Here is a 576,716-nt window from a genome sequence, read left to right as displayed (position 1 = left end):
TCAAAAAAAGAATGGAATTAAAAAAAGAATAGTTCTTATCAGCCCTAAGCACCTGGCACCTGTGTGTGTGCAGCTTTTTAACGGTAACATAAGGCACTGCTACAGGGGGGATACATTGAAGCTCCTTTAAAGAGTGGCACAGACACTCCAGTAGTTTCATGCAGACACGTAACATCATCTGCTTGCTTTTAAAATGTTTGGGCACATTTATCTCAAATGGAATTCCTGTGGCAATAATGTTCACATTTCAGTATACCATAAAATAACAAGACAAAAATATGCAGATATAACACATCAATTTAGCCAAGACAGATACAAGTTTGTAGTCACTGGTCAAATTAGACATACTTACACATGACAAGAATATGAAAGTGGTCCCCCAACTGTTTTCCATTATCCTAGATATGTTACTGTCATGCAGCATAGACTTTATTTTTGCAATACACTTGAAAAATCTTTGTAACTAGCCTCTGACTATTAACAAAAAGTTCAATTGTGGTTCACTTTAAAGAAGAACCCTTTGTTTTTTTTTTTGTTTTGTTTTTTACAATGCAGAGAACCCAACTATGTTAATGGCCTCCCCCTGTTAACATCAAGCACAATTGTGGTTCGATTTAAAGCGGAACCTGTTTATTTTTGTATACAGAGACCAAAAGTTTAATATTGACCTTTGATTTTTATTTGGGGAACTCTGGGTAGGGAAAATTATTTTCTATTAAAAGTACATTAAAAGTTCTACAAATGTCTCTAAATAATATATTACCACATCTGGGGTTTTGCCACACCGGTAGTTGATTGACCTCCAGGAAGTGAAGAAAACTGGTCTCTGTGCCAGTCCACTTTGTCTCCTGCTCCCTTTGGTCTCTCCCCTCGGGACATAGAGATTACATGCTTCTGTCTCACATTGAGTTTGCTTGCTGAGCACAGGCTGATGATTTACTAGATCTTGTCTCCCATCCCCCTGAGTGATTCACCATCTCTGACCAGCCCCTCCAGCTGAAACTCAAGTGTAAACATAGTCTAGAAGTTCTGCAACAGCTTTGGGTGGGGAATGGGCAGGGTGGAGGACTGTGATGAACAGCTGTGGGAAAGCATTGCATTCTGGAACCTGTAGTACTGTGTATAACTGCTCAACCAGGAGGTACAGCCACAAAATACAAAAAGAAATCAAATGGATTTTTTGTAGTTTCAAAACTGGGCTAGACAGGTAAGCAATGCTATATGCTTCTGCAGCAGGTTGTTTTTTACCTCTACCTGGAGTTCCCTTTTAACATTACGCACAATTGTGCATCATTTTAAAGTAGAACCCTTTGTTTTTTGAATACAGAGAATCCAAATATGTTACTGGCCTCCAACTTTTAACAATAAGCACAATTGTGGTTCAGTTTAAAAAAAGAACCTTTTTGTTTTTTTTAAATACAGAGAACCCAACTATGTTAATAGACCCCAACTTTTAACAAAAGGCACAATCGTGAATCAATTTTTAACCCCTTATTGTCAGTAATCTGTATATATACATTCCTACTGCACATACCCCATGCAGTAGGAATGTACATATAGGTTCCTGACTTCAGGGGCTTACTGATGTGTGTCAGTGTGTCCGGGACCGGAGGTAATGAGAGGCAGCTGCGTCTCATTAACACCTTAAACACTGCGATCGTGGCTTTTAAGGTACTCAGTGACAGAACAAGCCATGCTGTGGGGGTCCTGATCGCATGTACTAGTGGGCGGGGGTAAGCTTCTTACCTCAGTCCTGTCGGTTCGGCAGTCTGTGCATAGAGTCTGCTTTCAGGCAGGCTCTATGCATAGATCGCCGATAACACTGATCTATGCTATGCTATGCTATGCTATGGCATAGCATAGATCAGTAAATGCAATCTAATGATTGCATGTTTTACAGTGAATAAAAGTGTAAAAAAAGTGTAATAAAAAAAGTTTTTTAAAGTATTAAAAAAAAACTTATAAATTCCCCTCCCAATAAAAGTTTAAAATCCCCCCTTGCCCATTCTAAAAATAAAAATATTAAAAATAAATAAACAACATTACATATCATAGCGTGTGGAATTGTCTGATCTATTAAAATATAGCATTATTGTTCCTGCACGGTGAATGGCATAAACGAAAAAAAAAAAAAAAAACTACCAGGATTGCTGATTTTATTAAATTATATATCAGGAAAAAATAAATAAAAAGCGATCAAAATTTTTCTGTTACACCAATATGATATTAATAAAAACTAGAGATCACGGCGCAAATAATGACACCCCAATCAGCTTTGTAGTTGGAAACATAAAAGCGCTAGGGCCCTTAGAAGGCGGGGAGGAACATTACATTAATTTGACATCCGAGCATCAATGGGCTCAGTCTTGATGAGGTTAAAAAAAGAACCCTTTAATTTTTTGTATACAGAGAACGAAACTGTTATTGGCCTTTACCATAAGCGCATTTAATTTAAAGGAAAACCCTTTCATTTTTTTGTATACAGAGAACAAAACTATGTTACTGGCCTCCAACTTTTAACAATAAGGCGCAATTGTGGTTTAATTAAACCCCCTATGGTCTGAGCCAATTTTCATTTTTCAAATAAAATTTTTTCCTCCTCCTGTTTAAAAGGCCACAGCACTTGTATTTTTTCACCTACAGAGCCATGCAGGCCCTTTTTTCATGCCAATCAGTGGCGTAGCTACCACGGTCGCAGCGGTCGCTGCCGCGACTTGGCCGCTACCGAGGGGGGGACCGCGAGGCCCCCCCTTGCCACTGTACTGCTCCCCTCCCACTCCCTCTTGTGACCGCAAGCAATGTTTTGCCTGCGATCACAAGAGGCAGGCTGGGACGGGCCCCGGCTGACTTGCGGGGCTTGTAGCATCAGGTAGGCAAAAAACCAGGTCCCGCGAAGCTCCGCCCCCTCCACAGGATGCCCCGCCCCCCGCCGAGGGAAGCCCGCCAGTGCGCGTGACTAGAAGACTGGAGAAACCATTCAGGTGAGTATAGATTTTTTTGTTTTAAAGGGCGTGATGGGGGGTGTAGTGGTATGATGATGGAACAAGAGGATGATGGGGGGTGTAGTGGTATGATGATGGAACAAGAGGATGATGGGGGTGTAGTGGTATGATGAAGGAACAAGAGGATGATGGGGGTGTAGTGGTATGATGATGAAGGAACAAGAGGATGATGGGGGTGTAGTGGTATGATGATGATGAAGGAACAAGAGGATGATGGGGATGTACTGGTATGATGATGATGGAACAAGAGGATGATGAGGGGTGGAGTGGTATGATGAAGGGACAAGAAGATGATGAGGGGTGTAGTGGTATGATGATGGAACAAGAGGATGATGGGGAGTGTAGTGGTATGATGAAGGAACAAGAGGATGATGGGTGGTGTAGTGGTATGATGATGAAGGAACAAGAGGATGATGGGGATGTAGTGGTATGATGATGGAACAAGAGGATGATGGGGATGTAGTGGTATGATGATGGAACAAGAGGATGATGGGGATGTAGTGGTATGATGATGGAACAAGAGGATGATGGGGATGTAGTGGTATGATGATGGAACAAGAGGATGATAGGAGGTGTAGTGGTATGATGATGGAACAAGAGGATGATGGGGGGTGTAGGGGTATGATGAATGAACAAGAGGATGATGGGTGGTGTAGTGGTATGATGATGAAGGAACAAGAGGATGATGGGGATGTAGTGGTATGATGATGGAACAAGAGGATGATGGGGATGTAGTGGTATGATGATGGAACAAGAGGATGATGGGGATGTAGTGGTATGATGATGGAACAAGAGGATGCTGGGAGGTGTAGTGGTATGATGATGGAACAAGAGGATGATGGGGGGTGTAGTGGTATGATGATGATGAAGGAACAAGAGGATGATGGGGATGTAGTGGTATGATGATGGAACAAGAGGATGATGGGGATGTAGTGGTATGATGATGGAACAAGAGAATTATGGGGGGTGTAGTGCTATGATGATGATGATGAAGGAACAAGAGGATGATGGGGGGTGTAGTGGTATGATGAAGGAACAAGAGGATGATGGGGGTGTAGTGGTATGATGATGAACCAACAAGAGGATGATGGGGGTGTAGTGGTATGATGATGAAGGAACAAGAGGATGATGAGGGGTGTAGTGGTATGATGATGGAACAAGAGGATGATGAGGGGTGTAGTGGTATGATGAAGGAACAAGAGGATGATGAGGATGTAGTGGTATGATGAAGGAACAAAAAGATGATGAGGATGTAGTGGTATGATGATGGAACAAGAAGATGATGAGGATGTAGTGGTATGATGATGGAACAAGAGGATAATGGGGGGTGTAGTAGTATGATGATGAAGGAACAAGAGGATGATGGGGGGTGTAGTAGTATGATGATGAAGGAACAAGAGGATGATGGGGTGTAGTGGTATGATGATGGAACAAGATGATGATGAGGGGTGTAGTGGTATGATGATGAGGGAACAAGATGATGATGAGGGGTGTAGTGGTATGATGATGAAGGAACAAGAGGATGATGGGGGGTGTAGTGGTATGATGATGATGGAACAAGAGGATGATGGTGGTGCAGTGGTATGACGATGAAGGAACAAGAGGATGATGAGGATGTAGTGGTATGATTATGAAAGGGCAGGAGGATGAAAGGGGTAGTAGTATGGTGATGAAGGGGCAGGAGGAGGGGACAACATGGGGGGCATCTATATGGGGGATAACATGGGGGGCATCTATAAGAGGGACAACACAGGGGGGCCATCTATAAGGGAGAAACATTGAGGGGCCATCTATGAGGTGGACTACATGGGGGGTGTATACAATAGGGCATGCACAGAGGGGGGCATGTACTATAAGGGGAGTTACATAGTGTCAGGGCTAGCTACTAAATGAGGGTGTAAAGGGGACAGTACAGATGTGCAGTTTGTAGAGAGATGAAGATGGTGACAGAGTGAGGAGCCTAATATGTTTGTCTATATGTTTGGTCTATGTACAGAGGATTTTATTCAGAAGCAGCAGTGGTGTTAGTCAGTATGTGGTGGTATTATTTGTTACTTGTTATCTGGTACTGTGTTTTATTGGATTTAGTATACTGGATTTGGTCAGTAACAATATGGTGGTGATGGTTGTGGTGTGGCGGTAATATTTCCTTGTGTACTGGTATTATTGGCAATATTGGTTTCAGTAAACAGGATTTGTTTAGTAACAGTATGGCGGTAATATGTATGGTGATAATATTTCCTATATACTGGTATTATTGGTAATATCAGTCTTGAGACATATATATATATATATATATATATATATATATATATATATATATATATATATACCAATAGCATCGAGAAAGGGGGGGCCCAAGTTGACCTCTTGCACCAGGGCCCAAGAGACATTAGCTACGCCCCTGATGCCAATATATGTACTTTGCAATGTCAGACTTAAATTTTACATAAAATATGCTGCCAAACCAGAAAAAAAATGAAAATAAAACACATATTTTTTTCTTAGTTTTTTTTTTTGTTGTTGTTGTTGTTTATGCTGTTCAACCTATGGTAAAAATTACATGTTATCCATGTTCCTCAAGTTGGTATGATTACAATGACATGCAACCTGCATAACTTTTGTTTTATTTGACTGCTTTTAAAAAATTTAATATTTAAAAAAAATATATGTTCCTTAACCCCTTAAGGTCAAAGCCTATTTTCGTTTTTGCGCTTTTGCTTATTCCATTTTAAGTTTAAAAGTCCATAGCGCTTGCATTTTTTCACCTAGAGACGTATATGAGCACTTATTTTTCGCAAAACCAATTGTACTTTGCAATGACAGGCATTATTTTTCCATAACATATGCTGCGAAACCGGAAAAAAATCATTTGCGCTGTCAAATTGAAAAAAAAACGAATTTGTTTTGATTTCGGGGAGTTTTGCATTTACGCCGCCCGTCCTATGGTAAAACTGATTTGTTATGCATGTTCCTCAAGTCGTTACGATTACTATGATATATAACATGTATAACTTATATTGTATCGGATGGCCTGTAAAAAATTCAAACCATTGTTAACAAATATACGTTCCTTAAAATCGCTCCATTCCCAGGCTTATAGCGCTTTTATCCTTTGGTCTATGGGGCTGTGTGAGGTGTCAGTTTTTGAGCCATGATGTGTTCTTTCTGTCGGTACCTTGATTGCGCATATACGACTTTTTGATCGTTTTTTATTACATTTTTTCTGGATTTGATGCGACCAAAAATGCGCAATTTTGCACTTTGGAATTTTTTTGCGCTGACGCCGTTTACCATGCGAGATCAGGAATGTGATTAATTAATAGTTCGGGCGATTACACGCGCGGCGATACTAAATATGTTTATTTATTTATTTATTTATTAATTTATATTTATAAAATGGGAAAAGGGGGGTGATTCGGACTTTTATTAGGGGAGGGGATTTTTTATTAATAAAAACACTTTTTTACTTTTTTTTTACTGTAACTAGAAGCCCCCCTGGGGGACTTGTATATAGACAGCACTGATCTCTCATAGAGATCAATGCTGTGTATATACACAGCAAAGATCGATTAGATCGGTCATAGATTACTATGGCCTGCTGAGTCACTTGCCTCAGGTAAACACATCCCTGGTGTCTAGTGGGTCGGATCTCCCCCCCGGGGGGAGATCCATTCTTCTGCCCGTGCCGGGCCTCAGCGTCGGAATGACGCTGATCCCAGCTCGGCAATAGATTGCTATGGCCTGCAGCAGGCCATAGTAATCTATGACCGATCTAATCGATCTTTGCTGTGTATATACACAGCATTGATCTCTATGAGAGATCAGTGCTGTCTATATACAAATCCCCCAGGGGGGCTTCTAGTTACAGTAAAAAAGTGTTTTTATTAATAAAAAATCCCCTCCCCTAATAAAAGTCCGAATCACCCCCCTTTTCCCATTTTATAAATATAAATTAATAAATAAATAAATAAATAAACATATTTAGTATCGCCGCGCGTAATCGCCCGAACTATTAATTAATCACATTCCTGATCTCGCACGGTAAATGGCGTCAGCGCAAAAGGACACTTGCTCCCCAAAGTAATCCATAAATGTATTAAATCGCAAAGTACAGTGCATAACATTACATTACATACACACATCCATTGTAATTCCAATGGAGTGTCTAGCAGGGGCGCACTATATATAGAAGTCAAGGAGTACCATTGACTTCTATATATAGAGCGCCCCCTGCTGGACACTCCATAGGAATTACATTATTCGTTGTGACGTCACTGGTTCTGAGAGAATTCTAACACTTCCTGATACACTAAATTAAGGGAAATAACGGTATATGAGCATTTCCCATAATCAATGTACATTAGAAAATTGTATAACTTTCCATAAGTAATAACATATAAAAAATTAATTTTGGCCGGACTTCTCCTTTAATTGATGGGTGGAATAAGATATTCAGAATTCTGAATGAAAGTCATTTCATCATTCACCATCATTCGAATGTTAAGCTGAGCATATCATCATAAGATATATAACTTTGATTATGGCTCTTATTATGCTCTGATTATGGCCTTTGTATCCCTTTGGATTTGTATGTATTTTGTGCCACTCCCTGATTTTAACTATTTTATTGTTATATACTTTTTTTCTAAATAAAAATTACTGAAAAATAAATAAATAAATACTGTATATTACAAAATATTTGCAGTGAATTTGAGTGATTTGCAATATGGAGAATTCAGTAGGTGGAGAATATTTAACCCCTTGCCGCAAAATGTTATTCCTGAAACGTCATGTAAAGCAGGTAGTTCCTGCAACATGACAGTCCAGGGACGTCATGCTTTCCCTGCCTCCCCCCGCTGTCCCTAGGGCGATTGGGCAGCAGGAGGAGGCTGTCTCACACAGCCTCCTCCCGCTACCCCTGCCCGGAGGGAGTGGCATTCCCCCCATTGCAGATAACCCCATAGGCCCAGCGTCTATGGGGAATCCGGAGGGAGATCCACTCCCTTCGACCCCCCCCCATCTCCCCCCCCCCCCGCACGACTCAGGGGGGGGGGGCTTACCATAGAAACCCAGATGCTGCTTCATGAAAGATTATAAATCACTAATATGCCACTGAACAATCGCTTTATACAACAAATTCTGAATGTACATATCTATTCCCACTAAATTTCAGCAGTTTATTAAATAAGTATTTTGTTATATGACAAACCTCAGTGAGTAATCTTTGTCACTGTTTTATTTCCATAGTAACAGGAATAATTCCCAGCAATATATTTATATAGTACTAATTGAAGGGTTGATTGATTTTTTTTTTCAAAATGAAGTCTACACAGAGAATATTTTATTGCAAATGTGACATTTAGACTAAACTTAAAGGCTTAAGCAGAGATCATCTGTGATACCAGATGACACATTTGGCTTGTTAAAAAAAAAAGCACAGACACAACTGTCTAACTCTGTACCCCTAGTTACCTGACAAGTTACAATTTCATTTTCAGTAATATAAATTACAAATATGCTTTATTTCACATCCCTTGTTAAGTTAGATCTTTAGTCTTTTCTGTCTTTCCACCATTTTTGTAGCCCGTCTTTGGACCCGTTTTATTTTATCAATAGCTTTCTGTAGGTGAGGTCTCCAGGGTACCAAACTAAGCAGGGTACAAGCACAGGGTACCAAACTAAGCAGAGGGATGAGAAGGGGGATAAACTGTAGGACAAATGTATTGGAAATATTATTTCACTCTTTAGACCCACAGATAACTTTTTTGTCAGTATTCACAAAAAAAAAAAAAAAAAATCTTGCCTGCACATTCAAAAATACTGTTATCTGAAAATGAGGCAGATATTGTCCCATGTGCCAGTGATCAACCATCAAATGAGCAAACCCTAGAGATTTGGCAGATAATTGTCTTGTGTAATAGAAGACAATGATCAGCATGACGATATACATGATGAAAGATCAAAGATGTCGATAGCAGCGATATGCTGGCATCACTCCGCGTAATAGGAGTGGCGGTAGCAGACCACCACTAACTTCTATGGGCTGCCCTGACAATGTAGCGATCACCCAGGCAGCCCCCCCCCAGTTCTTTCCCACTCGCTGCTGGTGTTAGTAATAGCGGCAGCAGCGAGCAGGGAATGAGGAGAAAGTGAGCTCTCTGAATGGCCCCATGTAATAGGGGTTTTAAAGTAAATTTTTCTTTTATACTGTAATAAAGTCCAGAACTGTTGATAAACCAGAAAGAACCAAAAGGATCTATGCAACACATGTCTGGGTCTTACTATATAGAGGGAAAGAGGTAAAAGTGGAAACCTGATATTTGGCCATAATGGATACACCACTGTTTATCATACTGGGTGTGGAGTCTGTAAGGGGGAGTTTATCAAGACTGACTTATCTTAAGTAAATCCTTGCCCCCTTGTCCTATGCTGGATTTTTAGAGAACAGAATTTGGAGCAAGAGGAGGCTACACCTGCTTACCAAGGAATTGGCAAAACATTGGGGCAATAAATCCCCTCTGTGTGTACAAGTACAGCATAAGGTTATTTGGAATGCATAGTGTAGCACAGTATGTACTATAACAAGAGCAGGGATAGGACAAAATTTTGATAGGAAAAATGTGGCATACATCAAATAATGTACAATATATATATATGTGAATCCTGCTCCATAGAGGAAAAAAAATGCATGTGTCCGAACGTTTGTACATTCTTTTATTTTTTACTTCCTTTTACAATCCTAAAGTGATTCTAGCTTAGCATGAATTATAATATAAATACAATGTAATTTCACTGTGGAAACACTGGCTGATAAAACAGGCAAACAAGGTCTGACATCTTGTCATATTTGCTTTGTAGATAAGCACACATAGATGTCATAGGGTAATACACTGGCACAATGTGCAAAATGCCACCACAGCTTACCTGCAGAATGATTTTTCAACCCCTTCACGTCCACAATATGGCTAATAACATTCCTGCTGCAGATGCCCTGGAGCAGGAACATTTATATACACTTAAAGGGGATTTCATGTGTGCAGGGCTGTTTCAATGCAATTGGCCCCGCCGGGGGTAATGACAAGCAGATGTGGTCACACATAGCATAGCAATCGGGGTGTTAAAGGAAGTTAATTACAGGATAAGTTGCTAGATTCACACGTAACATATCTGAAACAAACTTCTTGCTGCAAATTTACAGCTGAATTTGCAGTGGATACTTGCCTATTCACTTCAATAGGCTGACATACTCGCAGCGGGATTGTCATCCTGCTGCGAGTATTTCAAACTCTGCGCCATTAACCCCCGTGGCCCAGGAACATACTGTACCGAGTCCCCACTCCAGCCTTGCTTAGGGGGCTCCCAGAGGTAAGCCAATCAGTCAGCCAAGTGAAAAGAGTATGCTCGGTAATGTTCTATGGTAATCACAAAGGGACAGGTCCTATCTATTGCTGTCTATGTCCATGGGTCATGCATGTCTTCTTTGGCTTGAATAAAAGGCATACGGGCCTTGAAATGTGTTGCTGATTGTGAATAAAGCTTTTTATTACATCATACCTACTGTCCCTCTCCACATCAACTCTCTACTTCAGAAATACTTGGATTGCATGACAGTTTAGTGTAATGAAGGAGGGAAGAAGGGGGTCACCAGAAAGTACCACACAAGACATCATATAACGTGCTGTTTGGTCTCTTGTCAAATAAATGTTTTGAATAACTAAAAAACAACATATCTTATTATTCAAGCCTATACTGTATACATCTTTTGTCTGCCATATTTATATCAACATTTTATTCTCTAAACAACCCCATTGTTGTTTCTTCCTGTGTTGATCGTTAGTAACCGCTATTTTTTCTTCTGCTAATGCACTGCATAATAAGTGGCACATTCACAGCATAAGTATTACAGAAACTTAATACTTGTTTGTAGTTAGAAACTACTTAATGAAAAATATGAAATGTAAGTGCATGCGAAGACTTCAGCCAAGTAATTACTGTGTAGCCGAACAGCTGTTGTACTCATGACAACACTTTACTAATAATTATTTTATGCTGATGTGCTTAGAAGACGGGATAGGAGAAATCAGACTCATTTGGAATGCTACACATGAGGTTATCCAAATCTAAGTCTTAAGCATGTATGTTTGACCTAATTTAACCATCTGCTATATGCCCTGACCTCTGAATACTATTTATGATCAGAATCCACCTGCCTTAAACCCAGCCCTGGCTAACTTTAGTACAATTTCTTCCTGCCACTTTTGAACTATGCCCTTGGTCTACTTGGCATCTGTATACAAACCATTTCTAACAGAGTAACCAGAGGATTTATGAAGGACACACAATCCTTTATTCTCTGCTACAGCCCTTGATCAAACCCATTAGTGACCCAGTACGTTCACTACAGCATCTGACATTATTACATTCTTAGGCCATGTTCACACAATGTAAATTTTGAATTAATCATGGCCGTTGGTGATTCGCAACAACGTCCGTGATTAATTTAAAACTTACGTGCAGTGTATTATGGGGGAATCTTGGCTCGAGTGTATACACATAGTATACACTCCGGTCGGGATCCCTAGCGGCCGCACAAAAAACTGACATGTTAGTTTCGTGCAGCCGATATTTCTTACATAGTGGCTGCACAAGCCTGACAATCACATAATGGAGCATGCAGCTCCAGCTGCACGCTCCATTGTCAGTTATGGTGAATTGGGATGCGGGCGCATACACATCCAATTTCAGCACAAAGGAAGATTATTCTCTAAGACCATCAGAAAAGGATGATCTTCTCTAACACTAGCCGTTCTATGACCTGGCAGGGTCACAGAACGACCGGCGTTATATGCCGTGTGAACATGGCCTTATTCTGTAAATCTCCAATAATTATAAAGTAATAAATGTTTGCCTTAAGCCCCTATTACAGAGGGCGACTGTGAGGAGCAAACGAGTGCTGACAGCGCTTGTCTGCTCCTTGTTCCTCGCTCGCTGCCGCTGCTATCACTCACAGTAGCAACGGGCGGTTGAGCGCCGGGGTGTGTGTGTGTGGAGAGGTGCGGGGGGGGGGGAAGAGGTGCCCAGGTGATCGCCAGATCGTCCGGGCAGCTCATAGTATATAGCAGTAGTCTGCTGTCACAGCTCCAATTCCACGGAGCAACAGCAGTGATCATGGTGAAAGACAAACGACTACAGCGATCAGCCGACATCGTTCATGTCGGCTGATTGTTGTTTTCTATTACACAGGACGATTATTGTCCGTGACGGCCTATATCTGTCAAATACGGATGATAATCATTACGAGTAATAGGGCCTTTAGTGTAATTCTTTTTCTTCACTCTTTTTCTATAGCCCAAAATTACCTTAAGGACCGCTACAATTTTCAATTTTGTGCTTCCGTTTTTTCCTCCTTGCATTCTAAGAGCAATAACACTTTTGTTTTTCCATCTACAGGGGCAGGTCTCTAGTTTTTATTAGATTTGTGTATTTGAGACGTATTGATCAATTTTTTTTACATTTTTTTTTTTTTTTAAAGTAAAATGTAATTAAAAAATCATCAATTCTGGCGGGGGGGGGGAGGGGTTTTAAAGCTTCTTTTTTTTTTCGCCGTTCACCGTGCCGGAACAATATCGTTTAATTTTAATAGAGCTGACAATTACGCACACTACTGTATACAAAATGTTTATTTATTTTATATGTTTTATTTATAAAAGAGGTAGGATTTCAATTTTATTGGAGGAAGGGCTATGGGACTTGGGATCCTGGTAGTGTGAAGTTGAATGGATCACATACCCGCAGCAGAATTTTCATTCCGCTGCTAGTTTGTGACCCGGTCCCTTTAACCCCCCGCCGCCTGCAGCCCCCAGCCGGAGCATACATTACCTGCTCGGCACCGCGGCTGTGTAAGACTTCCGGCTCCCCTTGCTCTCCATCAGCCAATCAGTGCACGGCAGCACTGATTGGATGATGGGGACCGATGGGAGCCAAGAGCCTTACACACAGCCGCGGTGCCAAGCAGGTAATATATGCTCCGGCTGGGGGCTGCAGGCGGCGGGGGGTTAAAGAGGCCGGGTTACATATCCGCAGTGAAATAAATATTTTGCTGCGGATATGTAACCCCATAGACCTTTACACTGCCAGGATCTGCAGAGGATTGCGCTGCAAACTCGCAGCGTGAAGTCAGCTGCGGATCGGATATGTGTGAAGCTACCCTTACATTGGATTACCATCATTGATCACTGCTATGCCATAGCATAGCATTGATTAGTGTTATCTGCGATCAATGCATAGAACCTGCTGGTGGCAGACTCTATACATTGATCGCCGTTCTGACTGCCAGGAGGAAGGTAAGAGACCTCCGGTAGTCAGTTAAAATGATCAGAACCCCTGCAAACACACTGTGGGGGTCCTTATTGGTCAGTAACAGGAGTGCAGCCCCTGTTACTGTTGTAAATGTTGTGATCATGGCACTGCAGGGGTTAATGGCAGGCCCCGATCGCGGCAGACCATTATTAACAGTAAGTACCTAAATATGAAGTGAGTTCAGCTCCTGAGCTCACTTCATACTGCCGCCAGACCACTGGTGTACCAGTACCTCATGGGTCCTTAAAGCGACACTCCGACAAGTGTACCAACAATCTGACCCACCTAAACCGATTGTACCTTCAGGTAGCTGCTTTTAATCCAAGATCTGTCCTGGGGTCTGTTTGGAAGGTGATGCAGTTATTGTCCTAAAAAACTACTTTTAAACTTGCTGCCCTGTGTCAAATTGGCATAGCCTAGAGTACCATTGCCCTAGGATTGCAACACCCCTCCGTACCTCCTCCCCTCCCTCTTTATCATTAGAAATGTCCCTAGAACAATTTCTACAATTCATCACCTGTGTGAACACTGCACATGAGCTGAATCATTAAGGCACCTTTGCAGTGTTCAGACAAGTGATGAGTAGGAAACATCTGCTCTGGGGTGTTCCTAGTCATGAGGAGGGGGGAGGAGGGATGGAGGGGCACAATCCTAGGGCACAGACACTCTAGGCCACACCAATTTGACACAGGGCTGCAAGTTTGAAAGTCATTTTTTAGAACAATAACTGCATTACCTGCCGAACGGACCCTTGGGCAGATCTTGGACTAAAAGCAGCTATCTGATAGAACAAGCAGTTTTTTGTTTTTTTTTTGGGGGGGGGGGGCAGATTGTGGGTACAGAATCGCTTTAAGTGACAGGCTCCCATGACATACCGGTACATCATGTACATATACTAATGGGATGAGTATTAATTCACGCTGCCTGGAAAACATGTACTGTATATAGCCTAGAAAAGATTTATACAGCCCTACAAAACCTAGGACTGTCATTCTGGACTTTTTTAGGCTGCAGACTAAAGTAATCAATGGACCAAGGTTCATATTCAGGTGAATTTACTGTAAATATTCTCATCTCTACTAATGACATTTCATTATTTTCTGAAATGTGGAAAGCTATTGAAAAACACTGGCTGCATATATGCTGAGAAATACATACTTTCGTTGAATTGGGACATAGTAGACCTCCAGTATGGCACCCAGATACAAAAACCATTGTAGAACTTAAAACATGTGTTAGATATATGTGACAGTATGTAACAGTATTTGTCAGCAAAACCATTTTAACAAGAAGCAATAAGGTATTTTACATATAAGAGAGTCCAGATTAATGCAAGATTAAATGAAGGACATCTACTTTAAAGTATTCTTGAGGATAAGTACCATAGATTGATAAATGTGTCAGAAATGATGGCAATAATGAGAGGTGAAAGGATGTTAATAAAGTAGCTGTACAGCAGTAGGAACAACAGCTCAGAATAATGCTGCGTTTATACGAAGCGATAATTCGCCCAATCGATCGCTTAATGATTTTAAGCAACAATTTGGTTTTTATAACGATCAGCGTTTAGACGAATAAAACGTTAGAAAAATTGTTAAAAGTTTCGTAGGAAAAATCGTTATTCCGATCGTTTTTAGGATCGCTTAAGCCCATCTTTCACATAGGGTGAATCTTTGAAAGACTGTTTACACAAAGCGATCTGCGAATTTTTAATGAACAACAATTTGAGAACATGTTGAAAGATCAAAATGAACGATTTCTCGCTCGTCGCTTGATCGTTTGCTGTGTTTACACGGAACGATTATCGCTCAAATGCGATTGTCATTGCGAAAAATCAAACAATAATCGTTCCGTGTAAACGCAGCATAAGAAGGGTATTTTTAGAATCTGCATTCCGAACACCTGTGTCCCCTTAAAGCTATCTAACAGTGTCAGCAGTCAGGGGCGTAAATAGAAATGGCTGGGCCCCATAGCAAACTTTTAATTGGGGCCCCCCCCTCAACCGACCACTACGCCATCAACACACCCAGCTCTACACAGGGTCTGTACTACATATAAATTACAGTGCAAATATATTTAGTGACTCACAGGGGACTTCTCCTCTGATCAGAGTTCTTCCCTTTTCATCTTCTTCTCCATCTGTCCTGTGCCATTATGAGAACTTCTCCGAACCACGAATCCACAGAATCTGCCAGACAGACATATTAGGCTCCTCACTCTGGCACCATCCTCATCTCTATACACACTGCACATCTGTATTGGCCCCTTTAAGCCCTCTTTCAGTGGGTAGCCCTGGCTCCTTATAGATAGTCCCTTGTTCAGTCTTCCACATAGATGGCCCTGTGTGCATCTACTATAGTAGAGAGCCCCTCTGTGTTTATATTACATGACAACCTCTGTGCATCCCCTATACCAGGGGTAGGGAACCTCGGCAGTATACCCCTATAGTATATGGCCCCCTCTGTGTAGTCCCCTTATAGATGACCCCTCTGTTTAGTCTACTAAAATAGATACCCCCCCCCTCTGCGCATGCCCTATTATATACATCCCGCAGTGTAGTTACCCTTATAGATGCCTCCTCTGTGACGTCCTCCTTATAGATTGCCCCCTGTGTTGTTCCTCTTACAAATGGCCCCCAGTGTTGTCCCTCCTCCATAGGCAGCGCCCAGTGTTGTTCCCCTTACAAATGGCCCCCAGTATTGTCCCTCCCCCATAGGCAACCCCCAGTGTTGTGCCTCCCCCATAGGCAGCACCCAGTGTTGTGCCTCCCCCATAGGCAGCACCCAGTGTTGTCCCTCCCCCATAGGCAGCACCCAGAGTTGTCCCTCCCCCATAGGCAGCGCCCAGTGTTTTCCCTCCACCATATGCAGTCTCCAGTGTTGTCCCTCCCCATAGGCAGTCTCCAGTGTTGTCCCTCCCCCATGGGCAGCCCCCAGTGTTTTCCCTGCCCCATAGGCAGCCGCCAGTTTTGTACCTCACCCATAGGGAGCCCCCAGTGTTGTCCCTCCCCCATATATATATAGCTCCCAGTGTTGTCCCTCCCCATATATATAGCCCCCAGTGTTTTCCCTCCCCCATTTATATAGCCCCAAGTGTTGTCCCTCCCCCATATATATATAGCCCCAAGTGTTGTGCCTCCCCATATATATATAGCCCCCAGTGTTGTGCCTCCCCTATATATAGCCCCCAGTGTTGTGCCTCCCCCATATATGTAGCCCCCAGTGTTGAGCCTCCCCCATATAGCCCCCAGTGTTGTCACTCCCCATATATATATATAACCCCCAGTGCTGTGCCTCCCCCATATATATTGCCCCCAGTGCTGTGCCTGCCCCATATATATAGCCCCCAGTGCTGTGCCTCCCCCATATATATAGCCCCCAGTGCTGTGCCTCCCCATATATATACAGCCCCTAGTATTGTGCATCCCCCATATATATATAGCCCGCAGTGCTGTGCCTACCCCATATATATAGCCCCCAGTGTTTTCCCTGCCCCATAGGCAGCCCCCAGTTTTGTACCTCCCCCATAGGGAGCCCCCAGTGTTGTCCCTCCCCCATATATATAGCTCCCAGTGTTGTCCCTCCCCATATATATAGCCCCAAGTGTTTTCCCTCCCCCATATATATAGCCCCAAGTGTTATCCCTCCCCTCCCCCATATATATAGCCCCAAGTGTTGTGCCTCCCCATATATATATAGCCTCCAGTGTTGTGCCTCGCCCATATATATACAGCCCCCAGTGCTGTGCCTCCCCCATATATATACAGCCCACAGTGCTGTCCCTCCCCCATATATACAGCCCCCAGTGCTGTGCCTCCCCCATATATATAGCCCCCAGCGCTGTCCCTCCTCCATATATACAGCCCCCAGTGCTGTGCCTCCCCCTTATATATAGCCCCCAGTGCTGTGCCTCCCCATATATATACAACCCCCAGTATTGTGCCTACCCCATATATAGCCCCCAGTGCTGTCCCTCCCCCATATATACAGCCCCCAGTGCTGTGCCTCCCCCATATATATATATATACAGCCCCCAGTATTGTGCATCCCCCATATATATATATATATATATATATACATATATACAGCCCTTAGTGCTGTGCATCCCCCATATATATATATATATATATATATATATATATATATATATACAGCCCCTAGTGCTGTGCATCCCCCACATATATACAGCCCCTAGTGCTGTGCATCCCCCATATAGAGATATGTGTGTGTGTGTGTATATATATATATATATATATATATATATATATATACATATATACACACACACATATATATATATACACATATATATATGTGTGTATATATATATATATATATATATATATATATATATACAGCCCCTAGTGCTGTGCATCCCCCATTATATATATATATATATATATATATATATATATATATATATATATATAGGGGATGCACAGCACTAGGGGTTGTATGTATATATATATATATATATATATATATATATCTTTATATATATATATATATATACACGCATATCTATATATGGGGGATGCACAGCACTAGGTGCTGTATATATGTGGGGGATGCACAGCACTAGGGGCTGTATATATATATATATATATATATATATATATATACATAGGGGATGCACAGCACTAGGGGCTGTATATATATATATATACTGTGTATATATATATATGGGGGAGGCACAGCACTAGGGGCTGTATATATATATATATATATATATATATATATGGGGGATGCACAGCACTAGGGGCTGTATATATATATATATATATATATATATATATATATATATACAGCCCCTAGTGCTGTGCATCCCCCATATATATACAGCCCCCAGTGTTCCCCTTTGATAAAAATAAAAAAAACTCACAACTCACCTAACCACACGATCCCCCGTCGGTCGCAGGTCTCTTCTTCTCTCTTCATCTGCACCCGACAGATCAGCAGCTTCCAGGCGAAGTCCCGGGCAGCGACATCACTGAGCTCAGTGTTCGCCGCAGCGGCTGGGACTTCCGGTACAGGGTGCACGTCACTTCCTGTACCGGAAGTCCCAGCCGCCGCGACGCACACTGACCTTAGTGATGTCGCTGCCCGGGACTTCGCCTAGAAGCTGCTGATCTGTCGGGGGCTGGGGCAACACTCTTGTGATCGCAAGCAAAATGCTGCTTGCGGTCACAAGAGTGATTGACAGGGCGGGAAGCCTATGGCTTCTCGCGCTGTCAATCAGCACACTGAACACCCGGGAGGCCCGCTCGGCCACCGGGTGTTGTGGGCAGTAAGCTTCGGGGGCCCAGGCCACGGGCCCCCCCGATGCTAGGGGCCCCGTAGCAGCCGCTACGGCTGCTACGGCGGTAGTTCCGCCCCTGTCAGCAGTTTTGAATGTGAATTGCAGCTGACAGAATCATGTTAAGCACAGTAAATCTTGAGTTACTATATTCGATGTCCTTGATTCTTAAACAGTAATATAAATTCTCAAGCATCCTGATGTAATTTCTTTTTTTTTTTTAAATAAAGCTCTTTGGCTACTGTGCCTTACTTGCTGGCAGCAGTGATGACAAATCTGTAAATGTTATTGAGGCAGAAAATCTAAAGTGTAGGTGAAGACAATCCTTCTTATGAGGATGTAAGCACATGTTAAAACAATAATGCATGGTCACTTTTTAGATGTTAAGAACTGACAGGTACTAGCATCATTTTCAAGGATCATTAGAGAGGGTTATTTCTGGCTGGACCTTCAGTCAATAACACTTAAGAGGCAGTCAAATTTACACAAAAACAGACATTTTATTTATTTAGGTTATGACAAAAATTGGTTCCCAGGATTATCCATTTGATAATAAATAGTTCTAGAAATAGAAGTCTCTGAAAACTACCAAACTGAACTTTATTAATAAATTAATGAAATTGTTTTCAATCATTTTCTTCATTTGTTATTCATATAGTAAATCTTCTGCTATAGTAGAACTCACATAACCAATAGAGATCAGAAAGACAGCACTGTATTTTTACCCTTTAAGTATCACTGTCAGGGCCGTTTCTGCCATGAGGTGAGAGGAATTTATTGCTCAGGTGGCTGATTTGTGGGGCAGTAGATTTTACCCACACATCCCTTACTTATAATATTTGGGGTGGTGTGGGCACAATGGGGGGTTAGCACCATTTCAGGTTTTGTCTAGAATCAGCCCTGGTATCTGTCAGTATAAGGCTATTTTCACACACAGGATCTCAGCGGATTTCACGCTGCGAGTTCTGCGTCGAAATCCCCCACAATCCTGTGTCATTTTCTATATGTTTACATGCTTGCAGCAGATTTTTCATTTTGCTGTGAATACTTGTCCCCTTCTGTGCTTCGGTCTGCTTCTGTGGCTCCCAGCTCCCTGAGGTCTCGCTCAGCCAATCAGTGGCTAAAGTGGGGAAGCACACTGATTGGCTGAGCGGGGTTCCAGGGAGCCAGAGAAGCAGACCGAGGCACAGATGGGTACAGTACACAGGTTTAATAAATGTACCCCCATGTGTTTAGTTTCTTTTTACCCCAACAACATAAGACTAAAAATATGTCTTTAGGAGACTGGACCTGTATTTATTTAACTACTATGTTTCCCTGAAAATAGGAGATCCTCCTAAAATAAGACACCCCCACCCTGAAAGTAAGGTGCCCCCAAAAGTAAAGCCATCCACCACCACCACCCGCCACTCACCCCTCCCTCCCTATGCTTGTCCCGTGCTGCTCACCTCTCTCCCTTCCTCCTCGTGGCACTCCCATCCCTCCCCATGCCTCTCATTTCTCCTTCACCCTCCCCGTGCTGCTCACATCTCTATCCGTGCGGCTCACCTCCCTCCCCGTGAAGCTCACATCTCTCCCTGTGTCGCTCATCTCTCTCTCTCCACATGCCGCTAACATCTCTCACTGTGCCACTCACATCTCTCCCCATGTCACTCACCTCTCTCCCTCCCCATACCACTCACATCTCTACCTGTGCAGCTCACTTCTCTCCCTCCCTCCTCATGCCTCTCCCGAGAAATAGGACATCCCTCGAAAATAAGACATTGTGTCTCTTTGGGAACAAACATTTATATTTTCAGGAAAACATGGTAAGAATTGCTTTTTTTAAAGCATAAAACAAAATAATACGGACATGGAGAGAAAGGAGCTGCTGCACCTCACACCTATGACTGACACTAATGCCTCTCGGCTACATTTAAAAGCCAACACCAGGATGTTAGTATATAATCTGGTCAAGCCATATTGCCTCATGTACCACGTGCAGGTCCCCTGGTCCACATGAGTCCCTACTGCTGGGTTTGGGGGAGCCCTGGGGTTTGGTCCTGTGACAATGGGGTTGCAGGGCCATTCCGTGGCCTCTCTTCCCTGCTTGCTCTGGCCTTGCGGGGTTGGCAGTCGCTGACCGAAATGGTGTTGGTTTAGTGTAGTGTAGTGTTTAGCCAGGGGACCTGCACGTGATACATGAGGCAATATGGTTTGACCAAATTATACACCAACATCCTGGCGTTGGTTTTTAAATTAAGCCAAGAGGCATTAGTGTCAGCAATAGGTGTGAGGTGCAGCAGCTCCTTTCTCTTAATGTCCGTAAAAAATAATGTCAATTGCAAACTTGTTTTATTTTTACATCCCCTGTGGATTTAGATTTTGAAAGTTATAATGATAGTGACACTTTCAAAAGGAAAGAGTAAGAATGTGGTATAAGAAAAAGTGAACACATGCACAATGCTGGAATCCATGGTGAAATTCATGGTGCGAATGCTGTAGTTATACAGAGCCACATAAGTGCTCATTTTTATGGGACCAATAGGGTTTTTTAAAAGCATTCTTTGTATTATATATTGACTGAAATTGGAAAAAACTCTGAGTTCAGCAACTTTTGAGGGATTTCACCTATCAGTTTTTATCGGTAATAGCTTGGGGTAAATTATACTTTTTGTTTTTATTTCATTTTGTCTGATATATAATACAAGCACTAAAGTGTTTAGAGATGAGATTTACAATTTACAAAAATTTGCTTTGGGTTGTTAAGCTTTTTCAGTATGGTTTGTTAAGGTTCGAATCACGAATATTCACGCATTTGTGCTAAGATTTGCAAGCTTCTTCAGTGATTCGCTCATCTCTAATGATATTATTTTTCATTTACAATTCCACACACTGAGATAACAAATATATTTGTTGTTTATTTATTTATTTATTTATTCATTTGATATTTACATTTTTTTTACTTGATAATTGGAAAAGAGGAGTGATTTGAACTTTAGATTTGGGAACTTTTTATTTTTTTACACTTTTTTAAAGTCCCTATAGGGGACCTTTATATGCAATCATTAGAACGTTATTGCATTGCCTTGATCTACAGTATGTAATTAGCACTCTGGGGCAGACTGTACAATCCAACTTACTATGGTAGCTATGGAGGCCTTCAGAGGATTGTATTTCCATTTATGATTACTACTAAATTGTCAGGGACAGGTTGTACAAGGTAGGCAACAGGACACAACAGTGAGCCCTTAAGCTGAAACCACCCCCTGTCCCTACCTACTTGCCAGAAGACAGTCCTAAGAAACTGAAGGCAACCACGGTGACAGTCACTATACTACACCAAGTGAGAACACAAAACGGAGACAGACGAAGAACACAATAAGCCAAGGTCTTCAGTCCGGGTCGGTAACAGCGGGCAGTGAAAGTACAAAACGTGAGGCAGAGGAATTGTTAGGAACAGGCAAGGTGGGCGGCAAACAAGACAGGCTAAGAGCACAGGCAAGGGTCAAAAACTGGAGATACAGGGCACAGTAAGATATGCTTGGCTTAGGAAACACTAATAGCCACAGACTTGCTGCTGGCCATGCTGAGTATTTATGAGGAGCAGGAGCCCGGTCCAGATCCCCATTGGACCAGCGCTCACATCCACAAAGACCTTTACTGGCAAAGGCAGTCTGTCAGTCAAGGAAACACCATAATACTCAGCTGCAGGAATCAGACTAGGAGAGAGCAGAGTAACCCTTTCATTTCTCAGAGGCTGAGAGGCAAAGTGTGTGGGGCTGAACAGACAAAAACAGAGCCCTGTTCACACCAGGTTCAGTGCCTTCTGTGCTAAGGAGTGCAAAAACACATTCCTGACATAAATATCTCTAGGGTAGCTTCACACGTACTGAATCCGTCAAGGATTTCACGCTGCAAGTTTTCAGCGAAATCGGCTGCAGATCCTGGTAGTGTGAAGCTGAATTGGTCACTGATGGGGAGCAAGGGGAGCCGGGAGCTTCACTGCAGCCCTGGCGCTGAGCAGGTTATGTATGCTTCGGGCCAGGGCTGCGGGGGGGAGGGGGGGGTTAGAGGGGCCGGCTTACATATCCGCAGCGGATCCAATACATGTGAAGCTGCCCTTAAACAAACATTATAAGTGTAGCTGATGGCTGGCTGTGTGAGTCTAAATTTTTTAACCAGACTTTTTATTCAGGTAAATTTCCTGAGACATTTTGAGTTGATAAAATGTATGGTCTGTTTGGATTTAGAAGTCTTTAGAGGTGCTTTATATGGATTTTTAAGATTAAAAATATATTCCAAAGTAATACAGCTGGATTTAAGCCATGATATGTCTTTTAAGATTTGTGCATTAAAATGAATTATCATTTCAATGGTTGTTAGGAATCATAATTCTGTTTTATCTCACTAGCCGCTTTATCTGAAACAATAGAAGACAATGAATAAATTACATTAAAATGCATTATGAATAGAAACACTGTTCTTTATTCGTCCTTTATTTTCTTTGTCTCTGACAAAGAGCAAAGCTATTTCTCAGATTTAAATGTCAATTCCTTAATATCAAAGACCCATGTCATGATATTTTATATATGTTACATAAAATATAAAATCTATATGACATGAAAGCTGGGTTTGCACACTGTAAAAAAAAAAGTCTGTTTAATAGGTATAAAAAGTGTCTGTCAGTGCACATTGTATAAAAACAGACCTATTTCCAACTCTTAAATTATGACTATTTTTATATACAATGTGCACTTGCTGTTTTTTTTTTTTTTTCTTACAGTGTGAACCCAGACTTAACACCACTTGTTCTTCGCCTAAGGCTAGATATGTGATGTGCTGGTGGCCTTGAATTAAAGGAGGTGATTCAACAGTCCAAATGAACAAAGTGTTGGTATTTTATAATTCAGGTTGGTCTTCCAGAGCAACATTGTACAGTGCATACCAAATGATCTGAGGCCACTTTCTTATAACTGGGGGTCATCTTTATATCTTTTTTTTAGATTTTGAGTCTTTAGATTTGGGTCTTTAAAGAAGTTATCCAGACTTAGAAAAAGCAACTGCTTTCTTCCACAGACAGCAATACTCTTGTCCTCACTTTGGGTGTGGTATTGAAGAGCAGTCCCTTTAAAGTAGCTATGTTTTTGTAAGCCTCAATAACCTCTTTAAATATGAATAACTTTTTGCTTTAATGGTGCTTAAATATTTCACTTAGTTTGAAGTTATGACAATAAACATGATCATTCAAGAAGACTGCATTCCATCAGACTTTCTAATATTTCAGAAAAGTCCTATATTCCAGAAACACCATCGGCCAACTGTTCCAAATGTAAGGTGAAACTGGCAGTCTTTGCTGCTTTTCTATTAGTAAACCTTTTTTTGCCATGTTTACACACTAATTTTTTAGTAAAATAATGAAAGTTGTTTTCAATCTTCAATGATTTTCCTCGAAGTCTATGGAAACAGGTCATACAATTCATGGAATAACAGCCGTTGTTCACAGCAGTCATCAAACATTTGTTCAGGACATTTATTGACAGCCTTAAGTTGACACCATAATTTGTTTTTAGGCCCCATAAGTAGCTATTATAAGGCAATTGGAATTAGGAATCATGTTAAGGCATGAATTTGAAGTGATTGCTTATGGTACAAGCAATTGTAGCATAAGGAATTTAAATTCACATCATAGACAATAAGTCCCTTACATTTACCGCCATCACAATCCCAACTTTAAAGAGGACCAATCACCTAAAAATCACTGTCCCTATTATCAAAGGAAATCTCTCCCTAAGTCTATCTATGAAGATACAGACTGCCTGTGCAGTCTGTATCTTATCCCTTTACCCAATTCTCTTGATTGCTGAACGAAGGCCGGGCGCCGCCATCTTGATGACGTCACTTTGCGTTTCACCGCTGGAACACAAGTGACGTATTCAAGATGGCGTCGCCTGGCCTTCCAGCACCGAACAAGAGGATCAGGTAAAGTATAAGTTACAGACTGTAAAGGCAGTCTATTTATGAAGATACAGACTGCCTTTGCAGTCTGTATCTTATACTTCACCTGTTCCTCTTGTTTGCTGCAGCAAGGCCGGCACCGCCATCTTGATTACGTCGCTTGCGTTCCACCGCTGGAGCGCAAGCGACGTAATCAAGATGGCGATGCTCGGCATCGGACTGCAACGGACAAGAGGATCAGGTAAAGTATAAGATACAGACTGCAAAGGCAGTCTGTATCTTCATAAATAGACAAAATGAAGATACAGACTGCTGTTGCAGTCTGTATCTTATACTATACCTGTTCCTCTTCTTCGGCCTGGCCGCCGCCATCTTGATTACGTTACTTGCGTTCCACCACTGGAACGCTAATGACGTAATCAAGATGGCGGCGGACGGCCTTGCTGCCGCTGTGGATGACGGGAGCTTCCTGTCTCGAGCCAGCTCTTTTGAAAAGAGCCGGCGCGAGACAGTGAATTGGAAAGTGAAAAAAAAAAAAAGGCGGCCAAAAAAATAAATAAAAGTATTTACAAATGTTAATTAAATAAATAATTACATTGAATTAGGAAATAAAAATTTTTTACATTTCTTCCGTGATTGGTTCTCTTTAAGTATCTGTTGTCTTCTGTGTTATCATTATGTTATGGTTACATTTGATTGATACTATTTTTAGAAGCCAATCAAATTTAAATTCTCACTCACTGTAAACGTTATTGATTGAAAAATGTGCTGTACAAAGATCATACCAGACATGATCGCTTCTGAACGGAAACAAAGTAGGTTGGTTATTGGTCATACATCACAGTCATCTGTCTTAGTTATCAGAACCATGTGTTGTGCAATTTTTTAACCTCAAACCAAATGGGTGTACAGTCTACTGCTATCATTATTCATTATGGCAATAGCAATTTACTTTCAAAATCATTTTTTTTCTAAGACAATCTGTTAATAAATAAGGTATAAAAAGAATTATAGCCTCCCATGGGGTATAGACCAGAAAAAAATCAAATATTGTTTTACTTCTGGTAAACAAAACCCTATGGAAATATCTTGCTTAGCTTAACCAATGAAATTTTGGATGTCCGCTGTGATTCCCGTCAAATGTATGTGACCGCGCGTTGTCTAGGTGTGTGTGATGCTATGATGTTGGCGCCTTACTGTCTCTTGTAGAGTAGACAGTCGGGACTGGGCTGGACTTGGACACTCGTGCAGTTATTTTATCAAGTGTGTTTTCATTGGTTCTGTGTTATTGTTTTCATGTATATAAATGAGCTATTTAGTATGTACTCATCAGATTGAAAAAAAACTCGGAAGAGTCAAAATTTTACTGCATTGTTTTATGGAGGAATAAACCCGCAGCTGTGTGTGGTTGTGATCTCTATGTAATGTATTGTATCTGTATATAATGTATAGTGTCTTGTCATCTTTATGTTATTAGTAAAGTAGTTTTATACATATCCGCGAGGGTTGTATGTTACTCCAGTAGTGGGAGAAGGACCGGTGGGTGTATATACAGAGTAAGCGGCCTATACAGGAAACAAAGGTACCACACTAGGAGCGGACCAAAGGGACTAAGATCCACAAACCAGAACTATCCCTTTATCACTAGCAGCCTCAATGTTCCCACTCATCCTTGTATCTATCCTTACATCACATATAGATCTGACTGAATGAGGCCAGCTAAGGAGACACAGTGGCATTAATTAGGGCACAGTATCAATATTAATTATATAAGGGGGTACAGAAGAGGGGCACAATGGAACAAACAAAAAAAAACAACAGGGGTATGATTGATTGATTGATTGATTGATTGATTACTTAACATTCACCATTATTACTTAAGGGGGCACAGTAGTACAATAAATAACAAAAAAGGGGCATGGTGACACAATTTTATTCAGGGGCACATTGGCATACAGTAAGTATTTACTGCAGGAGGCACAGTGGTATCATTATTACAATGGCACAATAATTACTTAGAGTGATAATCACCCTCCTTTTCTAAGTGTAGTTCTTTACATCTGCTCAGGAGAAGGTTTAGATTTATGTGCTTGCAGTATGCAGGCGCAGGTTAGGCTGGATTTACTTAGGTGTGTGCCTTTTAGTGAATCAAGCAGTGCAATTGGAGGTGGGGACTAACTTAAGAGTGGCGTACAAGTACGCCGATCTTCATAAATGTCCCCTATAGTGTATAATATACAGTATATATAAATATGTATACTATATCCATCTACCATCCAGACCACTGCTTTTAGAGCAGAGTGATGATCTGTAACCTAGAGAACGAGCTGTCAACAACTGGAGGGAAAGAACGGCATACCAGGAAAAGGAAGCAAGTTTGATAAATGTTTTTGCAAAAATATTTAAGTTGACGAGCCCAAGTATAAATATATTAGTTAAAATGGGAATACCCCTTTAACTTTAAATCAGCAGCCTTTAAAGCAAATGTACCATCAGATACATCACTTTAAGGCCTGCCTCCGATGCTCCATCAAGGACGGTGTCCAGGAACACACTGGCACCACGTGCAGGAACCAGGCACTGGCACCACGTTCAGTTCTAAAAAAGGTCTGTGGCAGCAGTATCCCCGCGCCGGTGCCAGTCTATTCATATAAAAAACTTAGAGCGATGTACCTGATGGTACATTCACTTTAAATATGCTTGAGCTGAACCTTTACAACTAGGGTAATGACCAATCTAACCATATTATGATTTAGAAAGCCAATTTCTTAATAAACTGACAAAATAGTTATTAAAATGGTCAGCAATCACCTTTTCCACATCACTATAAGTATTTTCCCTATTAATAACCTTTGTAATTCAACAGTTTTTCTTTTTACGGTCACTAATATATCTGAGGAGTTTCTGTCCCCCTCCTGATCTGATTTGGCCATCTATTCCTATTTTGCTGTCTTTACAGCATTACCAGTTTAATTTACCAGCAATTTTTGCTTAGCCTCTTTTTGATTTATGAACAATGAGAATTAGAAGTCACCGATGTTTTATGATTTACTGACTTTCCTGTTATTGATTTACCACTGTTCCAAGTCATACAGCAACAATGGCACAATGCTTTGCTGCCATCCTGCAGGCCTAGAAATGGTTTTTCTATCCCTTTTAAGTTTGATGTGTTTCAACAACCTTTTTCTCTTATTTGATAGCATATGACAATTGAAAACAAACTTTATTGATCTTCAAAGGCTACATGAACCAGTTATAATGAGCGTCTCCTGGGGACAGCTACTTTGGTACCTCAACTATTCATTTCTAGGATTTGCATTTCCCGATCCCATGTTAGCGGAAAATATTCTGCTGACTCTGCTTTCCAATGAAACTTAATTACTTCTGCTTCAGTTTAGAAAGGGTTTCTGTGCATTATTATCATGTGGATTTCTCTACTATATCTAGCATTGCTTTATATCAAAGTTTGACTATTACTGGTACAATTTAAATAAAATAGATAGCATTAATCCCAGGTGAAAAGAAAATATTAATAAAACATTAATTATTACATAAATTAAACAGTTTTTTACTTAGAAAATCAAATTTGAAACATGAAAGTTCTTTTATGTGCACGACTGTAGAATAGGGAAAGAAAACAAGCTATGAAATCAGTTGATACTATAAATCAGTGATTTGTTTTGCTGTACACACTGCTTGTCTGATGGGTGGATAGGGGAGATGTGTGAAGACGCCGAGAGGGCTCCTGAACCTGGTTTACCATGATATTTTCCTGCATGATCACCTAGACCCCTTGGACTTAAAGAATTCTGGGCAGGAGGATTTTTGTCAGAGTGTCGAGAAGGGGGGGATGAAAGTAATAACATGGACTTACCTCCCCCGCTCCAGCACTGGTGCCTTTATCCAGCAGCTCTGGTCCCCCGACCACCAACACCATCCTGGTTAGAGAGGGGACTTGGGACATGGCGTGTCAACGATTAGCCAATAATCATTTCATTAGCTGATCGTTGTCTTTATTACACGGATCAATGATCTGCCAAATCGGATGAATAAGGTCATTGTTACATTTAAGAAAGTTTGACAGGAACCAAATTGTAATGGCTAGCCTGGTGGGTCATAATATTTTCAAAAGTGTAGATCTTGTGAGGTTTTTTGAATTTTAAGATGTCTGTGTCTACCTAAGGAGTAGGAAGCAGTGTACTTGGTATTTAACAAGGTTTAGGTATAGTTTCCAAACAAAGAAAACAACAGCCAGCTCATCTGCATTCTCTAGGGCACATAACTCTAATCTTACATACACAAATTATTAAAGTATCTGGACTCTTGCACTTTGGTTGAGTAAAAGAAACTTCTATCCAATATATGTGTGTGTTTTATGAATGTTATGGATGTTGCATATATTGTAGAATTAAATTATTATACACGCAGTCAACTTTAAAGTATTTATTATATACAAAACATGTTATTTTGTAATTATGTTAGATTTTTTCTTTATAACCACAGAGACAGATGCATTTTTATATAACCCCAAGGATGCTGACTGTTCAGCCAAGAATGTCAGGCAAATTGTATATTTTACTGAATACTTTTACAGCTAATTCCATATATGTATGCAGTCATCCAACATCCATTTTTTATTTAAAAAATAAAAAAAATTAAACCATATAAATATTACTTGAGAATAAAGAAGAAACGACATGTGAATTGCTGTTTCAGTCCTAATGAATTCAGAGTTTTATTAAAATATTTATGACATGCAAAGCAAATAGTACTGCTATGTATTTATAAGAATGAGAATCTGTATTTTTATTCAATTAGTCTCTAGAAATAATATTGTCTACATACTCTAACATATATATATATATATATATCATAAAAATGAAAGTCTGTCTGTCTGTCTGTCCCATATAGACTTCCAAACGCCTGAACCGTTTGACCCCAAATTTGGCAGGCAGATACATTGGGTGCCCAGGAAGATTATAGCGAAGGTCCCGTCCCCGCCAGATGTACAGGAGAGGAGGTGGATGCCGAAGAGCGCCCCATAGAGATGAATGGGAAAATCTCCACACTGCACACAAAGGTGAGATAATTAGCTGCAGCTTTGCCCAGAGGAAACGGCAGTTGGGAGCCTTAGCAACCAATAGGATTACTGCTTTCACTTTCACAAGGAGCTGTGTAGGGCAGCTGCCTCACCACATCCACAGTAATAACTGGTAGACCCCCTACTCCATCTATACAGTACATGTATAAAGGACCCCCTACTCCATCTATAGAGTATATGTATACAGGACCCCATACTCTATCTATACAGTACAGGTTTACAGGACCCCCTACTCCATCTATACAGTACATGTATACAGGGCCCCCTACTCCATCTATACAGTACATGTATACAGGGCCCCCTACTCCATCTATTCAGTACATGTATACAGGGCCCCCTACTCCATCTATACAGTATATGTATACAGCACCCCCCTACTCCATCTATACAGTACATGTATACAGGACCCCCTACTCCATCTATACAGTACATGTATACAGGGACCCCTACTCCATCTATACAGTACATGTATATACAGGGCACTACAGGTATACAGGACCCCCTACTCCATTTATACAGTACATGTATACAGGGCAGTATTACCAGCTGCTGCTGCCCTAAGCTTTAAACCTGAGGACGCCCCATCTTCACTCACTAATTAGCATCAGGATTGGTAGGTAATAGCTCCAGACGTCACATTTAATACCGCCACACCAGACCTGACCAATACTGCCACACTGTGACTGGATAACACTGCTATACCAGACCTGATACCGCCATACTGTGACTGGATAACACTGCCATACCAGACCTGACCGATACCGCCACACTGTGACTTGATAACACTGCCATACCAGACCTCACAAATACCACCATACTGTGACTGGTTAACACTACCATACCAGACCTAACCAATACGGCCACACTGTGACTGGATAACACCGCCAGACCTGACCAATACCACCACACTGTGGATAACACTGCTATACTAGACCTGATAAATACCGCCATACTGTGACTGGATAACACCGCCATACCAGACCTGACCAATACCGCTATACTGTGACTGGATAACACTGCCATACCAGACCTGACCAAAACCACCATACTGTGACTGGATAACACTGGCATACCAGACCTGACCAACACCACCACACTGTGACTGGATAACACCGCCATACCAGACCTTAACAATACCGCCATACTGTGACTGGATAACACCGCCATACCACACCTGACCAATACCACCATACCGTGACTGGATAACACTTCCACACCAGACCTGACCAATACCGCCATACTGTGACTTGATAACACCGCCATACCAGACCTGACCAATACCGCCATACTGTGAATGGATAACACTGCCATACCAGACCTGACCAATACCGCCATACTGTGACATGATAACACCGCCATACCACACCTGACCAATACCGCCATACTGTGACTGCATAACACCGCCATACCACACCTGACCAATACCACCATACTGTAACTGGATAACACTGCCACACCAGACCTGACCAATACTACCATACCCCCCTTCGAAAAGACTAGAGGAGGTAGAAAACTAGAAAAATAAAAAAATAAATAAAAGTAGTTTCCTTCCCCCTGCTCCCTGGTGCTGCGCCCATGCAAGGTGCTGCCCTAGGCAGGTATACAGGCAGGTATACAGGACCCTAAACTATACACTACAGGTATACAGAACCTCCACCAACTATATACTACAGGTATACAGCACCCCACGAACTCTATACTACAGGTATACAGGGCCCAAAACTATACACTACAGGTATAGAGGAACTTCACCAACTTTATACGACAGGTATACAGGACCCCAAACTATACACTACAGGTATACAGCACCTCCACCAACTCTATACTACAGGTATACAAGACCCCCAAACTATACACTACAGAACACTATAGGTATACAGGACCCCAAAGCTATACACTACAGGTATACAGGACCTCCACCAACTATACACTACAGGTATACAGGACCCCAAAAGTATACACTACAGGTATACAGGACCTCCATCAACTATATACTACAGGTATACAGGACCTCCATCAACTATATACTACAGGTATACAGGACCCCAAACTATACACTACAGGTATACAGGAACTCCACCAACCCTATACTACAGGTATACAGGACCCCAAACTATACACTACAGGTATACAGGACCCCAAAACTATACACTACAGGTATACAGGAACTCCACCAACTATATACTACAGGTATACAGGACCCTCAAACTATAGAGTACAGGTATACAAGACCCCCAAACTATATACTACAGAACACTATAGGTATACAGGACCCCAAAGCTATACACTACAGGTATACAGGACCTCCACCAACTATACACTACAGGTATACAGGACCCCAAAACTATACACTACAGGTATACAGGAACTCCACCAACTATATACTACAGGTATACAGGACCCTCAAACAATACACAACAAGTATACAGGACCCCAAGTATACTTCAGGTATATAAGATCTCCACCAACTCTATACTACAGGTATACAGCACCTCCACCAACTCTATACTACAGGTATACAGGACCCCCACCAACTCTATACTACAGGTATAAAGGATCCCAAACTATACACTACAGGTATACAGGACCTCCATCAACTATATACTACAGGTATACAGGACCTCAAAACTATACACCACAGGTATACAGGACCCCCAAACTTTACACTACAGGTATACAAGATCTCTACCAACCATAAACTACAGGTACACAGGACCCCCAAACTATACATTACAGGTATGCAGGACCCCCCGAACTATATACTACAGGTAAACAAGACCTCCACCAACTATACACTACAGGTATCCAGGACCCTCAAACTATAAACTACAGGTATAGAAGACCTCCACCAACTATACATTACAGGTATACAGCACCTTCACTAACTATATATTACAAGTATGCAGGACCCCCAACTATACAGTAGAGGTATACAGGACCTCTACCAGCTATACACTGCAGGTATACAGTACTTCCCAAACTATACAGTACAGGTACACAGACCCCCCCCCCAATTATACACTACTGGTAAACAGAACCTCCCTCAACTATACACTACAGGTATACACCCCCCCAATTACACACTACAGGTATACAGGACACCCTCAACTATACACTACAGATATACAGCCCCCCCACCCCCCAACTATACACTGCAGGTATACAGGATGGATGTTTAAAGTTTTTAGTTTATTTCTAATGTGCATCAGCTACAATTTACATAAACAGTGCAGAATTGTCGGTATATAGGGGCATATAGGGCTACTGGTGATTTCCCCTTAAACAAAAAAATCAAGGACATAGATTGGCCTCCTGGGCACCTTAGAATAAATCTAATTGACACACTGAAACTTTATACCCGGGCAGCGCCGGGTACATTTTATAATATATATATATCTATATAATAAAAATGAAAGTCTGTCTGTCTGTCTGTCCCAAATAGACTTCCAAACGCCTGAACCGTTTGACCCCAAATTTGGCACACAGATACATTGGTTGCCCGGGAAGGTTTTAGCGAAGGTCCCGTCCCCGCCAGATGTACAGGAGAGGAGGGGGAGGGGGAAGAGCAGTGCCCCATAGAGATGAATTGGAAAATCTCCTCACTGCAAACACAGGTGATATAATTAGCTGCAGCAGACATGGCAGTTGGAGCCTTAGCAACCAATAGGATTACTGCTTTCATTTTCACAGGAATAAATGGTTGCTAGGGCAGCTGCCTCACAACATCCACAGTAATAACTGGTAGACCCCCTACTCCATCTATACAGTACATGTATATACAGGACCCCCTACTCCAACTATACAGTACATGTATATACAGGGCACTACAGGTATACCAAACTGTGACTGGGTAACACTGCCACACTAGACCTGACCAATACCGCCATACTGTGCTGGATAACACTTTCATACCAGACCTGACCAATACCACCATACTGTGACTGGATAACACTGCCATACCAGACCTGATCAATACTGCCATATACTGTGACTGGATAACACTGCCATACCACACCTGACCAATACCGCTATACTGTGACTGGATAACACTGCCACACCAGACCTGACCAATACCGCTATACTGTGACTGGATAACACTGCCATACCACACCTGACCACTACCACCAAATTGTGACTGGGTAACACCGCCACACCAGACCTGACCAATACCACTATACTGTGACTGGATAACACCATCATATCAGACCTGACCAATACCGCCATACTGTGACTGGATAACAGTGCCATACCACACCTGACCAATACCGCCATGCTGTGACTGGATAACACTGCCATACCAGACCTGACCAATACCGCCATACAGTGACTGGATAACACTGCCATACCAGACCTGACCAATACCGCCATACTATGACTGGATAACACCACTATACCAGACCTGACCAATACCGCCACACTGTGACTGAATAACACTGCCATACCAGACCTGACCAATACCGCCATACTGTGACTGGATAACACCGCCATACCAGACCTGACCAATACCGACACACTGTGACTGAATAACACTGCCATACCAGACCTGACCAATACCGCCATACTGTGACTGGATAACACTGCTATACCAGACCTGACCATTACTGCCATACCCCCCTTGAAAAGACACCAGATTTTCTGGCAAGTCTGAACGGGAGGGTACTGCCCCTCTGCAAGGTGCTACCCTACGCACCAGACCATGGGTGGCTAATGGTAAATACGACCCTGCAGGTATACAGGACACTACAGGTATACAGGACCCCAAAACTGTACACTACAGGTGCATGGGACCTCCACCAACTATATACTACAGGTATACAGGACCCCAAACTTTACACTACAGGTATACAGGATGCCAAAACTATGCACTACAGGTATACAGGACCTCCACCAACTATATACTTCAGGTATACAGGACCTCCACCAACTATATACTACGGGTATACAGCACCTTCACCAACTATATACTACAGGTATACAGGACCCCAAACTATACACTACATGTTTACAGGAACCCAAAACTATACACTACAGGTATACAGGACCTCCACCAACTATATAATACAGGTATACAGCACCCCCACCAACTCTATACTACAGGTATACAGGACCCCAAAGCTATACACTACTGGTATACAGGAACTCCACCAACTATACACTACAGGTATATAGGATCCCAAACTATACACTACAGGTATACAGGACCCCAAAATTATACACTACAGGTATACAGGACCTCCACCAACTCTATACTACAGTTATACAGGACCCTCAAACTATGCACTACAGGTATACAGGACCCCCGAACTATATACTACAGGTATACAAGACCTCCACCAATTATACACTACAGGTATCCAGGACCCTCAAACTATAAACTACAGGTATACAAGACCTCCACCAACTATACATTACAGGTATACAGCACCAACTATATACTACAGGTATACAGGACACCCAAACTATACAGTACAGGTATACAGGACCTTCACCAACTGTACACTACAGGTATACAGGACCCCCCCAACTATACACTATAGGTATATAGCAATCCCCCTATGCACTACAGATATGCGAGACCCCAAAAAACTATACATTGTGGGTATACAGAACCCCTTCAACTATGCACTACAGGTATACACTAATTCCACTGATTAACTCAGATGAAACAATACCTTTAGCTTGGCCTCCTGGGCACCTCAGAACAAATCTAATTAACACACTGACACCTTATACCCGGGCAGCGCCGGGTACATTTTCTAGTAGATATATTGTAATACTTATTGTAATGGCTTACTTATATAGTAGCTTATTTATATAGTATTTTAATGGCTTATTTATATAGTAGCAGTTTGCAAAGACACATGTACTCCATTGTTTACATAACACGCTGGCTCCACCAATGAACTTGCCGAGCCGCTCTGTGACGTCGACAGAGAGACCGGATTTGCCAGCAGTATGGACATGCGCACTGGCATTATTGAGACACCGTCAGAGCTACCGCATGACTCGATTGCCATGATTTTTTCCACTATTGTTGTGATTATGTTTACTGCCACACCTGTTAATGTCTCCTGGTGAGTTATCCCCCGCTGTGTACCCAATTATCGTATTGTTATTATGTATCTTTAATGTATGGTTTTTATTCTAATGGATTTCACTATCCTTCACATACACATTGAGAATGATTTAAATATGTTTTGCTTGCTATTCACTGTCACTATATATTATATGAATTTTGGATTTTTTTTCACAATTTCTATTGATTGTTTGTCAATCATCTTATTATTGTGTGAACACATTTATACCCTGATTTGAGCACATGTTGTTACACTGCTTGATAAAGCTCTCTGTGAGAGCAAAACGTCGCAAGTTTTTGGGTAAAAATATACACCATCTTTTTTTGATTGCATTTGGAGTGCTGCAGTTTCTCTAGTTTTCTACATATTTGGCACCACTGGTCCCCCGTGCTGACCGCTTGGCACCACCCGTTCGATATTTGAGGAGTGCTGCAGGACTTTCTTTATTGCATATATATATATATATATATATATATATATATATATATATATATATGTATATGCTTTTAACAATTTGATTAATTCTGAAGTTTATAAAAAAAGAAAGAGAAAATACATAATTTGTTTGCAAATAAGGAAATAAGGATCACATTAAAAAGAAATGCTGTTCGTAAATTAGCCATAACATTGTGTTTATCAAATTTTATTTGGCACCTATAAGTGCTTTGTGTCGTAAGTGTCTATTGTAAGAATATATTTCCAAGCACTGAAACACGAAGTGGCTGTTAAAGGGGTACAGCACAACATCTGTCCATACAGTGTTAGGATATGTTTAGACCTCGTAAGAGACCGGCTGTTCCATGACCCGGCCGGCCTCAGAAAAGATCACCCCGGCTGGTACTGCAGTAACGGTCGGTTGATCTTTAGGGCCACAGAGTTCTGAGGCGGGCGCATCTGTGCCCGCCCGCATCACACTATGAAGCAATCGGCCAGAGCTTAATAGCGGCCGCAGAAAACTGACATGTCCGGCAGGAGCGTATACTACTGTATGTGTATACGCTCTGGCCGGGACTCCATAGAGGCCAGGTAGCGTATATTTTTGTATTAATCACCGCCGTTGTTGCAATCGGCAACAACAGCCGTGCTTTTACAAAAATATACAAGGATTACGGAGTCGCCATGACCCAGCGGAAAAGACCTGCACAGCTAGTCATTGACTGCAGTGGTGTCCCTCCCTAGTCACTGACTGGCTGAGCGGACATTCCTTAGCCTGGGTCGTGACAATCCAGGAGCAGGAGATCCAGGGGCCCATCAGGGGTTTGGGAGCTAAAGGCAGCACTGCAGGGGCACGGAGGCAGGTAAGTAAAGCTTATATATTGTGTTCCAGCACCCCCTGCTTGCTGATTTGTCATATTGTCTGGACTTCTCCTTTAGGCTGCAAACACACAGGGTGGAGCCGCATCAAATTTCTGGCTGCAAATTTTCAGCAAAATCCACTGCGGATAACAGCCCTGTAATGTCTATGGGAAGCCATACTCGCAGTGGGGAGTATGTCAGGAGACTGCCTGTGAACAAAGCCCCCCCCCACCGGCCGGAGCATACATATTACCTGTTCTGCGATCCAGCTTGCTTTGGGGGTTCCCGGATAGATGTCCAGCTCAGCCAATCAGTGTACTACGGCAGGGGACGTCCCGCCGGATCGCAGCTTGCCGGATCGCGGAGCAGGTAATGTATATGCTCCGGCCGGCAGGGGGTAACGGGATGCCATAGACAGCAAGGTAATGTATATTTTTGTAATAATCACGGCCGTTGTACAACGGTTTTATGAAAATATACGTTGTGTGAAAATAGCCTTAAGGTGAAAAACAGCTAGATGTTTCACAACTCTTTAAAATATATATATATTTCATGCTTTATTTTGCTAAACGGGTGTCACTGGCAGGGGTGCAAAGTTAAAGAGGTTTGCCAGGATAGACACTCATCCCCTATCTGCAGGATAGTAAATAGGTGTATGAATGGTGGGGATCTACCACAACTTCATTCAACCAGGAAATACACCGGACCAGTTGCATATTAATTGTTGTTGCATTGGTTTCCACCACAACCATTCATGCAGGGGAAGGGATCTGTAGGTCCTCAGAATGCACACGCTATTTGAAAGTATAATGCAACAGAACAGGGAGGCAGTGTCTCCTTGTTCTATTGCTTCAATAAACCACAGTTTTTGCTCCAGACAGTATTACTGTACTGCAATGTCTGTACCAAGAGCACAGAGCGGAAATGACTTGCAGTGGAGCAGAGAGGGGGGGAGGGCTGAACTACTATTCAGGGTGTACAGAAAGTGCATAAATACTATATGCAGGCACAGTATGAGGGCCCAAATACTATATGGGGGCACAGAGGCAACCTTACTATTTTGTGAGGGAACTGCTATGTGGGGCCAAAAAATGGAACCCAAATAAACTTTGGGCAGTTGCGTAGCTACCATAGAGGCAGGGAATGCAGCTTCTATGGGGCTCCTGCAGGAGGGGGGCCTGGGGAAGAAGGTCCTGTGTCCTTTTGCTTAACTACTCATATACTGAAGTGTAAGTGACCAATATTTACTTACACGCTGCAACACAAAAAAGGGTTAACAAGCAGAATACAAAAAGATCTCTGCTTCACTGCTCTGATAACCTTTACCTCTGTTCTTCGGCTGCCACAATCAAGTAGGAAAATGTGCAGATTTGCAGATGTCAGGGGTTCTCAGTGCACCAGCAGCAAAGCTGATATCTCCTTGTCTTCTGAACATTGGGTCACTTACACACTGCAGTACCTGAGGGGTTAAGCTAAAGGTAGTCCGCTCCTGCAACTATGTATTTAACCATGAGGGCTCCTGATGGGCCCTTATAGTTAAAAACAGTGAACTGGAGCCACATGCTTTATCGTGTGAACTGACATGTTCTGTGCATGTCTGACATGTCAGTTTTTCATGCAGCCTGTTAGAATCTCGGCCGAAGCATATACTATAGGGGGACATTTATTAAGTTCAGCGTTTTCTGCGCCGGACTTAAAAATGTCCTCACAGCTCTGACACTACAGAGATTTATGTAGAGGTGCACTGCCTCTACATAAATCCCGTGCGCACCAGTGCGCGCGCTAGGAAACCTACGCCAGCTCAGAGCTGAAGTACATTTCCTGACTATTTAACAGCAAAAAAAATGATGAATTGAGCAGACTCTGAGTCCGCATGCCCCGTTTTGCCCCCTCCACACTCCCTCCCCGCCCCCCCTGGCCAAATGCGAATATTTAAACTAGCATTGCATCTTGATTGTTGACCCTGCAACTATTGTGTTTGTCTTGTCCTCGTCTCTGTGTTTCACTTTTATTAGAACAGCGACCAGTCTTTAGGTTGGGGACGGTCTGCTAAGAAACCAATCACTCCAAAAGGAAGGGACAGCGGGGTCAGTGCCAGCATTAGGGCTTCACTTGTCTTCTGTTCCTAGGTGCCAGCCTGACATACTCTTAGGTTAATTTGAGATTTAGATTGTGATCACCATTGGGGACAATGATCCATGTGAGCACTGTCAATGTTTGCACAGCGCAACATCAATGTATGTAGTATACCCCTCATATATCCTGAAGGTGATTGGAAGGCAGCTGCCATCACCCATTAACTGTTGCCCCCAAAGAGTAAAATCCCTTTAAACACCACCCACAGCCAAGTTCGATTTTTATTAGAGATGAACGAGAATGCTTGTCCAAGCTTGGTACTCGTTCGAGTATTAGAGTACTTGATGGTGCTGGTTACTCGGATGAGCATCTCGCCATACTTGGCAGCTTTTTCTCAGCCAATCATCATGCAGTAGAGTCTTTGGGAGCTCGTAGCATCACATGGTAACCCTACATATCGATAGCAGCGATTGGCTGGCCAGATGACCTAAGCATATAAGAATCAGGTCCCGCGATGCTCGCTTCACACGCAGGCTGGATGAGCTTAGGTAGAGAGCTGCTGTCTCTCCGGAAGAGTGTTAGGGGGGTGAAAATAGTGTCTCTTAAGCAGGATTCATCTACAAAGAACCCAACAGTCCTAAGATCTACAACTACATTTTTTTACCTCCTCTTGGCTGCTGACTGGGACTTGTAGTGCAGCTACCTCCATCTTGGCTGCACACTGTGCAGAGCGACTGGTGCAAGAAAGGGGCCAGCACGTGGTTCACATAGACCCCAAAGAAATTGCCCAAAGTCCTCTCAGTACTCATTTTTGCTGCTGCTGTACCTTGGCTGCTGGGATATGTAGTGGAGCTACCCCTATCCTGGCTGTGCAGTGTACAGGTGCTCTAAAACAAACAGCACATGGTACCTGGTACACACAGACTCCATAGACTACACCAAAAGTCCTCCCAGTTGCACCTACAGTAGTTGGGTGCTTTCCTATCATGTGCCAGCACATGTGCCTTGCCCATCTAGGTCTGGCTCAGCAAAATTGTATTGAGGGCCATAATTTGGCATAATTTTGCGATTAGCCAGCCCTAGAGGCATCTATGCATGCTGCCCTTGCTGTTTTCTGTCCATTTCCGTGCTGTTTCCATGATTTTCTGAGGCTTCCAGGTTTTCAGGCAACCTTCCCTGTGCAGAGCTTTGGTCCCCTGCAGAAATGCTTGAGTTTCCCATTGACTTCAAAGGGGTTCGTTACTCGAAACGAGCATCCGAGCCTTGGGAAATATTTGTCTCGAGTATCGAGCACCCGAGCATTTTAGTACTCGCTCATCTCTAATTTTTATCTGTTAATATATGGTTACAAAAATGTTATTTTTTATGCATTTTTTAACTATTGTATAACATGGAAGATAATATAAAACATGTTATTGTGTGGAAGATAAAAAAAAATGTGATAAAACATATCCTTGACAAATATCAATGTAAACATTATTAACATGTATTTATTGTTATTGTAGAGGAGTTACAACATGTTTTTGACAGGACACATTTCTATACATGACCTCCCATATGAGCAAGCATGAATGGTTGGCACGTCATATGGTGCGTAATCTTGTTATTGTGTTCCAACAATGCTTCATGGATATATATGTTGAACGTTTAAAATTTAAATTGCTATTATAATAGGCATATTGAATGCAGGGACTTGTTATTCTCACATAGGAGAATTATCATGCCAAGGTCTTATGATGTGCAGATACCAAGTAGGTAACTCTTCACAAAGACATGTACCTTTAGACTATACAAAACGTGCAAGTAGAGGACATGTTTAGTTCCCTATAACCTTGTTATGTGAAAGAAGCAATAAATCTGCAGTAAACCCTATATATAAAGAAAAGAATACAGATAGTATCAAACAGTCTATCAGGTGATGCATAATAGAAAAACAAGTAATTTGTCATAGGAATGGCATTTATGTTTGACACTGGTACCATCTTTTGTAAATGCATTAAATTTCTCTCAAACCTATTGGTCTTGAAATGCATGTGTTGATGCATTTTTAACAAAATTAGAAGAACTTGTGAATGAAGATTATAAAGGTATATGAGAAAGCTGAAAATGCTGCAACTTGCCAACTGATATATATATATATATATATATATATATATATATATATATATATACATACATATATATATATATATATAAAATGTGACGCGCGTTTCGGCTACACGCCCCTTGAGAAAGGCGTGTTGCCGAAACGGTCGTCGGGGCGCTTTGCGCGGGCATTGTGTGAACCAGCACCTTAGGTAATTTGTCAGTAATGGGATCGTCTATGACATTACTCCATGGTTTTTTGATATATGCCGTCTATTATAATGAGCTCCCACTGAACATGTAGACTATTTATCTTATCGTGCCAGGCACTTTATTTGTTAGTTACAATTCTTGTATTTTCTTATATACACTTTGCTATATGCCGGCACTTTAGCACGTGCACCTTGCCCATGCAATTTTTGTAATCTTCCGTTCTGATTCATGTTGCGATTTTATTGTATTTTATATTTATCTTTGTTCATGGTTAATAAAATTCTTTTTGAGACTACATGATACCTGGGCACAGTATTTCTTTGTAGGTATATACATGTAAATAAAGGGTAAAACAGATAACTGAGAGCATGTTACAATCTTGTGCTCCAGCTTGGAGATATAATCATGAGAAATAATACGCAAATTAGGAGATAAAGCCCATGGGGGTGATTCTCCAGCTGCAAAGGTGGGTGGTTTTTCAGAATACAGAATACTCTATGTACAGGTGTTACAGGTGTCTTTTTTTCTAAAGGCTTCTATTTTTCCAGAAAAGAAACAAAGATGACACACACAGGGGTGATAGGAAACATAGGGTGGTTATTCATGGAACAGTTACAAGTGGGGTACCCCAGGAATCTGTGTAGGGTCCACTTTCCATATTTGCAGATGACACTAAACTGGGTAAAGTAATAACCACAAATGAGGACAATATAATATTACATAGGGATTTGGAGGCTTGGCTTGGCAAATGGCGTTTAATGTGGATAAATGTAAGGTTATGTACTTGGGCCGGAGAAATATTAAGTACAGTTCTGTTCTAATAAAAATGTGTAATAAAACACTGGGTAAAACTGCTTCTGGGTAATACTGTAGACAGTAAACTCCACTTCATTGGTGCCAGGTAGCGGCTGCCAAGGCTAATAAAATCATGGAACGCATCAAACAAGATATAGATACTAAAGATAAGAATGTAGTTTTGTCTTTTTATAAATCACAGGTCAGACCACACATGGAATAGTGTGTACATTTTTAACACCTCTGTATCAGAAGGACATGGCTGAACTGAAACTGGTGCAATGGGCACTAGATTTCTTGTAATAGAACCTTCATCCAGAGATTGTTCTGATTGCCATTGGAGTCGGAAAGGAATTTCTCTCCCTGTAATGGAGCAAACTGGCATCTGCCTCATAAGGGTTTTTGTCTTTCTTTGAATCAACACAGTAAAGTTATAGTTAGAACTTGATGGACTCTTGTCTTTTTTAAACCTTTTTAACTATGTACTATTTTTATGATAATGTTTGTTTTGAATGCTATTTTTTATTTATTTTTTTATTTTAATGGTCACTGTCATTTCAGACAATATCGCTCTATTTGATGCCTGTGCAACTCTTAACATATTTCTAAATGCCAACATTTAACAAAAATGTCTTACCACATAACAAAGCTTTAACCCCTTGCCTCTGATGCCTGTTTTAGGCTATGTTCACATTACGTATGAGACCAGCCGTTCTGTGACCCCGTCCGGGTCACGGAATGGCCGGTCTCTGGACGGATCATCTCGGCCGGTAATTAAGTACCGGCCAGATGATTTTTCCGGCCGAAGAGCTCTGATGTGGGCGCATCAGCGTGCGCTTGCATCAGAGCTTCCCATAGCGCACAGTGAAGCAAGCGGCCGGAGCCGCTCGCTTCACTGTGTGAACTGACAGGGCTTTCTGCGGCCAGAATTCACTGAATCCGGCCTCAGAAAACTGACCTGCTAGTTTTGTTCCGGCGCCGCACGGGCTCCCGTTCGGAGCGTGTACGATGTGTGTACGCACCGGCCGGGATCCCATTCAAAATGAAGCTATGTCCCACCCCGCAAAACTATGGCCGTAGTTCTGCGGGGAGAACTACGTCCGTAGTTTTACGTTGTGTGAACATAGCCTTAAGCCTTAAAGTCCAGGGCCTATTTTTTAAATCTGACCTGTCTCTTTTTTTGAAGTAACAACTCTGCAATGCTTTTAACTATCGCAGATATTGGCTATGCTCACACAACATCAAAAATAGAGAAAAGGCGGAAGATTTTCATATTTAAAATAACAACCGTTTTTGCCGCGATTTAACTGACTGCAATGGCAATGCATTGAAGTAAATGAAAAGACGGACGTCCAATGCGCACAGTGTATTGAATAATGGACATTTTTGCAGCGGATGTCAAAATAATGAACATCATCATTATTTTCAGACGTCTTTTGCAAACAGCGGACATTTATTAGTTGTTCACACACAGTTTTCCTTTTTCCACCGTTCTTTCTCTGTCTTTACTATAAAATTTAATAGTATTTGGACTTTTCAATTAAGACACACCCTAAGGCCAATTAGTAATCCCAAACTAAAAAAATAATGTGCAAATACCAGTTATTGCACTAAGGGGAGGCCAGGCTGCTTAATAACGTCTGTTATTTTAGACTCAAAATAACCGACATAAATTTTAAACTGAGCTGAAAAAACGTTGTGTGAACATAGCCGTTCTGAGATTTTTCGTGACATATTCCTCTTTATGTTTCTGGTATACTTTGGTTGATACACTCAGTAGTTTTTTGTAAAAAAAAAAAATTGTGCAACAATTTGAAAAATTTACATTTCTTTATATTCAAAATTCTCTTTTCCTAAGAAAGATAGTCATGGCACATGAACTAATTATTAATGCAACATCTACAACATGTCTACTTTATGGTGAAAATTTCATATTCTGATTTTATCAGGGACCAGATCAGTTCTGAAGTGGATTTGTGGGGCTGGTATGTTAGTTATCCCCGTAAAACTGTACCCCTCAAAGTATTAAAAGTAGCATTTCATAAGTTTATTAACCCTTTAAGTGTTTTGCAGAAATTTAAGCAAGTTGGAGGGGAAATTTAAAAAGTTTAAAAAAAATTTTGGCAGATATTCTATTTTAATCCATTTTTCCTCTAATACAGTAAATACTAACTGAGAAGTACCACTTTCTGTTGATTCTCCTTATTCCAATGTTTCTAGAAATCCCCCATATGTGGTCGCAGTGCATCAACTGACTCAACCACAGACCTTAGACATGACAGAGGCCTGGGGAATTTTGGGGCCTCTTTTATTTCTTTTTTTTTTTTAGCCATTATACCATGTCATAGAGGCCTTGCAGTGCCAAAATATTTGTGTAAGACATTTCCATCGGTACCATTCAGGGGGACACCCTGATCATTTTTTATATAATTGTTTATGAGGTGGTACGAATTAAAAACACAATTTAGCTGCTGTTTTCATCAATTTTTGTACGCCATTTACTATACGCTAAATATGACATGTTATCATTATTCGTCAGATTGGTACGATTACAGTGATATCCATTTTATACAGTTTTTGTTATAGTTTATGACGTTTATACTAGGGATGAGTGAACCAAACCGTAACGAACCAGATTCGTTACGAACTTTGCAAAAAGTTCGGTTTGTCACCGAACCGAACTTTGAGAAAGTTCGTAACGAATCTGGTTAAAATAACAATAACAAATAAAATCAAAGACATCTTTAAAAAGTGATGCAAACACCTCTGGAATGCATCTGGGAAAGCAGGGAAACAGTATTAGAGGAATCGGCATTACGGGGTTAGCGATCCTCTGCAATAATGCTGATGCCTCTAATGGTTAATATATTTAATTAATAGAAAACATTTTCGTTGTAATAAAGTCACTTTCATTGTTCAATAATTTAATTAAAACGATTCCATCATTGTGCAATTAAATATACTGTTAAAATAAATATATATATAAATAAATGTATATATATATATATATATATATATATTTATTTTTTTACAGTATAATTAATTGCACAAGTATGGATTCGTTTAAATTAAATTATTAAACAACGAAATTAATTTTATTACAACGAAAATGTGTTTTATTAATTAAATATTAATTATTACAGGAAGCTCTATTAAGCTGTTAATTCATATTCCCGGTAAAAAGAGCTCACTGTAATAATTAATACTTTACTTTAATTAAAACATCAAATGTTTCTTCTAATTATGCTATCACAATAGCATTATTAGAAGAAACATTTTGAATCATATGTGCGCTCAGCTGATCAACTGATCGGCTGAGCGCACATATAATTAGCTGGTCGGCAGCACAGTGACTTCATTGTGCTGGGGACCAGCGAAGAGGACACATGGGGGTTAGTATACAGCTCTCCCCACCCCCTCCCCTGCACTGCACCCCTCCCAGCAAGGAAGGGGGGGTCACTTAACCCCTTCCTTGCTGGGATGGGTGCAGTCTAACATCAGTCTGGTCCCCAAGGGGTTAAGGGGGATGCAATGCAACCCCTTAACCCCTTGCTGCTCATTCCAGAAAGGGGTTAAAGTCTGGGCAGCTAAGTGTCTCACTATTCTGCTACTGTCTGAGACAGACTCAGTCTGAGAGAGAATAAGATCACAGGAACACAGGAAGTGAGGACAGAGCTTAGTTAGTTCTATGTTGAGGAGAGAGAAATCCTGGGCTGAGTGCTGGCAATCCGTGAGGCTGATTGCATTCTCTAGTCACACTAGTCACATGCATCAAGGTATGTCAATGTTTTCCTCTAATCTTTCTCATAAAGTTCTATGGGTGCTGTACTGTAGTTGACCGAACAGATATAGGAGAGGAAACGCCTGTCTAGTTACTACTGGCAAACAGTTCTGCCCCATGAAATTGATGTAAACCATGGGGGGGAATCTCAGGGTCTCAATAACAAAACTGAGAGTACTAAAATTACATTTTTACCACTGTGAACAAATTTTTTTTATTTCTGTTTTCATGACATAAAGTTATTCTGCTGTGTAATTTACATGTTTTACATTATTGGTCTTCAAATTAAGGAAACTGTGGACTTCTAGATTAGTAGTGTCTGGTCTGTTTCCTGGCCTGCTGTACAGCCAATTTATCATACGTCACATGAGCTCAGGGAGTTTAGCTGTTTTCTGTGTTGACATGCCAGCCCCCATAATAACGCATATGTGCCACTATGACAGTATTGAGTGCTGCCTGCAATATGCTCTAGAATAACTGGTTTGGCAGTGGGCCAGTAATGGTGTGGTCTTTTAGTACTCGCTTTATTTTTTTGTGCAGTGTGTATATACAGCATATATATTTTATTGTGGGGAGGGACAGGGATAGTATGAGCAGATTATGGGGGAGTAGTACCAGAGCCGATCCTGGTACTACTCCCCCATCATCTGCTCATACTATGAGGGCTCCTCAGTACGAGTCAGGAGCACTCATAGTATGAGCACATGATGGGAGTAGTAGTACAGTGTGTATCTGTCCCACGGCACTGAGCAGGGAGGGAGGGGGTAGGTAGTTAGATGCATGAACACCTCTCTCCCTCCCTACTCAGTGCCGTCCATTTAGGGAGCAAATGTCCTTGCTCCCCAAAGTATTCCATAAACGTATTCCATCAATAAAAGATAGCGTACTGTAACCACTCACTAACACTACATTACATACAGTTCCATGGACAATACAGTTCCATAGACTTCTACATAAAGTGCGCCCCTGCTGGACACTCCATATGAATTACACCTGATTTGTGACGTCACGGTTTTTTAGAAAACATGAAGCGTGTCTGATCTACTAAATTAAGGGAAATAGCACTATATGAGCATTTCCCATAATTAATATACATTAGAAATGTGTCTAACTTTCCTTAAGTAATAACATAAAAATACATTTTGGCCAGAGTTGTCCTTTGATAAGGACGCTGTAACATGGACTGAGTGACTCTTAAAAGTTAATGGATGCTGATTCCAATTGGTGTTTCCTTATCATCCTATTTACCAACGGATGGGGTGTCTCCGGCCCTATGAGCTAAATTGGGGGGGGGGGCTTGTGATGCTAATAGGACTCAGGGAGAACACATTAGCATCAAAAATGTTAGGTTCCTTATCGCCCTATTAGCCTTCAATGGATGGGAAAAGATTTCACAAGCGCTATTGATAGACTAAAGCCCCCATTGACAAATCGGTGTCAGCCTGGGATCTAGGTCCCATCCTAAAATAGTTATGTGCTCACCCTTTTTAGCCCCTACAGGAAGAGGATTTCAAATAGCACTCGCTTAAAATGGCTTTTTTTGCTAGTAATTTCAACTGCTAATAGAATCCGGGAACTTCAAGTCCTAGGGTCAGTGGAACCACGTTTCCTTTTTTTCCAGATAAAGCTATACTAAGGCCACTGCCTTCCTCTACACCGAAGATCGCGTCTTTTTCAAATTAAAATGAATTTATAGTTTTGCCAGTGTATACCCCGTCTTCATTAGATGGAGACACAGGCTTCTCATCATTGGACATGAATGTGTGTATTACCCATTGGGCAGAAGAACATTCCACTTTATAGCTATGTTCACATGCTGACTAAACAGTGGCCGCTGTTTGACATGGCTGTTGTTTGCAGTGTCAAACAATGGTCGCTATTTTACATGCACCTGCGGCTGATACTGCCATATCAGCCACATTAACATTGTTTAAATGCATAGAATTGTGCAGGCAGTATGGATGTGACTGAGAATCAATTAGGCATTGATTCTCAGTCACACTATGACCGCAAGGCAGCCACACACTGTGTGAACTGTCAATTATTTTGGGTCATTGCAGCCACACATTGTTTTAGAAAAGGTGTAACCTGACAGGTTAGTACAATGGGTACAGTGACAGGACAGGAGCCATTTTACAGCTACACAACTTACACTTCTACCCTTAAATTATCCTCTATCTGACCATAATACCTAATCAACCTTCTATAATCCTCTCTAACTTTACCTCTCCCTGCCTCTAGCTACGTCTCTCTAGCTAGTGTAAATGTATGTGTTTAGTTCACTGTACAGGAGCTGACTTGCTCCAATATATATATACATAGTGAAGAAGAAAGTGTAAAGCCACATGGGGGAGGGAGCTTGCCTGCTACACCCCTGTTCTCACTTCTTTTGGCATCCAGTTTCTTGATAGACATCCAGTAGGCTTTACCTTAACCCCTCGACGACCCTGGACGTAGGGTTACGTCATGGAAGTCTGTCCCCAGACGACCCATGACGTAACCTTACGTCATGGGTGTTATTCCCGCTATGAAGCGCGCTCCGGAGCGGAGCGCGCTTCATAGGAGGTGGGGGCCGGCTGCAGTGAGCAGCCGGGACCTCACCGGTAATGACACGCTGCAGCGATCGCGCTGCCGCGTGTCATTAACCCCTTAAACGCCGCGATCGCGGCGCGACCGCAGCGTTTAAGTGTAAGTGACAGGGGGAGTCCCCTGTCACTTACCGATCGGGACCCCCGCAGTGTGACTGCGGGGGTCCCGATCGTTGAAACGGACTGCTGGAGGTCTCTTACCTGCCTCCATGCGGTCCGATCGGCGATCTGCTACACTGAGCCTGCACAGGCAGGCTCAATGAGCAGATCGCCGATAACACTGATCAATGCTATGCCTATGGCATAGCATTCATCAGTGTATAAATCAAAGTAATGTATGTACAAGTCCCCCAAAGGGACTTCAAAAGTGTAAAAAAAAAAAAGTTCAAAACACTATTACACTACCCCAAAGCCCCTCCCCCAATAAAAGTCTAAATCACCCCCCTTTCCCATTATATAAATAAAACATATAAAAATGAATAAATAGATAAACATATAATATACCATAGCGTGCGTAATTGTCCGATCTATTAAAACATAACAAGCGTCATTGCGACCGGTAAACGGCGTACACGAAAAGAGGGGAAAAAGTGCGCAGATTACCGATTTTATGTTACATTATATATTAAAAAAAAATCAATAAAAAGTGATCAAAACCTCCGATCTTCACAAATATGGTATTAATAAAAACTAGAGATCATGGCGGAAAACATGACACCCCATACAGCCCCATAGGTGAAAAAATAAAACCGTTATAAGTGTCACAATAGGCCCATTTTATTAATATTTAATTGCCAAAAAAAAGGATTTCATAAAAAAAAATATATAACATTAGAGAATCTGTGTAACCTGCATATGGTTGTGTTCAGACTGACCTATAGAATAATATTGTCATGTCGCTGTTACCATATAGTGCATTACGTAGACACAGGAACCCCCCAAACGTTACCATATTGCATTCTTTCTTATGATTTCACCTATTTATTTCTTTATAAATAATATATTTGGAATTCCATCATACATGTTATGGTAAAATGAATGACGCCATTACAAAGTACAACTATTCCTGTAAAAAACAAGCACTTACATGGCTTGTAGATAGAAAACTGAGAGTGCTAGAGCTCTTAGAAGGGGAGGAGGGAAAAACGAAAGCACTAAGATCAAAATTTGCGCGGTCCACTGGGTCATTTTGGGCCTGGTCCTCAAAGGGTTAAAGCGTAACTGTCATGTTTTTTTTTATTGCAGAAATCAGTAGTATAAGCGATTTTAAGAAACTCTGTAATAGGTTTCATTAGCCAAAAAAGCCTCCTTCTGTACTCAAGAAGCAATCTCCCAGCCTCCCCCCCTGACTTCTTATCTGTGCATTATCAGGCAAACACATCTTCATTACAGAGAAGCCAGTGAAGACGGGCTCTGCTCTCTCCATTGTAAGCCTATGAAGGGGAGAGGGGCTAAGGGAGATGAGGGAGCAGGAAGAGGTGACATGAAGGTCAGCTGTTTGTAGACTCTCTGGGCACCTAAAACGCTAAATTCAGGTGTCAGAAAGGTCAGTGCTTATCTATGAACTTACTGAGAGAAGATTGCAGGGTGTTGTGCTGTGCAGAAATCCTCCGTGCTCAGTCACTCCTAACAGCCCCTCCCCTCTCCATAGCCACATAATGGACACAGAAATCCTGCTTATTTGATGTGAGGGGGGAGGCTGGGAGATTGCTTTTTCAGTATAGAAGGAAACTCTTTTAGTACATAAAACCTATTACAGAGTTTCTTAAAATCGCTTGTACTGTTGATATTTAATGTTTTCAGAAAAATGGCCCTGAAATGACAGTTATGCTTTAACCTTCACCTACTGAGAGCTTAGCTTCTCTCAGCAGCCTCAAGGATTGGTCTGCCTTTGGGCTTTTTACAGCTCCAAAAAATTCCAGAGGAAGCCAATAGAAGCCGCAAGAACCATGCATGCACTGAGCATGATATAAATAGCATGGGATTTCATCTCAGGAGCCGTATTTTAATGTAAAAGCTTGTGGGTGTCAATAAATAGAGGTGGATTGAAGTGAGCACAGGGGCGTTGCTGGATAGTACTGGTATTTACGTAGCTGGACTTTTGCATCCAAAGGGATACCTCCCAGGCTTTTGGAGTTCATTTTTATAATAATAAAAATACAGCTAGCTCTGCTATTTAGAGTTATAGTTTTCTATTCAATATAATCAACACTTAGTGAACACCAAATTGACCTTGAAAATGAAAGGGAAACCTAACTAAAGGTTTTCCAGCTAGACTACTGCTTTATGTAAATGTAGGAAACCATGCCACTGCATCACTGTTTTGTGACTTTATTACATCTTCTGGTGTAGTCAAGTGGCCAGAATGTTCCTTATCCCATTAGTCATGTAAAGAAGCAAGGACAGAGACTTTCATGTTTGTGACTGAGTGTATTTATTTGTAACCCTTATTTTCATGTGTACAGGAATATCTAGACAATACACCAAATATACTTTATCTGAAGAAGAGGTCTGTCCAACCCTGAAAAACATAAGACAATAAAAAGCAATGAATCCTTGGTGGGAAGTGCTGAAACAAGTCTCTGTTCGTGGAGAGGTGTTGCACCAGCCCCTCTAAAAGGTCAAGAGTGACCAAAAAGGCATCTGTAAGTGTTTTGTTTGATCACATCACCACAAGATGAGCACTTTACCACACACTGTGCATGATCTCACAATCATACTAAAATGTCTTACCCTATGAGGCATTTTGAGTATACTCTTGTATTCTATTAGAGTCATTCCAGCCATAAAGATGAATCTATCACAGCTTTGCTATACTGCAGTTCTTCTACTGAGAATTTACTTTTTGTTTGGTGAGAACCTAATGGGGAAAGAAATTGGTCCCATGCCCCATACTTTACACAGCTTTACTTACATTTTCCATTTGTGCTAAATTTTAATACCTCACTTGTTCATATTTTGCCTAACTTACTAATCAAGGGAAAATGTTATTCTGACTAACAGCTCTAAAATCCTGTTATTAGAATTGGGTCCTAGGAAGCTAGTCAGGGCATACCCTTAGTTTCATAAAACTATCTGTTGTAATAATAATAATAATAATAATAATAATAATAATAATAATAATATAATATTCTGTATTTTGCTTAATTTCTATTTAATATATTTAGTCTTCTGAGACTATATTTTTGTGTTTGTAGTGGTGTTTGAGAAAAGTCCATAAACTGTAGACTGCAAAGCTAAATGGAACAACTACATTTCATGATGGATGTTAAAAGCCCCTTGCAGAAACAATATAACATCTTACTTAAGGGTTATTCCTGAAAACCCTCTTATAGCTCATACCTTTTAGCACTGGAATTACTATTGCTTTTTATAGTTTAACTATACTTCTAAACCATGTCAAATAGGAAAGCTATATACAACACTTTTAACCAATAATTTTCTCCTTACTCATATTTTATATTCCACTTCTCCCTTAATTTCCATCCACTTTCAGAAAAATAAAAACCCCATCAAATTCAGAGTCTTTGGGATCATAATAATAATAATAATTTTTATTTATATAGCGCCAACAGATTCTGCAGCACTTTACAATTCTGGGTTTACATGCATAGACAAAAAAGACATTACAGAGATCTACATATAATTATCCATACATGAGGAGTGAGATCCCTGCTCGCATGCATCAGCTTACATACTATCAGGAGGGGGTTGAGACAAAATGGCAGAGGGGCAAAGTGCATCATTGTTCTTATGGTCCAGCCATCTTTATAAATAAGGCAGTGCAGGTAAGGGTGGGTGAACCTGTCACCAGCCAGTGCCTGCATGCAGTGGCGTAGCTACCGTGGTCGCGGGGGTCGCCGCCGCGACCGGGCCCGCCACAAAGGGGGGCCCTCAGGGCCCCGCAAGGCCCTCCCGATCAATCACTCTTGTGACCGCAAGCATTGTTTTGCTTGCAGTCACAAGAGTCCGACTCCGTCTTCCCCCGGCTGCTGCGCGGCTGCCGGGGGTGTCGCGTCTTATCCCCGGCAGCGCACGCATCCCAGAGCTCCCTGCGCGCCTTGGGCCCTGACTTCCGGTTCCGGCGCGCAGGGAGCTCTGGGATGCGCGCGCTGCCGGGGATAAGACGCGACAGACCGAAGGAGTGAGGATCAACGTGGGAGCGCGTTGTCAGGTGAGTTAAGTTTTGTTTTGTTTTTTATCAGCCTGCAGGGTGGGGGGAAAGAGGGGGGCATCTATGAGGGTGGGGGGAAAGGGGACCATCTATAAGGGAGGAGGGGGGGGTGAAGGGGACCATCTATAAGGGAGGAGGGGGGGGGTGAAGGGGACCATCTATAAGGGAGGAGAGGGGGGTTAAGGGGACCATCTATAAGGGAGGAGGGGGGGGTGAAGGGGACCATCTATAAGGGAGGAGGGGGGGGTGAAGGGGACCATCTATAAGGGAGGGGGGGAAGGGGACCATCTATAAGGGAGGGGGGGGAAGGGGACCATCTATAAGGGAGGGGGGGAAGGGGACCATCTATAAGGGAGGGGGGGGGAAGGGGACCATCTATAAGTTAGGGGGGAGAGGGGGCTATCTATAAGGGAGGGAGAGGGGAGAGGGGGGAATTTATCAAGGAGGGGGGAGAGGGGGCCATCCATAAGGGAGGGTGAGGAGAGAGGGGGCCATCCATAAGGGAGGGTGAGGAGAGAGGGGGCCATCTATAAGGGAGGGGGTAGAGGGGGGCCATCTATATGGAGGGGGGAGAGGGGGCCATCTATAAGGAGGGCAACATGGGGGGAGAGGGGCCATCTATTTTGGGGGGCAACATAGGGGGAGAGGGAATACACAGAGGGGGGCATATATTATTAGGGGGTCACACTAAATGAGGGTGTAAAGGGGCCAATACAAATGTGCAGTATGTATATAGATAGGATGGTGCCAGAGTGAGGAGACTAATATATCTGTCTGGCAGATTCTGTGGATTCGTGGCTCGGAGAAGTTCTCATAACGGCCCAGGGCAGATGGAGAAGAAGATGGAGAAGAAGATGAAAAGGGAAGAACTCTGATCAGAAAAGACGTCTCCTGTGAGTCACCTGATATAACTGCACTGTAATGTATATGGTGTATAGAGCCTGTGTAGAGCTGGGGCCACCTCTATATGACTGGATGAGGTGATTTAGTATACTGGATTTGGTCAGTAACAATATGGTGGTGATGGTAGTGGTTGTGGTGTGGCAGTAATGTTTCCTTCCTATATACTGGTATTACTGGTAATATTGGTCTCAGTATACAGGATTTGGTCAGTAACAGTATGGCGGTAATATGTACGGTGATAATACTCTTCTTCCAATATGCTGGTGTTATTGGTAATATCTGTCTTGGTGTGTGTATGTATATATATATATATATATATATATATATATATATATATACACACCAATAGCATCACTTGGTCGTGAAAGGAGGGGGGGGGCCCAAGTTGGCCTCTCGCACCAGGGCCCAGGAGACATTAGCTACGCCCCTGCCTGCATGCACAGGTCTAAGTGCTTAAATGCTTGGCGTGTGTGTATGTATGTATATATGTGTGTGTGTGTGTGTGTGTGTGTGTGTGTTTCTGTCTGTCTGTCTGTCTGGAGCCAGAAAGTGATACACTAAAGGAGCGGGTTTTTTTAGTAACGGAGTGATGACGGAGTGTTTGAAAGTCAAGGGGAAGATGCCAGAGGAGAGGGAGAGGTTGAAGATTTAGTAAGTTTTAGTAAGGTAATTAGTGACAACAGGAGAGAAAGGCTGGACAAGGTGTGAGGGAATAGGGTCACTAGGGCAGGTGGTGGGGGAGGGGAGAATAGGAGTCTGGAAACTTCATCCTCTGTCACTGGCTCAAAGGCTGAGAGGGATGAGAAGGAACAGTAAGAGGGAATAGGATTAATATTTCCTGGGGACTTGGAGATGATGTCCTGATGGATGGTATCTATTTTGTCCTTGAAGTAGTTGGCTAGGTCTTCAGCGCAGAGGTTAGTTATGGGTGTCTGAAGTTTGGGTTTAATGACAGAGTTGAGGGTATCAAAGAGGCGTTTTGGGTTATGGGAAAGAGAAGAGATCAGAGTGGTAAAGTAGGATTGCTTAGCAGAGTGAATAGCAGAGTAGTAGCTTCTAAGCACAAACTTATAATGTAGGAGATCCGACATGGAGAGAGAGGAGCGGACGCACATCACACCCACGGCTGATAACAATGCTGCTATGCCTATTTTAAAAAACCAACTTTAGGATGTTGGAATATGAATTGATCAAGCCATATCGCCCCGTGTACCAACGTGCAGGTCTCCTGGTTCACACGGGTGCCCATGCTAACTCCACACCGTGTCAGTCAGTGACCGCCACCCCCGAAAAGCATGCACATGCAGGAAAGGGAGGCCATAGAATGGCCCTGCAACCCCCATGTCACAGGACCAAACCCAAAGTGCCCCCCCAAAAAGTCCCAGCCAGCACCACCGGCGAGGAAGGCTGCCCCAAAACAACACAAGTATGGATGTGGTATTACACTCACCAAAACTGCTGCAGACAGAATGGGAAAAACATGGAGGTACTGTCGTGTGAGCACAGGTATATTTTCTGCTGACCTAGGTCACAGGCGTCTTTCAAAGGGGAGTGCCAGATGCACAGAAAGGGGAGAAAAATACTAAATCTGACATGGAGAGAGAGGAGCGGCCGCACATCACACCCACGGCTGATACCAATGCTGCTAAGCCTATTTTAAAAAACCAACTTCAGGATGTTGGAATATGAATTGATCAAGCCATATCGCCCTGTGTACCAACGTGCAGGTCTCCTGGTTCACACGAGTCCCCACACCGACCCAGTGCTGCAAGGTTACAGTGCTAACTAATGAGCCACTGTGCTACCCAAGCACATATTGCACTAGGTTGGATTAGAACTCACGACCAACAACACCGCAGGGCAACAACTAGCCAGTGAGTCAATATGCTTTGTCCTAACAAACCCTCACATACTTTAACCATTTTGTTATCTTAATTCATAATGACTTCAGAATTATGGAATGCGTGAATGTAGCCTTACATTTTTTTAAAGCGTAACTGTCATTTAAATGCCCTTTTTTAGAAATTAATAAATATTAATATTACAAATGATTTTAAGAAACTTTGTAATCGGTTTTATTAAGCAAAAGAGCCTCTTTCTGTAGTCAAAAAGCTGTTTTAAGTGCCCAGTCTCCAAACAGCAGAACTGCTTGTCTCCTCTTCTGCTCACTCTAAGGCCATGTTCACATGGCGTAAGAGACCGGCCGTTCCATGACCAGGCCGGGTCACGGAGCAGCCAGTCTCTGAAAAGATCATCCCAGCCGGGACTGCAGTACCGGCCGGATGATCTTTCACGCCGCAGAGTGAATGAGCAATTGTGCAATTCTCTGTGTTTGATGTGTCACATGACCGCTTTCCCATTGAAAAAAGTAAAGTTGAATCCCAAATGGGGGCTTAGTAGATGGTCGCCATGGGCATCACCCCAGCCTCAAATGTTTCCCCCTCCCATGTACTAATATGCCACAAATGGTAAGGTGATATCAGCAACCACTTCCATTTTATTAGGGTGTATATATACTTATAACTCATCCTCTATATTGGTCCTCTGTGAGCAAAAAAAAAACGTATACTTACAAGGGATAGATGGGAAATATATACTAAATATATCCTTTTTAGTTCTAAAAACGCACTAAGATTATTTTTCTGTTATATAACCTAATGTATAGTGAAAGGACATTTTCTAAAAATACACTAATTTAATGACTTTGTTATTGGTATATGACAGTGTTTTTTTTATTATGGAAGGAAAGATTTATTATAAGGCTTTAGAATTAATTAAGCTAAATTCTTATGGTAAATAATTACAGTAATAACCTCATAGTGAGATTCTTTGGATGTTTATAGATTATTCATGATTTGTGACATTTGAAATTATGTGTAACGTGGATGAATCACCTACCAAGTGTAAGAGAATATATGATACATTACATACATAGTAACATAGTTAATAAGGTTGAAAAAAAGACAAGAGTCCTTCAAGTTCAACCTACAGAAACCCTACTGTGTTGATTCATAAGGTAAAAACTCTTATGGGGCAGATGCCAATTGCCCAATCAAGGGGAGAAAATTCCTTTCCAACTCAAAAATGGCAATCAAAATAAATCCCTGGAATATACATGCCTCAATTAATAAAATGTATACATACACATATTGCATAGTATAAAATAATAGTGCAATATTTAAAGATGAGCGAACCCAACTTGTCGAGCATTTTAAACTCTACAAAAAATTTGCTTCGCCAACAAACCAAATTTTTGGCCAAGTTCAATCAAACCTTAAAAAAAACTGCATTTTAAAATGTTTTAGGCCACGCTAAGACCCTGTAAAAACAGTGGTTGTTCTGTGACACATCCGCTGTATGTGATGAACATAACTTCATGTTAATTGGAATGTGGTCACTTTCGGGTGTGCCCGCACTCCAGTTAGCCATAGAACACAATGAAAAGTACAGCCAGGAGCTGTTCACCTGATAGCGGCCGCACAAAATAGACATGTGAGTCTTCTGTACGGCCACTCAGAACAACGGCCCCAGTGTAACTACAAGTACTACAATTAACCACCGAGGAGCAGCCCGCTCGCAACCTCTACAGTAGACACCCAGAAGTAAAAGGATAGAAAGATAATTCAGAGGATGGCCCGTGAAAAGACCTCTCAGTCACGTCACTTCTTTCCCTCTTAATCTAGTCTGCCGCAGCTTCCACCTCCAGGTCTCTGTGCTAGGCCCCTTTGGGTCTAAAAAAGCGTCAATGCTGGTGCTGCCCCTTCCAAGTGTCTGTTCTAGGCTCCTCTGGGTAACATAGATTGCCTCTAATGGTGCCTCCTTTTTGAAGTGTCCACTGCCCTAGGAGAAAACATAAGTGTAAACTGCTGATCCACCAACGTTCACTGCTGTCCAGGGAGAAAACTTTGTCTTATGCCACTGATTAAACAACATCCCCTCTTGCTGTCCTGAAAGAAAGCGTCATTTCTCATCATTCATCATTGAAACAGTCACTAGCATCTGCTACTGACAGCTTCAATGCTGTAACATATCAGATATTGTAAGGGGCAGCTGTTTTTCACCAGCACCTGCTGGTGGGCTGGATTTGCGGCAGACAACCCCCAGGTCACTACCCCGGCTTGGCTTGTTAGTAGCAGCAGGCGAAGCACAGTAAAATACACATAGGCAGGCTGGATTGCAGCAGAATTCACGGATGGAACTTGAACAACAGTCACAGAGGGCAGGAACCACGGGCAGGAATCACAGGTAGGAAAGGCTGAATAATAAAAGGCTACAGGCTACAGCCAATCACGGGCGCACTGGCCCTTTAAATCTAAGTTAGCCAGCGCACGCATGCTGACAGCGGAGGAGAGGAGCAGGAGCAGGGTAGAAGAGATAAACGTGGCCTTGATAGATATGGTGAAAGTGAAATGCCTGCTTGAGGAATAATATTTTTTGCACTATGATATTTTGCCTTTTCTTATCACTGTTATAGTAACTCCTGTCTCTTGAACCTATATTATATAGTACTACCACTAATATAGCTGCAGTCCTTCTCTTATTATAACGAACGAACCCAAACTTTGCATTGAAATTTGACAAACTGTTTGAACCAATTTTTTCAAAAGTTAGCTCATCTCTAGCAATAATAAGACAATTAAAAATTTATTAAAATTTAAAACAGAATGTGATCTGGTCCTAGAGCCTGCTACATGTGGAATTGGTTTGCACTTTAAATAAGGAAACTGTCATAGATAATCATATACATGTCACAAGGAATTCACTTAAAAGGGGTTTTCACTTCTATGTAAAAGATGGCTAAGTTTCATATTTTTAGTTTTATGGAGACAGTAGAAGAAATGCACGGTAATAAGAAAGGGGAACTGAAGAGACTATATATGATTTTCACAGAAAATTTATACGCAGATTGGTTTATTAGTAGTAAGAAAAGAACAGAGTGGGAAGAAGAAGTAGGAGAGGTGACAGAAGTAGAGTGGGACAACATCCTAGGTAATGTTAGGAAGTGTAGTTTGAATAAAAACCATCAGATGGTCCAGTTTAAAATCTTACATCGTTTACATTATCATCTGACCTTTTTACGTAAGGTTGGGGTTAGATTGGATGACACATGTCCTAAATGTGGCCAGGTTGGGGCAAATTATATCCACATGTTATGGAGGTGCAATGTAATACAGGTCTTCTGGAGGAAGGTTGTGGACTGTATGGTTGAGAAAATGGAGATACTTGGCTGCTCGGTGGGCTTGGAAAGCCATCAGACCTTTGTACTTAAAGCTTTGCTCTTAGCCAGGATAGTAATTCTGAGGGCTTGGCTGGACCCCAATCCCCCTGTGTTTGAACGGTGGTTTAACCTCATGGGGAAAATACAAAAGTATGAAAAAATATAAGCTGGGGCAAGGGATAAACCCAGGAAAAAATATTTGAAAACCTGGGGGAAATGGTCTGAGGACTAAAGGAGTTGTATGGTTTTTTTTGTTTGTTTTTTTTCCCCCTCTCTCGCCAGTCTCAGGGGTGAGGGGGATTATAGTACTTTGGATTAGTAGGTATTTGTACTCCCTGCGAGGAGAACTATTTGTATTGTCTTTTTATGGAAAATAAAATAAAAATAATATATATAAAAAAAAAAAGATGGCTTCTGGGCCCTTACCAATCTGTTTGCCGTTGAAAGCAGCCAAGCCAGCTGTTTTATGCAATTTGCATAACTCCTAGTGACATTAATGGAGTTGCATAGAAAGCACAACCCATAATGCCGAACATTTCATAAACATCATGCCTCCTAATGTTATGTCATTTATGCATCTCCCATTAATTTAAGCAGTAGTTACATAAAATTTATGTAAGACAACCAGAGAGATGAGAGAACAGAACCCATCAAACCTGGGTTCGTTTCGAACTTCACCAAAAGTTTGGTTCTAAAATGATCTGAACTTTTGCCCAAGTTTAAACTAACCTTTTACGAAAGGCTGGTAAAATGTTTTTCAGGTGCTTTAGGACAGTGTCTTCAGCAAGGGATTATTCCTAATCGCTTTTGTGGGTGTAATTTCTGCTCAATGTCTCCCCCTATTGATGGCCACTCCCCTTCAGCATAGTGTAGTGTAGCAGTCAGGAATACCCAGCCAGGCAACAGGTACCCCCAGGCAGTGGCAGTAGTCAACAGCCAGTATGCACTTCAGGCAAAAGTTTGGCTTTTTTTTTTTTGATAGTGACAAGAATGAAAATCAACTGCCGTGCTCACTGTAAACAGACAGTGAACCGTGGATCAAGTGGAAACCTTGGTACCACTTCGATGAGAAGGCACCAGGAATGCCACAACCTCCCTGCCTGACAGAATCGGGAGCCGAATGCCACTGCTTGTCAGCAACCACCAATGGCAGCATCTACCAGCACACAACACTCTATCAGGGCCAGCCAGGGTTCCGCTACCTCTGTTGGAGGCAGCAGCTCTCACTCGGTGCCTTCAACCTCTGTCTCCTCAACTGGCCCATGTGGTCAAACACCACCACTGTTTATGGGCCGAAGACAGTAGTATACCAACACCCACCCCACGGCACTGAAGGTGAATGCTCACCTAGCTAAACTGCTAGCCTTGCAGTTGCTCCCATTCCAGTTAGTGGATTCCAAACTGTTCAGGGAGCTGATGGCTTGTGCCCATCTGAAGTGGAAAGTACCAAGTAGGCATTATTTTATATAATTAGGCAGTTCCATTGCTTCACAAAAACAATATATGTGCATCACTGCCCGCTGGATCAACATCCTTATATCCATCCATCTCTAGTAATAATACACTCTGTATGTATTTGTGCTATATACACAAGCAAATGATCCCTATATGCTTTTGTCTCTGAGACTGTGTTAAAGTTTATTTTGGCAATTGTTATTGGGCTGGTTTCACATTGGCTACAATTGTTAGCTGTGAGTCAAAGGAATTTTATTAAATGCAATACTTAATTGGCATTTTTTTTCAGTGGTGTTTTTCTCCCCTCTGGTGTTTTTTTTGTCGCAGTTTTTCCAAAATGCAGCATGGTAATGGTTTGGTGTTTTTTTTTTCTGCAAACCACGGCATTTCTCTCCCATATAGTTTAATGGAATTTCTTCTGTCTCGAAAACACGAAAGGCAAAAAAAAGCCATTCCCAACTAAGGTAAAAAAAAAACGGCACAGAAAAGCTGTGTCTGGGGGCACCCCCATGGCTTTAAAAGACAGAGTATGCTTTTAGTAAGTCACAATACGTCAAGAGCATACGAGCTGACATTACCACACTCCACCACATTTGATGTCTTGAATACAAGCTAGCTTTCATATTTAGTGATGGTAAATCAGTGGTGAGATATGTATATCAGTGGTGAGATATGTATAGTCAATTTTACAATAGTGAAGAATGAGAAGGTGTTTCGAAAAGTTGCAAGAAGATGTGACACTCACCATCCAAATCCTTTTATTTCAGGTGAATTAGCACTGACATACAGTTGAGCCAGTAGCGAAAATAGGTGGGGGCAAAGGGGGTGGGCGCTCCCGGGCCCACTCAGGCAGGGGCCCACTGAGGTCTCAGACAGTTAATGCTGTCTGCAAAAGCTATTTCTTTTGCAGACAGCGTTAACACATGTCTGTAGTGGCCCCCAATAGGGAAACTGCACCTGAGAATAGCGGGCCCCTGCTCCTGAGGGGCCCGCTCAGCTGTCGGATGCCGAGCCCGGCCAGGGCTGGATCTTCTTCCTGCTGCTTTCTCCTACACGCTGCTACAGGCTTTTGCTGCTGGCCCCTCCCCCTCCTCTCCCTCACTGGCTGAAAAACGTTGTGTGAGGAGGGAGGACAGCAGCTGGAGGGATCCTCACCGTCTATGGCTGCCAGGGGGGACTGTGAAGACGTCCAGCAGCAGCTCTGGACGTTACAGAATGAGGACTGTGTGAGGGAAGTGAGGACTGTGTGAGGGGGGTGAGGACTGTGTGAGGGGAGTGAGGACTGTGAGAGGAGTGAGGACTGTGTGAGGGGAGTGAGGACTGTGTGAGGGGAGTGAGGACTGTGTGAGAGGAGTGAGGACTGTGTGAGGGGAGTGAGGACTGTGTGAGGGGAGTGAGGACTGTGTGAGGGGAGTGAGGACTGTGAGAGGAGTGAGGACTGTGTGAGGAGAGTGAGGATTGTGAGAGGAGTGAGGACTGTGTGAGGGGTGAGGAATGTGTGAGAGGAGTGAGGACTGTGAGAGGAGTGACAACACACACACACACACACACAACCACCCACACCACTGACCAGACACAGCAGCCAGTTATATATATATATATATATATATATATATATATATATATATACAGCAGTGACCAAATGACAAGGAGGAACTATATATGTATATCTGTGTGTCTCCTGCTGTTCACTTGGTCACTGCTGTATATACATATGTGTCTCCTGCTGTTCACTTGATCACTGCTGTACATATATATATATCCAGCAGGATATATATATATATATATATATATATATATATATATACACACAGCTCTGACTTGCAACAGCTGGAGGGCCTGAGTGTGACATTCTTGCTGTAGTCAGTATGTAATGGAGGTCACCCAGCTTTCCCAGTATCCTGTAGTCAGCATAATGGAGGTCACCCAGCTTTCCCAGTATACTGTAGTCAGCATAATGGAGGTCACCCAGCTTTCCCAGTATCCTGTAGTCAGCATAATGGAGGTCACCCAGCTTTCCCAGTATCCTGTCGTCAGTGTCATGGAGGTCACCCAGCTTTCTAGTATCTTGTAGTCAGTATGATGGAGATCACCCAGCTTTCCCAGTATCCTGTAGTCAGCATAATGGAGGTCACCCAGCTTTCCCAGTATCCTGTCGTCAGTGTCATGGAGGTCACCCAGCTTTCTAGTATCTTGTAGTCAGTATGATGGAGATCACCCAGCTTTCCCAGTATCCTGTAGTCAGCATAATGGAGGTCACCCAGCTTTCCCAGTATCCTGTCGTCAGTGTCATGGAGGTCACCCAGCTATCCCAGTATCCTGTAGTCAGTATGATGGAGATCACCCAGCTTTCCCAGTATCCTGTAGTCAGTATGATGGAGATCACCCAGCTTTCCCAGTATCCTGTAGTCAGTATGATGGAGATCACCCAGCTTTCCCAGCATCTTGTAGTCAGTATGATGGAGGTCACCCAGCTTTCCCAGCATTTGTACTCAGTATGATGGAGACTGCACATGGGTCTGTACTAAACACAGGAGGGAGGAGTGTACTACACACAGAGGGGCAATACAATAGAGAAGCCTGCACTCCAGAGAGGGGAGCAATACCACAGAGAGGCCTATACTACACAGAGGCTGCATAGAGGGGGGCTACACTACAGGGGGGTTATACTACTGCTCAGCCGTTGTCACATTTTCACAAGTGCCCCCAACACATCTGACCCCCTTGTTGTACCTGCACCATACACCTTATGCTAAAGTAAGTTAAAGGGGTACTCCAGCAATTTTTTATTTTTTAAATTACCGGTTTCAGAAACCTATATAGATTTGTAAAAATCATGTTTAAAAATGTCAATTTTCCCATACTTATCAGATAGATAGATATATAGATAGATAGATAGGAGATAGATAGATAGATAGATAGATAGATAGATAGATAGATAGATAGATAGGAGATAGATTGATAGGAGATAGATAGATAGGAGATAGATAGATAGATAGATAGATAGATAGATAGATAGATAGGAGATAGATTGATAGGAGATAGATAGATAGATAGATAGATAGATAGATAGATAGATAGATAGATAGATAGATAGATAGATAGATAGGAGATAGATTGATAGGAGATAGATAGATAGATAGATAGATAGATAGATAGATAGATAGATAGGAGATAGATTGATAGGAGATAGATTGATAGGAGATAGATAGATAGATAGATAGATAGATAGATAGATAGATAGATAGATAGATAGATAGGAGATAGATAGAGAGAGAGAGAGAGAGAGAGATTAGATAGATAGATAGATAGATAGATTAGATAGATAGATTGATAGGAGATAGATAGATAGATAATATATAGATAGATAGATAGATAGATAATATATAGATAGATAGATAGATAGATAGATAGATAGATAGATAGATAGATAGATAATATATAGATAGATAGGAGATGGATATCTAGCAGCTCATCACATATCTTGGATTGTACATGTATGATCACAACCAACTCATCCCTTTTAATGTCTAAAAGTGTATTACCTATACCACTATTATTTTTAGGCAAAGATAATCTAGTTAAAAGGGTTCTCCAGAATAAAAAAAAAACAAAAAAACCATAATTGTTTTCTTCCAAAACAGCACCACCCCTGCTCTTAGGTTGTGTGTGGTATCACAACTTGGCTCTATTAACTTTAGTCGAATACCACACACAAACTGAGGACAAGAGTGGTGCTGTCTGTGGAAAAAGGCAGCTATATTTTTCTAATCTTAAGCCCTTTTACTTTTTTTGTGGTTCTATATTTCAGATGTAGAAGCCTCTTACACTGCTCTTTATCCTTATTCACTATAAGTAATGTAGAAGAATATACCCTTTATTATTCAGAAATCCTTGTCACCTGCTGGGGTTCCCTATGGGTAACATAACCGGTTGGGGGCCCACTCAGACTCACTCGCCCCCCCAGGCTGAACCCCTAGCTACGCCCCTGAGTTGAGCACAAGTTCAGCCAGAGGAAGTGGGAGAACCCGCAAAACGGCTGTTGCCTGTCCACACAGCCTAATGGCTGAACGTTTGATCACCTGTATGCTGGTGCTTATTTACCTAAAATAAAGGGGATTTAGATGTAAGTGTTGCATCTTTTTGTAATGGCTTCTCATTCTTCACTTTTAGTATTGTCACACATTGGCCCAGATTTACTAATGTGTCTCTGCCAGAATTTTGGCTAAAAAAGTGGTGCATGGGCTTTTATCCACATTTTTTATGCATTTTGGATACTTTTCCACCTGGTATGAAAAAGGGACAAAGTTTATGCTAAAATTGGGACATGGCATTTTTTGCACCAAAAAATGCCTCTGAATATGGCCAAAAATTCTGGCAGACTTCAAATAAAGTAATAAAAAACTAGACAGTCTTTAAGTGTGACAGATTTATCAAACAGCCTGATATGTCTGGCACATTTAAAGATTGTGTAATCTAATGCTGCGTTTACACGGAGCAATAATTCGCCCGATCGTACGATTAACGATATTGAAGTAACTATTTTTTTTTTTTTTTAACGATCAGCGTTTAGACCTGAACGATATATCGTACGGAAAAATTGTTTTGCAATCGTTTTGCGATTGCTTAAGCCTTTCTCGCACATAGGTTAAATCGGTGAACGACGAACGACGGAACGACGTTCCGATCTGCGAATTTTTTGCGAACGACAATTTAAGAACATGTTGTAAGATCAAAATTAAATTAAACGCAGCATAAGTTTGCACTAAGACAGTTTTAGTATATGTCGGCCATTGTCCTTATTTACCACTTTTACCAGTTACCTTAATTTGGGTTGCATTTTTTTAAGGCAAGTTTTGGTATGTAGGTTATGCAGATATCTGTATGTGTCCAGTCTTTCAAATGTAGACTGCCAGTTCTAGAGCTCATGTATGTGAGTGTATTATGGTAACTTCTAAATTTACAGAGCTGTAATACGGCACCGATAAAATTATTTTGGGTCCCACTGAAGGAAAAGTAAGGTAAAATTCTTTTTAAATTGAACATGACCTACGGATCACGGTTTGTCATTCTTTTGCACCATGACACATTCACAACAGAACATTTTTCTAAATCCATTTTTTACAATAAAGGTAACAGTGCATGAAATGGTAACAATGAGAATGCTCCACATGTCTCTATGACATGTAAGGAACTCTTTACAACTGGAGATTTTATTGTGCTGGCACGTAGCTATATAAAGATACATAAGGGTACATTGCAATGGTATATATATGTATGAACTGGAAACCTCACTAATCTAAAATAGACCGGTTACTGAAGACATGAAGCCTGACAACCCTACAGAAATGACTGTGGTTGCTAAGCAGTATGTCCCATTAACCAGAATGCCAGACAAAACTCACATATTCAGCTCAATGCTGAAATGGCACTGTGTTCACAGCACAGAATGGGAAAGCCACCAAGTAAGTAGTCACATCTTGCAATAACCTTCCTTCAGATCTTTTTAAAAATAAATGTATACAGCCTTGGCTATAACAATAAAAACCATCAATGAATTAATAAATGTTCTGGCTTCATCTATTCTTTCCTATTTTGACTAAACTCTATTTGACCTGTTTCTTAACAATCTTTCTGTTTTCTGACATTTTCCAGAAAGCTGATGACAGCCTCTAAAGGGCAGATATAGTATGCCTACCATAGTGATAGCATGATCTGCTTATTTTACTGATTATAATAGAGTATTAATAAAAAAAAAAAAAAAAAAAGCTGAATAGAATTTTTAACATTTTGACAGAAGGGTTATTCGTTGGTCGTCAATCTGAGCTTTAGCATTTTTCATAAACATTAAAATAAACAGAAAGTATAGAAAATATGTGACAAGAAACCTTATTTAATTTGAAAAAAAAAAGTAACTTCTTCTGTTTCCTTAATATGCAGACCACAGTTAAGGGTCAGGTTATATTTTGCTACAATTTCTTTTTTTTGTTTTATTTATTCTCTGCTAGTTATTATATCCTCTTGTACTGTTTCTTCTCCGTCCACTGCTGCCAGACAGCACACTGAATATAAATAATACCAATTCAGCTCACAGTGTATTATGGGTAAGCATTATTGAGAATGAGGTGAGGCTTCCTTCTCCTTTATCACTTTTTAGTCTTGTTTGGTTATAATATGAAATTTATAAACTAATAATGTGGTATAACATATCTGTTAAAAAAGAATCTTATCTGTCTGTCTATCTATCTATCTATCTATCTATCTATCTATCTATCTATCTATCTATCTATCTATCATATCAAATTCACCTGTATCATTGAAATTTAGTACACAAATCTTTAATTTTATTCAGTATTCTAGCAATGAATTATTTCAACCCCTTCCTGCCTTAGGGTACTATTCCACGGGCCGAGGAGGGCCCGATCAACGATGTAAACGAGCTGCAATCTGCTAGATCGCCCCTGTTTACTGGGCCTATTCCACGGCCCGATGATCGTTGAGCGAGGGCTGCAAGGACATCATTACCGATGTCCTTGCAGCCCTTGCAGCATACATTACCTGTCCAGGCTTCTCCTCCGCTCTGTCCTCCTCCCCGGGTCCCGCGCGCTCTATCTTCAGAATGGCCGGTCAGCTGACAGGCCACACTCGGCGGTCCCGGCCTGTGATTGGCTGAGTGCTCCGTCAGCTGACCGGCCATTCTGAAGATAGAGCGCGGGACCCGGGGATGAAGACAGAGCGGAGGAGAAGCCTGGACAGGTAATGTATGCTGCTCCTGCTGCTTGTCAATTCGTCGGTCGCCCGCCGCGCACCACTATTCAACCGTAGTGATGTGCGGTGGGGGAATGATGATTTTTGGCCCTAAATGAACGATCAGCCAATGACACGATCATTGGCTGATCGTTCTCTCTATTTCACTGAACGATAATTGGCCGAATCGGGCCAAATGGGGCCGATTATTGTTACTGTGGAATAGGGCCCTTACTTAGTAGTAGTACTCCATAAAAAACAGTGAGCAGTAAAAAAGCAGTAAAAAGCAGTAGCTCAGTCTTGAACTTGTCTCACAGTGTACAAATTGACATACTCCAAACAGTCAGCACACCCAGAAACATCAGTGCTCCCATTGCTTATGGGTGAGAAGTCACAACACCACACAAAATTGAGGGAATTATCAAGGCTTGCATGCTTGTTCTCTGGTTTTAAAAAATGTCATGCATTTTTATACAAGCCGCAATCGGCCCTAGGCTGCCGTGGACAACCATGAAGACGTTCTCTACGCTAAGTACGTGACACACTAAACAAGACAGACAGACAAAACACAATAGAGAGTAGAGAACAGGCCAAGTCAAACCACACGGGCAACAGAGAACAGAATCAGAAAAACAATAGGATAGTCACAGGTCAGGTGGGAGGCCAGATCACGAGTCAAGCAGTCAGAGGGAGGTAGGACAGGGTACACAGGAATAGACACGGGGAAGCTGGGACCAGGAGTTCACCTAATAGCCAGCAATTAGATGCTGGTTCTGACTACTATTTATACTGGATCAGGAGCCCGGACCAAAAGCTGATTGGTCCGGCCTCCTGACTCCAGCTACACAACAGCTGTGGCACTGCAGGCTGAGTGGCAGAGCAAACCGTCACTCAGCCTGAGCAGAGAAGCCGCTCAGCTGTGTCATGAAGCCTGGCCGCCTGTCATGTGAGCCCACGGCGTCCCTGGTTGTCAGGGACACCGTCGAGTCTCCATGACGTCACTCAGTGAGTCGGAGGAGGACGTCGCAGGACCCTGGTAAGGTACGTTTCTGACACCTTATTTTGCTTAAACATTTGTAACATATAGTTATAGGCTATGTCCCCACACCGTAGAAACAATGGCCGTTGTTTAACGTTATCTACTGCGGTAATGAATGATCATGATAAGTCAATAGTATTGATAATCTAGGAACAATTGTGCCTATGGTGTAAAAAATTAGGGTATATTATATTGAACAACTGATGTACAAATAATTCTTAATATTTAAGGGGTATTCCACTCTAACATAACTTTTGATATGTTGCTGCCCATGGTGAGACTAAAAATTCATTATATACTTGTTATTATCTATTCAGTCTCCTTCCCCTAGTTCACAGCTGCTGTTTACTGCTGAAAACACAAAAAATCTGTGTGTAAGCCTTTGTCTCTGTCTCCCCCTCCTCCCCCTCCCTTCTGAGACAGCTGATGTAAACAAGTCCCTGACTGGCGTTCTCTGCAAAGTTGTAGCTTCTTTTTAATGCTGGGAGGATTAATCACAGAGAGTTTATCAGCAACCTGACCTCAGAATAACCCTGGTGCAAGGGGTCATTCATAATCCCTTGACGACGGGCAATAGGATGCAAGGCACCCCCTGAGAGACTTCACACTTTCTTCTTTACTATATATATTAAAGCAAGTCAGCTTCTGCACAGTGAACTGAACATGTACTTTTACACTAGCTAGAGAGACATAGGTTGAGGCAAAGAGAGGCAGGGAGAGGCAGAGTTAGAGAGGGTTATAGAAGGTTCATTAGGATTTAGGGACAGATAAAGTGTAGTGTAAGGGTAGTAGTGTAAGCTGTGTACCTGTGTCCGGTTGCATCGCATTGCATGTGTCTGGTCCCTTTGTGTGACATTTATTCTGCTGCCTTACAGTTAAGTTAAAGATTTAAAAGTGAACTCCAGCTTTCCCATTAAAAATATGCACAAATCTCAATCTGCTTCTGCTTTGCACAGTAAACACAGTGGGGGAGATTTATACAAGGGTGTAAAATTTAGACTGGTGCAAGCTGGCCACAGCAACCAATCACAGCTCCTCTTTCCTTTCACTAGAGCTGTAATTGGTTGCTGTGGCCAGTTTGCACCAGTCTAAATTTTACATTCTTTGATAAATCTCCCCCAGTATCTTTTTATCTCTCTGTCTATCTATGTTGAGACAGAGTGGACCAGAAAGGAGGATTTTCAGCAACATTATGGTTTAAGCCAGGATGTACTTTAGACAAATGGCCCAATTCAAGTAACAAAAACCTAATACAAACAAGCATAGATTAAAGGTGGGGATCAAACAGGGTTTCATTTTTCTTTATTAGAGTTCTCTTTGAACTTCACCCAGGAGAGCTGTGGGCATTAGTGGATTAGTCATCCGCACAATCTCTACAGCTCTTCTGGGTGAAGTTAACCCAGTGAGTCACCTTTCAGGTTACGTCAGTCGGTCTGTTCTAAAACCGAGTCTGGCAGTATAATAAGTGAGAATGACATTTATGCTGCTGCTAGACAGTTTTAGAACAGGCCACCTGATGTAAGCTAACAGGTGACTCACTATGTTAACTTCAGTGTAGATCACTGACGTACAACAGCTCATTGTACCTCAGTGATCCACCAGCTCTCCTGGGTAGAGTTAACCTTATTAATAAAGAGAGAGTCTGTTGAAGAAATAATAAATCATTGTCACAGGCCAGTTCCTAAACCTCTCTCCTGAATGTCCTTGGTGTTGGTGAGGTGCAGTACAAATCTGCCAACAGGGAGAAGAAAGGTATAATGGTTCAACAGTGCCTTTACTCGAACATTAGGTAAAACAGATTACAGTCTTTTATCTGTGGAGTATTTTCAAATGGCCAGCAGCCAAAGATGAGTCACTTAACCCCTTAACGACATCGGGCGTAAACTTACGCCCTCGCGCCCTGGTACTTGGCGCATCAGGGCGTAAATTTACGCCCGATGTTTCCCCGATCGCTGCGTGTTCGCACACAGCGATCGGGGAAGATGGCCTGCTCTAAATCATAGCAGGCCATCATAGCTTCTCGGCACGGGGGGTGGTTAACACCCCCCATGCTTACAATCGCCGCTATAGGCTGATCAATTCAGATCAGCCAATAGCGGCGATCGGAACCTTTCCGGGTCATCGGTGACTCAATGACCCGGAAAAAAATGGCGGTCGGTGCTGTCCGAGGACGGCACCGACCGCCATTACTGTAAAAAGTAATGGTGGTCACCGTGCCACCGGCCCGATCGCCGTGAACGGCCGGCCGTTCACGGCGATCGGGCCGGTGGCACGGCGATCAAAGTCCCACAAAATAATAAATACCTGCCCTGGACCCCTCAGCTAGGTAGCGGAGGGGTCCAGAGCAGGTATTTGTACATTACTCACCTGTCCCAGGATCCTGATCGGCGTCTTCCGGGTTCGCGGCGTCCTCCGTCATTCCGTTCGGTCTTCGGGTCTTTCCGGCGGTCCCCGTCGTCTTTTTTCGGCTATTTCCGGCTCCAGCCTCGTCATTTTCCGGATTTTGCGCTCTGCTGCCCTCTAGCGGCTGATATGTGTAATACACTTATCAGCAGCTACAGGGATGTTCAGAATGTAGAAAAAGTTTTTTTTTTTCCAAATTTTTTTTTTTTCTATTTTCCGCACCCTATCGTCGCTGAGTGTTGATCAGCATCGCACGAAAGTGCGCTGCTAATCAGCAACTCCTCCTTTTTGGCGTAGGGTGTTTTTTTTCTATATTCTACTGCCACGGTCTGCTGATAAGTGCCGCACATAAGTGCGGCATTTATCAGCAACTCCTTTGTTGGCGTAGGTTTTTTTTTTATACTTACTGTAAGAAAAACACGTAAAAAACACTACATTACACCACACTACATTGAATAAAGTTTTACACTACACCACTACATACCCCATATACCAATCCCCATATAAAGATGGCCCCCAGGGTGTTTTCGGCGTCAGAGGGATACGTTATTATTGCCTCCGACACCGAAACAGCCAGTGAGGGTGAATGGGGGGGATCCTTCTTTCCTCCATTCATCCTCATCATCCTCATCATCCAGTGACGTGTCTGGGGGTAGTGTAGCGTACGCTGCCCCCCAGACACGTCTTTTCCGCCAGTACCGTCCCAATAAGAGATGACGGTATGGCGTAAAATTCTACAAACTCTGTGAGCGTACCTCAGGGTACTCTTACAGATTTAGGGTACGTGCACACTGCGGAATGGCGAAGGATAACCCTTTGTGCATTCCGCAGCTGGCACCCGCCGGCGGACTGATGCGGGCGCATGTCTCTACCCGTGTCATAGACTCCATTCTATGCACAGGCGGATTCCATCGTCCATCCAAAGAATGAATACGTTGGACGGAGAGCGGAATCCGCCCGTGCATAGAATGGAGTCTATGACACGGACAGAGACGTGCGCCTGCATCAGTCAGCCGGCGGGTGCCAACTGCGGAATGCACGAAGGGTTATCTGTCGCGATTCCGCAGTGTGCACGTACCCTTAGGCTGGGTTCACACGCTGTAACTGTGCGGCTGTATTTTTTATGCGGCTGTAAATGTGCGGGTGAAACTCCGGCCGTGGGAAAAAATAGACATGCGGCTCAAAACATACGGTCATTTACTTTGAAATCTGGTTCAACTAAAAATAACAAATAAAATGTTAAGAAAGTGATGCAAACACCTCTGGATGCATCTGGGAAAGCAGGGAAACAGTTTACATGAATCGCTATTACCGGGGTTTGCGATCCTCTGCACTATAGCCGATGTCTCTCATGGTTAATATATTGAATTAATAAAACACATTTTCTGTCTAATAAAGTCCCTTTTATTGTTCAATAATTAAATGTAAACGATTCCATCATTTTGCAATTGAATATACTGTTAAAATAAATATATATATAAATAAATGTATATTTATATATATATTTATTTTTTGACAGTATATTGAATTGCACAATGATGGATTCGTTAGAATTAAATTATTGAACAAACAAACTGTATTTATTTAAACGAAAATGTGTTTTCTTAATTAAATATTAATTAGTACAGGAAGCTCTATAAGCCGGTAATTCATATTCCCGGCAATAGAGCATTCTGTACTAATCATCACTTTACTTTAATGAAAACATCAAATGTTTCTTCTAATTATGTTATGACAATAACATTATTAGAAGAAACATTTAGAATTATATGTGCGCTCAGCTGATTGGCTGTTCGGCTGAGCGCACATATAATAAGCCGGTCCGCAGTACAGTCACTTCATTGTGCTGCGGACCAGCGAAGAGGACACATCGGGGTGAGTATAGAGCTCTCCCCACCCCCTCCCCGACACTGCACCCATCCCAGCAAGGAAGGGGGGGTCAGTTAACCCCTTCCTTGCTGGGATGGGTGCAGTCTGACATCAGTCTGGCCCCCCGGGGGTTAAGGGGGATGCAATACATCCTCCCTTAACCCCTTGGGGGCCAGACTGTAAGCAGCGATCTGTAAAGATGCTGCATACTGTAAGGAGCACAACACCGCTCACAATGATGGGTGTTGTGCTCCTGTTTGTGTTTTTTTTGTGTGTTTCTCCCTTTTTGTTTTTCAGATATCGGTATCCTGGGGATTACGTCGGATTCCATGGACTACGTCGATGACCAGCGGTTGTTCTTTGAATTTTTTTAAGTAAAATGGTCAATGAGGGGTGTGGGGGTGTTTTTCTTTGAATAAAAAAAATTTTAAACTTGTGTCTTGTCTTTATTTCTTTACTTTTTAGACTTAGTAGTGGAAGCCGTCTAATAGACGGAATCCATTACTAAGTTGGGGCCTAGTGTTAGCCGGTATAAAATGGCTAACACTAACCCCCCTATTATTACCCCAGTACCCAATGCCACCAGGGGTACTGGGAAGAGCCGGGTGCCAGTGGTCCCGGAGCGTCAAAATTGGCGCTCCTGGACCGGGCGGCAGCAGGCTGGTAAGATTTAGGCTGGGGAGGGCCTAAAACAATGGCTCTTCCCACCCTGGTGTTACCAGGCTGCTGTCGTTTGGTTTTTAACCCGGCTGGTTATAAAAATAGGGGGGACCCTATGCGTTTTTTTTAATTATTTATTTATTTAAAAAAAAAACGCATAGGGTCCCCCCTATTTTTATAACCAGCCGGGTTAAAAACCAAACGACAGCAGCCTGGTAACACCAGGGTGGGAAGAGCCATTGTTTTAGGCCCTCCCCAGCCTAAATCTTACCAGCCTGCTGCCGCCCGGTCCAGGAGCGCCAATTTTGACGCTCCGGGACCACTGGCACCCGGCTCTTCCCAGTACCCCTGGTGGCATTGGGTACTGGGGTAATAATAGGGGGGGTTAGTGTTAGCCATTTTATACCGGCTAACACTAGGCCCCAACTTAGTAATGGATTCCGTCTATTAGACGGCTTCCACTACTAAGTCTAAAAAGTAAAGAAATAAAGACAAGACACAAGTTTAAAAAAATTTTTATTCAAAGAAAAACACCCCCACACCCCTCATTGACCATTTTATTTAAAAAATTCAAAGAACAACCGCTGGTCATCGATGTAGTCCATGGAATCCGACGTAATCCCCAGGATACCGATATCTGAAAAACAAAAAGGGAGAAACACACAAAAAAAACACAAACAGGAGCACAACACCCATCATTGTGAGCGGTGTTGTGCTCCTTACAGTATGCAGCATCTTTACAGATCGCTGCTTACAGTCTGGCCCCCAAGGGGTTAAGGGAGGATGTATTGCATCCCCCTTAACCCCCGGGGGGCCAGACTGATGTCAGACTGCACCCATCCCAGCAAGGAAGGGGTTAACTGACCCCCCCTTCCTTGCTGGGATGGGTGCAGTGCCGGGGAGGGGGTGGGGAGAGCTCTATACTCACCCCGATGTGTCCTCTTCGCTGGTCCGCAGCACAATGAAGTGACTGTACTGCGGACCGGCTTATTATATGTGCGCTCAGCCGAACAGCCAATCAGCTGAGCGCACATATAATTCTAAATGTTTCTTCTAATAATGTTATTGTCATAACATAATTAGAAGAAACATTTGATGTTTTCATTAAAGTAAAGTGATGATTAGTACAGAATGCTCTATTGCCGGCATATGAATTCACGGCTTATAGAGCTTCCTGTACTAATTAATATTTAATGAATAAAACACATTTTCTTGGAAATAAATTCAGTTTCGTTGGTCAATAATTTAATTCTAACGAATCCATCATTGTGCAATTCAATATACTGTCAAAAAATAAATATATAGATAAATATACATTTATTTATATATCTATTTTTTTTAACAGTATATTTAATTGCAAAATGATGGATTCGTTAGAAATAAATTATTGATCAACGAAAGTGTCTTGATTACAAATAAAATGTCTTTGATTAATTTAATATATTAACTATTAGAGGCATCGGCATTCGGCATCATTGCCGGCTATTTTTGAAGTACTCCGTACGGACCGCCTGTCAATCCACGGCCGCATGTCCAGCCGCAAACAATGGTCTTGTTCATTTTTTACGGGTCCGTTTACGATAGGGCCGTAGATTCAGAGATAGTGTGCACTGTGCAGCCGCATATCCTATACTTCCCAGCATACACACGAACCATCAAAAATACTGCCGCACAATTACAGCCGCACATACAGCCGCACTCTTACAACGTGTGAACCGAGCCTTAGAGTGTATGTAGGAAGGGACACCTGAATCCAGCCCCCAGATGCCCCCTCCCCCCCCCCCCATCCTCGGAACAAGTGGAAAGATCGTCCGGGAACTGATCTTCCCACTGCTGGATAAAGGTCACCACCTGTACGGGGATAACTTTTATACCAGCACCCCCTCTTCCGGTCCCTCGCTGCCCTGTAGCTTGCCGCACGATACGAAAATATCAGAAGCAGTAATAAAGCCATAATATTTAGCAGCCATGGAGCGGACCCAGCTCTTCTGGATATGAAGGACCCCGTATCGCACCAGGACAACATTTTCCAGGTGACGTCCCCCACACTGGAAAACAGGAGACCCCAGAAGAAGTGCAGAGTGTGGCGTAACAGGGGGATCAGGAAGGACACCATTTTCCAGTGTGACACCTGTCCTGATCCCCCCGGCCTCTGTATACTGGATCGCTCCAAGGCGCACCACACGTCATTGGGGTTCTACATTATCTAAATTCTGTCCCTTATTCCTATTTCAGGGGTCACGTTGATCCGGGGATTATTCTGATCGCCATTATGGAGTCGGGAAGGAATTTTTCCCCTGTGATGAGGCTACTATCGTCTGCCTTATGAGGGTTTTTTGCCTTCCTCTGGATCAACACAGGTTGAGTTTGATGGACACCTGTCATTTTCAACCTTATAAACCAATAATTGGCCTAATACCCCCAAATAAATTAGAATGGTCCCTTTTCCCCAGCTAAGTAGGTATGGCCGCCATTCCCATTAGAGGATGCCATGATGCAATTACAAAGCCTCTGTGCGGCCAGGACAGTAGAAACCCCCACAAGTGACCCCATTCTGGAAACTACACCCCATAAGGAATCTAACAAGGGGGGCAGTGGGGATATGGCCCCCTGGTGACGGCCACATTTGGGACGTGAAAATGAAAAAAATGGTATTTTTTATTTTCTCTGCACATGTTCTACGTAAGTGACTGTCACCAGTGGGGTCCATATCCTCACTGCACCCCTTGTTAGATTCCTTATGGGGTGTAGTTTCCAGAATGGGGTCACTTGTCGGGGGTTTCTACTGACCTGGCAGCACAGGAGCTTTGTAATTGCGACATGGCCTCCATCCTCCATTCCAGCCTCTAAATGGCGCTCTGTCCCTTTGGTGGCTTGCCCTGTGCCCATATGGCAAATTATGTCTACATGTGGGGTATTTTCGTACTCAGGGGAAACTACCCTACACGTTTTGTGTTCATTTTCTTTTTTAACCCCTTGTGGAAATGGAAAAAATCAAGGCTAGACCAACATTTAGTGTAATTTTTGTAAAATTTTTACTCTAAATCATTAATCTTGTCATGATTTTTTCATTTTCACAAGGGGCTAAAAGATAAAAAAAAAAACAATAAATGTGTAGAGCAATTTCCCCTGAGTACGGAAATACCCCACATGTGGACATAAAGCGCCATGCGGGTGCAGGGTAAGCCTCCGAAGGGAAGGAGCGCCATTTCGTTTTTGAAGGCTGGATTTGGATGGAATGGATTTCGAGGGGCCATGTTGCATTCAAAAGGCCTCTGTGTTGCCAAGACAGTTGAAACCCCCCACAATTGACCCCATTATGGAAACTACACCCCTCAAGGAATGTAACAAGGGGTGTAGTGAGCATATGGACCCCACTGGTGACGGGCACAAATGTGGAACAATGTGGCGTGAAAATGAAATATTACATTTTTTACACTATAATGTTGGTTTAGCCTTGAATTTATCATTTTCACAAGGGGTTAAAAGAGAAAACACACAATATATGTAGAGCAATTTCCCCCGAGTCCGTAAATACCCCACATGTGGACATAAAGCACCATGTGGGCGCAGGGCAAGCCTCCAAAGGGAAGGAGCGCCATTTGGATTTTGGAGGTTGGATTTGGCTAGAATGGATGATGAACGCCATGTCGCATTTACAGAGCCCTCATGCTGCCAAAACACTGGAAACCCCCCACAAGTGACCCCATTCTGGAAACTGCACCCCTCAAGGAATCTAACAAGGGGTGCAGTGAGGATATGGACCCCTTGATGACGGGCACATTTGTGCCATGAATGTGAAAAAATGAAATTTTTTACTTTTACGTCACATTGTTCCACATTTGTGCCCGTCACCAGTGGGGTCCATATGCTCACTGTGCCCCTTGTTAGATTCCTTGAGGGGTGTAGTTTCCAGAATGGGGTCACTTGTGGGGGGTTTCCAGTGTCTTGGCAGCACAAGGGCTCTGTAAATGCGACATGGCCCTTGAAATCCTTTCCAGTGAAATTCAGCTTCCAAAAGCCAATTGGCGCTCCTTCCCTTTGGAGGCTCGTCCTGCGCCCCCTTGGCACTTTATCGCCACATGTGGGGTATTTCCGTACTCGGGAGAAACTGCGCTACACATTTTGTGTCTTTTTTTTCCTCTTATCCCTTTAAGAAAATGAAGAATTGAAGGCTAGAACAACATTTTAGTGTAAAAAATAAATTTTTCTTTTTTCACGCCATATTGTTCGGAAAATCTGTGAAGCACCTGTGGGGTCCAAATGCTCACCGCACCCCTTGTTACATTCCTTGAGGGGTGTAGTTTTCTAAATGGTGTCCCTTTAGGGGTGTATTTTAGGTTTTGGCACCCCAGAGCCTCTGCCAACCTGAAGTGGTACAGTCAGAAATGACCAAATATAACGGAGGCGTTGAAATTCACTAGGCGCTCCTTTGTATCTGAGGCTTGTGGTTGCGTCAAATAGCGCAATAGGGCCACATATGGGGTATTTCTATAAACTGCAGAAACGGGGCAATAATTATTGGGGTGCATTTCTCTGGTAATAGGTTTATAATTATGAAAAATATTGGATTACAATAAAATCTCTGCACAGAAAATTTAAATTTTCAAATTTCTTACACACATTTAGATTTTATTTCTGTGACTCCCCTAAAGGGTTAAAACACTTTCTGGATTTGCTTTTGCAGAGTGTGGGGGGTGCAGTTTCTGAAATGGGGTGCTTTGTGGGGCTTTCTAACATACAGGCCCCTCAAATACACTTTAAACCTGAACAGGTCCCTAAAAATATCTGATTTTGAAATTTTACAGAAAATTTGGAAATTTGCTGCTAATGTTTTAAGCTTCCTATTGTCTAAAAAAAATGAAAGATTGTTTAATAAATGCCGCCAACATAAAGTAGACATGTTGCTAATGCTATTTAATATATAATTTATGTGGTATAACCACTTTCTGTATACGCAAAAAAGTTTCAAAGTTGGAAAAATGCATTTTTTCAAATTTTTTCACATTATTTGGGGTTTTTTCATAAAGATTCGTTATGAGTATCGACTCCAATTTACCAGAAATGTAAAGTACAATATGTCATGAGAAAACAATCTCAGAATCAGCCGGATAGGTAAAAGCATCCCGAAGTTATTAATGAATAAAGTGACACTGGTCATATTCATAAAATTTGTCTCTGTCATTAAGGCCATTTCAGGCTCTGTCCTTAAGGGGTTAAGATGGGGTGATAAGTGCAAATTACTCTCTTAAAAACTCATATACCTCCTATGCAATGTAAAAGGGGAATATTCACAAATACAGTGCAATAGGCATGAATATCACAATAAAAAGAAACATCACTTTTAACCCCTTAATGACGCATGATGGGCATACCCGTCATGCGGCTGTTAAGGGTGATCAGAGAGGGCTCCAAGCGTGAGCCCTCTCTGCAGCCCGCGGTCCCCGGCTGCTATGTGTAGCCAGTATACACAAGATGTCGGCACCCTGGAGTGTGGTGCTGCGTGGATGAATATGTAGTAACAGCAAAGGAAGTTCCTGGCACTCACTCAGCATAACTTGCAATTAAACTTTTATTCCATCCGGAGGTGCACGTAACAAACAAACAGGACGTGTTTCGGCGTGGTCTGCCTTTCTCAACTGTCTATTACAATATGAACACTACCAGGGGCGTAGCTAATGTCTCCTGGGCCCTGGTGCGAGAGGCCAACTTGGGCCCCCCCCCCTCCTTTCACGACCAAGTGATGCTATTGTTGTGTGTGTGTATATATATATATATATATATATATATACATACACACACACACACACACAGTGGTGCCTTGGATTATGAGCATAATTCGTTCCAGGACCGTGCTTGTAATCCAAATCCACTCTTAAACCAAAGCAAATTTTCCTATAAGAAATCATGTAAATGCAGACAATTGGTTCCACACCCCAAATATATTTATTATTCTGTACTGTACAGTAATGGAGAGGATGGGAAACACAAGGGCTGACAGAGACTGCAGGGAGCATGAAGGAATGAGCAGGGCAGATGTGGGCACATACATGCAGCACTCTCTGTCCGGGGAGAGAGGGGTTACAGCTATGGAGAGATTACCCCCCCACACACAGTCCTGTCCCCTGATGTAAGCCCCAGCCTGAAGGGGATCTGCTATGATTTGGAAGGTGTTTAGAGTACAGTGCTGTAGACCCCCGCTATGCAGGCCATGCCCCTTCTCCACTCGCGCTCCCACCCAATACAGGAAGTTCTTAAACCAAAGCAATGCTCTTAAACCAAGTCACAATTTTGAAAAACTGTGAGCTCTTAAACCAAAACGCTCTTAAACGAAGTTACTCTTAAACCAAGGTACCACTGTATGTATATATATATATATATATATATATATATATATATACACACACACACACACACACACACCAAGACAGATATTACCTATTACCGCCATACTGTTACCGACCAAATCCTGTATACTGAGACCAATATTACCAGTAATACCAGTATATAGGGAGGAAACATTACCGCCACACCACAACCACTACCATCACCACCATATTGTTACTGACCAAATCCAGTATACTAAATCACCTCATCCAGTCATATAGAGGTGGCCCCAGCTCTACACAGGCTCTATACACCATATACATTACAGTGCAGTTATATCAGGTGACTCACAGGAGACGTCTTTTCTGATCGGAGTTCTTTCCTTTTCATCTTCTTCTCCATCTGCCCTGGGCCGTTATGAGAACTTCTCCAAGCCACGAATCCACAGAATCTGCCAGACAGACATATTAGGCTCCACACTCTGACACCATCTCCATCTCTCTACACACTGCACATCTGTACTGTCCCCTTTACACCCTCATTTAGTGGGTAGCCCTGACTCTATGTGACCTCCTAATAATATATGCCCCCCTCTGTGTATTCCCTCTCCCCCTATGTTGCCCCCCCAAATAGATGGCCCCCTCTACCCCCTCCCTTATAGATGGCCCCCTCTACCCCCTCCCTTATAGATGGCCCCCTCTACCCCCTCCCTTATAGATGGCCCCCTCTCTCCTCACCCTCCCTTATGGATGGTCCCCTCTCCCCCCACCCTCCCTTATAGATGGCCCCCTCTCCCCCCACCCTCCCTTATAGATGGCCCCCTCTCTCCTCACCCTCCCTTATGGATGGTCCCCTCTCCCCCCACCCTCCCTTATAGATGGCCCCCTCTCCCCCCACCCTCCCTTATAGATGGCCCCCTCTCCCCCCACCCTCCCTTATAGATGGCCCCCTCTCCCCCCACCCTCCCTTATAGATGGCCCCCTCTCCCCCCACCCTCCCTTATAGATGGTCCCCTTCCCCCCCCCTCCCTTATAGATGGTCCCCTTCCCCCCCCCCCTCCCTTATAGATGATGCCCTTCCCCCCCCTCCCTTATAGATGGTGCCCTTCCCCCCCCTCCCTTATAGATGGTCCCCTTCCCCCCCTCCCTTATAGATGGTCCCCTTCCCCCCCTCCCTTATAGATGGTCCCCTTCCCCCCTCCCTTATAGATGGTCCCCTTTCCCCCCCTCCCTTATAGATGTCCCCTTTCCCCCCTTTATAGATGGTCCCCTTCCTCCCTCCCTTATAGATGGTCCCCTTCCCCCCCCCCCCCCACCCTCATAGATGGCCCCCCTCTTTCCCCCCACCCTCATAGATGGCTCCGCTTTCCCCCCACCCTCATAGATGGCCCCCTCCCTTCCCCCCACCCTCATAGATGCCCCCCTCCTTTCCCCCCACCCTCATAAATGCCCCCCTCTTCCCCCCACCCTCATAGATGCCCCCCTCCTTCCCCCCCACCCTCATAGATGCCGCCCTCCTTCCCCCCCACCCTCATAGATGCCCCCCTCCTTCCCCCCCCACCCTCATAGATGGGTAATATTCAAAGTATCCAGCCGTAACTACACGCAAATACCAAACAAACATAATATTAGTATTTACAATACAATAAATATTTACAGTGTTAGTTGTACATGTACAATAAAAAAGATGTAAACCTACCACCCTTCATGTCTAGTCTATTATGGTGATCTAAAGAAAAAAAACGAAGAATTATTATAAATATCCAATAGGTATCATAATCATTATAATAATGAAAACATTTTTTTTTATAAATAAGTAAATAGACCACATATTCTTAAGATATCAAAAGTATCAAAAAGTATCAACGACGACATAGTACCGTATAAATATCACAACATTGCTGTCAGCAATGTATTTTATTGCTTTTACCTATCCGGCTGATTCTGAGATTGTTTTCTCGTGACATATGGCACTTTACATTTCTGGTAAATTGGAGTCGATACTTTTAACAAATCTTTATGAAAAAAAACAAAATAACATGAAAAATTGGGAAAAAATGCATTTTTCCAACTTTGAAACTTTTCTGCTTATACAGAAAATGGTTATGCCACATAAATTATATATTATATAGCATTAGCAACACGTCTACTTTATGTTGGCAGCATTTATTAAACTATCTTTTATTTTTTTTAGATAATAGAAAGCTTAAAATATTAGCAGCAAATTTTCAGTAAAATTTCAAAATCAGATATTTTTTAGGGACCTGTTCAGGTTAAGGCTAGGTTCACACTACGTATATTTGAGGCTGTATAGCAACCAAAACAAGAAGTGGATTGAAAACACAGAAAGGCTCTGTTCACATAATGTTGAAATTGAGTGGATGGCCGTCATTTAATGGCAAATATTTGCTGTTATTTTAAGACAACGGCTGTTGTATTGAAATAATGGAAGTTATTTACCGTTATATGGCGGCCATCCACTCAATTTCAACATTGTGTGGACAGAGCCTTTCTGTGTTTTCAATCCACTCCTGGTTTTGGTTGCTATGAGGACCTGACATGAGGACCAAATACAGCCTCAAATATACATAGTGTGAACCCAGCCTACGGTAAAGTGTATTTTAGAGGACTGTATGTTAAAAAGCCCCACAAAGCACCCCATTTCAGAAACTGCACCCCCCAAACTCTGCAAAAGCACATCCAGAAAGTTTTTTAACCTTTTAGGGTAGTCACAGAAATAAAAGCTATGGGCGACATGTATTATCCGGCGTACGGATGATTTTCAGCGGAAAGTGCCGATTTGCGTATTTTTTTATTCGCAAATGGCCGATTTGCGAATAAAATATACTTTCCGCCGAGTACGCCGGGGGGCGGGGAGGGGGTGTGGAGGAGGCGTTACGGGGGGCGCAGACTCAGAGTCCACGCGATTTATCATTTTTGCGGCACACCTTTCAGGTGGCGTAGGTTTTCGGCTCTGCGCACAGACGCGCACGAGATTTATGTAGAGGCCGCCTCGACATAAATCTCCGTAGCGCCGGAGATGCGGGGACATTTATAAGTCCGGCGTAAAAAACGCCGGACTTAATAAATGTCCCCCTATGTGTGTAAGAAATTAGAAAATTTTAATTTTCTGTGCAGAGATTTTAATGTAATCCAATATCTTTCATAATTATAAACCTATTACCAGAGAAATGCACCTCAATATTGATTGCCCCAGTTCTGCAGTTTATAGAAATACCCCACATGTGGCCTTATTGCGCTATTTGACGCAACCACAAGCCTCAGATACAAAGGAGCGCCTAGTGAATTTCAACGCCTCCGTTATATTTGGTCATTTTTGACTGTACCACTTCAGGTTGGCAGAGGCTCTGGGGTGCCAAAACCTAAAAAACACCCCTAAAGGGACACCATTTAGAAAACTACACCCCTTAAGGAATGTAACAAGGGGTGCGGTGAGCATCTGGACCCCACAGGTGCTTCACAGATTTTCAGAACAATGTGGCGTGAAAAAGAAAAAATTATTTTTTACACTAAAACGTTGTTCTAGCCTTCAATTTTTCATTTTCACAAAGGGATAAAAGGAATAAAAACCCAAAAACCGTGTATCCCAGTTTCTCCCGAGTACGGAAATACCCCACATGTGGACATAAAGTGCCAAGCGGGCGCAGGACGAGTCTCCAAAGGGAATGAGCGTTAATTGGCTTTTGGAAGCTGAATTTCACTGGAAAGGATTTCAAGGGTCATGTCGCATTTACAAAGCGATCGTGCTGCCAAAACACTGGAAACCCCCTATAAGTGACCCCATTCTGGAAACTACACCCCTCAAGGAATCTAATAAGGGGTGCACTGAGCATATGGACCCCACTGGTGACGGACACAAATGTGGAACAATGTGACGTGAAAGGGAAAATTTTCATTTTTTCACTTTCACGGCACAAATGTGCCCGTCATCAAGGGGTCCATATCCTCATTGCATGCCTTGTTAGATTCTTTGAGGGGTGTAGTTTCCAGAATGGGGTCACTTTTGGGGGGTTTTAGTGTTTTGGCAGCACGAGGGCTCTGTAAATGCGACATGGCATTCATCATTCATTCTGGCCAAATCCAAATGGCACTCCTTCCCTTCGGAGGCTTGCCCTGCGCCCACATGGCACTTTATGTCCACATGTGGGGTACTTACGGACTCGGGGGAAATTGCTCTACACATTTTGCTCATCAGTGGGGTCCATATACTCAAAATACCCCTTGTTACATTCCTTGAGGAGTGTAAATTCCATAATGGGGTCACTTGTGGGGGGTTTCAACTGTCTTGGCAATACAGGGTCTTTTTAAATGAAACATGGCCCTCGAAATCCATTCCAGCCAAATCCAGCCTCCAAAAGCCAAATGGCGCTCCTTCCCTTTGGAGGCTTACCCTGCACCCGCATGGCGCTTTATGTCCACATGTGGGGTATTTCCGTACTCAGGGGAAATTGCTCTACACATTTTGTGTTTTTTTTTAATCTTTTAACGCCTTTTTAAAATGAAAAAAATCAAGACAAGATCAATGATTTAGTATAAAAATTAAAACGTTTTTACTCTAAATGTTGGTCTAGCCTTGATTTTTTCCATTTCCACAAGAGGTTAAAAAAGGAAATGAACATAAAACGTGTAGGGTAATTTCCCCTGAGTACGAAAATACCCCACATGTGGACATAATGTTCCATATGGGCACAGGGCAAGCCACCAAAGGGACAGAGCGCCATTTAGAGGCTGGAATGGAGGATGGAGGCCATGTCGCAATTACAAAGCTCCTGTGCTGCCAGGACAGTGGGAACCCCCCACAAGTGACCCCATTCTGGAAACTACATCCAATAAGGAATCTAACAAGGGGTGCAGTGAGCATATGGACCCCATTGGTAACAGGCACGTATGTAAAACATGTGGTGTGAAAATAAAAAATTCCATTTTTTTTTTTCATTTTCACGGCACAAATGTGCCCGTCACCAGGGGGCCATATCCCCACTGCGCCCCCTCGTTAGATTCTTTATGGGGTGTAGTTTCCAGAATGGGGTCACTTGTGGGGGGTTTCTACTGTCCTGGCAGCACAGAGGCTTTGTAATTGCATCATGGCATCTTCTAATGGGAATGGCGGCCATACCTATTTAGCTGGGGAAAAGGGACAATTTTAATTTATTTGGGGGTATTAGGCCAATTATTAGTTTATATGGTTGAAAATGACAGGTGTCCATCAAATTAAACCTGTGTTGATCCAGAAGAAGGCAAAAAAACCCTCGTGAGGCAGACGACAGTAGCCTCATCACTGGGAATAAATTCCTTCCTGACTCCATAATGGCAATCAGAATAATCCCTGGATCAACGTGACCCCTGAAATAGGAATAAGGGACAGAATTTAGATAATGTAGAACCCCAATAACGTGTTGTGCGCCTTGAAGCGATCCAGTATGTAGAGGCCGGGGTGATCAGGACAGGTGTCACACTGGAAAATGGTGTCCTTCCTGAGCCCCCTGTTACGCCACACTCTGCACTTCTTCTGTTGTCTCCTGTTTTCCAGTGTGGGAGACGTCACCTGGAAAATGTTGCCCTGGTGCGATATGGGGTCCTTCATATCCTGAAGCGATGGGTCCGCTCCATGGCTGCTAAATATTAGGGCTCTATTACTGCTTCTGATATTTTCGGATCGTGCCGCAAGCTACAGTAGCTCAGGCAGCGAGGGACCGGAAGAGGGGGGTGCTGGTATAAAAGTTATCCCCGTACAGGTGGTAACCTTTATGCAGCAGTGGGAAGATCAGTTCCCGAACGATCTTCCCACTAACTCCGAGGATGGGGGGGGGCATCTGGGGCTGGATTCGGGTGTCCCTTCCTTCATACACTCTAAGGGTACGTGCACACTGCAGAATGGCGAAGGATAACCCTTTGTGCATTCTGCAGCTGGCACCCACCGGCGGACTGATGCAGGCGCGCGTCTCCGCTTGTGTCACACTCCATTCTATGCACGAGTGGATTCTGCCCTCTGTCCAAAGAATAAATGTGTTCATTCTTTGGACGGACGACGGAATTCGACTGTGCATAGAATGGAGTCTATGATACGGGTGGAGACACGCGTCCGCATCAGTCCGCCGGCGGGTGCCAGCTGCGCAATGCACAAAGGGTTATCCCTCGCCATTCCGCAGTGTGCATGTACCCTAAATCTGTAAGAGTACCCTGAGGTACTCTCACAGAGTTTGTAGAATTTAACGCCATACCGTCATCTCTTATTGGGAAGGTACTGGCTGAAAAGACGGATTACTGGATGATGAGGATGAATGGGGGAAAGAAGGATCCCCCCATTCATCCTCACTGGCTGTTTCAGTGTCGGAGGCAATAATAACGTATGCATCCGACGCAGAAAACACCCTGGGGGCCATCTTTATACGGGGACTAGTATATGGGGTATGTAAATGTGCAGTGGTGTAGTGTAAAACTTTATTCCGTGTAGTGTAATGGTGTTTTTTACATGTTTTTTTAACATTAAGTATAAAAAAAAAAACCTACGCCAAGAAAGGAGTTGCCGATAAATGCAGCTCTTATAAGCAGACCATGGTAGTAGGATATAGGAAAAAAACACCCTAAGCCAAAAAGGAGGAGATGCTGATCAGCGGCGCACTTACGTGAGATGCTGATCAGCACTCAGCGGCAATAGGGTGCGAAAAAAAAAAAATTGGAAAAAAAAAAATAACTTTCTTCAACCCTATAGCTACTGATATGTGTATTATATACACTTATCAGCCGCTAGGGGGCAGTAGAACGCAAATTCCGGAAAAAGCCGAAGTTTGACGACGCTGGAGCCGATGATTGCCGATGGGGACCGCCGGAAAAAGACGAAGACGCCGACGAAGACGAGGACACAATCTGGACCCGGAAGACGTGATCGGGACGCTGGATCCGGTGAGTATGGGTCAATACCTGCTCTGGACACCTCAGCTACCTAGCTGAGGTGTCCACAGCAGGTATTTAACACTTTTTGGGGACTTATATCGCCGTGATTGGCCAGCCGGTCCCGGACGGATGATCACGGCGATCGGGACGTGGCACCGTGGCCACCATTACTTTTAACCGATGACCCGGAAAGCTGCAGATCACCGCCATTGGCTGATCTGATTTGATCAGCCAATAACGGCGATCGTCAGCACGGGAGGGGTTAATCACCCCCCGTGCCGACAAACAGGGATGGCCTGCTATACATTATAGCTATAGGGGAAACCGCGGGCGTAATTGTACGCCCGTTTGCGTTAACGCACAGGTTTTGGGGGCGTACACTTGTGCCCGCGGTCATTAAGGGGTTAAATACACAGCATTGATCTCAATTAGAGATCAGTGCTGTGTATATAGAAGTTCCCCAGGGGGCTTCTAATTACTGTATGTGAAAATAAAACAAAGTGTTTTTAATAATAAACTAGATTTGCTTTACCAGGGCAATACATAGTGCTAGAAAAGAGCGCCCCTTTACCAGTGACTTCCCTTTAGGAGAAACTTAAACCCTGGGAACCGTCCCTTTAAGAGCAACTTGGGTCCCTTTAAGAGCAACATGAGTCCCATCCCTTTAAGAGCGACATGGGTCCCGTCCATTTAAGAGCAACATGGGTCCCTTTAAGAGCAACATGGGTCCCTTTAAGAGCGACTTGGGTCCCTTCCCTTTAAGAGCAACTTGTGTCCCGTCCCTTTAAGAGCGTCATGGGTCCCGTCCCTTTAAGAGCGTCATTGGGTCCCGTCCCTTAAAGAGAGACTTGGGTCCTGTCACTTTAAGAGTGACTTGGGTCCCGTCAATTTAAAAGTGACTTGGGTCCCTTTAAGAGCGACTTGGATCCCGTCAATTTAAAAGTGACATGGGTCCCTTTAAGAGTGACCTTGGGTCCCAGGTCACTCTTAAAGGCACCCAGGTCGCTCTTAAAGGGACCCGTGTCGCTCTTAAAGGGACCAATGTCGCTCTTAAAGGGACCCATGTCGCTCTTAAAGAGACCCGTGTCGCTCTTAAAGGGACCCATTTCGCTCTTAAAGGGACCCATTTCGCTCTTAAAGAGACCCGTGTCGCTCTTAAAGAGACCCGTGTCGGTCTTAAAGGGAACCATTTTGATCTTAAAGGGACCCAGGTCGCTCTTAAAGGGACCCGTGTCGCTCTTAAAGGGACCCGTGTCGCTCTTAAAGAGACCTGAGTCGGTCTTAAAGGGACCCGTTTTGATCCTAAAGGGACCCAGGTCGCTCTTAAAGGGACCCAGGTCGCTCTTAAAGGGACCCAGGTCTCTCTTAACCTTTTGGAGCGACTTGGGTCCCTTTAAGAGTGACCTGGGTCCCTTTAAGAGCAAAATATGTCCCGTCCCTTTAAGAGCGACTTGGGTACTTATAATGTAAAGATCATTGCTCGGTTACCATGACAATCTTACTCATGTCAGTGAGCCAAAATCGTTATGGACCTTCCATCTTCTACATCTTCTATTGGCCAATAGTGGACATGTGACTGTGTGGATGGTGTGATACATTGCCTGACAAGACCTTAGAGTTCCTATTGGCTGCTATATTTCAGCTATTTGCATATGTGCTGTGATTGGCTGTCAGCGTTTAGAGTGTGGCCATTATTTCCAATGGGCCATTATTTTCTATGGGAAATTAGGGGTTTAAACGTAAATTTCTTAAAAATGACAAATCCGATCAAAAACAAAAATAGATAGCACACCTCCCACCACGAGGGCTTTGAAACACAGTTTGAACGGAGTCTGTGCACAAAGCAGTTCGGGTAGAAGTAGAAGAAACGGAAGAAGAAGAATACGGATTACAATATAGTGCTTTTCAAGCACTATAATAACCCCCTCCCCTAATAAAAGTTTGAATCACCCCCCCTTTTCCTATTTTATAGATAAAAATAAATAAATAAATAAACATATTTGGTATCGCCCCATGCGTAATCGCCCGATCTATTAAATTATTACATTGCTGATCTCGCATGGTAAACGGCGTAAGCACAAAAGCCCACCTAAGTGCAAAATTGCGCATTTTTGTTTACAATAAATCCAGAAATAATGTAATAAAAAGTGATCAAAAAGTCACATATATGCAAACAAGGTACAAGAAGAAAGAACAGATTGTGTCGCAAAAAAATGACACCTCACACAGCCCCATAGACCAAAGAATAAAAGCGTTATAAGTATGGGAATGGAGAGATTTTAAACACATTTAGTTTTTTAAAAAAGGTTTAAATTTTTTAAAAGCCATCAAATAATATAAAAGTTATACAAGTTACATATCGTTGTAATCGTACTGACTTGAGGAACATACATTACATGTCAGTTTTACCATAGGGTGAACGGCGTAAATACGAAACCCCTCAAAATAAAAGGAATTGCACCTTTTTTTTCAAATTTCACTGCACATATAATTTCTTTCTGTTTTTTCAGCATATTTTATAGAAAAATTAAGTCTGTATTTGCAAAGTATAATCGGTGTCACAAAAAATTAGGGCTTATGTGGGTCTGTAGGGGGAAATATGCAAGCGCAGTGGCCTTTTAAACATGAGGAGGAAAAAACGAAAGTGCAAAAATGAAAACTGGTTCCTTCCTTAAAGGGTTAAAGGATGGGCTTCTGCCCAATGGGAAACACTCTTAAAGTCCTTCATAAGGCACTTGTAAAGAGCACTTGCATTCAGTATCCATTAGGGTACAGAGAACCCCTTTAGCTTTTTATAATCACTTGACGGTATCTTTATTAAAGTTTTTCTATAAACACCTGTAAACAAAAGAGTCTGGTGACTGCTATAGTGGTGATGAGATAAAATAAGACTTCTGTCACTGTAAATCTCTGTAGTGTCCTTTGAATTGTGCAGTAAAAGCACATGAAGAAATGCTCGTAAGAGTTGCTTCTCCCATTGAAATCTATGGGACATTAAAATTTGCAGCAAAAAATGCATGTTTTGTACGCAGTTTCCGATGCAGCAATCTGTATATATACATTCCTATTACTCACATGCCCCGTGCAGTAGGAATGTATATATACGTTCCTGACTTCAGGGGGCTTTGTGATGAGAACGAGATCGCTGCAGGGATAGCGATCCCGCTCTCATCTGACTGCAGCATCGGAGATAATAAGAATCAGCTGCGATCCCGCAGCTGACCCCCATTAACCCCTAACAGACCGGTGCCGATGCTGTATTTCATCTCCCCCCACCGTGAATCCATGGTGGGGGGAGATGAAATAAGTAAAATCAGACCCCAGATCAGCCCCCCTAGTGCCCCAGTAACTAACCCCCCTCCCCGCAGCGGCAATCAGATTCAAGATGGCCGCCGCCATCACTGTGAACAGACTAATGTGTGTTCACAGTGATCTTAAGTAAAAATGAATGAAAGCCCCATGCTCTCCGCCACCGGAGGTAGCAGAGAGCATGGGGCAGTGATCGGGGACCCCCCTGTGGGGTCCCGGTACAAGCGAAAAGCGGTATATACTATATACCGCTGATCGCTTGTGCCATGTGGGGCCCGGCACTTTTTATCCCCTGTCACCATGAATGATTGGTGACAGGGGATAAAAAATTATAGTGTCACCCTCCCACCCCCCCTGTCACCCCCCCCTTCCCCATATACTCACCTGATCCTGGAGCTCCTTCCTCCTCAATGTCCAGGCTGCTTCTGAAGTGCTCATGCGCTCCAGAACCAGCCAACTCAGAAAATTTTAAGTGACAGACACCAATTTGGTCTCTGTCACTGAACTATGATTACTGTGATAGAAAATATCACAGTAATCATAGTAATACAGTGAAAATGAATGTATAAAGTACAAAAAGTGACAAACATAAAAAAAAATAAAACACACACTTTTTACTATAGTAGAAATTGCAGTTTACTCCCAAATTACCCCTAACCCCCCCAGATTACCCGTTACCACCACAGGTTGCCCGTAACCATCCCAGGTTGTCCATAATCATGTCAGATTGCACGTAACCCCCCAGTTTACACGTAACCACCGCACGTTGCCCGTAACCAACGAACGTTGCCCGTAACCACCGCACATTGCCCGTAACCCCCGCACATTGCCCGTAATCACCGCACATTGCCAGTGACCCCCTCCAGATTGTCCGTAATCACCCCAGATTGCCTGTAACCACCCCAAATTACATGTACCCACCCCAGATTACCTATAAGCACTTCAGTCTATCCGCCTCTGACCACCGCACGTCGCCTCTGACCACTGCACGTCGCCTCTGACCACCGCACGTTGCCTCTGACAACTGCATGTTGCCACTGACCACCGCACGTTGCCACTGACCACCGCACCTTGCCTCTGACCACCGCACCTTGCCTCTGACCACCGCACCTTGCCTCTGACCACCGCACCTTGCCTCTGACCACTGCACCTTCCCTCTAACCACCCCAAATTGCCAGTGACCCCCTCCAAATTGCCCGTAACCACGCCAGATTACAGGTACCCACCGCAGATTACCTATAAGCACTTCAGTTTATCCGTAACCACCCCAGATTGTCTGTAACCACCCCACATTGCCTGTAACCACAGCAGGTTGCAAATTAGCGCTCCTTCCCTTCTGAGCCCTGCTCTGTGCCCATACAGTGGTTTATGCCCACATTTGGGGTACCGTTGTACTCAGGAGAACCTGCGTTACAGATTTTGGGGTACATTTTTTCTCCTGTTCCTTGTGAAATTTAGAAATTTCAAACTAAACCAACATATTATTGGAAAAATTCAAGTTTTTAATTTTTACTGGCCAATTTTGAATACTTTCCTCTAATACCTGTGGGGCCAAAATGCTCATCCTACCCCAAGATGAATTCTTTGAGGGGTGTACTTTCCAAAATGGGGTGACTTTGGGGGGGGGGGGGTTCTATTCTGTAGACATTACAGGGGCACTGAAAACGCACCTGGCACTCAGAAACTTCTTCAGCAAAATTTGCATTGAAAAAGCTAATTGGCGCTTCTTTCCTTCTGAGCCCCACTGTGTGCCCATGCAGTGGTTTATGCCCATATATGAGGTACCTTTTTACTCAGGAGAACCTGCGTTACAAATTTTGGGGTACTTTTTTCCTCTTGTTCCTCGTGAAATTGAGAAATTTCAAACTAAAGGAACATATTATTGAAAAAATTCGAGTTTTTCATTTTTACTGTCTACTTATGAATACTTTTCTCTAATACCTGTGGGGTCAAAATGCTCACCACACCCCAAAATGAATTCTTTGAGGGTTGCACTTTCCAAAATGGGGTGACTTATGGCGAGATTTTACTCTGCTAGCACTACAGGGGCACTGCAAACTCACCTGGTGCTCAGAAACTTCTTCAGCAAAATCTGCATTGAAAAAGCTAATTGGCGCTCGTTTCCTTCTGAGCCCGGCTGTGTGCCCATGCAGTGGTTTATGCCTACATATGAGGTACCTTTTTGCTCAGGAGAACCTGCGTTACAAATTTTGGAGTTTTTCATTTTTACTGTCTAATTTTGATTACTTTCCTCTAACATCTGTGGGGTCAAAATGCTCATCCAACCCCAAGATGAATTCTTTGAGGGGTGCACTTTCCAAAATGGGGTGACATATGGGGGTTTATATCTCTGCTGACACTACAGGGGCTCTGCAAATGCACCTGGCGCTTGGAAACTTCTTCAGCAAAATCTGCAATGGAAAAGCTAATTGCTGTGTGTCCATACAGTGGTTTACACCCACATATGAGAACCTGCATTACAAATTTTGTGGTGCTTTTTCTCTCATGTTCCTTTTGAAAATGAAAAACTTTAATCTAAACGTATATATTATTGGAAAATTTTTATTTTTCATTTTTTTACGGCCTAATGGTGAATACTTTCCTCCAGCCCCTGTAGGGTTAAAATGCTCATTATACCCCTAGATTAATTCTTTAAGGTGTGTAGTTTCCAAAATGGGGTCACTTATGGGGGTTTCCAGTATACAAACCTTCTAAATCAACTTAAAAAAAAGAACTGGTCACTAAAAATATCAGTTTTGGAAACTTTCACGAAAATGTGGTAATTTGCTGATAAATTTCTAAGCCCCGTAACACCCAAAAAAGTAAAATATGTTTATAAAATGAAGCCAGAATAAAGAGGACATATCGGTATTGTGACTTAGTAACTAATTTATGTGATACAACTTTCTTTTTTTATTAGCAGAGAATTTCAAAGTTCATAAAATGCAAATTTTTTTAATTTTTCATGATATTTTGATGTTTTTCACAAAAAACACACAAAGGAGTGACCAAATTTTGCCACTAATATGAAGTGCCATATGTGACGAAAAAACTATCTCAGAATCGCTAGCATACGTTAAAGCATCACTGAGCTATAAGCGCATAAAGTGAGACAGGTCAGATTTTGAAAAATGAGCCTGGTCTTTTAGGTGCAAATAGGCTTGGTCTTGAAGGGGTTAAGGTTCGGTTAGTACAAGCCCAAATTTTATGCAAAAAACTTTTGAAAAGATTGCTTATCTCTATTAGCTGCCATAGTTTTGCTGTTTAAGTGCAGTTCGTTTAAGGTTCGGTTTAGGTGAAGCCAAAGTTTACACCAAAATTCAGCGAAAAGTTTGCTCATCTCTGCTGCATTGCTTTTGACAATATTTTTTAGGCTCTGTATAATGATGCAATTTAAAAATTGCATAACAGTTATTTATAACTTTTCCTTCTATCTTCCACTGAAGATTTTAGCAAGCTGAAAATTTAGAACATGGGAACTATATTAATTTGTGCATGTAATGAAATTTAAATCAAAACAATGATTAACTGAGCCACAAAAAATGTTTAGATAAAAAGATGCAAATTTACTTCAAGGGAGTGGCCCCTAAATCAAAGAACTTCTTTGTTGCCCTCTAAAGTCAGGTATAGTTGTATGTGACAAACAGGGATGTAACTATAGAGCATGGGTCTCCAAACTGCGGCCCTTAAGCTTTTGCAAAACCACAATTCCCATCATGCCAGGACAGCTAAAGCTTTGGATTTGGCTGTCCAGGCATGAAGGGAAATGTAGTATTGCAACAGCTGGAGGGCCGCAGTTTGGAGACCCATGCTAAAGAGGTTTCAGAGGGTATGGTTAAACTGGCCCCAGGAGCCTTACGGGGGACCAAAAAGTCTCTACTCCATAGTAGCTGATATAACAACATCACTTGCAACAGATTCCTGCTCTTTATATGACTGTACTAGTACTATACTTCACATAGCTGATGCCAATAAAAGCAAAGATAAAGGTTGCAGAGGGGACAGGGTTTCATAGGAGCCATTTACTGTGTAATCTTGCGGAAGAGTATGAGTGACTAGCAGAAGAAAATGTTAAATATGCTCAATGACTGAAACAATACTTTTGTTGCCACAGGCAAAATGTAGGAAAAAGGTTATAGCATGGGAAATGTAAACATCTGTTAATACAATTGGAGCATTTACAATATTTGACATATTTAGCTTTGTGCAAAGAAACCTGAATAGATGTTATATACTATACAACAAATAACTAATATACATGAATGGTAGCTAAACCCTTTATAAAACTATGCAATTCCTAAGCATATATGCAGAAATGACTGTATCTGTAATGGAAAGTACCATGTCATAGCCATGTCTGCACCTCAACAGAAAAAATGCATGACATGAGTATATGTGTACTAGGCAACAGAACCATGAGGTGCTAAGAGCCAGGGGTGGACATGGGTAACAAATGGTATGCAAGAACCTTATGTAGGCTATTAGCTCTCCATTGAGAACCTGCTAGCTCATCATAGAGCTCCTATCTATCGATATTTGAAGAATTCAATAGTTGCTGAGGGCCATAAAAAGTATATGCTTTGTCCCTTACATCCAATCTAATTGATATTTGAAAGCTTCTATTTGTTTTAAGTGGGGCAGTGGCCCCTCTCACCTACAGCTGCACAGGTTACATATACAGTATGACTGCCCCTGCAAACTGCAATGTTGGTAACAAGAAAAATATAACATTCAGGTCATCTAGAGAGATAAAAAGTGCTTTGGTGGTAACCTAAATGTAAATCAATAAAGGCCCTATTGCACAAAACGATTAACGCCTATATTCGTTACGGCCGATAATCGTCTGGTGTAATAGAAGACAACGTTCAGCCCACATGAATGATGTTAGCTGATTGTTGTCTGTCATTGTCTTTTAACATGTTAAGGCTATGTTCACACTACGTAAGTCTCCGGACGTAGCGCGTTCCGTGAATAAGCTGCCGGAGACTTACGTAGTTTACGTACAATGGAAAGTATATGATGTACGGCTGCACAGTTCACACTACGTACGAACTTACGCCCGGATCGTACGCGGCGCCGTAAAAAATGAACCAGACCATTGTTTGAGGACGAAAATGCCATAACTTACGCCCGTAGCGTAACATGCGGTCCCGTACGTAGTGGTGATTTCTTTATTTTGCAAGCTTTTTGTGCCGATCCAAAAGGTTCTGTGGGGTGTCCGGGGCTAGGCGAAGATTTCCAAGTAAAAGACCGCTGTCAGATCGCTACGTAGGGCGCTCGGGAAGCTAAGTAGACTACGGGCGTAAGTTCGCGGTCCGTACGTAGCCGTCCGCAACTTGCGTAAATTCCTGGCCGGAGTTTAACATGTATATGTCCAGCCGCAAAAATATACGTAGTGTGAACATAGCCTAAAAGACAAACAACGATAGATAGCAACGATCTGCTGCCATCGCTCCGAGGAATAGGAGCAGCGGCAGCAGACCACCACTATCTTCTATGGGCTGTGCAGATGATCAAGATGATCACCTGGGCAGCCGACCCCCCCCCCCCAAAAAAAACTCCCTGCGCTTGCTGCCCACGCGTAAAAAAGCGACAGCAGTGAGCGGGGAACGAGGAGCAAGCGAGCGCTGGCAGCACTCATTGGCTCCTCTCCATCGCCCCGTGTAATAGGGGCTTAAAACTAATAGATCTTAGTTCTGAACACAATACTGTCCTCCTGATACCACACCCTGTCATATAATCCTATCACTTCCACTTTTCGGTTCACGTTGGGTTCAGTGGAGCCTATAGGTCTCCACACACCTTTATGTTCACTGCTCAAGAAGAAACATTACCCCTAGAATCATGCTCTGTACTGACAAAGGAAAAGAAATTCAGCTGCCTACAGATGGGTCACTTTTCATTCTGGGGAAGTTTTCTAACTTGCGTACTAAATTCTCAGTCATGTCCTAAGGCTCCTTAAAGTCCAGGGATTATTAAAATCCTGCAGCTGGCAGGGGTAGGGGGGAAATTGATTAACAAGTAGGTACTTGCCTCTCAGCAAGCAGCTGGAGCGGCGGCAGGACATCCGACAAAAGTCATCTTCCCCCGAGTGGTGATGACGCCAAAACTCTGGGGAAAATGCCTGTCCCGAACTGGCCGCTCAGCCAATCAATGACTGAAGCAGCGACCCGCCTCAGTCCCTGACTGTCTGGGCGGCCAGTCCATCAGCCAGGTTATGGCAAGGACACAATAATGGCTATTTTACGTTACAAATGAATACTTTACTTCTGTAAAATAGGTCTTATCCATTATTATAGGTGCCCTAGATGGGTAAGAGATGAGTTCTTGCACAGATGTAAGCTGTGTATATAGTAGTATAGGGGGGTCAATAACATGTCAAGAGTTATTGCAAATGGCTTTAATGGTTTAAGGATGCACATTGCTCATTACAGACTTATTTATTGCTATGGTGGTAACAGGTTTCTGAGACAACGGCAAATCAGTGGTGTGCAAGGCTAAAAGATGTTTAATACAGCAGACTGCCCTACATCATAGTTAATATGGTATGGTGCATTTTACTATTACATTGCAATACTCATTTTTAGACTACTTTGTGATCTGGGTAACTTTAAAAGGGAAAACAAGAAACCAGGGAGTCAGCCATGTTAATTTGTCTACTTTGATGAAGCTGGGAGTGCATGCCTTTAGGTCTGATTAAATAATCTACTCATTAAGATGATAAATGATTACCATTTTTTTTAATAGTCACTGTAATATACTTTTCTTAGCCAAATGAGCCATTTAAAACTCTAATACAATGCAATTTTATATACTGTGCTTCTGTTAATAAAACATGTGTCAATATGTAAATGGATACATTATAAAAAGATTATAATACTTCTCAGTTCTGAACACCAGGTTTGAGTCTTTGATGAGGGGTTGCTATAGTAACTTTAACTACTTTACCAGGTTAGATTACATGTTTTGCTCCCTGACTGATAGGTAGCCACAGCAACCATTTATTTGTGTATCTTTCATTTCTCAAGTATTTTATCTTCTGAATACATAACCACTAGAGGCAAGCAAACTTTGACTATCTTAGAGATTGTCCAAACTCTTAGCATTTGATTATCAGGTGCTGAAGAAGGTGGATACAGCCATGGGGAGCCCTGGAAAACGTATGCCCCCTGCGGTGTTATGGCGAAGGTACGGCAGGTCACTTGTCAGGTGGTATAGTGTGACACCACTCCTGTGGTGGTTGGCCGAGATATAGCCGAACCCAGAGATGTTAAGTTGTGACGCCAGTGCCGGTTGGGTACACAGGTATGGTGGCACATCTGCTTTTGGTTTAAATGGCCGGTTATACCTTGTTCCCCTGTGGTCAGTGACCTGCCGGGCTGTTGCGGGGTCCCTTGGGTTGTAGTCATGGAGGTCCAGAGTGGAGTAATGACCCACCCGGACTATTGGCTCTGCCATCCACAAAAAGGGGAGATGACCCAAGGAATGTTCATGGACTGTGTTTGTGCGGGCGAGAAATCACAGAGTCTCTTTATTATAAAAAAGATCTGCTTTACTTGGAGAAAATGTATGTGCAGCAGGTCATACAGCTTTGCATTGACATAGAACTTCACACTTAATAAAACACGTGATAACTTAGTATCCAGATCTGTAGTGAGCGGAGGAGAAGTAGTACAGTCATGTGGACTGAGTTGCGTGCTGAAGGTATAGAGTCAGAGGAGTAGAGAGGAGGATATCGTGAGAGTCCCAACCCAATTAGTACTGTGCTCTGCCGGGATGTTGGAGAATTAGGTAGAAGAATACTTGAGAAGAAAGAGAGAATACTTGGGCCTGTGTTTTGACCTTTGGGTCTTCGCACCACCTATTGCCCTACCAGTGTTGGAGGACCTGTCCTAGTGGGTGACACAAGCCCCAGACCCTGTTACCTGGGATTAGCGGAATGCTGAGGGGTCCCTGCAGACACCCGCCCTGCGAGATAGAGTTTATAGGCTTCTAGCAACTTTGCTCTATCCGGATCAGTTCCTAGCCTTCTGCTGTGTGGATACTGTCCTGCACTGTGACTCTCCTTGTTCTTCAGCCACTGGTAATCAAACGCCGAGAGTTTGGGTTCAGACGAACCCTAACATACTCAAAATTTGCTTATCTCTACTCACCACTCACAAGGTAATGACAGGATGATATAGTACCATATCTTTGATAGAGTTTGAAGCTAAACACATATGTATGGATTCACAATAGAGAAGTACTCAGGAATTTATTTATTTAATTTTTCAAATCAACTGGTGTCAGAAAGTTTGACAGTTTTGTAAAAAAAAAAAAAAAAAGCGTTCCAGTACATATAAGCTTGTAACGATGGAAGTCGTGGATCCTCTGTACCGTCACCAGCGATGGCATAAACCGCACCAGGTAGCGGTGTCTGGGTTTCCCCAGAGCCCCCCGCAAGGCGGGATGGGCTTGCTGCGGCAGGCGACCCCCAGGTCGCTACCCCTGGCTTGGTTTGCTAGTGACGGCGGGCAAGGTGTAGCAGGATCAGTAGGCAGGTGACTGTGCAGATGGTGGTATTAGGTGTAACCGCAGGTGGCAGAGGCAATGGACTGGAACAATGGACAAGGGCAGCACACAGGAACAACGGACACAGGCAGCGGACAGGAACAACGGACACGGGCAGCAGACAGGAACAACGGACACGGGCAGTGGACAGGAACAACGGGGAGCTGGGCCAAAAACACTAAGGGAAGCATGTAGAGGCTCCAACAGGGACAGGGCATGCGTTTTATAGGGAGTGGTTGTGTGCATACACCAATTATTAGCGTACTGGCCCTTTAAATCTGCGACAGCCGGCGCGCGCGCACCCTAGGAGGCGGGGACGCGCGCGTCGGCTAAGACAGACGGAGACAGGAGCGTGGTGAGGTGAGATGCCCCTGGGGGCCGAACTAGCAGCAGCGCCGGGTCCCTGCAGCTGGACACCGACGGCTGCATAGGACAGAGAGGGGGTGTGGCGGCGGTCCGGAGCACGGGACGCCGCTGCAGCCCTGACAGTACCCCCCCCCCCCTTTGGCCTTCCCCTCTTTCTTGTCTGAAAGAATCTCTTGATAAGATCCTGGTCTAGGATGTTAGACTCGGGTTCCCAGGTTCTCTCCTCAGGACCAAAACCTCTCCAGTCCACCAGAAAGAATCGTCTTCCTCTGACAGTCTTCATTGCCAGTATATCTTTAACAATATAGACATCGTCTGGCTTGTGGAGAGGTGAACGGAGACTTACTGGAGAATCGGTTTTAAGAGGGAGACGTGGAAGGAGTTCGGGATCCGCATAGTAGGGGGTAGACAAAGTTTGTAGGTGACCGGGTTGATGCGTCTTAGCACTGAAAAAGGCCGAGGAATCGGGGTCCCAACTTGTAGCTGGGAATCTTGAGTGGGACATATTTGGCTCAGAGACAATTTTTGTCACCAGGAGAAAAGTTTGTGGCAGGTCTTCTCTTCTTATCCGCCTGGACCTTCAAGCGGTCGGAAGCATTGAGCAAGGACTGTCGAGTCTGTTCCCAGATGGACTGAAGATCTGATACCAGTACTTGGACGGCTGGCACCTTGGAAGATGAAGAGAGAGGCAGAGGAGGGTGACAACCATAGACAATATAGAAGGGTGACTTGCCTGTGGAACTTGAGTCCAGATGGTTGTATGAGAACTCCGCCCACGGAAGAAGACTGGACCAGTTGTCCTGGCGTGCAGAGACAAAGTGCCATAGATAATTTCCCAGGGTCTGATTGACCCTTTCCACTTGTCCGTTGGTCTGGGGATGGTAGGCCGAAGAGAAATCCAGCTTTACTTGGAGTTGAGAACATAGAGCACGCCAGAACTTGGAAACGAATTGCGATCCTCTATCAGAGACGATATGTAGAGGAAGTCCATGTAAACGGAAGATGTGTTGAAAAATAACTGGGCCAGGCGTGGAGCACACGGCAGTCCAGGAAGCGCTACAAAATGAGACATCTTTTAAAATCGGTCTGTGACCACCCAAATGACTGTGTTACCCGCAGAAGGGGGCAGGTCCGTGACAAAGTCCATGCCAATGTGGGACCAGGCACGGTCTGGAACTGGCAAGGGTTGTAACAAGCCAGCTGGTCTAAGACGAGAAGACTTATTCTTGGCGCAGATGGTATAGGAAGCCACAAAGTCCTTGACGTCTTGGGGTAGGCTTGGCCACCAGTAGTGGCGGGAGATCAGTTGCCCGGTCTTGTGGATGCCAGGGTGCCCGGCAATCAAGGAAGAATGTCCCCATTTCAAAATTCTTCTCCGGAGTGCAGGGCATACATACGTTTTCCCAGGAGGAACCTTTTGAAGGACCGAAGTGGCGACTGGCATTAAGCAATTAGGAGGGATGATGTGGCAACGAGATTCTTTTTGTCCCAGGACATCAGACGCTCGAGAGAGCGCATCGGCTTTCACGTTCTTCTCAGTCGGACAAAAATGGATGACAAAGTTGAAGCGAGAGAAGAAGAGCGACCACCTGGCCTGCCTGGGATTGAGGCGCTGGGCCGACTGGAGGTAGAGGAGATTTTTGTGGTCCGTATAGATATAAACCGGATGCCTAGCTCCCTCTAGATGATGCCACTCCTCCAGGGCCAACTTAATAGCCAGAAGTTCTCTGTCTCCTATGGTATAGTTTCTCTCCGCAGGGGAGAAGGTCTTTGAGTAAAACCCACAGGTTCGGGTCTTACCAGAAGCATCTTTCTGTGAGAGCACAGCCCCAACGCCCACCGAAGATGCATCAACCTCTACTGAAAATGGCCTTGTGGGGTCTGGACGGGTTAGGACGGGTGCTAAAGCGAAGGCTGACTTCAATCTGGTGAAGGCTTGCTCAGCCTCGGATGGCCACTGCTTGGGATCCGCCTTTTTCTTGGTGAATGCCACGATCGGGGCATTCAGGGTGGAGAAGTGTGGGATGAACTGCAGATAGTAGTTGGCAAATCCCAGAAAGCGTTGGATAGTCCAACGGGACGAGGCCACTGAAGGACAGCAGAGAGCTTCGCTGGATCCATCTGTAGACCCCGATTGGAGACTATATACCCAATGAAGGGAAGGCTAGGTTGATGGAAGACACATTTCTCTAGCTTGGCGTACAGACGGTTGGCCCGCAGTCGTCGTAGAACCTCGAGCACTTGGGTCATGTGAGTCTGCAAATCGGAGAAGAAGACCAGAATGTCATCCAGATAGACGATGATGCAGGTGTAGAGAAGGTCACAAAATATATCGTTGACCGCTGGGGCATTGCATAGGCCGAATGGCATGACCAGATATTCATAGTGCCCATCTCTGGTGTTGAAGGCGGTCTTCCATTCGTCATCTTCACAGATTCTGATCAAATTGTATGCTCCTCTGAGATCCAACTCCGCGGAGACGATCAAACAATTCGGAGATGAGCGGGAGAGGATATCGGTTCTTTATCGTCACCTTATTTAGGCCCCGATAATCGATGCATGGTCAGAGAGAACAGTCCTTCTTCTGCACAAAGAAGAATCCCGCGCCAGCAGGAGACGTGGACTTGCGGATGAAGCCCTTCAGCAAATTCTCCTTGATGTAGGAGGGCATAGCCTCAGTCTCGGGAACGGAGAGAGGGTACACTCGACCACGAGGGGGAGAAGTCCCGGGAAGGAGGTCAATGGGACAATCATATGGCCGGTGAGGAGGTAACGAGTCAGCTTCTTTGGCAGAAAACACGTCAGCCAGGTCTTGGTATTCTTCCGGTAAGCCGGGTAGAGACTTGACGGGGTCAGGTGATGTCATAGAACACCTGAGTAAGGGGGGACTTCAGACACCGGTTACAACAGTCCGGACCCCAACTTAGAGCCTCCCCGGTTCTCCAGTCTAGCTTAGGGGAATGTAATTGCAGCCAAGGGAGTCCCAGCAGGATGGAGGAAGAGGAATGGGGCAAGAAGTAGAAGGAGATCTTCTCCTGATGCAAAGCGCCCACCTGGAGGATTAGTGGTGCAGTCTGGTAGTGCACAACATCAGTAAGAGTCTCGCCAGTGACCGAGGAGATAGCCAAGGATCTAGCAAGCCGTGTCACAGGTAGCTGCCATCTTTGGACCAGCGTTGCTGCAATAAAGCTGCATGCAGACCAAGAGTCGAGAAAGGCAGTGGTCTGGTGACTCTGTCCTGAGGGTGCAAGGATGGAGACTGGCATAGACAACCTTGGAGAGGAGGCATTCACACCTAGGGAGGCCTCTCCTACCGGACCTAGGTGCGAGCGTTTCCCCGATGCTGCGGACGTTGGGGACAGCTCAGCCGGAAGTGATCAGAGCAGATCAGCAGATCAGAGATTCAGCTCCCGACGGCGAGTTCTCTCATCGGGGGTCAGGCGAGCTCGTTCCACCTGCATGGGTACCTCAGCAGTCGGCTGGGACGCAGGGATAACTGGATTCTGGAAGACCGGTGCCAGCTGGTGATGGCAACGGGGAAGGCTTAGTCACCGTTCTTTCCGAACCTCCTCCTCTCTCTCGGAGAACCGGATATCGACCCTAGTAGCCAGTAGGATGAGCTCGTTCAAGCAGGTCGGAAGAACTCGGGCGGAGAGCATGTCTTTCACCCGACTGGACAGGCCCTTCTTGAAGGTGGCTACCAGAGCGGCCTCATTCCAGTCTAGTTTCGCTGCCAGCGTGCGGAACTGGATGGCGTACTCGCCAACGGAGGAGCTCCCCTGTAAGAGGTTGGGTAGAGCAGTCTCTGACGATGAAGCATGAGCTGGCTCCTCAAAGACAGAGCGAAATTTGGCTAGAAAGGTCCGGAGATTGGAAGCAACCGGGTCATCTCGATCCCACAGCGGTGGAGCCCAGGCCAGGGCCCTACCCTCCAAGAGGCTGATGATGAATGCCACTTTAGAGCGCTCGATGGAGAACTGGTTGCTTAGGAGTTCAATATGCATAGTGCACTGGGTAAGGAATCCTCTGCACATCTTGGGGTCTCCACCGTATTTACTTGGGAGAGCCAGTCGTAGATTCGGAGAGGGTGCAGGAGGTGGTGCAGTTGGAGCGTTGAGCTGTAGCACGCTGCTGTAAGGCAGCAGTCAGTTGTTGGATCTGCTGCGACTGTTGCTGGATCTGTTGGGCCTGCTGGGCGACCACTCTGGCAAGGTCTCAGATATCTGGCACCTCGCCGGGATCCATGGTTGGAGCCTGCTGTAACGATGGGAGTCGTGGATCCTCTGTACCATCACAAGCGATGGCATAAACCGCACCAGGGAGTGGAGTGGGGCCGCTGGGTTTCACCAGAGCCGCACGGCGGGATGGGCTTGCTGCGGCAGGCGACCCCCAGGTCGCTACCCCTGGCTTGGTTTGCTAGTGACGGTGGGCAAGGTGTAGCAGGAGCAGTAGGCAGGTAACTGTGCAGATGGTGGTCTTAGGCGTAACCACAGGTGGCAGATGCAATGGACAGGAACAACGGACAAGGGCCGCGGACAGGAACAATGGACACGGGCAGCGGACAGGAACAACGGACACGGGCAGCGGACAGGAACAACGGACATGGGCAGCGGACAGGAACAACGGGGAGCTGGGCCAAAAACATTAAGGGAAGCATGTAGAGGCTCCAACACGAGGGACAGGGCATGCTGGGATTTATAGGGAGTGATTGTGTGCATACAACAATTAGGAGCATACTGGCCCTTTAAATCTGTGACAGCCGGCACGAGCGCGCCCTAGGGGGCGGGGACGTGTGCGCCGGCCGAGACAGACGGAGTCAGGAGCGGGGCGAGGTGAGACGCCCCCGGGGGGAGAACTAGCAGCAGCGCCGGGTCCCTGCAGCGGGACACCAGCGGCTGCATAGGACAGAGGGGGGTGCAGCGGCGGTCCAGAGCACGGGCGCCGCTGCAGCCCTGACACAGCTGCTGTATGCCCTGCAGGCAGTGCAGTATTCTTTCCAGTATGACAGGTGCTCTCTGCTGCCACCTCTGTCTGTGATAGGAAGTGTTAAAAGCATTAGAAAATATAATTTGAAAACTTGAACTGCTTTGGACAATTCCTGTCACAGACAGAGGAGGCAGCAGAGAGCACTGTGTTAGAGTGGTGAGAATGCAGCACTTCCTGTGGGGCATACAGCAGCTGATAAGTACTAATTGACTTGTGATTATTAATAGTAAATTAGAAAATAAAAAAAGTTAAATTTACAAATCCATATAATTTTCTGCCACCAGTTAATTTAAACCTTATTTTTTTCCTCTGGAGTATCCCTTTTAAGAGGTAAATGTTTAATCTTTATGGAATTAAAAGAGGCTAGCTATCCAGAGAACCCCATTCAGAAGGCTGCAGACTGCCTTCTTCTAATGTGTTTTCCAGCACCCACAATATGTACTACAGAGATCAAGCTAAGCAAAATTACCCCCATACAGTAACTATGTAGTGGTAGATACCAGTACTACATAGGCTTTACAACCCATAAAAGTGATCACAGTGCAGTTAAATCCAGTGACTTACAGGTGATGTCTTCTCTGTCATAGCTCATTTAGTAATGAGGGGCTAATAATGTCCTCAATAATAGTGTGCCAATTCCCCCCCCCCCTCACTCACTAACAAGGCACCCACTGCAATACTGTTCACAAGTAGGGATGAGCGAACCGAACCGTTACGAACCAGATTCGTAACGAACTTTGCAAAAAAAGTTTGCTACAAATCTGTTAAAAGTTTGTTACAAATCTGGTAAAAATAACAACGGCAAAGATAAATTGTACTTTTTTCACAGAATAGACCAGGATACAAGAGATTATTACTCCTATAATGCCTTGTATCCTGTTTTTTTGTGAATATCAAGATGTGTGACGTCACCCCTGCTAGGGTGAGACCTTAAATTAGTCTCCTCAGATATATACCTGGGTGCTGCCTAATCAAAAATGTAATGTTACAGCTGTCTGTGAGTATCAACCAAGACACATGAAAGCAACTTCAGTGTTCAAGCTAAATTTATTAAGGGAAAATCTCAGTTCATATCTTTACAATAAAGGTTCATAAAATAGAAGAACCCCGCCACAAAAAAGTTAAAAAAAAAAAAAAAAAAAAAAAAACAGTCCAAAAAAAAGTCCCATGACTGTCCGAGAAAAAAAAGTCTCATCAGCTGTTCCATCATTGCACAGTTTTGAAGAAAAATCTTGGCGACTCATTGGGATTCCTGGTGTCCAAGACCGTGCACCCCAGTGCTGATGTCGGGGCCTTTAATTATGGGCAAAGGCAGTACATGTCTGTTACTGCCCATTGGGTCAACATTCCCCCAGAATACCACCAGAAAGTTAGCTCATTTTTGCCACTGTCACCTCCCCGATGCTTTAGGGGGCCAGTTCTGCAAAAGTTCTGCCTCCACCAGCTTGCAACCATCCACCGCTTTGACTGCAGTCCAACCTGCCCCTGTGTCTTACCAACGATGTCAGGCCCGGCGCTCTCAGGCTGTCCTCCATTTTGTGAGCCTGGGTGAATGGAGCCACAGTGGGCAGGAGCTTCTCCGGACCATCAGGGAGAAGATATATGAATGGCTGACCCCAGGTCAAATAACGTTGGGAAGTGTTGTACCCCACAAAGGGAGGAACATTGTCTCTGCAGTGCAGCAGGGAGGGCTGAGTCATACACCTTGTATGGCACATGTGATAAACCTCATAGTGCACAGGTTTTTTCAAACATGTCCTGCCAATTCTTGATCCCTTTTGAGGACGCAACTCTGTTTGTGAGCAGGCATGACTATGGGATCAATGACATCATCCCACTCGTCTGTGTTCTTGAAAGTGCGCTGAACAACATCATCAGCGAGGATTCCCAGGCCACCACTCCAAGGCTGAACATCCTTCTCCTCCTCCTCCTCCTCCTCCGTAAATTGTCTGTTCTCAACCATACTGGCCTGGGTGCAATCAGGTAGTGCCTCCTCCTCCTCCTTTTCAAATAGTCTGTTCTCAATCATACTGGGCTGGGTGCAATCAAATGCTACTGCCTCCTCCTCCGTGAATTGTCTGTTCTCAACCACACTGGGTCCAAAACAGTACTATTGTTGCTGCTGGTTCCATTGTCAAATGTCTGTTTTCCACCCTACTGTGTCCTATGACCCGTTTCATCACTTACACCTTGGCTAATTTTCACTATTTTTGCACTTTGATTTTTTTTCCACTTTTTTCATTGTTATTGCAACTGCAACTAAACGAAACTATACCCTATCAGACTCCCACTATTGTAGCTGCAATTATTCAGCCGTTATAGCAAGGTTTGTTTTAGGTACGGTTTGTCCGAATCTGAACTTCACGAAAGTTCGCCGGATCGAACCGAACCGAACGTTTCAAAAGTTTGCACATCCCTATTCACAAGTAATGCCCCAACAGAAAATTTCCCATACAGTAAGTGCCCACTGTACCTCTATGGGGTAATTATTAGAGATGAGAGAAACGGGTTCGGGTTCGAGTTAATCCGAACCCGAACCATCGGCATTTGATTAGCGGGGGCTGCTGAAGTTGGATAAATCTCTAAGGTTGCCCCCAGGGGGCTTCTAATTACTGTTAGTGTAAAAATAAAAGTGTTTTTAATAATAAAAAATCCCCTCCCCTAATAAAAGTTTAAATAACCTCCCTTTTCCCATTTTATAAACAAAAATAAATAAATAAACAAACATATTTGACATCGCCGCGTGCATAATCACCCAAAATATTAAATTTTTACATTCATGATCTCGCACGGTAAACAGCGTAAGCGGAAAAAAATCCCAAAGTGCAAAATTGCGCATTTTTGGTCGCATCAAATTCAGAAAAATTGTGATAAAAAGCGATCAAAAAGTTGCATATACGCAAGTAAGGTGCCAATAGAAAGTACACATCATGATGCAAAAAATGACACCTCACGCAGCCCCATAGACCAAAGGATAAAAGTGTTATAAGCATGGTAATAGAGTGATTTTAAAGAACATTTAGTTTTTTTGAAAGGTTTTAATTTTTTACAAGCCATCAAATAATATAAAAGTCATACATGTTACATATTGTTGTAATCGTGCTTCCATAGGATAATAATCCCCCCTTGTTCTCTATGCCATAATGATACCTACTGTGCTATCATAAAGTATTAGTGTCTCCTTTGCCCCCATACTGTAATAGTACCCCCTGTGCCACATACTGTAAATGCATTATACTTTCTTTTTTTGTTACTTTCATAGAAGTATTTTACTTTCAAACAAAAAAATGCCAAAAAAAATCGAAGGGCTCTAAGCAACACTGTTTGTTATGCCTAGTGCACACCATAACTCATGTTCTCTCTGGTGCTCTTTGAATTTTTGTGACATCCCTAATCCCTAGGCATTCCAGAGTACATCAGTTTTAACTAGATTCTCCCTTTAAGGCTGGGTTCACATTACGTATATTTCAGTCAGTATTGTGGTCCTCATATTGCAACCAAAACCAGGAGTGGATTAAAAACACAGAAAGGATCTGTTCACACAATGTTGAAATTGAGTGGATGGCCGCCATATAACAGTAAATAACTGCCATTATTTCAATATAACAGCCTTTGTTTCAAAATAACAGCAAATATTTGCCATTAAATGGCGGCCATCCACTCAATTTGTAGCCCAGTATACCCCCTTGATAAACAGATGGATGTGTGTCCCCAGGTGGTAGATAGGTGCCACCCCAGTAGGTAGTTGCTCCCCTGTAAGTAGCCAGGTGTCACTTCATAGGTACATATGGGCACCTAGTAAGTATATGCTTCACAGTAGGTAGTTGCCCCATTTCGGTAACCAGGTGATTTCCAGTGAAAAATGTGTAGAGAACACCCCCTACACTACATTTCTACCCCTACTCCCTCACTGGAAGGGTCTGCTTGTCCCTCGCTGCTGACAGTAGACACATGCCTGGATTATAAGTGATGCCCTTGTGCATGTGTCTGAGGGTGGGGGCAGAGGCCCTGTTTTATGGAGCCTGTGACCTACAGGGAAAGAAAACGAGAGAGGAACCAGCAGTGATGCGCTTGCAGATAAAAGCACCTGGGATGCACCCAAGGGCCCTGGACTTCTGAAGCTGGCAATTGCCTGTAATTGAGCTCCTCCTATCTGGGCTGAGCTGAGCTGCTTGTCCTGCCTACCCATTGCCCTGCTCCTGACCTATAGTCTAATGTTCCTATTAGATAACCTTATGCTCATCGTATACAATCACTGATCCTGTTAGCACTTATTTACAGAGGCTATCGCAAGATTCGAGCATAGTGCAGGAAAAGACGCACAAACGATTATTAGATAATTAGTGCAGCCCTTTGCTGCCATCATTGTATGCCTCACATTCCATATTTCATGAGTAGATCTACAGCCAACATAATGAGCAAACATTTGCTCGCTCGTTGCCCGATAATTGCTCTGTGTAATAGGGCCCTAAGTCTACTAAAGTAGAAAGTCATTTCTGTTATGGACTACAATGAGAAGCGACAGCATTTCCCTGCTTCTTCCTCCCTCCATGCCTAGTTGACATTCCTGGTATAGTCTATAGATAACAAATAACATTATAATCTCCTTAGTTTTTCACTGTGGATTTTAATCCTCCACAGTCTGAACCCAGCCTAAAAACCCAGGCTTTGTATTCCTAGCTCCCAAGGTGCATGTGGCTTGCATATTGGTTTCCTACCTGTGTAATAGAGCCTTGGTTTTGTAAAGTGTATTTTTTTTAGTTTTCGACATGTGTCTTGATTAATTGTAACAGTCTTGATTTAAAAATACAATGAGTACCACATTTGTATGTGTTTGTAGTGAACACACATGACTGGAATACATCCCAGAATAGGTCATAAATAATACTTAACCCGTTCAGTGCAATGCAGTATTTCACTGGTATGGGAATAAGATGATAATAATATGCAGGTTATCCAGTATTTGTAAACATATTCTACAGTGTTTTTAAAGAAATTGTCGTCTTTGAAGAGATCAGAAACACAATGCTTAAAACCTATTATACTTAATTACAAAGAATCACAAGGCCAAAATAATAGACTATTGATTGATGGATGACTCCCATGGGGATGAAGCTTTTTCTCCATGATGAATTTCAATTCTCTGTTCGTGAACTGAATTAAAAGAAAAACATTTTACATTACAGGGAGCAACAGCAGTAAAGCCTTTAGGGAGAAAACACTTGATTCAATGATTCTATATCTCCTTATAATGAAGTTACAAGTGTTTACAGGATCTCTCCCTGGAAGGATGGAAGCTCAAAGCTTTTTCTGCTAACATCTCTAGTTTGCAGTAGTAGACAAAAAGGCAGCCCTTCCCACAAACTATTAGAATGTTATTATATTAATTGCACCTTTCTGGGTAGATTGACTGATAGATTTCCAGAGCCAATGTTAAGTGGCACGCCCAGTGCCATGACTACTCCCTGCCCATCCCCCCATCCTACCCATCCATGTAAAAGCAAGATAGGAGGAGGAAGAGGGAGGAGGCTTGCTGTTGCAGATCAGCACCACTTTTTAAAGGTGCCAGGGCAGAGCCTTAGATTTAGATTTCTTTTCTTTTTTCTTTTAATTTAAAGCGTTACTGTCATTTCAGGGTCATTTTTCTGAAAACATTAAATATCAACAGTACAAGCGATTTTAAGAAACTCTGTAATAGGTTTTATGTAATAAAAGAGTTTCCTTCTCAACTGAAAAAGCAATCTCCCAGCCTCCCCCCTCACATCAGATGAGGCAGGATTTCTGTCTCCATTATGTGGCTATGGAGATGGGAGGGGCTGTTAGGAGGGACTGAGCACGGAGGATTTCTGCAAAGCACAACACCCTGCAATCTTCTCTCAGTAAGTTCATAGATAAGCATTGACCTTTCTGACACCTGAATTTAGCGTTTTAGGTGCCCAGAGAGTCTACAAACAGCTGACCTTTATGTCACCTCTTCCTGCTCCCTCATCTCCCTCGGCCCCTCCCCCCTCCATAAGGATAGAATGGAGAGAGCAGAGCCCGTCTTCACTGGCTTCTCTGTAATGAAGATGTGTTTGCCTGATAATGCACAGATAAGAAGTCAGGGGGGGAGGCTGGGAGATTGCTTCTTGAGTACAGAAGGAGGCTTTTTTGGCTGATGAAACCTATTACAGAGTTTCTTAAAATCACTTATACTACTGATTTCTGCAATAAAAAAAAACATGACAGTTACGCTTTAAGAGGATTGAATTTATAAGATTGGTAATTGTTTATATATTTTTTTAAAACTTAAAAAAAGTTATATTGCTTAGTCTCCATAGGAGAATTAAAGAGGTTATCCAGCGCTACAAAAACATGGCCACTTTTGCCCCACTCTTGTATCCAGGTCAGGTGTGGTTTGAAATTAAGCTCCATTTACGTCAATGGAACTGAGTTTCAATCCCCACCCAATCTGGAGACAAGAGCAGGGCAAAAGTGGCCATTTTATGTAGCGCTGGATAACCCCTAGACGACCCTGGGCGTACCTGACCGTCCTGGGCCGCCTACGGGTGATCAGAGCGGGGCCGCGCGGCGGGCGCGCTCTGAACCGCTGCGGTCCCGGGTGCCGCATGTAGCTTGGGACCGCGGCTATTAGCGGGCATGGTCCGATCGCCATGCCCGCTAATTAAGTAATCAGATGCAGCAGTCAAAGGTGACAGCTGCATCTGATTACTTGTATGCAGCCATCCCTGGTGTCTAGTGGGGTGGATCGACCCCCCGGGAGATCCACACATACTTTACCAGTCGTGGTCAGCGCCGTAATGGTGCTAATCCCGACTCGGCACTCGATTGCGTCCGGCTAAAGCAGCCGGAAGCAATCAATGTGCCTATCTCATTGATCTAAGCTGTATAACTATACTGCATAGATCTCAATGAGAGTTCAGTATACTTATACTAGAAGTTCTCCAGGGGGGCTCCTAGTATAAGTCTAAAAAAAAAAAGTGTTGTTGTTAATAAAAAAAAAAACTACCCTAATAAAAGTTTGAATCACCCCCCATTTCCCATGTTATAAATAAAAATAAAAATAAATAAACATGTTTGTTATCGCTGCGTGCGTAATCGCTCACACGTAATCGTCGTAAGCGCAAAAAAATCCCAAAGTGCAAAATTGCGTATTTTTGGTTGCATCAAATCCAATAAAAATGGTAATAAAAAGCGATCAAAAAGTCGGGTACGCACAATCAAGGTACCAATAGAAAGTAAATATCATGGCGCAAAAATTGACACCTCACACAGCCCCATAGACCAAAAGATAAAAGTGCTATAAGCCTGGGAATAAAGCGATTTTAAGGAACATATATTTGTTAACAGTGGTTTGAATTTTTTACAAGCCATCAAATAAAATAAAAGTTATACATGTTACATATCGTTGTAATCGTAACAACTTGAGGAACATATATAACAAGTCAGTTTTACCCCAGGGCGAACGGCGTAAAACAAATACCCCCCAAATAAAAGAAATGCGTTTGTTTTGGGTTTTTTTTTTTCAATTTCACCACACATTGAATTGTATTCTGGTTTCGCAGTGTACTTTATGAAAAAGTCATCCTGTCATTGCAAAGTACAATAAGTGGCGCAAAAAATAAGGGCTCATTTGGGTTTCTAGGTGAAAAAAAGCAAGTGCTAAGGCCTTTTAAGCACAAGTAGGAAAAAAAGAAAACGCAAAAATTGAAATTGGCCTGGTCCTCTAAGGGTTAAATGCACAATCCACGGACTATGGGAAAGCATAATAACAGCACAAATATGGCCAACTAGAATGCCTTCACAAGGCATGACTGCAGACAACTGGGCAGCACTCCACAGTTGCACCAGCTGCTAGAGGGTATATGATGTTTGCAGGCTGGAAACAGCCAGCACAACTGCTGAGCAGCCCAGGTCACTAATGGCAGAAAGCACCATGTATGAAATGGGCTTAGCTTCTGAGTACATGTATTTTCAATGTCATACAGGGGTAATTAGATCAAAATTTGTACAAAGTCATGAAATAATCATAGTGACATTTTTAACCTCAAAACATACGGGGGTAGTGTAAACTGGTGTAAAGTAAACAACCTAGCAACCAATCAGATTCAACTTTACATTCCTCACAGATTCTTTGGAAAATGAAAAGTGAAATCTGATTGGTTGCCGGGGGCGACTAAGACAATTCTACTTTAAACCATGTTTGATAAATCTCCCCCATAGTGTATAGTAAATAGATCTTTGTATGGTTCATTGATATATTAGTACTAGAGATGAGCGAACCGATTCAGGTTTCAGTCCATCCGAACCCGATGGTTCGGCATTTGATTAGCGGTGGCTGCTGAACTTGGATAAAGCTCTAAGGATGTCTGGAAAACATGGATACAGCTAATGACTATATCCATGTTTTCCACATAGCCTTAGGGCTTTATCCAACTTCAGCAGCAACCGCTTAATCAAATGCCGAAAGTTCGGGTTCGGATGGACACGAGCATGCTCGAGGTTTGCTCATCTCTAATCAGTACATAGTGATTAGATCAGCCTTAAGCATTCTTTTTTTCAGAATTTTTTGTAAAATATTGGAAAAGTAGGAAATTGCCCAGGGTCTCAATCCAATAAGAGGCATCCCTGAGGAAATTATTTCCAGAATTTTATTTGATCTCTTTTCTGTCCAGAACAGGGCATTTACAATTTATACCTTTACTACCATGGAATCCCTAAATTAACAATAGCACAGGGGTAGTGAGCCTTTGCTCTCAAGCTGTTGCAAAACTACGACTCCCATCATGCCTGAACAGCCAAAGTTAAAGCTTCCCTACCCCTGCTATAGCAAGTGAATGACTCGAGTAACGAGCCCTATTAAAATCAATGGGGGACATGAGCATTTAAAGGGGAACTCCGGATAAGAAAAACGTGTTTTCTATTATAAGTACATTAAAAGTTAAATATATGTGTCTATACAATGTATTACTGTATCTGCGCGGTTCTGCCACACTGGTAGCTGATAGAAATCCAGGAACTGAAAAAAATGGCCCCTCTCCAAATCCACGTTGTCTTCTGCTCCTTCTGCTATTCCCCCTTAGTAGACAAATCTTCCATGCCTCTGTCTCACATTGTGTGTGTTTGCTGAGATTAGGCTGATGATGAAGACAAGGGACAGGGCATGATCTCCAAGGAGGCTTGGCTGGATCACCCAATCCCCTAAGTGATTCACCATCTCTGACCGGCCAGAAGCAGGTGTTGCACTGATTTCTCTAATTGTGCAGAAGTGTGCAGTAAAATTAGGGCTGTGTTCACACATGTTGGAGTGTCATTGCAGTACTGCAGCGTATTCACCAAAATGATGCAGTAACACAAGTAAATGATACTAAACGGCAGAGAGGATCAGAGCCTTATTGTGGGACTCAATAGATACTTCAGACTTCAAAGATAACAGATGCTTCATCATAATATGTGCGTGGAAATGAAAAGAAAAAATATCAAAAAGTTCTTTACTTTATTCCAATATCAGGGTTACAGGTAGAGAATACAGCGTGCTGTGTGGTGTTAGAGGTAGAAAATACAGCCTGCTGTGTGGTGTTACAGGTAGAGAATACAGTGTGCTGTGTGGTGTTACAGGTAGAGAATACAGTGTGCTGAGTGGTGTTATAGGTAAAGAATACAGCCTGCTGTGACGTGTTACAGGTAGAGAATACAGCCTGCTGTATGGTGTTACAGGTAGAGAATACAGTGTGCTGTGTGGTGTTACAGGTAGAGAATACAGCCTGCTGTGTGGTGTTACAGGTAGAGAATACAGCGTGCTGTGTGGTGTTAGAGGTAGAAAATACAGCCTGCTGTGTGGTGTTACAGGTAGAGAATACAGTGTGCTGTGTGGTGTTACAGGTAGAGAATACAGCCTGCTGTGTCGTGTTACAGGTAGAGAATACAGCCTGCTGTGTGGTGTTACAGGTAGAGAATACAGTGTGCTGTGTGGTGTTACAGGTAGAGAATACAGCGTGTTGTGTGGCGTTACAGGTAGAGAATACAGTGTGCTGTGTGGTGTTACAGGTAGAGAATACAGCGTGCTGTGTGGTGTTACAGGTAGAGAATACAGCGTGCTGTGTGGTGTTATGGGTAGAGAATACAGTGTGCTGTGTGGTGTTACAGGTAGAGAATACAGTGTGCTGTGTGGTATTACCGGTAGAGAATACAGCCTGCTGTGTGGTGTTATAGGTAGAGAATACAGTGTGCTGTGCGGTGTTACAGGTAGAGAATACAGCCTGCTGTGTGGTGTTACGGGTAGAGAATACAGCGTGCTGTGTGGTGTTATGGGTAGAGAATACAGCGTGCTGTGTGGTGTTAAGGGTAGAGAATACAGCATGCTGTGTGGTGTTACGGGTAGAGAATACAGCGTGCTGTGTGGTGTTACAGGTAGAGAATACAGTGTGCTGTGTGGTGTTACAGGTAGAGAATACAGCGTGCTGTGTGGTGTTACAGGTAGAGAATACAGCGTGCTGTGTGATGTTACAGGCAGAGAATACAGCGTGCTGTGTGGTGTTATGGGTAGAGAATACAGTGTGCTGTGTGGTGTTACAGGTAGAGAATACAGTGTGCTGTGTGGTATTACAGGTAGAGAATACAGCCTGCTGTGTGGTGTTATAGGTAGAGAATACAGTGTGGTGTGCGGTGTTACAGGTAGAGAATACAGCGTGCTGTGTGGTGTTATAGGTAGAGAATACAGCGTGCTGTGTGGTATTACAGGTAGAGAATACAGCCTGCTGTGTGGTGTTATAGGTAGAGAATACAGTGTGGTGTGCGGTGTTACAGGTAGAGAATACAATGTGCTGTGTGGTGTTACAGGTAGAGAATACAGTGTGGTGTTACAGGTAGAGAATACAGCATGCTGTGCGGTGTTACAGGTAGAGAATACAGCGTGCTGTGTGATGTTACAGGTAGGGAATACAGCGTGCTGTGTGGTGTTACAGGTTGAGAATACAGCGTGCTGTGTGGGTGGGACCACAATGAAATCATAAAATACTGCAAATAATTCAGTAACACAATGAAACTGCAATGTCTGAACACAGCCTAGATGTTCTGCAACAGCTTTGGATGGGGAATGTGCAGGGTGGGGGACTGTGATGAACAGCTGAGGGAAAGCATTGCATTCTGGAACCTGTAGTACTGTGTACAATTGATAAACCAGGAAACACAAAACAGAACAAAACCCCCCAAAACAAATGGATTTTTGGTAGTTTCAAAAATGGAATAGATAGGTAAGTAATGTCTACCTGGAGTTCCCCTTTAACCAGAGGCCTCACTGCTTGATAGAGTGGAGGGTGCCTGGTTCACACTCAATATGTCATGCTGTTAGTTATTGTGGGGCAACGTATTGCGGGGCTTAGACAGTGATGATGTCACGGAGGGGCACGGAGGAGCCCCGCCCCCTATGGAACTGTCCACCAACAATAACATGCATTTTTGAGGGAGCAGACCACCAAGAAATCCACACAAATCCTAAGATAGGAATTGTCCAGAATATAAGCTTAAGAATGATGCTGATATGGCTTATATGGAAAGGGGGTGATAATGTTTTATTTTATTTTATTGATGTAAAATACTAAGGAAATCCTCAAAACATGGTCTGCTGCAGGGACTTGAAGATCATCAGTTTTTTCCATCTGCATGTACATGGGTAAAATAATAATGTCACAGTAATCCTTGACCTTTGTGTTACTAATCACGTGGTTCACTACAAATCAGGTTATTGAGATGCCTTTACTATTGTAAATCTTGCTGTTTAATGACAGGTAGTAGTTTGGGTTCAAGGAAGCCATTTATCAAGCGTGTATAAAGGAGTATTGCACCGATGTATACAATACGCAGAAAGTAATAGTTATGCTAGTGCATGATATTTATTGTGCTTGAATAGTGTCAGATTGCATAATACATTGTGGCAGTGTCACTATAGTTTTACAAGACAGTTTAACACGTAGAACATTATATGACAACAAAACCTCACTGATGATTATTAGTAGGTCAAAGCAAAGAGCAACCAGCGCAGAGGGTGTTTTTTTAGTGCTCTCCGCTAATTATTTTACACTGAAACTTGTTTTATAGCATTACTTAGCTTCCTAGTGAAATGAATAAAAAGAACTTTAATCATTAAAGTGTCACTGTCGTTAAAATAGTTTTTGCAGGAATCAATAGTACAGGCGATTTTAAGAAACTGCAATTAGGTTTATTAGCCGAAAAATGCATTTTTATAATGAAAAAGCAGTTTGAAGCTCTACCCCCTGTGTTCATGATTGTCTATGGAGAGGGGAGGGGTTTAGGGAGATGAGATACCAAAAAAGGACAACAAAGAGTTAATTTACAGCTATGTCACAGGACTATCTCCTCTGATGTCTGCACGGACCTCTCTCACCTCTGAATACTGCTTTCACATAGCTCCCCCTGAGCAATCCTTTGTTCTCTGCTTTCTGCTGGCGACTAATCTCCCTCCACCCCCCCCCCCCCTCTTCATAGAACAGACAGGATCCGACTGATGTAAAATAGTCGAGATTTCCTGATAATGAGCAGTGAATGAGGGAGATATATTCCCCACATACTTGCGACCACTGGGACCCCTACCAATCAGTTTGATATCCCCTATCCTGTGAATTTGGGGGGAAGCTACCTAGGCCACACTTGGATGTATGTGTGTGGGGGCGCAATACTTCGCCTCGTCCCTGATGCTGCCCACACACACAAGAGCCACTGGATTGTGTATATTTATGGTGGTATCCATGTTGCTATGATAAGCTATGATTTGTGTGACCCTGTCACTTGAAAAAACTTTTGGACAAACCTTGCAGATGTAGGTATAAACCGTGCGATGCATGTTTTTTCTTCAAGATTTGAGTGTCTATCCAGGGATATGCACATATATGCAGGAGTTTTACTAACCACTGCTCCATCCTACTTGTGTTCATTGTGCAGGTGATAGATCTCTGTAGCAGCAGATGTCCAGCTTTATGACTCTGCAATATGTAATGGACCCCAAACTCCCAAGCATAATAAATTTAACCAAAGAACACAAAATAAAGACACAACACATTGTAATGAGATGTCTAAGGAGCCCAATTATATTTATAATTACATGACACTGAAAATAGCAGACCCCCGACTCACAAAAAATCACCCTCCAGCACTTAGGAGAGGGAGCCATGGCTGGAGAGTTTCCCCTCCCCTGGGCTTAGAGGGTAATACCATACTATAATGTCCCCCTTTATTTAAGCTTGATTAGCTTGATATCCCCTATCCTATGCATTTTAGAGGGAGCATCGGCCCGGCCAATGTCGGACTGGGGTACCTTGGGCCCACCTGGAAACATAATTCTTGGGGACCACCCTTCATATACCAGATATAACAAGAACCAGACCTTTCACATTACTATAGCATCTTTGCACAGAGTTGTGTATGTGACCAGCGATGCTAGCTCATTGATAGTAACTTGTCAGTCACTCTATGCAAAATTCTTGAACAGAGAAGTCCCATGAATCTTAGGTAGGCAGGAGGTGCAGGAACATTGTAGGAGTTGTCATTTCTTTATTTTGGCCACAAGATGCCACTGTTGAGCATTAACATTAAGTACAAGTGACTGGTCACATGTCTGTGACATCATAGTAACATAGTAACATAGTAACATAGTAAATAAGGTTGAAAGAAGACAAGAGTCCATCAGGTTCAACCTAGGAAAATCCTACTGTGTTGATCCGGGAAGGCGACAAACCCCTATGGGGCAGAAGACAAACGCCCCACCACAGGGAGAACCCCCCCCCCCTCCCCCGACTGCAATGGCAACCAGAACAATCCCCGGACCAACGTATCACCAGAAATCTAATGCCCATAACTTGTAATATTATATTGTTCAAGAAAAGCATCCAGGCCTCCCTTGAACTTATTTAATGAATCAGCCATGACAACCTCATGTGGCAGAGAGTTCCACAGTCTTACCGCTCGTACAGTAAAGAACCCGCGTCGATGCTGATGATTAAATCTTCTTTCCTCTAGACGTAGAGGATGCCCCCTTGTCATTGTTACAGACCTAGGAGTAAAAAGACCACTACAAAAATCCATTCATATATTTGTACATTGTGATCAGATCGCCCCTAAGACGTCTTTTTTCTAGCGTAAATAACCCCAAGTGTGATAACCTGTCCTGGTACTGTAACCCACCCATTCCCTTAATGACCTTTGTTGCCCTCCTCTGCACCCGCTCTAGTTCAGCTGTGTCCTTCTTATATACCGGTGCCCAAAACTGTACACAGTATTCCATGTGTGGTCTGACCAGTGATTTATAAAGAGGCAAAACTATGTTCTCATCTTTAGCATCTATACCTCTTTTGATGCACCCCATTATTTTATTAGCCTTGGCAGCTGCTGCCTGGCACTGATCACTAAAGTTGAGTTTACTGTCCACCAATACCCCCAGGTCCTTTTCGGAAGTAGTTTTACCCAGTGTTTTATTATTTAGCACATAACTGTACTTATTATTTCTATGGCCCAAATGCATAACCTTACATTTATCCACATTAAACTTCATTTGCCATTTCTCAGCCCAAGCCTCTAGCTTCTCCAAATCCCTCTGTAATATGATATTATCCTCCTCTGTACTGATTACTTTACCCAGTTTAGTATCATCTGCAAAAATGGAGATTCTACTCTGTAGCCCCTCTACAAGATCATTAATAAAAATATTAAAAAGAAGTGGACCCAACACTGACCCCTGTGGTACCCCACTAGTGACTAAAACCCAATCTGAATATGTTCCATCAATGACCACCCTCTGTTTTCTATCACACAACCAGTTACTTACCCATTTGCATACGTTTTCCCCGAGTCCCAGCATCCTCATTTTGTAGACCAACCTTTCATGCGGCACAGTATCAAATGCCTTTGAAAAGTCCAGATACACAACATCCACAGCCTTCCCCAGGTCCAGTCTATAACTTACCTCTTCATAGAAGCCGATCAGATTAGTCTGACAGGACCGATCCCTCATAAATCCATGCTGGTGCTGCGTCATAAGATTATTTTCATTAAGATACTCCAGTATAGCATCTCTTACAATCCCCTCAAATACTTTACCTACTATAGATGTTAGACTTACGGGCCTGTAGTTTCCAGGATCACTCCTTGACCCCTTCTTGAATATTGGTACCACATTAGCTATGCGCCAGTCCTGTGGAAGAATCCCTGTCGTAATAGAATCTTTAAATAATAGGAATAACGGTCTGTCCAACACAGTATTTAATTCTTGCAAAACTCTAGGATGGATACCTTCTGGGCCCGGTGACTTATGGATTTTAATGTTTTTAAGGCGTTTCCCCACTTCTTGTTGTGTTAGGCAGGTGAGATTTATGGGAGGATTAACATTATCCCTAGTCATGTCGTCTGTTATGGGATTCTCCTCTGTGAATACAGTAGAGAACAATGTATTTAGTAGATTGGCCTTTTCCTCTTCCCCCTCCACCATTACACCCAGATTATTTTTGAGGGGACCAACATTTTCGGTTTTAAGTCTTTTGTTATTTATATAGGTGAAGAACATTTTGGGATTTGTTTTACTTTCTGTGGCTATCCTTCTTTCTGTTGCTATTTTTGCTTCTTTTATTTGCGTTTTACACATTCTATTCTTCTGTCTATAGTTGCTCAATGCTTCCCCACTACCTTCTTGTTTTAGTAGTCTGAATGCTTGTTTCTTATCATTTATTGCACCCCTTACAGCTGTAGTTAACCACATTGGATTTCTCTTATTCCCATATGGTATGTGTCGTTCACACGATTTACCCAGGATGCTCTTAAATATGTCCCATTTCACTTGTGTACTTTTATTTCTGAAGGCATTGTCCCAGTCTATGTTCCCAAGGTCCTCTCTTAGTTTTTGGAAATTAGCCTTCCTGAAATTTAATGTTTTTGTAGCCCCTCTGCTAATCATTTTATTGAAGGATAATTGAAAACTTACTATGCTATGGTCACTATTACCTAGGTGACCCCCCACCTCTATTTTTGATATTCTGTCGGGCCTATTGGTTAAGATCAGGTCCAGAAGGGCCCCCCCTCTTGTTGGTTCCTCTACTAGTTGGGAAAGGTAATTATCTTTTACTATTTCCAAAAACACGCTTCCCTTCCTGGAGCTGCAGGTTTCTGCTTTCCAGTTGATATTTGGGTAGTTAAAGTCCCCAATAATAATGACTTCCCCCTGCTTCGCTGCCGCATCTATTTGTCTTATAAGAAGATTTTCTGATTCTTCCACTATACTTGGAGGTTTATAACTCACTCCTATAAGAATTTTATTATTCTTCGTCCCTCCCCTTATTTCTACCCAAAGAGACTCCACATTATCATCACATATATATATCACTAACGGTCTTTTGGTTGTCAAGGAGAGAGCTGCCATTTTCCCTGTGAGCTGTTGGTGAAGATCCTGATTGATCCAAGCTGGGAATCGGTTTGCTGGGACTTCTAGTTGTGGTGCAGATCAGCTGTTGTTGCTGGCAAATGGATCCTCTGAGAGTTAGAGAGAGATTCAACTCTTCGACTGTGACTGTGGGAGCACATTACTGGTCGAACTGGATCGTGCTGCTGTGAATAGTGGTCGCCATCGTGGGACTGGATGTTGGCAGAGGAGCTTCTCATCTGGACACAGTGAGACAGTAGCGTGCACGCCAACGTATGAGAGTCACGGCCTACAAGTAGTTAGTTAGTTAGGTTTCTTGTTTGTATTAGGCCACAAGCCTTTCTCCACAGACTCATATACCACAGCATTGCCTGTTTGGCAATATTCTCGGCCAATTGCTGTCTTACTGTCAAATAGTGGTTTGTTATTTATATATTAACTGTTAAGATTGTAAACTGCTGTGCTACACTGCGAGTGCGCCTGGGGATTGCATCCATACACAATCGTTCCTGTCTTGTGAGGGTATTAAGAGGTAAATAGTGTCCAGTCTATCTGAGACTGCTAGTAGGTAAAAGCTGTTGTGAACATCTGGATTAGATACAGTGTGGCGACAAGCTGTGTAGCAAAGGGGTCTCCACTAGTTGTTGTATTATTGTGATGGTTTGAAGGTTATTGGTACCTGTGGTACTAGTATTGGTGGATTTCAGTAAAATTATATTTGGGTTAACTTGGTGTTGGAGTCGTCTCTCTCGCTCTTGACTTCGCTGAATTCTGGGGAGCCCACCCCGGGACACGGCTTACAACTTGGCGTAGTCGGCAGGATACAGCGACCATCATGGACAGAAATGCGGCACTTTCCCTGGCGTCAAGGGCGCAAGTTCAGGGTGCCCCAGTAGGATACGTTCCTTTGGGGACACTATTGCAACATCTGCCTAAGTTTGATGGGAACAACATCTCTCAGTCCAATCTTGACGTTGCAAGATTGGACTGAGAGAGTGCGTAGTGTAGTCAAAATGTGCAACTTGGTCCCAGAGCTGCAGGCAGAGGTGGCGGTGGGGGCCTTAGAGGGTGACGTCAGGCGGGCAGTGATGTTACGGGCCGAATCTGAGAGGGACACATTGGAAAAAATATTTTTCCTCCTGGAGGGGACCCAAGGGGGCAGGGCTAAAGTAGTACAGTTGCGAAGCCGCTTCTTCAACCAACCGCAGCGAGAGGTCGAGACCTTGATGCAGTATTCTAATGCCCTGCAAGAGATGTTGAATGAGATCCAGAGACAAGACCCAGGAGCTATGGGGGCCTTTAGAGAGGTGGACAGGCTATTACGAGACCAGTTCATAGCGGGACTGTCCAACAGGACAAGTTACAGGAAATGACTTAGACCACAGCTGATGTGACATTCTACTGTGTTTACTTAGCTGCTGTGGAGAGGGAAGAAGAATACACAGCAGTGACTGTGAAAGCCGTAAATGCTACCCAAGCAACTGGGAGACGCTTAGGGCCTGAAGACTTTGAGTCTTTAAAGGAGGTGGTCCAGGCTATGCTGGCAGAGTTGAGAGAACCTTGGTTGGAGGTGGCTCAGATGAAGGCAGACCTGCGCCAGCCTCCGGACACAAACCCAGGTGTCCCGTGTCACTCCACCCCAGATAACTCAAGTGCAGGGTCCCTCAAAGAGGGGCCCATCTGGCGTGCGGGGACCTAGAGGGCCCATTTGCTGGACTTGTTGACAATATGGTCATGTCACCAGAGAGTGCCCTGTACAGGAGGAGGCAGAGCCAGCGAAAACTCCCAACCTTGGTCAACTACCCATGTACCGGGACGTGGTACACTCAAGTGGGGTGGCAGCCAGGATGTCGACGGTGATGGGGAAGACATTGGCCGATTGGGAGAGAGTCCAAGATGGCTTCCCGGATTTACTAAAAGTGAAACAATGGGTCCGGACCAAGGTCTGGCCCCGGGCAGAAGAGCGGGCTCTGCTGACTCCATAGGGCCAGAAGTTGCTGAGGTAGTGGAAAAAATTGAGTATTACTCAGGGCCTCCTCTGTCGGACTATATATACTTAAAGTCAGAATCGCAGTACCAGCAGCAGATTGTTATTCCCATGTCACTGGGACCGGAGGCTGCTCAAGAAGCCCACGAGAGGGGTGCCCACTTTGGGAGCGACAGAATTTACAAATGGCACCGAAGGTTAGTGTATTGCCCCAACTTGGGAGAGATGGTGAACAAGGCATGTCTCAAGTGTCGGCCCTGTGAACTAAGTATACCGAACAACGGGCTTCTGTGGATGTGCTGGACCCACCACCAAGAAGTGCCACTGCATGGGCACAAGAACACCGCCGGCAGCTGAGAGCGCTGCACAAGGTTATGGGGGAACGCCTGAGAAAAGTAATGCACCCCAATCCGAGACCCGTGCAAAAGGATGTGTATGCTGCTGGCGACCGAGTGATGGTCAGGGACAAAAGGCCATCTGGGAAAATGGATGGGCGGTGGAAGGCAGCCCCGTATACAGTGAAGAGAAGGGTAGACCCTGCCATACCAGTCTATGAGGTTGAGCCAATAGGGACTGGGGGACCTTCACAGAACTTGCACCATAAAATGTTGAGATACTGTAATTATAAGGAGCCTGTGTCTGTGGGAGAGGTGCCTACTCCTGCCCAGTATAAGGAGAAACCCCCCTCAGATGAGGAATGGTGGATAGCTCCTGTCCCAACCCCCACAGAGGTTCCAACTGTAGCAAGTCTGCCACCCGGGGATAGGGATACACAGTCAGCGGCCCCTCCCTCAGAGAGATTGCCTGACACTCCTGATACCCCTATAACCCCACGTAGAACTCCCAGGTGTAATGCTGGTGTGCCCCCACAGCGCTATGTGCAAGACGAGTTTGTATGGGGAGGGTTTGCGAGGACACCAACCAATCTAGTGGGGGGGGGCATGTAGGAGATGCCAACTGTACCTGCAATTCTTTATTTTTGGCCACAAGATGCCACTGTTGAGCATTAAAATTAAGTACAAGTGACTGGTCACATGTCTGTGACATCACTAACGGTCTTTTGTTTGTCAAGGAGAGAGCGGCCATTTTCCCTGTGAGCTGTTGGTGAAGATCCTGATTGATCCAAGCTGGGAATCGGTTTGCTGGGACTTCTAGTTGTGGTGCAGATCAGCTGTTGTTACTGGCAAATGGATCCTCTGAGAGTTAGAGAGAGATTCAACTCTTCGACTCTGACTGTGGGAGCACATTACTGGTCGAACTGGATCGTGCTGCTGTGAATAGTGGTCGCCATCGTGGGACTGGATGTTGGCAGAGGAGCTTCTCATCTGGACACAGTGAGACAGCAGCGTGCACGCCAACGTATGAGAGTCAAAGCCTACAAGTAGTTAGTTAGTTAGATTTCTTGTTTGTATTAGGCCACAAGCCTTTCTCCACAGACTCATATACCACAGCATTGCCTGTTTGGCAATATTCTCGGCCAATTGCTGTCTTACTGTCAAATAGTGGTTTGTTATTTATATATTTACTGTTAAGATTGTAAACTGCTGTGCTACACTGCGAGTGCGCCTGGGGATTGCATCCATACACAATCGTTCCTGTCTTGTGAGGGTATTAAGAGGTAAATAGCGTCCAGTCTATCTGAGACTGCTAGTAAGTAAAAGCTGTTGTGAACATCTGGATTAGATACAGTGTGGGTCTCCACTAGTTGTTGTATTATTGTGATGGTTTGGGGGTTATTGGTACCTGTGGTACTACTATTGGTGGATTTCAGTAAAATTATATTTGGGTTAACTTGGTGTTGGAGTCGTCTCTCTCGCTCTTGACTTCGCTGAATCCTGGGGAGCCCACCCCGGTACACGGCTTACAAAATAATAACAAAAGTATACTTATCAGTGCCCATGCCCCCATAGCTCTTCTTTTATGATATCCAATAGCCACTCCTCCAGCTGCAACGTTACATACTCAGCTGATTAATCACCCGCTCAGCCAATCACTGACTAGGAATGGACACCATTGCAGTCATTGACAGGCTGAGCACGCTGTACTGTGATGTCCTGGAGCTGCTAGACAGGGTGGCCCACCTCCTGCTTAGGGACCTACCAAGGGGTAGGGCCCACCAGGGGATTCCTCTGCTCCCCTGTGGGCCAGTCTGAGCCTGTATAGAGACCACGATAAATTTAAAATCACTGGTCCCAATAAGACCAGCAATCCCTGTTCATTTCCATAATGTGGGTAAAGAAAGCAGTATATACCAACAATACCCATAAGTCCTTTATATGTACTGTACATATAAATTGGACTGAGCAATAGTGCTGCCGATATTATTCTTATTTTATTCAATTACTGTATTTTCGGCTTATAAGACGACTTTTTAACCGCCAAAAATCTTTTCAGAAGTTTTCTTGTACGGCAGGTATGGTTGCTGCATACGGTGGGGGAGCTCAAAAACGGGCACATCCCCGCCGCCTGCGGCAACCGCTATAAAGGGAACAAATGATTCTGCTTGCCTGTAAAGAAAAAAAACATCGATACCCATAAAGATATGTATAGTGTAATACCTATGCCAAAGAGAGATATAATTGAAAAAAAGAGAAAAACAGGAAAATGCAATGCAAGAAAATACAGGAAAAAGTGCAGTAGAAAGAAATGTGTACAAACAAGTAACTAAATAGCTACTGCTCTCCAAAATTAACGTGATATAGAACAGCTCCCCTTCAGGTAGTCCGCCTTCTGTCTCAAGTTACAACCCAACTAAAGTCACCCTCTAAAGAGACCTTTAGAGATGATCGAACCGGGTTCGAGTTGATCCGAACCCGAACTTTCGGTATTTGATTAGCGGGGGCTGCTGAACTTGGATAAAGCTCTAAGGTTGTCTGGAAAACATGGATACAGCCAATGACTATATCCATGATTTCCACATAGCCTTAGGGCTTTATCTAAGTTCAGCAGCCACCGCTAATCAAATGCCAAAAGTTCGAGTTCAGATCGACTCGAGCATGCTCGAGGTTCGCTCATCTCTAGAGACTTTGCAAAACCCTGACCTTATCAAACTGCTAAAGCAGTGAACTTAAAAGGGACTAACTAAAAAAACTGCTACTCAAGCTAAAACTCCACCTTCTAAACAACAATATTGTATTATTCGCACTGTACCTTTAAGCAGGCTCTTCAGTAAAGATAACCCTTCTGAAGTTATCCCTCAATCCTTGTGTTTGTGTATTGCACCATCATACCATAAGAGGGGATAACAGAAACACAGTAATGGGTGTGTGTTGGTACCCGGAAAAAACTAAACACATCTCAGAGCCCCATGACAAGTGCTGCAGCGGTACTGCTATCTATAGTTGCTGCAACAACACCTGCACCAACTAGGTCACCACATATACAGAAAAGATCTGACACTGCTGAGGTCCGTACAGGTGACGGGATCTAGGCCACTCATACTGACATGGCAATAAGGCTCATAAGGACCTTTTCCCTGTCTTTTATACGGAGATGATCTGACACTACTGAGGTCCTTATGGGTGACATGAAATAGTCCAATCACATGGACATGGCTATTTATCATTGTTCATAAAGAACTTTTCCCTGTCTTATACACAGAGAAGATCTGACACTGCTGAGGTCCTTATGGGTGACGGGATCTAGCCCGATCACATTGACAAGGCCATTAACAGTTGTCCGTAAGGACTTTTTTTTCTGTTTTAAATACAAAAAATATCTGACACTGCTGAGGTCCGTATGTGTGACAGGATCTAGCCTAATCACTTTGACATGGCTATTTACAGTTGTCCGTAAGGACCTTTTCCCTGTCTTATATACAGAAACAGTGCAATCATTGTTCGCCCGCCAAGGAATTCACTGTATGTGGCCGCACAGGTGGGATACATGTACTGTATGTGGCTGCTTAGGGGAGATGCAGAGGCGGATTAACTTTTCCATAGGCCCAGGGCTGTTCACCAAGTCTGGACCCCCCACCCAACAGTAACCAGGGCCGGCCTTTGGGTAAATGGCGCCCTGTGCGAAACCTCTTTTTGGCGCCCCCCCCCCCCCCTTAAGGTGACATAAAGCTCCTTCAGCCTCCCATGCCTCCAGACAACACCCACCACCCGACACCCCCCCATACACACAACTACCATCCCCAGCCCCCCCAAACAACTAACACCCCAGCCCCCACCCAAATACAGCTCCCCAAACTACCACCCCCAGCCCTCCCCCACACATCTATCACTCCCACACAACCATCACCCCTGCCAGGGGTGTAACTAGAAATGTCTGGGCCCCATAGCAAACTTTTTAACGGGGCCCTCCTCTCGGCTACTAGGGAAGAAATGGATGCATGGTTTCGGCCACATGCATTGTCTGAATCTTTTTTTCAACATACTGTGACTGGATAACTGCACCATACCGGACCTGATACCGCCATACTGTGACTGGATAACACCATCCTACCGGACCTGAACAATACCACCATACCAAGACTGAATAACACCGCCATACCAGACCTGCTTGCCTACCTACCAGTCTGCTACTGCATGTACTAATATATATATATATATATATATATATATATACACACACACACACACACATACAGCCTGCTACTGCATGTACTATCTATCTATCCAGTCTGGCACTACATATATCTGTATCTATCTATCTATAGAATATATATCCAGTCTAGCACTGCAAGGTAAAATGGGACAATTCTAATTATTCTAACACTGTATGAGGGGTGACTATTATGCGTAAGGAGGAGTTTGTTTAGTCCTACAGGAGCTGCAGGGGACAGCATTCTATATAGACTGTGCGGGACTACAACTCCCAGTGAGATCTGTCTGTGTGTTTGAGGGGGGGGGCACAGACAGCAGACAGACCACATTGGGAGTTGTAGTCCTATAATGTCAAAGCTCCTGTAGAAATAAAAAAAAACACACATATATGCTTCTTTGTAAAATAGCAGCCAGCATATCCCCCTCCCCCACACTATCAGTGCTAGTGTGTACTTACAGGAGGAAGGAGCTGTCCCTGTCTCTCTGCAGGTCCCGGGAGGAGAGGGCTAGGGGGTCAGAGGTCATCCAAACTGGCAGGATGCTCCTCGGTACAAGCAGCTGACAGGCCAGACAGCAGAGCGGCCTCTAGCTGCAGCAGGAGGAGAGGAGGCTCCAGGCAGTGACAGAGGGAAAGGGGGCAGCCATGCTTTACCTCCCCCTTTCTCTCTCTCTCTGCACACTCTTATGCCGCCCTCTGCTGGTGGGTGTTCCCCGGCATTTCCACAAATATCTGTTCTCCCCTGGCTAGCTAGTGTCAGGACAGGTCCTGCAGAGCTAACCAGGGGACATCACACAGTCCCTACTTGATGAGCCAGACCCCCGCCGAGAGTTCTCTTACCTGAGCGCCGGGGCATGACTGCACACAGACCGCACGTCCCCTTACTGATTGGCTGGACGTGCGGTCATGCTCCAGCGCCGCGCAGGGGAGGAGAGAAGCTGAGTGCTGCAGGAGGAGGGCGGCCAGGGGAGCTGCGGCAGAGAGATGCACTGCACATCTAACTACAAATAGAAGTTAGATGTGCTGTGTGTCTGCCAGAGGGCGGGGAGGGGGCGCTCTGGCAGAAACACAGCACATCTAACTTCTATTTGTAGTTAGATATGCAGAGCAGCCCTCTGCCTGCCAGAGCGCCCCCCTGCTGACTGGGAGTGAGGCGCCCTGTGCAAGTGCACAGGTCGCACACCCCAAAGGCCGGCCCTGACAGTAACTATGGCAGCACTAACATGGTGTTTATAGTACTGGATAGATGATGTCATGATGCCCTGATTTGTGCAAAGTGGTGGTAAAAAAAAAAAAAAGCATCCATTTTTTGCAAATCATGGCAGAACAGTAGCCAGGAGACAATACACCACTGAAAGTATAAGTCTGTTTGGGTGGCCATGGGCCCCGCAGGAGCTCAGGGCCTCAGGCTACCGCAGGAAACGGACCTATTATAATCCACTACTGGGGAGATGAAAGAGAAAAACAACCATGCTGCAGGGAGGAGGGGACACAGATATTGGCTAAAAGGCATAAACTTAAAATAACACTTACAGCACCAAAGAGGGGGGTGGGCCTGTGCCTTCTTTTACACAGTCCACCCTTTATACTATAACTTCAAGCAGCCTGACAAACACACTGAAAATAATCACTCACTGTCAGAGCTGCTGCTGCTGTTGCTCCTCTTCACAGTCCTGTCCCTGGCAGCCAGAACCCTGCAGGATCCCTCCAGCCCCTGTTACCACATCCCGTCCCTGGCAACCATAACCCTGCAGGATCCCTCCAGTCCCTGTCACCACATTCTCTCTCTCCTCTCCTCTCCTCTCCTCTCCTCCTCACACAAGATATGTCGGACAGTGGAATACAAGAGGGGGGGGGGGGGGGGTCCTTCATCACATGCTCTCTCTCCTCCTCATACAAGGTATGCCAGAAAGTGAAGTACATGAGGGGGTGTCAGAAGCAGCGTGCAGGAGAAGTGGAGAACCAGCTCCGACCGGGCACAGCATCCAGTCACTAAAGGGACCCCACAGGAGAATGGGGCCCGCACCTCCCTGGTGCTAATACCACCTGGGGGGCCCACTACAGACATGTGCTATGCTGAGATAACACTTTAAAGTCTGAGCCTGGGCCCCTGTGCAACTGAAAAGGCTGCACAAGTGATAGGTCCGCCTCTGGCTTACAGTGTATATATGTTAGGGCCACGGCGGCGTCCCGTTCTCCGGACCGCCGCCGCACCCTCTCTCCTACAGCTGCAGCAGCCGGTGTCCATAGGCAGGGACCCGGCGCTGCTGTTGCTTCGGCCCCGGGGGGCGCCTCACCTCACCGCGCTCCTGTCCGTCGCTGTGCCGGCCGGCGCGCGCATCCCCGCCTCCTAGGGCGCACGCGCGCCGGCTGTCTCAGATTTAAAGGGGCAGTGCGCTCCTAATTGGTCCATATGTCAATCACTCCCCTATAAGTTCCAGCTCTGCCCCCTTCCAGGTGTTGGAGCCTCTACATGCTTCCCATAGCGTTTGGCCCAGCTCCCTGTTGTTCCTGACCTTAGTCCTTGTCCCTTGTTCCTGTCTTCAGTCCTTGTCCCTAGTCCTTGCCCGCTGCCTTCCCATTGTTCCTGAGTCCTGTCCGCCACCGGCGAGCACGTCTACAGTCCTCTGCCTGCACTATCTCCTGCCTACTGCTCCTGCCACGCCTCGCCTGCCGTCACTAGCAACCAAGCCAGGGGTAGCGACCTGGGGGTTGCCTGCCGCAGCAAGTCCATCCCGCCTTGCGGCAGGCTCTGGTGAAAACCAGCGGCCCCTTAGACTCCGCTCCCTGGTGAGGTTAGTGCTATCGCTAGTGACGGTCCAGTGGATCCACTACTCCAGGCGTTACAGTAGGCTCCAACCATGGATCCCGGCGAGGTGCCTGATATTCGTGAAGTAGCCCGAGTGGTCGCCCTACAGGCTCAACAGATCCAGCAACAGTCACAGCTGATCCAACAACTGACTGCAGCCGTACAGCAGCATACCACAGCTCAGCAGTCATCACCTCCTGCAGCCCCTTCAAAACTCCGAGTAAATATGGAGGTGACCCCAAGTTGTGCAGAGGATTCCTGACCCAATGCACTATGCATATTGAACTTCTAAGCAGTCAGTTTGCCACCAAGCGCTCTAAAGTGGCTTTCATCATCAGCCTATTGGAGGGTAGAGCTCTGGCCTGGGCCACACCTCTGTGGGACCGTGATGACCCTGTTGCTGCTAATCTCCGAACCTTCCTGGCCGAGTTCCGCTCTGTCTTTGAGGAACCTGCCCGTGCGTCTTCGGCTGAGACTGCTCTCCTCAATCTATCTCAAGGAACTTCCTCCGTGGGTGATTACGCCATCCAGTTCCGCACCCTGGCCGCGGAACTAGACTGGAATGAGGCCACCCTAATTGCCACCTTTAAAAAGGGTCTGTCCAGCCGAGTGAAAGATGTGCTCGCTGCCCGAGACCTTCCTACCTCCTTGAACAAACTCATTCTACTGGCTACCAGAGTCTACACCAGGTTTTCCGAGAGAGAGGAGGAGGTCCGGCAAGAACGGCGTCTGAGTCTGCCCCGTCGCCATCCCCGGCTGGCACCGGTGTTCCAGAATCCCGTTGCTCCTATGCCCCAGTCGTCTCCAGAAGTTCCTATGCAGGTGGAACCAGCTTGCCTGACGACTGATGAGGGGACCCGTCGACTGGAGCTGAATCTCTGCCTCTATTGCGGTGGCGCTGGTCACTATCGGCAGAGATGTCCCCAACGTCCTCAGCGTCCGGGAAACGCTCGCACCTAGTTCCGGTGGGAGAGGACTCCCTAGGTGTGAATGCCACCTCTCCAAGGTTGACTATGCCAGTCTCCATCCAGACACCCTCAGGGCAAGTTCTCCAGACTACTGCCCTCATCGACTCTGGCGCTGCTGGCAGTTTCGTTTCTGCTTCGTTGGTCCAAATATGGCGGCTACTCGTGATACAGCTAGCACAACCCCGGTCTATCTCTTCGGTCACGGGCGAGATTCTTGCCGAAGCTGTGCACTGCCAGACTGCACCCCTAGTCCTCCAGGTGGGCGCCTTACATCAGGAGAAGATCTCCTTCTACGTCTTGCGCCATTCCTCTTCCAACATCCTGCTGGGTCTTCCTTGGCTGCAATCACATACCCCTAAGCTGGACTGGAGAACTGGGGAGGTTCTCAGCTGGGGCCAGGACTGTCATAATCGGTGTCTGAGGTCTCCTCAACCCAAGTGCTCTACGAGGTCACCTGCTTACGCCAAACCTCTATCCGGACTACCGGAGGACTACCAAGACTTTGTTGATGTCTTCTCGGCCAAGGAGGCGGACACTCTACCACCTCATCGGGCCTATGATTGCCCTATAGACCTTCTTCCAGGGACTTCTCCTCCACGTGGTCGAGTATACCCTCTCTCTGTGCCCGAGACTGAAGCCATGTCCTCTTACATCCGGGAGAACTTACAGAAGGGCTTCATCCGTAAATCCACGTCTCCCGCTGGCGCTGGATTTTTCTTTGACTACCGGGGCTTAAATAAGGTTACTGTCAAGAACCGTTATCCTCTTCCGCTAATCCCCGAACTGTTCGACCGTCTCGTGGAGCTAGGATCTTCTCCAAGCTGGATCTCAGGGGAGCCTATAACTTGATTGTATTCGTGAAGGAGACGAATGGAAGACCGCTTTCAACACCAGAGATGGGCACTACGAATATCTGGTCATGCCATTCGGCCTATGCAATGCCCCAGCGGTCTTCCAGGAATTCGTGAACGATATATTCCGCGATCTCCTCTATGTCTGCATCATTGTCTATCTTGACGACATCCTGGTCTTCTCCCACGACCAGCAGACCCACGTGTCCCATGTACGGCAGGTTCTACAAAGACTACGGGCCAACCATTTGTATGCCAAGCTGGAGAAGTGCGTTTTCCATCAGCGCAGCCTGCCGTTTCTTGGATACATTGTCTCCGACCAGGGCCTACAGATGGATCCAGCCAAGCTCTCAGCTGTTCTCCAGTGGCCACGTCCTGTGGGACTTAGAGCTATCCAACGTTTCCTTGGATTTGCCAACTACTATCGGCAGTTCATCCCTCACTTCTCTACCCTGCTCGCACCCATAGTGGCTCTCACCAAGAAGAAGGCGGATCCCAGACGTTGGCCTCCAAAGGCCGAACAAGCCTTCAATAGCCTAAAGTCTGCCTTTGCCTCTGCTCCTGCTCTAGTTCGTCCGGATGTATCCAAGCCGTTTTCTCTTGAAGTCGATGCATCTTCTGTGGGCGCAGGAGCCATTCTCTCGCAAAGGGACACATCAGGCAAGACCAGAACCTGCGGGTTCTTTTCTAAGACTTTCTCCCCTGCCAAGAAGAACTATACGATTGGAGACCGTGAACTCCTGGCTATTAAGTTGGCACTGGAGGAGTGGCGTCATCTCCTAGAGGGGGCTAGACATCCCGTTAACATCTACACACATCTTCATTTCCGTCCAGCCGAGAAGAATATAAAGGCTGATGCATTATCCCGAGCATCCGATGTCATGGGGCAAGAGGAATTTCCTCGTCACATAATACCTCCCGATCGCCTAGTACCAGTTGCCACTTCTACTCTGCAGAGACTGCCTCCCGGCAAGACTTATGTGTGCCCTGCACTTCGTAAACGCATCTTGATGTGGGGTCATTCCTCTTTGGTGGCCGGGCATCCAGGAGCTCAAAAGACCGGGCAATTGATCTCCCGTCACTACTGGTGGCCCAATCTCCTTCAGGATGTCAAGGACTTTGTGGCTTCCTGCGCAGTCTGTGCCAGGAATAAGTCACCCCGTCAAAGACCTGACGGCCTACTTTTGCCCTTGCCAGTCCCGGACCATCCCTGGCACCACATTGGGATGGATTTCATCACGGATCTACCTCCATCCGCGGGCAATACAGTCATTTGGGTGGTGACTGACCGCTTCTCTAAAATGGCTCACTTCGTGGCCCTCCCTGGACTACCCTCTGCTCCTCGTCTGGCTCAGCTGTTCTTCCGACACATCTTCCGCCTGCATGGACTTCCTCTTCACATTGTGTCCGTCCGAGGCTCTCAATTTGTCTCCAAGTTTTGGCGTGCCCTCTGCTCGCAGCTACAAGTGAAGCTGGACTTCTCATCGGCCTATCATCCCCAGACCAACGGGCAAGTGGAGAGAGTCAATCAGATCCTGGGTAACTACCTACGTCATTTTGTGTCCAGCCGCCAAGACAACTGGTCCGATCTACTTCCATGGGCAGAGTTTTCTCATAACCATCTGGACTCGAGTTCCACAGGCAAGTCTCCTTTCTATGTGGTCTACGGCATCACCCTCATCCTCCTCTGCCTCTCTCTCCATCATCTGAGGTTCCTGCCATGGAGGAATTAATCTCTGACCTTCAATCGATCTGGGAACAGACTCGACAGTCCTTACTCAAAGCCTCTGAACGCATGAAGAACCAGGCTGATAAGAAGAGAAGACCTGCCACAAATTTTCTCCCAGGTGGCAAAGTCTGGCTCTTGGCCAAGTATGTCCGTCTCAAGATTCCCAGCTACAAGTTGGGTCCTCGATTTCTTGGTCCTTTCTCAGTGCTAAAACGCATTAACCCAGTCACCTACAAACTCCGTCTACCCCCTACTATGCGAATCCCGAACTCCTTCCATGTCTCCCTCTTGAAGCCAGTGGTCCTCAACCGATTCTCCAGTAAAGCTTCGTCCTCCACTCCACAAGCCGTCTCTGACGACGTATACATTGTTGAAGACATCCTAGCGATGAAAACTGTCAGAGGGAGACGTTTCTTCCTAGTGGACTGGAGAGGTTTTGGTCCTGAGGAGAGATCCTGGGAACCCGAATCTAATATCCTGGATCGGGATCTCATCAAGGAATTCCTGCAGACCAGAACGAGGGGGAGGCCAAAGGGGGGGGGTACTGTTAGGGCCACGGCGGCGTCCCGTTCTCCGGACCTCCGCCGCACCCTCTCTCCTACAGCTGCAGCAGCCGGTGTCCATAGGCAGGGACCCGGCGCTGCTGTTGCTTCGGCCCCGGGGGGCGCCTCACCGCGCTCCTGTCCGTCGCTGTGCCGGCCGGCGCGCGTCCCCGCCTCCTAGGGCGCGCGCGCGCCGGCTATCTCAGATTTAAAGGGGCAGTGCGCTCCTAATTGGTCCATATGTCAATCACTCCCCTATAAGTTCCAGCTCTGCCCCCTTCCAGGTGTTGGAGCCTCTACATGCTTCCCATAGCGTTTGGCCCAGCTCCCTGTTGTTCCTGACCTTAGTCCTTGTCCCTTGTTCCTGTCTTCAGTCCTTGTCCCTAGTCCTTGCCCGCTGCCTTCCCATTGTTCCTGAGTCCTGTCCGCCACCGGCGAGCACGTCTACAGTCCTCTGCCTGCACTATCTCCTGCCTACTGCTCCTGCCACGCCTCGCCTGCCGTCACTAGCAACCAAGCCAGGGGTAGCGACCTGGGGGTTGCCTGCCACAGCAAGTCCATCCCGCCTTGCGGCGGGCTCTGGTGAAAACCAGCGGCCCCTGGTTAGGTTAGTGCTATTGCTAGTGACGGACCAGTGGATCCACTACTCCAGGTGTTACAATATACCAAGGCCTCTTGCATATCATGAGAGTCCTGGTGATGTTGCCAGAATTACCCCTTCTCTTTATGTAATGTACCAGTACGGGTGGTCCACTAAGTTTTATACCTCCAGGGTAAAGTGCCTCTGTCAGGTATCGCACTAAAGGGGATGAAAGAGATGTAATATATTTTCCCCACTAGGTGTCACTGTCTTATTTGTTAATTGTATTGTCTAAAACACAGATGAAGGAAAGTAATGGGTTAAATGTTCTATGTCTTATGTTGCCTTTTCTCCTATCACAGGGGCATGTGCTTTCCCTCACTTTTCAGCAGGGGCGGATTAACTTTACTATGGGCCCTGGGCTGTTCACCAAGCTTGAGCCCCCCCAAACCACTGTAATTATGGTGGCACTAGCTTAAGTCTTTTTCCTTCATAATGCAGCCTTCAATATATTATCTAATGTTACTGCATTGTCTCCTGGCTGCAGTTTTGCCCTAATTTATTCAAAATTGTGGTAAAAAGCAGCGATTTTTATGCAAATCATGACTGAACATAAGTCTGCTTGGGTGGCCATGGGCCCCGGGCTACCGCCCGAAACAGACCTATTATAATCCGCTACTACTTTTCAGCCTCTTAAACTTCTTCTCTCTCCTTTCTCCTACAACCCCACCAATCACAGGGAAGGTTAGTTATGCTGCTATATAAGGGAGGTGTGTTCCTGGTGGGAGGTCTTTTGTCAGTTGGTGTGAAGGGACTAAGACAAAGCCAAGAGAGATTACTTTAGCAAGTAACCTGCTCCAGCATGCAATGCTAAACCTGAGAAAACCTTATCAACAACTGGGATCCATCTCCACTATTCCTAGGGCAGTAACCACAACTAGGTACTGACCCCCAGTAGGACAATTACTGAAGCTGACACATTCTACTTACCAACATAGGCTCCTCTGGAAAGCCTCAAAGTCTGCTACATCCAGTTGTAAAGGCCTGAGTCTCAAACTCCCCAACTTAGAAACTCGCTGAACTAGTTGGGCAGAAGACAGTAAGATAGCACATTATCTAAACTTGAGCATGGGTATTCCTCTCTTCACTCTACTTCTACAAGCTCATCCCGGCAGAGTACAGTGCTACTTGGATAAGGCATACTCACTTCTCAAGCTACCCCAACTTCTGCTCTCTACTTTCTCTGTCACCTGCACCTGCTCCTCAAGTTGTTGTCAATATTACCTTGTATTACACTAAAGATCTACAGTAAACTTTTATTCTGGTTAAGCCTTGGACTCTGCTCTATTTTTGAGGCTTCGCATCCACACTTGGGTTAATCGTTCTACCTCTAGCACAGTGCCGTTTGCCCAGGGGTTGGGTTCGAACACCACTCCTGGCCACCATGACAAGTGCCCATGTGACCCTACACCCACCTAGCTACAAAAACACTGCATAGCTACCCTGGCATATGGCATTTAGACCAGATATGTCAGCAATGCATTTTATAGTGTACAGGGAACTATGCACACTGCTCTGACACAGCGCTGAAAAAGCTTGCTTTTCCCTGCCGCTGATAAGCATTGCCTCTCTTAAACTTTCCTTGACCCTTACTCACCCTTCCTATCAGTAGCGTAATTTGGTGGGGGCAGAGGGGACGGACGCTCCCGGGCCCACACAGGCAGGGGCCTAATGAAGATTTCGCCAGTTAATGCTTTCCACAAATGCTATTGCTTTTGCAGACAGATTTAACAAATGTCTATTGGCTGTAGGTGGCCCCTGGCCAGCAACCTGTGCTCCTAAAGGGGCCCACATGGCTACCGAATGTTGTGTCTGACCATGTAGCTGTATGTGCTTGTATGTGAAGAGAACATACAGTTGAATGCAGCAGGGTGACTGACAAAGCAAGGAAAGCATTTACTCCCCACCCTGCCAATCACTGTTGTGGCCACAAGAGGCTGTTCCCTCCCATAGAGCTGTGGGACGTGAGTGATGTTGACATGAGAAGACTACAGAACTGCAACCGCACAGCAGGTAAGTATGGCTTTTTTTCCTTAGGTATAGAGGAGGAGACATATGTGGGGGTGGGGGCTAACTCCTGGGCAGGATGTTATCTATGGGGGTTGGGGTATATGTGCTGGTTAACTGAAAAGGGGGTACCTAACTTGGAGGTACAGTCTACTCACAGTGGTGGTGGGGGTGTCTAACCACCAGGAGGATTACAAGGGAGATTACTGCAGGGGAAGGGGGTAGCTGCATGGGAAATACCAGGGGGATTACCTACATGACATGGTGCTGGAGAGAATACCTACATGAAGGATACTACCTTTGTGGGTATTGCCTACAAAGAGAGGTCTAAATACTAGATAGATGCAGAGGGAAATCAATATCATAAAAATGAAAGTCTGTCTGTCTGTCTGTCCTTCTGTCTGTCTGTCTGTCCCAAATAGACTTCCAAACGCCTGAACCATTTGACCCCAAATTTGGCACACAGATACATTGGGTGCCCAGGAAGTTTTTAGCGAAGGTCCCGTCCAGCCAGATGTACAGGAGGGTAGGGGGAGGGGGAAGAGCGGCGCCCCATAGAGATGAATTGGAAAATCTCCACACTGCACACACATAATTAGCTGCAGCTGCCCAGAGAAAACGGCAGATGAGAGCCTTAGCAACCAATAGGATTACTACTTTCATTTTCACAGGGAGTTGTGGTTGCTAGGGAAGCTGCCTCACAACATCCACAGAAATAAATGGTACACCCCCTACTCCATCTATACAGTACATGAATACAGGACCCCCTACTCCATCTATACAGTACATGTATACAGGACCCCCTACTCCATCTATACAGTACATGTATACAGGACCCCCTACTCCATCTATACAGTACATGTATACAGGACCCCCTACTCCATCTATACAGTACATGTATACAGGACCCCCTACTCCATCTATACAGTATATGTGTACAGGACCCCCTACTCCATCTATACAGTACATGTATACAGGACCCCTACTCCATCTATACAGGTATACAGGACCCCCTACTCCATCTATACAGTACATGTACACAGGACCCCCTACTCCATCTATACAGTACATGTATACAGGACCCCCCTACTCCATCTATACAGTACATAAATACAGGGCCCCCTACTCCACCTATACAGTACATGTATACAGGACCCCCTACTCCATCTATACAGTACATGTATACGGGACATTACAGGTATACAGGACCCCCTACTCCTACTATACAGTACATGTATAGAGGCAGTATTACCAGCTGCTGCTGCCCTAAGCGCTAAACCTGAGGACACCCCATCCTCACTCACCAATTAGCATCAGGATTGGTAGGTAATAGCTCCAGACATCACATTTAACACCGCCACACCAAGCCTGACCAATACCGCCATACTGTGACTGGATAATACCGCCATACCAGACCTGACTAATACCGCCATACTGTGACTGGATAACACTGCCACACCAGACCTGACCAATACCGCCATACTGTGACTGGATAACACCGCCATTCCAGACCTGACCAATACCGCCATACTGTGACTGGATAACACTGCCACACCAGACCTGACCAATACCACCATACTGTGACTGGATAACAATGCCATACCAGACCTGTCCAATTCCACTATACTGTGACTGGGTAACACCTCCATACCAGACCTGACCAATACCGCCACACTGTGACTGGATAACACTGCCACACCAGACTGACCAATACCGGCACACTGTGACTGGATAACACTGCCATACCAGACCTGACCAATACCACCATACTGTGACTGGATAACACCGCCATACCACACCTGACCAATACCGCCACACTGTGACTGGATAACACTGCCATACCAGACCTGACCAACACCGCCATACTGTGACTGGATAACACTGTCATACCAGACCTGACCAATACCACCATACTGTGACTGGATAACACTGCCACAGCACCTCCACCAACTCTATACTACAGGTATACAGAACCCCAAACTATACACTACAGGTATTCAGGACCCCAAAACTATACACTACAGGTATACAGGAATTCCACCAACTATATACTACAGGTATACAGGACCCTCAAACTATACACTACAGGTATACAGGACCCCCAAACTATATACTTCAGGTATACAAGACCTCCACCAAGTCTATACTACAGGTATACAGCACCTCCACCAACTCTATACTACAGGTATACAGGACCCCCTATACACACTGACACTTTATACCCGGGCAGCGCCGGGTACATTTTCTAGTAATTACTATATTGGGGCACAGAAGCCTAACTACCATATATGGATGCACAGAGAAGCTGAAATTCAATATGAAGGTACAGAGAGACCTCACTACTAGTCGAGAACCAGGAGGAGGCAGCAGTAGATTGCTCGCCTCTCAGTCCAGTATTGTTGAGAAGAGACAAGTTGAGCAGCAGGAGGAGGCAGCAGTTAATTGATTCCAGTCCAGTATTATTGAGGAGAGGCTACTTGAGGAGGAGGCAGCAGTTGATTGATTCCAGGCCAGTATTATGGAGGAGAGGCTAATTGAGGAGGAGGAGGAGGCAGCAGTTGATTGAGTCCAGGCCAGTCTTATCGAGGAGAGGCTACTTGAGGAGGATGAGGCAGCAGTTGATCGATTCCAGGCCAGTATTATTGAGGAGAGGCTACTTGAGGAGGATGAGGCAGCAGTTGATCGATTCCAGGCCAGTATTATTGAGGAGAGGCTACTTGAGGAAGATGAGGCAGCAGTTGATTGATTCCAGGCCAGTATTATGGAGGAGAGGCTAATTGAGGAGGAGGAGGCAGCAGTTGATTGAGTTCAGGCCAGTCTTATCGAGGAGAGGCTACTTGAGGAGGATGAGGCAGCAGTTGATCGATTCCAGGCCAGTATTATTGAGGAGAGGCTACTTGAGGAGGATGAGGCAGCAGTTGATCGATTCCAGGCCAGTATTATTGAGGAGAGGCTACTTGAGGAAGATGAGGCAGCAGTTGATTGATTCCAGGCCAGTATTATGGAGGAGAGGCTAATTGAGGAGGAGGAGGAGGAGGCAGCAGTTGATTGAGTCCAGGCCAGTCTTATCGAGGAGAGGCTACTTGAGGAGGATGAGGCAGCATTTGATCGATTCCAGGCCAGTATTATTGAGGAGAGGCTACTTGAGGAGGATGAGGCAGCAGTTGATCGATTCCAGGCCAGTATTATGGAGGAGAGGCTACTTGAGGAAGATGAGGCAGCAGTTGATTGATTCCAGGCCAGTATTATGGAGGAGAGGCTAATTGAGGAGGAGGAGGCAGCAGTTGATTGAGTCCAGGCCAGTCTTATCGAGGAGAGGCTACTTGAGGAGGATGAGGCAGCAGTTGATCGATTCCAGGCCAGTATTATTGAGGAGAGGCTACTTAAGGAGGATGAGGCAGCAGTTGATCGATTCCAGGCCAGTATTATGGAGGAGAGGCTACTTGAGGAAGATGAGGCAGCAGTTGATTGATTCCAGGCCAGTATCATGGAGGAGAGGCTAATTGAGGAGGAGGAGGCAGCAGTTGATTGATTCCAGGCCAGTATTATCGAGGAGAGGCTATATGAGGAGGAGGCAGCAGTTGATCGATTCCAGGCCAGTATTATTAAAAACAGACTACTTCAGGAGCAGTAGGCAGCAGTTGATCGATTCCAGGCCAGTATTATTGAGGAGAGGCTACTTGAGGAGGAGGCAGCAGTTGATTGATTCCAGGCCAGTATAATTAAAAACTTAGTGATAAGCGGCGGATTAACTTTACCATAGGCCCCGGGCTGTTCACCAAGCCTGGGCCCCCCCAACCCCCTGTAACTATGGAAGCACTAGCCTGGCGTTCATAGTACAGGATAGATAATGTCATGATGTCCTGATTTGTGCAAAATTGCCATAAAAAAACAGTGATTTTTTGCAAATCATGGCAGAAGTGTAGCCAGGAGACAGTACACCATTGAAAGTATAAGTCTTTTTGGGTGGTCATGGGCCCCCCAGGAGCTCAGGGCCACGGGCTGCCGCCCAAAACGCCCCTATTATAATCCACTACTGCTAGTGATGATTATATTTCTATTTTTGTTCCTCAGCTTACAAAGTTCTGACAAACTAAATCTACTTACTCCTACGAAGCAGGTTCACTGGCCATGATACAATTGCATCTAGGGGGTCACATGATTGTTTTGAGAAACAAAATAACAAATGTATCATTCTTTTGTTCCTGTGTGTATATGCCAAGGTTATTTCTGCATTTTGTATATGTTCACATCTGAAGAGTGAAAGGAATTCACTCAATTAGCTTATTTAGAACTGTGAAGGTAAATCGATGGAGGCAGATATGGTTATCGATAAATCACTCCGACATTTATGGAATAATCTTAGAAGTGAGTATTTGATAACGCCTTGCCATTAATGAGTTAATAAATGTTGACATAGGTGGAGTTCTAACAGCTTACCGCTTTTTGGCTTATCATTGTGAGTCTGAGAAGCGATGTGTGTGACAGTCACTTGATGTATTTTTTAGAGTTAGTGTCAAAACTAAATGTACAGGTCTGGTCTTCAAATATATCAGATATCTGTTCTCAATAATGCTTACATTCTGTCCCGGTACTTTACATTGCTTCATTTTATATATGTGTTGTTAAAGGCTCTTTCCTTCCTAATTTCTCAATTACAAGTTAGGCATGAATGATCTTTATTTATGACAAAGCTAAATGTTTATTATGGATTTTTGCCCCCACCCATTGCCCTGTGTGACTACATTGGTCACCATACATTGCTGATAGTAGTTCACATCCCTACGAATGTGTGTAATTCCTATGGCTTGCCCATAAGGGTTAGCTCTAAATCGCACTATACATTTATATTTGTTAGGGTACAAACACACACACCGTATACGCAGCAGATACGCAGCAAATACGCAGCAGATCTGCAGCAGATTTGGTGGTGCAGATTTGATGCTGTGTTCAGTTATTTAGATCTAATCTGCTGCGTATTTGTTGCGTATTTGCTGCGTATCGCAGCAGTAAATAGGCTGCGTATACGGTGTGTGTGTTTGTACCCTTAGGCTATGTGTCTGTGTGAAACATAATGCAATGTATTTCCAATTGTAGCCAATGTGCCGCAAATTATGTTTGATTCGCTATGTTTGTGTAATATCTCTTCCAGGAATTTTCTTTGTTTGATCACATGTTGCTGAGAAACGAGGGTGTGACTCACTCCCCCCTCCCCCATCCCCCCTCCGGATTGTGGTGTCGAATTCACTATTACGTTATGTTTGAAATATTTGAGGCTTACACTATGACCACATGATGGGAGTAGTTGTGTACTGTGTATATGATATGGGCCGGCAGCAGACATCATGGAGGGAGAGGGAGGAGGGAGGGAGTTAGCAGCACGGGAAGCTCCATAACCCACCCACATAAGTGACGTCATATTTAGTCAGCAACATTGCCTCTAAGGGTACAAACACACACCGTATACGCAGCCTATTTACTGCTGCGATACGCAGCAAATACGCAGCAAATACGCAGCAGATTAGATCTAAATAACTGAACACAGCATCAAATCTGCACCACCAAATCTGCTGCGTATCTTCTGCGTATACGGTGTGTGTGTTTGTACCCTAACAAGGAAAAAGCCTTGACTAGCTATTACTTAACCAAGCGAGCATTGTTTGCAAGAGGTTTATATTATTTATTTATCTTTTTATTAAGGTCCATGCTCGGCCACTGCTATGGGACGGCCCTGCGCCTGGGCACACAAGCCGGCTAAGGCGGAGTGCCGCATGGAGGGAGGTTGCCCGGATTGTGTACCCAGGTTGGGACAAGCATAGTAGATTACAGAAGTTGATCATTGGTAAGTTATTTACCCACTATGTCAAACAAGAAACTCTACTGTTATGGTCACCTGACGCTCATATATTACTAATGTCTGTACGTTTTTTGCTTTCAGCCAAACATGTGGAGACCAGGTGGTCCAGTGTGAGGGACAGATTCATCAGGGAGCGACGGCAGCTGATGAGGCGTGGGGCCTCACAAGAAGAACTCGGCTCTTTGCGTTTTGCCCCAATGCTGCGTTTTTATTTTGAATGCCAGCAGACGGCGCCAGTAAGTGTGTGTCTTAATTGCACCTGTCCATGCTAGGATCAGATGATATCAGTATTAGTTCAGTCTGTTATGTGTGCAGACATATAGACATGTGTTACATAGACAGAGATTATATACATCGAGCTTCCTGCAGGGGGACCTATATATTTCTGGAACTGGATAATAATAAAGTTACTAACAATAATGCTCCCCCTGCTGTACACTCAATATTCTTTATAAATGCAGCGTGCCCTAACTGGATACTAAAAATTGTTTAATGAGTCGATGATGTAAGACCTAACTGGAGTTCGATTTAGCTACAAAGCACGGACAGGATAAATGGTGACAAATGTGCCTCAATGAATACATATGACCTAACAATGTCATTTCTCAAGTGAGATTTTTAGGAAGCCAAGGGCTAATTAGCGCAAGATGTAAGAATAAATTACTATTTCTTTGCAGACATATTATTTTCACTGAGCATCATTTTTGGGGAGCAGTGTGAGAATGTTGATCAATAGTCTAGATTATGCGCAAAGGTAAGGCTAACACCAGGGGCGTAACTAGAAATGGCTGGGCCCCTATAGCAAACTTTTGATTGCGCCCCCCCCCCCCGACTGACCACTAAACGGTCAAGTGAAGTCATAACCACATAACTGCTAGCTCTGGTCAGGAGTGCTTGCAGTTAAAGGGACATTTGCAAAACCCAGGAGACCAGCAGGGCCACCCGATGCTGCAAATTATGACGGCTCAGGGGGCCCAGTGTATTGCAGGTGCAGGCCATGGGGCCCCCTGATGCGGCGGGCCCCATAGCAGCCGCTATGGCTGCTATAGTGGTAGTTACACCCCTGGCTAACACATTGGATATACTGGATAAAAAAGGACACAAAAAGCCTAAGTAAAATCCTGCATTGGATGCATATTGGTTCTTGAGAATTGTTACAATGTTGCTAACATGTTTGTAATAACAGATTTTGTCCACTGTTCATTTGTCAGCAGAGATGAAGAAGCTCAACAAACAGCAGAGGCCTCATCGGATGAAGAGAATAAAGAACCTCATCTGACGGAGGCACGCACCATGACTCTACCACCAAGAGGCCAAGAGGGCCCTGTTAAGCCTGGGCAGGGAGACGAACATCTGGCTTGACGTTAAAGAATAAATTGTGGGCGTCCTGCCTGCACTCCCTCTTATACTAAGGTTGTTGTTGGCATAAATGATTGTGATTAGTGGTCACACAGCCTCTGCCCCCCCCCCAACCACTATCCGGTGCTTTATACTATTTCGAGCATGTAATAAAGATATTTTGTGATATATCAGTGTTTGACTATTTTCTGGATATCACAAGTTTTTTACTTCCTATCTCTGCCTATCTCTCTCCCTCTCTCTACCTCCCTGTAAATATCTACTTGTTTGCCTATCTATCTATGTGCTTTCCCTCCCTAACTAGCACGGAGCTCCTCTATCTCTGCAGTCTAGACACACAATGAGAAAGAGCATGGACGCTCAGGCACTTCCTGTTCCTGTAGTGACGTCACACACCTTGATATTCACATAATAAAAGGATAAAAGGGATTATAGGAGTAATAATTCCTTATATCCTCTTTCATTCTGTGAAAACAATACAGTTTTGCGACGCCGTTGTGGTTTTAACGAACTTCGTCACAAACCTTTTGAAAGTTCGGTTCGGTTTTGCAAAGTTCGTAACGAATCTGGTTCTTAACGGTTCGGTTCACTCATCCCTACTTACATCCCATTTGTTGCTTCTGGAAGAATGTTGCCATGTTTTGTATACCTGGATATTCCCTTTAACCCCAAGATGACCCATGCTGTACTGGTAAGGCATGGCCATTTGTGCCCAAGCGACCCATGCCATATCGATAGACCGATGACTGATGCAAAAGAAATATACAATTTAGACACTGATTCATGGTCAAAAGCATAGTCTTGGTTGTACATTACAGAGGACTGCACTGAGGTCTTAACAGATACAGACATGACATCAGCCTTGTATTTAGGATAGTTGTCTGGTACTTGTTGTTCATCTCCTATCTCTGACTCTTTTTCTTCTGTGTCTGGAGATCTTGCAAATCCGATGTCCTTGTAAAAGTTAAAGGGGTTATCCAGCTCTACAAAAACATGGCCACTTTCTTCCAGAGACAGCAGCACTCTTTTCTCCAGTTTGGGTTCAGGTTTTGTAACTCAGTTCCATTGAAGTGAATGGAAACCACGCCTGAACTGGAGACAAGAGTGGTGCTGTCCTCAGAAGAAGGTGGCTGTGTTTTTGTAGCGCTGGATAACCCCCTTTAAGGTGAAGAACATCTCCTTTGAGCATCCTGGCCCCTAAAATCATTGAATGAATTAACCATCCTAAAATATTGTGGCAGAAAGTTCAGTAATGTAACAGTGAAGAATCCTTTGTAGTTTAGCTTTATGCTGGAGAAAATCAGCTATGACTGGCCACCTGGGTATTGGAGTTCAAAGTATTACATGAATTGTTGAGGACTAAAACAGATCTGACATTGAAGTTAGGAACAGTGAGACAATTTACTGGCAGTGTAGAATTCATCTTTTCTGTCCATTACAATAGGAAGCTCTCTTGAGAGCTAAAAGATATCTTGAGGGATAATATGGCTTTAGTTCATCCTTGAGCAAAAAACATAACTTATCAGTATGAGACTTTTATTTAAACCCTTTTTAGCCAATCTATTGCCTTACCTAGCAGGTAAAAAATCTTAAAGGGATATTCCACTCAAACATAACATTCTCCCCTTCCCTTCTCATATGGCTGATTTAAACAAATCCATATCTGGAACTTTGCAGCAACTTTAATGTAATACATGGAACATTCATCACAGTGCGTTCATCAGCAAGCTGACCTTAGATCAATCCTTCAAGCATTACAAAGAAGCTACAAAGTTGCAGATAGGGACTTGTTTACAACCATATCAGAAGGGGGGAGGGGGAGACAGAGAAAAGTTCACACACAGATTTTTGTGTCTTTAGCAGAAAACGGCAGCCAAGGAATGGGGGAGACTGAATAGATAATAACACGTATGGAATGAATTTGGAGTCTCACCATGGGCAGAAACATATCAAAAGTTATGTTTAAGTGGAATAACTCATTGAATAGTGTTTATTGGCATACGTGGTAAGGATATGCTGTATTGTGTACTTTTTTACCAATGGCCAGGGAGGGGGTGGTTATAAATGGCGCAGTTGACTTACCTCCCTGGTTCCAGTGCGAGTCCCGGATTGCAGCACCGCATACCCCCATCCTGCTGACGCTTCCTGGTGTGAGCTGCCGCATAAGATGTGATGTCTCAAGGCAGCTCGCACCAGGAAGCGGCCGCGGGACGGGGGTACGGGGCGCTGTGATCCGGGACCCGACGCTGGAACCGGGGAGGTTAGTCACCTGCGCCGTTTTTTAACCACCCCCTTCACGGCAATTGGTAAAAAATACCCCCGGATCGGAGTACCCATTTAAAATTATTCTCAAAGTATCTGGACTGTGATAGGTATAACTGAATTATTCACATAAACAAAGGGGCACATTTATCATTATGCACCCCTGGCATATGCCACGCCAGGGGGTAATCCGTTTGCCTGATTAATGGGCGGGTGGAGGGGGTGCTTGTGGTAAGGTGGGGAGGAGGCATGGCCTCCTCAGATACCTATGTTATCATGGTTTACAACAGGCATAAACCATGCAGGAAACAACCTGTTCCAGATCAGAATTTCTTTGAAAGTCCAGGACCTGCAGGTCTTTACTAAGAGGTGTGCACCTCTTGAGTATGAGTACACCAGTCTTAATAAATGTCTCCTAAAGTGCTTTGTTATAACATGGGAGGAACAGGAGGAACTTATTTGTCTATTCGTCTTAGGGCTAGAAGAATGACAGGTATTTTATACTTTATTAAAGGGGTATTCCCCCAAGAGCTAAAAAAATAAAATGCTCCTAAACCTACTGTATCTGGTCTTACTCACCAAGTACCCCTGAGTATTTTGAGCCATCTCCCGTCTTTCTATCTGCTTCCGTTCTTGAGTTACAAGTTTTTCTAAAATATGTTGTATAATCAAGATAGGAAACTACATTTCCCATCATGCAATGCTTATGCCTGATGATGGTAATGTAGCAGACCTGAGATGATGGTGATGTAGCAGAGCTGAGATAATGGTGATGTAGCAGAGCTGAGATGGTGCAGAGCTGTGATGGTGATGGAGCAGAGCTGTGATGGTGCATAGCTGTGATGGTGATGGAGCAGAGCTGTGATGGTGATGGAGCAGAGCTGTGATGGAGCAGAGCTGTGATGGTGCATAGCTGTGATGTTGCAGAGTTGTGATGGTGCAGAGCTGTGACAGTGATGGAGAAGAGCTGTGATGATAAAGAGCTGTGATAGTGATGGAGCAGAGCTGTGATAGTGATGGAGCAGAGCTGTGACGGTGCAGAAGCAGACTTGCAGAGATGAGGCAGGGGGTTATTCAGGGGAGTACTGCGGGCAGCTAGAGGTGTCAGTGGCTGTAAGGAGGCTGCAGGCAGCCAGGGGTGTCAGTGGCTGTAAGGAGGCTGCGGGCAGCCAGGGGTGTCAGTGGATGTAAGAAGGCTACGGGCAGCCAGGGGGTCAGTGGCTGTAAGGAGGCTACGGGCAGCCAGGGGTGTCAGTGGCTGTAAGGAGGCTACGGGTAGCCAGGGGTGTCAGTGGCTGTAAGGAGGCTACGGGCAGCCAGGGGTGTCAGTGGCTGTAAGGAGGCGTTTGCAGTGACAGGAGAGATGAGAGGAGCGCTAAGAGGTGAGGGGGGTGTGGATGACCGGAGCACAGCGCGGCCACCGGGTTATATTGGGGGCAGGTGATGCGGCGACTGCAGTGAAAGGAGAGGAGGTGGTGTTGTGAATAACCAGAGTGCTGGGCGGCCACTGGGTGAACTGCGGGGCAGGGGGTTATGGGGGGAGCTACAAGCACAGGGGCTGTGTGGGTAAGCTCTGGGTCGGGGGTCCACGGGCGACCTCCGGTGGGGGCAGGAATACGACCGGGGGCTTTTAGAGAGTGGGGAGCCACGGCTGCAGTTACAGGTGCGCAGCGGAGGGGATAAGTGTGGATGACTAGAGCGCCAAGGGGGTTGGCTGCACTGACAGGAGCGCCACGGGGTGAGTGGGGGGGGCTGCACTGACCGGAGTGCAGGGTGGCCACCTGAACTGACAGTGCAGCGTGCGGCCACTGGGTAAACTGGGGGGGGCTACAAGCACAGGAGCTGTGTGGGTAAGCTCTGGGGCGGGGGGCCGTCAGTGACCTCCAGGGGGGACAAACAGGGGGGCATACAGTCCGGGTGCTTTCAGAGAGGGAGACAGTGATCAGCAGCTGTCACTGTCCTCTCTCACTTCAGTGGACTGGGTTAGAAGCGCTAACCCAGCCCATTAAAGAGATGGAGGACACGTGATGCCGACACGGAGGGTGGGGACCAGGAGCAGGGAGCTGATGATTCTATGCGTTCCGTGGGGGTGAATTAGAGATGAGCAAACCGGTTCGCCCGATATGGGATCTGGTTCGGATTTTCCCAAAAATCTGAGTTCGATCGGATTCGGATTTTTGGAAATCCGCTCCGATTTTATTTATTTTTCTTGCTTTCTACTGCTACTTCTGCCTGGCCTCCATGTTGGCTACTGCTGCTCCTGCCTGGCCTCCATGTTGGCTACTGCTGCTCCTGCCTGGCCTCCATGTTGACTACTGCTGCTCCTTTACTGGCCTCAAATGACTATTGCTGGACCTCCACTGGCCTCCAATGACTACTGCTGCTCCTTCACTGCATTTGTGACCTTTTTCCTGCATAGACCCTGTAATGGTGAGTTTCCTGCATAGACCCTGTAATGGTGAATTTCCTGCATAGACCCTGTAATGGTGAATTTCCTGCATAGACCCTGTAATGGTGAGTTTCCTGCATAGACCCTGTAATGGTGAATTTCCTGCATAGACCCTGTAATGGTGAATTTCCTGCATAGACCCTGTAATGGTGAATATTGAAGTCTAAAAAAAAAAAAAAATTTACTTTGAGATATCGAAAAGATAATGATGTTACTGACATGTAGAGCCCTAAATTCAACCAAATACACTACCCCCATATCCTATAGATGCTTTAAACTATGAAATCCGAAGAAATCCGAAAGTTCGGACCAAACTTTCCAAAAAAATCAGAAAGACTTTTGAAAAGTTCACTCATCTCTAGGGTGAATGCACCTAGATAACAGCAAAATCCATAATGAATTGATATTGGAAAGGTGGAAAGCTACGGGTGGGCAACGTATTACTGTAATGCAAAAAAAAAATTGGGGGAGGAATAACCTTTTAAATTTAGCTAGGAAACTTCAAACACAAATTGTGTGACAAAATGTTGGCACATATTTGGTACATATAAACCATGCCCCTTCTGCCAAAACCTTTTTTTTATAGTTGCCATTCCCCATTTGCCTGAGTAAAGTGTTTTAAACTCATAATAAATGTGGTGCAAGCTTGTTGTGCGAATTGAGCAATTGCAATAGTAGATCTGTGTTTAGTAGGGCTTAGAATCCACAAGTTCACAGCAAACTCTGCATGTAACCGTTAGCATGCCCCTTTTTATAATAATTCTAAATCCTATTGTATTATGGTTTGTTGCAGAACATTGGTGCAAATTCTGCCATAAAAATGACAACAAATTCATCATATCTGCATCTACACTTCTTATGTCCCGTAAGGAAACATGATCTTGGGCTTTTGTATGGCTGTTTGGTTAGGAGGATCCCATTTATGAAGCTCCTTGCGAATAGTTATTGTGCTTCTACAAATACTATGAGGTTCAATGGGACAGATTTATCATCCGCACAACTTAGTAAATCCAACAGGGTTAATGGGGGCGGGGCTTTATTTAGGACCACCGTACGAGTATGGCAGCATCGTTAAATGTCCCCCAATGAGTTACAACTAAAAGCTATGTATTTTATTGGTGCCTGTTGTTGTTGCTGCTCTGAAGAGTTTCCATCTCACACCTGCAACACATATAGTTTCTTTAAAGCGGCACTATTAGCAGGTTATTCCCAGAGAACCTGCTGATATGCCGCAGTAGCAGAGGACCTGAGTAGTATATTGCAGTTAGCTGCACCCCTCTCGGTCCCGCATTGTTTGTAAAATCGCTAAATGCTTTTACACAAATTACTTGCTTAAGAGCATTTAGGGCGTTGCTCGGGGCCGGAGAGCATCGCCACGCCCCGACCAGCCCGCCCCTTCCCGTCCACTATGCATGTTCATAACTGCATAGTGGGCTCTATACACGGCGGCTGCGCAAGGAAGCAGTCCCGTCGGACTGAATCCCCCGGGCCGCCGCCAAACCTCAGGACATACATATAAGATACACTTATACTTAGATCTTGAGGAACCTCCGGGAGGATAGGTGGCGGCCGGTGGGATTCAGGCATGCGCGGGAAGCAGCCCGTCTGAGACGGGACTGCTTCCCTGTGCAGCCCCTGTGTATAGAGCCCACTATGCAGTTATGAATACTCATTGTGGGCGGGACGGGCGGGGGTGGTCGGGACGGGAGGGGGCGGGCTGGGCGGGGCGATGCTATCCGGCCCCGAGCAACGCCCTAAATGCTCTTAAGCAAGTAATTTGCATCTGAGCATTTAGCGATTTTTACAAACAATGCGGGGGAGGAGAGGGGTGAAACTAACTGCAATATACTACTGAGGTCCTCTGCTACTGCGGCATATCAGCAGCTTCTCTGGGAAGAACCTGCTGATAGTGCCGCTTTAAATATTTTCTTTTATTAAGAGAAATTTCACATCAACAAGTGGTTAGATAACAGACATTAAATAAGTAACAACTCAAGGTCTCTGCAGACAGAAAGTACAGTTCTTGTCAAAGTCTGTTATAGTGTTGGAAAAAGTACATACTGTATAAAAACAATGGCTTTAGATATATTCTAAGTGGAACCTCTAAAAAAGAAATATGTATCGTTTACAAATAAACTTTACTCCAGCTACTGTCAAAAAATACAGCCGCACAGAGTGTGCAATGAACAGTGGGTGCTCGTCTCACCAAACTGGCCCAGAGTTGGTAACAAATCCAATAAGAACAAGATGGAGACAGCACTTCCAAAAGGAATTCAATATCACATCAGTGCTTGACGTTTGGCTATAAGCAGCCCTTTTAATATCACTGACTGAAAATGGCTGTGTCAGGGTGGGGCAGGTAGGGACAAGACACCACAGTGAGCCCTGAAACTGAACCCACCAACTCGCTCTACCTACTTGCCACGCACGGCCGTAAATGGCCGGGGACAACCACGGAGTCGGTCCGTACGCTGAGTAGGTGAACACAAAGAACGGAGATGGACAAACAAAACACAATGGAGCATAATCAGCTAGCCGAATCAAAACCAAACGGACAACGCACTACAAAATCGGAAAGAGAGCGGATAGTCAGATGTCAAGCAATAGCAAGGGTATAAGGACAGGGACCACTGGGAAAGGAGCAGGGGAGCTGGGACTAGTGTAAACTAATAGCCAGCAGGGAAATGAGGAGCTGGCTGCTTTTTATCCAGGATAAGAGACTAGGTCCAGCAGCTGATTGGAGCAGCCCTGATCCCAGCACTCAGTTCAGCTGGACAGACCTAGCAGTGCAGTAACCCTTGCACTGCCAGAAGTCTGACAGGCAAGGCAGGTGTGGCTGAAAAGTAAAACACAATTCAGACACAATTCAGTGCAAACAACAGACAAACTCAGCGCCTCCTCGGCTGCCCGGCACGGACCAAGGAGCGCAAAGTCACATTCCTAACAGGTTGCTTATAGCCGAAACGTCGCACACTGTGGTAATGTCAAATTTGCATTCCTTTTGGAAGTGATGTCTCCATCTTGTTCTTCTTACTGCAGCTACTGCTTTCAGCTATAGTATATTGCATTTTGTATCAGCCTATAGTACTGTACATGAATTGATAAATGTTCAGGCCAGTCTCATACATACAGGATTTGCAGCAGATTTCATGTTGTGAGTTCTGCAGCAAAATCCACTGCGATCCTCTGCCCTGTCATTTTCTATGGGTTCACATACTCACAGCAAATTATTCATAAAAACAGCAGCTGCAAATCCTGTATGTGTCAAACTGGCCTAAAAATTCAAAAGCAATGTGAAACCTATTTTTACATGTGGTAGACATGGTCTGAACGCTGTAAAGGGGTTATCCAAAAACATGGACACTTTTCCCCCTACTGTTGTCTCCAGTTCAGGTGCGGTTTGCAATTAAGCTCCTTTACTTCAATGGAACTGAGTTTCAAAACCCCACCCAAACTGGAGACAACAGTAGGGGGAAAGTGGACATGTTTTTGAAGCGCTGGATAACCCCTTTAATTAGCACTAGCAGATACAGAGGTTATTCAAAATGGCCCCAGTTTACAATATTTTCAACATACAGAAAGTTTTCTTGGACCATTGTAACTTTAAACTATTCTGAACATACAATATCACAGACAGTCTGGACCTGTGCCACATGTTAAAGTGGTATTCCACTGAAACATAGCTTTTGATATGTTGCTGCCCATGATGAGACTGACAATTCATTCCATAATTGTTATCTATTAAGGCTCTGTCCCCCAGTTCTCAGCTGTTGCTTTCTGCTGAAGACTCAAAAATCTGTGTGTAAGCCTTTCTCCCTGTCTCCCCCTCTTCCCTCATCCCTCCTCCCTTCTGAAACTGATGATAAAATCACTACCCTGACTGGTTAGTTCTTCAACATTGTAGCTTCTTTGCCAATGAACTCACTGTGACTAATCCTCCAGGCATTAGAAAGAAGCTACAATGTTGCAGATAAAGTCAGCAAGGGCCTTGTTTACATCAGCTGTCTCAGAAGGGAGGGGGGAGGAGAGGGAGACAGAGAGAAAGGCTGACACACAGATTTTTGTGTCTTCAGCAGAAAGCAGCAGAATAGGAAATAGAATAGGAAATCATACAATGTTCCAAAATGCATGCATTTAAAACTGTGAACACATACCTTCTTATACTACTGTAGTTAACCCTGTGTGCACAAAAGTACAAACAAATTATCCCTGTGTAATGCAAAACCATATGCAAACCACAGATTAGCCCTGTGTATTATATCCGCAGGCAAACTGAATAGAACTAAACATGATGTTCTATTGTGGCACATGCACAAGTTCCTACTGCACATTAATAATAAAGGTATGTTAGAAGTACTAGATGACTAGATGACTAGAAGAAGAAGAATAGATGACCATTAGCAAATTGTATGATTTAATTTTCTGTACATAATACATAAAACAAGAAAACAAATCTAAAAATGTTAGTACCATTGCCTTCCAACAGATGCTGGAGGTGAGTCTTCTAGATCCCACACGGTAATGGAAAGAATCATAGTTACCCACTATTGTAAAGAAGCACAATTAGTAGCACCACCATTGCTGAAGAATAGGCTTAGGCTAGCTTCACGCTGCATTTTAACAATTTGTTTTTTTCTTCCAGTTTTTCTTTTAAAAATGGAAGAAAACAACAGATTTGTGTGCATCCCTTTTGATCCGTTTTTTCCATTGACTTCCATATTTTAAAAACTGGTCAAAATGGATCCGCTTTTTTTTAACGTACACAAAAATGTAGACAACCTCATTTTTGTGTCAGTTAAAAAAACCGGATCCATTTTGATCTTTTTTGTTTTTATAATGGAAGTCAATGGAAAGACAGATCAATAATGTTGGACACAAATGCATTCGTTTTTTTGCAAAAAAATAACGGATGAAAAAAAAAACGTTTGCAATAAATGCATTGTGAACATAGGAAAACAAAATCTCACATTACAGATTCATTCCCTTGCCTAAATATGTTTTTGCATGCAGTATATGCTTTAAATGTATACTGTTCCAAGGGTTTCACTCAAAGAGTAAATTTGTTTTTCCTTGCTAATATAAGTCAGATAAGAAGTTTCCAATTAACAATAAAGAATAATGTCTAATGTGTGTAATATAGTGGTTTTCTATCAGGTGATGTAATATCCACAGCTTAGTATCTCTAGCTTTGTCACAAAAGTATGTGTTCCCTGGAGCAGCAAGGAACAAAGGATTAAGCTGCCAAAACCACATGCCTTCTGTAGAAATAGAATCCCTCATTCACCTTTACACATTTACAGGGTAGCACATTCTCATTTTAATGAACTCTAGCGGCATCTAGACATTGCTACAGTTTGGCTGCAAATGACCATTGACATCGTTGCTGAACAGCAGGGAGACGAGAGCTGCAAGATAAACTTAGGAAAGACAGATTAGTGAGAATTGGAAATAGAATGTCACCGGCAAATTGAAATGTTCAAGCTTCCTGCTAGGAATTTCATGATTTTAAAATATTTTCTTCTTTCACAAAACTATGAAAGAAAACGTAAGAGATTTTAAAAATACCCCGTAGAGCATCTATAATTTATTTAAAAAAAAGATTGTATATGATCTGTTTGGATGAATGGGTTCTTGTTGGACGCTTACAGTACATGGACTTAATTGTTTCTATAAAAGTAGAATGTCATGACTACTTACGAAAGTTCTGCATGCTTGGGTTCATACAAACCTAAGCGTGCAGCATTTAATCACCATTGGCTGAAGAAGTTGGATGCAGCCCTAGGGAGTCCTGGAAAACATGGTTGCAACCTATGGCGTTATCCATGATTTCCAGGGCTGAATCACACTTCTTCAGTCACTGGTAATCAAATGCTGGACGCTCGGGTTTGGACTAACCCGAGCGTGCTTGAAGTTCACTCATCTCTAACAGCCACAACAGTACTTATGGTGCTGGGTCAGGGTTAGGAGGACACAGTGGATGCTAGAGTGCCACAACTCCTTCAATCGAGTGGTCAGCAGGAGTGAAAAAAGTTAAACACTAAGAATAGGCCATTAATATTACAGTCCTTTTCCAACTGTACTATGTAACAGTCCTGGAGAGCCCCCTTTAACTTGGATCTACAGTCTGACTGAAAAGTCTTAGGACACTCTTTTATTTCAGAAACCAAAGGGAAAATGAAGATGGAAATGGTTGAGGGGGCATATTTTTTAGGCTATGTGTGGAGCATGACCGCATGTTAAAAGCTGCCATATTGGATCTGCCCAGAGCAGTAACAAATTTCCATTGAAAACCTTTCCTGTCTGGAACAGAGATGTCAGTAGAGAGCACTGTGTCAGACAGGAAAGAAAACAACATTTCATGCAGGACATACAGCAAGTACTGGAAGACTGGAGAGAAGTAAATTACAAATCTATATAACTATCTGAAACCAGCTGATTTGAAAGATAAAGATTTTAGCTGGATTACTACTTTAACCCCTTGCCTCCAGGGGCATCATGATGCAGTGTGGCACTACTTTTCATGATGTCCCTGGACGTCATATTGGGGGAAGGGGTTAAGAGCACATTGTAATCTTTTTACAATTCTCTGTATTTTAGTCATGTCATTTCTCCTTTACTTGCTGCTTGTGGGCACTTTTTTATGACTCCTATACTGACTTTTCACAATTTTTATTTTTTTTTAATTGTTATTTCTTATAAATGTGACGTGATTTCTTGCAAGTTAGTTACCGATTTTTAATGATGCTAGCTTCAAAAAATGTCCTGAATGTTGTGAAGTGTGAAAAAAACCTTTAGATATACAGCCTCTCACAGCTCAACCTGGGCTCAAACTGAATATTTGACACTGTCTTGTTTTTGGAAAAACACGGTAGCTGTGTGAGTGGAGTATGGTGCACAGCAGTACATATATTCAGCAATCTGGGGTTGCTAGGTGGTAACAGCAGTGGGCTAGGTGGTGGTGTTTTCATTGGGCAATTGTTATGGTGGCCAGGAGTGGTGATGCCCACCCCTGGGTATACTAGCACAGCTGTGTGTGGGTGCAGGTGCAGACAAAAATCAGCTCATAGTCCAGCATTTAACCAGGTTATCACTTTACTTAAAGGGGTTGTCCAGTGTGGGGGCACTTTTTTGGGGGGACCGGGGAGGAGGTGGCTGAAATAAAAGACGTCCACTCACCTCCCCGGTTCCAGCGGCGGCTCACTCATCGCGGCGCTTCGGTCCCCGGTTCCAGGACGCTTCCGGGTGTCTGACGCCACCCAAGACGCTACGTCTCAGGGCCGCTCAGCCACTCAGTGAAGGAGGCGGGATCCATGTGAAGTCCGCTCGGATCCCCCACACTGGACAACCCCTTTAAGGAATCTTCAGTGCAGTACAGTTTAAGGTGAAAAGTAGGCAAAAAACAATGTCCTTTCTCTTGATGGACAGCACAGAATGCTTGGCTTAGGTGCTTGTAGTGTAGGTAGAAGGAATTAGATGTTACTTAGTGTAGTAAGGTTTAGGGGCTGTCTTGGGGTCTTGCCTAGTAGTGCAGAACTCTGCTGGGACAACTAAAAAAAAAAAAAAGGGACGCCAAGATACACAAGTGTGAACAAGCTCTTATCTCTCACAATTCATGGCCCCCCTTCTCTGCTTGCGCACATTTAGCGGGGATTGTGTTTTCTGACCGCCAAAGTGATTTTTTTTTGTTAGGGTATAAGAGGCCTGCACGTTGGCACATGAGGCAATATGATTTTATCAAATTATATACTAACTTCTGATGTTGGTTTTTAAATGTAGCTGAACAAGCTTTCATGTCAACCATGGGTGCGATGTGCAGCCATTTCTGTCTTTTTGGCTTGTGCATATCCCTGCTGAATTAGCCACGTTCCTTGTGCAGGACAGACCAGCTTAAGTGTACAGACGCTTATGGAAAACACAGAGGCTTTCTTCTTCAAAGCAACACTTTTACCTAAAGATGCAGTGCTAAACACTAAAGAGAGGACAAGTCAGAGACCACCCTAACCCACGCCGTGAACATCTCTATAAGTGCAGGACAGTATCCCAAAGCAGAGGAACTGATCTGGATAAAGCAAAGCAGCTAAGAGCCTACATACTCTATCTCGCAACGCAGATGATACCCTCAGACCCTTTGTTTAAATCAGGTAACTAGGACTGAGGCTTGTGTCATCCTGATAGGACAGGGAACTTGACACTGCAGGGCAAAAGGTGGTATAGTGACAAAGGTCGAAACACGGGCACAAGTATTCTTCTTTTTCTAAAGTTCTGGCAGAACATAGTACTGCATTGGGTTGGGACTCTCACAACCTACTCCACTCCACTTCTCTGAACTCTCCTTTCGACCTCAAACAATTCTCAGTACAGATCTAGTAAAGTCAAGATTGTCTTGTACCATTCACTTGTATTACGTAAGATTTACCAGTTAAGAACAAGTTTATTTATTCTACTGGGACTCGGTGGTTATTGTTATAGCACCTACACACAGGCTACGCCATCCTTGGGTCATCTCCCCTTCTGTGGGTGGTGGTACCGACAGTCCGGGTGGGTCCCATCTCCACTCCGGACTACCGTTATAAGCATCCAAGGGACCCATCACAACCTGGCAGGTCACCAACCATTGGGGAAAAGTGTAGCCAATCACAAAAAAATAAATAAAAGCAGGTGTGCCTTCATACCTTTGTGCGGAGTTAGCACTGGCGTCACAACAACCTACCACCTTGCTGAGCTATACTCCACCGACCAACAACCACAGTAGTGGAGTCACACAGTACCATCTAGAAGGTGACCGGGCGCATCTGCAACACCACATGGCAGCCCACCACACATATAGATGGAGGGGTGAGGGGTATGGGCCACAGCAGTATATTACTGTAAGTGTGTGGTGAGGAGTATGGTGCATAGCAGTATATAGCTGTGTGAGTGTGGGGTTGAGGAGTATGGTGGAATAAAGGCATAGTGGCACACCTGTGCTGGGACACTACATATAGCTGCGGAGGTAAGGGGTATTATGCACAGCAGTATATAGCTGTGTGTGTGGGGGGGGGGGGGGGGGGAGGAGTATGTGTATGGCACTATATAGCTGTGGAGGTGAGGAGTATGGTGTAAAGCAGTATATAGCTGTGTGGGGTGAGGAGTATAGTGTATAGCAGTATATAGCTGTGTGGGGGTGAGGAGTAAGGTGCACAGCAGTATATAGCTGTGTGGGGTGAGGAGTATAGTGTGTAGCAGTATATAGCTGTGTGGGGGTGAGGAGTAAGGTGCACAGCAGTATATAGCTGTGTGGGGTAAAGAGTATGGTGTATAGCAGTTTATAGCTGTGTGTGTGGGGGGGGGTATTATGGTGTACAGCAGTATATAGCTGTGTGGGGGTGAGGAGTATGGTGTATAGCAGTATATAGCTGTGTGGGGTAAGGAGTATGGTGTATAGCACTATATCTGTGTGGGGGTGAGGAGTATGATGTATAGCAGTATATAGTTGTGTGGGGTAAGCAGTATGGTGTATAGCTCTATATAGCTGTGTGGGGTGAGGAGTATGGTGTATAGTAGTATATACTGTAGCTGTGTGGGGTGAAGAGTATGGTGTGTAGCAGTATATAGCTGTGTGGGGGTGAGGATTATGGTGTATAGCAGTATATAGCTGTGTGGGGGTGAGGATTATGGTGTATAGCAGTATATAGCTGTGTGGGGTGAGGAGTATGGTGTATAGTAGTATATACTGTAGCTGTGTGGGGTGAAGAGTATGGTGTGTAGCAGTATATAGCTGTGTGGGGGTGAGGATTATGGTGTATAGCAGTATGTAGCTGTGCGGGGGTGAGGAGTATGGTGTATAGCAGTATATAGCTGTGTGGGGGTGAGGAGTATGGTGTATAGCAGTGTACTGTATAGCTGTGGGAGTGAGGAGTATGGTGTATAGCAGTATATAGCTGTGTGGGGGTGAGGAGTAATGTGTATAGCAGTATATAGCTGTGTGGGGGTGAGGAGTAAGGTAGGTATGCAGTTGTGTATATAGATATAGCTGTATAGGGCTGTGTGTATATGTACTGTGTGCAGTTGTGTATATAGATATAGCTGTATAGGGCTGTGTGTATATGTACTGTGTGCAGTTGTGTATATAGATATAGCTGTATAGGGCTGTGTGTATAAGTGCAGTTGTGTATATAGATATAGCTGTATAGGGCTGTGTGTATATGTGCAGTTGTGTATATAGATATAGCTGTATAGGGCTGTGTGTATATGTGCTGTTGTGTATATAGATATAGCTGTATAGGGCTGTGTGTATATGTGCAGTTGTGTATATAGATATAGCTGTATAGGGCTGTGTGTATATGTGCTGTTGTGTATATAGATATAGCTGTATAGGGCTGTGTGTATGTGCTGTGTGCAGTTGTGTATATAGATATAGCTGTATAGGGCTGTGTGTATAAGTGCAGTTGTGTATATAGATATAGCTGTATAGGGCTGTGTGTATATGTGCTGTTGTGTATATAGATATAGCTGTATAGGGCTGTGTGTATATGTGCTGTTGTGTATATAGATATAGCTGTATAGGGCTGTGTGTATATGTACTGTGTGCAGTTGTGTATATAGATATAGCTGTATAGGGCTGTGTGTATAAGTGCAGTTGTGTATATAGATATAGCTGTATAGGGCTGTGTGTATATGTGCTGTTGTGTATATAGATATAGCTGTATAGGGCTGTGTGTATATGTGCTGTTGTGTATATAGATATAGCTGTATAGGGCTGTGTGTATATGTGCTGTGTGCAGCTGTGTATATAGATATAGCTGTATAGGGCTGTGTGTATAAGTGCAGTTGTGTATATAGATATAGCTGTATAGGGCTGTGTGTATATGTGCTGTTGTGTATATAGATATAGCTGTATAGGGCTGTGTGTATATGTGCTGTTGTGTATATAGATATAGCTGTATAGGGCTGTGTGTATATGTGCTGTTGTGTATATATAGCTGTATAGGGCTGTGTGTATATGTGCTGTTGTGTATATAAATATAGCTGTATAGGGCTGTGTGTATATGTGCTGTGTGCAGTTGTGTATATAGATATAGCTGTATAGGGCTGTGTGTATATGTGCTGTTGTGTATATAAATATAGCTGTATAGGGCTGTGTGTATATGTGCTGTGTGCTATTGTGTATATACTGTAGATATAGCTGTACAGGGCTGTGTATATATGTGCTGTGTGCTATTGTGTATATAGATATAGCTGTATAGGGCTGTGTGTATATGTGCTGTGTGCAGTTGTGCATATAGATATAGCTGTATAGGGCTGTGTGTATATATAGTGTAGGGATCTTCCCGGGGGATGGTGTGTTAGGACACAGTTCAGGCAGCAAACTTGGACTTAAAACAGCTTTGGTGTTTATTTGTAGCATAAACGGTCCAGCAACATAAATACAGCAACACCGTGCATTGATAATAAAACAAAACAAAAAGGTCTTGCCCGTCTGGGCACTTACTAACACAGGTCACCTATCTGTCACTTCCATAGGCGGTATCGTGGAGTGTGAATAGGCCCCAGCAGTGATAGAACTCCTTGCTCCCAGGAAACACAGCATGCAGGCTGTTCACCCTGGCTGAGAGCAATCTCCTCTAGCTCTGTGGAGCTTTTACCCTGCTGCAGGCTTAACAAGGCACACCTGCCTGCAACACCCGAACTGGACCGGGGGAGGGGAATGGCAGGTCCCACTACCAACCTACCCACCATTCCAGTAAATCCAGGCCCGGAACATGGAAAAAAAAACCCTCAGCAGCATAACACTGCTGAGTGACAGATCTCACCTGGATTCACCATCTCACCATATGCCTTAGCCTGGGTGAGATGTACCTCCCCTCAAATACTTCTCCAGTGACATGTCTACAATAGATATAGCTATATAGGGCTGTGTGTATATGTGCTATTGTGTATATAGATATAGCTGTATAGGCCTGTGTGTATATGTGTAGTTGTGTATATAGATATAGCTGTATAGGGCTGTGTGTATATGTGCAGTTGTGTATATAGATATAGCTGTATAGGGCTGTGTGTATATGTGCTGTGTGCAGTTGTGTATATATATATTTAGCTGTATAGGCCTGTGTGTATATGTGCTGTGTGCAGTTGTGTATATAGATATAGCTCTATAGGCCTGTGTGTATATGTGCTGTTGTGTAGATATAGCTGTATAGGGCTGTGTGTATATGTGCAGTTGTGTATATAGATATAGCTGTATAGGGCTGTGTATATATGTGCAGCTGTGTATATAGATATAGCTGTATAGGGCTGTGTGTATATGTGCAGTTGTGTATATAAATATAGCTGTATAGGGCTGTGTGTATATGTGCTGTTGTGTATATATAGCTGTATAGGGCTGTGTGTATATGTGCTGTTGTGTATATATAGCTGTATAGGGCTGTGTGTATATGTGCAGTTGTGTATATATAGCTGTATAGGGCTGTGTGTATATGTGCAGTTGTGTATATATAGCTGTATAGGGCTGTGTGTATATGTGCAGTTGTGTATATATAGCTGTATAGGGCTGTGTGTATATGTGCAGTTGTGTATATATAGCTGTATAGGGCTGTGTGTATAACAAGCAATGGTTACAGCCAGGAGTGGAGAGCTGTGAGTATAACTAGTGATGTCTGTGTAACAAGCACAATGCAGTGATAGGTGTAATCAGTGTCCAGCTGTGTGCAGAGGTGTATATGTGTGTAATAGCCACCACATAGAGCTGCCTATGTATATACCAACAAGGACAGTGTACAGCTGGGTTACATGACTCCTGTAATGTACGGCTGGCAGGACAAGGCTCTCTATCACACTGTACTCCTCCAACAGCAAAGCCATGACTCCTCCCACCCATGTGACCGAGCACATGGCTGTGACGTCATCAAAGGTCCTTCTGCTACTTGCCATTTGTATCGAACATCAACTCTGGAGATTCTACAGATAAGAGTTGTGTAATTGTGACGTCACAATGGTAGGTGCTCCGTATCTTCTCCGTATCATAGTGTGTGAAAACATCATAGCCTGTTTTACAGAAACATAGACAGCACGTGTCCCTGTGATAGCGGCATAGGCTACACGTGACTGAAGTGAGAGGCATACACCGTTCACGTGTCTGGTGGGTGACAACTTAGTGGTATAAACTGTACACTTGTATGGTGGGTGACTATGGTCAGAGTTATATACTGTACATGTGTATGGTGGGTGACTGTAGTTAGTGGTATAGACTGTACATGTGTGTGGTGGGTGACTATAGTTAGTGGTATAGACTGTACATGTGTGTGGTGGGTGACTATAGTTAGTGGTATAGACTGTACATGTGTATGGTGGGTGACTGTAGTGGTATAGACTGTACATGTGTATGGTGGGTGACTATAGTGGTATAGACTGTACATGTGTATGGTGGGTGACTGTAGTGGTATAGACTGTACATGTGTATGGTGGGTGACTGTAGTGGTATACACTGTACATGTGTATGGTGGGTGACTGTAGTGGTATAGACTGTACATGTGTATGGTGGGTGACTATAGTGGTATAGACTGTACATGTGTATGGTGGGTGACTATAGTGGTATAGACTGTACATGTGTATGGTGGGTGACTGTAGTGGTATAGACTGTACATGAGTATGGTGGGTGACTATAGTGGTATAGACTACATGTGTATGGTGGGTGACTGTAGTGGTATAGACTGTACATGTGTATGGTGGGTGACTATAGTGGTATAGACTGTACATGTGTATGGTGGGTGACTATAGTGGTATAGACTGTACATGTGTATGGTGGGTGACTATAGTGGTATAGACTGTACATGTGTATGGTGGGTGACTGTAGTGGTATAGACTGTACATGTGTATGGTGGGTGACTGTAGTGGTATAGACTGTACATGTGTATGGTGGGTGACTGTAGTGGTATAGACTGTACATGTGTATGGTGGGTGACTAGTGGTATAGACTGTACATGTGTATGGTGGGTGACTGTAGTGGTATAGACTGTACATGTGTATGGTGGGTGACTATAGTTAGTGGTATAGACTGTACATGTGTATGGTGGGTGACTGTAGTTAGTGGTATAGACTGTACATGTGTATGGTGGGTGACTGTAGTTAGTGGTATAGACTGTACATGTGTATGGTGGGTGACTAGTTAGTGGTATAGACTGCATGGGAGTTGCTTGTGGACGACTGTAGTTACTGGTTTAGACCTTATGTGTCTGTGATAGTTGACTGAAGTTAGGACATAGCCCAGATTTGTCAAATTGTATAAAATAAAAACCTGTGCAAACTGCTTACAGCAACCAATTATAGCTTAGGCTTCATTTTCCCAGTGATTGGAACTTACACTGGTTACACTTTTTCCCCCCTTCGGGGGGGGGGGGGGGGGGGGGGGTGTTGCTCTGTTTTATTTTCCTGTTCTTCCTGGTTTAGCATTTCCCAGAATGCAATGCTTTCCCTCAGCTGATCATCACAGTCCCCCACCCAACAGAATCTGTAAAATTAGTGCAGCACCTGCTTCTGGCTGGTCTGAGATGGTGAATAACTCAAAGGATTGGGGGATCCAGCCAAGCCTCCTGTCTGCATCATCAGCCTGATCTCAGCAAACACACACAATGTGAGACAGAGGCATGAAAGATTTGTCTCCTAAGGTGGGAGAGCAGAAGGAGCAGGAAACAATGTGAATTGGCACAGGGGCCATTTTTTTCTCTTCCTGGATTTCTATCAGCTACCAGTGTGGCAGAACCGTACAGATACAGTAATACATTGTATAGACACATCTATATAACTTTTAATGTACTTTTAATAAAAAACAAGTTTTTCTTATCCGGAGTTCCCCTTAAAGGGAGTGTACCATCAGGCCTGGGCTGAAGCACTGAAGGCGGGCTGACCCACCCCCAGTGGGAGGAAACCTCTGCCCTCTATGACACTGCTGCATTATAATGGAGCTGTATCATAGAGGAACGGGGGTTTCCTCCCATTGGGGGTGGGTCAGCCCGCATCCAGTGCTTCAGCCCAGGCCTGATGGTACACTCCCTTTAAATAATGAGAGTAAATATCAGATGATGGGTGTAATTACTGATAAATGTGAGCCACTGTGTTTGCTTCTCTGCACATGAGTAAATGTGGTGACACATACAGTCCCAGCAGCACAGGTAGTGGTGGACAAAAATATATAGGTGGTTGCACGTCTCCTCAAGCTGGACCCTCGCTGGCCACAAAACCAAGCACTTCCAAGTGGAATGTTTTGAGATTTAATACACACCAATGCAACATATTAGGCTGAAACGTTGCACTGTTGTGTACATTCCTCTTAGATTTGCTGTTTCCTTTGTATTTCTCTTTGATGCAAGAGGTAACTATTGGGCGTCACTTGGTATATCAGCAACGACAACAGCATGCAAGTAGGACACTGTGCATCTTGACTTGGGTTCAGTAGCTGAAGACTGGCAGGGTTCTTCCTAATAATCTTGCAGGGGCAAAGGAAAGACATCGGTGTACCCTGGATGTATGACATGAGGTCACCTGGAGTGAGGAGCCCCACTTCCTGCTAAACCATGTGAATGTCCAGGTCCACATATAGTGTAGACAGCATACAGCTGTATCCTGTGTCATGGTCTGGGGAGCGTTTTCTTGTCCTTCTTTAGGACAGTTGATATTTATAACACAGTCTTCAAAAGGGGGACACTGTACGGACCTGATATCTGACAGTTTGCATCTGTATCTTCAGGAGGTCTTCCCTGACGACAATGCCATTCTTTAAAGGGGTTATCCAGTGCTAAAAAAAACATGGCCACTTTCTTCCAGAGACAGCACCACTATTGTCTCCAGCTTGTGCAGGGTTTTGCTGCTCAGTTCCATTGAAGTGAACGGAGCTTAATTGCAAACTGCAGCTGAACTGGAGACAAGAGTCGTGTTGTCTCTAAAAGAAAGTGGCCATGTTTTTGTTTGGATAACCCTTTTAACAGGACAGTGCTCTCTGTCAGTGGGCTTGGATTACTAGGGACTGGTTGAACGAACATACCAATGAATTTTCCTCACTGCCTCGATTTTAAACATTGAACAGGTTTGGTATATGTTGGAATTGGAAACATGTGCATCAAATGCATGGTTTAAAGTGTCACTGTTTCGTTTTTTTGCAGAAATCAATAAAACAGGCGATTTTAAGAAAATTTGTAATTGGGTTTATTAGGCAAATATGCCATTATCTGCATTCAAAAAGCCTTTCCCCAGGTCCCCCCTCCCTCCTTTCTCGCCTTCACTTCTCATTATCAGGAAATCTCAACTCTTATACATCAGTCGGGTCCTGTCTGTTCTATGAAGAGGGGAGGAGGAAGATAGTCTGCAGCAGAGAACAAAGGACCTGTGTGAAAAGCCAGTATTCAAAGGTCAGAGAGGTCAGTGCTAACGTCAGAGGAGATAGCGGTCCTGTTTTGGTGCCTCATCTCCCTCAACCCTTCCCCATAGACCAGTGCTTCTCAAACTGTGAGGTGGGCCTCACCAGTTAGGTGACCCCTAGTTCTTGGGGAGGCCCAGCTGGGGAGCCAGTTTTCACAAAAGTAACTATTATCTGCATAGTTCTCCAAAATATCCATTTTACCAATATTATTATTTTATGTTGTACTTGTTTTATTAGTATATAAAGCTTGGGAGATGGGTGAAAGGTAGTCCTAGCATTATTTTCAGCCTTTAAATGGACTTTTACCACAGATAGTGAGGCCCCGACACCCTCTTGGTCAGTCTGGTGAGGCCCAGGCATAGCCTTGGTCTGTTGGGTGAGGCTCCAGTAGAAAAAGTTTGAAAAGCACTGGCATAGACAATCATGAAAACAGTGTGGAGAACTTCAAACTGCTTTTTTATGATAAAAAAGCGTTTTTCAGCTAATAAACCCAATTACAAAGTTTTTAAAATCACCTGTACTATTGATTTCTGCAAAAAAAAAAATATATATATATATTAAACAACAGTGACCTTTTAACCCCAGAGTACCGGGCCAATTTCATTTTTTTGCATTTTCGTTTTTTCCTCCTTGTGCCTTAAAGTCCATAGCAGTTATAGAAACGCACATGAGCCCTTATTTTTTTGTGCCACTAATTGTACTTTGCAATGACAGGCTGAATTTTTTCATAAAGTACACTGCAAAAGCAGAAAAAAATTAAATGTGTGGTGAAAATGGAAATTCGCCCTGGGGTAAAACTGACTTATTATATATGTTCCTCAAGTCGTTACGATTACAACGATATGTAACGTGTATAACTTTTATTTTATTTGATGGCTTTTAAAAAATTCAAACTATTGTTAACAAATATATGTACCTTAAAATCGCTCTATTCCCATGCTTATAGCACTTTTATCCTTTGGTCTATGGGGCTGTGTCAGGTGACGTTTTTTGCGCCATGATCTGTACTTTCTATCGGTACCTTGATTGCGCATATGCAACTTTTTGATCGCCTTTTTATTACAATTTTTCTGGATTTAATGTGACCAAAAATGTGCAATTTTGCACTTTAAGATTTTTTTGCGCTTACGCCGTTTACAGTGCGAGATCAGGAATTAAATAAATTAACACTTTGGGTGATTACGCACGCGGCGATACTAAACATGTTTGTTTATTTCTTCATTTTTATTTATAACCTGGGAAAAGAGGGGGTGGTTAAAAATTTTATTAGGGGAAGGGTTTTTTACTAATTAACATTTTTTTTTTTACACACTTATACTAGAAGCCCCCCGGGGGACTTCTAGTGTAAGTACACTGATCTATCATTGAGATCTATGCAGTATAGTAATACTGCATAGATCAATGAGATAGGCACTTGATTGCTTTCTGCTGCTGCAGCCAAAAACAATAGAGTGACGAGCCGGGATCAGCGCCATTACGGCGCAAGGCGCAGAGCCCAGCCCAGGTGAAAATCAAGGATCGCCCCTCAGGGATCGTGTCGCGAGGGGGGGGGGGGCGACAGCTGCATTTGACAGCTGCATCTGAAAACTTAATTAGCGGGCACGGCGATCGGACCGTGCCTGCTAATTGCCGCGGCTACAAGCGGCACGCAGGACCGCGGCGCTTCAGAGCAGGGCTGCCGTGCTCACTGCTGACATCTCTGGCCGAGACAGGAACTGTCCAGAGCAGGTGAGGTTTTCTATGGGGATTCCTTACAAATAGTGTTGAGTGAACCTGTAAAGATGTTGAGGTTTAGCCATGTTATCTGAACTTGAACGCTCAGCATTTGATTCCTGTGGCTGCAGAAGTTGGATGTCGCCCTAGGGAGTCCTGAAAAACATGGATAAAGCTCATGGCTGTATCCGTGTTTCCCTGGCAGCTTAGGATAGTATCCAGGAGAGATAACTGTTGGCTGTTCTTCCAACAGTTAGGCCGCATTCACCCGTTCCATGTTCTACACGGTACATAGACGTGGAATGCATGTAACGGACTTCTCCCCCCGCCCGGGCAGAATCTGTGATAAGATGCTGGGAGTGGGGGAACTGTACTCATATGTGCCGTTCTGCTGATTCATTACAGCGCTGTGCATATCTGTACAGTTCCCCTGCTCCCAGCATCTTATCACAGATGCTGCCCGGGTGGGGGGAGAAGTCCGTTACATACATTTCGTGTCCGTGCTCCGTGCAGAACACGGAATGTGTGAATGTGGCCTTATTAAGGTTTTGTGTGTGTATATGGAATTAGGATTAATAGTTGCAGTACAAAGACATCAGCTATTTTGAATACAGTGGTCCCTCAACTTACAATGGCCTCAAGATACAATATTTTCAATATAAAATGGTCCTTTCTGGACTATCGTAACTTGAGACCAGACTCAACATACAATGCTACAGACAGTCAGGATCTGTGGCACATGGAAATATCTAGGTGATCAACCAATGAAAGTGGCTATTTCACTGGTAAAACCCCAGTATTACTGAAATGCATGCACTGGTTGGCTGTCTAGTAGTGATTCTCTGAGTATAGTGTTATACTACATGTCCTGTATTGCTTTTTACCTGGGCCAGCTTGAGCTGCTCCTTTGGGCGGCTTAATTTTATATTTCTGGGACCCTATGTGATCTGTGCAGGACCCTGAAGACGCTCCCATCTTCTACATAGAAAGTCATTTACAGTCTTATGTCGCTCTTTCTGACTGTTGTATGGAAGGATTTGCTTTATCCATATAAATATGCTGCTCATTTTCCTTTAAATCTTATTTTTTTTCTCATTGTGGGATGACATTTTAGTGGATTCAGAACCAATTATCAGTTTTCCATAAAATTTTGGTCTCAACATACAATGGTCGTCCTGGAACCAATTAATATCATATGTTGAGGGACCACTGTATATAAAATATTGAAGTCAAACAATGTGGAGGTCCCTTTGTGTTTTGCCCTACTAGCCTACTTTTGCAGACACAAGCGGCAGGTTGCCAAGCAGGGAAATCCCTCTAGTCTGACTGCTCCCCTCTTTTATCACTGTCTTCATGACCCGAGCCATTGCAAGGTACAGAAGAATGGTGAGTATCCAGCACAACTTCCCAGGTGCTTCATCCGTCAGGGCATGCCAATCAGACTTGCATATAAGGACTGACAATTTTATTTCTTTTGCAACACCGCGGCTACCTTTATCAGGCAATCCGAGTGTCATATTACCTTATTCCAAAGAAGATTTGGGCGCTTGTACTTTACAGTTGTAGTGCTGATCTATAATGTAAAAACAAAAAAGTTGTCAACCTTGTCTTTATGTTGCAATGTATTCATAACGGGAGACTGTTTTTACAGGTGCTTATTATTATTATTATTATTCTTTTTATGTATTTACTTTATTTTGTGTTGTTTCCTTGAGATTCCCTAATGTTACAACTAGGTGTCATATAATCTTTAAAGGAGAAGTCTGGCGAAAATTTTTATTAAAGTATTGTATTGCCCCTCAAAAGATACAAATCACCAATAAACACTTATTACTGGAAAATTCTTATTAAGTGCTTTTTTCCCTGCACTTACTACTACATCAAGGCTTTACTTCCGGGCTGTGGCTGCTGGAGAGGATGATGGCAGGGGGACACTGAGGGACACAGGGCACTGAAGGGACACTGAGCATCCCTCTGCCATCATCCTCTCCAGAAGCCACATTCCGCATAGCTCTGGGAGTCGGGTCGTGACATCACCATTTTATCCAGGAAGTGAAGCCTTGATGTAGTAGTAAGCGCAGGGGAAAAAAGCTATTTATGTGCATTTCCTGTAATAAGTGTATAATGGTGGTTTGTATAACTTTTGAGGGGCAATAAAATACTTTAATAAAAATTTTCGCCGGACTTCTCCTTTAAGACTATCCTATAACCGTGATTGTTTAGTGATCCAACGTCACTCCAGTTAATTTCAGATAAAAGGCATGCCACTGTAGTTTGCTTTGCAGATGATCTGTAACTGTGGATGCATATGCATTTTCTGAACCGTAATAAAAACGACATTCTCTGTCCTTGCCAAAGGTGAAACTGCTCTGGTTTGCTGAACTGAATCTAAATCGTAGGTATACATTTGATCTGCAGTTTGTGCTTGACTTTTTGTCCCTAAATCGTGTTGGTGCAGTATACAGACATGAGTTATTAGTTGCATCCTTGTATGTGACAGTTCATAAGCAAATTAATGCATAAAAGACACATATACAGTCCTGAAAGTTATATATTCTATAGAATTCCTGCATGGTAGTTTCCTTCTTGAGGGTTCAGTTGTCAGAAATAATATGAATCTGTTTAGTCTATTGCAGCTTTCTTTAGGAAGAAATAGAGCAAATGATTGAGGCATTCACAATTTCATCACCCTTTAGGCATTTATATGTTTCCGACACTTTTTTCTCCCTAAAAGACCACCTAAACTGTGTTTGATACTTTGCATTCATGGTGCCTCACTTTTTATTCCTAAACTTAACCTTGAAAAAACAGCAAGTAAGCTGGCTTTCTTCATTGCAGGCTACATACACATACTTTAAGTTGCCCTTGGTGTCTAGCATGCAGCACTGTTTTTTAATGTTCTTCTCTAATGATAAAGCAGAACAAAAAATAAAAAGACATTAAAGCCACAGTTACTGTCTATCCATATAATAGTTGGACCCCTCTGTGCCCCATAGAGTAATTAGGCCCCTCCTATGTCCTTTATATCTGTTAGATCCCATATAGCACAAACATACAGGTTTCCTTCAGAAACAGTGCCACTCTTTCCCACAGTTTGGGTATGGTATTGCAACAGCGTTTTCATTCAAGTTCCATTCACGTCAATGAATTGAATGGACTGCAGTGAAATTGGCCCAGGGCTATAGCAAGCACCAGTGTCCTTTATCTGCTGATCTGTGGGGTCCTGGAGGTCAGAAATCTGATTTATAACCTGATTTATCTTAGGGGTAGGTCATCTATGTATAATCACAGTAAATGTTCCCTTGGAGAAAATTTATTCTCGGCTGCATATGTAATATCATCATATGCTACGCAACAGTGCCTCTTGTAGATGCTGATTTGGCCTATAAATATATAATAAGCCATACTTTTGTCATTTATCATCAACTTCTGCTTTAACAGAGTATTCCCATCTCATATACCCAGCTAATATACTTGTAGGACTCATGAAGCTGAATAGTTTTGCAAATAGATCCACTTAGCAACCTTGCCTTCTTTTGATATGCTGCTCTTTACCCCCTATTGTTCTAGGCTATAGACCACCACCCTGCTCAGTACAGTGATCTGGCTTGTGTATATGTAAAAAGTGTGTGTGTGTGTATATATATATATATATATATATATATATATATATACATACACACACACACACACACACACACACTACTGTTCAAACGTTTGGGGTCACATTGAAATGTCCTTATTTTTGTAGGAAAAGCACTGTACTTTTCAATGAAGATAACTTTAAACTAGTCCTAACTTTAAACAAATACACTCTATACATTGCTAATGTGGTAAATGACTATTCTAGCAGCAAATGTCTGTTTTTTTGGTGCAATATCTACATAGGTGTATAGAGGCCCATTTTTAGCAACTATCACTCCAGTGTTCTAATGGTACAATGTGTTTGCTCATTGGCTCAGAAGGCTAATTGATGATTAGAAAACCCTTGTGCAATCATGTTCACACATCTGAAAACAGTCTAGCTTGTTACAGAAGCTACAAAATTGACCTTCCTTTGAGCAGATTGTGTATCTGGAGCATCACATTTGTGTGGTCAATTAAACGCTCAAAATGGCCAGAAAAAGAGAACTTTCATCTGAAACTCGACAGTCTATTCTTGTTCTTAGAAATGAACGCTATTCCATGAGAGAAATTGCTAAGAAATTGAAGATTTCCTACAACGGTGTGTACTACTCCCTTCAGAGAACAGCACAAACAGGCTCTAACCAGAGTAGAAAAAGAAGTGGGAGGCCGCGTTGCACAACTAAGCAAGAAGATAAGCACATTAGAATATGTAGTTTGAGAAACAGACGCCTCACAGGTCCCCAACTGGCATCTTCATTAAATAGTACCCGCAAAACACCAGTGTCAACATCTACAGTGAAGAGGCGGCTGCGGGATTTTGGGCTTCAGGGCAGAGTGGCAATGAAAAAGCCATATCTGAGACTGGCCAATAAAAGAAAAATATTAAGATGGGCAAAAGAACATAGACATTGGACAGAGGAAGACTGGAAAAAAGTGTTGTGGACGGATGAATCCAAGTTTGAGGTGTTTGGATCACAAAGAAGAACGTTTGTGAGACGCAAGAACAAATGAAAAGATGCTGGAAGAATGCCTGACGCCATCTGTTAAGCATGGTGGAGGTAATGTGATGGTCTGGGGTTGCTTTGGTGCTGGTAAGGTGGGAGATTTGTACAGGGTAAAAGGGATTCTGAATAAGGAAGGGTATCACTCAATTCTGCAACGCCATGCCATACCCAGTGGACAGCGCTTGATTGGAGCCAATTTCATCCTACAACAGGACAATGACCCTAAACACACCTCCAAATTGTGCAAGAACTATTTACAGCAGAAGCAGGCAGCTGGTATTTTATCGGTAATGGAGAGGCCAGCGCAGTCACCAGATCTGAACCCCATTGAGCTGTTGTGGGAGCAGCTTGACCGTATGGTACGCCAAAGTGCCCATCCAACCAATCCAACTTGTGGGAGCTGCTTCTAGAAGCGTGGGGTGCAATTTGTCCAGCTTACCTCAACAGATTAATAGCTAGAATGCCAAAGGTGTGCAATGCTGTAATTGCTGCAAAAGGTGGATTCTTTGACGAAAGCAAAGTGTGATGTAAAAACTATGTTATTTCAAATACAAATCATTATTTCTAACCTTGTCAATATCTTGACTCTATTTTCTATTCATTTCACAACGTATGGTGGTGAAGAAGTGTGACTTTTCATGGAAAACACAAAATTGTTTGGGTGACCCCAAACTTTTGAACGGTAGTGTAAGTAGGAGTCTTAGAACATTGACTAGAGATATATGCCAAGGCAAAAATCTCTCCAAAAGGAAAGAGGACCCATCTTCAGACAGCTGATTCTGGGTTATTGCCCCTCTTCAGTAGAGAGCAGGCTGTTGGCTGGTCATTGACAGGATCGCCACTTTCTTAAAGTGATATGAGAAAGCTATTATACGTATCCTTTATTCCCAGAAACCCCAGTGGAGTAGGAATGGCCTTTAAGTCTTCACACGTCTTTATGACGCTTTCCTCAAGGAGAATTAGTATCCCAAGGTCCCAAGTCAATTTTCATTAATTCTATGCGATTGCAGACTCCTATCAGCTGGTTCAGTTGTCTGATGTGTTCTGTATTGAATCTTGTTTGAAGTAGAATGGAGACCTTCAAGGATAAACAGCCGCTTTTAGTGATACTTGTGTAATTATTAACTACTGAGATTTAGAATATGTTTACACAAAGTAAAATTGGCTATTTTCCTTTTTTTATGCTTAAAGCGTACCTGTCATCAAGTATGTAAAAAAAAAAAAAATACATACAGGCTTGCTTGTGCATTGTCTGTAATCCTTACTAGACCTTTTTTTTACGTTTTATTCCGAAATTAGCTTGTTTCAATAAATGCACGCTCTGTTGTTGTACCTTACTTAAATATGGCATAATATTGTCTAACCCCTAGACGACCGAGGGCGTACAGGTACACCCTGGCCACCTGTCACCAGATGACCCAGGACATACCCGTACGCCCTGGGTGTCTAATGTGCGATGAAGTGCGCTCAGGGGTTATCCAGAGAAAATCTTTTTCTTTCAAATCATCTGGTTTCAGAAAGTTATATAGATTTGTAATTTACTTCTATTTAATAATCTCAAGTCTTCCCATACTTATCAGCTGCTGTATGTCTTGCAGGAAATGTGGTTTTCTTTTCAGTCTGACACTGCTCTCTGCTGCCTCCTCTGTCCAGGAGCAAAATCTCTTCTACTCTGGACAGTTCCTGTCTTGGACAGAGATGTCAGCAAAGAGCACTGTCAGACTAAAAAGAAAACAACATTTTCTGCAGGACATACAGCAGCTGATAAGTATGGGAAGACTTAACATTTATATATATATATATATATATATATATATATATATATATATATATATATATATATATATATATATAACTTTCTGAAACCAGTTGATTTGAAAGAAAACATTTTTCGCTGGATAACCCTTTTAGCTACAACTAAGAACACCATTGGTTGTTAACTTTCAGATATATATATTAGATCGATAGATAGACATAGTTTTTTGTGGAATTAGAAAAAAAATCTCTATTTCAATGTCTTCAATTTATGAACAAAATGTCTAGAAATTGAAATTCTGGACTGATGCAACAGCTTTTTGTGAGGGTAATTCTTCCTACTTGTTTGCAAAGGTATTTGGCATTACATGACAGCTTTAATCTTTTTCAGACTCTCTATCACTATAATATGACTCCTATATTGCATGCACTGTGCTTAACAGTAATAGCTGGGGTACCAACATCTGTTCTTTGAGGAAGAAACCATTTGCAGTTTGTTGACAACAGGTTGGCCTTGTAATAAATTCCCTTGTAGTTAATGAGTTTGTTCTCGCTTGATGATAAATCAAAATGACAATGGATATATTTACATGTTTAGTTAGGAACTGAAAAAGAACAGAGAATAAGGGCCCTATTCCACTGGACGATTATCGTTCAGATTATCGTTAAATCGTTCGAATCTAAACGATAATCGTTCGGTTGAAATGCAGTTAACGATTAACGACCGAACGAGAAATCGTTGATCGCTTTATAAGACCTGGACCTATTTTTATCGTTGCTCGTTCGCAAATCGTTCGCGTTGAATAAGACATCGTTCGGTCGTTCGCAATAGATACGAATGCAATAGCGAATAAATAGCGAAGAAAAAACGATCGCAATTACGATCATAAGTAACGATTATCGTTCAATGGAAATGAGTGAACGTTTTCAGGTCTTTCGCAATAGTGGTCGTTTGCGATCGTTAATCGTTAATGATATGCAAACGATAATCGTCCAGTGGAATAGGGCCCAAAGCCTGTCAACAAAAGAATGTGTTTAACCCTATCCGCTATTTCTCTTTAAAATGATGTCAGTTATTACAGCATTTTAATTGACCTCAATGGAATGCATTGAAGTCAATGGAATGACGGACATCTAATGGTCTGTTCACACAGAGGGAATTATTTTACAGATTTTTGAAGCCAAAGCCAGGAATGGATTTGAAAAGATGAGAAATCTCTGGTTTAAGAAATCTGGCTTTGGGTTAAGAAATCTGTCAGATAAATCACGCTATTATGCACACAGTGCAATGATGGACGTTGTCTGCACTAAGAGCCGTATTAACAGCTGCTGCTGCCCTAGGCACTAAACCTGAAGGTGCCTCATCTTACCTCACCAATTAGCATCATGATCGGTAGGTAATAGCTCCAGGCGTAACATTTAACACCGCCATACCAGACCTGACTAATACCACCATACTGTGACTGGATAACACCGCCATACCAGACCTGACCATTACCACCATAGTGTGACTGGATAACACCGCCATACCAGACCTGACCAATACCACCATAGTGTGACTGGATAACACCGCCATACCAGACCTGACTAATACCACCAAACTGTGACTGGATAACACTGCCATAACAGACCTGACCAATACCACCATAGTGTGACTGGATAACAACACTATACCAGACCTGACCAATACCACCATACTGTGACTGAATAACACCGCCATATCAGACCTGACCAATGCCACCATAGTGTGACTGGATAACACCACTATACCAGACCTGACCAATACCACCATACTGTGACTGGATAACACTACTATACCAGACCTGACCAATACCACCATAGTGTGACTGGATAACACTACTATACCAGACCTGACCAATACCACCATACTGTGACTGGATAACACCGCCAGACCTGACCTATGCCACCATACCCCCTCACCCCCACCCCCCTTGAAAAGACACCAGATTTACTGGCATGTCCGAACAGGAGGTGGGAGACTAGAAAAATAAAAACAAAAAAGTTGTTTTCTTCCCCCTGCTCCCTGGTGCTGCCCCCCTGCAAGGTGCTGCCCTAGGCACTGGACCACGGGTGCCTAGTGGTAAATACGACCTTGTCTGCACTGACGTCAAAACGGCATATGTCCAGTGTCACTGCTGTAATACAACTTCATTTTTTGCTCCCATGTTAAGGCCTTTCCATCTGAACTTGTAGCATCATAGGGATGAGGCACTCTGCCATAATGCAGGCACATTAGATCGCTATTACCAACGATTGTAACTGGAAACATAGGAGATTGTCGGCAGAATAGACCACCTGGTTTATCTAGTCTGCCATTTTAGTAATTCCTTTCTTATTTAGGATAGATATATGTTTATCTCAGGCAGGTTTAAATTCTGTTACTGTAGACTTAGCAACCGAACCTGCTGGAAGTTTGTTCCACGCATCTACTACTCTTAGTAAAGTAATATTTCCATGTGTTGTTTCTGGTCTTTCCCCACCCAACCTCAGATTGTGGCTCCTTGTTTTTGAGTTTAGGACCCAGAACAGACCCTTGTGGCACACCATTTGTAACCAGTAAAAACAAAAGACAAAAAACGAAGGCAGAGCGCCTCATAGAGTAGTACCTCTGGATCAGAAATAGTGATCAAATATATGTTTGAAATCACCGCTCACCTTTTGGGCTTGTGGAAACAAAGCCACAACACTCACCAGCACATGTAATGATGTGTTCATCCGTTCCATCCATTCCCCTGGTGGAGCGCATACTAGAAGTTTGATGTACTTCTGCCTCCACGGAGTGCCTCATCTGCATGTCACTGACATCCGCCGTGGAACGCACGCTAGTGCTGCCTTCTCCCCCCCACCTCCCCCTTCCTCTTCTTTTGTTTCCGACGTGGTAAGTGAATTAACATGGATAATATTTTAGCCCACGTCTGTGGAATATTACATACCATACCTCATATACAGAACTGTAATTGGGGTGTTCGTTAGGAATTGATATATATACACTGATATACTCTTACATTGATATATATACACTGATATACTCTTACATGACTTTGATTATATATGAATTATATGGGATATGTACATATGGATTGATTTTATGGATTTTTTTTATGAAGGTTTTATGGAAAAAATTGTTTTATGTGAATCATGCTTTCAATACCACCTGAGTTATGTGAGGGTTAACTATCCTAGAGTAGGAAGTGGACCGCCTCTCTTTTAGCCCAATCATTGTTACTTTTTGTTGTATTTAAAGCGTAACTATAATTTCAGTAGCCAAAAAATGAGATTCCTCAAATAAAAAGCCCACGTGTTACCCTTTAAAAAGAGCCCTAAACTGTGTTGATAGTGTGTACGCTCGCTGAGATATCCCCAGTTGTTTGGCTCAGAAGAATAAATGAATTTTTCTTCTGGCTGAGAGAAAGTGGGCGTGGCCTATCCCTCATCTCCCCGGCTGGGTCCCTCTATCCACTGAGCAGCACCTTAGCAGATGTATCACACATAGCAGGATTAGATACAGCCCCAGCATACAGTATGACAATGTAAGATTAGATACAGAGCCCCAGCAGATGGTATCACACACAGTGGGATTAGATACAGTCATCTGCTCTCATTACACTGTAGGATAATATCAGCCATGGAGGTGGGGTTACCTGCTGCAGAAATCTGATAGTGAATGTTATATGTACTATGGAAGGACTACAGCTGTGTTGTGCTGGGACTTGTAGTCCTCCCCTCAGTGACTCACCAACTCTGCCTCATGCAGTACATTGGAGTCATGGTGGCACTGGATACACTTGTCCCTCCATCCAGGAGGAGGTTTTGTTTATGTGTGTGTTAGGGCTGTTATCTGATGCTGCTGTCAGAGTCGTACTCTAGGTACAGATCTCCTGGGAGGGGGCGTGTCCAGCAGGAATGCAGAAATAAGTCAGAGGCAAAGAGAGCTCTGAGGGGACTTTTGGCTTTATGTATTTAAACTAGATTTGCATTTCCAGGAAAATACATAGTGCTTGAAAAGAGCGCCGCTTTACCAGTGACTTCCCTTTAAGAGAAACTTGGATCCCATTCCTTTAAGAGCGACATGGCTCCCGTCCCTATAAGAGTGACTTGGGTCCCATACCTTTAAGAGCGACTTGGGTCCCTTTAAGAGTGACTTGGGTCCCGTCCCTTTAAGAGCTACATGGATCCCTTTAAGAGCGACTTGGATCCCTTTAAGAGCGACCTGGGTCCCTTAAAGGGACCCAGGTCGCTCTTAAAGGGACCCAGGTCGCTCTTTAAAGGGAATAATTTCGCTCATAAAGGGACCCAGGTCGCTCTTAAAGGGACACATTTCGCTTTTAAAGGGACACATTTCGCTCTTAAAGGGACATATTTCGCTCTTAAAGGGACATTTCGCTCTTAAAGGGACCCAGGTTGCTCTTAAAGGGACATATTTCGCTCTTAAAGGGACCAAGGTCTCTCTTAAAGGCACTGATTCTGCTCTTAAAGGGACCCAGGTCGCTCTTAAAGGGACCCATTTTGCTCTTAAAGGGACCCAGGTTGCTCTTAAAGGGACATATTTTGCTCTTAAAGGGACCAAGGTCGCTCTTAAAGGAGAAGTCCGGCGAAAATTATTTTTTTATATGTTATTACTGATGGAAAGTTATACAATTTTCTAATGTACATTAATTATGGGAGATGCTCCTATACTGCTATTTCCCTTAATTTAGTGTACCAGGAAGTGTTAGAATTCTCTCAGAAGCAGTGACGTCACGATGAAAGGTGTAATTCCTATGGAGTGTCCAGCAGGGGGCGCACTATATATAGAAGTCAATGAGTACCATTGACTTCTATATATAGTGCGCCCCTGCTGGACACTCCATTGGAATTACAATGGATGTGTATGTAATGTAATATACAGTGTTTTTGATTGAATACATTTATGAAATACTTTGGGGTCCTTGCTCCCCAAAGTATTCCATAAATGTAAGCAATCAGTACATCACAGTAAGCCCGCCGCTACCGAACGCCCGCCGCTGCCGCCTGCTCTCAACTACTACTCTCCCCACCTGCTCATAGCATGTGCAGGTGATGGGAGAGTAGTAGCCGGGTTATATGGCTGAGATCGCCGCCGCGATGCCGCGCAGGGGGAGCCACTCATCACTGCAGCTATCATCCCCCTCCGCTCCCCCCTCCTGCTGCTTCCTTACTCTATGTGATAGCTGACTTCCTGCCGGGCCGCCGGCACGTGTGAACGGAGAGCGGCGGCCCGGCAGGAAGTCAGCTATCACATAGAGTAAGGAAGCAGCAGGAGGGGGGAGCGGAGGGGGATGATAGCTGCAGTGATGAGCGGCTCCCCCTGCGCGGCATCGCGGCGGCGATCTCAGCCATATAACCCGGCTACTACTCTCCCATCACCTGCACATGCTATGAGCAGGTAGTAGTCCACAGCGGCGGCAGCGGCGGGCGTTCGGTAGCGGCGGGCTTACTGTGATGTACTGATTGCTTACATTTATGGAATACTTTGTGGAGCAAGGACCATTGCTCCCCAAAGTATTTCATAAATGTATTCAATCAAAAACACTGTATATTACATTATATACACATCCATTGTAATTCCAATGGAGTGTCCAGCAGGGGCGCACTATATATAGAAGTCAATGGTACTCATTGACTTCTATATATAGTGCGCCCCCTGCTGGACACTCCATAGGAATTACACCTTTCGTCGTGACTTTACTGCTTCTGAGTGAATTCTAACACTTCCTGGTACACTAAATTAAGGGAAATAGCAGTATATGAGCATTTCCCATAATTAATGTACATTAGAAAATTGTATAACTTTCCATCAGTAATAACATATAAAAAAATAATTTTCGCCGGACTTCTCCTTTAAAGGGACCGATTTTGCCCTTAAAGGGACATATTTCGCTCTTAAAGGGACCGATTTTGCTCTTAAAGGGACCCAGGTCGCTCTTAAAGAGACATATTTTGCTCTTAAAGGGACCAAGGTTGCTCTTAAAGGGACCCATTTTGCTCTTAAAGGGACATATTTTGCTCTTAAAGGGACCCAGGTTGCTCTTAAAGGGACCCATTTTGCCCTTAAAGGGACATATTTTGCTCTTAAAGGGACCAAAGTCGCTCTTAAAGGGACCGATTTTGCTCTTAAAGGGACATATTTTGCTCTAAAAGGGACATATTTCGCTCTTAAAGGGACCCAGGGCGCTCTTAAAGGGACATATTTTGCTCTTAAAGGGACCCAGGTTGCTTTTAAAGGGACCAAGGTCGCTCTTAAAGGGACCGATTCTGCTCTTAAAGGGACCCAGGTTGCTCTTAAAGGGACCCATTTTGCTCTTAAAGGGACCCATTTTGCTCTTAAAGGGACATATTTCGCTCTTAAAGGGACCCAGGTCACTCTTAAAGGGACCCAGGTCGCTCTTAAAGGGACATATTTCGCTCTTAAAGGGACCCAGGTCGCTCTTAAAGGGACCCAGGTTGCTCTTAAAGGGACCCATTTTGCCCTTAAAGGGACATATTTCGCTCTTAAAGGGACCAAGGTCGCTCTTAAAGGGACCGATTTTGCTCTTAAAGGGACCGATTTTGCTCTTAAAGGGACCGATTTTGCTCTTAAAGGGACATATTTCGCTCTAAAAGGGACATATTTCGCTCTTAAAGGGACCCATTTTGCTCTTAAAGGGGCCCAGGTAACTCTTATAGGGGCCCAGGTCGCTCCTAAACGGACCCATTTTGCTCTTAAAGGGACATATTTCACTCTTAAAGGGATATATTTCGCTCTTAAAGGGACATATTTTGCTCTTAAAGGGACATATTTTGCTCTTAAAGGGACCCATTTTGCTCTTAAAGGGACCCATTTTGCTCTTAAAGGGACCCAGGTTGCTTTTAAAGGGACCAAGGTCGCTCTTAAAGGGACCGATTCTGCTCTTAAAGGGACCCAGGTTGCTCTTAAAGGGACCCATTTTGCTCTTAAAGGGACATATTTCGCTCTTAAAGGGACCCAGGTCGCTCTTAAAGGGACCCAGGTCGCTCTTAAAGGGACATATTTTGCTCTTAAAGGGACCAAGGTTGCTCTTAAAGGGACATATTTCGCTCTTAAAGGGACCTAGGTCGCTCTTAAAGGGACCCAGGTCGCTCTTAAAGGGACCCATTTTGCCCTTAAAGGGACATATTTCGCTCTTAAAGGGACCAAGGTCGCTCTTAAAGGGACCGATTTTGCTCTTAAAGGGACCGATTTTGCTCTTAAAGGGACATATTTCGCTCTAAAAGGGACATATTTCGCTCTTAAAGGGACCCATTTTGCTCTTAAAGGGGCCCAGGTAACTCTTATAGGGGCCCAGGTCGCTCCTAAACGGACCTATTTTGCTCTTAAAGGGATATATTTCACTCTTAAAGGGATATATTTCGCTCTTAAAGGGACATATTTTGCTTTTAAAGGGACCCATTTTGCTCTTAAAGGGACACATTTTGCTCTTAAGGGTATAAACCCACACACCGTATATGCAGCAGATATGCAACAAAAACGCAGAGGATTTGTTGGTACAGATTTGATGCTGTGTTCAGTTATTTAGATCTAATCTGCTGCGAGTTTTCTGCGAGTTTGCTGCGAGTTTGCTGCGTATCGCAGCAGCAAATACGCTGCATATACGGTGTGTGGGTTTATACCCTAAAGGGACATATTTCGCTCTAAAAGGGACATATTTCGCTCTTAAAGGGACTCATTTTGCTCTTAAAGGGGCTCAGGTAACTCTTATAGGGGCCCAGGTCGCTCCTAAACGGACCCATTTCGCTCTTAAAGGGGCCCAGGTCGCTCTTAAAGGGACCCATTTTGCTCTTAAAGGGACACATTTAGCTCTTAAAGGGACATATTTCGCTCTTAAAGGGACCAAGGTCGCTCTTAAAGGGACATATTTCGCTGTTAAAGGGACCCAGGTCGTTCTTAAAGGGACATATTTTGCTCTTAAAGGGACCCATTTTGCTCTTAAAGGGACCCATTTTGCTCTTAAAGGGACCCAGGTTGCTCTTAAAGGGACATATTTCGCTCTTAAAGGGACCCATTTCGCTCTTAAAGGGACCCAGGTCGCTCTTAAAGGGACCGATTTTGCTCTTAAAGGGACATATTTCGCTCTTATAGGGACCCAGGTCGCTCTTGAAGGGACCCAGGTCGCTCTTAAAGGGACATATTTCTCTCTTAAAGGAACCCAGTTCGAGCGAAACGGGTCTCTTTAAGAGCGAAATATTTCCTTTAAAGGGACCCAGATCACTCTTAAAGGGACCCAGGTCGCTCTTAAAGGGACATATTTCGCTCTTAAAGGAACCCATTTACCCCCTCAAGGGACCCAGGTCGCTCTTAAAGTGACCCGGGTCGCTCTTACAGGTACTTAGTTCGCTCTTAAAGGGACCCATTTAGAGTGGCTTGGGTCCCTTTAAGAGCGACTTGGGTACCGTCCCTTTTAAGAGCAGCTTGGATCCCGTACCTGCTACATGGCTGCCTCAGCTCTGCTATTTTACTGACTGACCTCTGCTACTTATAATGGTAAAGATCATTGCTCGGTTACCATGACAATCTTACTCATGTCAGGGAGACAAAATGGTTAAGGACCTTCCATATATTACATCTTCTATTGGCCAATAGTGGACATGTGACTGTGGATGGTGTGATACAATGTATGACGAGACCTTAGAGTTCCTATTGGCTGCTATATTTCAGCTATTTGCATATGTGCTGTGATTGGCTGTCAGCAGTTAGAGTGTGGCCATTATTTGCAATGGGCCATTATTTTCTATGGGAAATTTGGGGTCTTTAAACATAAATTTCTTAAAAACGACAAATCCGATCGAAACGAAAAATAGATAGCACACCACACACCGCCGAGGGCTTCGAAACACAGTTTGAACGGAGTCTGTGCGCAAAGCGGTTCGGGCTGTATTACGCGCAGAAAAATGGCTGGAAGAAGAAACGGAAGAAGAAGAATACGGATTACAATATAGTGCTTTTCAAGCACTATAAAAACTGTTCATTTTAGGTTATTAATGTATATTGCAAAAAGTCTTATCATGACCTAAGCTAACTAAAACGTAATGGTCAAAATATTTTATAGTTACACTTTAAGTGTGGCTTGTGTAATGAGCATACTATGTCTGTCCTGAATCTGACGAAGGGGCGCCATAGCCCGTTATTATTGGACTGAATAAATCGTGTCTTGTGTGAACATCGGTTTCCATAATATTCTCTGGTGGTGAGCGCAATCTCCAGGTCATCCTTTGTCGTCTTTTGGCACAATTTCTCTACCACTTGTAACCATTCTCTGCCTAGAATATACACCATTAACCCCTTAGGGACCAAGCCTGTTTGGGCCTTAATGACCAGGCTCATTTTTCAAAATCTGACCTGTCTCACTTTATGCGCTTATAGCTCAGTGAAGCTTTAACGTATGCTAGCGATTCTGAGATTGTTTTTTCGTAACATATGGTACTTTATGTTAGTGGCAAAATTTGGTCACTGTCTTGTGTGTTTTTTGTGAAAAACATCAAAATATAATGAAAAATTTGAAAATTTTGCACTTTACGAACTTTGAAATTCTTTGCTTCTAAAAAAAAAAGGCACATGACAAAAATTAGTTAGTAAGTCACATTATCAATATGTCCTCTTTATTCTGGCTTCATTTCGTAAACATATTTCACTTTTTTAGGGTGTTACGGGGCTTAGAAATGTATCAGCAAATTATCAAATTTTCATGAAATTTCCAAAACTGATTTCTTTAGGGACCAGTTCTTTTTTTAAGTTGATTTAGGAGGCTTGTATACTGGAAACCCCCATAAGTGACCCCATTTTGGAAACTAGACACCTTAAAGAATTAATCTAGGGGTATAATGAGCATTTTAACCCTACAGGGGCTGGAGGAAAGTATTCACAATTAGGCCGGAAAAAAATGGAAAATAGAAATTTTCCAATAATATATTTGTTAAGATTAAAGTATCTCATTTTCATAATAAACATGAGAGAAAATGCACCCCAAATTTTGTAATGCAGGTTCTCCTGAGTAGAACGGTACCCCATATGTGGGCGTAAACCACTGTATGGGCACACAGCAGGCCTCAGAAGGAAGGGAGCACCTATTAGCATTTCCAGTTCAGATTTTGCTGAAGAAATTTCTGAGCGCCAGGTGCGTTTGCAGAGCCCCTGTAGTGTCAGCAGAATAGAACCCCCCCAAAAGTCACCCCATTTTGGAAAGTACACCCATCAAAGAATACATCTTGGGGTGTGGTGACCATTTTGACCCCACAGGTATTAGAGGAAAGTATTCAAAAGAAGACAGTAAAAATGAAAAAATAGAATTTTTCCAATAATATGTTTGTTTAGTTTGAAATTTCTCAATTTAACGAGGAACAGGGGAGAAAACTCACCCCAATATATGTAAGGCAGGTACTCCTGAGTAGAACGATACCCCATATGTGGGCATAAACCACTGTGTGGGCACACAGCGGGGCTCAGAAGGGAAGGAGCGCCAATTAGCATTTCCAGTTCAGATTTTGCTGAAGAAATTTCTGAGCGCCAGGTGCGTTTGCAGAGCCCCTGTAGTGTCAGCAGAATAGAACCCCCCCAAAAGTCACCCCACTTTGGAAAGTACACCCATCAAAGAATACATCTTGGGGTTTGGTGACCATTTTGACCCCACAGGTATTAGAGGAAAGTATTCAAAAGAAGACAGTAAAAATGAAAAAATAGAATTTTTCCAATAACATGTTTGTTTAGTTTGAAATTTCTCAATTTCACTAGGAACAAGGGAGAAAAAGCACCCCAAAACTTGTAACGGAGGTTCTCCTGAGTACAATGGTACCCCATATGTGGGCATAAACCACTGTATGGGCACACAGCAGGGCTCAGAAGAGAAGGAGTGTCATTTTAGTTACAGGCAATATGTGGGTGTTTACTGGTTATCTGGGGTGGTAATAGACAATCTCAGGGTGTTTACTGGCTATCTGAGGTGGCAGCAGGCAATCTGGTGGGGTTATGGGCAATCTGGGGTGGTTACGAGCAGTCTGTGCCAATCTGGGGTGGTTACGGTCAATCTGGGGTGGTTACGGTCAATCTGGGGTGGTTACGGTCAATCTGGGGTGGTCACAGGCAATCTGGGGTGGTCACAGGCAATCTGGGGTGGTTACTGGCTGTATGGGGTGGTTATGGGCAATCTTGGGGTGTTTACTGGCTATCTAGGGGTGGTTACTGGCTATCTGGGGAGGTGACGGGCAATCTGGTGGTGTTCACTGACTATCTGGGGATGCAACTGGCAATCTGGGGTGGTGACAGAAAATCTGGGGTGGTGACGGGAAATCTGGGGTGGTTGCGAGCAATCTGTGGTGGTTACAGGCAATTTGGGGTAGTTACAGGCAGTCTGTGGCAATCTGGGGTGGTTACGGGCTGTCTGGAATGGTTATGGGCTATGGGGGGGGATACGGGCAATCTGGGGAGATTACGGGCAATCTGTGGAGATTACGGGCATTCTGGGGTGGTGACAGGCAATCTGGGGTGGTTATGGGCTGTCTGGGATGGTTATGGGCTGTCTGGGATGGTTATGGGCTGTCTGGGATGGTTATGGGCTGTCTGGGATGGTTATGGGCTGTCTGGGGTGGATACGGGCAATCTGGGGTGGATACGGACAATCTGGGGAGGTTACAGGCAATCTAGGGTGGTTACGGGCAATCTGGGGTGGTTACGGGCAATCTGGGGTGGTTACGGGCAATCTGGGGTGGTTACGGGCAATCTGGGGTGGTTACGGGCAATCTGGGGTGGTTACGGGCAATCTGGGGTGGTTACAGGTAATCTGGGGTGGTTACAAGTAATCCAGGGCACTTGACTTTGGTGACAGGCGTAAAAAAGTGTCGGCACCATTTGGAACAAGCGATCAGTGGTATATAGTATATACCGCTGATCACTTGTACTAGGACCACACCGGGTGGTCACCGATCATTGCCCCATGCTCTCCGCCACCTCCTGTGGTGGAAAGAATGAAGCTTTGATCATTTCTAGGAATCCATCACTGTGAACAGAGTCTGTTCACAGTGATGACGGCGGCCATCTTGTATCAGATGGCCGCCCAGGGAGGGGAGGGTCAGTGGCCAGGTCACTAGGGTTAATTCTGGGGATGGGGGGACATGTTTTCATCTCCTCTCACTGTGGATTCACGGTGAGAAGAGATGAAAGCGTTCAGCTGCGCTGGCAATGCCCGTTACCGGTAGCCGCCTTTATACTGATAATAACGGCGATCACCGGTGAGGGGACTGGCCGGGACTGACCCCACACTCTCCCCCAACCCCTCAGCGACCTCCGATAGCTGAGAGGAGGAGGCTGCGGGCATTACCGGCGCCGCTGCACTATTCTGCACCATCGCCATAAAGAGCTGATGGCAGAAGAATAGAGCCCATTAGTGATCGCCGTAAAAATCCGTATCGGCGGTCACTAATAACATAACACATGTATTCTCTGGGTCGCTACGGTTACGGCGATACCACATTTGTATAGTTTTTTTTTAACTATTACCGCTTTGGCGCAATAGAAACTATCTTCCTAGCCAAAACCCACAAAAACTGTCCCTGCATTGCAAGATCCATAGCGTTCTCATCTTTTGCGCGACAGAGCTGGTTTTGGGCTTATTTTTTGCGGGAAGATCTGTAGTTTCTATTGATACCAAGTTTTATATGTATATGACTTTTTGATCTCTTTTATGACGTATTTTCTAAAGTGGATTGATAAAATACAGCTATTCTAGTACTGTTTTTTTTATTTTTTTTTTACAGCGTGTGTCGTGCAATATAATTATTGATATAGTTTTATAGATTGGGTTGTTACGGACGTAACGATACCAAATATGTATAGGATTTGTGTTTTTGATCACTTTTATGTAATGTTTTATAGTGTATGGGGAATGTAATGCATCTTTATTATTGGGGGGGCTGGGGGGGGGCTGTGTTGTGTTTGGTGCACACTTTTTTTCACTTTTTTTTTTACTTTTACACTAGTGTACATTACTGTACACTAGTGTAAAATACTTTGATCACTGATACAATACATTGCAGTACCTGATGTACTGCAATGTATTGTATCATGCCTCATGCTGACAGGCAATAGCCGCGGCCACCCCTGTCAGCATCAGGCATCTCCATGGTGACCCCGGGGACCTTCATTAGGACCCCGGAATCACCATGGAGACATCGGGACCCCACACGGCGCCGCGGGACATCGCGATCATGTAAGTGAACCACGGCGCCGTCCGGGATCCACCGGGACCCGTTAGATGCCGCTGTCATGGTTTGACAGCGGCATTTAACGGGTTAAACTGCCCGGAGCGGAGAATCCTCCGCTCCGGGCAGTTACAGGAGGGTGTCAGCGGTCACACTGACCGCTGATCCCCCGTCCTGCAGCCGCCGCCGGGCGGTAATTTATTCCGATGCGCCCGCCGTTAAAAGGCGTATGCATCGGAATAAAGCCCATTAGTGGCCGCCGTGAAAAGGCAGCATGGCGGTCACTAAGGGGTTAACAACAACCCTCTGATATCTATCCTTCAACCAGCCACAAAGCCACTGAACTATCCTGGGATTAAGTCCAATTTTCTCTAACTTCTCTATCAGCTCTTTATGGGGAACTGTATGAAAGGCTTTGCTGAAGGCAACACCACCTTCATCAATTGACATGCAGAGCTGACACAGAGTTTGTCTTTCTCCATGCTTGCTAGCCTTCATTGCCAAAGGCATTCAAATGTATGCCTTATGTTCATCATAAATAATAAAAAACTGATTCCGTTCCTCTTCCCAGTACATTGTAGAAAGAGGCTACCACTGTGACTATGCGATCCTGCTCTTAGCCTGGGAACCAATCATTTACACAGGGGAATTGGAAAGGAGTCTAAAATAATTAAAACACAGAATTATCCAAGCCCATTCAATACATCACCATCTTTACAGTGGACATCCTGTATTTTTGTAGCAAGTATACTGCTACTAAGAAATCACTAGAATTCTATCAGTACTGCTTTGAACAAATATACTTTGATCATAAGAATACCAATTATTACTGTTCCAGAGAAAGTAGGACTCTGAGAACAAGCCCCGAGTTATTGCTGGAAAGCACAAAATCTGAAAACTTTCTTAAAGCTCTGAAACTTTATGCACTGAAAAGACTTCTTATATAACATGTAGTTGTCAAGCAGTTCCCATTTTCTACATCAATTTCATTCCTCGTGAAGTGCTGTAATTCTAAATACCCGAACAGTCCTACACTAAAAGACTGAAGCCTTCCACGTCTCTTATGTGTGGTGCCAGATCTAAAGAAGAGCCTATTTATATGCTGTAATAAAATAAAATAATGTTGCTTTATACTAAACAGGACTTGACTGTGTGCACAACTCATTTAGCCTATTTTTTTAATGTAAGTTGCTTTGATGGTATTTTCTGTACTTTTGTATGCCATTGATTTAGTTGACTTTCAGCAGGCTATGTTTAATAAACCTGCCAATTGTAGGCAAATTATGGCCATTTGCAAGTGATTGTGACTCACTAAAGTGCTGTTGTGTCTATACATTAATCTGCTTTCTTGAATGTTAAACAAGGTTATCCTTTTGTGGTGATAGGCATTTGTATGAAAGTGAAGTGTTTTCTTACTGCTTTAGAATAAAGGCAATTGCTCCCAATGGCAACATTTTTAGAGGAGCATTTAAGAAGAATCATTTGAGAACTTTTTCCACCTTAGGGTGCCTTCACACATACTGTATTTATCGCACGAAACTCGCATGAAACTTGCACAAAAGTAGCTGCATTTTTTTGTGGTGTTAAACTCTCCTGTGAAAATCAAAACTCAAAGAAGTGACATGTCCCTCCTTTAAGTGGGGAGCTGCGGCAGCAGAGGAGTGCCTGATTTACTGATGCCTGATACCTAAGGGAATGTTCACACCGAGTAAATGTGGCGGAATCCCGTCTGCCTCAGTGTGCCATAACCTGTCTATGAGAGAAATGACGTGTGAACTTACCATAAAGTGCCTCCTTTAGGTCTTAAATTACATTCAGAACAGGCTCTGGCTGGGCATTCCGAAACTTTGGTTTTCTGGCAAAGCCATTGTTTGGTCCGTGTGGAAGTATGCTTTGGGTTATTGTCATGCTGAAAGGTTTCAAGATTGACTGATATTTGCAACTGTTTATTGTTCCCTCCATCTTGACTAAAGCCCCAATTCCAGATGCAGAAAAACAGCCCTGATATATATTGCTACCTCCACCAAGCTTTATTGTGGGCATTGTGTTCTTTTGGTGATGTGCAGTGTTGGTTTTGCACTAAAACATTCCTTTTAGATTTAAAGCCACAGAGTTTAAAGCATAACTGTCATTTCAATAAATATCAATAGTACAAGCAATTTTAAGAAACTCTGTAATAGGTTTTATTGACCAGAAGAGTTTCCTTCTGTACTGAAAAAACAGTTTTCCTAGCTCCCCCCTGACTTCAGCAGGATTTCTCTGTCCATGATGTGGCTATGGAGAGGGGAGGGACTGAGAGAAGTGAGTGAGCACAGAGCAGTCCTGCACAGCACAACTCCCTGCAATCTTCTCTCAGCAAGTTCCTAGATAAGCACTGACCTTTCTGACTGCTGAATCCAGCATTTTAGGTGCCCAGACAGTCTACCAACAGCTGACCTTTATGTCTCTTCTCCCTGCTCCCTCATCTCCCTCGGCCCCTCCCCCCTTCATAGGGATATAATGGAGACAGCAAAACCCGTCTTCACTGGCTTCTCTGTAATGAAGAAGGGTTTGCCTGATAATCCAAAGATAGGAAAGTGAGGGTGGAGGAGGCTGGGAGATTGCTTTTTGAGTACAGAAATAGGTTTTTTGCCTAATAAAACCTATTACAGAGTTTCTTAAAATCGGTTTATACTACTGCTGATTTCTGCAAAAAAAAAAAAAAGACAGTTACGCTTTTGCCTTGGTCTACTCAAACCATAACACATTTCTCCACATTCTTATGGCAGACTTGGGGTACATTCACACGTACCGGTTCTGCAGCAGATTTCTCGCTGCGGATCCCTGCCCAGTAAACTCTATGGGCAGACAAACTCGCAGCAGGTTGCACATCCTGCTGCGAGTTTGTCCGTAGCCCGCCCCATTAACCCCTCCGGCCACTGGAGCCTGGTCCTGGTCCCTGCTCTGGCTTGCTTCAGGGGTTCTCGGCACTTCCCGCTTGGCCAATAAGTGCGCTGCCCCGCCGCAGCCCACTAATTGGCTGATTGGGACATGAAGACATCGGGAGTCCCGAAGCAAGCCGGAGTGGTGAGCAGGTGAAGTATATGCTCCAGCGCCCGGGGGGTTAACGGAGCAGCTGCTGACAAACTTGCAGCGGGATGTTCATCCTGCTGGGGGTTTGTCGGCCCATAGAGTTTACTGGGCAGTGATCCGCAGCGAGAAATCCGCTGCGTATCCGGTACATGTGAACTTACCCTTTAATGTAGGTTTTGGCAAAACATAGCCAGACTTAGATGTTTTTATTTGTAAAAAAAAGAAGTGTGTTGTCTTGCCACCCTACCTTCATTCTAGCAATTGGCAGGAGTTTCATCACCTGGATGCCCCCTGGATAGAGATGAGCACAACTTGGGCATGCTCATGACCGATCATTCAGCATTTGATCACCGGTGGCTGAAAAGTTACTTCAGCCCCTGGTATTCAAATGCCGATCAATGAAACTTGAGAATGCTCGAGTAGCGCAGCTGCACATGTCTGCACACTGTGTGCTCCTTCATCTCTGCTCTAAACAATAGTGAATGGTCTGCAGATTATAATGAAAGTCAATGGAACTTTGGGCATTTCCATATACAGATAGAGCCATAGACTTCCATTATAACTGTATGCTGCTGCTATTTAGAGTGAAGAGGGAAGTATGTGCAGCCACACTCTTTTTACCCTCTGAGGCTGGGTTCACACTACGTATATTTCAGTCAGTATTGTGGTCCTCATATTGCAACCAAAACCAGTAGTGGATTGAAAACACAGAAAGGCTCTGTTCACACAATGGTGAAATTGAGTGGATGGCCGTCATTTAATGGCAAATATTTGCTGTTATTGTAAAACAACGGCTGTTATATTGAAATAATGGCAGTTATTTACTGTTATATGGCGGCCATCCACTCAATTTCAACATTGTGTGGACAGATCCTTTCTGTGTTTTTAACCCCTAGACGACCCAGGGCATATAGTTACGCCATGGAAGTCTGTCCCCAGACGACCTAGGGCGTAACTGTACGCCCTGGGTGTTTCTCCCGCTATGAAGCGTGCTCCGGAGCGGAGCGCGCTTCATAGCAGGTGGGGGCCGGCTGCAATCAGCAGCCGGGACCTCACCGGTAATGACACGCTGCAGCGATCGCGCTGCCGTGTGTCATTAACTCCTTAAACGCCGCGGTCGCGCCGCGTTTAAGTGTAAGTGACAGGGGGAGTCCCCTGTCACTTACCGATCGGGACCCCCGCAGTGTGACTGCGGGGGTCCCGATCGGTAAAGCGGGCCGCCGGAGGTCTCTCACCTGCCTCCGTGCGGTCCGATCGGCGATCTGCTACACTGAGCCTGCACAGGCAGGCTCAATGAGCAGATCGCCGATAACACTGATCAATGCTATGCCTATGGCATAGCATTCATCAGTGTAGAAATCAAACTAAACTATGTAAAAGTCCCCCAAAGGGACTTCAAATGTGTAAAAAAAAAAAGTTAAAAACACTAACACTCTACCCCAAAACCCCTCCCCCAATAAAAGTTGAAATCACCCCCCTTTCCCATTATATAAATAAAACATATAAAAATAAATAAATAGATAAACATATAATATACCGTAGCGTGCGTAATTGTCCGATCTATTAAAATATAACAAGCGTCATTGCGAACGGTAAACGGCGTACACGAAAAGAAGGAAAAAAGTGCGCGGATTACCGATTTTATGTTACATTATATATATAAAAAAATTAATAAAAAGTGATCAAAACGTCCGATCTTCACAAATATGGTATTAATAAAAACTAGAGATCATGGCGGAAAAAATGACACCCCATACAGCCCCGTAGGTGAAAAAATAAAACCGTTATAAGCGTCACAATAGTCCCATTTTATTTATAATTAATTGCCAAAAAAAAGGATTTCATTTAAAAAATATATATAACATTAGAGAATTTGCGTAAACCTGCATATGGTTGTGTTCGGACTGACCTATAGAGTAATGGTATCATGTCGCTGTTACCATATAGTGCATTACGTAGACACAGGAACCCCCCAAACGTTACCGTATTGCATTCTTTTTTGCGATTTCACCAATTTATATCTTCATAAATAATATATTTGGAATTCCATCATACATGTTATGGTAAAATGAATGACGCCATTACAAAGTACAACTATTCCTGTAACAAATAAGCCATTACATGGCTTGTAGATAGAAAACTGAGAGTGCTAGAGCTCTTAGAAGGGGAGGAGGGAAAAACGGAAACACTAAGATCAAAATTTGCGCGGTCCACTGGGTCATTTTGGGCCTGGTCCTCAAAGGGTTAATCCACTCCTGGTTTTGGGTGCAATATGAGGACCACAATACTGACTGAAATATACGTAGTGTGAACCCAGCCTTATGCTGCGTTTACACGGAGCGACAATTCGCCCAATCGATCGTTTAACGATTTTGAAGCAACTGTTTGGTTTTTATAACAATCAGCGTTTAGACAAATAAATCGTTAGAAAAATTGCTAAAAAATTTGTAAGAAAAATCGTTATTGCGATCATTTTTAAGATCATCTTTCACATGGGGTGAATCTTTGAAAGACTGTTCACACAAAACGATCTGCAAATTTTTAGCGGACGAACAACAATGATTTGAGACATGTTGAAAGATCAAAATGAACGGTTTCTCGTTCGTCGCTTGATAGTTCGCTGTGTTTACACGGAACGATTATCGCCCAAATGCAACTGTTATTGCGAAAATTTGAATGATAAATGCAGCATTAATTCTATCAATCAGCAGGAGTCTGCACCAAGACCCCTGCCCTGACAAATTATTTGAATTATCATAACTTTATTTTCTTTTGCAACTGTCCTAAGGTGCCCTAATGCCACAATGTTAATGAAAGTAATAGTATCTATTGAAGAATCTTGAAAACTGACCGGCAGCTGGCACTGGTTGCCAAACTGCTGCTGCCAAGATAGCGTACCCAGCACTGATTGCCAAACTGTGCCTCTGACAAGATAGCGTAGGTGATCTTAGTATTATCCCAGCAACAAGAAGTCTCACAATTCCCACAAATCTTTAGAATGAAGGGCCACAAGCCTTCTGCTTAACACTGTTCCTTTTTATTTCCTGTTGGTTTTTCCCAACAGCGTACAGAGAATGTTGTTTTTTATTATTATCGGGGTGCGTTCACACTGAGGAATAGGCGAATAATTGAAGAGGGAAGTTTTCTGCCTAAAATTCCTCACCTATTCATCTCTGACAGAATAGGAGCAGAATTCAACCCCAATTGACCTCTATAGGATTTCTCTAGCGCAATCCGCCCAAAGAAATGACATGTCAATTCTTTGGGTGGAACAGGAATCACCAATTATTGCTTACCATTGCTGGGATTATCAGCAACATCATCTAGATATCGGTACATTCATGGGGGTATGGTTTTGGGTGCATGTGATCACTGAAAATATGGGAATGTGGCCCTAATGTTTTTGCTGATAAGACAATAGAGCTTTTTTATTTTATTTATTTAAAAAAAAAAATTATATTTTCCTAGAAAAAAATGTGAAAATCTTTGCTCTGGCTGAAAGCGATATTTTATTTCTAAATTCCTCTTTAATGGTGCGTTCACACCTACAGGATCTGCAGCTTATTTTCTGCAGCAGATTTCATTTAAATAACTTGGTTGAACTTGATGGACATGTGTCTTTTTTCAACCGTATTAACTATGTAACTATGTAATTAACTATGTAACTGAACACAGCATTAAAGCTACTGCAGATCTGCTGCAGATCCTGTAGGTGTGAACGCACCCTAATAAAATATATTTTTTGGTTATCTGAACAATATTGTACAGGACTGGTTAGTCAATGTGCCTGAAATCTGCAGGATACCCAGCTCCTCAGTACTACATCTTACATCATGCTATAGCATACTTGCTCTGCTCCTGTTAATGGACTGCTAAATGTCGCTTTTCATTAGTATGCCTGTGGGAGCCCACTGCTTGCCGAGTGTCACATTGCATGTATTTTGTCTTAATCTTGTTATATAAGGCTTAGCAGTGTAACGTCAGGGATGTGATATAAAGTCATGCATTCTAGAAATGGATCAAGAAGTGCATTTAAATGCTCGGCGTGTTTGCCCTTGCCATGATATAAATGGATACTGGGAAAATGTTAGACTTCAGAAAAGCAATGCTGCACATGCTTGACTGGCAGTCATCGCTTATCATGTCTAGAGTAATCTTATTTTACTAACTAAGAATCATTAGAGCGGCAAGTTAGGCTGCCCCTACTTGATGTGTCCGAGCGGTGGTAACGGCACACAAATTACTTCACTTACCGCAAACCATGGCAATTAGTCGTAAACCGTGTCTGTTTACCACGTCCTGTATTAGCACCCTTAAATGTCTTTTTTTTTCCCATTCTTCTCTTCTTGTGGTCATAGAAACCTGAACGCTTTCCAACAGCTGGCCTGAAGTTTTCATATAGTATAGATAAAGGGTATCCATTAGAATCTGTCGGGAGGTGTTGCCATGGAGATCTAATTTTAGCAGCCAACAAGTAAGATAAATCAAAGAAACGCACATTTTCACATATACATTGCACACATAAGCAAGTTTACTGCCTGAGGGGCTCACTTCCAATTTAAAACCCCAGGATTGCGGGACCCTTTTCTGCAGGTCAGAAGAATTGAAATAATAGACTTCATTTGGAATAGGAAATCAGGTTGTTTAGCCGAGTATCAAATAAGAACCTTAACCCTACGAGATGATGTTAGTAATTGCTACAGGTGCACAATCGCCATCAAAAGTTAAGGAAGCAGAAGAGCTGAAGAATTTACAGAAGATTCACTAGCGGGGAAAAACTAAGAGAATCCGGTACTTATAAAAATGGGTTTCAAACAGTCGCGCTCCTGATATAACACTAAAAGTTAGTGTGCGTACTGCTGCGTGCTATAGCCAGTGGTATCTGCCCCCACTTAAATAGTAAATGATATAAGTAAAAAATGCTATGCCGCGCTTAGTACTAATATAAAAACCAAAAGGCACCAAGGTCAGTGCATGATACGAACAGTGCAGGGTATGGAACCAAGGCACTCACCATTAGTACGTGTACAGGTAGGCTTGGATCTGTAGTCCTCCCCGTTCTTGAGAAAGAAGGACGTATCCTTTGAAACGCGTCGAGGAAGAATCTTGCCTCCGGTAGCGATCCGTACAATCTGTGACGTCACAGAAGGATTCCCATCCGGGATTCCTGTAACTTGGGCTTAACGCGCCACCGGCCGGGGCGCGCGCCCTATCTGGAGATCATCCGGTGTAAAGAACGTCTATAGGAATAGGAACTGACTCAGTGACTAACAATTCACCGAGGGAAGCCACACAAAGGAAGTCACACAAGGGAAGCCACACAGGTCCACGAACGGGGAGGACTACAGATCCAAGCCTACCTGTACACGTACTAATGGTGAGTGCCTTGGTTCCATACCCTGCACTGTTCGTATCATGCACTGACCTTGGTGCCTTTTGGTTTTTATATTAGTACTAAGCGCGGCATAGCATTTTTTACTTATATCAGAATCCGGTACTGTTTGAAATATTGTAGAACATGATAAAAGCCTCTTTAACCCCTTAAGGACACAGTAGATTTTGGCCACAAAGACATAGACAATTTTCTTTTTTACGTCCTTTGACACTACATAATGTGGGCCAAAATTCCATGCGGAACCCCCACCGTGGAATTGGTGCGGAGTCCTGCCTGCTATGTGTTTTAAGGTGAGGCCTTGCATGCCTCTGCTGAAAGAATTAACCTGTCAATTCTTTCAGCAGAGGCACGCAAGGCCTCCCATTAAAACATAGCAGGCAGGATTCCGCGGGCAGGGGTTTCACATGGAATTTTGGCACCGATTACATAATGTGGACGGACCCTAAGAGCGATAGGGCTCTGATTTTATTATCTACAGGGCGTTGGGGCGCCATTTCTGTGCCACAATCTCTAGTTTTTATTAGTATCATATTTTTGAAAAATATTTACAGTATGGCGGTATTGCTCAGGTCAGGAGTGGCAGTGGAAAATATGACGCCTTGAGCTATTACCTACCAATCTACCAATTCTGTGGTGGGAATTCCCTTAGACAATATGCAGATACTCTAATAATTGATTCAATGAGGAAATTTGTTAATGGTTTAAGCAGTTAAAAACCATGAAAAAAGCAATTCAGACAATGTTTCTACATGTAGAGAAATGCATGTGGCTCTCCCCCACGCTCCCCAAGATGGGGCGTCTTCAGGTTTAGTGCCTTGGGCAGCAGAAGAAGCTCTTAATACCGTCCTGCATACAGCGGCTGATAAGTATTGGAAAGCTTAAGATTTTTAGATAGAAGTAAATTACAAATCTGTATAACTTTATGACACCAGTTAATTCAAAACCATTTTTTTCTACTGGAGGACACCAGGTGGATATGTTCTATAACAATGCTCATTTTGACTCGCCTACAGATTAACTATATTTTCCATGGCCAGTCTGTTTTGCACCAAGTTAAACCCTGCACTATTGTAATCTTTTATTGCATATATTCAGTGGTGAATTTTACCTTGCAGCCTAAAGTACCTCAGAATAAAGGGAAACAGGATAAGAAGGTCATCCATCCGTATAGTAGAAAAGCTGCCCAGTTGACTCGGGAAGGCCACAAGCAGGACAGAAAGGAGAAGTAAGTGATAGAAATTACTTAGACACTTTCCTTTGTTCTCTGATTGTACTCCTATCCTTGGGCTGCGGCTACAATTCAGGCATTATCATGGTCACTGGCTACTATGCCCCATGGTAGTTTCTTTCTGCTTTTGTAACTTAATGTTGAACATGTGTATGTGTTCTCTTTTTTAAGGTTGAAAAATGAAAAAGCACTAAAGTTAAGCATTCTTCGTAAGTAAAATACAGTTTATTTTTGTTGTGTGTAGTGGTGTAATATATGCAGGTAGAAGTTCAGATTCCCATATGTGTGAATTGTTATGATCAAAAAAAAATTCTTTATAGTAGCTCAATAAATGTAATATTGGTGAGGCTCACATAGCTGAACTATACCTGAGGTCAATAGTCAATCCCTGTATCATAGGCAAAATAATAATGTATATAAGAGAAAGTAACAGTGACCAATCCTCAAGAGTAAAGTATGCGATATGAAACAATTGATTAAAGGAACATTAGTACCAAAAACCACAGGGTCGTTGTAGTGAAGGTGTTTAGATCTCGATTAAAACTTGCTTCAATTGTGAACAGTTCATAAAAGGGTTAAAATCAAATACTATTATTAGAGTCCTGTGACTTTTTTGTTGTACAGTGTTACAATCTGTATCCAAGTGGTTAGTCCGTGCTGATATATCAAGACACAGTGTAACTGTAACAAGGTTCATTCTACATGTATTATAGTCTTTGCCAGCACCTTGCTCACCAACATAATACAGAGTAGAAACCTTGTTACTGTTAGGCTAGGTTCACACTGCGTTTTCAGCATCCGTTTAACGGATCCGTTTTTTTTAACGTCCAGAAAAATAGGGTCAGCAACGTGTTTTGGTCCGCCAAAAAAAACGGATCCGTTTTTTTTAATAATGGAAGTCAATGGAAAAATGGATGCACACAAATGAATCCGTTTTTTGCAATCCGTTTTTCATGCGTTTTTTGCAAAAAACGGATGCGTTAAACGGATGCTGAAAACGCAGTGTGAACCTAGCCTTACCAAACAGTGTCTTAATATCTCAACACAGACTAACCACTTTGATACAGATAGTAACTCTGTGCAACACTGTACAACATACAAATCACAGGACTCTAATAGTAGTAGCTAATTTTAAAGCTTAACGGTCATTTCAGGATTATTTTTCTGAAAACAAATATCTATAGTACAAGCGATTTTAAGAAATTCTGTAATAGGTTTTATTTATCAAAAGTGTTTCCTTCTGTACTGAAAAAAAGTGTTTTCCTAGCTCCCCCCTTACTTCAGAAAAAGCAGGATTTCTCTGTCCATTATGTGGCTATGGAGAGGGGAGGGGCTGAGAGGAGTGAGTGAGCACGGAGCAGTCCTGCACAGCACAACACCCTGCAATCTCAGCAAGTTCCTAGATAACCACTGACCTTTCTTACTCCTAAATCCAGCGTTTTAGATGCCCAGACAGTCTCCAAACAGCTGACCTTCATGTCTCCTCTTCCTGCTCACTCTCTCTCTCTCGGCCCCTCCCCCCTTCATGGGGATATAATGGACATAGCAGAACCCTTCTTCACTGGCTTCTCTGTAATGAAGACTGCTTTGCCTGATAATACACAGATAAGAAGTGAGGGGAATAGGCTTGGAATTGCTTTTTGAGTACAGAAAGAGGCTTTTTTCCCTAATAAAACCTATTATAGAGTTTCTTAAAATCACTTATACTACTGATTTCTGCAAAAAAAAAAACATATATGACAGTTACGCTTTAACAATAAGGAGTTTTAACCCTATTTTCAACCATTCACTGAAGTGAGATTTAAAGCGTAACTGTCATGTTTTTTTATTGCAGAAATCAGTAGTATAAGCGATTTTAAGAAACTCTGTGTTTCATCAGCAAAAAAAGCCTCCTTCTGTACTCAAGAAGCAATCTCCCAGCCTCCCCCCATTGACTTCTTATCTGTGCATTATCAGGCAAACACATCTTTATTACAGAGAAGCCAGTGAAGACGGGCTCTGCTCTCTCCATTGTAAGCCTATGAAGGGGGGAGGGGCCGAGGGAGATGAGGGAGCAGGAAGAGGTGACATGAAGGTCAGCTGTTTGTAGACTCTCTGGGCACCTAAAACGCTAAATTCAGGTGTCAGAAAGGTCAGTTCTTATCTATAAACTTACTGAGAGAAGATTGCAGGGTGTTGTGCTGTGCAAGACTGCTCCGTGCTCAGTCACTCCTAACAGCCCCTCCCCTCTCCATAGCCACATAATGGAGATAGAAATCCTGCTTCACCTGATGTGAGGGGGGAGGCTGGGAGATTGCTTTTTCAGTACAGAAGGAAACTCTTTTAGTACATAAAACCTATTACAGAGTTTCTTAAAATCGCTTGTACTGTTGATATTTAATGTTTTCAGAAAAATGACCCTGAAATGACAGTTACGCTTTAAGAACGGGGCCAATTTTCGTTTTTGCGTTTTTGTTTTTTCCTCCTTGTGTTTAAAAGGCCATAGCACTTGCATTTTTCCACCTAAAACCCACATGAGCCCTTATTTTTTGCGTCACTAATTGTACTTTGCAATGACAGGCTGAATTTTTTCATAAAGTACACTGCGAAACCAGAAAAAAATTCAAAAACACATTTCTTTTATTTTGGGGGTATTTGTTTGTACGCCATTTGCCCTGGGGTAAAACTGAATTGGTTTGCATGTTCCTCAAGTCGTTACGATTAAAACGATATATAACATGTATAACTTTTCTTTTATCTGATGGCCTGTAAAAAATTCAAACCATTCTTAACAAATATACGTTCCTTAAAATCGCTCCATTCCAAGGCTTATAACGCTTTTATCCTTTGGTCTATGGGGCTGTGTCAGGTGTCATTTTTTGCGCCATGATATTTACTTTCTATCGATACCTTGATTGCGCATATACTGTACGACTTTTTGATCGCTTTTTATTAAATTTTTTTCTGGATTTGATGCAACCAAAAATGCACAATTTTGCACTTTGGGATTTTTTTGCGCTTACACCGTTTACCGTGCGAGATCAGAAATGTGATTAATAGTTCGGGTGATTACGCGCGCGGCGATAGCAAACATGTTTGTTTATTTATTTATTTATTTACTTTTATTTAAAACATGGGAAAAGGGGGGTGATTCAAACTTTTATTAGGGGAGGGGGCTTTTTACTAATAACAATACCCCTGGGGGACTTCTAGTATATACACTTTGATCTCTCATTGAGATCTTTGCTGTATGCTTATACAGCAAAGATCAATGAGATCGGCACTCGTTTTCTTTCGGCTGCTGCAGCCGAAAACGAACACGAACACGAAAACGAGCCGGCACCACACAAGGAGATCGCTCCTCCGGGACAACGTCCCGGAGGAGCGATCTCGCCTACTAGACACTGAGGAGTGGCTGCCTCCGATTACCTGATTAGCGGGCACGGCAATCGGACCATGCCCGCTAATACCCGTGGTCCCGGGCTACAGGCGGCATCCGGGACCGCGGCGGTTCAGAGCGGGGTCCCTAAGAGGAAGTCCAGCAAATTTTTTTTTATTTAAGTATTGTATTGCTCCTCAAAAGTTTTACAAATCACCAACATACACTTATTATGGGAAATGCTTATAAAGTGCTTTTTTCCTTGCACTTACTACTACATCAAGGCTTCACTTCCTGGATGCAATGGTGACGTCACGACCCGACTCCCAGAGCTGTGCAGGCTGTGGCTGCTGGAGAGGATGATGGCGGGGGACACTAAGGGCCCTATTCCATGGGACGATTATCGTTCGCATAATTGTTAATGATAAACGATCCAAACTACAGCTTTTGCTAAAGACATGAAATCGTTCACCCATTTACATGGAATGATAATCGTTACTTATGATCGTTCTAGCGGTCGTCTTGTCGTTGCTATTGCGTTTGTCACTACTGCAAACGACCAAACGACATCTTATTCAATGTGAACGATTTGTGAATGACCAACAATAGAAATAGGTCCAGGTCTTATTAAACGATCAGCGATTTCTCGTTTGGTCGTTAATCGTTAACTGCTATTCAGACTAACAATTATCATTTAGATTCAAACGATTTAACGATAATCTGACCGATAATCATCCCGTGTAATAGGGCTCCAAGGGACACAGGGCACTGGAGGGACACTGATCATCCCTCTGCCATCATCCTCTCCAGCAGCCACAGCCCGCACAGCTCTGGGAGTCGGGTCGTGACATCACCATGTTATCCAGGAAGTGAAGCCTTGATGCAGTAGTAAGTGCAGGGAAAAAATACTTTATAAGCTTTTCCCGTAATAAGTGTATATTGGAGATTTGTATATGTATGTACATATATATATAAAAAAAATAATAATTTTTTTTTTTTTGGGGGGGGGGTAAAACAATACTTTAATAAAATTTTTCGCTGGACTTCTCCTTTAATCCAGATCTCAACACCTTCACCACAAGGGCCCTGTGGTTTCTGTTACTAATGTTCCTTAACTCACGTTTACTTTAATGAATTAATAAATTATTTGCTTTATATTGCATAACTTTACTCTTGAGGATTGGTTACTGTTGCTTTCTTTTATCTCAATAAATAGCAAAGTTATTGCTGATCCCTTACAGCCACATATATATATATATATATATATATATATATATATATATATATATATATATATAATGTTTTATTTTTTTAAATTAAAGTTTTTATGTAAAAAAGATAGAGAGGTGTACATCAGTGAATGAATTCCCCTTAAACCACATGTGACTTCTAAAAGTATTGTCATATTCCAGGACTCCTCAAAAACTGGAGTCCTGGACTACATCATGTGGTCTTTTTCAGCAATGCTAATTGGCTGAGAGGAAGTATTTGATAGACACATGACTTCACAGTACAAAAAAGGGGTTTTTGTTACAGCCTTCCTTTTTAGACTATAGTTGGGTGCAGTCCTCAAGCGCACGGCTGTATTATGGCCTTGTTTTATAAATGAGAGTGGCTCCATTAGGAATTATCCTCATGATGTTGCAGCAGGAATTGAACAAAAACTTGGTAGATTTCTATGATTGGTAAAAAGCATCATCATGGCCTGTACACAGTTACTGAATGGCCGGAAAACACATGACATTTTAAGACCCTAAGGCTGCTTACATGTAGTAATTCAGCTGTGATGAAAAGCAGTTGCTTACAAACTTTGCTTCATGTTGGTAACACTGGAGCAGCAATTACAGAATAGATGGAAAGAGAACCATTAAAGCCTATTATTGTCAGCTGTGGATTATCTTTAGTTGTCCCTTTGGCAGTACCTTTTATGCTTCTATTTATGTACCCAGTCGTTGCTTAAAGCGTAACTGTCATTTCAGGGTAATTTTTTTTGAAAACATTAAATATCAACAGTTCAAGCGATTTTAAGAAACTCTGTAATAGGTTTTATTAACCAAAAGAGTTTCCTTCTGGACTGAAAAAGCAATCTCCCAGCCTCCCCCCTCACTTCAGAAGAAGCTGGATTTCTGTCTCCATTATGTGGCTATGGAGAGGGGAGGGGCTGTTAGGAGTGACTGAGCACGGAGCAGTCTTGCAAAGCACAACACCCTGCAATCTTCTCTCAGTAAGTTCATAGATAAGCACTGACCTTTCTGACCCCAGAATCCTGCGTTTTAGGTGCCCAGACAGTCTACAAACAGCTGACCTTCATGTCACCTCTTCCTGCTCCCTCATCTCCCTCGGCCCCTCCCCCCTCCATAAGGATAGAATGGAGAGAGCAGAACTCGTCTTCACTGGCTTCTCTGTAATGAAGACGTGTTTGCCTGATAATGCACAGATAAGAAGTCAGGAGGCTTGGAGATTGCTTCTTGAGTACAGAAGGAGGCTTTTTTGGCTGATAAAACCTATTACAGAGTTTCTTAAAATCGCTTATACTACTGATTTCTGCAATAAAAAAAAAATTATAGTTACGCTTTAACCCCTTAGTGACCGCCGATACGGCTTTTTACGGCGGTCACTAAGGGTCCTTATTCTGCTGCCATCAGCTTTTTACGGCGATGGCAGAGAATAAGGCTGCTTGGCCCGGACGGCCCCCATCCCCCCAGCTACCGGAGGTAGCTGAGCGGTTGGGGCAGTGTGTGGGGTCCGTCCTGGCCCCCCCCCTTACCGACGATCGCCGCTATTAACGTTATAGCGGCGGCCGTCGGTAAAGGGGATGCCGCCGCCGCCTTTCATCTCCCCCCGCCGTGAATTGCCCGCAACCACCGCACGTTGCCCGCAACCACCGCACGTTGCCCGTAACCACCGCACGTTGCCCGTAACCACCCCAAATTGCCAGTGACCCCCTCCAGATTGCCCGTAACCACCCCAAATTACATGTACCCACCCCAGATTACCTATAAGCACTTCAGTTAATCAGTAACAATCCCAGATTGTCTGTAACCCTTCCAGGTTGCACATAACCCCCCCAGGTTTCCCGTAATCACGCCAGATTACATGTAACCCCCCAGATTGCACGTAACCACCGCGCGTTGCCTCTGACCACCGCGCGTTGCCTCTGACCACCGCGCGTTGCCTCTGACCACCCCAAATTGCCAATGACCCCCTCCAGATTACAGGTATCCACCCCAGATTGCCTATAAGAACTTCAGTTTATCCGTAACCACCCCACGTTGCCCGTAACCACCCCAGATTGTCTGTAAGCACTGCAGGTTGCCCGTAACCACCCCACGTTTCCCGTAACCACCCCAGATTGTCTGTAAGCACTGCAAGTTGCCCGTAACCACCCCACGTTGCCCGTATCCACCCCAGATTGTAAGCACTGCAGGTGGCCTCTGACCACGCCAGTGTCGCCTCTGACCACGCCACGTCGCCTCTGACCACCACAGGTTGCCTCTGACCACGCCACGTCGCCTCTGACCACCACAGGTTGCCTCTGACCACCGCAGGTTTCCTCCGACCACTGCAGGTTGCCTCTGACCACTGCCTGTTGCCTCTGACCACCCCAAATTGCCAATGACCCCCTCCAGATTGCGGTAACCATGCCAGATTACAGGTACCCACCCGAGATTACCTATAAGCACTTCAGTTTATCCGTAACCACCCAACATTGCCCGTAACCACCTCAGGTTGCCCATAATTACCCCTGGTTGCCCGTAACCACCCCACATTACCTGTAATCTCATTTTTTTTATTTTATTTTAGTAACTGCGCTATTCTAATAACCATTACTAGCTGCGGTTTTGCTCCAGTAAATTGGCACTCCTTCCCTTCTGAGCCCTGCTATGTGCCCATACAGTGGTTTATGCCCACATATGGGGTACCGTTGTACTCAGGAAAACCTGCGTTACAGATTTTGGGGTACGTTTTCTCTCCTGTTCCTCGTCAAATTGAGAAATTTCAAACTAAACAAACATATTATTGTTAGTTTTTCATTTTTACTGGCCAATTTTAAATACTTTCCTCTAATACCTGTGGGGTAAAAATGGTCACCACACCCCAAGATGAATTCTTTGAGGGGTGCACTTTCCAAAATGGGGTGACTTTTGGGGGGAATCTATTCTGCTGACACTACAGGGGCGCTGCAAACGCACCTGGCGCTCAGAAACTTCTTCAGAAAAATCTGCACTGAAAATGCTAATTGGCGCTCCTTCCCTTCTGAGCCTGGCTGTGTGCCCATACAGTGGTTTATGCCCACATATGGGGTACCGTTCTACTCAGGAGAACCTGCGTTACATATATTGGGGTGACATTTCTCTCCTGTTCCTCGTGAAATTGAGAAATTTTAAACTAAACCAACATATTATTGGAAAAATTCGAGTTTTTCATTTTTACTATCTTCTTTTGAATACTTTCCTGTAACACCTGTGGGGTCAAAATGCTCACCACACCCCAAAATGAATTCTCTGAGGGGTGTACTTTCCAAAATGGAGTGACTTATTGGGAGATTTTATTCCGCTGGCACTACAGGGGCGCTGCAAACGGACCTGGCGCTCAGAAACTTCTTCAGTAAAATCTGCATTGAAAAAGCTAATTGGCGCTCCCTTCCCTTCTGAGCCCTCCTGTGTGCCCATACAGTGGTTTACGCCCAAATATGGGGTACCATTGTACTCAGGAGAACCTGCGTTACAAATTTTGGGGTACTTTTTTTCTCTTGTTCCTCGTGAAATTGAGAAATTTCAAACTAAACGAACATATTATTGGAAGATTTCGAGTTTTTCATTTTTACTGTCTTCTTTTGAATACTTTCCTGTAATACCTGTGGGGTCAAAATGGTCACCTCACACCAAGATGAATTCTTTGAGGGATGCACTTTCCAAAATGGGGTGCCTTATGGGGGTTTTTCTCTCAGCTGACACTACAGGGGCACTGCAAACGCACCTGACGCTCAGAAACTTCTTCAGCAAAATCTGCATTGGAAAAGCTAATTGGCGCTCCCTTCCTTCTGAGCCCTGCTGTGTGCCCATACAGTGGTTTACGCCCACATATGGGGTACCGTTATACTCAAGAGAGCCTGCGTTACAAATTTTGGGGTGCTTTTTCTCTCATGTTCCTTTTGAAAATGAGAAACTTTAATCTAAACGTATATATTATTGGAAAATTTTAATTTTCCATTTTTTTACTGCCTAATTGTGAATATTTTCCTCCAGCCCCTGTAGGGTTAAAAATGCTCATTATACCCCTAGATTAATTCTTTAAGGTGTGTAGTTTCCAAAATGGGGTCACTTATGGGGGTTTTCAGGATACCAGACTTCTAAATCCATTTAAAAAAAGAACTGGTCCCTAAAAAAATCAATTTTGGAAACTTTCACGAAAATGTGATAATTTGCTGATAAATTTCTAAGCCCCATAACACCCTAAAAAAGTAAAATGTTTACCAAATTATGCCAGAATAAAGAGGACATATCGGTAATGTGACTTAGTAACTAATTTATGTGCTACGACTTTCTTTTTTTAGAAGCAGAGAATTTCAAAGTTCATAAAATGCTAATTTTTTAAATTTTTCATGATATTTTGATGTTTTTCACAAAAAACACACAAAGTAGTGACCAAATTTTACCACTAACACAAAGTGCCATATGTGACGAAAAAACAATCTCAGAATCGCTAGCATACGTTAAAGCATCACTGAGTTATAAGAGCATAAAGTGAGACAGGTCAGATTTTGAAAAATTAGCCTGGTCATTAAGGCCCAAACTAGCTGCAGCACGAAGAGGTTAAGGAACCTTTCCATAGATATAATAATGCGCTTATACAAGTAAATCATAAGTTAGAGAAGGGGGATAAAAAATGGTAATTATGAGTCTTAAAGGCTATGGACACCTTTTTGACTGGGAACAAATGATTTTTACATACAGTGTGCTCCATAGGGGTTAAATTGACTTAAAGGGAAACTAACAGCAGGGGTTTAATTGACTTAAAGGGAAACTAACAGCAGGTTGGCTGTATCTAAGTTGCTGTTATGCTCCCATAGGACTAGGGATGCTATTTTGCTGCAATGCTGCATTTTATTAATATGGAAATTAGGCAATTTTTCTGGGGGGGGGGGGGGGGGGTTGTCTTTACTACAGCTTGAAGTGTCCTGATCTGCCCGTCCCTGTTCATTAATACTCATTCGGTGCGGTGCAGTGATAAGCAGCTGGGAGTGACTTCACCGCAGAACACCGACTTAAAATTTAAAATTCATGAAAAGGTGCACACAGATGGGTGCACCTAGGGCTGTAGTACCATCCCCAGTACACCAAATCGCCTAAATAGCATTTTTTATAGGATGCTGGATTTACTCTTAAAGGGAATCTTTCACCTGTTGCAGGCAGCAGAGTTCCAGAATGCTATGATTAACGCTGAAATGCTCAGCCATAGTTTAAAAAAAGATGCCAGAACATGGGTACTAAGCCACTGAGGCGGTTCTACTGTAGGAAGAGCTCCTCTCTTCCCACTGGCATTGAGTGATGTGACTCTCCCTAGGCATGTATAGGGAAAGACTGGTCACTTGGAGCAAGCGGGACAGGGAACCAGTAGCTCATTACCTGGGTCCTGGGCAGCTTTTTTAAAATATGTTATTTGTGGCCTCCTAAAACCCCACTACCTGCATTTGTTTCATGCTGTGCTTGGTTTGGGCAGCATGAAACAGGTGAGAGGTTCCCTTTAGTTGTATTAAAATGTCACTGTCATTAAAACTTTCAAAATGTAAATCGGGAGGCGATGTTATATAAAGCATATTTGCAATTTAAATTAATTATTTTTTAGTTATCATGCTGTAACACAAAGCTAAACGTACTTGTATCCATGTCCAGTCTCCTGAAAGCAGATTTTTATTCTTGTGGTTGAATAAAAGAGACTAAACACATGAACTGTTACACTGAACTAGTATCAGCCTTACTTGGTCTGCAGTACGTCACTCCGCTGACTTCAATGAACCACCCTAATGATCTAAGGATCATTCAGGTGGCCGCTCCTACTTCTCACTGCTCACTCTCTGTGTAATAGCACAGTGCAACGAGCAGGGAGCGAGAGCTGGCGCTCGCGCCTGTAGAATTTCTGGAGGTGTAGTAGGGCCTTTGCAATGAGAAAATGGAGGAGAGAGCAGAGATAGATGACATAGCCAGAAGAAGTTCTATGAGTAGCAAAACAGCCAGCTATGAAGAATATAAAAACTTTTAGTGCAAAGCTGCCTTTACCAACCAATAGCTGTTTTTGAGAAATTTATTTTTTGGGTGAACATCTGTGCCATTGTTTCATGTCAATGTTTGTTTCTTTTCCTTACGCAGGTGAAAAACTAGAGTGGTTTCAAAGTAATTTAGATCCTAACAAAACAGAGTACACTAAGAAGGAAGTATGTGAGCTAATTGAAAGGTAAAGAATATGCATAATTATATATGCATTGTTTAACCCCTTAATGACAAGACAATTTTCATTTTTTCACTTGTGCTTTTTTCTCCTTATGTTCAAAAGGCCATACCGCTTTCATTTTTCAACTACAGACCCTTACAAGATCTTACTATTTGCAAAACCGATTGTACAACATCACACGTGGCTAATTGACTGCCAACTCAGCCAGTCAGTGACTAGGGCGGGACACCACTCCAATCATTCTCCTTCGAGTTGTGACGTTTGGAGCGGTGATAGGAGCAGGGGAGAGACAGGAGTGGTGACAGGAGCTGGGGAGACGGGAGCGGTGACAGGAGTGGGGGAGAGACTGGAGAAGTGACAGGACCTGGCGAGAGGGGAGGGTTGACTGGAGCAGTGACAGGAGCTTGGGAGACAGGAGCAGTGATGGGAAGAGGCATCCTATTACTTGTCCTATTTTTTCGCAGCAAGGATCATGGCATGGATGATGGCACGGATGGTATGAATGCACACATAGGATTTAATGGGCCCTTTAATTTTAAGGGACCTGGGAACTTGTCACCCCCTATGCTGGGGTGACGCCCGCCCGTCCCCCCGATGGAGCACCATATTCTTACCCCTTCCCCGAAGTCCCGGTCCTGGACCCAGACCCGGTCCCGCCGCCGCAATATCGCCGTTGGAAGCCGTGCACATGCTCGCTCATCAGAGATGAGTCTGATGCTCATAGAGAATGACAGTCATTCTCAGTGCACGCACGAGAAGGCTTTCGAGCGCACGCACGGCTTTCGACATCGATATAGCTGCGGCGGGACCGGGACTTCGGGGAAAGGGTAAGTAAAGTACAGACCAAAAGTTTGGACACACCTTCTCATTCAGAGTTTTTTTTTGTATGTTTATCTCTCTGAAAATTGTAGATTCACACTGAAGGCATCAAAACTATGAATTAACATGTGGACACATGTGGAATTATATACTTAACAAAAAAGCGTGAAACTGAAAATATGTCTTATCTTCTAGGTTCTTCAAAGTAGCCGCCTTTTGATTTGATTACTGCTTTGCACTCTTGGCATTCTCTTGATGAGCTGAAATGGTCTTCCAACAGTCTTGAAGGAGTTCCAAGAGATGCTTGGCACTTGTTGGCCTTTTTGCCTTCACTCTGCAGTCCAGCTCACCCCAAACCATCTCGTAGCACCCAATCACTCTCCTTCTTGGCCAAATAGCCCTTATACAGTGAGTCCAAGAAGTATTTGATCCCTTGCTGATTTTCTTTGTTTGCCCACTAATAAAGACACTATCCTTCAGCACTTTTAATGGTAGATATATTCTAACATGGAGAGACAGAATATCAAGAAAAAAATCCATAGTATAATTTTAAAGAATATATTTTAATTAATTTGTATTTCAATGAGGAAAATAAGTATATGATCCCTCTTGCCAAACACACTCAATACTTAGTGGCAAAGCCTTTGTTTGCAAGCACAGCGGTGAGACGTTTGTTGTAGTTAACCACGAGTTTAGCACACACACCAGGGGGAATTTTGGCCTGTTTTCTGACTGTTCTCAGCATCATTGCCACCCCACGAGGCGAAATCTTCTTTGGAGCACCGGGCCGAGGTCTGTTGATTGTCATGTTATACTCTTTAAACTTTCTGATAATTGCACCAATAGTTGTTACTTTCACATCCAACACCTTACTAATCTTTTTCTAGCCCATTCCAGCTTTGTGAAGGTCAACAATTCTGACTCTGAGGTCCTGTGACAGCTCTTTGGTTTTACCCATGTTGGAGACTTGAAATCTGTGTGATCTGTCTGATTCTGTGGACAGTTGTTTTTCACACAAGTGATTAGTGAGAACAGGTGGCTTCAGGTCAGGTAACAAGTTGATTGGGAGTGTCTAACTGGTCTGTAAAAGCCAGAACTGCTAATGGTGCGTTTACACAGGCAGATTTGTCTGACAGATTTTGGAAGCCAAAGCCAGGAATGGATTTGAAAAGAAAAGAAATCTCAGTCTTTCCTATATGACCCATTCCCTGTTTATGGTCTGTTACTGGCTTTGGCTTCCAAAATCTGTCAGATAAATCTGCCTGTGTAAACGCACCATTATGAATACTAAGGGATCAAATACTTATTTCACTCTATGAAATACAAATCAATTAATATATATTCCTTAGATTTATTTTCTGGATTTTCTTTTTAATATTCTGTCTCTCCATGTAAGAATACATCTACCAAGTAAAAGTATAGAATGATCATGTCTTTATTAGTGGGCAAACAAAGAAAATCAGCAAGTGATCAAATACTTCTTGGACTCACTGTACAGCCAGGAGGTGTGTTTGGGGTAACTGTCCTGTTAAAAAATAAGTGATGGTCCAACTAAACGCAAACCGGATGGAATAGCATGCTGCTGCAAGATGCTGTGCTAGCCATGCTGCTTCAGTATGCCTTCAATTTTGAATAAATCCCCAACAGTGTCACCAGTAAAGCACCCCCACATCATCAGATCTCCTCCTCCATGCTTCATGGTGGGAACCAGGCATGTAGAGTCCATCCTTTCAACCTTTTCTGCGTTGCACAAAGACACTGTGGTTGGAACCATCTCACATTTGGACTCATCTGACTAAAGCACAGATTTCCAATGGTCTAATGTCCATTCCTTGTGTTTTTTAGCCCAAACAAGTCTCTTCTGCTTGTTGCCTGTCCTTAGCAGTGGTTTCCTAGCAGCTATTTTACCATGAAGGCTGCTGCACAAAGTCTCCTTTTACCAGTTGTTGTAGAGAACAGTCTGCTGCTAGAACTCTGTGTGCCATTGACCTAGTCTCTAATCTGAGCTGCTGGTAACCTGCGATTTCTGAGGCTGGTGACTCGGATGAACTTATCCTCCGCAACATAGGTGACTCTTGGCCTTCTTTTCCTGGGGTGCTCCTCATGTAGGCCAGTTTCTTTATTGCGCTTGATGGTTTTTGCAACTGCACGTGGGGACACTTTCAAAGTTTTCCCAATTTTTCGCACTGACTGGCCTTCATTTCTTAAAGTAATGAAAGCCACTTGTTTTTCTTTACTTAGCTGCATTTTTCTTGCCATAATACAAATTCTAACAGTCTATTCTGTAGAGCTATCAGCTGTGTATCCACGTGACTTCTGCACAACACAACTTATGGTCCCAACCCCATTTATAAGGCAAGAAATCCCACTTATTAAACCTGACAAGGCATACCTGTGAAGTGAAGACCATTTCCGGTGACTACCTCTTAAAGCTCATCAAGGGAATGCCAAGAGTGTGCAAAGCAGTAATCAAAGCAAAAGGTGGCTACTTTGAAGAACCTAAAATATGAGACATAGTTTCAGTTGTTTCACACTTTTTTGTTGTGTATCTAATTCCACATGTGTTAATTCATAATTTTGATGCCTTCAGTGTGAATCTACAATTTTCATAGTCATGAAAATACAGAAAACTCTTTGAATGAGAAGGTGTGTCCAAACTTTTGGTCTGTACTGTATATGGTTCTTCACTAGGGGGTAGGGCGGGCGTCACCCCGGCATGGTAGTGACAGGTTTCCTTTAAATCCTTGTGCGGTTTACAGTCAAATCCTTATGTTAATAAGATGGTTTGGTGCACTGGGGACCGGACTACCACCCCCAGTGCACTGATTTTCATTAAAAGGTGCAGGCCTGGGGTGGTAGTCCTGCCCACAGTGCACCAAACCACCTTATTAGCATAGGGATTTAACTACAAACTGCACAAAAAAATGTAACAAAGGATGAAGAAACTTATCTTTATCTTCAGTGCCATGTGTGCTATAGGGAGATATTAGCTGGTTAGATGTGCCTAACCTGCTGATTTAAAGACAATCTATATAGAAGTAAAGCAGGGTCCTTACTCCTCATGTTGGACTTACATGGGGTTACATGTGTATGTCTGTAATGTCTAATTTTGTCAATGTACTATAGTCTATACTGTGCTAAAAAGAGGGCACATTTGGGTTATTGTTTCTGTTTATAAATAACCATATTTCACATATGTCCTTCATAAAAGCAGCACAAGTTATATGTGTCTTGTAAAGCTATGCTGATTCTGCTGTGCAAAACATAAAAATCCACTAAAACCCTTTTTTTCTGCTAAAATTATTAGTGCTGTTTATATAACAGATATTATGGTCATCATCCTGGTAAATTTCCTGCATTTTTAGCTATTTGCATCGGTTTGATACTGAGCTGGAACAAATTGAATTGCATAACAGCATCAAAGGAAGACAAGCGAGACAGCATGGCTCCCGAGAGACCGCCATTAAACAGACCATAGAGCGCGAAAGAAGACTGTACGATGGATATGGAATGGGTAATTTTATTTGCTTCATTTTTATGAATAATATCTGTTTTCTATCCTTGGAAGAGCCAATATGTGTTACTACATCGTTGTATTTTTCATGGCATAACTGCTTGAACACATGCAGTTTCTAAATGTGCTCTGCTCTCATGCTACCAAACCATTGACCACTAAATAAGATTTGGAGACTACAACAATTTCCCAGAACATATGTCAAATCATTTTAGCTCTTCTGATTTCAAGTAAAAAGCTAGATATTAGTTATTGAGTTGTTTCTATAGTATGTTAACTGTTTATCTGTGAATAAGGGGTCATTCACACGTCCATAGATTTCCATCTGTACACAGTGTTCTGCAGACTTGTCCTGGGAGCTCCCAATATCATTAATTATGATGTTTGGAGCTCTTAAACAGTGTAAAAATTTGCACTAGTGTACTGACACTAACCTTCTGGTATGGGCTGACCTAGAGGAGGCAGGGCCAAGGCATCTAGGTTGGCCTATTCCAATGGCTGTGGAGGAGGCAGGGCCTAGTCGCAGATAATGCCACTGCTGAATAATTGCAGCTACAATAGTGGGATAGTTGAGAACAGACAATTGACGGAGGAGTAGGATGTTCAGCCTTGGAGTGGTGGCCTGGGAATCCTCGCTGATGATGTTGTTCAGCGCACTTCCCAGAACACGGACGAGTGGGATGATGTCGTTGAATCCATAGTCATGCCTGCTCACAAACAGAGTCGCGTCCTCAAAAGGGATTAATAATTGGCAGGACATGTTCGAAGAAACCTGTGCACTATGAGGTTTATGACGCAGCCCTCCCTGCTGCACTGCAGAGACAATGTTCCTCCCATTGTGGGGTAAAACACTTCCCACCATTAGTTGACGTGGGGTCAGCCATTCATATATCTCCTCCCTGATGGTCTGGAGGAGCTCCTGCCCACTGTGGCTCTGTTCACCCAGGCTCACAAAATGGAGGACAGCCTGAGAGCGCTGGGCCTGACATCGTTGGTCAGACACCGGGGAAAGGTTGGACTGCAGTCAAAGCGGTGGATGGTTGCAAGCTGGTGGAGGTAGAACTTTTGCAGAACTGCTCCCCTAAAGCAGCGGGGAGGTGACAGTGGCAAGTAAGGGCTAACTTTCTGATGGTCTTCTGGGAGGATGTTGACCCAATGGGCAGTAACAGACATGTACTGCCCTTGCCAATAACTAAAGGCCCCGACATCAGCACTGGGGTGCACGGTCTTGGACACCAAGAATCCCAATGAGTCACCAACATTTTTCTTCACAACTGTGCAGTGATGGGACAGCCGATGGGACTATTTTTTTCTGGGACAGTGATGGGACTTTTTTTGGACTGGTTTGTTGCGGTTTGGTTCGGTTCGCTCATCCCTAATATGCACCTGTTCATTGTTAGTGAAAGTCAAAGTGCTGCTCATGTGTCTCTAAAACCTAGGTTTCTGTAATATGAAAAATTATTGTTGTATTTAGTAATTATAGTTGCTTTCTGTCAGTGAATGCAGGCATATGTACCTGTCTTTGTGTCACATATCTGAATATTATAAGTGTTATGGATGTTCTTAGAGTCTGAATGGAACTAGATTGTTTTCATTCATAGTCGGCAAGCAGAGATCTAAACCTACACTACACCCCTCCCCTCCATAAACAGATACCTGTTATGCAGCACATAGCTACAATTTTGACAGCAGTGCGCAGGAAAGAAAGCTAAGGTGGAGAATGCACAAATGGACTATTAAGGGACATGCATGACTTTTTTGTTCTGATCAGAGCCATCTTTGATATAAATCGGCCTATAGAAAAACTTGTAACTCAGGAATGACAGCAGCCAGAAAGACAGGATATGGCTCAAAATACTCAGGGGGACTTAGCTAATTTTGGGAGCATTTCATTTTTTAGGTGGTGGACAAGCCCTTTAAGTTAAAGAATACTCAATACTCTACACAGTTTCGGGACGGGGGGGGGGGGGGGGTGCTGTTGTGCAAGACATAGCAAGTAGCTATGTTTATTCTAATCCCGGATAACTCCATTTAAGGCCTTTTCAGGCTTTGTCATTAAGGGGTTAAGGTGATTAAGGACGCTTATATGCAGCGTGAATGCACACATTAATTGTCACCATTTGAATCCTGCTACACCTCCTATTCAGTGTTTTTGTGTTATCGCCCGTTTTTAGCTAAATTTGCATATTATAGTATTCACTTTTTGATTGGTAACCATTCAGATTCCATCTGGTTTTATTTTTATTTATTCTTTGGCATTCTGGTAATACAATTGTTACACAGCATATGTGCACTCATTTATATACTGTAACTTCTCAGTTCAAGCTGTCATTTTAACTGGTTGTATAAGTCTGGTTTTCCATTATGGGCTAATACTCTGCACATAATTGGAAATTTTTGCTGAGGGTATGTTTACACACGTTGGAGTTTCATTCTGTTAAAGGGAACCAATTGTCACAATTGTGCTGATTAAAGAGAACCTGTCGCCAAGACAATTCTATCTAATCTATCACCAACATTATCTAGAGCAGGAAAAACTCTGTGTGTGTGATATATATATATATATATATATATATATATATATATATATATATGCAAAAAAGGGGTCCGTGGAGCCTCAGTTACGAGTCTCAAACCACGGGAATAGCCAGAAATCCCTCCCTCCAGAGAAGGAAGCCCATTGCCAAGGGGTGCCTCCTAGTGGGGAGAGCACCAAACCAGCCTGATACGTAGTCCCTCAGGTCCTCACTCTGTTGCGAGCTTTGGGACCTAAATAGGGAATCACCAGGGTTTCCCCTGTAAGTCAAAGTCTAACTCTGTGGCGAGTATAACAACATAAAACAAGGGTTACCAAGGCTAGGCATCCATCCACAGACTGCAGTTTCGGGGTATTTGCCCCTCGTCAGTGTGGAGCAGGATTCTGGCTACTGGGGCACTGATAAATAGACCAACAAAACACAACAATCACTGAACTCGGGGAGAACAGTGAAAAATTCCAATGGAGTACTCATTTACGAGTCTCCATTGATTGTCCCATTAAAAAATTGAATATGCAAAAAAGGGGTCCGTGGAGCCTCAGTTACGAGTCTCAAAACACGGGAATGGCCAGATATGCCTCTCTCCAGAGAAGGAAGCCTATTGCCAAGGGGTGCCTCCTAGTGGGGAGAGCACCAAACAACTATTTATCGATCTCTCTATATGTGTAAATATATATATATATTTATATATACAGGTGTGAGCCGACCTGTGCTCATTTCTAGTTCTCAACCAAAACGTTTTCAATCTGACCACAACTCTTAAAGCGTAACTGTCATTTCAGGGTCATTTTTCTGAAAACATTAAATATCAACAGTACAAGCGATTTTAAGAAACTCTGTAATAGGTTTTATGTACTAAAAGAGTTTCCTTCTGTACTGAAAAAGTAATCTCCCAGCCTCCCCCCTCACATCAAATGAAGCAGGATTTCTGTCTCCATTATGTGGCTATGGAGAGGGGAGGGGCTGTTAGGAGTGACTGAGCACGGATGATTTCTGCACAGCACAACACCCTGCAATCTTCTCTCAGTAAGTTCATAGATAAGCACTGACCTTTCTGACCCCTGAATTTAGCGTTTTAGGTGCCCAGAGAGTCTACAAACAGCTGACCTTCATGTCACCTCTTCCTGCTCCCTCATCTCCCTCGGCCCCTCCTCCCTTCATAGGCTTACAATGGAGAGAGCAGAACCCGTCTTCACAGGCTTCTCTGTAATGAAGACGTGTTTGCCTGACAATGCACAGATCAGAAGTCAGGGGGGGAGGCTGGGAGATTGCTTCTTGAGTACAGAAGGAGGCTTTTTTGGCTGATGAAACCTATTACAGAGTTTCTTAAAATCGCTTATACTACTGATTTCTGCAATAAAGAAAAAAACATGACAGTTACGCTTTAAGTGTACCTGTCATCATAAAAAAAAACTTTTGACATGCTAAAAGTTTTAATTGGTTTGGGCCTAAGTGTCTCAGTGTGCTGCAGCGTGTTCGCTCCCCGCTCTGTGCAAAAAATAAAATAAAATAGGCTCTATAGACTTCCATTAGGAGCCTGACATGTCTGACACGGTCTTCTCCCGGCTCGTTCTCATGATTGGTATGCGTCTGAACACTCAGGCCAAGACTGTTCAAAACTTTGACATGTGAAAAGTTTTTTTCATATTGACAGGTACACTTTAATAATACAGATATGCTCACACTAGTAAATAAAGAAAACTATTGTAAATTAGAGAATCGGTTCACTATTGATAAATCTCTATTTTTATATCACTGTTATACAGTATATGTAATTACCCACTTTACATAATTAAACCTGTACGTTTAAAAAAAAGAAAAGCGCTTTATATAACATTATGGCATACAGTTACTGTTGAGCTAGCTTGGAAGTTGTTTATTACAATCCAAGAGTTGCTGCACTAAATATCTCTGAACTAGAGACCTTATTATTTTATAGATAAATCCATACCTTTTCACTCTGTATAGCACAAAGCACATTCTGCTTTCCTTTAATGGAATGTCACCCAGTGTGTGAGGAAAAAAAATGACTCACAAAATATGTTATCCAATCCTGACCTTTCATGAAGTCTTGTTAATTTAGTCATCCATCTGCTTTCAGCTAAAAAAGCCAATATTACACAGAAGAGAATCTTTAATGTAAGTGCGCATCTACAAATCTCACTTCAGGGATCTCTGCCTAGATGGCAGATTGGCTTTGTTATACAGCATTACAACAGTGATTTAAAGGGATAGTCCCAACTTCAAAGTGTGCCCCTATGCACAGGGTAGGGGATAATGAAAACCTGCATGTAGGGCACTGCCTGTGTGCAGCCAGCAGTCCTATTATTCTCTATGAGCTTGCAGTGTTTGGAGAATGCTGAACCCTGCAGTTTTGAGCTTTTTCCCAGAAATTGAAACACATTACAAAGTTACAATATATAACTTCGTAAATCGCTTTAATCACCTATCTACCCTCCTCAATCCCCCACCAGAAAGTGAAGTAAACTCATTCTTACCTAATGACTGTTGACCCCAGGTTGCTCTGTGGCAGCCATTTTGTGACAATGACCTCATCAAGAGGGAGGCGGGTCTAAGCCCTGTTAAGCCAGCCTCCCTTTGTCTAATGACTCAGGTTGCTCAGCTCTCATTGGCTAAGCAAGATGTAAGCCATCTAACAGTTCTACAGAGTCAGTTAGACATCATAGGAGAAAAGGTGCATCATGGGAAACCCCAAACCAGGAAGCTAAGAAAAAATGGCACCAACTGGAGCTTCAGGGACCTGCAAACAGTGGGAAATTTAAATGGAGACAGACTCCAGAGGGATGGTAAGTGGGAAAACTATGTTTATGATTGATTGTTCTTTTTTGTTGTTTTTTTAAATCAGCGCCGGAGTACCCCTTTAAGTAGGAATTGGTCGCTGGCTGTGCACACACAATCAGCTTGTTATCCTGTTAATAGGGAATAACTTTTTAAGTTGAGACTACTAGAAACTAAGTTAATAACCAAATATCAGTGGTAGAATACTTTTTTTAAATTTAAAAAAAATAAAGTTATTCCATAAAGCAGTGCACATATAGAAATACATTATTTGTTCTTTGTGTCTCATTACTTGGCAGTTAGTTATGACTTATTATTAAGTCACTTTTATGTACAGTTATTGATTTAGAAGTGCATGACAATAGCTCATCAAAATGAAATCCTGCTACATTTGTCTATTTTCTTTGTACAGTAAATCATAAAATCTTTTATCTGTGAGATATCCTTGTTCTAACCTTTAGATGCCTGATGCCTGCAGGTGTAAAGCCAATATCTTCATGCTTCACCCCTAAGGCACTCTCTTTCTATACTTGACTAACATGCAGCTTGCAGTCTTTTAAGTGAAGTGCAGGTACTCTTCCCCCTTGCACTGTGTAATATTGCAAAGAAGTGGATTTAATAGACCGGAATTGTTTTGGCCACTTAAAGTAAAAATTAAAGTTTGAATCAAGTTTTACTTATAAATAGAGATGAGCGAACGTTCGGTATTTGATTTAGCGGGGGCTGCAGAACTTGGATAAAGCTCTAAGGTTGTCTGGAAAACATGGATACAGCCAATGACTATATCCATGTTTTCCACATAGCCTTAGGGCTTAATCCAAGTTCAGCAGCCACCGCTAATCAAATGCTGAAAGTTCGGGTTAGGATGGACTCAAGCATGCTCCAGGTTCGCTCATCTCTATTTATAAACACTAAAACCTGTTTTCTTCAGCTTTGCGGTATAGACAGAATCTGGTTTGGAAGATGGGCGAGGTTTAATAAGTGGCAGCTTAGGTAAGGTCAATTTATCAGCATTGTACACATCGGTTTGGATGCTCCTTCTGGGAAAGGGGGGCACTATACCCTTCATAGAACAGATTGGCCTCAAATTTGGTACAGAAGTACATTTGGTGACCAGGAAGATTGTCATAAAAGTCCCAACCTTGCCTGACATACTGTATATTGCACTCACTGTTGTTCTCTGTTATTAGCCATTACCACAGGATTGTATTCAGAGGATATATACACTGTTCTTATCAGGCATTATGAGAAATTTGTAGGCTACTTTTTAAAGGCTGCATTACAGGGAACAAGCAGTTTTGTAAAAAAGCATCAATCTGCTAAATTTGTGCTTGCTTACAGAGCCTATTACGTGGCTCAGTGATTATGTAGCCAGGGCTGTTGAAACATGGCTAGATTGTTTGTGCAGCCCTTTGCTTTAATCAGTTGTCGATGACACATCTCTTATTACATGAAGAAATGTGTGGCTGATGGTGGATTATTTTTTAAAGGTTTTAAGTGAACGATCAGTAGACAAGCCATTGCTAGTTTGTCAGCTGATCGCTCACTCTATTACATGGGGCAAAATCTGTCTGATTTAGTAGTACATCATTTTGTGCAATAAAGCCTTTAGTTTAACGGGAATGTGGAAGTTTTGGAAAATACAATGGAAGGAGTAGAAAGCCTTGCAATAGTAATCCAGTTCTACAGGAGCATAATATGGCCTGACTGCAGGTTTAATGAGCTAAAGTATTGGCGAACCACCCTGTCTCTGGAATAAAAAAAAACGCATGCAATTTTTAGCAAGATATTTTCTTGCTAAAAAGTGAGCCTTTATAGACTGAAAAATGCGATACAACCAACTTGGAATGTTTTTGATCATTATCACTTGGCTGTGTAACAAGAAGATGTGTCACCGCAGGGATCACTGGTCATTAGGACTATGTGATATTCATGAATGTTTCCACTGCATGCATACTGACTTAAAAACTGATTTAAGTAGGGTAATGCTGTGATTATAAAGGAAAATTTAGTCCTGTTAAAACAGAGTGATTACATTTTCAATAAAGATGCAGATAGTATCCTCAAAAATGGGCACAGAGAATTAATAATCATCTTTGCTGCACAGTCAATACATAAACCAACAAAATATTAATCTCGTCTTGGTACAGCTCAAAAGCATAAGTATGATGGGAGGATTAAAATACATTTATTTCCTTAAACAATCACTGCCAACTAAAAACATTTTTTGTTTTTCTATATTTCAGAGATACCAGATATTGTGAATACAAAACACTTGAAAACCTTTAGGTAAGTTTCCTCTTGATCCCTTGGAACAATTGCTACCTTTTACCTTTATGCGCTCCCCTGGTGTCCTCCTCCATCGTCTTTGGGTCCTGGCTGAACGATTCCGTTTCCACTTCCAAGATGGAATCGCTGGCAGTCATAGCCCACTCAGCCAATCACTTGCCGCAGAGCAACAACATATTAAAAGTTTCCAGCAGAATACCCCTTTAGGCTGGGTTCACACTATGTATATTTGAGGCTGTATTTGTGAGGCTGTATAGCAACCAAAACCAGGAGTGGATTGAAAACACAGAAAGGCTCTGTTCACATAATGTTGTAATTGAGTGGATGGCCATCATTTAATGGCAAATATTTGCTGTTATTTTAAAACAACGGCTGTGGTATTGAAATAATGGCCGTTATTTACTGTTATATGGCGGCCATCCACTCAATTTCAACATTGTGTGAACAGATCCTTTCTGTGTTTTCAATCCACTACTGGTTTTGGTTGCTATGAGGACCTGACATGAGGACCAAATACAGCCTCAAATATACTGTGTGTGAACCCAGCCTTAAAATGCAAAATAAAAATGACATTTTAACAGACACTTTCACAGCTGTCAGTGGTGATTGAGGGATCAAACCAGCACCTTACAATCCAATAGACCAGAAAGTAGATTCAACCCGGCACTACTGATCCTGCAAACACCGTCACTTATTACAAGACTACACTACACACGTCCGTGTGGTGCTCTGTTATGCAACAGCAATGTCCACAATAGATTCACTTAGGTAAAGAACAGTCACTCACCCATCAACGTGTGAACTTCTTTATTTACAATGATAAATCATAAAAACGCAGGGAGAGGGAGCATGGCAAACGGGTCTGAGCAACGCACGTTTAGTGTTACTCAAACACTTCCTCTAGTTGATAATTGACCAATCATCAGCTAGAGGTGAAACAAAAAAACAAAAAAAAAAAACGGATGCATTTGTGTGCATCCGTTTTGATCCGTTTTTCCTTTGACTTCCATTGTAAAAAAAAAAAAAAAACGGATCAAAACGGAGTCAATGGAAAAACGGATGCACACAAATGCATCCGTTTGTTTTTTTTCATTAATTTTTTTGCAAAAAACATAAAAAAAAACGAATTGCAAAAAGGCAGTGTGAACCTAGCCGAAAACGAAACGTGTGTCGCTGAGACCTGTTTGCCATGCTCCCTCTCCCTGCGTTTTTATAATTTATCATTGGAAATAAAGAAGTTCTCACGTTGATGGGTGAGTGCCTGTTCTTTACCTGAGTGAATCTCCCTTAGGGACGGTTTCCACTGAGCAAACACGGCGCAATTCCATGGCGGAATCCCGCCGTGCTCAGTGTGCTGCTTTGAGCGAATGGGAGAGTGCACGCCTGTCCGCTCCCTCTCCTCTCCGCTCAAAGAATGAACATGTTCATTTCTTGAGCAGAGAGTGGCGCCAGCGGACGAGCGCGTGCCCTCTCCATTCACTTAACAACAGGACACTGAGCACGGCGGAATTGCACCGTGTTTGCTCAGTGTGAACCGGCCCTTACAATCCAAGCCAGACAGCTTTTATGGCAGTCCAAGGCCTCTGCTAGACCTCAGGTCCTGCACTGACTTCTCTGCTGATAGCAGAGCACTGATCTAATATGTAAACATTGCATTTATCCATTTGAGCAATCAAATGACTGCTTATAACTGTCCCCTAAAGGGGCTAAAAAAGTGATTAAAAGATGAAGAAAACGTTAGCCAAAACTCAAAATTCACGAGATCAGGAAAGAGTTAATAAAGGCAAGTTCCCGCCACAAGTGTTTGTTTTTTTTGTTTTTGTTTTTTTTTAAATCTGCAATAGATATAAGGAAGTTGCTGTATAACTTCTCTCCCTAGCATGACACTGATTACTTGGATGGTTCTGCATCAGTCTTCTGGCCAGGTATTTTTGTCTGGGAGACTTTCTGATGATGTAGGAATCTGCATGGGAGCTCTCTCTCTCAGTGGACTGGCACAGCACTAAATTATCAGCACTTTATTAGTCACTAGGGAAGCAGTCAGGTGTCTGTTTGGCCAACCTGACTGCAGACTATAAGATGCAGGTAATATTTAGCAAGATGTCTTTTTGCTAAAAAGGACATCTTAGAATACAAAGACTTTTAAGAATACAAGACTTTTTAACCCCGAAAAATCTTGTCAGAAGTCGGGGGTCGTCTTATACGCCGGGTATGGTCGCCCCATACGGTGGGGGTGCTCAAGAATGGCCCGCATCCCCACCGTATGGGGCGACCATTTAAAAAAAAAAAAGTTAACTCCCCCGGGCCTGTTCCCGACCTCCGCGCGTCTTCTCTCGGAAGAATGACGGAGGCTTTGGGTACTTCCGGAGCCTCCTGAAGCCTCTGTCATTCTTCCGAAGCTCTTCCGAGCAGCCGAGCGTCTCCGATTAGACGCGCAGCTGCTGGGGAGAGTTTCGGGCATCCTTGGCACAGTCAGTGTACGTCACACTGGCTGCGCTGGCAACGGGAGCGGAGGAGAAGACGCGCAAAGGGCGGGAATGGGCCCGGGTGAGTTAACTGATTTTTTTTTTTCATTAGTTTAGCTGCAGTTAACCCCCTAACAATCTGATTAAAGATCAGTGGTTGTCTTATACGCCCAGTCGCCTTATACGCCGGAAAATATGGTATATACTGTAAAATGGTGTAGCCCAATTTTTTATATGTACTTTTTGTATGCGACAGACCATAAAATCATTGAAAATGAGCATTGCTTTGACTTTCTGTAAATAAGCATTTTAAACACATTAAACCTTTGACATGAAATACATTTTTCACTGATTTTAAGGTCATATACAAGTTCATTGCTTTAGAACTGACATTTAAAGAGCAGAAAAAAAGCATAATTTTCTTTTATATTGTTCAGTGCCTCTTCTTTTTATTAAAGGGATTGTTCAACAAAACATTTTTTTTCTTTCAGATCAACTGGTACCAAAAATTGCCAGAGATTTGTAATTTACTTCTATCAAAAAAATCTTAAGTCTTCCAGTACTTATTAGTTGCTGTAGCCATGCAGAAAGTGGTGTTTTCTTTTCAGTCTGACACAGTGCTCTCTGCTGCCACTTCTATCTATTTTAGGAACTGTCCAGAGCAGTAGGAAATCCCCTTAGAAAACCTCTCCTGTTATCCAGACTAAAAAGAATCTCCAGATAAGGCTTATTTTTGCCATCTATCCCACAGATGCTCAATTAGAGCGCGATCTGGAGGCCAATTTATCACCTTGAACCTTTTGCCATGTCCCTAAAACCATTCCCTGAACAGTTTTTGCAGTGTGGCATTATCCTGCTGAAAGAGGTGTATTGGTGGCGTAACAGGGGGCACAGACTCTGGGTCCACTAAAATTCATAATTTTTCCATTGGAAGAATGATAAGGAAACCTATGCCAGCTCTGAGCTGATGTAGGTTTTTGCAGTCAAGCAACCTAGGCTACATCTTTTTTTGGTCTCTAAAGTGTCTTAAACCTATAATAAATGTGCACACTGCAGAAAACACGCGGAGGACATTCTATGCCTGTGCACAGAATGGAGTCTATGGCACAGGGGGAGAGTGAATCGGGAACTCACGAGGAGGAGTGTCGGATGTTTTCTTGCGGTGTGCACATAGCCTTAGATAGAATTTCGGCACTGAAATGTTAGTACATCTGGGCCACTGTGTCCCATCATAAGCCTTTCCTCATTTAACAATCCTTTTTGCCAAAGCTGTGCCTGTTTGTTGGACATGGCAGGAAAAGTACCTGGAATTCTGGCACATTTTCAATAATAAATCTGCCCAGTCAACTTCAAAAGATTACTGTTCACTCACACCCCTTGACAGGTGGCATTGTAATGGGGCAATTGTGTTATTTTAATTATTTAATGTTTATGGCGGATTGTTGTATATTTGCAAGTCAATGTTCTTTAAGACAAAATATAGCTTAGGCTTGACAGCCCTTTCATTTAATGCCAATGCAGAAAATAAAGTCTAGTAGTGAAGATTGAAGCTTTGCCCTTCTGCTTCATATGATGTATAAAGCATTGTTCTAGTTCAGCCTACTGTACTGTTTTAAGCATTGAAGGTATGTTTGATTGATGAAGCATTTTTCAGCATTCCTCAGGGTAAATCTGTGCAGTTCTGATAATTTAACAAATGTCTCTCTTTCTTTCTGTTTTCTCCCTCTCACTGCTCATTTTCAGAGAATGGGATTTGGATCTGAAGAAGCTGCCAAACATTAAAATGCGCAAATTTTCAGTCAGTGACTCACTGCTTAAAACTAAGAAAGACCTTTCTGCAAAAGATGCTGAAGATGAAGAGAAAATGGAACATAAAGACGAGTCTTCTCCTGAGTCCGAGGACAATGGAGACGATTGAATTGCTGCTTGAAGAGACTGCTAAATTTACCTCTGAACACCAAAAGGAGCCCAATAAACCAGACATAGTCTGCAATGAAAAAAAAAAACTTGCTTTTAATTTGGAACTTCTTACGTAGCTGTGATTTCTAACGGAATGAAATTCTTAAGTGTAATCTTTGCAAGTTTGTTTCATTTTAATAATTTACATTGGTGAGAGACACGCAAAGGCTATGAAGAAAACATATTTGATATTTTTGTGCTTGAATATTCTGAGGAATACAGCTCTGTGTCCCAAGTGAGATGATTAACTGAAGTGAGAATATTTCAATAAGAATTAGCTGCACTTGATGTGCTGAAATTAATTTGTATCTTGAGATGCGGACTTCGCCTGAATTTTAAAAGGGTTCCGTGTGTGTTGGCGGTTTTCTCATGCAGACACATGTTTAAATCTGAGCAAATGTTAGATTTTTAGGTGAACATCTATCTCCCAAGCTTGCAGTTATTGTTGCCTGAGTGAATGGTAATCACTGTGCTTTAAATAAACCAGAAATTCGGGAGCTGTGGTAAAAAGAAAAACAGTATATGTAATGTCTATTTTAATGATCACCCATCTATTGTCTGTGAATTTAGTTCTTATTATGGTTTTTTACCCTTAGTCTCTGTTCATACATGCACGCACCATTGCTTTCAATGGGAGTACAAGCCATAGTTCACACTGAATTGCGTACACATTATTAATACGTCAGAATCCGTTACGTGTCATTTATTTGGAATTCCTCAGGAATAAGTGCCAGAGCCGCAGAACGTAGATTAGCCACATTAAAATAGAGCTATTCTAAGGCTTGCCTTGGGGAAAAAAATATGTCTTTTGATTATTATTTGACCTTTTACCTTGTTGCTTTTTCTTTGTTTCTATTGAAAAACCATCGGCATGTTAATGAATACATACTTTGTAGTTATTATAGTGCTTGAAAAGCACTATATTGTAATCCGTATTCTTCTTCTTCTTCCAGCCATTTTTCTGCGCGTAATACAGCCCAAACCGCTTTGTGCACACACTCCGTTCAAACTGCGTTTCGAAGCCCTCGGCGGTGTGTGGTGTGCTATCTATTTTTTGTTTCGATCGGATTTGTCGTTTTTAAGAAATTTACGTTAAACGACCCCAAATTTCCCATAAAAAATAATGGCCCATTGCAAATAATGGCCACACTCTAACCGCTAACAGCCAATCACAGCACATATGCAAATAGCTGAAATATAGCAGCCAATAGGAACTCTAAGGTCTCGTCATGCATTGTATCACACCATCCACAGTCACATGTCCACTATTGGCCAATAGAAGATGTAATATATGGAAGGTCCTTAACGATTTTGTCTCCCCGACATGAGTAAGATTGTCATGGTAACCGAGCAATGATCTTTACCATTATAAGTACTCAGATCGCTCTTAAAGGGACCCAGGTCACCCTTAAAGGAACGCAAGTCGCTCTTAAAGGGACCCAAGTCTCTCTTAAAGGGACGGGAGCCATGTCGCTCTTAAAGGGACCCAAGTTGCTCTTAAAGGGACGGGAGCCATGTCGCTCTTAAAGGGACCCAAGTCGTTCTTAAAGGTACCCAAGTCGCTCTTAAAGTGGCGGGACCCAAGTCGCTCTTAAAGGGACGGGACCCAAGTCGCTCTTAAAGGGTCCCATGTAGCTCTTAAAGGGATCCAAGTCGCTCTTAAAGGGACGGGACCCAAGTTGCTCTTAACCTCTTAAGGACCCATGTCGTACCGGTACGTCATGGATCACTGTCACTTAAGGACCCATGACGTACCAGTACGCGGGTCCTTTAAGAGGGCGCCGTGGACCGGCCGCATGCGATCGGGAGAGATGGCCTGCAGAAATACACTGCAGGCCATCTCTCCCTGTCGGCATGGGGGGTTGTTAACCCCCCCCATGCCGACGATCGCCGCTATTGGCTTATCAGTTCAGATCAGCCAATAGCGGCGATCGGAACCTTTCCGGGTCATCGGTGACCGATGACCCGGAAAAAATGGCGGTCGGTGCTGTCCGAGGACGGCACCGACCGCCATTACTGTAAAAAGTAATGGTGGCCAGGTGCCACCGTCCCGATCGCTGTGAACGGCCGGCCGCTACCGGCCGGCCGTTCACGGCGATCATAGTCCCCAAAAGTTATAAATACCTGCTCTGGACCCCTCAGCTAGGTAGCTGAGGGGTCCAGAGCAGGTATTCGTACATTACTCACCTGTCCCGGGCTCCTGATTGGCGTCTTCCGGGTTCGCGCCGTCCTCGTGGTCTCGTTCGGGTCTTCGGCTTCTTCCGTGACGTCACGTTCGGCTATTTTCGGCTCGAGCGTCGGGTTTTCGGGATTTTCCGCTCTGTTGCCCTCTAGCGGCTGATATGTGTAATACACTTATCAGCAGCTACAGGGATGTTCAGTATGTAATAAAGTTTTTATTTTATTTTATTTTTTTTTCAATTTTTTTTTTTTTTTTTCCGCACCCTATCGCCGCTGAGTGTTGATCAGCATCGCACGAAAGTGCGCTGCTAATCAGCAACTCCTCCTTTTTGGCATAGGGTGCTTTTTTTTCTATATCCTACTGCCACGGTCTGCTGATAAGTGCCGCACATAAGTGCAGCATTTATCAGCAACACCATTTTTGGCGTAGTTTTTTTTTTATATACTTACTGTAAAAAAATACGTCAAAAACAATACATTACACCACACTACACTACATTGAATAAAGTTTGACACTACACCACTACATACCCCATATACTAGTCCCCGTATAAAGATGGCCCCCAGGGTGTTTTCGGCGTCAGAGGGATACGTTATTATTGCCTCCGACACCGAAACAGCCAGTGAGGATAAATGGGGGGATCCTTCGTTCCTCCATTCATCCTCATCCTCCAATGACGTATCTGGGGGGTAGCGTAGCGTACACTGCCTCCCAGACACGTCTTTTCCGCCAGTACCATCCCAATAAGAGATGACGGTATGGCGTAAAATTCTACTAACTCTGTGAGAGTACCTCAGGGTGCACTTACAGATTTAGGGTACCTGCACACTGCGGAATGGCGAAGGATAACCCTTCGTGCATTCCGCAGCTGGCACCCGCCGGCGGACTGATGCGGGCGCATGTCTCTACCCGTGTCATAGACTCCATTCTATGCACAGGCGGATTCCATCGTCCGTCCAAAGAATGAACACGTTGGACAGAGAGCGGAATCCGCCCGTGCATAGAATGGAGTCTATGACACGGACGGAGACGCGCGCCCGCATCAGTCCACCGGTGGGTGCCAGCTGCGGAATGCACAAAGGGTTATCCTTCGCCATTCCGCAGTGTGCACGTACTCTTAGAGTGTGAAGGAAGGGACACCCAAATCCAGCCCCCAGATGCCCCCTCCCCCCCCATCCTCGGAGTTAGTGGGGAGCTTGTTCGGGAACTGATCTTCCCACTGCTGGATAAAGGTCACCACCCGTACGGGGATAACTTTTATACCAGCACCCCCTCTTCCGGTCCCTCGCTGCCTGAGCTACTGTAGCTTGCGGCACGATACGAAAATATCAGAAGTAGTAATAGAGCCCTAATATTTAGCAGCCATGGAGCGGACCCAGCGCTTCTGGATATGAAGGACCCCGTATCGCACCAGGACAACATTTTCCAGGTGACGTCCCCCACACTGGAGAAAGGGAGACCCCAGAAGAAGTGCAGAGTGTGGCGTAACAGGGGGATCAGGAAGGACACCATTTTCCAGTGTGACACCTGTCCTGATCCCCCCGGCCTCTGCATACTGGATCGCTCCAAGGCGTATCACACGTCATTGGGGTTCTACATTATCTAAATTCTGTCCCTTATTCCTATTTCAGGGGTCACGTTGATCCAGGGATTATTCTGATCGCCATTATGGAGTCAGGAAGGAATTTTTTCCCAGTGATGAGGCTACTGTAGTCTGCCTCACGAGTTTTTTTTTTGCCTTCCTCTGGATCAACACAGGTTGAATTTGATGGACACCTGTCATTTCCAACCTTATAAACTAATAATTGGCCTAATACCCCCAAATAAATTAGAATTGTCCCTTTTCCCCAGCTAAATAGGTATGGCCGCCATTCCCATTGGAGGATGCCATGATGCAATTACAAAGCCTCTGTGCGGCCAGGACAGTAGAAACCCCTGACAAGTGACCCCATTCTGGAAACTACACCCCATAAGGAATCTAACAAGGGGGGCAGTGGGGATATGGCCCCCTGGTGACGGCCACATTTGGGTCGTGAAAATGAAAAAAATGGTATTTTTTATTATACACGGCACATGTTCTACACATGTGCCCGTCACCAGTGGGGTCCATATGCTCACTGCACCCCTTGTTAGATTCCTTATGGGGTGTGGTTTCCAGAATGGGGTCACTTGTCGGGGGTTTCTACTGTCCTGGCAGCACAGGAGCTTTGTAAATGCGACATGGCCTCCATCCTGCATTCCAGCCTCTAAATGGCGCTCTGTCCTTTTGGTCGCTTGCCCTGTGCCCATATGGCACATTATGCCCACATGTGGGGTATTTTCGTACTCAGGGGAAATTACCCTACACGTTTTATGTTCATTTTCTTTTTTAACCCCTTGTGGAAATGGAAAAAATCAAGGCTAGACCAACATTTAGTGTAATTTTTTTTAAAATTTTTACTCTAAATCATTAATCTTGTCATGATTTTTTCATTTTCACAAGGGGCTAAAAGGTAAAAAAAAACACCCCACATGTGGACATAAAGCGCCATGCGGGCGCAGGGTAATCCTCCAAAGGGAAGGATCGCCATTTGGTTTTTTGAGGCTGGATTTGGCTGGATTGGATTTCGAGGGGCCATGTTGCATTTAAAAGGCCATTGTGTTGCCAAGACAGTTGAAACCCCCCACAAGTGACTCCATTATTGAAACTACACCCCTCAAGGAATGTAACAAGGGGTGTAGTGAGCATATGGACCCCACTGGTGACGGGCACAAATGTGGAACAATGTGGCGTGAAAATGAAATATTACATTTTTTACACTATAATGTTGGTCTAGCCTTGAATTTATCATTTTCACAAGGGGTTAAAAGAGAAAAAAAAACACAATGTGTAGAGGAATTTCCCCCGAGTCCGTAAATACCCCACATGTGGACATAAAGCGCCATGTGGGCGCAGGGCAAGCCTCCGAAGCGAAGGAGCGCCAATTGGATTTTGGAGGTTGGATTTGGCTAGAATGGATGATGAACGCCATGTCGCATTTACAGAGCCCTTGTGCTGCCAAGACAGTGGAAACCCCCCACAAGTGACCCCATTATGGAAACTACACCCCTCAAGGAATCTAACAAGGGGTGTAGTGAGCAAATGGACCCCTTGATGACGGGCACATTTGTGCCGTGAAAGTGAAAAAATGAAATTTTTCACTTTCACGTCACATTGTTCCACATTTGTGCCCGTCACCAGTGGGGTCCATATGCTCACTGCCCCCCTTGTTAGATTCCTTGAGGGGTGTAGTTTCCAGAATGGGATCACTTGTGGGGGGTTTCCAGTGTTTTGGCAGCACGAGGGCTTTGTAAATGCGATGTGGCCCTTGAAATCCATTCCAGTGAAATCCAGCTTCCAAACTCTCCTTCCCTTTGGAGGCTCGTCCTGCGCCCGCTTGGCACTTTATGTCCACATGTGGGGTATTTCTGTACTCGGGAGAAACTGCGCTACACTTTTTGTGTCTTTTTTTTTCCTTTCATCCCTTTGTGAAAATGAAAAATTGAAGGCTAGAACAACGTTTTAGTGTAAAAAATACTTTTGTCTTTTTTCACGCCATATTGTTCGGAAAATCTGTGAAGCACCTGTGGGGTCCAAATGCTCACCGCACCCCTTGTTACATTCCTTGAGGGGTTTAGTTTTCTAAATGGTGTCCCTTTAGGGGTGTTTCTTATGTTTTGGCACCCCAGAGCCTCTGCCAACCTGAAGTGGTACAGTCAGAAATGACCAAATATAATGGAGCCATTGAAATTCACTAGGTGCTCCTTTGTATCTGAGGCTTGTGGTTGCGTCAAATAGCGCAATAGGGCCACATATGGGGTATTTCTATAAACTGCAGAAACGGGGCAATCAATATTGGGGTGCATTTCTCTGGTAATAGGTTCATAATTATGAAAAATATTGGATTACAATAAAATCTCTGCACAGAAAAGTAAAATTTTCAAATTTCTTACACACTTAGCTTTTATTTCTGTGACTCCCCTAAAGGGTTAAAAAACTTTCTGGATGTGCTTTTGCAGAGTTTGGGGGTGCTGAAATTCTGAAATGGGGTGCTTCGTGGGGCTTTCTAACACACAGTCCCCTCAAATACACTTTAAACCTGATTTTGAAATTTTACCGAAAATTTGGAAATTTGCTGCTAATGTTTTACGCTTTCTATTGTTTAAAAAAAATGAAAGATAGTTTAATAAATGCCGCCAACATAAAATAGACATGTTGCTAATGCTATTTAATATATAATTTATGTGATATAATTATTTTCTGTATAAACAGAAAAGTTTTAAAGTTGGAAAAATGCATTTTTTCACAATTTTTCACCCTATTTTGTTTTTTTTCATAAAGATTTGTTATAAGTATCGACTCCAATTTACTAGAAATGTGAAGTACAATATGTCACGAGAAAACAATCTCAGAATCAGCCAGATAGGTAAAAGCATCCCGAAGTTATTAATGAATAAAGTGACACTGGTCATATTCATAAAATTTACTCCGGTCCTTAAGGGGTTAAACGGACGGGACACTCCAAAAGGTATGGGACCCATGTCGCTCTTAAAGAGACCCATGTCGCTAGAGCGACCTGGGTCCTTTTAAGAGCGAAATATGTCCCTTCAAGAGCGACCAAGGTCCCTTTAAGAGCAACCTGGGTCCCTTCTAGAGCAAAATATGTACCTTTAAGAGCGACCTGGGTCCCTTTAAGAGCAAAATATGTTACTTTAAGAGCGACCTGGGTCCCTTTAAGAGCAAAATATGTTACTTTAAGAGCGACCTGGGTCCCTTTAAGAGTGAAATTGGTCCATTTAAGAGCGACCTGGGTCTCTTTAAGAGCGAAATATGTCCCTTTAAGAGCGAAATATATCCCTTTAAGAGCGAAATATGTCGCTTTAAGAGCAAAATGGGTCCTTTTAAGAGCAACCTGGGTCCCTTTAAGAGCAAAATGGGTCCCTTTAAGAGCGAAATGGGTCCCTTTAAGAGCGAAATGGGTCCCTTTAAGAGCGACCTGGGTCCCTTTAAGAGCAAAATATGTCCCTTTAAGAGCGAAATATGTCCCTTTAAGAGCTAAATATGTCCCTTTAAGAGCAAAATTGGTCCCTTTAAGAGCGACCTGGGTCCCGTTAAGAGCAAAATGGGTCCCTTTAAGAGCGACCTGGGTCCCTTTAAGAGCAAAATGGGTCCCTTTAAGAGCGATCTGGGTCCCTTTTAAGAGCGAAATAGGTCCCTATAAGAGCAAAATATGTCCCTTTAAGAGTGAAATATGTCCCTTTAAGAGCAAAATGGGTCCTTTTAAGAGCGACCTTGGTCCCTTTAAGAGTGAAATGGGTCACTTTAAGAGCGAAATGGGTCCCTTTAAGAGTGACCTGGGTCCCTTTAAGAGCAAAATATGTCCCTCTAAGAGCGAAATATGTCCCTTTTAAGAGCAAAATATGTCCCTTTAAGAGCAAAATATGTCCCTTTAACCCTTTAAGGACATGGCCCATTTTCGTTTTTTTACGTTTTCGGTTTTTCCTCCTTGTGTTTAAAAGGTCATAGCACTTGCATTTTTCCACCTAGAAACCCACATGACCCCTTATTTTTTGTGTCACTAATTGTACTTTGCAATGACAGGCTGAATTTTTGCATAAAGTACACTGCGAAACCAGAAAAAAATTCAAAGTGTGGTGAAATTGAAAAAAAAAAACGCATTTCTTTTATTTGGGGGAAATGTGTTTTTACGCCATTCGCCCTGGGGTAAAACTGACTTGTTATGCATGTTCCTCAAGTTGTTACGATTAAAACGATATATAACATGTATAACTTATATTGTATCGGATGGCCTGTAAAAAATTCAAACCGTTGTTAACCAATATACGTTCCTTAAAATCGCTCCATTCCCAGGCTTATAGCGCTTTTATCCTTTGGTCTATGGGGCTGTGCGAGGTGTCATTTTTTGCGCCATGATGTGATCTTTCTATCGGTACCTTGATTGCGCATATACGACTTTTTGATCGCTTTATATTACATTTTTTTCTGGATTTGATGCGACCAAAAATGCGCAATTTTGCACTTTGGGATTTTTTTGCGCTGACGCCGTTTACCGTACGAGATCAGGAATGTGATTAATTAATAGTTCGGGCGATTACGCACGCGGCGATAGCAAACATGTTTATTTATTTATTTGTTTACTTTTATTTAAAACCTGGGAAAAGGGGGGTGATTCAGACTTTTATTAGGGAAGGGGGCTTTTTACTATTAACAACACTTTATTTTTTTTTTTACACATATACTAGAAGCCCCCCTGGGGGACTTCTAGTATATACACTGTGATCTCTCATTGAGATCTCTGCAGCATAGATATGCTGCAGAGATCCATGAGATCGGCACTCGTTTGCTTTCGGCTGCTGCAGCCGAAAACGAACGAGTCCTGAGCCGAGGACGGCGCCATCTTGGACGCGTCCCCGGCCGGCATCAGTAACGGAGATCGCTCCTCCGGGACAAGGTCCCGGAGGAGCGATCTCCCCCACTAGACCCCAGGGAAACGTTGCCTCCGGTAATCGGAGGCAGCTGTCAACTTTGACAGCTGTCTCCGATTAGCTAATTAGCGGGCACGGCGATCAGACCGTGCCCGCTAATAGCAGCGGTCCCGGGCTACTCGCGGCACCCGGGATCGCGGCACTTCAAAGCGGGGCCGCCGCGCGGCCCCGCTTTGAAGTGCAAGTGAGGACATATGACGTACGCATACGTCCTATGTCCTTAAGAGGTTAAGAGCAAAATGGGTCCCTTTAAGAGCGACCTGGGTCCCTTTAAGAGCGAAATTGGTCCCTTTAAGCGTGAAATTGGTCCCTTTAAGAGCGACCTGGGTCCCTTTAAGAGCAATCTGGGTCCCTTTAAGAGCAAAATGGGTCCCTTTAAGAGCAAAATGGGTCCCTTTAAGAGCGATCTGGGTCCCTTTAAGAGCGAAATGGGTCCCTTTAAGAGCAAAATATGTCCCTTTAAGAGCAAAATATGTCCCAAAAGGTATGGGACCCATGTCGCTCTTAAAGAGACCCATGTCGCTAGAGCGACCTGGGTCCCTTTAGAGCGGCCCGGGTCCCTTTTAAGAGCGACCTGGGTCCTTTTAAGAGCGAAATATGTCCCTTCAAGAGCGACCAAGGTCCCTTTAAGAGCGAAATTGGTCCCTTTAAGAGCAACCTGGGTCCCTTCTAGAGCAAAATATGTCCCTTTAAGAGCGACCTGGGTCCCTTTAAGAGCGAAAGGGGTCCCTTTAAGAGCGATCTGGGTCCCTTTAAGAGCAAAATGGGTCCCTTTAAGAGCGACCTGGGTCCCTTTAAGAGCAAAATATGTCCCTATAAGAGCAAAATATGTCCCTTTAAGAGTGAAATATGTCCCTTTAAGAGCAAAATGGGTCCTTTTAAGAGCGACCTGGGTCCCTTTAAGAGTGAAATGGGTCACTGTAAGCGTGAAATGGGTCACTTTAAGAGCGAAATGGGTCCCTTTAAGAGCGACCTGGGTCCCTTTAAGAGCAAAATATGTTCCTTTAAGAGCGAAATATGTCCCTTTAAGAGCAAAATATGTCCCTTTAAGATCCCTTTAAGAGCGACCTGGGTCCCTTTAAGAGCAAAATGGGTCCTTTTAAGAGCGACCTGGGTCCCTTTAAGAGTGAAATGGGTCACTGTAAGCGTGAAATGGGTCACTTTAAGAGCGAAATGGGTCCCTTTAAGAGCGACCTGGGTCCCTTTAAGAGCAAAATATGTCCCTTTAAGAGCGAAATATGTCCCTTTAAGAGCAAAATATGTCCCTTTAAGAGCAAAATTGGTCCCTTTAAGCGTGAAATTGGTCCCTTTAAGAGCGAAATGGGTCCCTTTAAGAGCGATCTGGGTCCCTTTAAGAGCGAAATGGGTCCCTTTAAGAGCAAAATGGGTCCCTTTAAGAGCGACCTGGGTCCCTTTAAGAGCAAAATATGTCCCTTTAAGAGCAAAATGGGTCCCTTTAAGAGCGACCTGGGTCCCTTTAAGAGCGACCTGGGTCCCTTTAAGAGCGACCTGGGTCCCTTTAAGAGCAAAATGGGTCCCTTTAAGAGCGATCTGGGTCCCTTTAAGAGCGAAATGGGTCCCTTTAATAGCAAAATGGGTCCCTTTAAGAGCGACCTGGGTCCCTTTAAGAGCAAAATATGTCCCTATAAGAGCAAAATATGTCCCTTTAGGAGTGAAATATGTCCCTTTAAGAGCAAAATGGGTCCCTTTAAGAGCGACCTGGGTCCCTTTAAGAGCAAAATGTGTCCCTATAAGAGCAAAATATGTCCCTTTAAGAGTGAAATATGTCCCTTTAAAAGCAAAATGGGTCCTTTTAAGAGCGACCTGGGTCCCTTTAAGAGTGAAATGGGTCCCTTTAAGAGCGAAATGGGTCCCTTTAAGAGCGACCTGGGTCCCTTTAAGAGCAAAATATGTCCCTTTAAGAGCAAAATATGTCCCTTTAAGAGCAAAATGGGTCCCTTTAAGAGCGACCTGGGTCCCTTTAAGAGCGACCTTGGTCCCTTTAAGCGTGAAATCGGTCCCTTTAAGAGTGAAATCGGTCCCTTTGAGAGCGACCTGGGTCCCTTTAAGAGCGACCTGGGTCCCTTTAAGAGCGAAATGGGTCCCTTTAAGAGCGATCTGGGTCCCTTTCAGAGCGAAATGGGTTCCTTTAAGAGCAAAATGGGTCCCTTTAAGAGCGACCTGGGTCCCTTTAAGAGCAAAATATGTTCCTTTAAGAGCGAAATATGTCCCTTTAAGAGCAAAATGGGTCCCTTTAAGAGCGACCTGGGTCCCTTTAAGAGTGACCTGGGTCCCTTTAAGAGCAATCTGGGTCCCTTTAAGAGCAAAATGGGTCCCTTTAAGAGCGATCTGGGTCCCTTTAAGAGCGAAATGGGTCCCTTTAAGAGCAAAATGGGTCCCTTTAAGAGCGACCTGGGTCCCTTTAAGAGCAAAATATGTCCCTATAAGAGAAAAATATGTCCCTTTAAGAGTGAAATATGTCCCTTTAAGAGCAAAATGGGTCCTTTTAAGAGCGACCTGGGTCCCTTTAAGCGCGAAATGGGTCCCTTTAAGAGCGAAATGGGTCCCTTTAAGAGCGACCTGGGTCCCTTTAAGAGCAAAATATGTCCCTTTAAGAGCGAAATATGTCCCTTTAAGAGCAAAATATGTCCCTTTAAGAGCAAAATGGGTCCCTTTAAGAGCGACCTGGGTCCCTTTAAGAGCGACCTTGGTCCCTTTAAGCGTGAAATTGGTCCCTTTAAGAGTGAAATTGGTCCCTTTGATAGCAAAATGGGTCCCTTTAAGAGCGACCTGGGTCCCTTTAAGAGTGACCTGGGTCCCTTTAAGAGCGATCTGGGTCCCTTTAAGAGCGAAATGGGTCCCTTTAAGAGCAAAATGGGTCCCTTTAAGAGCGACCTGGGTCCCTTTAAGAGCAAAATATGTCCCTTTAAGAGCGATCTGGGTCCCTTTAAGAGTGACCTGGGTCCCTTTAAGAGCAAAATATGTCCCTTTAAGAGCTAAATATGTCCCTTTAAGAGCAAAATATGTCCATTTAAGAGCGACCTGGGTTCCTTTAAGAGCGAAATTGGTCCCTTTAAGAGGGAAATTGGTCCCTTTAAGAGCGATCTGGGTCCCTTTAAGAGCGAAATATGTCGCTTTAAGAGCAAAATGGGTCCTTTTAAGAGCAACCTGGGTCCCTTTAAGAGTGAAATGGGTCCCTTTAAGAGCAAAATGGGTCCCTTTAAGAGCGACCTGGGTCTCTTTAAGAGCGTCCTGGGTCCCTTTAAGAGCGATCTGGGTCCCTTTAAGAGCGATCTGGGTCCCTTTAAGAGCGAAATATGTCCCTTTAAGAGCAAAATGGGTCCCTTTAAGAGCGACCTGGGTCCCTTTAAGAGGGAAATTTGTCCTTTTAAGCGTGAAATTGGTCCCTTTATGAGCAAAATGGGTCCCTTTAAGAGCGACCTGGGTCCCTTTAAGAGCAAAATGGGTCCCTTTAAGAGCGACCTGGGTCCCTTTAAGAGCGACCTGGGTCCCTTTAAGAGCAAAATATGTCCCTTTAAGAGAGAAATATGTCCCTTTAAGAGCAAAATATGTCCCTTTAAGAGCAACATGGGTCCCTATAAGAGCGACCTGGGTCCCTTTTAGAGCGAAATTGGTCCCTTTAAGCGTTAAATTGGTCCCTTTAAGAGTGAAATTGGTCCCTTTAAGAGCGACCTGGGTCCCTTTGAAGAGCAACCTGGGTCCCTTTAAGAGCGACCTGGGTCCCTTTAAGAGCGAAATATGTCCCTTTAAGAGCAAAATGGGTCCTTTTAAGAGCGAACTGGGTCCCTTTAAGAGTGAAATGGGTCCCTTTAAGCGTGAAATTGGTCCCTTTAAGAGCGATCTGGGTCCCTTTAAGAGCGAAATGGGTCCCTTTAAGAGCGAAATGGGTCCCTTCAAGAGCAAAGGGACCCACGTCGCTCTTAAAGTGACCCAGGTCGCTCCTAAAGGGACCCATGTCGCTCTTAAAGGGATGGGAGCCAAGTTGCTCTTAAAGGGATGGGACCCAAGTCGCTCTTAAAGGGACGGCACCCAGGATTAAAGTTAAATGGAAGTCACTGGTAAAGGGGCGCTTATTTCAAGCACTATGTATTTCCCTGGAAATGCAAATCTAGTTCATTATTGTAACTCCACAATATGATTGGTTTTTTGCAGTCACGGATAGGCCTAATTCACACTAGCTTTGCATTCTGATAGCTGCACAATATGCAGCCAGTGCTATTCCCACCTAATATTTTCAATGAATGTTTTCTTGTTTTAATATTAGTTTTTTTTTACATTATATGTCTCACCTTTAACCCCTTGCCTCTAAAGCCTGTTTTGGCCTTAATGACCAGGCTCATTTTTCAAAATCTGACCTGTCTCACTTTATGCGCTTATAGCTCAGTGATGCTTTAACGTATGCTAGCGATTCTGAGATTGTTTTTTCGTCACATATGGTACTTTATATTAGTGGCAAAATTTGGTCACTACTTTGTGTGTTTTTGTGAAAAACATCAAAATATAAAAAATTTTAAAATTTTGCATTTTATGAACTTCTGAAATTCTCTGCTTCTAAAAAAGGAAGTCATGGCACATAAATTAGTTACTAAATCACATTACCAATATGTCCTCTTTATTCTGGCATAATTTGGGAAACATATTTTACTTTTTTTTAGGGTGTTATGGGGCTTAGAAATTTATTAGCAAATTATCACATTTTGTGAAAGTTTCCATGGTTTTAGAAGGCTTGTATACTGGAAACCCCCATAAGTGACCCCATTTTGGAAACTAGACACCTGAAAGAATTAATCTAGGGGCATAATGAGCATTTCAACCCTACAGGGGCTGGAGGAAAGTATTCACAATTAGGCCGTAAAAAAATCGAAAATTAAAATTTTCAAATAATATATACGTTTAGATTAAAGTTTCTCATTTTCAAAAGGAACATGAGAAAAAAAGCATGCCAAAATTTGTAACGCAGGTTCTCCTGAATACAACGGTACCCCATATGTGGGCGTAAACCACTGTATGGGCACACAGCCGGACTCAGAAGGGAAGGAGCGTCAATTAGCTTTTTTAATGCAGATTTTGATGAAGAAGTTTCTGAGCGCCAGGTGCGTTTGCAGAGCCCCTGTAGTGTCCGCAGAATAGAATCCCCCCAAAAGTCACCCCATTTTCGAAAGTACACCCCTCAAAGAATTCATCTTGGGGTAGGATGAGCATTTTGACCCCACATGCATTAGAGGAAAGTATTCAAAATTAGACAATTAAAAATGAAAAACACGAATTTTTCCAATAATGTTTGTTTAGTTTATAATTTCACAATTTCACGAGGAACAAGAGAAAAAAAGTACCCCAAAATTTGTAACGCAGGTTCTCCTGAATACAACGGTACCCCATATGTGGGCATAAACCACTGTATGGGCACACAGCCGGGCTCAGAAGGAAAGGAGCGCCAATTAGCATTTTCAGCTCAGATTTTGCTGAAGTAGTTTCTGAGCGCCAGGTGTGTTTGTAGTGCCCCTGTAGTGTCCGCAGAAGAGAACACTCCTCAAAGAATTCATCTTGGGGTGTGGTGACCATTTTGACCCCACAGGTATTAGAGGAAAGTATTCAAAATAAGACAGTAAAATTAAAAAACTAGAATTTTTCCAATAATATGTTCGTTTAGTTAAAAATTTCGTAATTTCATGAGGAATGGGAGAAAAAACGTACCCCAAAATCTGTAACGCAGCTTCTTCTGAATAAAACGGTACCCCATATTTGGGCATAAACCACTGTATGGGCACACAGCAGGGCTCAGAAGGAAGGGAGCGCCAATTTGCTGGAGCAAAACCGCAGCTAGTAATAGTTATTAGAATAGCGCAGTTACTAAAATACAATGAAAAATTAGATAACAGGTAATGTGGGGTGGTCACGGGCAACCTGGGGTGGTCACAGGCAACCTGGTGTGGTTATGGGCAACCTGGGGTGGTTATGGGCAACCTGCGGTGGTTACAGACAATCTGCGGTGGTTACGGGCAACATGGGGTGGTTACAGAAATCTGCAGTGGTTACGGGCAACATGGGGTGGTTACAGACAATCTGGTGTGGTTACGGGCAACATGGGGTGGTTACAGACAATCTGGGGTGGTTACGGATAAACTGAGGTGCTTATAGGTAATCAGGGGTGGGTACATGTAATTTTGGGTGGTTACGGCAATCTGGTGTGGTTACGGGCAATCTGGAGGGGGTCACTGGCAACGTGTGGTGGTTAGAGGCAACGTGCGGTGGTTAGAGGTAATGTGCGGTGGTCAGAGGCAACGTGCGGTGGTTACGGGCAATCAGGGCTGATTACGGACCATCTGGAAGGTTCACTGGCAGTTCGGGGTGGTTACGGTCAACATGTGGTTACAGGCAACGTGCGGTGGTTATGGGCAACGTGCGGTGGTTATGGGTAATGTGTGGTGGTTATGGGCAACGTGCGGTGGTTATGGGCAATGTGTGGTGGTTATAGGCAACTTGCGGTGGTTATGAGCAACGTGCGGTGGTTATGGGCAACATGTGGTGATTATGTGCAATATGGCGTGATTACGGGCAACCTGGGGCGAATACGGGCAACCTGCGGTGGTTACGGGTAATCTGGGGGGTTAGGGGTAATTTTGGGAGTAAACTGCAATTATTACTATAATAAAGTGTGTGTGTTTTATTTTTCTGTATGTTTTTCACTTTTTGTACTTTTACACATTCATTTTCACTATATTACTATGATTACTGTGATATTTTCTATCACAGTAATCATAGTTCAGTGACAGAGACCAAACTTTCAGAGATGGCTGGTTGTGGAGCGCATGCGCACTTCACAACCAGCCAGGACGCCGAGGCGGAAGGAGCTCCAGGATCAGGTAACGTATATGGGGAAGGGGGGGGGGGGGGTGACTGGGGGCGACACACTGACACTTTTTATCCCCTGTCACTAATGATTTATGGTGATGGGATAAAAAGTGCTTCTTTGCACTGGGAACAGGCGATCAGCAGTATATAGTATATATACCTCCGGTGGCGGAGAGCATGGGGCTTTGATCATTTATTCATTTCCATCCCAGCGAACAAACATCGTTTGCAGGGATGGGGGTGGCCATCTTGGATGTGATGGCCGCCTGGGGGGAGGGAGCGGGATAGTGATTGCCCACTAGGGGGGCTGATCTGGGGTCTGATTTCTACATTTTCATCTCCCCCCACCACGGATTTACGGTGGGGGGAGATGAAAGATGTCAGGGGCGCCGGTAATACCCGTTACCGGAGGATCGCCACTATAACGGTAATAGCGGCAATCCGCCGGTATCGGGGGACGAGGGGAGGGGGCCGGGGGACATAGGAGAAGTGACCGCGGGAGCAGGCAACGTTCTGCAGCCTCCTCCCGCCGCCCGATCGGCGGGAGGACACCGAATCTCCCCATAGATGCTGCGGTCGCATTGACCGCGGCGTTTATGGGGTTAACTGCCCGCGGGCAGCGCGGCTCCCCTCCGGACAGAGGCAGCGGGAGGATGCTGTGTGACATAGCCTCCTCCTGCTGCCCGATCACCGTTAGGGACAGCGGGGGGAGGCAAGGAAAGCATGACGTTTGGGGAACGTCATGTTGCGGGAACTACTTGTTTTACATGACGTTCCCCAAACATCATTTTGCGGCAAGGGGTTAAAGCACTTTTTTCTAAGAAGACGTACCATGCCTAATACAGCTTTGAGCTGGGTTCACACTACGTATATTTCAGTCAGTATTGTGGTCCTCATATTGCAACCAAAACCAGGAGTGGATTAAAAACACAGAAAGGATCTGTTCACACAATGTTGAAATTGAGTGGATGGACGCCATTTGATGGCAAATATTTGCTGTTATTTTAAAACAACGGCTGTTATATTGAAATAATGGCCGTTATTTACTGTTATATGGCGGCCATCCACTCAATTTCACCATTGTGTGAACAGATCCTTTCTGTGTTTTTAATCCACTCCTGGTTTTGGTTGCAATACTGACTGAAATATACTGACTGAAATATACGCAGTGTGAACATAGCCTTAAGGTCAAAACTTGCTATGTCTTTATAGAGGGCTAATAAATGTCATATTAATTACTTCCTATAAAACTATTACTTTTCAATAAAATAATTTCTGAAAGTTTGCTTTACTTTTATCAGTCTTTTTCAATTTTTTTGTTTTGAGTCTTTTAAGTTTAGATTTAACCATATTGTTTTCTTTCTCTAACAGATGTGTTTGTCACAATAAATATATTTTTTGCATTTTTAACATTTACTATTTGATTTCTGTGCTTTTAATTTTCAGGACATTGTCCCAGCAGGTGTAGTTGCTGTGGAGATTAAAATAATCCCTGGGACCTGTCAGGAGGCCGAGGCCACCCTCTGGCATGAAAGCAGGTGAGTGCTTTTCAAATGATACAGTGATTGCAAGACCTAGAGAACAATTTGTCATGCTTTTACGAGTCTACAAGAGTAAATAATAAATGTACTTAATGTGCTCATGTTCAGGGCTTTTCAAGCCTGCTCTGTTTGCAATGACACATAATTCTGTTGTTAAGGGTAAAGCTATGTAAATACTTGCAACTTTGGATAGTGTTGCACTAATACTTTGTGCACTAGTTTAGTTATGTACTGCATGATGTTCCCCAAAACTATAGCTTCTCCCCCAAAGACAAGATCAACACAGCTCTATGAACAGAAATGTATGACTCTTAGAATATAACAATACAAAAACAAATTATGTTTTTAGTGTTTTAATGTTGCAAAAGTAGATAACATAACAAAGCTATATAAATGCGATACTATGTTTACCGTATTTTCCGATGTATAAAACGACTAGGTGTATAAGACGACCCCCAACTTTTCCAGTTAAAATAGAGAGTTTGGGCTATACTCACCATATAAGACTGCCCCTCTTTCTACGCACACCAAATTCATAAAAAAAAAAAAAAGACAGCAACGAGATCTGAGAGGCAGAGGAGGTACAGTAATACTGGTACGATACAAGACCGGGCTAGACGGGTGAAAGAGGCGTGTTTTTCTGGGCACAGCGCCACTTTACCGTATTTTTTCCCCATAACCTGGACGCCTGCAGCTTGCTCTGCCCTTCATATGGTCGCAGCATATGGTGGGGATGCAGCCGTTTTAAAGCTCCCCCACCATATGCGGCAACCGCAGATTCTCCAGTCCGGTTCCAAAGGTTTTCAGCACACACCCTATAAGACAACACCCGGCGTATAAGACTAGTCCTGACTTTTGTGAAGATTTTCCTGGGTTAAAAAGTAGTCTTATACGCAGGATACTGTATATGTATTTTATTTTTTTTAAAACAATACATGTAGCCCATAACAACAAAAAAGGCAGAAGGCTGGGATGGAAAAAAACTAATTCTAAGGACCAAAATAACTGCAGGGTCAAAGGGTTAAATATGTTCATCACATATACATATATATATATATATACACTCAACTGCCACTTTATTAGGTACACCATGCTAGTAACGGGTTGGACCCCCTTTTGCCTTCAGAACTGCCTCACTTCTTCGTGGCATAGATTCAACAAGGTGCTGGAAGCATTCCTCAGAGATTTTGGTCCATATTGACATGATGGCATCACACAGTTGCCGCAGATTTGTCGGCTGCACATCCATAATGCAAATCTCCCGTTCCACCACATCCCAAAGATGCTCTATTGGATTGAGATCTGGTGACTGTGGAGGCCATTTGAGTACAGTGAACTCATTGTCATGTTCAAGAAACCAGTCTGAGATGATTCTAGCTTTATGACATGGCGCATTATCCTGCTGAAAGTAGCCATCAGATGTTGGGTACATTGTGGTCATAAAGGAATGGACATAGTCAGCAACAATACTCAGGTAGGCTGTGGCGTTGCTCAATTGGTACCAAGGGGCCCAAAGAGTGCCAAGAAAATATTCCCCACACCATGACACCACCACCACCAGCCTAAACCGTTGATACAAGGCAGGATGGATCCATGCTTTCATGTTGTTGACGCCAAATTCTGACCCTACCATCCGAATGTCGCAGCAGAAATCGAGACTCATCAGACCAGGCAATGTTTTTCCAATCTTCTACTGTCCAATTTCGATGAGCTTGTGCAAATTGTAGCCTCAGTTTCCTGTTCTTAGCTGAAAGGAGTGGCACCCGGTGTGGTCTTCTGCTGCTGTAGCGCATCTGCCTCAAAGTTCGACGTACTGTGCGTTCAGAGATGCTCTTCTGCCTACCTTGGTTGTAACGGTTGGCTATTTGAGTCAATGTTGCCTTTCTATCAGCTTGAACCAGTCTGCCCATTCTCCTCTGACCTCTGGCATCAACAAGGCATTTCCGCCCACAGAACTGCCGCTCACTGGATGTTTTTTCTTTTTCGGACCATTTTCTGTAAACCCTAGAGATGGTTGTGCGTGAAAATCCCAGTAGATCAGCAGTTTCTGAAATACTCAGACCAGCCCTTCTGGCACCAACAACCAGGCCACGTTCAAAGGCACTCAAATCACCTTTCTTCCCCATACTGATGCTCGGTTTGAACTGCAGGAGATTGTCTTGACCATGTCTACATGCCTAAATGCACTGAGTTGCCGCCATGTGATTGGCTGATTAGAAATTAATCAGTTGGACAGGTGTACCTAATAAAGTGGCCGGTGAGTGTATATTATATATATATATATATATATATATATATATATATATATATATATATATATATATACACACACAGTTTTTCATGTAATAAAGTCTGCAAACTCCAATATATTAGAAGAAATGGAAAACCTGACATTTCTAAAACAGGGATGGGGATCCTGTGGACCTACAACTGTGCAAAACAAAAAAAAACGCTTTGGCTGAACAGGCATGATGGGATTTGTGGTTTTGCAACAGCTAGAGGCATTTTTTGGTGCAGTGTAAGGCTATGTTCACACATCGTTGTTTTAATTGTGGCCATAAATAATGATTATTATTTACAGACGTAATTATCAAAAGACAGAGGTTGCTCCAGACCCTCACCTTTTCCTCCATCTCCCTTATCATAGGGACAAGTTTGAGATCACAAAAGGCATCTATGTTCCGAGCAACCCGGTCCCCCAGGTATCTGAAAGAGTCTCCTCGCTCCAGAACTTGAAGCTGAGGGAAGGACGGCTCCCCTTCTATACCCACAGGCATCAACACTGATTTACTCCAGTTTATTGCCAATCCCGAGTACTGTCCCACTAACTGGACCAAGTCTATAACCCTGGGAATAGCAATAGCAGGGTTCTGGAGAAACAAAAGCATGTCGTCCGCGTACAAAGACACCCTGTCCCCCTCACCCCTCGCCCCAAAACCAACTATATCCTGGTCACGTCTGATAAGACAAGCTACTGGTTCTATCCCAAGGGCGAAGAGTAAGGGGGAGAGGGGACAACCCTGCCTGGTCCCACGACCCAGCCGAAAGGTGGCAGAGAGGAGACCATTCACCATAACGGCGGCCCTAGCATCCCCATACAAAAGCTTCACCATATCCACATAGTGCTTCCCCAGACCAAACCGATCCATTACTGCCCAGAGGTACCCCCACTCCACCCTGTCGAAGGCCTTAACCGCGTCCAACGACAGGATGGATTGGGAGCCCCCCCCCGACAGCTGCATATTCTCATATAATCTTCTGAGGTTAGTTTTTATCTGACGCCCCGGGATGAAGCCCGTCTGGTCCTCCCCAATCAACTCTCCCGCTGTCTTGCTCAATCTACCAGCCAGCACTCCCGCAAAAAGCTTAACATCAGCATTTATTAACGATATCGGCCTGTAGGACTCTCTCTCCAGGGGGTCTTTACCTTCTTTTAATATCAAAATGATTTCTGCTTCTCCCATAGAGATGGGGAGCATACCACCAGAGATCGAGCCCTGCAGGACTAGCAGAAGCTCTGGGAGCAAGACCTTACGATGTTTTTTATAGATCTCAAACGGAATGCCGTCTTGTCCTGGCGTAGAGCCCCCAGGGGACCTCGCCAAGGCATTCTCCAGCTCCTCTAATGTAATAGGTGCACCAAGCACTTTGCTCATTTGTTATTGTGGGCAAGGCGGCATCATCCAATAGTCCCTCCAGTAGGCTATCTTGCGTCCTCCCGCTGGAACTATACGTCTCCTCGAAATAAACCCTGAAGGCTTCCAGGACTTCACCCGGAGAATTAATGACTGAACCCCCAGGCAGTCGGAGAGCGTGGACTTCCCTTCCTCCCTTCTGATTTCTAATAATACTCATAAGTCCTTTATTAAGGGTACCTGACTCAAGGAAATTTTTCTTCGCTTTAAATCCCAATTGTGCCCTGGCCTTCTCCATCAGATATCTATCCAACTCTTCCTAACCTTTGGTTAACTCTTGTTGTGCAACTGGTGTCGGATCCCCTCTAAATTTCTCATCTAATAACTTTAGTTTATCCTTTAGCTCCAACTCTTTCTTTTTAAACTGTGCTTTTTTCCTTTGTATAGTGCCGAAATACTTCCCTCTGATCACTTACTTAAAAGCATCCCAAACTATATTTAACTGTGCACTACCCACATTAACCCGCCAAATTTCTTCTAATTCTTCATCTAATACAGGTGAATCTTCTATTAAATCTAACCATTGTGCATTCAACTTAAATGTGCGCCTAGGTCTGCATCCCTGCGTATCCAGATCCACCAACAACGGGCTATGATCCGATAGACAGCGAGGCAGATATTCTATGTTGTGAACCCATCTAATCATCTCAGAGTTAACCAAGGCCATATCTATTCTAGATTGTGTATTGCTGGATTTATTCCAACAGGAGAACCCCTTGGCCCCCGGATTCCTTTCCCTCCACAGGTCAATCAGGCCCAGCTCCCGGAAAATAGTGGGGAGAGGGGACCGACCGACCCCACGAGCAGGGGAAGAGATTCGCAATCGGTCAGCCTGTTCACATACGACCGCATTCAGGTCACCAGATATCAGAAGCGGACAACCATTAAATTTACTACTAAAGGAAAAGACAAGGTCAAGAACCTCTGACCTAAAAGTGGGGGGGGGGAATGTATATAAAAGCCAAGACACACTCCAATCCTTCAACCAGGCAATGTAAGCACACTAACCTCCCTTCCTTGTCCAAAAATTGGTCCAGCAGTCTCCATTTAATTTTGTTATGGACTAATACTGACACCCCCCTGGAGTAGTTGGAAAAGGTCGCATGAAATTGGGACCCCCACCAAGGCTTATGGAGTCTAGTCACTGTGTCACTCACTAAATGTGTCTCTAACAGGGAAACTATACAGGACTGATAGTTCTTTATGATGTTCATAATGGCCAACCTTTTACATTTCTCTCCCACCCTCCTAATGTTCCATGTCAAAATACGAAGCATGATTTTCTACAAGGGCGGATAGGTTGGTTTTGCTGAAGGCAGTTTGCCTCCCTAAATTTTTATATATGTTTGGGGCTGCTCCGGTTTGGGTAGGCCATGGGGTCTTTAAGAGGATCAGAACTAGAAACATAGAAGATTGTCGGCAGAAAAAGACCACTGGGTCCATCTAGTCCGCCCTTTTAGTATTTTCTTCCTTATTATCTTAGGATAGATATATGTCTATCCCAGGCGTGTTTAAATTCTGTTATTGTAGATTTACCAACCACCTCTGCTGGAAGTTTGTTCCAGGTATCTACTACTCTTTCAGTAAAATAATATTTTCTTACATTGCTTCTGATCTTTCCCCCAACTAACCTCTCACTGTGTCCTCTTGTTCTTGAGCTCAGTTTTTTACTAAAAACACTCCCCTCTTGAATCTTATTTAGTCCCTTAACATACTTAAAGGTTTCAATCATGTCCCCCCTTTCCCGTCTTTCCTCCAGACTATACAGATTCAAATCCTTAAGTCTTTCCTGATATGGTTTATGCCTCACACCCTCCACCATTTTTGTAGCTCGTCTTTGGACCCGTTCTATTTTATCAATGTCCTTTTTTTGGTGAGGTCTCCAGAACTGGACACAGTATTCCAGATGTGGCCTCACCAGAGCTCTATACAGCGGGATCACAATCTCCCTCTTCCTACTGGTTATACCTCTAGCTATACACCCCAGCATACGATTTGCTTTCCCCACCGCCTGGTTGCACTGGTGACTCATTTTAAGGCTTTCAGAAATCATTACCCCTAAATCCTTCTCTTCTGAAGTCTTTTCTAACACAGTACTGCCGATGTGATACTCGGATAGAGGATTCCTCCTCCCCAAGTGCATTATTTTACATTTGGAAACGTTGAACTTCAATTTCCACTGTTTGGACCACGTATCTAGCAAAGCTAAATCATTTTCCATATTACTGACACCTCCAGGAATATCCACCCTATTGCACACTTTTGTGTCGTCAGCAAACAGACAAACTTTACCTACCAACCCTTCTCCTATGTCACTTACAAACATATTAAAAAGAATAGGACCCAGAACAGACCCTTGTGGCACACCACTTGTAACCAGTCTCTGCTCAGAATATACACCATTAACAACAACCCTCTGATATCTCTCCTTCAGCCAACCACAAATCCACTGAACTATCCAGGGATTTAGTCCAATTTTCTCCAACTTCTCTATCAGCTCTTTATGGGGAACTGTATCAAAAGCTTTGTTGAAGTCCAGATAGGCAATATCCACAGCACCACCTTCATCCAGCACTTTTGTGGCATAATCAAAGAAATCAATGAGATTAGTCTGACATGATCGGCCCTCAGTAAAGCCATGCTGGTTTGGATCCATCAAATTGTTGATTCTTAGTTGATCCATTATCTTCTTTTTTAGAAGAGTTTCCATCATTTTCACTACTACAGATGTCAGGCTCACTGGCCTGTAGTTACTGGGCTCTTCTCTATTCCCCTTCTTGTGGATTGGTATAACATTGGCTGTTCTCCAATCATCGGGGACATCTCCTGTTAGCAGGGATTGGTTATACAGATCTGTCAGGGGGGCAGCAATCACAGATCTGAGTTCTTTAAGAACCCTGGGATGGATCCCATCTGGACCCATCGCCTTATTCAGCTTTAAACGGGCAATTCCTCTGCAACTTCAGCCTCTGAAAATACTATATGGAACTTTCTAATCTGGGGGCGCAAACGTGTTCGCATTAAGCTGGCGCTTTTGACAGTCCCTAAAGATAAGGGAGGGCTTGGCCTTCCTTCAATGGAAACATACTTTCTGGCCTCTCAGGCCTCCTGGACTGGAGGGAAAATCCGTTCTTCTCCCGGCTTGGAGAGGGGGCAATAGATGGTCAATTAGACATCTTCCAAATCCTTGATTCAGGTATCCTCAAGGGTAGATCTAGAGAGGAATGGCCGATGGTGGATGCCCTAGTTAGAACATGGAGGGAAATTATTAGATGTTTAGACCTGAAGGTTTTTTTTGAGTTTCTCACCTCTATGGGACCATTGTAGTTTGGGGGAGGTGGGGAAGGTTGGGGAACTATATGATACCCTCGGTCATGACTTGAAACTGATATCGGATGTGGTGGTAATGGGTAAAGTAAAATCATGGAGGCAAGTAAAAAACGAGTTTGGCTTGAGCGACTCCCGCTGGTTTGACTATTATCGATTATCCAGTGCCCTGAGATCGGATCTTAGTAAGACTGAGTATAAATTAAAAGCTAACTTAACATTAGACAAAATGAGAAGGCTAGGTAAAAGGTCTAAAGGCGTCTCGATATTGTATAAATGTTTTCTCTCAGAACGGGACCTGGAATTTGGAAGTCGGAGGGCGTGGGATAAAGAGGTGGGGGAGGGGGTAGACTGGGCGGTTGTTTATCGTAACATTAGAAGAGTCGTGCCATCTGCAAATCATCAGTTGATCCAGTTTTTTATTGTACATAGATTGTACTATACCCCCGCCTTTATGTTTAAAATTAATAAAAGGTCCGATGATTTATGTCCACGATGTACAGAAACGGGTGACCTCGGTCATATGCTATGGTCCTGTGTGGAACTTAGGCCTTATTGGTCAGGGGTACTGCAGAGGATTAACAAGGATATGGGACTGTCTTTAGAGGAAGACTTTTGTTTGTTTATTTTGGGTGATACGTCAAGACTGCACAGAAGGCTTCCCCGTGCTCAAAAAAATTGTATATTGAAAATGATGTTCTGTGCGAAGCTATTAATTATGAGAAAATGGACTTCTTCCCAGCCTCCGGGTTTGGAGGCATGGGAACAATGTTTAGGATGGTATCTGGGTTAGAGGGGAGAGTGAGAGAATGGTAGTTAGACTATATAGTTCCTTTGTATAGTTTTTTTTTGTTTTTTGTTTTTGTGTGCGGCCTGGGGGGTGGGGGGTGGGGGGGGTTGCGGGGGGGGGGGATGCGATATTGTAGATTTGGATTTGTGATACTTTTTTCTTTTTTTTTTTTCCTTCACTTGTCTTCTTTGCGGTAAATCTGCTGTAATCTTGTGCTTTTCTTGTTATAAAATAAAAAGTTAAAAAAAAAAAAGACAGAGGTTAAAAAAAAAAAAAAAAAACAGCCAGAAAAAAAACATTGTGTAAACATAGCCCAATATGAAACACATTCAGCTAAGCCATTTTAGTTGCTTTAGTTGCTTCTCAACTTCCTAGATAACTGCACCGCTGTCTAATATAAGGGCCCTATTCCACGGGATGATTATCGTTTGAAAAATCGTTAGATCATCCTAAATTGAATGATAATCATTTTGTGTAATAGAAGACTACTATTAAACGACCAACGAGAAATCATTGGTTGTTTGATAGAATTTGGACCTATGTTTATTGTTAATTAGTTTTAAAAAATTTGCGCACCGTTTGGTGTAATAAGATTGGTTGTTAGCAGTAGCGACGAACGCAGTAGTAGCAACAGGACGACCACAAGAACGATCATAAGTAACTTTCATCATTCCGTGTAATTGGGTGAACAATTTTTTTAAGTATGAAGTGGCAAGTGCTAGAGCTATCATTTTAGCTCCGACAGGAGTATTCAGTCTTTAGCAAAGACCTTATGGCTATTTGACCATAGTTAAGTAGTGAGTGATATTTCAATACCATAGGACAAGTTATCTCTAGGAAGCCTCCAAGTTTCAGCTGCAGAGATGAAATGACTCTTAGGGCAATTAGGCACTGCATGAGGGTGACAAGAATTAGGGCACCCCATAGCCCTCTACCTAGAAACCACATCAACAAAAAAATAGAGGCCAAAAATAGAGGAAGATCACTCTATAAATATACCAGATAGATAGACAGACAGAGGTGTGTGTGTGTGTGTGTATATATATATATATATATATATATATATATATATACAAGTATTCGTGTGTAGAAATCACCGGCACCACTCTCAGCTGGTGGCTTATCCAATGGAAGTGTGTCAGATACTATGGACTATGCTTTAGTCGTGTGTGGGGTGCTCCTCAATCATAAGCATATGAATAATCCAAACATGTAGAAAAAGAAAGCTGAGGGCACTCACCCGTCTGGTGCAACGACTTCTTTATTCATAACATTTGTGGATAAAAGTCCGTACAAACATTAGGACACGCGGGCAGACGCCATACACCTTACAGCGTCGACATGATGGCCATCATGTCGACGCTGTAAGGTGTATGGCGTCTGCCCGCGTGTCCTAATGTTTGTACGGACTTTTATCCACAAATGTTATGAATAAAGAAGTCGTTGCACCAGACGGGTGAGTGCCCTCAGCTTTCTTTTTCTACATGTTTGGATTATATATATATATATATATATACTAGAAAATGTACCCGGCGCTGCCCGGGTATAAAGTGTCAGTGTGCAAATTAGATTATATCTAAGGTGCCCAGGAAGCCAAGCTAAAGGTATTGTTTCATCTGAGTTAATCAGTGGAATTAGTGTATACCTGTAGTGCATAGTTGGAGGGGTTCTGTATACCCACAATGTATAGTTTTTAGGGGTCTCGCATATCTGTAGTGCATAGTTGGGGGGGCTGTATACCTATAGTGTATAGTTTGGGGGGGTCCGGCATACCTGTAGTGGGTAGTTGGGGGGGCTGTATAACTGTAGTGTATAGTTGAGGGAGGTCCTGTATACCTGCAGTGTACAGTTGGTGTAGGTCCTGTATACCTGTAGTGTATAGTTTTGAGGTCCTGTATACCTGTAGTGTATAGTTTGAGGTCCTGTATACCTGTAGTGTATAGTTTGGGATCCTATATACCTGTAGTATAGTTGGGTCCTATATACCTGTAGTATATAGTTGGTGCTGTATACCTGTAATGTATAGTTGGTGGAGGTCTTGTATACCTGTAGTTTATAGTTTAAGGGTCCTGGATACCTGTAGTGTATAATTGGTGGAGGTCTTGTATACCTGTAGTATATAGTTCAGGGGTCCTGTATACCTGTAGTGAACAGTTTGAGGGTCCTGTATAACTATAGTATAGAGTTGGTGAAGGTCCTGTATACCTGTAGTGTATAGTTTGTATAGTCCTATATACGTGTAGTATATAGCTGGTGGAGTTCCTGTATACCTGTAGTATATTTAGGGTCCTGTCTACTTTTACTGTAGAGTTGGTGAAGGTGCTGTATACCTGTATTATAGAGTTGGTGTAGGTCCTGTATACCTGTAGTGTATAGTTTTGAGGTCCTGTATACCTGTAGTGTATAGTTTGGGGTCCTATATACCTGTAGTATATAGTTGGTGGAGTTCCTGTATACCTGTAGTGTATAGTTTTGGGGTCCTGTATACCTGTAGTGTATAGTTTGGGGTCCTGTATACCTGTAGTATATAGTTGGTGGAGGTCCTGTATACCTGAAATATATAGTTGGTGGAGGTCCTGTATACTTGTAGTGTATAGTTTTGGGGTCCTTTATACCTGTAGTGTAAAGTTTGGGTTCCTGTATATCTGTAGTATATAGTTTTGTGGCAGTCCCGTGCACCTGTAGTGTATAGTTTTGGAGTCCTGTACACCTGTAGTGTCCTGTATACCTGCAGGGTTGTATTTAGCCGTATGGCAGTGTTATTTAGTCACAGTGTGTCGGTATTGGTCATGTCTGGTATGGCGGTGTTATCCAGTCACAGTATGGCGGTATTGGTCAGGTCTGGTGTGGCGTTGTTATCCAGTCACGGTATGGTGGTATAGGTCAGGTCTGGTATAGCGGTGTTATCTAGTCACAGTATGGCAGTATTGGTCAGGTCTGATATGATGGTGTTATCCAGTCACAGTATGGCGGTATTGGTCAGGTCTGGTATGGCAGTGTTATCCAGTCACAGTATGGCGGTATTGGTCAGGTCTGGTATGGCAGTGTTATCCAGCACAGTATGGCGGTATTGGTCAGGTCTGGTATGGCAGTGTTATCCAGTCACAGTATGGCGGTATTGGTCAGGTCTGGTATGACAGTGTTATCCAGCACAGTATAGTGGTATTGGTCAGGTCTGGTGTGGCGGTATTATCCATTCACAGTATGGCGGTATTGGTGAGGTCTGATATGACAGTGTTATCCAGTCACAGTATGGCGGTATTGGTCAGGTCTGGTATGACAGTGTTATCCAGTCACAGTATGGCGGTATTGGTCAGGTCTTGTGTGGCAGTGTTACCCAGTCACAGTTTGGTATACCTGTAGTGCCCTGTATATACATGTAATATATAGATGTAGTAGGGGGTTCTGTATATACATGTACTGTATAGATGGAGTAGGGGGCCCTGTATATACATGTACTGTATAGATGGAGTAGGAGGTCCTGTATATACATGTACTGTATAGATGGAGTAGGGGGCCCTGTATATACATGTACTGTATAGATGGAGTAAGGGGTCCTGTATATACATGTACTGTATAGATGGAGTAGGGGGTCTACCAATTATTACTGTGAATGTTGTGAGGCAGCTGCCCTAGCAACCATTGCTCCCTGTGAAAATGAAAGCAGTAATCCTATTGGTTGCTAAGGCTCCAACTGCCGTGTCTGCTGCAGCTAATTATATCACCTGTGTTTGCAGTAAGGAGATTTTCCCATTTATCTCTATGGGGTGCCGCTCTTCCCCCTCCCCCTCCCCTCCTGTATATCTGGCAGGGACGGGACCTTCGCAATAACCTTCCCGGGCACCCAATGTATCTGTGTGCCAAATTTGGGGTCAAACGGTTCAGGCGTTTGGAAGTCTATAGAGGACAGACAGACAGAAGGACAGACAGACAGACTTTGATTTTTATGATATAGACTAGAAAATGTACCCGGCGCTGCCCGGGTATAAAGTGTCAGTGTTTTAATTATATTTGTTCTAAGGTGCCCAAGAGGCCAAGCTAAAGGTATTGTTTCATCTGAGTTAATCAGTGGAATTAGTGTATACCTGTAGTCCATAGTTGGAGGGGTTCTGTATACCCACAATGTATAGTTTTTAGGGGTCTCCCATATCTGTAGTGCATAGTTGGTGGGGCTGTATACCTAAAGTGTATAGTTGGGGGGTGTCCTGTATACCTGTAGTGTGTAGTTGGGGGGGGCTGTATACCTGTAGTGTATAGTTGAGGCAGGTCCTGTATACCTGCAGTGTACAGTTGGTGAAGGTCCTTTATACCTGTACTGTATAGTTCGGGGGTCCTTTATACCTGTAATGTATAGTTGGTGGAGGTCTTGTATACCTGTAGTTTATAGTTTGAGGGTCCTGAATACCTGTAGTGTATAATTGGTGGAGGTTTTGTATACCTGTAGTATATAGTTTGGGGGTCCAGTATACCTGTAGTGCATAGTTTGAGGGTCCTGTATAACTGTAGTATAGAGTTGGTGGAGGTCCTGTATACCTGTAGTGTATAGTTTGGGGTCCTATATACCTGTAGTAAGTATATAGTTGGTGGAGTTCCTGTATACCTGTAGTATATAGCTTTGGGGTCCTGTATACCTGTAGTATAGAGTTGGTGAAGGTGCTGTATATCTTTATTATAGAGTTGGTGTAGGTCCTGTATACCTGTAGTGTATAGTTTTGAGGTCCTGTATACCTGTAGTGTATAGTTTGGGGTCCTATATACCTGTAGTATATAGTTGGTGGAGGTCCTGTGTACCTGAAGTATATAGTTGGTGGAGGTCCTGTATACCTGTAGTATACAGTTTTGGGGTCCTGTATACCTGTAGTGTAAAGTTTGGGGTCCTGTATACCTGTAGTATATAGTTAGTGGAGGTCCCGTGCACCTGTAGTGTATAGTTTTGGGGTCCTGTATACCTGTAGTGTCCTGTATATCTGCAGGGTCGTATTTACCCGTATGGCAGTGTTATTCAGTCACAGTGTGTCGGTATTGGTCAGGTCTGGTATAGTGGTGTTATCCAGTCACAGTATGGCGGTATTGGTCAGGTGTGGTATGGCAGTGTTATCCAGTCACAGTATGGCAGTATTGGTCAGGTCTGGTATGACAGTGTTATCCAGTCATAGTATGGCGGTATTGGTCAGGTCTGGTATGGCAGTGTTATCCAGTCACAGTATGGTGGTATTGGTCAGGTGTGTTATGACAGCGTTACCCAGTCACAGTATGGCGGTATTGGTCAGGTCTGGTATGGCAGTGTTATCCAGTCATAGTATGGCGGTATTGGTCAGGTCTGGTATGACAGTGTTATCCAGTCACAGTATGGTAGTATTGGTCAGGTCTGGTATGGCAGTGTTATCCAGCACAGTATGGCGGTATTGGTCAGGTCTGGTATGGCAGTGTTATCCAGTCACAGTATGGTGGTATTGGTCAGGTCTGGTATGGCGGTGTTATCCAGTCACAGTATGGTGGTATTGGTCAGGTCTGGTATGACAGTGTTATCCAGCACAGTATGGCGGTATTGGTCAGGTCTGGTATGGCGGTGTTATCCAGTCACAGTATGGCGGTATTGGTCAGGTCTGGTGTGGCAGTGTTACCCAGTCACAGTTTGGTATACCTGTAGTGCCATGTATATACATGTACTGTATAGATGGAGTAGGGGGGTCCTGTATATACATGTACTGTATAGATGGAGTAGGGGGTCCTGTATATATGTACTGTATAGATGGAGTAGGGGGTCCTGTATATATGTACTGTATAGATGGAGTAGGGGGCCCTGTATATACATGTATTGTATAGATGGAGTAGGGGGTCCTGTATATATGTACTGTATAGATGGAGTAGTGGGTCCTGTATATACATGTACTGTATAGATGGAGTAGGGGGCCCTGTATATACATGTACTGTATAGATGGAGTAGGGAGCCCTGTATATACATGTACTGTATAGATGGAGTAGGGGGTCCTGTATATATATGTACTGTATAGATGGAGTAGGGGGTCCTGTATATATGTACTGTATAGATGGAGTAGGGGGCCCTGTATATACATGTACTGTATAGATGGAGTAGGGGGTCCTGTATATACATGTACTGTATAGATGGAGTAGGGGGTCTACCAGTTATTACTGTGGATGTTGTGAGGCACCTTCCCTAGCAACCATTGCTCCCTGTGAAAATGAAAGCAGTAATCCTATTGGTTGCTAAGGCTCCAACTGCCGTGTCTGCTGCAGCTAATTATATCACCTGTGTTTGCAGTGAGGAGATTTTCCCATTCATCTCTATGGGGCGCCGCTCTTCCCCCTCCCCTCTTGTACATCTGGCAGGGACGTGACCTTCGCAATAACCTTTCCGGGCACCCAATGTATCTGTGTGCCAAATTTGGGGTCAAACGGTTCAGGCGTTTGGAAGTCTATAGAGGACAGACAGACAGAAGGACAGACAGACAGACAGACTTTCATTTTTATGATATAGACTAGAAAATGTACCCGGCGCTGCCCGGGTATAAAGTGTCAGTGTGTTAATTAGATTTGTTCTAAGGTGCCCAGGAGGCCAAGCTAAAGGTATTGTTTCATCTGAGTTAATCAATGGAATTAGTGTATACCTGTAGTGCATAGTTGGAGGGGTTCTGTATACCCACAATGTATAGTTTTTAGGGTTCTCGCATATCTGTAGTGCATAGTTGGGGGGGCTGTATACCTATAGTGTATAGTTGGTGGAGGTCTTGTATACCTGTAGTATATAGTTTGGGGGTCCTGTATACCTGTAGTAAATAGTTTGAGGGTCCTGTATAACTATAGTATAGAGTTGGTGAAGGTCCTGTATACCTGTAGTGTATAGTTTTGGGGTCCTGTATACCTGTAGTGTATAGTTTGGGGTCCTGTATACCTGTAGTATATAGTTCATGGAGGTCCTGTATACCTGAAGTATATAGTTCGTGGAGGTCCTTTATACCTGTAGTATATAGTTTTGGTGTCCTGTATACCTGTAGTGTATAGTTTGGGGTCCTGTATACCTGTAGTATATAGTTTTGTGGAGGTCCCGTGCACTTGTAGTGTATAGTTTTGGGGTCCTGTACACCTGTAGTGTCCTGTATACCTGCAGGGTTGTATTTACCCGTATGGCAGTGTTATTCAGTCACAGTGTGTCGGTATTGGTAATGTCTGGTTTGGTTGTATTATCCAGTCAAAGTATGGCGGTATTGGTCAGGTCTGGTGTGGCGTTATCCAGTCACGGTATGGTGGTATTGGTCAGGTCTGGTATAGCGGTGTTATCCAGTCACAGTATGGCAGTATTGGTCAGGTCTGATATGATGGTGTTATCCAGTCACAGTATGGTGCTATTGGTCAGGACTGGTGTGGCGGTTTTACCCAGTCACAGTTTGACGGTATTGGTCAGGTCTGGTATGGCAGGGTTATCCAGTCACAGTATGGCGGTATTGGTCAGGTCTGGTATGACAGTGTTATCCAGCACAGTATGGCGGTATTGGTCAGGTCTGGTATGGCAGTGTTATCCAGCCACAGTATGGCGGTATTGGTCAGGTCTGGTATGACAGTGTTATCCAGCACAGTATAGCGGTATTGGTCAGGTCTGGTGTGGCGGTGTTATCCATTCACAGTATGGCGGTATTGGTCAGGTCTTATATGACAGTGTTATCCAGTCACAGCATGGCGGTATTGGTCAGGTCTGGTATGACAGTGTTATCCAGTCACAGTATGGCGGTATTGGTCAGGTCTGGTATGACAGTGTTATCCAGTCACAGTATGGCGGTATTGGTCAGGTCTGGTGTGGCAGTGTTATCCAGTCACAGTATGGCGGTATTGGTCAGGTCTGGTGTAGCGGTGTTATCCAGTCACAGTATGGTGGTATTGGTCAGGACTTGTGTGGCGGTGTTACCCAGTCACAGTTTGACGGTACTGGTCAGGTCTGGTATGGCAGGGTTATCCAGTCACAGTATGGCGGTATTGGTCAGGTCTGGTATGACAGTGTTATCCAGCACAGTATGGCGGTATTGGTCAGGTCTGGTATGGCAGTGTTATCCAGTCACAGTGTGGCGGTATTGGTCAGGTCTGGTATGACAGTGTTATCCAGCACAGTATAGCGGTATTGGTCAGGTCTGGTATGACAGTGTTATCCAGTCACAGTATGGCGGTATTGGTCAGGTCTGGTATGACAGTGTTATCCAGTCACAGTATGGCGGTATTGGTCAGGTCTGGTGTGGCAGTGTTATCCAGTCACAGTATGGCGGTATTGGTCAGGTCTGGTGTGGCAGTGTTATCCAGTCACAGTATGGCGGTATTGGTCAGGTCTGGTGTGGCGGTGTTACCCAGTCACAGTATGGCGGTATTGGTCAGGTCTGGTGTGGCGGTGTTACCCAGTCACAGTATGGCGGTATTGGTCAGGTCTGGTGTGGCGGTGTTACCCAGTCACAGTATGGCGGTATTGGTCAGGTCTGGCAGTGTTATCCAGTCACAGTATGGCGGTATTGGTCAGGTCTGGTGTAGCAGTGTTACCTAGTCACAGTTTGGTATACCTGTTGTGCCCTGTATATACATGTACTGTATGGATGGAGTAGGGGGTCCTGTATATACATGTACTGTATAGTTGGGGTAGGGGGCCCTGTATACATGTACTGTATAGATGGAGTAGGGGGTCCTGTATATACATGTACTGTATAGATGGAGTAGGGGGTCCTGTATATACATGTACTGTATAGATGGAGTAGGGGGTCCTGTATACATGTACTGTATAGATGGAGTAGGGGGTCTACCAGTTATTACTGTGGATGTTGTAAGGCAGCTTCTCTAGCAACCATTGCTCCTTGTGAAAATGAAAGCAGTAATCCTATGGGCTGCTAAGGCTCCAACTGCCGTGTCTGCTGCAGCTAATTATATCACCTGTGTTTGCAGTGAGGAGATTTTCCCATTCATCTCTATGGGGCGCTCTTTCCCCTCCCCCTTCTCTCCTGTACATCTGGCGGGGACGGGACCTCCGCAATAACCTTCCCGGGTACCCAATGTATCTGTGTGCCAAATTTGGGGTCAAACGGTTTAGGCGTTTGGAAGTCTATAGAGGACAGACAGACAGACAGAAGGACAGACAGACAGACAGACTTTGATTTTTACGATATAGATATATACTAGAAAATGTACCCGGCGCTGCCCGGGTATAAAGTGTCAGTGTGTTAATTAGATTTGTTCTAAGGTGCCCAGGAGGCCAAGCTAAAGGTATTGTTTCATCTGAGTTAATCAATGGAATTAGTGTATACCTGTAGTGCATAGTTGGAGGGGTTCTGTATATCCACAATGTATAGTTTTTAGGGTTCTCGCATATCTGTAGTGCATAGTTGGGGGGGCTGTATACCTATAGTGTATAGTTGGTGGAGGTCTTGTATACCTGTAGTTTACAGTTTGAGGCTCCTGGATACCTGTAGTGTATAATTGGTGGAGGTCTTGTATACCTGTAGTATATAGTTTGGGGGTCCTGTATACCTGTAGTAAATAGTTTGAGGGTCCTGTATAACTATAGTATAGAGTTGGTGGAGGTCCTGTATACCTGTAGTCTATAGTTTTGGGGTCCTGTATACCTGTAGTGTATAGTTTGGGGTCCTGTATACCTGTAGTATATAGTTCATGGAGGTCCTGTATACCTGAAGTATATAGTTCGTGGAGGTCCTTTATACCTGTAGTATATAGTTTTGGTGTCCTGTATACCTGTAGTGTATAGTTTGGGGTCCTGTATACCTGTAGTATATAGTTTTGTGGAGGTCCCGTGCACTTGTAGTGTATAGTTTTGGGGTCCTGTACACCTGTAGTGTCCTGTATACCTGCAGGGTTGTATTTACCCGTATGGCAGTGTTATTCAGTCACAGTGTGTCGGTATTGGTAATGTCTGGTTTGGTTGTATTATCCAGTCAAAGTATGGCGGTATTGGTCAGGTCTGGTGTGGCGTTATCCAGTCACGGTATGGTGGTATTGGTCAGGTCTGGTATAGCGGTGTTATCCAGTCACAGTATGGCAGTATTGGTCAGGTCTGATATGATGGTGTTATCCAGTCAAAGTATGGTGCTATTGGTCAGGACTGGTGTGGCGGTTTTACCCAGTCACAGTTTGACGGTATTGGTCAGGTCTGGTATGGCAGGGTTATCCAGTCACAGTATGGCAGTATTGGTCAGGTCTGGTATGACAGTGTTATCCAGCACAGTATGGCGGTATTGGTCAGGTCTGGTATGGCAGTGTTATCCAGCCACAGTATGGCGGTATTGGTCAGGTCTGGTATGACAGTGTTATCCAGCACAGTATAGCGGTATTGGTCAGGTCTGGTGTGGCGGTGTTATCCATTCACAATATGGCGGTATTGGTCAGGTCTTATATGACAGTGTTATCCAGTCACAGTATGGCGGTATTGGTCAGGTCTGGTATGACAGTGTTATCCAGTCACAGTATGGCGGTATTGGTCAGGTCTGGTATGACAGTGTTATCCAGTCACAGTATGGCGGTATTGGTCAGGTCTGGTGTGGCAGTGTTATCCAGTCACAGTATGGCGGTATTGGTCAGGTCTGGTGTAGCGGTGTTATCCAGTCACAGTATGGTGGTATTGGTCAGGACTTGTGTGGCGGTGTTACCCAGTCACAGTTTGACGGTACTGGTCAGGTCTGGTATGGCAGGGTTATCCAGTCACAGTATGGCGGTATTGGTCAGGTCTGGTATGACAGTGTTATCCAGCACAGTATGGCGGTATTGGTCAGGTCTGGTATGGCAGTGTTATCCAGTCACAGTGTGGCGGTATTGGTCAGGTCTGGTATGACAGTGTTATCCAGCACAGTATAGCGGTATTGGTCAGGTCTGGTATGACAGTGTTATCCAGTCACAGTATGGCGGTATTGGTCAGGTCTGGTATGACAGTGTTATCCAGTCACAGTATGGCGGTATTGGTCAGGTCTGGTGTGGCAGTGTTATCCAGTCACAGTATGGCGGTATTGGTCAGGTCTGGTGTGGCAGTGTTATCCAGTCACAGTATGGCGGTATTGGTCAGGTCTGGTGTGGCGGTGTTACCCAGTCACAGTATGGCGGTATTGGTCAGGTCTGGTGTGGCGGTGTTACCCAGTCACAGTATGGCGGTATTGGTCAGGTCTGGTGTGGCGGTGTTACCCAGTCACAGTATGGCGGTATTGGTCAGGTCTGGCAGTGTTATCCAGTCACAGTATGGCGGTATTGGTCAGGTCTGGTGTAGCAGTGTTACCTAGTCACAGTTTGGTATACCTGTTGTGCCCTGTATATACATGTACTGTATGGATGGAGTAGGGGGTCCTGTATATACATGTACTGTATAGTTGGAGTAGGGGGCCCTGTATACATGTACTGTATATATGGAGTAGGGGGTCCTGTATATACATGTACTGTATAGATGGAGTAGGGGGTCCTGTATATACATGTACTGTATAGATGGAGTAGGGGGTCCTGTATACATGTACTGTATAGATGGAGTAGGGGGTCTACCAGTTATTACTGTGGATGTTGTAAGGCAGCTTCCCTAGCAACCATTGCTCCTTGTGAAAATGAAAGCAGTAATCCTATGGGTTGCTAAGGCTCCAACTGCCGTGTCTGCTGCAGCTAATTATATCACCTGTGTTTGCAGTGAGGAGATTTTCCCATTCATCTCTATGGGGCGCTCTTTCCCCTCCCCCTCCTCTCCTGTACATCTGGCGGGGACGGGACCTCCGCAATAACCTTCCTGGGTACCCAGTGTATCTGTGTGCCAAATTTGGGGTCAAACGGTTTAGGCGTTTGGAAGTCTATAGAGGACAGACAGACAGACAGACAGAAGGACAGACAGACAGACAGACTTTGATTCTTACGATATAGATATATACTAGAAAATGTACCCGGCGCTGCCCGGGTATAAAGTGTCAGTGTGTTAATTAGATTTGTTCTAAGGTGCCCAGGAGCCCAAGCTAAAGGTATTGTTTCATCTGAGTTAATCAGTGGAATTAGTGTATACCTGTAGTGCATAGTTGGAGGGGTTCTGTATACCCACAATGTATAGTTTTTAGGGGTCTCGCATATCTGTAGTGCATAGTTGGGGGGGCTGTATACCTATAGTGTATAGTTGAGGGAGGTCCTGTATACCTGCAGTGTACAGTTGGTGAAGGTCCTGTATACCTGTACTGTATAGTTTGGGGGTCCTGTATACCTGTAGTGTATAGTTGGTGCTGTATACCTGTAATGTATAGTTGGTGGAGGTCTTGTATACCTGTAGTTTATAGTTTGAGGGTCCTGGATACCTGTAGTGTATAATTGGTGGAGGTCTTGTATACCTGTAGTATATAGTTCGGGGGTCCTGTATACTTGTAGTAAATAGTTTGAGGGTCCTGTATAACTATAGTATAGAGTTGGTGAAGGTCCTGTATACCTGTAGTGTATAGTTTGGGGACCTATATACCTGTAGTATATAGCTGGTGGAGTTCCTGTATACCTGTAGTATATTTGGGGTCCTGTATACTTGTAGTATAGAGTTGGTGAAGGTGCTGTATACCTGTATTATAGAGTTTGTGTAGGTCCTGTATACCTGTAGTGTATGGTTTTGAGGTCCTGTATACCTGTAGTGTATAGTTTGGGGTCCTATATACCTGTAGTATATAGTTGGTGGAGTTCCTGTATACCTGTAGTGTATAGTTTTGGGGTCCTGTATACCTGAAGTGTATAGTTTGGGGTCCTGTATACCTGTAGTATATAGTTGGTGGAGGTCCTGTATACCTGAAGTATATAGTTGGTGGAGGTCCTGTATACCTGTACTATATAGTTTTGGGGTCCTGTATACCTGTAGTGTAAAGTTTAGGGTCCTGTATACCTGTAGTATATAGTTTCGTGGAGGTCCTGTGCACTTGTAGTGTATAGTTTTGGGGTCCTGTATACCTGTAGTGTCCTGTATACCTGCAGGGTTGTATTTACCCGTATGGCAGTGTTATTCAGTCACAGTGTGTCGGTATTGGTCATGTCTGGTATGGGGATGTTATCCAGTCACAGTATGGCGGTATTGGTCAGGTCTGGTGTGGCGGTGTTATCCAGTCACGATATGGTGGTATTGGTCAGTTCTGGTATAGCGGTGTTATCCATTCACAGTATGGCAGTATTGGTCAGGTCTGATATGATGGTGTTATCCAGTCACAGTATGGTGGTATTGGTCAGGACTGGTGTGGCGGTGTTACCCAGTCACAGTTTGCCGGTATTGGTCAGGTCTGGTATGGCAGTGTTATCCAGTCACAGTATGGCGGTATTGGTCAGGTCTGGTATGACAGTGTTATCCAGCACAGTATGGCAGTATTGGTCAGGTCTGGTATGGCAGTGTTATCCAGTCACAGTATGGCGGTATTGGTCAGGTCTGGTATGACAGTGTTATCCAGCACAGTATAGCGGTATTGGTCAGGTCGGGTGTGGCGGTGTTTTCCATTCAGAGTATGGCGGTATTGGTCAGGTCTTATATGACAGTGTTATCCAGTCACAGTATGGCGGTATTGGTAAGGTCTGGTATGACAGTGTTATCCAGTCACAGTATGGCGGTATTGGTCAGGTCTGTTATGACAGTGTTATCCAGTCAAAGTATGGCGGTATTGGTCAGGTCTGGTGTGGCAGTGTTATCCAGTCACAATATGGCGGTATTGGTCAGGTCTTGTGTGGCAGTGTTATCCAGTCACAGTATGGCGGTATTGGTCAGGTCTGGTGTGGCGGTATTGGTCAGGTCTGGTATGGAGGTGTTATCTAGTCACAGTATGGCGGTATTGGTCAGGTCTGGCAGTGTTATCCAGTCACAGTATGGCGGTATTGGTCAGGTCTGGTATGACATTGTTATCCAGCACAGTATGGCGGTATTGGTCAGGTCTGGTGTAGCAGTGTTACCCAGTCACAGTTTGGTATACCTGTTGTGCCCTGTATATACATGTACTGTATAGATGGAGTAGGGGGCCCTGTATATACATGTACTGTATAGATGGAGTAGGGGGCCCTGTATACATGTACTGTATAGATGGAGTAGGGTGCCCTGTGTATACATGTACTGTATAGATGGAGTAGGGGGTCCTGTATATACATGTACTGTATAGATGGAGTAGGGGGTCCTGTATATACATGTACTGTATAGATGGAGTAGGGGGTCCTGTATATACATGTACTGTATAGATGGATTAGGGGGTCCTGTATACATGTACTGTATAAATGGAGTAGGGGGCCCTGTATATACATGTACTGTATGAATGGAGTAGGGGGCCCTGTATATACATGTACTGTATGAATGGAGTAGGGGGCCCTGTGTATACATGTACTGTATAGATGGAGTAGGGGGTCCTGTATATACATGTACTGTATAGATGGTGTAGGGGGTCCTGTATATACCTCTACTGTTTGGATAGAGTAGGGGGTCCTGTATATACATGTACTGTATAGATTGAGTAGGGGGTCTACCAGTTATTACTGTGGATGTTGTGAGGTAGCTTCCCTAGCAACCATTGCTCCCTGTGAAAATGAAAGCAGTAATCCTATTGGTTGCTAAGGCTCCAACTGCCGTGTCTGCTGCAGCTAATTATATCACCTGTGTGCAGTGAGGAGATTTTCCAATTCATCTCTATGGGACGCCGCTCTTTCCCCTCCCCCTCCCCTCCTGTACATCTGGCGGGGACGGGACCTTCGCAATGACCTTCCCGGGCACCCAATGTATCTGTGTGCCAAATTTGGGGTCAAACGGTTCAGGCGTTTGGATGTCTATAGAGGACAGACAGACAGAAGGACAGACAGACAGACTTTGATTTTTATGATATAGATTAGAAAATGTACCCGGCGCTGCCCGGGTATAAAGTGTCAGTGTGTTAATTAGATTTATTCTAAGGTGCCCAGGAGGCCAAGCTAAAGGTATTGTTTCATCTGAGTTAATCAGTGGAATTAGTGTATACCTGTAGTGCATAGTTGGAGGGGTTCTGTATACCCACAATGTATAGTTTTTAGGGGTCTCGCATATCTGTAGTGCATAGTTGGTGGGGCTGTATACCTATAGTGTATAGTTGGGGGGGGTCCTGTATACCTGTAGTGTGTATTTGGGGGGGGGCTGTATATCTGTGGTGTATAGTTGAGGGAGGTCCTGTATACCTGCAGTGTACAGTTGGTGAAGGTCCTGTATACCTGTACTGTATAGTTCGGGGGTCCTGTATACCTGTAGTATATAGTTGGTGCTGTATACCTGTGATGTATAGTTGGTGGAGGTCTTGTATACCCGTAGTTTATAGTTTGAGGGTCCTGGATACCTGTAGTGTATAATTGGTGGAGGTCTTGTATACCTGTAGTATATAGTTCGGGGGTCCTGTATACCTGTAGTAAATAGTTTGAGGGTCCTGTATAACTATAGTATAGAGTTGGTGGAGGTCCTGTATACCTGTAGTGTATTGTGTGGGGTCCTATATACCTTTAGTATATAGCTGGTGGAGTTCCTGTATACCTGTAGTATATTTGGGGTCCTGTATACTTGTAGTATAGAGTTGGTGAAGGTGCTGTATACCTGTATTATAGAGTTGGTGTAGGTACTGTATACCTGTAGTGTATAGTTTTGAGGTCCTGTATACCTGTAGTGTATAGTTTAGGGGTCCTATATACCTGTAGTATATAGTTGGTGGAGGTCCTGTATACCTGAAGTATATAGTTGGTGGAGGTCCTGTATACCTGTAGTATATAGTTTTGGGGTCCTGTATACCTGTAGTGTAAAGTTTGGGGTCCTGTATACCTGTAGTATATAGTTTTGTGGAGGTCCCGTGCACCTGTAGTGTATAGTTTTGTGGTCCTGTATACCTGTAGTGTCCTGTATACCTGCAGGGTTGTATTTACCCGTATGGCAGTGTTATTCAGTCAGTGTGTCTGTATTGGTCATGTCTGGTATGGCGGTGTTATCCAGTCACAGTATGGCGGTATTGGTCAGGTCTGGTGTGGCGTTGTTATCCAGTCAAGGTATGGTGGTATTGGTCAGGTCTGGTATAGCGGTGTTATCCAGTCACAGTATGGCAGTATTGGTCAGGTCTGATATGATGGTGTTATCCAGTCACAGTATGGCGGTATTGGTCAGGTCTGGTGTGGCGGTGTTACCAGTCAGTTTGCCGGTATTTGTCAGGTCTGGTATGGCATTGTTATCCAGTCACAGTATGGCGGTATTGGTCAGGTCTGGTATGACAGTGTTATCCAGCACAGTATGGCGGTATTGGTGAGGTCTGATATGGCAGTGTTATCCAGTCACAGTATGGCGGTATTGGTCAGGTCTGGTATGACAGTGTTATCCAGCACAGTATAGCGGTATTGGTCAGGTCTGGTGTGGCGTTGTTATCCATTCACAGTATGGCGGTATTGGTCAGGTCTTATATGACAGTGTTATCCAGTCACAGTATGGCAGTATTGGTCAGGTCTGGTATGACAGTGTTATCCAGTCACAGTATGGCGGTATTGGTCAGGTCTGGTGTGGCAGTGTTATCCAGTCACAGTATGGCAGTATTGGTCAGGTCTGGTATGACAGTGTTATCCAGTCACAGTATGGCGGTATTGGTCAGGTCTGGTATGACAGTGTTATCCAGTCACAGTATGGCGGTATTGATCAGGTCTGGTATGACAGTGTTATCCAGCACAGTATGGTGGTATTGGTCAGGTCTGGTGTGGCAGTGTTACCCAGTCACAGTTTGGTATACTTGTTGTGCCCTGTGTATACATGTACTGTATGGATGGAGTAGGGGGCCCTGTATATACATGTAATGTATAGATGGAGTAGGGGGTCCTGTATATATTTATGTACTGTATAGATGGAGTAGGGGGTCCTGTATACCTATACTGTATAGATGGAGTAGGGGGGTCTACCAGTTATTACTGTGGATGTTCTGAGGTAGCTTCCCTAGCAACCATTGCTCCCTGTGAAAATGAAAGCAGTAATCCTATTGGTTGCTAAGGCTCCAACTGCCGTGTCTGCTGCAGCTAATTATATCACCTGTGTTTGCAGTGAGGAGATTTTCCCATTCATCTCTATGGGGCGCCGCTCTTTCCCCTCCCCCTCCCCTCCTGTACATCTAGCGGGGACGGGACCTTCGCAATAACCTTCCCGGCTACCCAATGTATCTGTGGGCCAAATTTGAGGTCAAACGGTTCAGGCGTTTGGAAGTCTATAGAGGACAGACAGACAGACAGACAGACAGAACGACAGACAGACAGACTTTCATTTTTATGATATAGATATGCAGTGTCCCAGAACGCAAGGACTACTACTCCTATTGTGCTCATTTCTATCACTTAGTCCATGCTGGTTCTGGTAACTGTGCGCACTGCAACTGCTGCTAGTTTTCCCCCTGATATTCCCTGGTTATGTGTATTCTCATGTATATCTTGGTATATATATATATATATATATATTTATATACTCCTGTGTATTATTATTACCTTGTACAGTGGTATGCAAGGCTATGGATCACGTGCCAGTGCCCTGTAACCATGGTTCCTCCAATGGCCGACTAGCTCTGGCAAGGAGCAGCCATGCGACTTCCCACTTCCTGCTGACAAGAGAGTTCAGCCCCTGCTTTCAAGCAAGGAGGTTGTGTTGCTCTGCAGCCTTTTCACCATAAGAAGAGTGACTGATTCTGCTGCTGCGTTCCAGTAAACAGCTGCCTGCCTATACAAGTGTCTGGAGCAGGGGCGGATTAACTTTACCATAGGCCCCGGGCTGTTTACCAAGCCTGGGCCCCCCCAACCCCACTGTAACTATGGCGGCACTAGCCTGGCGTTCATACAGTATAGATAATGTCATGATGTCCTGATTTGTGCAAAATTGCACAAAACTGTGCAAAAAACTGTGATTTTTTTTTCCAAATCATGACGGAAATGTAGCCAGGAGACAGTACACCACTGAAAGTATAAGTCTTTTTGGGTGGTCATGGGCCCCCCAGGAGCTCAGGGCCCCGGGCTGCCGCCCAGAACGCCCCTATTATAATCTGCTACTGGTCCGGAGTCATCTTCTCTCTCATCTGGGATTCGTGCGGATATCTCTCTCATCTCTACAAGTACCCACAGCAAGTATTACTCCCAAGTTCGTCCACCCAGCAACGCTAGTTTCTTCTCATACTACTACTCCCAACATCCAACACGTATCTCCGCAGCCTATGCAGCATCACTCCTGCACTAACTGTCTAAGCCTGCTATATACCCGGTTGCAACCGGAGGAACTCGTTACTACAAGTTACTTCAACTTTAATAAAACCGCTGTTACTGAACCCTGGCATTGGTGTCTACTAACTGGTGCCCTGACTAGGTGCAGCGAAGAATCGCATGCCCATCATCACCCGCAGATTCCACAGACCGGCCCTACAGCTGTCATTGACTCGTATAATTATATGAAGTGGTATAACTTTAAGCTGCTGTTTGACAATGTTATCTTTTTTCCTCTACATTTCTTTAATAACGTTTTTTTTCTTCTAAAATTATTAAGGAGAACAAAACAAACTGTATATTGGGAAGTAGAGGCCTATGACTCTTGTTGTCAGACATTTCTCATTAAGCCTGCCAATTGACAGCAATATTGATGGTCATTCAGCTTTGCCAAAAACAGATTTAACTAGAGTGAATAGAATTGGAAACAATATGATAGAAGAGAGTGACAGGAGGTGTTACGAAGATATGGGTTTTACTGTATGGTATGAAAAATGACAACCCATATTTCTGTGTATGGTAAACAAATATTACAGCTGTGATGTATTGAGGTCATTATGTAGATCGGTTTAGTAAAAACCTTGGGTAATGTTCTTAGTGAATAAGATAACAGCTTATTAGTGATGATCAGTCCTCGCCTGTATAAAAAATAATCATTGCGGTTGATGCATTAAAACTTCACTGTATAACATGGGATGTGGTTTTATTCCCGAAGCATTCATCCCTGTGATAAGATATTTTTTAACCTCCTATATTGTAAAATTGAATCACCCCTCTAGGCTTGGTGATTTGTCGGCTGCTTATTTAATAATTATATTACAGTCAATGTGTGGGATGGTGCTGTATAAGAAATGTGATGGCAAGAGAAAATTTCATTTGTATTTTGGAACATCTAGGTTGTTTGTCATAGTAATACATTAGCTAATCATTGATTTTTTTTTATTATGGCATTGCAACACATACTGCTTTGTGTACAAGCCAACTTTTTTGTTAAAAGTCACAACTTTTAACCCTTTATTGCCACACTAATTTTAGTGACCATGTTTTCACTTATTCATCTTTGCAGTTGAAGAAGCTTGCTTGTGGAGCTTTTTCTTTTTCTTTAATCATAATATTTATTTTACCATAAATTGTATCAATATATAAAGGAAAAAAAAAAAAAAGGTGAAATGGGGGGAAAAAATTCTGACATTATTGGGGGATTTAAGTTTTACAGTTTACTGTGTTATATATATGATGTTAACTAATACCATTATTTACCATAGGGTATAGTTTTGTTTAGTTGCAGTTGTTATTACAATGAAAAAAGTGGAAAAAATCAAGGTGCAAAAATAGTGAAAAAAAATTAGCCAAGGTGTAAGTGATTACACGGGACATAGGACACAAAGTTCCTTGGACCCAGTAGGGTGGAAAACAGACATTTGACAGTTGAACCAACAGCAGTAATAGTACTGTATTGGACCCAGTATGGTTGAGAAGAGACTATTGGAGAAGGCGGCACCACTTGATTGCACGTAGGCCAGTATGGTTGAGAACAGACTATTTAAGGCGGAGAAGGAGGCAGCAGTACCTGATTGCAACCAGCCCAGTATGGTTGAGAACAGACAATTGACGGAGGAGGATGTTCAGCCTTGGAGTGGTGGCCTGGCAATCCTCGTTGATGTTGTTTAGCGCACTTTCCAGAACACGGACGAGTGGGATGATGTCGTTGATCCCATAGTCATGCTTGCTCACAAACAGAGTTGCGTCCTCAAAAGAGATCAACATTTGGCAGGAAATGTTCGAAGAAACCTGTGCACTATGAGGTTTATCACATGTGCCATACAAGGTGTATGACTCTGCAGAGTCCCTTCCTGCTGCACTGCAGAGACAATATTCCTCCCATTGTGGGCTACAACACTTCCCACCGTTAGTTGACGTGGGGTCAGCCATTCATATATTTCCTTCTCCTCCCTGATAGTCCGGAGGAGCTCCTGCCCACTGTGGCTCTGTTCACCCAGGCTCACAAAATGGAGGACAGCCATAGAGCGCTGGGCCTGACACCGTTGGGAAGACATTGGGGCAGGTTGGACTGTAGTCAAAGCAGCGGATGGTTGCAAGGTGCTGGAAGCAGAACTAGCCCCCTAAAGCATCAGGGAGGTGACAGTGGCAAGAATGGGCTAACTTTCTGATGGTCTTCAGGGAGGATGTTGACCCAATGGTCAGTAACAGACATGTACTGCCCTTGCTAATAACTAAAGGACCAGAGATCAGCACTGGGGACCGCACAAGCGGTCTTGAACACCAAGAATCCCAATGAGTCGCCAACATTTTTCTACACAACTGTGCAGTGATGGGACAGTGATGGGACTTCTTTTGACTTTTTTGGTTGCGGCTAAATGTAGTTCTCCTATTATTTTTTGAAGCTTTATTGTAAAGATATAAACTGAGATTTTCACTTAATAAAGTAGATCAGCTTGAACACTGAAGTTGCTTTCATGTGTCTTGGTTGATACTCACAGACAGCTGTCACATTACATTTTTGATTAGGCAGCACCCAGGTATATCTGAGGAGACTAATTTAAGGTCTCACCCTAACAGGGTGATATTCACAGAAAACCAGGAGTAATAATCCCTTGTATCTTGGTCTATTGTGTGATTTTATTTGTTATTGTTATTTTAACTAGATTCGTTACGAACTTTCTCAAACTTTTTTAAAGTTCGTAACAAATCTGGTTCATTACGGTTCGGTTCGCTCACCCCTAGTTAGAACCATAAGAATTTTATGTTCAGTCCAAAAGATGTGAACAACGAAAAACAAAGGTATAATGGTGCTTTTACACGTAACAATTATCGTGCGAATTTGCGCGATAACGATCGAATTCGAACGATAATCGTACGTGTAAACGCAGCAAACAATCAAACGACGAACGAGAAATCGTTCATTTTGATCTTTCAACATGTTATCAAATCGTCGTTCGCAAAAAATTTGCAGATTGTTCCGTGTGAACAGTCGTTCGCCGATTTAACCAATGTGTGAGATAGGCTTAAGGATCGCAAAACGAATTTTCCGTACGATATATCGTACCGTATAAACGCTGATCGTTATGAAAAAAAAATCGTTACTCCGACATCGTTAATCGTACGATCGGGCCAATTATCGTTTCGTGTAAACGCACCATTACCCTTAGTCGTTTTATCGTTGCCTGCATACACACGGAAAGATTATCTATTAAATTTGAACCTTTTAATTTGTCACGCAATAACCTTTCCATGTAATAGTGTTGGAAACCGTCAACAATAGGCAGGCATAAGGATCTGACCAACTATAACAAGTGTCAAATTGTAATGGAAAGATAACCAGGTCATAGATTCTCCAAAATGGCAGGTCTTCCAGGTATATAGTGATCTGATCCCATGTGAGAGCTAGTATAGCAAGAAATTGATGGAAAGAATAATATTGTCCATGATAGATGTCAGAAAATAATGTGTCGCAGTTTGTGGTGTGTGGGGTAACTTACCAGTTGGCATGCTCATAGCCACTGACCAGTTGGCATGCTCATACTGACTTTTCTACTCTACCGAAAGTGCCTGCAGTGGGTTTGTGAGCATCAGAATTGTACTATGAAGCATGATAAATGATAAATTATATTTTAGCTTACAAGTGGATGGTGGTGTGCACTTACCTATACAGAAAGCACCATGGGAAGATGACTAGCCAATGTTCTGCAATGTTACTTTCAAACATACCACCTACTTAAACTTTATTGTAGACCAAAGACACATCAAGATCAAGTCTATATCAACATTATAATGTAATACCAGTGGCTTCTTTCACCAGGATTGTGTGCCCTTTCACCTTGCAGAAACTGTTCAAGAATAAGTTGAAGTGACAAAAGAGTCTAGGAGGGACATTTATAATATCTGCGCCACTGGTGTACGCCAGGGAGAAGCAACAAATTTGCCCCTTCTCCCTAGTGAACGCCTGCCATATCCTCGACTTGCCTTATGGGTGGGGGTCAGCACGGCAAGATGGGGAGGAGGCTGGGCCTTCTCCAATGCTTGATTTATCATGAATTAAGTCTGCTCAAAGGCGTAAACTATGCTGGAAGCCGATGTAGATTTGTTGCGCAGGGCCAACCAGAATTACTAAGAGGCAAAAGTCTCTTAGTAAATCCAGACGAGAAAAAGGGGGTGGGGCTTTAAGAGCGGTGTATTCCTTCACCGGTCTTCATAAATGTCACCGAAGGTGTTACCACCTTCATGACCCAGCCCAAAATGGCCTAAATCACCAGGCCAATTTTTATTTTTGCATTTTCATTTTTTCCTCCTCTCCCACTTTGAGCTAGAACTTTTATTTTTTATTTTGTTTTTTCCATCTACAGGACCATGTAAGGGCTTGCACCATTCAAACTACCATAAAATGTTTGACAGAACCCCAGAAATATTATTGCAATATGAAAATGCAATTTTATATCTTGGGGGGGGGGGGGTCCTGTGTCTAATTAATGCACTTTTTGGTAGAATTGGCATGATGTCATTATTCTATGTCAATACAAACACAACAATATGCATACTTACATAGCTTTCTTATTTTTTATGAATAAAAAAGCATTTGCCTCTGATGAATATCCTGTAACATGTACTTAATGGAGCATTGCTTTCTTACTCTATCAAATCACTTAGCTCTAGCATTGGAGCAAATGGAGTTCTACAGCATTCATAACGCCGCAGAACATAATGGTGCACGGGTAAAGCATGGGCCATCTGGTCACAGGCGCTCATGCTGTACCCATACAGCAAAGGTGGTCTATGGGCTAACTAGGTCCCAAATTTACCAGATCTCTATCAAATATCCATGGGATGTGCTGTGGAAAAAAAAGTCCAATCCATGAAGACCCCACCTTAAAGGGTGTGTTCATACATTCAGGTTTTTAATTGCAATTACAGTTTCAAAGAAAAGACTGAGGCTTCTCTTTTTTTCAAATCTATTCCAAGTTTTGTATTAATATTTAAAATCCTGAATGTGTGAACAGACCCTAAGGGAACTGAAGATAATTTCTTGGTACCAAATACCAAAGGATACCTTTTAGAGAATGCCTCGACATATTAGAGCACTTTCATCAGCAAAATGTGTGGCCAATACAATACGATGATTATAATTTTATGGCTAATTGTTATATTGGGTTACAGGAGGATTAAGGTTTACTGAAGTTTTTAATAGAGTAAAACATAATTCCCTTCATTTGCCTCTGATGAATATCCTGTAACATGTACTTAATGGAGCATTGCTTTCTTACTCTATCAAATCACTTAGCTCTAGCATTGGAGCAAATGGAGTTCTACAGCATTCCACCCTTTCCCTATCATTTATTATTTCTGTAAAAGTAGCAGTTATTTCCCATGTGTTTTCCATTCACTTGTGGGTAAAAGCTTTCTTAGAACACATCACTGCACTAATGAGTTCTGGGTCTCTATGGCAATGTGGTCTAATCTTTAAACTGTAAGTCCGGCAGTAGTGTTAAAATTAGTGCCGCATTATAGCGAAATAATCTAAAGTTATTGGTGCTCTGGGTTGTCCCAGATGGAATATGATACTCAATGTATCTTCTGTGTAATTCTTTGGAACATATCCATATGCATTGAGGGGTTGTAGTAATTATGAGGTGTAGCTTTCACAATCTTATCTTGTATTATGTATATTGTTGCAAATAAAATGTGAATCTTTATAACATTATTGGTGTGCCAGATTTATCTTCACCTTCACTAACCATTTTGGAGAATTCTTGGGATTTAAACAGCAGGTGGTTGTATAAACAAGCACCATAACATTACAATGTATTAGACATTGTCTACATTCCTCCTATCAGATACACACAATGCAAGTAATATACATGCTGCCTTAGATGCACATTCACTTACCCCACCCTCTCAGGATACCAATAACAGTAAATAGATGGGCCATCACTGTACAGTAATTTCCGTGTCATTTTTACTAATTTGTTGCCTGCATGCTTTGTAATATTTTTTTTATCTACATTATATTTATTTATCAGTGTAACCCATCCAAATAGGATATTCTATTTAAGAAAAATATAAAGATACATAAAAGGGTACTCCAGCAAAAATCTTTTTCTTTTAAATCACCTGATTTCAGAAAGTTATATAGATTTGTAATTTACTTCTATTTAAAAATCTCAAGTCTTCCCATACTTATCAGCTGTTGTATGTCCCGCAGGAAATGTTTTCTTTTCAGTCTGACACTGTGCTCTCTGCTGCCATCTCTGTTCAAAATAGGAACTGTCCAGAACTGTAGCAAATCCTCATAAAAAACCCGCTCTGCTCTGGACAGTTCCTGTCTCGGACAGAGATGGCAGCAGAGAGCACTGTGTCACACTGAAAAGAAAAAATTTCCTGCTGGATATACAGTAGCTGATTAGTACAAGAAGATTTGAGATTTTTAAATAGAAGTAAATAACAAATCTATATAACTTTCTGGAACCAGTTGATTGGAAAGAAAAAGATTTTAACTGGATAACCCCTTTAAAGCTATGTAATTGATATTATGAACAGAATGGTAGCCAGAACCAGTGTCAGACTTGACTATCATGAACCCGCTGTAGCATATGAAACTGAATAAGGCAACCACCAATAAGGCATAGTTGCCCGATCTTTTCATTGTATAATAAACTCTGCTGAAACTCATGGGCCTTATTATGACCAAGGGCCTGGGCTGCTGTGGGCCAGGTTGAACTTGAATCTGTCTTATTTCTTGAAGATGTTTTAGCATGCTAGTGTACTTTGGCTTTCTTTTATTGTTTCTTTTAGGGTATATTCACACGAACGGGCTCGCAGCGAGATTCTCGCTGCGAGCCCGGCAGGTCCTGGCAGTTGCCACACACTATATACTCGCTGCGGTCTAAACGACCGCAGTGAGTATGTAATTCTGCCGCCCTTAACCCCTTCTGCTCCCGCCCGGCTCCCCCGCTGTAAGCATACTTTACCTGTCCTTGCTGCACGGGTCCGGCGTCCTGCTCTCCCGTCCGGCCAATCAGTGGCTGTGGCTGGGCAACACACTAATTAGCCGGACGGGAGAGCAGGACGCCGGACCCGTGCAGCAAGGACAAGTAATGTATGCTTACAGCGGGGAAGCCGGCCGGGAGCAGAAGGGGTTAAGGGCGGCAGAATTACATACTCGCTGCGGTCGTTTAGACCGCAGCAAGTATGTAGTGTATGGGAACTGCCAGGACCTGCCGGGCTCGCAGCGAGAATCTCGCTGCGAGCCTGTTCGTGTGATTATACCCTTATAAAGATTTTATAAAAGGTTACAGTGTCATCCTGGATAAATAGTCTACATACCTGTTTATCAATCATACCTGCCTGTCTACATACTTGCTTACCTACCTCACAGAGTCCAAGTAAAATACATGCTGCCTAAAATTCGCAAACACATCACCCACTCAGAAGACCGATAGCAACAAAAATATTGGACCAACTACTATGGCCATATGCCAGTGTGGTCAGCTGTGAATTAAAAACACAATTACAATGAGGGGGGTCTACTGATTACAATGTCCCCTGAAATATAACAACATGTGTACCATTATGTACTAGACACATTGGAAGCAAATTCTTGTTTGCCAGATAAAAATACTTTAGTCCTTGAACTATTGAATACTGTGTTACTGGAAACTCAATTTTTTGGGCAGGCATCAGGGACTGCACTAATTTAAATGAATGACTTTAAGAATAGATTTGCTTATACCAATACCTTGTTTAAATGTCATGCTACGATGTGGTATAGATTTATAGACAATATGTTCTGTGTTTGGCAGGGCCCTAAGGACACCCTTCTTAAAATCCATCAAGCCATCAACCACTGCCCAGGCTCCATCTCTCTCCTTAGCAGGGCTGGTCTTTTGGTTGAATGACACCATGTACTCTCTGTAGTTGCTGTCCCTATGGATGAACTTCTATATATACACTGTGTGTGTGTGTGTGTGTGTGTGGGGGGGGGGGATAATAACATGTAAGAGCTGAGCTCTGAATGGCTTCTGTGTGAAAACCAGACCGTTTCACTGTTCATTTTTCGTTATTCCCTCTGTGTGTTTTACTGTGTCCTTGTGTGATCCCAATCAAATGCTACAACTGAAGACTGCATGTGTGTTTTTTATAATGGAAAAATCAGTTTAACAATAACTACAGGGTGACTGTCCTTAAGAAGACATTTATGTATGTATACATACACTGTACATAAAAGCAGACGCATGTATATGTACAAAAGCAAATACATACTCTATGCACACAATATGTACACTTCAAATGAGTGAACCAAATGGGATCAGCAAATGGGTGCAGGGAGAGAAGATGGGGTGACAGGCAGGGAGAGAAGCTGGGGGCAGGGAGAGCAGCTGGGGGGTGCAGGAGGACAGGCTGAGGGGGTGCAGAGTGAGAGGCTGGGGGGTGCAGGAGGAGAGGCTGCGGGTGCAGGGGAGAGGCTGGGGGTTGCTAGTGGAGACGCTGTGGGGGTCCTGGTGGTGCAGGAGGGGAGGAAGGGGGGTGTAGGAGGAGAGACTGGGGGGGTGTAGGAGGAGAGACTGGGGGAGAGGCTGGGGGGATGCTGGGGGTGTGTGCTGGGGGAGAGGATGGGGGGGTGCTGGGGGAGAGGTTGGGGGGGAGAGGCTGGGGGGATTCTGGGGGAGAGGCTGGGGGGAATGCTGGAGGAGAGGTTGGGGGGGATGCTGGGGGAGAGGCTGGGGCGGGGATGCTGGGGGTGCAGGAGGAGAGGCTGGGGGAAGAGGGAGCGGCCAGGGAGCAGAGGCAGGTGAGGTAAGCCAGGTCCGGGTCCGGTGAGCTTTCAGCGGGCACACACTGCCTCTATCACAGGCCGGAAGCTCACAGCTGCAGCCCCGCGGTGCATGACTTCTTTCCTGTTCGGCACAATGACGTCACGTGTGTCGCTGCCGAGCGGGAGAGAAGGACTGCGGGGCTGCAGCTGTGAGCTTCCGGCCTGTAATAGAGGCAGTGTGTGCCTGCCGGAAGCTCACCAGAAGGTGCACAACCCCCGAACAGCAACCGCCCCCCCCCCCCGGGGCGGCGGACTAGGCCCCCGTGGTCCGGTGCCTACGGTGGCAGGGGAGAAAATTATTATTTTTTTTGTAATAAAATGTTTTCTTCCCCACGGGTGCCGCGTGGCAAATACGGCCCTGCCTCTGGTGTCCCTAGCTGTTCGTAGCCACCTTCAGTCCACTTTACCAATCACTGACTGAGACGGAACAGTACCATGTCCAGTGATTGGCTGAGCAGGCTGTCACTTTAGAGACCAGAGTGCCAGCCCTCTCAGCCAATTGGTGGCCACGGCGCTGTCGCGTCTCAGTCAGATAGTGATTAGTTGAGCGGGCTGTCACTCTTGTCTCGAAATTGACAGCGCGCTTAGCCAATCGCTGACTGACTGAGACGGGACAGTGCCATGTCCAGTGATTGGCTGAGCGGGCTGTCACGCTTGTCTCGAGAGTGATGGCCCGCTCAGCCAATCACTAAACATGGCGCTGTTCCGTCTCAGTCAGTGATTGGCTGAGCAGTATTATGGCAGCTATGGGAGACACTGTAGGCCGAAGAAAGAGGACACTAGGGGTACGTAGACAGGTAAGTATAGATGAGCACTAAAACAGTCTGCTATAGTTTAGCTGTTTTAATGTTGCTCGCCTAAGGCTCAGTTCAGACAAACTCGTACCTTATGTCAAAGTGCGCATATACTGTATAAACTCACACATTCAGGCACGTAAACACACCCACAAACACACCCACAAATACAGGCACATTTAAGCACATATACATATAAATTTAAGTACACATAGATATAGAGTGTTATGGAACTTGAACTTTTTCAACTCATAGGGCTCTAAAGGGTGTTTTACTGCTCCAAATGAGACACAAATCAGACAATGGACTCCTTAGATGGCGCTTTGGCTATTTATTGAGTCAAGTTTTTGACACGTCAATGATAGGTGGCACTTTACCAGTAACTGTAGTTTATTTGCATAAATTGAGACTTTCAAAGATGCACAGGTGATCAGCTGTTATTTCCCAACAGCATTTCCTCATCGTTAACCCAATCTCATCATGTGTGACCTTTGGTTATGGGTTTTCGTAAAGGACCTACTGTGGCAGACCTACATCAGTGTCAGATGTAAAAGACAGCATATATCGGCATGTTGTAGTGATTTAAGTTGACTCTTTGGGGTCACTAGATCTGGATCATGATTTACGCCTGCTCGCAGGCGTAAATCATGATAAATGAGGCGTGGGAGGAGGCTTGGCCTCCTCTCTGCCATGTCAAAGCTCGCCCAGCCCGTCCATCGGGCGAGCGGGGTGTACGGCAGGCGTACACCAGGGAGAAGGGGCGAATCAGCAGCTTCTTCCTGGCGTACGCCTCGGGCGGACTGTTCATAAATTACCCCCCTTGTATTTAGCAGTAGAAGCATGATTTTGCTGAAGGTGTTGTTGAAAACCAAGAGGGACATATTGACTATTTGAAGCATGATTTGCATAAATACAGCACTAAGTATAAAAAAACTTTTCAACTTTTTTAATTTAATAAATGGTGAGTGCATCATTATCAAATTTTCGTGTAAAGTTAATTTTTTCTAACCCTGCACACACATGCATATATACCATATTTTTCACTTTATAAGACACACCTGACTATAGGAAACACTCCTGGTTTAGACAACTGACAAACACATACACAGCTCTGCAGCATGCACAATACACTCTCAGCTCTGCTACATCATACACAGCTCTGATACATGAAAAAAACATACACACAAAACTCTGCTACAAAAACATACCCACAGACATCCCCAGTGCTGTATCAATATACATGCACACACACACCCCTCTGCTACATCACCATACACAAACAGCTCTGATACATACATACAGACACAGTGACTAATGTGACTAATGACATGACTGTAATGCTGCGTTTACACGTAACAATTATCGTGCGAATTTGCACGATAACAAACGATAATCGTACGTGTAAACGCAGCGAACGATCAAACGACAAGCGAGAAATCGTTCATTTTGATCTTTGAACATGATCAAAAAATCGTTACTCTGACATCGTCAATCGTACGATCGGGCCAATTATCGTTTTGTGTAAACGCAGCATTACATCATTCCATCAACTCTGTTCTGAGCAAGTTTCCAGGGGCCTTTTGCATGCAGGAATCTAGAGGTTATTCACATTACCTTCAGATTCCTCTCCTGACCAACACTAATCTCACTGATTGGTGGCAGTCATGAGAAGGCAGGGGATTGTGCAGCTATTAGTGGCTGTACAATTAATTCAGTAGTCAGAAACAGTGCTAAATAAGCGCTTTGCCTGAACATTAGGGAAACAAGGCGATCTGACACTATCGGGCTGCCCTATCCACGAATATAAGACACAGACATTCCAGAATGCATACTGGCAGCGCAGTTTTTGTAAAAAATTTCCAGTGTTAGAAATGTGCTATAGGTAGCACAAGTGTAGTAAATCACAGTAAAAATGAGTTGCAATTATAAAATGGCTTACTTTTAGTTAATAATTACATTTTATTGTCCATGACAACCCTGAAGGACACAGGTTCTCCTGGGAAATGATTAGAACAACCTCCTACATGTGTATGTTGGTGCTGTATTTATGGAACAGCTGGTGCTCCAGATATTGATGACCACTAAACTATAATAAAAGTGATTTCAATGTGTGGTGGTGGCTACTGAGGATAATAGGGAATAGGTATGTGTAAGATTATCATACAATTTTGTATTAAGGGTTCCAACTCTCTCTCTGAAGTAACTGGAAATCTCTGTACTGGAAGTATACCAGGAATTATTATGGTAACACTCTGATATACAGTAACATTATTTCTTATATTCATATTACAGACAAATTTTGTGGTCATTGAGATAGTATTTTCAATTCTAGAGTTTATTGGAAATTACAGTGTCATACATGTCTAAGAAATTTGTTGCTATAAGTAAAAAAATTCCCCCAATGATTCATTTCTCTTTAGGATGCCACACATTGCACTGAAATTTATCCTGGCACCCTCAAAGTTGAATATTAAGTATTGGTAACCTGGCAAATACTATCTGACCACTGGTTGCCTTAAGTATGTATGAATGTGGGTTCTTATATATGAGAGGATGAATATGATGGATGATGTGATAGCTGTGAATATGTTTTAAGGATAGCTGTGATAGTCTTTTTTACAAAATTATGTATTGGCTAAGATCAATATCCAATGACCACAAGTCCTGGGGCAAGTGACTTCAAACTGTGCATTTATTCCACCAACTTCTTACATTCTTGGAAGAGTTGGATGTTCTTGACCTTTTCCCGTGCTTATATAGCACCAACACATTCTGAAGTACAGTAAAGAAGTTGAAATCATTCATCGTCCTCAGTCTGTGTAAGATAAATCTGCAGTATCTAGAGGAAAGCTACACAAATATAAACAAAACAGACAAACTCCAAGCTTATCTTGTCATTATTTAGAAAAAAAGACTCAAGGTAACGGGCTAACCACTCATTCATCGTGATCATCCAACAATACATATAGTCTTTTCCATGGCTATGCATTGTTATCATGTCACAATGCTTTTTGTCTATATTAATTAGCTACATTCTAATAATATGTCTTATTTTCTGGAAATTGCTGTATAGAATATCACAACAGTGCTTTTAATCCCTGACTTTGCTCTATTATTATTAGTATGCCAAATAGTATCTCTCTCTACTCTTAGGTTTATTGTGATAATGTTGTTGATGTCTTTTTTTTTGTTCCTTGGCTCTGTTCTATCGATGGCCTTAAAACAAGCCCAGGTTGATAAACAGCTCTTTGTAGCAAGGTGTATCACATACTTGCTACTGAGATGCCTCCCTGTCAGAATGTATACAGATATGTCCTAAGCAGGAAAAGGGTTAAAGCAAAAAAAATCCCCTATTGTTTGAATCAATATACTTCTTGCATGTATGGAACTGAAACACAGAAACTTCTGCATTAAATCAGCAGCACGTGAATATACCTTAAAGGGGTATTCCAGGGAAAATCCATAAATTAGCAATGGAAAGGGTTAACCAAGGTTAACCCTTTCCTAATATACTTACCTGTCCGTTTTTGGCCCCCCAAGGAGATCTCCGGTCCGGTCACGTGATGGTCCGGGCTGCAACTCGCGGATCCTCTTCTTCCGGTTCGGTGACGTCACCATAGCGGGCCGGCGTCGGCTCTCCTATTAGCAGCAGAGCACTAAACCCTGACTGGCTTGGTAGCGTGTAGCCAATCAGGGTTCAGTGCTCTGTGTCCCTGCTGTACCAAGTTAGCCGGGTGCTGATGTCCCCGGCCCCCCTCCTTCATGTATAATTACCCCGATCTCTCCCCCGGCCCTCTGTATAATTACCCCGATCTCTCCCCCGGCCCTCTGTATAATTACCCCGATCTCTCCCCCGGCCCTCTGTATAATTACCCCGATCTCTCCCCCGGCCCTCTGTATAATTACCCCGATCTCTCCCCCGGCCCCCCTCCTTCCTGTGTATACAGTCCTATTCAAAGATCGCTCAGCCCCCGGTGTAACTGCTGCCTGCGCTGGCCCCGATCTCCGCACCTGTACTCAGCTGACAGGCGCTGTGTAAGTGAGTGCAGGAGAGATTTCTTCCTTGCTTCGTACACAGCGCCTGTCAGCTGAGTACAGGTGCGGAGATCGGGGCCAGCGCAGGCAGCAGTTACACCGGGGGCTGAGCGATCTTTGAATAGGACTGTATACACAGGAAGGAGGGGGGCCGGGGGAGAGATCCGGGTAATTATACAGAGGGCCGGGGGAGAGATCGGGGTAATTATACAGAGGGCCGGGGGAGAGATCGGGGTAATTATACAGAGGGCCGGGGGAGAGATCGGGGTAATTATACAGAGGGCCGGGGGAGAGATCGGGGTGATAATACATGAAGGAGGGGGGCCGGGGACATCAGCACCCGGCTAACTTGGTACAGCAGGGACACAGAGCACTGAACCCTGATTGGCTACACGCTACCAAGCCAGTCAGGGTTTAGTGCTCTGCTGCTAATAGGAGAGCCGACGCCGGCCCGCTATGGTGACGTCACCGAACCGGAAGAAGAGGATCCGCGAGTTGCAGCCCGGACCATCACGTGACCGGACCGGAGATCTCCTTGGGGGGCCAAAAACGGACAGGTAAGTATATTAGGAAAGGGTTAACCTTGGTTAACCCTTTCCATTGCTAATTTATGGATTTTCCCTGGAATACCCCTTTAAGCACACTTTTACAGACATGTACGTGCAGCTCCAACATATCCTATAATTACAACCACAAGAGAAGCTGTAATTACCACCACCAGTGCCCGGACAGATGGAAGTCTTTAGCCAATCACAGAGATTGCAAAGTCCAGCACTCCAAGGTGAGGTAAAATCACCTTTCTTTGTTTCAGTACCGACAAACAAGGACCAATAGAGTGAAAAGAAACAACATGTAGTTTATGTTCAGTTTTGTGATCCCTCTGTGTTAGTATGGCAATAAAGCAAGCTGATTTTAACTCGCCTTGGGGTGCTGGACTTTGCATAGCCAGGGAATTGCTGACCCCAGGGCTAAACTACCCAAACCAATGATCCAACCACCTTCCCCAAGGAAACACACCACATAGTTTTCAGATAAAATGGCCACAGCAGCCGTTTATTAATACACCAGAACAAAATATAAATATAGACCCTTATAAACAACCTTACATTAACTCCAGTGGGCGGTCCTCGATGCCTTAATATTCCAACTGATGGTCCCAATTCCATCACTTGCAGCTGATTACTGCCAGCTATCCAGCGCCAGTTCCTCTAAAACTCTGCCACCAATAAGCTACCATAAACAGTTCGGGAGTCCAGAGCTGTTGGTTCCCTACCGAATGTCCACAATCTGAAAATGCCACCCGACTTTGAGGACCCTCCACAAATAACAATTGTCTGATGCCTTAGACCAGCGTTTCCCAACCGGGGTGCCGCGGCACACTGGGGTGCTGGGAGAACCTGCCAGGGGTGCTGCGGGATCACGGTGGGAATCTTCACTGTCTCTTTAAGCATCCCGAGAAGCTGTGGCCGCGCAGCTTCTCGGGATGCAGAGATCACTTTGATGTTCTGCCTGCACAGTGAGCAGGCGGAACATTAAAGGGAGCACAATGTAGGAGCAGGACCTGTCATCGTCCTGCTACTACAATCACTCCTATAGGCTGCCGGCACTTCATACCTGCAGCCTATGGGATGCCGGGACGTGACCTCTCCGGCAGGCGTGTTGTGATGTCATCACGCCTGCCGGAGGTCCCGTCCCTGCGGCTTGCGAGATGGAGCCAGAAGAGGAAGGAGAGCTGCTCCCTGCAGCCACACAACCTGGATTAGGTGAGTAGGATGTTTGTTTTTTTAGGGGCACCTCTGGGGGCATTATTAGTTTATGGGGGGCACCTCTGGGGGCATTATTAGTTCATGGGAGGCACCTCTGGGGACATTATTAGTTCATGGGGGGCACCTCTGGGGGCATTATTAGTTCATGGGTGCACCTCTGGGGGCATTATTAGTTCATGGGGGCACCTCTGGGGGCATTATTAGTTCATGGGGGGCACCTCTGGGGGCATTATTAGTTTATGGGGGGCACCTCTGGGGGCATTATTAGTTCATGATGGCACCTCTGGGGCCATTATTAGTTCATGGGGGGAACTTCTGGAGCATTATTAATTCATGGGAGGTCTTCTGGGGGCATTATTAGTTCATGGGGGGGCACGTCTGGTGGCATTATTAGTTCATGGGGGGCACCGTAATTTTTAGTTCATGGGGGGCACCTTTGGGGGAATTCTTAGTTCATGCAGGGGATCCTACATACAGGGGGCATCCCACATTCCTACTCGCTTTACTGCACATAACACTAAACAGCCTACAGGAGGGAGAAAGGAAAGGAAGTTGCTAGAAATGTGCAGAGCCTAAGATGTTTGTCTTGCAGGTTCTAAAGAGATGAAACGTAGCTGGAAGAAATCATGGAGGACTGGACTGGATGGAGAGGAAAAGGGAAAGTGACGCCTCAGATCAAAGAAGACGTCACCTGTGAGTCACTGTATGACGTTTTTTTTTTATTTTGTAGAACATTATTTAGTAGGGGTGCCCCGAGGTGGAAAAGGTTGTCAAGCACTGCCTTAGACAAAGGCATCCCTCCACACCCGAACCATAATGTCAATGCAGGAAGTCTAGAGAGTGGTACGAGATCAACTGCGACCTGTAGTTACCGAGGTTAACCTCACGCCCTTATACCAGAGGGAGGTGGATAGGAGAACAAAATAGGAATATGTAGTGAGGTCCTCAGGTAGCTATTCTTAATACGTAAAACAAATGAAATGTATGATAATGAAGTATTTACCTGTTTAGGTTTGTATTTATAAAAAAATATGGATATCTTATGCAATAAAGGTATTAAAACAATAAACTTATACAATAAGACTTTACATACTTCAGAGATCTCTCATTAAGAAAAAATGAATAAATAGTGCACTATAAAAAATACCAAAATGAAAAAATATGGTAAAAAATGTAAAATAGGACATAAAAATGAATGCCAGCGTTAATAACATCAATTGCCACTTGATCAATTATCCAATTATTAACTTAACTTCCAATTAAGGATCGCTGTTTCCAATACACAATATTCGCGATCTCCCAGATGAATGAATGAGATTGTTTTACTCACAAGAGACTAATATATGAACTTTGCATTAATTTTTATGTCCTATTTTAAATTTTTTACCATATTTTTTCATTTTGGTATTTTTTATAGTGCACTATTTATTCATTTATTCATTAATGGTTTATGGTTTATAGCGACTGTGGACGTTTCGATCCTATCCAGGACCTTTTTAAACGTCGCTGTGGTATGGTCTGATGGGGAGCGCTCCTGTCGCTATCCTGGGGCGTATGAAGCGCTGTGTCACACAGTGGACACAGCGCTTGATACGCCCCAGAATAGCGCCAGGAGTGCTCCTCATCAGACCATACCACAGCGACGTTGAAAAAGGTCCTGGATAGGATCGAAACGTCCACAGTCGCTATAAACCATAGACCATTAATTGTCTTGCTATAAAAGAGAGCATTGTTATTTTCCTGGCCTTACCCTTTGCACGCTATTAATAAACTTATGAACACTTTTTGCATATTAAAAACGAGTGCTTCGGATTTTTTCTATTGGATTATGTTTGGATAAAATATCCGTCCGCAAATAGCACCGAATATTCCTGCTGTGCACCCCTATCTCTTCTAAGCAACAAAAAACAAGCATCATCACCCCAAACATCCCCAACCTCAAATGCCAGTCATCCCATTGTGACTACGCCCTGGAGTCCCTCCCACCAATAACGCAGAAATCGAACCGGATTCTGGCAGAACGGCATCTGCGAAAGACTTTCCGGAAATTACTCTGCCTTCTTGGTAGAAGCCAATTGCCGGAAATGATCCCACTGTGAACGAGAAATGGCATCAGTGATCTCATTACACACACACCTGGCGCATGCACTGCAATACCAAATATGTTAAGCGACAAGCACAGCAAAACCATGTGCTTCAGCAGCTGCACCACAGGCAGGGAGAAGGCCGACAAACGAATAATTATTTGCACCACTCCCGAGTTGTTACAGTGGAAACAAATCCTACAATTTCTGAATCTGTTCCCACAAATGGACAAGGCTACCACTATGGGGAACAGTTCGAGCAAAGCAAGGTTCTTGACTATCCCCCTTCTTTTCAAGCCACCGGCCACGACCCCGCACACCAGTCACCCTGACAGTAGATGCCAAATGCCCTACCTCGCCACATCAAAAACAACCGCCAACTGCGCAGGAGACTGCCATAAGGACCGGCCATTATAGTCCTCCAAAAAGGAAGCCCAAACCACCAAGTCCTCACGCAATTCTGCCCGCAACTGCACAAAATTCCTAGGCAATGCAATACCAGCTGTCACCTGTGTCATCCGCCGACTAAATATGCCGCCAATAGGCATAATTCTGCAAGCGAAATTTAATTTACCCTGCAAGTTAAACTTCTCTAAGGGGAGCAAGGAGAAGATTTCTACATACTCCCCCTTGTGGATTTTGTCCCATACCTGCTGTTTAACATGAGAACTTAGGGAGCCTTCAAAGCATACGTAGTCCTCGTATCTGGTATCTGGTTACATCCTCCCTCCTAACTATCTCCTGGTCAGTCTGTGTCTACACCTCCCACAGCAGGCGAGCCTACCCCACTACCTCCAGAAAACCAGGTTTGCAGACCGACAGGCAACCCCAGCACACAGGGGCGTAGCTAATGTCTCCTGGGCCCTGGTGCGAGAGGCCAACTTGGGCCCCCCCCCCCCTCCTTTCACGACCAAGTGATGCTATTGTTGTGTGTGTGTGTATATATATATATATATATATATATATATATATATATATATATATATATATACACACACAGTGGTGCCTTTGGATTATGAGCATAATTCGTTCCAGGACCGTGCTTGTAATCCAAATCCACTCTTAAACCAAAGCAAATTTTCCTATAAGAAATCATGTAAATGCAGACAATTGGTTCCGCACCCCAAATATATTTATTATTCTGTACTGTACAGTAATGGAGAGGATGGGAAACACAAGGGCTGACAGAGACTGCAGGGAGCATGAAGGAATGAGCAGTACAGATGTGGGCACATACATGCAGCACTCTCTGTCCGGGGAGAGAGGGGTTACAGCTATGGAGAGATTACCCCCCCCCCCCCCCACAATCCTGTCCCCTGATGTAAGCCCCAGCCTGAAGGGGATCTGCTATGATTTGGAAGGTGTTTAGAGTACAGTGCTGTAGACCCCGCTATGCAGGCCATGCCCCTTCTCCACTCGCGCTCCCACCCAATACAGGAAGTTCTTAAACCAAAGCAATGTTCTTAAACCAAGTCACAATTTTGAAAAACTGTGAGCTCTTAAACCAAAACGCTCTTAAACGAAGTTACTCTTAAACCAAGGTACCACTGTATGTATATATATATATATATATATATATATATATATACACACACACACACCAAGACAGATATTACCTATTACCGCCATACTGTTACCGACCAAATCCTGTATACTGAGACCAATATTACCAGTAATACCAGTATATAGGGAGGAAACATTACCGCCACACCACAACCACTACCATCACCACCATATTGTTACTGACCAAATCCAGTACACTAAATCACCTCATCCAGTCATATAGAGGTGGCCCCAGCTCTACACAGGCTCTATACACCATATACATTACTGTGCAGTTATATCAGGTGACTCACAGGAGACGTCTTTTCTGATCGGAGTTCTTTCCTTTTCATCATCTTCTCCATCTGTCCTGGGCCGTTATGAGAACTTCTCCGAGCCACGAATCCACAGAATCTGCCAGACAGACATATTAGTCTCCTCACTCTGACACCATCTCCATCTCTCTACACACTGCACATCTGTACTGTCCCCTTTACACCCTCATTTAGTGGGTAGCCCTGACTCTATGTGACCCCCTAATAATATATGCCCCCCTCTGTGTATTCCCTCTCCCCCTATGTTGCCCCCCCAAATAGATGGCCCCCTCCCTTATAGATGGCCCCCTCTACCCCCTCCCTTATAGATGGCCCCCTCTACCCCCTCCCTTATAGATGGCCCCCTATACCCCCTCCCTTATAGATGGCCCCCTCTCTCCTCACCCTCCCTTATGGATGGTCCCCTCTCCCCCCACCCTCCCTTATAGATGGCCCCCTCTCCCCCCACCCTCCCTTATAGATGGTCCCCTTCCCCCCCCCTCCCTTATAGATGGTCCCCTTCCCCCCCCCTCCCTTATAGATGGTCCCCTTCCCCCCCCCCTCCCTTATAGATGGTCCCCTCCCCCCCCTCCCTTATAGATGGTCCCCTTCCCCCCCTCCCTTATAGATGGTCCCCTTCCCCCCTCCCTTATAGATGGTCCCCTTCCCCCCCTCCCTTATAGATGGTCCCCTTTCCCCCCCTTTATAGATGGTCCCCTTCCTCCCTCCCTTATAGATGGTCCCCTTCCCCCCCCACCCTCATAGATGGCCCCCCTCTTTCCCCCCTCCCTTATAGATGGTCCCCTTCCCCCCCCCCACCCTCATAGATGGCCCCCCTCTTTCCCCCCACCCTCATAGATGGCCCCTCTTTCCCCCCACCCTCATAGATGGCCCCCTCCTTCCCCCCACCCTCATAGATTGCTCCTCTTTCCCCCCACCCTCATAGATGGCCCCCTCCTTCCCCCCACCCTCATAGATGGCCCCCTCCTTCCCCCCACCCTCATAGATGGCCCCCCTCTTTCCCCCCACCCTCATAGATGGCCCCCCTCTTTCCCCCCACCCTCATAAATGGCCCCCTCTTCCCCCCACCCTCATAGATGCCCCCCTCCTTCCCCCCCACCCTCATAGATGGCCCCCTCTTTCCCCCCACCCTCATAGATGGCCCCCTCCTTCCCTCCCACCCTCATAGATGGCCCCCTCCTTTCCCCCCACCCTCATAGATGCCCCCTCTTTCCCCCCACCCTCATAGATGCCCCCTCTTTCCCCCCACCCTCATAGATGGCCCCCTCCTTTCCCCCCACCCTCATAGATGGCCCCCTCCTTTCCCCCCACCCTCATAGATGGCCCCCTCCTTTCCCCCCACCCTCATAAATGCCCCCCTCCTTCCCCCCCACCCTCATAGATGGCCCCCTCCTTTCCCCCCACCCTCATAGATGCCCCCCTCCTTTCCCCCCACCCTCATAGATGGCCCCCTCTTTCCCCCCACCCTCATAGATGGCCCCCTCCTTTCCCCCCACCAGTACAGGCTGATAAAAAAAAAAAAAAACTTAACTCACCTGACATCGCGCTCCCACGTTGATTCTCACTCCTCCTGGTCTGTCCCCGGCTGCTGCGCGGCTGCCGGGGGTGTCGCGTCTTATCCCCGGCAGCGCGCGCATCCCAGAACTCCCTGCGCGCCGGAAACCGGAAGTCAGGGCCCAAGGCGCGCAGGGAGTTCTGGGATGCGCGCGCTGCCGGGGGTAAGACGCGACACCCCCGGCAGCCGCGCAGCAGCCGTGGGAAAGACGGAGCCAGACTCTTGTGACCGCAAGCAAAACAATGCTTGCGGTCACAAGAGTGATTGATCGGGGGGCCCCGCGGGCCCCCCTTGTGGCGGGCCCGGTCGCGGCGGCGACCCCCGCGACCACGGTGGCTACGCCACTGCCAGCACAGCAGGTGCCCCACCCCCACTACCCCCAGTCACTCCCTCAGTCAGTGGACTCAGAGGTAAACCCAGCACAGCAGGCACCCCACCCCAACTCCCCAGAGCAGACCAAGCAGCAGGCAACAAACTAATACCCTCCACGGCCTGACCTAGGCCGCAAAAAAAAGCTTGCAAACTCAGCATGAAATCCTTCCCCCCTCTGCCCAAGGTCCCCACCTGCTAGACCCCCCAACCCTGGCCCAGGTTTTTTCCCCAGTCCGGTCTTCCTTTATCTGACTTTATAGGATTCTCAAGTGTTAACCATCTGATCCTGGAGCACATGCATTTTTCTAGTGTAATTAACCATAACCATTGAGCCACCCTGGTATTAACAGCTGGGATAATATAACCATATTCTCTAAGATGGGTTAACTGTCAAACACACAGCTGGTGCATGATTTTAATTCCATTTGGTATTTCTTATTATGCTACTAGATAGACAATTATTCAAACAAATATGTGTTTTTATGTCAGATTTCACTTCACCATCCTCTCCAGCAATGTGAATAGATAGCTCCCAGAAGGCTATAAGGTTGTAATATATTTTTGTATGTATTAAATGTTGTGGATTTTCATTTTCAACTCTATTTCAAATAGAAAATGTTGTACACTAGCCGCATAACTATAAGATATTATATCTGCAGTGGCACATGTAACGTTACAGAATTTATTCATATAAATGTGATTACCTCTCAAACCACATATCCAGCAGATGGGACATACACAGGTCAAATTTTACATCTGAAATGAAATGCAATGCAAACCTGTATAAAGGCAGTAGTATATGTTTTTGATTGTATAAAGGTCATGTATCTGAAAGAATTCTTTTTTCAATACAAGTGTTCTTCCTCTGGTGATTTCTGGGTTACCAAAACAATGGAGAAAACAACAGCATCTAAAAAATATGTTTAAGTTATGTCATATGGTTTAGAATTCAGTAAATTGAGAACTCCATCTGAAATACAAATAACATATGGGGGGGGGGGGGGGGGATTTATCAAGACTGGGATCTCACATGTCCCCTTTAGAACACAAGCATGCAAGGTCTATGTAGAGGTGCACACCTTTGCATTAGGGATGGTCCGTTCGTATGAACCCAAACGCTCTGCAGCAGATTCCCGCTGTCTGCCCGCTCCATTGAGCAGGCGGATACAGCGGGAGGAACGCCTGTAAAACTGGAATACAGCCTATGGCTATGGCTGTATCCCAGTTCTCCAGGCGGTCCTCCTGCTGGATCCGCCCGCTCCACGGAGCGGGCAGACAGCGAGAATCATTACTGAGGGTTCGGGTTCATACGAACCCGAACCGGACTCTGTTCGGACCATCCCTACTTTACATAAATCCAGGGAAAAAGGAGCTCTCCATGCACTATAACTGGAATCTACGGCAGTTTGGATCTTGTGGATATTTTACCAACAAATGGCGTAGACTGTGATAACTAAGGTGCATGTAGTTGCCATGACATGAGCGTTGGACACAGCAAAAATTGGATAGTTTTATAGTTTTTTTTACACAACAAGGGTGTTTGTTCGGAAAAAGGGAACACCCCTCCCCCCATAGTGTATATACACATCAAATGATAAGGGACCGTGTACACTCTGCTACAAATAATCATTTTAATAAAAATTTTGCATATTATCTTATATTGATAGACAGCCCAGGGCCTATTAAAGGACCATTGGACTGTCCCTCTATGGTCCCTTATTTTAGTACTAGTTTGTACACAGGCTAAAGGCAAAAATAATAATAATAATAATAATTAGGATATTCAACAGATTCATAGGTGGAACAAGTAAAGTCAGGCACTGTACACACAGGTTTTTTTTCCTGGGGAGCCTGAAACTCCTGTAAAACAATCTTTTTAAAATTAGCAAAACTGGCCATTTTATTATTGAATTAAAGAATTAATTTAAAAAACAAACATGCTGCAGAAGCATTGCTTACCTGTCTGTCCTATTCTGGTAACGCCAAAATATATTTGATTTGAGGGTCTTAGTTCTGCATTTTGTGGGTCTCCTTCTTGGTTAAGTAGTTGCTCAGTACTACTATTACTATGGATGCATGGTTAGTCTATAGATGGACGAAGAAGTCGAAAATTTGCTGCACGAGGTTTGAGAATTTTGGGTCAGATTTGTGCTAATTGGCAAATCATATGCAAACAAATCTCAATAAAACAGCCAAGCTATAGTAACAATAGTGCGACTATTAAAGAGTAATGATTTTTGCAACAGATGCTGCTGTTACAGTGTGAAAAATTGGAAAATTAGCCAGTCATTCAATTTCCGCCATGAACAGCAGTGGACCTTGGTGTATCAGCGGCATAAAATTAATTTTCTCCTAGGACAGCAGTGGACATTGGTAAATGAATGGCGTAAAATTACACTTTCTCCCAGGACAGCAGTGAACATTGGTGGACAAGGGCAACAATGGACGTTGGTGAATTGATGATGTATACTTAACTTTTCTTCATGGACACCAGTGGACGCTGGTGGATCAGCGAGGTTAAAGGACACCGTATCCCAAGACAGCAGTAGACATTCTCAAGCAAAAGCCCCATCGGGGGCAATGTCTTAGTCCTAGAAGGTTCTAGAACTGACATTTGGATGTGGCAGTGGCAGCATTCTGATTATATTCCACCCTAAGGGGCCTAGGATAGACACCAGGAGGTGGCAGAGGCAGCACTTGGACTGTCTTCAACCCTGAGGGGCCTAGAACAGCCACCAGGAGCTGGCAGGCACAGCATTCAGATGCTCTTCGACCCTGAGGGGCCTAGCACAGGCAGTTTAGGGTGGTAACTGTAGTGGAACTTTCCCTTTTTAACCCCTTAAGGACCGGGCTAACTTTCGTTTTTGCATTTTCGTTTTTTCCTCCTTGTGCTTAAAAGGCCATAGCACTTGCATTTTTACACCTACAGACCCACATGAGCCCTTTTTTTTGCGTCACTTATTGTACTTCGCAATGAAAGGCTGAATTTTTCCATAAAATATGCTGCTAAACAAAAAAAAAATTATATACGCTGTGAAATTGAAAAAAAAACGCAATTATTTTTCTTTGGGGGGGCTTCATTTTTACGCCGTGTGTCTTATGGAAAAACTTACTTGTTATATATGTTCCTAAAGTCGTTACAATTAAAACGATATATAACATGTATAACTTATATTGTATCTGATGGCCTGTAAAAAATTAAAACCATTGTTAACAAATATATGTTCCTTAAAATCGCTCCATTCCCAGGCTTATAGCGCTTTTATCCTTTGGCCTATGGGGCTGAGTGAGGTGTCATTTTTTGCGCCATGATGTTTACTTTCTATCGGTACCTTGATTGCGCATATGCGACTTTTTGATCGCTTTTTATTACAATTTTTCTGGATTTGATGCGACCGAAAATGCGCAATTTTGCACTTTGGGATTTTTTGGCGCTTACGCCATTTACCGTGCGAGATCAGTAATGGGATTAATTAATAGTTCGGGCGATTACGCACGCGGCGATACCAAACATGTTTGTTTGTTTGTTTGTTTATTTATTTAGTTATTTATTTTTATTTGTAAAATGGGAAAAGGGGGGTGATTCAGACTTTTATTAGGGGAGGGGATTTTTTATTAATAAAAACACTTTTTTTTATTTACTTTCACTTACAGTAATATGAAGCCCCCTGGGGGACTTCTATATACACAGAACTGATCTCCCATTGAGATCAATCCTGTGTATATAATAGAGCAATGATCCATCAGATCATGGCTCTATTATAATGGTCTGCTGCAGACCATCTAAATAGATTGCCGAGTCGGGAACAGCGTCGGAGCGATGCTGAGCCCCGGCCGGCTCAGCATAACGGATCTCCCCGCCACGATCGCATCGCGGGGGGGGGAGATCCCCCACTAGACACCAGGGAGAGGGGCCACATTCACTGTTCAAATGCAGCTGTCAGCTTTGACAGCTGCATTTGAATGGTTAATTAGCCGGCCGCGGCGATCGGCCGCGCCGGCTAATACACGCGGTCCCTGGCTGCACATAGCAACCGGGGACCGCGCGTTGCAGAGAGGGCTCACGCCGGGAGCCCTCTCTGTTTACCCTTAACGGCCGCATGACGGGTATACCCGTCATGCGTCGTTAAGAGGTTAAAGAAAATATACGAGAAAAGAAAAAAAAGGCCCCAATGAATAGACACAGAACCTTTTTTTTTAAATGTCAAGTAAAATTACTGTAATACGAGAGTTGAGCTGAATGGGCCAATCAACTGCCCAAAAAATTAAAATGAACATCTGTTCAATTGGGATACAGTTAAATAGACCGTAAAAGCCCACCCGTAAAAACACGTACCATGTGATAGAGAATGGAATCTGGCCCTTGGGTTTTTCCAAGACATGCATACATCTACACCGGGTTATTGTTTTGGCAGTGCAAGATACAACCTATGCATGCATCTCTTGAGCTGTCTCCAGTTTAAATGAACAGGTAAGGGGGAAACCCCTGATGGGGTATGGGAGTAACCTTCCCACCCTTGCTTTGGTCACTCCCAAAAACAACCTCACCCTAATGGTGCATTCACATGTTGCTCCAGGGCTGTAAAACCATCATTAAATCTTTATGCTGGTCAGTACTATGTAGACTTTAGGGAATACACAGTTTCAGTGTTGAACTAGGTAGTTCCGCACTGAATTTTTTTTATTATACGCCCACCCCATAGTACAGAATGGTGGCTGAAATACAACTATACATCTGCTGAGGGTTTTAGGAAGCAGAAACCAAAAAGCAACCATTCACAGATAAATGCACTATGAACAAGGCAAGGTAACCTGCCTTTCAGCAACATATACCTGTTGGTAATAGCTTTAGAGTTTTCTTATCACATTAAGAGGACATCATTCTCTGTGAACCTAAAGCTCTAGATCACTCAAGAAACCAAAGAGCCATTAAAACATCACACAAGAAGTAACCTATCAGGAACCATTGTGCAAGCTCTAAGTACCCTCTGTCAGCTTCTGGGCCCTACCTAAAGTGCTGACAGTGTGCTGTAAGCTGGCAGTCCCCTAGTCAGGGTTTGGTGACTTTTGGTAATTTTCCGTACAGTGGATTATGCACAAGATCACTCAGACAAATGTGTTGGAGCTGTGATCTAGGGGTAAATCATCTGTCTACAGACCTGCATGCAGTTCATTCTCTGGTTCAAATCCACTGATGGAAATGAAATAGAGGTTGTTTTTTTTTCATCTTTTTTGTTGTATTATTTTTAAGGCTATGTTCACACACAGTATTTTTGCTCAGTATTTTGGGCAGTATTTTGCAACCAAAACCAGGAGTGGATTATAAACATAGAAAAGCTATAGAAACACTCATTATACAATAATGAGAAAAATCAAAGACCTCTATTAATGTCCATCAAACTGCTGGCATGTTACTAGACAGATAAGTTACCCTCAGACCACAGAGTGTTTCTTTCAAACATAAACTGCCTACAGAGGATTGATCTGCAATCAGAAATACTGGCTGACAGCTGAGCGAGCAGGAGGTTGGGCAGCATTGATTTTTCATGAAGAAGAGGGAGGAGGAAGGAGTGATGAGGTGTGGCACAAACAACTCCTCTTTGCCTCTTCATTACAGTAGCAGACCTGAGATTGTACATAATCCACTGCACAGAAAATTACCAAAAGGCACCATGCTCACTAGGGGACTGCAAGCTACAGCACACTGTCAGCACCTTAGGTAGGGCCGGAAGCTGACAGATTTCCTTTAAAAACCCCAAGAAGCGGGGCGCATGCGCGCGGCTCACTGAGGAAGACGTGTCCCACGTGAGCTTCGCTCTACCCGCGGTGAAACCAACATAAAACAGCGCCATTTCATGGCAAATCAGCTCCAAACTATGACTGGCCGGAGGGGGACTCTGCCTAGAAGTGTTCGGAAGACTAAAGAACTACTTACCAGCCGTCTTTCTCAGTCTATCCCGGACATTTTCTGCTCCATGCAGGCCTCACAGGAGGACACAGGCGCCATCTTAGCTGCCTCACAGACCTCGGAGGATGACGCAGCTCAGCTTCCAGATCCTCAAGATACCCCAGCTTTGTTTAAATCCATCAAGACTCTATTCAGGCAAGAATTACATAAAGTTCTATCTGATTTCACTACAGATAGAACTGGGTCAACGAGTCTCCGATGTGGAACAAAAGGTGGAAAAAATAACTGACACACTGGAAACAGACCGCCAAGACGTGATTGAACACGCTGAGCGTTTGGACATGATGGAGCTAAAACTTGAGGATTTGGAGAACCGTTCTCGCAGGGCAAATTTCCGGATAAGAGGTATGGCTGAATCTTATGTGGACCTGAAATCCACTGTTACTACCCTCTCCAAAGCCGTTACTACCCTCTTCTTACTTACAGATGCATCAGAAGAAATTCTCCGATTTGACAGAATACATAGGGCACTAACTAAGCCTCGCAATGTCGATACCCCCAGAGACATTATACTGCGTTTCCACTACCCTGAAATGCGGGACGTTATCATGACGGCGGCGCGCAATATGGAACCTTTGCCGGAGATGCCGCCATCAGTACACTTATACACGGATCTTGCCCCGTCCACACTAGTACGCCGGCACTACTTCCGACCCATTACCCTGGCTCTGGTGAAGCGTGGCATAAGATACGGCGGGGGTTCTCCATTCTCCCTTGGTTTTATTATTAGCGGTCATACATATCTGGTCCACACCACCCTGGAAGCACCTGAGGCCTTAAAGAAAGAGGACCCCTGCCTAAACCACAGAGGGTCCCACGCCCGATGGGCTCCTGGAATGCGCCCAAGTCTCCTGCTCGTCGCAGACTCCCCAGAGTGGAGGAAGACCCAGCACCTGACTGACTTGCTATGCTGCCATAACTGGTTTCCATCCTGCCAGCAGTTGTTTACCGCGGATAGTTATCCATGTTGCCTACCGTACCTATGGGTATGCTTGGAAGTGGATGGCATACCGTTTTGCTAGCCACTATTCCAGCCACAAGTTTACAGACTTTAATGTTTGTTCGTTTGCTTTTGTTCTCTTCTGTTCTTCAGTGCAGTCCGTGTTTTGTCTATTGTGTTTCTGTTGAGTGCCTCTCCCTCACTAGCAGGTTGATTCTTTCCCATTTGGAATGTATCTGGGTCCTGTAAGACCTATTTGCTCTACCAAAACTCTATTGCATGCCATTCTTTTTGTTATTATGTGTAGAATAATTTCTCATAATGTTCGGGGATTTACTTCCCCTATAAAGAGGAAAAAAGCCTTCAGGGACTACGTTAAACATAGACCAGATTTTATAGCACTACAGGAATGTCACTTTACCCCTAATTCCCACCCTTTTCACCCCCAATATCACCCCTACTTTCACCCCCAATATTCTGTCTACTACATGGCCACATACCCAACTAAATCTAGAGGTGTGTTGTTATTGTTTCTTAATTCTTTTCCTATTAAAATCCATGATGCTGTTGTGGACCCTGAAGGTAGGTTTCTTATTTTACAAGGTACAGTGTATGACAAGAGAATTTGCCTGGTCAACTCCTATGCTCCAACAGATGACCCCCGGACTTTCTACTCAACACTTTGTACCACCCTCTCCGATCTACAGTATGATGTTCTACTGTGGGCTGAAGACTTCAACATGGTATATAATGGTCGACTGGATAGGTCGAACACTACACCTTTGAGGCTCACAACAACTCCTCTTATCATCATCCTTTCAGACTTTGGGCATTGCAGACACCTGGAAAGAGTGTAATGGCATGGCTCGGGGTTATTCTTATTTTTCCCCTACCCATCACCATTACACTAGAATAGATTGGATACTAACCAACTCCGCATCTCTACAGCATCTTTTGTACGCCCGACATGTTATATCTGCCTGGTCTGACCATGACATAGTGTTGGCGGAGTCAGGGCCGTCTTTCCCATTGGGCAGGGTAGGCGGCTGCCCGGGGGCCCTATGACTCATGGGGGGCCCCAGTGGCAGTCGCCTACCCTGCAGAAACGGAAAGACCAGGGGCGCCCGGTCCGGTCTTCCTCACCACCAAGTGGTGCAGTAGTTGAGACTGAGAAAATAGCACGTCCGCCCGCCGCGCTATTCCCTCAGTCTCTTCTGGGCCTCAGTGATCCCTCAGGAGCTGCAGACGTGCCGCACGCAGGCACGTCTGCAGGCACCTACATCAGGTCCCCAGCGGTGACGTCACTTCCCTGACACGCCGCTGAGGACCTGAGTGGAGAGAGGAGCTGCCGTGCTTCAGCAGCTGGGAGAAGCTGCTGCCGACTGAAGATCCGGCCCGAGGAGAGGTGAGTTGTGTTTTTTTAATTTTTTTTTTAAACCCCTTCACATGTGGCCACACAGGGGGGGGAGGAGCTATTCTATATGAGGGGGGATTCACAGGGGGGGCTATTCTATATGAGGGGGGAATGCACAGGGGGGCTATTTTATAAGGGGAGGATGCACAGGGGGGCTATTTTATAAGGGGAGGATGCACAGGGGGGCTATTCTACATAGGGGGATGCATGGGGGGGGCTTTTCTACATAGGGGGATGCACAGGGGGGGCTATTCTACATAGGATGATGCACAGCGGGGCTATTCTATAAGGGGAGGATGCACGGGGGGGCTATTCTATAAGGGGAGGATGCACAGGGGGGGCTATTCTATAAGGGGAGGATGCACAGGGGGGGCTGTTCTATAAGGGGGGATGCAGGGGGGGCTATTCTATAAGGGGGGATGCACAGTGGGGCTATTCTATAAGGGGGGTGCACAGGGGGGCTATTCTACATAGGGGGATGCACAGGAGGGGCTATTCTATTAGGGGAGGATGCACGGGGGGCTATTCTATAAGGGGAAGATGCACAGGGGGGGCTATTCTATAAGGGGAGGATGCACAGGGGGGGCTATTCTATAAGGGGGGGATGCACAGGGGGGCTATTCTACATAGGGGGTGCATGGGGGGGCTATTCTATAAGGGGGGTATTCTATATGGGGGGGATGCACAGGGGGCTATTCTATAAGGGGAGGATGCACAGGGGGCTATTCTATATGGGGAGATGCACAGGGGGGCTATTCTATATGGGGGGATGCAAAGGGGGGCTATTCTATATGGGGGGGGGGTGCACAGGGGGCTATTCAATATGGGGAGATGCACAGGGGGGCTATTCTATATGGGGAGATGCACAGGGGGGCTATTCTATATGGGGGGATGCAGGTGCGTATTCTATAGGAGGGTACACAGGGGGGGCTATTCTATATGGGGGATGCAGAGAGGGCTATTCTATATGTGGCCATGCAGGGGGGGCTATTTTATATGTGGGCATGCAGGGGGGGCTATTCTATATGGGGGATGCAGGGGGGTATTCTATTTCTTTTTCTCCACATGGGGCTGCACAACACAAGGTGAGGGGGGAGGGGGATGCGGGGACTTGATCTTGTGTTGGGGGGCCTAGTCCGCAGCTGTGCCCAGGGGCCCATAGTTTTGTTAAGACGGCACTGGGCGGAGTATGATCTGACAGGGAAACTGGTCACTCCATTTAGATGGAGACTTAATGAATCTTTACTTACAAATCCCCGCATTAGACAGCAAATGCAAGAAGAACTTCATTCATTCTTCCAGACTAATGCGTCATCGGCAGACCCTTGCTGGGTATGTTTGGTCCATAAGGCTTTTATGAGGGGTAGGTTGATTGCTATAGCAACCAAAGTGAAGAAGGATCGTAATGCTGCCCAAGTCTCGCTTGAAAATAAGCTTACTAGGCTTACCATAGCCCATCAACGCAATCCAACATTATACCTATATAAACCTATCTCTGATACTAAATTACAACTTAATGCCATTCTTTCCCACATAACAGAGAAGTCGCTTCGCTGGACTCAGGCAACTTATTACAAGTGGGCAAACAAGCCAGATCTTCTTCTAGCCCGTATGCTGGCCCAAGAGCAGCGTATGAACCAAATTCATAAACTACAGGTACGACCGGGGGTTTGCTCCTCGCATCCTGACCGTATTTATAAGGCATTCCACTCTTTTTACTCCTCCCTCTACTCTGAGCCCCTTCCCCCTCACAAGCAAAAATAAGGAAGTTCCTCCGCTCCTTGCCCCTTCCCATTCTTTCACAGGAGGCCAGGGACGCTTTGAACCACCCTATAACATCAGAAGAATTGACTGAAACTATAGGCCGGTTAAAACTAGGAAAAGCCCCGAAACCTGATGGCTACTCAGCACTGTATTATAAAAAATTCTATCCCTTCTTTTGAAACCTCTCCTGTCCTTTTATAATTCTTTACATGATCGGACCTCTATCCCCCCTGAGTTCTTAGATGCTTTGATCATGGTTATCCCGAAACCCCTCAAAGACCCCACACGAACAGGAAACCATCGCCCAATCTCCCTTATAAACTTAGACACTAAACCCCTTACCTCTATTCTGTCTTCTTGGCTAAATCTTCTCCTTCCTTTCCGAATACATAGGGACCAAGTGGGCTTTATCCAAGGCTTTATCCCAGACAGGCTCCGTACAATGTACGCAAGGTATTGGACCTCATTCAGTGGTCTAAGGCTAATTCACGGCCTATGATGCTGTTAGGTCTTGACATTGAGAAGGCCTTTGATAGTGTATCCTGGACCTATCTATTCGAAGTCCTGCGTATCATGGGATTTGGAGGGTCCTTTATTCATCTACTTCACCTCTTGTCCTCTAACCCTTCTGCTTAACTTGAACTCCCTTCTTCTACTGCACAACCCATCCATATAGCGCGTGAAACTAGCCAGGGGTGCCCTTTATCTCCAGCACTTTTTGCACTTGCCATGGAGCCCTTAGCGACTTCCCTTCGTCTAAACCCGGATGTTAAAGGGGTTGATGTAGCTGACTACTCATACAAGATACACCTCTTTGTTGATGACTCCCTTCTCACACTTACCTCTCCCCTAACCACCCTCCCGAATCTTTTAGCTGTCCTTAGTAACTTTGAAAAACTCTCTGGCCTCCGAATCAACCAGTCTAAATCTGAAACTTTATATTGCAATGTTCCTTTGGCACAACAACAACTGATAAATCTAAATTTTGGTTTTAGCCCCCAATCTCGCACTCTGTCCTATTTAGGAATAAAACTTTCTTCCTCACTCTCTACGCTTTTTTCTTCCAATTATCCCTCTCTTTTTTCTTCAATCCGTGCAGACCTAATAAAATGGAATGTCCCCCACCTCTCTTGGATAGGCAGAATAAATACGGTCAGGATGGTGGTGCTACCACGTGTCCTGTATTATTTTAGGTGTCTGCCCATTCCACTGACTAACTCTGACTTGGTGAGCCTCCAACGCGACCTATTGCGATTCATTTGGAATGGCAGGAAGCCACGAATATCTAAAAAGATAATGCATATCCATAAACGTTCAGGAGGAATGTCTGTACCCCACATACGCAATTATTACAATGCTGCACGCCTGGCACAATTACTACAAATACTACAAATAACGCCCCTAGTTGGGTTCAATTAGAATCGGACTTAGTATCACCCTATTCTTTGCAAGCATTGATGTGGTCTTGTCTGCCTACTTTGCCACGCCTGCACACCGCAGCTCAAATAGGGCTTTATTCTCTGGCACTCTGGAGAAAGGTGCGCTTTAAATATAAGTTACAATCTACTGTCTCCCCGTTATCCCCATTGTTTGGTAATCCCCACTTTCCCCCCGGTTTACTGGGGTCCCAGTTTACCTGGTGGAAAGCCAATAACTTACTCAGACTACAGGATTTTTTTACGTAGAAAACGGTTATACACTGTGGAGGAATGTACCCGCCAATTTAATCCACCACCATCTGAAACATACCGGCTACAACAAATTTACTCTTTTTTTTTCCCTCTCTTAAAGCAGTTGGAGCTGAAATTTTGCCATCCGATTTTGAGAGGCTAGCTCTTTATACCCCTGATAGGGTAGGAATGTTATCGACCCTTTACAGATATCTCAATACACTCCCTCCTGATCATAAACTTCCTTACATGACCCTATGGGAGTCAGACTTGCATATTTCTATGCCCCCCCCATCAGTGGCAAACTAGCAGTGAACTACTTAGTAAAGGTAGCTGGCAGGTGGTGCTTACGGAAACTGCCCTCAAAATTCTCCATAGAACATATTATGTTCCGGCTAGGCTACATGCAATCTACCCCACTGTCTCCCCTCTTTGCTTCCGTGGCTGTCAAGCTATTGGCAACATGCCAATTTGGTGGTCGTGCCCAGTAGTACAATCCTTATGGTCACAAGTGGTTCAGCTGGTGGTGGACGTGGTGGGCTGCCCCTTCCCTAAAACACCACAGCTTTGTCTGTTCGGAGTTAAACCCTCACATATGCCTTACAGACTATTTAAATTGGCTCGATTTATATTAATGGCTGCCAGAATATATATAGCTTCCTGTTGGAAAAAAACTAATCTTTACCTAGATAAGGTGAAGGACAGAGTTAATGATATTATGTTATCTGAAAAAAATCACAGCAACTAGAGGGGATACAGTTGATGCGTTTAAAAGGACCTAGAGACCGTGATACACCTCTTCCCATGTGTAGGACATCTCATATTATATAACTACCTGTTAAGGCACCACTTGCGAACAGATTTGGTTTTTAATGTCGTACTTGTTATGTTTATTATCTGCTCTATTGTCTTTGTTTTCTTTGTTTCCTTTGGAGGCTGAAAAGGCCCATATGCTTATACTATGCTTTGTCCTAAACGTACAATAAAATTGATTTGTTTGACACTAAAAACCCCAAGAAGAGGTATTTTCCACTTAAAGGGGTTATCCAGTGCTACAAAAACATGGCCAGTTTCTTTCAGAGACAACACGACTCTTGTCTCCAGTTCAGGTGCGGTTTGCAATTAAGCTCCATTCACTTCAATGGAAATGAGCAGCAAAACCCCGCCCAAGCTGGAGACAAGAGTACTGCTGTCTCTGGAGGAAAGTGGCCATGTTTTTGCAGCGCTGGATAACCCCTTTAACATGTGTGTCCTAAAAAATGGCACTCAACTGTGCCAGGAGTGAGACCCCAAGGCTATGGTTAACAAAAGTCATGGGCATTTGTGTCTGGATAATCCTGTTCTTGGGGCATGTGTTGCACATTGTACATTGGCAGGGCATTAACCCCTTAACGACATCGGGCATAAATTTACGCCCTCGCGCCCTGGTACTTAACGCATCAGGGCGTAAATTTACGGCCGATGTTTCCCCGATCGCTGTGTGTTTGCACACAGCGATCGGGGAAGATGGCCTGCTATAAATCATAGCAGGCCATCTTAGCTTCTCGGCACGGGGGGTGGTTAACACTCCCCGTGCTTACGATCGCCGCTATTGGCTGATCAATTCAGATCAGCCAATAGCGGCGATCGGAACCTTTCCGGGTCATAGGTGACTTGGTGACCTGGAAAAAAATGGCGGTCGGTGCTGTCCAAAGACGGCACCGACCGCCATTACTGTAAAAAGTAATGGTGGTCACGGTGCCACCGGCCCGATTGCCGTGAACGGCCGGCCGGTATCGGCCGGCCGTTCACGGCGGTCGGGCCGGTGGCACGGCGATTATTGTCCACAAAAATAGTAAATACCTGCTCTGGACCCCTCAGCTACCTAGCTGAGGGGTCCAGAGCAGGTATTTGTACATTACTTACCTGTCCTGGGGTCCTGATCGGTGTCTTCCGGGTTTGCGGCGTCCTCCGTCTTTCCGTCGGGTCTTCGGCTATTTCCGGCAGTCCCCATCGGCTTTTTTTGGCTCCAGCCTTGTCTTTTTCCGGATTTTGCGCTCTGCAGCCCTCTAGCGGCTGATATGTGTAATACACTTATCAGCAGCTACAGGGATGTTCAGAATGTAGAAAAAGTTTTTGTTTTTTTTTCCAAATTTTTTTTTTCTATTTTCCGCACCCTATCGCCGCTGAGTGTTGATCAGCATCGCATGAAAGTGCGCTGCTAATCAGCAACTCCTCCTTTTTGGCGTAGGGTGTTTTTTTTCTATATTCTACTGCCACGGTCTGCTGATAAGTGCCGCACATAAGTGCGGCATTTATCAGCAACTCCTTTGTTTTTTATACTTACTGTAAAAAAACACGTAAAAAACACTACATTACACCACACTACATTGAATAAAGTTTGACACTACACCACTACATACCCCATATACCAATCCCCGTATAAAGATGGCCCCCAGGGTGTTTTCGGCGTCAGAGGGATACGTTATTATTGCCTCCGACACAGAAACAGCCAGTGAGTATTAATACTTTTTTCCTCCATTCATCCTCATCATCCTCATCATCCAGTGACGTGTCTGGGGGTAGCGTAACGTACGCTGCCCCCCAGACACGTCTTTTCCGCCAGTACCGTCCCAATAAGAGATGAAGGTATGAAATTCTACAAACTCTGTGAGAGTACCTCAGGGTACACTTACAGATTTAGGGTACGTGCACACTGCGGAATGGCGAAGGATAACCCTTCGTGCATTCCGCACTGGCACCTGCCGGCGGACTAATGCGGGCGCGTGTCTCCACCCGTGTCATAGACTCCAATCTATGCATGGGCGGATTCCATCGTCTATCCAAAGAATGAACACGTTGGACGGAGAGCGGAATCCGCCCGTGCATAGAATGGAGTCTATGACCTGGATGGAGACGTGCGCCTGCATCACTCCGCCGGTGGGTGCCAGCTGTGGAATGCACGAAGGGTTATCTGTCGCGATTCCGCAGTGTGCACGTACCCTTAGAGTGTATGTAGGAAGGGACACCCGAATCCAGCCCCAGTTGCCCCCAGATGCCCCCTCCCCCCCATCCTCGGAACAAGTGGGAATATCGTCCAGGAACTGATCTTCCCACTGCTGGATAAAGGTTACCACCTGTACGGGGATAACTTTTATACCAGCACCCCCTCTTCCGGTCCGTCGCTGCCCGAGCTACTGTAGTTTGTGTCACGATCCGAACATATCAGAAGTAGTAATAGCGCCCTAATATTTAGCAGCCATAGAGCGGACCCAGCGCTTCTGGATATGAAGGACCCCGTATCGCACCAGGACAACATTTTCCAGGTGACGTCCCCCACACTGGAGAATGGGAGACCCCAGAAGAAGTGCAGAGTGTGGCGTAACAGGGGGCCTCTGCATACTGGATCGCTTCAAGGCGCACCACACGTCACTGGGGTTCTACATTATCTAAATTCTGTCCCTTATTCCTATTTCAGAGGTCACGTTGATCCGGGGATTATTCTGATCTCCATTATGGAGTCGGGAAGGAATTTTTCCCCTGCGAGGAGTCTACTTTCGTCTGCCTTACGAGGGTTTTTTGCCTTTCTCTGTATCAACACAGATTGAGTTTGATGGACTCCTGTAATTTTCAACCTTATAAACCAATAATTGGCCTAATACCCCCAAATAAATTAGAATTGTCCCTTTTCTCCAGCTAAATAGGTATGGTCGCCATTCCCATTAGAGACTTGCCATGATGCAATTACAAAGCCTCTGTGCGGCCAGGACAGTAGAAACCCCCCACAAGTGACCCCATTCTGGAAACTACACCCCATAAGGAATCTAACAAGGGGGGCAGCAGGGATATGGCCCCCTGGTGACGGCCACATTTGGGACGTGAAAATGAAAAAAATGGTATTTTTTATTTTCTCGGCACATGTTCTACGTAAGTGCCCGTCACCAGTGGGGTCCATATGCTCACTGCACCCCTTGTTAGATTCCATATGGGGTGTAGTTTCCAGAATGGGGTCACTTGTCAGGGGTTTCTACTGTCCTGGCAGCACAGAAGCTTTGTAAATGCGACATGGCCTCCATCCTCCATTCCAGCCTCTAAATGGCGCTCTGTCCCTTTGTTGGCTTGCCCTGTGCCCATATGGCACATTATGCCCACATGTGGGGTATTTTCGTACTCAGGGGAAACTACCCTACACGTTTTGTTTTCATTTTCTTTTTTAACCCCTTATGGAAATGGAAAAAATCAAGGCTAGACCAACATTTAGTGTAATTTTTGTAAAATTTTTACTCTAAATCATTAATCTTGTCATGATTTTTTCAAGGGGCTAAAAGATAAAAAAAAAACACTAAATGTGTAGCGCAATTTCCCCTGAGTACGGAAATACCCCACATGTGGACTTAAAGCGCCATGCGGGTGCAGGGTAAGCCTCCGAAGGGAAGGAGCGCCATTTGGTTTTTGAAGGCTGGATTTGGATGGAATGGATTTCGAGGGGCCATGTTGCATTCAAAAGGCTCCTGTGTTGCCAAAACAGTTGAAACCCCCCACAAGTGACCCCATTATGGAAACTACACCCCTCAAGTAATATAACAAGAGGTGTAGTGAGCATATGGACCCCACTGGTGACGGGCACAAATGTGGAACAATGTGGCGTGAAAATGAAATATTACATTTTTTACACTATAATGTTGGTTTAGCCTTGAATTTATCATTTTCACAAGGGGTTAAAAGAGGAAAAAAAACCAAAATGTGTAGAGCAATTCCCCGGAGTCCGTAAATACCCCACATGTGGACATAAAGCGCCATGTGGGCGCAAGGCAAGCCTCTGAAGGGAGGCTTGGATTTTGGAGGTTGGATTTGGCTAGAATGGATGATGAACACCATGTCGCATTTACACAGCCCTCGTGCTGCCAAAACACTGGAAACCCCCCACAAGTGACCCCATTCTGGAAACTGCACCCCTCAATGAATCTAACAAGGAGTGCAGTGAGGATATTGACCCCTTGATGACGGGCACATTTGTGCCATGAAAGTGAAAAAATTAAAATATTCCCTTTCACGTCACATTGTTCCACATTTGTGCCTGTCACCAGTGGGGTCCATATGCTCACTGAACCCTTTGTTAGATTCCTTGAGGGGTGTAGTTTCCAGAATGGGGTCACTTGTGGGGGGTTTCCAGTGTCTTGGCAGCACAAGGGCTCTGTAAATGCGACATGGCCCTTGAAATCCTTTCCAGTGAAATTCAGCTTCCAAAAGCCAATTGGCGCTTCTTCCCTTTGGAGGCTCGTCCTGCGCCCCCTTGGCGCTTTATCGCCACATGTGGGCTATTTCCGTACTCGGGAGAAACTGCGCTACACATTTTGTGTCTTTTTTTTCCTATTATCCCTTTAAGAAAATGAAAAATTGAAGGCTAGAACAACGTTTTAGTGTAAAAAAAACTAATTTTCTTTTTTCACGCCATATTGTTCGGAAAATCTGTGAAGCACCTGTGGGGTCCATATGCTCACCGCACCCCTTGTTACATTCCTTGAGGGGTGTAGTTTTCTAAATGGTGTCCTTTTAGGGGTGTTTTTTAGGTTTTAGCACCCCAGAGCCTCTGCCAACCTGAAGTGATACGGTCAAAAATGACCAAATATAACGGAGGCGTTGAAATTCACTAGGCACTCCTTTATATCTGAGGCTCGTGGTTGCGTCAAATAGCGCAATAGGGCCACATATGGGGTATTTCTATAAACTGTAGAAACGGAGCAATCAATATTGGGGTGCATTTCTCTGGTAATAGGTTTATAATTATGAAAAATATTGGATTATAATAAAATCTCTGCACAGAAAATTAAAATTTTCTAATTTCTTACACACTTAGCTTTTATTTCTGTGACTCCCCTAAAGGGTTAAAAAAATTTTTGGATATGCTTTTGCAGAGTGTGGGGGGTGCAGTTTCTGAAAAGTGGTGCAATGTGGGGCTTTCTAACATACAGGCCCATCAAATACACTTTAAACCTGGACAGGTCCCTAAATATATCTGATTTTGAAATTTTACAGAAAATTTGGAAATTTGCTGCTAATGTTTTAAGCTTTCTATTGTCTAAAAAAATGAAAGATCGTTTAATAAATGCCGCCAACATAAAGTAGACATGTTGCTAATGCTATTTAATATATAATTTATGTGGTATAACTACTTTCTGTATAAGCAAAAAAGTTTCAAAGTTGGAAAAATGCATTTTTTTAGGTTATTTGGGGTTTTTTCATAAAGATTCGTTATGAGTATCGACTCCAATTTTCCAGAAATGTAAAGAACAATATGTCACGAGAAAACAATCTCAGAATCAGCTGGATAGGTAAAAGCATCCCGAAGTTATTAATGAATAAAGTGACACTGGTCATATTCATAAAATTTGTCTCTGTCATTAAAGCCATTTCAGGCTCTGTCCTTAAGGGGTTAAGCAGGCAGTGGCGTAGCCACCGTGGTCGCGGGGGTCGCCGCCGCGACCGGGCCCGCCACAAAGGGGGGCCCTCAGGGCCCCGCAAGGCCCTCCCTTTCAATCACTCTTGTGACCGCAAGCATTGTTTTGCTCGCGGTCACAAGAGTCCGACTCTGTCTGCCCCCGGCTGCTGCGCAGCTGCCGGGGATGTCGCGTCTTATCCCCGGCAGCGCACGCATCCCAGAGCTCCCTGCGCGCCTTGGGCCCTGACTTCCGGTTCCGGCGCGCAGGGAGCTCTGGGATGCGCGCGCTGCCGGGGATAAGACACGACACCCCCGGCAGCCGCGCAGCAGCCGGGGACAGACCGAAGGAGTGAGGATCAACGTGGGAGCGCGTTGTCAGGTGAGTTAAGTTTTGTTTTTTATCAGCCTGTACGGGTGGGGGGAAAGAGGGGGGCATCTATGAGGGTGGGGGGAAAGGGGACCATCTATAAGGGAGGAGGGGGGGTGAAGGGGACCATCTATAAGGGAGGAGGGGGGGGTGAAGGGGACCATCTATAAGGGAGGAGGGGGGGGGGGTGAAGGGGACCATCTATAAGGGAGGAGGGGGGTTTAAGGGGACCATCTATAAGGGAGGAGGGGGGGTGAAGGGGACCATCTATAAGGGAGGAGGGGGGGTGAAGGGGACCATCTATAAGGGGGGGGGGTGAAGGGGACCATCTATAAGGGAGGGGGGGTGAAGGGGGCCATCTATAAGGGAGGGGGGGTGAAGGGGACCATCTATAAGGGAGGAGGGGGGGGTGAAGGGGACCATCTATAAGGGAGGAGGGGGGGGGTGAAGGGGACCATCTATAAGGGAGGAGGGGGGGGGGTGAAGGGGACCATCTATAAGGGAGGAGGGGGGGTGAAGGGGACCATCTATAAGGGAGGAGGGGGGGTTAAGGGGACCATCTATAAGGGAGGAGGGGGGGTGAAGGGGACCATCTATAAGGGAGGAGGGGGGGTGAAGGGGACCATCTATAAGGGAGGAGGGGGGGTGAAGGGGGCCATCAATAAGGGAGGGGGGTGAAGGGGGCCATCTATAAGGGAGGGGGGGTGAAGGGGGCCATCTATAAGGGAGGGGGGTGAAGGGGGCCATCTATAAGGGAGGGGGGAGGGGGGGGTGAAGGGGATCATCTATAAGGGAGGGGGGGGGGTGAAGGGGACCATCTATAAGGGAGGGGTGGGAGAGGGGGCCATCTATAAGGGAGGGGTGTGTGAAGGGGACCATCTATAAGGGAGGGGGGGTGAAGGGGACCATCTATAAGGCAGGGGGGGTGAAGGGGACCATCTATAAGGGAGGGGGGGGGGGTGAAGGGGACCATCTATAAGGGAGGGGGGAAAGGGGACCATCTATAAGGGAGGGGGGGGAAGGGGACCATCTGTAAGGGAGGGGGGGAGAGGGGGCCATCTATAAGAGAGGGTGGGGGGAGAGGGGGCCATCCATAAGGGAGGGTGAGGAGAGAGGGGGCCATCTATAAGGGAGGGTGGGGGGAGAGGGGGCCATCTATAAGGAGGGCAACATGGGGGGAGAGGGGCCATCTATTTGGGGGGGGCAACATAGGGGGAGAGGGAATACACAGAGGGGGGCATATATTATTAGGGGGTCACATAGAGTCAGGGCTACCCACTAAAGGAGTGTGTAAAGGGGACAATACAGATGTGCAGTGTGTATATAGATGAGGATGGTGCCAGAGTGAGGAGACTAATATGTCTGTCTGGCAGATTCTGTGGATTCGTGGCTCGGAGAAGTTCTCATAACGGCCCAGGGCAAATGGAGAAGAAGATGAAAAGGGAAGAACTCCGATCAGAGAAGACGTCCCCTGTGAGTCACCTGATATATCTGCACTGTAATGTATATGGTGTATAGAGCCTGTGTAGAGCTGGGGCCACCTCTATATGACTGGATGAGGTGATTTAGTGTACTGGATTTGGTCAGTAACAATATGGTGGTGATGGTAGTGATTGTGGTGTGGCAGTAATGTTTCCTTCCTATATACTGGTATTACTGGTAATATAGGTCTCAGTATACAGGATTTGGTCGGTAACAGTATGGCAGTAATATGTACGGTGATAATACTTTCTCTTCCAATATGCTGGTGTTAGTGGTAATATCTGTCTTGGTGTGTGTGTGTGTGTATATATATATATATATATATATATATTATATATACACACACCAATAGCATCACTTGGTCGTGAAAGGAGGAAGGGGGGGGGGGGGGGGCCCAAGTTGGCCTCTCGCACCAGGGCCCAGGAGACATTAGCTACGCCCCTGTAAGCAGGTATGGAAAATATATGCTATGCTGGGCCAATTCTACTTTACACCAGTTTGATAAATCTGCCCCAGGGTTTTTTTTAAATATATCCAAATTGACTATGGGTATTTGCTACAGGATTATCCTATTAATTTTTGGCCTAAGAGGGTATGTTAGAAAACAAAAAAAAAAAGGATACTTAAGGTGGGTAAATATTTCATTGGGGACTTTACTTTTGATGGAGACTGGTAAGTGCCCTGGGGGTCTCGGTTCTTCAGACCAAACCCCGACCCACTTTATGGTCACAAATGTTACATATGGTGGAATGGTCTTTTCCGCCACCAAGACGGAAGAAATGCTACACTGCTGATGTCAGTGAGTGGTTTTTCCGAGCAGGCACACTGGTAGCCTATTTTGGACTGCTGCCCTAAAATACCTATTAAGTGCTAGGGCCTTTCTGACGTCTTTTGGCTGATGCTCTGCTCCTACCCCTTTTCCCTCCTGAGCCAGAATCTTTGGATGTGGCCTGATGCTGGTTCAGGATTTCATTTGTGAATGTGGGTTCTAAGTGGGGTCTGCAACGTCATCATCATCATCATCATCATAATCTGGAACAAACTTATCCTCTCCCAAGCTTTCCCCCTCCATAGCCTGCAGTATCCCGTACTGCATCCAGAAGCTGCCCCTGTCTGGCACTCCTCACTGCTCTGTGGCGTATCAACTTCGGGAGTCACAGCGCTTCTTCCAAATTCCTGCCTCTCAGGAGATTCCTCCAATAAATCTAATAAATTTAGCGTCTCAGGGTCTAGCCAATATGTTAGGCTTACCAGGAACTGGTGATAGCAATGGCAATTTAAATTGGGTTTTCTACACCCAATCACCACTCCCATGAGTCTGCCTTTGACTGGGACTACCTTCTGTGCCACATTGGCTGCTGACACTGGCTGTACCCTGAAAAGGGCCATATTTTGTGGCACGCTTGGACATCTATTGTTTATTTTTAAATGGAACCAAATATATATTTTTTTATTGTAATGCAATAATCCTGTCTTAACAGCACTCAGTGACTTGCTGTAATGCACAACCTGCACCCAGTCACTTGTTATGCACACCCAATGACTTGGTATTAGGAACACCAAGTGACTTGCTATAATGCACAACCTGCACACAGTCACTTGTTATACACACGCAGTTACTTTGTATAATGTACACCTAGCAACTTGCTGTAATGCACAACCTGCACCCAGTCACTTGGGATAATGTACACCCACTGACTTGCTATAATAAACAACCTGCACCCAGTCTCTTGTTATGCACACCTAGGGACTTGGTATAATGTACACCCAGTGGCTTGCTATAATGCACAACCAGCCCCCAGTAACTTTGTATACTGGACACTGGCTGCACAGCTCCCACAGAAGATCCCCCACAATCCACCCTCCTATCCTCTCCTCTCTGTCCCTATCTCTATGGATTTCTCCTGCCTGCTGAAACCTACTCTCTACTACACACACAGCCAACTGTGCCCCTGCAAGAAGTAGCTCACCCTATATAGAGGGGGAGGAGAAAGTCCTCTACAAACTAAAAACAGTATAAACAGTATAGCAATCAGTATGTGGTATATAATGTATAGTAAGTGCATAAAGCTAAAAACACAGCAGCAGTTTGTAGATACAGGATGGAACTGCAGATCCCCATAATGCAGTAGGGTAGTACACCAGACTAGAATAGAGAAGCAGGGCTGCTGTCAGAGGTCTGTGTGGTCACATGACTGCAGAGGGGAAAGTGTTCAACATGGACCAATCAGGACTGACAGAGACTGCAGGGAGCATGAAGAAATAAGCAGGGCAGATGGGGGCTCTGTATAGCAGCACTCTCTGTGTATCTGTGCCTCTTTAGATCTGCTATGATTTAGAAGGTGAGGGAGACTTCCTGGGTCGGAGTACAATGCTGTAGGCCTTTCTTTGTAGACCACTTCCCTCCCCAAATCGCCCTCCCACTTAGTACAAGGAGCTCTTAAACCAAAGCAATGCTCTTAAACCAAGTCACAATTTAACCCCTTCAAGACCAAGCCTATTTGCACCTTAATGACCAGGCTCATTTTTCAAAATCTGACCTGTCTCACTTTATGCGCTTATAGCTCAGTGATGCTTTAACGTATGCTTCTGATTATGATTCTGAGATTGTTTTTTCGTCACATATGGTACTTTATATTAGTAGAAAAATTTGGTCACTACTTTGTGTGTTTTTTGTAAAAAACATCAAAATATCATGAAAAATTAAAGAAATTAGCATTTTATGAACTTTGAAATTCTCTGCTTCTAAAAAAAGAAAGTCGTATCACATAAATTAGTTACTAAGTCACATTACCAATATGTCCTCTTTATTCTGGCTTCATTTCATAAACATATTTTACTTTTTTAGGGTGTTACAGGACTTAGAAATTTATCAGCAAATCACCACATTTTCCTGAAAGTTTCCAAAACTGATTTTTTTAGTGACCAGTTCTTTTTTTAAGTTGATTTAGGAGGTTTGTATACTGGAAACCCCCATAAGTGACCCCATTTTGGAAACTACACACCTTAAAGAATTAATCTAGGGGTATAATGAGCATTTTAACCCTACAGGGGCTGGAGGAAAGTATTCACTATTAGGCCGTAAAAAATTTAAAATTTCCAATAATATATACATTTAGATTAAAGTTTGTCATTTTCAAAAGGAACATGAGAGAAAAAGCACCCCAAAATTTGTAACGCAGGTTCTCTTGAGTACTACGGTACCCCATATGTGGGCGTAAACCACTGTATGGGCACACAGCGGGGCTCAGAAGGAAGGGAGCGCCAATTAGCTTTTCCATTGCAGATTTTGCTGAAGAAGTTTCCGAGCGCCAGGTGCGTTTGCAGAGCCCCTGTAGTGTCAGCAGAGAAAAAAAAAACATAAGTCACCCCATTTTGGAAATACACCCCTCAAAGAATTCATCTTGGGGTAGGATGATCATTTTGACCCCACAGGTGTTAGAGGAAAGTATTCAAAATTAGACAGTGAAAATGAAAAACTCTAATTTTTCCAATAATATGTTTGTTTAGTTTGAAATTTCTCAATTTCACGAGGAACAAGAGAAAAAAAGTACCCCAAAATTTGTAACGCAGGTTCTCCTGAGTAAAAAGGTACCTCATATGTGGGCATAAACCACTGCATGGGCACACAGCGGAGCTCAGAAGGAAAGGAGCGCCAATTAGCTTTTTCAATGCAGATTTTGCTGAAGAGGTTTCTGAGCGCCAGGTGCGTTTGCAGGGTCCCTGTAGTGCCAGCGGAGTAAAATATCGCCATAAGTCACCCCATTTAGGAAAGTGCACCCCTGAAGGAATTCATTTTGGGGTGTGGTGAGCATTTTGACCCCACAGGTATTAGAGGAAAGTATTCAAAAGTAGACAGTAAAAATGAAAAACTCAAATTTTTCCAATAATATGTTCCTTTAGTTTGAAATTTCTCAATTTCACGAGGAACAGGGGAGAAAACTCACCCCAATATATGTAACGCAGGTTCTCCTGAGTAGAACGGTACCCCATATGTGGGCATAAACCACTGTATGGGCACACAGCCGGACTCAGAAGGAAAGGAGCGCCAATTAGCATTTTCCGTGTAGATTTTTCTGAAGAAGTTTCTGAGCGCCGGGTGCATTTGCAGTGCCCCTGTAATGTCTACAGAATAGAACCCCCCAAAAGTCACCTTATTTTGGAAAGTACACCCCTCAAAGACTTCATCTTGGGTAGGATGAGCATTTTGACCCCACAGGTATTAGAGTAAAGTAAACAATGAAAGGAAAAAATGTCAGCTCACCATCCCGCTAAAGTGTCCACAGTGGAAATCCAGTGTCCTGTAGATAGGAGCACGTGTAGAACGAGATATTGCGAGCCGTAACTCGTATAGGATCCAATGGAAAGGTGAAGTCCACAGCTCCTTAAAATGTGAAAATCTTTATTTTGCGTCCAACATCAAACAAAAATAAACATACTAAATAAAAACAAATGCCTACGCGTTGTGGAAATACACTCCTTAATCATGGCAGCTGTGGACTTCACCTTTCCATTGGATTAGAGGACAAAATTGGCCAGTAATAATGAAAAACTCGATTTTTTTCCAATCATATTGTCAGGATGGTATCTTTGCGGAGCGTCATGCGTCCCTCTGCTCATGCTGTGCGGCCGAGAAGGTGCTGATTTTCTTGCATTCTGTTTCTGTGTTTTGTTTTGTAGTGTGTGAACACTGGTTATTTGCTCACCTTGAGAGACACACCCGACTTTTCCTGCTGAGCTCTGTCTGGCATGTCAGGGTTAATCTGTGTTTTGGTTCTGCTGTGACTGACAGGTCTTCCTGCCAGTGGATCTGTTTCGTTCTCAGCTGTCTGTGCTTGGAGTTCAGGGGGATGGTCCAATTATGTTCTGGATCAGAACCCTGGCCTCCTATATAACTACCTCAGTCTGGGATATCTGGGCCGGATATTGAGCTTGTCTCTGCCTGGTTCTGTGTTTCTATTCTTGCTCTGTTGATTCTGACCCTGCTTTGCCTTTCTGACCATTCTTGTTTGCTGCCTGCCCCTGACCATACTGCCTGTATATTGACTTTGCCTTCGGATTGTGATTTTGTACTTTTGCTGCCCGTTTGTTGTGACCCGGACTGTTGACCATTCGTTATTGTGTTTTGTCTGTCTGTCTTGTCCTTGTGTCCCACCTAGCCAGTGCAGGGACTGACGCCCAGTTGCTCGCCGCCATTTTAGGGCGGATTGTGGCAAATAGGTAGAGGACAGTGGGCGGGGCTGAGCTTAGGGCTCACTGTTTGTCTTGTCCTGCTGTCCGGTTCCTGACACAAATGTTGGTTTAGTTTGAAATTTAAAAATTTCACAAGGAAAAGAAGAAAAAATGTATAACGGTACCCCATATGTGGGCATAAACCACTATATGCGCACACAGCGGGGCTCAGAAGGGAAGGAGTGCCAATTTGCTGGAGCAAAACCGCAGCTAGTAATAGTTATTAGAATAGTGCAATTACTAAAATAAAATAAAAAAAAATAAGATTACAGGTATTGTGGGCTGGTTACAGACAGTCTGGGGTGGTTTCGGGTAATCTGAAGGTGGTTACGGGCAACCTTGGGTGGTCACGGGCAACTTGCTGTGGTTACGGCAACCTGGGGTGGTTAGAGGCAACCTGGGTTGGTTAGAGGCAAACCGGGGTGGTTACGGGCAACGTGAGGTGGATACGGACAACCTGCTGTGGTTACAGGCAACGTGGGGTGGTTACGGGCAATGTGGGGTGGTTACGGACAATCTGGGGTGGTTACGGACAAACTGAAGTCCTTATAGGTAATCTGAGGTGGGTACCTTTAATCTGGCGTGGTTACTGGCAATCTGGAGGGGGTCATTGGCAATTTGGGGTGGTTAGAGGCAAGGTTCGGTTGTCAGTGGCAAGGTGCGGTTGTCAATAGCAAGGAGCGGTTGTCAGTGGCAAGGTGCGGTGGTCAGAGGTGACATGCGGTGGTCAGAGGCAAGGTGCGGTGGTCAGAGGTGAAGTCTGGTGGTTAGAGGCAAGGTGCGGTGGTCAAAGGCAAGGTGCGGTGGTCAGAGGCAAGGTGCGGTGGTCAGAGGCGACCTGCGGTGGTTGCGTGCAATCTGGGGGGTTACATGTAATCTGGCATGATTACGGGCAACCTGGGGTGGTTATGCGCAACCTACGGTGGTTACGGGCAACCTGGGGGGGTTACAGACCATCTAGGATTGCTACGGATAAACTGAAGTGCTTATAGGTAATTTGGGGTGGTTACAGGCAATCTGAAGGGGGTCACTGGCAACGTGCGGTGGTTAGAGGCAACATGCGGTGGTTAGAGGCAACGTGCGGTGGTTACGGGCAACGTGCGGTGGTTACGGGCAACGTGCGGTGGTTACGGGCAACGTGCGGTGGTTACAGGCAACGTGCGGTGGTTAAGTGTAATCTGGGGGGTTACGTGCAATCTGTCGCGATTACAAACAACCTGGGGTGGTTACGGGCAATCTGCGGTGGTTACGGGCAATCTGCGGTGGTTACTGGTAATCTGGGGGGGTTAGGAGTAATTATTTGGGAGTAAACTGCAATTATTACTACAATAAAATGTATGTTGTTTTTTTTTGTATGTTTGTCACTTTTTGTACTTTACCCATTCATTTTCACTGTATTTCTATGATTACTGTGATATTTTCTATCACAGTAACCATAGTACAGTGACAGAGACCAAATTGGTCTCTGTCACTTTAAACTTTCAGAGTTGGCTGGTTCTGGAGCGCATGCGCACTTCAGAACTAGCCAGGACGCCGAGGAGGAAGGACCTCCCAGGATCAGGTGAGTATATGGGGAAGGGAGGGTGATTGGGGATGGGGGGTGACTGGGGGGGTGGGGGGCGACTTGGGGGGGACTGACACTTCACTTTTTATCCCGTCACCAATCATTTGTGGTGACAGGGGATAAAAAGTGCCGGCGGCACATGGCACAAGCGATCAGCGGTATATAGTATATACCGCTGATGGCTCTACCGGGACCCCACAGGGGGGTCTCCTATTACTGCCCCATGCTCTCCGCTACCTCCGGTGGCGGAGAGCATGGGGCTTTCATTCATTTTTACTTTGAGATCACTGTGAACAGACATTAGTGATGTGTGATGGGGTAAGTGTGCAGTGTGATGGAGTAAGTGTGCTGTCCTATGTGTGATGGGGTAAGTGTGCTGTCCTATGTGTGATGGGGTAAGGAGTGTATGACGTGTGATGAAGTAAGGAGTGTATGATGTGTAATGAGGTGAGGAGTGTGCTGTCATATATGATATGGTGGATGACAGCGGCCCCCCCCTCCCTCCATATCAACCCCCCCACCCCCTGGAAGATGCACTACAGCAGCCCACACAACACCCTAATGCCCCCCCCCCCCAACCTTGAGACAGAGCATCAGAGCAGGGCAAGCCACAACGCGAGCAGATAAGAGCGGCCTGCAAATAACCCCCACCCCAAGGACAGCGGAAGTGTTGCAGGTGAGGGATACTGTCTGAATAACAACAGTTGCCTATATACATACATATATCTCTCTTGCGGCTGGAGGCATTATTGTACCTCCAGCCACAAGAGCCTCCTCCATACACATACTCACCTTGCCCAGCGCAGCATTTGTCCATTCTCCCAGCTCCCTGGTACACAAGTGACACGCTGGGAGACTGCACTAGGCCAGGTGAGTATGTTGAGGTATGTGGTGGCGTGGTTTGCATATGGAGGCCTATGCACATTTTCTGCACAGGGGCCCTCTGCAGTCTGTGTCCGCCCCTGGTTTAAGGGGAGATATGATTAATTTATTTAAATATATAAATGGCCCCTACAAAAATATGGGGAAAAGATGTTCCAGGTAAAACCCCCTCAAAGGACAAGGGGGCACTGCCTCCGCCTGGAGAAAAAAAGGTTCAACCTCCGGAGGCGACAAGCCTTCTTTACAATGAGAACTGTGAATCTGTGGAACAGTCTACCACAGGATCTCGTCACAGCAAAAACAGTAGAGGGCTTCAAAACCGGCCTAGACAAGTTCTTAGAGCAAAATAACATATGTATAGAACCTTTCATCATCCGCTCCCCTTCCCTGTATCTATCCCCTCCTTTTATATCCCCCTTCCCTGTATCCATCCCCTCCTTGTTTATCCCCCTTTCCTGCATCCATCCCCTCCTTGGCTGAATTTGATGGACATGCTTCTTTTTTCAACCGTATAAACTATATGCACAGGAGCAGTGACTTCTGCCAAAGGCAGGAGTCCCTGTTCCTGTACATTGAGCAGCCATGCAGACAGTACTGTATCAATGCCACTCACTTACCACATTTCCTTGGCCAGGTGCTCTGTACCAAGTCCAACAAATGTGTACAGTGGTCTAGAGAGAAGCCCAGTATGTACAGGAGCTATTCAATAAATAGGGGCCACAAAAAACTGACAGTTTCTCGCGGAGCCGCTAGGAATCGTGGCCCAAGTGTATACTATGTGTATACTTCTGAGTATCCCTCAGAAGGCAGCACAACGGCCGTGATTACTGCGGAACTTACCTTGTGTGAACATGGCCCTAGACTGTGAAGTCTCAGTTCATACTGCCCAAGAGTTACACAATTTTTATTTACTCCGTCACTGTGTCTGTGTGGACAGTTATCAACCAATCACAGCTCAGCTTTTATTTCTCACAATTAGCTGTGATTGATTGTTATATGTCTGAGACAAAAATCAAACGCATTTAGTCTAACAAAGACTGATGAATCTGGGTCTTCATGTAGAATAAACCACATTAACATCTCTGTGATTCATCTGTTGGGGCAAAGTTCAAAGATGGGTGAATGCTTTTATACAGGCACTGTATTACACATACAGTTGTTGTTTTTAAGTAGATTTATGACTTGTGTATATAGGTTACTATTTCTTTTGTTAAGATTCTCTTAATCTCACAATATCTTGATTTCCTGCAAGAATGGTAAATTGAAAATCTGGAAATGTTGTATATAAACAATAGCACAGGTGTATATTCTTTATGTAATAGAAAAATACAAGACTAATGGAGTCAGTGCTAAGACAGCTTTGGTTTTATTCAAAATGCAATAAACCATAAAAATATTGTTTGAAAAACATTCAGCATCCCTGCTTTACTTAGAGGAAATAATGTTACAATAACATTTAGCCATCTAGAAATACATAGACCCACATTTAGTACAACTGTCTAATTCTAAATCAGTGCATACTTAAACAGACAGTCTTAAAGGGGTTATCCAGGATTAAGAAAACATGACTGCTCACCTCCAAAACAGTACCACTCTTGTCTTCAGATCAGGTGTGTTTTGCAATTAAGCACCATTCACTTTAAAGTGACTCTGTACACACAATCTGTCCGCCCCAAACCACTTGTACCTTTGGATAGCTGCTTTTAATCCAAGATCTGTCCTGGGGTCTGTTCGGCAGGTGATGCAGTTATTGTCTTTTAAAACTTTTAAACTTGCAGCCCTGTGCCAAACGGCTGTGGCCTAGAGTATCTGTGCCCTAACTTTATACCACCCCTCTGTCCCTCCTCCCCATCCTCTTCATTATTAGGAATGCCACTTGCAGTATTTTTCCTATTCCTCTGCAGGGAACAGGTGCCTTAACAAACCAGCCTATGTGCCATCCTCACACAGGTGATGAATTGGGGAAAATCTGCCTGAAGCATTCCTAATGATGAGGAGGGCAGGGAGGAGGGACAGAGAGGTTGCGCCAGCCTAATGCACACACACTCTAGGCCACGGCCGTTTGGCACAGGGCTACAAGTTTAAAAGTTGTTTTTTAAGACAATAGCTGCATTACCTGCCGAACGGACCCCAGGACAGAACTTGGATTAAAAGCAGCTATCTGAAGGTACAAGTGGTTTGGATGAGTCAGATTGTGGGTACAGAGTCGCTTTAATGGAACTAGGTTGCAAAATTATACCCAAACTGTAGACAAGAGTCATGCTGTTTTTTGGGGGGGGGCGGTGGGGGTCCATTTTTTTAAATCCTGGCTAAGCCATTTAAGTTTATCACAGAGTTTGAAGGTGATTAATAAATCTAGCCCATTTTCACTTCTTTCCTTAAGTGTACACCATTTTTATTTTTTTATTTTTGGGTTAGCCTAGACCAACTCAAGACTACTTACTGAAATTTTGGTGCAATTACGGGTAACATTCCGGCCCAGCCCAGAAAATCTTCACCATAGTTGCCAATATTGGAATTTACTTTCCAGGGACCATCATTTAATAAATTCACTCAGTAGCTTTAATTAAGTGATCCTGATATAGTTGCATATTACCAGTCAAGAAATTGTACATGCCTAAATGGTGGTGCTAATGCTGCGAGGCCCCGCCCACTTAACTCAATCTGCAGTTGATAAAAGATGACTTTCTACTTGAACAAGCACCATGACTTATGATATAAAATAAGATATGAAAAACGCTAAATTCACCCTTTACACCTGTGTAGAGATGTCAAAATGCACAAAGGAGGGTGACAGTGTCACTTTAAGGTAGCTATTAGCCCCTGCTCTCCACCATTTCGTGCTGTCCTACTGAGCAAGATAAACTATGATAAGAGACTCGTTTGGGTGAAGAAACAGACAATGCACATCACACCAGTAGACATATACCCTTGGTCTGATTAGTATAAATATGAGAAGGGAAATATACTTGGATGCGTGGTAACTGATGTCAAGCATGGGGGGAGGGCATGATGTAACAGGGTAATTAGCTGGTCTCACTGATTTATACAGTACTGATGGTACACCATAGCTATCACAACATTCTGAAGTTGTGATATAGTTAGTTGGGCTATCATTTAATTTTAAACAGGACACTGAACCCAAAACATACCCCCTGTCTGTACTGGAGGATAATACTGTAAGAGACTGCTCAGTCAGAGCGAAGGAAAAGCAATCTACAAGAATAAATGGGAACTCTTGGTGTCTAACAAATGAAACTTAGAATGCCGAGAGTGTGCCAAGCCATTATTAAGGGGGTCTATTTGATAAATCTAAAATTTAAGATATTCTTTAGTATAATCAGCAGCACATCACACCAGTAGACATATACCCTTGGTCTGATTAGTATAAATATGAGAAGGGAAATATACTTGGATGCGTGGTAACTGATGTCAAGCATGGGGGGAGGGCATGATGTAACAGGGTAATTAGCTGGTCTCACTGATTTATACAGTACTGATGGTACACCATAGCTATCACAACATTCTGAAGTTGTGATATAGTTAGTTGGGCTATCATTTAATTTTAAACAGGACACTGAACCCAAAACATACCCCCTGTCTGTACTGGAGGATAATACTGTAAGAGACTGCTCAGTCAGAGCGAAGGAAAAGCAATCTACAAGAATAAATGGGAACTCTTGGTGTCTAACAAATGAAACGTAGAATGCCGAGAGTGTGCCAAGCCATTATTAAGGGGGTCTATTTGATAAATCTAAAATTTAAGATATTCTTTAGTATAATCAGCAGCACATCACAAGGACTCAGGGTGCCAGATGTATCCTCCAACCACGAGATGTATCCTCCAACCACACATATATAAAATTTAAGATAGTTATGAAATATATTGGCTTTTGTGGTCACTGTTTATACTTCTGTTTTTATAACTTTATTAGTTCTAGAAACCTTGCTATTATTCAAAAACATACAATGTAAATAGACAACAGAAACACATGACTGCATAATCAAACTAAGTACATGGTTGGTTTGTAGTTTGTAACTATGATAACATATATGCTGTATACACAAAACAGTAGATTTCCTTTCAAATCAAGACTATTTCAAACATTATAACCAAAAGTTTCACAGGACACATATTACTGGCGTATAAACCTTGTACAACAACCCTATATTAAAGGAGTTATCTCCTTTACCACATCATGATCATCACATGCAGGTGTAACCACACCAGGTGAAATTGCTGTGCAAAGTTTCCGATATTGCAGCATCATTGTGCAACCATAGGTTATTGCATTCAATGATCACAACTTGCCATCTAACCCCCCCCCCCCCCCGCCCCCCCCCCAGCCCCCTATCTCATAAGTTATACTTCTGAGATGTCAGGAAATACGAAGTGAAATGCCAGCAGTGAGCAAAGGTATTGTTGTTCCTCCTCCTGGATAGCTCCTTCAATTATTCTTGCACAAAGAATAGTGTAAAAATACCGTACAAATCTGTTATTATTTTATATTTATCAAAAAACATGCAACAGATATGTGGAAAGGACACACTTTGCAGTGTTAATTTATGATTTCTTAAAGGTGTCATGACATAAACCAAACCAAGTGGGCCAAATAAGACATCAATACATAACCTTAACACTAATCAGTTATATAGGTCATAACCTTAACACTAATCAGTTATATAGGTCATAACCTCAACACTAATCAGTTATATAGGTCAATATCTTCCCATATTCTCTAGTAAACCTATGGCCTTCATTGTAAAAGAACAATTGTTTTATGCACATATGACTGACACCAATCATATAACCCTATGTAAATAACACTTTTATTAAACAGTACACATATGCCACAATATGACTGTAAGAAATAATCAGATTTATAACAGTTAGAGTTTAGATGACAGTTTACTAAATCTACAAATCTATGACTGGAACAAATCTGATTATCGATTCATTTTGTGCAAGAATAACAATTCCAAAAGTTGGCTCATTTTTTTACTTTATATGCATCGGAGCAAATAAAATGGTTTCAGATACTGTGTGTAGATAGCTTTTAATCACAGTTAGTAGTTTTGCTGTAATATATCACATGATGAATGTAAATGATAGGAAACAATTTGCATAATTGCTTGAGATGGCCCCTCCCACTTGAGCTTTAGAAAAAAAAGCACTTCAAAGAGCAGCTCCTGGTCTAATGGACTTGGTGGGACACTGTATTACATGGTGACCAATTCATCTGAATGGCTTCCATGTCTGGCCATATATAGCTTCTCTTGTACTCCCAGAAACTAATCAAATGACAACTATTTTAGAAGGACTTGGCAGCTAGGACCACATAGTTGTCATGGAAAGATTATTGGCAATACATCCAACCAGCCAGTGTGAAATCTTCAAAAAGACTTGGAACATCCTTGGAAATTAAGATTATTTGGCAACTGGGGCATTTCAAGACTTCACAGGTAAAACGACACAGTATATTCTTCATCAACAGATATTATGGTTCATTTCACTAATTCCCCACAACTATCCTGTCTTTCATAAATAACATCATAACTTTGTAAAACTCTGAAGTACATTTTGTAAATTCATTCTGGTCTTGTTGTGTAAAACATTAATTCTTTTTAGAGAAGTTTCATTAGACAACATACATTTATTGAATTTCCTCAGCTTGAACTGCCCTCTACATGTGTCCCATAGTGTCTTTAATATAAAACATTCAACTCACTCACACAGAAACAAATACAACAACTGGATAGAAAGGTTTTCCTTCACAAATTAAAACTAAAAAAGTCAGTTGTTTTAGTTTGCTGACTTACAAAATTAGTTTTTCTTTATTCTTTTCTAAGTTTCTGCTTTTTCTTGTTCTCTTTCAGGATAATACTGAGAGACCAATGACATTTATAACATTGCAGTACTGTAATTTCCAGTTCGTATGTCACAGCTGTATTCCTTGAGAAAGAAGATTACTAGCTCCCCGCTGCAAGTCCGCAGTGAATCAAAAACACTTTAAGCATATCCTTTGGAGATTTACACTTATATTGAAAAATTGTACCTCGCTCATCAAACAGACATGACTCCAGGTACACTTGCATTGGAACATGATTGGAGATTTGTAGATGTCTGTGAAACTGGGACAGATACAGAATCCTTGAGTTCAGTATTCTGATTAATTGGATAGTTCTTAGTTTCAAGCTTCTTTGTGGTGTCAGGACAGTTCTGAACAAATATCACTCGATTGTAAGCCTTCAGTCTTCTCCACAGTTGGATATAGACTTTACACTGAACGTACATGAAAACTAGGCCACCTGTAAATCCAATTGCCACAACCACTAATTTTGTCCAAAATGGCCATTCCAGGACACCTATGAAACAAAATAATGAATTAGATAAATAGTAAATGCATAATAATCAAGCACCAAAGTGGTTAAATGTTCAGATGATAAATGCAGCATTACTTAAAGTGTCAGGGATACTGCCCGATCAGCAGTGGATTCCCCTCTGCTGGTGGAAGTTCTGGTCTCCATGGCTATGAACGCATATTGTGAACATGAGACTTTAATAAGCATAACACCCATTTTGATCCAATAGGGGGTGTGCGCATTACGGTCTAAGTCAGGCAGCACAAATGATCACTGCTTTGTTTGTGCAGCTTTTTCAGTGAATCATTGTCGGATGCACATCACCTGTTTATACCTGTTTACAAAGATGCATTGAATAAGCTGCACAAAAGAACAAATCAACCAACGAATGAGTGGTGTCTCCTTTATTTGCTGATCCCTGGCCCTTTTACATGCACTAAGTGTGAGCATTAAACATTCCGAAAAACGTTCATTTGGCCGAAGATCAGTCTTGCTTAAAAGGATATGAAAAGGGTACTACAGCGATTTTTTTTTTTTTTTACTTTGCAATCAACTGGTTTCAAAAAGTTATTTTGATTTGTAAATTGCTTCTATTTAAAAATCTCCAGTCTTGCAGTACTTATCAGCTGCTGTATGTCCTGCAGGAAGTGGTGGATTCTTTCCAGTCTGACACAGTGCTCTCTGTTGCCACCTCTGTACAAAGCAGTAGCAAATCCCCATAGAAAACCCTCTACTTCTTTGGACAGTTTCTGTCTTGGACAGGGGGGGCAGCAGAGAGCACTTTGTCAGCCTAAAAAGAATACATCCCTTCCTGCAGGACATAAAGCAGCTGATAAGTATGGGAAGCCTTAAGATTTTTAATTATAATTAAATTACAAATCTATATAACTTTCTGAAACATTTTTTTTTTTGCTGGAGTACCTCTTTAAGTTAGAACCCTCACATATTAACCATAGTGGATATCAGCTACAAAGTGTGCCTCTCCCTCTGGGGAACCTAGTATATATGTGCAAGAGACATACAGTTTTCAGTGGGAAAAGTATTATGCTTCATTTTTCCTGCAGTAATACTTCTAAGACTTATTGAAGGATTTCCCCACAGATTTCAACTTTTTATTGATGGTCCTCTCAGTGGAATATGCTGTGATCACCTTATTGTCAAGAAACCCTTTTAATTAGAAATGATTGTTCAAAGTGGACTAGTATTGTAACCTGAATGTATTATCACTCATCATGATAAGATGCTGGTGTAGGTGACACATTTCATACGGCAGGCTCTTATGAACTAGTGAGTATATACACAGTCACAGCCACCTGTTTCACATCTCTGATGTATAATGTATCCTATTAAAGTTCGGTCCTTTAGATGAATGGGGTAATTTAGCTGTCTGCCTGTCTGTCTGAGTGGTGAGAAAATAAACAGTGCTACATGGAAAACTGACTTTCATAATACAAAGACATAAGTTTAAGGACTTTTGTTTATCCGCAAGACTCTGTTATATACATAATATGTACTATGATATTGTGATGTTATTTCATCATCATCATCATCATCATCATCATCATCATCATTTTTTTGAATAAAATTATCATTGTAAAAAAATATAGTAAATTGTTTCTTTGAAAGTGGACCTGTCATGACACCCATTGCTGGATTCCTTTGTTAATCTGGAAGTTTGGGTCTCTTTGGATACCAATGCAAAACGAGACCCATAACAGTCTCATTGCATATTGGCATACAAGGAGACTCAAACTTCTGGGTTATCAGAGGAACTTGCCGCTGATTCAGCAGGCATCATGACAGGTGAACTTTAAGGGTACAAACACACAGGCCGGATCAACATCCCGCTGCGAGTATGTAACTGACAGCTCTATTAACCCTTCACCTGCCGAAGCATATTGTGCCTGGCTTGCTTCGGGGGTTTCTTGGCTAAATGTCCTGCTCTGCCATAGCACAGTGCACTGGCTGAGCAGGATGCCCAGACGCCGGGAGCCCCCGAAGCAAGCCGGAGCGTGGAGCAGGTAATGTATGTTTCAGCCGGCAGGGGGTTAACAGGGCTGTCAGTTACATACTCGCAACGGGATGTCCCACTGAGAGTATGTCTTCCTATAAAATGTTTGCAGCAAGAAATCTGCTGCGGATTGGGCCTGTGTGTTGTACCCTGGAAAACTGTTATTTTATTTCTGTTCCATTGATGGGCTGGAAGGGAAGGTTCTTGTGTGACACAGACACAAGATGCAGTGAACTATTTCAGCTCTGCAAATATTACAACCTTGACACCCTACTGAAGCAAAAAAAAAAAAAACTTAAAGGAGAACTCCGGTGAAAATTTTTATTAAATTATTATGTTGCCCCCCCCCCACAAAGTTATACAAATTACCATTATACACTTATTACGGGAAATGCACATAAAGTGTTTTTTTTTCCCTGCACTTACTACTGCATCAAGGCTTCACTTCCTGGATAAAACAATGATGTCACGACCCGACTCCCAGAGCTGTGTTGGCTGTGGCTGCTGGAGAGGATGATGGCAGAGGGATGCTTCGTGTCTTAGTGTCCCTCCAGTGCCCTGTGTCCCTCAGTGTCCCCCTGCCATCATCCTCTCAGGCAACAACAGCCCGCACAGCTCTGGGAGTCGGGTCGTGACATCACCATTTTATCCAGGAAGTGAAGCCTTGATGCAGCAGTAAGTGCAGGGAAAAAAAACACTTTATGTGCATTTACCGTAATAAGTGTATATTATTGATTTGTATAACTTTTGAGGGGGCAATACAATACTTTATTAAAAATTTTCACTGGACTTCTCCTTTAAAGCTGGTCAAAACATCAGATTGTGCATTTCAAGGGTATGGCAGAAAATAGAGACCTTAGATGGCAGATCTTGCAAAAGTGACGTACATAATTATCTAGTACAATAAGCAACATGTTGTTTTGTCTTTTTAGTTTGTTGTCATTTTAGTTTTTTAAGTTTTTTATAGTGCCCCATTCAAACATGTTACCAAAATGTAAAAGTATTGTTGAAATACAACAAGCAAACTTGTCAACTACCGCTTGACTAGCACCATAATTATGATTAATTTTATATTCTAAATTTAAAGAAATTTAATTCTCACCTTTTTAACTCACTGCTGTTTTACACCTACACAACTAATGACATGTTCTCTATTTGTAGCTACAAATATTACAGACTGCTAATTTCATATTTTAAATTAGCTGTTATGGGGAAATGGATAGATGTATTAATATGTGATACCAGTATAAGTTATTTAAACTAAGTGATGTTCTGAAGCTCCTTACAATAACAAAACATATACAACAAACAATGACAAATCTGTGTCATAGCATAGCATTGATCAGTGCAATATGTGATCTTCTGATAGAACCTGACAGTCAGAGAAGAGTATGAGAAACTGACGATCAGACTACACAGAGGTGAGTGGCAAACCTCCAGTGGTCTAGCGATCTGGCTCTGCAGACACGCTGCAGGGGTCCCGATTGGTAAGTGACAGGAGATGCTACCGTCACTTACACTTAAATGGTGTTTAAGGGGTTCATGACAGGCTGCAGCGAGATCACTGCAGCCTGTCATGAAGGGTGAGGGCCCTTCATAGCAGCTGGCCCCCACCTGCTATAAAGCGAGCTCTGCTTCATAGCACATAGCAACTCAGGGCATATGGTTATGTCCGGTGACTGGGGCCATAGTGTACCCATACGTCCTAGGTTGTCTAGCGGTCTGTCGTTATAACTTTCCAAATCTAAATGAACAGTAGATGTAATATAAAGCAAATTTGCAATTTACATTATTTATATATTTTTATCATGGAAAAAACTGCACTTCCTGTGTTTAGCCTTTTTTTCCCAAAGAGTCTAAACATAGGAAGTCCTGTGTTTCCCAGATCATCTACGTAAGTAGAGGATAATTTAATTTGATGACAAGCACAAGCATCTCCTACAGTTTTTCCAAAGGTTTTTTTTTTTCTTCCCCCGCAATTTAGAACCTGTAGTCCTAAAGGTTTTTTTTTTTTTAATTTGGAAAAAAAATGGAAACGTAATAAAAATGTATATAGATATATATAATTGAGGAGGGAAGCATATAGGTATGTGAGATACAGGGCATACAAATTGGTCAGCTAAAGAAGCTGCATTTTAGATGTCCCTTTTCCTGTTTCTAAGAAAAAGTAAAACTTAGGTCTTTGGTTTTCCTAGGCTAGGCAAAAATAGTGCTTTGTTCCTTATATGCTTGACAACACAATGCATCCATCTAATTCCCAGAAGCAATTAATTTTATTGCAATATGAGATCAACATAGTAATGTTTCAAGCTGCACCCACCACTTGAAGAGGTTAAAAAAAGACGCCAAGGGTCTACAGAAAGCAGAGTACAGTCATGCTTCATCTTAGCGCTGCACAGCCCATGATGCCAATTAAAAGTCTGGCAAGTTTTTGTCATAAAGTTGTATTACTATTTATATTAGCATTATATAATTCTACACACCATTGGGATGATTTATAGACTTTCAACTAGAAAAGATATCCCAAACTGCTTACATGGCTACAAAGCTATGTAAGCTGTGAGATCATTCATACCTTTTTTGTAGATGCCTGTGGCTGCAATCACCTGAAAATGCTTTTTCTTGCTGCTAAAGTGTCTTGGAGGGTGGTCAGTGCATTTCAGTGTACTTAAGTGCCCTGGCCACTCCTCTATGACACTTCAGCAGCAATAAAAAGCATTTTCAAGTGATTGCAGCAACAGGCATCTACAATAAAGGTATGAATAATCTCACAGCTTACATAGCTATGTAGCCATGTAAGCAGTTTCCCTTTAAGTTACTACATAAAACATATAAAGCTGCAAACAAGGCTAAAATGATATCATAAAGAGACATTACAACGTGATATGACATTAGAAAGTGGCGGGTAAACACAGATTTTAGATCTAAGTCTATATTGTGATGTCCTTATTAAGGAGAATTCAAAACGTTTAGTTCTATATAAAACAACTAGCATTAAGTATCTTGGATTGGATGTTATGCATTCTATTATCAGATGTGTGGATTTCACACATTTAGGAAATAGCACGTCTTCAACTTTGTGATAACAATGCTCCAAGCACAACACAAATGCATGCCTATATCTTAGACACCTCATCGTGCAATCTATGCTACACAGGAAAAAAAACATATTACACTGAAAAAATAAAATGGCTAGTGTTACAGAAGGAAATGAGTTTCAATGAGTCTCTCCTTGGGAAAATGTTATAGCATACGTCTATTAGGATATAGCCTAACATTGGTAGAAGTCTAGCTTTTGAGACCCCTGCCAATCCTGAAAATAAAGGGACAACAATCCTCTACAGGCACTTAGAGATAGCTCTTCATGAGAAAAAAAAAACCTACATGTGGTACAACTCACTGGGCCAGTTGTAGATGCAGTCCTAGGAGCAGAAACTCCCAATTGGAAGAAATATGAAGCTCAGCACCAGATTAAAGCTTGTAAACTTCATTTCACACCATTAAAACATCTTAGCATGATCTAAGACTACGATTAAGTCTGCCATAGAGAGATATATTAAATAGATTGATATACATTTTTCTGCATTGCCCATTTCTTTTTACTTCTTATTGGAATATTACATTTCAGTAGAAGCAGAGACCCCAGAGAGAAGGAAACATAAATGCTCAGGGAGTAATATGTAGATGCAGCTCACTACGCACTTTCCTATAAAAGATGGCTGGGCTACCATAGAGAAGTTACTTTTAGTCCTTTGTGCAACCTCTGTTTCCTTATAGGTTGTAAGCTTTTCCGGGCAGAGCCCTCACTCCTCTTGCTTTACTTGTTGACTAGCTTGTAGCTTTGCTGTTGTGGTTGTAGTGGGCATATAATGTCAGATTTTGTTTGTATACTGTTTGTACCCCTCTGTATACACTGTATGGCTATGTTCACTTAACGTACGTTATGTATTAATCACGGCCGTTGTTGCCGATGTGCAACAAGGGCCGTGACTAATACAAAACTTAGGCCAGGTTCACACTATGTAAGACACCGGCCGTTCTGTGACATGGCTGGTGTCAGTGAAGTTTACTATTTCTATTGAATTGGGATGCGGGCGCACATTGAACACAATGGAGCCGCACCCTCCATTGTGTGACCTGTCAGGCTTGTGCGGCCGCACAAAACTGACATGTCTGTGTTCGCTGCGGCCGCTAGGGATCCTGGCTGGACCGTATACTATGTGTATACACTCCAGCCGGGATCCCATTAATTTTCCATTGAACATATTTTGTGAATCAATCACAGCCGTTGTTGCAAATTGCAACAACGGCCGTGATTAATTAAAAAAATACGTTGTGTGAACATAGCCTTAGGCTGGGTTCACACTATGTATATTTGAGGCTGTATTTGTGAGGCTGTATAGCAACCAAAACCAGGAGTGGATTGAAAACACAGAAAGGCTCTGTTCACATAATATTGTAATTGAGTGGATGGCCGCCATATAACGGTAAATATGTGCTGTTATTTTAAAACAACGGCTGTGGTATTGAAATAATGGCCGTTATTTACTGTTATATGGCAGCCATCCACTCAATTTCAACATTGTGTGAACAGATCCTTTCTGTGTTTTCAATCCACTCCTGGTTTTGGTTGCTATGAGGACCTGACATGAGGACCAAATACAGCCTCAAATATACATAGTGTGAACCCAGCCTTATAAAAGTGTAACTAATGTATTTGGATTCGATAGGTTACCAACAAGCATTATGTCAATTGCCCTAGATATATATTGAAACGTACTCAAAAACTTAAATGAATTTGTTCTAATATTTTTGGAAAGCTTACTTTTATTCTTTAATATCTAAACAGAAATAAGTTGATCATATACTGTAACATGCTTTGGTAGCTCGCCTCTTTTTTTGCATGGAAACATTCTTTTTGATATTTTTTATGTTCATTGAGCACAAATTCAATATGAATGGAGGTTATTTTTCTCTGTGATATGAATTAATGTGTATTTACACAGACATATTGGAAAGAGCTATAAGTGCTTGTACAGAGCAAAATGGTGCATGACTCTCCTGCTATTCAGTCCATTTCCTGATACACTTAGGTGGATAGGAAATTAGCCCACGGCATAGAAATCAGTGATCTACCTTGAATATGCTTCTCTGGGGAAGGCAGACTAACACTTGTATACAGTCATCCATTCCACGATTTAACCTAATTTGCAAAGACTCCTTCTTATAAGAAACATTGTATAACAAAGTTTACTGATTAAATGTTATATAATTTAGCTGATGGCATTTTGAATAGTGGTGGAGGCAACTGGTGCATATACCACATATACAAACTTGCTACATTGCATAATGTAAAAATGAAATTACCGTTGGGCTAGACCTCTTATTTTTAGATTATACAGTTTGAAAAAATCAGATTCCACTTTTCTCTCCTCACAGACTCTTTGGAAAATTAAAAGTGGAATCTGATTTGTTGCTAGGGGCAACTGAGCCTGTTCTACTTTACACCAGTTTGATAAATCTCCCCCACAGTCTTTTCCTGGATACAGTATTTCATATGGTAAGTGTATGTGATTGCATTTTTCTTAAAGTTTGTATTTGTATCTGACAACAGGGCTGGTGCCTAGTACCCAGCGAGAGGCCTTTCCTGGACCCCCAGAATTGTCTGTGGTCCATACTCCATAGCTCCATCCTTCCTACCTACACAATTCTTTGTTGTTTTTGGTACACAGGGCCGTATTAACAGCTGCTGCTGCCCTAGGAACTAAACCCATGTTGGGGAGCCTGGGGGAGACTGGTTTCGGCCACATGCATTTCTCTACATGGAAAAACATTGCCTTAATCACATTTTTCATGGTTTTTAAATGCTTAAAACATACACAAATTTCCACATTGAATCAATGATTAGAGCCGTCTGCATATTGTCTGAAGGAATTCTACCCACAGGATTGATAGATTGGTAGGTAATAGCTTCAGGCGTCACAGCCATACCAGGCCTAAACACCACCACCACACCAGAACTGACCATACCTCCCCCTACCCCCACCCCACCCCCCTAAAAAAGAAACCAGATTTACTGGCAAGTCTGAACGGGAGGTGGGAGTTTCCTTTCCCCTGCTCCATGGTGCTGCCCCCCTGCAAAGTGCTGTCCTAGGCATCGGACCATGTGTGCCTAGTGGTAAATACTGCCCTGGGTACATAGTAAGGCTATGTACACACAATGTCAAAAATAGAGAAAAGGCAGCCGCTTTTGCTATTTAAAAACCGTCCGTTATTGCCGCGATTTAGGTGACTGCTATGCAATGCATTGAAGTCAATGGAAAGAAGGACGTCCAATGCACACAATGTATTAAATATCGGACGTTTTCGCTGCGGACATCAAAATAATGATCATGACAATTATTTTCGGACGTCTTTTGCAAACAGCGCATGTTTTTTATTAGTTGTTCACACACAGTTTTTTCTCCATCACCATTCTTGCTTCGTTTTTACTATTAAACTCAATGGACTTTTCAATTAAGACACACCCAAAGGCCAATTTATAAACCTAAGGGTCTCTTTACACAGAAAGATTATCTGCCAAAGATTCGAAGCCAAAGCCGAAAACAAACTATAAGCAGAGATCCGGTCATAAAGGAAAGACTGAGATTTTTTTCTCTTTTCAAATCAATTTCTTGCTTCTGAGTTTGTTTCCTTTTTTCATATAAGCTAAGGAAGGGTTTTATCTCATACCAACTGAATATTAGTTCATCATTGGGGTAAACAGAGGCAGTAGAGAGTGCTGGAACTGGACTCAGCAAAGTGAGTGTGCAGATTTTCTTTATATCTGAAAACACATTTAATTTATGCAGGGTTAAATAAATCAAAAATGTAAAAATAAATATGTTCACAAAATAGATCAGTTTTTCAAAGTTATCACCTCCTACGAAAATCAGGCTATAGTAGATACCATCTACGCACAGCAGTGAAGTGCTCCTGTATGTGCAGTACTGCTTCACACCCCTTTTGGTTGGTTCTTGCTGGTGCCTCTGTACACATGCAGGCCTTATTAGGGTGGGTTTACATGTATTCGGCAGTCCGGCATCCTTCGTTTGATCACAACTAATGGCCAAAATGCATCAGTTTTCATTAGGCGTCCTATCCTTTTTCCCCATTAACCATCAAGGCCAGACGGCAGAGCTACCTTCTGCCATCTGGCCCTTTCAGCAATCCGGTGTCCCAATTGAAGCACTGCATGTGCGGAACTGTCCTATTCAAATGAATGGGGAAGAGGAGGCTGAAAACACAAAGAAATGCGCTCCCTGGGTGAATCTGTATAATGAAAATTAGACACGGTTTGGTGCGGATTGCACTCATCTGGTGGTGTTGTACTCAGGGCACAACACCTACAGTAGCATCAGGAAACGAAGGACTTAATGCAGCCACTCCAGGACGCCGAGACAGGTAGCTACCGGTCGGAGGACATCGGAATCGGAAGTAACGGTGCAGGAAATTGCGTGCAACACCGGTTGGTGTTCACTTAGCAGTGGAGCTTGATGGCGCAAAAAAGTCTCGTTACAATTGTATACCGATAGGTATAGTTTAATGCATAAAATGGCAACGCGTTTCAAGGCTACAATGCATCTTTATCAAGCCAGATTGTTCTAATGCATGTATGTGCACACAATACAAGAGTATATATGGGCATAGAAACAAGAGCAAAGCGCGCCCAGGTGCAGTTGGGGGCGGGGTCACTCGTCAGATCCGGCCCATAGAATAAAACATAAACAGAACAAAATATGATAGAAACATCAATACTTAAAATACTTTAAAATACTTTAAAATAGCGAGAAAAAGAGAAAAACAGAGAAAATTGGTGTTGGGTGGAGACTAACGTACTGTGTTGTGCTGCGCATACGTTGCCGTTCATGCTGGAAAGTTGGAAAACAAGCGCAGACGCACTAGAGTAGGAAGTTCGCGCAGGCGCATTAAGACTCGCCTGTTGTCCATGCTAAAAAAAGAAAGAAGAAATTTGCGCAGACGCACTGTAGTGACACGTACGCGCAGGCGCATTGGAACTCGCCTCGTGTCGTGTGCTGCGCTTATGTTAGTGGCCGCGGTGTGGATAACGCTGGAATAGAGTGCGCGCAAGCGCATTAGATGGTCTATATATGATAGGACGATATTTCTATCTAGTTATTGATGAAAAATATTATTGTTATTTATCACATGAAAAATAGGTGGATAGTTATTGTTATTTATCACATAAAGACCGTTTTGGCTAGGGTGTGTTTATGGTTCAGAGTAGATTATTGGTAAGAGGGCAAGGGTGAGGGTAAGGATGGAACGGAAATGCAATAGGGGGTAGAGAATCGAATAGGAGAGGTTAGATGTTAATTTCGAAAGCTTCGTTGAGACCCCCGGCATTAATGTGTTTACTTTGTATATCCAATACATTTCTCTCCTTTTTAGAGTTTGGAAACGTTGTTTTGTATCTGCAGGGACGTGGTCAATTGGACAGACCAGAAAATTTTCAAAAGAACAATTATGCATGGTGAGTGCATGTCTAGACACGCTGTGATTTTCAAAACCATTTTTTATGTTCCAACGGTGTTTATTAATTCTCATTCGGAGAGGCATCGTGGTCCTACCGATGTATTGGAGACCGCAGGGACACGTCAGGAGGTAGACGACATAGTTCGAGGCGCAGGTAAGTGGGTACTTTATCTTAAAGGTTTCATTTGTTGTTCGGCTTTTAAAATTATTGGTGGAAAGAAGGTTATCGCAGCATTTGCATCTGGAGACTTGACATCTCTGACTGCCGGCAGGTTCGGTGGCAGAAAGTGTTAATTCTTGGGTTCCACGCAACTTGCTAGGAGCAACCATGCTTTGGAGGGTTCTGGCTCTTCAAATGAATGGGATAAGTTCAAGGATGCGTTTCTAGAGGGAAACTCAGCTGCATTGATGTCTGTATGTAAACCTGCCTTTAGATGTAACAATTAGGTGTGCTACTGCGCAATGTAAATAAATATCAATCTTGTGGATGGATGCTCATTTGCTGAACCTATTACAAGGGAGAGTGTCACAAGCGACTGCTGCATCGTTTGTGTTGCCATTTGCGTCCATCACTGGCTGCATGTCCTCTATTAGATAAGAAGATGTGCAGCCAAGTAGCTATTTTAATTCAGGTTCACATTGTGCTGTGCTGTGGATGCAATCTACATTGTACTGTTTTCGGTCAGTACTGTACACAGAGTATTTCAGAGCATTGTAGATTGTGTTTTCAATTTATTTCACTTCATCTACTATTACTATTTTAAAGGATTGATTAAAAGTTACTTTTTAGTCAGGTTCCCTATTGGGGGCTTTTCCCTCCAGGCTACGGCCTGTGGGATTAGAGATTGTGGAAGCCTTATTTAGCCAAGAATCACATAGAAGAGTACATTGTCTTGAGGTATAATTGGCTGCACTTTTTTTTTTTCATTTTTATAAGTCTGGGTTCACACTATGTGTCACAGAACGGCCGGTGGAAGTGAAGTTCATCCAGGCCGATACTGCAGTACCAGCCAGATGAACTTCATTTCTTTTGATTTGGAATAAGGGTGCATTCTGGTGTGCCCGCACTTTACATTGTCTGCTCTATCAGTCTTGTGCGGCCACTATTCAATGAATAGCAGGCCACAAAACTGACTTGTCGGTTTTAGGTGCGGCTGCAAGGAATCCCAGTCGGAGTGTTATGTGTATACAATCTAGCCGAGATTTCATAGAAACCAATGCAATGTATGTGTTCAATTAATAACGGTCGCTGTTGCAATATACAACAACGGACGTTATTAATTGAATAAATATGTTGTGTGAACTTAGCCTAAAGGTGTATTCACCAAGCAGTAGTAGGGACTCTCGTCTTTTGATCATATACATTTCCAGTTGGAACCACTTCTTTTCTTTAGACAATTCAATAGAACTGTGTAGTTTAGGGCTAGGATGAGGGGGAAACAATAGCAACAATAGTTTTCTCTTTACTTAGCCATTTCTTTACTTTGGTTTTGTTTCTTAGTACAACACTGTACACACTTATCTAGATGTTACATCCATGTTCTGCAGCAGGCAAGTGTGTTTGTTAGGCCCAGTTCACATAAACGTTATCACTTCCATTTTCATGTTTCATCACAGGGGGAAAAAAAGCATCAATTGACAGACCAACAGCGCCTGACATATCCCACTGACTTATAATAAGATCTGAAACAGTCATGAACGGAAAAAAGCCAGCTTACCCCATCCACCGAGCTTCACAGCACGGGCTCACACTCCAACAGGTGTCCTGAGTAGATGCGGAAAAGAAACGAGTCCAGCTCCCGGCAAGGTGGAATCAAGTGCGTTGTTTATTGTATCTCCGTCACCGTACACACGTGCGGCATGCACCCAACTGAAGCCTACGCGCTTCGGCTGCTACACCGCAGCCTTAATCATGGCCATGATGATCTGAAAGACTGTTGTGGAATCCATCATTTTGGTAGTATGGATAGCACTGCTTGCTGCATTATTCTTCCTGTAGAATATGATGGAATCAGCAACAGGCCCCTAAGCAGATTTGTACCCAGACCTAGCGGGTGAACCAAGGCTGATAGCTGTGAGCTGACTATCCATCCAGCTGTAATCATGTTACATTTAGGGGCAAGTGGAGATCACATTCTGAAATGCGTTTGATGTGTTGTGTGTCCTGTATGTACCTGTGGCTGGTTATGCACACACACAGGCCGACACGCCTGAAACGCCTTTATCATCAAAGTGACACAAATACTCACTTTTAGGCTGCACGTTATTAGATTTATTGAACTAAAATAAAAACACAATTTGACTTCAATGTAAATCTTATATAACAGTCAGCTCAGATAACATAGGATATAGCTTTCTAAAGAGACAGCTGCTGAAGGTAAGTGCAGTGTTGATGTCAGGGACAATTAGAAATGAACAAGAGAAAAGACCTAAGAGGACTTTCAAGATGTGCTTTGAAGCAGAAAGTTAGAGGTTGTGGAGTCTACTGGGAAAGATGAAAATTGTGCTGATTTAATTCATTCTCATGCCATGTATGTTGTATAGAGAGGATACACCATGTAAGCAGTTTAAATGAACAAAAAGTAAAACAATGGTACAATAAACTTCTCTTATAATCTAGATCAAACATGCAGACAAGACTGTATGGATTCTTTATCTGAAAATACAGTATGAATACAGCTCTAAATAATTCATTTTAAAGAAATAACTTTGTTGGTAGTAGGATTAAAACCATATGCCGGATTTAGTTAAAGGACTTTCTGGAGTTTTCTTTCATCTTTTTCTTTGTATATATTTAGTACAAGGTCTAATTTCAGTATAGACATAAAAGACAGTGAGAACACATAAGCAAACCATTGTTATTTATCACATACCTATACTGTACTGACTTAAAACAAAAATGACATATTATAGGTTTTTATGTGTTTTATTAATTTTGGCATTAACAATCAAGAAAGTACAGGAGATATATAGTACTGTGTACAAAGTACTAGTGCAGTTTATATATTAGTACAGTACAAAGTACTGTGCATAAAGTGTTAGTAGTTTTTTAAAATTAATTAACAAAATGCAAAGTGAATCAGAAGAGAAGAGAAATCTAAATCACATAATTTGTTGGTGTGGACACCCTTTGCTTTCCAACCAGCATCAGCTCTTCTGGGTACACTTGCACACAGTTTTTGAAGGAACTTGACAGGGAGGTTTCAAACATCTTGGAGAACTAACCCCAGATCCTCTGTGGTTGTAGGCTTGCTCAAAACCTTCTCTTTATATAATCCCAGACAGTCTAGCTTAGCTTTGGCTGTCCAGGCATGATGGGAATAGTTCTTTTTCCACAGCTGGAGGGCCTGAGTTTGACACCAGTAGCCTAGAAGATGTTGAGATCAGGGCTCTAGAGAGAGACATAGTTCTTAATGACAAGGATGTATGTTTTGGGTTATTGTCCTGCTGCAGAATAAGAACTTGTAATCAATGAACTTCCTCCCTAGTAGGAAGCGTCTTATATTGTAGCATTGTTTTCTACACCTGACTAAAACTTTTGCACAGTACTGAATATATATACTACCACGTTTGTCAAAATTTGTAAGTGGCACTCACCACTGGATTCTTTATTATTATTATTATTATTATTATTATTATTATTATTATTATTATATGTGCTAGTCCAGTCTGGATAATGTGCCAGGTCCTGATAAAGCACGAGAGTGGATATGCACATGGAGAGGGACATTTGCAAAAGTCCTGTCTGAGACGTATGCACAGATTCTCCCCTTCTCCCTAGTGTTCTCCTGCCGTATCCCCTGCTTGCCTGATAGGTGGGGGGGGCTCCTCCCTCGACTCATTTATCATGATTTACACCTGCTCGCACAATTTACACCTGCTGGAAGCAGGTGTAGTTTTGGTACATTGGGCTCAGGTTTGGGTGCCCGGCTGGATTCACTAAAAGACGTGCGCCTCTTAGTAAATCTACGGGGAAAGGGGACGGGGCCTAAATTAAGACCGGCAGACAAGTACACAGGTCTTGATAAATCCCGGAATGTTAATTAAGAAGCAACTAGTATACATGGTGAGTGCCACTGAATGTCTTATAGAATAGTACTACAAGTTTCCCTTTTGGTAGAATGCTGGCTGACTACCACTAGCACCTAGGAATAATCCCACTCAGCCATGAAGCAGTAAATCATGTGAACTCTGGGATTAGGGCTGCCAAGTGCTGAAATGTGTGGACCATAAAAAATCCCACTCATTCGCAATAGTTGGATAAGAAAGGAAGAGTAGCTTCACAAAATAATTTGCACAATTGGCTGGTGTGGTATAATGTATTCTGCCCCTGGATTCCATAGCTATATAAGCTTGTTGTCTGAAGTCCTGTTAATGCTACAGCTTAAAAAGTCACTTAAGACAATGGTATGACTACAGCTTTGTTGCAAAAGTCTAGGGAATTGAGGTGTCCCACCACGGGTGTTGCTATTGGTTACACCCCTCGCAAAAGCCTGTACTTACTGTAAGTGGTGATAGCATTTTGCCACAAGATGCCGCTGTTGTAAGTCTATGCACTTAGTTGCTGCACAGCTGAAGTATGCAAAGGGTTATTGTTTGCCTGTGTGTCACATGGATCTGTGAACCTATGGGAGTGTTGTCTTCTTCTGTCTTATCATCTCTCTCTTTACTTCTTTTCTTCACCCATTCACAGCGCACCTTACAGGGAGCTGTAGATAGGAAATCACGTGGGTAGAGGAAGTGTTATGTCCTTTTGTACTGGACTTTGTAGGAGGACGCAAGCTAGAAAGCTCCCTACAGTGGTTCCTTCAGGGCCTGGCCCTCTGCCAGATCTCCAGCTTTAGTAGGCAGTCTTAGTCAGGTTCTGTATGACGAGGAAGCAAGACAAAATGCACCTAACAGTTTCTCTTCAAGTAACCTTACTCAGCACTATGCAGTGTTAAAGCCTTCACAGGAGAGGACAAGTCAGAGATCATCTCAACCCACGCCAAGGACTAGAAAGGTCACAGTGCAGGACAGTATCCACAAAAGCAGAAAGCTAGGAACTGATCTGGATAGAGCAAAGTTGGTAGACGCCTATGAACTCTATCTCGCAGCGCGGTTGTCAGCAGGAAACCCTCAGCATTTCCCTCATCCTAGGTAACAGGGTCTGGGGCTTGTGTGACCCTCTAGAACGGGTCCCCCGACACTGGTAGGGCAACAGGTGGTTCATTCCGACAAGAGTCGATACACGGGCATAAGTATTCTCTCTCAAGTATTTCTATATCTCTACCTCATCCTCCAACATCCCATTAGAGCACAGTACTACTTGGGTTGGGACTCTCAAAACATCCTCCTCTCTATTCCTCTGATTCTTCTTTATACTTCTCAGCACGCAACCCAGTCAGCACGACTGTACCACTCTCTACACTCTTATCACAGATCTGGATCCTGTATTATTATTTACTAAGTGCGCCACAACTTTCAAACAGCCCGTCAGCCAAAATGCGGGAAAGCTGCCCGAAAGCACGGGAAGACTTGGCAGAAAGCGCGCCAAAGCCTCAGCACTGCCCCCTGGTGTAACCCAGTACCATGTTGCTTCAGGGAGGACCCATGATGGTGAGACACCTCTTTGCCTGCACTTCTGCCACGGCCATGATTGTAGAGGCCGACGCCCATGTACACCCCCTGCGCTCCTCCGGAAGTGATAACTCCACCCTCAGTTGCTACAAGATGGCGAGTGTAGAGCAACATGTGATGGATGCTTCAACACAAGCCATATTTGAGTTTGTTGGAGCCCTGGCCCGCTGGTCAGCATCCTCTGCAGAGAAGCAGAACTTTAGAAAGAGAGACACCAGAAAAAAAAAAAAGAGTATTTTCTTACATTTCTTAAGAAGTGTGCTGGTGTCATGCAATGCACTGGCTGTGCTCCATTCAAGACAAGTTCATAATATTTCTACATTTCCCCTGGGTGCCCTAGTTTTCTATTTCATTCTAAAACATGCTTAGAAGCTTCTTATACAATTAACTGTAATGTGTGCATGAGCATGCTGAATATGCAGAAAATAGATTTCGAGGCCTAAGGGGAAAAATGATACATCTATGAATAGTTTACAGTTTGAAATAATATTTGTACAAAGTTACATGTGGATTTTCAGTCTTTCTAACTAAATTGCTTGTGCAAGTTGGAAAAACAATTAGAGAAGGTTTGCATGTAGTCCTCCATAAAACCACATATAACCGTGCAATGTTACAATGCGGTATACCAAATTCACATAGTCTGGAACATCTGTATACACAGTTATTAAGCATACTGCAAGCTCCATAATGTTTGCTCTACAGTTGAAATTCCTTGTTCTTCAAATTATATTCTGCGTGGTTCAGTTCAACGGACAGAAAACATTTTTCTAAGCTTTGTCATGTCTCAGCAACTGGCATGGCTAGAGTCCTGTGATTTCATAAAAAGCTTTCATAGACCACTGGAACCTGGATTATATATATATATATATATATATATATATATATATATATATATATGGCTTTTCAACGGCTCAACAACGGTAGCAAGGACTCCACATCTCTTGATTGCTCGTATAGCCCTTTACTTTCATCATTGTTGGATGCACATCCCCTAATAAAACAGGAAGATGTGCTGATGACCAACAATTCTTAGGACTGCACAATCGCAATGATCAGCCAACGAATGAGTGATTTTCTCAAGGTTTTTTACGCTGAGCAATATTGAGCTTGTTTGGCTGATAATTGCTCTGTGTAAAATACCTTTAAGCTCACACTTTACATGAATACAGCATTAGAAATCAACCATGAGTAGATAAATGTACAGTCTATGTGCAAAAAAAGATAGCGGGGCATTTATGAAGCTGCAGACCTTGCTTTTTTCTGGCGCAGAGGGGCCAGATGCAAATACATTTATTTGCACACGCTTGTTTTGTGAAATTTTTTTTCCCATATGGCCCCCTCTATGCCAGTCATACCAGAGGGGTGGGGAGGGGGCAAAGAGGGGCAGAAATGTTCCAGAAACCTACTCTAGCTCTAGGTTTCCCTATGTGCGCATGGGATTTGCGCATTGTGCCTTTACATGAATCCGTGGAGCATCAGCGATGCAAGAACATTTTTAAGGCCGACGCAAACAATGCTTTACTAAATATCTTTACCAAAAGATATGCAAAACTAATGTATGATACCGCCATATAAAAGGGTACAAACTCATTATCATCCATTCTGGGACATGATATATAGAGTTTATTTTTCTGAAAGGTGAATGTTTACCTCCTGGTACTTCATTGATCAGCTTGGGGGCACATAACTGTTGCACCTGATAGAAGAGATCCAATCTAGTGATTAAAGGGAATACTATGGTACTATGTTACTAGACATAGCTGAACATATAGGGATAGATCTGTGTTGGCACTGCAGTGAAAGCGTTCACCTGATCAGAGGGGGTCAAACCCCAAGAGATGACCGATTGCTGGCTTATGCTAAAGATAGACCATTAATGTAAGATGAAGGATAATCCTCTTGAGACACAAATATCTATAAAATTATAATACATATTGTGAAATACAAATGAATAATTCCTCTGGATTTGTGAGACAATCTGTTTTAGGTCTAATAATATAACTTTGAATGTATTACTGTGTGGCGATGCGTGATTCTTTACTGCTCATCACTAAAATAAATCATCATTTGCACAGTGATCATATCAAGAGGCAGTCACTCTTCAAAAATCGAAATGAACTCTGACATCATGGTTCACTTAATACGGATCTGCTCTCCACCGGTGCACACAATGGGCCAATTAATATTCATTGAACTATAAACCCCTCGGGTGCTGAAGACTGACTAGACGCTATTAATACCTGGATAAACTAAAAAGAGAAGACACTTAATAATTCAGCACCACAAACCTGCTTCTCATACGGAACCACAGGAAAGTACAGCAAAATGCACAGGTGCTATACACCACATGAATATTTCCAGTGTATTAATATGGGGAAAATTAGTTACATAAATCAATATTAAAATCTAAGACTGTCACTGAGGCTAGGGCCATACTCTGTTTTTGCCGTCGGTTTTGTGCTTTTGTTTTTTCCTCCTTTTGTTTAAAAGGCCATAGAACTTATTTTTTCCCACCTAAAGACCCACATGAGCCCTTATTTTTTTGCGCCACTAATTGTACTTTGCCATAACAGACTTAATTTTTCCATACAATATGCTGTGAAACTTGAAAAAAAACTATTTGTGTGGTGAAATTGAAAACAAAACATATTTTTTTTTATTTGGGGGGGTTGTGTTTACACCATTTGCCCAAGGGTAAAAATGACATGTTATACATGTTCCTCAAGTTGGTACAATTACAATGATATGTAATTTGTATAATTTTTTTATTTGATTGTTTTTAAAAAAAATAAACCTTTTAAAAAATAAATGTTCCTTGAAATTGCTCTATGCCCATTATTATAACGCTTCTATCCTTTGATATATAGGGCTGTTTGAGGTGTCACTTTGTGCGCCATGATCTTTACTTTTTATTAGTACCTTTTTGCGTATGTGCGACTTTTTAATAACTTTTTATTAAAATTTTTCTGAATCTGCAATTTTGCACTATGGCGGGTTTTTGCACTTTACTCTGCGAGATCAGGAATGTGATAATTTAATAGTTTGGGTGATTACACACCAAATATGTTAATTTCTTTTATTTTTATTTATAAAATGGGAAAAGGGGGGGGGGGGAGGGGATTTTTTTTATTAATGAAAAAAAATTGAAAAAAAAATAGACTTCTATATACACACCACTGATCTCTCATAGAAATCAATGCTCTGTATGTAATACAGCACTGATCGATTAGATCAGTGCTGTATTACTCTGGTCTTCTGCAGACCAGATCTGTCAATTACCAAGACAGAATCAGCATCATTTCGATGATGAGGCCCGGTGGGGTAAGTTGAACAGATTACCCCTTTTTGATTGCATTGGGGGGGGGAGATCCCCCCACTAGACCACCACAGAGTTCCCTACCTGACCCAGGACATACAATTAAGTTGGGTCGTGAAGGGGTTAAAGAAAAAAAATGGTAAAAGACCTGACAGGTCGGCACTCACTTCCTTCTCAATATCATGCCGTGTAATACGGAGTTTAAAGGTCAGAACAACATGAATCATAGCCAATTACTGGTGACAGATGGGACCCATTCCAACCAGTGGATGTTATCTGGGCATCAAAATAACCATCACAAAGTGGTAAACAACGACATGGAGAGAAAGGAGCTGTTGCACAGCACACCTATGGCTGACACTAATGCCACTCGGCTATATTTAAAAACCAAAGCTAGGATGGTCCCTACACTAACTCCACACTGTGTCGGTCAGCGACCGCCAACCCCGCAAAGCGTGCACAAACAGGGAAGGGAGGCCATGAAATGGCCCTGCAACCCCAATGTCACAGGACCAAACTCAAAGTGCCCCCCCCCAAATCCCAGCAGGCACCACCGGGGGAGAAGGCTGCCGCCAAACAAGACACTAATGCCACTAATGGCGAGTGGCATTAGTGTCAGCCATAGGTGTGATATGCAACAGCTCCTTTCTCTCCATGTCATATTACAAAGTGGTAAACAGTGGCAATTGGAATGGCAGTGCTGGAGGGTGGGGCAGGTAAGTATTATTTGAAAGTCATTTACAAAAAATAATCATAATTGTTTACCAGTGACTGCAGTTTATATGTATGCCACACACTTTATTATCATGTGCAGGATGTTATTGTAATGCTATATACCTGACAGATTTTTTTTTTATGAAATCACTTTCCTTTATAGCTGTTCATGAAAGTAGAAAGGACACCAACCTACACTCCATCAGAAATATGTATCACAGCAAGAGGTCATCACTCATCAGGTATTTTTTTCATGTTGTCCCTGTAATGGTGCGTTTACACGTAACGATTATCGGGCGAATTTGCGCGATAACGATCGAAATCAAACGATAATCGTACGTGTAAACGCAGCGAACGATCAAACGAGGAACGAGCAATCGTCCGTTTTGATCTTTCAACATGTCATCAAATCGTCGTTCGTCGTTCGCAAAAAATTCGCTGATCGTTACGTGTAAACAGTCGTCGCGCGATAGTCCGTTTGGCCGCCCGCAGCCCCGCCCTCCGCCCGGCTCCCCGTTCGGAGCCCGGCCCCCTGCGCCGGTTCGATCGCCACCCCCGGCGCTGTCATTGCCGCCGCTGCACTGATCACCACCCGCGGCTCCGGTCGCCCCCCCCCCCGCCGCTCCGATCGCTACCCCCGCCGCTCTGATCACCACCCGCCGCTCCGATCGCTACCCCCGCCGCTCTGATCGCCACCCACCGCCGCGGCTCCGGTCGCCCCCGCCGGCCCACGGTCATACGTTACATGCTCCGCGAAGCAGGTCTTTAGCCATCCCCGGCTCCGCTCTTCAGTGCACTGATTGGCTGAAGAGGTGAGCCGGGAATTTCAAACGGCTCCTCTTCAGCCAATCAGTGATCCTCTTCAACACTAATTGGCTGAAGAGGAGCCGTTTGAAATTCCTGGCTCCCCTCTTCAGCCAATCAATGCACGGCAGCACTGATTGGCTGAAGAGGGGAGCCGGGAATTTCAAACGGCTCCTCTTCAGCCAATCAATGCAAGGCAGCACTGATTGGCTGAAGAGGGGAGCCGGGAATTTCAAACGGCTCCTCTTCAGCCAATTAGTGCTGAAGAGGAGCACTGATTGGCTGAAGAGGAGCCGTTTGAAATTCCCGGCTCCCCTCTTCAGCCAATCAGTGCACTGAAGAGCGGAGTCGGGGATGGTTGAAGACCTGCTGCGCGGAGCAGGTAACGTATGACCGTGGGCCGGCGGGGGCGATCGGAGCGGCGATGGCAGCGGGGGGGTGGCGATCGGATCACCCACAGCTGCTCTTATAAAGGCAGACCATGAATTACCCATGTGGAGTAAAGAGAAGAATTAATAAAACACATTCATCTATTGCTAATACAGTATAATAAAAAGAATTCTAAAGCTGTTAAAGAAACGTGTCCTTTACTGTTTAGTTTTCCTATTCTAGAGTTCATACGCTTGTTATAAAATGTGAATTTAAATTCACACCATGTTTCTAGTGCATGTCTGGTATAAATGCCAAAAAAAAAAATCTAATGCATACACTGACATTTGTATATGCTTTAATAGCCAAACATATGCCAAAGGCAGCCCCTCTGCAATGAATAGCATAGCTGATTACACTTAAATCCAGCTGTAAAGTATAAATAAAATATACCATGTGGTGTATGTTTTTTTTGAATTTCAACACAAGACTTCTACAAATTTATGGTCAAGCACAGGTCTGATATAGTTGATGTGACTATGTAAAATGGTCCCATAATCCCCAAATGCAAGGTTTGCTTTGCCTAAGGGTCAATTCCCATGCAGCAGATTTGTTGCAGAAATGTATGTGTGTGTCCCATTGGTCTTGCAGATATTCATATCAATGTCTTGTGTAAACCACCACCATTCAGATAAATAGGACTCATTTTTTGCAAAAAATCGACCACATGTAAATATGTCCTAAGTAAATTTCCTTATATATTCTACTAAAATAATTAGTACTGGGCCCAGGGCTGTATTTGCCATTAGGCACTTCTGGTCATGTGCCTAGGGCAGCAGTGTTGAGGGGGACAGCACTTTAGTAAGTTATTAAGAAAAATACTTTTGCCGTTCTGTGGCCTGGAAAACATAAATTCCCCCTTTGGTTGAATCTATAAGGATCAGAACTGATGTAAAATTTCCCTGCAGATTTGGAGCTGCAGCCACATTATGTTGTGGATCCATCATTTATTTCAGCACTTTCTGTGTATAGGGGGATATCCATGATGAATCTGCAACAAAATCCAGATGTGACTTGTGGAATTGCCCCAAAGGGGTGTATTCCGCTCTGAGTGCCTAGAGCAGCATGACCTGTAAATACAGTCCTGACTGGGCCTGGTAATAAAATAAAAAAAAAAACATACTGTACATCTTGAAATTTGGTATGGATGTAATCTTCCTGGATTTATCCCTCTGTTTGGAATAATTCAAAAGTACTCTTTTTGATCCTTTATGGTTTTAAACATGAATCTTCTTTTCTATTTAAAAATTTTATAAAGATTGAAGTAAAAACAAACAAACAACATACCTACTTGGGTTCACTAGGGCTTGCCCTGTCACATCTTTTGACTTCCTGCTTGTCAGTCTTTCCCCTTTCGAGACACATCTCAGCAGTATCATCTCACTCACATCTCACTGACTGCAGTGGTGCCCCCCACAAGCCATCTCAGACATAGGAAAAGGAGAGATGGGCAGGGAGACTAAAGATGCCACAGCAGGAACCCCAGGAGACCTAGGTAGGTGATTATTTATTTATTTCTTTGTGTAAAATTTTCATATTGGGCCCAGCAACACTAAAAAATTAAGTATGCAGAATACCCCTTTAAATGTGACCGGGATGAATATATATATATATATATATATATATATATATATATATATATATATATCAATCCTAAAATAAAGAGAAAAGGGCAGGCTGGATGTATTAAGTGGTCTGTTTCTACTCAGAATTTTCTATGTTTCGATAACCAAGTAGTCAACCAAAAATACAAAACTTTCAATTTTAGTTGGTAGATTCTCAATAAAATGCTTTCATTTACAGATTGATATTGGAGACATTTTGCCATAAAACCTGTCTTTGCAAGTGTTTTTAAAGAGGTTGTCCAGGATCAAACAATTATTAGCATATTAGCTGTTTAGTGCCCGCACTGTGGTGTAATCAAAGCCAGCGGCAGTTGACTCTGTCCCATGTGTAGCGGTGCGATGTAACGGCTGGGGTCAGTGGATCCGCGTAGCCTACACAAGCGATGGCACTGAGCCGCACCAGGGAGCGGAGTCTAAGGGGCCGCTGGTCTTCACCAGAGCCCGCCGCAAGGCAGGATGGGCTTGCTGCGGCAGGCGACCCCCAGGTCGCTACCCCTGGCGCGACCTGCTTGTGTAAGTGGCGAGTGGATGCGAAGTACAAAATCGTAGGGCAAGGACGTAGTCAGGGACGGGCCAAGAGGTCAGGGCAGGCGGCGTACAAGGGCGGAGACAGGTAACGTAAGCAAGGACTGGTACACGGAAAATGACAGTAATGTAGGGAACGCTTTCTCTGATAGGCAAGGGCACTATAGATCCGGCAAAGGGCACAGGAAGGGGCAGCCTTTAATAGGGGCAGGGAAAATGGCCAGGCCAATTGTGGGGACACTGTGCCTTTAAGACATAGCAGAGCCGGCGCGGGCGCGCCCCAGGAGGCGGGGACGCGCGCGTCGGCTCTGACACACTGAGACTCCCCGGCGTGCAGTGCAGACGCCGGGAGTCAGGGAAGAAGAGTACACAGGAGCCCCAGGAGACGCAGGGGACCTCCTGCGGCAGGTAAGGGATGGGGTCGGGCAGCGCTCAGGAGCGGAGGCGGCGCGGACCGCCATGACAGTACCCCCCCCCTTTGGCCTCCCCCTCTTTCTGACCTGCAAGAAGTTCTTTACGAGGTTGCGGTCCAGGATGTTAGCTTCAGGTTCCCAAGACCTCTCTTCAGGACCAAAACCTCTCCAGTCGACTAGGAAGTAACGTTTCCCTCGAACGGTCTTCATGGCAAGAATGTCCTTGACAGTATAAACGTCCGTGGTGTCCAGTTGAGGAGAAGGTGGGGAAGGTTCACGGGAATAGCGATTAAGGACTACAGGTCTCAGAAGGGAAACATGAAAGCAGTTGGGGATGCGCATAGAGGATGGCAAACGGAGCTTGTAGGCCACGGGGTTGATGCGTCTCAAAACCACAAAAGGACCCAAGAAGCGAGGTCCCAATTTGTAGCTGGGTATCTTCAGGCGTATGTATCTGGAGGATAGCCATACCTTGTCCCCAGGGTTAAAAGACACGGCAGGTCTTCTCTTTTTGTCTGCCTGAGATTTCATGCGGGAGGAAGCCTGCAACAATGACTGACGAATCCTCTCCCAGATGGCCGAGAAGTCTTGGACCAGGACGTTGACAGCAGGCACGTCTGGAGAAGAAGAGGAGGACAAAGGTAGAGGAGGACGAGGATGACGACCGTAGACGATGTAGAATGGGGATTCTCCTGTGGAGCTGGACTCTAGATGATTATAAGAGAACTCAGCCCAGGGTAGCAAATCGGACCAGTCATCTTGTCGAGCCGACACAAAGTGACGTAAATAGCAACCCAGAATTTGATTCACTCTTTCCGCTTGACCGTTAGACTGAGGATGATAGGCTGAGGAGAAGTTTAATTTCACTTGAAGGCGGTAACAAAGGGCCCGCCAGAACTTAGAGACGAACTGTGTTCCTCGATCTGACGTAATGGTGGCCGGGAGACCATGCAGGCGGAATATGTGCAGGAAGAAGAGATTGGCTAGACGGGGAGCAGATGGGAGACCAGGTAGTGGGATGAAGTGCGACATCTTAGAAAAACGGTCGGTTACCGTCCAGACTATGGTATTGCCGGCAGAGGAAGGTAGATCTGTGATAAAGTCCATAGCAATGTGCTGCCAAGGGGCTTCTGGAACCGGTAGTGGATGGAGTAGGCCAGGTGGTCTCTGCCGAGAGATCTTGTTGCGGGCACAAGAGGAGCATGAGGACACAAAGTCTTTGACATCCCTCCCTAACGTTGGCCACCAGTAGTAACGGGAGATAAGGCGAAGAGATTTGTGTACACCTGGGTGTCCAGCCAATAGGGAGCTATGTCCCCATTTGAGGATTCGTCTTCGAAGAGCTGGACGAACATACGTCTTTCCAGGAGGTAGGAGACGAAGATCGGCGGAAGCCACAGGAAGCAGGCGTTCTGGTGGTACAATATGACGAGGAGTAGAATCTTGTCCCAGGACATCAGAAGCGCGGGACAAGGCATCGGCCTTGATGTTCTTCTCCGCGGGGCGGAAATGGATGAAGAAATTGAAACGGGAAAAGAAGAGGGACCAGCGGGCTTGCCTAGGATTAAGGCGCTGGGCCGTCTGGAGGTACAGCAGATTTTTGTGATCCGTAAAGATGTTGACCGGATGTCTAGCCCCCTCCAGAAGGTGACGCCATTCTTCAAGGGCCATCTTGATGGCCAAGAGTTCCCGATCTCCAATGGTATAATTCTTTTCGGCTGGAGAAAAGGTTTTAGAGAAGAATCCGCAGGTGCGGATCTTACCCTTGGCATCCTTTTGTGTAAGAACTGCCCCAGCACCTACAGAAGATGCGTCCACCTCCACGGAGAAGGGTCTGGTGGGGTCAGGACGAGTTAGGACGGGTGCCGAGGCAAAGGACGTCTTAAGGCGTTGAAAGGCTTCTTCTGCTTCAGGTGGCCATACCTTAGGATTAGCAGTCTTCCGGGTAAGATTGACGATGGGTGCAACAAGGGTAGAATAGTGCGGAATGAACTGCCGGTAATAGTTGGCGAAGCCAAGAAAGCGCTGGATGGCTCGAAGTCCGACGGGGCGAGGCCACTGGAGGACAGCCGAAAGTTTCGCGGGATCCATCTGGAGACCTTTGTTAGAAACGACATAACCCAGGAAAGGAAGGCTGGATTGATGAAATAGACATTTCTCCAGTTTGGCGTACAAGTGGTTCTCCCTCAAACGTTGGAGGACCAGACGTACATGCTTGACATGAGAGTCCAAGTTGGGGGAATAGATGAGAATATCATCTAAATATACCACCACACAGGTGTAGAGTAGGTCACGAAAAATCTCATTCACAAAATCTTGGAAGACGGCTGGCGCATTACAAAGGCCAAAGGGCATGACCAGATACTCGTAGTGGCCATCACGGGTGTTAAAGGCCGTCTTCCACTCATCTCCCTTGCGGATACGGATTAGATTATAAGCACCCCGCAGGTCGAGCTTGGAGAATATCTGGGCTCCATGGAAGCGATCGAACAGCTCTGAGATCAAAGGGAGAGGGTATCTGTTCTTGAGAGTAATCTCATTGAGACCCCTATAATCAATGCAGGGTCTCAGAGATCCATCTTTCTTCTGTACAAAGAAGAATCCCGCTCCTGCGGGGGACGTGGATTTTCGAATAAACCCTCTCTGAAGATTTTCTTTTATATATTCCGTCATGGCCTGGGTTTCCGGGACGGAGAGAGGATACACTCGACCACGTGGCGGAGTAGCACCTGGCAGGAGATCAATGGGACAATCGAAGGGACGATGTGGAGGTAGGACTTCAGCCTGTTTTTCAGAAAAAACGTCTGCAAAGTCCTGATAGGCGGTCGGTAACCCAGGTAGAGGCTTAGGTGGAACTGGAGTCGGGACACAGGGACGAGGAACCTGTATACAACGTGAGGAGCAGGCAGGACTCCAGCGTAGGACCTCTCCAGTGTTCCAATTCAGGGTAGGTTCGTGCCGTTGTAGCCAGGGAAGTCCCAGGAGAATCTCAGAAGAGGAGTGCGGTAGTACAAAGAACGTAATCTTCTCCTTGTGCAGAGCCCCCACCTGAAGATTCACAGACACTGTGCGGTACCGAATAGTCTCTCCAAGAGGTTCCCCCGTAACAGAGGAGATGCACAGGGCCTTGGCAAGGGGCTCCACGGGGAGTTGCCATCTTTGAACCAAATCTGCACGAAGAAAGTTACCTGCAGAGCCTGAATCCAGGAATGCTGTGGCCAGATGTTGTCGACCTGACGGGACGGTGATCAGTACAGGTAGAGATAACCGCGGAGAGGTAGTACACACACCTAGGACGGCCTCTCCCCCGTGACCTAGGTGCGGGCATTTCCCGGACGCTGAGGGCGCTGAGGACAGTTTAGGCGAAAGTGGTCGGGACTGGCACAATACAGGCACAAATTGTGGTCCCGACGACGAGTCCTCTCTTCCGGAGACAAACGGACTCGGTCCACCTGCATAGGTTCCTCGGCTGAGGGTTGAGACAAGGGAACAGGAGGTCTCTGGAAAGCTGGAGCCAAGCGGAAGGTTCGACGGGGGCGGACCAATTCTCGTTCCTGTCGGACTTCTTCCTCTCTTTCAGAGAAGCGGACGTCAATGCGCGTTGCCAGGTGAATAAGATCCGTCAAGGAGGACGGCAAGTCTCGGCTGGAAAGCACATCCTTGACATGGCTGGCTAGGCCATTCTTAAAAGTGGCGACCAAAGCGGCATTGTTCCAATCAAGCTCAGCTGCCAGAGTACGGAACTGAACTGCATACTCTCCTACGGAAGATCTTCCCTGGCGCAAGTTCAGAAGGGCTGTCTCGGCGGAGGAAGCTCGGGCTGGCTCTTCAAAGACACCACGGAACTCAGAGACAAAGGCTTGCACGTTGGCTGTAACAGGGTCATCCCGGTCCCACAAAGGAGTGGCCCAGGCCAGTGCTTTCCCGGAGAGCAGACTGATTATAAACGCCACCTTGGACCGTTCCGTATTAAATTGGGTGGCCATAAGCTCAATGTGCATGGAGCACTGGGTCACGAAGCCTCTGCACAGCTTGGGATCCCCGTCATATTTAGAGGGAAGCGCCAGGCGAAGGTTTGGTCCAAGAGCGGAGACTGCAGGTTGTGCTGGAGGAGGCGACACAGATGCAGATGGAGACTGTGGAGCCGTAAGAAGCCGCTGTACCATGGCGGAGAGTTGCTGCATCTGCTGCGATTGCTGGGCAATCTGCTGGCTCTGTTGAGCGACCACTCGGGTAAGGCTTCGGATGTCTGGCACCTCGCCGGGATCCATGGCCGGATCTAACTGTAACGGCTGGGGTCAGTGGATCCGCGTAGCCTACACAAGCGATGGCACTGAGCCGCACCAGGGAGCGGAGTCTAAGGGGCCGCTGGTCTTCACCAGAGCCCGCCGCAAGGCAGGATGGGCTTGCTGCGGCAGGCGACCCCCAGGTCGCTACCCCTGGCGCGACCTGCTTGTGTAAGTGGCGAGTGGATGCGAAGTACAAAATCGTAGGGCAAGGACGTAGTCAGGGACGGGCCAAGAGGTCAGGGCAGGCGGCGTACAAGGGCGGAGACAGGTAACGTAAGCAAGGACTGGTACACGGAAAATGACAGTAATGTAGGGAACGCTTTCTCTGATAGGCAAGGGCACTATAGATCCGGCAAAGGGCACAGGAAGGGGCAGCCTTTAATAGGGGCAGGGAAAATGGCCAGGCCAATTGTGGGGACACTGTGCCTTTAAGACATAGCAGAGCCGGCGCGCGCGCGCCCCAGGAGGCGGGGACGCGCGCGTCGGCTCTGACACACTGAGACTCCCCGGCGTGCAGTGCAGACGCCGGGAGTCAGGGAAGAAGAGTACACAGGAGCCCCAGGAGACGCAGGGGACCTCCTGCGGCAGGTAAGGGATGGGGTCGGGCAGCGCTCAGGAGCGGAGGCGGCGCGGACCGCCATGACATGCGATCAGTACAATAAAGCAGTCCTTATGCCAGTTTAACATAAAAAGTCCAACTTGGCTTTATTGTGGCATATAAAAATTTCAGACAAAAATAAACGTAGCAGCACTGTGCAAAAACAGGATACAAAATAAAGTCCTGCCTGGCTGCGCTCTAACTAAACAGAGGTCTCACCTTACTCAACCAAACAGAAATAGACAGCAGTGTCTGAACAGGTCAGGGGCTTCCAGGCTCTCAGCAATATTTAGCCCTCTGAGCTGCCTTTTATGAGCTGGAGCGATTAGCTCCTGCCTACATCTGTGTGCAATGTATGTACTGGAGTGGGGAAGGAATGGCAGGTCCCACTACCAAACCTACCTGCCATTCCAATAAAATCAGGGCCTGAAAATACTAAACAACAGTTCAGCAGAATATCTCTGCTAAACTAAACATCTTTCCTGGAGTTTACCACCTCATCCCAGCTAGCAGCCTGGGTGAGATGTACACCCCCTCCAGTATTTTACCATTCACCTGTCTACAATATGTACATGTGTGTCACCGTAGGTTTGATTTTGTCCTGAGCACATAGTGGAGTGCTGGGACTGCCACCATGGTTTGGGCCACCCTGTTAAGGAGGTGAGTCACCCTAAAAGGCAGGGCCAGACTTTGGGTACCAGCACAGGGTGCACCCCCACCACCACCACCAACTCTGTGTAATCTCTATTTGCTTTTCTTATGTGCATGGTTTTAGAGGCTGTCTGATCTAAGACTTTTTAGCTGCACCAATAAAAAGTTCTATTTTAGTATAGTCTAACTGTGGTCTGTAAACGTACGTATGTACGTATGTTATTGGAGCCACTGGGACTAACCTAACTATGGGTACAGGACCCCTAAATAGTCCTTTGTTGTATATACACAGGGAATGGAGCAAACTGCTTCCAGCTCTGTTCTCACTGTAGTGCGGGCACCAAACAGCTGATTGACGGGAGAGCTGGGTATAGGTAGTCTATTCATTTTTTATCCTCGAAAACCTCTTTAAATACTGAATTCAGCATGGATGCCCTATTAAAATCTAGACAATATCTAGTCAGGCATTAGACATAATATTCTTTATTGCTACAATTATTTTAGAAATGGCCCCAAAGTTAGTAGCAGATAACCAAAATCACCAATTTTCGCACAACATCTCAAGGAGCATTATTCGCTAACATACGCTGAATGATTTCAAACCAGAACAACCAAACAAGATCAGAAACCATTTGAATGGCTTAAAGAGTGTTTGTGCCTGTCCGGAGATTCATGCTGCATGAAGCACAGTATTAATAGCCAGTTGCCTCTGGCAAGAGGAAACTGTTAGACATACAACCTCTTTGAAATAAGAAATAATCATGTAGCTGAATTAATGGACATAACATTGATCCCTCATTGTATCTGTGATATATTCAATTTGCTGACCCCAGAGAATATGAGGTTATTCCTTTCAATTAAAAAAAGAGAAATTTAATCTTAGAATATGAAATTAGTTTCCTGTCAGAACTGTAATGTTATGGATGATGAAATGATCCCAAAGGAATTGGTAATGGGAGAAAGTATTGATAGGAAAGGGCTAGACATTTTTCTTACTGCTGTGAACTAGGTTGAACGTTGGGCCAGAAATGTGCCTGATTGCCTGAAAGAAATTGGTCTATCCTATCCAAGAGTGTTTTATGTCTCTATCAGCAAAGGTTTGTAAGTACGAAAGGTTGAACATGATGGACATATGTCTTTTTTCAATGTACTGTGTAACTATGTTATTGATTTGTTATCCATCTTTGCAAAGAAACAAAATAATCAATATCAATCCCTTGTATCATCAAGTGAGATCTTGACAAACAGTTTGACAAGGCAGGCCTGAAGCCAGATTAGGGAAGACGAATGAGGTATGTGCACCACCTATGAAAACCTTACACCAGGCTCATTATCAAGACTAAATGGAAAAAGGGGCACAGTTTATAGTATTTCTTAGGAATTTTTTTCACTGATCTCCTTGAGCTCAGTAATTGCTGTGTTTTGTTGGTCGATTTGTCATTGCCCTCGCTAGCCAAAATCCTGCTCCACACTGACGAGGGGAAAATACGCCAAATCAGCTGTCTGTGGATGGATACCTGCCTTGGTAAACCCTTGTCATGTCGCAATACTCGCAACTGAGTTAGACTTTGACACAAAAGGGGCCACCCTGGTGTTTCCATATTTATGTTCCAATACTCAAAACTGAGTGGGACTTAAGGGGCTACCTATCAGAGTGGTGTGGTGCTCTCCCCATCTTGAGGCACTCCTTGGCAACAAGCTAGGGATATCTGGCTATTCCTATATTTTGAGACTCGCAACCGAGGATCCACGGACTGCTTTTTTGCACAGTTTATAGAAGAAAAATAGATACAGTAGATAGTCAATTCACTTTTTAGTCATTCTAAAAACAAAACAGAATATGACAGCCTTACAACTTAAGATTTACATTCAAAATTTAAACTACAGAGTGTCAAAGCTTTTATGGCTATAAGATATATTGCACAAAGCTTAGTAAATTAACAATTTGCAACTTATTATTTTTATTTTTTTTGCAAATCCAACAAAATAACAAAAGTAAGGTGAGAGGAAAGAGGTTGGTGGTGGGGGTCTCAGTCTATCTGTGCATTCCATGAAGGTAGTAAAGGGGTAGATCTATGATTCCTACCTTAAGTTTTAGGATTGGTAATGAATGTTGTAGAGTACAGAACTCACTAACCATTTGTATTCCAAAGTTGCCCCTGAAACGTCCTGTGGATAACATTGTCGAAAAGTAAAAAATAAAGTAAAATGGGTAAACATTTTGTCTCTTAGAAAACTTTTATCAGACTGCAATGTTGCTTTTATTAAGACTTAACCCTTTAAAGACAGAGCCAATTTAGATTTTTGCGTTTTCGTTTTTTCCTCCTTGAGCTTAAAAGGCCATAGCACTTGCATTTTTCCACTTAGAGACCCACATGAGCCATTATTTTTTGCGTCACTAATTGTACTTTGCAATGACAGGCTGAATTTTAGCATAAAGTACACTGTAAAACCAGAAAAAAATTCAATGTGTGGTGAAATTGAAAAAAAAAACGCATTTTGTTTATTTGGGGGAAATGTGTTTTTACGCTATTCGCCCTGAGGTAAAACTGACTTGTTATATATGTTCCTCAAGTCGTTACGATTACAACGATATGTAACATGTATAACTTATATTGTATCGGATGGCCTGTAAAAAATTCAAACCATTGTCAACGAATATATGTCACTTAAAACCTCTCCATTCCCAGGCTTATAGCGCTTTTATCCTTTGGTCTATGGGGCTGTGTGAGATGTCATTTTTTGCGCCATGACATGTTCTTTCTATTGGTACCTTGATTGCGCATATACAACTTTCTGATCGCTTTTTATTACAATTTTTCTGGATTTGATGCGACCAAAAATGCGCAATTTTGCACTTTGGGATTTTTTGGCGCTGACGCAGTTTACCGTGCGAGATCAGGAATGTTATTAATTAATAGTTCGGGCGATTACGCACGCGGCGATACCAAACATGTTTATTTATTTACTTGTATTTATAACCTGGGAAAAGGGGGGTGATTCTGACTTTTATTAGGGAAGGGGGCTTTTTATTGACAACAACACTTTTTTTTTTTTACTTTTACACATATACTAGAAGCCCCCCTAGGGGACTTCTAGTATATACACTTGGATCTCTCATAGAGATCTCTGCAGCATAGATATGCTGCAGAGATCCATGAGATAGGCACTCGTTTACTTCCCGCTGCTGCAGCCGGAAGTAAACGAGTTCCGAGCCGGGGACGGCGCCATCTTGGAGAGGTCCCCAGCCGGCTTCAGACAAGGAGATCCCTCCTCTGGGATAACATCCAGGGGGAGCGATCTTCGCCACTAGACACCGGGGATAAGCTGAATCCGGTAATCGGATGCAGCTGTCATGTTTGACAGCTGCATCTGATTACTGTATTAGCGGGCATGGCGATCGGACCGTGCCCGCTAATACCTGCGGTCCCGAGCTACAAGTGGCACTCGGGACCGCCGCGGTTCAGAGCGGGGTTGCCGCGCGGCCCCACTCTGACCGCCCTTACCGGCAATAGGGCATAAATATACGCCCTTTGTCGTTAAGGGGTTAAAGTAGCTGTCTGGACAGTTTTTTTCTTAATACGTGGACCAGGCTGCAGGGAGTTTAAAATTATTATATTAGGAGTATATTAACTACGCTAAATCTCCCACTCCTGCTGGTTTTCCAGTGCCTGGCCTATGTCACAGTCTTCTTTACTAGTTCTGATAACTTGCCTTGCAGACAATAAATACCCACTCAGCATCTGATCTCTATGCTGTCAATTGTCATCAGCCACTGATTAAGTATTTCTTGACCATATGTAAAGTTACCAGTACAAGTTAAAAAAACAGACTGCGGCAAAGACCAAGAGCTTTGGAAACAGGCAGTGGCAGGTAATTCTACCGATTTAAAAGGGAATTATCAGCAGGTTAGTTGAATCTAACCTACTGATATGTCATTATTGCATAGAATACACAGAGGAGCAAGCATGTCTTTTATCTTCCTCCTCTGCACCGTTCCGGTGCTATTAGTCGTTTAAACTAATAATTGGAAGGATTTAGTAAATCTCATTTATAGGTCAAAATAATGGCTTTTAAATCCCAGCGACCTTTTATACAGCCAAATAAGCAACTGGTGTGTGTGCACTGAATTCGAGGAATGGCAGCCATTACAAGAACTTTATCTGCCATATTACCCGATTTTTCCTCTGCAGGCGATTGTCAGTTTTCCCCAAGCTCACCTGTAGTGTGGTGCTCAGGGGAAAATAATTCTTGTGTCTTTCTCTCACTTTCTTTCTCTGCTGGCCAGCAAAACCTCTAATATCCACTATTATTTCTAAAGACAGACAAGTGCAGTATTCTCCACCAACACACACATCCCCCAGCATACTAATATGCAGTACCGTCCGGATGATCTTTATTGCTGCTTAATTCGGATGCGGGTGCATCCGTAGGTAAAGGATTAATTAATGACTCGGAGCGGAAATATCGCTGCGAGTTTTGCAGCGAGATCCACTATGAGGTAAGGTCCTGGCAGGCCCCTGTGACTACATACTCGCAGAGGTCTTTCAGACCGCTGCGAGTATGTAATGCAGCCGCCCCTTAACCCCTTAATGGGCTCCCGCATGTCTGTATACATTACCTGTCTCCTTGCTGCACGGGGTCCTGGCTTCCTGCTCTCCCATCCAGCGAATCATTGTGTTGCCCCGCCGCAGCCACTGATTGATTGGGCGGGAAAGCAGGAAGCCAGGACCCCGTGCATCAAGGAAACAGGTAATGCATACACACAGTGCGGGAGCCGATGAACGGGTTAAGGGGGCAGCTGCATTACATACTCGCAGTGGTCTGCAAAACTCACAGTGAGATTTCCGCTGCGAGACACTATGTGTGAAATTATTATGATTGTATGCTGTGTAAAAAAAGGATGTTTGTAACACTTTTATGTTTAAATGTAAACCAATGTGTACATTGCTTTAAGTGTGTTGCATTTTGGGAATTTTTTGTATACAAAGACACCTGGAACCCCTAGGTTTGGATAGAATCTGGCTCAGAGTATCTGAGCTGGGAATGCAGGGTGCTGCTTGATACTAAGGCAACCGCAACAAACCCCTGATCTGTGTAACGGTGGCTGGACACTCAAGCCGCCGTGTGTTCATTCACCGCCATTAGTCCTTCAGGCCTTCGGGTCAAGCTGCATGTTCCTCTGCATGTAGTATAGTTCTAGCCACTAGAGGGGGCGGGTGCACACTGCTCTGTGCATTAATTACCCTGCACCTGTGGCTTAGCCATTTAACCCTTTGAGGACCAGGCCCAAAATGACCCAGTGGACCGCGCAAATTTTAATCTTAGTGTTTCCGTTTTTCCCTCCTCCCCTTCTAAGAGCTCTAGCACTTTCAGTTTTTTATCTACAAGGCCATGTAAGGGCTTATTTGTTACAGGAATAGTTGTACTTTGTAATGGCGTCATTCATTTTACCATAACATGTATGATGGAATTCCAAATATATTATTTATGAAGATATAAATCGGTGAAATCGCAAAAAAGAAAGCAATATGGTAACGTTTGGGGGTTCCTGTGTCTACGTAATGCAATATATGGTAAAAGCGAAATGATGCAATTATTCTGTAGGTCAGCCCGAACACAACCATATGCAGGTTACACAGATTCTCTAATGTTATATATTTTTTTTAAATGAAATCCTTTTTTTTGGCAATTAATTATAAATAAAATGGGACTATTGTGACGCTTATAACGGTTTTATTTTTTCACCTACGGGGCTGTATGTGATGTCATTTTTTCCGCCATGATCTCTAGTTTTTATTAATACCATATTTGTGAAGATCGGACATTTTGATCACTTTTTATTAATTTTTTTTTATATATAATGTAACATAAAATCGGTAATCCGCGCACTTTTTTCCCTCTTTCCGTGTACGCCGTTTACCATTCGCAATGACGCTTGTTATTTTTTTATAGATCGGACAATTACGCACGCTACAGTATATTATATGTTTATTTGTTTATTTATTTTTATATGTTTTATTTATATAATGGGAAAGGGGGGTGATTTCAACTTTTATTGGGGTTTTGGGGTAGTGTGTTAGTGTTTTTAACTTTTTTTTTTTACACATTTGAAGTCCCTTTGGGGGACTTTTACATCCAGTACTTGGATTTTTACACTGATCATTGCTATGCCATAGGCATAGCATTGATCAGTGTTATCGGCGATCTGCTCATTGAGCCTGCCTGTGCAGGCTTTGTGCAGCAGATCGCCGATTGGACCACACGGAGGCAGGTGAGAGACCTCCGGCAGTCCGTTTAACCGATCGGGACCCCCGCAGTCACACTGCGGGGGTCCCGATCGGTAAGTGACAGGGGACTCCCCCTGTCACTTACACTTAAACGCTGCGGTCGCGCTGCGATCGTGGCGTATAAGGAGTTAATGACACGTGGCAGCGCGATCGCTGCAGCGTGTCATTACCGGGGAGGTCCCGGCTGCTCACTGCAGCCGGCCCCCACCTCCTATGAAGCGCGCTCCGCTCCGGAGCACGCTTCATAGCGGGAGAAACACCCAGGGCGTACAGTTACGCCCTAGGTCGTCTGGGGACAGACTTCCATGGCGTAACTATACGCCCTGGGTCGTCTAGGGGTTAAGGAAGCTTCCTGCACGTGTGCTCTGCCTGAGCGTCAAGGTTCCTTGGTTCCTGCAAAGGTGTTTGTGCATTTGCTCTGCAATAATGTTCCTGTGTTCCTATATCCTCTGCCCTGGTTCCTGTGTTTTAATTCCTGCCCTGGTTCCTGTGTTCCTGTCACGGTGTTCCTGCCCTGTTCCTGTGTTACCTCTGAAGTGTCCTCATTGCCTGGAGTTCCTGTTGTATGATCCTGCACTCCCAGTTACTTTCAGCATACCTGCATCCTGTGTGTGAACCTGACCCAAGCCGTGTTTGCTCCTGCTACCATTCCTGCATCTGGTTATCCGCCTTGTATGAACTGCACCTGTGTTTTCGTCCTCAGCATCCGTCACCTGCATCCATCACTTCCATCCGGTGTGTCCTGTGTGCATTATTGTCTGTACTGTCAGTTGGGAACACGGGTTGTCCCACTCTTGCCATCTGGTCTGCCTGGACCAACTGTTACGTGCTTTGTCTACCTCAAGCGGTAGCGACCTGGAGTACCCTCTGGGAAAGTCTAGCTTCACCTTCAGGAGTATCTTGTGAAGAACAGGGGATACGCTTAGACAACGCCCTTAGGGATAGACGGGCACGTGACACAGTGGGCTAACGTCCACTGATCCTGATAATCTGCTGTGTATTGTTTTATTTTGCTTAAGATAAAGAACATTTCTTTTTGCTATGACTGAGTGACATCACTTCTCTTTGTGACCTTAAGAAATCCCACATCTCAGCAAGTGGACTGGGACTAGTTCTATGATGACTCCCACACACAGCACACACAGAACATTCACATTTTTTGGTTTTCTAATGTATATGTTTGTTTGGTGGACTTCCTAAGTAGACTACCCAACAAAACCTTTCCAGTCACAGAACAAAACCAAGGTTAGTCCCAAATAAGCACACTGTGGGTATGTTAGGATATACATCGGGATAGTTTTTTTTTTTATTTTTTTGCCCCACAATGTGATGAAAATGGGGCCTTCAATATTTCTTTATTATCTATTAGCTGGTTATATATTCTTTTAATCTTCTCATGTATCTATCACAGATACATAATGAAAGAACTAAATGTCAAATAATTGTATCATAGCCATAATGCTCTGTAGGGATGCATGACCTTTAGAGCACAGTGGCATATCCAGTTTAGCTCCAAATCCCCATCAGCCCCATGTAATTAATTCTGAGCAGGTGGTTTATGTCACATCAGTTAATCTTACAGATAAGCAATGACTACAAGGCTAATGTGATATACAGTGAATCTTGAAAGGCTACAATATAAAACTAAATTCAGTAAGCTATATATATGAAATAATGAACTGTTTGTGTTTAATAACAGTCTATACTTTAACAGTCTCCTTAATTTATTGGATGGACTTGTCAGACTATATTGAAGTCATATTTTGGTTTATGATCTGTAAGAGAAGAAGAGATTCTGTAAAGTCATCCTATTCTGGTACAAAGAGGATGCAAATACCTAGAATGGTCACAATAAATTATTTCCAGTACCTGCCCTGTGTCATTAACCTGTCAAGCAGCCGAAAAGATATTATCCACCACCTTGGTAAATCGTATTGTACCTTATAAGTTATCTCCCTTTCATAAACCTTTTTTAACCCCTTCACATCAGCCACATGGCTATATATGTTCCTGCTGCACATATCATGTGTTTAATTTGTGCAGGGCTGTTTAAATGCGATCTGCCCTACACACATTACAGCCATCAGATCCGGGAATGAGAGGCAACCACGGTCTCACAGCTGCCTGTCATTAACTACCTTAAATGCCACAATGCACAGTGATCACAGTGTTTAAGGTAGTCAGTGACAGGACAAGGACCTGTCACTGACTGATCGGGACCCGTCCCAATCCCATTTGACGACAGACGGGGATAAAACACTTACCTCCGTCCTGTTAGATCTTCCGTCTGTTCATTGAGTCTGCTCTCAATACTGATGAATGCTATGCTATGGCATTAAACTATAACAATATTGTTCCTGTACGGTGAACAGTGGAAATAAAAAGTGGAAAAAAACACCAGCATTGAAAATTTTTAAAAATTATATATTAGAAAAAAATTTACCCCAACTTACCCCAATATGATACCAATAAAAACTAGAAATCATGGTGCAAAAAATTACATCCCATACAGCCCTGTAGGTGGAAAATTAAAAACGTTATGGAAGAACATTGCTTCAATTTGACCAGAACATCTGGGGGTGGGGGGGAAGAGGGGGGGAATCTATGAGGGTGGGGGGAAAGAGGGGGCATCTATAAGGGTGGGGGGGAAGGAGGGGGGCATCTATAAGGGTGGGGGGGAAGGAGGGGGGCATCTATGAGGGTGGGGGGAAAGAGGACCATCTATGAGGGTGTAAAGGGCCCAATACAGATGTGCAGTGTGTAAAGAGATGGTGCCAGTGTGAGGAGCCTAATATGTCTGTCTGGCAGATTCTGTGGATTCGTGGCTCGGAGAAGTTCTCATAACGACCCAGGACAGATGGAGAAGATGAAAAGGGAAGAACTCCGATCAGAAAAGACGTCTCCTGTGAGACCACTGCTTTTCAACCTAGACAACGGGCTGTCAACAATAGGAGGGAAAGAGCAAGATATCAAGAAGAGACAAATTTGCTAAATTAATGTATTTGCAAAAGTATTTCATCTGACAAGTCCTACAATTATAACTATGTTAGTTGAGATGAGAATACCCCTTTAATAATTCTAACATACTGAAATGTTAGTCTTAAAATGAAAAGTTATTATTCTTTTATATAAATTAGAGATGCCCTGCTGCTTCCATTGCTACATTAACAAGACTGCTCAGCGGTGTCATTAATCACCCTATTGCTCATTTATGTCTCAATAGCCACATAATCACTGTTTCAAGGCTTCCGATATGGCACCGACATCAACCAAATGAAATCATCTTTTTTTTTTTTTTTTTTTAAATAATAATTAAAACACAGTTTATTAGGTTAACTGGAGAAACTAAATCAATACGGTGTCAGTGAAAATCAAGGCAAATTTTATATTTTTTATCAGCCATGACTTAACAATTCATTTCCAATAACTAATATAGTGTAATTAAATAAAAAGACTTCATATTCTACTTGTTATTATCATAATGAAATCAGTCACGGCTAATATCTTTACAAACTACAGATTGTATCTGAAGCTTCATAATAATGGCCTTTTTTCAGATCAATGTAACAGTTAAAACCAAAGGTTAACAATGCTTCTAACTTCATGTATAGACCAAAAATGCTGACTAGAGTAGGAATGCTTAGCACAGGCAACACTGCCGCTGGTATGTGACTACTGGCGGTATCATGCATGCAGCTCTTTACCCTCTATATACAAAGAATGGCATTTTCCCGCTAAATAGAATAAAGTCTGTACGCCTGTGTATATTACAATAAATAGATTACAGAATTATTATTACAATATGTAATGTTTCTATGTAACTCATTCATGCAAATTTAATAAAATATGTAACCAATGCACAATTCAAGCTGCTGTTTCGTTTAGGAGCTAAATGTCTTAGGTTAAAAAATAAGAATACAATGTCATTTCTATATCTATTATATCTTATTACACTATTTATTCAATTACATTTGCATCTGTTATATTTCTACATTTCTTAGTTTGCAGTCAATGTACAATGGAAAGTTCCTTCTCTTGAATTTAATTAGGCATTGTATTTATTCTTCAGACGTATAGAAGAGCATAGTGGGGTCTTGATCAGTAAATGCATAAATACCTCATTATTTCCATTATAACTAATACAGTTTAACACCTCTTATTACTGCTCTGTATAAGCGCCAAGTTGTATGGAGCTATAATATACCATCCATAGTAGTCCTGCTATACCTTTGTATGTCATCAATTATATACAGAGACACATGGAGTTTCTTCTCTGTCAGATTCATTTATAAAATGATCCATTAGATGTCATTTTACAGAAGTATTTTCTCCTAGATGCATTAAAGTACTATATAGAATCGTAAGGAGTGAGACCCTGATCTATAATAGCTCCATGTAACACAGTAGAGGCACCATACTCACACTTAGTATTGGTTGATAATGACTGCAGAGATCTTGGTTTTCGGTCTATAGTTATTTACTGAACTGTTTACATTTGCTACTTTCTTATTTTACTGTTTAGAGAATAAAAGGGACGTGCTTATTTTTGCATTTTAACAATTTATTCACTTTGCAGAAATAATAAAACTGTAAGTTAGCTGATAACTTTCCTTGGTGTATAGTCATTGGGGAATTTATTAGAGTAAGGTTATCAGTGCTCATATCTTCCATAAAAAAAAGTTTTATTCTAGCTACCTGTCTCAAGGGAGCTCCTCTGTTGGTGACTATGCCATCCAGTTCCGCACCCTGGCAGCTGAATTGGACTGGAACGAGGCCGCCCTATTAGCCACCTTCAAGAAGGGCCTTTCCACTCGAGTGAAAGATGTGCTCGCTGCCCGAGACCTTCCTACCTCCTTGAACGAACTCATTCTACTGGCTACCAGAGTCGACACCAGGTTTTCCGAGAGAGAGGAGGAGGTCCGACAAGAACGGCGTCTGAGTCTGCCCCGTCGCCATCCTCGGTTGGCACCAGTATTCCAAAATCCCGTTGCTCCTATGCCCCAGTTGTCTCCAGAGGTTCCTATGCAGGTGGATCGAGCTCGCTTGACGACTGAAGAAAGGGCCCGTCGACTAGAGCTGAATCTCTGCCTATACTGCGGTGGCGCTGATCACTTTCGGCAGAGATGTCCCCAACGGCCTCAGCGTCCGGGAAACGCTCGCACCTAGGTCCAGTGGGAGAGGTCTCCCTAGGTGTGAATGCCACCTCTCCAAGATTGACTATGCCAGTCTCCATCCAGACACCCTCAGGGCAAGTTCTCCAGACTACGGCCCTCATCGACTCTGGCGCTGCTGGCAGTTTCATTTCTGCTTCGTTGGTCCAAAGATGGCGGCTACCCGTGATACAGCTAGCCCAACCCCGGTCTATCTCTTCGATCACGGGCGAGATTCTTACCGAAGCTGTGCACTGCCAGACTGAACCCCTAGTCCTCCAGGTGGGCGCCTTACATCAGGAGAGGATCTCCTTCTACGTCTTGCGCCATTCCTCCTCCGCCATCTTGCTGGGTCTTCCTTGGCTGCAATTACATACCCCTAAGCTGGACTGGAGAACTGGGGAGGTTCTCAGCTGGGGCCAGGACTGTCCTAATAGGTGTCTGAGACCTCCTCAACCCAAGTGCTCTACGAGGTCACCTGCTAATGCCAAGCCTTTGTCTGGTCTACCGCACGAATACCAAGACTTTACTGATGTCTTCTCGGCCAAGGAGGCAGACTCTCTACCACCTCATCGGTCCTACGATTGCCCTATAGACCTTCTTCCTGGAACTTCTCCCCCACGTGGCCGAGTATACCCTCTCTCTGTGCCTGAGACGGAAGCCATGTCCTCCTACATCCGGGAGAACTTACAGAAGGGCTTCATCCGTAAATCCACGTCTCCCGCTGGCGCTGGATTTTTCTTTGTGCAGAAGAAGGACGGTTCCCTCCGCCCATGCATAGACTACCGGGGCTTAAATAAGGTGACTGTCAAGAACCGCTATCCTCTTCCGCTAATCCCAGAACTATTCGACCGTCTCCGTGGAGCTAGGGTCTTCTCCAAGTTGGATCTCAGGGGAGCGTATAACCTGATCCGTATTCGTGAAGGAGACGAATGGAAGACCGCTTTCAACACCAGAGATGGGCACTACGAATATCTGGTCATGCCATTCGGCCTATGCAACGCCCCAGCGGTCTTCCAGGAATTCGTGAATGATTTATTCCGATCTCCTCTACGTCTGCGTCATTGTCTATCTTGACGACATCCTGGTCTTCTCCCACGACCAGCAGACCCACGTGTCCCATGTACGACAGGTTCTACGGAGACTACGGGCCAACCGTTTGTATGCCAAGCTGGAGAAGTGCGTTTTCCATCAGCGCAGCCTGCCGTTTCTTGGATACATTGTCTCCGACCGGGGCCTACAGATGGATCCTGCCAAGCTCTCAGCTGTTCTCCAGTGGCCTCGTCCTGAGGGACTTAGAGCTATCCAACGATTCCTTGGATTTGCCAACTACTATCGGCAATTCATCCCTCACTTCTCTACCCTGGTTGCACCCATAGTGGCTCTCACAAAGAAGAAGGCGGATCCTAGACGCTGGCCTCCCGAGGCCGAACATGCCTTCAATAGCCTAAAGTCTGCCTTTGCCTCCGCTCCTGCTCTAGTCCGCCCGGATGTCTCCAAGCCGTTTTCTCTTGAAGTTGATGCTTCCTCTGTGGGCGCCGGAGCGGTCCTCTCGCAAAGGGACACATCAGGCAAGACCAGAACCTGCGGGTTCTTTTCTAAGACTTTTTCCCCTGCCGAGAGGAACTATACTATAGGAGATCGGGAACTCCTGGCTATTAAGCTGGCACTGGAGGAGTGGCGTCATCTCCTAGAGGGGGCTAAACATCCCGTTAACATCTACACGGACCACAAGAACCTCCTCTACCTCCAATCGGCTCAACGCCTCAATCCCCGGCAGGCCAGGTGGTCCCTCTTCTTCTCTCGGTTCAACTTCACCATTCATTTCCGTCCAGCCGAGAAGAATATCAAGGCCGATGCGTTATCCCGAGCATCCGATGTTATGGGGCAAGAGGAATCCCCTCGACACATAATACCTCCCGATCGCCTAGTACCAGTTGCCACTTCTACTCTGCAGCAGTTGCCTCCCGGTAAGACTTATGTGCGCCCCGCACTCCGTAAACGCATCTTGAAATGGGGTCATTCCTCTATGGTGGCCGGGCATCCGGGAGTTCTAAAGACCGGGCAACTGATCTCCCGCCACTACTGGTGGTCTAGCCTACTCCAGGATGTCAAAGACTTTGTGGCGTCCTGTACCATCTGTGCCAGAAACAAGTCCTCTCATCAAAGACCTGCCGGCCTACTTCAGCCCTTGCCAGTTCCAGACCGCCCCTGGTGTCATATAGGCATGGACTTTGTCACAGACTTACCTCCATCTGCGGGTAACACAGTCATCTGGGTTGTCACGGACCGCTTCTCCAAGATGTCCCACTTCGTGGCTCTTCCTGGATTACCATCATCCCCTCGCCTGGCCCAGCTGTTCTTTCAGCATATCTTCCGCCTCCATGGTCTTCCTCTTCATATAGTCTCTGACAGAGGCTCACAATTTGTCTCCAGATTCTGGCGTGCTCTCTGCTCTCTACTCCAAGTGAAGCTGGACTTCTCTTCGGCTTATCATCCCCAGACCAATGGGCAAGTGGAGAGGGTCAATCAGGTCCTTGGCAATTATCTTCGACATTTCGTCTCCGCTCGCCAGGACAACTGGTCCAGTCTGCTTCCTTGGGCAGAGTTTTCCTACAATCATCTGGACTCGAGCTCCACAGGCAAGTCACCCTTCTATGTGGTCTATGGACGTAACCCTCGTCCTCCTCTGCCTCTCTCTCCATCCTCTGAGGTCCCAGCCGTGGAGGAGTTGTTATCTGACCTGCAGTCAATCTGGGAACAGACTCGACAATCTCTGCTCAAGGCATCTGTCCGCATGAAGGACCAGGCGGATAAGAGAAGAAGACCTGCCATGAATTTTCTCCCTGGTGACAAAGTCTGGCTCTCGGCCAAATATGTCCGACTCAAGATTCCCAGCTACAAGTTGGGTCCTCGATTCCTCGGTCCTTTCTCGGTGCTAAAACGCCTCAACCCTGTCACCTACAAACTCCGCCTACCCCCTACGATGCGGATTCCAAACGCCTTCCATGTCTCCCTCTTAAAGCCAGTGGTCCTCAACCGGTTCTCCGATAAGGCTTCGCTCTCTGCTCCACAAGCCGTCTCTGATGACGTTTACATTGTCAAAGACATTCTGGCTATGAAAACTGTCAGAGGGAGACGATCCTTCCTAGTGGACTGGAAAGGATTTGGTCCTGAGGAGAGGTCCTGGGAACCCGAGGCTAACATCCTGGACCAAGACCTCATCAAGAGGTTCCTACAGGCCAGAAAGAGGGGGAGGCCAAAGGGGGGGGGTACTGTCACGGCCGCGGCGGCGTCCCGTGCTCCGGGCCGCCGCCGCGACTCCCCACTGCCCCATGCAGCAGCCGGTGTCCGTAGGCAGGGACCCGGCGCTGCTGTCACTTCGGCCCCGGGGGGCGCCTTACCTCTCCACGCTCCTGTCCGTCGCTGTGCCGGCCGGCGCGCGCGTCCCCGCCTCCTAGGGCGCGCGCGCGCCGGCTGTCTCAGATTTAAAGGGGCAGTGCTCTCCTAATTGGTCCATGTGCACAATCACTCCCTATAAATTCCAGCCCTGCCCCACTACAGGTGTTGGAGCCTCTACATGCTTCCCATAGCGTTTGGCCCAGCTCCCTGTTGTTCCTGATTCCTGTCCACTACCCGGTCCCTAGTCCTTGTTCCTGGTTCCTGCTTCCCCGTTACTCTATTGCTCCTGTCTTCAGCCTGTCTCCTGCGGTCACGACTACAGACCTCTGCCACCACCATCTCCTGCCTACTGCTCCTGCCACGCCTCGCCTGCCATCACCAGCAACCAAGCCAGGGGTAGCGACCTGGGGGTCGCCTGCCGCAGCAAGTCCATCCCGCCTTGCGGCGGGCTCTGGTGAAAACCAGCGGCCCCTTAGACTCCGCTCCCTGGTGAGGTTAGTGCCATCGCTGGTGACGGTCCAGTGGATCCACTACTCCAGGCGTTACACTACCCCGTCAAATTAATAAGCAATCGAAGCAATTTTAACGCACAGGATACATCTAGGTCTATGAAAAGTAACCTGCACCCCTTGCTAGTCACTCTGCATTATGATCCTAGTGCGTGTGGGGCAACGCCCTGTATTGTCCTTGTACCTGTCCTCTATTGTGTTTTCTGCATGTATTGTGCAAAGGTCAAATAGAGTGGTAGTAGCATTAGCAAGGCAATTATTTTGAAGTACCATCTGGGCTGCCATAGTCTATGTTCACACACTGCCACAATGATGTCTATTTTTATTGGACAACCATCATACAATGGAAAATAATGGTCTTTATTTTATAATAACAGCTGTTTTGTATAATATCAGCCGTTATATGCTGTTAAATGACGTCCATACAACGACGGGGTGAACATAGCCATAGTGTCAGTGCTCAGTAGAGTCAGGCACCTTATCAGCATTACTCCAACATGCTGAGTGGAGATGATGTCCCTAGCTTGGCGTGACAAAGTAGGAATGGTTGGAGTGGTGGTACATTCCAGAGAAAGGGCCTGTGCTTAATGAATAGCCAGGTATGTCCTGTCTTAGCAAGTGATCGGCTAAAGTGTAAGGTCTTCCTCCCAAGCACAGTGGACCAGTGGGAGACCGGGACTAGGTAAGCATATCTTTTTTTTCTGTCCCCACCTCAGCAGCATAATTCTTTTTACATAAGCACTAGAATACCCAGTTAAGGGGAAATTGTGCTGAGTTCCAGGTGAGCAAGCTAGGGAAAACCTGTTGCTGAGCATGGAGACTATTATGGCCTAATACAGTGGATTGACCATTGACTTTTGTAAGCCAGATAACTGGCAAATGAGCATCATAAATTCCTTACTGTCCTGTGCTGACCTTCAGACCATTGTGAACACAGAGATGTTGCAATAAGATGTATACATGATTCCTTCATGTACATTCCTCCCTATATATTTCATTTAGTTTATTCCTGTTATGTAGCATGCTCTTCTGTTCCTCTTGAGCAGATTTTATTCTTTCTGTCACTATGTCACACTATAAAATGTAACAGTGTAATCATATGAGGCATATGCAGAATGGAAGACAGACAATATCCTTACAGCACTTTGTTGTTACCAGCTGTGGGCATAGCTAAAAGCACTGTCTGGAAGTCTTTCCGCTTCACAGGATGTTGAGGGAATTAAGAGTGGGATTTCATATGATGAGTTTCAAGTGATTGCTGGAGACATTCTACATTGCTGTTTAATGTCATTAAAATAATTTAGCCTGTCATTTTACCCTTAAAAACAATAACTTTAAAGGTGACATGTAAGGTTTTCATCTGGAGCCATGCTCATAAAATAAATGACCTTTTGACTTTTCTACTTATCAGTATGACCTGTGGAACTATGGAATAATTATTGGAATAAAACTTTATAATGATTGATCAAATCACATTGTACATTTACAAATGAAAAAGCAATTAAGTCTACTAGAGCTGGGTATCCTACTATTTTCCTTAGCTGTAAAAGAAAAAAGAGCTATTATATGGCAGTAATGTTATTCAGAAATTCATCCCTATTTCTACATTGGCATAGGTTCTACTGCACACAGTACTTTCTGAGAGTGCTTCCCAGCTGTACAAGACAGAAGTATACTTTGGGGACTGCAATTCAACTCAGAATAAATCTTCACTTACCTTTTTACCTCATATTGAATTCTGTATGAATGGGCATATAACTCTGTTTTATATCGACACTATACTGTAAAGTATATTGTCTGTATGAAATAAGCATTTTATACTAGTGTTTGCCAACGCTGGAGTAACATAAGATGAGACCACTATTCATTCAGCCCCCGTGGAATAGCAGGAATGATTTTTAAAGTGTACAGTCAATGGCTAGACATTGTAAAGCACAAAGTAGAAAGAAGCTGGTTTTAGAAGGGAACAGCAGGAGGAATAGAAAGTAGAGGGCTACTGTGCAAGTACAGTATACAGGCCCCTTAGGCCTTATTCACATGTTCTGAAAAGTTTTCCATGATAGCGGATCTGCAAGCAAGGATCAACTTATTGCCCCATGATATGTATTGTGCTATTAACCCATTCCGTTTTGTCACACATCGGCAATGTGCTCTGTGAAAAAATAGGACATGTCCTAGTGAGATTCATGATAAGCCAATAGAAGTCTATGGGATCCGTCTGAAAACAAATGTCAGAGGGGAGTTGGGAGGACCTTATATACATTAGATGGTCAGCTGATGAGTATCCCCTTTGGAGAATTATGGCATATATTTAATTTAATACACAGTAAAAATCTGCTTTGAAAGTCATAGAGGGCCCCAGTGCAGTAGTACGGGGTGCACATATTTTTCACTCCAGGAAGGTGAATATAAAGTGCAGGGGGGGGGGGGGGGGGGACTAGAGCTGGAATAGTTTACTGTCACTGCCCCCTTAGAGACTCATGACTCTCCTCCTTGGACTTTCTTTAATTACATGACCACCTCCTCTTACAAGAGCTTCCTAACCTCTGGTGATCTGAGAAGAACACCTACAAGTTACAAAACTCTGTTAACCCTTAAACAGCTTGTCGCAAAATGCATATTTAGGCTGGGTTCACACTATGTATATTTCAGTCAGTATTGTGGTCCTCATATTGCAACCAAAACCAGGAGTGGATTAAAAACACAGAAAGGTTCTGTTCACACAATGGTGAAATTGAGTGGGTGGCCGCCATATAACAGTAAATAACTGCCATTATTTTAATATAACAGCCGTTGTTTTAAAATACCAGCAAATATTTGCCATTAAATGACGGCCATCCACTCAATTTCACCATTGTGTGAACAGATCCTTTCTGTGTATTCAATCCACTTTTTTTTTTTAAGCCAAAGCCAGGAATGGAAAAGAGGAGTAATCTCAGTCTTTCCTTTATTACCTGTTCTCTGTTAATAGTCCATTCCTAGCTTTGCCTCCCAAAAAGTATGTCAGATAATCTGTTGGAGTAATAGGGCCCTTACTTGGGAAGCTAAGTTTAACATCTCCCTAACCCCTCAAGATGTAAAAAAACATGGGTTCTCAACCTCAGTTACAAGACTAGAGTCCCCATCAATTGTTTAGATTGAATCTGGGTGCTAATTATCACACATGTCACACATTTTTTGGTCCTGTCCTGAGCTTAACTTGTTCTGGGAATCTGCTATGAAGGCTATCCACAAGATGTGCGACCTGGCCATTGTAATGACCCCGCAACTATCTCTTTTGTGGTTATCCTCCGCAAACCCAATTACCCAGAAGCATCTTGTTGGTACACCTTATCATGGCAGCCAAACTCCTCATAACTGTACACTGGAATCAGACACCCACCCCAAACCCCCACCCCATCATTATCAGATTGGCACAGTAAGGTTAGCAAAGTCCACACTGTGGAAGAATTAGAGAGTTGAATGTAAAGATCTCATGCTAAATTTGAACAGACCTGGTCCCACTGGCCAAGACTGGCCTCCCAGTCTGCAACTGTATACTGCAAGTTATGCATCTTGTATATAGGCAACTCCCCTGGGATAGGACTATGCACCTCCCCCCACCCCCCTTCTTTCCTTTGTCTTATGTAAAGGTCTGTCTGTGTTATATAAAAAAAAAGGAACTGTATAGAGTTCATGGATGCTGTTGACCACATGTCAATTTGGAGCTAGTTTGCATAAATTGAAGTAAGTTGATCTAAAGAAGTCTTTGTTTTATATTTAAAGGTATATTTATGAAGTTTCTATGTGTTAAACAAAAAGGGGGTCTCTTAGTAGGATGAAACCTTCCCGATTTATAATTTTTGTAAAAGGAAAAAGTGGTGGTGGACAACTATAGGTAAAACTGAGCAAGCACATACATACACCCACCCACCCCAGTCTGCAACAAGCATCTACCATAAGGAATATGAATAAGGCATACACTTGAATCACTGCAATGCCAGAAACTATTTTAGGACAAAAACAGACCCTTTTTTTTCTAATTTCGGTCATCTGTAATAAACGGTTTCTGCCTTTAAGAAGATTCTACTGAAATTCAGGTAAGTAAGTAATTTTACACATACATAGAAGATAATATTTTCCATAGGTACAACAGATCTACAGTTGAATATCCCTCTATTTCATCCATATGATTCAATCTGAATCTGTTGTTGAATAATGTAACATGCATTTCATGGGATTGTAGGTCAAGTATATACATGTCTGACAGTTCCCATTAGAGAGTTTGCAGATTTTCATTAGGCAGTCATGAAATATATAAGTATGTTAAAGGCAACGAAGTAGGGCTGGGTCCGCAGAAAAATAAGATTGAGGACAGCATCGTCTTCCAAACACGTGCTAAATCTTTATTGTGCCAGTTTGCATAAAACAGTGCAACGTTTCAGCTCGATATCTTGAGCGATATCTTTTTCAAGCATAGTATGTTAAAGGGGTACTCCAATGGGGGGGGGGGGGGGGTGATCAGATCAACTGGTGTCAGAAAGTACCAGAGATTTGTAATTTACTTCTATTTAAAAATCTCAAGTCTTCCATTACTTATTAGCTGTTGTATGTCCTGCAGGAAGTGGTGTATTAATTCCAGTCTCCCACAGTGCTCTCTGCTGCCACCTCTGTCCATGACAGGAACTGTCCAGAATAGTAGCAAATTCCCATAAAAACCCCACCTGCCCTCAAGAATTCACTATTTTCTGCAGGACAGCTGATAAGTGCTAAACAACTTAATATTTTTAAAAGCAATATATAACAAATCTCTGGCAAAAGAGTAATTTATTTTTTTTTTTTTGCTAAAGTACGCCTTTAAGGCCAATTTCACATAGGCTATGTTCACGCAATGTCAAAAAAGAGAAAAGGCATTCACTTTTTCTCATTTAAAAGACGTCCGCTATTGCCATGATTTAATAAGATTTCAATAAAATGCATTGAATGGATGGAATGACGGACGTCTAATGAACAAAATGCATTAAGTAACGGACGTTGTCTGCACGGACGTTAAAATAATGATCATGTCAACTATTTTTGGACGTCTATTGCAAACAGCGAATGTTATTTTTCAGTTGATCACACACAGTTTTTATTTTCCTTTCACCATTTTTACTATTAAATTCATTTTCTTCTTAATAGGTTTCACTATAAGAAAATAAATGTATGTCAAATTTTTTTGATGTAAGAAATGTTCCACCAAATGAATGCCAAAAACACATGCCAGTTTTACAAGCTCAAAAAGTATCCATAAAAACTGTGTGAAGAAGGCCAAGGTCATCAAATGTTACCTCACAAACAATTCTAGATATGTAAGAGCAAGTTCTAACAAGTCCGGCAATTTTTTTTTTTTATTAAAGTGTTGTGTTGCCCCCCCAAAATTATACAAATGACCAATATACACTTATTACGGGAAATACACATAAAGTGCTTTTTTCCATGGACTTACTACTGCATCAAGGCTTCACTTCTTGGATAAAAAAGTGATGTCACGACCCAACCTTCAGAGCTGTGTGGGCTGTGGCTGCTGGAGAGGATGATAGCAGAGGGATGCTTAGTGTCCCTCCAGTGCCCTGTGTCCCTCAGTGTCCCCCTGCCATCATCCTCTCCAGCAGCCACAGCCCGGACAGCTCTGGGAGTCGGGTTGTGACATCACCATGTTATCCAGGAAGTGAAGCCTTGATGCAGTAGTAAGTGCAGGGAAAAAAGCACTTTATAAGCATTTCCTGTAGTAAGTGTATATTGGTGATTTGTATAACTTTTGGGGGGCAATACAATACTTTAATAAAAATTTTTGCCGGACTTCTCCTTTACGTTTTAATCCTTTTGCAAATAAGATGACAAGTGTCTGCTCAGTAAACCCTCCCCAACTCCCAACGGCAATTTCATTTTCAAGAGCGGGAACACTAGAGACTTTACTCAAAAGCAAAGGGGTGGGATGACTTCAGACACAAAGCCAAGATGCTTTCAGAGTAACTGTCTGTCCAATGGATACTTTTACTTAGTTATGCTACCAGTATGAATAGCAACTTAAAGCAGATGTGCTTAACCCCTAACCCTCAGAGTAGTACATATCAGGGAACAGAGTGGTGCTGGCTTCTGACAGCGACAGCAGTCAATCACTAGAAGATGCCCAGGAACCAATCAAAGTAGTCCTGCATCAGCGATTGATGCAATTGGTCAGTCAGTGCTCATTGCAAATTTCCTACACATGTTCAAAGCCTTCTAACATCCTAAAGAAATTTGGATGTTAGAGGATATCGTATGTAAACACAGTATACAGATAAAGTAAATGTTAAAAAACTTTTTAAGTGTATTCCAAGCAGAATTTTACAAAATGTTCATTACGCTTTACAATTTTTTTTAAACTAAAGAAACGTATAGCGTAGCACCCACCATTTATCAATGATGTAACATACAATATGCCACAAAAACAAATATCTCAGCATAAAATGGATAGTTAAAGCATAAAAACAGTATTTAAAAAAAAAGGATTGAGCCTTAAGGCCCAAAGTGGCTGCATCCTTAAAGGGTTAAACTTGGTTTGGTGTCCCTTATCAAGCAGTGACATCATTTGAACAAAATGTAATTCAAGTGCATTAATTGTGCTCTATTAAATGGTGGTTCCTCTAGAGATCTTGTAATGCTACAATTTAAGAAAATTTTCAAAGACTTTAATAATATAAAGAAGGTACAACGAGGAAATAAATACTTCAAAGGCAGGTAAAGTAATGGCAGTAACTGTTGGTCGAAAGTTCCCCACATCAGATATAGTTTATCAATGCAGGTGTTCTTACCCTTTGATTACAAAAGCTGCTTTAGCACAAAAAGCATATTTAAGCATATCAAAGCAAGCAGGAGAACATAGTGCAAATATAACAGAAATGGGAGAACATCAGGTACTTGTGATACAAAAAAGTACTTTCATAAAGTAGATTTGCCAGCCCTTATTATCGATTGTACAAGAAATATTAAAACCAGAGAGGGATGAAGTTAGGAAACATGAACATGATGAAAGCCTAAATGACATAAACAAGAAATCAAGGTTGCCACTGTTCACACAAATAGGCACAACTTGAGAGCTTAGAAATACAAATATATTATGGCTCTATATAACCTGCTGTACACAGCTATTATGCAGCACTCACAGACCTCTAAGGATTCCTAATGTACATTCATATACATTCACTTTAAATGGAGAGGTTTTTCTGTTGTATTTTGAATGAATTCAATAGAAATGCCACTTATAGGTTAAAATAAGCCTGTAATATGGGGCTGTATGACTAACCATACAATACTTTCTTTATTCATACCTTCTACACAGGCTTTTGTATTTATTTTAAGGGGTATGGGCCAGTTCACACTGAGCGGAATCCCGCCGCACTCAGTGTCCTGCTTTGAGTGAATGGTAGAGTGCGCGCTCGTCCGCTCCCTCTCCTCTCCGCTCAAAGAATGAACATGTTAGTTCTTTGAGTGGAGAGCGGCGACAGCGGAGAGGCACGCGCTCTCCCATTCACTCAAAGCAGGACACAGAGCGTGGAGGGATTCCACGGCAGAGAGCTCCGCCACGGAATTGCGCCGTGTTTCCTCAGTGTGAACTGGCCCTAAGGGGTGAAAAAAAGAAAAAAAAAATCACACCTACAACAAAATCTTCTAGTGTTCTAATGCATTTCAAAAACATTCCAAAACTATTGATAAAAATTATACACTTTATTAATACACCAAACTTAAAAACTCTTGAAAAACATACATTCTTTGTCAGAGGTAGAGGCTGCAGTTACTGGGGTTTTTTCACCTCACTGATTCGTCTCAGCATCACTGCTTCCCACTCTCACTTCCCAGTTTGGGAGGAGGATGTGCGTAGGACACATTGTTGTTGAGCTGAATCAGCATCTTTGCATCTTTCACTGAGATCACAGATGGCTCCAGGAACAACCCACAAGCCTTGGAGTCATCTGTGATCTTAGTGGGTGACACATAAGCTGACTGAGAGCCAACTATCGTGTGACATCAGCAGCCTGACCACCACTCACAAAGCAGGGAGCGATGGTCAGTAAGTGAGTAGCATTCAATAGGGATAGAGTACAGGGCAAATCAGCAAATCTAAGCAATGTTGCTAATTAAAAGCATTTGCTTACTTTTGCATTATCTAACAGTTAAAACGGTTTAGCAGGTGAAAACACCCCTTTAAGGAGTATTAGAGAGGTATATTAAAAAGGACAAAGAATTACAGATAAATCTTTATCTCAGTAATGCAAAAAATATGCCTGATACAGTACAGACCCAAGCCAATTTATAGCACATGGACACTATACATAAGCAAAAACAGAAAAATATTGGCGCACATAATAACAGCTAAATCCAAGTCTCACACAGATACAAAGGGGGAGATTTATCAAACTGGTGTAAAATAGTATTGTCTTAGTTGCCCCTAGCAACCAATCACATTCCACTTTTCATTCATCACAGGTCCTTTGGAAAATGAAAGGTGGAATCTGATTGGTTGCTAGGGGCAACTAAGGCAATTCTACTTTTACACCAGTTTGATAAATCTCCCCCATAGAATGTAGGAATAAAGCTAAAATTAGCTAAAGCATGCTCGACAAAGTGGAGTGTATCCACGAAATGTCGAAGAATCCAGTGTCTGCCACCGCATTACCGTTCACCTTCAAGAGGATGACAGCGCTCTGATTGAGCTTCTAAAAAGACTTTGTCTCTCACACAGCATCTGGACTTTGAGCGCTAGTGTTGGGTGAATATACCTTTGTGCATTTGTATCCTCTAATATATTTTTGGATAAAGAAAATTGGAGCATATTTACTTGTGTGTACTTTTCATTCATTGTTATGGTGTCTATTCAACGTTTGAGCAGAAAAAATAGCATGGTGTGCTATTTTGTCTGGAATCTGCAACACAGGCACCTAACAGGACCTTTAACACACATGAGAGCCTAAAACTGGTAATCCCTACTAGTAGTGAACCAGCATGCACCAGATATGTCAGCAGAGTACATGCTTCGTTGGTGAATCGGGGCAAGTTAAATTGGGAGGTAGGTAGAACTAAGTAGAGATGATTGAACATCGGGTAATCTTAGGTTCGATTGAACTCAAACATTTTTGAGCGTGCAGCATTTGATTCCCGATGACTTCCCGGTCCGTGGGGAAGGAGGAGACAGCCCGACATTACCTAGGCTGAATCCCGGAATTCCAGGCGGTACTTGGGCTGTCTCCTCCTTCCCCACGGACCAGGAAGGCATCGGGAATCAAATGCTGCATGTTCGATAATGTTCGAGTTCGATCAAACCTAAGATTACCCGAAGTTCAATCATCTCTGGAACTAAGTAGAAATTTGTTTTTGAAATCTGATAAACTGAATTTCACTCTAACACCTTTTTTCTGGATCATGGAGAGTTTCCCTCCCTAGCTCCACAGGGTAGATGGTAGAGAGCTGTTTCAGCAGAGAGCAGAGGCTCTAGATGAAGGAAGGTAATGCTATCTCTAGCGTCAGAACCCTAGGAGTAAAATAGAATTAAAATTATTGTAATGCTTGAAAGATTTAGAAGTATTGACTGTCAGTATAAATTACATACTGGTTTTCCAGTGTTAGTGCGGGATTTTGGTTTTTCACCAAATCTACTTTTGGATAAAGTTTTTGAACTTATTTGCTACTTCTATCACAAGTAATAATGTGCAGCTGTTCCACAGTCTCTTTTATGGAGCATTTTAAAATGAAAATAAAACCTCTTTCACGGTCTTTCCATTTTCTTTCCTGTCATTTCATACTGTCTAACACTTCTACGTATATTGATGTCACAAGAAACACATTTCATGTTAGGAGCTAACTGACATCTGCTGCAAATTGAATGGCTGGTATCCTGCAGTTTTTATTTGTACAGTACCTCTAAATAAAAAAATAAAACATATGTTGTTCACAGAAGCGCAATGTATATTAGAGTCATAAAATGATGCCGACGAGGATATGGGGAAAAGATTGAGTCTTGTCGCTATTTACTAGGTTTCATAGTCTGGTTTAAAATGAATTTATTGTAAATGCTACTACCGTAAGTATATTCACACAAGAAGTGTTCTTCCAAGGTGAAATCAGCAGCAGATTAAGATATAAGGAAAATGGGTAAGATTTTACAATCTTATCCATATACTGTGGATTTTCTATACTGAAAAATGACGCTATGTGTGGACCCAAACATATACTTGAATCAACCAATCAATACGTGATAGCTTTCTATGTATATTAACAATAGGGAATTTGTCAGCATTTCTGAGAACATCAAACTGGTAACACTGTGAAATGCACAGCCTGTTGTCAATCATACTGCTAGCAATAGAGAGAAAACATGGCTTTAAAGGGAACTATCAACAGGTTAGGCGAATCTAACCTGCTGATAGCCCCATATTGTGCAGGAGACGACGAGGATGAAGGTATGTTTCTTCACTTAATCCTCAGCACCATTCTGGGGAAGTTAGTCATTTGCTCCACAGTCCAGTAAGACCATTCGGGACCCTGGGTCACCATTACGAGCACTGCCCTGCCCCAATATAAATGATTCAGCCCCCCTAAGCCAACAAACTCAATTAATTAGAGAGGGGCTGGCCGGCAAGTGGTGGGACAGATCTGCACTATGGGGGCGGGCAGGGCTCCTAGCGTTGCTTGAGTTCTCCTAGCGCTCATACCAATATACAGTGGTGCATGATAGATTGTAAACCCTTCAGAATTTCCTGCCATTGTGCACGACTAATCAACAATTACGGGAAATTTTTAAATTAGGTTATTAAGCGCAAGGGGGTCATACAAGATACTGGGAGATATAGGTTCACATACTTTTGTCACTCACAGATAAATAAATGTAATAATAATAAATAAATGAACAATGCTAGTATTTTTGACTCATTTTATCTACTTTTAGAACATGTAAAAATGCAGAAATATGGAAAATTCTAAAGCATTCACAAACTAGTACAAGTACCACTGTATCATGTATTGCAATACTTAGATCTGTGATTTGTTGCTGAAAGTGGGGTGAATGCCATACATTGTGCCATGTAGTAGGGTTGTAGTGTATGTGTAGTGTATGCTTTGCTTATACAGTATCTGTACATAGGAAAGTGAATGAGGTTATTTTTTAGGACAAACATAATGACGTACATAGATATAGCTATAATGTAGAAATGTGTAAATAACTTACAGTAGATTATTTATCCTTGATATTATCCTCCCAGAACAGTTTGATCAAATGTATTTCACATACAAATGATGTTATGTTACATTAGCAACCATATGTGTCACAAGTAATAGCCTTCTCAATCATGTTCATAATGTATAATGTTGGTACATTGGTACAATGCCAAGGACAAGAATTCTGTTCTACTAACCAAAAAATTGTATTATGCATCAAAAACAAGCTAAGGCACCACTGATTTCTCTGGAGGACAAGTGCAGATTGCTCATATACCTTTTATAAAAGTTTGTCACCAATAATAAGGAATAGCTGCTATAGTGTTTACCTACTTTCATTAGTTATATACATGGAAAAAAGGACTCAAAAAGCACTTGTGTCCGATGAAGCATGCCATGATTTATTTCTGTAGAATTCATACAGAAAAGAAACCTCTGTATGGAATCAGAAGCATATCGAGATACAATACATTACAGGCTTCATGCACCTCCGTGGCAAGCCCTTTCCATACAAAACAGAGGTGTAATTCAGGCATGTACATGAGTGGTTACATTATCTTTTGTGGTGACATGCAAGACAAATATTTTGAAATATGTTTAGCTTTATATTATTTCGCATTAGGACAAATTCATTTGGTCGAGAAAACATATAGAATAGGGTAAACTATATTAAAAAATATGATTAAAGGAAAGCTAACAGCAGGCTAGAAGACTCTGCCTGCTATTATGTTCCCATAGAACAGAAAGAAGGTGTTTGTTTGTTTTTACATTCATCCTCAGCTCCTTAGTCATCAAATCCTGTGCTTTAATAATATGTAAGTTATGTTGTTTGGTGCACTAGATAAGGGACTACAGCTCTTAGTGCACCTCTCTGCTAGTCCACCCCCTTTATGAATATTCAACCAGCGTTCTACAGTGATGAGCGGCTGGTGCGCTGTCACTGCAGAGCAATGTCTTAATATTCATGAGGAAGGGTAAGTAAAATTATGCCACCTGTAGATCCACCACAAGGATGTAGTCTTTGTAGCTGACTTTCTTGTTTTGTGTCAGCTAAGCCCATGCTGGAGTGCAGTGTGGGTCTGTATGTTTGTGTAATAGATAGCTATCAGCCCATATTTTAGTAGGTGTTGACAGTGACTGGGACTCTCTAAGGACGTGTCTGTTCTTGAATTGTGCTATATCATGACAGTTATAGAACAATGACAGGTATAATATGCACTTAGCATTTTATTAAGCAGTATTCTCAGGGCTTATGCTATTTTTGGTACCTAAAGGTCAATATAACCTACCCAATGCTGCCAATAAGTCAGACCTCACAAATCAATAGTGCAGGCCCTTTAATCAGGATTCATCAAGTGACTAATGACAATATACCCTCCCTAGATAAAGAGCAGTATGCCTCTGGCTGACCAATGATTATTGGTGATGGACTTCAGATGGATCTCAGAGGCAGCCGTCACAGCCTCTATGAGCCCCATAGGGAGAGTTATCCTATATTCATAGACGTTCCATCTCTCTGCCTACTGGAATTTTAAGCATAAAGGTCAACAATGCTTTAATATTTCCCACATTATCTGTACAACTTTCTATTCATATAACATTAAGAATAGGGGAGTGTTTACATATACAGCCTTTTTATGCTGTGAATATTTAGCAATATGGCGGTGTTTTCTTGAACACCATGTTGGTCTGAAATGCGTCAATCACTTCCATTGCATTAGCTATTGAAATGGGAAAGAGTGCCAAATCATTGCTTTTTTTTATAAAAAAAAAAGTGCCAATTCAATCACAATGCAATTTGTTTTCTTCTGTATTCACTACACAACTTAATAAAGGAGGTTTCCCATTGATCAATACAGAGACCAGTAAAACTGTATACTGTTTGGTACCAATAACATTCTACTAATGCAAAAAACTTATCATGAAATCAAATGCAAGAAAGTGACCAATTTCCTGAATAAAGATTGATTCACAAAACAGAAATAATTTTTATAAGATACAGAGAATATATTCGTCCAGAATGTAATGTTACTGAATGGGTTTTAGAGACGCTTAGGGCCCTATTCCACCGGACGATTATCGTTAGCATAATCGTTAACGATTAACGATCTCAAACGACCGCTATTGCGAAAGACCTGAAAACGTTCACTCATTTCCATGGAACGATAATCGTTACTTATGATCGTAATTGCGATCGTTTCTTCTTCCGTATTTATTCGCTATTGCGTTCGTATCTATTGCGAACGACCGAACGATGTCTTATTCAATGCGAACGATTTGCGAACGTTTTGCGAACGAGCAACGATAAAAATAGGTCCAGGTCTTATAAAGCGATCAACGATTTCTCGTTCGGTCGTTAATCGTTACTGCATTTCAACCGAACGATTATCGTTTAGATTCGAACGATTTAACGATAATCTGAACGATAATCGTCCGGTGGAATAGGGCCCTTACAATATGCAGCTTTTTAATCCAATGAAGTGCCACTTATGGTATGTTTACACCATAAAGCTCCAAAATCCACTAGTGATAATATAATTCAATAGTGATTTCAGAAACAATAGAACAGATCGCTTACGGTAATGATAATAGAACAGATATGTATTAAAAATCTAGTGCTTATTCTGTGTTTCATTTACTCCAGTGTGAACACAGCTCAAATCCTTCTGCTCTGGTATTTATTTTGCACCCCACCCATCTCTTCATTATAAGTTCCCTCTAGCCACTTCACAGTTAACTTCTCTTTTAACATCCTGTCTTTCCTCTTACTCTGGCTGAATTCTGGACCTCTCGTCCAGTCATGTGCTAAATCGGATCCCTGACCTCCTACATATACTTTCTTAGGCTATGTTCACACTACGTTCTTTTTATGTTCAGATAATGGACTCTGAGTGCAATGGATTCATAAACTCTTTAGAACGGGCGTTAAATTAATGTACATGTCTATTATTTGCGTATGCTGTCCACCGACACAGAGTCCAGAAATAATAGCTGTTCACACAAGTGCAGCGGTGGCCACACTTTGCATTGAAGTGATTGGTTCATTGAGTCAATGTTAAAAAAAGAACCTTCCTGCAGCCAATACAGAGGTATCAGCTGCAGGAATGTCCTGAATGTTGTCCGGTAGCCGGCAGTTTCACAGCATCTGTTGCTATGCAATGGACTCTGTTAAACCAAGTGTAAACATAGTCTTAGTCTGTTAACCCTCAACCAACTATCAGTCTTCTGTGTATCACCTTATTGAAAATAGTACCATCTCTGTGGTTGTCTGCAATTGCCTAGAACTGTTGAGACAAAAAGGCAGGGCCATCTTGTGAGACCAGATTGGGGTTTACTGTCTGTGTCCTTCCCCGCCCCTTTTCAGGCTACCCTACCTATGGTCATATCAATTTCTATAATAAAAAATTATGTCATAGAGATAAAAATAAAAACATTCTTCAGCAAACTGCAATTGGCAATTGTCAGGACTCACCACATATACTCCCTCAAGTGTACACACGTTAAATACTGTTCTAAAGTGTGTGTATATATATATATATATATATATCACCTTGTGAAGATGAACCCCAGAAAGTTGGATCCTATACTAGCTAATGGCCTCTCTTGGGCTATAAGGCTACAAAACTGGGCATAGAAGATCAACTTCTATACCCACAGGACATGCGTCCTGCTAAAAGGCTAAAAGGAGGTAGCCACACCCCCACATGTGACACAAACATCAAAGAAACTTTTTGTTTGCCTCTTTTGCTTATGCCACCTCATGCCTTCCGTATCTATACTCAAAAATGTAATCCCTGAAGTAGAGAGCATCTTTAGTAAATCTAATATGAAGCATGATTTGTCTCAGCCATAATCCTGTTTTCAGAAACTTTAAAAGCTGTGCAGATATAGATATATAGGGGAGATTTATCAAAGGGTGTAAAATTTAGACTGGTGAAAACTTGCCACAGCAACCAATCACAGCTCCTCTTTTCTTTCACCAGAGCTAGAAGCTGAGCTGTGATTGGTTGCAGTGGGAAGTTTGCACCAGTCTAAAATTTGCAACCCCCATTGATAAATCTACCCCATAGTATATTAAACACATAAGCAGTATGACACACACCATGTACCCTACTGGCTTTCCACAATATATCATAAAATTCTCTAGTTATATGGATTTAAAGACTTACCATTGTCATTTCCTTGCCTTATTTCTTCTGCCGTCCGGTCAATAAGCACATAAAGGGACCAAACTACGCATGTGATGGCAATAATGTGGAAAGTTACAGAACAGACTATTTTCCTTCTTTCACTTTTGGTCATCTGCAGTTTTTCCCACTGAAATGAAAATGAATAAAAAGTTAATACCTAAGATAGTACCATGCTAAAAAAAAATAGGGCAGAACCTAGTTAAAATGATGAAGTCAGTGTTGTGCCCCCAACTAAAGAACTTACCACCCACAGTAGTGGGATGAAATACGTCTGTCATCCACATTGTAACATTGTAAAATTTGTAAAGAGGGGCCTGCGAAGCTGGTCAGGGAAACCTAGAACTGGGACCTGTCTTTGTCATGGTGAATGTGGAAGAAGGAAAGGCACTGGTGCTAGCGCTGCCACAGACTCTCAAGTTGACTCTGACACTCTGGATCTTGAGTGAGACTATGTTCCCAGTAGGTTAAGTCATCTATTGAAAATGATGGCTGCAAATAATGTACATGATCATCATTTTTAGATGTCTTTTTACCAGCCGTCTGGAATAATGCCACAAAATCCAGTTGTGGGAAAATAGCCTGAAAGTGTTATTTATTTCTCAAAGCAAAACATGAAATCAAATAAAATACAATATTGCATTTTGTGGTTGCTCCCCTTCCCGAGAGTAACACTCCATCTGAGGAAGGGGGTGCAATGCCCAAAAAGTGTTACTGGACTTTATTTTATATTTTGTTGTGATATTTTAATGAATATCCACCATTTGTACCAGTGTCTTCCTTTCTTCTATATACTCCATTGGGTTATGAAGAGTAAATCTTTTCAGAATATTATTTCCTAGTAAATTTTGTTTTATTAGAATTCATGAAATTGAGCCCAATCGATCCGGTACAATCTTATAATGCCCATGGGTATTAGTTTAATAAACACTCATCAGTGACTAATTTGTGACTGATAGCTCATCAGTCCATTTTACCTGGAAAACCCCTTTAAGGGTATATTCACTGGCAGGTCCTGGCAGTTCCCACAAACTATATACTCGCTGCGGTCTGAACTACCGCAGCGAGTATGTAATTCTGCCGCCCTTAACCCCTTCTGCTCCCGGCCGGCTCCCCCGCTGTAAGCATACATTACCTGTCCTCGCTGCACGGGTCCGGCGTCCTGCTCTCCCATCTGGCCAATCAGTGGCTGCGGCTGGGCAACACACTGATTGGCCGGACGGGAGAGCAGGACGCCAGACCCGTGAAGCGAGGACAGGTAATGTATGCTTACAGCGGGGGAGCCGGCCGGGAGCAGAAGGGGTTAAGGGCGGCAGAATTACATACTCTCTGCGGTAGTTCAGACCGCAGCGAGTATATAGTTTGTGGGAACTGCCAGGAACTGTGAATATACCCTAAAGGTAACAAGACAGTACATGCAAGTACTATTGTTGCATAAACTATGTTGTGCCTCAATACAAGTAAATATATTTATTACAGTATTATTTAAATATGGGTGATGCGGCCCTAGGGCAGTGATGGCTAACCTTGACACTCCAGCTGTTGTAAAACTACAATTCCTATGATACCTGGGCAGCCAAAGCCATATCTTTGGTTGTTCAGGCATGATGGTAATTGTAGTTTTGCAACAGCTGGAGTGTAAAGGTTAGCCATCACTGCCCTCTGGAGTCCTGGAAAACATGAATACAGCTATAGGCAATGTTCACAATCTGTATAAACAACATCCGCTGTTTGACACGAACGTTGTTTGCCATGTCAAACAATGGCCACTGTTTGACATGCTCCTGCAGCCAATACTACCATATCAACTGCAGGAACATTTTATTTTATTTGGATTGAATGCACATTTGGGTGTGCCTGCAATTAAATTAACCATTGAACTGTATGCAATGTACATCCGTCAGAATGGCCATACATTGTGTGAACAGAGCAGAACAACAGCCGTTGTTCGCACTCTAGCAGTTGGAAATAATTGACATCTCAATTATTTCCACGGCCATGCCAAATAACAGCTGCTGTATAATGCAGTGTGTGAAGAATGGCCATTGTTCCCATTGAGTTCAATGTAGTGCATTATTTAAGAACGACCTTTGTTTTAATCGCCAACAACGGCTGTTTTTGTCTTAAAAAATACCCTGTGTGAACATGGTGATAGGCTGTATCCCTTTTCAGCCACTTACAGTATATTCAAATGCTATACGACCGGACTCAAGCATGTTTGAGATGCGCTCATCTCTAATATCTATCAATGAAAGGCATTATGGCTCTGTTAATGCAATGTGATTTATATAATAATAATGATGCTGCATTACAACATAAAAAAATATGAATTAGCATTTTTATTTAAATATTTACACAGTTGTGTTACTGAAAACGTAAATGTGCTCATCTTCAGTGATAAATCTGTCATAGACCAAAACACTATTCATATTCCCATTCTTTCATTTGAGAAATTAAACAGAATCCACTAGGATCATTAACAAAACAGATCAAAATGGATATGTTATATCAGTATTGGATCTTTTAAAAAGGCCATAATTTCAGGGTGCAAAAAGCTTTATGCATGAAAATAAGTTTCAGTAAACACACAAAAAACCCACCACCCCCAATCTAGAAGATAATAATTCTGTTTACCTCTACAATCTTAATTACTGTATGTATGTAATCACTCTTGCATCTAAATGGACAACACAACAGCACTTGGGACACCTACACATTTCCCCTACATAAGCCTTTAGGACATCCTTCTCTAGGTCTATATGAATATTTATGGGATTGCCTTCCTCCCTTTGCTTACAATCATAACCTTTTGAAAAGGCGTTCTACAAGGATTTAGAGTGTCTTTGGGATTTTTTATAACTGTAAATTTGTATTAATTTTTAAAAGATAAACAACAACAAATAAAAATACAGTGCAAGTAGAAGCTGTGAGAATCATTCAGCATAAAAGTGATGTAAAAGGGGAGGCACGGTAGGCTTATGTAGACATGGCATAGCTTAACTTTCCTAGCCATCCAATCTGCCCTGAAAAGGGAATATAACAGTGGAAAAGCTGTGACCTCTTGGAAAACATAAATTCTCAAAGAGTCAAAACCATCTAACATATAACATTGGCACAGTACAGGAAACAGAAGAGTAAATGAGGGAGGGAGGGGAAGGCTGCTGCAGCTAAAAAACAAACAAACATATCAACAAGTAAATCCAGATAAGGTGCACTATGTGTCCCGTGGGGCCCAAACTTTGTCAAAGAGAGCTAATGTGTTATTAAGAGAAGCCGTGAGGTGTTCTAGCATTCTCATTTCCTTGATCCTGGAGACTAGCTCCCTATGTGTGGGGGTACATTTTTCTTCCAATTACGAGCAATTAGCATCTTTGCTGCAATTAAAATCTGGAGGAGTAATTTAGTACGTTTTTTACCCAACGTCTTAGGTGTCAGGTTAAGTAAATATACTAAAGGATCAAGACCTATCCTGGTGGCCAGGACATCTGCAATAAGCTCGCGTACCCGTGACCAATATTCCCTGATACCCGAGCATGTCCAAAAAATATGTTAAAGAGATCCAATAGCATACAAACACCTCCAACAAGTTGGGGGGATCAAGCTGTTCAATTTGTGTAACAATTCAGGAGTATGGTACCACTGCATAAGTAGTTTGTATTGAGTCTCCTTATAAGTGGTACATATAGAAAATAATCTGCCAGGTCTTCAGGGATATAGGTCTAAACAAAACAGCCTCCCACTTATCCATATAATTGTGTCTAATTGGATCATCAGTGCATCTGGCCCCCAAGATCTTATTGATATCTGATATGAGCCCCCTACTGGACGTGCCCACCCTACAGAGCTGTTTGAAGGGTGTAGATCTTTGGGAATTTTGACCTATTCATCTAAAAGAGCATTTGTAAAATTAGACACTGTTATTGAATGAGAGAACCTGGTTTGGATTCTCCTGGCCTGTGAAGTTCTTTCGCACCTTGGTTTGGGCACTGGGGTGCAGACATGCTGCAACAAACAGGGCTTTCCCACAATGACTTGCTATACTGAAGTATACTTGCTATACTTTGAGATTTCCCATCACAGCGACTATGACCAAGGCCAACCACAGTTTTATCCCTCCTCTGCCAAACTAAATGCTTCTACTTTTTAATAAGCTATCTCACAGCTGATCCTGGACGGGAGGAATCTAGGAGGAAAAAGTTTCAGGAACCGAAATAGCATAACAAAGCATTACTACAGCAAGAATTTAAAATGAGAAATATGAGTTTCATTTATCAGCAATACAAGTGAATGTTTTGGTGGGATCTTAGTAGTTATAAATACTGTGCATTTTGTATTAAAAAGGAACACTTTGGAAGTGTTTACTGATACTGTCTTATTCTTCACCTGTTTACACTGGCATCATTGAATTCATAATGGAAGATTGGTTACAATGGATCCAAGGCAAACTCAATGGGTCCCATTGACTTAGGATTTGTACTTTGATTTCCTCAAGGGTTTTTCTTAAAATCAAAAGTGACAAAGTTCTAATCAGAGGTTCCAAAAAGCAACATGAACATTGCCTAACTGTTGCTTTAGTTACCAATTACATAATTTAGCAACTATGTGTGCCTAAAAAGTGATTTGTGAAAACCTTTTCATCCCTGTGCATGTATTAATTTTCCATTCCAGCTTATGGCTTTGTTCACACCTTGTAAGAGACCGGCCGTTCCATGACCCGGCCGGTCTCTGAAAAGATCATCCTGGCCAGTATCGGCTGGATCATCTTTATGGCCACAGAGTTCTGATGCGGGCGCATCCGTGTGCGCCCACATCAGAACTCCCCATAGCACACTATGGAGCGAGTGAGCGACCGGAGCCGCTCGCTCCACAGTGTGGTTTTCTACGGCCACTATTCACTGAATAACGGCTGCAGAAAACTGACATGTCAGTTGTTTGCAGCGCCGCTAGGGATCCCTACTATGTGTATACTCTCTGGCCGGGATCCCATAGAAGGAAAGGTAATGTATATTTTCGTAATAATCATGGCCGTTGTACAAGGGCCGTTATTTTGCAAAAATATACATTGTGTGAACATAGCCTAAAGGGGTATTACGCTCAGACATAACTTTTCCTATATTGTTGCTTCCTGCAGAGGTCAGGGGTTATCAGTGCCGGAGTAGCAAAGGAGAGAGCTAATTGTCTTCTGTATTAACCCTTTTTTGTGTTGCAGCATGTAGGAGAACACTGGGTCACTTACACACTGCAGTAAATAAAGGGTTAAGCAAAAGGTAGTCTGCTCCTGCACCTATGTAGCAGAGAAGGAGAGAACAACTCAGACACAGATCTCTTTGTCTTCAGCACAATACAGCAGGATCCCAGCTGAGGGAAGAAGACAGAATAGATAATAACAAGAATGGAATGCATTGTTAGTTTCACCATGGGCAGCAACATATGAAAAGTTAAGTTTCAGCTTTTTTTTTTTTTTTTTACATGAGTGCATATGTACAGCACCACACCTGTCCTCAGGGTGTGTGGAATTGCAATTTGGTTCTATTGAGTTTAATGGAACTTATGGTGCATTTACACAGACAGATTTATCTGACAGATTATTGAAGCCAAAGCCAGAAATGGATCTGACAAGAGGAGAAATCAATCTTTCCTTTATGACCTGTTCTCTGTTTATAGTCTGTTCCTGGTTTTGGCTTCAGAAATCTGTCAGATAAATCTGTTTGTGTAAACGGACCATTAGTTGCAAATCCACACCCAAACTCAGGACAAGGGTGGTGCTGTTCCTCAAAGAAATCGCCAATGTTATTCTAGGCCTGGATAACTTTTGAGAGAGCTTGCAGGCAGAGAAGGAAGAAGTAAAGGCTGCTCGAATCTTGTAAAGATTTTTCACACGCACTGCCGATTTTCATGCACAAATTGGTATGCTAGAAACAGTTTGAAGTGTGAGTGAAGTGAAAAACATCTTATTTGATATTATAAACAATTTAAAATTCTAAGATGAATGGACTGTACAGTAGATCTTATATTGCTTTACAATGCTTATGATTTTATGGCTGATTCAGTACGCCAGCTAAGAGGGAGCAGCAGGGGCTTCAATTCAACTATATTAACTATTAGCAGATTCTTAGCTGAAGCTGTAGAAACAATAGTAGATAAAAAGAACTTATAAGAGAGGCAAAAATGTATACTGTGACATAAGGATGTAAAATACGTTGAAGAGGAAACAAGTCATGGCAATGTCACTTGTTAATTACCTAAGGACCAACATGTCACCCTGCTCTACATCAGAGCAATCAGGATGACAAGCAGCATCTGTGAATCTGTATATAATATTAGGATGTCAGATCAACACATCAACTGTCATGACTACGTTGTTATGCTGAAAAAGAGACAACACGTCAGGTTTAATGTGCCATCTCCAAAACCTGGAGAAAATAGCTTATTAAAAATCACCTGCTTTCTAACTAACATACAGTACTTCCTGACCCCATAGTGACAGTAAGTCCTTTGGATCTAAACACTGTATTAGTAATGTTGATAGGCCTTGGACATTCTATAGATTTATCAGTAGAATAAAACCTTTTTTCCACGGGTGGTGATTACATCTACAAGTGAAGGTGACCTTGTGTCATTGGTGGACATGTCAGACGCCACAAACTGTTTCAAACCTATCATTCCATACAGGGAACATATTCTATTTCCTAAGCACACAAGACCTACTATCCCTCCTGCTCATGTAGTAATTAGAACCAAGGGATAATTAGATGTCTGAGAAAGATGGAATATACTGTAGATGTATTGCAAATGCTTATTATATTGAGTTATGGAAATATCAGCAAACAAATCTGTATACAAGAGCTCAAATTATTATCATTATTTTTATCCAGGGCTGACAGGACCTTTTTACAATTATGCATTAGCTAAATGATTATTTCTGCTTGAGGCACAGAGGCATATAGAGCAAGCAAAACTCTAATGTTACATGAAGAAGATCATACGAAGCAAATCGCCATCGTGGTCTGCTCATGTTACATACATATTTTGCTCTGCATTGTGCTGCAGATTCACCGTACTTGACTGAACATGGTGAAGTCGACAGTAAAACTCCATAGCAAATCAACAACAGCAGGAAAAAGAATTTTGTTGCAAATTTGAAAATCTGCAAAATGATCATATTTCTACGTGGCAAAATCTGCAACCTGTGAATAAGATTTGTAAACTCTCATCCACTACTATTACCTGAACATATCTGCAGGTTATATCTGTGGAAATATTGTCTGTCCCATGTGAATTCTCCAAAATGTATTTGTGAAACTAGATTATCAGCATCTGGGAGAGCCTGAACATAGGAGATGGGAGTATGCTGCCATCTAGTGGAGCAAAAATGAAATGTAGGACTTGCTCCTGTCCTTTCCCTAAGAGCATGCAGGATAGAATGACAAGACAAAACCACATTTTGTACAATATTTGATAACTGCTTTTTTATTTTTTTTTATTTTAAAGCCTTTTTAAAAACATTATTTTAGAATAATATCCCTTTTCTCTGACTATATAGACTACACCTATGTTTCCTCTCTGGCTCGGTTTGAGTAATAGCTAGGTGTTCACCTTGAAAATAAAGATTTTCCAGATCGATCTAATAATGATCATGAGAGCAGTGGATTCTTCATTAACAGCAAGCATTCAGTGATAACACATGAACTTGGACAATGAAATGCTTCTGTGTTGCTGACAAGGTTAACAAGATTCTTGTGTGGACTATTGAATAAGCAATAACCTACACATGTCAGGCTGGTGATGAGTAAAAGACATATGTTAACGTGTTGCACGTCTTAAAGTGTTGAAATGCTGCCAAACTCTATGTGACCACAGATGTAGCACTAATGAATTTGTCATTAATATTATTCTTTTCTACATGCCAAGTCACAATATATACAAGATTACCAATATTGTTAGGTCAGTTATTTCTGTAAAACAATTGAATGATTGATAGATAGATAGATAGATAGATAGATAGATAGATAGATAGATAGTTGAGTCATAGACTTAGAGGAGAAGTCTAGATGGGCAGGAAAGAAACTTACCCACAGGGGGTGGGGGAACATAATAAAAACAGATTGCTTACCGGTCCCCATGCTCGTGCTGTGCCAAATCACCGGGCTCCCGTACCCTGTCAAACTACATCATGACTCGACTGACATGTCACAAATGGTGGGATCTAGCCCGCTTAGCCGATCAGTGACTGCAGTGGTGTTTCAGCCGAGTCACTGACTGGCTGAGGAGGGCATCCGTCAGTCGGGTCATACCATAGTTGCAGGGGAGCTAGGAATACAATCTAGGAGCGGGACTGCCTAGGCACCAGGAGGGGTAAATATATTGTAGCCTCCTTATTGTCTTCCCCCAGCCTCAAAATACCCTCCACTCCCTCTGATGAACTTCTCCTTTAAAGGGAACCTGTCACCCCCCGTGCCGGGGTGACAGGCTCCCGACCCCCCGTTAGAGCTCCCTATACTCACTTAATCCCGCCGGGTCCCGCTTCTGGAGGTGGTCGGGTGATGAAGATCTCAGCCACTTCAGCCCGGCGCGCGCTGAGAGATGAGTCCAACACCCATAGAGAATGACAGAAGAGTCCAGCGCTCCGTCATTCTCTATGGGTGTTGGACTCATCTCTCAGCGCGTGCGCCGGGCTGCAGCGACTGAGATCTCCGTCACCCGACCACCTCCAGAAGCGGGACCCGGCGGGATTAGGTGAGTATAGGGGGCTCTAACGGGGGGTCGGGAGCCTGTCACCCCGGCACGGGGGGTGACAGGTTCCCTTTAAAGGGTACCTGTCATTATAATTTTTTAAATCTAAATCAACAAATCAACAGTAGATGTAGTTTATCAGGTTGAAAGAAGACAAGAGTCCCTAGGTTGAACCTGATGGACTCTTGTCTTCTTAATATGTTAGCACCTGGGCTGGTCCCGAGGTGCTGACAGTGTAGTGAAGGCGCATGTTCCTTAATGTATGCAGTACCTTTTTTTTAGCCATAGGTGCATAGTTTTTTTAAAATTCTTGCCTGTAACTGCAGGGAGGCACTTAGGCACGTATCACCACCGCTTCCTCCTCCCTCTTTGCTGCCCGATGCCCTGATAACGTTGCTGGCAAGGGTCACGCGCTGACTTGGCAGTATACCCATAGTTGCGCTGCTCATCTGCGCTCCAGTGCATGCGCTATTCGGGACGCAGGAGCACGCAATACATGAGAGATCCAGGGCGCATGTGCATACTGGTAAGTCGGCGCGCGGCCCTTGCTAGCAACGTCATCAGGAAGCAGGAGGCCGGGCCGGGCCTAGCTGCGGCACGAATGCCTCACCACTACAAAAACATGGAAGAATAAAAAAAAAAAAACTACTGCACCGACGGCTAAAAGAAAGGTACTGCATACATTCAGGAACATGCGCCTTCACTACACTGTCAGCACCTCGGGACCAGCCCAGGTGCTGACAGATTCCCTTTAAATATGTTACTATGTTACTATGTGATATCAAGCAAGTTTGAAATTTATCATCACTTTCATTTTTTTTTTCAGTTACCACACTTTGAAACAAAGCTATACTTACCAGAAATCCAGGTCCAGTCTCCTAAAGGAAGATTTTTTAGTCCTGTGCTAGTTGAAAAAAAGAGACCAAACATAGGAGGTCTCGGTCATCTGAGTGCTCACAGAAGCCAGTCATTTGATAAATGGTTGCATTGAACTCTATACTAGCCAGGACTTCCTGCATACAAGACCTTCAGGAGACTGGGCCTGAATTTCAATTAAGTATAGCTTTTTTTTAAAGCAATTATACCTTAAAAAAAAAAAAAAAGCTAGTGCCCATTTAAAATTGTATGCCTATCTTAGCTAATATAGTTAAACTTAAAGGAGTTGTAAAGTTAAATACTTTTGATTCATCTTAAATGAATTAATTAATTTTGCAAACTATATATACTACGTAAAAATATGTACTGCAGTCATACATATATGTGTGTGTGTGTGTTTGTGTCTGTGCATTATAATGACTGGTGTGCTGCGCACATTTGCCAGATATTTGAACTTGAATAAGTGCAAAAATGTATTCCTTTATCAAACAAGGCAAACAGTGCAGCACAGCAAAATAGGAAACAGCGACATTTCCACCATCTCACATGATCTGTGATCGTGTGAGACGGTGGAAACATCGATGTTTGCTACTTTGCTGTGCTGCACTGTTGGCCTTGTTTGTTGAAGGAATACATTTTTGCCTTAATTAAAGTTCATCGGGAGTGCTGTTGGAATCCTTTTGAATATTTAGTCTGATCGTGGTCAAGATCATCCGGCTGGCACCCACCTGCACATCAAGCTCTAAGTAGTGCTGCTTCATATCCTGTTGGATAGATAGATAGATAGATAGATAGATAGATAGATAGATAGATAGATAGATAGATAGATAGATAGATGCTATGATGTGTCATGATTTTACAGTAACTACTGTGACAGTCAGGTACATTTAACCTGCACAGAATTCCCTTCTCCATCAGCAGATGAAGTATTTCTCAGTCCTTTACAATCTGACAATGAGCTGGCCATAGTGCTGTAATATCACTGTATCCAGTCCTTGGGAGATGAGATGCTGAAGATATAAGCAGCTATCAATAATAAGGAAGGGTTCATGCTGCACATGCTGTATTTATAGACTGTTGCTGCCATCTGCCTAGCCTCAGCTTTACTGCAACTCCATACTGATCATTTTATTGTGTTGAAATATATGCAAAACCTAATAGCTGACTAACTATAAAGTAGAGGTGCTAAAGCAAGACAACTAATTTCAAACATATTATCAGTTGATTCTGCAAAAGGATAAATACATTTGCTCTTACTATTACTACATATTACTGCATTTCCTTTCTTTATGTTTTGCAAATATCATGCCCACTTATATATTCTTATGCTAAAAGGGTATGAAAGGTTATGCCAAGGGGGATATACGTTACAAAAAAAGCTTGCAAGATAAAGAGGTAAAACTAATTTCCTGTATAGAGCAGAATATCAAAAATGTCATTCTATCTTAGGACTGTCAGGGCAAACAGAAACTTTAATGGGATTCTAAACATTTTTCTTAAATGGGTAATACAAAAACACAAAAAAACACAGCTCCAGGCCTGCCTGACACTGATGATTGCTTAATGTAGTACTGTACATAAGTACTGAATTTATCCCTTTGAGTAACCATGTTATTACTCATACAAGTCTCCTAGAGGGACCACAAAAGTGTGTAAAAAAATGCAGATTACTATTAAAATATCATATTCCTGATCTCGCACGATAAAATGAGTAAATGCAAAACTCATACCGCAGAAATTTTTTTTTTATAAAAAAATGATCAAAAAGTTAATTATATGCAAGTATGGTACAGATAAAAACTACATACATTGGCACAAAAATTAAGTGCTCAAGTTACATAAATTGGGTATTTTTGTGGTCGTACCTACTTGACAAATATAGATAACATGTCAGTTTTACAACATGGCAAAAGGAAGTACCCCATCCTCCACACAAATTTCAAGTTTTTTTTTTTTTTTTCACTATGATAGCATATTTTATAAAAATGAAGAGTATGATTAGAAAACACAACTTGTTCCCCAGTGGCATATTAAAAAGTAACTTTTATTAGTTTTATTAAAATATTATATTAATTAAATTGTGTACTGAAGTAATTATAACTAATATTAAGCCATGTTCACACAACGTAAGTTTTGAATACACTCCGGCCGGGATCCCTAGCGGCCGCACCAAAAACTGACATGTAAGTTTTGTGCGGCCGCTATTTATTGAATAGCGGCAGCACAAGCCTGACAAGTCACACAATGGAGAGTGCGGCACGGATGCGCAATTCAGCACAAAGGAAGATCATCCAGCCAGTACTGCAGTACTGGCCACGATGATCTTCACAAACACCGGCCGGGTCACAGAATGGTCAGTGTTTTATGCCGTGTGAACATAGCCTTATACTGCATATTGTTGTGCAGAGAGGCTGTTACTAGCAATGAAGTAAAACAGAGCATATGCTCCGGTACTGTGTGTCTTTAGACAGTAACGCTAATGATAGTGATGAGAAACTGAGGCCTCTGATATCCTAGCTATGGAGGCTGATCAGGCTCTGCCCTCAAGCAGTGTCTGATCTGCTATGCCTATTAGTGTAACACTGACAGGCATAATACAATGCAGTGCACTAGGAAATATCTTTTAATCTACATGAACTAGCTTCGGGACAACCTAATATTTGAAATAAAGTCTGCAAGAGAGTGCAAACTGGTAAAAAAATGCTAGTTATGTTATATAATGGCTAGAAATAATACCAATCCTCATGTACATGCACCGGATTGCTTATCCTGCCTGAAACAAGAGATATTCTTTAAGTAAACATATTAAGAGTAAATCTAGATTGCTGCCACATTTTTACTGTAATGTAACACTTTGTAATTCTGGACATTGCTTGATCTGAGCTTCTGGAAGTATTTTCTTCTACAATAAATGGTATAAGATATTTTAATTAGAGACCATATAGTTAGGTTTGGGGGCACAGGTTAATTAGTATGTATGTACTATGCAGAGTGGGACTGATGAAATCCCAAAGCTCTTTGCACTATTTTTTCCCAATTGTAATAAAAATTAAGGCGTTTACTAACAATTCAATTAAAGGTATAGGTTTATTGACTCCCTTGTAAATTAGTCCTAGTGTCTGTGCGGTTCTATACATGTGATTGTTAGCTCTGCTGGTGACAGATTATTGACAGAAACTAATTATTTGTACACATCAAACACACTGATAGTGAAATAAATACAAATAACAGGAAATCGATTAATAAAAGTATTTAAAAACAATTCATAATTTATCCAAGTGCAGAGCCATTTGAGGGCTTGTTTCTTGGAGGACCAATCGTGCTTTGTAATGGCAGCCTTTATCTATATTATAAAAGTGAATATCTGGCTGTTTGTTTGTCCTTCTGTCTATCTGTGCTCTATAGACCCAAACCATTTGGCCCCACATTTGGCATGTAAGTACATAGGGTATACAGGAAGGACCTTGCTGGACATACTGTATACAGCACCCACTGTTATTCTCTATCAGCCATTATCACTGCCTGTCCTCTATAGGCATCCAAATGCCTGAAGTTTTTCCCCATATCAGTCAAATAAGTACATTGGGTGTCCAGAAAGATGTTGAACATACACAGCAGTTGCTTTCCATTGTTTTCTCTTATTAACCATTGTTATAGTCTGTCCTTTATAGGCATCCAAATGCTCAAACCATTCGATTTTGCCATCTGCAGAGTTGTGTGATGCCTCATTTTTGTACTGTGAGCCATTGTTTTTACGGAAGACTTTGGGTTGTCATGACAACTTACCAGCACCCTGCCAGCTCCACATACCCTGGCTGCCAAGCAACTGTAAAATGTTATAATGGTGGTCAATAAGGGAATAACAATTCTACAGTGCTTTGTGGAAAGTGCCCCTATGTCTTTTCAGTGTAAACTTTAAAAATGATACGTGAACAGTACAGGCTTGGCTGATCAAGGCTAGATATTAAGAGGCAGTTTTCTTTGCTAACAATAGTTTTATCACCCACTTTAGTTGTCTTCCATGTTCTTCTAAGCCTTTTGTTGTTGCCTAACTCACCAATGTTTTCCTTTTTTTAGCCTAGATTTTTTTTCAGCCTTATAATTGCCTCCTTAAAGAGAATGTCGAGATCTGGTATGGTTTCTGTATAAGGTAATGAAGTATTTTGGTGCACTGGAGGCAGGCCCAGTGCACCGATATCTCCTCCCCTGGGTGTTAATTCCTGATCTTCAGTCTGAGCAAAGGGGCATTTACACTGACAACTTGTTACACCACATATTGGGGTCCAAACAGTTTCAATAAATAGCTACAAAATGTGAGTTCAAAACCCTAATTTGAATGGAGTAACAGACCGCACTACATCACAGAACTGCATCTCCGTCAGTTGTCCAATTACTTTAGAGGGACTATGTTAAGACGTGGTGGTATACAAAAGCTAGATTACAGTATGGAAGCAGGTGTCAATATCCCAATTTTTTTTTCGTCGGTAAGGTGGTTTACACTATTTACAAATGGCAAACAAGAACCTCATTATATTTGTGGGAAATTTTTTTAGCAGTTGGGGGTGCTGCTTTTAACTTTTAACTACATGTCAGTAGTGGATCTGTATCTTGCCATTGTGGTGAGCTGTTGCATTTTTGTGTTTTTTGTGTGTTTACAATTTCAGCCATAGCAACACGCTCCTGCCTAGTGTGAATGGGGATCTAGGAGAGCTGACCAGGTTTATCTTTTTTTCTTTGTTCCAGATGGGGGGAGTGGCTGCCTCTACCCATCCCACCCAGGTGGTGTAATTACTTTTGCTGGTATAAGACGGATCTTGTATGCCCAGAGCATAGGCGTATTATGTAGAGGCCAGAGTACAGTGTAGGTCCAGCCTGGCATGGGGCCACCACAGTTGGTGGGGTGGTTGTGGGAATTTTTTTTAGCAGTTGGGTGGGGGGCTGCTTTTAACTATTTTTATGTCTGTAGTGGGTCTGTATCTTGCCATTGCGGTGAGCTGTTTCATTTTTGTGTTTTTTTGTGTGTATGTAAAGATGTGGTGGTATACAAAGGCTAGATTACAGTATGGAAGCAGGTGTCAATATCCAATATTCACATTTTTTTTTTTACCCAAATTTATATATGTTGTATAGATTACAACTTAATGCCCAGAGTATAAATAATAAGGGGCATACGTATCAATGTGTTTGCACTGTTTTGTTAGCTAATACTGCATTTTTGCACATATTTTTTTTTTATTCATGCAATTTATGAAGGCAAGTAAGCTAGATTTCACCTGTTTTAGTCATGTTCACCATTTCTCAATTCTTGTGATTTATCATGTGCAATTTCATATTTTATTTTTTTTTTGCATATAAAATTGTGCAGCGGTCCATTGTTACCCTAGCATACTTTTTAAGCCAAGCTGTTTAAGAGGAAAAATGATCAAGGCACTTGCTCCTAATGATGAAGATTTTGCGCAGCCCATAAAAAGTACCACTTGCACAAAAAAAGAGCTGCACATGATACATATCCCCCTACTACTTATTACATTGTTCTTCCATGAGGCAACTGCAACTGTGATTGTTACATGGTGTTGTGGCTGGGTGCATTATATGATTATTCAGTACATGACAAATACAGTGTATTGAATTTAGTTGTTTAAAAAAAAAAAATCAAATTCAAATATATATATATATATATATATATATATATATATATATATATATATGTATGAAGAATAAAATTTTCTAATTCAAATATATCATATATATATATATATATATATATATATATATAGAATAAAGTTCCTGTAATGAATTATTCTAAAAACGACAAAGGTTTAGAACACTAGAGGGTGCAATGGTATTTCACAAAAAATCCTTCATAGAAAAACATGAAACTTTTCTAAAAGGTGTAATTTTCTCAGCATAAATATACAGTAGAGCAATTATGAAAATGCATGGATTACATACTTTACACATTCAAGAATTTTGTTAGGTAAGCGAGGTGTGAGAAGACAAGGGGGGTTGGTGGGACTGGATTAATTGGATACCTCAGAAAATCAATGAGAAAGACGAGTTTACATTTATGTTACCTTAGATAGGGACTAGTTTAGTTGAGCTTTGCAGCAAAATGGCATTATTTAGCAAATACTGCAGATCACAACCTTTTGCACACCTTGTTGAACAAACGGGAGAAATTATTAATACTGTAGCTGGCATACGCCATGAAAAAGGCACAAACCATGGGATTTGTGCAAAAACCTGCACCTTTGTGGCTGCAGGGGATCGGGGTAGGTGAGTATCATTTTTTTTTTTTATTACACTACTCTCAGATATATATTTAAAAAAAAAAAAAAAAAATATATATATATATATATATATATATATATATATATATATATTCTTGGACAACCCGTTAACATTAGAAAATCTATTTTGCATATTACATTTTCTTTCTGCAATATTCCTGGTATAACATATGTTTATCTTATAGATCTAGTTAAACCAGGCTTCTTTGTATAATAATCAAAAATATGTTTCTGTTTAATCAGTCTTCTCTGTTTCTCTTCCACATGAGCCAGAAGAAAGGTTTATCAGTAGCACAGTATGTTATCAATGTATGTAGGTTCATTCTTCAATACCAAGGATTCGGGATATAAATTATATGTGTGTAGTAAAATTTCTGTTAACGTTATCAAAGCAGTATAATGCAAATTATATTCTGTGTACCATTAAAGATAATAGGGAACATACTGTATCATTGAAACCAGTTGCCAAGGCAACTGTGACAGTATCTACATCTGCCATACTGTCACTTCAAGGGCAGCAAGTGTAGACTTTGTTATGATAATAGGAGTTTTACTTTACATGACATGATAACTATCAAACATAACTCATTTGAATTTGTACACTGACTGTATTTGAAGATCTCTAAAGTAAATCACAGCATTCTCCTAAGATGATACAAGTAAAGGGAAATGTTATTTCATTTTACAAGATAGTGTTCAGAGTATTAAGAAATAGAAATCCTATAGTAGCATCTACTGTAGCGATGCTTTGGTCACCAGAGGAGAATGTGTAAAGAGTTTTATATTCCCATTTACGTTCTGACACAGTATGATGACAGTTTTAGAATATTTAGTGCTCACTTATGACAATGACAATGACAATGAGTATGGTATTACTCAGTTATCAATTTAGGAGCACAAAAAGCAAATATATTAAGAAAAGTGATGTGTCAGGGGAGAAAATGCATTCTCTGTCAGTTCATGCTGTCCTTTCTAAGGGTAGTATAAACTAGTAACAGAATCAGCTCAGAATGATGTATCACTAACATTGTTCTGTGCAGCTGATATGGAGAAATATCCTCCTGAATAACAAGAATATTGACCACTGCACAGTTGTCCTCTCCATTATATGTGTGCGCTCAGCAGCACTTGATATTCATAAGCACTATCTCCCTCTGCCCACGACCTCTGATTGGCAGTTGTCTATCTATACTGTGTATATATACTCTGTATAGGCAGACAGCTGTCAATCAGCAGCAGGAAGGCGAAGGGAGTGGCACAGCATGAAGTCCATTCTTCTGCATATCCGGAGAACAGCTGAATTTTTGTGTCCCAGCATTCCAGGAGCCCTAACTTTTTTTGTACTTTTCTGTAACAGTGTGGTGGCTTATTGTTTTTTTACGGAATGAACTGTAGTTTTCATTGGGACTTTTCTGAAGTACATATGACTTTTTTATTTTGTTGGTGGGGAAGTGTAGGATGAAAAAACAACAATTCCACAGCAGTTTTTCACATTTTTAAAGGTCTTTTTTTACATTTGGTTGTTACTTTATTACATTTCTCAGGTTATAACAATTGCGCCAATACAAATATGTGAGATTTTGGGAACGAGGGGGGAATTGTAGATAGAATTAGGGCCCTTTCAATTAAGCGTAAAGAAATCTCTTTTATCTATAAACATCTTCTGAGTAAAAAAGAAAAAAGAGGTAGAAGTCGGAAGTTGAAGGAAATGGCAGGAAGAAATTGGTGCTGTATATGAGGAACAATAGAAGCAGATTTATTAAAGTATTTGAGGAGTATCTAAGCCGGGGAACCATCGTATGATACAATACAACTTACTACACAGGTTATATTACACTCCCATATAATAATTCAGATGCAGGTTTTGTACATATTGTATGGTCCTGTCCAGAATTAAACAGCTTTTGGAGATTTGTGCTTCAAGATATTAATAATAGAGGACGAATTGAAGTCCCCTGGTCATCGACAACTCTCATTGTAGGCAATCATGGTTAAGGTCAGCTTCACACGTATCGTACCGCAATGGATTTGCTGCTGCGTATCCGCAGCAGATTTGACTAAATAGATGAACACAGCATCAAATCCGCACTGTAAAATTTGCTGCGGATCTGCTGCAGATTTGATGATGCAAATTTGATGCGGTGTTCACTCATTTAGTCAAATCTGCTGCAGATCCGCAGCAGAAAATCCATTGCGAAACTGTACGTGTGAAGCTACCCTAAAGCACCTAGCAAGGTGCAAAAGAAAATACTGTAGGTAGGCTGCTATTCTACGCCAGCCTTACGATAGTTCGGAAATGGATGTCCCCACACCCCCCAAATAATCGAAAAATGTGAAGTTTATGTAAAGAATTATGAAATGTTTTATACATGAGTGTTTGTTTGATTTTTCTCTCCTTCAGCGACAGGAATGGGGGGAGGAGAGGGAAGGTATAAAAAATGTAATCAGTCACAAAATGTTTTTGTGACTGTATTTTATGGGATGTTTTTAGTACTAAATCTATTCGGAAATAAATTATAAAAAAGTTAGTTTTTTTAATTACAAAATTTTAAAAATTTGTTAATGAGAAAAAATTGGTTATTTTTGATAATTATTTATTTATTACTTTTTATTCACTAAATATTTATTTATTACTTTTATATTTATTACTTTTTATTTCTTATTTAATTTGTTCACACTTTTCAAATGACTTTTAGGGTGATTTTACACTGACCCGGCGATGTTTCTCTCCAGTACAGTAATAAAGCGGATCTTTAAACTGATCCTATTCATTTGAATGCAACAGTTCAGAGTGCACTGCAATTCAGTTGTGTCATCAGATTGCCAGACAACCCATACAGCAGAATGCATCTTGCAGCACACCCTGATAGTGAATGAAAAAGCATAGGACAACTGAGGACAGCTGATGCATTTTTGTGGTATCAGTTGTCATCAGTTTCTGGTAAAAGCCGGACGACCTAATGACAACCTAATGAATGTAAACCTATCATATGAGCTTCCTGTTGGGTCAGTCTGCGGCTTCTCTCTATTGTAATGGCCAAAAATATTTAATTCAGCCATGTCTGCAAAGATGTCCAAAACCTTTTATCTGTTCTTATGTGGCAGACCACTTACCCTCCAGTAGTGCTGAGCAAACTTGTCGAACTGGCCAGGTCTGATCATGTTCCCTGAACCTGAACACTCAACATTTGACTCCCTGCATCTGGCCATCATTGGGAATCCTCAAAAACATGGATACGGCCATAGGCTGTATACATGTTTTCCTTGCAGCCCTAGGGCTGCATCCAACTTATCCTGACATCTGGAGTCAAATGCAGAGTGTTCAGGTTAAGAGAACATTGCCAAGCCCAATCAGTTCACCAAGTTCACACAACACTACTCTCCAGCTCTAATATTTCAGTATTTCACACTCTATGGTTGCAGATTTGATGCACACAAGCTTTCTAGGTTACAGATCTATCTTTTCACAGAATTTTTTTAATAATGAAAATTTGGTTGTATTGCTACACATAGATACATTGTGTGACTTAGTATGCAGAACAATGTTTGAATGAAAAAATAACAAAAGAACATGTTTTATGGAGAAGAAATAATTGTCCCTTTCATTCTTAGTGATGAGTTACATCCCTTCCCGGCATAACTGTTATTGTACATATAACTCTCAAGACATTATTTACTTTATTTGTACTCTGCTCGCATTATTATAGATGACATGCTTTGTTGGTTTGACTAGTGTGATTGAATACTGATGCATAAGATCATTTATTATTCAGAATACATCAATACTGCATGAATGTGACAATGCCGATGACATCTATTTACAACATTGTGCAATACAAGGAAACAAATAAGCTTTTCAATAAAAGGCAAAACTATATTTATTTTACTGCTTGTGTTTGCAAAGTAGCAAAAAATTTGTAAAAAAAAAATTTAAAAAAGAGGAATGATAAAAATGTACATTTACTAAACTCTTAAGCTCCTTGAAATTCAAGTATTAGATACTTGTTTTCTGATGAGTCTCCTTATTTTACAGCTAGAGGTTGACTTCTGCTTCCTGGAGAAGATTTTGCTCCAGCACTAAAGTAGCACCATAATGCAGGTGAATGACATGACAATTTTTTTTTATCCTTCTTGCTTTCCATTCTCTATATGGGATAGAATTATTAAGGTCCTAGTATTGTATTCTAACTGATCAGAATAATGCAGAATGTGCTACTTAAGATTATAAGGGGCTTAAAAGGTAGATATATGATCATGGGGAGTCTAACCTTTGGGACCCTCTGTGATTTGAAGAACCGGAGTCCTGAGTCTTTAGTTGGAATGAAGTGGTGGTCATGTGTGCACACTGTCATTTTATTCACTTCAATTTTTGCATTTTCTTTTTTCTTTGATGCCTTCTATAGAAATTTTATTTTTCCACTTACGGAGCTATTTGGGGCATTATTTTTGTGTCACAATCTCTAATTTTTATAATTATCATATTTGTTTTCTGTTAGATAATGTAACAAACAAATCTGGAATGCTGACAATTTTTTTCTCTTTTCCTTTATGCTTTTCACCCTACTGGAATAGTATTGTCATGCTGCGGGGGCCCAATCGGACAGTGAGAGGACCTCCACTCCTGTCACTGTCACTTAAATGGTGTGATTGGCCGCATTTGAGGGGTAAAGGACAGGTGTCAGCATGATCGCTTCTGTCCATCATTATTGATAGGTACCTCACCTTCAAATGAGTTTACCTTCTGACCTCACTTTCTGACTGACTTTCACCCCTGGGACATATCTAGAACGTTTTGTCATAATTCCAATGGGGAACAGCTGCTATTTAGCTATTTTTAGTTATTGGTCCCAAATTCTTGACCACTCCAATGGCCACTGTAGCCAGCAAATGTTTCTCTTGATAAATAATAAAAAAAAAAAACATAGGCACCCGAAAGATCTTTGTAAATCTTCATATTTCTTGTTTAGGTAAATGGCAGGGATAGGTTTGATGTTAACCAGTTATATCACTAGTTATTTTATCAGTTTTAAAAATATGCCTTTGAATCTCTTTAAATTTAATTTTTATATTTGACTACTTTAGATACCTAACAGCCCATTCCAAATGACATAATTTTACTGCTCCTGTGTATTCTAGGGCATAATTGCATATAGCATAAAACAGGCATTTCCTGATAGTAGCCCTGGGGCCTTTAATAGACCTTCAATTGTCATGGCAACCCAACAGTAGACCCCTCCTTTTTTTAGATACTCTTATTACTATTGACTGCAGCATCTAAAAGATTAAACAGCTGGAATCAGAGCTGTCTCCTATCACACTACCTGCACCATCATTACCCTGTGCATGTATGGGGATTCGTTCACACTACGGAATTAACATGAAATCTCAAATGGAGTGTGTGTCATGGACTCCACTTGAAGTTTCATCTGTCCCGTTGATTCCATAGGATGTCTCACGCGTACTCTGCTATCCGCCCAAATAATTTAAATTCTGTGCCAATTTTGTAGTGTGGACGGACCCTGACAATACTTCTGTGCCAAAGATACAGCAATAACAGTGGTAATTTCTGGCCATGTGAGTACACACTTCTATTCAGTTGAAGAAAGTTAACTCCTTCTGTATTGTACATGTACATTTTTGTCATATGCTGTCTGAAGAAGTATGGTGCAAGTTTCAGAGCTTACTCCATACATGAGTGCTGGCCAACCTTCCCTGTCAAAGAGAGACATCAGAGATCAGTCCAGTTCTGGTCATTTCACTCTCTAGATGCTTCAGTCAATAGTGACTGTGGCATCTAGACAGTTTTTTCAAAATGTGCACTGCTTGTCATGATGCATTCATGACGATTGGGCCCTGCATTCACAGGGCCCAATCGGTTGGTTTAGCAGTCCAAGGCCTTTTGAAGCCTGCATTGAAATTGCTTATACTAAAATAAATGTAAAAAAATAAAAAAAGTTCTCCCTAATAAAAATGAAAAACACTTCCACTCATGTCACCATACTACAAGTCTCTTGAGGAAATTTGTGAAGCACTGAAGGTTGCATTTTGTAGTGCAGAGGGGACAGATGCAAATAAATTTATTCACAAAGTCCAGTTTTGAAAATGCTTTGAAAATTATTTTTTGCATTTGGCCCCTCTATACCCTTTGCGCCAGAGGGTCGGGGAGTGGAGGGGATGGGACAGAATTGGGTGCGCTGGCTCTGGATTCACTAAACTTATCATTTTTTACACTGGAAAATAAGGAAACCTACAACAGGTCTGAGCTGGTGCAGGCTTTACTTCAGGCGCACACAGTGCGCCTCTACATTCAGCTGCGAAGCATCGGCACTGCAGGGACATTTTTAAGCCTGGTGCAAAAAACGCTGGACTTAATAAATGTCCCCCTTGGTGTTCTCTACAGACTGATTAGTACAGGCTATGAATTTCATTATTTTCTCACCTTCCTTAAAGGCTTGAGCTTCGTCTCCATTACAAAATCATACTTGCAGAGTTCACAGCAACGTGTGTCTGAGCTTTTAATCCACTGATGTAGGCAGGCTTGATGTACAAATCTTAATGTTCCTGTACACCGACATGGTGTAATGAGGGGATTTTCCTCATCTCCCTCACAATGGCAGATTCTGAAAAAAATGCAACAGAATTAGTGTGTACTTTGAATAATGTCAGTACTAGGGCTACGAGGGCAGCACAACATATTGTAACCCTTTTACTTCTTACGTGGCTATTTCCTTTCATGAATCTGGATGAGTTAAGTTTGTCCTATTTATTGTAAAGTAAAGACACGTGTGCAGGTTAAAGGGAACCTGTCACCTGAAAAGAGAGGGAAGAGCCCACCCGACCCCCGGGGAGCTCCGAATACTTACCTCATCCTGCAAGTCCTGCTCCAGAAGCCAGCCCCTCCGTGGAGAAATCACGACCGACGGCCTGCGCACATGATATGTAAATGAGAAGAGATGAGTCCGACGTCCATAGGAAATCACTGGAGCAGTGATTTCCTATAGATGTCGGACTCATCTCTTCTCATTTACATACCGCACACACAAACCATTGGGTGGCGATTTCTCTGCAGCGGGAACGGCTTCTGGAGAGGGAATGAGGTAAGTATCCCTGGCTCCACCGAGGGGTTGGGCGGGCTCTTCCCTCTCTTCTCAGGCGACAGGTTTCCTTTAATACAGAAGATACCATACAAATAAAAAGAGAACACTTTATGTACCTGTCTTGTATGTTTATTTCTGTAAATGGACTCTATGCCATTTTACTGTATGCTAATAGTATTCTAAACATGTGTGCTACATGTACAAACTGAAGGTATACAATTGAGTGTGCTGTACATACAGTAGATTACCAGTGAAAGCCAGTCCTTCCTAGCTTGATTGACATCCCACAGACAAAGCTAAATATGACCTGCATTAATATATCAATTACACAGGGACGTGCTTAGAACACTATCACCATCCAGTGTGATAGCATGGTGGTTTTTTAGGGGCATAAAACCTTGTGACAGGCTCTTTTAGAAAAGAAAACTGGATATATAATCTACAACAAGTCACAATGCAGCTTTTTACATTTTGGTAGAGCAGTAAATCGTGACTGTGAAGAAGCATCTATTAGATGGCTGCACTGTGTATTATAGAGTTCTTTGCCCTTCCGGCCACAATAGCAGCAGTACAGGAGACCTTTATTCATGGCCATTTAATCAATGCACCAATCAGTGGTGGCCAGAAAGCTCCTCTTTATTTCTCAAAATAAAGTCTGGATTGTCTAAGGGGTGTATCATAAGGAGCTTTCTATTGTTAATTATTAAATTTGAAGAGGGCCTGTGGTCAGATAAAAAATACTAAAAAAAATAGTTTTTCATGTTACATTGTAACCTTTGTGATTCTAATAGAGCTTTTACTGTTCCTGGCACCACCAAGACACAGTGCTTTTACCATTTGGTTGACTATCTGCACTAGTCATTTATTGCCAACATGGATGGGACTACTGGGCTGGAGAAAGTGTGATTAAGATTGTTGTAATAATACACTCCTGAATATGACCCTTGCTCCTTCAGACCTCCTTATCACACCCGCTGAGCCCAGCAGTAACACCTTTTTTGTAATAAATCTCCTCACCTATCTGTCAATTTAGTTAAAAGTATTGTAATATAGTATGTCCTCTTTAAAGCCTTTTGAGTTCCCCAACCTATGTAAAGGGAATGTATCACCTAGATTTTATTGGTTAGAGTCAGATACTAAAAATGTTCTTTTATTCTAATCTATATTTTCTGACTATAGTTTTTTTTATTAAATTTTTTTAGATTGACAAAAGGAGGCTGCCATCTTGCCTGAGCTGTTTTAACAGCATTTAGTGACATGGTTCACAGCAATACTCATGGACATTGATGACAATAGACAAACTCTGTCCCTTTGAGTACTCTGTCCCCAGAGTACGGGAGCTGTTATTGTCTTATCTATCTACTAGTTTCACATTAATACACACCAGTGCGACTTTCCGGTCAACTGAAGCCTTTTTCAAGCTTGAGAAAGGCTTCAGTTGAGCCAAAACGTTGGTCTGCAGTGCATTAAACTCACATGCATCTTGTGGTCTCTTTCTACTTTTAAACGATAAGTAATTTTTGATGACACATATTTAGTTTTCTGCTTTCTGCTTTCACGCTGTCATTATGAAACTCATAAGTGACTTGTAATATTTTAATTTGCATTTAGATTATCCCATTTAATGTGCTATTTATAGACATGATCTGACAATCAAAACTAAAGATTTATTTGTTACATTCAACACTTTTAGAAAGTTTTGAATCTAGTTGCAGAATTGTCTTTGAGGGGGAATTGATAATTAGCATCGAAGATCTGTGTCAGCACAGAGTAGCAAAATTCCTCAAAATTTTTGCACAACTTTCACAGCTAATTTTTTGCAAAATGGGGATGTGCAAAGAAAATTTGTGCAGCTTTGCCCCTTTGCGTTGATTTGTAGAATGATAAATTTCATTGAAGATCCAACAAAAATGTCCCCAAATATTAATAGTTATGTTATCTGCTATAACTATTAACATTGGCTTTGTTGTTTTCTGTTAGCTGCATGTAAGTTATTGAATACAAAGTGATAATGTCAGATTCTAATGTACAATATATCACTGCTACATACTGCACATGCTTTCTGGGGCATAGCTGGTGGGACATATCGCTGGAACAAACTGAATTTTTTCCATTGGGAAAAAGTCTAGCTGGGACCATGCCTTTCATAATAACATAATCCTTCCCCTACCCATTAATACATTGTGTTAATACATGGAAAATGATACATTCATAGCTTTTATCTATTCCTAATCATGTCAAAATATTTAATTTAACTATATATCTTTGAATTCTTTTTGACAGCTTGTCTAAAGTGATTGAGGCACTGAAAGCTGTAAGTCTAGTCGACATTTTAATTACTGTGTTTTCAAAATAATAATGCATCTAATGCTAAGTTAATGGTGTTTCCAGAACATTTCAGGATCTCTGGATTTCACATCTTTTGTCAGCATTCTATAACTTCCTTTTATATTATCTATCATTGCTTGAACATGGTCTCGGTTCTGGACTTGTCACTTTCTGTATGATGTCATATAATATGCATATTTATATTGGGGTTGAATTTATAAAACCCTATGAAGTGTATGAACAGGATGTGCATTAGATGTTATTACAATAAACAAAAAAATGACAACAATGGTAAAAAAAAAAAGTTGGTAACTATACTACTGTAGAAAACTGACCTGCAGTCTTCTAAATTCTCACCCAATTCATCACAGTTACCAGGTGAAGCAGTACTCTCACAGAGGGCAGCAGGGACTGGTGCCAAGGTCTCAGCACCAGCTCCTTCCTCCCTGACATTTTTCTTAATAACTTTATCTTCGGTACAGTTACATTGACACTTCTGAGTATCTGTACAACAAGCCTTTACTCTTCTTTTCAGTCTTCTGTTAGGATATCGCTTTGTTTCAACTGGTGATCCAGATGATGTAGAAGTACTGGATTCTTTGATTTTTGATGGTTTCCTCCTTCTATAGTAGGAAGACATGTTGGCAATATTACTGATGTGTTGCTGCTGTTGCTGCTGCTGTTGATAATAATAATGGTGATGAGGTTGGTTTTTAAGTTTTTGCACATGGGAATCTTTGGAACTAAGAGGAACCATTTCAATAGCATTAGAGTCTGAGGAACCATCATGGGATTTATCCAGTTTTCTTCCTTTTTTATGGGGTTTCAAAACTGTAACTCTTGTAGCCCATTGTTTTTCATCGGATGAAGAATCTGTATCAACCACATCTAGTTTCTGTATGATATCAATTAGTTGTGTGTTTCTTTGTCTTGTTGTTTGGCCACAGTTGGAGCAACCTGCTCTTTTACGTCTAATCCGTCGTTTTATTTGCTTTTTACCAGACTCCCTACCAGAAGGTGCAATTGGCATGACAGGTGTTGTATGATTAAAGTTATCTTCTGAAACATCAAGCAAGGCAGTTCTAAAAGAAACACATTCATGACCAAAGGGCATGCAAAAGTAATAAAAGAAAAGAAAAGATGGCAATAACAATACATAGAACAACAACATATAAATGTATATGAAATTAGGAGGGTTATTCAAAATGGAAAATTATTATATATGAAGATAGTCAGTTTACATATTACTTATGTCCTTTAGACATTGTATATTGTATAAATGTAAGTTGCACATACCTACATATATCCTGAGTTGATGGACAGACAGATGTTTGTGACTGGCTCCTTGGGGCTGTACCTGTGGTCGGACTGCTTGCCTACAAAAAATATATATAAAACAATTATAGTACATGATAATTATAAAGGTGTGTGTTAGGCTGGATTTACACTGCATTTTTGCTGTCTGTTTAACTCCTTTGCCAGTGGCGTAGCTACCATAGAGGCAAGGTAGGCAGCTGCTATGGGGCCCATGGGGGAGGGGGGCCCAGGGATGCACAGGGAATATAAGAGCTGTCCTGTGTCTTTCTGCTTAACCCCTTATGTACTGCAGTGTATAGGTGGCCCAGTATTCACTTACACGCTGCCACACAAAAAAAGGCTTAATAGGCAGAAGACAAGGAGATCTCTGCTTCACTTCTCTGATAACCCCTGACTTCTGTTCTCTGGCTGCTGCAATCAAGTAGGTTAATGTGCAAAGCTCTATCCAAAGGCTTTATCAGTGCAGGAGCAATGAAACAGAGATCTCCTTGTCTTCCTTTTTAACTTTTTTTTGTGTAGCAGTAGGTAAGAGAACATTGGGTCACTCACACACTGCAGTACATGAGGGGTTAAGCAAAGGTAGTCTGCTCCTGCTCCTACAGTATGTATTTAACCATAAGGGCTCCTAATGGGCCCTTATAGTTTAAATACAGTGGACTGACAGAACAAGCAGCCATTGGCTCTCTGCTCTGCAAGTAACCTTTGTAGTTGCAGGCAGCGCTTTGTGTTGTGCAAAGGGAAGGGGGACCCCTTACAGTTTTTTGCTATGGGGCCCTATGAATCCTAGCTACGCCCCTGCCCTTTGCGTCAGTAATCTGTACATATACTTTCCTTCTGTACATACCCCGTGCAGTAGGAATGTATATATATACGTTCCTACACTGACGGAGGCTTTGTGATGAGAGCGAGATTGCTGCAGGGAGTGCGATTCCGCTCTCATCTGTGTCCAGCGCCGAAGGTAATGAGAGTCAGCTGCGATCCTGCAGCCGACTCTCATTAACCCTTTAAATGCAGCGATCTACAGCGATCGCGGCATTTAAGGTGCTCGGTGACAGGCCAAGCATCTGTCACTGAGTGATTAGGACCGATCACATGTGCATTCAGGCGGGGGTAAGCTCCTTACCTCCGTCCTATCGGATCATTGATCTATGTGTAGAGTCTGCTCTTAGGTAAGCTTTATACATAGACCAGTATATGCAATCTTATGATTGCATATTTTAAAGTAAATAAAATTGTTAAAAAAATGTAATAAAAAAGTTTTGAAAAGTATTAAAAAAAACCCTTATAAACCCCCTCCCAATAAAATTCTAAAAGAACCCCTTGCCCATTATAAAAATAAAAATAAATAAATAAACATATTACATATAGTAGCGTGGGGAATTGGCCGATCTATTGAAATACAACATTATTGTTCCTGCACGGTGAACAGTGTAAAAGGAAACAAAAAAAAAATGCACCAGGATTGCTAATTTTATTAAATTATATATCACAAAAAAATTACTAAAGAGCAATCAAAATTTTCTGTTACACCAATATGATATTAATAAAATGTAGAGATCATGGCGCAACAATTGACACCCCCAACCAGCCCTGTAGGTGGAAAAATAAAAGCGATATGGTTCTTAGAAGGCGGGGAGGAACATTGCGTTAATTTGACCCAGACTTTTGTGCATCAAAGGGCTTGGTCTTGAAGGGCTTAACAGAGCCATTTAATGGATAAAACGGATTAAAAAAAAAAAGAATTTGTGTGCATCCGTTTGGATCCGGTTTTTCATTGACTTCCATTTAAAAAAAAATTCATCAAAATGCATTCTTTTTTTATTGTACATAAAAACATGGTTGACCATGTTTTTGTGCATGCTAAAAAAAAAGATGGGTTTTGATTAATTTTTTAAATAATGAAAGTTAATGGAAAAATGGATCCAAGCAAATGCATCCATTTTTTCATCCATTTTTCCTTAAAACAAATCCATTAAACTGAGAGCAAAAATGTAGTGTGAACCAAGTTTTATTTGTACATACAGAATGTACTTATTTATAGGAAGAATTAGGTATTTATTTACTTAATTTAATTGTTTTCACAATACATTCCACAACTTATCGTATACCATTCTCTGATATAAAAATGGCAGTAAGCTGTATCAATCTATGAAATATAATATTATTAATCTCACTGGTAAACAGTGTAAACAACAAAAAAAAGACTTTCGGTCACATCATCCATCAGAAAAAAAATTAATAAAAAAAAAATCAGAAAGTCCCTTCTAAATCATGGCATCAATAAAAATTACGGATCATGGCGCAAAAAAGAAGCCTAACTACAGCCTAAGAGATGGAAAAAGTTATAGGGGTAGAACAGAGCAATTTTAAGCAAATTAATTTACAAGTATGCTAGTCTAATAAATTCCTGCCCCCAAGCCCAAACCGGATGTACTAAGCCTTTTAGTAAATCTGGCTAATCTGAGGTCTGACACCAGCTAGCTGGTATAAATCATAATAAATCATGTGCAGAAGGAGGCCACGCCTCCTTCCCACCTTGCCGCAGCCCCCTGCCTGCCCGCTAGGCAAATAGCAGATTTTGAGCGATTATTTTTTTACATTTACTTCAGGCGCAGTGTTGATAAATCTGGGCCCATGTTTAAACCCAGCATCAAGTGTTCACAGTTTATGTAATAAATGTAAATCTTCTTACTAACAACATAAGTGTGCCTTTTTTTTTTTAAAAGAAAACAATGTTTATGTTTTTAATGTCTAGGTTGGGTGAAGCATTATTTGATTGTAATAAACATAATTGGCCATTGAGGTTTCTAAAGTCAAGTGAACAGCAAAACAGATTGCACACGTTGCAGGTGTTATTTATGAACTGGAAAACTAATCTTCTCCTTAATAAATAATAATTATAAATCTATTGAATGACACGCACCTTGATTACTGACCCTTCAGTCTCATAAAACATTAATTAGAAAGCACAACATTAATTGTTGAATGGCACCTGCTTACAGCACAATACATGCTGCAGAACAGATTACAGCATTTCATTAGAAAGAGGAAAAATTCTAATCCCATATTTCATGCCACATTAAGTGCCCACAAGAAGTACTAGTTAAATAACATATGACAGTCAAGGCCATTTTCCTTACAGATTATAATGTTACATAAGAAAAGCAGACTTTTTTTTCTTTGAATCTCAAATTGCCCTCACAAATGAATATAAATGAAATGAGTCAGGCATGTAGAAATGTACATATGTCTATAAAATAATTATAAGCCTGAGATTTGTTTTACTGTATAACAATAAAACACAGCAGAGATAATTATACTTTATTATGAACAGAAACAGACTCTTACAATTATTAATAAAGAATAAATGAAGTTAAAAAAAGACCCCACATTGAAAGACTTGATTCTGTGGAAAATGTATTATCCACAAACATAGGAAAAAGGAAGTTTCGGTCTCCAGCTTCTTAAAAAAATCAAAATTTTATTTAAGCGTCATCATCTAAAAATCTCAGGTTAAAAACACGCCGACGCGTTGCGAGGTAGACACCTCTTAATCATGGCAAAGAAGATATGGTTACATTCAAGTTTAAATACCTTATGTATGCTGTGACGCCCTCTGGGGGATAAAACCCCACCTCCGTGGGTAACACCTGATCAGAGGGAACCACATGAACTGTTTACGTCAGAAGGGAAAAACAGAAAACATGAGCTGGATCAATATATAAATAATAAATCATTCCTGTAGTTTAAACCATGTGGAAATCTGGTATTGAATTTTAATATCCAGAAAGCCTCACGTTTTCTGAGCAGACTTTCCCAATCGCCTCCTCTTTTAGGCTTATTCACTCGTTCAAGGGCACTCACCCGTAGGGTGGCTATACTGCTATTGTGGCATTCAATGAAGTGTTTTGAAAAACCCGAAACGGAACTACGTGGGTTATCAGAACTGTCTCTCCTAATGTCTCCCAAGTGTTCTCCTATGCGGGTTTTTAATTTCCTCACACTCGAACCTATGTATTGTAATCTACAGTCAGTACATTGGGCAATATAGACAGTATGCGTGCTTGAACAATTCAAAAGTGATTTTATAACGTAACTTACCCCCGTATTGTAAGATGTGTTGGCTGATTGTTTGGTAACTAACGCACACATACCGCATCGCGGTTGTGCGCATCTGAAAAAAACGGTAGTAGAGAGCCAATTATGTTCCCTGTTACAATTATTTTCACCATTCAGAACGCTCGGGGATAATAAATTACCAATCGTCCTACCTCTGCGTGCCACACATCTAACCCCCGAAGTTAGTACCCGTTCACACTTCTGATCTTGGTATAGCATGGGTAAGTATTTACGTATGATGTTACACACATCCTTGTATTGGGGGCTATACATAGTTGAAAAAGTCAGAAGAGGGTTTTTGATGTTTTTATTGTAGATGTTGTTAGATTTCTTATTTTGTCTTGTATTAGTTTTAGTTTTAGCCTCTGTATCCTTTTTAACCCTGTCCATCAGATGGTAAGATCTATTTTCTCTTTCTGCTATTAATCTAGCCCGGTCAATTACTTCCTTTCTGTATCCTCTGGCTACTAGCCTCACTGTCAACTCCTGTACATTTTGGTTGTAGCTATCACTGCCTGAGCAATTACGGCGTATTCTAATAAATTCTCCTATTGGGAGATTCCGTGTCACATGTGGGGGGTGACTGCTTTTGGCGTGTAATAAGCCATTGCCCGCACTGGGTTTGCGGTGCAAACTAGTCTGGATGGTACCATCCACCCAACTCAAAGAAAGATCTAAAAAAGAAATAAGATCAAGTTTGAACTCAAAAGTAAATTTTAAATTAAGTGTGTTAGCATTAATGTATTGTACAAAGTCCTGTGCCTGAACTTCTGTGCCCAACCACACCAGGAGGAGGTCGTCAATGTACCTACCGTACCACCCTATGACCCCTAGATATGGGTTATGGGTGCTGTACAGGACGACCTCCTCCCAGTATGCCATGTAGATGTTTGCCAGAGATGGAGAAAAACTGGCTCCCATCGGACAGCCCACCAACTGAAGGTAAAAGGTGTCCAGAAATTGAAAAAAATTGTTAGAAAGCAAAAACTGAGTGACTTTTAGAATATAATCTTGTAACAACAAACCGTAATTGCTATATTTTCGCAGGTGGAATTTTAGGGCTTGTAGGGCCTTATCATGGGGTATACTTGGATACAAGGCCACCACGTCACATGACAACCATTTACCCCCTGGAAAACATGGTAAGGACTCTATATTAGCCACAAGACTTTTACTGTCCCTTATGTATCCTATTGTCCTTTTTGCAAGTGGTTGCAATAGGTTGTCTAACCACACACATAATCGTTCTTGTAGTGACCCTATTCCCGACACAATAGGGCGCAGGGGTGGGGGAAACACATTTTTGTGTACTTTTGGTAAGGCGTGAAACACAGGGACCACCGGGAAATCAGGTAGTAGGTAGTCTCGTTGTTTAACGTCAATGACGCCCAAATCAACCCCTGTGTCCAAGATATCCATAAGTGAGTCTCTAACCCGGTTAGTAGGGTCATTACGTAATTCTCTGTAAGTAACAGTATCCTTTAGAATGACCAGAACCTCCCGTATGTACAGGGTTTTGTCTAGGACCACTACTGAGCCCCCTTTGTCCGACTTCCGTATGACTATATTGGGATTCTCTTGTAATTCCTTAAGGGCTATCTTTTCAACTGTATTCAGGTTGTCCCTGATGGAGTCCCTTTTTAACCCATTACTCAAGAGTGTAAGTTCCGCCTCTACCTTATGTTGGAATGTATCCATAATAGGCACTCTGGAGTTAATGGGGTAAAAACCTGGGTTAGGTATGGTCATTCTGTTGGATGTACTGTGTATCAAACCTATATCAACTGAATTGTTACTCTGTAGATCCTGCAATAAATGTACCGACAGTTGTTCAGAGAAAATTAAATTTAGGGGCACCTTATCACTACCAACCACATTTAAATCATTATCATTATTGTCAGAAATTGATGTTGAGTCGTTAGACTCTGACTCAGTCTCGGTTGGGTCAACCAAAAAATGTCTCTTGACAGTAAGTGCCCGCATAAAGCGGTTAATGTCCTGCAACGTATTATACAGATCAAAATTTCTTGATGGGACAAAAGTTAAACCTTTGGACAGTACCTTAGTTTGGTCCGGGGACAGGTGGCAAGCCGAAAGGTTATAAACATCTAAGCTGTCTGCCGAATTTATCTTCTCCGATTGCCCCTTCTTCCTCCCCGAGCGATGTTTCCTGCCCGCCCGGCGGGGCCTTGGTCGTTTTTTGGTGGAAGCTCCATTCTATCTCCACTCTTGGAGCGTGTATTTGGAGGGTCTTGACTTGCCTGATGTTTCCGATTCCGAGCTTGTGAGGATTTAGACGGGTGACTTCTTGGGCTATCTTGAACATGTTGTTCCTCCGGTTCGGACAACTCTGTCTGTGTATCCGAGGATTCAGCATCTGTGGTATCAAAAGTTACGTGGCGTCTGTTGTTGTCATTATTTCTTGAAGGTCCCTCTTTGGCTTGCACGGCCCTTTGTCTTCTCCGATGTTCCCACCACGTATATACCTGATCTGAAGAGTAATCTTTTAGATCACGATTAAACTTAGATCTTTTTTCTTCCACAATATCACTTTCATAATCCGTAAGGATTTTATTCGTGGACTCCATAACGGAAGAAAAATCAGGTATACTTTTAAATGTCTCTAGAGTGGTCTCTAGGTCTGTAATAGTCCTGTTTATGTCAGTGAGTCTGCTTTCCCCTTTCTTAATGATAATTTCAATAAGGGTGAACGAGCATACTGACAATGCCAAAGGTCCAAAGGTTTAACTTTTGTCCCATCAAGAAATTTTGATCTGTATAATACGTTGCAGGACATTAACCGCTTTATGCGGGCACTTACTGTCAAGAGACATTTTTTGGTTGACCCAACCGAGACTGAGTCAGAGTCTAACGACTCAACATCAATTTCTGACAATAATGATAATGATTTAAATGTGGTTGGTAGTGATAAGGTGCCCCTAAATTTAATTTTCTCTGAACAACTGTCGGTACATTTATTGCAGGATCTACAGAGTAACAATTCAGTTGATATAGGTTTGATACACAGTACATCCAACAGAATGACCATACCTAACCCAGGTTTTTACCCCATTAACTCCAGAGTGCCTATTATGGATACATTCCAACATAAGGTAGAGGCGGAACTTACACTCTTGAGTAATGGGTTAAAAAGGGACTCCATCAGGGACAACCTGAATACAGTTGAAAAGATAGCCCTTAAGGAATTACAAGAGAATCCCAATATAGTCATACGGAAGTCGGACAAAGGGGGCTCAGTAGTGGTCCTAGACAAAACCCTGTACATACGGGAGGTTCTGGTCATTCTAAAGGATACTGTTACTTACAGAGAATTACGTAATGACCCTACTAACCGGGTTAGAGACTCACTTATGGATATCTTGGACACAGGGGTTGATTTGGGCGTCATTGACGTTAAACAACGAGACTACCTACTACCTGATTTCCCGGTGGTCCCTGTGTTTCACGCCTTACCAAAAGTACACAAAAATGTGTTTCCCCCACCCCTGCGCCCTATTGTGTCGGGAATAGGGTCACTACAAGAACGATTATGTGTGTGGTTAGACAACCTATTGCAACCACTTGCAAAAAGGACAATAGGATACATAAGGGACAGTAAAAGTCTTGTGGCTAATATAGAGTCCTTACCATGTTTTCCAGGGGGTAAATGGTTGTCATGTGACGTGGTGGCCTTGTATCCAAGTATACCCCATGATAAGGCCCTACAAGCCCTAAAATTCCATCTGCGAAAATATAGCAATTACGGTTTGTTGTTACAAGATTATATTCTAAAAGTCACTCAGTTTTTGCTTTCTAACAATTTTTTTCAATTTCTGGACACCTTTTACCTTCAGTTGGTGGGCTGTCCGATGGGAGCCAGTTTTTCTCCATCTCTGGCAAACATCTACATGGCATACTGGGAGGAGGTCGTCCTGTACAGCACCCATAACCCATATCTAGGGGTCATAGGGTGGTACGGTAGGTACATTGACGACCTCCTCCTGGTGTGGTTGGGCACAGAAGTTCAGGCACAGGACTTTGTACAATACATTAATGCTAACACACTTAATTTAAAATTTACTTTTGAGTTCAAACTTGATCTTATTTCTTTTTTAGATCTTTCTTTGAGTTGGGTGGATGGTACCATCCAGACTAGTTTGCACCGCAAACCCAGTGCGGGCAATGGCTTATTACACGCCAAAAGCAGTCACCCCCCACATGTGACACGGAATCTCCCAATAGGAGAATTTATTAGAATACGCCGTAATTGCTCAGGCAGTGATAGCTACAACCAAAATGTACAGGAGTTGACAGTGAGGCTAGTAGCCAGAGGATACAGAAAGGAAGTAATTGACCGGGCTAGATTAATAGCAGAAAGAGAAAATAGATCTTACCATCTGATGGACAGGGTTAAAAAGGATACAGAGGCTAAAACTAAAACTAATACAAGACAAAATAAGAAATCTAACAACATCTACAATAAAAACATCAAAAACCCTCTTCTGACTTTTTCAACTATGTATAGCCCCCAATACAAGGATGTGTGTAACATCATACGTAAATACTTACCCATGCTATACCAAGATCAGAAGTGTGAACGGGTACTAACTTCGGGGGTTAGATGTGTGGCACGCAGAGGTAGGACGATTGGTAATTTATTATCCCCGAGCGTTCTGAATGGTGAAAATAATTGTAACAGGGAACATAATTGGCTCTCTACTACCGGTTTTTTCAGATGCGCACAACCGCGATGCGGTATGTGTGCGTTAGTTACCAAACAATCAGCCAACACATCTTACAATACGGGGGTAAGTTACGTTATAAAATCACTTTTGAATTGTTCAAGCACGCATACTGTCTATATTGCCCAATGTACTGACTGTAGATTACAATACATAGGTTCGAGTGTGAGGAAATTAAAAACCCGCATAGGAGAACACTTGGGAGACATTAGGAGAGGCAGTTCTGATAACCCACGTAGTTCCGTTTCGGGTTTTTCAAAACACTTCATTGAATGCCACAATAGCAGTATAGCCACCCTACGGGTGAGTGCCCTTGAACGAGTGAATAAGCCTAAAAGAGGAGGCGATTGGGAAAGTCTGCTCAGAAAACGTGAGGCTTTCTGGATATTAAAATTCAATACCAGATTTCCACATGGTTTAAACTACAGGAATGATTTATTATTTATATATTGATCCAGCTCATGTTTTCTGTTTTTCCCTTCTGACGTAAACAGTTCATGTGGTTCCCTCTGATCAGGTGTTACCCACGGAGGTGGGGTTTTATCCCCCAGAGGGCGTCACAGCATACATAAGGTATTTAAACTTGAATGTAACCATATCTTCTTTGCCATGATTAAGAGGTGTCTACCTCGCAACGCGTCGGCGTGTTTTTAACCTGAGATTTTTAGATGATGACGCTTAAATAAAATTTTGATTTTTTTAAGAAGCTGGAGACCGAAACTTCCTTTTTCCTATATTTCACACGGGACACGGCCCGCAATATAGGTCTCTCGTGCTTCTAATTCCGGAGAGCCTCAATATAACTATTACTGAGGTATGGAGAGCTGATACTACCTTGTTGCAGTATTATCCACAAACCACTGTTTAAACATGTGATGGTTTTGTCCTTTATGTTATTCTGTAGAGAAACTTGTAGACACATAGAAGATAAAGACACCTGGTCTATCTAGTCTTGCCTTATATTATTTAATTCATATTTTGTTAGCTACAGTATATGTTTAGTTTAGGGATGCCTAAATTCAGTTGTTGTAAATGTACCAACCACATCTACTGAAAGTTTGCTCTAAGCATCTACTACTCTTCTAAAGTAATATTTTTTATGTCGCTTCTGATCTTTTTCCCCAACTCACCTCAGTTTACGTTCCCTTGTTCTTATGTTCTGTTTCTTAACCCCTAGACGACCCTGGACGTACAGTTACGCCCTGGAAATCTGTCACCAGACGACCCTGGACGTAACTGTACATCCTGGGTGTTTCTCCTGCTATTCATAGGAGGTGGGGGCCAGCTGCAGTGTGCAGCTGGCACCTCACAATTAATGACAGGCTGCAGTGATCGCGCTGCAGCATGTCATTAATTCCTTAAACACTGCGATCGCGGCGCAACCGTGGTGTTTAAGTGTAAGTGACAGGGACTCCCCCTGTCACTTACACTTAAACGCTGCGGCCACGCCACGATCGCAGCGTTTAAGGAATTAATAACACACTGCAGCTTACCGATGTCACTTACCGATGTAAGTGACACGCTGTCAGTTACCGACCGGGACCCCCACAGTGTGACTGCGAAGATTCCCGAAGGTTCCCGCCGGAGGTTCCCGCCGGAGGTCTCTTGCCTTCCTCCGTGCAGTCCGATAGGCGATCTGTTCACTGAGCCTGCACAGGCAGGCTCAATGAGCAGCTCGCCAATCACACTGATCAATGCTATGCTTATGGCATAGCAGTTATCAGTGTGTACAATCAATATACTGTATGTAAAAGTCCCCCAAAGGGACTTCAAATGTGTAAAAAAAAAAAAAAAAGTTAAAAACACCAATACACTACCCCTAAGCCCCTCCCACAATAAAAGTTTGAATCACCCCATTTCCCATTATATAAATAAAACATATAAAAATAAATAAACATATAATAAACCGTAGCGTGCGTAATTGTCCGTTCTATTAAAATATAACAAGAGTCATTGCAAACGGCGTACACGAAAAGAGTGAAAAAAGTGCCAGGATTACCCATTTAATGTTACATTATATATAAAAATATTAATAAAAAGTGATCAAAACGTCCGATCTTTACAAATATGGTATTAATAAAAACTAGAGATCATGGCAAAAAAATGACACTCCATACAGCCCCGTAGGTGAAAAAATAAAAGCGTTTTATTTATACATAAACCCATATTATTAATAACTAGAGATGAGCGAACCTCTAGCATGCTCGAGTCGATCCGAACCCGAACTTTGAGCATTTGAATAGCGGTGGCTGCTAAACTTGGATAAAGCCCTAAGGCTATGCGGAAAACATGGAAATAGTCATTGGCTGTATCCATGTTTTCCAGACAACCTTAGAGCTTTATCCAAGTTCAGCAGCCCCCGCTAAATCAAAATACCAAACGGAGATGAGCGAACCCGGTTTGCTCATCTCTATTAATAACTAATTGCCAAAAAAAAGGATTTCATAAAAAAAAAAAAAAAAAATATATATATATATATATATATATATATATATATATATATAACATTAGAGAATCTGCATATGGTTGTGTTCGGGCTGACCTATAGAATAATGGTATCAGGTCGCTTTTACCATATAGTGCATTACGTAGACCCAGGAACCCCCCCAAAAGTTACCATATTGCATTCTTTTTTACGATTTCACCTATTTATATTTTCATAAATAATAATTTGGGGTTCCACCATACATGTTATGGTAAAATGAATGACGCCATTACACAGTACAACTATTCCTGTAAAAAACAAGCACTTACATGGCCTTGTAGATAGAAAACTGAAAGTGCTAGAGCTTTTAGAAGGGGAGGAGGGAAAAACAAAAACACTACGATCAAAATTTGCACGGTCCACTGGGTCATTTTGGGCCTGGTCCTCAAAGGGTTAATAGAAACGCTTTCCTTCTGGGCCTTATTAAAGCCTTTAACATTTTAGAGGTTTTCATCACGTCCCCCCTTGGATATCACTATCAGTTAGATGGAGAGCATATGCCCTACTTTTATACCATTACACCAAAATGTGGTTGGGCCCCCACCAGACGGGCACTCATTACCCATTCAGGGATTTGTGTTATTTATAAGAAATCCCATTTTAGGATGCATACACATATCGCAAATTTGCAGCGGATTTCACTCTGTGAGTGTTGCAGTAAATAGGCCACAATATTAGTTAACATTAGAGTCTATGGCCCTGCAGTCATGCAGAGGATTTTCATTCCGCTGTGGGAATGTAGCGAAAGCCATATTTAATTAATTATCTTCCAGTATAAATAATAAACAGCAAATGCTTACCTGCCCGCACTCCCTCATCACACTCCTTTTTCAGTCTCCAGGTCCCTAAACACTGATGGCTCGCTCAGTGCGGACAGGTAGGTATTTGCTGTTTATCATTTTTAACATCAGGAAATTAGTAGAATTGAGTGAAGTGAATTCACAGCAATTCATTTACAAATTCGCAATTGTGGCGGTAGCAAGGGATTATCCATATGATCATATCCTCTCCAATTACCTGCAAGCCCCTCAGTGATGTCACCCCCTTCCCCTCCCCCTCTCTATAAGGTAATTCACTTCTTGGAGGCGGGCGGTCAGTTGTGTGTGTTGTGGAGTTCAGCATCACAGCAGGCAGTAAGTGCAGAGCAGGAAATACTGAGAGATAGGGACAGAGAGGAGCGGATAGGAGGGTTGATGGTCAGTAGATTGTGGGTGGTTTTCTGTGGCAGCTGGGAAGCCAGTGTCTGTTGTAGACTGTTGTTGAGCCCCGCCGGTACCTTGGGGAACCCCTCGAGTACCTGTGCATTCGTTAACACCAGTCAGTTGACTAGCTGACGTTGTATAGTGATGAGCAAACATGTTTGTATGTTCGTACGTACGAACATGACACTAATTGTTCATGTTCGCAGATCACAAACAATTTGTTAGATGATCAGAATGGTTATAACTATTATTTTGCTAATACTTGCCCCTCCCCCTTTTCCCTCTTGAAGAATGAGCTGTGGGTTCAACCTGATGCTTGTTCTGTGGAACAAATACATCTACATCCCCTGAAGATGATGACATCTGGGGACCGAGATTTCACGTAGGGTCTGTAACATCATCATTTTAGTCTGGAACAAAGTTATCATCTCCTAACCTCTCATCTTCCAGTGGCATGCGGTACGATCCGTTACTTTCGTCGTAGGGTGCCCCTCCCTGACTGCTTTGTGGCCTATAAACCAGTGAAGTCTCAGTGCTGCCTTCCAATTGCTTACTGTCCTGACATTTCTCCAAAAGATCTTCAGGGTAGAGCTGCTAAGACTCTGGGGGAGTGCTAGGCTTAACAGAAAATCTCTTGCTGAGGGTTCTTGAAAGCTGACTTGCGGCCGAGACAGGAGACAGGGCAGAGGAAACGTCCTGCCCTTGCACAGATTACTGGGAGCTGCAACCTCCATCCAAGCCTGTTAGAATTGCAACTACCACAATCCCGTGTTTTACCACTTCCACCCCCTTGACTGCTACCTCTCCCTCTGCCACCAGCCAAACCCAGAAAAGGGCCAGACTTTAGATGCTTCGACATCCTTGCAGAGGACATTTTATTTAACTCAAAATTAACTTAATAAAACCAAAATTAATTAAACTGAAATTAAAATTAAATTGGCACTTATATTGTTATATAATTAACAGGGGATACAAAGGGTACACTATTGTAGCTTCTATAGTTTGGCTGTTTTAATGAGATTTGTTTGTATTTGATTCGTAAATATTTCCGAATCTGCCCCAAAATTGGCGAACCTTCGCTCATCTCTAGAAATGAATTAAATATGTCTTTGTATTGTAAGCGGACTGGCACTAAGGAATCAATCAGTAAACGAGTGCAAGTCCTAACAACCCAGAATATACATATATTCCAAAGAAAAAAAAGGACTGAAAAAATTGGACTGCATCTCACAAATAGCACAAATGAATATAAATTTTATTATACATAAATGCCAGGGACAAACAAAAAAACATAAAAACAATTAAAATACCACCAAGCCACTGGCCGAGTGGAGCCCAACCCACTGAACAATATCTTATGTGATGACCATGATCCACATCCAAAAATAAATAAATAAATAAATGAATAAATAAACCAATATATCCTATAAGACAAGTTAATGTATACAATAACCAAACACAAATTTGTGCAAAATCCTATGTGCCAAAACACACTATCAAGTAAATCAGTACATAATAACAATGCAAACAGTCAAAGTGCAAGTGCAAGAAAGTGCAAGAGGTTAGTATAATACAACCAGCATGGCCATCACTTCAGTAGGTTAGGAAAAAACATCCCACGCATTCCGTCACGTGGACTTCCTCAGGGATGAATACACAAGTCCCCAATACTATTATATATAGGCAGTTCAATAAATCAACAAATAATAAACAGGTGTATGGCTTAAACAGTACTCACAAACACATGTGGAGGACACAGATCGTCAGACCCTGCATAGACCCAGCGCCATCTTGTTCCGGTCACGTGGTAAACCATGTGATGAGGTGGTCACCTGTTACATACAAATTGCTAGCATGATAGTAAAACGGTCTAGATAGAGTATGGTCTAAGTGCACAAAAATGTGCACAGCACATGCGCAACAAAGGTGAACTGAAGTAATGTGAATGAAACACAGACCAAATATGAATCAATGTATACAGCGCATGCGCAACGGACAAAAGTACATTTTATCCTATTGTAATAGATAAACAAATCATGTAACGCATGCGGTTTTAAAGCGGAAAATATGATATGATCGCAATGCCCAAAATAACGGCGCCTAGTATATACGTGCATGTAATTCATAGATTACGTAAGAGAATGGTCACCTGTTCAACCCAAATTTAATAACACAGTCTTTGAGTACCACAATATGGTATAAATTCACATGAGTCTGCACAGCGCAAGCGCGACAGAGAAAAAATATATATCCACTGAAAATAATATAAATCAAGCAAACTCTAAATGCATATGAACACCCGCAGCGCATGCGCTAGACAAATCAGCACAATCAATACAGATATTGCTAAATAAATAAAAATAAATATAAAAATGGTAATAATAGATTGAGTCCAATGTGTAAAGAGGGACCACATACATACGTGACCATACATGCGCCTCCATACACGTGGTCAAAACATACTCCAAAAGTTGCGCGCAGTTGCATGAATAAAGAAAATAATAAAATGTATAGTATATATTTATATGAAAAGAAGACCGTACAAGATGGCACCAGGTCCAGCAAGAGGAATACCCAACCCATATACCACACAAGTAAATTTTATAATTTATATACAAAACATTAACATATGTACACTAGGCATCATGTCAAAAGACCTTACGAAAGATATGTATAAAGTCCCAATAGAAATGGAAATAGAGGACCGATGAAATTATACAATAACAAGTCCAAAGTGGACTCAGGAAAGCCACAAATGGTTAAATTGCAATGAAGATCCAAAAGAGGAGAGTTCACAAAAGAGGAAAGTTCACAAAAAAGGTCCAACTCCAAATAAGGTAAGGATCATCTTCACCTCCAATGCAGTATTGCACAAGAAAAGGATAGATGAAAATCCATGGAGAAACACACTAAAACGGTCCGACTCCAATCCGGATAGAGATCATTCTTATTTCCGTTTTTTAGGGCACTCATCGACGTACAAAAGGATGAGTGCCCTTATGAGTGCCCATATGGCTTTCACTACATTCCTGCAACGGAATAAAAATCCACTGCACGAATGCTAGGCCATAGACTGTACTGAGTATTACAGAGTATTTGCAGTGGATTTACTGCGAAACTCGCTATGTTTAACCACACCCTTAAAGGGAATTTCTGGGATGTGAACATATATGAATAGTGATGAGCGAATACTGTTTGATCGAATAGATAAGGTATTCGATCTATCGAATATTATCGAATAGTTTGCCAAATATTAGATAAGCGTTCAAATCCTCCAGCTTCCGTTTTTTACCTCCAAGTGGTCGAATAGATGTTTTTCAATCATTGAATACTTGTTTCCATAGACTTTAATGGGATTGAATATTCGATCGAATATTCGGGAGATATTCGTACGAATATCGAATATTCGAATATTTCACTATTCGCTCATCACTATATATGAACTATCCTTAAAATAGGCTATTAGTTTCAGTTTTTGAAATGTGAGATGTACAGTACATATTGTATACTAGATATAGTCAGGCCTGTAGGTTCCTATTAGATGGTACTCGTTACTCGGGCGAGCATTTCACGATACTTGAGGAAATCTCATCATCCGTTTCCTGTAAGTTTGCGCGCTTTTTCGCAGCCAATAAACATGCAGGAGACACTTTGGTACATCCTGCAATGACGGGGAACCCATACATGTCGATAGCAGCGATTAGTTGGACAGATCAGATGACCCTGCCATATAAAACTCAGCGCCGGCAGTGCTCGCTTCAGACGCATGCTGTGAGAGATTAGGGACAGAGCTGCTGCTGGTCAGGGAGAGTGTCAGTGTAGGATTTAGCGTTCCAGTAGGCTGGGAATACTAGCAATATAAACAAACAGCCCTTTTCAGGGCTTAAAAGCTTTTATTAATACTATTACTAATGACTGCTGGCTGGGACTTGCAGTGCTGCTACCGCGATTTAACCAGCACACTGTGGTGCCCGGCTGCTGGCACAAAGGGGACATTAGGTGTTGCATACACACCCCTAAGAAGTGCTCAGTGTACTTTTTCGATTTTGGGGCTGGTGGTCCTGGTGTACTGCACTGTATAGCTAGGAGTTGTAGTGCATCTCACATAGAACTTACTTCACTGCTCATATTGTATTGGGGTGAAAAAGCATGTGTACAGTTGTTGCCCATACCAGATAGCACCACCTAAACTAGTGTGTATTGCACTGTATAGCTGGGAGTTGTAGTGCATAGAACTTACTTCACTGCTCATTGTATTGAGGTGACAGAAAGTGTGTACAGTTGTTGCCCATACCAGATAGCACCGTCAAGCCCCCCCTAAACTAGTGTGTACTGCACTGTATAGCTGGCATATGTAGTGCATCCTGCATAGAACTTACTTCACTGCTCATTGTATTGGGGTGACAAAATGTGTATAGTTGTTGCCCATACCAGATAGCATCGTCAAGCCCCCCCCTAAACTAGTGTGTACTGCACTGTATAGCTGGGATATGTAGTGCATCCTGCATAGAACTTACTTCACTGCTCATTGTATTGGGGTGACAAAGTGTATACAGTTGGTGCCCATACCAGATAATACCGTCAAGCCCCCCCTTAACTAATGTGTACTGCACTGTATAGCTGGGATATGTAGTGCATACTGCATAGAACTTCACTGCTCATTGTATTGGGGTGACAAAGTGTATACAGTTGGTGCCCATACCAGATAATACCGTCAAGCACCCCTTAAACTAGTGTGTACTACACTGTATTGCTGGGATTTTTAGGGCCTCCTGCATAAAACTTTACTGCTCATTGTATTGGGATGACAAAAAGTGTGTACAGTTGGTGCCCATACCAGATAGCACCGTCAAGCACCCCCTAAACTAGTGTGTACTACACTGTATTGCTGGGATTTGTAGTACATCCTGCATAGAACTTCACTGCTTATTGTAAAGGTATGAGAGTGTGTATCGTTCCAGCCAATACCAGATTGTACCGTACAGCCCCCCCCTAAACTAGTGGGTACTACACTGTATTGCTTGGATTTGCAGTACATCCTGCATAGAACTTCACTGCTCATTGTAAGGGGGTGTCACAGCGTGTGTGTATCGTTTCAGCCAATACCAGATTGTACCGTACAGCCCCCCCTAAACTAGTAGGTACTACACTGTTTTGCTGAGATTTGTAGTACACCTGCATAAAACTTCACTGCTCATTGTAAGGGGGGTATCCCAGCGTGTGTCTAGGTCCAGCCACTACCAGATTGTACCGTACAGCCCCTCCTAAACTAGTGGGTACTACACTGTATTGCTGGGATTTGTAGTACACTACCCCTCAAGTGATGATCCCTTTGCATGAGACAATTGCCAGATCCTCAAGGATCAAAGTCAAATTCAAAATCAAAACAGCGGTGGGGGGAGAGGTGGTGAGTCACATTATGCAGTGAGTGCAGTCAAATTGAAAATCGAAAAGGTAGTGGCGGGGGTAGAAGTGAGTAGTTACATTATGCAGGGAATGTTACCCCAACTGCTGCATGCAAATTGAAAATCGAAAGGGTGGTGGCGGGGGTATTAGTGAGTAGTTACATTATGCAGGGAATGTTACCCCAACTGCTGCAGTCAAATTGGAAATCGAAAGGGTGGTGGCGGGGGTAGAAGTGAGTAGTTACATTATGCAGGGAATGTTACCCCAACTGCTACAGTCAAATTGAAAATCGAAAGGGTGCTGGGGGTAGAAGGCTACTTGTTGGCTACTGCTGGGCCTTAACTGGCATCCATGTAGACTACTGGTGTGCCTGCCCTTGCCTCGTTGTTGCTGGGCCTTAACTGGCATCCATGTAGACTACTGGTGTGCCTGCCCTTGCCTCGTTGTTGCTGGGCCTTAACTGGCACCCATGTAGACTACTGGTGTGCCTGCCCTTGCCTCGTTGTTACTGGGCCTTAACTGGCACCCATGTAGACTACTGGTGTGCCTGCCCTTGCCTCGTTGTTGCTGGGCCTTAACTGGCATCCATGTAGACTACTGGTGTGCCTGCCCTTGCCTCGTTATTGCTGGGCTTTAACTGGCACCCATGTAGACTACTGGTGTGCCTGCCCTTGCCTCGTTGTTGCTGGGCCTTAACTGGCACCCATGTAGACTACTGGTGTGCATGCCCTTGCCGGTAATGGCCACTTTATGTTTTTTTATTTTCTAACCTTCAATTTAAATTTTAAAATCAAATCGACTTCAATTCAAGTGCAATTTTGCAGGGCTGTCTGGTCATCTATTGTATCTCCAAGATACACGCCACTTTTCAAAGGAACAGACAGTGATAATGGTGGATCCTAATTTAGCATCCTTGTGTTTTCCATTTCAAACCATATAATCTGTGGATGTCAACTTGCGGGGGTTCTCTGCCGTCCTTTCATTTTTTAGCTCGGGGCCTCTAAAGAAGACTGTATTGTTATTCTTCGTCCCTACCTCCAAAGAGATGCCTATCACGCACAACTTCATGAGGGTGTGAGGCTAAATCTAGCCATAATCCGGCTATTTTAGTTTTAGGAGCACTGCCGTGGGTAAGCGCCAACGGGCGGTGCTCAAACTGCTGAACAGCACCTTCTACCTTCCTTGGATGTTTTAGCCGTTTTGAAGGCAGGATTGACCAGGCCTTTTACCAGTAGCTTCTTTCCTTCCTTAGATGTTGTAGTAGCCTTTTTGAAGGCAGGATTGACTAGGTCTTTTTAATACACAGGCTACCGCACTTGCTGTCTCTTAGAGACTTTTTAAAGGATTGAAAGTGTATTTGATCAAATTTCGTGGCCTCTTAAGCAGACTGTACTGTTCTCTGTGTCCTCACTGCCATGCACTGACGTCACACTATGTCTGCGGAGGAGCGGGACTGGTTGCCGGGGGCCCGCCGATCGCGCCCCCGCCAGCTGTTTTATTTGAGTTTTTTTGGTCTAGCTGTGGTCGGGGCCTCACCACCCCCGGTGGAGAGGCATCAGGTGTACCCTTGATGGTCACTGACAGCTGGCCTAGCCAGTTAGCTGTCAGCACCCGGGTTCATGTGTAATTAGCAGTGAGCTTGGTTGCGTGTGACAAGGGGCGGAACCTGGTGGCGGCTCTGCAACTCGGCAGCCTCACACATGTACCATGCCTGGCCCTCGTCTTCAACCTAATGTTGCTGCGGTTCCTTAAAGCTTACCCCAATGTGGCTGACTTGCTCAACAAGGTGCACCACATCTGGCATCCATGTTGACTACTGGTGTGCCTGCCCTTGCATCCTTGTTGCTGGTCCTTAACTGGCATCCATGTTGATTACTGCTGGGCCTTAACTGGCATCCATGTTGACTACTGCTGGGCCTTAACTGGCATCCATGTGAACTACTGCTGGGCCTTAATTGGCATCCATGTTAACTACTGGTGTGCCTGCCCTTGCATCCTTGTTGCTGGTCCTTAACTGGCATCCATGTTGACTACTGCTGGGCCTTAACTGGCATCCATGTTGACTACTGGTTTTGGACAACACAGATTACTGGGTGTTCACTCTCCTGGACCCTTGGTAGAAACCAAACTTTTCCACTGTCATTCCTGCCGAGGAACGCAGTATGAGAGTGAATCAATATCAACAGGCCCTTGTGCAGAAGCTGAAAATGTACAGTACTTCCCATCTGACACCACTAGCGCCAGAGGACGTAGTTCTGTGGGCCAAAGAGCGGGGGAGAGGAGCGGTGGAGCAGGCAGCTTCTCAAGGGGCAGGGGAACACTCTCCAAGGCCTTTGACAGTTTTATGGCACCCCAGCAAGACTATGTCAACCGTCCGCAGTCTAGACAGAGTAGGGGGGAAGCCTTCAAGAAGATGGTGAGGGAGTACCTTGCTGACCATACCACCGTCCTTCCCGATCACTCTGCTACCTACAACTACTGGGTTTCAAAGCTGGATACGTGGCCCCAACTGGGGCTTTATGCCTTGGAGGTGCTGGCCTGCCCTGCCGCTAGCGTGTTGTCAGAGTGGGTCTTCAGTGCAGCTGGTGCCATCATCACTGATAAGCGCACCCGCCTGTCCACTGACAGCGCTGACAGGCTGACGTTTATAAAAATGAACAAAGCCTGGATTTCACCTGAATCTAACTGTCCACCCGGGGAAAGCAGCTGAACATGAAGATTCTTGGTATCTCCTCTCCTCCTCCTCTTCCTACAATTCTCAGCCAACTGCCAAGTCTTCTTCCGCCATGCAGGGTCAGGCCTAATTATTGTGAGGCTCAATTGCTTCCTCACTCCTAATGGTTCTCTGTGTCATCACTGCCATGCTCTGACGTCACACTACGTCTACGGAGGAGCGGGACTGGTTGACGGGGGCACGCCGATCGCGCCCCCGCCAACCAGCCTGCTGTTTTTTTTTGTTTGTTTTTTGTGTAGACGTGGCCGGGGCCTCACCACCCCCAGTCGAGAGGCATCAAGTGTACCCTTGATGGTGAGTGCTGACTGACAACTGGCCTAGCTAGTTAGCTGTCAGCACCTGGGTTCATGTCCACTACATATCCCAGCCCCTGGACTTACTCCAATTTTTGGGAGGCTCACTTGCTTCCTCACTGACTTGTAATGGTTCTCTGGGTGCTCAATGCCATGCGGTTTCTGGCCTAATTTTTGGGAGGCTCAATTGCTGCCTCATTTACTTGTAATGGTTCTCTGGGTGCTCAATGCCATGCTGCTTCTGGTCTAATTTTTGGGAGGCTCACTTGCTGCCTCACTGACTTGTAATGGTTTTCTGGGTGCTCAATGCCATGCTGCTTCTGGCCTAATTTTTGGGAGGCTCACTTGCTGCCTCACTGACTTGTAATGGTTCTCTGGGTGCTCAATGCCATGCTGCTTCTGGCCTAATTTTTGGGAGGCTCACTTGCTGCCTCACTTACTTGTAATGGTTCTCTGGGTGCTCAATGCCATGCTGCTTCTGGCCTAATTTTTGGAAGGCTCACTTCCTTCCTCACTGACTTGTAATAGTTATCTGTGTGTTCAAGGCCCTGTTGTGTCTGGCCTAATTTTTGGGAGGCTCACTTGCTTCCTCACTGACTTGTAATGGTTATCTGTGTGCTCAATGCCATGCTAGGTCTGGTATAATTTTTGGAAGGCTAACTGGCTACCGCTTCTACCTTGTTTGCTCTGTTCTCACCGCCATGTTGTATCAGGCTAAATTTTTGGGTGGTTCATGATATGCTACCTCTGTTTTAATGGTTCCCCGTGTTCTCAAATTCCAGGGCCTCGTAAGAAGACTGTATTGTTCTATGTGTCCTCACTGCCTGACGTCACACTAAGTCTGCAGAGGAGCGGGACTGGGTGCCGGGGGCCCGCCAATCGCGCCCCCACCAACCAGCCAGCTGTTTTATTTTATTTTTTTTGTCTAGCCGTGGCCGGGGCCTCACCACCCCCGGTCGAGAGGCATCAAGTGTACCCTTGATGGTGAGTGCTGATTGACAACTGGCCTAGCCAGTTAGCTGTCAGCACCCGGGTTTATGTCCAGTACATATCCCAGCCCCTGGACTCACTCCAATTTTTGGGTGGACTCACTTGTAATGGGAGGCTCACTAGCTTCCTCACTCACTTGTAATGGTTCTCTGTGTGTTCAAGGCTCTGCACTGTCTGACCTAGTTTTGGGGAGCCTCATAGCTTCCTCACTCACTTGTAATGGCTCTCTGTGTGCTGAATGTCATGCTGTGTCTGGCCTAGTTTTGGGAAGCCTCACTAGCTTCCTCACTCACTTGAAATGGCTCGCTGTGTGTTCAAGGCCCTGCAGTGCCTGGCCTAGTTTTGGGAAGCCTCACTAGGTGTGCCTGCCCTTGCCTCCTTTTTGCTGGCCCTTAACTGGCATCCATGTTGACTACTGCTGGGCCTTTACTGGCATCCATGTTGACTACTGCTCTGCCTGGCCTTGTTTTTTTTTTTTTTTTTTTTTTTATTATTTGTATAGCGCACACAGAATTTTTGGGTGGTTCATGATAAGCTACCTCTGTTTTAATGGTTCCCTGTGTTCTCAATGCCATGCTGTGTCAGGCTGAGTTTTTGGGTGGACCCTATGCCTACCTCTGTTTTAACCAGGCTGTTGCACAGAATTAGGCATAATGGTGGCATTAGGCAGCCTCAGAGGCATTCATACATGCTGCCCATGCTGTTTCCTGTCTATTTCCATTGTGTTTCCATCAATTTCTGAGGTTGACAGGTTTTCACACGACCTTCCCTCTACCAAACTTGGGTCCCCTCAAAAAATGCTCGAGTCTCCCATTGACTTCAATGGGGTTCGTTACTCAAAACGAGCACTCGAGTATCGGGAAATACTCAGCTCGATTAACGAGCACCTGAGCATTTTAGTACTCGCTCATCACTAGTTCCTATGTTTTCCATTATGTCTTTAAATTGCACTATTTTCTCTGCAGTCTGGCTAAAAATTTTGGGGGAGATTTATCAAAGGGTGTGAAATATACACTGGCGTAAAATGAAAGCTGAGCTTTGATTGGTTTGCTGGAGGCAGTTTACACCAGTGTCTTTTTTACACCTTTGGTAAATCTTCCCCTTTATCATTTAGCTCTGGGTGAAATAAAAGCTGGTAAAATGATTGAGAATCTAATGGGATGCCTGTTCACACTCAATTCTAACTACTTAACGGTTGTTCTTTTGTGAATTGAATTAATGTATTTATCATTGACATTGCAAAGCCAGTCACACTGTTCTCTTTACATTGAGGTGAAAAGCTTTATGAATGGGGACTGGATAAATGGTGCAGCATCACAGAAATTTCCGTTCTTGTTTACGCCCACACACAGTGAAATAACTTAAATTCTGAGTATGCATTCACTTCCGTACTCTGGCTATGTAGAATAATATTAAACACAGGGCACCATGTTCTAAATACAATCTGTGTACAGTCTCAGTAATTGAAATTGTTGCGTGTGTTTCCTCTAAATAAATATCCCACTTACTTTACCATTACATTATTGCTAAGTTAGCCACACATTTCAGAAAGTTATGAGCCGAATGCTCCAGTTTTCTTTTCTGATAACCCCATACACATACAAACTTGGCCAAGCCAGATGTGCATATGTTCTGAATGAGGAGTGGGGGGAAAGGCTTTCAAGGAGAAAAGTATCAAGCATTTTGATATTCAAGTTCCCCATCCTTACCATCTGCCATAAGTGGAGAATCAGAAGCAACCCATTTACAGTAGATGGTTGACAATCTCACTCAAATCATTGGGTTCAGTCAGGCTTGAACTAAGCCACATGGGAGCAGGTGAATCCCTCTGGTGGGCCAGAGTTAGAATAGGCCCTCTCTTGTGTCTAGACACAGTGAGCTGCTGTGTTTCTGTGGCTAACTAGCACTGCAAGTGGCAAGATGACAAAATGTCAAGACAACTTGTCACTTGTGTCCTGTGAGTGTAATGGCAGACCCATTTCTCCCTCCTTGGGCTCCCTTCCTAAACTCACTTTGACTCCTGCAGCTTCTTCACCCAAGCCTACCAGAATAGACTGGTTTCACAATTACTGGGAACAGGAGAGGCAGAATTTGAAAGAAAAAAAAAAAAAAAACAACAGCAAAGATACAGGTAGTTTTTCATTACTAGGTACACTTTTAGGGTGCGTTCACACCTACAGGATCTGCAGCAGATTTGTAGCAGATTTGAGGCTGTGTTCAGTTATTTAACTGAAATCTGCTGCAGAAAATCAGCTGCAGATCCTGTAGGTGTGAACGCACCATAAAGGAGGAAAAAAGGATAAAATTTTCTGCAAGAGAGGTAACCTTTGACTATTATGGCATGGTGATCAAATTGTCATTGCCACTGTGCTTATTCAGACAATTATGGTGGGAATGTTCATTTATGTGATTGAGACCTAAAAGTCAGGTAATATTTTCTTTTATAGTAACTGTGGGATTGGCCCCCAGAATCAATTACACTGCTGGGCCCCTGGCACCTGAGTCTAACACTGGGTTAAAATAAAAAATAAAAAAAGTGTGCATTAATTGGCCAAATAGTGGACATATAGTGCTTTTAGATTATAAGTAGAGTTGAGTGGACTTGTGGAAATTTGGGTTCACCAGGTTAAGCTGAACTTGAAAAAAAATTTGTAGATCTGACCCGGACCTGAACCCCATTAGATCCAATGGGGAACCAAATTTATAGGCCCCAAAATAGCTGTAAAAGGGGTGTGGAAAAGGGTTGAGGGCTGAAAAGGGAAGGAAAATAGAGGACTTCAATAAATGGGGAAGGGGAAGTACATAAATAATAACATAAAATACAATTAATTAAATAAATAAAAATAAAAAAATCATTTGAATTAAATGATAACATAACATAAAAATAAATAAAGAAATGAAATAAAAAAATAATTTGCAAAGGCAATACAGAGGTCCAAGTAGAGGTGAAACTGGCGGTGGAAGAGGCAAAGTAGAAAATAGCCAACATAATCCGGCACTGCGACCAACAAGTCATGTGGGATCAATGCCTGGTTTATTTTTATGAATGTCAGCTCCACATTGGCTGTGAATAGGAGGATCCCCTTGCAGTGCTAAACACCCCTTCAAAGAGCGCACTTGCAGCAGGGCAGACCAGAACCCCCAAGGCATAGAGAGGCAAGCTCTGGCTAGGAGTCCAATTTAGAAACCCAGAAATTGAACAGAAAAGACCCATCACTCAGTATGGTCAGATGTGTGGTCACATACTCATCCACCATGTGGCTAAAATTCTGTCTCCTGCTAATACATGCCATATTAGATGGTGGTAGATGTGGTGTACTGAGGAAGGTGTTAAACATTGTTACTATGCTCACCCTCCCTTCCAAGGCGGTGCTGGTGAGACTGCATTGGAGACTTTCTTTTCCTCTGTCTTGTGCTCCCACCTAGCCCTCTCTATCAGATGGGAACTCTAACAGTAGTATGTCTAACAGCTTGAGCCTGTACTACTGCACCTTTTTTTTTATCATGCTCTACTAATGGTATTAAGGACACAATGTTGTCCTTGTAGCAGGAATCCAGCAGGGTGGACACCCAGTTATCAGAACTAGTAAGAATCCTGGCAACTTGATGGTCATTGCGCAGACACTGCAGCATGTAATTGCTCATGTAAGTTAGGCTGCCCAGAGGCAAAGACAAGCTGTCATTTGTGAGAGGTTTCTCCTCTGGCTCCTATGCATACCCCTAGCTGCACTCCAGTGACGCCCGATAGCTGCTCTGGGTGCCTACTAACATATGTGAGCGTTTATTTAGTAGGAAAAGAGTAACTCAAATTGTATTCGTGATAAGCGAATAGTATTCGATTGAATAGCTATTCGATTGAATAGTACGTCATTCAAGCTAATTGCGAATATTCCAACAATAACGCAGTAAAAAATCAATTCACCCTCCCAACGCCCTGGGTCTTTTTTCCAGCCAATAAACATGAAGGGGGAGGGACAGGCACTAGTAATAGGCAGGACTAAAAAAAAACCTCTAACTGTGATTGGCTGGCTAAACGATGTCACAATGTATACGAATAGGGAATTTTAGATTTGTGTCACTTGCTGGTTGGAGCTAGAGAGGGACAGACTGTATACCAGGGAGAGAAGGCTTTTAGGTAGGGAGAAACCCCCCAAAAAACCTTGTTAGGATTAAAAGTATAAAAATCAGAGATTAAGGGCCCTATTCCACCGGACGTTTAATAAGACCTGGACCTATTTTTAACGTTGCTTGTTCGCAAATCGTTCGCATTGAATAAGAAGTCGTTCGGTCGTTCTCAGTAGTGACGAACGCAATAGCGACGACAAGACGACCGCAAGAACGATCATAAGTAATGGTGCTTGTAGACGGAGCAATAATTCGCACGATCGCACGATTAACGATTTTGAATGAACGATGTGTTTTTGATAATGATCAGCGTTCAGAAGGAACGAAACTTAGTACGGAAAAATCGTTTTGCGATCGCTTAAGCCTATCTCACACATAGGTTAAATCGGTGAACGACTGTTTAGACGGAACGATTTGCGAATTTTTTGCGAACGACAAACGACAATTTAAGAACATTCGTTCGTCGTTTGATCGTTCACTCTGTTTACACGTACGATTATCGTTCGAATCCGATCGTTATCGCGCAAATTCGAACAATATTCGTTCCGTCTAAAAGCACCATAATGATTATCTTTCCATGTAAATGGGCGAACGATTTCAGGTCTTTCGTAATAGCGGTCGTTTGGATCGTTTATCGTTAACGATTATGCGAACGATAATTGACCGGTGGAATAGGGCCCTTAGAAGCTGTTGTGAGACAGGCAGTGTGTTCAGACATTTACTGATACTGTATACTGTGATTGCGAGACAATACCTGTTATCTTGCTATCACTGATTTGTGCAGTCTGCGTCCTGTAAAGGAGTTGAACAGCTCTTTAATTTTATTATTGTAAAAAACAATATTATATCCGATTGCAGGATAGAACCTGTTATCTTGCTACTACTGATGCGTACTGCTAGACTGAAACGTATGCTTCTACTTTATGTTCGTAATTTGTTTGTAAATGTTCGGTGAATACGAACATTTTTTGTTTTGTTCATGTTCGGCATCTGAACCAAACAATGGGATGTTCACTAATCACTAGTGTTAGATGCACCCAGGCATACTTCCCCCTGCTGTCCCATATGCATTCCAGAGGTGTTGGCATCATTTCTTGAGGTTTCACTGTGACCTCCTAGTGGTCGAATCTTGATTTCCAGGTCCCAAAGATTTTTCTCCCATAGACTCTAATGGGATTTGATATTCTTTTGAATATACAAATATCGGGAGCTATTCGAATCGAATTTTGAATTACTGAATATTTTACTATTTGCTCATCTCTAATAAGTATAAAAAATGAAAAAATAAATATACAAAAAGCCAACACACAACATGGATGAACATTTGAAGATGCCACATATGACCACCAATAAGGAAATAAAGTATCCCCTAGATTAGGTAAGACTTCAATGGGCAATGGTCAGAAATATGTTATTTTAATGTCCAAAAAAGGGAGGGGGAACCTTTGGTCTTCCAACTTCCATTATGCATGAACAGCCAAAGCTAAATCTTTCGCTGTTTAGGCATGATGGGAGTTGTAATTATGCAACAGCTGGATGGCCAAAGGTGGAGGGGGAGCTTTAAATACACAGACCTGCACTCTACTAGGAAAGTATACAACACATTTCTATTGTCACTAGTGGTTGGCGGGATCATCTGCTGCACAGTGGGTGCAAAAATCTAAACCATGAAAAATTAGGCAAGGGGCGGGGGGGAGGCAACCCACCCTCCCGCCTTGCGACACCATGCCCTGTTTTTCTCCATTGAGTGAGCGAGGCTTACACCTGGCATACACCACAGAGAAGCCAAAAATCGGTGTCTTTCCAGTAATATACGCATGGGCACACATTGATAAATGTGCCCCTATATGATATATTTTTTCTACTAACTATATGGTTATTATTTGGAAAGCACATAGGAGAGTAAAACGTTTAGTTATGTTCTATGTCTAAATATAGACTTCCTATTTACTTTCCACTTCTAGATCCTAAGAAGCATTTAGATTTGATTTAAAATGTCAATCAACAGACAGAATTCTTCGCTTGATTTTTAATGTGAATGTTCTCAAGCTCTTAAGAGTATTTTAATCCAGGTGTGAGCTCCTGTTGTGCACTACAGTCTCACTAATTAAAGACAGTACAGACTTGCTTTTACCACTACTGTGATGTTGAATATTAGCTAAGCTCAGATAGACGTTTAAGAGATATAGGAAATAGATATTAGGAACTCTTGAGATTAATGGGATTTTATGGGTTAATGAAAATATAGAAAAAGTACCTGTATGTGTCAGGAATGAAGGGGCTGTTCGCCGTAAACTACTAATCTATGATACTGCCGGGGTTGCAGGGGACATGACTGCCGTGTATACTTACCAGTCCTGTTCTCCCCAACAGGAAATGGCTGCTCAGTATAGACAGCACTATATTGTCTATGCTGAACGGCCATTTCCTGTTGCCACGTCAGCGGAAATTGTAAAGAAGGGGGCAACAGCTGAGATCGGCAGACACTAGGCAGCCCAGGAATTGGCAGCTGCAGCGGAATGGGGCAGGTAAGCATACTGCTGTTATGTCTCCCTCCTTTCCACCAGCATCATAGATTAGTAGTTCATGCCAGAAAACCCTTCTAAAGGGGTATACCAGCACAAAAAAAAAAAAAATTCAGATGAATTGGTAGGAGGGGAGTAGGCAGGGTGAGAGGGCTGTGAAGCAAAACACTTTGGGAATTGTAGTATTAAGCAGCTGCTCAACCACGGAGAACAACCACACAATACAAAACTAATTCCCAAAAACAAATGGATTTTGGGGGGTTTCAGAACTGGGACCCGTCTGCATAAATTTTGCTCTGTGCAAAATTGGCAATAACCTTTTTTTCTATACATTTATTTATTTATTTTGCCATTAAGAAGAAGAATAATCCACACAATCCACTCCACAGACAAATTACATGCTCACTAAGGGACTGCCAACACTACAGTGCACTGTCAGCACCTAAAATAGGGCCCGGGGGCTACCAGATTCTCTTTAAGTAAAACATTTTAGTCAAAAAGTCTTTAATAAGCAGTGTTGGAGCAGCAATTTACTTTATTTACATAAACTGAAACTTTCACTGATGCACTGGTGATCAGTTCATCGGATCTCACCCCATGTGACTTCTAGTTATGGGGTTTCTTGAAGCACCAGGTCCATTGTAATAGACCTGTATCAGTGACAGATATGAAGGCCAGCATTCCCTGGCATTTTAGTAGCAATTGTTCAGCAGAAGTAAACATAATTTTGCAAGTGGATAGCATCGTTGAAAACCAAGGGGGACAAATTGAAAACTAATCTGTCAGCTGCAAGTCATGTTCCAAACTACTGCTTAGAAAGCTGGCCAGGCGACACATGGTACCTTTGTGTACATAGAAAAAAGCTTTTAATTCCCAATGCAAAGTGTCGGAGAGGTTTTCCAGAGTTCCTGAAGTGAAGCAAGCTGTAACACTTCCATACTCCACCCTCCCATACCTGACCCTGCTGGGTACTCAGCTTCCAGGTGTCAAGCAAGCAGGAAAAGGAAGCCAGGAGACATTCCAGCTTCCAGTTTCTTAGAAGCTTGGGAAAAACCTCTTTCACTCTTTGCACCAGAGAATAAAAGCATTTTTCTACATACTGGAAGAACAGATAGATATATGAAACATAACATGTGTCTCGACCTAAAAGCTACTTAACAGCGTCAGCAGTTTGGAATGTGAATTCGAGCTGACAGGTTCAATTTTGCAGGTGTAGAGTGGTTTGCATAGCTACACTATCACCTAGCCTTGACTTTTTGAACAAAGTGTATTCATTTTATAAATGGCAAGTGCTTAATCTGAAGTGCCGTTGCCGGATGTTAGGGTCATGTGGATCAGCAGAACACCCTCTGAATTGGGGGAAATTACATTTTGCTTACCTCGTACATCTTATTGACAAGGGGAATGGCTTTGCTCATTATCAATTTATTCATACTTTATCACGAGGAGGAATGACAAAAGTGACAACACACATCAGAGTTTTAAGCAAACGTGCCTTCCATGAAAGATACAGATATTTATTAAAATAGACATGTCAGGAGAGATGACAGGTCCTCTATAAGAGCTGTAACCAAAAAAAATAGCTGAACTGAATATTTATTAACTTGACCAAAGAAGATAGTTCAAGAACTTACTTAAGATGTAAATGCTGTATAATAATTCAGTAGCAGGGGAACATCAGTTACATTCTTCCTCTACAGTACATGTGCCATTTTGACCAGGCTTACATATAAAAAGGTTAAGCAGCACTATCAGCAGGTTCTGCCCAATAAACCTGCTGATATGCCATATTTATATATATATATTTTATATATATATGCCGTATTTACCACTAGGCACCCATGGTCCGGTGCCCAGGGCAGCACCTTGCAGGGGAAGGAAATTTTTTTTAATTTTTTTAGTCTCCCACCTCCTGTTCAGACTTGCCAGTAAATCTGGTGTCTTCTCCAGGGGGGGTGGGGGTTATGGTGGAATTGGTCAGGTCTGGTAAGGCCAATCGGTGTGTGAAGATGGGGCGTCTTCAGGTTTAGTGCCTAGGGCAGCAGCAGTTGTTAATACGGCCCTGCCCAGAAGCTGTGTCCCTTCTAACTGGATTAGATAATGATTCCTCTCGGTGTCCGCTTTAACATTCATTAGTAACAGTAGCCACGTACAGCAAGTAAGCTACGTCACGTGAACAGCTGGCTTCTTTACCCATTATATTTTAGCATTATTCTTAAAGGTTCAATAGAGAAGGTTCATATTATATTACATCACGGCTGAATTGACTTTTAAATTGACAGTCATTTTCAGTAAGATAAACATATCCAAAATCAAGGTTTCAGCCCAGTACGGTGTATGTTCTCCAGGATGATAAGAGTGTTTATGCTTTTATCTAACTGCATGAGAGCTGCAATATAGTGCTGGCTGGAAGTGGGAGGTCTTCCTGGAAACCACTTACTTTTATGCATAATTAGTTGAAAGTATATTTGAAGAATATGTGCACATCCAGCTATATGAAGTGCAAGCTTCTGAAAAGAAAAAATAGGCTGCACTCTGTGCTTCAGATGGAATCTAGTAATTAGGGGATGAACCAGCTAAAGCAGCATTCTGAGCAAATGTAGATTTCTTCTAGTACATAATAGAAACTCAGCATAATTAATAGGAACATTCCCTATATCTGACACATATTAGTTCCCCAAGCAGCTGTGACCATAAGACTAGGTTTCTAAAGCAACAGACAGGATTCTACTGTCAGTCTCACAGCTAAATAACAGGATTGTTGTTCTATGCATGTTGTTCTAGCTTTCTTGAAGGCTGGTAATGCATTGATAATTGAACAGTCATCTCAGATGCATAGTTCAAGATCTGAACTTAAAGGAGAAGTTTGGCGATTTTTAAAATTTGTCAGCAGGCAGGCACAGGGGGAAACATAATAAACAATCACTACTTACCCCTCCCTGTGCCGCAGGCTCTGGGACCCCCATCAGAAGCCATTATCCCCTAAGTTTCATTGTTGTCATAACCTGAAATACCTGACTCTGTTGATGGATTTCCCCATCAGCCTATAAGTGACTGCAGCAGTCTCCCGCCAGTGGGCAGTCCATCAACTGGGTTGTGACATTGCACCGGAAGTCGATTCCAGAGCCAGGAGGGGGGTCCCGGAGTGTCAAGCCAGCTCTGCAGAGAGGCATAAGGACAGGTAAGTAGTAAATGTGTAATATGTCCCCCTTATCAGATGATAAATTTTATAAAATCACCAGACTTTTCAATTAAGATTACATTCTCATTCTAACTAACAAGCATGTGGGTAAGACACCAAATCGAAAACAGCAAGCCAGATAGTTTTTCTACAGATCTTTTAGGTAATACAATGTAGATAACATGAGTAGTTGCCTCCTATATTATTGGATATTCAGAGGCGTTGATAGCCTATCCTGCACCTGGGGCAAAGATTGAAGGCCACTAAACAACAACTGCTGAATATAGTGTGCAGATGTAATATTCATTAATGACATGCCTACTAGATAGTCCTTTTTTTCTGACTATGATGTGACCAAGAACAATTTTTGCTAGCCTGCAATTTTTTCTTATTGTGGCGAATGCACTGACAGTATCCCAAACACTATGCCACTCTGGGGAGATCTCAAGCATGCAAGTTCACGTAAGACAGCCCAGGAATTTACAGGAACTGGAGGCTTTTTGCCAAAAAGAATGGGCAGCTTTACCATCTGAGAAAATAAAAAGCCTCATCCACAACTACCACAAAAGACTTTAAACGCTCATTGATGTTAGAGGGGGTAATACTCGGTATAAAGAACTGGGGAATGTAAACTTTTGATCAGGGTCATTTGAATGTTTTTGGTTGTCATTATGATTTAAAAAAAGAAAACACAGTAGTTTGACAATAAATTGCTGCCCCTCCCCACCCTACACCCCTCCCTACTCCCCTGGAATATTTGTCTTACCAAATTTGTTTTAGGGTAGAAACACACATACCATGTCCGCAGCAGCTTTTACACTGCGAGTTAGCAGCTAAGTCCGCTGCAGATACTATCACTGTCAGTTTCAATGTGATTCAATACTAGCAGCGGGATTTTCAATCCTCTGCGAGTATGTAAATGCCAGCCCCCTTGAGGGTATGTGCTCACTACAGAATTCCAGCCGCTGTGGATTCCGCAGCTTGCACCCGCTCGCATACACTGGCGGCCGCGTGCATATCCGCTGGTCCCATAGGCTTCATTGTATGGTTTAGCAGATTCTGCTGTCCGCCCGAAGAATGAGCGGGTTCATTCTTCGGGCGGATGGCGGAATCTGAGGGTGAGCTGCGGAATCCGCAGCAAGTAATATCCTGGGATTCCATAGTGTTATGGTATCCGCAGCAGATTTTGCGGCAAACTCGCAGCGTAAAAACCGATGCTCATATGGTACATTTATGTACTATGGGATGAACTGATTTTCAACTGAACTGGTCTTCAATGACTGATGTCTTATTGTGAAATGTAGTGAGTGGGAGCAGACTGCTGCAGCAAGCACCTATGAAGGTACTAGAAAGTACAAGTAGGGGTGAGCAACTGTGAGCCACAGACATTTGTCATTTCCCACAGATACAACCACTCTCATAGGGACTTCTACAATCTTGTCTCTGACAGAGAGGAATTGGGAGGGGTAAGGGTCCTTTTAGGGTAAGGGTCCTTTTACATATCTGACAGATTATGTGACAGATTTTTGAAGCCAAAGCCAGGAATTGATTTGATAAGAGGAGAATTCTCAGTCTTTCCTTTATGACCTGTTCTCTGTTTATAGTCTTTTCCTGGCTTTGGCTTTAAAAATCTGTCAGATATCTGTGTATAAAAGGATCCTAAGATTTTGAAATTTCATTTAACATGATCTGAGGGAGTCTAACACCCCCCACCCCCACCCCCACGAAACAATTGTCAGAAAACAATTACATTTTATACAAGCTAAAGGGGAGAAGTCTGGAGGTACCAAATGAAATAATACATAGCATACTTTTTACTGATTTAGTAACAGCACTACCCTGGGATGCATGCTTGCTGACTGTTGATGCAAGCTGCAGGTAATAAGGTGGCACCCTGCTGCTTTGTGAGTTTAATCAAAGCCAAATCTAAGCTTTGCGCTTCCTTTGCCTTTTCTCATCAAAGAGGCATAGTGTGGGTCTTTGCAAAAAGACTTAAGAATAACACAACAAGTAATGGTCCGTTTACACGGAGTGATAATTTGCCCAATCGAACGATTAACGATTTTGAAGTAACTGTGTTTTTTTTTATAACAATCAGCATTTAGATGGAACCATATATATCGTTTGAAAAATCGGTATTGCGATCGTTTTAAGATCACTTAAGCCCATCTCACACATAGGGTGAATTGGTGAAAGACTGTTTAGACAAAACGATTTTCATCGAACGACGAAAAATGATTTGAGTACACAAGGTCACAATGAACGATTTCTCGCTCATCGCTTCAAAGTTCGCTGTGTTTACACAAACCGATTGTCGCTCAAATGCAATTGTTATCGTAAAAATTCGAACAATAATCGTTCCGTGTAAACGCACTATAAGATTAGTTGGTTTATAGTAATAGCAATAGGTCAGGGAAAATACAAAACGCAGCTCTAGCATTTTTATAGGCATTGACGATGATATAGGAATACAGATATTTTCTGTCATAGTCATCATGTCAAATTGTTTATATATTTTGCAGGTATAAAAGTATTAGCTCTGCCTGTAGTTTATCATCATAGGGACATGTATATATGAGGCAAAAACTTGACTCTCCATTATAATATAATTTTGAGCAACTGGAATCTACTTGTTATGCTATATGTTATTTATTTCTTGGCCGTCATGGCCAGTACACTAGTGCATAGTCAGGATTAGATGTAACTAGCTAATTCTGCTTTTGGCAATGACTTGTTGGCACAACACATGGCCTATTACCCCAATCACTGAATAAGTTGAAAGCAATTCTTTACTAATGTGTAGTGATGAGCGAACATGATCGTAAATGTTCAAATGTTTTTTAGAACATGCCGCAAATTGTTTGTTGATCACAAACAATTTGTTCAATGATCGGAATGGTTATACATATTCGAATATGCGAATGTCCGCAACTGTGTAATTTTCCTCCCACCAATTTGAAATAGCAAATGAACGTGTGGGAAGGACATGCTATAAAAACGAGACGCTGAAGTTCTTGTGACGTTCAGTAGGGAGAGTAAAAAAGCAGGGACAGCATCTAAATTTAGTTATGCAGCAATATTCACAGTGGTAATTAGTCAGTGTAGGGAGGGAGAGCTGTCTGAGTACGGCTTAGAACGTTGTGAAATTGTGAGTGTAGGGAGGGTGACAGAATCCAGCATTTAAGCTGTAGTGACCAGGCGTCCTCTATGAAAAAAAAAAAACTAAGAACCAAACAGTCCTTTTTAGGGCTAATTCATATATATATATATATATATATATATATATATATATATATATATATGAGTGAGTAGGGAAATATTCGACTTTTGAGAATTCAAATCAAATAAAACAAACTACTGAAGTGCCTAGAGAGAACAAAGGGGTCCAGGGTAAATTTAAACAAATATCACACTGGCGCAAAGGGCTGTTAGCCCAAAGGGCCCCCGATCACCCCTTGAAAACTATATCTAAAACTTAACTTTTAATAAGTATTAATATATTATAAAATCAATAAGCACCGTGAAAAAAATTTAATTAAAATTACTCTCCCACAGTTCACTAATATATGTACTTTAGTCCACAAACGGTGGTACTCTAATCTACCCAGATAGCTGCAGACTACTGGGATTGAAGAGCTGTGGAAGTAGCGAATAAAACCTAACACACCGCCACCACAACTAGTTTCACCCCTAAACGGGGCGTCTTCAGGTGTAGGGCATAACTAAATTTAGATGCCCTACACCTGAAGACGCCCCGTTTAGGGGTGAAACTAGTTGTGGTGGCGGTGTGTTAGGTTTCATTCGCTACTTCCACAGCTCTTCAATCCCAGTAGTCTGCAGCTATCTGGGTAGATTAGAGTACCACCGTTTGTGGACTAAAGTACATATATTAGTGAACTGTGGGAGAGTAATTTTAATTTAATTTTTTTCACGGTGCTTATTGATTTTATAATATATTAATACTTATTAAAAGTTAAGTTTTAGATATAGTTTTCAAGGGGTGATCTGGGGCCCTTTGGGGTAACGGCCCTTTGCGCCAGTTCAAATCAAATAGGCACCGATATTCGACTATTCAAACGTGAATTCAATCCCATTATAGTCTATGGGAAAAAAATTTGCGGCACTTGGAAATCAAAATTCGACCACTTGGGGGTCACCAAGTCCCCCATGAAAGCTTCCTAAACGATACAAACACCTCTGGAATGACACTGGGACATTAGGGGGAGCATGCCTGGGTGCACCCAACACCCCAAAATGCAGTATAATGCCACTCTCCGCAGCTGCGAAGGAAAAATATTTACGAATGCTTTACAAATATTTATGGCAATGTTCACACATTTTGTTCGTATTTCTTGCGCAGTGTTACATACATGATTCCAATGTGCGTCCGCAGAGCCTCATGTTATTCGCGCGTATTATGCGCAATGCTGTACGAACGTTACTGGAACAGTATGTATGACGTGCCTTTTTCTGGGCTACTGGAACAATATGTATCACATGCATTTTACTGGGCTACTGAAACAGTATATATTAAGTGCCCTTAGTGGGCTACTGGAACAATATGTATAGCGTGCCCTTAGTGGTGTTAAACAGGGACACTATAAGTCACTTGTACACAGGGTACTGGAATGAATACACCTGCTGCTGATGTTGATGCTGCTGCTGTTATATCATCTATTTCTTAGCACTGAGAAGTGCTTTTGATTCAGAGATGACTTTTTGGCTGTATCTTAGCCCTGAAAAGGACTTTTGGGTTCTGTAGTAAGCCTGCCTAACCAAAACGCTACTAAAACCTGTCTCTCCCTGCTGCAAGATCTTTCCCTGGCTAGGTTGAAAGCTCATCTGCGGTCGAGAGGCGGTGGCCAAGTATTTAAGATTCAAGGTCATGTGGTTCAGCCATCCGATGAGGGTAGACGCCGTTTTCGCGCTGCGTGCGTACTCCCAGGGTCCCTCACGGCCTCCCTGCATGATCATTGGATTAAAAAAAAGCGCCAACTGCGATTGGAGGGCTTTCGAATGTTTCCCGTGTATTCACCTCACTACTCGATTGAATTCGAATCTTTGGAATACCACAATATTCGATCGAATTCCTACTCAATCGTATTCGCTCATCACTAATGTACAGTGTAATTAATATACTCAGTAGTATATTCATTGCAAATATATGCACAGGTGAATAAAAATACGCTTATGCTGTGTAATTGTTTTGTTATTATGTATTTTACGCTTTGCACCTGATAATCTGTACGGATGTGCGTAATGTTTGTTAATGTTTGGCGAACACAAACTATGCTCATCACTACTAATATGCCTGTTTTAATAAAACATTATGTAACATTATATAAAATTCTTTTGGGACATTTTCAGCCATGAAATATGGCAACTTTCGGGAATGTACAGTACTGCACAAAAACTTTAGGCAAGTGTGTAAAAATTCTAAAAGTAAGAACGTTTTCAAAAATAGAAGTGTAAATAGTTTACTGTTAGGGCTCAGCCACACTAGCATTTTTACATGAAACTGACGGATCCGCTAGCGGATGTCAACGGATGCAAACGGATAGCCAAAAATGTTAGTGTATCTGTTTATTTTAGTAAAATTAGTGGAAGCTTGCCATCCATTTGCTTCCCTTGTCATCCGTTTGTAATTCCGTTCGTGTCCGTTTTTCACAGTTTTTTTTTCAGCTCCTCCCCTTCCTTCCCAGAAGAACTTCTGGTCTTCTCTCCCCTTCTGCGCATGCTCCAACTAGAAAACGGAATGGGACGGAAACTTGAACAACGGACGCAAACGGATTAACCTTCCGTTTCGAACCGTCACCATTGACTTTCATTATAAAAAAAACGGATTGCATTGACCCGTTTAAATTCTGCAAAAACAATTTTTTCGTCCGTTCAGAAAACGGAACTTGAACCGATTGCATACTAATGGAGCACTATTTAGTCAAACGGAGCACAATAAAATATCATTGAAACCTATGGGGATTATAACAGATTCGACAAGTTCCATTTCACTTTCTCTAAAACGGAAAAGGATGATGGAATTGTGTCGGAAAGACGAACGCTAATGTGAATGTAGCCTTATCAGTTTTAAAAATGTGAAGTGAATATACAGAAGAGAAATCAACATTAACCCCTAGACGACCCAGGGCGTATAGTTACGCCATGGAAGTCTGTCCCCAGACGACCTAGGGCGTAACTGTACGCCCTGGGTGTTTCTCCCGCTATGAAGCGTGTTCCGGAGCGGAGCGCGCTTCATAGCAGGTGGGGGCCGGCTGCAGTGAGCAGCCGGGACCTCACCGGTAATGACACACTGCAGCGATCGCGCTGCCGCGTGTCATTAACTCCTTAAACGCCGCAATCGCAGCGCGACCGCGGCGTTTAAGAGTAAGTGACAGGGGGAGTCCCCTGTCACTTACCGATCGGGACCCCCGCAGTGTGACTGCGGGGGTCCCGATCGGTAAAACGGACTGCCGGAGGTCTCTCACCTGCCTCCGTGCGGTCCGATCGGCGATCTGCTACACTGAGCCTGCACAGGCAGGCTCAATGAGCAGATCGCCGATAACACTGATCAATGCTGTGCCTATGGCATAGCATTCATCAGTGTAGAAATCAAACTAATGTATGTAAAAGTCCCCCAAAGGGACTTCAAATGTGTAAAAAAAAAAAAAAAAAAGTTAAAAACACCAATACACTACCCCAAAACCCCTCCCCCAATAAAAGTTGAAATCACCCCCCTTTCCCATTATATAAATAAAACATATAAAAATAAATAAACAAATAAACATATAATATACCGTAGCGTGCGTAATTGTTCGATCTATTAAAATATAACAAGCGTCATTGTGAACGGTAAACGGCGTACACGAAAAGAGGGAAAAAAGTGCGCGGATTACCGATTTTATGTTACAATATAAATAAAAAAATGTTTATAAAAAGTGATCAAAACGTCCAATCTTCACAAATATGGTATTAATAAAAACTAGAGATCATGGCGGAAAAAATTACACCCCATACAGCCCCATAGGTGAAAAAATAAAACCGTTATAAGTGTCACAATAGGCCCATTTTATTTATAATTAATTGCCAAAAAAAAGGATTTCATTTAAAAAAATTTATACCATTAGAGAATCTGTGTAAACCTGCATGTGGTTGTGTTCGGACTGACCTATAGAATAATAGTATCATTTCGCTTTTACCATATAGTGCATTACGTAGACACAGGAACCCCCCAAACGTTACCATATTACATTCTTTTTTACGATTTCACCAATTTATATCTTCATAAATAATATATTTGGGATTCCATCATACATGTTATGGTAAAATGAATGACGCCATTACAAAGTACAACTATTCCTGTAACAAATAAGCCCTTACATGGCCTGTAGATAAAAAACTGAGAGTGCTAGAGCTCTTAGAAGGGGAGGAGGGAAAAACGGAAACACTAAGATCAAAATTTGCGCGGTCCACTGGGTCATTTTGGGCCTGGTCCTCAAAGGGTTAAGGGTGAGTTTAGACGTAACAAAATCACAGCGGTTTTCAAAGAGTTCTGCAGCGAGATCCGCAGTGATTTCCGGTACTGTCAGTTTGAGTAGGTTTACATACTCGCAGCAAAGGTTTCATTCCACTGTGAGTATGAAAACCAATCCCCCTTAACCTGCCACAGCCTGGTGAATACTTTACCAGTCCTCACTTCAGCCTGAGTATGTAAACCTATTGAAACTGACAGTACCGGGAATTGCAGCATATCTCCAGTACGCTGGAAAACGCTGCAATTCCAGTACATGTGAACTCTCAATTAATATTTAATGTGGCCGGACTTTGTTTTTTAAAACAGCATCAATTTTCCTAGGTAACACCTGCACAAAGTCAGGTGTATAATTAACTGATTATACTAAACAAGTGATAATAACCAGCTTTGTGCAAGTGTACCTAGAATTGATGTTGTTTTAAAGGCAAAGGGTCACAACAAATGTTGATTTATTTAATCTTGCCATGGTGTATGACTTCTTATGTAGCTGAGTTTGGTTATTTCTTGACTAGTTTTAGGCCTACAATAATATTTTTAGTCTACAATAATATTTCTGTTTCAGTACATGACTTTGTTTAATGCTACGTTTACACGGAGCGATAATTTGCCGTTTAACGATTTTTAAGCAACAATTTGGTTTTTATAACGATTAGCATTTAGACAAATAAATTGTTAGAAAAATCATTTGAAAATTCGTAAGTAAAATCGTTATTGTGATCGTTTTTAAGATCGCTTAAGCTCATCTTTTACATAGGGAAAATCTGTGAAAGACTTTACAAGAAGCGATGAGCGAATACTCAGCGAACGACGAATGACAATTTAAGAACATGTTGAAAGATCAAAATGAACGATTTCTCACTCTTCGTTTAATTGTTTGCTGTGTTTACATGGAACGATTATCGCTCAAATGTGATCGTTTATGCGAAAATTCAAACAATAATCATTCCGTGTAAACTCAGCATAACCTACATATTAAAATGATAATCATTATCACCTGTTTGGTCAAATTGGTTAACTTAATGGTGCATTTAAACAGACAGATTAATCTGACAGATCTTTGAAGCCAAAGCCAGGAACAGACTATAAACAGAGAACAGGCTATAAAGGAAAGACTGACATTCCTCCTTTTTTCAAATCCATTCCTGGATTTGGCTTAAAAAAAATCTGTCTGTGTAAACACACCAATACACCTGACTATAATTCTACAATATCCTTGACTTAGTATTGATTTGATTAAGATTTTTCTTCTCTTAATTCACTTTGCATTTTGTTAATTTATAGAGATGAGCGAACCGGGTTCGGGTTCAAGTCGATCCGAACCTGAACGTTCGGTATTTGATTAGCTGGGGCTGCTGAACTTGGATAAAGCTCTAAGGTTGTCTGGAAAACATGGATACTGCCAATGACTATATCCATGTTTTCCACATAGCCTTAGAGCTTTATCCAACTTCAGCAGCCACCGCTAATCAAATGCCGAAAGTTCGTGTTCGGATCGACTCGAGCATGCTCCAGGTTCGCTCATCTCTATTAATTTATTTAAAAAGCCTAATAATACTACTCCTTTGGAAAGCATTCCTACTTTGTAAATGTTTCCCCATACCTGCCAAGTATTTCTGGTTGTATTGAGACTGTAACAAAAGCTATGGTCCTCCAAAAGTCCTTTTTGTTATTTATGTGGGATGTATTTTGGGCCACTATCGGCCCAGAATAAGCTACAAATTTTGTTCCAGAATACATCAAGATTTTGGCTTAAAAGGGCCAGATAGGGGGAATTTATCCTCTTCACGTCAGCAATCTGTATATATAAGTTCCTATTGCACATGCCCCGTGCAGTAGGAATGTACATATACGTTCCTGACTTGAGGGGGCTTTGTGATGAGAACGGGATCGCTGCAGGGACAGCAATCCCGCTCTCATCTGTGTACAGCCCCGGGGGTAATGAGAGTCAGCTGCGATCCCGCAGCTGACCCCTATTAACCCCTTAGTGACCACCGAAATGGTGGTCACTAATGGGCCGGTGCCGCCGCTGTATTTCATCTCCCCCCACCGTGAATCCACGGTGGGGGGAGATGAAATAAGTAAAATCAGACCCCAGACCAGCCCCCCTAGTGCCCCAGTCACTATCCCCCCAGTCACTATCCCCCATGAATGATTGGTGACAGGGGATAAAAAGTGATATCCCCCCACCCCCCCCGTCACCCCCGTCCCTCAGTCACCCCCCCTACCCCTTATACATTACCTGATCCTGGAGCTCCTTCCTCTTCGGCGTCCTGGCTGGTTATGAAGTGCGCATGCGCTCCACAACCAGCCAGCTCTGAAAATTTTAAGTGACAGAGACCAATTTGGTCTCTGTCACTGAACTATGATTACTGTGATAGAAAATATCACAGTAATCATAGTATTACAGTGAAAATGAATGTATAAAGTACAAAAAGTGACAAACACACTAAAAAATAAACCACACACTTTTTATTATAGTAATAATTGCAATTTACTCCCAAATTACCCCTAACCCCCCCAGATTACCCGTAACCACCGCAGGTTGCCCGTAACCACCGCGCGTTGCCCGTAACCACCGCACGTTGCCGGTAACCACCCCAGGTTGTCCGTAATCACGTCAGATTGCACGTAACCCCTAGATTACCCGTAACCACCGCACGTTGCCCTTAACCACCGCACGTTGCCTGTAACCACCGCACGTTGCCCGTAACCACCGCACGTTGCCCGTAACCACCGCACATTGCCAGTGACCCCCTCCAGATTGTCCGTAATCACCCCAGATTGCCTGTAACCACCCCAAATTACATGTACCCACCCCAGATTACCTATAAGCACTTCAGTCTATCCGTAACAATTCTAGATTGTCTGTAACCCCCCCAGGTTGCCCGTAACCACCGCAGGTTGCGCATAACCACCCCAGGTTGCCCGTAATCATGCCAGATTACATGTAACCCCCCAGATTGCACGCAACCACAGCAGGTTGCCTCTGACCACCGCACGTCGCCTCTGACCACCGCACATCGCCTCTGACCACCGCACGTCGCCTCTGATCACCGCACGTCGCCTCTGACCACCGCACCTTGCCTCTGACCACCGCACCTTACCACTAACCACCCCAAATTGCCAGTAACCCCCTCCAGATTGCCCGTAACCACGCCAGATTACAGGTACCCACTTCAGATTACCTTTTAGCACTTCAGTTTATCCGTAACCACAGCAGGTTGCCTGTAACCACCCCAGATTGTCCGTAACCACCCCAGATTGTCCGTAACCACCCCACGTTGCCCGTAACCACAGCAGGTTGTCTGTAACCACCCTAGATTGTCTGTAACCACAGCAGGTTGTCTGTATTCACCCCACGTTGCCCGTAACCACCCCAGGTTGCCTGTAACCACCCCAGATTGTCTGTAACCACTCCAGATTGTCTGTAACCACCCCAGATTGTCAGTAACCACCCCAGATTGTCCGTAACCACCCCAGATTGTCCGTAACCACCCCAGATTGTCCGTAACCACCCCACGTTGCCTCTTACCACAGCAGGTTGCCTGTAACCACACCAGATTGTCTGTAACCACAGCAGGTTGTCCGTATCCACCCCATATTGCCCGTAACCACCCCAGGTTGCCTCTTACCATCCCAGGTTGCCTGTAACCACCCCAGGTTGCTGTAACCACAGCAGGTTGCCCGTAACCACCCAATGTTGACCGTATCCACCCCAGATTACCCGTAACCACCCCAGATTACCCATAGCCACCTCAGACTGCCCGTAACCACCTCTAGATTACCCGGAACCACCCCAGACTGTCCGTAACCACCCCACATTACCTGTAATCTAATTTTTTTTATTTTATTTTAGTAACTGCACTATTCTAATAACTATTACTAGCTGTGGTTTTGCTCCAGCAAATTGGGGCTCCTTCCCTTCTGAGCCCTGCTGTGTGCCCATACAGTGGTTAATGCCCACATATGGGGTACCGTTGTACTCAGGAGAACCTGCGTTAAAGATTTTGGGGTACATTTTTTCTCCTGTTCCTTGTGTAATTTAGAAATTTCAAACTAAACAAACATATTATTGGAAAAATGCAAGTTTTTCATTTTTACTGGCCAATTTTGAATACTTTCCTCTAATACCTGTGGGGCCGAAATGCTCATCCTAACCCAAGATGAATTCTTTGAGGGGTGTACTTTCTGAAATGGGGTGACTTTTGGGGGGGTTCTATTCTGTAGACATTACAGGGGCTCTGCAAACGCACCTGGTGCTCAGAAACTTTTTCAGAAAAATCTGCACAGAAAATGCTAATTGGCGCTCCTTCCCTTCTGAGCCCGGCTGTGTGCCCATACAGTGGTTTATACTGACATATGAGGTACCTTTTTACTCAGGAGAACCTGCGTTACAAATTTTGGGGTACTTTTTTTCTCTTGATCCTCGTGAAATTGAGAAATTTCTAACTAAATGAACATATTATTGGAAAAATTCGAGTTTTTCATTTTTACTGTCTACTTTTGAATACTTTCCTCTAATACCTGTGGGGTCAAAATGCTCACCACACCCCAAAATGAATTCTTTGAGGGGTGCACTTTCCAAAATGGGGTGACTTATGGTTTTTTTTTCTCTCTGCTGACAGGGGCTCTGCAAATGCATCTGGCGCTCGGAAACTTCTTCAGCAAAATCTGCAGTGGAAAAGCTAATTGGCGATCCCTTCCTTCTGAGCCCCGCTGTGTGCCCATACAGTGGTTTACACCCACATATGGGGTACCGTAGTACTCAAGAGAACCTGCGTTACAAATTTTGGGGTGCTTTTTCTCTCATGTTCCTTTTAAAAATGAGAAACTTTAATCTAAACGTATATATTATTGGAAAATTTTTATTTTTCATTTTTTTTACTACCTAATGGTGAATACTTTCCTCCAGCCCCTGTAGGGTTAAAATGTTCATTATACCCCTAGGTTAATTCTTTAAGGTGTCTAGTTTCCAAAATGGGTCACTTATGGGGGTTTACAGTATACCAACCTCCTAAATCAACTTAAAAAAAAGAACTGGTCCCTAAAAAAATCAGTTTTGGAAACTTTCATGAAAATGTGGTAATTTGCTGATAAATTTCTAAGCCCCGTAACACCCTAAAAAAGTAAAATATGTTTATTAAATGAAGCCAGAATAAAGAGGACATATTGGTAATGTGACTTAGTAACTAATTCATGTGATACGACTTTCTTTTTTTAGAAGCAGAGAATTTCAAAGTTCATAAAATGCTAATTTTTTTCAATTTTTCATGATATTTTGATGTTTTTCACAAAAAACACACAAAGTAGTGACCACATTTTGCCACTAATATAAAGTGCCATATGTGACGAAAAAACAATCTCAGAATCGCTAGCATACGTTAAAGCATCACTGAGCTATAAGAGCATAAAGTGAGACAGGTCAGATTTTGAAAAATGAGCCTGGTCTTTTAGGTGCAAATAGGCTTGGTCTTGAAGGGGTTAATATTGAGTCTAAATCATGAGATTTTTCTTCAGACTATTTATCTATTTTTTACCCATCCAAATACTGTAAGACTAATTTAACAAGCTATTCATTTATTTGTGAATTGAATATTCACAGAATACTCACAGAATATTGCCAAAGAAATGTGCAAACACATTCAACTGGTACTGACCAGACGTAGGCCTGCACCAGTTTGTGCAGCTTTTTAAAGATTTAAAAAATTTTTTATAAAATATTTGCCTGTCAACTATTGGTTCATAGATAGAACTTAGACTAAAAATCGACAAAAATTCTAATTATTAGCCTAAATAGAGGCTCAAAGCCCATGATAAATTTCCCCCTTAGTTGTACAGCAATAACAGTTAAAGTTGTAAAGTTAATGTGAGTCGGACCTAAAGGATCCCCCCCCCCGGATGTTGTCCTGGCGGAGCGATCCACACATCCGGCTCAGGCCGGGGTCTGCATACAGCATAGATCCCAATGAGAGATCAGTGTGATTATACTAGAAGTCCCCCAGGGGGGCTTCTATTATTAGTGTAAAAGTAAAAAAAAGTGTCATTATTAAAAAAAAAAAAACCTCCCCTAATAAAAGTTTGAATCACCCCTCTTTTCCTATGTTATACATAAAAATAAAAAAATAAATAAACATTTTAGTTATAGCCGCGTGCATAATCGCCCAAACTATTAATTTATCATATTCCTGATCTCGCACAGTAAATGGCGTAAGCGTAAAAAAATCCCAAAGTGCAAAATTGCGCATTTTTGGTCGCATCAAATCCAGAAAAATTGTAATAAAAAGCGAACAACAAGTCCCATATGTGCAATCAACATACCGATAAAAAGAACACATCATGGCGCAAAAAATGACACCTCATACAGCCCCATAGACTGAAGGATAAAAGCACTATAAGCCTGGCAATGGAGCGGTTTTAACAAACATATATTTGTTAACAATGGTTTGAATTTTTTATAAGCCATCAAATAAAATAAAAGTTATACATGTTACATATCGTTGTAATCGTAACAACTTGAGGAACATATATAACAAGTCAGTTTTACCCCAGGGGGAGCGGCGTAAAAACGAAACCCTCCAAATAAAAGAAATGCTTTTTTTTTTTTCAATTTCACCACACATTGAATTTTTTTCTGCTTTTACAGTGTACTTTATGAAACAATTCAGCCCGTCATTGCAAAGTACAATTAGCGGCGCAAAAAATAAGGGCTCATGTGGGTCTTTAGGTGAAAAAATGCAACTGCTATGGCCTTTTGAGCACAAGGAGATAAAAACGAAAAAGTAAAAATTGAAATTGGCCAGGTCCTCTAAAGGTTAAAAGCATATTGGGGGATCTACTGTATCCATGCTGCACCAGGCAAAGACCTGGAAAAGAGTTGAAGCAATTAAAGCAATGTTCTTCCTTGCCTTCTAAGAGCCATAGCGTTTTTATTCTTCCATGGTCTCTAGTTTTTATTGGTATTATATTGGTATCATATTGGAGAAAAAAATTTCCATCTTGATTTCAAACCTAATGTCATATGGAGGTTTTATTAGTTGTACTATTATATGGTCAAAATAACCATGAGTGTAGTGACTTCCACTGATCTGCTAGATACATTTTGTCTGTTTCAATTCCTGAGTTCTAATGTTATTCTGTGAACACATGGCCAGGACAGTATTGCACAGTCAAGATGACATGTAGTTAGCTATTCTGCATTTGGCAGTGATTTGTTGGCATAGCACAATGCCTGTCAGAAGACAGTTGAATGTATTTATACCTATTTGCCAACAATTATCTAAAATTATCAGTGTGTTGTGTGATATTCTTTGACAAGTATATACATGTATTCTTAGAAAAAAATTCCTCTATAAGATACATAATAAAAAATATGTCATTTTCCACATTACTGAGATAAAGAAACAGTACTAGTAACTTGCCTATAGTCAAGATGCAGGATTTCATTATTTTGCCACCCACCTGACATTAATCTGCCAAAATATAAGGGTCAAGTGTTCCATATATGAATGCTGTGTTAAAGCATTGTAACATATTGTAAAATTTAATTGAAAACCTGCCTTGTAGTTGGTGGTACCATGGTAACATAACACAGCAAGCTGGTAAGTGCTCTAACTGTACTAGTACTGGCACTTATCTGGACATGCTGCTGCACTGGTAACTGCTGAGAAGCTAAAGAACTCAGAATTCCATACAACAAATCTCATTAGCAGGTTCTACTTTACGTGCATCTTTGAAAACAGGTGTGATAGACAAATTTTCAGAAAAACTGATAAAAATTACAACATAACAACATTTTGGGTTCTTGTTGAAGAATACAAACCATCATATAAATATAGGCATACTTCACAAAATTGAATTAAGTATGAAAACTGGGCATGTAGAGAACTGTGTTGCTAAAATGACACCATCTCATTTCTGTTATCTTGTGTTTTCTGATTTAATAGAGTTCACAGTTTATTTAAAAGCTTCTGCAGTTATTTGTGCTTTCTAATATTCAACTTAAGGTTGTTTACTAGTATCAAGATTGGTAAATATGCTAGAGAAGACTACTGTATGTGCTCATGAGATATACATATATATACCTTTTTGTAGCTAATGAGAAGTCCTTTCTGCTGGTTGTCCTTTCTTTATGAATGCTGGTTGTGCTTTTCTGAGGCAGAAAATCAAACTTTAGTTGAGGTGTAGCCGTGTCAAAGAGGTGTGGCCTAGAGCAATTTTGCCCTAGGCCAGCACCACCTGTGTGGTGTTGGTCTCCGTCTCCCCCTGCCTCCCGTTCCACCCTCTGTCCGCCCGCACAGTGTTAGCAGTAAGTGGACATGCCCCGTTGTCTGACCCCCCGATGCCGCTGCATTGACTTTGCCGGGTCCATGGCGCTTCTGTGATGTTTCCTCTTTGCGTCGTCCCCGCCCCATGGTAGTGACGCACTAGGCCCTGTACCGCCTCTCCTGTCTGTAAACACCCCCCCCCCCCCGCATACCATGATGCCGCCTGCTGCCGGAATCAGCTTATCCTCTTCTTTGCACTTGCGCCGTTGTGCGCCAATCCTGAGCAGGCGCAATGATGCACTAGACTTGTCGGAAAAGGTCGGTCGCTTCACTGCACCTGCAGGGGATGGGGGGCAGTGACAGGCAATAGAGACAGTGCAGGGCCGGGCGTGTTACTACCACGGGGCTGGGGCGATGTAGAGAAGACACACCACAGAGGCGTCCCGGACCCGGCAACATCACTGCAACGACGCAGGGGGGGGGGTCAGACAACGGCGCATGCGCGCTTACAGCTAGCATTGTGTGGCAAGACAAAGGGCAGAACGGGAGTCAGGGGGAGACGGAGACCAACACCACACAGACATTGCTGGCCTAGGGCACGGTTGCTCTAGGCCTTGCCTCTTTGACATGGATTTACCTCAATTAAAGTTTGATTTTCTTCCTCTGGAAAGCTCAACCAGCTTTGATACATCTACCAGCATTAAGGACTTCTCATCAGATACAAAAAGGTATAAATATATTTTTTTTTGGGGGGGGGGGTTGCAAAGTGGGTACAGAGTCACTTTAAAGCAACTCTGTACCCACAATCTGCCCGCCCACCGCCACCCAACTGCTTGTAGCGTTGGAAAGCTGCTTTTAATACATTATCTGTCCTGGGGTCCGTTTGGCAGGTGATACAGTTACTGTTCTAAAAAACAACTTTTAAACTTGCAGGCCTATGTCAAATTGGTGTGGCCTAGAGTGTCGATGCCCTAGGCTTGAATCGCCTTTCCTCCTTCCTGCCCTCTTCACCATTAGGAATGCCCCAGGCAGGATTTCTCCTATTTAACACTTGTAAAAAAACTGCACAGGTACCTTCACGATCCAGCACATGTGCAGTGTTTAGACATGTGGTGATTAGGAGAAATCCTGCCTGGGGGCCTTCCTAATGATGAAGAGGGCGGGGAGGAGGGACTGAGAGGCGGGGCAAGCCTAGGGCATAGAAACTCTAGGCCACGCAAATTTGTCAGATTGTGGGTACAGAGTCACTCTAAGAAGCTTATACAAAGTTTTGCTATGTTACATAATTATATTCACTTAAGGGAAATCTATCACCTGGCCAGATCCCTTTAAATAAGTATATTTGTAAATGTATATATAAATCAGAGTTGGCACGGATTTCAGTGCAGATTGTATGCATAAATCAACATCAAACCCGTAGCAAACGACTTTCAATGCAATTCAATAGGGCCCTGACCTGCTGTTTGGCCTCTACAGGCTGCCGTGCAGTGAGCCCCACCCCCCTCTCCTCTGGTCCGACGCTGAGAGACTGAGGCCTGGAGGAGCCACAATATGCTTTCAGTGGCTCACCAGCGCCCCCCTCATCCCTGCGCCTGGCTCATCCCCCCTCCCCCCACAGCCTCAGGTAATGATGTGTGCGCTCACAGCACAGCACCACCTGCACACAGTGCAATGTGTGTCAGTGTGTGAGCGCAGTGAGAGGGGAGGGAGAGGGGAAGAGATGGTGTGGGCAAGTGCAGGGGGGCCCCTTGAGGCACTGTGGGCCCCGGCACTTGCCCGAGTATGCCTGGTGCTGACGCCGGCCCTGGGTACATGCATAGACAAAATCAGACATTACAGAGATACACATGTAACCATCACGTCAAACATAAGGAGTGAGGGTCCTGCTATGAGTTAGTATGCAACTTGTATGTACATAATAATGTAAAGCTATGTCTAGTTTTGTTATGACATTTAAAGGAAAGATTAGCAAAGCTTTATTCTAATGTGTTTATTATTTCATTTATTCTCTGTAGATATCCCATAGCATGTTTAATTCATATATATATTTTTTTACATTCTTTCATTGGAGATTAAACATTGCACAACTGTCAGGGTGTCCTTGTAGTGTGTATGACCATGTATATACTGCATGAAATATTGCTAATAGTTTGCATAAATTAATTTATTTCTAAACACTTGTCATTAGTCGCATCTCATGAATTTCAAATGAGAATAGAGACATGAAACATTTATCCAGTCTTCACATTTGTTCCATTGTCTTGAGTAGATAGTTTGAATAACATGAAAGCAATATGCCATATTAAAAGCTTGACATGTGCAAATTGGATTGGCAGTGTATCATTCTAATTAAAGTCAAGAAAAAAAATGCTAAACCGAAGCCGACAGGTAAAATACAGTGCATATAATGTACAATAGACAATGTACTGAAGTCTAAAGCCTGACACCTCAGTGTACTCCATCAAGCATAGGAATAAGTAGTATTTTGCACATACTTTTGAAATGTTGCTTGATCGACTTGTTGAGCGCCCAGGGGATTTTTCATTCTGCAAAACAAAATTAGATTACCAAAAAAGGTGTGATAAGTATGTAGAATTGTATCTTCTGTCTTCACTTTTATCCATGCTGTGTCAATTAGTTGTAATTACTAGGTAAAAGAGTGAAATCTGAGCTAATGATTTCAATGCTGTAATTATCAAAGTACTGTACTGATATGTGTAGAGTACACACATTTAGTCTCCGAACCTTAAGAGACTTGACTTAATGATAAAATAATCCTAGCTCTAACTAGATAGATAGATAGATAGATAGATAGATAGATAGATAGATAGATAGATAGATAGAGTAGATCGATTGATAGAGTAGATAGTTTTCCAGAAAAAAAAGCAAAGCTACTACTCCTGTCTCCAGGTTGTGTGTGGTTTTGCAATTGAGGTCCATTCACTTCAATGGAACTGAGCTCCCTTCAATGGAAAGTAACACCCAAACTGGAGACAAGAGTCATGATTTTTCTGGAAGAAAGAGTGATGGTTTTCTAAGCCTGGACAACTCCTTTAATATTATTGCTGTCATATTTTAACTAATAGCATAATTCCTAATTTACTATCTGATATAATACAGCATGCTGTGATTTAGACTAAAGGTACATTCACATTACCGACACATTCATTTCTATGGCCTCACTTACACACCCGTAGGTGTTATGAGCCTGTGATGGGGCCATGATCTATGCAGCTAAAAAAGCTGGCATTCCCTAGCATGGATCCCTATTTGCGTATCAATGGACCAGTGCAATTGCAGATGGCTATGGATGCAAATCCGTTGTTCTGTCTGTAGCTACAGGTCCACAGCCCCTGATAGACACATGGACGTGTAAACCAGGACCAAAGCTGAATCCTTGAGTCATGATAAGATTGCAATATTACCTGGACTAATGATCAATATATATATATATATATATATATATATATATATATATATATATATAATCTTTTTTTCTTCGTTTGTTATATATTACATATCATATAAAACCACAAAAGGACATAGAAGAAACACAATATCTCACCTCCAGATAATTCTGCATCATACCTTTCCTATACAATATAGTTTCCTGTAATCTACAAACAAACTCTTAACCCAATGCAGCCTGCTCCAAGTGGCATCCACCAGAGGACGCAACTAAATGGGAAAGGCTGAGCAGCAGATGTGCACCATTCACTTGAAGGGGACTACTCACAGGATCAGGTCACATAAGGAGGCATATGTGGGGCCAAACACAATGTTTTTGAGAAGTAAGGTCATATGCAAATAAATATAACCAGACTATAGCACTATAAATTAAGACTGTAGATATGGAAGGAAAGACCCCCACTTAACAAATTGTCCTCATGTAAAGAAAAAAGTTATTCCTGATACTAAAATATGGCAATCAGAATCAAGGTCCTTTCTCCAGTAATCTTATAACCACAACTTGTAGTATTGAAAGACATGCAAGGTGATGTTCAATCCTGTTTCAGCTATATGTGCTAGATGTCCACTTCTTCTATTTGCAGGCCTGGGAATAAACAGATCATTTTCCAGCTCTCTACATTGGCACTAAATATAGCTAGCCATCTGCATAAATCACATTTCTAAATTTGGAATTCTTTATGTAGGGAGCAGGAAGGTAATAAATGCTCTAAATCTTCAACACCCCTGAACCACTGTTCACATCTTTACCCTCTCTTGACACTATATCTGCCAGTAGAACTTTTTATTAAGCATGCTAAGAATGAATCAAAGGGGTATACTCATCTAATAAAGTTTTTAGTATTCGATAATGTAAAAGTGAGCAGTTGTGTAAATGCATTTCCTTAGCAAAATTGCTTACTTTTGCAGCAGTGCCCTACCCTCTTACACTATAGTTGACAGCTTGTTACTTAGATTACTCTTTGAGCAGTGGCTAGGCTGCTGACGTATCTTGTGGCCAAGACCTTGGTAGCTGGGGAGTATACATTTATTACTTCTGTGTCTCCATCAGGTTGAACCTGATGGACTCTTGTCTTTTTTCAACCTTATTAACTATGTTACTATGTTCTCAGATCACAAATGGCTTAAGACCTTGTGGACTGTCTCTGGAGGCATCTGTGATTTAGCTTGGCATTGCTGCATCCTGTCCTAAATGATGTACAGCTGGGGGACTGTGCCAGGCTAGATAAGTATGGAGGGGCCCCGGACAGTTATTTTGCTATGGGACCCCATGAATCCTAGCTATGACCAGAGCCAATAAACAAGGATTTTCTATTTAGTTTCCTGATGGTGGGATATTTTAGATGTGTCTATAAGTATAAAAAGCTTGTAAGCTGTTTGTCTTGTCCATCTTCGAAAGTGACTGCTATATGGTTTAGACATTAATTTCTTTATTCACTATGAAACTCCTAGACAAAGTGACTTACAGTCCATGTGGCAGTCACTGTAGGACAGTCATGAGGCTGATCAGTGGGACCAGGACTGCATGGTATTGGGGACTTACAAGAGTGGCACTTTAAAGCATGTGTTCCTTATTGCTGCAATTTGCTCATTCTATTTAAAATTCTGACAGTGGTTCAAAGTGACAGACTACAAAAGGCGGCTTTGTCAATAACAGTATTTGCTGACAAGGTGAGATTTTTAGGGTTTTTTTTTTCTTGCTTTTCGCATCAAGTGAGAAACTAAAAGAATGTCAAATGGCATGCAACACATTTATTTCAAAGTAAACTTAAATGTTAAACCTGCTGGAAAAAAACAAACTCTGATCTATAGTCTCATAACAAAAATAAAAAATCGACCACTCCGCTGTTATGCATTTATCCGACAGATCTCCTTCTGCGTGGTCTGATATCTCATTCTACCCAGCTTGTAGTCATCCAACGGCAGTGTCGCATTAATGTCTAAACTTTTAAATTAAAGCGACTCTGTACCCACAATCTTCCGCCTCCTAACCGCTTGTACGTTCTTATCGCTGCTTTTAATACAAGATCTGTCCTGGGGTCTTGGCGGCAGGTGATGCAGTTAAACTTGCAGCCCTGTGTCAAATTGGTGTGGCCTAGAGTACCCGTGTCCTAGGCTTGTACCGCCTCTCCGCCCCTCCTCCTCATCCTCTTCACCATTAGGAATGCCCCTGGGCAGGGTTTTTTCTATTCATCACTATGTCCTGACATTCATAACATTAGGTTACACAGGAGTTCTCCATCAAGTAAACCCAACCAAGTAGGAGTAGTAACTAGTGATGAGCGAGTACTAAAATGTTCGAGTGCTCGTTACTCAAGATTAAAATTTCCCGATACTCGGGTGCTCGTTTCGAGTAACGAACCCCATTGAAGTCAATGGAAAACTCGAGCATTTTTGCAGGGGACCCAAGCTCGGTAGAGGGAAGGTCGTGTGAAAACCTGTCAACCTCAGAAAATGATGGAAACACCACGGAAATCGACAGGAAACAGCAAGGGCAGCATGCATGGATGCCTCTGAGGCTGCCTAATGCCACCATTACGCCAAATTATGGGCAACAGTATGGCAGTGATCACACAGTGAAGGATTAAAAGAGAGATAGCTTATGAACCACCCCAAAATTTAGCCTGACACAGCATGGCAGTGAGAACACAGGGAACTATTAAAACAGAGGTAGCATATGATGAACCACCCAAAAGCTTTGCCTGACACAACATAACAACATCCAAAGAAGGTAGAAAGTACTGGTGAAAGGACGGCAGAGGACACCTGTAAGATGACATCCACAGATAATATGGTTAGAAATGGACAAGACAAGGATGCTAAATTGGATTTGACTTTGAATTTGACAGTATTGAGGTAACATTCCCTGCATCATGTGACTCACCCTTTCTCCCCCACCGCTGTTTTGAGTTTGAATTTGACTTTGAATTTGACTGTAGCAGTTGGGGTAACATTCCCTGCATCATGTGACTCACCACCTTTCCCCCCACCGCTGTTTTGAGTTTGAATTTGACTTTTAATTTGACTGTAGCAGTTGGGGTAACATTCCCTGCATCATGTGATTTACCACCTCTCCCCCCACCGCTGTTTTGAGTTTGAATTTGACTGTAGCAGTTGGAATAACATTCCCTGCATCATGTGATGTTCATGGGGTATGGCTGTCTCAGCACAATACTCCACATAACTGCAGAACTGATGTGGCTCAGGCATCCTGGTTTTAATTCCTTGAGGATCTAGCAATTGTCTCATGAAAAGGGATCATCACTTGAGGTCCTGCCTTACTAATTATGTGCTGCCCAACAACTAGAATTGTTATTTGTTTCTTTAGTTTGAGCAGGGTCTGATTTTTTTTTTCCTTTTTCCTCTTTTGTTTTGTTATCATTTTATGCCAGCAGACAGACACAGGTCTGTATACAGACACACACTTAAGAACAGAATACTGACAAAGTTTACCACTCGGTTTTCAAATTGTACAAAAAAAAAGAGTGAGTGAGAGAGAGACAAACACAGAATTAGACAGCAAAGTTTGCATTGTTCATTGTAGCACTATTTGGTAATAAAAGAAACACATGTTTGTGCATTTTTATGTGAAGATCCTTCTCGTATTTCATTTGGAAAGATGGGCAAGGTCAGCTTCCTTCATTTTATTTCCCCTGTTTTTGAAAGGCAATTTTCTGCCATGTTCTGCCCCTTCACAGCCAGAGGAGTATGTATCTCCTTGCAGTGCAAGGATCTGTAGGCCTTTGTGGCAGGGAAAGGGCATACAAAACCAATAATCCACTCTTAAGGAGAAAGATATTGCCGCAACCTTTGGCCAATTTCCAGAGTTGTGTATCACTGAGCTTCATCTTTCCAGAATGAGCAAAACACGGTGCAGTCTTTGTTACGATTTTGTAATAAATTTGTAATAAATTTGTAATAAATGTGCTCAGACTCAGGGAAGGGTCCAGAAAAGAGTTCCTTGGAGCATGGTGGTGGTGGTGGATCTGAATCCCTTCCTTCCCTGGAGGGGCCAGGCTGTGGGGAAGGAGGCTGAGCTGATGGAGCAAGGGTTCCACTCCCTTGGGTAGCGTGGGTGGACTGTGTGGAAGACTGGGTGGTGGATAAGTTACTGGACACATTATCCGCTATCCACGTGATCACCTGTTCACACTGCTGAGGTTTTAATATCGGTTTACCATGAGACCCTGTAAGTTGGGCGAAGAAGCTAGGGAGTGAACGTCTACAGTGTGCTACTGCTCGCTCCTCAACGGGTGCTGCTGGGTCACCCTGCCCTGAACCATGGCCTCTGCCAACTGCATTGCTTCAAACCCCACACCCTCGTCCTCAACCCTTACCCCTTTGGTTCACTATTTTATGGACACTGCACAGTATGGAGCTTAGATATGCCTTAAATAAGAAATACAGAAATCAGAAAATATACTAGTGGTCCCACTAGTTTTTGTGGGGCTGTGGGATACAATATGTTGGTGGCTGCACCTATACACTCTGTGACACCCCCTTTACACTCTGCAAGCAGTAGTGAACTTAAATATGCCTTGAGTAAAAAATCGAGAAATCAGAAAATATGCTAGTGGTCCCACTAGTTTTTTGGGGGCTGTGGGATACAATCTGTTGGTGGCTGCACCTATACACTCTGTGACACCCCCTTTACACTCTGCAAGCAGTAGTGAACTTAAATATGCCTTGCGTAAGAAATAGAGAAATCAGAAAATATGCTAGTGGTCCCACTAGTTTTTTGGGGGCTGTTGGATACAATCTGTTGGTGGTGTTGTGATATAATGTGTACGTAGGATCTCCTTTACCACCACCAGGTAAAAATTCAGTCCAATGCCTAAAGGTGTGACGCGGCCACGTCATCAGCTGCTCAGCTGCGATTGGCTGAGCACAGTTATGCTCAGCCAATCGCGGCTGAGCTTCGGATGACGCTGCAGAGGGCGGCCAGCACTCGGGAAGATCCGCTGGCCGCCCGAAGAAGACGTCACTGCTGAGGATCGGAGACCGTGGTCGGCACGTGACAGGTATGTATAGCGCACCACACTTCCGGGTACACGGGTGGGGGGTGGTGGGACACGGAGAAGGGGGCCATTCACAGACATAACATACATTACAAAGTTGTATAACTTTGTAATGTGTGTTATTCTGTGAATAATTTTTTATCGCCGGACAACCCCTTTAAATATGTCTTGAGTAAGAAATACAGAAATCAGAAAATAGGAAGGGGAAGAGGAAGTGCCTCTACTCTTCAAATGCCCACTTTAATAGCAAAGAGTCTTCGGTTTCTTACATCATAATTACATTCAGAGATTGAAAACTTCATGAAAAAAATAGCAACAGGTTTTAAATTAGTGAGGGCCTTAGGACCTTGGGAGAGAAGAGCTCCCATCCCTACTTCCAAGGCATCTACCTCAATGATAAAAAAAAAAACGTTTAAGATGAGTTAACATCAGTGCTTCTAAGAAGCATTGTTTTAGATGTCTAGATGCCTGTTCAGCCTCAGGGTACCAATTGAGCAGATCGTCCCATTTCCTGGTAAGATCAGTTAATGGTTTGGCAATAATCGAGATGTTCTTATTGAATTTACAAGATCATTATTCTCATTGTAATAATATATCTTTTCAATGCCAAATCCAGGATAAAATAATAAGGAATATAAATAAACAGAAAGGGTATGTTCACACTGAGTAACTCGGGTGGAATTCCGCAGCTGAACTTTCCGTCGCGGAATCCCTGTCTCAGTGTGCCATAACTCCTTTATGGGAGAGCGCACACGAGTGACATGTTACTTCCCTGAGCAGAGAGCGGCGGCAGCAAAGGAGTGCACAATTTTCCATAGATGGACTACAGTATGGCACACTGAGACAGGAGGGATTTTAAGGCAAAATTCCGCCTGAATTACTTAGTGTGAACATACCCTAATATCCTGTAAGTTTTCCAACCTTCTGTGTGATCCAGGAGTCTGAAATTTTAAACTATAGCATGAATATAATTTTATACATATTAATATCTACCCACACCTATTACACACAGTGCCCACTGAAAATAATATTGTCACGTACTGTGCCCCCTTTGTGCTCCTGTATATGATATGAGCCACACAGTTCTCTGCTACAAACAGTGCTACTTTGAAATAATAATGCCACTGACAATGATGCTAAACATAGTGTGTAGCTGTCCACATACTATATCATTCTGTTCCTCTTCAACAGAATGTTGCCTCAGCGCGGTTTCACACTATGTATGAGAGTGGCTGTTCTGTGACCTGGCCGTGTCACAGAACGACTAATGTCAGTGAAGTTTATTCCTGCATTCCCAATTGGAATGGGAATGAATTTGGGCGTTCCAATTCCCCATAGCTGACAATGTAAAGTTCGACTGGAGCCGCACTTTACATTGTCTGCACTGTCAGTCTTGTGCAGCAGCTATTCAATGAAACTGACGTCAGTTTTTTTAAAAGCCGCAATGAATCCTGGACAGAGTGTATACACTCCGTCCGGAATTCCATTGAATTCAATGGCCGTTTTTTAATGAAAAAATATGTTGTGTGAACTTAGTCCCAGACTGTAACATGAAAATAAAAGTGTCCCACATGGGGAATTAAGGATAATGTTATCATATTAGGTGGTTGATAAGGTGGAGAAAATGTCAAGGATTCTGGTACTGTCACCTCCTCCTGCTGTTCTGCTACATTTTTAGATTTAGGGCAGTGGGAGCAATGGCACCACACGAGTAAGATACACAGAAAATATTAATATACACGGGGCAGAAGGGACAACACCATGGACCGTGCTGGGTGTCTGTCCGTGTTGTATGTCTGTTTGCTTCCTCAGCCTCTAAACCCGGTTCTTTAACAACTGGATTGTCAGGACTGGGGAGAACTTACCAAATTCTAGACATGCATAGGATAATCAGTGCGCACACATGGGTTACATACTGCGCCTGGGCACAAGTACCGGAAAATATCCAGTATTTGATCCAAAAGGGAGAAGATTATCTAGAATGTTCTAACATGAAAAGTTAAAAATATTACATAAAAATAATTATAAAATATATGATAGATAATTATGAACATAATAGAAGCCTAATCTGTCGCCCAAGGGTCCACATAGACCTAAACAATGGAGCCTGTGATCAACTTTTTTGGTAAGACCATTCTAACAAAAAGGTGTCCATAGTTGATTGTTTCCCAAAACACTGTGTAAAAAGCCGCATATGGCTATGTTCCCACACTGTCAAAATGACAGCCATTCCTATTGTATGGCCGTCATTTAATGGCAAATAATAGCTGTTATTTCATAACAATAGCCATTTGTATACAAATAACAGCCATTCTTATGAAATAACATCAGTTATTTGCTGTTGAATTACAGCGGTCTAATAAAAACAGCCATCAGCCATTTGACAGTGTGTGAACATAGCCATACCTACAACAATAAAGGGGTTATCCAGCGAAAAAAAAAAATTCTTTCAAATCAGCTGGTGTCAGAAAGTTATATAGATTTGTAATTTACTTCTATTTAAAAATCTTAAGTCTTCCCATACTTAGCTACTATATATCCTGCAGGAAGTGTTGTTTTATTTACATTCAGACACAGTGCTCTCTGCTGACATCTCTGGCCAAGACAGGAACTGTCCAGAGCAGGCTTGGTTTTCTATGGGGATTTGCGGCTGCTGCTGCTGGACAGTTCCTGTAATGGACAGAGATGTCAGCAGAGAGCAGTGTTTCTGAATGTAAATAAAACAACTCTTCCTGCAGGACATATTGTAGATTATAAGTATGGGAAGACTTGAGATTTTTAAATAGATGTAAACTACAAATCTATATAACTTTCTGACACCAGTTGATTTGAAAGATTTTTTTTTTTCCGCTGGACAACCCCTTTAAATATAAAGCTATCAGCAGAATGTTATTTTACGTAAAACTGAACTGTGAAAAGTGCCGACAACAAAATGTTCTTAGTAATAATGCTATAATGATCCAATGTTCTGGAAAACTGTTGTAATAATATGTTTTGTCTGCAAATAGACTCATTTTCCTTTGTACAGTACAAACTAATATTTTCTTTCTTTTTTTTTTTATTAGATGTAACTGGTCATTTCAGGACACTAAAAGGATGGAAACAGGAAGTGTGAATCACTTATTTCCATTGGACTTAGGACCTATTACTCTAAAATAAGCCTATATCACTGGGGGCCAACAATCAGCCGGTGAACAAGCAAATGCCAGCAAACAAGCACAAATCTGTGAAGTTAGCTATTAAAGGGGTATTCCACTCAAACATAACTTTTGATATGTTGCTGCCCGGGGTATGTAATGCTGATGAACTTACTGTGAGTAATACCCCAGCATTACAAAGAAGCTAAAATGTTGCAGATAAACCAGTCAGGGACTTGTTTATATCAGCTGTCTCAGAAGGGAGGGGGGACAGAGACAAAGGCTCACACACAGATTTTTGTGCTTTCAGCAGAAAACAACAGCTGAGAACTGGGGGAAGGAGACTGAATAAGTAATAACAAGTATGGAATGAATTGTTAGTCTTACCATGGGCAGCAACATATCAAAAGTTATGTTTGGGTGGAATACCCCTTTAACTTTGCTGTAAAGTTCCTGAGCCTTATCAGAGTCTTATTTTTTTGACTATTAACAGGCTACTAAGACACTTTAAAACACAGCTATCAATAGGTTATACCTTGTTTAATTAGCATTATATTCACTGGTTCTACATCCATAATGCTTATAAAATCATATAGTGATACAAACTAGGGATGGTCCGAACCCTCCGAGGTTCGGGTTCGTATGAACCCGAACGCTCGGCATCAGATTCCCGCTGTCTGCCTGCTCCGTGGAGTGGGTGGATACAGCGGGAGGACCGCCTGGAAAACTGTGATACAGCCTATGGCTATGGCTGTATCCCAGTTTTTCAGGCGGTCCTCCCGCTGGATCCGCCCGCTGCACGGAGTGGGCAGACAGCGGGAATCATTACCGAGAGTTCGGGTTCGTACAAACCCGAACCCAACTCGGTTCGGACCATCCCTAATACAAACGCATATCACAAACTATGATTTGAAAACAAATAAAAAATATGAACAGGAAGTACTTAAAGTGACACTGTCACCTCCTTTGTATATTTTGACATCTCTAAACATCTCTATTATTTTAAATCATACGTCATGGTGCTTGTTCAAGTAAAAAGTCATCTTTTATCAACTGCAGATTGAGTTAAGTGGGCGGGGCCTCGCGGCATTAGCGTCACTTAGCCCCGCCCACAACGCCACAGTTGGCCCAGCCCCCTCGCCGGCCATTGGAACAGGCTGGCCGAAAGGTCTAGACCCCACCTCCTTTACATCGGCCATCCAATGGGCGTCAATGGGGCAGTGCCAATGGTGCCATTGTGGGCGGGGTTAAGTGGCGCTAATGCCGCGAGGCCATGCCCACTTAAGTTGATAAAAGGTCACTTTTTACTTGAACAAGCACCATGACATATGATATGAAATAAGGTAAGAAAAACACAAAATTTACCCTTTACACCTATGTAGAGATGTCAGAATGCACAAAGGAGGTGACACTTTAACTAGTCCACACCTAAAATTACTGCAAACTACTTTGGGTAAATATTACATAGTCATAAGCACTAAAACACACAGTATGGAGTTTTGTTTTGTTACTAATATTTTTTTGCACTACGTAGTATCATTATAACTGGTGAGGCCTACCTCCACGTTTTTGCAATGCAAATAAATAATATGTATTATGTAATCCTTACATTCATGGGTGCTCTGTTACTCTACAGTCGGCAGTATGCACGATATTGAAGTGTGGTAAAAAAAAAAAAAAACTTTTCATAGTGAAAGCTTAGACATTTTGTTAAACACACATCATCAAGGGGCCCTGAAATAAAGGATCCCATGTCCTCCTTTTATTTAAAACCCGCCTATTCACTTGTAATGGAACGCTAGTTTTTTTTTTTATAGATTTTTTTTTTACCAGATAAACTCAAAGAAACTAACAATATTGATCACCATATCACCATATGGTGGCCGCAAAGGCACCCTGAGCACTCTATTTTTTGTGGGGTGATTGAGCCCCTGTTCTTGGGGTCACTGGGGACAGTTGGACCCCAGCAATCACCTTGTCATCCCATACACTGTAGTATAATAATTTCTCTAATAATATTTTTATAATTTCTTTAACACCAACATATTGCTGACGTGAAGGGGTTAAAATACATGGAAGATGAGGGAAGAAAATATGACTATGTTCCTATTGGGCCCATCTATATCATAAAAATGAAAGTCTGTCTGTCCGTCTGTCCCATATAGAAGCCTGAAGCGTTTGACCCCAAATTTGTCAAGCAGATACATTGGGTGCCTGGGCAGGTTAGAGCGAAGGTCCCGTCCCCGCCAGATGTACAGGAGGGGAGGGGGAGGGGGAAGAGCGCCCCATAGAGATGAATGGGAAAATCTCCACACTGCACACACACAGGTGATATAATTAGCTGCAGCAGCTTGCCAGCAGAAACGGCAGTTGGAACCTTAGCAACCAATAGGATTACTGCTTTCATTTTCACAGGGAGCTGTGGTTGCTAGGGCAGCTGCCTCACAACATCCACAGAAATAACTGGTAGACCCCCTTTTAACACCACCATATCAGACCTGACCAATACCGCCATACCAGACCTGACCAATACCGCCACACTGTGACAAGATAACACAGCCATACCAGACCTGACCAATACCGCCATACTGTGACTGGATGACACTGCCATACCAGACCTGACCAATACCTCCATACTGTGACTGGATGACACTGCCATACCAGACCTGAACAATACCACCACACTGTGATTGGATAATACCACCATACCAGACCTGACAAATATCGCCATACTGTGACTGGATAACACCGCCACACCAGACCTGACCAATACCGCCATACTGTGACTGGATAACACCGCCATACCAGACCTGACCAATACCACCACACTGTGACTGGATAACACCGCCATACCAGACCTGACCAATACCACCACACTGTGACTGGATAACACCGCCATACCAGACCTGACCAATACGGCCACACTGTCACACTGTGACTGGATAACACCGCCATACCAGACCTATACCGCCATACTGTGACTGGATGACACTGCCATACCAGACCTGACCAATACCATCATACCGTGACTGGATAACATTGCCACACCAGACCTGACCAATCCCACCATACTGTGACTGGATAACCCTGCCACACCAGACCTGACCAATACTACCAGACCCCCCTTCGAAAAGACACTAGATTTTCTGGCAAGTCTAAACAGGAGGTGGAAGACTAGAAAAATAAAAAAAATAAAAAGTTGTCTCCTTCCCCCTGCTCCCTGGTGCTGCCCCCATGCAAGGTGCTGCCCTAGGCAGACCACGAGTGCCTAATGGTAAATATGACTCCACCACCTATATACTACAAGTTTACAGGACCCCAAACTATACACTACAGGTATACAGGACCTCCACCAACTCTATACTACAGGTATACAGGACCCCCACCAACTCTACACTACATGTATACTGGACCCAAAACTATACACTACAGGCATACAGTAACTCCTCCAACTATATACTACAGGTATACAGGACCCCAAAACTATACACTACAGGTATACAGCACCTCCACCAACTCTATACTACAGGTATACAGGACCTCAAAACTATACACTACAGGTATACAGGACCTCCACCAACTATACACTACAGGTATACAGGACCCCAAAAGTATACACTACAGGTATACAGAACCTCCATCAACTATATACTACAGGTATACAGGACCCCAAACTATACACTACAGCTATACAGGAACCCAAAACTATACACTACAGGTATATAGCACCCCCACCAACTCTATACTACAGGTATACAGGATCCCAAACTATACACTACAGGTGTACAGGACGCCAAAACTATACACTACAGGTATACAGGAACTCCACCAACTATATACTACAGGTATACAGGACCCTCAAACTATACAATACAGGTATACAGGACCCCCGAACTATATACTTCAAGTATACAAGATCTCCACCAACTCTATACTACAGGTATACAGCACCTCCACCAACTCTATACTATAGGTAAACAGGACCCCAAACTATACACTACAAGTATACAGGACCTCCACCAACTATATACTACAGGTATACAGCACCTCCACCAACTTTATACTACAGCTATACAGGACCCCCAAACTTTACACTACAAGTATACAAGACCTCTGCCAACTATAAACTACAGTTACACAGGACCCCAGAACTATATACTACAGTTATAGAAGACCTCCACCTACTACACACTACAGGTATTCAGGACCCTCAAACTATAAACTACAGGTATAGAAGTCCTCCACCAACTACACATTACAGGAATACAGCACCTTCACCAACTATATATTAAAGGTATACAGGACCCCCAACTATACAGTACAGGTATACAGGACCTCCACCAGCTATAAACTGCAGATATACAGTACTTCCCAAACTATACAGTACAAGTATACAGCCCCCCCCCCCCAATTATACACTACTGGTATACAGGACCTCCCTCAACTATACACTACAGGTATACAGCCTCCCCCAACTACACACTACAGGTATACAGGACCCCCTCAACTATACACTACAGGTATACAGCCCCCCCAACTACACACTACAGGTATACAGGACCCCCTCAACTTTACGCTACAGATATACAGTGCCCCACCCCAACTATACACTACAGGTATACAGGACAGATGTTTGAAGTTTTTAGTTTATTTCTAATGTGCATAAGCTACAATTTACATAAATTTACATACGTACATGCAGAACTGTCGGGTATATAGGGGCATATAGGGCTACTGGAGATTTTCCCTTAACCCTTAGACGACCCAGGGCGTATAGTTACGCCATGGAAGTCTGTCCCCAGACGACCTAGGGCGTAACTGTATGCCCTGGGTGTTTCTCCCGCTATGAAGCGTGCTCCGGAGCGGAGCGCGCTTCATAGCAAGTGGGGGCCGGCTGCAATCAGCAGCCGGGACCTCACCGGCAATGACACGCTGCAGCGATCGCGCTGCCGCGTGTCATTAACTCCTTAAACGCCGCGACCACGGCGCGACCACGGCGTTTAAGTGTAAGTGACAGGGGGAGTCCCCTGTCACTTACCGATCGGGACCCCCGCAGTGTGACTGCGGGGGTCCCGATCGGTAAAGCGGACTGCCGGAGGTCTCTTACCTGCCTCCGTGCGGTCCGATCGGCGATCTGCTGCACTAAGCCTGCACAGGCAGGCTCAATGAGCAGATTGCCTATAACACTGATCAATGCTATGCCTATAGCATAGCAATCATCAGTGTACAAATCCAAGTACTGGATGTAAAAGTCCCCCAAAGGGACTTCAAATGTGTAAAAAAAAAAAAGTTAAAAACACTAACACACAACCCCAAAACCCCTCCCCCAATAAAAGTTGAAATCACCCCCCTTTCCCATTATATAAATAAAACATATAAAAATAAATAAACAAACATATAATATACCGTAGCGTGCGTAATTGTCCGATCTATTAAAATATAACAAGCGTCATTGCGAACGGTAAACGGCGTACACGAAAGGAGGGAAAAAAGTGCGCGGATTACCGATTTTATGTTACATTATATATAAAAAAAATTCATAAAAAGTGATCAAAACATCTGATCTTCACAAATATGGTATTAATAAAAACTAGAGATCATGGCGGAAAAAATGACACCGCATACAGCCCCATAGGTGAAAAATAAAACCGTTATAAGCGTCACAATAGTCCCATTTTATTTATAATTAATTGCCAAAAAAAAGGATTTCATTTAAAAAATATATATAACATTAGAGAATCTGTGTAAACCTGCATGTGGTTGTGTTCGGGCTGACCTATAGAATAATTGTATCATGTCGCTTTTACCATACAGTGCATTACGTAGACACAGGAACCCCCCAAACGTTACCATATTGCATTCTTTTTTGCGATTTGACCAATTTATATCTTCATAAATAATATATTTGGAATTCCATCATACATGTTATGGTAAAATGAATGACGCCATTACAAAGTACAACTATTCCTGTAACAAACAAGCCATTACATGGCCTTGTAGATAAAAAACTGAAAGTGCTAGAGCTCTTAGAAGGGGAGGAGGGAAAAACGGAAACACTAAGATCAAAATTTGTGCGGTCCACTGGGTCATTTTGGGCCTGGTCCTCAAAGGGTTAAACAAAAAAAAACAAGGACATAGATTGTCCTCCTGGGCACCTGGGCACCTCCGGGTACATTTTCTAGTATATTCCTAATGGCAGCCTTGCTGAGTGTTGTCTACCATGGTATGCATTTAAACAAAATATAAGACAGCCCTCCATAGCATAATTCAGACACGGCTGAAAAGGTGAAAGAATTCACATATAACAAAGATTTATTTGACAGATTTTTTAAGCTAAAGCCAGGAACAGACTATAAACAGAGAACAGGTCATAAAGGAAAGACTAAAATTTCTCCTCTTTTCTAATCCATTCCTTGCTTTGGCTTCAAAAATCTGTCAGATAAATCTCTCTGTGTAAAGGCAGCCTTACCGGTAGCATGATAGCCACTCCCAACTAATCCCCAAAGGGATTACAGTAAGTATCCTCCTCCACTCCAAGACGGGGAAAACAGGCGCAGGTCCAAGGGGTAATAGTGATATAAAATATAATAAAATTTATTAAGAGTATTTATTAAAAATGATTTAAACAATTATTATTGTGTCGGTGGCATCATTTTTAAAATAAATGTTATGATATTTTATATCACTATTACCCCTTGGACCTGCGTCTGTTTTACCCATCTTGGAGTGGAGGAGAATATTGATGATGGTGTACATATGTCTACCGTAGATTCTAAGTTTTGCCATAGATGGAAAGAGAACAAAATGTACTGTAGCTCAGAGCTCAAAGATATAATTTCTTTCTGAAATCCTGTGAAGTTCTAGTGAATATGCATAAATCCAATTCTTATTTTCTGTGATGACAAGAGATGGGAGTGTACGGTTAATACCTAAAATTATCTTAGTGCAGAAACCTCTTCAGCTCTGCACTTTCTCAAGCAGCATTTACATCCCATTTCTGGAGCCTTGGCTTCTATAATCCTGGTGTATACCAGGCTCAGTCCTCTGTCCTTTAATGCTTGGATTAAATCTGAACACATTCAGCCTAGGCTTTTGTTATTATCACACATTTCTCATTTTTCACACTATCTTGCTTTACTTCTTATTACCTTCCAAGAGAACACCCAGAAATAGAGCTTCATATTCACACTGTTTACACTGAATAAGTGGCTGGATGACTAATCGCCTTATGTGAAGCGAAACATGAAAGGGAATATGTTTTTAAGCCAAACAAGCAAGCAAACCGTATTTTATGGCAAAGCTTCCATGGCTTTTCTGTATTCCTTCGGGTATTTTACAACTTGAATGTTCTCTGGCTTATCAGAATAAAATATGGAAGTGTGTGGTAAGAAGACAAAATGAATGCAGTAGAGTGTTCCTATGATTTCAGTCATTTCAGAGAATGGCAATAGATAGAAATAGAAGCCATTAGCACATGGCAGGGAGCAATACACTGTGCTCTGTATGCCTTTATCCACTAGGACATTTATTAGGATATATCTTTTATTTTTGTGTTTATATTACCTTTATGTTTTCTTTCACTTTTATATAGTGGCTTTTACTCTATCCACTCTTAAAAGCATCCTTTATTGCTACTTGGAAACTGTCAGCAAGCTGATAATAACAGATCTATTATATTTTGATTATGGGTCTCTGTTTAGAAAGTAAGTCCATACTGATATCTACATGAAAATAAAGGGGTCTATAATCATCTTCATGTAAAGGATCTTGATTAAGAATAATGAATTGTTGTAGTGTGCAGCAATAGGACAGACTATCAGTGTGTGTTCTGCCTGGTTATGATCTCTGTCATACCAGTAGATAAGTTAGTTTACACATAGACCCCAAGCAAACAGCAACCACAATGAATAAGAATAGCTGGGAGGAATAAAGACACAGACACTGATATAACTTTTATGCTGGGTGGTGATCGGCGACAGCTTTTAATTATTGTTTTTTTTAACCAAACCAATGACCGGGCATCCAGTGCCAAACTTGCCAGCTAAGACTTAAGTAGTATAATAACAAAAGAAAGCACAAAAGAAACAAAACACCATGACAAACTAAGACCAATGGGGAGAGTAGCTGCAGGTCAGTCCTTTGGAGACTGAGGGCAGGAAGAGGAAGTTCAGGTGACTAAAGGGATAGTGAGGGGCTAGAGCAAGGAGGGAAACCAGCCTATTGGCCACAGAGCTCATAGGAAACAAACAGGAGCTGCGTCTGCAGGGGGAGAGGGGTGTGAGGGGGAGTTACAGACTCACAGTATCTTTTAACCCTTTCCTGGCAGCTGCTAACAATCAGGTTTTTGGAGGGAATAGAGGAGGGTGCATGTGCAGTGTGCACCCTCCATATTCAGTCAGGTGTCTTTCATACCTGACACAGAGCCACCCTCATCTATGTAGCTCCAACTCAAACCTATCAACTGCTTTTATGTCTGTTTGATTTTCCACTAAAGCATTTCTATGTCACAAAAGGCAATCTCATTAACATTATTTAAACACTTCAAGACTGAGCCAGTCTCTCCACTTCATAACCAAACACATTTATGTTTTTTATTACATGTGTAATGTTTTTTTGTTTTTTGTTAGGGTGCGTTCACACCTACAGGATCTGCAGCAGATCTGCAGCAGATAAGATGCTGTGTTCAGTTATTTAAATGAAATCTGCGGCATAAAATCAGCTGCAGATCCTGTAGGTGTGAACGCACCATTAATATAAATCTTTTTTATTTTAACTTTCTGTGAGAGGTAAGGCTGTATTTTTATGTCATTTTTATATCTGTAAATTTTGGATTTATTTTAATAATAGTACAAAGAGCTGCTAAAATACTTTTTGAAATTGTGGTCATTATGGTCATTTCCATATAGTAGATACATATTGGGGATGGGGCCTAAGACTGGATATTACCCTTAGTAATAGGGGACATACAGCCCACTTACACTCACTGCTGAGCTGATTTGGGTCTGCTAAAACCCAGCAACTCCTACAGCTACTCAATACTTTATGATCGTGGAAGTAGAACCTTATCCTTATGGTGCCTGCCAAGCTGTGCACACAGTGCTTATTGAGTACTGTGTAGACAGCAGCCATCCCTGCCATCTCTAGAGAGCCCAGCTGTCACTGACAGCAGTCTCCTCTCTCCTGCTGTTACACAATCTCTGTGCCACTGTGAACTCTGCAAAGACATTCAGGAAACATCCTTGCAAAGCCAGCATTTAACGTCTATGGGCAATGCACAGGTAGTTAAAAGCTCCGCCACTAAACAAACCATTGCAGTCTTAACATTAGGAATTACCTGCTTCACTTACCATCTCAGCGGTGATATGCTCTCACATTATTATCTACCTTATTAGCTCTGAATATTTTAAGATATAATTGTTACAATCTTTGATGAGCAGTAAATATACAGTCATCCTACTAAATGTGTTTTTGCTCTTTTTTATGAATCGACTACTGTCTTTGACTCAAAAATGTTGTGTGTTATACCACTTGTAATGAGGAATGTGCAGTCCTAATCTCCATCTGCAACCCTGTCCCTACCTACTTGTAGTACCCACCCCAGTAGATGGCAAACCTTACCTAGGCAATGGTCTCTTACCAGCTAGGTGCCCAGGGATCTTGGCCTAACAGAAAGGGAGAAAAATCTAGTTGGCTGGGTCAGTGTGCAAAGGAAGCATAGTGGCAGAGTCCGCAGACAGTGGACAAGGGGAGTACTAGTCCATGGTCTAAAGCCAGGAGGTCACAGAGTAGAAACGTTGGTAAACAAAGGGTTTTCTCATTCAGTCTGGCCAAGAAAATAAGTCAGGGTCTAAATTAGAATACAGAGAGTAAAATCCAGGAAACAAAGCAAGTGGTCTTGGTAACAGTAGACCAGCTCCATAACTCAGGATCTCTGGTGAAATCTGTGTAGAACAATCACATGCACCTGCAGTCAGCAGGTATTACATTTGAATAAACCATAATGAGAGATCAATGAATGCTGGGGTCATTGTGACTGGACCATAACCCCTAGATTCTCATAGGCTAACCATCATAATCGCTGTAGTTACAGGGGAAGTATATTATGCCACCCACACGTGACTGTATATGGCTCTTCAACTTTACAATGATGTTCTCATTTGTACTGTCTTTGAGTCTGACTGGCTTGATAACAGTTTGGTTTACACTTTGAAATTTAAATGCACTTTTTTTTCCTGGAAAGCCTAAAGGGTTAGATCTATGCATGTTATATGATGTTTCGATAAAGCACAATACTTAAGGCCCTATTACAGGAAACGATTACCGGCCGATATCGGGCTTTACGGCCGATAATCGTCCTGTGTAATAGAAGGTAACGATCAGACGACATGAACGATGTTGGCTGATCGTTGCTGTCGTTTGTCTTTCAACGTGTTTAAAGACAAATGACTGTGGTAGCAGCGATCTGCTGCCGTTACTCCGTGGAATATGTGCGACGGCAGCAGACCGCCGCTAAGCCTCCCCCCCACAGCCCACCCCAGCCCCCCTGTACTCACCCGCTTGCTGCCGCCTCCTGTAATAGCGGCGGCAGCAAGAGGTGAACAGCGCTCATTTTCTCCTCTCGTCGCCCTCTGTAATAGGGGCTCATGGGAACACACAGCTATGCTTCTGTTGTTTATACTAAATCTACACTAAATCTCTTATTCTGAAGACATAAAAACACATTTTTATGGTTTTTCAATCAGGATAGACTGATGAGCAATTCACAGGAAAGCTCAGATCAGTCACTGATTGACAGTGTGACAGCACTACACAGTGAATGGGGCTGAAAGCAAATTGTCTCCATTCACTGTGCAGCAGTGGCGACATGTAACTGTAGCTCAAACTACTTCTGGGGCTGTTCATTGTGTAGTGTGGCCAACCTTCTGAACAGTGACTGATGGGCTATCCTATGGACTGGCATGATTTCGGGTGTTGGCATACCACTCATCAGTGACTTATTAGGTATTCTGTGGGATCTATTTTGCCTAGAAAAACCCTTTAAAGAGTTTATTGTTTATTGCTACTATGCTATCATACTAGACATAGTTTGGTGATGCTTCAACCTACTAGGATGATTTATTGTATAATTTATTTGGTGCTCATTTCACTGTTCTGATGTAAAAAAAACTATTTTCATTTTAATTTGCTCAAGCTAATTGCAATATTTTGTTTCTCTATCTTCTATATTTCTTTGTACTTTATATCCTGAGAAAATGTAACTAAAACTGCAATTAAAAAAGAAAAAAGAGAATGCCTGTAGTGGGGGGAAATGTATGCAAGTGAGTAGGTGACTTAGAGTAATATTGGCTCACTGTTACAAGGGGGTTCCCCATATTGATCCCTATACGTATATATGAATATATATATATATATATATATATATATATATATATATATATATATATATATATATATATGTAGTGAGATTCTGGCTACCTGGGGGCAATGAAGAATAGACAAACAAAACACAACAATCACTCCACACTAACGAGCGACAAATACCCCGAAACTGCAGTCTGTGGATGGATGCCTAGCCTTGGTAACCCTTGTCTTATGTCGTTATACTCGCCACAGAGTTAGACTTTGACTTACAGGGGCCACCCTGGTGTTTCTCTATTTAGGTCCCAAGGCTCGCAACAGAGTGAGGACCTGAGGGACTACGTATCAGAGGGGTTTGGTTCTCTCCCCACTAGGAGGCACCCCTTGGCAACGGGCTTCCTTCTATGGAGACAGGGATATCTGGCTATTCCCGTGTTTTGAGACTCGTAACTGAGGCTTCACACACCCCTTCTTTGCATATTCAAATTCTGTAGGGGGCAATCTTATATTGGTGATATTGTACAGGATTTGCAAGTAAAAACAATTGCTGATGATTCCATAGTGTCACTACTTTATACCACAGAATTACATTCTATGATGATGGTGAAATCTTTTTTCCTCTAAATAGAGGATGCCCCCTTGTTACAGGCCTAATGTGAACAAATCGTCATTATTGCTGTCATTACTATTGCACAGTAAACACAGCACTGTTTTTTTTCACTGATTTTGTATCACATTGCCTCAATATGTATTCCATACTAGCTGATGATGTAGCAGAGGTAACGCACGGATGGTGTAGCTATGTGCTGCATAATGGGCATCTGTTTACTGGGGGTGTGGGGTGTAGTGTAGGTTTAGATCTCTGCTTGCTGACTGTGAATAAAAACATTCTAGTTCCATCGAGACTCTAAGAACATGTATGACACTTACAGTATACAGAGTTGTGACACAAAGACAGTTACATATGCCTCAATTCACTGACAGCAAGCAGATACAGAACTATAACTTTTCATATTACAGAGACCTAGGCTCAAGGACACATGTAACACTATGGATGCAGCACAGGTGCATGGAGATGATGCAGATGATGTCTCCTGAGGTCGGGTTACCAAGTCAATAGACAGCTAACCTGGCCCCCAGAGAGGAGGTCACATGTCCTCAGACCACAAAGGGAGGGGGGAAGAGGGAGCTTAGCGTGGTCTGCGTGGACCAAGAGTAAAGCATTTTAGATGAGAAGAGTCGATAAAAATGAGAAAAAAACAGGGAAAGGGTGCAAGATAGGTTATACATGTATATTAGACATAGGGTGGTATTAGGAATGGGGATTGTTTAGAATATTGTTTTTGTTACCCGGATAACCCCTTTAACTATCCTCCAATATCCCCCAGTCATTTTCATTGACAGTTTTAGGCTATGTTCCCACTTCAGGAACATGGCGGGCAAAGGTGGCCGCTTGTTATATAGATGGGCGCTAATAAAGATCATGATCTTGTATATAACGAAGAATGACTGTGAGTGATGTAAATCTCTGTAGTGCTGTAGACTATGTTGGCCCTATAATATCAGTAATCAGTAACGTAGCTACGCAGGCCATGCAGCTGCTATGGAGCCTGAACCCCTGTTCTCCCCACCCTCTTCTTCCAACACACATGGACACATTATACTGACTACTAGGTGAGTATGTTGGGCGGCCCCATATAGTTTTCGCTATGAGGCCCCATGAATCCTAGTTATGCCTCTGAGAGCAATCATTGATTATAAAGACCCTTTTACACAGGCCAATAACTACTAATGAGTGTTCCTCAGCCCATTTAAAAGTGCCAGAGATCAACTGCAGAGTGAGAAAACGCCCCCTTTGGCAGCTGATTGTAGTTTTTGTGTGGCCAGTAAAAAGGCAATGTGCAGAAAGTTATGTAGATTTCTAATTTACTTCTATTTAAAAATCTCAAGTCTTCCCAAACTTATCAGCAGCTGTATGACCTTCAGGAAGTGATATTTTCTTTTTAGTCTGACATAGTGCCCTCTACTGCCACCTCTGTCCAAGACAGGAACTATTTAAAGCAGAAAAGGTTTCTATGGGGATTTACTACTGTTTCAGGCAGTTCCTGTCACAGACACAGGTGACAACAGAGAGTACTGCATCAAACTAGAAATAATGCACCACTTACTGCAGGACATACAGCAGCTGATATGTACTGGAAGACAAGATTTTTAAATTGAAGTAAATTTCAAATCTACATAACTTTCTGAAACCAGTTGATTTGAAAGATTTTTTTTTGCCGGAGTACCCCTTTAACCAAAGTGGAAGTTTTGTATGCATGAGCTACCCATTTAATATGCAGGAGAATAAGCAGCATGCCACATTGCTATCTCTGCCCACTGATTGGCAGCTGTCTGCCTATGCGCAGTGGGTGAAGAGGATTGTTGCTTAAAATATTGAGGAGTACCAAGTGCACAAACATTGGAAGCTAGTGTGCGACTGTCAGCGTTGTTCCTATTAATGGAAGTATCTTTAACCCCTTAGCGACCCATGACGTATCTGATACGTCATGGTGCCGCTCGGGGTGTTCAGAGCGGGGTCCCGCCGGGACCCCGCTGTGAACGGCGCTGTGAACGGCGCTGTGAACGGCTGACACGTAAAAGTCCAAATCACCCCCCTTTTCCCATTTTATAAATATAAATTAATAAATAAATAAATAAACATATTTAGTATTGCCGCGCGCGTAATCGCCCGAACTATTAATTAATCACATTCCTGATCTCGCACGGTAAACGGCGTCTGCGCAAAAAAATTCCAAAGTGCAAAATTGCGCATTTTTGGTCGCATCAAATCCAAAAAAAAATGTAATAAAAAACGATCAAAAAGTCGTATATGCGCAATCAAGGTACCGATAGAAAGAACGCATCATGGCGCAAAAAATTATACCTGACACAGCCCCATAGACCAAAGGATAAAAGCGCTATAAGCCTGGGAATGGAGCGATTTTAAGGAACGTATATTTGTTAACAATGGTTTGAATTTTTTACAAGCCATCAGATACAATATAAGTTATACATGTTATATATCATAGTAATCGTAACGACTTGAGGAACATGCATAACAAGTCAGTTTTACCATAGGACGAACGTCGTAAATGCAAAACTCCCCGAAATCAAAACAAATTCGTTTTTTTTTTTCAATTTGACAGCGCAAATGATTTTCTTCCGGTTTCGCAGCATATGTTATGGAAAAACAATGCCTGTCATTGCAAAGTACAATTGGTTTCGCAAAAAATAAGCGCTCATATACGTCTCTAGATGAAAAAATGCAAGCGCTATGGACTTTTAAACTTTAAATGGAATAAGCAAAAGCGCAAAAACGAAAATAGGCTTTGACCTTAAGGGGTTAAAATACCTCCTTAAGCTACACCACTAAAGACATATAGCATTATGAACTGTACTGAACAGTTTTCTAATAAAACAAAAAATCTGTCCGATGCCAAATGAAAACAATAGAAAATGGAAAACCTCAACACTATTTTTTTTATTTTTTATAAACACCCATTATGGGCATGAATCATCGTATGGCAATGTTACAAAGCAGTGACAAGAGCTGAGCTTCAAAAGCATTCACAATAGAAGTGAAGTAATACAGTACTATGTTCAAGAGGTTACCAGGGGTTATGGTAACCGCAACGACACGCTGCACAACAACACATGGAATAAAAACTGAACATCTCTCCCAGTGAATTTTAAAGGGTTTTAAAATGTCTCAATAAGAAATAATGAATGATTTGGAAAGTAATGAATCACACATGATTCAAAACAGTATTCATTTAGCTTAAAATATGCATTTTCATGCGAAAAACAGCAGGAATCCCAATATTGTTCAGAGTAAACCTAAGTGTTGTAAAATTACAGGTTGAAAGTCCTATTTGAAAATAACAGTTGAACAATTGGCGCTCTCCACAAAATAAGATGATACCTTTAAAATTTAAAATTAAAGGAGTTATCCTACAAAAATAATGTCCATATAAATAGCTAAGCTGGAGTTAATTGGAGGTGGTGAAACGGCAGTGGGCCTGGTTTGTGGTGAGCACATAGTAAAGCTACAGAGACAGAGATCGTATGTCCTCAGGGGAGGGGAAGCCAAGAAGAAATATAAAAGGCACCAAAAATACGGTGCCAAAAAGATTATAGTATATAGTCGATGTGATTTTATTCAAACACGTTGTTCCTTAACAGGAATATCCGTTTAATTTTAAAGGCAGGGATTAATTTTCTTCTTTTGGTTCCTGTCAAGCAGCACTGTGGAGTATAACTTGCTTACATCGTGCAGGGATATTATTAACACTTATAAAGTAGCTAACAGTACTATATAAATGTTCATAGGTAGTTATAGCAACTTTGCTTTCGTAAAGTAATAACCATTGGAATACAGATGTAGCGGATAGGCTAGGTTCACACATTGTCTTTTATTAGTAAAGAACGGATGCTGATTGCAATGGCCTCATCGTCCGTTCTTTACTGCAGGGGCGGCATTGCATTAAAGTCAATGCAATGCCGCATGCTATGTTCACATATCGTTATTCTAATGTCCGTTCTTTAGAATGGGGTTAGATCAATGTGCCTGTCAATTATTTCCGGGCGCTGTTTACTGCACAGCGTCCGGAAACATCAGCTGTTCACACAATGCAATGTGCAGCGGCGGCTGTACATTGCATTGAGGTGAATGGCTAATTGATTTGCGGGCACTCCTGACGGTGCCCGCAAATCAATTATGGAGAAAGAACGTTTCGGCTGCAGGAACAGGCTGAGTGCATCCCGACGGCCTGCTGTTGCTATGCAATGGACGCTGTTAAACAAAGTGTGAACATACCCATACACTGTTGGAATTGCAGTACCAGCTTATGAAGGATTATATTAATGTAGTACCAGTTATTGCCCACAAATGTAAACGTTGCTTGATTCCTTTGGAAACACCTTGGAACATAGAAGTAATCTAAAAAGTACAGATGTTATCAAATTGTCAAAAAAAAAGGTGCACTTAGATGTGTTAGACATCTTAAGCAGGGCCATATTAACGGCTGCTGCTGCCGCCCTAGGCACTAAACCTGAAGACGCCCATCTTTACTGACCAATTAGCATCAGGATTTTCTAGTTTCTGAACATCATATTGAAAATCATTTTGAGTCCAAAATAACGGACGTCATTTAGCAGCCTGGCCTCCCCGTAGTGACTGGTGTTTGCACATCATTCTAGTTTGGGTCACTAATTGGCCTTTGGGTTTGGCTTAATAGAAAAGTCCGTTGAATTTAATAGAAAAAACTGAGAAAGAATGGTGACAAAAGAAAAACTGTGTGTGAACAACTAAAAAAAATCAGATGTTTAAAAAAGTTGTCCGAAAATAATGATCAGGTTAATTATTTTGACATCCCTGGTAAAAACGTCAGTTATTCAATATATTGTGTGCATTGGACGTCCGTATTTCTATTGACTTCAACGCAATGCCATTGCAGTCAGTTAAATCGCGGCAATAATGGACGTTTTTTTACATCAAAATCGGCCGCCTTTTCTCTATTTTTGACGTTGTGTGAACATAGCCTTAGGCCGCGTTTTCTTATTTACTGTATGACACCACTTGCAGCTGAAACCAGACTCTCATGCAGTAACCAATAGGTGTATGGCCAATAATCCTGGTAACAGCACATGACTACTGGGGAAGAAATGGGAGCATGGTTTCGGCCACATGCATTTCTCTACATGTAGAAACATTGTCTGAATTGTGTTTTTCATGATTTTTAACTGCTTAAAACATACACAAATTTCCACATTGAATCAATGATTAGAACATTCTACATATTGTCTGAAGGAATTCCCACCACAGGATTGGTAGATTGGAAGGTGATAGCTCCAGGTGTCACCTTTAACACCGCCACACTAGACCTGACCAATACCGCCATACTGTGACTAGATAACACCGCCATACCAGACCTTACCAATACTGCCATAATGTGACTGGATAACACCGCCACACCAGACCTGACCAATACCGCCATACTGTGACTGGATAACACCGCCATACCAGACCTGAACAATACCGCCATACTGTGACTAGATAACACCGCCATACCAGACCTTACCAATACTGCCATAATGTGACTGGATAACACCGCCACACCAGACCTGACCAATACCGCCATACTGTGACTGGATAACATCGCCATACCAGACCTGAACAATACCGCCATACTGTGACTAGATAACACCGCCATACCAGACCTTACCAATACTGACATAATGGGAATTGATACCATCGCCACACCAGACCTGACCAATACCACCATACTGTGACTGGACAACATCGCCATACCAGACCTGAACAATACCGCCATATTGTGACTAGATAACACCGCCATACCAGACCTTACCAATACTGACATAATGGGAATTGATAACATCGCCACACCAGACCTGACCAATACCACTATACTGTGACTGGACAACACCACCACACCAGACCTGAACAACACTGTGAAACTGTGACTGGATAACACAACCATACCAGACCTGACCAATAACACCACACACCCCTTTCCCCCTTGAAAAGACACCAGATTTACTGGCAAGTCTAGGTGGGGACTAAAAAAAAAAAAAAACAAAAAGAAAGAAATTTGTTTCCTGCTCCCTGGTGCTGCCACCCTAAAATTTTCTGCCTTAGGCACCGGAACCCCGGATGCCTAGTGGTGAATGCGGCCCTGATCTAAAGCAGGTTTTGACCACTTCATGGCTGATATGTTTTCACGTCGATATTTTGCTCCAAAGGAATGGTGTGTATTGTTTATAAATGTTACTCTTAGCCATGCCCCTTTTTCAGGGTACTTCCAACCTATTAAGGTACTGTAGGTGGTCTAAAACAAAAAAGAAAATTGAAGCATGCAGTGTTTTCTGTGTAATTAATGCCAGAATTCAGCTAGTTTTTGCTTCGTATTGCACTGCATAGCTTTTAAATTAGTATATGGATTATAATTTTACTTTCAAGGGTTTGGCAATTGAATTAAATCAGAAAGCTAGACATGGATATAGATGCTCATTGAAGAAAGTTTAATTGCATTAAATTTGAAAGAAGATGTTGGCAAACAATGGTCTTTAAATAATAAACTGTAATTTTGAAGAATAAATTAATCTACATGGGTCACTTTGCCTTCATACATAATACCAAGATTAACGTAAAACTTCTTTAAACTATATTTTAATTAACATTAGCAATTAGGAAGTAGCAAGAAGGCATGAGTGCGTTCCCTCAATAGAATGCACTATTATCAATTATTTTCTGCTTTAATTAAAATCATTCTGTCGACATGGCTAGCAAAAATTTAATTATGTCATTTCTCAGAGGACGACTTCGGAGGTAGTAGAACAGTTACCAAACACATCACCAATTAACAGAAAAAATATAGACCACTATAGGAAGAATTTGTATTCACTCCAAAACATGAAACATGAAATTCCCACTGCTAAAGCCTTGCCTTACATGCTCTTCAACTAATAGAAGAGACACGCTCTGAGCAATGGACACTTGTGTTTGCTGATATCTCTCTTTTAGTTTAAATATTTAATTAAAACCAAATGAAATTTGATGGCCATTGGGATAAGGGATAACAAGCTGATCAATGGGGGTCCAACTGTCAAGTTGGAAATAACACATTAAAATAAATAGGTCTTAATTGTTATGTGAAATTAAAGATGTTGTCCAGGAAAAAAATCAGTTTTCCCCTATCATGCGCTCTTTTGGCATACTCAGCTCTTTCTGTCGCTCCTTACTAATGAAAAGAGTCGCAGGTTGCATGCTGTACTCGCGGCTCTAATCATAACAGTCGGTAAGACCCCATACGGAGACGCAGGGGGTATAGAATCAGACTTTTCTGCGACCTCCTACTTTCCTTCCCTATCTCTATCCAAAACTGAACTGGTGCCTAAAGAATTTTTGAGTTTAAACTTTTCATGAAAAATTTTAATTGCTACTAAACATATACGGCCTCTGACATCCTAAAAAAGTAAAAGCATGTTCACCAAATGCTGTCTATATAAAGTGTACGTGATAGATATAAATTAATAAATAATTTATGTAGTATTACTATTTTCCTTATTGTCAAAGACTTTCAAATGAAGAGAAATGCTATTTTAAAAAATAAAATTTTTTTTTCAGAAAATCAAAATTCTAAAGGTATCAACCCATATTTACCACTAGCATAAAGTAGAATATGTCACGAAAAAAACAATTTTGGAATCACAAGGATTGGTAAAAGCATTCCAAAGTTATTAATACATAGAGAAATACATGTCAAATTTGAAAAATTTGGCTGTGTCATAAACGCCAAAACTGGCCGTGTCCCTAAGGGGTTAAATATATTTTTTATTCTTAGTATTTACATAAAATAATGGATGGAAAGTGAGTTTAAAAGAACATAACACCCAGTGCTTTCTGATAGTATAGGCTAAATATGTAGGCGTTTGTGGGATAAAACAATCCTCCTAGTAATTGGCATTGGGTATATGCTATTTAAAATGACCATAAATGCCCCCATACACCCAATGCCAATAACTAGCTAGCATAGTACTGCAGCCTGTGCTAGGATTTAGTCAGTATGATATACAGGAGGATTGTTTTATCCCACAAATACTTACATATTTATCCTATACTATCTGATAGCACTTGGTGTTATGTGCTTTTAAACACACTTTTCATTTTTTATAAAAAAAAAAAAAGGGGGGGGGGGGGGTTTTAAGGGGTTCTGTACCCCGAGCCATGTGCCAGGGAGTTTTGTACTATATACAATTTTATAAATGGCACATGAAATGTGGGAGCTCTATTACAGATTTATACAATATTCGGGCACTAGAGCTTCAAGTTACACATTTGGTGATACCTACACATCTACTACTTTGGCTCACATTACTTTTTTCTGCATTGTTATTTGGTGTAACAAATCAATAATTATTGTTCGGTATATGGTAAAAAATAACATGGTAAAAATACAACAGGATCTCTAACATAAATCAGAGTTAGAAGAGCCTGTGATTAGAGATTCAGGCTATGTTTACACAGTGTAATGAATTCGGGAAACTACGGCCACATTGGTCATTGAAAACAACGTCCATGGATTTCCGAATAAATCGAGTTCTATTGCGTTTAATAGAAAAAGGGCTGTTGTAATGCACACAGTGCATTAACTACGGCCGTTGTTTACTGCGGCTGTACAAAATAATGAACAGGTCTATTTTCTACGACCGCAGTTCACAAACAACAGCTATAGAAAATAGACTGTTCACACACTGTATGGCCATCCTGCCGACCATAGTTGGAATAAAAGTCAATGGTTAATTGATTTTAATTCACATCTATACAGCTAGCAGACTTCTACAGGTCAAAATAATTCTCCTAAGGCCAATAATGCAATATCGGCCAGAGGAACACATAATACAGCGGTCATTGTTTGACACTCAAACCAAAGGCCGTGTCAAACACTGGCCATTGTATTACACTGCGTGAACATAGCCTTATTGTCAAAAAGTGCGGGGACCTCCATATAAAAAGAGGCATCCCAAAAACAATGATTTACCCAGGGATTTCCCCTTGCAGTGATCTAGCTCTCATATCAGGATTTATACATTAACTAGAAAATGTACTCGGCGCTGCCCGGGTATAAAGTGTCAGTGTGTTAATAAGATTTGTTCTAAGGTGCCCAGGAGGCCAAGCTAAAGGTATTGTTTCATCTGAGTTAATCAGTGAAATTAGTGTATACCTGTAGTGCATAGTTGGAGGGGTTCTGTATACCCACAATGTATAGTTTTTAGGGTTCTCGCATATCTGTAGTGCATAGTTGGGGGGGCTGTATACCTATAGTGTATAGTTGAGGGAGGTCCTGTATACCTGCAGTGTACAGTTGGTGAAGGTCCTGTATACCTGTACTGTATAGTTCGGGGGTCCTGTATACCTGTAGTATATAGTTGGTGCTGTATACCTGTAATGTATAGTTGGTGGAGGTCTTGTATACCTGTAATTTATAGTTTGAGGGTCCTGGATACCTGTAGTGTATAATTGGTGGAGGTCTTGTATACCTGTAGTATATAGTTCGGGGGGTCCTGTATACCTGTAGTAAATAGTTTGAGGGTCCTGTATAACTATAGTATAGAGTTGGTGGAGGTCCTGTATACCTGTAGTGTATAGTTTGGGGTCCGATATACCTGTAGTATATAGCTGGTGGAGTTCCTGTATACCTGTAGTATATTTGGGGTCCTGTATACTTGTAGTATAGAGTTGGTGAAGGTGCTGTATACCTGTATTATAGAGTTGGTGTAGGTCCTGTATACCTGTAGTGTATGGTTTTGAGGTCCTGTATACCTGTAGTGTATAGTTTGGGGCCCTATATACCTGTAGTATATAGTTGGTGGAGTTCCTGTATACCTGTAGTGTATAGTTTTGGGGTCCTGTATACCTGTAGTGTACAGTTTGGGGTCCTGTATACCTGTAGTATATAGTTGGTGGAGGTCCTGTATACCTGAAGTATATAGTTGGTGGAGGTCCTGTATACCTGTAGTATATAGTTTTGGGGTCCTGTATACCTGTAGTGTAAAGTTTGGGGTCCTGTATACCTGTAGTATATAGTTTTGTGGAGGTCCCGTGCACTTGTAGTATATAGTTTTGGGGTCCTGTATACCTGTAGTGTCCTATATACCTGCAGGGTTGTATTTACCGGTATGGCAGTGTTATTCAGTCACAGTGTGTCGGTATTGGTCATGTCTGGTATGGGGTTGTTATCCAGTCACAGTATGGCGGTATTGGTCAGGTCTGGTGTGGCGGTGTTATCCAGTCACGGTATGGTGGTATTGGTCAGGTGTGGTATAGCGGTGTTATCCAGTCACAGTATGGCAGTATTGGTCAGGTCTGATATGATGGTGTTATCCAGTCACAGTATGATGGTATTGGTCAGGACTGGTGTGGCGGAGTTACCCAGTCACAGTTTGCTGGTATTGGTCAGGTCTGGTATGGCAGTGTTATCCAGTCACAGTATGGCGGTATTGGTCAGGTCTGGTATGACAGTGTTATTCAGCACAGTATAGCGGTATTGGTCAGGTCTGGTGTGGCGGTGTTATCCATTCACAGTATGGTGGTATTGGTCAGGTCTTATATGACAGTGTTATCCAGTGACAGTATGGCGGTATTGGTCAGGTCTGGTATAACTGTGTTATCCAGTCACAGTATGGCGGTATTGGTCAGGTCTGGTGTGGCAGTGTTATCCAGTCACAGTAAGGCGGTATTGGTCAGGTCTGGTATGGAGGTGTTATCCAGTCACAGTATGGTGGTATTGGTCAGGTCTGGTATGGAGGTGTTATCCAGTCACAGTATGGCGGTATTGGTCAGGTCTGGCAGTGTTATCCAGTCACAGTATGGCGGTATTGGTCAGGTCTGGTATGACAGTGTTATCCAGCACAGTATGGCGGTATTGGTCAGGTCTGGTATAGTGGTGTTATCCAGTCACAGTATGGCGGTATTGGTCAGGTCTGGTATAGTGGTGTTATCCAGTCACAGTATGGCGGTATTGGTCAGGTCTGGTATGACAGTGTTATCCAGTCACAGTATGGCGGTATTGGTCAGGTCTGGTATGACAGTGTTATCCAGCACAGTATGGAGGTATTGGTCAGGTCTGGTGTAGCAGTGTTACCCAGTCACAGTTTGGTATACCTGTTGTGCCCTGTATATACATGTACTGTATAGATGGAGTAGGGGGTCCTGTATACATGTACTGTATGGATGGAGTAGGGGGTTCTGTATATACATATACTGTATAGATGGAGTAGGGGGCCCTGTATATACATGTACTGTATAGATGGAGTAGGGGGTCTACCAGTTATTACTGTGGATGTTGTGAGGCAGCTTCCCTAGCAACCATTGCTCCCTGTCAAAATGAAAGCAGTAATCCTATTGGTTGCTAAGGCTCCAACTGCCGTGTCTGCTGCAGCTAATTATATCACCTGTGTTTGCAGTGAGGAGATTTTCCCATTCATCTCTATGGGGTGCCTCTCTTTCCCCTCCCCCTCCCCCTCCCCTCCGGTACATCTGGCGGGGACGGGACCTTCGCAATAACCTTCCCGGGCACCCAATGTATCTGTGTGCCAAATTTGGTGTCAAACGGTTCAGGCGTTTGGAAGTCTATAGAGGACAAAAAGACAGACAGAAGGACAGACAGACAGACAGACAGACTTTGATTTTTATGATATAGATATCCAATACTTATACCATCCATTTAAGAAAGTAACAGAAATTACATCCTTGATGTCAAATTGAAAATAGAATGACTAAGTAGTAGCCAAACTTTGGTCACTATTGTTTATTTTGCTGAAAAAGTATTGGAAATGTTATGGTTCAGCTGCTATCTGTATGTACCAGAACAGAATGTAAAGCCATATTGGTTTTACAACCAACATCTTTAGGTAACATCTGAGATCCTGAGATCTTTCTTATGGAACATACTAACAAGATCACAGATTTCCATGAATTTCTGGGAAGTTAGAGGGAATGTACCACCAGGTACATCATTTTTTTGTTTTGTATATGAACAGACAGGTGCGGGGATGCTGGTGCCATGAGATGCCGGCACCAGACAGGCATAAAGCACTGGGGGTGGCCTGCCGGCCCCCAATGTGATCATGTGCGGAAACAGGGCACGGCAAGGAAGTACATTCCTTTTAAAGTGACACTGTCACCCCCTTTTTGCATTATGACTGCTCAACACAAGTGTAAAGGGTAAATTAGCCATTTTCATACCTTATTTTCTATAATACCTCATGATGCTTGTTCTAGTTAAAAGTGATTTTTTTTATCATCTGGGATTGGGATACCTGGGCGGGGCTTAACGGCCAAAGTGCCACTTAGCCATGCCCCCGGTGCCATGCCCCCTCTGTGAAATCATTGCCACATAGGCCACGCCCCCTCAGCAAACGTTGGTGTGGGCCAATCTAGTGGTAGTGGGGCAAAGACCTTTAGGCCGGCCCTCCCAATGGCTGCTGAGGGGGCAGGGCTTATGTGGCGATGACGGCATGGAGGGGGCATGGCTAAGTGGCGCTTCGGCCATGAAGCCCCGGCCAGGTATCCCAATCCCAGATGATAAAAGATCACTTTTTACTAGAACAAGCATCATGAGGTATGATATAAAATAAGTTATGAAAACTGCTAAATTTACCCATTACACTTGTGTAGAGAAGTCAGAATGCAAAAAGGGGGTGACAGTGTCACTTTAATTTTAATAAGATAGCAAGACTGGGTGCATTATCTGTTGTCAATTTTGCAAAGATGTCTCTGCAATAAAACTTGGAAAAAATGCAAATATCTCTTCATTCAAGTAAAACAATCCCTGGCTAGCATTCTGTTTTTCTTGAATGGACAATTTTAATTAGCTTCCTAGTAATCTCTGTTCTACACCAAGGTGTTGAGAGGAGTTAAGTTTAGGGCTCTGTGTGGCCAATCAAGTTGTATAGTGGTACTAAGGAGCCTAGCCAACCCCTGAAGAACAACCCCATAGTATTGTCTTTCCTGAACCAAACTATTAACAACTGAGAAAACGCAGTCAGGGGGTAACTCCTGGAATTCACCAAACCTACATTCCCCCATCAGAGAAGCATGCTTTGTCAATCTGTTGCATTCTGAAATTTAGTGACCTCTTTATAATGGCAATTGTATTAAAACACGTAAATAAGAAAGCGTATTGAACGTTTGTCCATGCAGTGTATTTCCTTAATAGTAAGTCATACTTTTGAATACTGTATTTGGGTCATATAGGACTTAGGCTATGTTCACACAACGTCTTTTGAGCTCCGTTTAAAATGACGTCCGTTATTTTGAGTCTAAAATAACGGATATCATTTAGCAGCCTTACCTCCCCTTAGTACAATAACAGCTATTGGCACATTATTTCAGTTTGGGATTACTAATTGGCCTTTGGGTGTGTCTTAAATGAAAAGTTTATTGAATTTAATAGTATGAATGGAGAAAGAATGGTGAGAAAAGGAAAAGCTTTGTGTGCAGAACTAAGAAAAAACATCCGCTGTTTGCTAAAGACGTCCGAAAAAAATGATTGTGATCATTATTTTGACGTCTGCCGTAAAAACGTCAGTGATTCAATGCATTGTGTGCATTGGATGTCTGTCTTCCTATTGACTTCAATGCATTGTCATTGCAGTCAGTTAAATCGCGGCAAAAACTGACTTTAAATATCAAATTTGGATGCCTTTTTAACATTTTTGACATTGTGTGAACATACCCTTCATGGACCTATATTTACCAAGTTTGCCAAGTAGCGTCCTATTCTTAAAATTGCCTTTCCTGTAGTGAAAGAAATATTAAAGTGCCTTAGTGTGTTCCCTACTGCCATGAGAAGGTGGTGGGGATTCTGTGATATTAACATTTAGGCCCAGATTTACCAAAGAGTGTAAAATATACACTGGTGTAAACTGCCCACAGCAACTAATCACAGCTCAGCTTTCAGATCTGGTAAAATGAAAGCTGAGCTGTGATTGGTTGCCGTGACAGATTACATCAGTGTATTTTTTTACACCATTTGATAAATCTCCCCTAGTCTTCTTCCCGTTGCCCCTATTTATAGTGCACCACTGCTAGTTCTCAGAGAATTCTGGTGTATCCATTATCTTGGCAGTCACAAGTAAACTTGCTGCACTTCTTGTGCCCATACTTTTTTATGCAGCACGTATCCCTTTCCTCTAATAGTAACTTTCTGACATGTTTACACTGTTGACATGTAATCATTCTCTCCTCTGCCTATAGACATCATATATTTGTGCCAGTTCTTCCTCTGTATATATCTCTGGCATAGTATCATGTATATGACACCAAAGCAAAAGGAGAATCACCAGTAATCCAGTAATAGGAGCCCAAGTGTCCGTAAGTTGAATCCAAATGATGTTAATAACTACTGGATGATGTCAGACAGATGAGAGAGGATTACTTTACAGTTCTATCAGGTAGGGCTTCCCAAAAGATTTTGTATATACTTGTCATGTACTATGCACAGGCTGCAGAATTCTCACTGCCTGAGCTTTTCCTGTTTGAGTATAGGCAGACACTGTATCTATCAATCGAGACAGGGGGGTCGGGAGAAATAACTGGGGATCACCCTGATGCCTCCTGGTTTAGGGAGCATGACAGTCCTGAGAGGTTTTCTGTAAAGGGATTGCTCAGCTTTGAGAAAATTATTTCTGTTTTTTCAAGAAACAGCTTTACTATAGTTCCCAGCTTTTATCAAATACTGCAGGTCATCCTCACTGAACTGAAAGGGGTTAAGCTGCAATACAGCACAAAAACATGGCAGTGTTTCTGACCAAAAAATAACCCACAAGTTCTTTGAACATCCAGATCACCACTGATCGAAACTTTTGACACGGCTCTGACAAATCGAAAGAGTTCTTAAATGACAGTACGGCTTTAAAATTCTACATTACAAAACACCTCCACTTTCTAAATGACTTCATCTCCCACCTTTACAGAACAAAACAGTAATATAATATCCGCATATTTATCTTCATGTCCAGATAATATAAAAAGGCTTTAAAAAGGAATTGAAACTCACTGAAATATGAGATACTCCACATCAAACACGCAGAATGTATATTTAGGCTGGGTTCACACACTGTATACTTCAGGCAGTATTTGGTCCTCAAGTCAGGTCCTCATAGCAACCAAAACCAGGAGTGGATTGAAAACACAGAAAGGATCTGTTCACATAATGTTGAAATTGAGTGGATGGCCGTCATATAACGGTAAATAACTTCCATTATTTCAATATAACAGCCGTTGTTTTAAAATAACAGCAAAAATTTGCCATTAAATGGCGGCCATCCACTCAATTACAACATTATGTGAACAGATCCTTTCTGTGTTTTCAATCCACTCCTGGTTTTGGTTGCTATACAGCCTCACAAATACAGCCTCAAATATACATAGTGTGAACCCATAAATGATAACCGCTCACACTACACTTCAAGAAAATGCAATGTTCTAAGACTATTTAGCCTCCTCAAAGCCATTTGTTTCAAAGTTGGATAAATTGTTTGTCCATTAAATTACTATTATCTAATGGATTACTTTTATCCAAAGACTGGAAGTGCTCATATACCACAGTTTTGAAACATGAATAGGAAGTTGTTCCTTAAATTAAATCTCCAATGAATAAAAATGAATAAAGAAAAGGTCACCTCGAGACCTAGCCCCAGGATTGCATTCTCATGAGTCTCTTCCTCGCTGTCGCATTCTCTCTCAGTCTTCATTCAGCTTGGTCCTTTCCTACAGCTGCATAACAAAAAAAAAACCTTCTTTCTTCATGTAAGTAAAAAACACTAAAATGTATAAATGCCCCCCCGATTCAATTGGAGCTGCTTGGTACAGTGTTTAGTGCCTAATGAAGTCAGTTGAAGTTAATCCACATATCACCTATGCACAGTAATTCAAACATGCCAGAACATTGCATATTTCATGAAAGCAAATGAGATTCTGCCTGCCCTGAAAGTTCCCAGAAAACCAATAGAACATTTCCAGTTTTTAGCAAAATGTATCTATTAGTTTCATTTGCTTGCAAAAATATGCGGGACCGAGAGTGTGTGAAATATATTGAAAATAAAAATGTTTTATTCAGCTAATCAATAAAGTGAGAACAGTGGAAAATAAAGCCAGAAGAGAAACAAATGAAATGTAAATGTTATTTATTTCTGATTCTTTTGTATAATTTAATCACACATGATTGAAATTAAATGTCTTCAAAATGGATATGCTGCCAGCATTGGCTTTAAAGTGCCTATTACCTATTCAGTGAAACGCTGCACTATACAATTGGATTTCAGTTTTAGGCAGTGATAATATTGAATAATGAGTGTAAATTGAAGATTTTAGGACAAATCTTTACTGGTAGTAATTTACTCAACAAAATAGCTCATGAAGAACAGATACAATATAAGGCTATGTTCACACAATGTAAGTTCCGTGGGAATCACGGCCGTTGTAACAACGGCCGTGATTCCCACGGAACTAACGTAGTGCTGCCTTCTGAGGAAATCCTGGCCAGAGTGTATACACATAGTATACACTCCTGCCAGGATCCCTAGTGGCGGCGTACAAAACTGACATGTCAGTTTTCTGCGGCCGCTATTCATTGAATAGCGGCCGCAGAAAACCCTGTCAGTGCACACAGTGGAGCTAGCAACTCCGGCCGCTTGCTCCATAGCGTGCTGTGGGAAGTTCTGATGTGGCCGTGCACGGATGCACCCACATCAGAACTTAGCGTCGCTAAAGATCATCCGGCCGGTACTGCAGTATCGGTTGTGATGATCTTTTCTGAGACCGGCCAGGTCACAAAATGGCCGGTCTCATACATAGTGTCAACATAGCCTAACACTGTAGTGTCAGGAATGTCTCCTGTACAATTATGCCCAGAAAAGTTGTCAATTTAAGATGTTCAAAAGATACAGGGATGCAGTTAGAGGGGTTCCAATGAAGCCCTGCCAGGCTGGATTAAAGGGTGAGGACCACCAAAACTTAGAAGGAAGTAGGAAACTTCACCCATCAAGAACTTATCACACAGAAGGGAGACCAGAAGGGAACGGTCTTTAACAGTGATGCTGCAGCTACTGCCTCATCCTTAAGTCCGTCCCTGAGCAGCAAAGTTATCTTATGTGTAGGCTGTGATATGGTTTACTATAGACACTTGATTGTGATATCACAATTATTGTCTCAAATGGAGAATTATGCTGTGCTGCATCTAAATAAAATTGCCTCTGCTGTATTTATAATTGGAACAGGCTCTTACATCTGTCTAACAATAATGCCCAGAAAATATAAAGGGAGCCGTTAAAACCCCTAAGTATGCAATCAAAGAAGAGAAGGATGCCAGGATAGGATGCATTGCAGAGTAAGAGAAAGCTTGACAAGGGAAAGCTGGTGCTGAAGCTGTCGAGCTGTACCTCTTAGCCTTGTTAGCTAACCCTAGCCTTGTTAGAAAACCCTACTTTAAAAATCCTGCATTTACCCCTGACAAAACCCACAGGGGTCCTTCAGAAAAAAAACTGTATTTTCCTGGGTATAAGACTATTTTTAACCCAGGAAAATCTTCTCAAAAGTCAGGGGTCATCTTATACGCCGGGTGTTTTCTTCTAGGGCGGGTGCTAAAAAAACTAAAAAAAACGGACCAGAGACTCTGTGGTTGCCCCATATGGTGAAGGGACTCAAAAATGGCTGCATTTTTGCTGTATGCGACGACTGTATGAGGGGCAGAGCAAGTTGCAGGGTATATAAAAAAACAGATATGGTAAAGTGGCGCTGTGCCCAGAAAAACACCCACCTCTTTCATCCGTCCGGTCCACTCTAGTATCCTGCCAGTATTTCTGTACCTCCTTCTCTGCCTCTCAGATCTCTCTAATGTCTGATGTTTTTATTAATTTTTATTTGGTGTACGTTGGATGAGGAGTAGCCTTATACAGCGAGCATATCTCAAACTAATTTTCACTGGAAAAGTTGGGGATCGTCTTATACCCCCAGTCTTCTTATATATATATATATACTGTAGATGTGTGTGTGTGGTTTTTTTTTTTCTAACAAGTGTGCCACACACTAAGCACATCTGTAAAACACTGTGGCTTTGGAACAATTTTCCAGGCCTAGGAAAAATTTGGCTTCTTTCTTCCAGAAATAGAACCACTGTTGTCCTTAGTTTACAGCTCCACTGCTGTCCTTAGTTTACAGCTCAGTTCCATTGAAGTGCTGAATTGCAATACCAGGTGTGGGCAGTTGAACAGGTGATGTGCTGTTTTTGCAAGGAAGTAGCTGTACTTTTCTAGTCTCGGATAACTCCTTTAATTGTAAACATCTCCCAGTGCACACTTAGGCTATGTTTACACTACGGATAAACGTGTAAAACTCCGGCCGGGATTTACGCAAGTTGCGGCCGGCTACGTACGGTCCGCGAACTTACGCCCGTAATGTACGTACGCTTCCCGAGCAGCGTACGTAGCGATCTGACAGCGGTATTTTACTAGGATATCTTCGTCTAGCCGCGGACACCCCACAAAACCTTTTGGATCGGCAAATCAAGGTGTAAAAAAGAAGAAATCACCACTCCGTACGGGACCGCATGTTACGCTATGGGCGTAAGTTACAGCATTTCCATCCCGAAACAATGGTCTGGTTCATTTTTTACGGCGCCGCATACGATCCGGGCGAAAGTTCTTACGTAGTGTGAACTGTGCAGCCGTAGATCGTATACTTTCCATTGTACGCAAACTACGTAAATCTCCGGCCGCTTATTCACGGAGTGCGCTACGGCCGGAAACTTACGTAGTGTGAACACAGCCTTACAGTGAGAAAAGGCAAGCAATGGATCAACAAATTGCAGATGCTTAGTCTGTAAGATGGCTGCAATTTACATGGGCCCATTGATTACTATTTATGATTAAAGCGACTCTGTACCCACAGTCTGCCCCCCCCCCCCTCATTTGTACCATCGGATAGCTGCTTTTAATCCAAGATCTGTACTTGGGTCCATTCAGGAGGTGATGCAGTTTTTGTCCTAAAAAACTACTTTTAAACTTGCAGCCCTGTGTCAAATTGGTGTGGCCATAAGTGTATGTGTCCTAGGCCTGCTACACCTATTTGTCCCTCCTACCCACCCTCTTCATCATTAGGAACATCCCCAGGCAGGATTTTTGCTAATCATCACTTGTCTGAACACTGCTGGATCATTAAGGCCCATGTGCAGTGTTCAGACAAGTGATGAGTAGGAGATATTCTTCTAAAGGTGTTCCTAATGATAAGGAGGGCGGGAAGAAGGAACAGAGAGGCGGTGCAGTCCTAGGGCACAGACACTCTAGGCCACGCCAATTTGGCACAAGGCTGCAAGTTTAAAAGTTGCTCTTTAGAACAATAACTGCATCGCCTGCCAAACGGACACCAGGACAGATTTTTAATTAAAAGCAGTTATCCGACAGTACAAGTGGTTGGGGGGGGGGGGGGCAGATTGTGAGTCCCTTTAAGTTGGATGAAGTACTGAGACATAGGAAAGGTAATCTCTGGGGTAGCCCCCTGATGGCAACCTTCAACCTCCTCTCTGCACAACTAATACGTGTTTTCCTAATAAAGACAGAACCCAAGATCTTAAGTAAGGGCCACAATCTCTTTGTTCAATAGTATACCATTGATTTCTATGAATGAGTCTGTGCCACAAATATGGGTCATACAGTGGCTTTTCAGTAAAGGGGTTCACTTATAAACTTTTTTTTATAATGGTGTTCAATAAAATCAATAAGACTATAAATAACAGCATTAGGCTATGTTTACACACAGTAGAATAAAAACATAATACGACAGGTATAAAACAGCCATATTTTTAATCTAATAATGTTCTACATTAATGTTTATAGAAAAAGGTTTTTTTTTTTGTTTTACGTTTTAAGCACATGACATGACAAGTCTGACATGACAGACTTTTATGTAGCTTGTTAATAGATTTAGACTTCTTTTATACCTATTTTACTGTGGTTTTTGGCTTCCATTTTACTGTGTGTGAACATAGACTAATAGTTATAGCTGCAGTAAGCCAAAATACAGCCAAACATGCAATGCATTATCCTCTTCATATGCCAAAAGGTAAAATGTTGCTTAAACATTATATTGTATAGAAGTTCAAAGTATAGCAAAAATGGGTCAACATTTTAAATCATCCTAATTTAGAATCATTGTATGTTAGAGAGAAAATTAGCGAGGTTCTTTAGAAGTGTAAACTATCACTATTTATAGCCTGTCACCGCAGAGAACACAGCAGTTGAAATCCAAGAATGTGGGCTATTGTGTAGCACTAAATAATTGATAGGAATTGTATCCATTTCCAGTGGCACTAATTGTGTAGAGCTGTTCTTAGCATGTTGTACTACATCCTTTGGTTATACAAAAGCTGCATTTTTATTAAATACAGAATGAGGCTACTATCATACAGCAGTATTTTGGTCAGTATTTTGTATTTGTAAGCAAAAACTATTAGTGTGTACAAAATGGAAGAAGCACAATTCTTTACATTATAGTTTAACTATATTAACTAATGCAAAATACTTCAACAAACTGATTTGCCTCAACGTCAATGCAGTTTGTAGCAGGTTTTTGCAAATTGTGATTTTAAGACTATTTAACTATTAAAGTAAAAAAAAAATATTATACACTAATGAAAAATTAGCAATTCTAGCATTACATTGATTAATAAATAGTTACTAATTACAAGTAAAAAAAAAAAGTGACTTCACCAGACAGTGTACAGTGTAAGCTGATATTGTGCTAGTGTATTAAGTACATGAGAGACACCTACAAAAAATACAAGAACTACTCCTGACAACTGAGCCTTTTCTCACATCTGTCTGTGAATATCCTTGTTCTGGATTTTGATCTCATCTTGCAGGGTAAAAAAAAATGTTTTACATGAAATAGAAATTGTAAATAAAAAAGGAAACATAATGTCCAGTGGTACTCGCCATAAAACTTGATCTTCATTCAATATCCAAAAGACATATAAAACAAGAACCTGGAGACACCTTCCCTTACAACCTCCACCAATGTCCACATAACGCTTCCCAGAGCTTTCTCAAGGCATCCCAAAGCTGCCTCCATCCAGTCCAGGGGCATGTCGAAAATTAAGAGAGGCGGGAAGAGAGTCCCTGCTGACCTAGGGCATGGATGCTCTAGGCTCTGCCTCATTGACTCCTGCTGCTCCACCAGAATAAAATTAGTTTTTTGCCAGAATTCTGGCCCCAGTAGATAGGCTGAGGTGAGGAAGTCTTCAAAACATTACCCGCAGTATGACTCTTTTTAGTATTTTACTGTCTTGTAGTGTAGTGAGTACTAAAATGCTCGAGTGCTCGTTACTCGAGATGAATATTTCCTGATAATCAGGTGCTCGTTTCGAGTAACGAACCCTATTAAAGTCAATGGGAAACTCAAGCATTTTTGAAGGGGACCCAAGCTTGGCACAGGGAAGGTTGTGGGAAAACCTGTCAACCTCAGATAATGATGAAAACACCACGGAAATGGACAAAAAACAGCAGGGGCAGCATGCATGGATGCCTCTGAGGCTACCTAATCGCACCATTACGCCAAATTATGGGCAACAGTATGGCAGTGATCACACAGTGAAGGATTTAAACAGAGGTAGCATATGAACCACCCCAAATTTACCCTGACACAGCATGGCAGTGAGAACACAGGGAACCATTAAAACAGAAGTAGCATATGAACCACCCAAAAACTTAGCCTGACAAAGCATGGCGGTGAGGACACAGGGAACCATTAAAACAGAGGTAGCATATGAACCACCCCAAAACTTAGCCTGACACAGCATGGCATTGAGAACACAGTGAACCATTAAAACAGAGGTAGCATATGAACCACCCAAAAACTTAACCTGATACAGCATGGAGGTGAGAACCCAGGGAAGCATTAAAACAGAGGTAGCATATGAACCACTTAAACACTTAGCCTGACACAGCATGGCGGTGAAAACACAGAGAACCATTAACCCCTTAAGGTCAAAGCCGATTTTCATTTTTGCGCTTTTGCTTTTTCCATTTTATGTTTAAAAGTCCATAGTGCTTGCATGTTTTCCCCTAGAGACTTATATGAGCACTTATTTTTTGCAAAACCAATTGTATTTTGCAATGACAGGCATTATTTTTCCATAAAATATGCTGCAAAACCGGAAAAAAATAATTTGCGCTGTCAAATTGAAAAAAAAAAAGAATTTGTTTTGATTTCGGGGAGTTTTGCATTTACGCCGTTCGCCCTTTAGTAAAACTGACTTGTTATGCATGTTCCTCAAGTTATTATGATTATAATGATATGTAACATGTATAACTTTTATATTATGTGATGGCTTTTAAAAAATTCAAACCATTGTTAACAAATATATGTTCCTTAAAATCGCTCTATTCCCATGCTTATAGCACTTTTATCCTTTGGTCTATGGGGCTGTGTGAGGTGTAATTTTTTGCGCCATGATGTGTTCTTTCTATCGTTACCTTGATTGCACATATACGACTTTTTGATCACTTTTTATTTTATTTTTTTTAGGATTTGATGCAACTAAAAATGCGCAATTTTGCACTTTGGAATTTTTTTGCACTGACGCCGTTTAACGTGCGAGATCAGGAATGGGATTAATTAATAGTTCTGGTGATTACGTGCGTGGCGATAACAAATATGTTTATTTATTTTTTTATTTATTAATTTATAAAATTGGGAAAAGGGGGGTGATTTGGACTTTTATTAGGGGAGGGGATTTTTTTTATTAATAAAAACACTTTTTTACTTTTTTTTTTTTTTACATAAACTAGAAGTCCCCCTGGGGGACTTGTATATACACAGCACTGATCTCTCATAGAGATCAGTGCTGTGTATATACACAGCAAAGATCGATTAGATCGGTCAGAGATTGCTTTGGCCTGCTGCAGGCCACAGCAATCTATTGTCGAGCCGGGATCAGCGTCATTGCAACGCTGAGGCCCGGCATGGGCAGAAGAACGGATTTCCCCCTCGTGATCGCATCGCGAGCCCAGCACCTCCAAGGGGTAAAACGGAAGTTCGGGCCACGTATTCAGCTTTGAAACCCAGTAGTTGTATGTAACAAAGTGATTGGGAAGGACGTTGGTATGGTCAGCAAGGTACTCCCTTACCATCTTTGTGAAGGCCTCCCCCCTTCTCTGTGTAAACTGGGGACGGGTGACATAGTCTTGCTGGGGTGCCATGAAACTGTCAAAGGCCTTGGAGAGTGTTCGCCTGCCCCTTGACAATCTGCCTGCTCCACCCTCCTCTCTATCTTTTTGGCCCACAGAACTACGTCCTCTGGCGCTAGTAGTGTCCGATGGGAAGTTTCAGCTTCAGGGCCTGTTGATATTGATTCACTCTCATACTGCGTTCCTTGGCAGGAATGACAGTGGAAAAGTTCTGCTTGTACCAAGGGGCCAGGAGGGTTAACACCCAGTTTTAACCTGAGGGTAACACCCAATTTTAACCTGAGGGTCACGGGAAAGTGATGTCCTGCAACAGCACCTGGGCGGTGTGCCTCTTGTCGCCTAAGCTGAGCAGTTTTAACACCACCTGTTGGCGCTTACACACCGCAGTGCTGATGCACCTAGCGCTAACAAATGGAGGCGATGTGCTCATGGAGGGTAATAGAGAGGAGGAGGAGAAAGAGGTATACAAATCATTAGAGACTGTGACCGAGGTAGGCCCTGCAATCCTTGGTGTGGGCAGCACATGAGCGGAATCAGGGTCAGACTCTGTCCCAGCCTCCACCAAGTTGACCCAATGTGCCGTCAGGGCGATATAGTGCCCCTGCCCGCCAGCACTTGTCCACGTGTTCGTGGTTAGGTGGACCTTGTCACTGACCGCGTTGGTCAGGTCACGGATGATGTTATCTGACACGTGCTGGTGTAGGGCTGGGACAGCCCACCATGAAAAGTAGTGGCGGCTGGGGGCAGAGTATCAAGGGGCAGCCACAGCCATGAGGTTCCTAAAAGCCTCTGTCTCTACCAGCCGATAGGGCAGCATCTCCAGGCTCAGCAGTTTGCCTATGTGCACATTTAGGGCTTGTGCATGCTGGTGAGTGGCAGAGTATTTGCGCTTCTGTTCGAAGGTCTGTTGTAGGGACAGTTGAACGCTGCACTTGGACACCTTGCTGGAGGGTGTGGAGCATAGTGGAGGGGAAGGGGTGAGTGTAGGGCGGGAGGCGCTCATGCCTGGGGCTTGGGCGGGGGGGACTGACAGAGCCAACACGTGACACAGGAAAAGGAGCAGGGGAATGACTTGCAGTACCTGAACGGGGGTGTTTAGCACTCATGCCTGCGCATGCTGGTAGTGGTTAGGCTGGTAGTGGTGGCACCCCTGCTGATCCTGGCATGACACAGGTTGCACACTACAGTCCGTTGGTCATCTGCAGTTTCTTTAAAAAACCTCCAGACTTGCGAACATCTAGGCCTGGCCACGGGAGTTTGACTTTGTGAAACAGTTGCTGATCTACTTGCTGTTGCCCTGCTTATTCCTCTGCCCACCCCTCTTCCTCTTCCAACCGGTTCTGTGGCTGAACTTGCCTCCCCCTCAGAGGCACTGTCTTCACTAGGCTTATCCACCCAGCTCGGGTCAGTCACCTCGTCCTCATCATCCACCAGCTCTTCCTCCAATTCCTCACTCTGCTCCCCACTTTCAGGAACATCCATCACAACAACGTCACTGTCTGACAACCGGGTCTCATCGTCATCATCAGACACCTCTTCCAACCCCGCTTGCAACTCCCCATTTTAATCACCCACTGACTGCCTGAGCTGCATTGTTTGGGCATCGGGACAGATCGACTGCTTCGGTTGCTCAGACTCAGGGAAGGGTCCAGATAAGAGTTTCTGGGAGTATGGTGGTGTAAGCCAGGTTGTGGGGAAAGAGGCCAAGCTGCTGGAGCAAGGGTTCCACCCCCTTGTGTAGCGTGGGTGGACTGCGTGGAACACTGGGTGGTGGATAAGTTACTGGACACATTATCCGCTATCCACGTGATCACCTGTTCACACTGCTGCGGTTTCAATAGCGGTGTACCTTGAGGCCCCGTAATTTTCGAGAGAAAGCTAGGGATTGAATATCTGCAGTGTGCCACTGCTCCCTCCTAAACGGGTGCTGTGTCACCCTGCCCAGAACCATGGCCTCTGCCCACTGCATCGCTTGGAACCCCACACCCTCATCCTCGACCCTTACCCCTGGGGTTCACCATTTTATGGACACCGCAAAGTCAAGACTGCGATAGCTGCACTACAGATCACAGCAAGCCAAGAAAATATATTACTCAGACTACTTTTGGAGGTAGTTGTATAGAGTCTGTGTGCAAGTGGTGCTATATAGTGTATGCCACCCTCTTACACAGGGCAATTAGCAGTGAGCTTGGATATGGCTGCACTAAGAAATGAAGAAATAAGAAAATATACTGGTCACACTAGTTTTTGGAGGTTGTCAAATACAATCTGTGGATATGTACTGCTATATAATGTATGCCACCCTCTTACACAGGGCAATTAGCTGTGAGCTTGGATATGACTGCACTAAGAAATGAAGAAATTAGGAAATATACTGGTCACACTAGTTTTTGGAGGTTGTCGTATAAAATCTGTGGGTAACTGCAGCTCTATACTGTGTGACACCCTTTTACACAGGGCAATTAGCAGTGAGCTTGGATATGACTGCACGAAGAAATAAAGAAATTAGAAAATGGTCAATGGTCACACTAGTTTTTGGAAGTTGTCGTATAAAATCTGTGGGTAACTGCAGCTGTTGGCTGGGTTCACACTATGTATATTTCAGGCAGTATTTGGTCCTCATGTCAGGTCCTCATAGCAACCAAAACCAGGAGTGGATTGAAAACACAGAAAGGATCTGTTCACACAATGTTGAAATTGAGTGGATGGCCGCCATATAACAGTAAATAACGGCCATTATTTCAATACCACAGCCGTTGTTTTAAAATAACAGCAAATATTTGCCATTAAATGACGGCCATCCACTCAATTACAACATTATGTGAACAGAGCCTTTCTGTGTTTTTAATCCACTCCTGGTTTTGGTTGCTATACAGCCTCACAAATACAGCCTCAAATATACATAGTGTGAACCCAGCCATATACTGTATGACACCCTCTTACACAGGGCAATTAGCAGTGAGCTTGGATATGACTGATATCACGAAGAAATAAGAAAATATACTGGTCACACTAGTTTTTGGAGGTTGTCGTATAGTCTGTGTGTAAGTGGTGGTAAATGGTCTATGCCACCTGTTACACAGGACAATGAGCAGTGAGGTTCTATGCAGTACTACAAATCACAGCAATACAATGTACAATAGCTGCAGCACAGCCAAAAAAAATATAATAGTACTGAGGACTTATTTGGGTCTATATGCATCACCAGCTGTCCCCTTTCTGCCAGCAGCCGACACAACTTTTTATATGCCAGGGTCATCTGATCTGGCCAACCACTCGCTGCTATGGACATGTATGGGTCCCACGTGATTGCAAGATGTACCAAAGAGTCTCCTGCATGTTTATTGGCTGAGAAATTGCGCCCAAACTTACAGGAAACGGATTATGCCATTTTCTCGAGTATCACAAGATACTCGTCTGAGTAACGAGTACCAAGCTCGGACGAACATACTCGCTCATCACTACTGTCTAGTAATATAACCATGTTGTTCTGTGCTGAATCTTTTAACTTACAGATGTAGCCTGTGTTAACTTGATCACAATGACGCTTTAACTCGACACTCTAATTGACTTAACATAGCTCCCTGACACACTGTAACTTCAGCTTACTCATATTAACTGCCTACATCTGCTGATTCTACAGCTTTCTGGAAGAATTTAAGTACAACTCTTAATTAGTCATATGAATTTTCGATTTCCTCTGAGTAAGCCCTTTCTTTAAATACTGCAGATTTTATCCAACAAGATGATATTACTCATTTATACCATGTTTTACTGGTTTAATGATTTCAGTCCATTTAGATTACAATGCTTTAAAGCAGAACCAAACTACAATGTTCAAGGTAATAAACAGGACCAATGGAAGTTTAATGCTCTGTTCATATTTTGCTTTTCACTATGTTAAATGTTTATAAGATTCAATTTCAATATGACAGCCAGTTTGGATTCTAAAGTGCCTGACAGGAGCAGGGACGCCTGTCAAATAAAGAACTCCCTGCTCTTCTACACTAAGTAAAGCATATACTGTACACTCACTCTACATCGCACACATTTAACACTGTAAATAAGTGGCGGTGTATACAGCATTGCTGTTTTGTCTCCAGTTTAGGTGGAGTTTGCAGTTAGACTCCATTCACTTCAATAGAACTGAGTTGCGAACTCCATCCAAACTGCAGAGAAGAGTGGTGCTGTCTCTGGAGGAAAGTCACCATGTTTTTCTAATGCTGGATAACCTCATTTTAATAATTTGACAGTAATACCACATAATGCCACAAGAGGGCAGTACTGCAGTTGCATATTAATTATAACATTTATCACCCCCTGAAAGGTGAGGGAAAACGAGGAAGTGTGCCAGGTTGTGGCACTTGAGCAGTATGGTTCTGCCTCCTTGACACTTGGCTGGGGAATAAAAAGGCAATTTTATACATTTAAAGTGAATGTACTATCGGGTACATTTGCTTTAAGTGTTGCACATGAACAGAACGGTGCCGGCGGGGAAGCCGTTGCCATGGTCCTTTTTTTAACCGCAATCCGGTTCCCGTGCACTCCGCCAGTCTATTACCGAGCACCAGCCTAGGCTTAAGCACTGGAGGTGGGCTGGCCTGCCCACAAGTGGGAAGAAGCCCCCTCCCTTTTGTGACGCAGCTCCATTGCTTCTAATGGAGTCATGTCAAAGAGGGTAAGTGGTTTCCTCCACTGTTTGCAGGCCGTCCCACCTCCAGTGCTCAAGCCTGGGCCAGTGCTAGGTAATAGACTGGCGCAGTGCACAGGAACTAGGCTGCGGTTCAAAAAAGGGTTATCCAGCGCTACAAAAACATGGCCCCTTCTTTTGTCTCGAGTTCAGGTGTGGTTTGCAATTAAGCTCCATTTCCTTCAATAGAACTGAGTTTGAAACCCCACCCAATCTGGAGACAAGAGAGGAGGGAAAAGTGGCCATGCTTTTGTAGCACTGGATAACCCTTTTAAGCGCTAAGCAGCAAAAACGTAAATTTATGCCCTATTGCCGGTAAGGGGGTTAAGAACAGGGCCACGCGGCAACCCCGCTCTGAACCGCCACGGTCCCGGGTGCCGCATGTAGTTTGGGACCGCGGCTATTAGCAGGCACAGTCCGATCGCCATGCCCGCTAATAAGGTAATCAGATGCAGTCGTTCCCTGGTGTCTAGTGGTGGAGATCGCCCTGGAGGAGTCCCGGAGGAGTGATCTTCGTGACTGATGCCGGCCAGAGTCTCCGCCAAGATGGCGCTGATCCCGGCTCAGCACTCGCTTGTTTTCGGCTGCAGAAGCCGAAAGCAAACGAGTGCCGATCTCATTGATCTTTTCCGTATAAGTATACAGCAAAGATCTCAATGAGAGATAAGAGTGTATATACTAGAAGTCCCCCAGGGGGGCTTCTGGTATAAGTGTAAAAAAAAAAAAAGCCCCCTCCCCTAATAAAAGTCTGAATCACCCCCCTTTTCCCAGGTTATAAATGAAAATTAATAAATAAATAAATGAACATGTTTGTTATCGCCGTGTGCGTAATCGCCCGAACTATTAAATAATCCCATTCCTGATCTCGCATGGTAAAAGGCGTAAGCGCCCAAAAAATCCCAAAGTGCAAAATTGCGCATTTTTGGTTGCATTGAATAATAATAATAATAATAATAATAATAATTTTTATTTATATAGCGCCAACAGATTCCGCAGCACTTTACAATTCTGGGGTACATACATAGACAAAAAATAGACATTACAGAGATACATATAATTATACATACATGAGGAGTGAGGTCCCTGCTTGCATGCATGAGCTTACACACTATCAGGAGGGGGTGCAAGACAAAATGGCAGAGGGGCAAAGTGCATCATTGTTCTTATGGTCCGGCCATCTTTATAAATAAGGCAGTGCAGGTAAGGGGGGGGTGAACCTGTCACCAGCCAATGCCTGCATACACAGGTCTAAGTGCTTAAATGCTGTGTGTGTGTGTGTGTATGTGTCTGTGTGTGTGTGCGTGGTGGAGGTGTCTGTGTGTGTGTGTGTGTGTGTGGGGGGGGGGGTTGAGGGTTGCATCGAATCCAGAAAAATTGTAATAAAAAGCAATCAAAAAGTTGCATATGCGCATTCAAGGTACCGTTAGAAAGTAAACATCATGGCGCAAAAAATGACACCTCACACAGACCAAAGACCCATAGACCAAAGGATAAAAGCGCTATAAGCCTAGGAATAGAGTGATTTTAAGGAACATATACTGTATTTGTTAACAATGGTTTGAATTTTTTACAGGCCATCAGATAAAAGAAAAGTTATACATGTTATATACCATTTTAATCGTAACATATATAACAAGTCAGTTTTACCCCAGGGCGAATGGTGTAAAAACAAATACCCCCAAAATAAACAAAATGCATTTGTTTTTGTTTTTTTCAATTTCACCACACATTTATTTTTTTTACGGTTTTCCAGTGTACTTTATGAAAAAATTCAGCCTGTCACTGCAAAGTGCAATTAGTGGCGCAAAAAATAAGGGCTCATGTGGGTTTCTAGGTGGAAAAATGTAAGTGTTATGGCCTTTTAAGTACAAGGAGGAAAAAACGAAAACGCAAAAATCTAAATTGGCCCGGTCCTTAAGGGGTTAAGCGCTAAGCAGCAAACACAACTGACACATTCACTTCAACACAAAAAAGTTAGTTCATATTGTCAAATCTAATCATCCAGCCATTCTGCTTCTACAAACATAAAATCTTATCATAAGGAGAACGTTCATCATACATACAGCCTATTTTCCAACTTGATAAGCCAGGTAGAAGTAGAAGCCAGGATAGGGGGCAGCTGTGGATGTAGTGTACCTGGATTTTGCTAAAGCGTTTCACACAGTCCCTCATGAATGTCAAATGGGTAAGTTAAGGTCTATGGGTTTGGAAAGTTTAGTCTCTAACTGGATTTAAAACTGGTTCAAAAATCGTACCCAGAGAGTGGTGGTCAATGATGCCTACTCCGAATGGTCCCCGGTAATAAGTGGTGTACCCCAAGGGTCAGTACTGGGACCCCTTCTGTTTAACTTGTTTATTAATGATATTGAGAATGGAATTAACAGCAATGTTTCTATCTTTGCAGATGACACCAAGCTTTGTAGTACAGTACAGTCTATGGAGGAAGTGCAGATGTTACAAGCTGACTTAGACACATTAGGGGAGATTTATCAAACATGGTGTAAAGGGAAACTGGCTCAGTTGCCCCTAGCAACCAATCAGAATCCACCTTTCATTTTCCAAAGGGTCTGTGAGGAATAAAAGGTGGAATCTGATTGGTTGCTAGGGGCAACTGAGCCAGTTTCCCTTTACACCATGTTTAATAAATCTCCCCCATAGAGTGTTTGGGCGTCCATTAGGCAAATGAGGTTCAATGTGGATAAATGTAAAGTTATGCACCTGGGTACTAATAACCCACATGCATCATATGTCCTAAGGGAAGTTACACTGGAAGAGTGACTGGTAGAGAAGGATCTGGGTGTACTTGTAGATAATAGACTGCAGAATGGCACACAATGTCAGTCAGCTGCTTCTAAGGCCAGCAGGATATTGTCATGCATTAAAACAGGCATGGACTCTCGTGACAGCGATATAATATTACCGCTTTATAAAGCTTTGGTGCGGCCTCATCTGGAGTATGCTGTCCAGTTTTGGAACCTGATTCAAAAAAAGCATGTCCTAGAGCTGGAGTGGGTATAAACACAGGCAACTAAACTAATGGAGCATCTAAGTTAGGAGAGATTAAAAGAATTAAACTTGTTTAAGAGAGATATGATTAATTTATTTAAATATATAAATGGACCCTACAAGAAATATGGGGAAAAGATGTTCCAGGTAAAACCCCCTCAAAAGACAAGAGGGCACTGCCTCCGCCTGGAGAAAAAAAGGTTCAATCTCCGGAGGCGACAAGTCTTCTTTACCATGAGAACTGTGAATCTGTGAAACAGTCTATCACAGGATCTCGTCACAGCAAAAACAGTAGAGGGCTTCAAAACAGGGCTAGACAAGTTATTAGACCATAATAACATTAATGCATATGTATCTGTCCCTTTCCCTGTATCCATCCCCTCCTTTGTTGAACTTGATGGACATGTGTCTTTTTTCAACCGTATTAACTATGTAACTATGTAACTATGTAAAGTTAATTTTTATCCTTAAATATAAAGCAATGTATCATTTAAAAAAAAAACAAGTGTGCATGAAACAGGGAAACTAGTCTAGAGAAACATTATGTTCTACTATTCCCCACCAACAAAATATAATACAATAACCGCATATCAATCACTGTAATATGAGCATTTTATTGTTGCAGACTACATCTTAACAATGTTTATGTGTATAAATTGTAAAAGCTCCAGTACAAAATAAGGCACTTTTCCGCCATGTCCAAAAAAGAAGTCTGTTGCACTTCAAGCAACAAAATAGTCTAAACTTAGAGTAGACCGTCTTCAGATGTGCACACATTTATTAAACAGCCTGCAGCAAACTCATACATGTGGCCAGTGCCGGCTGGAGGTGTAAAGGACCTTTGATGAGGTCATGCCCATGTGACCAGTCTCTTGTTTGGGATAGGCTATCTTCCTCTGCTGGGATTTCTATGGGGCAAGGAGAAGGACCTGTGATGATGTCATAGGTCATGTGATCGGACACCTGATAGAGGTTAGAAAAATAGGCTGTGTAACCTAATAGTGTTCTAGTTGTTTTGGGTATACAGGTCCTGCAGTGAGATATCTATCTATCTATCTATCTATCTATACATTATATATATATATATATATATATATATATATATATATATATATCACTGCAGGACCTGTATTAAAGAGAACTAGAGGTCTCAGCTGTTCATGTGTTATATATGTATATAATATGAACAGCTGGGGCTTGTAGTTCCAGGGCCATTTTAAGCATTGTGCAAGCTGTACCTTAGGGTAAATTCACACGGGCGGATTCGCAGCGGACTTAAAACTGCGAATTCGCCACTAAAACCGCTGCAGATCCTTCCCCTGTGAATTCCAATGTGATTACATACTCGCAGCAGGATTGTCATCCCGCTGCCAGTATATAAGTCCCAGCCCCATTAACCCCCACCGCCCCGGGTTTTACATTACCTGCACCGCTATCCGGACCCATCTGAAGCTCCCAGAGGTCCCCCACAGCCAGTGACTGCGGCTGGGCAACACACTGATTGGCTGGGCGGCAGAGCAGGACCCCGTGCAGCCAGAGCCAGATAATGTATGGAGACATGGTGCAGGAGCCAAAGGGGTTAAGGGAGCGGCTGCATTACATACACACAGCCGTCTTTCAGACCACTGCGAGTATGTAGTGATAGGGGCCTTCCAGGACCTCGCATCGCAGCAGAAACTCGCAGCAAGTTTTCTGCTGCGAGTCGGTATGTGTGAAGGTACCCTTACTCAGCAGTGATAGTTACCCCCCATCCTGTCACTGGGTCTGACTCCTCCAGAGTCCTGACTACCGCAGAGATCAGGAGATACAGGAGGAGAAAGATATGCAGCAGCCGCATGTTTCTTCTGCTGCAAATCTTTCCTCGCCTGTATCTCCATGATTTGCTCCTCCAAGGGGCCCGCCGAGGCTCTGTCGCCCAAGGGCCCACAAAAACCTGGAGCCGGCTCTGCATGTGGCGCACTAGAAGTCTACTCTAGGTTTGCACAGACAGTTTTTCGTAAATCAGGGCTAATGTTTTGCATCTCAAGAGTTTATTGACACAGTTTTTTCCTTTTTACAGTCCAACATTTTACAAATTGTTCTATCTTTGTATTTTTTTATTATTATTATTTCAATGTTTAACATTAGTAGGCAGCAGGCTAACAAGATTTTTCATTTTCCTTCTTTAGATTTTTACTAACAATGATCTATAGCTAACCAGCTGTGATTACTGTCAGCAATGTTCTGTAGACCTGACAAGGTAGGAGAGATATCATAGCATAAACCAATGGTTAGCAAAGAGAACATTGTAATAAAGGGGTTGTCAGAATAATGGGTGGTGTTTTGTTTTGTTTTTTTCTCTCTTTAATGAAAAAACGCAGTCAAGCCAAAGCTATCAAGAGTCTCGCCAGCAGGGTCTATTACTTCCTATGCTACTAAGTCTTCTTACTTAAGTTTCCGAAGTAAGAGACTATATCCTGCCTAATCTACTGTATATCTGCATATTGCGCCCATTCTTTCGTTAACTGCATACAGCAGAGGTACTAACACTTAAAGGGGAATTACCTCACAGACTTACTCCCAAGCTATTGCAAATCTGTCATACAAAGTCCCATACAAGACATTTACACTTTGTGGTGGATTTTTCTGTACTATACTAAATTACAGATGTACATAGAAGAGCTGCAGTAAGATTTGGTGGGTTAGTACATATAGTTTCTAGTCTAAGAAAAATAATGTTGGAGTGATTTGCACCAAATATATTAAAATGGTGCATGTCATTTACTTAATAAGGTGATTTAACCCCTTTGTGACTTAAGGTCAATAATGCATATCCAGGTTTGTATGTCCAGGTTACACTGAAGCAGTGCTTTCCTCCTCCCCGTCTAAGAGCCATAACACTTAGTTTTTTTTTTTTTTTGTTTGCCAGGATCTATAGTTTTTAATGGTTCCATCTTCGTGTAAATGGACATTTACTTACTTACTTTTAATAATTTTCTTAGTGATATATATATATATATATATATATATATATATATATATATATATACATATATATATATATATATATATATATTTTTTTTTTTTTTTTTTTTTAAACAGCAATCCTGGCATTTTTTCCCCTCTTTTCATTTACTCGTTCACTATGTGGGAACAAAATAGTTATATTTATTGTTATATGTTTATTTAAATTTTTGTTGAAAGTTATTACAAATTTCATTTGTAAAATGGCAAAGGGGGTAATTTTAACCTTTATTAGGAAAGAGGCTTTGTAATATTTTTAAAAACATTTGTTTTTCCTTTTACTTTTTAAGCCCCCCCTAGAGGACTTAAAGAGTCACTGTCGTATTTTTTTTTTTTGCAGAAATCAATAGTCCAGGCGATTTTAAGAAACTTTGTAATTGGGTTTATTTGCCAAATCTGCCATTATCTGCATGTAAAAAGACTTTTCCCAGGTCCCCCCCTCCTTCCTCTTTTTCATCCACTCCAAAAAATCTGAAAATTGTGACTTGTTGCAGGAGACGTACCCTGTCTGTTCTAGGGAGAGGGGAGGGGGGAGGAGGAAGGAGGGAGTTAGCCGGCAGCAGAAAGCAGATAACAGAGGATTACAGGCACGGAGCTGGGTGACAGCTGTAATCTGAGCTCAGACAGGTCACTGGTGATGGTCAGAACAGATAACGGGTTAGGGATTTGTAGATTAACTCTTTGTTGTCCTGTTTTGGTCTTTTCTTTAGCTCTCTCCATAGGAGAACAATGAAGACAGGGGGGAGAGCTTCAAACTGCTTTTTACTGATAAAAATGCATTTTTCGGATAATAAACCCAATTACAAAGTTTCTTAAAATCGCATGGACTATTGATTTCTGCAAAAAAAAATTTCACGACAGTGACACTTTAACCCTTTGAGGACCAGGCCCAAAATGACCCAGTGGACCGCGCAAATTTTGATCTTAGTGTTTCCGTTTTTCCCTCCTTCCCTTCTAAGAGCTCTAGCACTTTCAGTTTTTTATCTACAGGCCATGTAAGGGCTTATTTGTTACAGGAATAGTTGTACTTTGTAATGGCGTCTTTCATTTTACCATAACATGTATGATGGAATTCCAAATATATTATTTATGAAGATATAAATTGGTGAAATCGCAAAAAAGAATGCAATATGGTAACGTTTGGGGGGTTCCTGTGTCTACGTAATGCACTATATGGTAACAGCGACATGACACTATTATTCTATAGATCAGTCCGAACACAACCATATGCAGGTTACACAGATTCTCTAATGTTATATATGTATTTTTTTATGAAATCCTTTTTTTTGGCAATTAATTATAAATAAAATGGGACTATTGTGACGCTTATAACGGTTTTATTTTTTCACCTACGGGGCTGTATGGGGTGTCATTTTTTCCGCCATGATCTCTAGTTTTTATTAATACCATATTTGTGAAGATCGGACGTTTTGATCACTTTTTATTAATTTTTTTATATATATAATGTAACATAAAATCGGTAATGTGCGCACTTTTTCCCCTCTTTTCGTGTACGCAGTTTACCGTTCGCAATGACACTTGTTATATTTTAATAGATCGGACAATTACGCACGCTACGGTATATTATATGTTTATCTATTTATTTATTTTTATATGTTTTATTTATATAATAGGATAGGGGGGTGATTTCAACTTTTATTGGGGGAGGGGTTTTGGGGTAGTGTAATAGTGTTTTTAACTTTTTTTTTTTTTACACATTTGAAGTCCCTTTGGGGGACTTTTACATAGATTAGTTTGATTTCTACACTGATGAATGCTATGCCATAGGCATAGCATTGATCAGTGTTATCGGCGCTCTGCTCATTGAGCCTGCCTGTGCAGGCTTAGAGTAGCAGAGCGCCGATCGGACCGCATGGAGGCAGGTAAGAGACCTCCAGCAGTCCGTTTTACCGATCGGGACCCCCGCAGTCACACTGCGGGGGTCCCGATCGGTAAGTGACAGGGGACTCCCCCTGTCACTTACACCTAAACGCCGCGGTCGCGCCGCGATCGCGGCGTTTAAGGGGTTAATGACACGCGGCAGCGCGATCGCTGCAGCGTGTCATTGCCGGTGAGGTCCCGGCTGCTCACTGCAGCCGGCCCCCACCTCCTATGAAGCGCGCTCCGCTCCGGAGCGCGCTTCATAGCGGAAATAACACCCAGGGCGTACAGTTACGCCCTAGGTCGTCTGGGGACAGACTTCCATGGCGTAACTATACGCCCTGGGTCGTCTAAGGGTTAAGCAATCATTAGATTGTTTATATTGATGAATGCTATGCTATTAAATAGCATTGATCATTGAAATTGGTGCTTTGCTCATAGAGTCTGCCTGAGGCAGAGTATAGATGCAAATCACTGATCTGACAGTTCAGAGGTAAGTGTGATTCCTTAGTCTTTCAGGGAAACCGATCAGGATCAGTCAGTGACAGGTACCGCCTGTCACTGACACCCTTAAACATTATCTCCTCTGCCTGTCATTACGTACGGCTCCTGGCACATTAACATGTGCAATGTTGTTCACACTAAAGCATTGCTGCACACATTAAAACCCCTCCATGCCAGGAATGTTAAAGACTTAGCAACTGCAGAGGACATCAGCATTTGGAACATTTATATGTAACGGTAAGGGTTTAAGCACCAAGAAAAGTTGTCTTGCAAAACTTTTTTGTGCATGCCAAAAAAGCTTCTCTCTTCTACCAAACTACCTAAGTGATAAAAGAAATTATTTCAGGTTGTCTGTTATAGGATGTGCTGTTGAGCGTCAATTTCTGTAAGCTTTGAGTGATGATATGACAATGTGAGCCTCTTATATATGCAGGAGTTACTCATCTGAGCTCTGGCAGTTCAGATATCTAGAACTGAGAATGTTAACATAGGGCGCTGCTATGCTATGCTACAAATCTATCATAAGGATTCAAGATGCAAGCTAAACTGAGCGCTGTCTACAGTGACACTATACTGTCTCATACATACTGAATAAATATTTCTATCTTTGGAGATTGTGCAAAGCTACGTCTTAGCTGTCACATTTCCATTCTATTTGCAAAAGGTAACTAAAATAATCCCATATTGGGAAAAATATGTTTTAATGCAGACATATAACAAGCAGAATAGTCAATGGTAAGTGTAAAAGAACACAAAACGTTGCTAATTCATTCCTGAATGAATCCATCCATCCATTCTCCACTCAAAAAAGGAAGAAAATATAGGGAATGCCTGATCTGCATTTGTACAGATTGGCGACAGATACTAAAACATGTTCCTTTTTCCTTTATCTGTTTCTAGTTTCGGATTCTAATGTTTTCTTTCATTTAATCTTTTGTACATTTTAATAGAGGAATCCATATTGCCTGAGCTTCTGTTTTGCTCTGTAAACTGTAAATGTAGAAATATGCTTTACAGCAGCTACATGGACTTAGAAAACTTATAGGCTTATAGGCTGTGGGGGATTGATTTATATGGAAACTATGTAATTTTTTTTTACTATACATGCTTTGTGACCTGTGCAGAGGTCAATCTGCAGGCAAGGGGAGAAGGGGATCAGTGACCATCACATATTGTGAATGACCTGATCTCATCTTATTTATTAACTGGTCTTACTTTTTACATCACCCTGCAGCAACCCAGGGGCCAGGTGTCATGTGGCTGGGCTGGTTGTTGTAGTACCAAACTAGACACTTGTCACAGTGGCCAGGAGTGGTATGTTTGCACCCCCCTCCCCCCCCCCCCCCCGGATACACAGACAGTTTTTTGTAATAGAACAGATGTAGTGCAGGTGCAGCAGTAGATACTGAGTCCCAGGAACACTGAGTCCCAGTAAACAGGTAAAGTCTTTACTGAAGAAAACTTTGTAGTGCAATACAAGTTGTGCAACTCTTGAAAACAAGTGTAAATGGTAAAATAGATAATGCACTTGCTATCTAAGGTCCGTTGGACAGGGGTTAACCTTTGGGTATACTTGAATAAATTTGTAGAGTAAGTGGCAGCTAGATGCTGTTAAGTATATATAGGACTTGATTTTAGCTTGGTGCAGTGTGGTTGCTCAAGGGAGGGGGGCTTACCCAGAGCCAAAAGTTCTCAACAAGAGGCACTCTGTTGACCACCCTGGGAGTGGCAATAGAAAAATAGTTAAGGATGAGGGCACTGAGCGACATGCGATCAGGGATGCAGGCCCCAAATCTGAGTAAGCTAGCCATCAGGGTGACCCTTCAAAAATACTAGTAACTTGCAGCAGAGTCTCATCTTGAATAGTGCACTTAGCTAACAGCTGACTTAACAGTTTCTTAAACAATCCTCCTTACTCCTTCGATATCCCCTCTGTGTGGATAAAGGTATCCCCATCTCTTTCAATCCACTAAGGTTGTCCTAGCCAGATTTGGCTAGCTCTGGAACTCTTTTTGTATAATAACTAACTTACTCACTGGAACCTCTCTAGTCTACACTCTCCTCAGACTAGGTGGTTCTAACTAATTGAAACTGAAACTTACTTTACCCCATATTTCTAGGGAGCATTAGAAATGGGAGAAACACACCCTGTGACTGAATCTAAGGCCTCTGATAAGACTGGGTGTAAGGGGGTGGTATTGTGCGAGGTACCCTCAACAGGGATTGGATCTCAGCCTACAACAGAACCTTTTGATAGGCCAATACACATACACAATACACATCAGTCAAACAGTTAACCCATACATTACTTTTCCTGCAGCTGTACCCTGGTATTGTACTGTGGAACAGTGACATCAAGTGACAGGTGTAGCATACTACCATTTTAAGTCTCACAATATACACATATACACAGTACTATAATATACTTGCTTTCCCTCCCATTGTTGACAGCTGGTTGCCTAGACATAACCTGTGCAATGATAAACACTACACCCAAGTAATGAAAATATATATCTTTATTACACATCATAAATATGAAAAAAAAAGTATATATATATATATATATATATATATATATATATATATATATATATATATCGCTATTGGGACTACACAGGCAAGAAAAAGTTAAAGGAACCTGGGGTTCTAATTCGGATATTAGTATGGGAACTAGGCCACAATTTAAGTGTACAATAGTATATAAATTAATACAAACTGGTCACTCAGTAAATAAAGTGCTTTATGCAATCCTATAGGATATACTTATGACCTGGTACTGTTATAGTCTCACAATGGTCACAGATAAAGCGCAGTACATACACCAAAAAGCAATGAAAAACTTATCACAAAAGAAAAAACACTACTGATGCCTTACTTCACCAATACCACCCCTGGAACCACCCGACACATGTTTCACACCTGTCAGGAGATACTGACATTCAGACTCATCTATATACCCCCTGTACCTCCAATCAGCCAATCATATGTGGAGCCCTTATTACACACCTGTTAGTGATACAGTGCATCCCTCGGCATGGTTACATCCAGCATGTCTACTTGGCAGCTGATGACGTACATGGTGCCTCCAGTGTCCGGGCATGCGTCATTTGTGACAACATGTCCAGGACCACACCTCCATCCTACAAGGCTCTGGGAGCACAAGCATACTACAGGGCTACAAAAACATGGCATCCGCTCACAGGACTAAATAATAAATGCCCCATCAGACCGCATAAAAATGGCGCCCACTACAAACTAAATACTGAGTAATGTACATACCATAGCCTCACTCTAGATGGCTCTATATAATGGCATAACAGTAAGATAACAAATGACAACGCATTAGACATTACGGTATTTAAAGTGACAATGCCTAATATACACAGTACTCCTATACTTAAAATGAAAGTGCATAATTATAAAATTAACACCAATTACAATTATGAATCATGAATATAATCTTAATCATATATCTTGTGTTTAAAGTGACAGTGCATAATTAAATCATAACTATCAATTGACATACCCATTGTAAACCCATTATTGACTTTATGGATACATGAACTCAAAAGATTATACAAATTATCATGATTTATTCAAGGTTTACTGTTATTCTGACAGTATTATTATATCAAATATCCCAAATGGGGTGATGCATAGGCTACGGGGAGAGGAAGTAAAAAAAAAAAGGAAAAAACACAAGGGGAGGAATGTGGAGGTACAAGAAAGGAAGTCCACAAAGAGCCAAAGTGGACTGGCGATCTTATTGATCTTCTACTCTATTACCTGTAAAGATAAAAAAAAAAAATCATACATTCATTTATTGTGCATCATAATGTCTATTAGAAAAAAACATCCCCTCATCTACTCTATAAGACTAAAGGTGACTCAAGGCTAAAGGCACGGAGATTGTACAGATGGGTATAACAATAAATAAACATTATACACATGACATGAAACTTAAAAGCAATTTAATAACAATGATTGCTACATGAGAAAGCTATAACACAATCATATTATTATCAAGGGATACTTACAAGGAAGGAGCGTAACTATTCATTTCATTGAGGCCTCTTGGAGTCAGAGTACCCAGATTTTTAACCCATTGAGTTTCTCTTTGGGCAAGATGTTTCTTCCATCTATCTGTGGGGTGATATATACTCGGTCAATTCCTCTAACCCTGAGAAGCGAAGGGTCAGAGTTATGCATGATCTTGAAATGTCTAGCCACAGGTTTATTAATTGCCAGCACTTCCCTGTCTCTTGTAGACATTATATCAAGAGCATGCTCCCTCACCCGTCTTCTGAATTCCCTTGTGGTCATGCCCACATAGATTTTTTTCACAAGGACATGTGGCATAGTAGATAACTCCCATTGTGCCACATTCCTCACTTCCTTAGTCCGCCAGTGATAGTTCATAATTGCTCTTACTGATTGTTGGCCACATCTCTCTTTTTTCTTTGAGGGTTTTATTTGTAACAGTTCAGTTCTTCTTGTATTTTTAGCTTGTACATATGCTTGCCTTATGCTTTAGTCACTATACCCTCTTTCACTGATACGTTGCTCCAAATCAACAGCCTGCCTTTCAAATGTGGACTCCTCTGAGCACAGTCGTCTTGCCCACAGGAACCATCCCACCGTAATGCTCTCTACCAGATGTTCGGGGTGGCCATACTTTGCATGGAGTATCTTGTAAACGTCACCCCATTTGGGATATTTCATGTAATAATGTTGTCTGGAATAACAGTATGCTCTTGGGATAAACCATAATGATAAATTATAATCTTGTGAGTTCATGTATCCATAAAGTCAATAATAGGTTTTCATTCACTCCCTCACTGCGCACTTCATGCACTTTTTTGTATGTTTGGTTTTTATTACTATTTTTGCATAGAACTTTTGATACATAATTAATGGTATGTCAATTGATGATTATGAATTAGTTATGCACTGATACTTTAAACACAAGATATATGATTAAGATTATATTCATGATTGGTATTTGGTGTTTATGATTTAAGTTCACACAACGTATGTTTTCAATTAATCATGGTCGTTGTTCCAGGCTGGGTTCACACTACTTATATTTCAGTCAGTATATGTATATTTCAGTCAGTATTGTGGTCCTCATATTGCAACCAAAGCCAGAAGTGGATTAAAACACAGAAAGGATCTGTTCACACAATGTTGAAATTGAGTGGATGGCCGCCATTTAATGGCAAATATTTGCTGTTATTTTAAAACAACGGCTGTTATATTGAAATAATGGCAGTTATTTACTGTTATATGGCCGCCATCCACTCAATTTCACCATTGTGTGAACAGATTCTTTCTGTGTTTTTAATCCACTCCTGGTTTTGGTTGCAATATGAGGACCACAATACTGACTGAAATATACGTAGTGTGAACCCAGCCTTAGACTGTAAAGGAAAAACTGTGTGTGAACAACTAAAAAATATCGTTCGGGGTTTTGCAAAAGACATCCGAAAATAATTGTCATGATCATTATTTTGAGGTCTGTGCAGACAACGTCCATTATTTAATACACTGTGTGCATTGGACGTCTGTCATTTCATTGACGTCAATGTACTGCCTTGAAGTCAAATAAATTTTTAATTATTTTTAAATAGAAAAAGCGGTCACCTTTTCTGTTTGTTAAACTTAGTGTGAACATAGCCAATCACTGAGTCTAGGTAAGTGTAGGTTGTTGTTTTATTTTTCCCCCATCATGAAGCATTTTAACTTCTTTTTGTACAAAACATTGGAACACTCCTTTAAGAAAAAAACCAGTGAGAAACTGAAAAGAGTTGTAATGACTTGTCCTCCAGCTCCTGTTAATTTATTATGAAGTGTAATTAACCAGAGGGAACAATGGCAATAATCTTTAGAATATCATGTTGGAGTAACAGTTTTCTTAGCTTTTTAATAATCTAATCAATGCTTTGTCCTGATAATAGAAATGGTGGTTGGGGCATTACTAAATAAAAACTTCAACAAAGAGCAGGAGATGCTAACAGCAACCAATCCCATTTCATCTCAGTTTTCAGTCAAAATGGTTGCTATGTTCCGTGTATGCTATGCACCAGGTTTGTGAAATCTGCCCATTGTCTTTTAACTCCCAGTAACATGGGAAAATGAAATTATACAGGCATAGTTAAAACATCAGCTGTTCGTTCTCTTCATATGCATATTTCTCATTGCCATGTTGAATTCTATCTGCATCCTCACTGGCAATCAACTTTTCCCACTTGATTTTTTACTGTAGTAACAGTTTCTAGGAAATCTGTGTGGGTGTTTGTCTAATGTTATACATTGCACAGCTGTAGATAATTTGTCTCAGAGTTAGTTGAAGTCACTTATCATAACAAATTATATTTTTTATTTTAAAATTAAGTTTGTTTTTCCTAAATCAACCATTAAAATGTTGTAAGCTTCTTTTATGGTTCTTGGCATAATTAATTTTTTTTTGTGTTCTCTACTGTGTTTAACTGAACTCTTCGTCATGTACAATGTTTTCATTCTTTAAGGAAATTAAAACCAACAATAAATAAAATTCATTAAATGGGTTATCCCTAGATTTAAAGTGTAGCTGTCATTTCAAAAACTTTACAGAAATCAATACTACAAATGGTTATAATAAACTGTATAATAGGTTTTAATAGACAAAAGAGCTTCCTTCTGTATTTGTGTACAACACACACTTATTTGTTGCAGAGAAGCAAAGTGAAGACGGGTTCGCTGTGTCCATTATAACCTATGGTGGGAAAGGGGTGGAGGGGGATGAGTGAGCAGGGAGAGGAGTGTCCATTATAACCTATGGTGGGGAAGGGGTGGAGGGGGATGAGTGAGCAGGGAGAGGAGTGTCCATTATAACCTATGGTGGGGAAGGGGTGGAGGGGGATGAGTGAGCAGGGAGCAAGGAGAGGAGAGGAGTGTCCATTATAAACTATGGTGGGGAAGGGGTGGAGGGGGATGAGTGAGCAGGGAGAGGAGTGTCCATTATAACCTATGGTGGGGAAGGGGTGGAGGGGATGAGTGAGCAGGGAGCAAGGAGAGGAGAGGAATGTCCATTATAAACTATGGTGGGGAAGGGGTGGAGGGGGATGAGTGATTAGGGAGAGGAGAGAACCAGACAATGCAGTTTGCAGTATATGAGCCAGCACAGAACAACATCCTGCAATCTTAGCTCACCAGGTTTTCAGACCTGCACTGAGCAGTCTGACCTTTGAATTCAGTGTTTTCCAGACAGTCTCCAAACTGTTCTCTTTGTGCTCACTCATCCCCCTCGGTCTCTCCCCCTGCCATAGGTTATAATGGACACTGCAAACCCGTTTTCACTTTGCATCTCTGTAATGTAGACAACTTTTTTGCCTAATAAAACCTATTACAGAGTTATTTAGAATTGCTTGTATAAACATCCTCCAAATAAATAAAGGAGCAGTGCACATGCTTGGCCAGGTGTACAGTCCCTCTCAATTTAGAACTTATTTGACAGCTGTCCTCGTGGATGATTGAGGTCTCGGAAGTCAGAACCCCACTGATCAGCTATGTTTCTCTTATCTTTTCAAATCAGGATAATCTCTTTATTATATTTACTCAAAAATATTTTAATTTTAACAACTGTAATGCTGCCATTTTCCCAATAGGAGCCGCATTTACTGGTTATACTGTTAGTCAAATGGCCAGTGTGTGTTACTCTAATGTGTCCTCCACCTATCCTTTTCTGGTGTTACCTACTGAAGCTGCATCACGTGCTCATGTTTGCCTGAGCAGTATTTTAGTCCTTCCATAGCAAAGGTGTGCTGTTCTTGATCTGCTAATCTGTATGTGACCTGCTAATCAGGTATTTACCTGACACTGCCCCCTTGCTACTATTGTGTACCATGGTGACCCTCCTAAGTATGACTATCAATTTAAATGACAAACTTAAATTGCGCTGTAAACCCTTATTTTGGGAATTGTGTCCACTAGCTGCTGGACACTCTTGCAGACTGGATAGTAGAGGAGGCTCTTACTGCAGCCAGTTGTCTTATAGCCAAACACAGGATTTCAAGAGAAGTAATATATGGCGGATCTCCTAGATATCTATATAAGAATTACGTGTGTGTGTCTGAAAAATTTGTTTGCTATATAAGAGAAGAATCTTTCTTCCTGTAAATTAATAATTAGTTTAGATCAGAACAAACCTGAGCGATCAGCATTTAAATCCCCCTTACCTGGAGAAGGTGGATGCAGCTCGAGGACTGCCTGGAAAACATGAATACAGCTCGCAAGTTTGGGTCCGTAGGAGCCTGAACTTTCAGCAAGTTCATTCATCTCTATCGACAATATATAAAAATTAACCCTAAAATGTCATCTACAACTATTCTGCTTATAATAGCAGATAATTGCAATTGCAAATTAAATCCAACAGGTTGACAGGTTGTATACTACAAAGTTGCATAATGGCATAAGTGGTGTAAGCAACAAGTATACAAGACAATGCAAATAAAATTCATGCTAGGTTATGTTCATACATACCTTCACTGTTTAGCTGCCATTTTGACAGCCATGGCTGCCATTTTGACTACCATGTTAATAAAACATATCCTTCATGGTATTCTTTTTTTTACAGTATCCTGCTCTATAGGATAACACAGAAGTCCACAGTATTCCATCCAACAGAAAAACTACAACAATGTCAGAAACTATCTAAACAGAGGCCTCCATCCAATAATTGGCTTCTATGAGTATGTTTGTTGTATGCATTGGGATAAGACCTGAAATAACTTATTTTTAATTCAAAGAGCCATATGTAATGTAATTGATTACCTATGGATACATTAGCACACACTATTATTCATTACAGAACAGTCATTTTCTATTACATTAACTTTAAAAATCAATGCTCTATCCACTGAATGCATAGTCCAATTATAAGATTAGAGTGTTTTACATTTTACCACCATCAAGTTTTAAGTAAAAGCAAACAGTGAAGTAAGCTCACTATTCCATATCACTTTAACTCACACACCTGTGCTTGGAAGAGAAACCATCCAGTTCTTAACCCTTAGACGACCCTGGGCGTACCCGTACATTCAGCGGTCACTAGGGGTGTTCAGAGCGGGGCCGCAAGCTGTCCCCGCTCTGAACCACCGCGATCCGGGTACTGATTGTCGCCCGGGACCGTGGCTATTAGCGGGCATGGTCCGATCGCCGTGCCCGCTAATTAAGTACTCAGATGCAGCTGTCAAAGTTGACAGCTGCATCTGAACACTTATTGCAGCCAATTCCCTGGTGTCTAGTGGGTGGATTGCCCCTCCGCCATCGCGTTGCGCGCGGGGGGGGGGGGGTGATCCACCCACTAGACACCAGGGAAGTGGCTGCAATAAGTGTTCAGATGCAGCTGTCAACTAATAAAAGTTTGAATCACCCCCCTTTTCCCATATTATAAAAATTATTTAAATAAAAATAATAAATAAATAAACATGGTTGGTATCGCCGCGTGCTTAATCACCCAAACTATTAATTTATTTCATTCGTGATCTCGCACAGTTATTTATTTATTTTTGCAGAAATCAATAGTACAGGCAATTTTAAAAAACTTTGTAATTGGGTTTATTAGCTGAAAAAAATGCATTTTTATTATGAAAAAGAACCTTGAAGCTTTCTCCCCGTCTTCATTGTTCTTTATGGAGAGGGGTGGAGGGACAAAATAGGACAACAAAGAGTTAATTTACAGCTACATCACAAGGATATCTCCTCTGAGGTAAGCACTGACCTCTCTGACCTCGAAATAAGGCTTTCACACAGTTCCTGCTGTGTAATCCTTTGTTCTCTGCTCTCTGCTGCCGACTAACCTCCCTCCTCCCCCCTCCCCTCTTTATAGAACAAACAGGATCCTACTGATGTAAAAGAGTTGAGATTTCCTGATAATGAGCAGTGGATGAGAGAGAGGAGGGGCCTGGGAAAAGTCTTTTTGAATGCAGATAATGGCATATTTGCCTAATAAACCCAATTACAAAGTTTCTTAAAATTGCCTGTATTATTGATTTCTGCAAAAAAAACTTACACGACAGTGACACTTTAACCTCTTAAGGACGCATGACGTACCCGTACGTCATGCGCCCGTAAGAGGTGTTCAGAGCGGGGCCGCGCGCGGCCCAGGGGCCCCTTGTAGCCCGGGACCACGGGTATTAGCAGGCACGGTCCGATCGCCATGCCCGCTAATACAGTAATCAGATACAGCTGTCAAACATGACAGCTGCATCCGATTACTGGATGCAGCATTTCCCTGGTGTCTAGTGGGTGAGATCGCTCCTCCGGGACCTTGTCCCGGAGGAGCGATCTCCGTTACTGCTGCCGGCCGTGGACCGCTCCGCTCCAAGATGGCGCTGTCCCCGTCTCGGCACTCGTTTGTTTTCGGCTGCAGCAGCCGAAAGCAAACGAGTGCCGATCTCATTGATCTTTGCTGTATAACTATACAGCAAAGATCTCAATGAGAGATCAAAGTGTATATACTAGAAGTGCCCCAGTGGGGCTTCTAGTATTTGTGTAAAAAAAAAAAAAAGTATTGTTATTAGTAAAAAGCCCCCTCCCCTAATAAAAGTCTGAAGTACAATTAGTGACGCAAAAAATAAGGGCTCATGTGGGTTTCTAGGTGGAAAAATGCAAGTGCTATGGCCTTTTAAACACAAGGAGGAAAAAACGAAACCGCTAAAACGAAAAGTGGCCCCATCCTTAAAGGGTTAAGACCACAGCAAGCAGGACATCAGTTCTATGAAACATATGCAAATGTTTTAATATCCTATAATGTTGCTATAGGAAACATGACCACTTGCTGCTTACAACATATTCCTACCAGCTAACACTTCTTGACATTTGCACAACAAATTGAACAAGTAGTTGTCTAAAAAAAAAAAAACATTTTTTTTCCCTAAAATAATGTAATCACTTGGGTCTATACATCATAAAATATAAAAATCATCCTGGTTTAATGGTAGTATGCATATTCAATTTTCTTCTAATATGTAGTGTCTTGTTCTCTGAGGCTTAAGCACATTTCCCAGGTTGTATTTAATTAGCGGTGCGCATTGGTCCTGAGAGTATGGGTTTTAATAATTACTCAGTAACCAGTTTATAGCCGGTTATTTGCAAGATTTTCACAAGCATTCACTGAACTTATTAGAGTTGACCTTATCTGCAATAAAATTATGCACAAATATGTCCTACAGTTTATAGACTTGGAATTTAAAAGGCAAAAATAATAATAAATGTCAATTTACTGAGCCATTTACATTACAATCTTCCAAGAAAAATTAGAACAACACTTTCTAAATCACTTAACAAGCTCTGGTAAAATGAAAGCTGAGCTGTAATTAGTTGCTTTGGGCAAAACAGACAGTTTTGGTTTTAGGTATATTAATAAATAAAACACTGGTGCAGTGTTTTTGGAAAAATGCAGCTTTAGGCTATGTTCACACACAGTATTTTTGCTAAGTATTTTGGTTAGTATTTTGTAACCAAAACTGGGAGTGAATAAAAAACACAGAAAGGCCATGTTCACACACTAAAAAAAAAAATTTGGTCAGCACTCCTAAAACACCATTCACACTAAGCAGGAGCACATTGCTATGGCTGAAATTACAAACACAAAAACACCAAAAAAAAAAAATGCAACAGCTCACCGCAATGGCAAGATACAGACCCAATACGGATATGAAAATAGATATCAATCCAGATATACATATGATATATGGATATCCATTCCGGCATGAGGCCAACTTATCGTTGGTGGGATGGTTTAAACTTTTTGCAAATGGAAACCAAGAGCCTCATTATTTTTATGGAAATTTTTTTGGGGCAGTTGGGGAAGTGGGGATTGCTTTTCGTGATTTTCATATCTGTATAGGGTCTATATCTTACCATTAGGCCATTAGACAGTGTCACAGAGGCAGGTCAGTGACAATGCCACTGCATCCACCGGGCTTTCAAATCATGACTCCATCATTATGCTTCCACCATATCCTCCGACAATGATTGACAGCTGGCTCATCTTCAGCTAGGTTGAAACCCTGCACAGCCAAAGATGAGCCAGCTGTAAATCATTCTCAGAGGAGACAGGGGCAGCATAATGACAGCCATGGTCTGACAGCATGGAAGTGTTGTGTCACAGACCTGCCTCTGTGACACTGTTGCTGGAAATTAAAGATTTTACAAACAAACCAGATTACAGAAATGTAATTCCTGGCCCCCAGGAAACTAAGTAGTGATGCTGTGCATCCCCACTTATCCCCTTACTTGCTGGTCTGGGTGCAGTGTGCTCAGCCCAGCAAGTGGGGGGAGGGGCCAACACTATGCAGAAATGCCTACACATCGCAGCTTAGTGTCTCCCCCCACCCCCTGCACCTTAATTTCCCGTACGTGTAGTTTTGTTTTAAAGCATGGAAGTTAAAACTGCAAACAGGCTTTATTTTACATCCCCTGTTAATTTAGATTTATAAAGTTATAACAATAGTGGCATTGTAATTATGAGCTCCACAGCAGCAGTTACCTAATCACAGTGGCTTTTGCTCCCAACACTCTTTGCAAACAGTGCCAGGAAGAGTCACAGTGGGCTGCTCATTTTCTGTGTATTGCCCACTTCAGGTGAAATATACTATAACATGTAGCCAATCAAATGATAAAACACATGAAGAGGCAGGGTTCACCAGAGGAATAGGTTCTTGTTTGAATTACTTTTAGGGTCCTATTACACGGGCCGAGGAGGGCCTGATCAACGATGTAAACGAGCGACGATCTGCTAGATCGCCGCTTGTTTACTGGGCCTATTCCACGGCCCGATGATCATTGAGCGAGGGCTGCAGGGACATCGTTACCGATGTCCTTGCAGCCCTTGCAGCATACATTACCTGTCAGGGCTTCTCCTCCGCTCTGTCTTCCTCCCCGGGTCATGCGCGTTCTGGCTTCAGAATGGCCTGTCAGCTGACAGGTCACTCAGCCAATCACAGGCCGCGGCGGTCCCGGCCTGTGATTGGCTGAGCGCTCCGTCAGCTTACAGGCCATTCTGAAGCTAGAGAGCGCGGGACCCGGGGAGGAAGACAGAGCGGAGGAGAAGCCCTGCAGGTAATGTATGTCGGTCGCCCGCCGCAGACCGCTATTCCACCGTAGCGATGCGCGAGGGGGGGGGGGGTCTCGGACGATGATTTTAGGTCTGGCCCTAAATGAACGATCAGCCGATGACACGATCATTGGCTGATCGTTCTCTCTATTCCACCAAGCGATAATCGGCCGATTATCGTTCCTGTGGAATAGGGCCCTTACTCTGACTCATAGGGGACCCTCCCTAAATAGAAGCTAAATGAAAATATGTCAACAAGACAGAGGCGGTTTTATAGGGTTGCAGACATAATCGGAAGCTAAGGTGGCCCAAGGGCTGACTACAATAAGGAGATACAGTACCAGTTTAATAAATGGCAGTTTGGTATATAACTGACTTAGTTTAGAAACATTGTGATAATTTATTTTGGTATCCATTTGATAACCTTTTGGACACTTGGTGGCCCTGTGCTATGTATACTATAGATACATTTTTCAATTAATGTTGAAAAATGGTGAATGGAGCATAGAAGAGTGATTGCGGTAATATAGACTGAAGGTATCATGGGCAATATTTACAATTATTAGGGCCAAATGGGATCAAATAATTTCAACGTAATATGTTAAAAAAGGCAAGAAAATTATCATATTGCCTCGTAATAAAAGGTAATTAAAAAAGAACATAACATTGCAAGCCTATGTATGCATACAGTAGGAAATTAGGATTATGAATATTAAAACTGTGGATTCTTTAGGACTTTTGAACTCACTTCTATACAGTGTGGTTGCTATTCCCTTAGATGGTCACATTGATGTAAAAAGACACAACTGAATAAAGACATGAAGGGAGTTTAAAAACTAATAGGGAGAATTTCAATCAAATCGCTTAGTATGCTGATTGATTTATGTAATAATATTATTGGTATTGTTATTACTGGATCTAGGATTCATTCTAATTCACAGATTTGAAGTTGTAAGGAATTTTCTTCCATCGTCCTTTCTCTGAATCAATATTGCAGAAGCATAGGTTGAAATTAAAAACTTTACATCACATTGTATTGTAAATATTTTACTTTGTTAATACTATTGTATTTCCTATGCTCAGAAACTACCAGATTGCAGGGATCACAGTTCAATTATATATCTATGGCTGCCAGAGATGTATGTTCTAGTTGGCTACATCTGGCACCTCATATAGACAATTAAAGGGGTATTCCACTCAAACATCCCTTTTCATATGTGGCTGCCAATGGTGAGACTTACAATTCAGTCCACACTTGTTATAATCTTTTCAGTCTCCTCCCCCAAGTTCTGAGCTGCTGCTTTCAGCTGAGAACACTGTGTGTGAGTTTTTCTGTCCATCTCCCCCTCCTCCCCCTCCCTTCCGAGTAGGGTTATGTAAACAAGTCCCTAAATTTGTAGCAAACCGGAAGGTTTAATCACAGTGAGTTTATCAGCAACTTGAAAGGGAGGAGGAAAGAGAGGGAAATGGAGAGAAAAGATCACACACAGTTTGTGTCTTCAGCAGAAAGCAGTTCAGAGCTGGGGGAATGAGACTGAATAGAAAATAACATGCAGTCTAACCATGGGCAGCAACATATGAAAAGTTAAAAAAAGTTACATTTCAGTAAAATACCTCTTTAAGAGCGACAACACACATGCCGCTCCATTCTAATGGGAGACTCAGGTCCCTGTTCTTAAGATCACAGGGGTCAGATATTTATCCCTTTTCCTGAACATAGAGGATAACTTTACCAATGTAAAAGGACCTCTTTAAATTCACAAGTATCATTTATAAACAATAGTGGGCCTAGAGGCAGAAGCAAATCAGCAGAAGTTTATGAGAAATACTTCAAAGTTAGCTTCAAACTGCGTAAGCAAAGGGAAACCTTATTAAAGGGGTAGTGCCGTGCTACACATTTATTTATTCACTAAACACACATTACAAAGTTATACAACTTTGTAATGTGTGTATTATTTAAGTGAATGGCCCCCTTCCCCATGTTCCCCCCACCCCCGGAAGTGTGGTGCTATATACTTACATAATTACTGTCGACCCCGTCTGCCTACTTGGCACAATGACGTGATCTTCCGGAGGCCGGCCGGACTGCTCCAGCCCTCCCTTATGCTGCCCCCCCCCCTGGCGCGTCATCAGCTGCTCAGCAGCTGATCACGTGCCAGAGGGGGGCCGGCATGAGGGATGACTGGAGTAATTAAGGGAATATAATGCACCACACTTCCGGGGGTGGGGGGAACATGGGGAAGGGGGCCATTCACTTACATAACACACATTAAAAAGCTATATAACTTTGTAATGTGTGTTATTTAGTGAATAAATGTAGCACTACCCCTTTAAAGTAGCAGAGTTTACTGTTATCTTACATGTGCATATACTGTATGCACTTCCCTCTATTCTTATTTCTTATAGGTGCTTAGATGAGCTGACCTGGGTTACTTGACAAATAAGATTCCAATTCTCAAATCAGTCAATAAATGTAACATCTAGTCTAAACGTCTAAAGTTCTGACCACATCTGATCATGTAGCTGCTATAACATTCCCTGGAGACTGTGGCCCACATTACGTTAGACACATTGGGTGGTACAACATAAGCACTGCCTCTCAACAGTTATAGGAAAAGGAATAAAGGGAAATATCTGGTGAGAATGTTATGTTGGCGTCTTCTCTTTAACAAGGAACTGGAAGGGAACAAGGGGATGTTTCTTTTACATACTATATTAGCTAGAGTAGATTTAATGTAGAGATTTTGTGAGCTTTGCTTTTGTAATTTTTTGCAACATAAAAATTACATTCAGTTTAAACCTTGCAAATGAAAGAACACATGGCCCTTAATGCCCCACACATTAGAGCTTTCCATGATATCTCTAAACAGTAAGTGTATCCTCCTTTTGTACAGTTGACAGTAAGCATGTGCTTTGAAGATTTGTAAAGAAGAATAGAAGGGAAGAGGCGTCAGTCATACACCGCCATTCACCACAGTTGTGTAATACAGCAGAACAGTAAAAAAACAGAGTACTATATCTTTTTTTGCTTAAAAAGGTGTTGGCATGAGATTCAGGACAAAAGATTTATAATACAGGGCACTTCCCAGATCTAAGTGACTGGTGACGCCACTGTACAAAGTAAAAAAAAAAATATGTTGCATAAGACAATAAGAATAATTAAAAGGCATGCTGTTTATGGCTAATCAGGTCAATCCTTTTTGTAACAGAGCTTAGTGTATCTGTTAACACGGATTTAGTAAAGAACTCTTACAAAACTGCTGTTTAGTAAGTAAATCTTCAAGGATGTGCATAGCAATTAAAGAGCTATTCAATAAATGCACAAAAATAAAAATATTAATGCAAAAATAAAAATACATTTAACCTGCATTTGAAGAACATAAAACCAGTAATAAACAACAGATAAAGTTACTACAATTGTGATAGCAGATCTAAAGTGCTTATATATATTGTTTCTCCAATTTCATCACCAGGATAATAAAAATAAAATTAAATTGTATTCTTATATTATATGTTAATATGTTAATTTTGTTTTCCTTTTCTGTATAACATCACTGTTTCTTATTGGCTGTTAACATTATTTAAAAGAGAACTCTAGTGAAAAGTTAAAATCCAAAGCATGCAGGGGAGGGTGGGAACATAAAAATTTTTTTTTTTTTTTTTTTTTAAATCAGTCACCATGCCCCCACAGTGCAGCATTTCCATTCCAGTCGCTAAAAGTGCTAAGATTTTACTGGTTTTCAGGGAGTCACATTATAACTGTTAGGCCATGAGGACTGAAATTCCTTTCTTGGCTATGTTCACACAATGACAAAAATAGAGAAAAGAGAGAAATCGCTTTTGCAATTTAAAATAACGTCCACGATTTAACTGACTGCAATGCAATGCATTGCAGACAATAGGAAGACGGATATCCAATGCACACAAAGTACTGAATAATGGACGTTATTACTGCAGACTTCAAAATAATGATCATGACGATTATTTTCGGACGTCTTTTGCAAACAGCGGACATTTATTTTTAGTTGTTCACCCACAGTTTTTTTTTTATCACCATTCTTTCTCCGTTTTTACTATTAAATTCAATGGACTTTTCAATTAAGCCACACCCAAAGGCCAATTAGTAACCCAAACTAGAATAATGTACAAACACCAGTCATTGCACTAAGGGGAGGCAAGGCTGCTAAATGACGTGCATTATTTTAGACGGAGCGTCTTTTTAAACAGAGCCGAAAACGTTGTGTGAACATAGCCTTTGACAGTAAATTGCTAGGCATCTTCGAAAAACTTAGAAGAGAGAGGATTATATCCCTAAATAAAAAATGGGGAAAACATTTATACTGAGATAAATAAAACAATTTCCAATTAATCATTACATCTGACTACCTTGTACATAAGACATCCCCTTAAAATAAGACCTAGTAGAGGTTTGCTCAATTGCTAAAAATAATGCCCTGAAAGTAAGGCCTAGGTTTTTTTTTATTATTATTTTTATTATTATTTAAATGCCTACCAAACAAAAGACCAGGGCATGCAGCTGTGATTCTTTTTAGCTTGTCGCTGTTGTCCCCTTCCTTTACCAACCATTGCAGAGCAGCTGCATGCAGGACATGAAGACCGTCTCCTGCTGCCAACCCCAATGTTCTCTTTCATGGCCGTCACTTGTAAATGTGCCGGAAAGGTATTAAGATTGCCTGCTGTCATCCCCGTTGTCCCCTACCGACAGATGTAGAGCCGCACACAGTCTGCCGCCATACTGTACGCTGTCCCTGCTGTCCTGCATGAGTGTGCTATAGTGAGCCCCCCCTGCTGTTCATGTGAGGTAAATTCTTCTTTATAGAAAAATAAGACATCCCTTGAAAAGAAGACCTAGCGCATAATCAGGAGCAAGAATTATAATAAGACACTATCTTATTTTCAGGGACACATTGTATTAATTGAACTCACCTCACTCGATTGTAAGTTACACATTTTTAATAGTGCACAAAAAAGAGATCTCAAGATTAAGTCATGTCTTTAATGTCCACAGAATGTTGTTTTTAGGGAACATTTTGTGACAATTTCATACTATACCATCACAGCAATTAGCGTTCTAATTCTTTATACATATTCTTTGCTTTCACACATTCATGGAGATAAAAAGCTACTATTTTAGCAGCCACCATTAGGTTGAATTACCATGACTACTGAATACTGTTTTATTATTTTTTTATTATTATTATTACTAAACAGCATAAGTTCACAAGAGTGGAAGCCATTGTTTGCTAGCAGCTTTCCTTACAGGCTCAGAGAGTTGGGTCTAGAGAGGGGTGACTTCATAATCTGCCCTAATTGGGTATGGGGAAAGAGCTAGAATCAGCTAAATAAAGACAAGCAGGAAGTGTTGATCTTTGCAAATGAAAAACTTTAATCAGGACAAAATTTCAGCCTATTAGGGAATGTGCACACTGAGGAAAAGGCGAGGAATTAGGTGAGGAATTGAAGAGGAATTTCAGCTTGAAATTCCTCCCGTAAAATATGTACAGAGCAAAGTCCCATTGTGTTCAATGGGTTTTCTGCTCTGTTGTTCACACTGCAGAATTTACGAGCAGAATTTTCTGCTGTAGATATGCTAGAGGAATCCTATAGAAGTCAATGGGGGGCTTAAATTCTGCTTGAATTCTGCCTGAAAACTTTCTGCTTCAATTCCTCGAGAATTGCTCAGTGAGCATATACCCTTATTATTAACAAAATTGATGAGCGCTTATGAAACACACACAAAGCTTTAGGGTATGTGCACACTGAGCAATTCTCGAGGAATTGAAGCAGAAAGTTTTCAGGCAGAATTCAAGCAGAATTTAAGCCCCCCATTGACTTCTATAGGATTCCTCTAGCAGATCTACAGCAGAAAATTCTGCTCGGAAATTCTGCAGTGTGAACAACAGAGCAGAAAACCCATTGAACACAATGGGACTTTGCTCTGTACATATTTTACGGGAGGAATTTCAAGCTGAATTTCAAGCTGAATTTCAAGCTGAATTCCTCGCCTTTTCCTCAGTGTGCACATACCCTAAAAGAGGCTTAATTTCTGCCTGTCCTATTTCTTCAATTGGATTTCTCTTGCCACCTCTCCTGTTCAGAGAGGTGCAGTAGAAATCCCATTGAAGGAATAGGACAGGCAGAATTTTGAGCTTAATCTGCCGCGCAGACTCCGCTTGTAAATTAGCCTCTTTTACTCATTGTGCAAGGGCCCTTAGGCTATGTTCACACAACTTTTTTAGGTAAAAGTACAGACTTTCTTTTAATAATTACGGCAGTATATAAATGATCACTATTTACTTCCATAAAAATACAACCATATTTTCATCTTAAAAAACATCCACCTCAGGTTATCAATTTTCTAAACTATCAATGGTTCAGATATGGTGTTATGGGTTGAAGGTCACATGACAAGTGAGGACTAATAGTATTAAAGGGTAGGTATCTTTTTTTTCTAGTTTGATTGTATTTTCTTTTCTTTTTTTTGCACATTGTTATAGGGGTTATGTTATTCAATATGTATACATCTTGCCTGAGCTGTTTTACAGCAAGCATGATGAACACAGACAACAGTAGACAGAATCTGTCCCCTTGAGATGAATGTGAAGCATTACTGAGCACCCTCTGTGACCTTTTAAAGAGAGGGAGACAGGGAGCTGCAACTGTCTTATACTGATGCTACCTACTGGTGTCACCTGTCACTGTGAGTCTGTACAGATCGCTTTACAGCAGCCTCCTCTTATCACCACAGACACAACAGGAAGTCTCTGCTTAGTTTCAAAGCAACTCTGTACCCATAATCTGACCCCCCAAACCGCTTGTACCTTCGAATAGCTGCTTTTAATCCAAGATCTGTCCTGCGGTCCGTTTGGCAGGTGATGCAGTTATTGTCATAAAAAATTACTTTTAAAATTGCAGCTCTGTGCCCTACGGGTGTATCTGTGCCCTAACTTTGCACAACCCCTCCGTCCCTCCTCCGCACCCTCCTCATCATTAGAAATGCTCCAGGCAGATTGCCTCCTATTCTCCACCTGTGGCAGCTCAGCACATGGGCTGGATCATTAAGACACCTGTGCAATGTTCAAACAGAAGTAAATGTTCCAATGGCATTCCTAATGATGAAGAGGGTGGGGAGGAGGGACGGAGGGGTGGTGCAAAGTTAGGGCACAGATACTCTCGTTTGGCACGGGCTGCAATTTTAAAATAATTTTTTTGTGACAATAACTGCATCACCTGCCAAACGGACCACAGGACAGATCTTGGATTAAAAGCAGCTATCCGAAGGTACAAGTGGTTTGGGGGTTTAGATTGTGGGTGCAGAGTCGCTTTAAGCCTAGTGGTAAAAATGAAAACTGCAAGATTTAATTATTATTTTATAACATAGATAGGTAAAAGAGAAAATTAAAAAACTAAACCTAAAATTCTTTAAAAATGTGTTGATTTGAACAATAGGACCTTTTTTGATGCCTTTATGTGATAGGAATAATCCTTTAAATCATTTTTTGGACATATGTGACATTTAAAAAACTATGAGGGACTAAGTTCTTAATCACTGAAAGATTAACCATTTTGCTTATATTTTACTCTACTATTCTGCTATGAATTTTATGCCATAGTCAATACCTCTTCAGATACAATAATTATCATTACACAAATGATTTATATCTTAAATAACACATTTCAAAGACAAGAATTAACACCAGTGAAAAACTCCATGTTGTTATTTTTCCATAATATTGGTTTTATGTAACATTTTAATAAATGTATTCTTTGTTCTTGTACCGGTACATTTTCATTTGAAAAGCTGAATGAACGATAGCAGAAATTCCTCATTTAACTTTGTAGTGAAACATTAGAGAACTGTATGATATCATTAAAGGAGACTACTAAGTACTAAACACCACCCAATGTAAGACTCTGCTATCTACTCAATCTTTTACAATGTTTTTGACAAATTAGTGTTACTAAGAGGCCCAAGATGCTGACTGGTCAAGAGCAATATAACAGGTAGGTGTAACCTCCCAACTGACCATAGCTAAGTATACACTGAGCCAGCTCAGATCACGCAACTTAAAGCGTACCTGTTACAAAGTAAACTGACTCGATCAGCTTGAAATCCATTCAACGTCTGGAAGCTCACGTATCCATCAATTTGACTATGCCAGGGCGGTACTTTGTGCGAGCCCAATTGAATCAAAATAAGAGTCCCATGCAGTACCAACCCAGCATGATCATATTCATAAACATCCGGCCACAGAATGAATTTCACACTGATCGGGTCGGTGTGCTTCATCACACACATTAAATCTTGTGCCCCCCCCCCTCTGTGGAGGCAACTGACAATAAAATTGACAACTACTCTAATTGGTGGTAGTTGCCACCCCTTGGCCTCCACATAATTAAGGAGGAGCAGAGGCCTCCTAGCCAAACCTCTTCAGGCTACAAGACATTTAAATATGGTGCATAGCCACAAGACATCAAGCCCCAGATTTTAAAACTTTGAAATAAACAAAGAAAAAAAAAATAATATATATATATATATATATATATATATATATATATATATATACAAATTGATTTATTTAGTCATAAAAAAAATTTGAATAACTAAATAAGAAAAATTAACATTAAAGTACTTTTTGATAGTTATAGTTAAGTATTATAAGAATGAGCAACATTACTGAGATTCAAAAACATTCCATCATATTAATCCTCTGAATTCCCTTCTCTTCACTCCAGTCATTAGGCAGAAGGATTATAATTAATTATGATGCTGGTAACAATGCACTGACTGGCTCCTTACAGAAGGTCTACTTGTGCTTCATATAGCATCCTACAGCTCAAGATTCAGTAAGTGCTGATGAAAGCTTGAATGAATGACTAGTCATTTATGCAACATACATTCACACCACTTTGACTTTCATTTACCTAACGCTGGCATCATTACTTATATTACTTATAAATAATAATAATAATAATAATTTCATATTAACACATTTCTAGCCCTCTTTCATTGTAGTCGTAGAACTAAGTCTATGCACAGATACAAACTAAATAATAGTGGCAAGAATCTTAATTCATTTTTAGATATCACACAGCAGCCAACTTGAGCAGAATATGGACCTGGATATCCAGCTAGCCATGAAAGCGTTATGCATGCATTACAGTTAGCACAGATTTATCCTGAAAAGCATGCCTGTCAGTGCTTGCATCTATCACAGAGAATAGTGTATACACTGGGCAAGAGCAACGCAGGACTTACCTCAACTTCTTTGTTCTTCTCTTTGTTTTTTCCCATTGAACTTCTCCCATTACTGGCAGTTTCCCTTGCAGGGACTACGGAAATCTGTTGCAGGGGCATAATGTTGGTGTTGCAGGTAACCAATACCTGATTGGATGCTTGGTATTTTCACTCCCCCTTTGTAGCCCACCTGTATAACAGCTCATATCCAAGATCAGTTCTATGCACAAACAAAAAAAAAAGAGTAAGTGTTACTGTAAATGGAGGTTTAGAAGCAATCCAGATCTTCTGTAAGCAAGGGACAAAAAAGCCATAATCCAGTTAGTTTTGCAAAAAGATGAACACGACAAGTTCTAGGTAATATGCTCTGTCATTCGAACACCCTTTCACTCCCCCAGGAGCAGTGTGCAATTCAATTTCTATGGTACCTAATAGCTGTCATGGAAACCAAGGAAACCTGGGTCTCACAGGCCATTATTAGCAAGCGCTTTCTCTAATGGCACAGACTTCCACATTTGCAGCGGCTGCCACTTCTGCTTTTGTTTCCCACTTGATTCCCCAGGAGGCAACTAAGCACCCTGAGACACTGCATCATGCTGACTAGGTAAATAGGCATAAGGCTGAAAAGCTTAGTGCCCTATTTTGGAGCCAAATCTCTTCCTTGAAAAGCGCAGATAGCTTGCTGTGTCGTTCATGCGTCTAATCTGCTTAGGTCAAAGGATCTGCCTTCAAGTGAGGAGCAGCAGTGAGTGAATCAGGTGTAAAGAGGAATACCACACTGGCAGAAGCAATGTGCTATTCTGAAGCTGATTGTAAAGCTCTATCCACTTGCTGTATTGTGTGTATATGAGACATAATCAGCTGCTGCAGCACAGGCAGAATCAACAGACACTGACAACACACACAGACGGCCGCACACCGGGCTCACATGCTACACATATTTCTATAAGCGTGGCATTTACAGCTGCCACCTTATTACCAATGAAGACGTTATCTTCTAGCTTTCTGTCACGTGGATGACATTATCTGCTGGCAGCACTGATTAAAATACTAATTTGTAAAGTGTCTGTATTCTCACTTGAAGTCACGATCAGTCAGGGAAAGAAGTGAGACTAATGTAAGTGAAGCATGCTGGAGAGGTGGACGCTAATGGGAACCTGACAAGAGGGTAACCAATGGGGCACAAGACTTCTAGAGAAATAGTCATTAAAATATAATGAGATAAGTAGTTATAAAGCAGATATGTGTGTTCTACTGTATAATGTTTTTTTCTTTAAAGAAGAAGTCCGGCCAAAATTATTTTTTTTAATGTTATTACTTATGAAAAGTTATACAATTTTCTAATGTACATTAATTATGGGAAATGCTCATATACTGCTATTTCCCTTAATTTAGTGTATCAGGAAGTGTTAGAATTCTCTCAGAAGCAGTGACGTCACGACGAAAGGTGTAATTCCTATGGAGTGTCCAGCAGGGGGCGCTCTTTATATAGAAGTCAATGAGTACCATTGACTTCTATATATAGTGCGCCCCTGCTGGACACTCCATAGGAATTACAGTGTATGTAATGTTATGTTATGCACTGTACTTTTGGGGACTTCATGAATACACTTATAGAATACTTTGGGGAGCAAGTGTCCTTGCTCCCCAAAGTATCCCATAAATGTATTCAATGAATAGATTTGCAGGGCACCGAGCAGGGAGGGAGAGGAGTGCCATCTACCTCCCCCCTCCCTGCTCGGTGCTGGGAACATATACAAAGTACTACTCCCCCATTATCTGCAGATAATGGGGGAGTAGTACCTGTGTTATGCCTATCACCGCTGCCGCCGCTCACACAGGGGCTGCCTCTGACTGCCGCTCACTCCCACCCGCGCCGCTACTCACTATCCGGCCGGCCGCGCCGCTCCTCACTATCCCTGACTCCCGCCCGCACGCCCCGTTCCTCACCGCTCCTCACACTATCTGGCCGCCGCTCTCTGCTCATGCATGACGGCCGCGTCAGCCCACCCCCACCCCGGCCGGGGACACCAGGAAGTGCCGTGCTCCTGGCCAGGGTGGGGGCGGGCTGATGCAGCCATCATGCATGAGCAGAGAGCGGCGGCCAGATAGTGTGAGGGGCGGTGAGGAACATATAACATATAACATATAAAAAAAATAATTTTGGCCGGACTTCTTCTTTAAAGGGGTATTCCACTCGAACATAACTTTTGATATGTTGCTGCCCATGGTGAGACTAACAATTCATTCCATACTTGTCATTATCTATTCAGTATCCTTTCCCCAGTTCTCAACTGCTGCTTACTGCTGAAAAAAAAAAAAAAACTCTGTGTGTAAGCCTTTTTCCTCTGTATCATCCCCCCTTTTTGAGACGGTTGATGTAAACAAGTCCCTGACTGGCTTTATCTGAAACAGACATGTCTGGTTCTGCTGTTTGTGAGGACGACTACTAAACAGTATATAATAAATGTTCTTTTTTTTCAAGTGGGAATTCTTCTTCATGGAAAAATAAGATACACCCTGAAAATATGACACAGTTCATCTTTGGGAGCAAAATTTATTATAAGATACTGTCTTATTTTCTGGGAAACAGGATATACACACACACACACACACACACACACACACATTTAGTATTGCTATAACACTATCTTGGGTGAACTTGATGAACAATTATTTTAAAGTGTTTCTATTGTACAAGAGCAGTAAAGTTATACAAATATGATATTGCCATAATAATCTTTTAGTTCACAAATTGGACATAATTTTTACTAGCCCATACAAAGTGCCACACCATAGAATGCAGTTATCATGTTAGAACCAGACACGCAAAATGGCAATATAGGTTTTTCTATTCCTCCCTAAAAATAAAAAATTGCATAAGACTGTCAGCCTCTCTCTCTATATGTCCACATTGTGTGCCCTGACTGGGCCGTCAGAGACATCATGGGTGACCATGCATCTCCAGTACCACCTGAATGGTGAGACGTTGACTAACACCAACTGCCTTATTTGTGTCATATTTGTGCCCCCTGAAGACAATGAGCACCCCTTTCCCCCGGGGACAGCATACCTTTCATCAAGCCATTACTGAATATTTAGATTTAACACTTATTATACACAGGCGGAGACCTTCTACTGACAAACCCCATCTAAAAACTATATAAACTAATCCATTGTGGGAATTACTCATTCACACTGTTCATTGGTTGTATTCATTTTACTAAACCTTTGTTGTTGATTCCCTGTGTATACAGATTGCTTTCTACCCAGCCAGCTTGTTTTTTTGTATTTACTTATGACAGCATGTTTTAACTCCAGTGTTGCTATTTTTCGTTGGCACGAGAACATGCTGTTGTAAGTAAATATACACAAAACAAGCTGGCGGGGTAAAAAGCAATCGGGATAGACAAAGATCATGTCTATGTAAAGCTGGCATATAGAAAACTAACTGTATGCAACTGCTTAATCCCATAAAATAGTACAAATTATATTAGTTTAAGGAATTAAGAAAAGTTAGGGAAAATCCCAAAACACCAGATCCTCAGGTGATAACATCTTTTGTAGTGTAGCAAAAGATATCACTATTAGCTTTACGTCTCCCTGTATGATTTGGGGATGGGCAGCCGATAGCAATACTGTCAGCGTCAGGTATGGCAAAAGGCAGTCAGACAGGACACAGACAGTGAGCCCTAGCTGAACCCGTCCACTGTCCCTGCCTACTTGCTGCAGCTGCGGACAATCACGATGGCAGTCCCTACACTAATAAAGTGTAACACAGAACAGTGACAGACAAAACAAACACAATGGGCAAGAGTAGACAATCCGGGTCAGCAACATTGGGTGGCAAAAGTACAAAATTAAGATCTAAAGAGTAGTCAAAGTCAGGTGGTAAGGTCAGGGCAGGCTGCAAAACAGGGAAGTCAGGAAACAAAGCCAAAGGTAAGGAATACACAGACAATAGCAGAGGTAAAAGCTGTAGCAGAGTATAACTGAATAGCCAGCATCTAACTGCTGGAGTGTCAGGCTTTTATAATAGACCAAGAGTCCAGTTCATAACCTCATTGGACCGACCGGCTGAATCCACCTATGCAAGTAAACACTGGCTGGCAAAGGCATCTGTCAGTCAAGAGAACACAATACTTACTGAGCAGCTGAAGGAATCCCGAGTAGAAAAGAATCTAGCAGCAGAGTGACTCCTTCACTGCCAGAACTCTGTCAGACAAAACAGGTGGGGCTGAACAAGACAGATCCCTGTTCAGACCAGGTTCAAGAATCAGCGCCTTCTTCGCTGCACAGCTTGAACTGACAAGCGAAAAGGCACAATCCTGACAAATGCATTTAAATGGCCGAACGAACAATACAGTGATTGTTTATGTGGCCCAGCCGATGAATTCGGGGGTTAGACATGTGACCAGACGATCCATGCCATACCTATATGCCATTATGTACTACTAATCTATAAAATTACATCAGACGCTAAAACCTGTCATTAACCCCTTAAATGTCATGATCACTGCGTTTAAGTATAATTGACAGGAGCCGCTCCTGTCACTTAACGATTGGCACCCCCAGAGTGTGATTGCAGGAGTCCTGATTAGGGATGAGCGAACCGAACCGTAACGAACCAGATTCGTTAGCTGAGCTCAGTGTGCCGGGGACCAGGGAAGAAAGAAGATGGAAGAGAGCTGGGAGGGTGAATAGAAAGCTCTCCCCCCTTACACTGCACCCATCCCAGCAAGGAAGGGGGGGTCACTTAACCCCTTCCTTGCTGGTATGGGTACAGTCTGACATCAGTCTGGCCCCCAAGGGGTTAAGTGGGGACCCTTACTTAACCCCCTGGTTGCCAGATTGTTCAGTATGGCACCCAAAGGGTTAAGGAGGATGCAATGCAACCCAATCCCTTGGGTGCCACACTGTAAGCAGCGATCTGTAAAGATGCTGCATACTGTAAGGTGCACAACACCGCTCACAATGATGGGGGTTGTGCTCCTGTTTTGTGCGTTTTTTTGTGTGTTTTTCAGATATCGGTATCCTGTGGATTACAGTGGATTCGGTGGGCTACGTCAATGACCAGCAGTTGTTTGGATTTCTTTTTTTAATAAAATGGTCAACAAGGTGTGTGGAGGTGTTTTTATTTGAATAAAAAAAAATTTCACTTGTTTCTTGGCTTTATTTTTTTACTGTATAGACTAAGTAGTGGAAGCCGTCTAATAGACAGAATCCATAACTAACTCAGGGCTTAGTGTTAGCTGGGTAAAATGGCTAACACTAACCCCCCCCATTATTACCCTAGTACCCAATGCCACCAGGGGTACTGGGAAGAGCGGGGTGCCAGTGGTCCCAGAGTGTCAAAATTGGCGCTCCTGGACTGGGTGGCAGCAGGCTGGTAATATTAGGCTGGGGAGGGCCAAAACAAATGGCCCTTCCCACCCTGGTGTTACTAGGCTGATGTTGCTTGGTTTTTAACCCGGCTGGTTATGAAAATAGGGGGCACTCTATGCAGTTTTTTTTTTAAATTAATAAATAATTTAAAAAAAACGCGTAGGGTTCCCCCTATTTTCATAACCAGCCGGGTTAAAAACCAAGCAACAGCAGCCTAGTAACACCAGGGTGGGAAGGGCCATTTGTTTTGGCCCTCGCCAGCCTTAATATTACCAGCCTGCTGCCGCCCAGTCCAGGAGCGCCAATTTTGACGCTCCAAACCACTGGCACCCGGCTCTTCCCAGTACCCCTGGTGGCATTGGGTACTGGGGTAATAATGGGGGTGGGGGGGGGGGGGTTAGTGTTAGCTCTTTTTTACCAGCTAACACTAAGCCCCGAGTAATAGATTCAGTTTATTAGACAGCTTCCACTCTTCTATATAGTAAAGAAATAAAGACACAAGTGAAATTTTGTTTTATTCAAACAAAAACACCCCCACACCCCTTGTTGACCATTTTATAAAAAAAAAATAATCCAAACAACCGCTGGTCATCGACATAGTCCACCGAATCCGCCGTAATCCACAGGATACCGATATCTGAAAAACAAAAAAGGAGAAACACACAAAAAAAACCACACAAACAGGAGCAAAACACCCATCATTGTGAGCGGTGTTGTGCACCTTACAGTATGCAGCATCTTTACAGATTGCTGCTTACAGTGTGGCACCTAAGGGGTTAAAGGAGGATGCATTGCATCCCCCTAACCCTTTGGGTGCCAGACTGATGTCAGACTGCACCCATACCAGCAAGAAAGAGGTTAAGTGACGCCCCTTCCTTGCTGGGATGGGTGCAGTGCGGGGGGGGGGGAGAGCTTTCTACTCACCCTCCCAGCTCTCTTCTATCTTCTTTCTTCGCCGGTCCCCGGCACACTGAGCTCAGTGTGTCGGCTCTGGCTCTTTATATGTCTGTTCAGCCAATCAGCTGATCGGACATATAAATCTAAATGTTTCTTCTAATGTTGCTATTGTGGTAAAAAAAAAAAATAGCATCATTAGAAGAAACATTAGCTGTTTTAATTAAAGTATTAATTAGTACATTGAGCTGTATTATCGGCAATAGGAATTGCCAGCATCAATAGAGCTTCCTGTAATAGTTAATATTTAATTAATAAATCACTTTTTCGTTCTAATAATAAATTACTTTTGTTGTTCAATAGGTTGATATATATATATATATATATATATATTATATATATATATATACTGTATATATACATATATACATTTATTTATATATTGCTTTTTTTATTAACAGTATATTTAATTGCAAAAGCATTGATTCGCTTTAATTGTTCTATTGAACAACGAAAATAGCTTTTTGAGAACAATTTTTTCAAATTAATTAAATATTAACCAATACTTGGTGCGGTATTATTGCCGCCATTTTTATTTTTTTTTTCACTATTTTTGCACTTTGATTTTTTCCACTTTTTTCATTGTAATAGCAACTGCAGCTAAACGAAACTATACCCTATCAGACTCCAACTATTGTAGCTGCAATTATTCAGCCGTTATAGAAAGGTTTGTTTTAGGTTCGGTTCGTACGAATTCGAACTTCACCAAAGTTCGCCGGATCGAACTGAACTAAACTTTTCAAAAGTTCGCTCATCCCTAGTCCTGATCATTTTCCCTGAATGTCGGAGGAGTTAAACTTACCTCCGTGCACTCCAGGCTCTATGAGTAGAACACCTGTAATTGTGATCAATTCAATGCAATAATACTAACCAATACAAATAAAACATGTAAAAATAATAAAATAAATATAGTATATATCGTAGTGTGCGTAACTGTCTGATCTATTAAAATATAACAATATTGTTTGCACAAGGGAAAACAGAGTAAACCAAAAGAGGGGGTAAAACGCCAGAATTGCAAATTTTTTTTGTTGTTTTATGTATGAAAATAAAATGAATAAAATGTGATCAAAATGTCCAATCTATACAAATGTGATAGGTAAAAAAAATAAATCCATTCTTAGAGTCACAATAGGGCAAGTTAAATCATAATTTGCAAAAAAAAGTTTTACTATAAAAAAAAAATAGTAAAACTGCTGATTGTTGTATTCGTAGAGATAAATGTGAACAGCGCTCCAATGTGTGGGGTCTGCAAGACTTAGGCAAGTGCAGGGGAGTAAAGGGAAGACTCTCACCTGGTGTGGTTGTGCAAATGCAAGGCACAACTCTCAATGCTCACATGTGTGTGGACAGCAGCCACTCCCAAAAAACCAATCCGGTATTGCATGAAACATATATCCTCCACTCCAACCATTGGGTAAGATCGGGCGCTGGTCCAAGATAGGCCAAAAATAAATGATGAAGATAAAAAACTATTTATTAAAACACAGCGCGTTTCGAAGTCGTGCTGACTTCTTTCTCAAGTGTATAACCACTTGAGAAAGAAGTCAGCACGACTTCGAAACGCGTTGTGTTTCAATAAATAGTTTTTTTATCTTCATCATTTATTTTTGGCCTATCTTGGACCAGCGCCCGATCTTACCCAGTGGTTGGAGTGGAGGATATATGTTTCATGATTGTTGTATTCGGACTGACATAGAATAAAGATATCAAGTCAGTTTTTTCCAATTGCACCCCATAAATAATATTTTTGGTAGATTAAAAGGGGTCATTACAAAGTGCACATGTTCCAGAAAAAAACAACCCCCTACATGGCCCTAGACATGAAGAAATAAAAGTGGGAAAAAAAAGGAAAATGCAAAAATGAAAATTGTCCCTTTCTTATTTTACAATACCTTTCTTCATTACAATTTCTTATAAGTTGTAATGAAGAAAGGTATATGTATCTATCCTGTTTCAATGCATCTTTCAATGCCTGATGTCCTAACACCCAGCAAATATAATCTTAAGGCCCTATTACACAGGACGATTATCATTCAAAAAATCGTTAGATTGTTCGGATTTGAACAATAATCATTTAGTGTAATAGCAGGCAATGATTAAACGACCAACGAGAAATCGTTAGATTTATCGTTGAACAATCGCAATTCGCATGGAATAAGATGTTGTTCACTTGTTCGCAGTATCGACGAATGCAATGACGATGACAAGACGACCGTAAGAACGATCATAAGTAACTATCATCTTTCCGTGTAATTGGGTGAACCATTTCAGGGCGTTCGCCATAGCGGTCGGTTGAGATCGTTTATCATTAACCGTTGATCGTCAAAAAATCGCTTTGTGTAATTGCACCATAAGTAAAAGGACATATGAAGGGTACTTGCTGGGCATTGGGTGGATATTTCAGCTCTGTCTCTTTATGCCCAATGTTAGATCAGGTGGAAAAGAAAGCTAATCATTTAACCTGCAAGCAATGTCAGGCCTGCCTTCTTTGGGCCTACCAGAGGAAATATTCTATAGGGCTCACAATCAAACGAATCAATCCAATCCAGACCATAAGCAACATCACTCATATGTTTCTTTACTGTTAGGCTATGTTCACACAGCGTCAAAGTACGGCCATTGCTGCCGATGATGGTCTGGAACACTGCCTATTCTTCTATGGGATGTCACCCGGAGCGTATACACATAGTATACGCTCCGGCCGGGATACCTTGCGGCGCCGCAAAAAACTGACATGTCAGTTTTCTGCGGCCGCAATTCAGTGAAAGACCTGTCAGTTTACACAATGAAGTGAGCGGCTCCGGCCGCTTGCTTCTTTGTGTGCTATGAGAGTTCTGATGGGGGCACCCACTGATGCAACAGCATCAGAACACTGCGGCCAGAAAGATCATCCAGCCGGTACTGCAGTACCGTCCTGGATGATCTTTGCAGAGACCGTCCGTTCCGTGACCCGGCCAGGTCACAGTACAGCCTGTCTCTTATGTAATGTAAACATAGCCTTAAAGGGGTTATCCAGCGCTACAAAAACATGGCCACTTTTCCCCCTACTGTTGTCTCCAGTTCAGGTGCAGTTTACAATTAAGCTCCATTTACTTAAATGGAACTGAGTTTCAAAACCCCACCCAAACTGGAGACAACAGTAGGGGGAAAGTGGCCATATTTCTGTAGCGCTGGATAACCCCTTTAAGCTGTAAGATGTGCCCATATCATATCATGAGTACATTTAAACTTTTTTTTTGTGGAAACAACTCTATAATGTGACAAACAGCAAGTGTTTCCAGATGGTGAATTTCAGATGCTGTATTTGTCACGTTTGACTTGTCAAGACACAACAATAAGCAAGATAGATAAAAGAAAATAAAAAAAAGATAATGTGTTTGAACATAAGATGCTGCAGCCATATACATTCGTACATGAGAATGTTCTAGCCACACTTATAACAAGTCTTGGGTTATCACAACTTGTCTATTCTAAGAGAGAAATTGTTTTTCATCCTTTTCCTTAAAGCAGAGCATGAATGAAATGGATTTATAAATATACACTGTTAAGTTGTCCTGTGAGTAACTATAAAATCCCTTCCCTTACGTCCCATTGGCATCACAACATATGGGGTAAATTCGCCCCTGCGAGCCCCTGGGACGAAGGAATATTTAATGAAAAAATAACAATTAAATTTTAATCCCCTCCTCCATGAGGTATAAATAGGCTCCACCTCCTCCTAGACCTCAGTCTTTTTTACTTCGTTGCTGTTAGCCCTAGGGGACTTTGTCCCTCCTCCATTTTTATGCTTTGTTAACCTGTTGCATTCAGGTTTTCTCTCCAGGTAATGATTGCTGGGATGCCGCTGGAGCCGGTCTCCAGGTAGTATCCTGATATTTGTTTCTGCAGGTCTTAGCTTTTAAGTTTTTCTTACCTAGTGCGTCTTGGAACGCACTCTGCGTGTTACCCGAGCCGCTGGCTTTTCTTCCAGTCGCGTTCGACTGTGGAACGCATCAGCGCTGCGTGCGTCTCAGCACTGCGGCGTCAGCGTCATGTCACTTCCGGGGGCCGGCAGCGGCGTGCGCTCTCTGCACGCCGGATTAGCTGTGTGTTCAAGGCAGAAGGTAAGCTGTTGCTACCTCTAGGTCTGGCTGTCTTCCTCTGGAAGGATTTTCTGTGGCTCATTTGGATCTAATAGAAAACATCTGAGTGCAAAGTGCTGTGATCTCTCTTCTATATACTTAAAAATGTCTGAAATGGAGACCAGTCCTGCTGCTGGCAAAAGACCTTCTAAGGAAGCACTTCATGTGCCGTGTGAGACTCCTCTACCTGACGGCTATGGATACCGTTGGAGGATCATTTTTTCCAGATAAGATTCATCCTTTCTTTCATAAAAATATTTATGAATGCCTAAAAATATTTATAATGCCTAAGTACACTGTCCTTCATGTAGACCTAAACCTATGAGGAGCCTGATGTTCAGGATGTAGTTGTATGGGTCAAGGACTATGTGCAAAAGACTTTAGCGGCTAATGAGAATCGCCGCCCGTGTCCTAAGTTAAAGACCAAATGGAGTATTTCTCTCTCTACTCCCAGCCTCTGAGTATATTACTTTATGGCTGTAGGATTATGGTCATTTTCAGTTTTACTGTGATTGATTGATGAAGTTAAGTCATCATCTTCTTCTGAAACCTCTTCTACTTCTGAAGATGAGAGAGAATTATTTAGGGGGTATTTCACAGCTGATAGAATTCACAAGCTCTGCTAAGCTGTGCAAGCTGAAATACACCCTGAGGAAATAGAAGAGGATAGGATTGGTCCTCCTCAAAAAAGCCTAGGGCTTTTTCTGTGGGTAAGACTTCAGTGTCTATGTTACAGGCGGCATGGAAGGAACCGGAAAAGGCTCCGGGTTTGAGCAAGAGGTTTAAGACCTTATATGTTCTCAAGGAAGAACAATGTAAGGACTGGATTGAGCCTCCAAAGGTGGACCCGGCCATAGTCAAACTGTTGAAATGTACTGTGCTGCCTGCAGAGGACGGATCCAATCTGAAGGATCCGATGGATAGAAGGGTGGAGGTAGCCCTCAAGAGATCATATACGGCAGCGGCAGCCCAAGGGGCAGTCTCCATTTCTTCTTTGAGGTTTCTAGAAGCCTAAGAAGATGGCTGACCAAGGTCCAGGAAAATTTGGAAGGTAGAGCTAGCAGGGACAAGGTCCTTCGCTCCTTAAAAAAGGTCATTATGGCCATTGACTTCCTCTGCGATGATGCATCTCAGGGAACCAGGTTAGCGTAAAAAAACTAGTACGCTCTCGACCGCTGCCGAAAGGCGCTATGGTTAAAACCCTGGGTTGGAGATGCTAACTCCAAAATTCAGCTCTGTAATATGGAGTTCCAGCCAGGTAGGCTGTTTGGCTCTGAGCTGGATAAATTAATGGAGGAATTGTCTGACAAGGAGGGGAAGTCCCTACCATTGTCCTATAAGAGCGGTGATTCCTTTCGCAGAGCAAAATCTCCTCAGCGAGGCAAAGGGAGATACCAGTACAGAGGTTGAGGAAGAAACTATTCCAGAAGAGGTTCCGGGAAGCAGCAGAATAAGGACACCAACAAGAAACCAGACTTCTGACGCAGAAGCAGTCCAGTGGGGGGACGTCTGAGTTTGTTTCTCCCTGCCTGGGAAGAATTAAGAAAAGATCACTGGGTGTTAAATATTATTCAAAATGGTTATGTCCTTCATTTATCATCTCTTCCTCCTCCAAGATTTCTTCTGTCAAGAAATCTTAAGCCAGAAAGACACTTAGTCCTAGAGACAGAAATTCTTTACCTCCTTTCCATTGAGGCTCTAGAGGATGTTCCTCTATCCGAGATCGGTCAGGGAGTTTACTCCCCAGTGTTTCCAGTGCTGAAGCCATCCGGAAATTGGAGGCTTATTATAGATTTGCGATATCTCAACAGGTACATCGTAAATAAGACGTTCCACATGGAGAACATAAGATCGGTAAAATCTATCCTCCAGGAGGGAGATTTTATGGTCACCATAGATCTACCGGATGCATATCTTCATGTACCGATTCTGAAGGCTCACAGGAGAGCCTTCGCCATCCAAATCCAGGGGAAGGTAAGACACTTACAATTCAAAGTCCTTCCATCCGGAATACCTCCGCACCCTTTGTTTTCACAAAGGTAGTGTCACCATGATGGTTCGCTTCTGTTTATAGGGGATAAAGTTATCCCTTACCTGGACGATTGGTTGATTATGACTCAGACTCAGGATCTTCTGAGAGTTCAGTTGAACTATGTCCAGGACATACTTCAACAATTAGGTTGGCTTATCAACATAGAGAAATCAGACTTAATTCCTAATTCCTCCTTGTCAGGTATCCATAAAAACATAAATGCGCTTTCTAGGGCTCCTTGCCTCAGCTGCGGACGCGGTGCCATGGGCGTTATGGCACATGAGATTTCTTCAGAGAGAAGCACTAACAGTATGGAACCGAGGACTGAAGGACTTGGATGCGATGCATGTTCTATCGACTCAAACAAGACATTCTCTAATGTGGTGGAGACAAGTCAAACATGGAGTTTTATTTTCAGAACCACACTGGATAACCATCACGACAGATGCTTCAGGAACAGGTTGGGGAGCTCATCTGACAGTCATCACGACTGCAGGATCTTGGAGTCAACAGGAATCCGCTTTGCCCTCCAACGTGAGGAAGCTCAGAGCGATTTACCTAGCTCTTCTTCATTTTTCTCCTCCTATTTTACAGAGAGCAGTCAGAATCCGGATGAACGACAGGACCTGTGTGGCGTACCTAAACAGGGAGGTACCAGATCCCTTCTCTCCTCAGGGAAGTAGAGAAGATTTTTCTGTTGGGCAGAAACCAGAATAACCAGACTCTCTGTGATTCATATCAGGGGTGTCGACAATATATTGGCGGATTGACTGAGTTGAGGCCTGACATTACCGGGGGAATGGTCTCTCTCAAGGAGAGTGTTCATTCAGTTAACCCAGAGGTGGGGGCTTCCTCAGAGAGACCTCATGGCATCAGCAAGCAATGCCAAACTGAGGAATTTCTGTTCCCTTTACAGGGCAGACAATCCCACGGTAGTGGACTCAATGACAATACCATGGACATACCAGCTGGCGTATATCTTTCCTCCCATAGCCATGATTCCCAGAGTTTGAAGAAGATTAGTCGTCAGTAATAATAATAACTCCCTTCTGGCCGAAGGGGTCATGGTTCACCCTGCCCATGAATATGAGCAGAGGGGAATTTTGGAGATTACCTCTGCATCCGGATCTAATATTCCAGGGTCAACATCTGTGCAGGAATCTTTCCAGCCTCAGCTTGCCAGCTTGGAGACTGAGAGGACCGTATTAGACTCTAGTTTTTCTGAGAAGGTATAGTATACTCTTTCTCACGCTTGTAGTAGCACTACAAATAAATCTTATGCACGGATTTGGAAGATTTTCAAGATTGGTGTGCAAGCAGGAGTATTGATGGACTTAAACCTTCTACTCCAGTCATTGGAGTTTTTACATAAAGGCTTCTATAAAGGATTAAAACCTAGTTCCATCAAGGTGCAGATAGCAACCCTCTCTGCACACCTAAACTCACGTTTCTTTCAGATCTTGGAGGTAAAGAATTTTGTTAAGGCTAGATTAGGCCTAACCTGGTAAAGCAGGTAGACCCATGGGACTTATCCTTTGTGTTGAGACGCCTGTGTCTTCCTCCCTTTAAGCCTTGGGAGGAAGTAGACTTCAAGTTAACATTGAAAGTTTCTCTTTTACTAGCCATTACCTCTGCTAAGAGAGTTGGAGAACTTCAAGCCCTTGACTCCGCACCTCCATACGTGATTTTTTTCCCAAGACAAGGTTATCCTTGGGTTCCTTCCAGGATTCCTGCCTATGGTGGCTTCATTTGCCAACATCAACCAGCCAATAGTATTGCCTGTATTTTCTCCTACTGGATCATCTAAAGAAGACTTGGATCTTTCTTTATTGGACGTATCCAGAGCTATCAAGATCTATCTACATAAAGTAGGTGATTTTCGTAAAGACGAGAATTTCTTTAGCCCTTTCGCAGGAAAGAACAAGGGGAGAAAGGCTTCAAAACCTTCAATATTCAGATGGATCTGTGACTCCATTGCCTTATGTTACTCCTCTGCTGATCTGGATCCAGCAGAATTTACCAGGGCTCACTCTACTTGAGCTGTGGCCTCCACTTGGGCAGAGCGTGCCGCTGTGCCACTTGAGGACATATGCCAGGCAGCTACCTGGTCGTCTTTGACTACCTTTGTGAGATATTTCAGGCTGGATACTTCTTTCTTGTCAAGAACAACCTTTGCAAGATGTGTTCTTAATAACGTAATAAATAACCCGCCCATTGGGGATAATGCTTGCTAATTCCCCATATGTTGTGATGCCAATGGGACGTAAGGGAAGCTAAAATTATTATGTTAATTTGTTTTCCCTAAGACCCATTGGCATCACAAGACTCCCTCCCTGTGTTTTATGTTTCTTTATAATTAGACTGAGGTCTAGGAGGAGGTGGAGCCTATTTATACCTCATGGAGGAGGGGATTAAAATTTAATTGTTATTTTTTCATTAAATATTCCTTCGTCCCAGGGGCTCGCAGGGGCGAATTTACCCCATATGTTGTGATGCCAATGGGTCTTAGGGAAAACAAATTAACATAATAATTTTAGCTTCTCCTCGGTTGCTCCCTGCTGTGTGTGTTTCTTGCAGTGCAAGCAAATAAATTAGCTGCTGGAGGACGCAATCTCTTTGGAGACTCTTACATTTATTATTCATCAAGTTAAAATACAAAACTTTTATTGTTTGGACCCGTCTGAAGAATCTTGTGCTACAAGCAATGCTATTTTTCTTGGCTTGTTAGCAATTTAAACTATTTACTCTACAATAATAACATGAAAAATATAATTTTCAAGACAAAATTACTAGGCTAGTATTTCTTGTAGGACTATATGTAGCCATAATAATGCTGAAGGTGTTAGTTCCTCATGTTTATGGCTTCCTTTTTGCACTTCTGCTTTAATCCATTATAGCGGACTCACACTTCCAATGTGCTCGCTTGTCAAGCAAGATATTTAAGGAAATGTTGAGCGGAAACAAGGGCCAGACAACTTTCAGCAGGAGTCATTAGGCCACATTTATCAAATAAAAGTGGTATCCTTGGTGTTAGAAAAATGGTAAAGGGGATTTGAATTGGTTGCACCGAATATATTATTGACTTCTATTTTTTAGAATCTAAGCAAGGAGGTGGCATACAAATTTAGTATGCTTTGAGTTACATTATTTAGTCTGTGTCATTTTTCTAAACCGGTACGTAAGAAAATAACACATTTTTCTTTTGTAAAGTGTGATCATTTGATTGTATTTATGACTGTTGCTATCTCCATTGTCTCCCTTATTGGTTCCCCAACCTGTTACTGCTCCCCCCTGACCAGGTAAACAAAGTACATTGGTGCCTTGGATTACGAGCATAATTCGTTCCAGGACCGTGCTTGTAATCCAAATCCACTCTTAAACCAAAGCAAATTTTCCCATAAGAAATTATAGAAATGCAGACAATTGGAACTGCAGATCTGCTTAATCCAGTAGAGTAGTACAACAGGCTAGAATAGAGAAGCAGGGCTGCTGTCAGAGGTCTGGGTGGTAAGATGACAGCAATGGGGAAGGGGGTGTGTTCAGTATGGACCAATCAGAAAGTGAGAATTACTGCAGGAGGATAGTAACAGAAACTTTATATACAGCAGTGTGAATGACTGAGTGTAAGTGCAGGCAGATTATAGCAGGGATAGAGAGGGTGGGAAAACATGCAGGGCGCATGAAAGAATGAGCAGGGCAGATGTGGCCAAATAAATGCAGCACTCTTTGTCTGGGGAGAGAGAGGTTACAACTATGATGAGACCTCGTCCCTGATGCAAGTGCCAGCCTGAAGTAGATCTGCCATTATTTGAAAAGTGATGGAGACTTCCTGGGTCAGAGTACAGGGCTGTAGACCATGCTATGCAGACCATGTTCCTCCTCCACTTTCCCTCTCACCCAGTACTGTGAGCTCTTATACCAAAGCAATGCTCTTAAACCAAGTTATAATTTTGAAAAACTGTGAGCTCTTCTTGCAAAGTGTTCTCATTCCAAGTTACTTTTAACCCCTAGACGACCCTGGACGTACAGTTACGCCATGGAAGTTTGTCACCCTGGGTGTTTCTCCTGGGGGGGGGGGGCTGCAGTGAGCATTTCACCGTTAATGACAGGCTGCTGCGATCGCGCTGCAGCATGTAATTAACTCCTTAAACGTAAGTTTAAGTTTAAGTGACAGGGGGAGTCCCCTGTCACTTGCCGATCGGGATCGGCGGGATCGGCGATCTGCTCACTAAGCCTGCACAGGCAGGCTCAATGAGCAGATCGCCTATTACACTGATCAATGCTATGCCTATAGCATAGCAATGATCAGTGTGTGTAATCACACAAGTGTATGTAAAGGTCCCCCAAAGGGACTTCAAATTTGTAAAAAGAAAAAGTAAAAATCACTAATACACTACCCCAAAGCCCCTCCCCCAATAAAAGTTGAAATCACCCCCCTTTCCCATTATGTAAATAAAACATATAAAAATAAATAAATAAACATATAATATACCGTAGCGTGCGTAGTTGTCCGATCTATTAAAATATAACAAGCGCCATTGCGAACGGCAAACGGGGTACCCGAAAAGAGGGGAAAAAGTGCGCAGATTACCGATTTTATGGTACATTATATATAAAAAAATTATAAAAAGTGATCAAAAAGTCCAATCTTCACAAATATGGTATTCATAAAAACTAGAGATTATGGTGGAAAAAATGACACCCCATACAGCCCCGTAGGTGAAAAATATAACAGTTATAAGCGTCACAATAGGCCCATTTTATTAATAATTAATTGCCAAAAACAAGGATTTCATAAAAAAAAAAAATATGACATTAGAGAATCTGTGTAAACCTGCATATGGTTGTGTTCGGGCTGATCTATAGAATAATGGTATCATGTCGCTTTTACCATATAGTGCATTACGTAGACACTGGAACCCCCAAAAGTTACCATATTGCATTCTTTGTTACGATTTCACCAATTTATATCTTCAGAAATAATTATTTTGGAATTCCATCATACATGTTATGGTACAATGAAAGGCGCCATTATACAGTACAACTATTCCTGTAAAAAACAAGCACTTACATGGCCCCGAAGATAGAAAACTAAAAGTGCTAGAGCTCTTAAAAGGGAAGGATGGGTCATTTTGGGCCTGGTCCTCAAAGGGTTAAACCAAGATAACTCTGTATGCATTTAAAGGGCAACTATTAGCAGGAAGCAGCCCGTCTCCATATTTAAGCTTTTTCTATACATACGCTTCACCAAGCATCAGAATTATGCATAAATAAATATGCATAGTAGGCGGTGCACTAGGGCCTTTTTGAATCTTGCACAATTCTTGCACAAATTTTGCCTAAAACAGCTTGGCTAAAAAATTGCACTAGGCTGAAAATTGGCACATGATAATTCTAATGAAAAAAGTAACTAATAGAAATCCCCAGCGCAAAAATTGAAAGAAGGTGCAGGCAGTGGAAACTAATGAAAAATAGTGCAAAACCCTTAAAGGAGTACTGAAGAAAAAAGCTTTTTCCCAGTAATTAAAACACATTACAAAGTTATATAACTTTGTAATATGCTTCAATCACCTATCTACCTCCCTTCCCTGTCTTTTTCCTCCTTCAACCCCCACCAGGAAGTGAAGAAAACTTATTCTTACCTAATGACTGTTGACCCCAGGCTGCTCTGTGGCAGCCATTTTGTGACAATGACATCATCAAGAGAGAGGCTGGTCTAAGCCCTGTTAGGCCACCTTCCCTTTGTCAGATGACACAGGTTGCTCAGCTCTGATTGGCTGAACATGTAAGCCATCTAACAGTTTTAGGGTGCTGTTAGATGGCTTACATGTACAGGATCTGCAGCAGATGTGATGGTGCAGATTTTAACTTGCAGATTCTAAGCACATCTGCGGCTTTAAATCAGCGCCATCAAATCTGCTGCAAATCTGCACCATTACAGAGTCAGTTAGACATCACAGGAGACAAAGTGCATTATGGGAAAGCCCAAACTAGGAAGTAAAGAAAAAATGAAGCCAGTGGGAAATTCGAATGGAGACAGACTCCGGAGTGATGGTAAATGTAAAAATTATGTTTATGATTGAATGATTGTTTTTGTTTTGGTCAGCGCCGGAGTACCCCTTTAACCCCTTCCCTCCTTTTCGTTTTTGCACTTTTGTTATGTCCTCTTAGTGTTTAAAATGCCATAGCGCTTGCATTTTTTCACCTACAGACTCATATGAGCCCTTATTTTTTGTGACACCAACTGTACTTTGCAATGACAGGTGAAAAAAACTTATTTTTTTTTTTTTTTTTTTGGGGGGGGGTTGTGTTTACACCATTTACCCTGTGGTAAAGCTAAAATGTCATCTATGTATAAAGTTGGTGTGATTACAATGATAGGCAACTTTTTATTTATTTGACTGCGTTTGAAAATTAAAATTGCTCTATGCTTTTATTTTTTGGTCTATGGGGCTATTTGAGGTGTCAACTTGATCTTTTTATTGGTTGCTTGCTTACGTATATGCGGCTTTTTGAACATTTTAATTAAAACTTTTGCAGATTTGATGTGATCAAAAAATCTGCGGTTTTGCTCCACAGGTTTTTAAAAATTTTTAAGATTTACGTCAGTTAGCTTTCTCACTTAGCTTAGCAGACAAAGCTAAATCCCCAATAAAATGTTTATTCCAAGGGGTTTAACTCCTTGACAACTCATGACATACGGGAACTTCATGGTGCTGCTAGAGGGGTCACGCCAAGACCACAACTATTAACGGATGCAGGCCGATCGCCACACCCTGCTAATTAGCGGATTAAAATGATCAAATTATCGTATTCCTGACAGTAAAAGACACGCGGTAAAAGGCGTAAGCACAAAAAAAATGCAGATTTTTGGTCACAACAATTCTGGAAAAATTGTAATAAAAAGTGATTCAAAAGTCGCATATACACAAGCCACCTACTGATAGAAAGTACAGATCATGGTGCAAAAAATGTCAAAAAGTTAAAAAAGGTTATAAAGGTTTTAATTGTTTAAAAGCAGTTACATAACATAAAAGTTATATAAGTTGCCTTTTGTTGTAATTGTACTGACCTGTACCTGACCTTTTACCATAGCATATTTTATGGAAAAATGAAGTCTGTCATTGCAAAGTATAGTATGGGGAGTAGGGAGAGCAGGAGGGCAGCTGCCCCAGGTGCGGAGACCAGGATTGGTGCCAGCAAGCCCCTGAAGCTACATGGCAGAGCTTCCTACTACTGTTTAGCTCTATCCCCTATCAGAGGGATCGCTCTGCTGATAAACGAAGCTTTCTCCTCCATCAGGAAAGGGGACTCACCACATTGCAGAAGAGAGTGCTGACCTCTGCAGTAGCAGGAAATCCCCCTCACTGCTCAGAGCTCCAATAAAGGACGCCCCACCTCCCCCGACCCGGCCTGCAGAGAGCTGTCACAGGTAATCTCACTGCTCATGGAGGGGGGGGTCTTTGTACTTTAATTCGTAGTCAGTGCAGGGTCAGGATGAGAGTGGATCAGCTCCTCTCTAGCTGTCCTCTACTGTTCGAGGACATTTAGTTACTGCAAAAAAGTCAGAAGATTTAACCCTTTCACTGCCCTGCTGCAGATAATGGAGCAATAATCTGTGCGGGGGACTGCTGTGAAAGGGTATGTGCACACTGAGCAATTCTTGCGGAATTGCGCACTGATTCCGCCACAAAAAGAGGGCAGAATCCGCACGGTATTCCGCTCTTGTAAATGGAACATTGCTCCTTCCATAGAGAACAATGGGATTTCCGACTGCCTGTGCACACAGAGTAAATTTCCATCTGGAATTCCGCGCGGAATCCGCGTTTCTGCCCAGAGAATTGACATGTCAATTCTTTGGGCGGATTCCGCTGGCGGAATGCCATAGAAGTCTATGGGATTTTTATTTTCCGCTTGTATTTTATTTCAGCGCGTAATCCGAGCGGAAAACAAGCGGAAATTCACACTTTAATTATAATACAATTTAGCAAATATTCCACCCCCTGGGCGGTACAATGGCCTACAAAAACTCCCATTTTTGCAGGACCAACAGCCATTTTTGGAGCACAAGTTTTATGTGTGCAGATGGCTTCAGAACAAGTCCAGTTGCATGCTCCTGTAGAAGAGCCAAGGATACGCCTTCAAAATTATTTTTTGCAGCTGCTTTTACTTCAAGCCCTAAGAGTAATGTGTTGACGTCGCTGACGCCGTAACCAACAACAACAGGTAATGTTGTTTGCTCTATTTAGCAAACGAGCATGTTTTTGCTTTGTATTCTGTGCTCAGTCTTTGCTTATCCCCTTTTGCAATATCCCTAATTTATGTTCAAGTTATTTGTGTTAACCCTGTGTTAGGAATGTGACTTTGCGTTTCTTGGTCTGTGCTGGGCGATCGAGGAAGCGCTGAGTTTGTCTTTTTGTTGCACTGTATGAGTTGTCTGAATTGTGTCTTACTTTCCAGCCACACCCGCCTTGCTTGTCAGACTTTGGCAGAGCAGGAATTACTGCACTGCTAGGTCTGTCCAGCTGAACTTGGTACTGGGATCAGGGCTGATCCAATCAGCTGCTGGACCTAAGCTCTGATCCTGGTTAAAAAGAAGCCAGTTGCTCAGTTCCCTGCTGGCTATTAGGATACACTAGTCCCAGCTCCCCTGCTCCTTTCCCAGCGTTCCCTGTCGCAATACCTTGCTATTGTTCTGCCCGTGTTCTAACCTCTTGCTTGACATTTGACTATCCGGTCTCCTTCTGATTTTGTACTGCGTTGTCTGTTTGGTTTTGACCCTGCTAGTTGACTATCCTCCATTGTGTTTTGTTTGTCTGTCTATGTTTTGTGTATTCACCTACGCAGTGTAGGGACCGACTCCGTGGTTGTCCGCGACCGTTTAGGGTCGACTGAGGCAAGTAGGCAGGTGACAGTGGGTGGCTTCAGATCTAGGGCCCACTGTCTCTTGTCTTGTTTACGCCTGCCAGTCCTGACACCCTGATAACTTTATTTTTCCTGCAAAGCTAAATACTGTACATCATGTAACCATAGAATTGTGATAAATTGGTATGTGTATTTTGATGATGCAGGATGTGTTTCCTTATAATAGACTTAAATTAGCAAGCTCAATATCTGCCTATGTTGAATTGTTATTGTTTTTTTTATTTGTTTGTAGACCATATTTCAGGGAAGACGTTTTTGGGTACACCCAATTAATCTTCGTCGGCACGAATGTGGTCACATTGGTCAACTGTATGCAGACTTGAGGTAGTGAGTTTTTTTGTGTACTTTTTGCCTTCTAAATCTTATTGTTTCTGAGTAGACTTTTTTTTTTTTGTATTCCCAAGGTATCCAGACAAGTTTTTGCGTTTTTTTCTGATGCCAATGGATGCCTTTGATAAATTGGTAGAAATTTTGGGTCCACATCTCCAAAAGCAGGATAAACAAATGCAAAAAGTCATCACTCCCAAGGAGCGACTGATGATCACGTTGAGGTAAGTATGTATATTATATATTTTAGATATTTTGTTAAATGTTTAGCGCTTTATAGAACATGCATGTTTTTTCTTTTCTTTTTTTTTGCATAGCTTTTTTCATGATTAGTTTATTGGCATATGATTAATGTTAAGTATGCTATAGAAATTATGTAAAAATATTCTAATTTTGTCTCTCTTTTGCAGATTTCTGGCAACTGGGGAGAGTTTTGCATCATTGCACCTCCAATTCAGAGTCGGGACATCTACTACCTCTGCAATTGTGAGGTCAACATGCCACATGATTTGGGAGTACTTGCAGCCCATTTCGATGCCCAGTCCACCTCAGGAGACATGGTTGCAGGCAGCAGCAGGCTTTCAGTCTGTGGCCAACTTCCCAAACTGCATAGGTGCCGTTGACGGTAAGCATGTTCGAGTTCAGCAGCCACTGCGATCAGGATCACTGTACTTCAACTACAAGAAGTATTTTTCAGTGGTCCTGATGGCGGTGGCTGATGTGAACTATAAGTTCATTGCTATCGAAGTCGGTGCCTATTGAGGGACCGGGGACTCCTGAGTGCTGATGTCATCTGAATTTGGGAGGCAAGTAATTGTAAATCAAGTGACTCTACCCCCTCCACGTTCTCTCCCGGGTACCACGCATCCAGTCCCCTTCATCTTGGTATCGGATGAGGCCTTTCCACTGATGAATAACCTGCTGCGCCCATACCCACAGAGGGGCTTGAATGCCCGGAGGAGAGTCTTCAATTTGAGGCTGAGCCGGGCACGACGCTTCATGGAGTGCACCTTCGGGATCCTGTGTAGTAAGTGGAGGGTCTTCACCAGTGCTATGCAGTTGGATGAAGCGACAGTTGACAGTGTCATCAAAGCTGCGTGTGTGCTTCACAACTTTGTGCGTGACTACGATGCTAGTTGGGACATTGAGGTGGAAGCACATGCAGCTCTTGATGGCACCCCTGTCAACTGGGGCTTGGGGCGGCCATCCAACCGTGGTGTACTGGTGGGGGAAGCCTTCACGGACTATTTCAGGTCCCCCAAAGGTGCTTTGCCCTGGCATTTGATTCAGCCTCCGTGATCACTACTCGCTCCTTGGGATGATGGCTTTTCTACCACTTTATCAAAGGCATCCTTTTTTTTTTTTTTTTGCCTTGCTGGAACCGGCATCCTTAGGACTATGCACTTAAGCTAAACATTATTTTTTTGTGCCAAAGTCCTGGCATCAGTGCACCCAGTGTATCCTGCCTCGGATGCCAGTTGACATCGTCAGGTGTTTGCAGCTGTGACTTTCACCCAGTGTTTCCTGCCTCGGATGCCAGTTGACATTGTCAGGTGTTTGCAGCTGTGACTTTCACCCAGTGTATCCTGCCTCGGATGCCAGTTGACATTGTCCTTCCTTTGCTTATGTGATAATTTGTCGTTAAATGTTTGGCATTATGTTCTTACTTACTGAACTAGTTATTAATTTGGTTCAATATATAATCAAGGTTAAGATAAAATACCATTTTTAATTTCAAATTACTGTCTGAGTGTTTGTTTATCCAATTATTGTACACATACTATACATGTTGGACATAATTTGACATTATTTACTCTATGTCAATCTTTTCACGCCCAAGCAGCACACCCAATGAAAAGACTATAGTGTCCCCATCCTTTGAAATCATTATTCGATTTTAAGGCTGTGGCTGAGAGTGACAATAATAGATGAATTTTTTTATGTGACGTATTTCCTTGCTCAATTACATGATCAACTTGTAGCTAGCTGATCATCAACAGGAGTCTGTCCAGTTAATTGGTTCAAAAAGGAAGCTTACCTTGCTTTAATGTAAACTTTGGACATGACAAATTCATGTGGCTGAGCAGGCCTTCATGTTGCTGGACATGACTGTCATCAGTGCATGTGCCATACTGGATTGATGTTTAACCCCTTAAGGTCAAAGCCAATTTTCGTTTTTGCACTTTTGCTTTTTCCACTTTATGTTTAAAAGTCCATAGCGCTTGCATTTTTTCACCTAGAGACATATATGAGTGCTTATTTTTTGCAGAACCAATTGTTCTTTGCAATGACAGGCATCATTTTTCAATAACATATGCTGCAAAACCGGAAAAAAATCATTTACGCTGTCAAATTGAAAGAAAAAAGGAATTTTTTTGATTTCGGGGAGTTTTGCATTTACGCCGTTCGCCCTGGGGTAAAACTGACTGGTTATGCATGTTCCTCAATTCGTTACGATTACAACGATATATAACATGTATAACTTTTATATTATCTGATGGCTTGTAAAAAATTCAAACCATTGTTGACAAATATATGTTCCTTAAAACCGCTCTATTCCCAGGCTTACAGCGCTTTTATCCTTTGGTCTATGGGGCTGTGTGAGGTGTCATTTTTTGCGCCATGATGCGTTATTTCTATCGGTACCTTGATTGCGCATATACGATCACTTTTTATTACATTTTTTCTGGATTTGATGCGACCAAAAATGCACAATTTTGCACTTTGGAATTTTTTTGCACTTACGCCGTTGACTGTGCGAGATCAGGAATGTGATTAATTAATAGTTTGGACGATTACGCGCGCGGCGATACCAAACATGTGTGTTTATTTGTTTATTTATTTAATTATATTTATAAAATGGGAAAAGGGGGGTGATTTGGACTTTTAATAGGGGAGGGGAATTTTTAATAATAAAAAAACATTTTTACTTTTATTTTTACTTTAACTAGAAGTCCCCCTTGGAGACTTGTATATAAACAGCAATGATCTCTCATAGAGATCAATGCTGTGTATATACACAGCAAAGATCCATCAAATCGGTCATAGATTGCTATGGCCTGCTGCAGGCCATAGCAATCTATTGCCGAGCCGGGATCAGCGTCATTCCGACGTTGAGGCCCGGCAAGGGCAGACACCAAAAGACACCAGGGATGCACGGAGGAAAGCCTCTAAGTGCAGCTGTCAGGTTTGACAGCTGCACTTAGAGGCTTAATTAGCCAGTGCGGCAACGGGACCCGTGCTGGCTAATAGAGGCGCTCCCCACCGGCACATGTCAGCCAGGATCAGCGCCGTTCAGAGCGGGGTCCCGGCGGGACCCGCTCTGAGCACCCCCCGCAGCACCATGACGTATCAGATACGTCATGGGTCGCTAAGGGGTTAATGTCATTCAGTAATACTTAAAAAGTGCTTAGTCTATATGTGCTCTGGTATGTTAATATATAGAGGGAGATGTCTTAAACATGGTGTAAAGTAAAACTGGCTCAGTCACCCCTAGCAACCAATCAGATTCCACCTTTGATTTTCCAAAGAGTCTGTGAGGAATGAAAGGTGGAATCTGATTGGTTGTTAGGGGCAACTCAGCCAGTTTCACTTTACACCATGTTTGATAAATAATGTGTAAATGCTTATGTATGTACATCAGCCCGTTTTCTCTGGGAACCTGCTGCCACACACACACATAAATTACTATGTGTTGGACCAACATGTCACTAAAACCCAGGCTGGAGCACATGCTTAAAATAAATCTGCATATGCATTCAAATATTAAAATATAAAGAAGACTGCTTTTTTTTTAAATGATTTTTTATCAAGCCTTATTTCAAGCAAAATAGACTTCTTTCAAGTCAAAGACAACCCCCCCCCCCCCCACAAAAAAAAACAATGTAACAAGCAAATTATTAAACAACAAAGAAAGGAAATCTCAACCACACATGGCTCAACTAGCTGAGGTCTGAGAAATAAGTAGGGGATCTTCCTATGGTACTGGGGTCATGCTGGCCACTTGTACGTTGCGAAGGTCCAACATTGTACTGGCTGTACTACTGGTACTGGGGGTAAAAAGGATTATTTGAAGGCCCACGTGATGTTGGCAGATGGAACTGAGAATTAGGGATGAGCGAACCGAACCGTTATGAACCAGATTCGTTACGAACTTTGCAAAAAATTCGGTTCGGTACCGAACCGAACTTTCAAAAAGTTTGTGTCGAAGTTCGTTAAAATCGCAACTGCGTCGCAAAACTGTACTTTAATCAGAGAATAGAACAGGCTACAAGGGATTATTACTCCTATAATCCTTTGTATCCTGTTATTATGTGAATATCAAGGTGTGTGACGTCACTCCAGGAACAGGAAGTGCCTGAGCGTCCATGTTCTTTCTCATTGTGTGTCTAGACTGCAGAGAGAGAGGAGGTGTACATTAGGCAGAGAGGGAAAACACATAGATTACATATCAAAACAACTGGATAAGTACAGGGAGAGATAGAGAAGGAGTATATATTGTTTGTGACAGAAGTCGGAGAGAGGAAGAAAAAAAAAAAATCGCAAGATACAGGGAAAGCTTGATAAGCTCATACATAGTGAAAGAGGCTGAGAAATCAAGAGTTAGGTAGAGAGAGGGAGAGATAGCCATCTAACTCAAAAATCATGATATCTAGGGAGAGATAGGGAGATAAAAAAAAAGAAATAGGGAGAGAAAAGTGAGAAGAGTCACTCAGGAGTCAGGACACGTAGCATTGAACCAGCTACTGTTCCGTGACAGAGAGGAGACGCTAGACGTTTGTTTGTTTGTGAACAGCTGTTCTAGGTGACGCTAAGTCAGCGCCTCACAAAAGCTGTCCGTTTGTGCTCTGCTGGTTGCCGTTAACCCCAGCTAGCTGCCCGCAACCAAAAAAGTTGAAAAAAAAACGTAAAAAAAAAAATTGGTTTGTTTGTTATCAGCGCCCCACAAAAGCTGTCCGTTTGTGCTCTGCTGGTTGCCATCAAACCCCTCTAGCCACCCGCAACCAAAAAAGTAAAAAATAAAAAATAAAATAGTTTTTTTGGGATAACCTGTAAATTTCTCCTTTGAGAAATTTGTGCCTTCTGCCCAATAGATCATTTCTTTTTCAAAATTTACACCAACCAAAGAACTATGTCCAAGCATCCTACTTCCAGCACTTCCCAGGCAAGGACTGCAACGGCAGGCGGTGAGGGTAGGAGAAGTGGCAGCACCAGGCCCGGTGGCAGCCGGGGCAACAGGCGTGGCAGCAGGGTGCATCTACCCCAGACACCCAGTGGTTCTGTAAGAACCACACAGCCAGCGGTTCTAGATTGGCTTACCCAATCCTCCACTTCCACCGCCCAAAGCTCCCAAACGAGGTCGGCTGTATCATCCGACACCACCCTTACATGGGAGGGTCAGCGACAGTCCTCTGCCCCGTCCCCTGTTATTACTATGCCACCCACCTCTGGGGCACCTTCTGCCAGTGAACTGTTGGCAAATCTTGATCTGCCTTTGAATTCTCTACCCCTTTTTAGTGATGATGAGGAGGAGGAGGAGGTAGTCCACCAAAGGCAGCAGGTGGAACGTGCAGAGACTGCAGAGGAGCTGGTGGCTGTAAGCCAGGGAGGGGCATCCAGTGCCACACCTGAGATCCTGTCACAGCCACTGGAGGACAGTAGCAGTGGTGGTGATGATGATGTCGCCGATCGGACGTGGCGCCCCCAAGCACCATTATCCTCAGTGTCATCAGGGGAGGAAAGTGAGGTGCTACCGAAGCAGCAACATCCCACTGCTGCAAGGAAGCGAGGCACAAGAGGGAGGGGTAGAAGACAATCTACCAGGCAGAGTCCATTACCTCCAAGCCTTGGTCCTGAGAGGGGACCCTCAGGCAGCAGTGGCAGCCAACAGGCCGCAAGACCCCCCGTGGCTGGCAGCAAATCACGGTCCTCTGTCGTCTGGCAGTTCTTTCGGCTGGGGACAGATAAGCACATCACTCTGTGCCTGCTGTGCAACGAGAGGGTCAGTCGTGGCAGGGGTGATAATCTTGGGACAACATCCATGAGGAAGCACATAGAAAAGCCAAAACCAACAGGCCTGGAAAAAACGTGACCCCAATACCACCTCCTGTCAGGATGCACCATACACTGCAGATCCCATCATGCAGCATCCTGTCACTGCAACTCAGGCCTCGTTAGCCTCATTTTCCAGCAGCAGCAAAGTCTCACTGCCATGTACACCCCTAATGAGGCAGCAATCCCTGACCGAGTCCATGGACAAACGTCAGGTGTACTCCAGCAGCCATCCCATGGCACAGAAACTGGCCGGACACCTGGTTAAGCTGCTGGTGCTTTAGTCCCTGCCATTTAATCTTGTGGACTCCCAGCCTTTCAGGGATTTCGTGGCGTGTGCGCACCCCAGATGGCGAGTCCCCAGCCGCCACTACTTCTCGAGCAAAGCTGTCCCATCACTGCACAGTTATGTGAAGAGAAAGGTTGGCGACTCATTGGGACTCTCGGTGTCCAAGACTGTGCTGATGTCTGGTCCTCTAATTATGGGCAAGGCCAGTACATGGCAGTTACTGCCCATTGGGTCAACATCCTCCCAGGAGACCATCAGGAACTTGGCCCATTCTTGCCATTGTCACCTCCACGGTGCTTTAGGGGGCCAGCAGCGGGTAGCACACGTTCTGCCTCCACCACCACTGCAGTCCAACCTGACCCAGTGTCTTACCACCGATGTCAGGCCCGCCGCTCTCAGGCTGTCCTCCATTTGGTGAGCCTGGGTCAACGAAGCCACAGTGGGCAGGAACTCCTCCGGACCATCAGGGAGGAGATAGCTGAATGGCTGACCCCACGTCGACTAACGGTGGGAAGTGTCATAGCGGACAACGGGAGGAACATTGTCTCTGCAGTTCAGCGGGGAGGGCTGACTCAAACACCTTGTATGGCACATGTGATCAACCTCATAGTGCAGAGGTTTCTCCGATCATTTCATGCACTACATGACCTTCTGAGGATGTCACGTAGAGTGTGCAAACATTTCAGCCACTCCTACGCTGCAAGGAACACCCTGCTCAGAATACAGAGACAGCGCGGTATGCCCCAACATCGGCTAATCTGCGACGTGCCAACCCGCTGGAATTCTGCCCTCTATATGCTCGACCGCCTGAACGAGCAAAGGTCAGCCGTAACAGACTACCTCATTGGGCAATCAGGCAGCTTCACGCCACACTGCGACTTCCAAGTAACACACTGGCAGTTAATGCGGGAAGTCTGCCAATTGTTGATCCCTTTTGAGGACGCGACTCTCTTTGTGAGCAGGCAGGACTATGGGATCAACGACATCATCCCACTCCTCCATGTTCTGGAAAGTGCGCTGAGCAACATCATCAGCGAGGATTCCCAGGCAACAACTCCAAGGCTGAACATTGCCTTGAGCCCAGAGCTGGATGAAGTGCAGATGGAGGATGAGGAGGAGGAAGATCTCTACGCCCAGCCATTCCGCACACCGCCACCTGGCTTCTCTGCCTCTCCATCACAGGAGGAGATGGAGGATGAGGTGGTAGAGGAAGAGGAGGAAGACCCCAGCAGACCCTGGAACTACACCGAGGACAGTGTAGAGGAGAGGCGGTCATTGTCCTTGGTGCAGATGGCAAGGTGCCTGCGGGAGTGTCTGCGGAATGATAGCCGGATTGTGGACATCCGTCAGAGGGACCAATACTGGCTGGCCACCCTGTTGGACCCTCGCTTCCGCTGCAAAATGGCAGAATTCTTCCCGCCATCACAGAGGGAGGCTAAACTGGTGTACTACAGGGACATGCTCACCAGTCAGTTGGTCTCAACTTACCTGCGAGACCAGCCAGGTTCCCAGACAACATCCTCTGGGGGAGAACCAGCGCGCTCCACTCCCACTCAGAAGTCGCTACAGCCTGCAAGCCCTCATGAGCGATTTCATGCAGCCAGCTGGTGAAGAAAGGACACAGCACCGGACTCATGGCGTGGACAAGCATGAGCTCAGCCACCAGGTCACTAACTACCTTGATTCTATCCTGCCCCAAAGTGTCACGGACCCCATGCAGTACTGGGCAGAAAAACTAGAGATTTGGCCTCAACTGGCAGAGTTTGCCTTGGCTCTGCTGTCCTGCTAAGCCAGTAGTGTGGCGTCAGAGAGGGTATTTAGTGCGGCGGGTAACATCATAACACCTCAAAGTCATCAGTCATCCGTCTTGCATGGCAATCCGTGTGTCCAAGAAATTGACCTTGATATCCTAAATATGTGCCCAACGTGAAAATCCGTAATTTAACTTATTAAGTAATGTTCCCCCCTTAGACCCCAAATTTTTTTAAAAAAATCACCTTAAAAACTCCCAACTTAATTCGGATACATTTGAAATAACAGATCCCCATTTCCAAATTTGATGCCCATGGTGTGTTGGCCATTTAACATCTCCACACCAGATTAATGCCTTGCACCAGTGCACCGTCCAACCCATACCCCAAGAACAGTAGCAACCCTAAAATAATCCCCACGACTATGCTTCAAAAAGTGTGGATTTCACCTTTTGTGAACTATAGCCGTGGGGTTCTATCCCTGGCACCCGTGCCAAGGAACACTACTGACCGTATGTGAGCGGGTACTATCTGTTCTTGAGGTATTTTGTGGATATCATGAGAGTAGTGAAATCTTGCACCGCAAATCCCGATGGGGTTCTTCTGTGTGCAAATTATTTCACGCCTCTCATGCAGTTACGCGTGGAATAAGGCTGTTTATGGAATATATATCACGGAGGCTGCTGTCCTTCAACTTTGATATAAAAAAAACACCACAGCTAGTTACAGCCCTGTGGATTTTACTCAGCAGACCCGCAGCCACATGTGAAGGTACCCATAGGGTGAGGTTTTTTGGGAGTGACAAAAGCGAGGATGGGAGGTCACTCCCATACCCCATCAGGGAGTTTTCCCCTACCCACTTTAAAGGATAAGTCCAGGCAGTCAATAACTTACTTGACCCAGAAACTTATTAATTGACCGGACTTATCCTTTAAGCCAGCTGGTGACAGCACTTAAAAAACACAAAAGCATACATCCATTGTATTGGACGCTACACCTGGTTAGGACATTAAACTGGTGTTAAGAAAAAAAATATATATATATATATGTGTATCGCCAACAGCCATATGCCCAGATTCAACAGGTTTGACACCAGAGTAGTTGCGTCAATTTGTAAAGCAAGTGCAAGTGAGGTGTCAATTTAATGAAAATTGGACATGTATTTTTGGATAATGGAACTGGGGTAAAGCCTTCTTGAATCTGTACCTTTTTAAATTTCCTTTCTTCACCTCATGGATTCTGAGGGTGAGGTTCTCTGTCTATTTTACCGTATCCGTATCCTGCTAGAATAGGTGTAATGTTAGAGGGGGTGTTTTTTAAGATTGACTGTCCTGTGCTGAACTCTACATTAACATGTTGTCATGTTTAAAGAATGATTTTTACACACATGCATATCCTTAGCTTCAAACTTTAGTTGTCTGTACTAGGTCCTTCTGGGTCCAAAAGAATACTACTCCTACTAATGCCCCCACAGTCAATTGTCTATTTGGAAACATACTGGGTGTAAACTGCCTTCTCAACTTGTCTGTTTGTAACAATACTAGCCTGAGAGCCATCAACTGCTGCCTTCTCCTAGTCCTCAACTGGTCTGTTTTAAATAATACTGACATGGAATCAATCAAATGCTGCTGCCTCCTCCTCCTCAAGTAGCCGCTCCTCAATAATACTGGCCTGGAATTGATCAACTGCTGCCTCCTCCAGCTGCTCAAGTAGTCTTTTTTTAGTTATACTGGGCTGGAATAGATCAACTGCTGCCTCCTCGTCCTCAATTAGCCTCTCCTCCATAATCCTGGCCTGGAATAGATAAACTGCTGCTGCCTCCTCCTCCAGTAGCCTCTCCTCGATAATACTGGCCTGGAATCGATCAACCGCTGCCTCCTCCTGCTGCTCAAGTAGTCTGTTTTTAATTATACTGGCCTGGAATCGATCAACTGCTGCCTCCTCCTCCTCAAGTAGCCTCTCCTCGATTATACTGGCCTGTAATCAATCAACTGCTGCCTCATCCTCCTCAATTAGCCTCTCCTCAATAATATTGGCCTGTAATCGATAAACTGCTGCCTCATCCTCCTCAAGTAGCCTCTCCTCGATTATACTGGCCTGGAATCGATCAACTGCTGCCTCATCCTCCTCAAGTAGCCTCTTCTTAATCTTGCTTGTCGTGCTCCCTTCTTTTGACTGCAATTTCAATATGAATATGGAATAATTTTTTCATTGACTTTTTTCGGGCTACTATCCCTACTTCCTCTAAAAGGATTTTTTTTTTCTATAAATATTAAATCATTGTAACGAAGTACTAACATGTCACTGGAAAATGAGGATCGCTTACAGAGAGTTGCTAAAGTTTTTTCCGAATCCAATAATGAGAATCAAAATCTGGACATGCAAAAAATTATTTGGGACATGGAAAAGACAAAAAGCAAACAACTCCGCATCTGGTGGGACATGACCACGTTGAATCAATATATTGATTAAAAAATGATACCACGTGGCCTGAGATTGAAAAAACCACCAGACAATACAGAGGGAGATGATTATGTCAAGGAATGGAATCAAGCACTCACGGACTGTTCTTTTAGACTTATGACAATACGTACAGCAAAACTCCAAAAAAAACTTACGGACTTGGATATAACTTTAACCCAATTACAATCATCTTTAACTCAATATGAAACTTTGGACAATTATATCAATGCTGTGGAAATAATGAACAAAAATCTTGCGGACCTGGAGGAGGAAATAACACAAACTAAGAAAAATAAATTTAATCGTGATTTAAAAGACTATTTGTCAGACAGTGTGTATACGTGGAAAGAAAAACGCCGGATGCAGCGCTCACCCCATCCTATCCTAAAAAAACACACCGAAGGTGAAACATCACGTCGCTCTGTAACTTTTAGTAACACAGAGGGTGATACATCTGATACCCAAACTGAGGCCTCAGAATTTGAGGAACAAGAAGTGGTACCAATACAAACATCACATAAAAATACTAAACAAAAGAGAAAATATTCAAAAAAAACTTCCAACTGGACAGGGCCCCGTCCCAATACGAGATCACATTACAACACAGGCGAATCTACTAGTGACTACAATTTCCAACCGCCAAAAAACGGACAAGGAGGGCAGGGAGGAAACACCGGCAGAGGAGGAAATACACACAACAGACACAGAGTCTGAACAGTGCCTATGACGTCTATAACCTATCTGCTTGTATACTTTCTCCCACCCAGATGGAGGTTTTGGGTTATGGACTGTCCTTTGTTCCTACATGTAATTTCGATTTATATCAGACTTTACAGGATGTGAACAAGTTTGTTAGACTTCTTACCATTAAGAGACATTTTTTTACCACTACTGACAATGCTGATGTATGTAACGAGTTACCATCTGATTTGAATTCAATAGGTGTGGGTTATACTCCCCTTAGCATGTCTTTCCAGGAACAGATAGCGGTACATACGTTGCAGGACCTTCAAACCAGGGATTCTCCCTCTACCGACACTGTGAATACTACCATCAACAGGACACGTACACCTAATCCTTACTTTTATCCAATAAATTCACGTGTCCCAGCTATGGATATTTTTCAACACAGAGTCGAGGAAGAGTTGAGATCCCTATCCACCGAGCAGGTAAACTCTAAAAACAACCTAACACTTCCCCAGAAAAGAGCCCTCAAAGATTTGAATGATAATCCCAATATCATAATACGCCCCTCCGACAAAGGGGGGTCTGTGGTAGTATTGGATAAAACTCTTTATATTACAGAGGTTCAAAAAATGCTAGATGACCCAGTAACTTATAAAATCATTTCTGGTGACCCGTCCGAGGTGTTCAGAAAAAAACTTCGGGACATTATAGACTTAGGGGTTAATTTGGATCTGTTAGACACCAAACAAAAAGAATATTTGTTGGTTGAACACCCCTTGATACCTATGTTCCATGCACTCCCCAAGACCCACAAGGGTATTTTCCCTCCCCCATTTAGGCCGATTGTATCAGGTGTGGGATCTTTGGTTGAGAGGACCTGTGCTTGGTTAGATAACCTGTTACAACCTCTGGTCACAAGAACATCTGGCTATATACGGGATAGTAAGAGTTTGCTTGCAGAAGTGGATAATTTACCTTGTAATTCCTCCAGCTCCTGGCTGTCTTTGGATGTGACCGCACTTTTTTCCTGCATCCCGCACGATAAAGCTATTACTGCCTTGAGATACCATCTTGCAAAATTTAGTAATTATGGTGAGTCTCTAAAAGATTACATTATTATTGTTACTGAATTTTTACTTTCCCATAACTTTTTTAAGTTTTGCGATACTTTCTACCTACAGTTGGTTGGCTGCCCTATGGGGGCTAAATTCTCCCCTTCATTAGCCAACTTATACATGTCATACTGGGAGGAGGTCGTCATGTACAATCCATGCAATCCCTTCCACGAATACATCCAGTGGTACGGGAGGTACATTGACGACCTCCTCCTAATATGGACGGGTGGTCCCTCTCTTGTTAGTGAATTTGTGAAGTATATTAATTTTAATAACCTAAATTTAAAATTCACACACCAGTATGAACCATCTCAAATTTCTTTTCTGGACATTTCCCTGCGTTTTCAGGAGGGCCGTATTCAGACCAGCCTCTTTAGAAAACCTTCGGCTGGTAACGGACTACTGCATGCACATAGCCATCACCCGTCTCATGTGACACGCAATCTCCCAATTGGTGAGTTTATCAGAGTCCGTAGGGCCTGTTCCAACGCCTCTGCTTATGAGGATGCGTGTAACAATCTGACCACACGCCTTTTGTCGAGAGGATACCGCAGGTATAATATTGATAGGGCCAAGAGAATAGCGGAGAGCAGGGATAGAGATTACCATCTCAGGGACAGAAATCGTACTGACGTTTCTCCTTCCATTGTATCCCCTGTCCCGTTAACTTTCTCCACTCCCTATAGCTCACAATTCAGGGAGATTGAAAACATAATAAGGAAGTATATCCCTATTCTTTTCCAAGACAATAAATGCGATACTATTCTATCCTCAGGTATACGTTGCGTCGCTAGACGGGGCAGGACCCTTGGGAATATTTTATCCCCTACAGTTGTCCATGACCAGACTCCGGGGAGAGAAAACTGGCTTTCCATCAAAGGCTCCCATAAATGTGCGATGCCCAGATGCGGTTTATGCGGTCACATCCAAAAGAGCTCGACTTTCACATCGGTAAGCACAGGCCAAAAATTTAATATAGCATCCTTTATTAATTGTAACACTACGTTTGTAGTATACCTTGCCTGGTGCACCGAATGTAACTTACAGTACATTGGCAGTACAAAAAGAAAGTTAAAACAGAGAATTGCGGAGCATATCTCTGATGCAGCAGCAGCAGCAGCAAGATTTAATTCCCGCAGAGCTATGTAAGGTCTAACCAGGCATTTCTTTGACTCCCATCAGGGGGTGTGTCGCTCTTTGTGTGTCATTCCCATTGAAAGAGTATCAAAACCACAGAGGGGGGGAGATTGGGTCCGCCTCCTCCGCAAACGTGAGGCTTTCTGGATACTCCGCCTGGACACTAGAGCACCTAAAGGTTTGAATTTTAAAACCGATCTGTCATATTTATATTGATTTAACCTAGATTGATTTAACTTTTTGTGTTGATCTGTATATACATACTTATATTTTGTTTATGCATTTTCAGGTGCTTTTCCTCTTGCGGTCCCTCCCCCTTGGGGGGCGTTACTCAAGTGACGTGTTTAGATATGAGCATATATACTCACTGAACCATTGTGTATGTTGATGCCGTGATCAAGGGGTTTTCTCCCCGAAACATGTAGGCCTGCATTTTTATTACTTGTATTTTTTATATGCTTCAATAAAGATTCTACCTTTTTTTGGAAGCTGTGGACTTTCTACGTTTTCTATAGTCTTCTTAATAATACTGGCCTGGAATCGATCAACTGCTGCCTCATCCTCCTCAAGTAGCCTCTCCTCAATAATACTGGCCTGGAATCGATCAACTGCTGCCTCATCCTCCACAAGTAGCCTTTCCTAATAATACTGGCCTGGAATCAATCAACTGCTGCCTCATCCTCTTCAAGTAGCCTCTCCTCAATAATACTGGCCTGGAAACGATCAACTGCTGCCTCATCCTCCTCAAGTAGCCTCTCCTCGATTATACTGGCCTGGAATCAATCAACTGCTGCCTCCTCCTGCTCTTCTAGTAGTCTCTATTTAATTATACTGGCCTGTAATCGATCAACTGCTGCCTCATCCTCCTCAAGTAGCCTCTCCTCGATTATACTGGCCTGGAATCAATCAATTGCTGCCTCCTCCTGCTCTTTAAGTAGTCTCTTTTTAATTATACTGGCCTGTAATCGATCAACTGCTGCCTCATCCTCCTCAAGTAGCCTCTCCTCGATTATACTGGCCTGGAATCAATCAACTGCTGCCTCCTCCTGCTCTTCTAGTAGTGTCTTTTTAACCTCTTAAGGACATATGACGTACCCGTACGTCATATGTCCTCATTAGCACTTCAAAGCGGGGCCGCGCGGCGACCCCGCTTTGAAGCGTCGCGGTCCCGGGTGCGGCGTTTAGCCCGGGACCGCTGCTATTACCGGGCACGGCTAATTAGCTAATCGGAGGCAGCTGTCAAAGTTGACAGCTGCCTCTGATTACCGGAGGCAACCTTTCTCTAGATTCTAGTGGGGGAGATCGCTCCTCCGGGACGTTGTCCTGGAGGAGCGATCTCCCTGTCTGATGCTGGCCGGGGACTCATCCAAGATGGTGCCATCCCATGGCTCGGCACTCGTTTGTTTCCGGCTGCAGCAGCCAAAAGCAAACGAGTGCCTATCTCATTGATCTTTGCTGTATATCTATACAGCAAAGATCTCAATGAGAGATCAAAGTGTATATACTAGAAGTCCCCTAGGGGTGCTTCTAGTATATGTGTAAAAAAAAAAAAAAAAAGAAGTGTTGTTTAGAGTAAAAAGCCCCCTCCCGTAATAAAAATCACCCCCCTTTTCCCTGGTTTTAAATAAAAGTAAACAAATAAATAAACATGTTTGGTATCGCCGTGTGCATAATCGCCCGAACTATTAACTAATCACATTCCTGATCTCGCACGGTAAACGGCGTCAGCGCAAAAAATCCCAAAGTGCAAAATTGTGGATTTTTGGTTTCATCAAATCCAGAAAAAATGTAATGAAAAGCGATCAAAAAGTTGTATATGTGCAGTCAACGTACTGAAAGAAGAACACATCATGGCGCAAAAAATTACATCTGACACAGCCCCATAGACCAAAGGATAAAAGCGTTATAAGCCTGGGAATGGAGCGATTTTAAGGAACATATATTTGTTAACAATGGTTTGAATTTTTATAGTCCATCAGATACAATATAAGTTATACATGTTATAAATCGTTTTAATCATAACGACTTGAGAAACATGCATAACAAGTCAGTTTTACCCCAGGGCGAATGGCGTAAAAACACAGTTCCCCCAAATAAAAGAAATGCAATTTTTTTTTCAATTTCACCACACATTGAATTTTTTTCTGGTTTCGTAGTGTACCAAATGCAAAAATTCAGCCTGTCATTGCAAAGTAAAATTAGTGACGCAAAAATAAGGGCTCATGTGGGTTTCTAGGAGGAAAAATGCAAGTGCTATGGCCTTTTAAACACAAGGAGGAAAAACTGAAAACGCAAAAACGAAAATGGGCCCCGTCCTTAAAGGGTTAATTATACTGGTCTGTAATCGATCAACTGCTGCCTCATCCTCCTTAATTAGCCTCTCCTCCACAATACTGGCCTGGAATCAATCAACTGCTGCCTCATCTTCCTCAAGTAGTCTCTCCTCAATAATACTGGCCTGGAATCGATCAACTGCTGCCTCATCCTCCTCAAGTACCCTCTCCTCGATAATACTGGCCTGGAATCAATCAACTGCTGCCTCCTCCTCCTTAATTAGCCTCTCCTCCATAATACTGGCCTGGAATCAATCAACTGCTGCCTCATCTTCCTCAAGTATCCTCTCCTCCATAATACTGGCCTGGAATCGATCAACTGCTGCCTCATCCTCCTCAAGTAGCCTCTCCTTAATAATACGGGCCTGGAATCGATCAACTGCTGCCTCCTCCTCAAGTAGCCTCTCCTCGATTATACTGGCCTGTAATCAATCAACTGCTGCCTCATCCTCCTCAAGTAGCCTCTCCTCGATTATACTGGCCTGGAATCAATCAACTGCTGCCTCCTCCTGCTCTTCTAGTAGTCTCTTTTTAATTATACTGGCCTGTAATCGATCAACTGCTGCCTCATTCTCCTCAAGTAGCCTTTCCTCGATAATACTGGCCTGGAATCAATCAAATGCTGCCTCCTCCTCCTTAATTAGCCTCTACTCCATAACACTGGCCTGGAATCAATCAACTGCTGCCTCATCTTCCTCAAGTAGCCTCTCCTCCATAACTGGCCTGGAATCGATCAACTGCTGCCTCATCTTCCTCAAGTAGCCTCTCCTCCATAATACTGGCCTGGAATCGATCAACTGCTGCCTCATCCTCCTCAAGTAGCCTCTTCTTAATAATACTGGCCTGGAATCTATTAACTGCTGCCTCATCCTCCTCAAGTAGCCACTCCTCAATAATACTGGCCTGTAATCGATCAACTGCTGCCTCATCCTCCTCAAGTAGCCTCTCCTCAATAATACTGGCCTGGAATCGATCAACTGCTACCTCATCCTCCTTAAGTAGCATCTCCTCGATTATACTGGCCTGGAATCGATCAACTGCTGCCTGCTCCTCATCAAGTAGCCTCTCCTTGATAATCCTGGCCTGGAATCGATCAACTGCTGCCTCCTGCTCCTGAAGTAGTCTGGTTTTAATAATACTGGCCTGGAATCGATCAACTGCTGCCTCCTCCTCATATAGCCTTTCCTCAATAATACTGGCCTGGAATCAATCAACTGCTGCCTCCTCCTCCTTAATTAGCCTCTCCTCCATAATACTGGCCTGGAATCAATCAACTGCTGC

The 576,716-nt window shown here is 42.9% G+C and overlaps 3 protein-coding genes across 3 annotated transcripts; 2 read left to right on the top strand and 1 right to left on the bottom strand.

Moving 5' to 3' along the window:
- Window positions 1-160,822: 160,822 nt before the first annotated feature.
- TMA16 (translation machinery associated 16 homolog) lies at window positions 160,823-223,093 on the top strand. Its single transcript, XM_069976611.1, has 7 exons — window positions 160,823-160,929; window positions 195,273-195,382; window positions 195,557-195,594; window positions 206,114-206,198; window positions 210,380-210,528; window positions 218,111-218,153; window positions 222,362-223,093. The coding sequence occupies exons 1-7, from the start codon at window positions 160,927-160,929 to the stop codon at window positions 222,534-222,536; spliced, it is 603 nt and encodes a 200-aa protein (XP_069832712.1). The 5' UTR covers window positions 160,823-160,926; the 3' UTR covers window positions 222,537-223,093.
- Window positions 223,094-320,819: 97,726 nt separating this feature from the next.
- Window positions 320,820-537,982, bottom strand: MARCHF1 (membrane associated ring-CH-type finger 1). The gene is made up of 7 exons (XM_069976179.1): window positions 537,884-537,982; window positions 458,127-458,177; window positions 408,017-408,096; window positions 407,056-407,802; window positions 403,735-403,915; window positions 381,379-381,526; window positions 320,820-321,121 (listed from the first exon to the last, which is right to left on the bottom strand). Exons 1-7 carry the CDS (start codon window positions 537,980-537,982, stop codon window positions 320,820-320,822), a joined length of 1,608 nt encoding a protein of 535 aa, XP_069832280.1.
- A 1-nt stretch (window position 537,983) lies between these two features.
- LOC138796570 (uncharacterized) lies at window positions 537,984-560,908 on the top strand. Its single transcript, XM_069976178.1, is given in 4 exon segments — window positions 537,984-537,998; window positions 559,515-559,606; window positions 559,687-559,833; window positions 560,020-560,908. Coding segments are annotated over 4 exon segments (1,143 nt in total).
- The last annotated feature ends 15,808 nt before the right edge of the window (window positions 560,909-576,716 follow it).

The sequence above is a fragment of the Dendropsophus ebraccatus genome, chromosome 7, assembly GCF_027789765.1.
Source record: "Dendropsophus ebraccatus isolate aDenEbr1 chromosome 7, aDenEbr1.pat, whole genome shotgun sequence".
In the NCBI taxonomy this organism is placed as follows: domain Eukaryota; kingdom Metazoa; phylum Chordata; class Amphibia; order Anura; family Hylidae; genus Dendropsophus; species Dendropsophus ebraccatus.
Note: the sequence above shows the minus strand (reverse complement) of the source record. Positions and strands in the feature narration are given on the sequence as shown.

Bases quoted from the DNA above. Each gene is read 5' to 3' on its own strand.
- MARCHF1 (XM_069976179.1), bottom strand. From the start codon at position 537,982: ATGCCCCTGCAACAGATTTCCGTAGTCCCTGCAAGGGAAACTGCCAGT. The intron at 408,097-458,126 runs GTATGTGCAAAA...TATTTTTTGTAG, and splicing joins GATCAAGCAACATTTCAAAA to GCAAGCAGTCCGACCACAGG. The intron at 321,122-381,378 runs GTAAGTCTTTAA...TTTGTTTCATAG, and splicing joins AAGGCAAGGAAATGACAATG to GTGTCCTGGAATGGCCATTT.
- TMA16 (XM_069976611.1), top strand. The intron at 206,199-210,379 runs GTAAAGAATATG...CTGCATTTTTAG, and splicing joins GTATGTGAGCTAATTGAAAG to CTATTTGCATCGGTTTGATA. The intron at 210,529-218,110 runs GTAATTTTATTT...TCTATATTTCAG, and splicing joins GTACGATGGATATGGAATGG to AGATACCAGATATTGTGAAT.